The 576,716-nt window shown below is 40.0% G+C and overlaps 16 protein-coding genes and 4 long non-coding RNA genes across 43 annotated transcripts; 12 read left to right on the top strand and 8 right to left on the bottom strand.

Moving 5' to 3' along the window:
- The first annotated feature begins 32,755 nt into the window (after positions 1-32,755).
- On the top strand, positions 32,756-34,770 carry LOC120307735. The gene is made up of 2 exons (XR_005556630.1): positions 32,756-33,481; positions 33,754-34,770. It is a non-coding gene; the product is annotated as an uncharacterized LOC120307735 (long non-coding RNA).
- A 2,596-nt stretch (positions 34,771-37,366) lies between these two features.
- On the top strand, positions 37,367-156,825 carry CASKIN2 (CASK interacting protein 2). Of its 4 annotated transcripts, none has more exons than XM_039342935.1 (21): positions 37,367-38,035; positions 53,841-54,369; positions 114,744-114,795; positions 120,420-120,517; positions 121,346-121,491; positions 122,901-122,996; positions 125,395-125,525; positions 126,721-126,829; positions 127,560-127,668; positions 128,268-128,362; positions 130,032-130,149; positions 132,274-132,471; positions 133,473-133,591; positions 136,780-136,858; positions 138,535-138,617; positions 140,467-140,577; positions 140,798-140,899; positions 141,918-142,056; positions 149,539-151,680; positions 152,142-152,472; positions 154,388-156,825. In XM_039342935.1, the coding sequence occupies exons 2-21, from the start codon at positions 54,276-54,278 to the stop codon at positions 154,482-154,484; spliced, it is 4,449 nt and encodes a 1,482-aa protein (XP_039198869.1). In that variant the 5' UTR covers positions 37,367-38,035; positions 53,841-54,275; the 3' UTR covers positions 154,485-156,825. The 4 variants fall into 4 exon arrangements, with proteins under 4 accessions (XP_039198869.1, XP_039198868.1, XP_039198871.1 ...); XM_039342934.1 differs by having other exon boundaries at positions 133,470-133,591; XM_039342937.1 differs by lacking the exon at positions 132,274-132,471 and having other exon boundaries at positions 37,368-38,035.
- Positions 156,826-158,193: 1,368 nt separating this feature from the next.
- TMEM94 (transmembrane protein 94) lies at positions 158,194-244,853 on the bottom strand. 5 transcript variants are annotated; one of them, XM_039342931.1, is made up of 32 exons: positions 244,637-244,853; positions 230,533-230,663; positions 205,812-205,931; positions 203,712-203,839; positions 202,363-202,499; positions 199,837-200,039; positions 197,186-197,337; positions 196,949-197,051; positions 195,618-195,704; positions 194,278-194,394; positions 192,681-192,737; positions 190,571-190,675; positions 189,411-189,575; positions 187,545-187,757; positions 185,517-185,832; positions 183,200-183,373; positions 181,696-181,798; positions 179,686-179,903; positions 178,188-178,369; positions 176,934-177,072; positions 173,879-173,994; positions 171,955-172,054; positions 170,531-170,639; positions 168,778-168,967; positions 168,024-168,101; positions 166,938-167,023; positions 165,742-165,823; positions 164,786-164,946; positions 164,007-164,101; positions 163,780-163,873; positions 162,488-162,658; positions 158,194-160,684 (listed from the first exon to the last, which is right to left on the bottom strand). In XM_039342931.1, the coding sequence occupies exons 2-32, from the start codon at positions 230,554-230,556 to the stop codon at positions 160,612-160,614; spliced, it is 4,098 nt and encodes a 1,365-aa protein (XP_039198865.1). In that variant the 5' UTR covers positions 230,557-230,663; positions 244,637-244,853; the 3' UTR covers positions 158,194-160,611. The 5 variants fall into 5 exon arrangements, with proteins under 5 accessions (XP_039198865.1, XP_039198867.1, XP_039198863.1 ...); XM_039342933.1 differs by lacking the exon at positions 244,637-244,853 and adding an exon at positions 228,352-228,477 and having other exon boundaries at positions 230,533-230,657; XM_039342929.1 differs by lacking the exons at positions 230,533-230,663; positions 244,637-244,853 and adding an exon at positions 212,537-212,686.
- Positions 244,854-246,419: 1,566 nt separating this feature from the next.
- On the bottom strand, positions 246,420-252,602 carry LOC120307789. Of its 2 annotated transcripts, none has more exons than XR_005556646.1 (2): positions 252,060-252,602; positions 246,420-248,038 (listed from the first exon to the last, which is right to left on the bottom strand). It is a non-coding gene; the product is annotated as an uncharacterized LOC120307789 (long non-coding RNA). The 2 variants fall into 2 exon arrangements; XR_005556645.1 differs by having other exon boundaries at positions 246,420-248,195; positions 252,060-252,174.
- A 355-nt stretch (positions 252,603-252,957) lies between these two features.
- GRB2 (growth factor receptor bound protein 2) lies at positions 252,958-336,461 on the top strand. 4 transcript variants are annotated; one of them, XM_039342924.1, is made up of 7 exons: positions 252,960-253,091; positions 270,047-270,291; positions 316,341-316,438; positions 325,163-325,189; positions 330,063-330,185; positions 331,271-331,439; positions 334,374-336,461. In XM_039342924.1, exons 2-7 carry the CDS (start codon positions 270,214-270,216, stop codon positions 334,557-334,559), a joined length of 681 nt encoding a protein of 226 aa, XP_039198858.1. In that variant the 5' UTR covers positions 252,960-253,091; positions 270,047-270,213; the 3' UTR covers positions 334,560-336,461. The 4 variants fall into 4 exon arrangements, with proteins under 4 accessions (XP_039198861.1, XP_039198858.1, XP_039198860.1 ...); XM_039342926.1 differs by lacking the exon at positions 252,960-253,091 and adding an exon at positions 264,060-264,078; XM_039342925.1 differs by lacking the exon at positions 252,960-253,091 and adding an exon at positions 269,731-269,943.
- Positions 336,462-342,735: 6,274 nt separating this feature from the next.
- On the top strand, positions 342,736-353,305 carry SLC25A19 (solute carrier family 25 member 19). 2 transcript variants are annotated; one of them, XM_039342918.1, is made up of 8 exons: positions 342,736-343,185; positions 343,522-343,710; positions 345,037-345,192; positions 346,146-346,316; positions 348,060-348,243; positions 348,536-348,666; positions 349,746-349,876; positions 351,545-353,305. In XM_039342918.1, coding segments are annotated over exons 2-8 (906 nt in total). In that variant the 5' UTR covers positions 342,736-343,185; positions 343,522-343,578; the 3' UTR covers positions 351,546-353,305. The 2 variants fall into 2 exon arrangements, with proteins under 2 accessions (XP_039198852.1, XP_039198851.1); XM_039342917.1 differs by lacking the exon at positions 351,545-353,305 and having other exon boundaries at positions 342,741-343,185; positions 349,746-351,096.
- Positions 353,306-355,594: 2,289 nt separating this feature from the next.
- Positions 355,595-368,625, top strand: MIF4GD (MIF4G domain containing). Of its 3 annotated transcripts, none has more exons than XM_039342921.1 (6): positions 355,595-355,742; positions 362,341-362,477; positions 362,941-363,050; positions 364,848-365,003; positions 366,299-366,391; positions 367,084-367,311. In XM_039342921.1, exons 2-6 carry the CDS (start codon positions 362,396-362,398, stop codon positions 367,309-367,311), a joined length of 669 nt encoding a protein of 222 aa, XP_039198855.1. In that variant the 5' UTR covers positions 355,595-355,742; positions 362,341-362,395. The 3 variants fall into 3 exon arrangements, with proteins under 3 accessions (XP_039198855.1, XP_039198856.1, XP_039198857.1); XM_039342922.1 differs by having other exon boundaries at positions 355,617-356,076; positions 367,084-368,625; XM_039342923.1 differs by lacking the exon at positions 355,595-355,742 and adding an exon at positions 360,959-361,804.
- Positions 368,626-371,998: 3,373 nt separating this feature from the next.
- MRPS7 (mitochondrial ribosomal protein S7) lies at positions 371,999-378,121 on the bottom strand. The gene is made up of 5 exons (XM_039342919.1): positions 377,965-378,121; positions 377,255-377,446; positions 374,190-374,253; positions 373,061-373,228; positions 371,999-372,492 (listed from the first exon to the last, which is right to left on the bottom strand). The coding sequence occupies exons 1-5, from the start codon at positions 378,039-378,041 to the stop codon at positions 372,271-372,273; spliced, it is 723 nt and encodes a 240-aa protein (XP_039198853.1). The 5' UTR covers positions 378,042-378,121; the 3' UTR covers positions 371,999-372,270.
- A 661-nt stretch (positions 378,122-378,782) lies between these two features.
- On the top strand, positions 378,783-411,964 carry GGA3 (golgi associated, gamma adaptin ear containing, ARF binding protein 3). 2 transcript variants are annotated; one of them, XM_039342914.1, is made up of 18 exons: positions 378,785-379,364; positions 387,511-387,619; positions 388,859-388,943; positions 390,659-390,734; positions 392,049-392,147; positions 392,821-392,944; positions 393,540-393,643; positions 395,085-395,165; positions 396,283-396,420; positions 396,583-396,664; positions 399,139-399,255; positions 400,423-400,722; positions 402,843-402,910; positions 403,540-403,856; positions 405,421-405,647; positions 408,054-408,223; positions 408,797-408,907; positions 409,952-411,964. In XM_039342914.1, exons 5-18 carry the CDS (start codon positions 392,064-392,066, stop codon positions 410,060-410,062), a joined length of 2,034 nt encoding a protein of 677 aa, XP_039198848.1. In that variant the 5' UTR covers positions 378,785-379,364; positions 387,511-387,619; positions 388,859-388,943; positions 390,659-390,734; positions 392,049-392,063; the 3' UTR covers positions 410,063-411,964. The 2 variants fall into 2 exon arrangements, with proteins under 2 accessions (XP_039198847.1, XP_039198848.1); XM_039342913.1 differs by lacking the exon at positions 387,511-387,619 and having other exon boundaries at positions 378,783-379,364.
- Positions 381,652-385,924, top strand: LOC120307787. Its single transcript, XR_005556644.1, has 2 exons — positions 381,652-382,342; positions 385,424-385,924. It is a non-coding gene; the product is annotated as an uncharacterized LOC120307787 (long non-coding RNA).
- Positions 411,965-412,350: 386 nt separating the features above from the next.
- On the bottom strand, positions 412,351-433,403 carry NUP85 (nucleoporin 85). Of its 2 annotated transcripts, none has more exons than XM_039342915.1 (19): positions 433,236-433,403; positions 431,696-431,789; positions 429,647-429,809; positions 427,948-428,018; positions 425,754-425,797; positions 424,018-424,087; positions 422,650-422,771; positions 422,026-422,160; positions 421,297-421,419; positions 420,721-420,852; positions 420,145-420,251; positions 419,618-419,701; positions 419,200-419,265; positions 417,324-417,475; positions 417,121-417,238; positions 416,051-416,151; positions 415,269-415,420; positions 414,419-414,505; positions 412,351-412,558 (listed from the first exon to the last, which is right to left on the bottom strand). In XM_039342915.1, the coding sequence occupies exons 1-19, from the start codon at positions 433,266-433,268 to the stop codon at positions 412,457-412,459; spliced, it is 1,956 nt and encodes a 651-aa protein (XP_039198849.1). In that variant the 5' UTR covers positions 433,269-433,403; the 3' UTR covers positions 412,351-412,456. The 2 variants fall into 2 exon arrangements, with proteins under 2 accessions (XP_039198849.1, XP_039198850.1); XM_039342916.1 differs by lacking the exon at positions 433,236-433,403 and adding an exon at positions 432,800-432,935.
- Positions 433,404-446,706: 13,303 nt separating this feature from the next.
- SUMO2 (small ubiquitin like modifier 2) lies at positions 446,707-454,589 on the top strand. The gene is made up of 4 exons (XM_039342912.1): positions 446,707-446,988; positions 449,189-449,320; positions 451,463-451,534; positions 452,467-454,589. Exons 1-4 carry the CDS (start codon positions 446,968-446,970, stop codon positions 452,527-452,529), a joined length of 288 nt encoding a protein of 95 aa, XP_039198846.1. The 5' UTR covers positions 446,707-446,967; the 3' UTR covers positions 452,530-454,589.
- Positions 454,590-456,429: 1,840 nt separating this feature from the next.
- JPT1 (Jupiter microtubule associated homolog 1) lies at positions 456,430-472,152 on the top strand. The gene is made up of 5 exons (XM_039342909.1): positions 456,430-456,618; positions 459,974-460,119; positions 463,165-463,256; positions 465,508-465,529; positions 471,199-472,152. Exons 1-5 carry the CDS (start codon positions 456,563-456,565, stop codon positions 471,336-471,338), a joined length of 456 nt encoding a protein of 151 aa, XP_039198843.1. The 5' UTR covers positions 456,430-456,562; the 3' UTR covers positions 471,339-472,152.
- NT5C (5', 3'-nucleotidase, cytosolic) lies at positions 471,576-481,138 on the top strand. The gene is made up of 6 exons (XM_039342817.1): positions 471,576-471,588; positions 475,149-475,381; positions 477,519-477,619; positions 477,701-477,761; positions 480,261-480,375; positions 480,814-481,138. Exons 1-6 carry the CDS (start codon positions 471,576-471,578, stop codon positions 480,954-480,956), a joined length of 666 nt encoding a protein of 221 aa, XP_039198751.1. The 3' UTR covers positions 480,957-481,138.
- ARMC7 (armadillo repeat containing 7) lies at positions 478,315-486,444 on the bottom strand. 3 transcript variants are annotated; one of them, XR_005556642.1, is made up of 5 exons: positions 485,662-486,444; positions 484,202-484,297; positions 483,967-484,110; positions 481,528-481,962; positions 478,315-478,374 (listed from the first exon to the last, which is right to left on the bottom strand). XR_005556642.1 is itself a non-coding variant. In XM_039342907.1 (4 exons), exons 2-4 carry the CDS (start codon positions 484,290-484,292, stop codon positions 481,586-481,588), a joined length of 612 nt encoding a protein of 203 aa, XP_039198841.1. In that variant the 5' UTR covers positions 484,293-484,297; positions 485,581-486,440; the 3' UTR covers positions 481,278-481,585. The 3 variants fall into 3 exon arrangements, 1 of the variants encoding a protein (XP_039198841.1); XR_005556641.1 differs by having other exon boundaries at positions 485,581-486,439; XM_039342907.1 differs by lacking the exon at positions 478,315-478,374 and having other exon boundaries at positions 481,278-481,962; positions 485,581-486,440.
- A 2,446-nt stretch (positions 486,445-488,890) lies between these two features.
- On the bottom strand, positions 488,891-512,527 carry SLC16A5 (solute carrier family 16 member 5). 3 transcript variants are annotated; one of them, XM_039342905.1, is made up of 6 exons: positions 512,366-512,527; positions 507,619-507,766; positions 504,385-504,617; positions 495,611-495,754; positions 494,251-495,096; positions 488,891-491,846 (listed from the first exon to the last, which is right to left on the bottom strand). In XM_039342905.1, exons 3-6 carry the CDS (start codon positions 504,602-504,604, stop codon positions 491,605-491,607), a joined length of 1,452 nt encoding a protein of 483 aa, XP_039198839.1. In that variant the 5' UTR covers positions 504,605-504,617; positions 507,619-507,766; positions 512,366-512,527; the 3' UTR covers positions 488,891-491,604. The 3 variants fall into 3 exon arrangements, with proteins under 3 accessions (XP_039198839.1, XP_039198837.1, XP_039198836.1); XM_039342903.1 differs by lacking the exon at positions 507,619-507,766 and having other exon boundaries at positions 512,366-512,523; XM_039342902.1 differs by lacking the exons at positions 507,619-507,766; positions 512,366-512,527 and adding an exon at positions 508,757-509,973.
- A 5,766-nt stretch (positions 512,528-518,293) lies between these two features.
- LOC120307780 lies at positions 518,294-540,727 on the top strand. The gene is made up of 3 exons (XR_005556643.1): positions 518,294-519,752; positions 528,363-528,450; positions 540,592-540,727. It is a non-coding gene; the product is annotated as an uncharacterized LOC120307780 (long non-coding RNA).
- Positions 519,806-542,536, bottom strand: LOC120307774 (E3 ubiquitin/ISG15 ligase TRIM25-like). 4 transcript variants are annotated; one of them, XM_039342898.1, is made up of 7 exons: positions 541,531-542,536; positions 537,141-537,790; positions 535,197-535,292; positions 533,661-533,894; positions 532,340-532,502; positions 526,548-526,610; positions 519,806-521,983 (listed from the first exon to the last, which is right to left on the bottom strand). In XM_039342898.1, exons 2-7 carry the CDS (start codon positions 537,723-537,725, stop codon positions 521,445-521,447), a joined length of 1,680 nt encoding a protein of 559 aa, XP_039198832.1. In that variant the 5' UTR covers positions 537,726-537,790; positions 541,531-542,536; the 3' UTR covers positions 519,806-521,444. The 4 variants fall into 4 exon arrangements, with proteins under 4 accessions (XP_039198832.1, XP_039198835.1, XP_039198834.1 ...); XM_039342901.1 differs by having other exon boundaries at positions 537,141-537,605; XM_039342900.1 differs by lacking the exon at positions 541,531-542,536 and adding an exon at positions 540,556-540,645.
- Positions 542,537-542,677: 141 nt separating this feature from the next.
- Positions 542,678-554,536, bottom strand: KCTD2 (potassium channel tetramerization domain containing 2). The gene is made up of 6 exons (XM_039342906.1): positions 553,970-554,536; positions 551,649-551,757; positions 549,963-550,054; positions 549,502-549,597; positions 547,966-548,091; positions 542,678-545,997 (listed from the first exon to the last, which is right to left on the bottom strand). The coding sequence occupies exons 1-6, from the start codon at positions 554,264-554,266 to the stop codon at positions 545,968-545,970; spliced, it is 750 nt and encodes a 249-aa protein (XP_039198840.1). The 5' UTR covers positions 554,267-554,536; the 3' UTR covers positions 542,678-545,967.
- Positions 554,537-555,456: 920 nt separating this feature from the next.
- Positions 555,457-560,699, top strand: ATP5PD (ATP synthase peripheral stalk subunit d). Its single transcript, XM_039342908.1, has 6 exons — positions 555,457-555,604; positions 556,359-556,489; positions 557,063-557,159; positions 559,396-559,467; positions 560,288-560,350; positions 560,487-560,699. Exons 2-6 carry the CDS (start codon positions 556,368-556,370, stop codon positions 560,616-560,618), a joined length of 486 nt encoding a protein of 161 aa, XP_039198842.1. The 5' UTR covers positions 555,457-555,604; positions 556,359-556,367; the 3' UTR covers positions 560,619-560,699.
- The last annotated feature ends 16,017 nt before the right edge of the window (positions 560,700-576,716 follow it).

Below are 576,716 nucleotides of genomic sequence, written 5' to 3'. Positions count from 1 at the left end.
TTTATATATATTTAATTATAAGAGGTTTTTCTGTTTTCTCTTTTTTTCTGCTTTTTTTTCTGGTCTTTTGGATTATTTTTTCTTGGAGAAAAGTTTTTTCTAAAATGGCTTCAAAGCGTCAAGCAACTTCTACAGTGCCTAAGGTGGCTTCCTCTCTGGCAATACTTACAGTGCAACAACCTAAAGCTAAATCACCACCACCTTCCCCGCCGATACCAACACTTACGGTAAAAGACATGCAAGATGTTATGGGGAATGTTGTTTGTCAAATTAGACAAGAAATGAAGGAACTTTTGGAAGAGAGAAATAGAGTTATGAGGGAGGACATAGTAATGGCTCTGAAAGGACTCACCTCTGTTGTTGAAAAGCTGGACAACCGTATTGATGATGTTGTTGATAAAGTGAATTTATTAGAAGATCGTGTTGAAAATGTTGAAAAAACAGTGGAGATTTCACGATGAAATTCTTATGTCTCAGTACAGAGAGATGGAATTTGCTTTGAGAATCAGGGGCTTGAGGGAGAATATGCAAGAGAACTTGAGGGAGGTGGTGGCAAATGATATTGCTGTGATACTTGAGAGGGAACCAGAGGACATATTGAGGGAAATAGAGAAAATATTTAGAGTCAATTCTTGGATTGCAAAGCAGAGAAACTTACCAAGAGATGTGGTGGTGGTTTATTTTGGAAAAAGATCTCTACGTAATGAAGTGATACAAGCATTTTATAATCAGAGATTTCAGATTGCTGCTCAGGGTGTGATAATTTTAAAGGAGATTCCATCTAAAATTTTAAGAAGAAGGAAAGATTTTGCCTTTTTATCAGAGGAGCTTAAAAAGCGGCAGGTTTCATTCAGATGGGATATTCCAATTGGAATTGTGGTGAGCCAAGCAGGGACACGTTATAGACTTAATACAGTTGCAAAGGCTAAAGAGTTTTATATGTCGGTCCTGGGAGCACGCTCACGTCCATCTTTACGTTTCAAAGTTCATGAAGTCAAAGAGGGAGAACAACTGGTTGAAAATGCTGCCTTAATGAAAGCTGGAAAATCACAGGCTGTCCAGCAGTCTGTTGAGGTGAAAGAACAGAGAATGACCTGAGCAGCTCACAGACGAAGAGAAAAAGAGCAACATGAAATGGATACAAAAGAGTCTACTCAAGAATCGGTTTCTGAGCCTGTGGGAGGAGCAAGACCTAAGAGATCTTCGATTCGATCCTCGATGATAGATCTTCAAGCAGTCTTCTCCAGGCTTGCAGTTGGGGGAAATGGCAAAGCTCCTGACCTGGAATGCTAATGGCCTAAATTCTCCTCAGAAACGGAAGAAAATATTCCACTATTTGAAGCAACATAATAATGACATCGTTTGTTTACAGGAAACTCATATTACTTTGAAGGATCAAAAATATTTGATAAATGCCCGATTGGGTTCTCATTTTGTATCTTCTGCTCCAGAGAAAAAAAAGGGGTGTTGTTATGTATGTTAAGAACAACGTGTCAGCTAAATTAATAGATTCAGATTCTCAAGGAAGATATGTTATGATTGAAGTAATCTTATATGGAAAGAAATTGCTTGTAGTGGGTTTGTATGCCCCTAATCATCAACAAGAACAGTTTTATAAGTTTTTACATCAAAAATTGATTTTATTGGATTATAAATGGGAGATTGGAATGGTGTTTTGGATACATATAAAGATAAGAAAGGATCCTCCATTTTCTTCAAGCAAGCTAAATTACCAAAGGCCTTTTTTGAACTGAAAGAAGATTTGGAACTGATAGATATCTGGCGGGAGCGCAACATAGATGATAGGGACTTTACTTTCTTTTCTGATAGGCATCAATCGTTTTCAAGAATTGACTTTTTCTTGATTACTACGGACTTACATTTGAGTGTTAAAAATGTAAAAAAATTTCCAAGGACACTTACTGACCACAGCCCTGTATGGTTGGAACTAATTCCTGAAAAGGAGGAAAGGAGATCATGGAGATTGAATGAAAATCTATTTAGATATGAAGTGAATGTATTGAAACTTAGAGAATATCTAAAGGAATTTTTTACTTTAAACATGTCTAAGGGAACTTCAATGGCAATGGTTTGGGATGCAAGTAAGGCTTATATGCGGGGGGGGTTTGATTGAAATGAATAATTCTTATAGGCGAAAACAAATGCAAAAACATAAAGAATTGGAGGAGGAGATTAAAATAAAAGAAAAAATATTAATTATGAATCCTTCGGATAAGAATGTTAAGGCTTCTATAAATTTGCTTAAATCACAATTTAACATGTTAATGGCTGACCAGGTTGCAACCAACTTAAGTTTTATGAAACATAATACATTTTGTAATGCAAATAAACCGGGTAGGTGGTTAGCTTATCAGTTAAGGAAAAAACAGAGGTCGAGAATTATAGATAAAATAAATTATAATGGTAAAGTGGTTTTTCAGAAAGAATTGATAAAAAAATCTTTTTTAGATTTTTATACAAAATTATATATGGGTCAGAAGGTTCAGAGTTTGGATATAGATAAATATCTACAAGATGCTCATTTTCCTAGACTAACAAATGATCAAAGAGAAGAGATTAATGGGCTAATCACTTCACAGGAAATTGTTAAGACAATTAAACAATTAAAAGTTGGTAAAGCACCTGGCACGGATGGATTGACATCAATTTATTATAAAATTTTACATGAGGAGATGATTGAGCCTTTAAAGGAACTTTTTAATAGTATCTTATTAGGTTTGGAGGTACCTCCATCTTGGAGAAGGGCTTTTATATCTTTGATTCCAAAAGAGGATCAAGATCTTACTCTACCTAAGAATTATAGACCTATATCTCTTTTGAATACAGATTATAAAATTTTTTCAAAGATTTTGGTGAATAGACTTATGGTTGTATTGAGTCAAATTATACATACAGACCAGACTGGTTTTATAACTGGGAGATATATGAAGAATAATGTTAGACAAATTATCAACTTAATTGAATATTTGGACAAAAACAACCAGATCCCTGTGGGTTTGATCTTTTTAGATGCGGAAAAAGCTTTTGATCAGTTGAATTGGCAATTTATGCTGAGATTGGTTGAAGAAATGAATTTATTATTTTTGTTAGGTATTATTGAAGATTGTGATAGTAAAGAGATTATTTTAATGTTGAATTTTATTACGGCAGCAAGGTTATTGATTGGGCAATATTGGAGAAAAGACTCCTTGCCTACTTTAGAGGAATGGTTTTTTAAAGTTTCTTACTTATCAGAAATGGCAAAAATATTGGCTTATCTGAAAGACCATTCACAAGAGAGATATAACTCTGTATGGAAAAGATGGGTAAATTTTGTTCAGAATAAATATGGGATTAGAAAGTATTATTTAGCTTTTGAATAACTTATTGTATAAAGCTGTTATGGTTAGATTTGTTGATTTTATTGTAATGGAGTTAAAGGGGTTTTAAAATTTTTTAGGATTTATGTATAATTGATTGATCTTTATTTAATTTTTTTATGTTCTTTTTTTGTTGTTTTTAGCTCTGTACTCAGCTCTGGGAAGGGGGGGAGGGTTAATGGGAGGGGGAGGGAGAGAGGTGGGGAGGGATTTTATTGTAAAATGTTTATAAAAATTTTAATAAAAAAAAAATGTAAAAACCACAGAGCATTGCTATTCTCAGAGGTGAGGTCAGGTGACCTCATATGGGTGTGGCTAAATGTATGACTCTCCATTTAGGCCACGGTCAGTCTTCAGGTGCTGCCCATTCTTTTCCAGCAATCTGCTCACTTTCTCAGCTGTGTTTCCTGAAATTTTTTCACACCTGTTACATCCCTTCCCCCACAATTTCATATGGTGCAATTCTCTACTGGTGCAACTTCAAAATAAGTGACACAGCAGTTGCACTTTTTCTCAATGCAGCATCTGAAAATAAGGAGAGATTTTTGTCTGCACTTCAAAGTAGGCCTGATCAAGAAACAGATACTACGTGGATTCCAGAAACGCTTATTTATGTACCATGTACTTTATATATGTTATATTGATAGAATCTTGAAAATCTGCCCAGAATCTTCACTGCCGCCATTTAAGGATAACAAAGTCTTTTCTTTCTCATGCTTTCTACTTTCCTGGGACTAAGTATAGATAGTCATCGAATTATGACCACAATTGAGCCCAAAATTTCTGTTGTTAAGTGAGACATTTGTTAAGTGAGTTTTGCCCCATTTTATGACCTTTCTTGCCACAATTGTTAAGTGAATCACTGCAATTGATAAGTTAGTAACACGGTTGTTAAGTGAATCTGGCTTCCCCATTGATTTTGCTTGTCAAAAGGTAGCAAAAGGTGATCACATGATTCTGGGACACAGTAATGGTCGTAAGTATGAACCAGTTGCCAAGCATCTGAATTTTGATCACATGATCGTGAGGCTGCTACAAAGGTTGTAAGTGTGAAAAACAGTCATAAGTCACTTTTTTCAGTGCCGTTCTAACTTTGAACAGTCACTAAATGAAGTGTTGTAACTTGAGGACTGCCTGTAATAGTTTTTCCTTTCTCACCTCCTTCTCAAGGCCAGAACTAAATTCCCCTACAGATTTTGTGATTATTTGCCATTTTTCCAGTGTAGGTCAATGTCAATCTCTTTTCTCAGACCATGTCATCCAGTGATTGATCAACATTGGTTAATAATCAGGACCAAGTTTGTCTCTTTCCCCCAGGGGCTGTTTCTGCTTTGTGTCTCTTGCTCTCTGTATGTATAATTATATTAGTTTAAGTTGCAATCCTTTGGTGCTGCTCAGTTACCTTAAATGTCCTTTTAGGTACATATTTATGATTGAAAGTCCCTTGCCTATAAGCTTCTTCTTTTCACATTATTCTTGATTTGTGAGATGCCAAAATGGGCTACAGGAGAAAGAGCAGACAAACAAACTTAGAGAAGCTAAGGTAGACCCCCCTCCAATCTTGTAAAATATGGCACTGATCTTAGACTCACACCATATGTGCAGCAGTACCCCAATTTCTGAATGTTTTCCTGCTTATATGCCCAAGAGGGATGTAGCAAAACGAGTGAACAAAGCCAATTAGTACAGTATAACAACTGTCACCCTCACAGATCTAGACAACATGGTTTGGCAGGGACTCGCAACAGAAGCAACGGAATCAATATAGGGATTGGCAGTCCAGACAGCTAATTGTATGAATTTTTTTGTTTTGTGCTGACACCAAGAGGGGTGAACAGCATTTTGAATCAGCAGCAAGGAAAGGAACCCTCAGCTAGACATAAGATATGCAAATTTAATCAGTCTTCAGGTTCAGAACTCAAGAAAAAAACAAAATAGAAAACTCAGCAACAGTAAGCTCTTTCATAGCAAAGGCATTGCTTTAAATAAGGAGACAGAATCCGGGCTATGCCTAATTAGACTTCAAGATTGATCCAATCAGGTTTCCTAACTTGGCCTCTTCCAGATAGGTTGGATCTGGTCCAGCCAGAATACAGGTAATCCTAGACTTGCAACAGTTTGTTTAGTAACTGTTCAAAGTTACAGCGGCACTGAAAAAAAGTGACTTATGTCCAGTTTTCATACCTGCAGCAGCCCCATAGTCACATGATCAAAATTCAGATGCTTGGCAACTGATGGTTGCAGTGTCCCAGCGTCACGTGATCACCTTTTGCAACCTTCCGACAAGCAAAGTCAATGGGGAAGATAGATTCACTTAACAATCGTATTACTAATTTAACAACTGCAGTGTTTCACTTAACCACCATGGCAAGAAAAGTTGTAAAATGGGAAAAAAACTCACTTAACAACTGTCTTGCTTAGCAACGTAATTTTTGGGCTCAATTGTGGTCATAAGTTGAGGACCACCAGTACGCAAGTTTGGAACTAGGGATGTCATATACTTTTGAAGAACATCATCATTTGGAGAAAGTATACTGTAAACATGGGATATCAGGTCTTGTTAAGAGTACCCAACAAATAAAAGATGATGGAGAGAGATGAAAAACCGCAAACCATCATGAAAAGGATATTAGGTGGGGAGAGAAGAATACAAATAACCTGAGCACCACCGTATCCGCTCAAAACAGTAACAAACCAAGAAAGTCATGGGAAGTAATCCAACTGAATACTGGAGCAATTTATGTAACTGTTTGCTATTGCATGGCAAAAGAGGCAATAGGTCACCACACAAAACTAGGTTTTGGCAAAGTTGAGTAAGTTTTAGAAAGCAGAAGGAAAGAAAGACCAACCTAACACTGAAAATTCATGTTTTCTGATAGCTCATGTCCTAGGTAAATAGAGTGAGTTAAGTCAAGAAAAGAAATTCTGCATGCACTCAAAAACTCCTCAACTATGTTAGAGGCCCAGTCCATCCTTCAAACTTTGCATTTATCAGCATGAAGGAATACAAGCCTTTTATGACCCAGCTGAAATGACATTCCCTATTCTTATTAATAAGGGTTACCCATAGCATTGATACTCAGATGTGCTCAGAGTAGTTGTGATGTGACAGTTGTCTTCCTACTATGATGAGAGAGCTAATGTCTTACAGTTTGCCTCTTTGTCAATGAGTTTTGATTTTGCCAGTCTTCTGAAAGCAAAAACTCAGCAATGAAAACACTTCTTGGAATGCGCTTGTAAAAAAATATCTGGAATGTGAGAGGTAACCAGGTTGCCTAATTGCAAAGATGCTCGAGGTATTAAGCACATTGAAAACTTGCATCAAATGAAAATCTGTTTAAATTAACAAGTCCACTAGAGTGGTATTATCTCAACAGTCTAATGAAGTGTGATAAAGATTGCTGAGTTCAAAGGATGCCAGATAAGGAAGGTAAAAAGATTTAGGGAAGGGCAAGACGATGTAAAATCAAAAATTCTACCCTTGTAAAACCAGCTTCTTTGAAGAGGATTAAGTGCAAAGATGCCCAGCCTTTTCTTTGCATTTCAGTAGGATATCACTGGTAGCAGTCCATAGTCTCAGCCAAGAATTCCTGTTTGATAATCCACCAAAATTTTACAACTTCAGTAAAGTTCAGTGTCAGCTGCCAAAGGCAGCCAACTTCAAAGGCAATAAATTAATCAAAACTCTGGGAGTTTATTAGCAAACACCACAAACAATATTATTCTCACACCAGTTAATTACCAGAACTTTGCCCAAAGAATCTTGAGCCTGGTTGTAACATGGTCTGAGAGCCTAGCTTTTTCAATTAATTATCCCAAGTTCCCTCATATAATTATAACTTGCACAATTCTTTGGGGAGAGACTGAGAATGAATGACTCTTAAAACATTCACTCTGCAGAACTATATCCATTTATCCAGGTATAATTCTCACTGAATTCAGTGCTTGGGTCATATATAATGCTAAACACTGATGATAATTCAGGGCAAAGTTTCATTATTAACACCAATTTACTCAAGTTTCTCTACTAAAATAACTTCTGAGAAAGGCATGCTGAATATATTCAAACTCTTGTCTAACATTATTCTAGGTATCTGCTCCAAGAACCAAATTCTTGATTGCAGAGATACAGACTTATCCTTCCTGCAATGCTTTACAACAGGGACCTCCAAACTTGGCAACTTTAAGACTTGTTGACTTCAACTCTCAGAATTCCTCAGGCAGCCATGCTGGCTGGGGAATTCTGGGAGCTGAAGTCCACAAATCATAAAGTTGCCAAGTTTGGAGAACCCTGCTTTAGATCTGTGGGTCCCCAAGCATTAGCTGGTTGGATTATGCAAGGGCCATCTTGTGCTATTTGGACATTTTGTTCCACGTAGCTGGTGAGAGATAAAAATCTGTGCCACCTTATTGTTAGTCCTCCCCAACCTTGTGACCACCAGATGTGTTGAGATTACAGTTGCTAGAATTTCCAAGGAGTCTTAATGTCTGAAAGGCATCAGCTTGGGGGACACTATAAACCTAAACTGCATGTGCTTGCTATTTGCAATTGTATATATGTAAAAAAAAAAATACATTCATAGATTTCTTTTGGATTTAATTGTTGATTTGGTACTCTGTGATAGAGAAAGAATGAAAGGGTTGAAAGTAGACATAGGATTTTTCCACATTTGTATTAACTATAGGATATGCCAGGGTTTCCTTATTAGCTACCAGTGTTTCTCAACTTGACAATTTTAAGGCATGTGGACTTCAACTCCCAGAATTCCACAGCCAGCATGGCTGCCTGAGGAATTCTGAGTTGAGTTGAAGTTGCTGGCTGTGGAATTCTGGGAGTTGAAGTCCACATGCCTTAAAATTGTCAAGGTTGAGAAACAATGAGCTAGACAGTCCCAGGAAGGAATGTCAACCCACAAAGAACATTTACAAGCTACTGTGGGAAATGAAAGACCAACTGACTGTTGTACAGAGGAATTGTGAAGATGCATGTTTTTGAATCCAAGGGAGATATACTTTAGGGAACCAGTGTTTGTAAAGGCTGCTGTTTTTGAGTCACAGTAAAGGTTAGTCCAGGCCACATCAGCTGCAACCTGGTTTGTGTGTATCTTGGAGAAATAAAACAGCTCTTTGTATGCTGCATTCCCATAAGTGAAACAGTTTCTGTATTGCTGTTAAAGTAGTGTTTTCTCCCCATTTCAATACCATCTAAGAATAGCCGGGAGGTATATAATATCTGTCAAACTTTAGGGCCTATTACTTTGAAAGGAGGTTAGATTACTGCTGTCACTCAGAATAGAGAAGAGATATTGGTCATGGAGGAAGCAAATGCCATGTTGTTATAGTTTTCTGCTGACTCAAGGACAGATGGAGAGCACTTCAACAAAACAGTGTACTTAGCTATGCAAATCCATAAAGTCTGAGTACTGTAGTTTTACAAACTCACTTCAACATATCTGTCTGTGTTGAAGTATTGCCTTATGACACACTTGCTTTGGTCTTCACTTGTTGCACTCTTCTTAATGAGCTCCGGAGGATCCATTAGCTTTGCTTTCCTCAACTCCTGAGCAAGATGTAACAGGGTTGATCGTGCAAAGGCATCCCTTTAGTATCTTCTGAAGCAACCTAGGAAATTAATCCCTTCAAACTTCTCATTATCAGAACCAAATGCCTGGTTAATTAACTTTAATGGTCCATTCAAACTGGACCCAGATAATTACCATTTTTTCCCTCTTGACAGCCATCATTGCAGTAGAGTAAACTTAGAAATGAGAAGGATGAAAGCTGACTTCGCACCTCTCTGCTAATTTGTCTCCAGTTGATCATTCAAGACTTTTATTTTCTTACTCTACAATTCATTAGAGCTAAGTCAAGAGAACTGCCTCCTACTTATTTGTATTCTAGTCAAAACAGTGAAGAAGAGAGAAGGTTTCTCTCTTAACTACAAGGACACAAGGAGATTAGTGCTTAAATTCAATTACCTTCATGGTTTCTTTCTCTTATAATTACTTTAAGCCAAATCTCTATAATTTATATATGGTATATATGAAGATTCTATGGATATCAAACCTACCTTTGAAAAGTTGATTGGCATTATAAAGAAGTAACAACAAAAGAAAAGAGTAGTGCTTTTTTTGTCATAGAACGCACCGGGACAGAGTTCCGGCACCTTTTTTTTCAATGGAGTTTCTAAGTTTTAAAAGTAACTTTTGAAAATTTGATGTTTGGTCCACGTGGACTTGAATCGCCCTGTCAAGCATAGCAGGTTGGTGGCAAAATCATTAAAACGGTGCATGCGGGCTGCTTGTGTGTTGAGTCCAATGCATGTGTACTTCGTCCACTGGTTGTGATGGTGCTGCTCGGCTTGTGGCACTGCTTGGCTTGTGATTGGTCATGTGGTTGCGTGCTGAGTGCTTACTGCGGGCGGCAACTGTTATGTTTCATTACACACAACTAATTAACAAGATGTGAGTTCCAGCACCTTTTTTTTTTACAAAAAAAAAAAAACACTGGAAAAGAGTATCAGTTTTAAAATACTAAAAACATGTTATGGATTAAGCTCACATTCTGTTTGAATATACAATTACTTTTACTGGTTTTTAATATCACATCCTTCATTACTTTTCCTGATGAATATGTCAATTTTTCCAGTTCAGTTGCTAATCGAATTTTAAGCAGATTAGATTTTGAGTAAGTAGATTTTTAAATCCTGTATCATCACTTTTCTAGGATCATGTACAGATAATTTTAATTCCTACCAATACAGTTGACAGTTAAGCTAATTTCTCCCAACAGTCCTTTATTTTCTTTCTGATTTTACAGTTTTGCAAATTCCTATTTATAATCAACTAACAATAAATTGTCCTGGGGAGCAATCCTACCCATTCATAATCTGCATTTCTCCTATCAAAATTCAATAGAATGTATAACTGACACTTGTATCAACAAATTATAGTACAGGATCCTACGCATATTAAGGTTAATGTGATTCTTTAAAACAACGGCATATATTTCAGGATTATATGGAAGCTAGAAAAAGTTGTGTGGCTTTAATAAAAACAGAGTAGCAATGGGCCGGTGCAAGATCCAAAATTCTTATTTCACATCAACTTTACAGCATGGACAGCCTATGGGTGTATGTGGAGTGTGAAGCCTTCATTTATGTTTGAACATTAACTATTCCTCCCCCATTTTTCCCTCCCAACACCTAACATATTTGATTTTGTTCTACTTGTTTTTCATCTAAGGCCGGACTCCAGGATCTAAAGCTACTTCCAGACTAGGCTCGGATCTGCTATTACATTGTGTTAAACCCCTTACTGATAACATGATGCTATTATCAGTGATTAACATCCAGAGAAACCCTGGATTAATCCAGTTGAATGTCTTGGTCCACCAAATTCATATTTTCAAGCAGAGAGTGACATCACAAAACCAGCAGCTTCAAAATTCCTTATCTCTCAGTGTGGGACATGACAAGTCAAAAATACATAACCAGATAAGAAGCTAGGCAAGCAAACAAGTGTTCTGGGGGGTGTTGCTGCTGGCTGGCAGATATGCACTGATTCCCTGAATTATCTCCATTTTCATTTATGATTAGTTCTCAATTCTCTGTGACCACTGAAGACATGAAAAGAAATATACATACTATATTCATTCCTATAACATCCTGCAATTATTACAAATCCAGTCCAATCAAACCATACATGGCTCTTATTGTCCAATCAGAAGTCTTGGGTGACAGAAAGGCTGGTTGTCTGGAAGGGCCCAGGACAGGTAAATGCTAGAAAATGTTGTTTCTTTACAACTACAGTGCCACCTGGAGGTAAAACATACAAACGAGACGGAATTAACAAACATGTATTTTTCCCTCATATAGAAATTGAGAAATACATTCACCTCCTGGAACACAAGAGTCCAACAAACTCCTATGGGAAAGATTCACCCAGAAACTATCAGAAGATTCATCTCAAGTCTGTGTTGTTCTGCTAAATATTGATGCCCAGTGTGGAAGTATTCCATTCATATGAGAAAAACTACCTTAGTATTGAAGACCATGGGCTGAATTATCTCAGATTCTTTAAATCCCACTAAAACAAATAAATTCTACTTTCTTCTTAGAATAGTTCCTCCAAACTTACAGAAAATTGAAGCCAAAACAACAATTAGAGAAGAATATTAGGCCCTCTCAATTTAGCAGCATCGCAGAGCAGACCTTCTTGTGATCATGGCAAAGGCTTCTTACAGCAAGGAAAACAAAATGCCAGACCAGGTTTTGCTAGAAAGGAGCAATGGCAGATGCTGCTTGGGAATATGGCAGAAGATGGTGTGGGTATTAAAGCAAATTTGCCAGTGGTTAAGGCTCCAGGCTAGAAACCAGGAGACTGAGAATTCTAGTCCCACCTTAGGCATGAAAGCCGGCTGGGTGACCTTAGGCCAGTCACTCTCTCAGCCCAACTGACCTCACAGGATTGTTGTGGGGTAAATAGGAGGAGGGGGAAGTATTCTGTGTGTTTGCGATCTTGAGTTATTTATAAAAATAATAAGGTGGGATATAAATAAATAAAGTAATAGAATAACGGAGCAACTCCTACTGGAGCAGAGGAAGAGTGGGTCATCTGGGAAACCATACACTATCTTCCAAGTTTGGTTGCTAGGCCAAGAATCAATATGGTAACCTGAAGTAATTCATATGGTAACTATTAGAAGAAGCAGACTACGGATATGCAAAAATATGCTTTCCATGAACCATTCCATAGAAGAAACAGCTCTGGATGTTTGAGATCTATATATTTGCATCAGGCACAAGTTGAGGGGGTGAGTGGGGAAAAAAGTCACGAAGATTGCCTGTGTTGGCTGGGAAGGGAGGTAAGGGAGAGTTGGACGTGGGCTGGCTGATAGGTTATGTCAGTGATGGCGAATCTTTTAGAGACCGAGTGCCCAAACTGCAACCCAAAACCCACTTGTGCATCGTCGGGTGCCGGGTGCGTCTGGCCCATTGGCTGGGTGTGGCCAATTGGGTGTGGCCCATTGGGTGGGCGTGGCTGCAGTGGTAACGGCAGACTGGGTGGGATTAAAAAGTTCAATCAATCAATTCCAATTTTGCAGGATCTTTTTTTTCCCCGCGAGAAGTTGAAATTGACTGATTGATTGAACCTTTTTTTTGTACACGGTGGCAGAGGCCTAAAGCGAAAAGGTTTAATAAAACCCAGTTGAAGGCCTAGGACTGGGCGACAGCACATGTGCCCACAGAGAAGGCTCTGAGTACCGCCTCTGGCACCCGTGCCATAGGTTCGCCACCACTGGTTTATGTCATTCTTTACTGCTGAGGCCCCAGAAGTGACAAACAGTCATATAGGCCAGTAGATCAACAGTGGTGTCTCAAAGGCGCTTCTTCAAAAGGCAACTGGAAGTATGTTTTTTCCTTGAGGAAGAAGACATTTCACTTCTCATCCGAGACGCTCCATCAGAACTGATGAACTGATGAAGCTTCTTGGATGAGAAGTGAAATGTCTTCTTCCTCAAGGAAAAAAAACGAAGTTCAGTTGCCTTCTGAAAAAGCACTTTTGAAAAACTGACTGAGGATCTCCATAGACATTAATAGCGGAAGCAGCTAAGTGGAGGTGGAGAGTGATGGAAGGAAAAGCTCTGGGAAGATGGAGAGTCCAAGGAGCAATCAGATAGGCCACAATGGGACAGCAGTAGCAGCAGTGGCTGAGAGAAACAAGACAAGGCACTAGGAAGATAGAGGGAACGCAAGCTAGTGGCAAATGAACACACGAAAAACCATAAATATGATATGGAAAAGAATCCAAAACAGGTACCGTGTTTTCCCGAAAATAAGACCCACTTAGAAAATAAGCCCTAGCATGATTTTTAGCCTGCACCTAATATAAGCCCTACACCAAAAATAAGCCCTACTTAAGAGCTCACCCACTCCATCCCACTGTCTGGTTGCTCGCTGCCACAATAGGACAGGAGGCTGCACGGTGCGCTGGTGCCACCGCCACGAGTTAAGGTGAGGCAGGTGGGGAGGTGGAGCTGCCCCACGCTCCCTGCACCTGCTTACCTCAGGGGTCCCAGCAGCCAAGTCACTCCCCACTCAGCAAGCTCCCCCTACCCATTCAATGACCCAGCTGCCTGCCTGCCTCTTCCCTTTCACTCCCCTCCGGAGCCAGACTGCTATGCTAGGGACGATGGGTGGGGGAGGCTCAGTCACCTTACCTAGTCCCCCTCCACCATTTCAGAGACGGGGGAAGTGACGGCGAAAGGCCTCTGCTGCTGCGCATCAGCTGCCTCCGCCACTGGAGGGGCTTTCTTCAGTCCCCAGCGGCCCTGCCCCATCCGGGTGTAACTGGTAGTAGTTTGTTTCTTGCACTTGGAGATCATCTCTTCCTGCCCGTGACAAACCTCTATTTTATTCAAAGCAAAGGGGAACCAAAAAAGTAAGTTAACTTTGCTTAATTAGCAGCAATCCATAATTCAGGCTCTATGTGGTCGATAAAGGAAAGTGCTCTATTAATTAAAAGTCCTTGAAAGGGAGCACATATATTATGAAATAATTTGCTTTTCTCTGGGATGATGGATGGATCTTAATTTCAAGACCTAATCAAGTCTGCAAGTATTCCAGCCGGCTACCAGAATCATTAATAAATTCTTCATTAATGAAAGTACAAAGGAGCTTCGTTTGAAATTAAATTACAAGTAAATGTAGCTTAGTGTGATTTATATGGATGAAAAACGGTTCTCCAGAATTTCAGATTGGACCAGAACCTTTCTCAGTTCTACTTTGAGAGGCCAAAATTGAAGTTAAGAGCTTCTGTAGGCACTGAACCATAGCATTTATTATTGATGTTGTTGTTGTTGATGATGATGATGATGTTTTATTGAGAGAGAATGGAAGCATAGTTTCTGAATTGCATAAGCTATCCAGAGTCTAATGGAATGGGTGGCTATAACTTGATGATGGTGATGGTGATGGTGGTGGTGGTAGTGGTGGTGGTGGTGGTGGTGGTGGTGGTGATGATGATGATGATGATAGAGTTGGAAGAGACCTTTGAGGTCTTCTAGTCCACCCCCTGCTCAGGCAGGAAACCCTATACCATTTCAGACAAATGGTTGTCCAGTCTCTTCTTAAAAACTTCCAGTGTTGGAGCATTCACCGCTTCTGGAGGCAGGTTGTTCCACTGATTAATTGTTCTAACTGTCAGGAAGTTTCTCCTTAGTTCTAGGTTGCTTCTCTCTTTGGTTAGTTTCCATCTGTTGCTTCTTGTCCTGCCTTCAGGTGCTTTGGAGAATAGCTTGATTCCCTCTTCTTTGTGGCAGCCCCTGAGATATTGGAACACTGCTATCATGTCCCCCCTCGTCCTTCTCTTCATTAAACAAGACATACCCACTTCCAGAAACCATTCCTTATATGTTTTAGCCTCCGGTCCCTGATCATCTTTGTTGCTCTTCTCTGTACTTTGCTAGAGTCTCAACATCTTTTTTACATCATGCAATTTTGATTCATGGCAAAACCTGCAAAAGGTGTTCCACTAAAGGCATCAAAATATGGCATCCTACAAGAGGAATTAGTCATGCAGTTAATTTGAGCCTCAGCTATGTCAGGCCTTAGACATCAAAGTAAGCAGCTTGAATGGGGTTTGCAAAGCAACTAGCAACTAATGTGGCTCTTTCAACACAGATGTGGTATTTGCCATCTGTGCTGTTGCCTCCTGAGCCAGCTGGAATTTTCAGAGTGCCCCATGAAGTATGTACTATAGTCTACTTGTGAGGTTGCCAATACTTATGCCAGTTTTCTGTTGTTCTGGTAGGAACAAAGCCACTTCATAGGCCAAAGCTGATAAAACTGCCCTGTGAAGTACCTTAGAAGGAAAGGTAGCGGCCTGGTTCCTACTTCTTTGTGAGCCCAATATATGAACCCACCCACTTTATGACAAATTGCCACAACCTCATTGCTTTTCTGGTGTGCATACTTCAGCTTCTAGAATTCTCAACAGAGAACATGCTGGCTGACAGAATTCTGAGAGATGAAGGCCATATTGACATCTGTTCATGCCACTCCATCCTGCCAATAATTCTGAATTATTAACGCTTCTCTGTGCCAGGCAGAGTTTCTCAGAGAGTTGTTGCTGATTCTGAACTTTAGAGTTTGGGTGAGAAACCAATTTCTGGATGGTTGTAATTCCCCTCAACAACAACAACAAAAGAAGTTTGCAGTTGATCCTTTGGGTGGTAGTAGGAAAAAAATGGAAGCATCTTTCATGAAGGTAAAAGTTTTAGGAAATGGTTAAAATTTCAGAAGTTGTGGCATGACTTCCATAAGTAGGTGGTGTACAGTATCTGTATCTAGGGAGGAAGTTATTAGAAAAAGAAAGAAATCAAAACAGTGCCCATGCTTTCTCTGTTTGGTTACATCTGTGTGATGGAATCCAAAATCTCCCAGTCCTTAGGAAAGTGATTGTGGATTGACATACCACAATCCTAACCCTACCCTAACCTTAAGTGGGTTTCTTCCTCTCCCTGATGCCCTGTGCATTCGAAAGGGGGCACTGCCCTGTGCTCTCAGCCTCTGCTTTCCATTGGGATCCTAAAGCACTGCGGTCGGCCTATTGAACTCCAGGCTGAGAGGGTGGCCTTCCCCCCTGTGAGACAGCTCATTTGTTAAATGGTTTAGAAACAGCTGAATGAGACATCTTTCTTTCATGTACTTCCTTCTCCCTTGCCATAACATGATTAATTGCCTGTTTTAGCCTAGCAGGAGGTAACCAGTGGACTTTCAAAGTGTTTGGTGGGAGAGAAAGAGAGGGAGATGACTGGGGACTGCCAGCAGCTGTGCAGAAGAATGGCCATTCTGGAAAGCAAAGTCCATCTTCAGAAGTCAGGATGAGGGTCTTCAGTCTCTGTCTCCCCCTCCCACCCGCCTCCATGTAGTCCAAATTTCAGAAAACAGCCCAAAGTTATGCTCTGGGATTCTGATATTAATGCTGATAAGCACTTTTCCCCCACTTGTTGGCTTCTATTGGTAAATGATGCAGGGTGCCTTCAAGACTTGTTAGAAGAGGCATTTCTCTCTTTTAACCCTCCCCCACCTTCCTTGCCGAGAGTGCAAAATCCAGCAGACATCAAAGCAACGAAAACAATGATCCTGTTTTGAATCCGCCTGACAGCCTGCAGAGAATGTTAAACAGGGAATTTGACACTCCCGCTTAAAAGTGGGGAGGGGGTCTTTTGGACCTTGAAGGAATGTGCAAAAGGGGCAGAGAGGGCAAGAAAGCCTGGGAGGAAAAAAAACAAGGAAAAGAATTTCCTTGACTTGCCTAAGAGTGGCAGCAAATGGGGGGGGGGGCGGGGAGAGAGAAGTGAGCAGGTGGCACTTGGCACCAAGGGGCAGCCTGTGTTGATTCTGAGAGTATCTGCCTGACAGGAACAGAGGAAACTTTTTTGCAATGATCAGCGTGTTTCTTAAAATTTAACCTGCTAGAAAGATAAATAGCATTCATTGTGCCAGATTATTATTTGCTAGATTTGGGTTCAAGTTCTTTAGAGATGGAGTTATACAAACAGGATCTCCATTAACTAACCCCAAATGTAAGAGGCTTCTTTGCTAGGCAAGCTTGAGGAGGGTGTGTAGGTTGGAAGGAAGCAATTCTGCTACTTGGTGGTTTGGGTAAAATAGGAAGGTCTTTAGCCAAAAAAGATTTCTCTGCTTCTCACTCTCCTGACTAGTTTTACCTTATTGGAAGAAACAGAAAGGAAGCAATTTTGTTATTTTCCTCCACAATAATCTTCTCCAGCCTGGGAATCTCTCAAGCGGGTTAATATATAAATTTCAGTACTACAGCCAGTTTATTGGAATCAGAGTTGACAGTGCTATGGTAGTATGGTTTTTATGGCTGCTACTACTGATAAATTGTGCCCAGGGCTGGATAGGTGGGAACTCAGGTGTCATCTTCCTTATTTTAGGAATAATGGGTTGCCTCTGGGGGGGGGGGTTATTTAAACTCTGGGTTTGTGACTTCATGAGAATAGATGGCTGTGTATGGTAGGCTGGCTATTTAAAAACATGATTGAGTCAGCTTCCTTCTGTCTGGCTTACTCCTCTTGACTGTAGTCTCAGACATCATCCCCCAGGTTCTGACTAGATGGCATTGTTCCCTGCAGGATGAGAAGGAAAACCAAGAAGAACTGTGACAATTATCAATTTAGAGCATACCGTGCAAAGTGCTACAGGCTGTTCAGAAATTAACTTTTTGGTGCTTAAAGAAAGAAATCCCACATCATCTTCTGGCATCACAAGCCATTGGCCACTTGGTTCTTTCGGGCGGGGTTCTCAAATCTGTTTTCCCCAAAATAAGACCAGGTCTTATATTTATTTTTGGTCCAAAAGACCCATTACGGCTTATTTTCAGGGGATGTCTTATTTTACCATGTACAGCAGGCAGCGAGCACCCGGGGGGTTGAAGGGGTCTGGCAGCAGCCGCAGCCCCTTGGCTGGCACACTCTGGGGTTGCGAAGGTTGCGCAGCACAGGTGAATGGGAGCATTGCTACTGCCAGCCCAGCCCCCACCAGATGCGCTGCACAGCCACCCACCCACACATGAAGTGAGGCAAGGCAGGTGACAGGGGTGGATCTGCCCCACGCTCCCTGCACCCTCACACCTCAGGGTCCCCACAGCCAGGCCAGCCAGGCCCCGCCACCTGCCTCGTCTCACCTTGTGATAGCGGCACCGACACACCATGCGGCCTCCTGCCCTGTTGCAGCCGCAAGCAACCAGATGGTGGGATGAAGTGGGCGGGCTCTTAACTAGGGCTTATTTTGGGGGTAGGGCTTATATTAGGTGCATACGTAAAAAACATGCTAGGGCTTATTTTCTGGTTAGGTCTTATTTTCAAGGAAAATAAGTGGCCTGCTGTTGTCTGGCTAATAATAGAAATGGTCAGTTGAACTTTTCATTGCTGTAAAGCAGGACCACGACTGATTTGTAGAATTCTGCTCATTAGCAGCCCAACCATTTTGCTGTTTTCTTTTCCTGTGATACTCAAAACATTTTCAGCAAGGGCAAATGCTACCTGTTAGATTTACTAAGTATTTGGGTCTAACGTATAGTAGGTTTGAGTCTGAACTACAGGGTTTGATGCCAAAGTACATTATAGATAGGATGCTAATGAAAAAATAATAATATCTGTTTGTACTACATGTTATTTTTATCGGGTGCCATTTTGATGTGTTGGGCTTCTACTTCCATTAGGGGCCAAAGAAGTGCTGACTGGAGGTTCAAGAGAAAAGAAACCCAATACCTCTAGAACCTGTGGGTCGCGACCCTATTTGGGGTCAAACGACCATTTCACGGGAGTCGCCAAACAACGCAGTCCGCCATTTTTTTCCCCTTTTCCTTAGCTGTGCTACTCCCTTTTATTCTATTGGCTTTTGAAAGCCAATAGAATAGACTCTCTTGAATAGAGTCTAATTCTATTGGCTTTCAAAAGCCAATAGGAATTGTCCAGGCTGTCTCTGCCCTGCTGAGCCCGCCAAAAGTCCCATTCTGCAAACGGTGCTGCAAGTTGTCTGCAGCGAAGGCGAGCTGTCTGGAAGTTTCCACCCCTCCCTGCTGAGCAACTACTAAAAATGTAAGTAAAAGAGGGCCAGAGGTGGGAGATGGGAGGCCAGTGGGCGCAGGGAGGGTTGCTGGCGTGTGTGGGGCCCGGTGTGTGCCTTACCTCCCTTGGGCTGGGCCAGCTGGTGGCCCAGCCGGTAGTCGCCCTGCGCTGTCGCTGCCCCTTGCCAGTACAGGGGGCGGCACCACACATGCGCGGCACTCCCGGGCAGGGAAAGTCCTCAACTTACGACTGGTTGGGGGTCGCGGCAATAAAAAGGTTGAGAACCACTGCTCTAGAAAGTCTCAAAGTTTTCTGAAAAAGCAAGCAAATGTTTAAAAAGTCTCTTGACACCAGCAGGTTTCTGCCAGCACTCATCAATCCCATCATATGATTTAGCATTAGTTGAGTGGAGAAAGTAATCTGTAACTGCTAGAGTCTTGGTGATGACACTCCTAAGATAGCCAAAGCAATTTTTACAAAATGAAGCACTCAGAAAAACACCCTGAAAAGCAGAGCATCTTAATACCGTGTCTCTGAAGTTATCAAAAAAGGGGGGGGGCACTGGAAGCAGCAGTGATCTGAGAGCCATCTCTGAAAATTAGAGACATCTGGCTCACAGCATGTATGCCTTCAGAACCGTCTGGTTCTCACTCATTAAGCAGGATTCCTCCTTACTCTTTGGTAACTTTATCTGTATTGGAAAAACAAGCAGGAAGAAATGGTGTGCAGCAACCTAAATGGATGGGTTTCCTGAAGCTCTATGGGAGCCTGTAATATAAACTAAGAAAGAGACAGGGATGGTAGTGGAAGAACCAAGAGGCAGTGCAGGCACAGATAGATAGAAAAGTATCAATAAAGGAGAATATTTATAGCTCAGGGTTGACATGAGGGGTCCTTGGTGTTCTCTGAGCTCAATTGTTTTCTTGCAGACATTTCATTATCCAAACTAAGGAACATCATCATTGCTGGACTAACACTGATGATGTTAACCTAGTTTGGGTAATGAAATGTCTGCAAGAAAACAACTGAGCTCAGAGAGCACCAAGGACTACTCAGATAAAAATGTTTGAGAGAAATTTCATTCTGGGGCAGCCAAGTCAAGCATCTTTCTTTGGGTTTGGAAGGCCACAGTTTCTGCATTGATCTCCAGCCAGTATCTATTTTAGTGTTACCAGATCTGACCAGTATAAAATCAGGATGACTACTAGATAGCCACTATGTACTGCAGAAGTGGTTATCTAGATTTTTGCAAGCAGATCTTGCAACATTTGATGTATTATAATCAGTGGTGGGATTCAGCCAGTTCGCACCACTTCAGCAGAACCGGCAGCTAATTTTTTGTTGCCCAGGCCCAGATGGACTTCCACACAGAGAACAGGTTGTTCACATATTTGAATCCCACCACTGATTATAATGTACATTTTATCATAATAAACATCAGACAAATGTCAAACAGAAACTGGATGAAAGACATTCTCTTTAGAAACAGTTCTTTGGAACCTGTAAGGGGTTCTTACAAACTTATGAATCTGGTTTATAGCAAATCAGTGGAATGTCTTTGTACAAAACACTAGTTATGGTCATTTTAACAGCTGGTGTGCTAAACCATAGGTTATTCAATAAAGCACATTGACTGGACTTGCACAGTGTAATGCTAAATCATAACTTAAATAAGATACCACAGGGTCCCGCAGGCCGGACGCGTCACGTGGAAGCCATGCCCACCCCACTGCCAGCAATGGTAAAAGTCCCAATACGTTGCATGACGTCACGTGACGTCACGAGTTTGATATGTCTAGCTTAGCATCTTGTATAAACTAGGCAAAAAACTTCATGGAAAATGAATTTCTATGCTGATTTGTGTTCCTCATGATACCCAAATCATAACATTACCTACAAAAGTAGAAATAATACATTTAAAGCTCTACTGTAGAAATAAATCCCCTGACCACAGTGGGACTTTTTTCTCTGTCTCAGTTGCCCAATTGCATCATACGAACAAAGTAATAGTGCTTTCCAGGCTCTTGTAAGGATTATAAGAAGCTAATGAGTTCTGAAGAAGCAAGGGCATCCAAGATTACATTGCTAACATCTGGTCAATAAGGGAAATGGCACTGGAGTTCCAAAAGATGTCTAGTTTTGCTTTAGTGACCATTCAGAGGCTTTTATGTGAAGACCAAAGCGAACTATGGATGTCTTTTAAAGGCTTTAAGCGTGCCAAACCACCACACCTGCATATTAAAGAATTGTAAGGTGACCAGAAAGCAATGATTAGAAGAGAATGTGAAGCAACTAAATGCTTCAAAATTGGGCAAGTAACCCATGTACAGAACATGTATCAAGAGAAAGAGCAAACTGAATTAAAACTGCTGAATAGAAGCAATCTCAGATATGCTGATGATACAGTTTGAAGGCTGGGGATTAGAAAGGTTAAAGGAATGTTTTAATGGAAGAATAACACAGCACAGAAGTTGATTAAAATTAAAAACACAACAATATCCCCACAGGAATTATTAGGCAATGCCAACCCACTGCAGATAGGCAGAGATAAGTTCGAAACAGTGACAGATTTTTATCTTTTAAGGCTCCAGATTGATTAGAGTGAGGATATGGCCATAAAATAAATTGATACCTATTACTTGGGAGGAAAGCTATGATAGATCTAAACAAAATATTAAAGTGCAGAGATAGCATACTGGCAACAAAGCTACATATTGTCAAGTCTTTGGTTTTCCTAGTTGTGACATGTGGCTGTGAAATTTGGATTGACCGGATGTCTGAATAAATAAGAATTGGTGTTTGAGAAGAACAAGTCATTCTATATTGGATGAAGTGAAACCAAACTGATAACTAGAAGCACAACTGAGGAAGTTGAAACTTAAATATTTGGGACATATAATATGAAGGCAATTGATGGCTGGAAAAATTGAAAACAAGGTGACAAAACAAGAGGCTAAATATCACTGATAACACATGTGTGACTCAAAGAAGCAGTTACTAGTGGCAGATAAAGTGTGTCTGTTCATGAAGAGTACAGAGGCTTGAATGACTGAATGGCCAGTAATAAATATATGTAAGGCTTTCAACATTCCACTTTGCTGTACACTCTCATAGTATGTATTTTCCTTCCTCAAATTATTGGAAAGAGCAAAGATATACAGGTGAGATCCTTCTTACTTCTAACATTGCCAAGTAGCTATTTATTTATAGTAGTCCTCAACTTACAACCACAAGTGAGGCCAAAGTTTCTGTTGCTAACTGAGATAGTTGTTAGATAGTTCCTTGTCAGAAGTGTTAAGTGAATCACTGCAATTATTAAGTCAGTAATATGGCTGTTAAGTGAATCTGGCTTCCCCGTGGACTTTGAAGGTTGCAAAAGGTGAATCTTGGCTTCCCCATGGACTTTGAAGGTTGCAAAAGGTGAATCTTGGCTTCCCCGTGGACTTTGAAGGTTGCAAAAGGTGAATCTTGGCTTCCCCGTGGACTTTGAAGGTTGCAAAAGGTGAATCTTGGCTTCCCCATGGACTTTGAAGGCTGCAGAAGGTGACCACATGACCCTGGAACACATCAAACATCATAAATATGAGTCAGTTGCCAAGCATCTGAATTTTGATCAAGTAACCATGGGAATCGGTAATGGTCATGCAGAAAATGGTCATAAGTCACTTTTTTCAATGCCATTGTAACTTCGAACAGTCACTAAATGAACTATTGTAAGTTGAAGACTACCTGTATTAGCTGGTCTGCTCTTTTTCTTTTAACCTATTTGGGTTGATTTACAGTGGATTGGCAATGGGGCTCATTCTGGACTATGTCCACTGCAAGACTTACAGTAGCCATTCCCTTATTTCCTACCTCTCCATCCATGCAGGAAAGTCAAGCTTCACTGGCCATGTGGACCACTCTGCTTTTTTCTTTTAGGGACTGTTCGCTTCTCAATAGTCCCTGTGTCTTTTCTTCAATTTCCCAATGTTCCCAACACATGGCTGTTCTCACACCCTCCCTTTCCCACATCACCTCTTTTGACACATCTGCAAACTCTTTCTTTTTTGTTTTCCCCAGTGTGGTATCATCATTGCTCTGATGCCACAATAATCAAAGCCACAGGGAACAGATTTTCTCCATAGGTCCACAGAAATCTTTTATCCAGGATGAACTGAGAGTTCAGCTTCATAGAAACACAGTAGGAACGTTCCTATATAATAGTTTAAGCTTTTGTTTGAGGAAAAGGAAGAAAAGATTTTGTTAATACTGTGGGCAGAAGGTAAGAAAGCAACCTCTCCCCCCCCTTCACCCAGCCTAGGCAGAAACAAAAAGGAATCAGAAGGTTTGAATGGAGCATGAGTTCCTAGATATGAGGATTATTCATTGACTTAATGGACCATTGTTGGATCACCTGGAAGGCTATGAAAACATATGAAGAACAAAGCTACCTAACAGTCCAGGATTAAATGGATGCCCAGGGCAGCAACTGGCAACTGTGGGAGAGGGGATGTACCAGATACCGCAGCCAGTTGAAACTTCCGACTATTGTTAGAATGGAACAATTCACTGGAAACCATCCATTCTGAAGGGCTTAAGATGGCTGTGGTCAGAAAACAGCCGCTTTGCATCAATCATGGGGTGCATTTGCAATGGGTTGGGAGTCACTGAATTCAGAAAGGAATGGATGGCCCATTCTGATGATGAACCAAGCAGAACATGAGGATCTACTCTGAGTTTCAGGTGACCCTTTACACACCCATCGATCAATCCATCGATCCATCCATTCCACAAAATAAAAGAGGATAAAGGAAAATTCAAATTCATTACAAACTATGCACATATATAAGTAAAATGTACCAATCTTGAGACAACTGCTGCCATTTAAAGTAGAAATCACAGGGTACCTGGATGAACTGCATGCCTATCCAGATGCTTACTGTTGAAGAGTCTGATCTGCAGACTAGACTCTTGAGTTGCATACCTTTTTAGTTGGGTCATGGCCTGGAAAGACATTCAAACAGAAGATGGCTCACAAGTAGAGGGCTGTTTTCTATTACACTTTCAAGCACAAAACCATACTCCACAATATAAGACTCATAGCTTCCTTATTATCTGAGTTTGCTATTTCAGCTGTCTTCTGCACATATTCAAACTCATGTTTATAATCTTAAGGATTAGAAAGTGCAAATTGATTGACCAGGTACTGTCAAGTTGGTGTCAACTCTTATTGACCATGTAGATGTCCTCCCTGATGATCTCTCCCTAATCTGGTCCTCTAGATGTTCCAAGAGAGCACCCATCACCACTGTAATTGAATCCATCCATTTTGTTGCTGGTCATCCTCTTTTTCTTTTTCTTTCTGCCTTTCCCAGGATTAGAATTTTCTGCAGAGTACAAGACCTTCCTATAATGTGATTGAAATACCGTAGTAGGATAACTTGAGCTTGATCATTTCTGCTTCGAGTGACACTTCTCAGTTGATGTTTGACGATCCGTTTGTTTGTTCACCTGGTTGTTCATGGTATTCTCAAGAATCTTCTCCAACATTAAAGCTCAAAAGTGTCAATGCTCTTTCTATCCTGCTTCTTCAAAATTCAGATTTCATTCCCAGAGTATTCCAATCTTCATAGGTACATCACATCTGAATATCTTTCCTAAGGCCTTAATAGCTGCTGTACCAAATGTTTGTCAATGGTATATTTCTTGAGTGCTCTTTCTCTTACTTTTGATAGTTAATGAAAGGCAGAGGTTCTTTAAGTTGTAAAGTTGGTTATTGTTCCCATTGTCATTAGTTTGGTCTTTATATTTAATTTTAGTTTCATTTTTTTCACTGTGCTCAACTTTTATTAGAAGAGCTTGCAAATTCTTTGTATTTTTGCCTACCGCAGTAAAGGAAATACAGAAGCAGAAGTTTTAAAAAGAAGGAAAAAAAAAGAAAAGAATATTCTTCAGAAGTTTTTTCATATTTTCCATGAGTTTGAAAATATTCAGAGGGACTTCAGTGGTACAGGTAGCCCTTAACTTACAGCAGCTCATTTAGTGACCATTTGAAGTTATGACACTGAAAAAGGGAGTTATGACCGTTTTCACACTTATGACTATTGCAGCATCCCCGTAGTCATGTGATCAAAATTCAGACGCTTGAAAACTGACTCATATTTATGACAGTTGCAGTGTTCCAGGATCACGTGATCCCCTTTTGCAACCTTCTGGCAAGCAAAGTCAGTGGGGAAGCCAGATTCATTTAACGACTGTGTCACTAACTTAACAACTATGATTCACTTAACAACTGTGGCAAAAAGGGTCGTAAGATGGGGCAAAACTCACTTAACAAATTTCTCACTTAACAACATACATTTTCGGCTCAATTGTAGTCGTAGGTCGAGGACTACCTGTACTTCTTTGGGAATACACCAGCAACATCACAATCCATCTATTCCTCAGACATAGGTAGAGTGGTAGATTCATGTGTCATCTCTGCATCTTTCCCTCCAAGTGTGGGAGTTTGGCCAAAGGAGCCTTTTGGTTTTCCACGCACTGCATCTGACAGTGGTTTTAATCCTCTGAGATCAAATGAGCAATAACATGATGCCAATTTGTTCCAACTAGCAAAATATTTTCAAGAGAACATTTAGAAGTGATGAGATGGGAACAGAATTCGGGGGAGGAGGTGACCTCCTTGCTTGTTCATTCTCAAGAAGAAAATATTGTCTCTGTGGATATAACAATCTGGTGATAGGTGTGTGTATTTTAAAGATAGTGTTGGCACTATCTTTAAAATACAGGTCAGCGGTTCAAATCTCACCTGCTCAAGGTTGACTCATCAGCCTTCCATCCTTCCAAGGTAGGTAAAATGAGGACCCAGATTGTTGGGGGCAATGTAAATATACATATACATTGCTTACTGGTGTACACCACTTAGAGAGTGCTTGCATTTAAAGCAGTATATAAGTCTCATAAATAAAATAAATAAATAAATAAAAATCTACCCCCTCCCTTTAAAGTTTTGCTTTGTATTGGAAGGCAGTTGCTTTCATTCATTTCCATGACACAAGCAGCCCTCTGGTATTGTGTTATCTTCATCTGCAGTTTTCAGGGAAGGGGAAAGAGCCTGCATTTTTAGCCTGCATCCTTAATCTGTCAAACTGCTGAGTGGTGTTTTTGGTTACCCAAAGAAGCAGATTTTAATGGCAGCGGAAAAATACTTCTTCTTCCTTTGCTAAGAGGCACTCCACGAATTCCTAGATTCTTGCATTCAGAACTACAACTGGAAGAATCAAGTAGGACATGTCGTGTCTGTGCTGGAATAATGATGGAATTCTGAGGTACCATGTCAGAACTTTGGCGTCCTATCACAGGGCAAGATTGTGTCCTCCACCCATACACCCATACACATACACAGACAGACACACACATGCACAACCCACCCACCCACCCACCCACCCACCCACCCACCCCGGCTTTCATTTATTTAGGCATTTGGCAGGCCAAGGCAGATTATAAGAGGAAGACTGAAGATTATTTTCTTAACAGTGATGCGAGGCAGGTGTGACAGGGAATCCAACAAATCACCAACGATAGACCCAATAACATTACTCCTGTTGACAGGGATGCTTCACTGGTAGAGGAGCTGACTCATTTCTTTGCCCGCTTCGAAGTGAAACCATCAGAGGCAGCTGTGCTACAGTCATTAGTCCACCTCAGCCCTCTCCTCATCGTGGAGGAGCATGAGGTAAAGAGTACCTTGAGAGTGGGAATTCATGGAAGGCTGCTGGACCTGACGGCATTTCTGGCCGGGAGCTTAAAGACTATGCAGACCGGTTGGCTGGGGTCTTTACCAAGATTGTTAATCAGTCCTTATCCCAGGCCACTATTTCATCCTGTCTGAAGGCCTCCATCATTGTTCCATTACCAAATGAATCCTTTATTAACAGACTCAGTGTTTATAGACCCGTAGCACTCACCTCTATTATCGTGAAGTTTTGGAAAACTGGTCCGCAGGCACATTGTGTCCTGCCTCCCATACACCCTTGACAGTCATCCGTTTGGATACAGAGCAAAAAGATCCACAGAGGACGCCAGAGCCATCACTCTCCATACTGCTCTGACTCATATGGAGCAGTGGGGGACCTATGCAAGGATGCTCTTTGTGGATTTTAGCTCTGCATTTAACACAATTCTTCCATATATGCTGGTGTCTAAACTTGTCAATCTCAGACTTTCACATTTAAACTGCCTTTGGATTATGAACTTCCTGTCTGGCTGCTCTCAGAGGGTTAGATTAGGCAACTACCAGTATCTCTCTTCATTCTTAATACGGGCTCCACACAGGGCTGTGTGTTGAGCCCCCTACTTTACACCCTCTACACTTATGACTGCACCCCCACTCATCCCAGCAATATTGTTGTTAAATTTGCAGAACATACAACAGTGGTGGGGCTAATCTCCAAGGGGGATGAATCTGCCTACCGGGATGAGGTGGAGCGGTTGCTCTTGTGGTGCAGAGACAATAATTTGGTCCTCAACACAACTAAGACCAAGGAGTTATAGTAAATTACAAGAGGAATAGATCAGACATTCAGCCCCCGATTATCAGCAGAGACTGTGGAGCTGGTGGCAAGCTTTAGGTTTCTGGGTGTTACCATAAAGGAGGACCTGACCTGGAGTGCTCATGTTATAGCATTGGTTAAGAAGGCCCAGCAGAGATTATATTTCTTGAGACTTCTCAGGAAATGACAACTGAATGAAAAACTGCTGATGACCTTCTACCATTGCTCCATAGAGAGCATTCTAACCTATTGCATTTCTGTGTGACTTGCTTGCTGTGCAGTAGCAGATAGGAAATGCTCCAGAAGGTCATTACCATCACCCAGAGGCCTATTGGCTGCCCTCTTCTCCCACCCACCCCAGATGAACTGTACAGTTCCCGCTGTCTTAGGAAAACTCAAAATATTCTTAAAGACTCATCTCATCCCGGACATTCTTTTTTTGAACTATTACCATCTGGCAGATGGTACAGGATAATAAAAACAAAGACAAATAGGCTAAAATAGTTTTTATCCCAGAGCTGTAACCATATTAAATACTACTGTATAGTGCAACATTGAAGTGCAATATTAGGGGCAATGCAATGGTGAATAGAATGTGAGGGATGTATGTATATAATGTATGTTCTTATTTGTGATTTTTACTTGTGTATAGTGTGCACTATGGACAGCACTTAATTTCGTTGTTACACAATGACAATAAAGATATTCTATTCTATTCTATTATTTAGGGATATTCCCGAGAACACTATTGCATCACTTTTAATGCAATCACTTTATTTTGGTGTTCTAATGATCTATGGACTTGTGAATGGCTCACGTTGATAAAGCAGCTAATGTTATTCCTGGAAAAGGCTTACCTGAATTAAGGAGCACTAAATCTGTTATTTCACACATTGTACTGAGGCAGCAGACTAAACCACTGTGGCATCCAAAGAGTTGTAATTCAATCAGTAAACCATAGTTAAATCAACCATGGCTTAACAGTGAGTGAAGTTTTATTGATTTGCTTTAGTTCAATTGTAAGGTTGGCATTCACCACTAGATGGCAACAATGATTCATGAAGATTGTGGAAGGCGTATTTTTTATTTATTTATGCATACATACATACAAAATACATACATACATACGAGAAAAAGAAAACATAAAATGGAGGAAATAGGAAAGTACAAAGAGAAAAAGACAGAGAACAAAACATCCACAACACAATTATATAAGAGGGCTTTTCACCCATGTAGGTACAAATATAGAATTATAAATAACAGCTTCAGTAAAGGATGACCATTACAATATTTCATTGTTACTATCTCATACATAATCAACATTTGTAAACAATATTTCATTTTCCCATCTCATGGGATGCTTCTCTGCACAAGCTACGTCCCCTTTCGGAAAAAGAAAGACGTGTAAATACATTAGCATACATCATAATACACAAAATCTTCTGAGTGCATTCTTTTTCTGACTAAGATCCAAACTATCCCATCCTATTTATACTAACTAGCCTCGCTTTGAAAGGTGATGAACATCCATTGATCCAGCAGTATCCAGAATAGCTGCAGAGCACCATCGGCCAGCAATGGAAGTCTTGAGAAATAGGGTGGACAGCACCTCACAATACATTTTCTTCACAAAGCTTATCTCTCTTTTCCACACCGAGGTCACCTATGCCCCAATTGCAAAGATAAGGAACTGAATGCCTTTTTCATTAGTACCATTTCAAAGGGATTTTCCATCTTATTTCCCACCTCTAGAACACAGTGAAAGCATGAGCCTTAGGAAAAAATTACAAATTACCATAAGAGGAAAGGAAAAACTCAACAACCTAAATGTTACCACCTGGATATGCTGGTTCAGACAATCTCACCTTCCTGAAAGAATACTTTTGGTCTTTCTTTTTAAACCAGAGGTGCCCAATCTTGGCAACTTTAAGACTTGTGGACTTCAGCTCCCAAAATTCTGGGAGCTGAAGTCCACAATTCTGGGAGTTGGAGTTGAAATCCACAAATCTTAAAGTTGCCAAGGTTGGACACCCCTGGTTTAAACAATGGGCTGTCTGATAGGATACCTCCCTTTTGGAGTTGCATAAAGATATGGACTTTGTTTTGCATGATCACTGGAGCTCCATGGAGGAAAAAAAAAATATATATTGAATGTAATGTCATTCACTGCTCTTGATAGCTAGGTGGTTTTGATTTGAACATGTTCGGGCTGTCAAGACTTTACTTGATGTAAATGCCTATTTTCTATCAGGTGCAGGCAATGCTTTGCACTGGGAAGAGGCATCCTTTTGGGAGAGCAGCCAAAAGATCAAATGGGTAGGGTGATGATAGAAAGTATGTACAAGGGTAGGCAACCTTGACTCTTTTATGACTCATGGACTTCAACTCCCAGAATTCCTGAGCTAGCACGGGAGTTGAAGTCCACAAGTCATAAAAGAGCCAAGGTTGCCTACCCCTGGTATAGTAGCTTATTTACCTGATAGGAAGAAGATTGGATCCTCAAAGGATTATACCTGTGAATCGAGGGGGCAAAAAACAGGAAGAACTGGGCTGAGGGCAGATGATTACAGACATCCCTGCTGAAAAGTGTGTGGATGCTTTTCAAGATTAGCAGCCCTCTCACCTCAGCAAGCATTGCCAGGTATGTTTGGCCAGGTCAGCAGCAATGACTCCCAGCAACATTGGCTTCTGAGTTTGGGAATGACCAGCTCAGTATCTTACAGTGCCTCTAAATTAGGATTGCTCCTGAGGAGAGATTGGCAACTTGCTACTTTAAATGTTTGGGACTTCAATTACCACAGTAATAACATTTAGTTCCTGCTTTATTTTTCCAGGGCTCAAGATCCCTGATGTAGAGATTTCTCTTCATTTTATCCCCCCAGCAGGCAATCCTGTGGGACAAGTAGACTGAGAGGAACCCCAAATCATCCAGGGCATTCCTGTTCTGGAGGAAAGGCTGGACTCTTTCAGGCCCTAGTTTAATTACTACACCATACTGCCAGCATGGCCAAAAAGAAGGATCTGAGGGAGTTATGATCCAAAATATCCAGAGGGCACTAGATTACCCACTCCACTCTAGAGCATTATGGGAAATTTAAAAGGCTGGCTTATTTAATCAGATGTCAAAATTGATCTGAGCCCTGAAAAAAAAATGTTATTTTTTTTCCCCAGGAGAAAGTAAGAACAGATAATTCTGAGGTCCTTCCTTACAATACTGCATGATGTTACTGAGCCATCTCATCCTACAAAGCTGTCACTGGGAAAAAGTGAACCATATATTTTTACAAATCAGGCCAGTGATCAAGTTGTCTTCTTTGCGATGTCCTGGTTTTAACACTTGGTTGGCCTTGATTTGGATGTACACTGTTTCTGCACCTCTTGAAAATAGACTTATCTCTTTGGGGAGTTGCTAAGTTTAATTAAGATTTTTTTTTAAGGATAATGAGTGCCACATAAATACAGACTATCATTATAAATGTCAGTGCACTTTACAAGTGCTGGCAAAGTCAGACAATGAATTACAAGACCTTTAACTTGCAATGTTTCCATGCATATCCATTTATAGTCATAAGTTCTTCCAAATAAAAGCTATAAGATGCTGACATTTATATCCAAACACTCATAATTATCTTCTTATTGAGCCTGAGGGAGGTATATTTTAGGGAAAAAAGAGTTCACTCCTTCCCAATCCATGAACTTTTATTTATGTTTGTTCAGTTAAGCCCAACAGCTGCCTACATCCCACTCTCATCTTAGGCATGGTGAGCATTTCTCAAGATAGAACTCCATAGAATCCAATACGATCATGTGATTAACTTGTTAAGAGTAGCTCACAACATAAAACCAAGAATCCAAGGCACTGAAGAATGGGCTGGGGAAGGCTGATTTAGTATTAGAATGCCAGCTGAGGGAGAAGAGCAGGCTGAACTGGAAGGTGGAGTTAAATGTGCCATCAGTTTGGAATCATTGCATTGCCACAAGAGATCCAAGTCAGTCCTTGTGAATTCTATTGACCGTTATCTAGAACCAATTTAGCACTCACCATTAGTTGATTAGATTCTTGTGTATAAATAGCAATAATAGAAAGGCAAAATACATCTGGCAAGTTCTTCCTCCACCCTTAATGTTTTACATATTGTCTGCAAAAATCTTACCCAGTACCCCTGTTATGTGAACAAACAATCATTTGTAGCAAAAACATTTATCTGTAGGTGACAGAAGATACTTGTGTGGGATATGTATTCAACAGCTCCTAATAAATTCCTCATGCATGGGCTTAGGAGCAAGACCAGATGAATTCAATGTGTCTTGGTACAGATGTAAAGCGCAGGAATGTAGTGCAACATAGTGACCTATACATTTATTACATTGTTTATTCGCATCTTTGAAAAATGGATACATTTACAATGCATTGTTATGATACAGCTGCATCCTAAACAATGTATAAAATCCGGTCAAAAGAGGTAAGCCATGGTTAACTATACTATAGTATACTAATTAACTCCACTGACTAAATTAACACAACACAAAGAAGCTAAAAGAAAGGTTACTTCAGATAAACATGGTTATGACTGCTGTCTCCAATTAGACCAGGAATCCCCAACATGAGTCCTGTAAATATCAAGGTGCCTATGGCTATCTCTCAGTATCCTTTGCAGTGTATCATTTAAAAAAAAGGAATCTAATTTAAAATATTGGCAAACTGACATGCTGAAAAACGAACCAGCAACTTCTATCACCATTTTCCCCCGCCCCCAGAAATTCATAGAACAAACATATGGCCATTTGCCCATGCTAATTGCAAGAGTGACCAGGTCATACTTAGTCCCGCTGCCTTAGTCACTGATCCCAACATGATTTAGATCACTGATTTGGCCTATATTGCAAGGATATTGTAAAAAACTATTCATACTTTACATGACACAGGCTCCACCATAAAAATAAATAAATGGTAATTAATCATTACCCGCTACATAGCAGAAGAGACAACAGAGCTATCCAGATGCTGCTGTTTTGCAATTGCAGGCATTCTTGGATGATCTGGCAGCTGTCAAAACATTTCACCCCCACCCATCCCCAACGTAGCTAGTAAATAAAAGCAGGATATAATGTTAACATCTAACACTCTCCATTAACTGGAATGGTGGATTACTCCTATGCATCTTAGTTTCTTAGTTACATTGTGGTTCTATACTTCTATAACACATTCTTTCTTATGGCTAATCCAGTGTTATCTTCCAATTCTTGAGCTAGTAGCAAATGAAGTGACATAAAATTAGCTATTACCATGAGTTATCCCTCCTCTGCCACAGGCACAATGTTGGAAATGGTGCTTATTAATGTTGTATGCAGGTCATCAGATGTCACCAGCCACTTGGAATGCATTTACCAATCACTCTTTTAAATGTGGAATGGGGGCTAGAGAAGAAAGCAAGTTTTGACAGGTGGCTAGATCAACAACAACAGTAACAATAACAAATCCTCACTCTAATTTTGTGCAAGTGTTTTATGTTAAAAAAAAGCAGGGCTACCAGATGTTAACTGGATTCCTTCTGGGTATGAGTTTAATGCTATTCCAGAAGTTCACAGGGACTGGAGACGCTGGGGAACATATTAACACTAGATTAAACTAGGCAGTAGGTATAGGGATGATCCCACCCCCAGGGGCCCTTTGTTGTTGCAACAGTGGAGAACCTATAATGTTATCTAGCCTGGTAACAAAATGTCTGCAGGAAGAGAAGAATCCAATCTGACTTTGCTACCAACCAATTGGTTCCTGAAGTAAAACAGATTGTATCTACAGCAAAGCTGTCTTGGGATAAGAAAAAACACATTACTTCAATAGCAGTACAGTAAGGATGGCTTAAGGTTGCTTCCCACATGGGTTGGAGAGCCAGATAATGCCACATCATGAGGAAACAGCAGGAAAAGTGTGGTTACCAGGATATGTTTGTGCTACAGTGAGAGGTAAGTGAGGAAAACCTCACTGATTGCTACTTTTATTATCATCTATGCTGCAAGCCCTACTTGCAACAGTTATGACTTCTGTTTGCCAAATCTGTATTTTCCTGTGACACAATGTTTTAGTCTGCACAACTTAGATATTCTTGAGAACTATATAAGATTATTTTATAGTTGAATATTATTGCCTGGTTTCCATCTTCCAAATTGGAATATTTTAATTCTTGCATCAATTTTGATATCTGCGTAAACTAAGACCACATCTGACCTCTCTACAGCCTGCAGATCTGGGATGGAGATCATAATCCTAAACTTCCGTGAACAACAACATATCACAAAATTAAGCCAACCCAGCAAGCTCCCTACCAAGTAGAGAACATATACAGTGCCACTGTTGCTGCTTGGGGAAAGAAAAGAATACACTTCAAGGAAATAAACCAATGGGCCACAACTAAGGACCTTCTGTTATCCCAGAACAGCTAATTATTGTTTGGCTGGGGTTGCTAATAGCTGTTGATGTAACTTGCTGATATTGGATCTCTTTGAGAAAACAAGGATACTAATGATGTGGTAATGAGCGGGGAATTTTCAAAACGTCCTAGAAACAGAATATCTAGCCTTATAAATATTTATGAAAAGCCAGTTTCCATCCACATATAAATGAAAACCGATACATGCACATTCTCTGGTTAGACATCTTCTACACAATGGAGAGCTATCACCCTAGAATTCCTACAGCTATTTTATGGGAGCAACTCAGGAGTTCACAGTAGCCATGACAATTGGGAACCTATCCCATTTGATCCCAGATTACAAGCTCAATTTGATATTTTATTCTGTCCAGGAAGATATTCTGTGGGTGGGGCATCTCTGGTTTCCACAGTATAGTAGATGGATCACCATCCAGTTAAAGTTGCATTAATAGCTGTCTCTCATCTTTGAAGAAGAATTAGGACAGCCCAACCTAAAAGCCTTTAAAGGATTCAGTTGGATTACATGACATCTGGGAAGAATTTGGAGCTAATCCCAGTAGTTAGTTTGTTGATGTCCTGTTCATAACTAGAATACGAATTTACTATGATTATTGACCCAATTGCTCCTAAGTATTCTCTCCAATTTGCTTTAAAGTTGGTCCCATGATCCATCGATGAACCATGGGAACTGAAATAGCAAGGTAGATGACTACAGGGCAAATAGAGGAAGACACACATCTGATCCTTATAAAGCCCAATGGAAGGTTTATGCTTTGGCAATTCGTGTAGCAAAGCCTGTGTTTTTTTCTTCACATATTAGATCTGCAAAACTATACATGTTGGGGTTTTCAGGTTGTAAGGAGGCTGCTCCCCCTGACTGGCTTTTATTATAGAACTTTTAAAGGTTTAACACTTTTATTTGGAGAAGGGCAAAATCTTTCATATTTGTGCTAGTCTGATTTATTTAACATTCATTCATTCATTATCTGTAGCCATTCTTTGCAAAACGTGACTTGTAACTTTTATCCAGAAGTTAGAAATGCCTTAGCTAACATCCTAACAGCCTTTCTGAAGGAGAGCATAGATGCCTCCTTATTTAAAGAAGACAATCACTAGATATTTCCTTAATTACCTTACTTTCCTCTCTAAGTTAGTATAACACAAGATCACAGGTCATGATTTTGCTTGGGCCAAGATAAATCCTTAACATGTTCAGCTATAGACAAACTGAGCAATAGTGGTTAAGAGGGTGAACTAGAGCCAGGAAGACCTAGGATGAGTTGGGAGCAGTTGTTCTATCTCAGACCAATCTATTTTACAACATGATTGTTGCCTGTGTAAAATTAAAGAAAATTTCCAGGTATGTTGTCCTGAAGTGCTGGAGAAAATATAGGATATAAAGTTAACACTTAAAGCTGACTCTACAAGCATGTAGGAAAAGATCAGAATTAGGATTTTCCTTTAGATGATAAAAGAGTTTTTCTTCTTTAAAATTACTGATTAGACAACTTCATAGGGTTTTATGTATTTATTTTAGATCATCATGCTCATCTTTTGAAAAGAATTCCAGAATGATAGAAATTCAAATTTTATTTTAAATTAAAATCTAAAAATTTTAATACAATGCAGTAAATTGTAGACTTATACAGTATAAAGAAAAAAAGAGCTGAAAAAGTATAAAATACCTTTCTATATACAGTTAAATCTATCTTTTAATAAAGATGTTTCATATGCTTCATAACCAAAGGAAGTCTGTCTGCATATGGTATGTTGACTAAGACTGTAATAACTACTCTCCCACCTCATCCTGTTGCTTGTATCAGATTTGCCTTGCAGGCACTGAAAAACTATAAATGTAGACCTATAAATTTCTCTGCGAGAACAACTGTTGAAAAAGAGTTGGGAGACAAGATTAGGTGGAAGGATAATGGATTATGGTTATCTTTCATATACTACCTTAACCCAAACTGAAATATATAGACAACAGGATCCAAACCAACCACAAACTAGTTGACTATGTCTGAACCCAGCCTGTATGAACAATTTATGGTGTAGTGTGTTGTATAAATCAAGTGAACGATCTGAGTAAATTATTGTTCAATTAATCATGGGGAAAATGTTTATTTATTTATTTATTTATGAGACTTATATACCGCTTTAAGTGCAAGCACTCTCTAAGCGGTGTACACCAGTAAGCAATGTATATATATTTTACATTGCTCCCAACAATCTGGGTCCTCATTTTACCTACCTCGGAAGGATGGAAGGCTGAGTCAACCTCAGAGATTTGAACCGCTGACCTGCTGAACAGTCAGCTAAAGTGGCCTGCAGTACTGCACTCTAACTGCTGCACCACCTCTGCTACTTGGTGGTTTGGGTAAAATAGGAAGGTTATGTTATGCAAACAAAGCCAGAAGGTACTGGCATAAATCACAATGATGAGGACTTAAGTGTTGTAGTTAGAAATATAGTGGAGATCTCCACCGCCAACAAAGGATGCATGTCTCAAAACATCTGAATATCTGTACGAAGTCCATGATGTTTAAGAACTGGTGATACAGAGGAAAAAGAGAAGGACACCCCCCCCCCCCGCAGATGCTTCATATTTCTAGTGCAGAGTACAGGTAGTCCTCAACTTACAACAGTTCATTTAGTGACAATTCAAAGTTACGTCATTTAAAAAATGACTTATGACTGTTTTTCACAAGACCATTGCAGCAGCCCCATGGTCACATGATCAAAATTCAGACGCCTGGCAACTGACTCATATTGATGACAGTTGCAGTGTCCCGGGGTCACGTGATCATCTTTTGCGACTTTCTAACAAGCAAAGTCAGTGGGGAAGCCAGATTCACACTTAACCACCATGTTATGAATTTACCAACTTGCAGCAATTCCCTTAACAAGTGCGGTCACAAAACTCACTTCACAAACGTTTCACTGAAGCAAGAGAAATTTTGGGCTCAGTTGTGGTTGTAAGCTGAGGGCAACCCGTGCACCTGTAAAAATAAATATGCAGCGCTGCACACACGCCCCACAAGTTAAACCCAACATTAAAATAAAATAGAAAAAAAAAGGGATTTTAAGGACCAAAGAGGACAAACATTTCTAGCGTCCATGAATCCCCCGGAGGCACCTTTTTTTCTTTTTAGACATAGCTTGGCAACAGACCGGCCGCTTCTCTTGCGAAGACTTATCTCATAAAAGAGCCACTTGAGACTTTCCTGAGCCCTGGGGGCCCTCTTAGAAGAGGAGGCACGGCGGCGGCTCGGCTTCCCCGCGCCAGACACACAGCCTCGCTTACCTGTGCGCACACGTTCCGCACCGCGCCAAGGTGCTCTAGTGACACGACACGCCCCCGACCGCCTACCCCGTCCTCCTCCTCCTCCTCCTCCACAGTTAACCCCTGAATCCTTCAGCCCCCGGCGCAAAGAGGCAGCAGGAGATCCGCAAGCCCGGCCCAGCTCGCCCGGCCGGCCGTCCCCGCTTTCGCTTTTCCAATCAGGAGGGGAGAACGGGAGGCTGGGTGGGATTTCCTGCTGAGCGATCCCAGGCGAGGGAGGGAGAGAGTCGGAGGGGGAACGAGGAGAGAAAAAAAAAAAAAAGGCGGCAGAGGCGGAGGCGAACTCTTGGGCAGAGTTCCCAGGCGCCTCGCAAGCTGACCGGCCGAGCCACCTTCCGCGGGGGGCGACGCTGCCCTGAGGAAGCAGGAGAATGAGAGAGCGGACGCGGGGGGCGCGGGAGGCGCTGCGCCGGGCTGTCCTCCGCTTAAGTTCTCGGGTTCCGTAGACTTTGCGCGCGGACTCTTTGCGCCCTCTCGCTTCTCTTCCTTCCTTCCTCCCGGCCGCCCGCCTTCGCTCGCTCCCGGGTATAACTAGCCTTGGGCGCTCGGCAGGTCAGGGAGGCGAGCTAGCAGGAGAAGCCCTTGTTTTGCTCTCGGCGGGTGTCGTGGAAGGGCGAAGGCAGCTTTCCTTTCTCCTTGCCCGGAGGAGAGGCAGCGAAGAGGAGCCAGGGGAAGCCACCAGCCGGTGACGGGAACGCTCGCAACTTTGTGTGTGCTGGGAACGCGTCGAGCCCCCCCGATGCGGTGAGTTGTGGGAAAGGAAAACCCAAGCGCTCGAGCTGGAGGCTGGAGGGGGGGAAAAAGGGGAGAAATCAGCCCCAAGTCTTCAATGTTGTCGGCCAAGATTTGTTTCTCTTCCCATCCCCGCCCTCGGTGCCCCTTTATTCGCCTTATTTGGTCACTTTTGTGCAGCCGACTCTGGATTTAAAAACTCGGATTTTGCTTTTTCCGAAACCAGGCTCCGTCCTTCGGTTCTGGGTGTTCTAGGTGCTTGGTCTGATGGCTGCTTGTTTGGATTTTTTTTTTTTTAAAGACCAAACTTTTCAAAGAATTATATCCGCCAGGCTATATAATATCGCACTCTGATGCGCTATATAATGTGCACTGGTTGATAAATGCTTTTTATTCCGAATAATTCTCGGGTTTGATTTTTTTTCCCTCCTACAGTTCTGCTCCCTCTCCTCCTGCATCTCCTCTTCCCGGATACCTCATCCGCTTTCTTCTTCTTTTTTTTCTTTGCAGCCTCCTTTGACCCATCTAAATGTGCTGAACTACCACTATTATACCCAGCTCATTATCGATCATGTTGGTTGGGATTAGTCAGGTTTGCCCTGCAATATCCCTGGAGGGTTTAGGTTGGTGAAATTGTTTTTAAGGAAAAAAGAATTATAGTCTATTTCCAAAGCTTCACCTCTTTTCCTCTGACGTTGTAGCATGCCTGAAAAATGATACCACTGTTGTGATACAAAAGTTCCCCAAGTCCTACCAGGTAACCTTTGCTCTAGGCTTTGTTTTCCCGTAGAGGGAATGTTTGACTCTTGTCTTCCCCTCTCCAGAGTTGGTATTTTTAATAATTGTTGTTCAGCATCTTTAGCCTATTGCTTACTTAATTTGGCCCCCCATCCCCAACCAACTTTTACACTATGTTTGAGAAAGGAAAATTTCAGATATTTGATTGAGTTCAGCAGGTAGAGTCCTGGAGTGGTATATTACATTTTTTAAGCAAGTTGGGTGTTTATACATTCTGATGGGGTGTAAGTGAACCTGGCTACTGGCTGCAATGCCATGCCTAAGCCTGAAAAAGGTGCAAAAGTGTTCACCAAGTTTATCACTTTATTTCTCCTGGTGAAAACACTGGCTTGTAAATGAGCACCATTCTGCTTCATTTGTTGGTCTTTATGTACAACAGCAAAGTTCCTAAGACTGCTTTAATACAGGGGATCTCAGACTGAGTAATATGTTTTGTACAAAAATTAACAAAATTAACAATTATTTTATTGTGCTTTGATTATAAGAGGCCAGGGATGAGAACCAGAGGTACAAATACTATTTTAAATCTAAAATCTACAGAAAATTCAATAATCAGTTGAGGAGAAAGCGCTCAGCCAAAAAAGAAAAAAGGACTCTGCCAATGAAAAAAAAAATCCCTTTGGGGTCTATTAGTAACTCTTACTTGACTTCTAGAATGAAATGTGCCAGAGCTCATCCTTTGCAGCCTATGGGCCTGGAAATGGGTAGAAGAGGCTGGCCTGAATTGCTTAGCAGAGGAATGTGTTCTATCCATGCATCCTGGAGCTTTTTGCTGTTATGTTACTTATAGGAGGACTGATTACCAAAACCAATTCTGGTTTTTGAGTAGTAACTCATTACTTTATTTTAAGATGCACAACCATCTTTTTGTTATGTTATAATAAATATAACATCAATGCTTTATTTGAAGTGTAATTATGACTTATGGTTGTAGAACTTGAGTAAATATGATCCTGTTCATAGTCTCTGGCAAAAAAAAAGTTATCTCTGGGGATATTTTTTTCAGATCACATCTCGTATTTCTGCTGAAATGGGCTCCATAAGGTTGAATTTGTATCCTAGTGATTGTGTATGCAAATGCTTGCCATCTTGAATTGTCATTAGTTATAAATTGTAGTTTGTCCAAGGACATCCTTGTAATCACATTGTTCCTGTAAATCCACCTTATCCATTATCTTCCTTTTTCTCTACTTCCTTCAACCTTGCCAAGCATGACAATGTTCTCCAATGCCTCTTCCGTTCACAGGACTTCCCAAATTATTTGAGCTTCCTCATAAATCTAATTATGGTAGTTAAAATTGATTGGAGAAGAGAGATAAAGCTCAGTATATGGATTTTTTTTTTAACAAGCAAGGTACCAACTAGAAGTTATTGCTAGAGGTCCAGATTACTAAATTGTAATAATGGGATCTCAATAGTGAAAGAACAAGAGTGATCTATTATGCTCAACAGAGTCATTCTAGACACGTTCTTTGAACAGAGCTTTAATATTTCCTGCATATTATGGTTTTTTACATGTTCTAAGTTGACTTTTTAAAGCAAATGAATAAGATGGTATGTTGCTGTAAAATATTTATCTGTATGGCAACACGGTAACCCCAGTCTGAATCCCATCCAATGTCCTGTCCTGTGTGTGTTGATATTGTATTTTTAAATAAGATTCTGAAAGGCCTAATCCACTTTGTATTAATGGTCTGCAGTCACAGCTGCTGTAGGAGATAAATATAAATATGAGTCTGTTACAGCCAATAGCTATTCCCAAACAACATTTTGTCAAGCCAACCAGTTCCAAGATTCTCCACTAATGATGCTTCAAGCTAGGTCAGCCCAGTTACCTTATTCACAACTTACTTAAAATTTATACTCTATGGAAATTCTCAACTGCTTAAGGTTTTATTGCTTTTATCTTGATCCTGCTTACATTTACATCCAACCCTTAGACCACTTGCTGGTTACTTGTTAATACTGATATGAAGGGTTTATAATTTTTGCAATCATAGGAACTTTCGTTTTACTGAGCCTGCTAAAGGTAATTCTGGGTGGAAACACTGCAGAATTTCTGGCACATGATCTGTTATCCGTTATCCATTATTTTCAGTTGGAGTTAATAGTCAATGAACTTGGCCATTTTTGTCTACAAAGCACTTTGAGTCCATGCAAGGCCATTATAGTCACAGAGAGCTCTGCGAGTTAAAACTCCCAAGCTCCAGTTTCTGAGAATTTCGGTCCCGATCCTGGATCTTTTATAATTTACCCATTTTTAAGCCTCCTCCTTCATTCCTAGAACACTGTACAGGTTTTCCTTGCATAATTACTGTATGCCATTGATAGTTTCTGTCTGAGTATTTGCTTTCTTTTTCCTTCTTACATTTACTATTGTGTTTGTTTGTTTTATTTATTTACTAGATGTATGTTGCTATTGTTATACTAGATTTATAGATCAATAATATTGATCTACAAACCCATTAAATAATATGTTGTATAGTTCTAGTTATGTATCCTGCCTCCCACTTACTTCCCATACCTATAGCATCTATTGCTGTTACTGTGGAGTCAAAATGGTCCTCAATGTCTTGTCCAACCCGCTTACCAAAAATGAAAAGGATCTCTCTAACATTAGAAGCAAAGTTGGACTTATTATGTCATGCCATAGTAGGTGAGGAATCGTCAGGCCCAAGAGGAGCTGTTAACCAGGATGAATCCACTGTGTGCAATAAAATGTAGAATGCTAACAAAATTCATAGTCCTCTGAAGTCCTCTGCTATGATAATCATGTACGTTAGAAATCCAATTCTCCCTGTACATAGAATATGAGACAAGGAAGAAAACATGTTTTGATAATGTAGTAGGCTCTAAAAATGTACGGGCACAAGTCAATGTATTTGGGTTACAAAAATTGACATATCCTGCAAACCCCCCCCCTTTTTTTCCATGTCTCACTTTATGTGAATTTATTTTATGTGAGATTTTCAGGGAACCTGTGCTTGTTTGGAAAGATAGCAATGCAGGTGATAAAGTAGCTACCAATATAGAGCCAGATCTTGTTTCATCTGGATGAGCAATTCATTTGTCATCTTGATCATAGCTGAGTGGTTGCTGTGGAGATGGGCAATACTAACACCAGATAAAGAACCTAGCTCATATAATAAAGCATCAGGTGATTTTGTCTTGAGAGTCAGTAAATGATGCATGAGGTCTTTGGAGTATTTAAGATTTCAAGAAGGAACACTAAAATATCCAAGGTGTAAGCCAGCAACACATTCTTATGAGATATGGTCATATTTTTCTCACACGAAAGGGAGCTTGATCTACCTCTTGAAATCAGTTAAACCCAAGGCTGATTTTTATAAATAGCCTAGTTAATTCCAGACAGAAATTTTCTAATCTGTACATTGTTAGTCTGATTTCCAACAGTAAAGATAATACAAGTTCACCCTACTGTGTGTGGTGTTTTTGTGGCAGGGAAAGTTTGTTGTAGCATCTTTAAAATTAATTTGTAATTTTTGTTTTCTGTTTCTCACATGATTTTTGTAGCTCAGTGCACCTTCTCTCTTAATTAACTGTACACACAGGCAAGTCTCCACATTAATTTGGGAATGTGCCTTATGATGGCAGGGGTGGACTGCTGGGCAATTTCTACATTGCATTAAGACTCAAGATCGTCTCGCTCCTCTGAGTTTAACAAACTCCTCTGTCATCTTAAATATTCTATATTTCGGTTGTGGGACAAGTGAAAGTTTGTTCAAGCAGTAATCCTCAAGCCAATCAACTGGTTCCAAGTTTAAAACCTAGTCTGAATCACATGTTTGTATAAATTGTTCCTCAGTTCTTCAATTCTCTTTTCTGTCCTTTCCTTTCCTGAATCAAGGGTGCTTCAATGCAAAAAATATTGTGCGGGTAACCCATCTAAACTTATTAATGGATGGGTGTGGGTGCAAAAAAAAATATGATGAAGCATTGGTAGGCAAACACAAGGGTGTTACAAAAGGAAGATGATATCTTCCGGATCCCCATACAATTCAATATTTTTGCAATGATGACATTATGGTGTAGGAGAGCCCTGGTCCCAATAGGGAAGAAGAATGATCCCACTGGAACATTCAGATTATTCTGTTGCATCTGAACCAGATCTGAAAGGTCAAATGTCATGTCAATAAACTCTGTTCTTCTTTCCCCAGCTTGCTACTTTTCAAATAGGTTAGATTCCAATGTCCTTGACACTTGTGGATTATGGGAATTCCCCTATGGACACCCTAATGCTGGTCTAAGAGTCTGTGGGGTTGTTGTTGTTTTTTTGTTTCAGATGTGAAGAATCTCTTAGGGCAAATTGTAAAGATGCTGTTTTATCACTTCAGTACTGGCAGATGAGGCAAGATGTTGGTCTTAGATTTATCTAGCTTATAAGGGAGCCAAGTTCAGAGCAAAGATTGTAAAGAACTCATCAGTTCATTTGAACTTTGGAGGAAGTCTGAGGTAATGGAAAGAGGAGCATCTTAATTTTCTAATACTAGAAAAGATGTGTATTGTTGAATTATTGCAGGGCCTTTCCCCACTTCTCATAAAGTCTATGCTTGTCTGTTTGTTTCTCCCAGAGGACAGTCCCAAAGGTGCTTTTTCAAAAGGCAACTGGACTTTGTTTTTCCTTGAAGACACTTCACTCCTCAGCCAAGAAGCTTCTTCAGTTCTGACTTCTGTCTTCAAGGAAAAACAAAATCCAGTTGCCCTTTTGAAAAAGCACCTTTAGGACAACCATGACCTAGAATAGATGACTGAGAATCTCCATAGACACTCCCAGAGAAAGGAGAAATGGTCTTGTAAAGGGGCAAAGGAAGCAGGTTATACAGTAAGTACACAGGAGCCTCAGATAGTGATTTGATGGAAAGTTTCAATCAGAAGTCTGGGTTAAAAACCCTAAGTATATCGTCTTGCTTTTGTTTTTCCCTTTTTCCTTTTCTTGACTTTAAAAAAAATTAAAAGAATATAACAGATACCTAGTATAGATTTAAAATATCAGGTACTGCTAGAGAAATATGAGCAGGTATGCAACAAATTTGAAATACTACAAAACTAATATATTCAGATACATCTTTAAAAGCTAATACTACGAAATGTTTTATATCCGTTTGCTAGTCAAATTCTAAGTGCCCCTGCTAAGTTTTATCCTTAACAAAGTGCTTGTTCAGTTTCTGCTGATGTGATTCCTAGACCCTGGCTATCTGGCTGCCAGCTGCTATCTTCCCATTCAGAAAATTTTCAAAACAGATGCAGACAAAATTTAGCCAATGCATTAATAGTCAGGAATATTGTAGAGCAGTGATGGCGAACCTTTTAGAGACCGAGTGCCCACTGCAAACCAAAACCCACTTATATATCGCCAGGTGCTGGGTAGGTGTGGCCTATTGGGGGTGTGTGGCCGATTGGGTGTCACCCATTGGGTGGGCGTCACCCATTGGGTGGGCATAGCTGCAGTGGTAATGGCAGACTGGATGGGAATTAAAAAGTTCAATCAATCAATTCCAACTTTGCCTAGATCTTTTTTTTCCCGCGCGAAGTTAAAATTGATTGAACTTTTTTTTTTTTTTGCACACGGCGGCAGAGGCCTAAAGCGAAAAGGTTTTATAAAACTCAGCTGAAGGCCTAGGACTGGGGTGACAGCGTGCGTGCCCACAGAGAGGGCTCTGAGTGCCACCTCTGGCACCCGTGCCATAGGTTCACCACCACTGTTGTAGAGGGTCCTGCATTCCTACAATAGCTATTATGTTTTCTGCTAGAAATCCAGCTTCTGTGCTTCCTTATGCTTCAGTATTGCTCTGTTCCCATACTGTTGATGCTTTGGGGTGAGAAAGGGATTTCAAGAGCACTACCATGCCTTGCTTCAAATGTTCGTTCCAAAGAAGCCGAGCGAAAGAGGCTAAACTCTGAAAATGGTGAGAATCTGTCCTTTCTTAAAACATTACCATGTTGCCATGCGGAAAAAGGGCACCCCTCAAAACACAAATGAGTAGAATTCACAGTAAAAGTACGTTTGGACTGAGCATTCTCAGAATATTTTAAAGTCCTTACTGATGCTTTACTATGCAGGAAGCTTTTGAAGCTTATGGGGAATTAAAAGAAAGGGCAAAGGCAGAATAAAGTTTTTGAAGTTCTGAATGTATTGGTGAAAAGGCTCATCTTCTAACTCCAGCCACCCAGTGGTCCCCTCTGATGAAAAGAAGGAGCGGCAAGGCCAGTGGATTGGAGCTCATGAGTGAACAAGCAGAGGCTCATGTTTGTATCCCACCCTGCCAATTATTAGGCAGCAGTGTTTTTTTTTTCTTCACATTTTGGATGTTTTCAATGACCGAATTTGCACAATACACTAGCCAAAGCTGGGGGGCAGGGAGTATGACAGGGTTTTGGGGGCGGGAGATGGTGTGCACACAGGCAGCACACAGGGTTTTTTCTCCTTGCTTTATATTGCAACAGTCACATATACAACAAAACTTTTTTTCTCCTTTAAATACCTAAGGGGTGCCTATTATTCAAGCAAAATTGGCTGCAAAGGATTGTTTTCCTTTCACATTCTAATTTGTCAATTACCTTCAGATTTACCTTTCCTGGGATTATTAGAGTTCTTACCTCTTGTTCAGTTCTCAGACCAACCACTGCTAATCTGCAGCAGGCTGGGTTTGACCTTGGTTGTTTCCAAAACAATTGAGTGTGGGAAAGTAGATTTTCCCACCTCTCTATGTTCCTATGCTTCCTCTTGTAGGTGGCTCACTGAGCAATTGGTGCTGCCACTTTAAACCTATAACAAGGTTGTCTCCCCCACCCTTCTTTGTTGTCCTTAGGCCTTGTTTCCTTCCTTGTAGGTGGTATTTGCCACCACCAGGCTGCAGGGGTGTCAAACTGCCGGCCCATGGGCCGGACGCGCCATCCCAAAACCGGGCCCACCCCATTGCCGGCAATGGAAAAAAAGCTCCGATACGTCGCGTGACATCACATGACGTCGCGAGTTTGACATGCCTGCTCTAGAGGCTGGTGCTGGCTTTGTTTATTGCTAGGGCGACTTCTAGTTTCTGCTCAAACTTTGTGGTCATTGGCAAGGCAGGTAGCTTGGCTCTGCTCTAGATGGACTGCTGGGCATATTTGTACACAACTTGCATTTGAGCTGCCTAGCTTATGGGCCAGATTGGTTTGCCATTGGTGGTGGTATGTGCTATCTTTCTACTGATACTTTTGGCAGGGCTTAAAGTAGCCCCCTGAGTGAGCTTCTCTGTTGTCCCCAACTAGGAATTTCTCTTATTGTCCTGACTAGGTTTAGGCTGGTTGGGATTGATGTTATTTTGGTGGCCCAGATGGTGGTCCCAGTCAGCTTCTTTTTCTCCCTGACTGGGTCTGCAGATAATTGGCTGCCCTAACTGCAGTGAAAGGACCACCCAGTTGCGGTCTTCCTCTCTTTTTGGTGAGGGAAGAAGGAGCCCCATTCACCTGGATCACACTTCAGCTCCCTACTGCCCTGGCAATATCTCTCATTGCTACTAACACATGCTCCAGCTGCTGATCCTGCTGGCCAAACTTTCCAACACTCTTCTAGATGTTTTCCAAGCCTAAAAACCTGAATACCTCCAGTCTGCTAACTGAAGAGAAAATACTCCCAATTAAAAATTCTCATGAACATCCAATCCACATTTTTGCGCTGGCCAATCTGCCAGCCACCAAGCCGCCTAGTTTGTTGCCAACTTCCATTGACTGATCCGCCAGCTGAATTTATCAGATCTGCTGATTTTCCTCCTGAATACTCCAGTGTTGGCCAATCTATCAACCAAATTCTTTTTCCCATTGCAATTTGTCTATGTCACCAGCCTTCTGCCTTCTGGGTCTTTACCATTTTTCCTAGGTCTGGATCTCCCTACACAGTTTTTTCGGTGTCTTTGGAGCACCCACCAGCTCAAGAAGCAGAATTTTGGTAATCTTCCTCTGCCCACCACTGCTATGTCCAGCCAGCCAGCCTATTTGCCTGCCTTGCTTCAAAATGAGCTGATTTCCTCTTGACCCCACAAGCATGAACATAGGCATACAGTATATGCAGTACAAACCACCTCATTTGAGACAAAAGATCTTGGTGTTTGCAATCAGCTAGCCCTCCAGCATAGTGTGGGCATGAAGTTATTAGTCTCTTAAGTGAACCACGCCATACACGTGGCATCTGCTTGAATTATAGCTTACTCAAGAGAAAACAGTAATTATGTTTTATTAAACTGGGTTTAGAGTTAGCATGTTTCCTGAACCAAGCTAATGAATTAGCAAACAGGAGAATAACAACAACAACTTGTATACTGCAAGCTCTCAACAACTCTGGCTGACTCAAATAATAACTACGGGGAAGGAATAAGCTGAGGGAAGTTAGAAAAAGTCTTCTGAAGACCTTGTCCTGTTCAAAGTTGAAACACGTATAGTACAATAAATTATTATGAGGCCCATTTAGTCTATATCAAAGGTGCCTGGCAGGTAATACCTAAGATCTTATCTTGGGACAGGTGAACAAAAAATTATTTATAGAACCTGTTTTCAGTGTGAGTGTTCAACCACAGGAGGTGCATAACAATTGTGTAGTGAGTGTTTTTAAATATGCAGATTGCTTTCTTTTCTCTCCCAGGTACTATAGTAAATTCCTTGAGTTCCTGAAAACAAAAGAGGAAGGTGGAATTTACAAAGGGGTGTCAGTTCTACTTGCTTAATTTTTTTATAGGCAAAGCTATGCTTAATAGTAAGGGATTAATTTGGCAAATCTTTCATTTTCTGAACATCTTGCTGCTAGTAGTCCTATTCTGTGACCACTTTGAAACTCATTTTGCCTGTATCAGGCTTGGAATGATCACATCCTAGTTATATAGATGTAGATATGGGTATGTTGTTACATGTTGTTGCTTTTCTTGTATTTGTCTTGCACGGTCTGCTTGATTTTGCAGTGTGTTTGCTTAGTTTCTTACAGAAAAGCTATAATGCATGAAGCGACAAGAGGTTTTGTTTATCAGCCAGCTTTTTGCAGAGCCTGACACCGATTAGGACTGAGAGGGAATAACTGGCTCAAGGTCACCCAGAAGTTTTTGTGCTTCAGGGAGGACTAGACTCTGGCCTGAGCCTTCCTAGTCTAGCACTTTACCAAAAACTACATCACTCTATGTACATACAGTCCCCGGGTTAAGAATGAGTCTCATTCCTAACTCTCTGTGTAATTCAAATTAATATTTGTGTTGGAACTTGTACTTACAAATGAAGCGCCTAGTATTAAAAATGGCGGACAGCATTCTCCATTCAATGCTTTCAGGAACCACTGAAAACAGGCTGTATATTAACAATGTGTGGCTTCAGCAGTTCCTGAAAGCATTGCACACACTTCAGCGCTTTGTCGGCTCAAGGAAAGAGAACGCTGTCTGCCGTTTTTTAGTAATAGGCAATCCATTCATATCTAGGGATTGTCCTTGTCAGATGTTCTTACCTCGGGGACAACATGCATATATTTGAAATCCCAGGGTAATAGATATAGACGCTTCCCTTCAGAATTAACAAGATAGATTTATTACATTGAGATTCCTGCTGTAGGAATGAGTTCTGAGTCCTATCTATTTCTATCAAGTTTATTAGATGATGGAAAGAAGCTAGAGTACAAAGTGCTCGAGCAATGGCTCTGTGTGATTTACCATTTTATTAATAGCAAGTGTGTTAAAATATTTCATACACAAACATCAGTTCCTGCTTAACATCTGCATTGTATAGATTCTTATCATAAGTTAACTGAGCATCACTTAAGAATATTAAGTTCTGGAACCAAATGCAAGCTCCACTTAGTGCAACATTCTGACATAGCAAAGGGCAGCATTTAGCCAACTTTGTTAAGCTCAGAAAGTTAAGTGTGTGTATGTGGGGGGGGGGGAACCTTGGGTCTCCTGGGTGGGAGACCCAAGACTCTTGACAAAGCTGAGAAGTAGGGGAAAAAAAACTGAGACAGAAGGCAATGGCAAACATTTACATACTGTTGCCATGAAAACCACATGTGTTCACCAGGAATTTAGTTGATTCAAAGAAGTCTATACCTTTACTATTTCTAACAAAAGCTAGTCAGATGCTTCTAGGGATTCAGCATCCCTTCCCCCACCCTGCATAGTTTGCTTTTTGGTGTCTGTTATTTAGAGAGAGATTTCTCTGAACACAGAGGTTCCATTTAGGTTCAAGGCATTTGTTTATAAATTGTTTTTTATTTATTGTATCTTATCATCTGATGACTTAATACTTCCTGAAAGCTAAATAATAGTTTCTGCCAAAGGTTCTTCACTCCAATTGTAGCCTCCTAAAGTTAAATTTCTTTGTAAAGAGGCGGATGGAGGGTAGTGAAAAGCGTGAGCAGACTTTTTATCTGTCCTATATGTTATCCTTTTTGAACATAAGAACATAAGCAGTGTCCTGCCAGAGCAACCCCCTGGCCCAAGTCCAGCAGTCTGTTCGAAATGTTGTTTTTTCACATACTATATTTAGTCCAGACCATTGGTTGATTTTGGAATATTCAGTAGAGGAGGATGCTGGTGTGTTGAATGTTCAACCCCTCTAACTTAACCACTGTTTGCTTCAGAGCCTCCCTAATTATTCCTATTATTATCGCTTTATGTGCCACAAGCCCTTAACCCTCAGCTCCCTTTGAGACAGAAAAAGAAGAAGGTCCATTGTTGGTGACAACTGTGCCAAGCAGTAAACATATTTTCATAGTCATTTTACAGGATCTGAAGAAACCACAGCCACTGGAAATGCTTTGAGTAGAGTCTTTGTGAGAGCTTTCCTGTGGATTAAGGGAGCATCTGTTTTCTTCTGCCTAGAAGAGAAAAACAATGATTTCTCACCTATGTCTTGGTAATTTAAAAAAAAAAATCTTGCCTAGAAAAAGATCCTAGTTGGGATAGTGAAAGGACAGACCAGATTGTCAATCTGTTATGTAATTCCCCATTGCTATGTGTGTTTGGCGTGCCTCAGAAGATAATCCCTGCATTTTATAAATTTATAAACAGAACATTAACATTGTGTCTGGATGCCTTATTTGAAAGTATAAGCTATATATGCACAACAACAAGAATGCTGTTGGGCTACTACTGTTTGAGGAAGAGAGTCCATACCTTACTCTCACTTCTGTTTCAGCTCATGCCCAACAGGCTCCTAATTACTATGACCACTGTCTACTAACAGTGGAAGGGGTAATAAAACTATTGTAGTGCTGCAGCTTTTTTTTTTCAATGTAAACACAATTTTGGTCCTGCAATACTTGCTCCCCACGCTCCTATCTGAATGGATCGAGCTGAGCTAAAATTCTTTTTTATTTATGCAAGATAGGACAAGCCTTTGAGTAACCTTGAAGAAGATGGCATGAGGTCAAGAAATGAGGAATGGTTGCTGGTTGTCCTTCCTAAATCTTCTAATTTGAAAAAAGCCATTGCCATAAACAAGGACAACCTTTCCGAAGTTAAGATCCTCCATCAGTGGTCAACTGGTCTCATCATTGCCAGCCAGCACAGGAGTTGCCTTTGTGGGTAGGATAGTGGGAATTATAGTTCAAAAGTTCAGACAACACCAGATAAATGCAAGATTGGCAAATCTACACATCTGGGTTTTGATTTGTGTTTCAATAACATATGTGCTTCTAATTTTTCCTGTATAGTTACACAATCCTTCTAGGTTATGGTTTAGACAAATTAGATCATTTGATCAATAAACAAATATTAAGAATGGAACGGGAATCTACCCCCACCCTAAACACAAGAGAAGAGGGTCAGAAAAAGAGTAGCTGCTTGTTTATCGTGTCTCAAAGGTATTTTTCCCAAAGGCAACTGGACTGTTTTTCCCTTGAGGAAGAAGAAGAAAACATTTTGCTTCTAATCCAAGAAGCCTCATCAGTTCTGGCAGGATGGTAAACTAATGGAAGGATTAGTTCTGACGAGATTTTTGGGGGGGGGGGCGATTGAAAAGATCATATTTTTTTGCAGTCATCTGGTCTTAGCACTGTCCCTGAGAACTCTTGAGGCCACTTGAGGGTTTATCTGTGCCATCAGGGTCACCTGTATCAGAGGGCAAATGGAGGAGGAATCTTCTTGGAACTGTTGAAAGGACTGCATTGTAGACAGGAGATAGGTGGTGTCCTATCCCTTCCCCTCTGTTGAGAAGGAACTGCTCAGTGTTAACATAACTGACCTCTTTTACCTTCTTTCAAACCAGTGGTCCTTTCTATCTTGCTGTCTTTGAAAGAGTGACCTCTGTCTTTCAAATGCAGATGGACTGCTGAATCTTGTCATGATGGGTTTGCGCTCCTATGTTGTGTCATGCGTTTGTGAAGTGGTTGTTTTATTTTACCAATGTACAGATCTGCCCATGTCTCATTGCATTGTATTGTTAGGCAGTAGATTCAAACAAATGCACACTGGAGGGTTAAAGGCAGATTAATTCAGTACTGTTTGTTTAATATTTCAGAGATCAAATCCATAATCTTTATAGAGGACAGGGTAGAAAAAGAATTAAGACAACTCTAATGGTAATTCTCTAAGTACCTGAATAAATACAGTTAGCTGCTTTCTATTTTATTTGTATGATGACATCTACATTGCTTTTATCTTTATATGAATAACTCCAAGCAAAGTTCAATACTCAGTTGAAGCCTTTCCTTATTTTAAGGAATAAAGTGTTTGTAGGTAAGGAGGAAGGAATAATCCATCAGCTGTAAGAGAACTCACTCAAATCCAAAGGTACCTTTTAGGTATATTTTAGGCCTAAAAATATATATATGTAAAACTTCCCTGGTACCCCTTTATTTTTGTTGCAATAACTATTGGCTAAATATCATTTGTGGTGTCTTACGTTTCACATTTTCTAGGGTAGCTTTCTCAAAGTTAGGATCTTTCTTATGTTTTAAATCGGGGGTATTCAACCCCCAGATCATGGGCCACTACCGGCCTTGAACTATTTGGAAATGGGCCACGGAAGTGGCAGGCACACCCACATCCCTACTTGCACAAGCAGTGGGAAAACACATGCACACACGTTCCATTTGCATGAGCGGTGGGCGCATATGCCCATGACTTGTGCGAATGGAGCTGGGTGCTTGTGTCTGTCACTCCCATGGACTCTCTCCCTCCCCACCCCTTGCCCGTCTGCAAAGGCAGAAAAGTTGGGGAACTCTATTTTAAACAACAATTCTAAACATCACTTACTATTGGCTGTATATGGGGGGTGGGGGGGTCATACTTTATAGAATTATTAGTTTAAACTGGTAAGATCCATATTGAGAAAGGCTGTTCTAGCCTTTAATGTTTAATTCATAGCTTTTAATGTCAGGCCCAAAGGGACTTCCTTTTTTTCCAGATTTCGTATATCTCAGAGTTTGTGAGATAATAAGATATTGGGCAGGAGTGAGAAATAGCACTGTATATTCAATAAACAGGCATTAGAACAACATGCTAAGGCCATTTCTATTCTCTTGTTCATAAATTATAGATGTTACTCGCAATCTCTTTACAACATCCTTTAGTAAAGCCTGGCTTTGTTCATAAGCAAGTTTAAACCCAACAGAATGTTGTGCTTGTTTTTTTTATTAAAAGGTGCACTTTGTAAGAGGCAAATACAATAATATATTGTTCAGTACTGTCTCCAGTTACTGATGCTGTAAAGCAGCAATAGGAATGACATTTTGTCTTCCATTGCAAATAAATTGAAATGTAATTATTCTGATTGTTTGGCTTTCTGTCTTCTACCATTCCTCTCATCTTAACAATGGGGACAACTTCATTTGTCTCTTTGTTTTAAATTTGGAAGGAGAAAAAAGATCACAATTGGATTTTTGTGTGAAAAACCTGAAACAACAAATTGTGCCATCTGGGTGTGTATTCAAAGACAGAACTTAACTTTTCTTTAATTCTGAGCATACCTCTCACTATTGAACCGATGTACGAGTACATAAGTCCAATTGATGGATATTTGCTCTGTTTTGTTTTAAAAGGTCTTGTAGGCCATGAAATCTGTTTACCTATGACCTAACAATGCATATGGTTGCAATTATATCATTGATGAGATACTTAATAATATTACAGATAATTTCTGCAGAAATTTGAGACCCCTGATTTTAGCTTAGGTTAACAGAGAAAGCCCCTAGATCTCAAATCTTTGAGAGAAAATACCCATGAAATAGTTCTGGTAAACATTTTGAAAAGCACATGAAGATTAAGGGAAGGTTATAGTAATTGGGAAATCAGATTTCTCAGCCCAGCTGCTACTTCTTTCTTGCATCCTCTCCCCTTCATCTGTTGTGTACCTAGTGAAACATTCATTTCACGGAGAATATATTCTATCTCAGGGGTGTCAAACTTGCAATGTCATGTGATGTGTCGCGACATATCACGACTTTTTTCCCATTGCTGGCAATGGGGTGGGTGCGGTTTCACTATGATGCATCTGGCCTGCGGGCCGGCAGTTTGACACCCCAGTTCTATCTAGTATTGAATTGTACTTGAACTGAAAAAGCAAATTGCTTGTAATCCAGGATTTATATTAGCACAATACAGGTAGTCCTTGACTTGCAATCATTTCTTTAGCAACTGTTCAAAGTTACAACAGCACTGAAAAAAGTGACATATGATCAGTCCTCACACATATGACCGTCACAGCAGCCCCATGGTCACATGATCAAAATTCAGGTGCTTGGCATGTATTTAGGACAGTTGCAGCTTTCTGGAGTCATGTGTCCACCATTTGGCGCTCTTCCTAGCCAACCTCCGATAAGCAAAATCAATGAGGAAGCTGGATTCTCTTAATGACTTCATGACTTAACAGGATTAACTCTCTTAACAACCATAGCAAAAAAGATCATAAAATTGATGCAACTCACTTAACCAACTTGCTTAGCAATGGAAATGTTGGTCCTAATTGTGGTTATAAGTCGAGGACTACCTTTATTCCAGTGGTTCAGAAGTCTTTAAAAAAAAACTCATTCTGACTTTTATTTTCATAGGTATCTGAGGAACAACTCAGGCATTGACTGCAGAAGCTCTACATCTACAGACGTGGAGAAACAGAGGATTCCTACCACTTGAGACAAACCTCTACCTGCCTAGGAAGAACTGGAGATTTGGAGAGAATGCTCTTATTTAGCAAGAACAGCTAAATATAATACTCTTTCTGTTGCTACAACCTATTCGTTTTTCCTTTTTCCTTCCCAATTTCTTCCCACAACTGGGATCCAGTCATTAAGCACCAAATTATTTAATGCCCAGTGGTATTTATCATTACTACACTTTTTTTTTAATGTACTGTGAGAGTTCTAAAAATATTTTTGTTTCTTGGCCTTTTTACTCCTACCATTTTTGGGGACTTTCTCTTGAGTCGTTATCTCTCACACGGAGCATCTGGATGGCTTCATAAATTGGGAGCAGTGCCCTTGTTCATCATGGGGCGAGAACAGGAATTGATCCAGGCTGTGAAAAATGAGGATGTACCTGGTGTACAGAAATTGGTAGCAAAAATCAAAGTGTCCAAAAATAGTGAGTATCTCCTTACACCCTAACGTAATATTTTTCTTTCACTTGTAAAAGTAATTTTTTTTTTCATAAAGTAAATTAGCTGCAGTTCTGTGGCTTTTGGCAAACTGGCTATGGTTATACAGTATATAGAGACCAATAGTAAGAGATGACTCTGTTGTGATTCATAATGTATAAAATACTTCTTTTTATCAATCCAGAACTGTTAACAGTGTTGGAAATAGCAGCAAGATATAAGTTCTACCTAAGAAAACAATCTTCTCTTTGAGGACTATCTTATCTGGAATCTTTCTGATTGGAAAGATTGTCCAGTCCATGCCTGATTTAAAAGTAAAGAACCATAAGAAACGTTCTTAAGCTGCCCATCGTCACATAATAGCTGAAGAGAAGGGTTAGCAGGCACTGAAGTGATGTGAACATATTCTTCCTCACTGTTGTAAAATATATTAAGTTTGTATTTGAATTATGCTCTTATGCATAATTGAATTATGCAACATGTATTTTTTTTCTTCCTCTTGAATAGGCGTGTATCATTTACTTTTACCTTTATTGGAGACTTCCAGTTTTTCTTTCATGAATAGTAGCAAAGAGCTCATGGTGTTATTGTTAACTGTCTTCCTATTATGGATTTGATAGGGAAGGTGTGGATGCTGGGATTTAGGGTTCTTTTTGAATAATAACTGCATCATTTTATTTGGGAAACATATGTGAAATGTGAAATATGCAATATGTTAAAAGAAAACTAATTTTAACTTTTGCTTTTAATCAAAATAAATTACTTGGGAGTGTATGTTTTGGCCATCTGTTCAATATTGCGAAAATTCAGATGGCAAGAAGATTAAGTAGAAATAAAGCTTTTGTGTTAAAACATACTTAAAATATTGGGAAAAGGATATCAGCAGGTGACCAAGCTCTAGTCTTTATAAATAGATGGTTTTCTGCCTCAGATATAAGGGATTTGCATAAGATTTTAAAATGATCTGCCAAGAAAGGCAAACTTCAGGAAGCATCTCTGACACCTGCTTGGCTGAAGATGGAAGCAAATAAAGTATGAGTGATGGATTTATTCCAGTACAGGTAGTCCTTGGCATATAACCATAAGGGAACCTGCCCATTACAAGTTGCAAGTAGAGAACCATAAGAAAGGCTCTTAAGCTGCCCATGTTGTAAGTCATGATGGTCGTTAAGCAAGGCATTCATATGATCTTGCTGTTTAACAATCTCAATCCGTCTCTCCCCATTAAGATAATTAAGCAGAGCATGGTATGCCTCAGGCATGGGGGGGGAGGCCCTGGGAGGCCTAGCGCAGGTCCACACTGTAGCACCTTCCCAACTAACACATGACCTGACTTAGGCCTCTCCCATCCCCTAGGGCATCCTGTGCTCCACTTTCCACCCCATTGGATCCCCGCAGATCTTAAGCTTGCTTTCCTATCCTGTGGGGTTCCCGCAGGATAGGAAGCCTTAAGCCTGCTTTCCACTTCACCAGATCCCACCACCATCATGGCTCGGTCCACTGACCTTTTTCTTGGGAAGCAGCTGCATTGCCACACAGCCTTCCTACACAGAAGCTGTCGGGCACCATCCTGGAATTAGATGCCATTTGTGGTCACTCTGAAACAGCACCCACTTCCAGGATGGTGCTACGCAGCCTCCGTACTCTATAGGCAGGCCGAGGGGCAGATTAGCTGGCTTTCCTTCCCAAAGATGATTCTGTATAGCATGGAGGCTGCATGGTGCCATCTCGGAAGTGGGCCCCATTTTGGTGGGGCCACCTTCCAAAATAGTCCCTGCTTCCAGGACAGCACCATGTGACCTGTGTACTGTATAGGGAGTTCAAGGGCTGCATCAACTTGAAGGAGACATACAGAAAAGATAAGTGACTAAACCATGACAGGATGGAGAGGAGGGTTTTGGACTCAGCAGGGTAGGGAAGCATGCCCAAGGCTGTCAGGATCCAGCGGGCCAGGAGACAGAGGAAGATAGACAGTGGTTGTTTCAGTTTCTTTGTGGTTAGTTGTAAGGATGATCGGATTGCCCAGCACCCAAATTTTGTTCACGTGACCCTGGGGGGTGCCATAGTGGATGGAATTTCAGATAGGGGTTGTAAGTCCTTTTGTTCAGCGCTGTCATAATTTCGAACAGTCACTAAATGATCAATCCTAAATCAAGGACTCTATATATTTGTTTTGCAGTTCCACAAATGCCATTCTTACCAGGAACTACAACTCCTAGGATTCTCAACCAGCAAAATTGTTAGTGTTTACTGTGTGGATACCAACCATTTAATGAATTGCTGGGTGGAAGTGGATCCTGGGAGCTATAGCAGTTCTTCTGGAGAAAAAGAATAATGAGTATAGAGAAAAAATATTAGTTCTACATAGAAAGAATTAAAGCAGAAAAAGCAGTAGCTTCAAAGAAAAAGCTTGCTGACGCATGTCCTACATATTGGGACACTTCATCTCTCCTGGGATGGACACAAATAAATTTGGATTATACCTTCAATCCCCCATATCTAATTGCTGATAGCTAGGTTAGGCAGTCTTTTTTTCTGCTAAGGACCGCATTCCCACAAGATTAATATGGTGGGAGCTGCAATACTTGCTAGTGGTGAAAAGGATCACAATCAAATTTGAATGTGACCTGCATTTTTTTTCTCTGAGGCATTTTTTTTTTACTCTTTGGGTATTGAGAAAGAGCAATACCTGTTTTGAGAGATCAATTGTTTGTTTGCAAAGGACTCTTCAAATTAGGCTGAGGGTATATGAAACTAGGCCAAGACCCCTTTGAGTTGCAAGTGGCTGGTTCCTGATATATACAATGAAATCTCATTTTTAAAGAAATAATTTGGTAGGGAGGTTGGTTATTCCCAATTGATGCCATCAGTACAAATTTCACAAATTTACAGCAAGGTTTTGGAGGTGGGAGGATTGTAATGGCCACCCAAGCACTTCAGGAAAGTGCCCTGTGGAAGGAAAGGTGTTCATTGGTAGTCTACTTAGTTGGCAGGCCAAACTCTTGACTTTGGAAAGAAGAGGAAAAAGAAAGGCAGGAGGAAAAGATGTTTTCCCCTTGATTTACTTCCAATAGCTACTCACCTCCCATCTTTCTCTGCTCTCCTTAGGATCAGCTCCTACCCAGCCCAAATGAGGCTACCCTTCTCATCTCAATTCTAAGGGAAATTCCTGCACCCACCTTTCTAGTTGATGCGGTCTGCCACTCCCTTTGCGTTTACTTTGAGCATCACCTTTTCAAGCTACCTGGCTGAGCAGTTGCTGGGTGGCTCTCTAATGATGAAGGGCCTTTCTCACCCATAAGTATATCCAGATGAGCTGTATGGCTTGTAAATGTAGTTGGCCATGGAGGCAGCCAACAGCAGCCTCTTTCTCTAAGACAGGATGAGATGACCTTTTTTAAAAAACAAAATCCTTGCCAGAACCCTTCCCCTGTCTCAGTGGATTCAGAATTGTGTCTTTCTGCTCAGCCCTCGGGGATCTCATGTATCTAAAAAAAGTCACTGCACATAATCAAGAATCAAGTGCCAATCCCAGCGACAGGAATTTGAGAACATGTAGTTTAATATTCAGCAGGCATATTCTTAAGCAATGCATGCCTTGAAAGATATAGGTCTACAAATGGGTCTCTTTGCCTATTACTGTATAAATTTACGGGGCTTGTAGGCAATGTTTTATTGAAGAGGGACAAAAATGATATCTAGCTGTGCATGGAGTAGAAGAGCAATGTGCTACCACAACTCTTGATAATTCAACCAGAAAGGGAAAACAGTCATCTCTGGACAAGATGGACAGCACATACATTTAATAAATAAATAAGTAATACGTTTTGCAAACCTTGTACCTTTTGTAAGGAAGGCCTTTTTGACCCTGCTAAGTTGCCATAGGAGCTTTGCCCACAATAGCTCTGGAAAAGTGTACTTTTTTTTTTCAAAACATTTTTTTCTTTTGTGTTTGAATGCTGAGCAGTTTAATTGAAATTGTTAAACGACCCGTCAAAGCATTGGCCTTTCTCCCTGATGATCAATCACTTTCCCGGCTGGACGCGCTTGTTAACAAAGGGCCAGTTGGCTGGGTTGGGGCGGGGACACCATAGCCCCAAAGGAGAAAGTGGAAAATCCAAGCTCAGGCTGTCATTCCTCGGGGCAGGAGGGTGTGTGTGGGTATTATTCCTTAAAAAGGACAATGTCTAGGAGTCTTTCTGCAAGGAAAAGGAGAACCTAGTTCAGCTGCCTCATAAGAACTGGTCTTTCTAAAACACATTACAGTTTTCATTTCTTCTCTGAGAATGTTACCACACTTGACATGTTTTTCTCACCTTCCCATCACCAGTCCTAGCAAAACCCATCATTCTATAACTCTTAAAGAAGACACGGCCAAATGTTTGCTCAGACATTTGTGGAAAGACTGGGAATTTCTCCTCATTTTGACAGTGATTCTGTCTGGGAATTGTGTTAATTTTACAACTTCATTGTTGAGATAATTCACCTCTGAAAATGCTGGTGGAAGTTGAGATGTTTGCTTAGCCAACAGTTTGATAGTCACTGGTACCTAATCTTGTGTATCTGAAAAGATTCACGCTTAGTACTTTTAGTTCTTCTACTGGCAAGAGAGAAGTAGCTAGATTATATTTAAAAAGCCTGGGCAAGCAAATCTTCTGTAACAGAGTATGTTCAATTTCTTGATCTCTGCAAGTGCTTAGTTGAAATTGTTAATGAAGTCAATATATCATTTGTTCTTATTATTTCTATTCTATTTTTATACTATGACTGATGATGGAATTTTGAACTTCAAAGATGAAAGTGACATCTGAACATTCTGCCAGAATGCTGAATCAAACACATAGTAGGCTGCACTATTTTTTAAAAGGTTGTATGGTGGAAGCTGACTATATTTCCAAACTAGAAACAGTAATATAATTAAAAGTGAGCCTTATGCTAACTCATGGTTCAGACTATACACACATTCATTATTCTGTCCTTCTTTTGAACAAGTGGTGCTACCTTCACATTTGTTTAAGGTTGACTAGTTTAAGCAGACCAGATTCATAAGCCACTTTAAATCTGTTTCATACATTCCCAAAGGCAAAGTTGAACTTGTCACACACTGTATACTGAGTAGAGAGCTACAGTTGAACTGTGATCACTGGAATATTTTTCATAAGAATCAATGCTTGCCAGTATGGATTGGCATACCAATACTTTATGTAGTTAGATATACATTTAAAATATCTTGGGCATATTTTTATTAGCTTGCAGAGAACTAAAACAGAAAGTACAAAACAGGAGATAATTTTCAAAGAAATTAGACTGATATTTTTGCTGGTTTGGGGCTGCAGTTGCTATATTGTTTCCTGATATATTCAATTAGTTGTGAAGTAATAGTGTGTTGCATTCATATATTATATTTTCTGATGGACGTTTGAACCATCTTAACTATTTATATACTGAACAGAATATAGTATTTCTTTGAACTACCAGTGACGTTCTACTGAATTGATTGATTATATGCCATTAACTCAATGTCAATTCTCAAACAATCTTGACAGATTTTCTCCATAAAGATTTATCCCCAGTCTGATCCTTCAGATGGTACATTCACCATTGCTATAGTTAAGTCTACTCATCTTGTGGCCGATCATCCTTTTCTTCTGTTTCCTTCCATTTTTCCCAAAGTTATAGACTTCTCAAGAGACTTAGGTCTTCACTTGTGTCCAAAAGGCATTTTCAATAGGGGCACATAACTAAGGCAGGATATCAGCAAAAAGCCCGAGCCTGCAAAGATGAAGTGAGGAAAGCTAAGGTTCAAAATGAACTTAAGGCTTGTGGCAAAAGTTAAAAATAACAAAAAAAGCTTATTTCAACATGTAAAAAACAAGAAAAAGTTAAGGAAATGATTGGTCCATTAGTGGGAGAAAGTGGCAAGAAGGTGACAAGCAACAGGGAGAAAGCAGAACTGCTTAACTCGTTTTTTGCATCCGTCTTTACACAAAGGGAAAAAAACAGTCCAACCTATCAAAATTGGATTCTGGTAACAGTTGCTAGTCTCTGAAGTCTGCTGGAGGTATTGGATAGTCTCTTGTTATAGATTTTCTTATTTCAATACTTACACAAATCCTTCTGTATTCATTGGCAAGCAGAATATGAATCCAGAAAGATCAAAGCAGTTCTCAAATATCTCATTAAATATGTGGTAAGAAGTAAGACTCCTGGGTGAATCCTTTTGTTTATTACAACTCCTACTCCACTTCTTTTGGTAATATAGAAGGGATTTATATGTATTGTAGTTTATTCCAATGCAAAGAAGCAACTGAAATTAAATTCTACCTGATGTTTTCAGCAGCCTATTGTTCAATATACATTGTTTCAAGATTCATGTCCTGTATTGTGCAATAGAATTGAATAACTAGAAAAAAAGGTGGATCTTCTCAGTCATTAATCATATAAACAACCAACACTGATATATGAAGATCATTAGGGAAGCTTAATTCATGTGCTTTGATTCTTCTGAGGTCATTTTTTATTCTTCCGAAGAACTTTTCACTTATCTCTATGAGGATATATTTTGGGGGGAATCTGGATTTTTGATTTAATTTGGAAGGTCTTTATTTTGATGGGATGATTTTCAGTTGTTTTCTATAAATATAAGGCATAAAAAGACAAAATGATTTGGGAGTTAGGCACGAGGAAGGGGCTAAAGAGAGTGGCAAGGAACAATCTTATCACATTTTGGTAAATGAGAGTTTGGAGCTAATCACACCATGTTTGCCAATAACAAAATTATCTTGACCAATGGTACACCATGTAGACAACCATATAAGTCTCAGTTCAGCTATTTTATCTTTCTGTTGACAACATATCCTCAGATCAGTAAATTGCCCACTGTTCTTAAAAGGTTGGGATCCCTTGTTTTAGAGAGATAGGTTTGGCCTTTTAACTGCAACCTGCTACTCTAGTATATTTTTATGTATTTTATAATGTAAACCACCACATGTAAACCACCAGAAATTATCTTCTGAGTAAAATACTGGAGCAACACAATAATAAATGAAAAATAAATAAATTCAAGACCGGTGGCAAATTGTCCTGCTGAAATTGTGTAATAGTATAACAGTAATATCAACTTTGACATGCACCATTGGATGCTACCTCGTTCTGTCTTTTCACTGATCTCATGGTATTTAGTTTGAGGTGTTCTTCCTTTGTGAATTACAGTATGTCTAGACTTAATCCTAAGCGCCACTTATGTAAGATAGGAACTTTACTGTGCATGTTTTTTATACTTGGTTGGACATATGAGCAAAATGGACTTAACAAACACCCTTTTGGAATGTAACCTGTTTGTAAGTAAGGAATTGTCTGTATTCTAATCACATTTCCAAGAAAGAAAAGAGATAAAGCGATAATCAGGACTGCAACATCACTATAGAGTGTCTATGGCAGTGGTGGCGAACCTATGGCACAGGTGCCAGAGGCGGCACTCAGAGCCCTCTGTGTGGGCACGCGCGCCGTCGCCCCAGTCCTAGGCCTTCAGCTGGATTTTATAAAACCTTTTCACTTTAGGCCTCCGCTGCAGTGTGCAAAAAAAAAAAAAAGGGGGTTCAATCAATCTGTCAATTTCAACTTCTCGTGGGAAAAAAAAATCTTGCAAAGTTAGAATTGATTGATTGAACTTTTTAGTCTCATCCAATTGCCGTTACCACCGCAGCCACGCCCACCCAATGGGCCACACCCACCCGGCACCTGACGATGCATAAGTGGTTTTGGGTTGCAGTTTGGTCATTCGGTCTCTAAAAGGTTTGCCATCACTGGGCTATGGCTTGCCTGTCTCCATTCTGAAATGACCACAGGTGCCCGCCACTATATGAGGCCAATAATAGGACCTTGTTCTCTTTCGGGTGTTGTTAAGTGGGGGAACACTCTCCATTGAGATATGTTGCAAGGGGCTTTGGTTGGCAGTCTTGAAGTCAGAGTTGGAAGGAGAGAGTACATGAAGAAAGTTCATTTCTGTAGATCAGTGTTTCCCAAACTTGACAATTTTAAGGCATGTGGACTTCAACTCCCAGAATTCCACAGCCAGCATTGCTGGCTGTGGAATTCTGGGAGTTGAAGTCCTCATGCCTTAAAATTGTCAAGTTTGGGAAACACTGATCTAGATTTAAGAATCCCGTAAACAATAGAAAAGAGCCAAGAACATACTAAGTTAACTTGTACTTGAAAGCAGTTAAAAGATGGACCATGTACATAGGGAGTATTTGACTTTGTTGAGACCTACTTTTATGACAATAGTCTGCAGAACTTGAGTTGTATATAAAGTCACAGGGTAGCTATGAGCCTCTCTATTTACACTTGGGATATAAATCTCCATCCCACGACCAAGTTAAAAGTTTATCAGATCAAATCTGGATAACATGGAAGGAAAAGTATTTCAGAGAAAAATTTTATCAGTATTTGAAACCGGGGGTCACCGAGTTGTGACTTACCAGCTTCCCACCTCTCTCTGGTCTGCTTGTCCCCTTGGAGGGGTTCTTGTCCAGCAGCAGCTTAGATGTATGCCAGTAAAAGCATTCCTTCCCTCATTGGGATCTCTGGAATTCAGATTGCTTCTGGTGGGATGTGAGGCTTTCAACTCTCTCTCTCTCTCTCTCTCTCTCTCTCTCTCTCTCTCTCTCTTCAACATGTATATGTTGAAAAATTGTAATAAAAAGTGGAAGAGGGAATACAATTTAATTAGAATATTTTTTTAAATTTCCTCCTGGACCATTTTTTTTCTTAGATGTGGATAAAAATCATATATTTCTGTCCTGCCACCCCTTTTCCTTTTTTCTGCTAATTCATATCACCAGCTAAACTTCCTTTGTTGAGCCTCAAATCAGAAACATGGAGTCCTCAGCAAACTAAGATAAGCACCGATAAGCACTTGCACTAACATTGTGTCTGGGAGAGCCACCTTGAAGGAATCTGAATCCGACGATAGGGCTAATCTAAAGAGAGAAAGGTACTGTTTCTTTGCCCTTTTTCTCATACTTATCAAGCCCCATCTTCCCCTAACCCAAGGGATAGCCAGGATATGTAGTTGGGGTACAAGGGCTACTTTGCCATGCAGTTAGGGAGTGAGGAATGGAATATTTGAAGGCAAGAAATGTTTGAACAGTACAGAATACTGTACTAAAGTGAGAAAAGAAGCAGAATGTCTAGAAAAGTCCCATCATTGTCAGAATCTCTAGGATTTGATCTTAGATTCAAATGGTTCTCCTGTATTCCATTTGAATAATATGGCTGCCCAGGATTTGGTAGGAGAGTTGTTTTACTCCTAAATAGCTTGAGTTTATTATAGCCTAAAAGTAACTCTATCTTTGTAGTAAATTTTTAATCCAGGTGGCGCAGCAGTTAGAGTGCAGTACTGCAGGCCACTTTAGCTGACTGTGTTCAGCAGGTCAGCGGTTCAAATCTCACCGGCTCAAGGTTGACTCAGCCTTCCATCCTTCCGAGGTAGGTAAAATGAGGACCCAGATTGTTGGGGGCAATGTAAATATATATATACTTTGCTTACTGGTGTACACCGCTTAGAGAGTGCTTGCACTTAAAGCGGTATATAAGTCTCATAAATAAATAAATAAATAAATAAGGGACCAGAACATTGGGTCAATTAAATGAGCTACAGTTAAATAAGCCATTGAGTAGGCTGTCATACAAAAAATAACTATATGCAGTAGGTTTCTATGCACTCTTGAGAAGAGAGAATTTGGGGCTGTGGCTCCTGCGAGAGCCCCTCTCATTGGGAACTAATGGAGCTGGGTTTGCAGAGCAAAGCGATGATTTTAGGCACAGCTGGAACCAGAATTATCCAAAGGTCCGATTGAAGCCATATGGCTCAGAATCTTCACTTCCCCTGTTATCTTCTGCTTAGAAGCAGCTTTCAAACGGCCTTCCCTCTATATCCTGAAATAATAATGTCATTACTGTACAGTAATTCTTGTTGGCTTGGATTGGATACTGCCTAGAGCCGAACAAACCTGCAGTGCGTTGATGAGCATAATAGGTGTCCCCGGGATCTACCACTCGCTTCAAAATGTTGAAAGCAGTGTTTTCTGACATGACACGAGCTCTTTCTCTTTCAACGTTAAACAGGATGGAGTTTGTGTTGTGCAGAGCTGAAGGACCACATCCTCCAAGATTGTCCAGGTTACCAAATGTTGATCTATAACAGAATAAATCCCTCTGACCTGGATTTGTGAAAGTGCTTAAATCTACACCAGCTCTTGAGAATGTTCACAGTGTCAGGGCATCCCATAGAATCAGAACACTGATTAATATCCCTTCCTGGAGGCTCCCCAGCTTTAGCTAGACCAGCGGTTCTCAACCTGTGGGTCGGGACCCCATTTGGGGTCGAACGGCCATTTCACGGGGGTCGCCAAACAACGCAGTCGGCCATTTTTCCCCCTTTTCCTTAGCTGTGCTACTCTCTTTTATTCTATTGACTTTTGAAAGCCAATAGAATAGACTCTCTTGAATAGAGTCTAATTCTATTGGCTTTCAAAAGCCAATAGGAATTGTCCAGGCTGTCTCTGCCCTGCTGAGCCCGCCAAAAGTCCCATTCTGCAAACGGTGCTGCACCAGTTAAGTAGTCCTCGACTTACGACCAGTTGAGTAGTCCTCGACTTACGACCGGTTGGGGGTCGCGGCATTAAAAAGGTTGAGAACCACTGAGCTAGAGATACCAGGGACTGAGCATGAATGAGACTGTCAGCATGCAAGGCAAGGAGTCTAGCAGAGCTGCAGCCTCTTCATGACAAGGAAGAGTTTCATAAGGCTGGGAAGAGGGAAACTAGCAATGTTTTCTGATTCAAGGATTTCTTGTAAAGAGAAGGAAGGTAAGGATATCTCTTTTCATATATTGGGCTCTTGCTGTTTTGTGGAATTGCATTTCCCATTGACCTAGCGCTTCCCGCAGAAGAGTAGTTTCATCTGGAAAGGATTCTCTGGAATGTTTGCTGCACTGCAGATGAATTTCCAATCAGACTTTGAAAAGAGCTGAATCTGCCAAGTTGCTTTATATGTTCATATTCTTGCAGTGCTTGTGTTTTGAAAGACGCACAGCATGGCTTGGCAGAGGGCCAGGTCCAGACTGTGCTGGTAGTAGTAGATGGTGCTTCAGAAGTATGAAAGTGCAACAATTTCCCTACTCCCTACTTTTGCTTCCAAACCTGAAAAAGGAGGCAGGAAGAGAGAAATATTCCTCTCCCTCCCCCAATAACAGAGGTGCATGTGGACTCACCCTATCCCCAAAGTTGAATTCAGATTTCAGCTTGGAGGCAGAGTCTGAGGCTGGGGTGGTGCTTCAGCAGTGTACACTCCACCTGCATTAGTAAGCTTTCCAGTGGTTTATAAGCCTGTCTGGAAAGGCCTCCTAGCCACCGCTCTAGTTTAGCAATTTGATCTTCTGGCAATAGCGCAGATGATATCATCCCAATCAAGAGCTTAAAAGGCAGGCAAGGCTCTGTGCCACTTAATGGTTGAGCCAAGGGTGTTACATGCGCGTGCACAGGAAGCCACCAGCAACCACAGATAAGGAAAGAACTGCATACTGGGATCATTTGTCATGAGATAAAGGGACATACACATACTTTTTCTCCCCTTTCGTAGGCCACCATGAATGGCAGCAGAATATGTTAAAAGAAACTGAGGTGTATGAACCCGCTATACATGTCTTTCTCTTCCTAAAATTCTGTCTTTGCATTACAAAATTATCATGTATTTCTCAGAGAAGAAGGATCAGGCTTGTACTTCTACTACTACAATAAGATAAATAAAAGTCATAGTTAAGATGCTCTGTTGATTCTAAGTTAGCAGCCATTGTTGAATGAGGGCTAAAGCTTATGTTGACTGATGGCTCCAACTCCACTGGTCCTGTCAGTGGGCTTCTTTGGGGATTTTGCATAGCTACCTTTTGGTTTATTCCTTTACAGAAGTAAATTGTCTGGTTCTGAGCTTGGTGTTTGCTAGAAAAAATACACTACAAAACTCAGAAGGAGCTGTCTTTGTTATGATGTACACAAAGCCATGGCAAAGTGAGATTGGCCTCAAATTGCATTGGGCTCCCGTGCTGCAGAACTTGCCACCTGGAATATGACTGAGATATGAATGGCCAGAACATTAAGGCAAAAGCTAGAGTAGAATTGGACAAGGTGGACATTCTGCATTTTTTCTGCTAATTGACTGAATAGCCCATTTGTTTTCTTGTGGAAAGGGCTAGAGGAGACATCAGTCAGGCCCTGATATTGATGATGCTGCACAAGGCAAACTCATCTGAGAAAGCCCATCCATTCCCATTTCAGAATTGCCATTCTGATGGACCCTTGGTCTTCATTCCAACTCTTGGTCTTCCTTCTGCATGTGCACAGAACCTTGCTCTGGCGTTATAACAGAGACCATACAGAAAAGCAGCAGAGCAGGTCGTAGACTGGCTTTTGAAGAAACCAGTTCAGAGGTTGTGGAATTCTGGAAGTTGAAGTCCACATGCCTTAAAATTGTCAAGGTTGAGAAACACTGAACTAGAAGAAATATTTTTACCAGAAGGAGCCTGTATGAGTTGTTGGGGCTACGTTTTCTTCTGTAAGGCCAAGATTACCCTGTACCTAGGTGAATCACTAGCCAGAGATAATGCCTCTTCATTGACTCCTCCTCCCCCGCCCCCGCCGCCAATCTTACCAACAGATTGTTTTGGTAGGTTGTAATAACAAAATCACTGAGATTTTGGACAGATTTTCTAGTGTGCTCTATTCTTTCATATACAGTGGGAAAAAGTACATGCATAAACAAACTGGTTTGGTATACATCAGATTAATTAGTTTAACATTCATTCCATCTGAAGGTGAAGTGCCCTTTAAGCTGAATACTTACATAAGTTTTCATGAGGCTTGTGAAAAGAATTATCCTGCTTTTGATGCATCTTACTCCTTGGAACCAAATATGCTGTGGGTGAATGTTTCAGAAAGAGCAGTGAATTATAATTCTGAAAAGCCCATTTTGCAAATAGCTGAAAGAAGGCATTAGTCAACAGAATGGATGACAGCAAATCCCTTTAAGGCAACGACAAAAACAGTTTAGTTCATGAAATTTGAACTGGGAATGAGAGAAGAAAATTCCATATTTGTGCAAGAAAAGGGAACATTTAAATATGCATAAGTCAAAAATCTAATTATTATTAGATTAGTCACCTTTCTCCCCCTCCCCCTCCCCCAGAATCAAATGTATAACTTTAGCCAATGTCTGTAAAATCAAACTAACCCAATCTGGCACCTTCAGCTATGCAGGTTGCAATTCCCATCAGTGCCAGGATACACCAGTTGCCCATCACATCTGGAGAGCTCCACGCTAGATTGGTGTAAACTGAATGCAGAAGCTCTGTACTTGCAGAAATAGAGGAGGCAGGTTAGTAGATAGACTGGACAGATGGCCTGTTGCAAGGAGAATGGAAGGATAAGCACTGTTCTACAAGTACTCTGTCCAGACGTCATGCTAAAAGAGAGCGAGGCAGCCCATCAATTTATGCCTTCTTCCATTTAAAAAAAGAAGGGTGGGGTGAAATTGATCTGTTCCTGCGAATGGCCAGGGAAATTATTGGTTGAACAAGAAGTCCAGAAACAGGACTGGAGCCACTTGCAAATTAACATTTTTACATTTCATTCTTCCATGTTGATTTTCTGGATGAATAGTTGCGAATATGTTATTTTATTTATTTCTTCACTGTTGTAGATACTAGACATTTATTGCTTTTGAAGTATATTCAGTTAATTCTTAATCTCCCTCTTCTCCTTTAAGCTTTGAAGTAAGAAGAAACATAGGGCAGCTTCACTACTCTGGGCTCCTATGGGAGGGGAATAAGTACATAAATAAAGCAATAAGTAATGCAACAAAAATAATAAATCTGCATTCATGTTGGAAATGGTATGTATCTTGTGTGCATGTCTCGTACAATACAGGAGCATATAGGAAGCAAAAAATCTTTGGTAATGGGTTCTATAGAAGAGACACTTCTGTCATCCTTAGACAATAATTATATTTATGGAGCAGATGCCATTTCTGTTTAAATATAATGTGTGTGTGTTACCATGAGTGAAGCTAATTCTGCAAGCAGTAGAAGACATAGATGCTCAAACTGATTCACTCTTTGAAGTGCACAAACACACTATGGCCAGATTTACTGTCATTGATCTTATCAATCTAAATATCTATGTTATCTTCATTTATATCATATATTTACAAAACTTTAAAAAAAACTCAGAAAGAACCATATCCTGTACTATATCAGCTGTCAAATACATTATGGGATGTACAGTTCTACTTTGTAAACATTAAAATATATATACGGGCCTTTCTAGATATGTAAGTGATGAGGGCTATAACAGAAAAGGCTTCATTGTTTTTACATAGCGATCAGGCTTCCATAAAAGGTGCAGAGCTGTATTAAATAATATTAATATAGAATGGAGCCCAAAATCAAACTATGGACTAGGGCAGGGGTAGGCAACCTTGGCTCTTTTATGACTTGTGGACTTCAACTCCCAGAATTCCTGAGCCTGCCAAGCTGCTCTAGAATTCTGCGAGTTGAAGTCCATGAGTCATAAAAGAGCCAAGGTTGCCTACCCCTGGACTAGGGCATCTTTAAATAATTAACCATTTAACTGATCTAGCTGGAGGAATGTAAGATAAAACTGATTTGAAATTCACAGTATGTATCCTGGTTCATGCAACTCTAATATAGAGATAATTTAGGAAATTAAAATTATACAGACATTCTGAAGACATTCAGAAATGAAAGAATGGTAAAGCTCGGAAGCATGCCATTACAAGGCTAAATAACTGAAACATCACAAAGTAAATGATAAGTAGAATGTAATCTGTGGGGGGAAATGCAATTATTTATTGGCATATGAATTATGCCAATTTCATCTAGCACTTAAAGTACACATTTTATCCAAAATCTGAGATCTCAGAACTATCACTATTATTTACAGAAAAATGTTCGTACAATTGTTAGCCAGTCTGAACTTCCCATCAGCCTAGATCATACTTACATTCTTATGTGCTGGTTGGGAATTTTAGGAGCTGCAATCCTAACTGCAATGTGCTAGAAAAGAAAATGTAAAAATAAGGAATGGAATGCAGGGTGCTGGAAGACTGGTCTCCATTGTCAGGTAAAGGGAAGAGGTGGATGGGATAAAGAAAAAAACTTCCTTGTTGTTGAAGTCATAACATCCGCAGGTACTCAAGAGTCTTGGGAATGTAGGAGGGGAAAAGTATTGTTGGAACTAGCTCACAGAGAAAAGAATTTTAATGGTACTTAATAAGGATGTTGGCTCACACCTTCTTAAAGTTTTTTAAACAGTAGAAAAACAAAGGTGATGGTGCATCACTTTGATTCCTTTCTTATACCACATTGGTGAGATCGTGTTCTGCTTCATCAAGTGTTTGATTTCATTTGAACCTCTGCCACTACCACAGTTTAACTATTACACTTCTACACCTATGTAGCGTGTACCCATTTAGCATGCCTCTTGACTCATCCAGTTCACAATAACACACTGTATAAAATGCAACCAACAAATTATTGTGTGGTTGGAAAAACCATGCACACAAGTTCAAATAATATAACAAAAATCTGATCAAGAATAGTTTAGGGACATAATTTAATGTGCCGATTGCCAAACTATATTAGATACCATCAGCTAAACTCTTACTGCTTACGAAAGATAGATCAGTAACATCATCAGTCTAGACAGAGGTTAGAGTTCCAGAACACTTTGGCTAATTATTACCACCATAGGATTTGCATAAACTCAGTGTCTGTTTTGTTGTTGGCTATTTAAATGAAACAATACTTACTGGCCAATTAACTAGTTCTGCTTTCTTCTTAGACAAAGTGCAGCAAACTGGATGCTTTTTTAATGTAGTAAAATCTGTAGAATGCTTTTACTCATTTGTGGATTTTTATAAATCATCCAGAGGATATTGTTCCAACCATTTGTTCATCCTTTTTGTACTATAGAAAATCCATTGAGTGGGAAAAGATGGGAAAGCTGTGAAATATTTTGGCACAATTGTCCTAGCATCATAGCATAACATCATGGAAATACATATTTCCATTCCTGATTTTTACATTTTCTTTTCCTTAGCCAAAAAATATAAGATTATATTGAAGATGTCATGGTATCCTCTGATTTCTGTGACTGAACTTACCTTCCATCAATTTTAGCCTCTAATTTAGTTGAAGAATTACAATTTAGAACAACACAAATTAGTGTAATCTATATATTATACATAAATCCATATACATGACTTGTGCAGAAATAACTATTTTTGAAAAATCTACTGTTTGATAGTTTAATCTTTTACACTAGCATTTTCTTACTATGAAAATAAAGAAAGAAATGGGTACATATTCCACTTGCAGTCTCATATTCCCATAAATTGGTACCACATTTAGAAAAATATGATAATATGAGCAGCAGATAACATGCAGTTGAAGTCAACAAGTGTGTCATATTTGTCTAAAATTGCCTGTCCTATGAAAATGATTGTTTTACCTGGGATTGTTTTCTTAACATAATTTGTTTTCTATTCATTGTAAAGGCTAAAGCTGGTGAGGAGTTCTCAGGCTAGACAGCACCGTTACATAAACATTGAGCAGATATCTCTCAGTCTCAAGGGTAGGAAGAGAACAGCCACATTTTCACTGACTTCAAAAGGCAGGAAGAAACAGTCTATAATTTAAACCCTAGGGCAGACAAAGAGAAACTGTATGCCTTGATTTTGCTGTTCTACAATAGGTAGCTGTTTGGGGCATATATCTGTCATAGCTGTAATAAAGCTGCTTATGTAATTGTCTCATGTCTATAAGCTTATGTTGTAAGCAAGTTCCAGAATATGGGGCAAAATCTTGAAGAGCCCAGATTTATCACCATGCCTGATGTGAAGGTCAATACATTAAGGGTGCTTGTAGTTTTTAATCTGATCCTTACAAACATGGAGCTCATCCATTTTACAGAGCCCTGTAATATCATCCTATCTTTTATCCCACATAGATGTTAATGTATGGGATGTCTATAAAAGAATGAATCTATGAATACTGAAAGGAAATGCTAACCCCCCTTGTGATTACTTTCAGTATTATTTACAATGCTTGTTGACCATTCCAATCATACTGTATTATTGAGGGTGATGCTCAACAGGTGAAAAAAAAAAAACCAAATGCATTATAATTATTTTTTTTTAATTACAAATCAGCAAATGCACAGCAGGGAGGGGTATCTCAGATTTGGATAAAGAAATCTAGACAGATGTTTTTCTTTTTCTTGCTGGTCATCTTGCATGAGGCCCCAGATTGTTGGGGGCCATATGCTGACTCTATAAACTGCTTAGAGAGGGCTGTAAAGCACTGTGAAGCGGTATATAAGTCTAAGTGCTAAATGTGATTGCTAAGTGCTATGGGAGAATGTCTTCAAGTCAGAATTGTCTTTTTTTCAAATGTATATGGAAAAGATCTTCCACCATAGAGTCCCTGCAGATTTCGAACTATCTTCTTAAAGAGGCCATCATGCAATGTACCAGATGACATAGACCCATTTACTTTGAGACTGTGAGAAAGTTAAATATACTTTTTTTCATCATATGCCATCGTTTTAAGCTTACATATAATTTTAAAAGAAACAAGATTATTATTGTTAGTTCTAGTAATACTTAGCAATAACCAGAGTAGTGTACTTTTTGGAAACAACTGTAAGCTTTTCCTAAGCAAGATTAAGTGGTTTTGAGTTTTATAGGCAATTGGGGATTGGTAGTCAGTTATAAAACCAGCCTAAGACAGTGATAGCTGGAAAAAATGTTAAGAAACTGACAGAACAATCTTATCCAAATAAGACAGGATTTACTTGGACCCATTGAATATTATAGATCAGCTTATTTATCCCATTACAGCATTTATAGGCTGCTGAGAAATATATTTCTTTCAAACTGTGAATTAGCATCCATCTTCAAAATACTTCTTGCTTACAAATATGTACAGAATGTTCTTGGAAGACTTAAGCCATCCTGAATGCCTTTCAGATGTGCTAGACTACAGTTCCCATCATTTTCAGCTAGCACGGAGTTAGTTCATCTGAAGAACTCCTGATTGTAATGCTGTGGGATGTTCTACGGTGATAGATACACACATATGTGCTCATGTTACTCTGAGTTCTTGTTCAGCCCTAGAAAAGGTGTGTACTGTTTCCTTACTGCCAGTTCTCTAATCTAATGTTCCGTTGCTTTTTTTTTTTTTTTTTTGTTATAACCTCAGAGTTTTGTGTCTTGGAGCATCTGTTTCCTGGACTATATTTAACAATACTTCCTGGCTCCTTGTTGTGTTCTTAAGGAGACCTGAGCCTAAGGAAGAATGACTTTATCCACTTGGAAGGATTTTTTTTTTTTTGTATCCTGTCAGTGTCTTCTTAACTCAAATACAAGATTTTCAGGGATTGCACGGCTTCGATGTGAGGCTGGGAAATGGCTCCACTTCTTTAAGGAGGAAGTAGTAGGTTTCATGTCTGCATCCATGCCTGCTCTAAAGCACCTTTTCAGTTCAATGTGAAATGCACTACATTCCTATCTGCAAGCCCTATGCAGAATGCTGTAAATCTCCTGGTTCAGGTATTAGAGCGTGAGCCATACAATCTTGTATCAATAAAGAGGAAGCCAGTAAAAGAAGGAGCAGAGAGAAAGGCACAGACTAAAGAAAGCTGGTTTAAAAATATAAACTAACACACCAAGGAGACTAAACCTCTCTTTGGTATCTGTATCTCAGACATGTCAAACATAAGGCCCAGGGGCCAGATGCGGCCCATGAAGTGGTTTCATGTGGCCCACGAAGCCATCCTGGAAGCAGTGAGGGAATGGCCCCCACTGCCTTGGCCCAGGCCGGCTGGGAAGGAGCCAATACAATTTTGTGGTGGGCATCTGTGCTGAAATACATTCAGTTTTAGCTCCACAAGGCCATTTGGAAACAGTGAGGAACCAGCCCCTGCCGTTTCGCCCCCGTCCCCTGGGTGCATGCTGGGGAAGTGTCACCCTTTGTGAGGAATGAAGAAATGCACCATCGCCTGGAAGTGGTCAGCAAATGGCCCTCGTCTACTTCACCTATCCGTCTTGATGGGCTCCAGGGGAGGGTTTCAGCTTGTAGTGAGGCTCCTACAGTGGACCATGCCTTGGCATTTGCCCCGGTCCCACCCCTTTCTGCCAGAGACCCTCAGATCTGTCCCACTCCTGCCCAGGCCCCCACAGGCACCCTTGAATCAAACGATGTAGAGCTGGCCATGCCCACCCAGTAGGCCACACCCACCCAGTAGGCCACACCCACCCTGCCCACACACACACACCCCGAGGGCAACCGCAATGCTGATGCGGCCCTCAGTGAAATTGAATTTGACACCCCTGCTGTATCTGATGTGCAAATCTACATTCAGGAATGATGTATTTGTTTGTTTGTTTTAGGAGGCAAGAGCATCCAGATATATACAGCATGAAGTAGTACAGGCCAGGAAGGAATTCTGCTATATGATTTTGCTAAAAATGAACCTTGACTGTGTTGAGTTTATTTAAACCAACCTTTGGTCCCCCATTAGCCATTTCTTTTCTTTTCCCAAGTATAAGCTGTGCAATTATTAGAATGTAAGCAGAAACAGCTGTGCTGCTCCTGTTCCTCATCCCATTTAGTTATGTCAGCCTTGGCAAAATCCATTGGGTGTATCTCATTCAGAATGTCCCATTGATGAACTTCTTCTACACCAGGTATGTAGTGACCCTTTTCCTAGCACACCACTGGCTTTTCAATGAACTGCAAACAGATCAGTTTCCCTTGGCAAAGTATCCCTTTGGTTAGTGAGCTCAACAAGCCCTCCAGAAAAACAAACAGTAAAGCAGAGAAGATGGCAAAGGTGTGGGAAGGCCAAAACTGTTCTTATTGTCGTTATTACTGTTGTACTACCCATTTTCCACCTGAGCTGACTGTAGATGTGGAAATTTGAGATGATTCTGCCAAATGGCCACTTTTAGATTGGGTTGTTGCTGTGTTTAAAATCTGTCTGCCCAGCAGACCAACTCCATTTGTAAGGTCAGTGAAGAGCCCCTTAGTCGACTCATTGCTGTCAAGAAATCAAGGGATTCCAGCTACCTAGAGGGTATTCATGGCAGCTATGGTGCTGACAGAGGGCCTCTTTTGAAGAGATTTATGAGGACCAAACATAATAGCCACACAAAAGGAACAAAGGAAAGGAATTTCAGCCTAAATCCATATTGTACAATGTAAGATGAGTTCCCTTCAGACACATACGCCTGAGTTGCACATTGGAAAGAGATGGGGTGAGGTGAAAATGGATCAGGTGAATCCTGTCTCTACAAGCTAGCCCTTCTCCAAGTATAAGAAAAGAATCTGAGCAGAAGGAAAAGAAATGGAAGAACAAAACAGAAAAGACTGATACTTATTATCGTTGCTGTTGTTTAAAAATTCAGTTGGTATCCACCTTTCTGCCTGGAAAGTATTCCAGGTAATCAACAATAACTAAATTAAGAGGGTAAATATCTCTCTAAGTCATTCTAGTAATTTTAGCACAATACTGTTTATCAACTACAAGTTTTAGAATGGAGAAGGTTTAACAAGAATTATGGGGAGGGGGTAGGGATCATGGTCTTTTCACTTTTCCCACCAAAGCTTACCCATAAATGCTCTATTTAACCACATGTAAATCTGTTATTTTGTCACCATCTCTTTAGCCTATTGTTCCCCTTTGCATCTGACAGCATCTGTCAGGGGTCTATCGCGCTTTGCACAAACAGATGAGGCAGACAACAGCATATGGAGCAGTGATTCTGAACCAAGAGCGAAACTCATAAATCCTACTTCCAGAAGAGCAGGTGTTGTAGGAGGAATAAGGAAAGAGCCATCCCACATTATGGCAGTTATAGGTGTGGCAGGAGAACAAATGCAGCTGAGAATAACAGGGAGTCCCAGGTCCATTGCAAAAGAACAGAGAGATAGAAGCAGAAAGGCTCAGATTCCTGTTGAAGGATGTGATTTAAAGAGAACAAGGTAGCAATATAGTACAGTACAGGGTGTCTGATTACCAGTGGAGGGTAGTGGTGGGATTCAAATATTTGAACAACCAGTTCTCTGTGTGGATGCCGCTTCCAGAAGTCCGTTCTGGGCCTGGGCAACAAAAAATTAGCTACCAGTTCTGCCGAAGTGGTGCAAACCAGCTGAATTTCACCACTGGAGGATGGGGAATATAAACACCTTGTGCTCTTGTATAAAATCCCGGCAACAGCAGCAGCAACAACAACAAAAAACAAAATAATGAAAGAAAGGGCAGGAAACTCTGGGGGAAGATACAAGGAAATTTGCCTATGGTTATATGCTTCCCTTTTGATGTATCCTGGAAGGATGATCAAGTAGAGAAGGCCTGAGACTGTTTCATCTGTTTGGATGAAAAAAGATGGAAAAAGTTTCTTACTTGCCCATTCTTGTTTTTCCTCCCCCGCATACTAACAGTGCATTAGGAGGATTTTTAAAAAAAATACGCGACTTTTAATCCTATTGTTACTTGTTCCTAAATGGGGACCTCAACTGTTTGACATTAAATCTTCCTGTTATTCTTCAAAACATAAGATCTGGCTCCCAAAGAGTTTAGAATTTTCTAGCCAGGAAAGTAATTCTAATTCAGTCCTCATAAATAGCTAGACACATATTTTAAAGCTATAATGGAAATAATCAGCAGATAAAAATAAATCATCATTAAAATAGTTAAAATATTAAAAAGCTGGCCAATAGGTAACAGCTATAGACAAAACTTTATATATAATAATATATTAACATTAAGGTGACCAACTTTTTTACAAAAAGGAGGACACGAATAAATTGAAGAAAAAAATATCGTAAATAAAAGAAACATTGTATTTATTGCAGCAATAATATAGAATACACTATAATATGATAAATGCATAATAAAAACATTTGTAAAAATAACATTTTAAATTGTAATTATGCTTACATGCCTATTAATTATTTAAATGAGTACTTTTCCATTGAATGAATATTTTTTGTCAATGTATCATCTTCTAACAATATATTGGAAATATCTGAACAAGAAATCTCCTTCATATTGAATGTTACGGCAAGTGCTGCAGCTAGAGTATCAACATTCAATCTTGATTTCTCACTTGTCCAAAAATCTACATGGCTGGACTGCGCGGGGGTGGATGGCGGAGGCAGGTGTTGTGAGCCAGGTGCTCCAGGACAGCCACGTAGGTGCGCAGGGTGAGGTGGTGGCAGCGCAGGTCAGCACTGTGTAGACCACCAGCTGGCGTGGCCCATGGAAGGTCAACTGCCCGCCGCGCCCCCGCCCACAGCCGCCCCAGCAGCACCGCTGCCCTGCCGTGGAGAGCTGGCCCCGCAGCTTGCAAAGCACCAGCTGAGCCAGCTCTGGCCCTGCAGCAGCCCCCCCAGCACCACCGCCCATCCTGCGCATCCCTGTAGAGCCAGCCCCATGGCTCGCAAAGGCAAAGCACCAGCCGCTCCGGTTCCAGCCCTGCAGCCCCCCCAGCTGCCCCCCAGCACCACCGCCCACCCTCGCATCCCCGTAGAGCCAGCCCCGCAGCTCGCAAAGGCAAAGCACCAGCTGCCCCAGCTCCGGCCCTGCAGCTGCACCCCCAGCCTCCCCCCAGCACCACTGCCCACCTTGTGCATCCCCGTAGAGCCAGCCCCGTGGTTCGCAAAGCACCAGCCATGCCAGCTCCGGCCCTGCAGCCACCCCCCCCAGCCGGCCCCCAGCACCACCGCCTACCCTGTGCATCCCTGTGTAGAATTGAACAGGGAAGATCAAGAGAAACTTACCGCTCCAGTCTCCTCCAGCTATCTGCAGAACTAAGTAGGAGATAGTGTAGTTGGGTAGCAGTGAGGGGTGCAAAGTTCCTGCAACTTGCACGTGCAAAGTTTGCCGCCTGGGTGTTTTGGCACGCTCAGCAGCAATTCCTATTGGCTTTCGAAAGCTAATAAGGGGAACAGCTCAGGCAAAAGTTGAAAAAAAAACCATCAAAAAAAGGTCCCGGAACGCCTTCTGAGTGTTCTATGAGGAAAAAAAAAGCCCTGCAGATAAGTCTTCAAATATAGAAAAAGAGGACATTTAGGAGGACATTTTCGAGGGAGGACAGAACTCACAAAAGGAGGACTGTCCTCCCAAAAGGAGGATGGTATATGGAAAAGGAAGACATTTAGGAGGACACTTTTCAAGGGAGGACAGAACTCAAAAAAGGAGGACTGTCCTCCCAAAAGGAGGACGGTTGGTCACCTTATTAACATTAGTAAAATGTAGATAAGAATGTTTCCTTAAAGTTCTCTTAGAACTAAGTCAAGAGGAAAATATATAGTTTTCCGTAGGAGGATATTTCAGAGATGTGGGGCTACCACAGAAGACATTCTGTCCCTATAATTTACTGGAGCTTCTGGACCATCTTCAAGGGCATCTCCAAGTAACAGTAATTAAACCTAGATGCACCTTGTAGGGATGTTAAACACTTCAATTTTTATTCTAATAAGGTGTTTCAGAATAAATGGAGATATGAATGTAATATGCATCTGCAACTCTTTAAAGTAGGTGTGTCTTTTTCTGGGATCACACTGGATAAGAGTTCAGGAGGCAAAACTGTTAAAAAATATTCCCATATATTGATTCTACCTATGTCTCCCTAGTAAGCACTGAAAATATCCAAATTATTTAAAAGTATCTTGCACAGTTTTAATCACATTAAGTAGTCCTTACCTTCAGTATCTTGATTTCTAACAACAACAACAATAATAATAATAATAATAGACTTGGAAGGGATCTTGGAGATCTTCTAGTCCAACCCCCTGCTCAGACAGGAAACCCTATACCATTTCAGACAAATGGCTGTCCAGTCTCTTCTTAAAAACTTCCAGTATTGAAGCATTCACAACTTCTGGAGGCAGGTTGTCCCACTGATTAATTGTTCTAACTGTCAGGAAATTTCTCCATAGTTCTGTTTATCCTCATGGACATCTGTTTCAAGTTTCTTCTACCTTCTTGAGATTAAAAATCTATCTGAAATGCAATTCTATGTATATAAATGATTGAACTTTAAATTACCTCTATCCAGTAGTTTCATGAAAATAGATTTTTAAGTATGTACTTTCTACCTCTGATGAAAAAGCCTCGTTCTTTGAATCCTTTCCTCCAGGTAGGACCTGAAGCATACCCCTTTCTTATGGTCTACTCTTGAGACATGGTCCAGGGACGTTGTACTTCCTGGACCCATTATTTCATTTTCTCTTTTATTCTATCATTCATTAAGATAATATCTGTCCCAGATGAATACTGGAAGCCCAATTAGAATAGATCTAAATAATGTTCCACAAAACAAAGCACTCCCTAGTCAATTAGAGACATTCACATCTGGCTTTGTGCCATATATCTGTCATTGGTTTCATCAGAAGTGTTTGAATGCATTGAGATAATCATGCCTTATGGCTCTTAGGAATACGATTAATGATCCCTGTTTGATTAAGATGATGTCCATTATAGCTGTTCAGCCTTTCAGTCAGAAGGCTTGGTTTGCAACTAAAGAAGTATTGACTATTTAAAAAATCTATTCAGCAGCAGGATCTCAACTTCTAATTTGTCCAAAATCAGAGAAGTGAGGCCAGAAATATCCAAGTATTTAAGAAATCTCTCTGCTGCTCATAGATCACATGGGAGAATTTCCAGATCAGTATCCTCCAAAACATTTCTAGAGGAAAGGGGGAGGCAAAGAGATATAATATTACTGATACTGAAGTATAGTCATAGATCACTGCAAAAACTATTGTTTCAGCTATACTGTATCAAAGATCTTTAATGAAATTTCTATAAACAGACCTTGTTTTGCATAGCACTCTGATAGAAACAACTCTTTCTTGGAGAAATCTCTTAACCAGTTATAATGAGTGTCGGGAAATATTATCTAAGCTTTTCTGCTATTTCTGATGAATAGTCCCTTAGCTACACATTTCCTAGCTATAGCAGTTTGTTTGGAGAATAAACCTTGTTCAGGTCAAAGTTCAGGACAGGCATCTGGGTCACATTTTAAAACATTTAACCATTTGACAATTCCAGCCATAAGTAAAAGTGCTGGAAAGGGTCGGTGAGTCTGAAGTTTCCTTCACAATCCCAAACAATACCTTTATTCCCAACTATGGACAGGGAGAGATTTTGCTCCTGATTTTCAGACATTCCCAGCATGAGAAAAGGAAAGGAGAATAGTTAAGAATACAAATTCTGACCCAGAGTGACCTTCTGGACAATCCTGGATAAGCTGTTTCATCTCCCCTCCCACTTCTTTTTTCTCTTTCAACGGATGTAAAATAAACGGTAGAATCTTCAGCTCACACATAGGTCTAAGGACTGGACTCTTCATGCACCATAGTTGTTTTTTTTTTGTTCCTGAAGTAATGAATTGAAACAGTCTCACCTCTTTTTTCTCATAATCCAGGCACTCCATGCATCGTAGATTATACAGTTTGTGTTTTCTAAAAGCAAACAAAAAGAAGTGGGATGTGAAATTGCTGTGGGGCCTGTAGTGAATTCAAAGAGCACATGGCTGATTACTCTATTGTAGGAGTAAGCTAATTTTTTGTCCCGTGAATGAATATACTGCAACTTTCCCCTCCCTTTATTAGGCTGATATCAAATTAAGCAGGAAGGTAACATATAAAGAGAATTGTTTGACCAGTCCTAACATGTTTTTTAATTAGCCTGATTGATTTAGAGCTGTGTACATTATGAATTATGCAGTGAAATGATAGGAGATTGATACAGATCTAAAGTCAACAGCATTTAAAAGCAACAAACATTTTTTTTACATGAAGGACTATTTGAGGTACTTGAACTGCACCAACCTGAACAACATCTTTACAGGGTAAAGTGCATTGTTTAATGTGTCATAATTCTTTGAGAAAAATGAGCTTCCCGTTTTGCAATATCTCCAGGCAGAGTCCTTCCTAGAATGTACCATTACGTTTATTTAATTAAACTTCAGAAACATTACAATTAACATTTCTTTTTTAAAAAAATGTGAAATTATACAATAAACCAAATAGCAATATACTAATGTAACTTTGTATGCGTATGCTTTTGAGTTAGTGTTGACTCCTGGCAGCAGGCTGAACTAGTCCCACCAGTTTTCCTGGCAAGATTTCAGAAGAGGTTTGCTCTGGCCTGCTTCATAGAGTCAAGAATTAGTGGCTGACCCAAAGTCACCCAGCTGACTTTGTGCCTAAAGCAGGACTAGAACTCATGGTTTCCTGATTTTTAGCCTGCCGCTTTAACCACTGCACTAAACTTGTTCTCAATAATAAAACTATATTAGTGTTGTTGTTACTATTATTATTATATAAAACCTGTATTATTAAAAAAGAAACCTAAAAATAACTTTAAAATATTTTTAACAAAGGAACTTAACCCAAAACTAGTTAAAAACAACAAAAGCAAAGAAAAAAAATGTAATGTATCATGTCAAATTAGGTTAGAAGAGTTACTTTGGTATAGTATATAAAAATGTAAATCAGTAGAACCACTGCTTTCTCTGTCAAGTGCTACAGAGAAAGAAAGTTAGCTGTAATAACCAAAACTATTGAAAAACCATTAAATGATTGGGGTCACACATTGCATTAACCCATAATGTAATTTTGACTGAGCCTGTCTTGTGAATCCAACTATTATGACTTGTAAATCAAGGTTAATGATATTACTGTATCATCAAACATTGATTAATACAATTAATCATGTTAATGTTATTAATCATAAGCAACTAATCAACATTTAACATGATGTGTAAACCCAATCCAAATTATACTTTGTGTATAAATTCTTGAATGTATTTATATGACACATCACACACAATATACTTCACAAATTAATTTCTTATTTTCTGTATAAATTCTACAAAAACATTTTGTGGAATTGGAATTATGAGCAAATGGAAATTAGTAAATTGAATTATTTAGAATATCCCATAGCATGCATATGTATAATTCACTACTTTGTTCTCATTTGCCTAGCTTCATATAAAATTTAACTTATGCTCCATTAAAAGTAAACCTAAACAATGATTGACTTAAACAGATTACAAAACTGCATCAGGAGTTTCAAAATAAGTACACATGCAACTGTCTTAAGTGCTTTTTTGATGCCAACTGGGAAGACTTTCATCTTTTGCCCCACCCCTAGTTCATGTTTATAAGATACATGTCTTTACAAACATCACATGTCTGTTCACTGGCAGATATATTTGCCATATAAGCGTGGCTTAAATTACTTTTACTATAATACTGTGCTGGATTTAATGCTTCCATCGTATTCACTATTTGTACTATTTGTAATGCACTTTTGTAGCTTTAATAAACTTGGTAAAAAAATTTCCCCTCTTTACTAAGCAGTTCCTTTAACACTTTAATGTTAAATTAATTAAATTAATTCCTGAAAGTCCTCTTGTCTGACAATGACATCTCGGTGTCATTGAGCATTGAGGAATGAGTATACAGATGCCAAATTCATCAAACTTTGCTAACATTTGCATGTCAGATAAAAATGCTTGCAGAAAGACAGGTTAATTTAAAGAATTTAGGTAGCATCCAACTGCAAGGTTGCCAATATGAGTCTGCTGCACTGCAACGTTTACATTGCATTACATTTAGCACAGAAACATTTACATTGGAAAGCTGCTTTGAGACACGTACACACACACAAACACATTTTTATTGAAAATTTGTAGAAAAAGAAAAGGAAGAAAACTCGGGTGTAAGACAAAAAATGTTAAATTTCACATTTTTTTATTTTATTCAAAAAATTAAAATACAAAAAAAATAGACAAAACAAAATTAGAGAAAAACATTAAAAATATGAATTAAAAAACAAAAACATATTATCGCCCCTAACTGAACATTGACAAAGCTATTGCTACAGTGATGGCTTTCCCCCTTGCAAAATTAGATAGATTAGAGCAGAGGTCCTCAACCTTTTGGGCACCAGGGACCGCTTCCAGTGAGAGAGGTTTTTCCACGGACCGGAGGGTGCGTGGTTTTGTGTGCTGCCTGCATCCAATGGATGGGGGTTTGCTTGTTTGTGAGGACCAGTTGCTGGCATGCCACAGCCCGGTACCGGTCCACGGACCAGCAGTTGTGGACCCCTGGATTAGAGGATGTAAGAAATCTGTTCATCTGCAGAGTTGCATCTAATTTTCAAGGATTTTATAGATTGGTTCTTTTCATTCTGATATGTGCAGATAGATAGCTTGCCCAAAGCTGCTCTAAATTGCACAAGAAGGCTCTTCTACAGCCTCTAAAAACCACGCAAAAGCACGTCCTCTTCTTGCATGATTTTCAGAGGCCATGCAAGAGCACAGCTCTCATGCACGACTTCCAGAGTCTTTGGAGGCTGCATAAGTGCACACCCCATTCTTGCACAAGCCTCTTAAGCCTCTGAAAATAATGCAAGAACAGGCCATCCTTTCAAGAATAGTTGTTGGGTTTGAGTGAATATTAGTGTATCACCCAAAATGTTGTGGCATGTCACCTTTGACACACCTGCCAGGTTTGCCTTAACTGTCCTATAGAAACTGGAAGAGATTCAGCTTGACAAATCTCTCAGGGATTTAGTTCTCAAAATCTCTTGAGCTCTCAAACTCAGGGGAAAAGAAGAGAAACATAAGCTGGCTCCCCCTTAACTTTCTTTAGTGTAATAGGCATGAATGGTCAGGCTTTCAAGATTCTGTTACTTTCTCAATAAAAAAGAGTTCCAGTTTTTCTTGTGGAGCCTGTTTCTGGACTTAGCCTACCTCAATGTTGACACACTTACAGCAGTTACATGGGCCATTCCCGTTGTAACCACTGAGAGCCTTATTCCTTTCAGGAATCATGGAAATGGGTGGGAGGGACCATCACCACCTTCTACATCAGGCATGTCAAACTCATGACGTCACGTGATGTCATGCAACGTATCGGGCCAGTTTTGCCATTGCCAGCAATGGAGTGGGCTCAGCTTCCACGTGACGTGTCCGGCCCATGGGCCGGCAGTTTGACACCCCTGTTCTACATCTATTCAAGCAGCTACAGCAATTCCTCCATGTTGCTATCTCAAGGCAGTTCCAGCAGGTGTTGATGTAACTCCTGAAGCATCAGATACTTACTCCCCTCCAGTGCTTGGGATTAAATATTAGTTTCTGTTCAATTAAGCAATTTGACTAAACAGCATTTGGAAGCCACTCTGAGTGATTAGGAAAACATGTGGCTGCAATTGCAAATTCATCTGCAGGCTATATCTACATAGATATCTGGCAATCATAAAAATGTCCTGGATTGTTTTGGATTCTTCTCTTTTAATCGAAGGTAAAACTGTATATGATTGTCTGAAGTCATCTTTTAGTTGTATATGGCCATGTGCATCAGACACACTTTTAATACCTGGCTACAGTGATTTCCTTCCAACATATATATCTCTTTCCTGTGCAGTCAACAGCAACGGTTAACTGCATTCAGAAAAACGGGCTCGTGACAAGAACAGGAACTTATGATGGAAACAGATCCTGAAACCCAATAGCATTTAGGGATTTCATCTTCACAATTTTGCTAAATTTTACTTAGAATAGCCATGTTAGGGCAATTTTTGTCAGAACAGAGGTCCCGTGAAATTTTTACACTGAGAAAAGGAGCCACCCTTGCCGGCACTGGGAGAAAGCTTGTCAACTGAACCAGATCCTCTCATATCACATGCGTTTCAGTTCCTCTTGGAATTGTTCTGTCCTTTCGGAAGGATGAAGGAAATGGACAAGGCTCCACCTTTTCCTTGCATAAATGAAAGGCTGCTAAGCTATCGCATCCTGAAAAGAGGAGTAGCTGGATCCCAAAAGAAAGGGTGACTTCATAGGCTATAACAGGTTTCCTTGCCAGCTGGAAAAAAAAGACCATTCCATATTTCGGAAGGAATGGCTTGATTCCCCTCCTCATCCAATGATTTCCCCAGCTGTTTCCGTAGTGGAGTGAGAAACGGGTAAATTTTAGATTCCAAGAGAAAAACAGACTTCCTTCCTGCTTATGAGAAGAACTACCTAAAGGCCCAGGAATCTTTCCTTAGGCATGGGAGATTACTTACAAGTTTATAATATCTGTTGAAATATAAAAGTCAGGAAAGATTGAATCAACCCTTGTTTTCAGCTGCATCCTGCTAGCAATAAATGGATTGGAATGGTTAACTTTGGACTTTGCAAAACCACCTTTTTCCACCAAACACTATTTATTCAGTGATGATAAGCAGCTATTCATTTTCATACGTCTACAGCAGGGGTGTCAAACTGGCAGCTTACAGGCCAGGTGCGTCATGCGTAGGCCACGCCCATCCCAGCTCTGCAAAGGCAAAAAAATATCACGATACGTCATGATATGACACATGATGCATGTTGAGTTTGACACCTGTGATCTAGAGAGAGAGATCAGGTGTTTTTTTTAAAAAAAAAAAAAGAAAAGAAAAAACTAACTCTCCTTTGAGGCAAGTTTGATTCTTGGGAAATTCAGAGTATAAGTGTGCCATGGACTTCTTTGGGGATTATTTTCTCCATGTACCATTCTAATGAAGGGCCCTCATATTTCTCCATGGCTCTTATCCAAGTAGTAACAAAGTCCAACCCTACTTAGATTTCCAAGATTAATCAAGATCAAGTGGGTGTTGTACTTATACTATAATAGTAAGATTCCCCTCTAATTCTTTACTAGTCATAACTGCACTAAACATCATGAGCAATGTTTTTGGTACCTATTAGGGCAGGGGTGTCAAACTTGCCATGTCACATGACATGATGCAACGTATCACGACTTTTTTCCCCTTGCCGGAGCTGGGGTGGGCGCGGCTTCTGCATGATGCATCCGGTCCGGAGGTTTGACACCCCTGTATTAGGGCCATTCAAAGAGACCCAGAATAGCAAAGACATGAGCCAGAATAGCAAAGACAATACTCCTCCCCCCATCCCTGAAAGCAAGGAGTTTAGGAGTTATGATCTTTTGGCTTGAACTCTCTAAATCCACCTCTCTAGAAATAAGAGTACAATAAAAGTAAATTACAAGTTAAGCATTTTCTTGCTTATTTATGTTACTCCCTAACATAAAAGTTGTTGTCAGCTGTCTTATTCTAGTAAAAATACTGCTCTTGATACTTATAACATCATAGCTCTAAAGCAACTAAATAAGAAATAGATATCATTCACACATAGGAGTGTTATTTTGGGATTTTAAAAAGAATCGTTCTTTGACTATTTTACACCCAACTTTCCTTTTAGTTTTTAATTATTTCCCCTTTGCAGCAGTGAAAAATGAACAAGCTAGCCTACATTTCCAGCTTATTCTGTTGGGGGATGTAGAATGGCCAAATCTGCAGTTGTATGAATTGAACGCAGTACTAGTTATGGGTGAGCAAATGAGTGGAGAGATTGAACTATACTAATAGCAAACTTAATGAAATCAGTGAGGCTTAAATTGATCTTACCTTGGTCTCATTGATGTCTCGGTATCTTTTTTAAATAAAATTAAACCTGAAATTAAATCATTTTCTGAAATCTCAGCAAAGTTTTTAAAAACAAGTGTTTTACATTTTGAATCCACAATTCTCTTCCAATATCCTCATGGATCTGAAAACTATTCCTTCATCTTTTTGTATTGGTGATTGGTATATTATATCCAAAAATGAAGGCCTAGACCAGTGGTGGCAAACCTATGGCACCCGTGCCAGAGGTGGCACTCGGAGCCCTCTCTGTGGGCATGCGCGCCATGCCCCGGAGATGGCAACCATCCTCTTCAACTAGCCATCCACTAACTTGCCGAGGTCCCACGTGGCCGGATGCATCCCAGCACCCATGCACTTGCTGGCCTTTGTGTGCGGGGCCAATGGTGTCAGGCAGCAGCCGCCCCAGCCCCTGCCTTGCCTTGCCCTGCGACAATGGCACCCCTGCCCTGCCTCGCCTCACCCTGCAGAACCAGCCTTCCGCCCACCGCCCCACCTGCCAGAGACCCCTGGATCTCCCCCAATCCTGCCTGGCCCCCATAGGCGTCCTCTCCCCAGGAGCAACATCGAGCTGGCAATGCCCATCCATCTGCCATGACCACTGTAGCCATGCCCACCCAGTGGGCCACACCCACCCAGGAGCCATGCCTACCCAGCAATACATAAGTGGGTTTGGGTTGAAGTTTGGGCACTCGGTCTCTAAAAGGTTCGCCATCACTGGCCTAGACAATCCTCTCTCAAACAGATATTCCTGAACTACATTGGAAGTACAATCTCCATCATACCCAGCCAGATTTTTCTAAGATCTATCATCAATCTGGAAAAAAACTCACTAGAGAAGTCTCTCCTTGCCCTAAACCTAATTTACATAGTTCTTTTCTGTTTCTTAGCCGGATTTGTTTTATTATCTTCCTCACACATGGCTAAATCTGAGGTTATCTGAATAAGATAATAGGTTATCTTCTTTGAACTGCAGCATTAGAAGAATATTTTCAAGATTTATTAGATATAATTGATAACCGATGTAGTTAGACTTGGTTTATACTCTCTGTTCATTCTGAATAATAGCCTAATGTTTTAAGGGTGGTCTCAATATTACTTGACACAAATTAGTTACCCCCTCAGCCTATTTAAGGTGTTTTTTTTTGTTCGTAGCATGACTAAAATGTTTTTAAAAGGAGCGTTTTTCTCTTCTTTCACTGACTGCTCCTGGGAACCTTTCCACAACCCAATATTAAGCTCCCTTTAGATTTATTAATTCAGCATGTTCTCACAGCCATGGATTAGAATCATCTCTTACCCCCTCTGAAAGACTCTTGGGAGCAGTCAGACGGGCCTATTTTTCATCCTTTGTGATAGTACCAACAAAAGAGTGATGAAAAAAGTATTGAGTTGTAAATAGTCAGTGTCTGCAATCATTTGAATGCTTTCCTGAACTGCTCTACTTCTTCGATCAGTCATTTAATCTTCTCAAAAATCAGATATCCAGTATTTTGATCAGAATCATAAAGTTAAACTTACCTAAGTGCTAGTTTTAACTACTCTTGTCAGATTCATGATTTGTTAACAAAAAAAAAACTTCACTTGCAATTTAGTCTTTTGAAATTCTTTTGGCTTTAATTGTTTAGAGAAATGCACCGAGAAGGTTGAAATGATCTTCATGGCAGTATATGTGTTATTGCCTTCTTTTCAAAAAAATGCAGTTACAACCCCAGACATCTACAGCCAAAAAAAAAAAAAAAAATAGTTGAACAAAATTCTAGCACCATTCTCAGTCTAATAGACTAAGTAATGGCATAACTGCCTCCACATAGTAATGCTCTTTGTAGCCATTTTTCTCAACACTGTTTCTCCCAATGGCTTCCTGTCTGCCAATTACAAATTCTGACCTCTTTGTCCCCTTCCTACTATGGAGCTAAGACCTCATAATAGATCACACACTTTGGAGGAGGGAGGAGGGAGTGTCCTTCCCTGTTCCTGGCAGAGTGGACTTTCCAGTGCTTGTTTCCTTCCATTGTTCTCCTCAGCATTGACACTCTTTGAAATTACCTGGATGTTCCTTCCTGTTCTGCTTTGGGCTTGATGGTGCTTTTTGAGGAGGGAACTGTTATATGGGAAGCCAAGAGGCTGGACTACCTACAAACCAACAGTAATTTTGGTTTAAGCTATTTCTACAAAATTCTGGTTCTCATTCTTTGTTCTGCTCCTCATATCTTTCATATTTATATTTTGCAGAAGAGGCTGATGGAAGGTGAACAGCATGGAATAGCCTGCCCATTTCTGCCTCCTTTTCTTTCCCTAATTTTTTTTTAGAAATGTGATTTGGATTGACAGGCCTCAAACCCTATGAACACTAACACTGAAACAAAACCACCTAATAGTGTGACCCTCCCTCTGTAGCTTTCCCTCCTGATCTATAAAGAATTTTTTGCATTGATTTTGATCACCACCTGCCTATTCCACAGCCTCCATCCCTTTCTAAAGGAAAACAATCCACCCACAATCCCAAATCTCTTAGAGACACAATTTATAGACATATACTTTGGACCCAGGAAAGAGGTGATATTGTAATCAAGGGACCCAAACTGTAATTCAGGGGTCTTCAAACTTGGCCCTTTTATGACTTGTGGACTTCAACTCCCAGAATTCCTCAGCCAGCATGCCTGACTAAGGAATTCTGGGAGTTGAAGTCCACAAGTCATAAAAGGGCCAAGTTTGAAGACACCTGCACTAATTCTATATGAATTAGTATATAAACAGTGAATCTTTATTGGCTGTGATTGGTGTTGTCACTGTTTGCTATGGATATATACAAAAGCTTGCTTACAAGGATAAAAATTAATATATTGTATATTGTTTATATATAAATTATATAAAGTGCCAGTATATATGTATCACATACACACACTACACACACACACACACACAGAGGTAGTCCTCAACTTATGACCACCATTAAGCCCAAAATTCATGTTGCTAAGTGACAAATTTGTTAAGTGAATTTTGCCCCATTTTACAACTTTTCTTGCTACATTTGTTAAGTGAATCGCTCCAGTTGTTAAACTAGTAATATGGTTATTAAGTGAATCTGGTTTCGCATTGACTTTGCTTGTCAGAAGGTTTCAAAAGATGATCACATGACCCCAGGGATACTGCAACAGTCATAAATGTGAGTTAGTTATCAAGCATCCAAACGTAAATCATGTGATCATGGAGATGCTACAACAGTCATAAGTGTGAAAAATGATCATAAGTCATTTTTTTCAGTGCCATTGTAACTTTGAACAGTCACTAAGTGAACTGTTGTAAGTCAAGGACTACTTGTACATAGTATGTGTGTGTGTGTATGTGTGTATCCCAATTTTTCATCATCGAAAACAATTGTAAGTTTGTCGGTCTCTGTTTCCTCCATTGGGTGGCTTCCTGATGTGAGGAGGACTTAAAGTCCCCCAAATTCTCAGTTTGCAAAACTGGGACTTCTGAGAACTGGAACCCCCAAAAGTCTGGAGAATATTTGATAGAAATGCAGAGCATATATCTGTTATTAAATCAGTGTTAATTACTAATCCAATGAGTTTGAGAGTCACAATATAGCTGCATAATTTATAGGACTGCTAAGGATGCTGCAACATTGCCAAGGATCTAGGCCACACCTCTCTGACTGCATGGTGCTTCATTTGCTCATCTAAATATGGAAGAAAATAACTTGGATATTTGTGCAGGGATCAGATTTCATTCTTAAATAGCCAGTGCTCTTGAATAATGTAAAGCAGGTTAATTGCTTGACCCAGTAAATGCATCATATTTTTCATGGCAAATATCTGAGGTTGTGCTGCCATCATATTTAATTTTCCAGCTCTGCTTTATATTCTCTATAACCAGGTCTTTATTAACAGCTTTGGTCTCTTATTTCTTATTCCCCTTCCCATCATATTATTCTGTAGCATTCTTTTTCCACACCTGCAGCAACTTTTAGTGCAGTGCAGTAATAAAATTTTCTACAATGCTTCTTTGCCTTAAAGCAACTAATTATGTAATTAAAATTAATATTACATTCTCTCATCACAAGTGATGTTTTAGCCAGTTTAATTAATGGCTGCTTTTGGGTAAATAGGAGCAGGTATCTTACTTGTGGGTGTATGCATGTGGAGACGAAATAGCATAAAACCACTTTAATGCACACATAACTTTATAACTCCTCCCTCAACAGTGAGCAATCCAATCAAAACTTCCATTAAAATGTGGTTTCCATCTATGTTTATTGAATTGAGTAAGGCATACTGATTAATAGGTGCATTAATTTGCAACCCTACAGTGACTAAAGTTCAACTCCTCCTGGAATAAGTTAGGGAGTAGTAAGACTATATTACTATCATTTTCCTCTGAAATTTTTCCTCTTTCCTTTTGGTCTCTCGCTGTGAATGAGTGGCACGTAGCTGCAGGTGTGTGCCAGACTGAAATGAACAATTTCAACTGCCTGTTTTGTTGGCTTCTTAGATCCTCCCTACCCCATCTGTTTGTCCAGATCCTATGTACACTCCAAGTGCTTTTTACTCATAAAGGTCATCAGTAAGGCACGTGTGCTTTCTCATGCTACCTTCTGAGTTAACTATTTCCTGACAACCTGTTCTACAGAATTCAAGCTAGCACTAACAACAACCAATGAACTACAACAACCAATGCTGATCAGGGTTATTGGAAATTGTACTTCAACAACAAGTAGAAGGCACAAAGTCAATAGAGGATGATTCTTTGTAGATCTTTCTTTTTTTTCTTGCTATAAATGTGGTCATGGTAAAAAAAAAACACCAGAGTTTCTGTACATCTTATAAGAAGGGGAATTTTAGTGGATGGAATTTCCCCATTCCTGTGCAATATCTGAATTATTCTCTATCTGAATTATTCTCAAATTCGGAGATTAACAGAAAACCCAATCAAAATCCCTGAGAGCAGAGAGACCCATTCAGCACTCTAAAATCTCCCCGAGCAATAATCATTCCAAAAAATTTCAAATCTAGTCCCTTATCCAGCAAAAGTCTGGAGGTTAAGATGAAGTTCCCAGCTTTTACTAGGTTGGGCTACCAAATTCTGATGTAGAGAGAGTCAGTTCAGAATGCGTTATAAATCCTCTACATGTGTTTTATGGGGCAGTGTGAATATCTTTAGATAAAGTTGTTGGAATAAAACTGGGTGAACCAACCCTGAATTTGGAGAGTATCATACTGGCCCAGTTCTTGCTTTGCAGTAAGTGACCTCATATATCATTCTTCCCCGTTTAGTGTCTCTAAATATATTGGGGATACAGCTTCTATTATACCAAGCTACCATAATGGAAATCACAGTTTGCTATATGTCAAAGACTCAGCTGGGGAATGTTAACATTACTCATCTTCAGCACGATGCTTAGGGACCAAGTAGTTTAATATCAACATAGAACATTAACAATGTGACTCTACTACCAGATTGCTCATACCCCATGCTATTATTCAGTGGTGATTCATTTACTGCCAGTGATAGTGGTGTAAATACTGTGTGGGCTCAAAGTCAGAAATGTCTTAAAATCAGTAGTAGTAATCACATGGCCTGCTTGTGCCTTCCATTATAAAAATAAATGTTTTAGTTTGCGGTGTTTTAGTCCTAAACTAGGACTTTAAAAAAGATGATAGGAGAAATGGTATTCGCATCGCTACTCTGGCCAAGAGTTACAATCCCACCAGAGCTTAATGGCTCCAAGGGCTAGGAAAAATTCAAGAGCCTCTCCTTTCAGTTTGATGTGCTACATTTTCATGAGTTATATATATCATCCACAGTGGATTTTGTAAATATTCCTGGGAGTAGGTGTAGGTCAAGTATAGGCAAACATTGAGGACTGGAGACATGTTAAGAATTTGGTGTGCATGTGAAGGGTTTTTATCAGAAGGTAAATTAATTCTCCAGATTCTTTAACTATTGTGGCCCAAAAGTATTGCAGAAAATATCTAATATGCTAGAGGCCAATGCTGTATTTTGCAGCATGCCAGCTTCTTATTTAATTGCTTTATTTAAAAAAAACATTAAAATAAGTCAGGTTGGTAGGGAGCCTACTGGGCACTCTGGAATATACCTTGGGGATGCAATGATGCCTTGGATTTAATTGAAATATACACAGGTGCATGCATCGGTACCGACTTACACCTAAGTGTAAGTTAAGGGGGGTGAACACACCTGCAACTCACTTAATCCCACAGTAATGAGGTTTCCCCAGTACGATTGTTAGCACCGTGGATATGTTGTGACAGTGGACTCTGACATTCCTTTATCAGATCATCTCAGCTTTATTAGGAGTCAAGTGTGGGCAGATTCAACTCACCCAGATAAATTTGTCTTCAAGAAAGACAGGGGCTTTTAACACCTGTGGGGCAACATCTGGCCTTTGAAACTGGAATGTAGCTGCTCCTTTCCTAATCCTACAAGCCTCACGCACCAGCCATGGGCAGGAATTTTCCCTAAGAGAGCCTTTTGCCCAAATGGAGGTTGTGTCTGTTGTTTTTTTTCCTGAAGCCTCTGAACCTAGTGTTTGTAAGTGGGGGGGGAGAAGGAAGAGGGCAAGACCAGGCGTACCTCAGCAAAGAAAGATAAATTTGTTTGGTGCCTGCAACAGGCTAAGGAGGGGTGTGGCAAGCAAGATGGGAATGTGAAGAGTTTTTTGTAAATATGTCTGAGGAGAAATATATTCCCCTTGCTTCTTTCTGCTCTGGGTGCAGGTTTGTAACATTTTAGCTTCCAAGTTTTAGCCACCACCATTGGCTTAAGTTTGCCCCCTGCTGGACTCGTATTTGTTTCTCCAAGCCACAGAAGGACCCTCTCCACTCCAGTCTGTGCCCAGCTTCCCAAATGCAGCAGTGTATGGACCCTGCCAGTTTAGGCTCTGGGGTGCTTGGCAAGAGTGGAGTGTGACTCACTGAGCCAGGCATGCCCACACAGCCCCAACTGCCACCCATTTTGCCCTGCCTGTGCCATAGGTGTGGAGTAAAAACATTTCAACCCTTGGCAACAGTGCAATAATGGGAGGGAGAGAGGTAAGTAAGAGTTCATTTAGGAACCTGATAGAGGCTTTAAATATCCCTCAGAAAGTGAGGGGCAGAACAACAGATATCCTGCAGCCCTTCACACTTTTTTTTTGGGGGGGGGATAATATATTAATTAAACAGAATAGAAAAAAAATAAGGGAAAAGAAAGCAAAAGAATGACAACAATACACACAAGAGCTTTTCTTACTTGTATATTTGTATCTATAGTATTATCGTTGGTCATCTTGTTCGATGATGTTAAAGGTATCATTGCAGGATGTAAGCCATTCCAAGTAAAGCTGCCTTTTGCAATTGACAGTGATTTTGTCAATACCAGTGGTGTTCAAGTGGTGCTCCACAAGTTTTTGGGATTATACTCAAGGCACTTATTACTATTGATACTATTTTTGCTTTCTTTTGCAACTGTCATCACACTTCTGTTGGCAGGTTTTTGTATTTTGTTATTTTCTCCACTTCTTTTTCTTCTAATCTGCTATCTCCAGGTACTTGAGCATCTACTATCCAGATTTTTTTGTCTTTCTTATTGACAATTGCTAAGTGTGGGGTGTTATGTGCGTTTGAGTTGTAAAATCCGAGACTACTTTAGTGTCTTTATTTTCTGTTTCTTTGTGATCCCGCCAGTTCTTGCTTGCAAACAAATGGCATCTTTTTGCAGATATTCCAATGCACCGTTGTTGCTACTTTATCATGCTGTTATTTCTAGTCATTCTATGCAATCTTATTGTAGCAACTAGTGTAATGATCCACTGTTTCTTCAGCTTCTTTGAAGAGATACTATTTGCTGTCTCTTGCCGTCTTCTCAGTTCTGGCTTTATATGCGTTGGTTCTTAAAGCTTAGTCTTATGCATCCAGAATTACCCCCTCTGTTTCTATCTTCAGTTTTTCTGCTCTAAGCCATTGTCAGATCTCGTTATCTACTTTGCTTGCCAGTTATTTTTTTTTTATGCACTGGTCATGTAATATTTTGTCTTCCATGTCTCTTTTCAATTCTTGATTTCTCTTTCTTGTGATCCAGTTTGGTCTGTCCAGTATTCAATAAGACTTCATGGTGTACTAATTCCAATGCATCTTTCTCGTTGTTCTTCAGATATTTTTCCAATGCCCTTTTTTCTTCCTGAACTATCTGATATAGTTGCAACATTTCATACCAACCTAAAATTTGATATAGGAAAATTATCCTCTTGATTTGTTATTTGCATACCCCTTTTAATTATTAATTATTTGGACATCAGCTGGTATATTTTGTATATCCAGTGTAGCATCTTATTCATGTCATTCTTTTACCCTGTCATTTTAAAATCTACTTTCAAATAGGTCTCAATCATGTCAGGTAATACTTGTTCCTCTTCTGAATCATATTTTAAACACAGTTTATCTGTACTCTTTAAATTAACTTCTGGGTCCATTGTTCAAAAATATCCTTCATATCTCCAATGTTAAAATTCTATATTAGTCTATATTAGTAAGTTTAAGTGTTCTTCTCCTTCAATTATTAACTTTATTCCACTGAGCGGCCAATTTATAAATATTTATTTTTAAAACAAGAATTCAAAACAGAAGTATTTTCCCATGAAATAGATTCTTTATAATTAATTCCAAAATCTTATTTTGAATTTATCTAGAGCCTTTGTCCATTTGTAACTGTCTAAAATCAATCTTTTAATTACGCTTTTACTGTTTATTCCAGGAAAAAAATTAAGTCCTTAAACTTTAAAATTATTTTAACTAAGGATTGAAGGAAACCCACTCAGTACTGTAAAACATGTTGATCCAAAGTTTCCTAATAACTGAAAAGCACTTAACAATTTCCAAAAGTGATTAGAAAAGGAAATAAGTGAAAGCAATGTCCATTGACTACTATGGTTTGAGCAAGATGGCTGTTCCCTCATTTCCCAGAGTTCTAAACATGCTGGAGACCACTGTTTTGTGGTTTCCTTACAAGAAGCTTCTGTATGGAGCATTTATGGGGGATCTCAAGGTCTCTCCTTGTCTGGAGAGGAATTATGAAGAGCCAGTCTATGCATTAGTGAGATCCACTTTTTGTAGAGCCGTTCCTCAGTTTATCTTTTCTTCTCTGGAAGCTCCCAGAACAGTCAGTTCTTAAACATTTAACAGTACAATACTGTCTGTGGGGGGGTGATTATAATGAAATACAGTCAACCTCAACTGCCAGTATGATAATTCCTGGATACTTTGAGAACCAATAGGACCTATCCTTGGCTGTGCTTTGGAAATGGATAGACTCCCAACTACCTAGCCCACAGCAGCCCAGGGGTCAGATATAGTTACCTAGAAATACTGAGAAGGGACATTGCCCCCAAATCAAATGTTAACATCAGAAAGTCTGGTTCTGATTTTTATTAAAAAGTGTAAATTTGGTGAGCTGTGAGTCACTTCATGAGATACTCAGAATGGTTAAACTTTGGCTACCACGGGTTACCATGGTTCTTCTTCTAGACTAGGGTGTTATTCATAATACTTGCAGAAAGGCAATATTTGTTAACCATGTTTTCTGTATAACTTTAAGTGGGCTGAATTTGCACAAACCATTGTTAGCAAATCATAATGGCTAGGGTCGTATAAAATTGTAATCCAGAATCCCAGCACTGTGGCTTAGCATATTGTCTGAACCAGGTCTATAACTTGTTCAACAGTCCAGGGCATAACTGGATAATGAATAGTTTAAAGCAGTGATGGTGAACCTTTTAGAGACTGAGTGCCCAAACTGCAACCCAAAACCCACTTATGCATTGTCGAGTGCCGGGTAGGTGTGGCCCATTGGGTGGGCATGACTGCGGTGGTAACGGCAGAGTGGGTGGGACTAAAAAGTTCAATCAATTAATTCCAACTTTGCAAGATCTTTTTTTTCCCTATGAAAAGTTGAAATTGATTGATCGAACCTTTTTTTTTTTTTTTTGCACCCGGAGGTGGAGGCCTAAAGCGAAAAGGTTTTATAAAACCCAGCTGAAGGCCTAGGACTGGGGTGAAGGCGTATGTGCCCACAGAGAGAGCTCTGAGTGCTGCCTCTGGCACCTGTGCCATAGGTTCGCCACCACTGGTTTAAAGCATGATTTAAACACTCACTTTTTTTGCAGGGTTCTTATGTATAGTAAGAAATAGTTCTGTGAGCTAGGTTTCTGGTTACTTTCATCAACTTGGTTGTATAAGACCAATATTGTGTAGACTTACTTTGTAAAATCAAATCATAGGGCCTTAGAAGATGGCTACTTCATTTCAATTTTTCAGTAATGATTATTAATTATTAGAAAAAAAGAACCAATTATATATACTTATCATGTCCTACGACATATTAATTCTACTCCATCTTTCACCTTCGGAACTTGAAGTGATGGAGTGATTTACGTAGAGTACAGAGAGAGGCTCATCCAGACTGGTTCTGAGCAAACCTTAAGTGGCTTAACCTATTGGGAGATGGTTTCTTTTCTCAAGTGAGAAATCAGAAAATTTAAAATTTTCAACTGAGAACGAGGATTTTGAGATAAGAAGCATTTCTATTAAGAAGTCTAGAAGAAATTATTTAGATGGGGAATATTATTTGGAGGACAATAAAAAGCAGTGCTGTGCAGAGCAGGTAAGATGTTCAGCAGTAAAACAAAGGAACTAGATTTCCACCTCCTTTTTTTTGCAAAGAGTGATTTACCAACAGCAACATTTCTGTGGTGATAACCACATGAAGAATGACAGATTTTAGCTATGAATTTCAAAATCTAATGGCTTTAAGCTAACTCCAAGAATTTTAGCTTCCACCTTTTAAGAAAAAAAATCAAATTTAGGGTCACAGTTGCTAAAATATAATTTTAAAAGACTGTATGCAGATGAACATATGCATGTTTGAGCTTATGTTTGTATAAATATAACAGAAACCAGTATAGAACTAGTTAATATTTGGAGGCACAGGACTTCTGGATTTTTGTGTAATTCTCTAAATTGCATACAATTCATTGCCTAGAAAGGAAATTGCAGTGGAGAAAGAGCCAATGGCCCTTCCTCAGACTGTTTTAAGATCTGTTTCTTTAAGTTTGCCTGTGCAATCTGCTTTCCATAATTCTAGGCCAGTTGTCATGTTAGGATTATGGACATTGTGGTCCAACAGATTTGGAAGACACAAGTCAAAGGAGACTGCTTTAACAGCCATTGCTTCCATGTCTTGTTTTATGGTGGATTGCTAAGAAGAAATGTCAGGCTGCTCCTGGGAAGAAAGGCTCAGAAGCCAAGGAATTGCAGTTGTGGTTTCCTAGCCTGTCCCCAAATGCAATCACTGTCACACCAGAAAAATAACACTAAAAGGTGATAGCTCTACATCTGGGCCTGACAAAATTCTATCAAAAACGGGTGTTACCAAATGCAATGAAATAAATTAACCATAGATTCTTATAAATGAATGTTTGTATTTTTAAGACAAATTATTGCAAATCCTGGTTTTCTGATATTTGATATTTGTTTGTTGGGTGGTTTACAACCTCACAATGTTTCCAAATACTTTTAGATATGTCCATGAAATCCTGATTGAGATCCTGCTCCTAATGTCTATGGAAATTCTCAGCCATCCAGGTCATGGTTGTCCCAAAGGCAAGTGGACTTAGCTTTTCCTTGAAGACTGAAGAAGCTTCTTGGATGAAAAGCTTCTTCGGTCTTTAAGGAAAAACTAAGTCCAGTTGCCTTTTGAAAAAGCACCTTTGGGATTTCCTGCCTCTAGCTGTTCTTTACCTTGTCCAGTGCATGATGTTGTGTGTCATTAATTGATAATTAGTGTGAGAAACCTGTTTATTGTTTTATTAATCTGGCCAGTGCAACAAACAAGAGACATCCTCCGTTTACAAATATCCCAAATACTGTGTGATTCCTATTATTCTTCTGGGGTTGGATGCTGTTCACTCCTTACTTACAACACACACACTTCTTTTTTTCTTGGCACAGAGTTGGATATTTTCTGATCAAGACGGAATGTGGCAAGGAAAGAATTCAGATTGAGCTGGATAACTAGCTTTGGGAAGCTGGAGATAACCAGCTGAAGCCCATAACATCCCTCTGAAAGGTCAGGCAACCACATCAGAGAAGATTGTGGGTCGGTCACCAGAACCCAAGCAACTTCAAGGCTGGAGATTAGCTTCTCAGAGAGAGGCCTGCTTAGCCTTGTGGTCTTAGAGGACAGTGCCACACCTCTTAAATAGCAGAGTCAGAGGAAACTGCGTGATCAGTGAAAGGCCCGTGTTCTAGCTATTTAGCCCACACTCCAAAATATATCCGTGGGAACCTGCTTAACACAGCAGGGTTTAGGACAAAGTAAACCACCGGGAGGGAGTAAGATAGTATCTCCTTCTGGCATGTAAATAAAGAAAAACTGAAGAAGTGGGAAAGAAAGTTTTCAGGGGAAAGAATTTAAAGAGCTCCAAAAAAATAGTTCCCCTTCTTTCATTGAGTAGGAAGTGAAAATACTCCCAATTATTGACCTGTTTGTGGAGGGCTCCATTGTACTCCACAAATTGTATTAGTTAAGACCTATTAGCAATCTTCAGTGCTGCGCTCTTGAATATATGAGGAGGCTTTACATTCTTGTTCCTTCTTATTTTAAGTTGGGAAAGATTTATTTTGGTTTGTTACTGTGCTACAAAATTTCCGTTTCACCAAATGGATACTTGGGTCTTATAAGCCACTACCCAGCGAGGCTTTGATTCCTACTTTGCAAAAGTAGTCTCAACACCCTTATCTGCCAAAATTGCAGATAAGGAATCCATTAATGAGACCTATAACCCAGTGCCGGGATTAAATTGTGGAGTTCTGAAGGCTGGAAACAGACCTCCCTTCATCTTCTCTTGCAAAACTGCCAATCCCAGTCAAATCCTTTGACAGAAAGAATGTGAGAACAAAGCTTGCTTGCCTAGAACTTTTGAAAGGAAGAAGCCCTTTTTCTCTCTGCCCTCCCTGCCTCCCCTGTGTATAGCTGGAGCAGGGTGGGATGGGGGGTGGTAAGAGCTTGTATTCTTTGCCATGGGCTGCCGCTCCACGGCTTTGCTATTGTTGCAGTTCATGACATCAACATCCTTGGAGTTGATTGAGTTCCTCATCTGTTGTGAATCAATAAAAGACAGATGGGGGTGGGGAAGAAGCAACCCAAAGAAGCTTTCATATCATTCATGAGTCTGCCCCTTATATCTGAGAAAGGACGAAGCAGGGGTTCTGCCAAAGGGAAACCAGTTTTTGCATTCTCTGTTCCAAGGGGGAGATTTCATAGACAATGAGGCCCTCCCCAGTTAAAAGGAATCTCCATTTTTGGAGGCATTGCTCCTCTGAAGAACTTGCAGCAATTGGAGATTCTGTATGGTGTGGAATCAAATAAAGAACGCGAAGCTGCATGGAGAATTTTTCCCCCTGTCAAGTTAGATTGATAGTTTTTGTTAAGGCTTGGGGCTCTTTGCCAGAATTTTGTGACTGAGATCTTTCTGTGTACTAAATGCCCACTGCTTCAAAAGTCTTGAAAAGATATTTAGAAACCTTCCATCTCCATATTGTGCTGCTAAGCAGTGACCTTGTTTAACAGTCTCCTGGAAAAGGAGCAGCAGAGAGTGGTGCCAGCTTGTATGAAGTACAGAGCAGTGGGTCTTCAATAGTCATTGAGAAATAATTTATAGCAGACATAGCCTCTCCCCCACTGCCAAAGAGAAACAAAGCCTACCAATTTTGGGGGGTATTCTCAATGTACAAAAAAACATGGGATATTATTATATCACGTCCCTTCATCATTGTAAATTACAGCTAGGCTAAAATTTGATGGCACTGAAATCAAAACTATTAACTAATTATATATATATATTCTGTTGTGAAAGAAATTGATTGACCAGCTTGTCACCAAAGTCTGACATCATGGGCTGAGAAAGAGTGACTGATCCAAAGTCATCTAGCCAGCTTTCATGGCTAAGGCAGGACTAGAACTCACAGCCTACTGGTGCTGTTTAAGGCCAGCACCTTAACCATTAGACCAGGGGTTCCCAACCAGGGGTGCTTGCACCCCCTGGGAGTGCAAGACGATATTCCAGGGAGTGCGAAAACTTAGGTTTAGAAGTTTCAAAATTATAGTGTATATGCATAATTTGTTGCCATTATTTTGAACTTTTGTAAGGGGTGCGAGAATATACCAGAAGCGTTCTAGGAGTGCAGGGTATAGAAACCAGCTCTCAGATAATTATAATACTAGGGTAAAAATAAAACTATACAGGAATAAATAACATTTCTGCCATTAGATGGAGCTCTTGCAATTAGCTGTGAGAGCAATGCCTTACAAAATCCTCAAAGAAAATCTGTCTTCCAATTTGCCAAATGTTTTCTTTGTGAAAGAGAGTTCTGTTTTTTTACTTCATTTTATGGTGTTCAGCTTGATACCCTAAATCACAAGCTAGCAAGCCGTATTTTAGCATAGTATGACATGTAAACCCTACCAATGTGTGACTTCATGGTTCAGTGCAGTGGTGGGATTCAAATAGGTGAACAACCAGTTCTCTGTGTGGATGCCGCTTCTGGAAGTCCATTCTGGGCCTGGACAACAAAAAATTAGCTACCAGTTCTGCCGAAGTGGTGCGAACTGGCTGAATCCCACCACTAGTTCAGTGTACTGTGAAATTGGGTTACTTTAGCCAAATAACCATAACTTAGTTAACTACAGGTAAGTGTGTTAAGGGAACAGTCAGCAGCCCTCTTAATTTCTTCCCATGCTTTAAACCCTAATTTTTTTGTAACCATAAAACAGAAAAAAAATATCTGTGGTTGTTTCCAGTCACATGTCTTTTCACCCCTATGTGGCTAGCATGGTTGCCCACATTTACTGATGCGTGTGACTTTCAAGAGAAGAGACTTCCCTTAGGACTTAACTGTTTGGGAAGCCATAATTCTTCCCCACCTTATAATTAAGATAAGGATTAAGAACTCCAAATCTTTCCTACAAGGGCTTGTGTGTGTGAGAGAGAGGGGGGGGGGGGAGAAGCCTTTGAGTCAGTATTGAGACTGCCTGGACAAGTCCCTGCTGTTTTTTTGGCAAGGCTTTTTGGAAGTGGCTTGCCATTGCCTGTTTCCTAGGATTGAGAGTGACTTGCCTGAGGTTATCCAGCTGGTTTGGCATCTCAGTCAGGATTAGAATTCACAGTCCCCTGTTCCTATACTGGTGCCTTAAGCTATACATCAAACTGACTCTCTAAACAGGGTTTTGATCAATATATTTTTCTTCTTTGGGGGGAAAAAACGAAAAGAAAACCATTTATTCTCCAGTGCCGGAGATGGATAATCCATGGATGGGTTTTCTCTGTCTGCCTGCTCTTGAGACCAAGTAGCCAAAGCTTGACACGCCCCCACTTCCTGTGGAGTCCATTCTTAACTTGGTCTCTGCTCGGAGAAGACTCGTTTTGGCGTGGCTCTCAGCTTATCAGGTTAGACAAGAAATCCATTGATTGATTATCCCTTGATAATTGGCTTCCCCTTCCCAAAAAAAAAAAAATATTTTCCACCTATAGGAATTTAACCACAAAATTTTCTGGGGATCAGTCCTGATCTCAAACCTAAAATTAAAAAGGGGATTGGTGGGGAGGGAAATTTCCCCACAGATATCAGCCAGCCCCAGGGCTCTGGGGGGTGAAAAGGGGGGGAAGAAGGCATCAGCAGAGACTACTTGCTGAACCTTTTCCCCAACCACTAAGTTTTCCTTGGGATCATCCCTGATCCTATATTAAAATTGAAAAAGGGGGTGTGGGGGGGGGGAAAACTCCCCACGGATCCCAGTCAGCCCCAGGGCTCTGGAGGTGGAAAAGGGGGGGAAAAAAGGCATCAGCAGAGACCACTTGCTGAGCTTTTCTCCCCAACCTTCCAAGGGATTTTTTCCTCAAATTGGGGGAAAAAATAACAATCTCCAGGTCCGGATTCAAACTTGAATTCGGATCATCGGAGATTCCCTAGCAGCCCAGGGCAACCGCGGGCGCCATTTTAGTTGCCGTTTTCAGACAACAAAGGCAATCCCTGGCTGGGATTACCTTAAAACGTCACAGCGCGCCAAATTTAAATCCCCGGGCACAAGCAGCTTCTGGGAGGCTGCGGAGCTTATCTTCAGAGGGAAACGAAGCACAGGAAGGGAGTAAGCCAACCAAGAAACGGAGGCTAGAGAACCCTCCTGGGATCTGCAAAGCCCTTTTTCAGGGAGAAACGAGCTGTGGCTGCCATCTCTTGCCAGAGAAAGGCAAACCAAGCTTAAGGAAGCTCTACATCATATCTGGAATCACTGATAGAGGCGGAATAGGAGCACACAACCAGCGCTCCACCCCCGATACACACATATAATAATAGGACAAAATATAATAATAATAAAAATAGATACATAAATTTTAAAAATAATAATAATAATAATTAAAAAAAAAATTTTTTTTTAAAGCTAAAAATTAAGCGACTGCAGGGCCAACAGGCCTAAAGACAGAACACACAATATTATCATCATCACCATTATTGTTGTTGTTGTTATTATTATTATTATTTTACTATTATTGTTGTTCCTATTATTAGTATAATAGTAATAGTATTAATAAGAATAAATTCCGCTCTAGGTGACCGCCATTTGATACCTGCTGTGTATTAAGTCAGGCCTACAGACCCTTTTGAGGTCGCCACTGATATTTTTTGCCTCCCTTTTCCTTTTTCTACTGGTGCACGTTGCCTGGTCACCTAAGGCCTCCGGGCGGAACCCAAAGAGTGGTTCCAAACGTGCCTTCAGTACCTCCCTCAGCTACCGTGACCTTAGCCCAGAGAGAATATTTTTGTTGTGGTCGGGTGATCAGGGGAACAGTCCTGGTACTTGTTCCAATTTCGCTCCCGCCAATACTTGCCTGCCTGAGCGTCTTCTCAGTTTTTCTGGGACTGCTCAAGCGGAATGGAGGGACCCTCGTTGCCTCAATCCATGAGCACGACCCCTCCACCTCCCAATTACGGCTGCAACACACCTTCTGACCAGAAGGCGGCAGGCAAGTGCAAAGCGAAGACAAAACACTCGCTCAAGAGGCCCTCCAAGTTGGCGGAAAAGCAAGCCAGCCGTAGGCACCAGGCCCTGGAGAAGGAGTTCTCCAGAGCGCAGAGGCAGGCCCAATTGGAATTGGTTCAAATAGCGGCCACCGAGATGGAATTACCATTGGGTCCATCCACATCAACCCAGAGCGCGTGGTCCATTCCAGGAACACCGCAACCACTGGATCCGCCATCTACATCAGCCCAACAAACAACCACGGCGGCAGGCACAACCACTGAGTCCAACTCTCCACCTGCGGTCACCACACCCAAAGGTAATGACATAGGGGACATCTGGGCAGATGGACGGCTAGAGGCCCTATTAACCAAAATGGTGGACCGAGCCCTAGCACAGCGCTCCGCCCACCACGACCAGGGGCCCTCCATCTCAGCCATGCCACACTCGGAACTCCCCTCAGAGTCCTCAGGCATTCAGGAACCCGTCTCCCCGGCCCAGTCCTCCATGAGTGGTTATTCTTCACCACAAGAGGAGGATCAACCTGGGATCTCTATGTCAGAGGATGAGGAACTTCCCCCTGAGCCCCCCTCAGGGGGATTATTTAATCCCAACCGCTTCCTCACGATACTACGCAAGGCCACAGCCATTGCGGACATGGGGACGGATCAGTTTTCTCAGCCGCAAGCGACACCGGCCACCACATCCAGACCCGTATTCGTAGAAAAGGTGACAACGCAACACCATATACCTTGCCCCGCCATTTTCCTGAAAGGGATCAAGAAGCCATGGGACTCTCCCGCTTCCTTCCCATCAGTGAGTGGTACGGACAAAAAATTATACAGCACTGCCACAGACCTCAATGAGGCCTTAGAAATTCCTAAAGTAGATGAAGCCTGGACCCCCTTGGTCTCCCAGACAGCCATGGCTGGGGACCTAGTGGAGGCCCTTAAGGCAGATGACAAAAAGTGGGAACAAGCCTTTCGCAAAACCCACCAGACAGCGGCATGGGCCATCAAAGCAGCCACCTCGGCCTCCTTTTTTGTCCGGGCCACCCTCATCTGGTTGCAACAACTACAAACCATAGTTCCTATGGAGGACATACGAACACACCAGGACCTGGCTAAGATGGTAGCAGCCACGGAATACGCTGCAGACGCAACGTTCCAATCGGCCATTTTTTCATCCAGATCCATAGCATCCAACATAATTGCCAGGAGAATGCTATGGCTAAAACACTGGCAAGCTGACACCAAGGCTAAGTGGCGGCTAGCGACCGCCCCTTACTCAAGCAACGGTCTGTTTGGGGAGGCCTTGGACCCCTATCTTGTAGAGAACAAAGACAAGCGGAAGGTCATGGCACACTTGAACAAAAGGTCAGACAAACGTACCACACCTTACTTTCGTAGGCAGTCCTTTCGTCAACCGACAACCACGCCTATCAGTCAGGCACCCAAGCCATTCACTCCCAGACAGAACAAACCGTACGGCCGCCCCTACGACAGACCGGGGTTCCAGCCCAGACAACAAAACCAGTCGAGACGACCCTTTCGTGGAACGGGTCGTCCGTACCGGAAGACAAAATGACTCCTACATAGACCTACCCATTGGAGGAAGACTAGCTCACTTCTTCCACCAGTGGGAGCAGACCTCCATGGACAACTGGGTACTACAAACCATCCAGTCCGGGCTGTCCCTGGAGTTCCTGGTCACACCCCCAGACCGACTCATCAACTGCTCGGTCTCCAGGAACCCCACCAAACGCAAACTCATGCAGGAGGCCATCCAACACCTGTTGGACATTCAAGCAATAGAACCGGTCCCAGCGGAATACAGAGGCAGAGGATTTTACTCCATCCTCTTTGTGGTTCCAAAGACTTCAGGAGGATGGAGGGCAATCCTGGACCTAAAAAACCTCAACCGCTACATCACATACAAAAAATTCAAGATGCAATCCCTTCAGTCCATCCTGGGAAGCATCAGAGAAGGAGACTTCCTGGCATCGATAGACCTCACGGAAGCCTACCTTCACATCCCCATCCACCCAAACCACCGCCGGTTCCTACGTTTCTGTTACGGGGGAAAACACTTCCAATACAGAGCTCTCCCCTTCGGTCTATCTTCGGCACCCAGGGTATTTACCAAGATACTAGCAGCGGTAGCCGCCAAACTGAGAAAAATCCCAATACGCGTCCAATGTTACCTAGACGACATACTAATCCAAGCAACATCCCTACAGACAGCTCAGGCGGACGTAAGGACCGTCATTCGCGTCCTCCAATTACACGGATTCTCAGTAAACTTTCAGAAGAGCCAGACAGTTCCCTCGTCCAGGCTGCTGCATCTGGGGGCCATGATAGACACAACCAACTGTATGGTCTATCTCTCCCAAGACCGGGTGGCCGGCATCAGGGAACTGGCTCGCTGGGTTCACAGGCAACGTTCAGTTCCGATACTAACACTTTCCCAATTATTGGGCAAGATGGTATCGGCCATAGCCATTGTACCCTGGGCCAGGCTCCACCTACGGGAACTACAGTGGTTTCTGCTCCCGTACCAACGGCAGAACACCAGCGCATCCAACCACCTAGTCAGGGTCACGGCACAAATCCGCAGGGCGCTACGCTGGTGGTGCTCTCGGGCCGTGACCAAGGGGTCACCCTTCAAGGAACCAGTCAGAGTTACCATCACTACAGACGCCAGTCTGTATGGTTGGGGAGCCCATCTGGACTCCCGGTTTGTACAGGGACGTTGGTCCGCCACGGATCTGAGAAACAACATCAACTGGCTAGAACTCAGGGCTATCCACCTAGCCTTGCAACAATTCAAAGACAGAATCAGAGGCCACCACGTTCTAGTCCTAACAGACAACGTAGCAGCCAAGGCGCACATCAATCGGCAGGGGGGGACCAGATCAAAAACCCTCATGACAGAGTCACGACTCCTATTCAGCTGGGTAGAGCCCAATCTGAAGTCACTAAAAGCGGAACACATATCGGGGGTCAACAACCAGCAAGCGGACTTCCTAAGCCGCACCACAGTGGACCCTTCGGAGTGGGGGCTACACCCGAACTTGTTCCTAGACATCTCCCGCAAGTTCGGGTACCCGATCCTCGATCTGTTCGCATCATCAGACAATGCCCAGCTCCCCAGATTTTACTCTCGTTACTTCAACCCGCGAGCAGAGGGGACGGACGCTCTGAGAACTCAGTGGCCTCAGGGTCTGCTTTATGCCTTTCCCCCACTACCACTCATACCGGCGGTCATCCGAAAGCTGATTCAGGAGCGGGCAGAAGTGATCCTAGTAGCACCATATTGGCCACAGAGACCGTGGTTCGCCGACCTGATGAACCTGTCTCAGTCGCCCCCATGGAACATTCCCCCTCATCAAGTGTCCCTACACCAGGGAACCATCAGTCACCCGGAACCCCAATGGTTACAACTGACCGCCTGGCACTTGAGCGCCAGATAATGGCACAGGAACTATTCTCTCCCGGGGCCATTACCATAATTCAAGCTTCACGCCGTCCGGCAACAAACCGCATTTATGACTCCACTTGGAAAAATTTTTGCCTTTGGTGCAGGGAACGGCAGTTTGACTTACACAAACTCTACATCCCTCAGATAGTAGATTACCTCTTGGAGGGACTAGACAGAGGCCTCGCCCCCGCGACCATCCGCAGGCAAGTGGCGGCCTTGTCCACCCTCCTCACCTGCACGGATTCGGTTCCCTTAGCTCACCACCCCAGGATCCGCGCCTTTATCAAGGGCGCCTATAACACCAGACCTCCAGTAATTCACAGGTACCCGTCCTGGGAACTACCGCGAGTCCTTCACGCACTCACTCGGTCACCATTTGAACCATTGGCGACCGTTTCCTTGCGACACCTGTCGCTAAAGGTGGCGTTCCTGATTGCCATCACATCGGCCAGACGAATTTCGGAACTGGCCGCACTGTCAGTCAGAAACGACCTATGCATTTTCCACAAGGACAGGGTGGTCCTTAGGTTAGATCCTGCCTTCATACCGAAGGTGAATTCACTCTTTCACAGGACACAGGAAGTAATTCTCCCAAACTTCTGTCCAAACCCAACACATGACCGGGAGCGGCAGTGGCATACATTGGACGTCCGCAGAGCCTTGCGGCGTTATATAAAGTGTACAGAACCCTTCCGCAAATCGGAGGCCCTATTTGTGTCCTTCCAAGCGGGCACCTTGGGGCGGAAAGTTTCCGCGGGCACCATTGGAAGGTGGATCCGAAGCTGTATCGCAGAAGCTTACAATGTATCATCCCTGCCGCCCCCAAGTCATCTCACAGCCCATTCCACCCGAAGCGCTGCAACTTCGGCGGCATGGGCTACCCAGGCGTCAATCGAGGAAGTTTGCAGGGCCGCGACATGGTCCTCGCCTTCCCCGTTTATACGACACTACAAGATAGACCGCTTTGCATCGGCGGACGCCTCCTTTGGTAGGAGGGTCCTCCAGCAAGTTGTCTCAGAGATCAATCTACCGGCCTTATCTGTTTCCCACCCCTTGGGACAGTGAGGCTTTGGTACGTCCCATCCATGGATTATCCATCTCCGGTACTGGAGAAGGGGCGTTGGTCTTACCTGAACGCCTTTTCTCAGTACGGAGATGGATAATCCACACCCACCCCAAGGCCAGCAGGCCGCTAGTAGGGAGCTGAGAGCCAATACCTCGTCAATCATCAGCCAATTCGCCCTCGTTAAGAATGGACTCCACAGGAAGTGGGGGCGTGTCAAGCTTTGGCTACTTGGTCTCAAGAGCAGGCAGACAGAGAAAACCCATCCATGGATTATCCATCTCCGTACTGAGAAAAGGCGTTCAGGTAAGACCAACGCCCCTTTTCCAGGAAAATGAATGAGAACAAGTTTTTCTAAGTCTAGAATAAAATTTTGGTAGAGCATTAAGTGATATTTTCTAGAACTGGATATATTGTCTCTAAATATGGTAGTGTTATCTACCTAAAAAGTAGATTCATGGGAGAGATAATTACTCAGACAGAAGTTCCTTGAATTCAGCTAGGTTTTCTTCTATGCATGCGGTTATAGCAGGCTTTTGACGGCCACAGTGGATAGAAATTTTGAACACTCCAGCCCCAACACATCTGGAAAGCTTCCAGTTGGGAATCTGTCTCTGTATATATTGCAAGCTTTAGCCTTATCTTCAGCTGGGCTAACAAAAGAGTATGAGAGGTAGTGGCAGTTGGCAAGGTTATTTTAAACCACTGTTGTATTTGTCTACCACTTCTGGATCTATTGTGTGAAATTCATTTTTTGGTTTGTGAGTTTCTTTGATTACTTCTTTAAGTTTTCAAAGTTTCCAAGCTCATAAGGGGATGGGAGTTTGATAAACAGCCGAGCATTCCACTTCCAGACCCTGTGAAATTTGTTGGGCTAACAGCCATGCTTTTCATGCTTTTCATGCCTAAAAGAGGACTAGAACTTACAGTCTCCTGGTTTCTAGTCACTACATCTAGTCATGTCTTGTATCTCAGAGGTCCCCAACCTTTTGGGCACCACGGATTGGTTCCGTGGAGAGACGTTTTTCCATGGATCGTAGAGTGTGTGGTTTTGTGTGCTGCCTACATCTCGCGGGTGGGGCTTTGCTTTTTTGTGTGGACGGTTGCTGGCATGCTGCGGCCCAGTACCGGTCCACGGACTGGGGATTGTGGGCCCCTATTGTATATGACAGAGGTTGGGGATTTGTAGTGCTCCAGATGTTGCCTAATTATACAATCCAGCATCCTTTGTTCTTTTCCATATTGTCTGGAGTTTCTGGAATCTGTTATTAGCGATGTTAAGAGAACCATAACTTCCTCGCTCTTATATCGTGTGAAAGGAGATCATACAAACCAAACATTTTTGCATACTTCTTTACATGTGACTTATAGAAAGAGTGGAAAATCTTTGGCCCATTAACTCCATGCAACCCAATCCATTTCTTCATAGTGTCTGAAGTCCCTTCAAGTGAATGTCTGAATATCTGCATTTTTGTGTCATATTTAGAAAAAAGTAAGTATATATAAAAAGAAGAGGAAAGGTCTGACTATATTATCTTGCCACACCTGTCTGGATACAGATGGGACTCAAGTAACTCAAATAACCCTTCTAGCAGTTCCACTGCTTTCTTCCCCAAAAATGTCACTGGGATTTTGGCATATGAAGAATAGCTCTTTATCCACTGAAGCTTTCCTCTTCTGTTCAGATTCTTTTTATGAGATAGTCCTGTATAGGTTTACGTGCTGGCTGCCTCATTCGTTAGACTTTGGGCTACTTATGTGAAAGGGGGAAAAAAAAAACCCAGTCTTTTCCAAATAAAAACTTGTTTAGGTTTTACCACCTGGTCCCTTTGCTCTCAGGTCAATAAAAGAGGAAAGGCAGATCACTTTTACCCCGTTCCTTCTTTAGTACAAAATGACTGTAGAACATTTTTTGAAGATGAAAAAGCCTTTAAAAAAAAAAAACTAAGTTATTCTAATTTTCTTTAGATTTCCTCCTTTCTGCGCTGCTTGGCTGACCCTATTGGTTGAGTTTGTCGTGCATGTTGTATAATCAGCTCCTTGGAAATGGTTTTGCATTAATACGCCTATTTGCAAAATATTTTAATTAGCCCAAGGAAAACCACAATTACCAGAGTTTCCTTTTCAGCCCGTATTTCCATATGTCAGTGAGCCCACCACACTTAGAAGGGTAGGAGGAGTTTCAACGCTTTTCCTCTATGTAACACAATCTTTTTATTCCAGCCCCCATCCTCAAGGTAATTGAAGCAAAGGAGAACAGAAAACTATAGTCCAAAGAATAGAAGTACATTTGAATGCAGGTCACGCAAATATTTACAGCAATGAGCTTGGGAAATTTCTAGAGGAAACCTTATCAGTGACATTGAGGAGGAGGAGGAGGAGGGATGCAAAGCATTTTCTGTGGCCAGTGCACTTGTTTTACCCTGATCTTTATCACCCGTCCTGATCTACTCCACTTCTGTATTGTCTGATTTAATTCAGTTGCTAGGATCAGGATTATCCTGCCTGCCTGCTTTGGTGGTCCATACAAACCAAATTTTAAAGCTACATTCCTGAAAAAAAATATATGCCTATCCTCCCCAGTCCCTTTTGGCATTCTTATTCTTTTAGCCAGTTCTACAGAGACGTGAGCTACAGGAGCCTCAGAGACCTCTCTGTTCATTATGGAGAAGTATTCCGTAGCCCACGTCATTCCAGACATTGCCTGTCTCCAAAATAAAAACTGTTCAGATATGCTCTTATCCGTTCACCTTATTCTGGTGATTATAAATGTAAGAATTGCTTTTGTGGTTGAATGGGGCCAAGAGACAGAGTGTGTGGAAAACCTGATATCAGTAAGTATCTTGCTGCCTGAGACTGCACTTATGACCTTGTTCATCCTCAATATTTAGCAGTAGGATATACAAAGGCAGAATATGATATTCATGATTTTCCTTTTTTTTTTTTATAGCAAGCAACAACAGGTAGTGCTGCCCCTTTCATTATCCCCTGTCATTGAAACATAGTTCTATCATTCTCTTGTTTGCTCTGGCTGGACCCTCGTGTAGGTCTATGTGTTGCCAACCCTCTCTGCCTGGAATGTTTTCCTTGAAATACCAAAGAAAATACTGCAGAGAGTTTGAGATAATAACTATGGGCATAAGTGGCTTTGGAAAACTTGGACAGCTTGGTGAAGCTAAAGCGTCTTTGGGATAGCTGTTAGTCATAATTACCAAAAATAAGATTCTTGAGGCAGAAATAAAGAAGCAGCTCCCCCCTCCCCAGTCCCTTGCAAGCAGATATGCTCCTTGCAAAGGATGGGACTGGAAATAGAAAGAGCTGGAAGGCTCTCCTAGAGCACAGCCTCCCCCTGGCCATCTGTTATTTTATTTTTGTAATTTTCTCTTTTGCATTTTACCAATAAAAGGTGTTTTTTTTTTTTCTGTGCATGTTGATAATGTTGGTGGCACTGGAGGAGTCTTTAAGATCACTGTAGTGTCAGAAGAACCCAACTGCTCAAGTTGCCTGTTTATTTTTACTTACATGCCATTGCCATTTCAATCCCCATTTGCCCAAAGGGCTTGCAGGAATTAGGGTTGTCAAATGATTATAAAGCTGCAGCAACTCAAAAGGAAAAAAAAAAAACTGTTCAAGCAGCCATCCTGAACAGACTTGCCAAGAAGATACCATCATTAAATAGACCCCATCAACTGGATTCTACTCTAATGCTTTTGCTTTGCTAATTAGTTTAATTATTCTGAAATTCTAGGAGCTATAGTATTTATGTTTTCTTTTAGGTCTGGAAAAAAAAATAGAGAAACCTGCTCAGTTAGGTGACGACTTTTACACTTTAAAACATGATATTTTCAACAGTGAAATAACAAACTGCCTATGTAGGATTGGGGCCGTTAATGTTTTTTTGTTTTCTCTTCCATTCAGTTGTGTCTAATTCTAGGAGACTGCCTGGACAGGTCCCTGCAGTTTTCTTGGCAAGCTTTTTCAGAATTGGTTTGCCCTTGCCTCCATCTTAGAGCTGAGATAAAGTGAATGGCTCAAGGTCACTCAGCTCCAGCTTTATGCCCAAAGTAGGACCAGAACTCACTATCTTCCTGATGTTTTAATCACAACACCAAACTGGCTCTCCGTGTTAATGTCTGTATGCATATCTAAATTCTAAAGATATTTTCTGTTTCAAAATGAGTGGCATGGTGGCCTAGTGGTAAAGACTCTCGCCTCCCACTTGGAAGGTTGAGAGTTGAATCCTAGTTGTGTCCTCTCCTAGGGTACAAAGAAAAAATATCTGCTGCAAACACTGCATGAATGTCAGGAAGGGCATCCGGCCAGTAAATGCTCAGTACTCTCCTGTCACCCTGATTCTACCCCAAATTAAGGAATTACAGGTTCATAAAAAGGGAGTATTTTCTTTCTTTTTTTAAATGTTAGCAGCCAGGAAAATTCTCTTGGTTAAAGCACCAAGCTAGAAACTGGGAGACTGTGAGTTCAAGTCCCACCTTAGCCATGAAAGCCATCTGGGTGACTTTGGGCCAGTCACTTTCTCGCCTCACAGGGTTGTTGTGGTGGGGAAAATAGAAGAAGGAAGGTGTGTTGGATATGTTCTCTGCCTTGAGTTATTTATAAAACTAATAGAGATGGAATACAAATAAATAAATAAATATAAAATACAAACATTGGGTATGAAGAATAGCAGGTAAAATATAGTGCAATAATTATATACAAGGAAATTCAGAGGATTTTTACAAAACCTGCCAGTATAAATAATTTATGATTGATATCTCTGGGCCAGCTTCACCCAATCTATGTGCTCCAGATATATAGTGATTGTATTACCAGTTGATCTGGAGGGAGTTGTGTTGAGACAATGAAGAAGATCCTAAGATATTACAAAACTGTATGTGCAATCATTACAATTCTGTATTATGAAGGAAACTGGCTGAAAAATAACCGGTTAATTTTTATGCATTACAAAATCTGCATTCAGAAAGGTTTTTTTCCCCCAGTAAAGACTGTATGATTGTCCTTTTTAATCAAGAAGGCATTAATCACCTTTCACTTTTTAATCAAGAAGGCATTAATCACCATGGGACCAGTTGCAATTTGGCTGATTTAATCAGCCAAAAGGGGAGAAGTGGTCCTCACATCTCCACAAATCCTATCCGGATCTTGAACTAAAGTATCTGAAAAGATGCCACATTAATAGGATGTGTGGTTACTTTCTTGTGATCTTCCCTCATATTGATATCCAAATTGGGCCAAATCCAATCAATCCTTCCTGCAAGGAATGCTGAAAATTGCTCACAGCAAGTTCATTGTATTCTTTGTAAGATTTCTTCAGGCATGCTAAATAGCTGACCAATTTACATTTTTCAAAAGCTGTTCACAAAAATCCAACATATTGGTAAAACATGCTAAATCTTTGAATTAGTTTTCAGAGAGTATTTAAAATGATGTAGTGCAGTGGTTCTCAACCTGTGGGTCGGGACCCCATTTGGGGTCGAATGACCATTTCACAGGGGTCTCCAAACCACGCTGTCCGCCATTTTTTTCCCTTTTCCCTAGCTGTCCTACTCCCTCTTATTGGTGGCCACACCCACTTGGGGGTCACCACAACATGGGGAACTGTATTATGGGGTCACGGCATTAGAAAGGTTGAGAACCACTGGTGTAGTGGATAGGACTGAATTAGTTTTAGAGAGTCAAGTTCAAGTCCATCAGATATAGAAACGCAATGGATTACTTTAGATAGGTCACTTTCCCTCAAACCAATCCATCTTGTAGAGTTGGTGCTATAGAAAAATTGCAGGTTGAAGTATTTGCAAACCAGTAGGAGAATAAATTATATATAGCGATCTAACAGATAAAAATGATCCTTGCTTATATTTCCTACCCATAAATGTCAGTTCCTTTTGTTGATGCCCAGTTGTTTTACATTCAGATTCCTGAATGGCTCCATTATCATGTGAAAGAAAAGAAATGCATTGGCTGCTGTGTATGGGAGAGAGGGCATCATAATTGGTTCAGTTGCATACTTCATTTAGAAACTGGAAGGGCCCTCTCCATTGTGGAGTTTTCCACAAAGTAGGCCATGAAAAAGTGGGGTACTTGGAGAATAAGCAAGGTGAATAGAATGTCAGGCAAACACAATGCCTTTATTTAAAAACTCTGGATCTACCACCTCTGCCTCTGGAGGAAAAATGCCAGCCATCTGATGTGTGGGGGCTTTTCGCTGGCAGCAGGAAAGCGAAGGGAGGTGGGAACAAAATAAATGTCAGTTTTTTTCATTTTTCTGGCCATGCCACTTTATAAATGGAGGCATCTCTGGTGGAAGGAAAGCAAGGATACTGAACCAGTGCCCAACGCTGATGGGAAAGGGGGATTTTGTCTGCTGGTTTTGTGGAAGTGATCAGTTGGAGAGGGGAATATTTGCAGCCACTGTTTTGAGGAAAACTGAAGTGAAGAATGGGGCTAGTCCCAAGCTGGTACTCACAAAGAACAGAGTATAGGAGGCAAAGCAAAAGAAACTGGAAAGAACAAAGAGACTGAAGGGATGGGTCAGGTGCTGTTCTGTGCACAGCAAGGTGAGTCTGGCAGGCTTGGGAGAAGGGCCAATTACAGATAAAAGACAGAAAGCCATGCCCTTATCCATTGGAGCACCAGGTTTGCTGTTGTCATTACCATCAGTTCTTCTAACTATTGGGATGGCCACTTTAATTTCAGAATGACCACAGAACTATTTCTGAGAAAGCAAGGAAATATCTAAATATATGCCACCAGAGAAGCAGAACGGAAAGTGTGCATTGAGTATACTTCTTTATCTAGTAACAGATTATTTAATCATCTGTCTGTTCCTTTCAAAGAAATATTAATGCATTCATTCTAAACTATGGTTATAGACAACATAAAGGAGTTTGCCACTAAATTACTTTTCTGATAATATTCTGACTTGGAGCTGAGCACAATATCTATGACCAAGATGCTTCCTTATAAAATCTTCATGGAGTTGCAGATTCCCGTGAAAAACATTGTTAAATGTTTCTCTAAATTTGCATTCAAACATACAGATCCCACAATTTCTCAATATACTAAATTGACACATTTTTTTCCCCTTCTCTTTTTCCAGAACTCTTGGGATCAACTAAACGGCTGAATGTGAACTACCAGGATGTGGATGGGTATGTAATTAAATAAAGACAAAAGTGTTCATGATTTAAATGGAATTTTATTATTTGATGTTTTTTTAAAAAAAAAATTATATGGTTGCCTAATTTGAAGATTAGACCATAAATTAAAAATGAGGCAAAATGAGCTACTTCAATTAAAATATAAAAACTTGATTATAATAGGCACCCAAGAAATCCCATTCATGTACCTCTCAACCTGGGAAATTCCCATCATCCCATCCCCAAAGTTTGAGAATAACCCAGGTTTTTAATGCCTTTCTAAAGACAACAAAATAAGGTCCAAAGGTACGTTGGGGGGATTACTCCAGAGTGCAGTTGCCACAATGGAAAAACCATGCTTCCTGGGTCCCACCAAATGGCATTGATTCAGGGAGGGGACACAAAATGTGCCCACCAATTGGAGTGTGTGGGATGAGCAAATATTATAGGGAAGAGTCAGTCCTGCAAATAACTCAGTTCTTCATTATGAACATATGAAGAATTTGTAGTTATTTCTTTCTTCATGAGTTCTACTCTGATTACAAGCTGAAGGATGCTACTATACATGTTTTGTCTTGGGCCTTGCCGTTGACTCCCTGTATGACCTTGTGTCCATCACTTCACATTATGAATGCAAAACACAAATCTAAAATAGAAATCTGTTCTTAAAATACGGCAGGCAGATACTTCATTCAAATTATTAGTAGCAAAACATCCTTGTGCCCTACAAATGGGTATAGTTTGTAACTCCCAAATGGCTGGAAATTCATGGAGAGCAAATGAGAGAAAACCAAATCTGAGTTTGCATTAAGAGAGATTTGGGATCTGCAGCCATAGACCCTTTGAAGAAATTTCACTGTGTTTCCAGGAAAAAAAAATCCAAATCAAATCCCAGAGAAGCTACAGTACAATGGGATTAAAGGCTGAGATCATATCATACATACATAATTCAATGGGTCAACACCATAGCTGTTTAAATGCATGAACATGTAGCTAATGATCCTCAATCATTATCTATTTATATAGCACCAAAATAATATTATTTCTCAGTCCTGATTTTAAGTGGAGCAGAATGCTTTTCTAGTTGTCTTACCACCTCCTTTTATTTTTGCAGACCAATTGTTCTAACAGGAAGATTGCATCTAACTCCCACAAATTTTCAAATGAATGAGGCAAATATGGCTTTGTGACAGTCTTTTGACATTCTAGTTAGAAGGAATACCTCAGATTCTGAGCTAGATGCAGTCTAAGATAAATGTCTGTATGAAGAAATGTGATGGAAATTTTTCAGATATTCCCTTCCTCAATGAATTGTGGGGACTTGGGACAAATAAAATACAGATCAAATAAACTAGATAGATGATCAACCTAGTAATCAGGTCCAGGAGGAAGCTATGTGAGGCAGCAAGCAAGGGCAAAAAAACGTAGACTTCTGTTTTATTGTTGGGTATGTTGCCAGGAATAGAGCGATGTGCTTGAGCTATTTCTGCCTCATTTGCCAAAATAACTTGACTTTGTTTACTCTACATGTTGATTGGAAGAGTTTGCTGCTTCCTCTTAGGCAGAAAAATGTCTTGAGATGGGCTTGCTAGAGATCGAATGCTGACAAAGAGACGAGGCAAAAAATTCTGAGGAACAGTCATAAAATGTCCCAGATGAGTCTTGACTGGACTGTAGGAGATATTTAAATCAGAATGTAGTAGTGTTGCAATCTTATCCACTAAAGATTAATAGTAGTAGTGATAGCGGTCTTTTTCATAAGCATCTTGCCTTACAAAGTAATAAAATATGGCATCAAGCAATCAACATATCTCAACAATCCAATGAAAGGTTACCCCCGAAAGCTTGAATTCACTAAAGCTGACTTAAATTTTAAGTTTAAATAAAGGATCCTAGAACTATGGGGCAAAGCAAGAGATCTTATAGAGCCTAGGAGCAATTCAGAATAATTTCTTTTGACATGCTTTTCGGTCAGTTGTTCACAAACACGATGAGTTGAAAGTCGGTTCATGGGTGCATCTCTTCCAACATTTTTTGCAGAAAAAAGGGATCTGTAGATACCCCTGGGAAGGGGGAGAAATTTTAGTTCTGGGCAAAGAACTTAAACTATCAACAAGGGTATTATTACTTCTTGATACTTTTATTCTTTGTATGCCAAATACAAACGTACAGAGTGATGGAAATGGTAATGTTGCAGTTCACATGGGAAGAATCATACATACATATCCATATCAAATATACATAAATACATAATCAATTTATGTTTGGAATGCAGGAAATAAAATTTTTATGTAACTTTTATAAATTACTTTACCACTAAGGAATTTGCCAGGACTTCACTTTTATAAGATGAAAGAAACCTAGAAACTCACACATTTTGAAACTTATAAATTTTAAAACTCATAATGCTTCTGTGTTTGGTAAAGTTTACATTTGTATCAATTTATAATGTATTTATTGATGCAGAGTTTAATCTAACTATTTAACAAATCTTAATAGCTAGTATTTTTTTAATCATTCTAAAAATGAATTCCTTGTCGAGCTGTTGTATCTTAAACCATTGATTACACCCATTCCATTATCAACAGCAGCTGTTCTCTAGTGTTTCCTTGCTTTCTGTAGACTGAATGTTGTATTATATTGCATTCCAAGAATTGAAAACAAATAAATTAAATGCTGTGAGAGTTAGAGCCATGTGTTCCAGCTATTACCATGGTGTATGGTTTTCGTGGATAAGAGATATAGATAGCTACGTGTCAAGAGGTCGTTGATTATATCTCACTTTGTCAGTTTCTCATTAGGTGGACTTAGCCAAACCACTTGCTTCAGGTTCATTGATGCCAATTCTAATATGAGGAAAGATCTGGACACGAGCAAGCCTGGATAACGTTAAAGATTCTAGCGGGTCATTGTTCATGGTTCAGGCAATTTTCTCAACAGTGTCCCACAGCTCTTCTCCAAGATACATCATGGGATCTAGCAGTGATGAGATAGGCATCTCTGCATTCATGCTATCACTGCTCCGTTTGTCAAATAACATCAGTGTTGTGAGGTGAATCTCCAGTCTCAGTTGTGTCTCGATTTAGGGCTGAATGAATATTTCAGAGTTGCTTGATGGGCTGTAGGAAAGCTTAGTTGTAGACTGAGGGGCCAAAAAGTGAAACCTTTTATTGGTTGTTTCAGTAACATTGAGAATTTCAGCAGGAGTGGCAGGCTGCCAGTAACCTCCCTGGGACTCTCACAGGTTACCAACTCCTGCTAGGCAATGCCAATATAGCTCTAGGTGGTTATTCTTCCTAGCTCCTTGGGCCTGCCCCTTGGAATGGGCAAAGGGCTCTTTCAGATGCTCTGGCCACTCTTCCTGGCTGTGAGAGCTCTCCTTCCCATTGAAAGGTTACCGTGGGGATAATTGGAGCCTCCAGGCCTGCAGCAGAAGCCCAGCAGGAGCTGACTGCTTGCTGGCTGCCTCTAGCTAAGAAAAGACCTCCCTGATGGAGAGTATCATTGTGCACAGGGGGACTGGAGGTGTTGGTATTCCTTGTGTTAATGGCTGCTATTAAATTCTCTCAGACAGGCTCCTACAGGAAGCCGAAAGACACAACTGCTTCCAATCTGCGAAGGATGCCCATCAGTATTGAACAGTGTCAGAGGGCTGAGCCAGGCTGCCACTGAAGTTGCCCTCCACACTTTTCACTCCTGCTGGGGATAACAGTGCTGCGATCCGGGGCCTCATTGCTGCAGAGGTTGGGTTCCCGTGGGTCCCGAGCAACCCTCCGTCCTTTCCAATGAATGAAATCGGCATTAAGCAATGGGAAGGCGGGAGCCAGCGGGGGAGGAGGGGTCTGGATAAACAAGCCTCTTTCACAAACCCCAAACACAAGAACTATTCATCCTCAGTGGCCTCACACACTCTGGCAATAGGAAAATGGTGCTGGGAAAGAGACGGCCATAAGCAGGACAAGTCCAGGGAGGTAAGGGGCGGGAGGGGTGATGCTCCCCCTACTGAGACACAGCTGGTCATTTGTCCCAAGGCCAGCATTAGCTTTTTCTGTCTGACCTTTTAGGTGCTACTCTGAACACACACACACGCACACACACACCCCAGTATAAGAAGTAACTCATTAGACGGCTTAATCTTCCTACAAGTCTGCTTGTACACTTTTTTTTAATTAGAGAAATGAAAAAGAAAATCCACTCCCACCTCCCACCCCATATTTTGATGAGCAAAAGATCCCTTGTGGTCTTTATGAGCTGCAAGGCTCACTTGAGGCAGGCATCTTAGTCCTTTTCAGATGGGACAATGATTAAAAATATAACATTTGCTGAACATCCTCTTGCATGCTAGTTACTGAATCTTAAAAGCATCCTAAATCAGAATATACAACTTGGAGAAAGGGGGTTATAAGCATGCTGGGTACCACAGTTTAAAACTAGTTGGGGCCAGGGCAAACAGGTGGATGGCATCAATATAACTGGATTCAGAATGAATGAAAATTACACAGAAGGAATTAGATCCGATGAAATGGTTACTCCCCATTTATTTAACATTTCTCCTCCTCTTCCACTTAAACCTTTTGAAGAGTCCACTTCTAAGACTATATATGGCTCAGATTATAGCTTTTTATTTTAGCCAGTTGGTGCTATGTTATGTCCTTCCATCTCTTCCTAAGGCAAGCAGTGTACCAACATGCAGACACCAAGTCACAACATAGCAGCTTGCTCAAAGTCCTCTATTTATTAGAGCCAAGAGGGGATTGTTTGTATCCTGCAGAACCATGGCAGCAGACTTTCCCATGTGCAAGAGTGTATATATAACAAGGTCTTCAAAGGAAAATGAAAAAGTGTGTGGAACATTAACAGGACAATGCCAGAAAAAGAAATGTGTCATTAAGCATTCTGGGCTTGTTTGGTCAATGCTGAAAAGGCGTAAATGGCAACACCTCCACAAAGAAAGGAGCTTACCAGAGTCTCTTACTGTCTGTGATTTTAGAATCTATTTGCCAGGACACTGTAATGCCAATATTTCAACCTTTCCCAAATTAATACGTTCCAGAAATACTGAAGTATACTATGAAGTACCATTTTCCAGCCATCATAGCAACTAAATTTGTTGAAAGTTATGGTCAACAACATCTGGAATACATCATATTGGGAAAATGCTTCCTTTTCTCCTCAAAAATTAATAGTGGTCCCATAAAGCCTCCTGTTTCTCATAACAATTCTGTAAAATAGATTAATCTAAAAAAATAGTGGCCAGCCTAAGAAGGGTAGCTAGATAGCTTCAAAGCTGAATAAGAGTTTGAACTTGGTTCTTGTTCAGTTTTTATACTGTACTGTCCAGTGCTGACTTTCAAACCTTCTATATTGCTTCCTTATCTATATGGATGACTAGAGTCACCATTAAAGCACAGTATCACCACTAAGAGGATGTACAGAGATGAATCATGCCAGGGTGGATCGTGTGCCTAAAGGGAATTAAATTTTTGTGGTATCAGTCTTAGTAGTCTTAAGTTCTCAACATATCTCCTAACAGGGAGCATGCCTGAGCCAGGCCAGGTCACGTTATATGTTCAGGAACCACCGAGGCTTGCCCCATCAAGGGATCCTATTCTTTTTTTTTCTTTTCTTGGTTTCAGGTTTTCAGCTTTGCATCATGCAGCCTTGGTTGGAAGCCTGGAACTTATCTCCCTGTTGCTGGAGGCCCAGGCCATTGTGGATATTAAGGACACAAACGGTAAGAGCATTTGCCTACTCTGGCTTCTCCCCGTGTGTGATCAAGAAGGAGAAAGATCTTCTCAGATGTTCTCTGTAGCAACCGCCGCTGATGTGGGGAATTACACTTGTCTCACTAATGAAAATTGTCGTTTGCGAAGAATGTGATAGACAACATTGCTTCCAGGGATGTAATATTTTGAGTAATATTTTGGAACGAGAACAGAGGGCTGCCATACTCCCATCTTTTGCCCCAGTACAGATTGTCTTGCTTGCTGAACCAGCCCTAATCCATGGTTCAGATCCAAAAATTTAGTACAAGCAGTCAACGACTTAACAACCATTCATTTATCAACCGTTCAAAGGTATAACGGTGTTAAAAAAAAGGGACCCGTTCTCACACTTATGACTGTTGCAGCATCCCACAGTCACGTGGTCAAAAGTTGCATGCTTGGCAACTGTATTTACAATAGTGGTGGTGTCCCAGGGTCACATGATCACCATTTGCGACCTTCCCAGCTGGTTTCCAACAAGCAAGTCAATGGGGAGAGTTGGATTCAATTAACAACTGTGTGATTCACTTAACAACTACAGTGATTTGGCTTAACATCTGTGGCAAAAACGGTCATAAAATTGGGCACAACTTAACTGCCTTGCTTAGCAACAGAAATTCTCATTCCAATTATGCTTGTAAGTCAAAGATTACCTGTATGGCTTTTCTTTTCTTTCTTTCTTTTTTAAGAAAACTGTTTAATTTCTTTATATCTACATTCCCCAGATGGGCCTCTATAATCTCCACATTGGGTGGCTTATCTCTGTCTTTTCCTTTCTGATATTTGTCTTCGTACAGGAATGCGCCCTTTACACTATGCTGCCTGGCAAGGGAAGGTGGAGCCCGTGCGCCTCCTGCTACGCGCATCCGCCTCAGTCAATATGGCATCATTGGATGGGCAGGTCCCACTGCACCTGTCTGCCCAGTATGGCCACTATGAAGTGGTAAGTGGGGAGTTATGATGGAAGATACAAGAGATAAAAAAAAGAGGTTCTCGTAACTCTGTGTGATAAGTCAAGCCTTCATTCGAAAGTTATGTATGGAGAAGCAAATTTGCTAATGTACTTCTGTAAAGACAAACAACACATCATTTCTTAGGCATCTTGTACAATAGTATACTGAAATAAAATGATAATTGTGTATAATCAACTGGTTCCCTGTGTAAATGAAAACTAGAATACAATTCAATCCAATCACTCTATTTTCCCTAAAACATATACCACAGATGAAGAATATATTTGTGTGTGTGTGTTTGTGTGTGTGTGTGTGTGTGTGTACATATACATATATCTATACACACACACGTACATACACACTTCATCTGGTAGTACTGTATATGTTCAAACCTCACTGATGAAGAAATTCTAAGTTTGTCTTTTCAAAAAAATCCCTAAGGTCCTGTCCTCTTAACCTCATATTTCTTATATGTTCATATGAACCCCACCCCCTCAAGTGAAAATTGCACAGCAAAACTATTATAGTGCTTTGCTATAAGCACGAGTGGCGTGCCTAGTAGAATTAAAGTAAGCTGTAATCAGTGCCAAGATAGCATTTATACAGATCTTGTCAGGAAACAAAAAGGAAGAAAGATGACAAAAATATTTGGTCTCATAGGCAGCATAGTTTGCAGGGCAATGCATTCTAGAAATAAACTCAGCGGAGTTGTATATATTTTGCTCTGGTGAAAAAATGTTATACATGCCATCACTATCATCCCCAAAAAACCCCCCATGTTGGTTATTTATAACATGAAAGCTTTTCTAGGAATAGCTCCAAAGTTCTGTCATATTTTTCTTGGTTTTCAAGCTCTCATCAGGTCTTGCATTGCACACAAATGAAGACAAGCATTTTATTTACAATTTTTAAAAGATAGAATCTGAGAGTATTTGCATACCAAGCATTAGTTAGAACTCTAATGAGCTGATGGATTTAGAAAACCCATCGTTTCTCCCGATCCAGTGGGAAAACTTTCCAGTGATTTTCACCGTCTGAATCAAACTCAGCTTCAAATGTGTCGAGAGGGTAAGAATGCAAATAAAAGCCCCCCCCCCGAGGATGTTTACTTTCCATCAGATTGATTTAGAGAAGAACTTTAAAGTGGCTAGAAAAGACTGGAGAACTTTCTGAGTTTCTTGGTCTGAGATTTAACTAGGAGCAGAAGGAGAAGTAAATTACAGGCCCATTATGATGCATATATAGCTGTGTTTTATTGTCAGTTCCAAATAAGGCTTTTCCTGTATAAAGGCTTTGAGTATGCGTCACAGAGAAATGAATTTTGTATCACCGGGAAACGTGTTGCCACTTTCTCCAGATTCACTGACTTCTTTTCATGTTCTTACATGTTTGCCTGCAGTCAGAGATGTTGCTTCAGCACCAATCCAACCCGTGTCTTATAAATAAGGCTAAGAAAACCCCCTTGGACTTGGCTTGTGAGTTTGGGAGGCTGAAGGTAAGCAGAATCACCCATAGCACCTTGTATTATAAAACAAACAAGTCAGAGAAAAGATAACCCCGTCTGTCTAGTTCATATCCACTGTCTTTTGAAAAGCATTCTGGTGCACGAAAAGCAGTCAAGCGTGCCATATAATTCCATCCTGCTCTGTCTTGTCCTGTCCCATGAAGCTTCTTAAGCTAGCCTTAAATCAACTATCATACATTCTGTTTTCCTCATCACATTGAGTTTCAACCCTTGCCCTATAGTTTTCTATGGTAACCAAGTGTATGTCAACAGACTAAAGCAGAGTTTCTCAACTTTGGCAACTGTAAGATATATGGACTTCCCAGAATTCTGCTGGCTGTGTCAATGTATCTTAAAAGTTGCTGAGGTTGAAAAACTCTGGGCAGGCAGCAGTTTGGGTCAGGCCTTGCTATAACTCTGGGACATAATACAGCATCCTTCCCCTGGATATCTTTTTCCATTACAGTTCCAAAGCAATCAGAGTTTTCTCTTTACAGTTCCCACACGAAACAATGCCTGGAGCCTAATAATCCTTTCAGGCTATGAAGTCAGAAGCAAGGCCAGCTGGAATAGAAGGCCAAGCATTCCATCCTGACCCAAATGGGAGCTGGCTGTAGATTCCTGGCTCTGATATTTAGGACAGGTGCAGAAGCCTTTTGGAATTCCTGGGGATGGGAAGCTTCCTCCAAGCTAAAGAAAAGAACAGGAAATATAAATAAACCCTAAGTTGGGGTGGGAACATTAATCTAAGGGATTGCACCAAAGAAACTGAGGGAGTGGCACATTATTTGCATGATTAATCAGGAAGTGTTTTGAACATCAGTTTTAGTAGCATAAATACACCATAAATAGCATGATGAATATGACATAAAATAACATGCTCAAGATGTCTGCACATGAACTACAATTTGTGATGGTGTAGGGCAGGGGTAGGCAACCTTGGCTCTTTTATGACTCGTGGACTTCAATTCCCAGAATTCCTGAACCAGCCATGCTGAGGGGAAAGGGAAAGGTTTCCAAGCTGAGCCATGCTGGCTCAGGAATTCTGGGAGTTGTAGTCCACGAGTCATAAAAGAGCCAAGGTTACCTACCCCTGGTGTAGGGATTACTTATAGCCAAAGACAGGTCAAAACCAAACTTGAAGTTGAAATTATTTATCATTTAGTAAACTGCTCTAAGCATAACCTTTAGCCTGGCTGTGTTTTCATGATACACTGCCCATGGGTAGCCCAGATTTGCTAATTAACCCAGTTTTCTGGATTTGTAGAACACATTGAACTATAAATACACTGGGTTCCTCAACATACTGAGACATAAATCAAACTCTAACCAGTGTTAAAACTAATACACCTTACATGAAAACTGCATCCTTGGAGAAGCAATTTTTGGGTAGGAGCATCTTCTATAAGGATTACAGGACCTGTGGTTGAAGGGCTGAAGATGGAGAGGCTGAAGGAAATTGACAGGTGGAGTCTAGAAAAAGAGAACTGAGTGGCTGATAATAACAGAGTTGGATGACCCAGTTCCTAAAAGGCTGAAGAATTTGGCCTCTTTAAGGGCTTGGAAGCAAAGCAGATGTACAACTCTTTCTTTCTCAGGGCTCTAGGAATGGGAGGAATGGCTGCTCCTAAGCATTTGCCTTCCTTGGAGGTCAGAAGGACAGTAGCTATCTCTTTTTTTGAATTATGGTCACATTAAAAATAGCCATTAGAAAGGACTAGAGACAACTCATGCTGTGTTGGGTCATCATTTCAGAAGTATTTCCTTATCTAAATAGAAAAAGAGAATGATCAGGAGTGGGGCAAAACAGTGGGAGCAAGAGTAATCTTGGAAAGAAAGGATACAATATAAACACATTTGTAATTGTTGTAAAGACGATGGGGAAACCACATTGTTATATCTTATTTTCTTTTTCTTTATTGCCTTTTTTCTTCCATTTCTTTTTTAATTTATAATTTTTCCTTTTTTTTCTTTACGTCATTTTTTTAAAAAAAATATTGGTTTTACTTGATAAAAAATTGTTTAATAAAAATCAATTGGAAAAAAGAATGAAAACCAATATAATAAAAACAAAATTATACAAATGGTGTCATAAGAATTATATAATATGGAAACAATACAAGAAGAACAAAAGAGGGAAAACTGGCAGATCCCCAGAAAGGATCCTCCCGTCCAATATTCAGCAAGAGACTCTGGAAAGCCATCAGAGTGGAGAGCCAACCAGACCTCAAAATTGGGAAGGAACTATATTTCAGGGAGATACGAGACTCTGAATGTTCTAGATTAGATGTTCTACATTGCTGAATAGATGGCCTGTCAATGAATGATCATTGGTCAGATAGGCTGCCTATTGTATTTTATCCATTGTATCATTCCCTGTTCATTTTAGGTAGCCCAGTTGCTTCTAAACAGCCATATGTGTGTGGCTCTTCTTGAGGGACAATTCAAAGACACAAGTGACCCCAACTACACTACACCTCTACACCTGGCAGCCAAGAATGGGCACAAGGAGATTATCAGGTAATTTTTTAAGCACTTCCAAGATGGGTTTAGGCCAGTGTTTCTCAACCTTGACAATTTTAAGGCATGTGGACTTGCTGGCTGTGGAATTATGGGAGTTGAAGTCCACATGCCTTAAAATTGTCAAGGTTGAGAAACACTGGTATAGGCAATTGTCTTAATAGATCAGTCTACTGCTGGCCATAATTTAGGGAAGGGAGGTGGTAGCAAAATATATCTGCCAATAGAGGGCAGCATTCTCTTCTCCAGTATCCTTATAAGAACGATGTATTATGATGTTGCATTATTCCAAAGGGCTAATAAAATACTGTAGAGCAGTGGTTCTCAACCTGTGGGTTGGGACCCCATTTGGGGTCGAACGACCATTTCACGGGGGTCGCCAAACAACGAAGTCCGCCATTTTTTCCCCCTTTTCCTTAGCTGTGCTACTCCCTTTTATTCTGTTGGCTTTTGAAAGCCAATAGAATAGACTCGCTTGAATAGAGTCTAATTCTATTGGCTTTCAAAAGCCAATAGGAATTGTCCAGGCTGTCTCTGCCCTGCTGAGCCCATCAAAAATCCCATTCTGCAAACGGTGCTGCACCGGTTGAGTAGTTCTCGACTTACAACCGGTTGGGGGTCGTGGTATTAAAAAGGTTGAGAACCACTGCTGTAGAGGCTAAAGAGCTGGGAGGACTATCGATGAGTTTCCAATTCCTAAAAACTTATCCTAACGCTTCTCTTTTTGCAGCTCTGCATTCTGGCCAATAAAAGTTATAAGTAATTTTGTACTTACAATTTACACTTACCTTTTCAAATTGTAATTTATTCCTAGTAACCTCAATCTGTGCTGGTTTTGAAGTGTGCCAGTTCTCTCTGTCATGTATTTTAGAGGGAACAGCAATTAAGTGCATTTTGGATTTTTCAGTTGTAGCAACCGTTGGGTTACCATCTTTCAAGTCTGAGCCTAATTATGTCCTAAATTAAAACATATTACTATATAGGGCATACACATCCATTGTACGTTCTTCTTGTAGTACAAAAAATTCCTCCAAATTTATTTCTTGAATTTATCTGTGATTCCCTATTTTCATCCAGGTCCCCAGCTGGTTTAGAGTAAACAGCAAGGTTTTGTTACACTTCCTAGATTAACCTAAAATCAGGCTGACTATTTTTGGTCTGCTGGTGCTCATTGTTTATTTTGCTGTCCACACAGACAACTTCTGAAAGCTGGAATTGAGATCAACAGGCAGACAAAAACAGGCACTGCCTTGCATGAAGCTGCCCTGTATGGCAAGACAGAAGTGGTGCGCCTCCTGCTGCAGGTGAGATCAGGAAGCAGTTTGCACACAACAGTACACCATAAAGCTGGATTAGTGATCTTCATGACCGTGAGCAGATAGGCATAACAAGCTCTCCTGAGTAAACCAACACGACATTTGGCAATCGTATGCAGAGCCCCAAAATGATTCTTCCTCATGCAGATAAATCCTTTGTGCATATGCCAGCTTACATATATAACTCCCTTTCATACCGCTGCTGTATGAATGTACTTATTCTGGGATTTGGGGCCATTGAGAGAAAAAAATAATTGCCAATAATAGGAGAACTTTTTAAAAAGTCCTGAAGTGTCAGAATCAATGTCTAATCAATGTCATCTAAGCAACACTGGACATTGTCTAATACAGGTTATCTAACAACCAATACTTACTTTTGGCTTTAATTAAGCCAGTGATGAAACTGTGAGGCTCAGATCAGAATACAGTTCCTTACCAGTAGAAGAGAATATCTGTGGCTCAGGGTTGAACTGTGAAATCCTTAGTGTACTATGAGCTTGGTTTACTTGCCGGCATCTTATTACCTGGCTAAGTAACATCAACCATGCACTGATGATGTTAGCTACTTGGGTAATGAAATGTCTGCAAGCAAACAAGCTCACAGAGCACAAAGGACTCCACAATTCTCTACCTCAAGAAAATTTTTTTCCCTGTCTTGCATACCCTCTTTTCATAGTTTTTTTTTCAATCTCATTCCATTCCATCTTTTCTCTGCTAGGGGGGCATTGATGTCAACATTCGCAACACCTACAACCAGACAGCCTTGGATATTGTGAACCAGTTCACCACTTCACATGCCAGCAAGGACATCAAGCAGCTCTTACGAGGTGAGCAAGCTGAAAAACTAATCTCCATAGATCCTGAAGCTAGAAGATCATCTCTACAATCTGAACATGAGAGGACTTTGGGTGGAAGTCTCTTGATGAGAGTGGGAGTAATGAGCAATATGTAGGCTGACTCTGAATCTTATAAGAAAGTTGAGGGTGGAAATAATATATCGGTTATCTTAATATATTAAGAGCCGAGGTGGCGCAGCAGTTAGAGTGCAGTACTGCAGGCCACTTTAGCTGACTGTGTTCAGCAGGTCAGCGGTTCAAATCTCACCGGCTCAAGGTTGACTCAGCCTTCCATCCTTCCGGGGTAGGTAAAATGAGGACCCAGATTGTTGGGGGCAATGTATATATATATATATACATTGCTTACTGGTGTACACCGCTTAGAGAGTGCTTGCACTTAAAGCGGTATATAAGTCTCATAAATAAATAAATAAATCGGTTGCTTGAAGAGTTTGCAAGATGTGGGAAACGGAAAAAAATGATTTATTCTGTAAGTAACAGTATCATCTTCTGGTTCCTTGATATTTTTTGCCCATTTCTGACTGCTCCGTTTCCTCCTTTCTCTTTCCCTATTTATCACTTGTCATCAGAGGCATCAGGAATTCTGAAGGTCCGTGCTTTAAAGGATTTCTGGAATCTGCACGATCCAACAGCTCTTAACATCCGTGCTGGAGATGTCATCACGGTGAGAAATTGATGGAAATCATGCAAGATCTTACATGGCTATCCCTCTCCTCTAAAGTGTTCCCTCATGGCTCTCACTTTGTTATGCGTCTTCTTTTGTCATGGAAGGGCTTCATTATTATGCTGAGAAAAAGAACAAATACAACTTTGACTTGTCTTAAAAGAAGCAGCAAATCCTTACTATAGGAGATGGGGAAAAGTATTATTATAATCGGATGTCAGTTGGCAATATATTCTGGATGCCAACAAGGGCTTTTAAGAAGAATGTACAAAAAGAAAGATTCATTAAATAATACACTTTATAGTATAGCATTTTGTGTGTGGCACAACTTTTTCAGAGGTACCGAGTGACGAATCTCAGTTTTAGGTGCAGGTATAAAATTCAGGTAACAAGCTTAGCATCAGTTTTTTAAAGGAAATGTTTAGCCTTTTAGACCAGACATGTCAAACACAAGGCACGGGGGTCGGATGCGGCCCGCGAAATGGTTTCATGTGGCCCGCAAAGCCATCCTGGAAACAGAGAGGGAACGGCCCCCACTGCCTTGGCCCTGGCCCAGGCCAGCCGGGAGCCAATGTGCAATTTTGTGGTGGCCATCTTGGCACTTGCCCTGGTGGACCATGCCTTGGCACTTGCCCCGGTCCCACCCCCTTCTGCCAGAGACCCTCAGATCTGTCCCACTCCTGCCCAGGCACCCTTGACGCAAACGATGTAGAGCTGACCACGCCCACCCAGTAGACCACACCCACCCCATCCACACCCACCCAGTAGGCTGCACCCACTCTGGCCACACACCCCCCCCCCCCGGGGCAACCGCAATGCTGATGCGGCCCTCAGTGAAATTGAGTTTGACACCTCTGCTTTAGAACAAAACAAGTTTGGTCTAATCCTAATGAAGCATTTCTTTAGTTTTCAGTTCTATTGTATTCTATTTTTATTTACTACTTCTTTCAAGTGTTAAGAGTGCATAAACGATGTAAAACTAAAATAAAAGAATCTCACACACACAGAGACATTACTTCCTTTTAATCCTTACAACAGTTCTATAGTTCTAGACCACTGTACAGATAGTCCTCGACTTACGACCACAATTGAGCCCAAAATTTCTGTTGTTAAACAAGACAGCTGTTAAGTGAGTTTGGCCCCATTTTACGACCTTTCTTAACCTTTCTTGTTAAGTGAATCACTGCAGTGTTAAGTTAGCAACATGGTTATTAAGTGAATCTGGCTTCCCCTTTGACTTTGCTTGTCAGAATGGGATCACGTAACCCCGGGACATTGCAACCATCATAAAAATGAGTCAGTTGCCAAGCGTCTGAATTTTGATCATGTAACCATGGGAATGCTGTAATGGTCGTAAGTTTGAAACATGGTCATAAGTCACTTTTTTGGTGCCGTTGTAACTTCGAATGGTCACTAAATGAAATGTTGTAAGTAGAGGACTACCTGCACCTACTCCCATTTTGTAAGTGGAGACAAATAGGGAAATGGCTAGCAAGTTCACAGCAAAAGTTAGTTTTGAACAACAGAGCTTTCCCCGTGCTTATATCCATTACTATGCAACATGCCAGGTCTTAGAAAATCTTGCTTACCGCAGCAGGAAATTAGACTTAATGACTCTTCTTGCCTTTTTCAACCTGCTAATGGGAATTCTTTTCTTTTCTTTGGCCAGGTCCTGGAGCAGCATGCAGACGGACGGTGGAAGGGCCATATCCACGATGCTCAGAAAGGCACTGACCGAGTTGGCTATTTTCCTCCATCCATTGTAGAAGTAATCAGCAAGCGGACAGGTTGGCCCAGGGTTATAAAGGGAAAGTTTCACGAGAGTCCAATGATGTGATTGGTGGGTGGAGGAAAAAGCTGGAGACATTTGTGATTCCGCGTTCCAGGATATCCCTTTTACTCTGTTTTTCGTGGCTTCGTCAACTCCTTTGTTTAAAAATAAATAAATAAATCTCGTAGCCTCTTATTCCGACCATAGTTACTCCTGGCAATACCTGCTCTGTCTTTAGTTGCCAATTTGAAGCCATGGTTATTGAGGGCAAGTTCAGCATATGCTTTATATGAGACTCACCTTCCCTCCCTCCCTTCCTTCCTGCCCCCGTCTCTGTACCACCTTTTCAATATGAAAAGGCTCATGCGCATTTATCTGCTGCCCAGAGTCACTTCATGCATACTAAATAAGAGGATAGAAAACTTGATGTCTTCCAGATATTTCAGACTTCGGTTTACTGTATTTCCATGGGACCTTACAGATAAAGCTTACATTGTTAGTCATTCCCCTTCATCAACATCTCCCCCAAAAATAGAATATGGCATTATCCAGAGATACATGCAAACTATCATTTATCAAAGGGAAACTTTGCAGAGAGGCAAATACAGCCTTATAGGTAATTTAGCTATTCGCCTCATCCACTCATGTTGTTTTAGGGTGGTTGCAAATATCTAATTATCTTCAGTCTATAGATGGATGTTATCGATGTCAGTTTTAATGTATTTGAATGCCTAGCAAAGTAAAATACTCATATTTAAAACTTGTTCATGTTCTTAAGCAATTAAAGTCTGGAGACATTTATTTAAAAAAAATGGTATAAATTCTATTATTGTATTATTGCTTCTAGTAGAAAAAAAAGGTTGGAGTTTTTAAATGCAACACCCTGCAAAATCTCTTATTTTTGTGAGGGGGGCACAAAAATAAATGGTATAAATTCTATTATTGTATTATTGCTTCTAGTAGAAAAAAAGGTTGGGGGTTTTAAATGCAACACCCTGTAAAATCTCTTATTTTTGTGAGGGGTGCACAGTTTGTAGGAGAGGTACAGCAAGTGTCGGAGTGGGTGTGAGACAGTGTGCGAGAGGTGGGGAGGATTGGGGAGGATGCACAAAAGTGCAGCATGGGTAAGGGAGAGTACAAAAAGGGTGTGCAAGAGACACAGCACAGATCAGGAAGGGTGTGATTACAGGCTGCTAAGGATGGGTAGGGGGGCAGCGTGCATCAGAAAGGGTGCATGGGGGTGTAGGTCAGAGACTGTATTAGGGGTGAAACACAGATCAAGAAGGATGCCCACGAACTGTACAAGATGGGGAGGTTATGCAGGGGTGTGGGGACGGGGTATCTGGGAGGATGCAGTCAGGGTCAGGGAGGGTATGTGAACCTATGGGTCAGGAAGTGTGTACAAGAGGCCTGGTGCAGGTCAAGGAGGGTGCACAGGGGTGTGGCTGGGTGAGGAAAGTTATGTGGGGTGCAACTTGGGTTGTGGAGGGTGCGCGAGGGCATGGCACAGGTCAGGGCCGGTGCACAGAATGTATGAGTGGCTAGCACAAAGGGCAGGAACTGAGGAGGATGCTCAAGTGGGGGAGACTTACCTCAACAACTTGCAATCTTTCCCGCTGGCTTCCCCATTGATTGCAAGGGAAGATTGCAAATGGCAACCATGTGATCGCAGGGCAGTGCAATCAATCATAAGTGCAAACCACTTGCCCAGTGCCCAGATCACAATCACATGACCACAGGAGTGCTGAGATAGCCGGAATTCCGAGGGCCTGTCATAACCACCATTCATTCAGCACCATTGTAATTTTGCAGTCGCTGAACAAAGGGCCATAGGTCAAGGATTACCTGTACAGGGATTCTGATTGTGTTGTTAATATCCATTATATGCTGCTGAAACTCTTTCTTAAAGAAGCATTCTGGAAGCATCTAGGTAATGGATAAATAATCCACTTTAAACCTTTAGATGAACATACATATACCATGAATACCAAAGTTGTCCTCTAAAACAGCCTCTTTGTCCATGCAGTGTAGTCCTGCATAGCGTGTCCCACCTGGAAAGATCGGCCATGCAGAAGCCAATCCACTGCCTTACCTTTACATGCGCTCTGTTCTGACATGCATGTTTTGTCTCTACATGCAGGCCTGACTCTTTCCCGCACGGTGTCCACACATCAGTGCCAGAGCCATGCAAAGGGACTGCAGGTTACCACCACAGCCACCCCTCCTGGTGGGCTACAACTACATACCGACGCCTCTCCGCCACAGACACCTCTCAGCCTCCCTGCAGGTTGGGGCCACCTCACTCTGACTAGGACAGCTCCAGAACCTGAGAGCCCAGGTCAGGGGTACAGCTGGGCTGGGCTGGGCTGGGCAAGCCTTCCTATCAGTCAGGCTGCCTGACTGCAGCCTAGGAGAGCACAGGCTAGGGAGAAAAGCAGCAAGGAGAAGGGAGATGTCTGGTTCATCATATTTATCACTGGAGTATTTAGTTTTGGAGACATGTCCTCACTCACGCAAACCCCACTTGTTCTTGATTGATTTATGTGCAGGTGTATGTGTGCATGCATTACACTGTTGGGGCCTCATTCTTGCCTCTGTCTTTGTTCAAAAGATGGATAATGTGTGCCTCTGTGCTCCAAATATTGCTAAATGCTTCCTTAGCCAATGGCAAGGGTTGCTGAGAATTGCAGTTCATCAACAGTTGCCCATTCTTGCACTACTACACTACTACACTGTGCTGCTACATTTGTAGTAGACATCTGTGGACACTTCCAACCCTACCTGGTAACCCCACTAAAGGTACATTTATTTGCTTCTTCTTCCTTTTATTTTAAGAGCAGTTTTACCTATCAGGGCAGACTTCCGATGGCTATGCCATCTACCACACACATCTAATGGAGTGACACACTTTTTCTCTCTTTCCATTTGCACGTGCAAGTTTGTCATTCCTAGGCGTTCCTGCAAAATCAGCAGACCCGAGCATGTTTGCTCTGCTTGCCTGCTTGTTAGTTATTGCATCTTCCCTCAAATAACCTGGTATGGTGGATTTAGAGTCAGAATCAGAAGAAGTGGAGGCTGATGTAAGGAAAGGGTCACATAGCTAAATTCCTTCATTGCTTGCCAACTAATCTCTTTCTGAAAACTGGGGTTTCTGATTCTAATTGGAAACCAGGGCTTTAATGTTGTGCTCCGTGACAAAGCCTGCAGGGCTGTGAAACTTGTTGCTACCAACTGCTTTCTTTCACCTAACATTTTCTTTCTTGTAGAAGAAAAGCTTTATCTCTCCCCTCTTCCTCTCCACAAAATGCCATTTGAAATTTCCCCCTTCCTGTCCAGCAGGTGATAGAAACAGTGTGGGCAGCGAAGGCAGCATTGGCAGTATCCGAAGCGCTGGTAGTGGTCAAAGTACTGAGGGTACCAATGGACAATTCATGGGACTCCTCATTGAGAATGTAAAGGTAAGGAAATAGTATTTTTTTTTTCGTGCAAAAGAGTGAGAATCTTTTATTCTGTGATCTTCACCTCCTATTCGCCCAATACCAGTGCTTTTCTGGCTGAAGTTGATTTCAAGGTGATAAATTCGTCAGAAGAGCAGAAAACATCCAGTACGGCAGCAGTATAATAGAATTCAAAGACACGTAAAGCCAAATCCCAAGGAAAGGCCTTGACAATTTTTTTTTATTGAAAATGTTTATAAACTTTTTATAATAAAATACCCCCCTCCCACCCCATGACCCTCCCCCCTCCTTCCCAGAGCTGAATACAGGGTTAAAGAAACAAAAAAAACATACAAATTAAATGAACATCAATCCACTATACATACATCCAAAAAAAAATTTAAAATACTTTAACTCCAATACATAGAAACTACAAATCCAACCATACCCAATTTAAACTATAAATTATTCAAAAGCTAAATAATACTTCCTAACCCCATATTTATTCTGTACAAAATTTACCCATCTTTTCCACACCAAAATATATCTCTCTTGTGAATGGTCTTTCAGATAAGCCAAAATTTTTGCCATTTCTGATAAATGAGAAACTTTGAGAAACCATTCTTCTATAGTAGGCAAGGAATCCTTCTTCCAATATTGCCCAATCAGCAACCTTATCGCCGTAATAAAATTTAACATTAAGGTAATCTCTTTACCATCACAGTCTACAAGCCTTGACAATTTTAAGAAGGGAATTCATGGTGATCTTCACTGATTGCCATCGTTCCAGCAGCCTTTTATGGAAGGATTATATGCCGTCAGGAGAGCCAGTATGGGGTAATGATTAAAGTGCCATGCTAAAAAAAGCAGGAGGCCGTGAATTCTAATCCTTAGGCAGAAAGCCAGCTGAGGTACCTTGGTCCAGTGACTCTCTCTGCCTTAGGAAGTTGGAAAGGGCAATCACATCTGAAAAATCTTGCCAAGAACACTGCTAGAGATTAGAACAGGGAATGTGGGTTGGGTTGAGAGAGAGTGATTGATCCAAAGTCACTCAGTTAGCTTTCACACTTATGGCAGAATTAAAACTGGTGCTTTAGCCACTAGACCAAATTGTTTCTAATTGTGAGGAATCAACGTTGATTTGAAAGCGAACACACACATGTATGCCTTCAAGTTGGTCTTAATTATTAATCACCATGCATAAGCCTTCTCCAAGATGATGTGTCCCCAACCTGGCCTTTCAGAACTTCCCATGATGCACCCAGTGTTGTTGTAATTGAATCCATCCACTTTGCTGTTCAACACCTTTTATTTTCTCTTTCTATGAGACTTCTTAAGAAGAGAAAATCTTTGCATAATGCAGTGATGGCGAACCTTTTAGAGACCGAGTGCCCAAACTGTAACCCAAAACCCACTTACACATCGTCAGGTGCCGGGTGGGTGTGGCCCATTGGGTGGGCGTGACTCCGGTGATAACAGTAGACTGTGTGGGACTAAAAAGTTTAATCAATCCAACTTTGCAAGATCTTTTTTTTTCCCCGCAAGAAGTTAAAATTGACTGATTGAACCTTTTTTTTTTTTTTTTTTTGTACAAAGGCTTAGGACTGGGGCGATGGCATGCGTGCCCACAGAGAGGGCTCTGAGTGCCGCCTCTGACACCTGTGCCATAGGTTCTCCACCACTGACATGATGTATCCAAATGATCATTTTGAGTTTGATCAGCAACCTGTCATAATTGCCCTCCAAATATCAGCAGTCTTATAATTTACTTGGGCACCCTGGCTCTGACAAGACCATTCAGCCCATTACTCCTGACATGCTTTGCCTGGTTTGCCTGTCTCTTAACAAAGCCCAGCACCCTTGTGTTTTCAGACACTAGCTGTATTCCTAAGGGCTGTGTGGAGGAGTTCCTGGGTCTAGGACAGAAATGTCTGGGCTGGTTGCTGGCTTGGTTTCATTGATGGGGACCAGCAGCACAGGATCCATTTCTTGAATGCCTCCTTCTGGTCTTGGTCCTGATATTAGCAGGGCTCTGGAGACCAGTCCCATGATATTGTGATATATTTCCACTCAGGTGACACTGCCTTTAAGCCATGCTCATTTTAAAGAGCTTATATCTTACTTGGGGCTTATGCTCAAGTTCATTATTTGCTAATGGGTAAATTAGCAAGATGGTTATGACAAAAAACTAAAAAGAAAATCAGCCGTGAGAGATAATCTGCTTGTTATGGCCAAGCTAGATGAGATGTGGGAATATTTTCTCATTTAACAAAAAATTGAGCTGCAGTTTTCTTTAAGACCTTTGTCAGACATAAGAGCTCTGAATTTGATTTAAGCACTGTTTTGAGTGACAGAGCTGATTGTAACTCTTTCCCTAGAGGCTATATTTCTGTTCAGGTTCCAGCTTCCCCCCAACTAGATTTCTCCCCACTATGGAAAATATAATAATACTTAGTATTATGTTTGTTCTCGTCTTCAGATAGCAATTGCCTGGGAAGTGTGAGAGTTATAATCTGAATAAACCAGAGGGCAGCTGGTTGGGGAAGGATGTTCTTTATTAATTAGAGCAGTGTTTCTCAATCTTGACAATTTTAAGGCATATGGACTTCAACTCCCAGAATTCCACAGCCAGCAATGCTGGCTGTGGAATTCTGGGAGTTGAAGTCCACATGCCTTAAAATTGTCAAGGTTGAGAAACACTGAATTAGAGCCATAATTGTATGTTCTGTGGCAGTCGTTTGAAAAGACAGGGGTACTGTATCCGACAAAATTCCCAAGGAATAATCCTATGATCCTTTTACATAAAGCAGTGCTGTGTTTTGTTCTGATGTAATAAACTGGGTATGAGGAGACAGTAGTCTTCCACTTTGAGGATGAACTGGGGATGGTTTGCATTCCCATTCCCTTTCTTTTCCCACCTGGGTTTTGAAAATGATACAGAGCTTCCATAGATCAGTGTTGCTTATCTGCAGGGGAGAAATGAAAAGAACGGTCAGTTGGATAACTCTAAAATCCCAAAGGGCTAGAAATTACCTTCTGATCTTAAATATTTTTAACCAACGGGCAATTGTGTGGCATTTGGGTTGATCGGTATTAATTGCCCAGTTGCTTTTGCTGATGCTGTATGCAAAATCTTTGAGTATGAGAAAAAAAAATCCTATATCTGGCAAACTGATGACTGTGAGCTCTCTTCACTCTCGTATTTGCAGCCTCTTTTGCCTGGTGGGGAGGATCTGCAGCAACATGTCCTGAGTTCAAATTCTCACAATGGCCAAACCAGCTCCTTGGGTAAGTGGAGATGTTGTCATCTTGAGATACGAGGAGTAGATGTCACAGAAGTGGAAAGGGGAAACAGAGTATCTTTCCTAATGGCAACAAATACAAGCTTTGCACGAGGTGAACATTCAGCTGGGTTGGCATGTTTTCATGGCAGGGAGACTATGCTGTTAATTTGTAACCAGAATAACAGTTATTGGAGGTCTTTTAGTCCACCCCCTGCTCAGGCAGGAAACCCTATATCAGGGGTGTCAAACTGCCGGCCCGCAGGCTGGATGCGTCATGTGAAAGCCGCGCCCACCCCATTGCCAGCAATGGCAAAACTGGCCCAATACGTTGTGCAACGTCACATGACGTCGCAAGTTTGACATGCCTGCCCTATATCATCTCAGACAAGTGGTTGTCCAATCTCTTCTTAAAACCTCCAGTGTTGGAGCCCCCACAACTTCAGGAGGCAAGTTGTTCCACTGATTAATTATTCTAACAGTCAGGAAATTTCTCCTTAGTTCTAGGTTGCTTCTCTCCTTGACTGGTTTCCAGCCATTGCTTCTTGTCCTGCCTACAGGTGCTTTGGAGAATATGTCTAAGACTTAGAGCAAGGCTCTTGCTATCTGCCCTGCAGTGTCAAATGCTGCTTTTATACAACAGCTTTTCCCAGCCTGATAGCGATATAGCACTTTGACTTATATACCGCTTCACAGTGCTTAACAGCCCTCTATGAGCAGTTTACAGAGTCACCATGTTGCTCCCAACAATTTGGGTCCTCATTTTACCGACCTCGGAAGGATGGAAGGCTGAGTCAACCTTGAGCCGGTCAGAATTGAACTCCTGAAGTGAGCAGTGAGTTAGCGTGCAGTACTGCATTCTAACCACTGCACCATCACAGCTCTTGATAACCTCTAAATGAGTTGGATTACATGAGCCGAGGTGGCGCAGCAGTTAGAGTGCAGTACTGCAGGCCACTTTAGCTGACTATGTTCAGCAGGTCAGCGGTTCAAATCTCACCGGCTCAAGGTTAACTCAGCCTTCCATCCTTCCGAGGTAGGTAAAATGAGGACCCAGATTGTTGGGGGCAATGTAAATATATATATACATTGCTTACTGGTGTACACCGCTTAGAGAGTGCTTGCACTTAAAGCGGTATATAAGTCTAATAAATAAATAAATAAACTCCCAGATTTCCGAGTGGCCATATTGGCTGGAAACTATGACAGGAGAAGCTCAACACCTCTGAAAGGCATGGTGCAAAAGGCTGCCCAAATGTCCATGAAAATTTATGCCTGAATGTCTTTGGTTTGAGCAATGAAAAATTGAAATTCAAGAGCACGTGAGAATTGACTTTAAAACAATACATTGTTTAAAATGAAATTGAATATACTGTTTGATTGTACTCCCCCCTCCCTCCCAGAAGCTGCAGATAGCTTTTGAGAAAAGATGGATTTTTTTTTTTAATTAAAAAATGTACAGGACAGAAATGTAAATAAAGTGTACATTCCCTGTGGGTGAATTCCATGGGTTTAAATGCAGAAAGTGCCACCATGACCGTGTAAGGATTTCTAATTCTCTTCCATGCCCTGTTCAAACGGAGAAATGTTATGTAGCAACGGGCCTTTTTGCATGACTGTGTCCTGCACTGATTCTTCCAAGGCTCTGTTGTCTGCTCTGATTTTTGCTTTGATTCTTTGCAGGGACACAAGTGCATCAGAATTTCTCCAATGACAGGATCTTCTCCCACCAATATTTACGCCCAGAGCAGCTCCTGGAAGGGAAGGTATTGTAATTCCTTGGTTCAAAGAACAGACAACCCTTAGAAATATTGATATCGGGTGTTCCTCGAGATTCCTTAAAAATCACCTGGTGCCCCTCTTACCTGGAATTAGAAAATGGACGGAAGAATTGAAAGGATGCAGGGGAGTAATAGTGCAAAGTAGAGGAATAACAAATGCAACACTGGGGCTGTAAGTATGTTAAGACTACTGTGAGTTTCCTCTTTTCTGGAGTTGTATTGTCAAAGAGGCATACTGTATTAGTGAGTCTAGTTCAGGGGTAGGCAACCTTGGCTCTTTTATGACTCGTGGGCTTCAACTCCCAGAATTCCCAGCATAGCTGGCTCAGGAATTCTGGGAATTGAAGTCCACGAGTCATAAAAGAGCCAAGGTTGCCTACCCCTGGTCTAGCTGATTGAGAAACCTTTCCTGGCAAGGTCTCTTTTTGTGATATTGCTATCAGAATAGAGAGAGTAGAATGCTAAAGACAGCAGATGTTTCTACAGCTACCATAAAGAGTTGAGCAAGGGCAGAGATCGCTCTTCCCAGGAAAATGTTGCTAATAATAATTATTTTGAGTGCAGCGGCAAACAAAAGAATTATATAATAAAATTACTCCTTAGATTTCCTGAGATCTTTCCAAGGAACCATATTATTAAAAGCTGGAAATAAATCAGTAAATTTGAAAATATTAAATTGCACTTTCTGTACTCCGGTCTTGATTTGGAAAGTGCACATGAAGTCCATTTATGAGGACTTTTCAAAGAATAACAATGAGTTCATATCTTTTCACTTTATCAAGAGAAATTTTATTACATCCATTAAATGAGTGCATGCCAAGCATGCCAATGAATGGCAAAGCTTCATATTAAGTCCAATCTGGCAAAAGTGCTGACAATCTACTACAATGATGGCGAACCTTTTAGAGACCGAGTGCCCAAAAACCGGCCTGCCTCACTCCACCCGCCCGCTCCCACCCTGCTCCGCCCTCACCCCGTCCATCCACAGCACGCCGCAGATCACCCAGGCGGCCCTGCAGCGCCATGGTGGGCATGTCCTCCACCCGCACCCCGCAGCATCATATGCTGCCCAGCTGCCATGTGCTTGGCTGTGTAGCTCCGCATGGGCCACACCCAGGGGGTTACTCTTTGGGGGGGCTTCTGGTGAGGCAGGGCTGGGGTGACAGCGTGCGTGCCCATAGAGAGGGCTCTGAGTGCCGCCTCTGGCAATAGTGCCATAGGTTCGCCACCACTGATCTACTATTTTCAAATAAACACCCCTACCCGGGGCTTAATGAGTGGCCCAACACTCAGAAAAAGTGGGGCTTAAATAGGTAACCTAATGTCCTCTTGTGTTTTCAACTAAAACTCCTATGATCCTGTTGGAATATTCATGAACAGGAAGAGTCATGTGGTAACTCAGTCAGCCAATGGGAAGAAAGTGCTACTGAGTCTGTGCAAAAAGAGTATTGAGTTAGGAGCTGGATTTCCAGTCTCAAAGTTTTGTCTCTGGTCTGTCTCTGTAAGAAGTCTTCATTAAGCTATGTTGCTGTAAAGAAGAATGGTATTGTAAATATTTTAATATAAATATAAAGTTATTTGAATCAGCTAAATGCAGTCAACTGTGAGAGCTTCTGATTTATTTTTCACCAATAAGAAATTAAAAATTCTCTAACAGATCCTTACCCATTTGGTAAATTAGAGATAGGTGACCTGATGCCCTGCTGCTTGGTTGTTCTTGTTTGTTTTAATACATATACTCAAGCACACTATTAATATTTGGGTAAAGTAACCAAAGGACAATAGGAATGTAGTGGTCTTTCCCAAAGGGGACTTTTCTTTCTTTTCTTTGCAGGATGCTGCAGCCATTTACAATTGGCTATGCGAATTCCAGCTGGAGTGTTATACGGCCAACTTTCTGAATGCAGGTTATGACGTGCCAACGATCAGCCGCATGACTCCAGAGGTAAACAAAATAATAAAAATAATTAGAGGACCAGGCAAAGGTGGGAAAGTATCTTAGAGTTTCTCCACAAAATTATCACTTGGGGTGTATAAGAACTTGTCCATTTTCCCTGAAGAGACATTGCAGGACAGACATTGCACAGATGTTTTGCCCCCCACTGTAGACTATATTAAATGCATTTTGTTGGTAGTAGATAATGTATCTGTATTCTTTGTTCTAGGATCTCACGGCAATTGGGGTAACCAAACCAGGCCACAGGAAGAAAATTTCGACAGAGATTGGACAGCTCAGCATTTCTGAATGGCTCCCAAATTATATTCCTGTGAGTAGGGCAACTACCGAGATCTACAAGAAGCCTTTGATCAGCTATATCCTACCTGAAAGCATACACTCCCAGACCCCCCAAAAATGCTACAGAGCAGTGATGGCGAACCTTTTAGAGACCGAATGCCCAAACTGCAACTCAAAACCCACTTATGTATCGTTGGGTGCTGGGTGGGTGTGGCCCATTGGGTGAGTGTGGCCCATTGGGTGGGCGTGGCTGCAGTGGTAACAGCAGACTGGGTGGGACTAAAAAGTTCAATCAATCAATCAGTTCCATCTTTGCAAGATCTTTTTTTTTTCCCGCGAGAAGTTGAAATTGACTGATTGATTGAACCTTCTTTTGGGGGTACACAGCGGTGGAGGCCTAAAGCGAAAAGGTTTTATAAAACCCAGCTGAAGGCCTAGGACTGGGGCGACGGCACACGTGCCCACAGAGAGGGCTCTGAGTGCCACCTCTGGCACCCATGCCATAGGTTCGCCACCACTGCTATAGAATATCTGTGAGGCATATTTTAATCTAATAATTATTTAATGCCACCATATGTTTGACCATTTTCTCCATAAAATGAGGTTGCATCTATTTCTATTCCCACTCCTTTCCCCAAAGTGCTGCATCCTTTTTGTGGAGATATCATAGAGTATTTGCAAATGTAAACCCAATAAGCTGCTCTCTACTTTACCAGGGCTATCATTTGCTCACTCCGATAAATTGATGATTGACTGAATGTTTTGATCTATATATATATATAAAGTTGGTGGCATTTTGAAGACTGCTTTTTTTTTTTTTTTTTTTTGGCTTGTCCTACTTAGTTCTTAGCCATGGAAGATACTCTTCATGGTGCCTTCCAGTGAACATGAAAAATAGCAAGGGAATGCAAGCACTATAACCCAAAACCTGATCTGACATGTGTATCTTCTAGGATCCATTCAGTTTCCTAACCCTCCCAAGCTGCATAGACTTGGAGAGAAACCAAGATATTGCTAATGAAACTCAGGGCTATTGCACTATTTTCTAGGATGACTTGATGGAATGGTTGAGTGCTATTGGTCTACCACAGTACCACAAAAAGTTGGTGAGCAACGGTTATGACTCCATCAACATCGTGACCGATCTGACTTGGGAGGATTTGCAAGAGATTGGCATCAACAAACTTGGTGAGAAGAAATCATAAGCCAGAGGCAAAACCACCGGGGCTTTTGGAACTTCTGGTTGTATGTACTAACAAGACTGTTCCTGTCAGGATGGGGAAATTGGATCCGTAACATAATATTCACTGCACCTCAGCTTGATTGTAGTTCAGTGATTCAACTCTCAGAACTTTTTAATTGACTTGGAATGGAAAATCTAGCTTGTCTGTATCGTTGGTTATCCGTTAGAAGAATATTATGGTGACTGTGGTATTTACGGGCAAGAATAAGTACATTAGAAAATGTATTAGCAATTAGCAGTAGCACTAAACTTATATAACACTCCATAGTGCTTTACAGCACTCTCTGAGCAGTTTACAAATGTCAGCATATTGCCCCCAACAAGCTGGGTTCTCATTTTACCGACTTCGGAAGGATGGAAGGCTGAGTCAACCTTGAGCCAATCAGGATCAAACTCCAGGCTGTGGGCAAAGCATTCTAACGACTGCACCACCAGGACTCCTAGCCTTTTGCCACTAACCTGGCATGATGGGAGTTGAAATCTAAAGTATCTTGATGGTGTTAATTTACCTGTTTTTGGCCTAAGGCAGTGTTTCTCAACCTTGACAATTTTAAGGCATGTGGACTTCAACTCCCAGAATTCCACAGCCAGCATTGCTGGCTGTGGAATTCTGGGAGTTGAAGTCCACATGCCTTAAAATTGTCAAGGTTGAGAAACACTAGCCTAAGGTGAATCCAAGAAGGATAGCCATAACTAGCTAATAACCAACTAAATATAATGCAGCACCTCACAAAAGCTTTTACACTCCAAAGCCTATTTGATTTAAATTTACTCTTGAGATTCCATGGAATCCTAAGAAAAGTATTTCCTTATTCAAATAGATTGACAGTTTGCCCAAATTTTGTTGGCTGACTCCAGTTCACTCTGTGATATGTAGCTGTGAGAGAACATTGGACCTAGCCCAGGATGCAGTCTTCATTTTTGCACAGTGACAGACTCAGCAAAGCTTGCCAAGGATAGTCCCAAAAAGGAGACGGCCTCCTAGACTGTATCCACAGAGTTCTCTTCTGTGCACTGTGACTTGATAGCTGAGAGATGGATGCAGCAAGAGCAGGAAACATTGCAAAAACTTTGTCATGCACAATGGTATCCTAACTTCTCTTGGACAGTCTCTCTTTTTTTTTTTAACAGAGCAGAATCTTGTGGTACCTTAAGGAAAATATTTGGAGTAATAGGTTACATTGTTGGTTGTGGAACATTTTGCACCTACATATACAGTACATCCTTCTTTTTGCCTGCAGTTATTACTAGAGAGAGAAGCTTTAATCTGCCCCCTTCTAGTAAGGAAGGATTGTGGTTCACTGCCATTATCCCAGCAACTCCGATTAAGAATCAGGAATCTTTCATTCCTATCACTGGGCCACATGGAGCAACTCATGGATAGCTGTGACAGCTCTAAGGGATGGGATGGTGTAATTGAACACCAACAATTGGAAGCATCGAAGCAAATTCCGCATCTTGATCGGCACCTCAGGCAGCAATTATTTTGTTAGTTAACTAATTTCTTTAGCATTCTTCCTCCTGGGGGAGCTGAAGTAATTTGCAACAAAATAAACGTAGATATCATAACATCCTAATCCTTAAAATCGATCAGTAAAAAAAATTAAAATTTCACCTGATCAGTACAGAGCATCAATTGTGAAAGACATGGACATGGACCAGCACAAAAATGCTTAGATGTTTATTCCCTCAGGAACTGATTATTATGCATATACGAAAGCTTCATGCCCATTCTTCCTTCTCACAGAACAGCCATGTTTCATTTTTTCTGCCTTGGTCTAGGAAATTCCCTTCTCCCATGTCATAGAAAGCCCCATTTGAGGCAGCGCTCAGAACTATTGCATCTAGATCAGTGTTTCTTAAACTTCCTTCTCTCAGAATCCCTTCCCACTTTTAAAAATGACGGAGGACATTGTTTGTACGGTTATATTCATTGATATTTCCCACATTAAAAATTAAAATGGATGCATTCACTATCACTAATGATTGCTTGATGGGATTTTAATGCTAAATTAATTTTCAACATAAGCTGGCAAATATTTTTGATTTCATGAACCTTTGAGAGGGGTCTGGATAGCTCCAAAGGTCTTAGGACTACACTTGACACTGATCTAAGCATCCTTTTAACAAGAACAGGATGGAGTGCCTCCATGGAGCACGATACCAGAGCATTTAACCATTCCTGCAAATATTTCTTCCCCGCCTTCTGTCATGGCCTGATTTGATGAGTTAGGCAGCTCAGCCACCCCATCAAACTTTGACTGGCTCCTTACCAAAACCATGTTTTGCAATGAGGAAGAAAAAGAATAGGGTAGAAAGCTTGCCCCTTTCTTTGGAGGCAGGAATTAGTGTAATTTTTGGCACTGCACCAAATTCCCAGAGTAATTGAATCCTGTTTTCAATGAAGGCAGCCTTGCTTGTCTGTGAGTATAAGCATAACCTAAATATGCCAACTGGCTTCATCCCCAAACAGCCAAATGTACACGTAATTGGGTGTACATGACAAACAGCTATTGATGAGACCCCCTTTAAAAATGAATGACCCACCTCTGACCCACCTAAAACAGTTGCTCCAGTTTCCCCCTTCTCACTGCTTCACTCAGCTTCCTCCACTGGCATATACAGAATGTCAAGAACTGTAGCCCCATTCTCTAGTCATGAATTAAAAAAAAGAAAAAAAAGAACGCCATAGCTCTCCTCACATAACATGCTTAACCAGGTTATAGGAGTAGGAAAAATGGCTTAGTTTACTCTGCCAATTAATCGTAGATATTTAATGCCATTAAAGTAACTCTTTCTAGTCGGAGGTACTGTATTGCCTGAATAATTGTTGAAATCCCTATAAAATGGGGCCTCTCTAGACATTCTGTTTCTATGGTTGTTCTGGTTCTCACACGCCCATCGTTGCACTGAGGCAAAGAACAAAATGAAATAGATAGCCACACACATTATTTTTCCCACTCTGGCAAAAGAATATTATTACTGTTTTTAATTGTTATTAAAAAAGAGGGGAAGGGAGACAAATGCAGGAGGACCGAAGAGATGAAAGGTAATGTAGAGTTATTGTAGTGACTGAGGCGGCATATAAATTGATAAATAAATGCTAACCCATTCATTCCAAGTTGTATACTCCTGGTATTCAGCAGTGAATGAATGAGCAGTGGAGGTGATTGCTGGATCATTTGTGTTGTGTGAATGCGCTTAATATCCTTGAGGCACTATAGAAAAGACCCTTTAAATAAATGATGCAGAAAAAGGAGTCTTATTTTACTGGCTGCTCAGCTGAAATGGCTTCTTCCAGGCTGCTCTGCTTTACAGAGGTCCTTTTGGACTCCAGAAAGGAAGAGCCTGGAGCCTAATGAATGCTGCAGAGAGCTCACTAAGCTTTCAGGCAACGAGAGGGAGTTATATGTTAAACAGTAAAGTCTCTTAGGGTTCAATGCATTAACTGCACAGCCAGTTATTAATTTTGGTTGCTCATTAAAAAAACCTAAACTGCGCTGAATCAGGAAATCCCAAGGTTGTAGGCTACAAGAAACTGAACATTGCAGAAAAAAGCAGTAGGAAACAAATTCCACATTGCCGGAAAGTTACATTGACTTATTAATTATATCACCAGGAGTTGAGCTCAGCTTGAAGGAGATTTTACCTTTATTTCAATATTGATTGATTCTGTGCCATGAAGTTAGTGTCACCTCTTAGCAGCCAGATAGATTTTCTCCAGGATTAATTCAATAACCAGAAGCATAAAAGATCCTGAACTCATTATAAGTTTATTATGTTCATATGATCATTAGTAACAGACACATAACAATATATGTATTGACAAACATGCAGCTAATAGTTATACTTGCAAGAAAAAAACAAAGAAGTTTAAAATTAAACTCTAATAGCAGATGGCATAATGTAGAAACAAAGACTTTGGCTTTACTTGGTAGATTTGTTCTTACAGCTGCTAAAGGATAATTTATTTAAAATGCAATCTCTGTGCTTGAAAGATCCTTTAAAATAAATCTTAGTCAAGTATAAGAATCTGTATGAAAAAGGTAGTGCAGAAGGAGGTGGCATATAAATTCAACTTCATTTTGAACTATAGGCAAAATGGTATAGAAAGTAGAGGATTTGATATGAACATTAAAAGCAGCATATTGAACTGCCAATTGGGAAAGCCTGTTCGTTAGGTTTAAATTTGCAATGATAATAAAATGTTGATATAATATTTATCATGGTCCCTGCACAGGGCGATCTAGAAACCTATATCTTGTTGAAGCTCCATGTCCCAAATTTACTGTTTATTTATTTTCATCCTTATAATCCAACAAATCTGTGAATACAGGGGTAAATCTTAATATTTAAGCCTTTATTTAGAATTCTTTTGAAGCCAATTTTCTACCAGACTTAAAACGCTAAAATTTGTTGGAATGGACCTGGGCATTGCAATAACAAGCATAAACATTCAGACTGAAATACTTTCAGAGCTTCTGCTTCTTTAGAGATGTATATTTATGCCCTGATGAAAGACAAAGCCTAATTCATGTTTCATATATCTGTAAAGCTGCTGGAGCACAAAAGCTATCTTTAAGGACTACTGTTGACTTTCTTCGGGGCTACTTCTTCAGATACTTTACATGGCAACAGAACAATGGAAGACTCAGAACTTACATCATTTTCCAAGTTCTAGCTAGCACAGCAACCTTGGCTCTTTTATGACTCGTGGACTTCAACTCCCAAAATTCCTGAGCCAGCTATGCTGGGAATTCTGGGAGTTGAAGTCCACAAGTCATAAAAGAGCCAAAGCTGCCTACCCCTGTTCTAGCACATTCCCATCAAATGACCATCAATGTTTTTGTTCCCAATTTTTCCTTGACTTTTTAAAAATGTTACGATCAGCTGTTCTCATACACAACGGGCCAATTGCCCTTTGTGTTCCCAAATTCAGTAATGATTTAATTTAATGATGATCATTGTCAGTATACATTTTAGTAGACAGATCCACAGCCAACTTAGGGAGATGTTCTGGGTTAGAGAAATCTGTACAGCCAACAGATTTATATAAAAATTAAATAGGAACAAGGAGACAATATCCCCAGAGGTTGAACTACATGAGTACAAATAGCTGCAGGTACAGGCGTCAACTATTCTTGATTGATTACCTGCCATCAAGTTGTTTTATACTTCTAGTGACTACTTAGATAGATTGCAACAGTTCCAGGCAAATTAAGTCTTTTTCTGATTGCAACTGTGAAATAAGCTTAGATATTTTTGAGGATAGAATTGGGCAATTCTGATAAGAGGCTTACCTGGGTTCAGTTAGGGCAGGGGTAGGCAACCCAAAACACTTAAAGAGCCACTTGGACCCGTTTCCCACCAAAAACAAAACACTGGGAGCCACAAAACCATTTTGATATCTAAAATGAAGATAACACTGCATATATCCTTTTTTACCTTTATTATCAGTGTGTGTGTTTGTGTATGTGCGTGTGTTTGTGTGTGTATATGTATGTGTGTGTGTATATATGTATACACAAACACACACAAACACACACACACCCATAATAAAGGTAAAAAAGATATATGCAGTGTTATCTTCATTTTAGATGTCAAAAGGGTCTCTCTCTGTCTCTCTCTCTCCCTCCCTCTCTATCTGCCCTTGGTCTGCCACTCCTCTTCCCCCACTCTCTTTCTCTCTCTCTTTCCTCTCTCTCTCTCTCTCTCCCTCCCTCTCTCTCTTTCTCTCTTTCTCCCCCCTCTCCTATCTGCTGCTCACCTGGCAAGCTTCAAGCTGTTGTCCAACAAGCAACCTCGTCTCTTTTATGACTCATGGACTTCAACTCCCAGAATTCCTGAGTCAGCCTAGCTAGGCTAGCTAGCTCTCTCCTGCCCTTCCTGCTTCCTGCTTCCTGCTTCCTGCAGAGACGCAGCAAAGGGAGGAGCTCCACCCAGTAAGCTTTTCAGCTCCTCGGATAACACTGTGAGTGCACTCTCTTTTTTTTACACACACACACACACACACACAGAGAGAGAGAGAGAGAGAGAAGCGAAGCGAAATTGCCTCTCTCTGTCTCTCTCTGCAAAGGCAGAGGAGGCTGGGAGCCACAGGGAAAGGCTCAAAGAGCCGCATGCGGCTCCGGAGCCGCAGGTTGCCGACCTGTGAGTTAGGGCCTTACTTTCACAAACTTCATTAAAGATGGAACCATAATATTTCTCTGAAACATTTGCTAAAATCCCTATCGATTCTGGGTCCTTTGAACTCCTTGTTTCAGCTCTAACAAACCTCTTCCAATCAAATGCTAAAAAACTGCAATTTCTCAACTTAAAAGTTATAGTTGTGGGCTAGGAATTCTTTCTCAGAATTAAAACTTTGGATACTTACTAATTAAAAGTTTGGATAGTATTTCCAATTCAAGAAGCAGAATTTGGAACTGCTTTCAATATTATCTTGACAACAGAGCAAGCAGGACTTACATCAGAATCTGGAATTGCTCAAAACCATTTTCAATTAATCTGCTTGATATTATTGTTAACTGAAGATGGAGCCACTGCTCTGAGCTGAGCAGTTTTAAAGTTGCTTTCCACATTATCAAAAACCACCTTTCCTTTACAAAATCTACCTGTGCTACTGTTAACTTTAAATTACGTGCATTGTAATTGACAGGTTGAAAGTCCAAGATTAGAAGCTGATCATCATTCCTTATTGAGTTAAACAAGGAGCATGAGGCTATCCTATAATCAGTGACATTGGTTTCTTGCCTAGGATAGGAAGTGTCTTCCCCAATGTCCGCCCTATGAGGTAGACCAGACTAAGACCCTCTCCCATTTAGATTTAAAGTTTTTATTAGAACAGCACAGTCGCAGAATCTTGAAATCTGATTGTGCTTCCCTTCTTCCTCATTTTATCTTAAAATGAATTGGGGAGGAGGGACACCTGAGGTGTTTTTGTAAACCACTTGCTTGGTATGGGCTCAAGTCTTGTTTATTTGAACATTTCCTTGGTAATGGACCTTCCTTCTGTCCTTTCAAAGCCATCCTCTATTCTTACTACATCCAACTACATCACCCTCTGCTAGTCCCTTCATCAGCCTCAGGTCTAATGTATTTGCGGTTTGGGAATGAGTTGTGTGACTTCCATTTCTTCCTCTTCCTTAGTCTGGGATGATGGGATAGATTGAGCCATAGTGACTGGTTGAAAGCTACCAAACAATCATGTCTGAGTGACAGTGCTCTAATCATTATACACATTGGTCTTAACGAAGGTGATACTGTACCTAATATTCACCTGTTCATCTGCTCTTTGTGATAAGGTTTGTTTATGTACAAAATTACGTAAGACCTAAATTAATATACGCCCCACAAGTCTGGCCTCTGGGAAATTGAAAGAAAAGGCTCCCATACAATTGCTGAGTTTGTTTTTCTTGTGTGACATGCAGGCCACCAAAAGAAGATCATGCTGGCTGTCAAGAGATTGACTGATCTTTGTAAAAGTCAGAGCCAGGCTGAAGTCAACACTCTTAGGCGCAAGATCCCTGGTACCTTGGAAATAGTCACCATTGAGACCGTGGAGAATGGGGAGTGCCATTCTCCTCTCACCCCCAAAATGACCACTTTTCAGGACAGTGAGCTGAGCCATGAGCTCCAGACAGCCATGTCCAACAGCTGCCAAGAGACATTGACCATCAAGAGTACCCAAGGCATGTCACGGAGCCAAGAGAGCATTGGTGCACGTTCTAGAGGATCAGGACATTCCCAGGAGAACATGCTGTCCCAAAGCACGTCCTCTAGCCATTCTCAGGAGAGTTTGGGTAGTGGCGAAGGGAGCAGCGGTAGCAGTGGAGGGCATTCTTACACCCAGCCCCATCCTGCGGAGAACTCTGCCAGTACCCAGGGTCGACCCAGCCCAGACCACTATGGGAAATTCATTCCATTGCTCAATGGACCAGATGGAACCAATGGCTATTCTAGCAGTTGTGTGGGAAGTCCCCTAAAGGAGAGAAATCTGCCTGAGGGGATGGATCACTACCAGAGACCAAGTGCTTCACCAGAGCCATCAAGCCCCCTACCAGTCCCCTCCCCCTGCACATTGCCCCATGCTGCCAGCAAGGGAACAGCCCCGTATGTCTTCATGTATCCCCACATATCACTGAAGGCCCAGTCAGCTCCTCCACCTTCCATGCCTGAACAGGCCAAGGTATCTACCCATTTGTCCGTTCAGAGGACCACCCTCCAGTCAACTGCCCAGAAAGCTTTCTCCTACCTTCATTCCCACTGCGGCCCTACAGAGCCACCTCAGGTGCCCCCAAAGCCTAGGCCTGAACAGCAAAACGGTGAGGGTTTTAAGCACAAGAAACGCTCGCAAAGCTTGAACCGCTATGCATTGTCTGATGGGGAACCTGATGAAGAAGAGCCAGCCAGTAGCTCAGTGGGCTCTTATGCTACCCTAACCAGGCGACCTGGGCGCAGTCAGGTGTCACGGACACAACCACCTTCAGAAGCTAAAGTCTTGCGCAGTCAGTCGTTTGCTATCCGTGCCCGGAAAAAAGGCCCTCCACCTCCACCTCCTAAACGCCTCAGTTCAGTCTCCAGCCCTTTAGCAGTTGATGCAGAGTTTGAACAAGGCCAACAGATACAGAACGGGTTCTTGGTCTCCAAGGACGAAGGGGATAATACTAAAGATAGAGCTTGCCTGGGGAAAAACACAGCTGTTAAGCTTGATAGGCCAATCTATGATGCGAGCCTAGCCCAGCCTCTTCAGTCTTCCCAGATCCCCAGTTGTGGTCAGGAAGGTGCCAAGAAAGGTGGCCTACACAATTCAGTTCAGGGAGGCCTTAGTAACACCAATACCCTAAATGGTGGAAGTCAAGTCTTGGAAGGCAAAGCTCCCAGGAGACGAACATTCAGTGAATCAGCAGTTACCATGACAGAGGCTTTGCAGCATAACCATGAAGATATCCGATCAGACACTGAGGAAGATGGTCCAGCTGAGAAGGATGACTGTGCCAAATCCCCTTGTTCTTCCCAAAACAGCTCCAGTGAGTGCATCCCCTTTGCAGAAGAAGGCAACCTAACCATCAAACAGCGACCAAAGCCTTTGGGGCAGCTCAAAACAGAGGCCCTGGCTCCAGACTCAGACTCCGCTCCTGCTCAGTCCAATGGGAAAGAGTCTCCAGGGGCTTCAGCAAAAGAAGCCCCCGTGTTGGAATTCAATCTCACAGAATCCGACACGGTCAAGAGGCGGCCCCGGTGCAAAGAGAGGGAACCTCTCCAAAATGTCCTGAAGGCCTTTAGCATGGCCACTCCAAGCCCTGGCATGACCATCGCCCCGCAGTACGCCCAGGCCCAGACAGTCAGCATCAGTGGGCCTTCGCTACACATGATGGAACCGCTCCCTACCACAGGCCTGTTGGAGGATGACAACATGGCGTTTCAAATAGTTGAGATAGAGAAAAGCATCCTGTCCCTAGAGAAGGGGATTAGCAAGCTTCCTGTCTCTTTGAAACCAGCCAATCCAGGGCCACCGCACAGTGAGAGGCCTGGAGGGTCAGGCCAGCTCAGAATACCGGCCACGGCAACAGGTAGGTTGTAGGTTTTGCTGCTGGGTTGGGAAAGTTGGCAATAACTTCCAGAGCTACTGCCAAGATTACTACTAAGATTTTTAATATGACAGATGGGGAAATTATTGTTGTATTATTACTGTACTGGTATTCTTAATAGTAAACACTATTAACTTTACTTATTATACTTGATAAATTTAAATGTATATAAAATTAATCTAAATCAGATAGTTTTTTTGTCTTGATCTGGCCTACTTCTTTATAGAAGCTACACCTGATCTAGAGAGGGTGACCCTTCAATTTGAAAAAGGGATTTGGCTTAGTGAGATATGGGAACCTAATTCCTCTTTGCTCTTTCTGTGAAAATATGGTCACCTGTCATTCCTGCACCTTATTGCCTGAACTCTCTGGGACACTCTGAAGACTCTTCGGCATCAGACAGGACACTAAGTACTAGCTTCTTTTTTTTCTTTCTATTTCAGACATGACGGCCATGCCGACGTCCATCGCTTCTACCAAGCTGGTATTTTCAGGACCCAAAACCATCTATCAGCAAGTCTTGCCAAACTCTCACCGCACAAGTCCCTCCAGAGCAACCCCTGAGACAGTGTCGGAGGTATCTGGTCCCTATCCCATGAAACTGGGCCTCAGCAATAAGCCTTCTTTAAATTTTGGGGTGCCCCTTCCACCAAGACCTTCAAGCATGTGCCCAGATATACCACAGAGCCAGCAACGTCTGGAACAAACCAGTTCATCTTTGGCATCCACACTTGAGGCTGCCGAAAAGGAGATCCTTGCAGAGGAAGCAGACAGGTGAGTAGAAGGCATTAAAGGAGGCATGTTCAAATTGCATTGGGTTAGATATCCAAATGCAGGATACAGCTGCTCCATTTGCTAAAAAGAGCACTTAATGCGCAGACATCATGCTCTGATTCATTAGGACCAAACATGTTCAGATTTTTTTTCAAGTTCAGCTGTAGGTTTGTGTGAAATTACACACACAACGTTTTGTCTGTAATGGCTCTCCCACTTCTCCCAAGCTATGGTACTTCCACCCAATTTCTCTTCCACCACTGCTACCATGTAGCATTAGCAACGTAAAAGGGCCACAGAGCCTTCTCAATAGGAACAAGCTGTGTGGACCACTTCTTGAAAGCCACACATTTTTGCACTGTGTTGTAATTGTGATACCCCCTTGCCTATTCTTGTTCAGACTTCAAAGCAAGAAAAACCTATACAGTAGCTAGGCATATATACGGTAGGTGCAAGAGAGACAAAGCCTGGAAGTACCGTATTTTCCGGTGTATAAGGCGACCTGGAGTATAAGATGACCCCTGACTTCGGCGCCAAGTCGCATGCCTAGAAAGTCGTCTTATACGCTGGAAACTACCATTATTTCCAGCGTATAAGACAACTCAGCGTATAAGACGACCCCCGACTTCGGCGCCGATTTCAACGCTTTCAAAAGTCGTCTTACACGCCGGAAAGTACGGTAGTTGCCAAAAAGTCAGCTGGTTACGTTCCTCTTTGCCAGCCTCTGTTATGGATGGGTAGCACTGATCTGTATTGACAAAATTAGGGCAGTCTGATTGCCATTATCATCTTCAGAGTTTAAATACATAGATCAGAATGACAGCCCTAGAAAAAGGGTGTAGTCCCGCTTATGTAAAGATGCAGCTAATAAAATATTAGTAACGATAAATCTTCATTATCTATTTCCAGAGAAAGCAGAGTTTTGGAAGCAATTCCTGTATCTCTTTTAAAAAGGGAAATATAGCTTCTATTACAGGAAAAACCACCAGCATTTTCTTTGCTTTGTCAGGATTTAGTTTTTTAGCCATATTTAACCACCAAGACTACCTACCCATCATTTGAAAAGATAAAAGAAAAGTGTGTGTTTGTGTGTGTGTGTGTGAGAGAGAGAGACAGACAGACAGACAGACAGACAGACAGACAGACGCCTTACCTTACCTGTATGTACCTAAGGAGTTATTGTGTTGGAGCCAAACCTGTTAGCTGCTTAAAAGTACTCATTACTTTTACTGCTTCTTGTGGTTTAATTGTTTTTATAATTTTTCAATTTTTTCCCATAAACTGTCTTGTGAGCTATCAGGGGAAAAGGGTAAGCTGCAAATATAAATTATTCAAGTGCACGAGCTTTGTACTTCAAAATAAAAGTTGCCCTTTTTTGACACATTTAAAAAAATCTTTCCATATGTAGACATATTTTATAATATATTTGAAGATGTGATTTAAGGTAAACAGCCAACATATTCAGCTCTGCATCTTTTTCCTATTTTCTTCTTTCAGACAAACACACATTGCTCCTCTGTGTTGAGTACACATTATCCAAAACCTGTCCACGATAGCTGGACAAGATAGAAAATCCTAGGAATAAAAACTCCCAACATCACTAAATTAAATAATAATTGGCAGCGTCTTTCTAAGGTCAGATACATCTCTATTCTCTCTCTCTGTGTCTGATGGAAGAATTGGTCTAGGTGTTGTTAATCTGAAAAATGTACAGAAATTTAACAGCACCTTAAAGACTGAAACAGCTATAAAATAGAGTCTGTTGTATGAAAGCAGTCTGTTTTGGGAAAGACATTTCCATGACAAGGATAAGCAATTGTATCCAAAGTGTGTGAGTGAAATGGTCTTAAGTTGCACAAAAGGGGTAGATCCACCCAATCTGCATTCATTTGCTATTTCTCTTCTTTTTCTGCAGTTGCTATGGGACAACGCACTCAGCCAAGAACATTCTTGAAGACATCAGCAACATGTTCAACGACCTAGCTGAACAGCTGGATGCCATGTTGGACTGAGCGCCAGTTTCTCTGCATGCATTTACAGGTTCACGCTTCTAACATATATAACAGGTGGACAACCTCTGAGATGAGTCTCACAAGTACTTCTAGTTTTTCCTTCCTGCACTTTAGCATTTTGCTTACTCAACGTGTTTTGCTGGATAGAGGCTCCCAGATTTTCACTTCCAGCTGGAAACCACCCTAGATAGCCACTTATGCTCTGATGCTTCCTACAGCTTTGACACAAGATGAAGCAAGCACTCCAATGCAGATTGACTTGGTTTCTACTTATACACCAGAGCAACTGTACTGCCTTATGAACTGATGGTGGTGCACACCATACTGCAGTTGCAAAGGGGCAGAAGTATCTCTACTCAGGCTAACTGTGGAATAAGATGATCAGGGTCACTGTGAGCTTCTCCTCAAAAGGTCTCCTCCCACCACAGAGAGCTACATTTCTTCTCAAGACTAACTCGTTCATTGTTCCTGGATTTTGTCATTTCAGTAGTAGCAGCATTGTGTCAATTTCTTCAGATACAGTGATCCATCGCACTGGTTAGTTGTTGGCAGCTTGCAGAACAAGGCAAATCCTTGAGGCCTTTTTAGCATATCAATACAGAAAACCCTATATAACCAGTGGGCTTAAATTTCCATCCCTTCCTGTTCGAAAAGTACATGCCGCAGCCTGTAGTTCACAAAAAAAAAATTGCACACAACATTTCAAAGTAAGGCTTTGGGAGGAACTGAAAGCTACTTGACCTCTCCCAAATTCTTTGGACTTATGCAATGCACGGGACCGAAAAACCAGAGAGCAGAGAAGAGATTTGTCTTCCATTTCCCCTCCCCCCCCCCGCTTCAGTAGACTCTGTGAGAGAAATGCCAACTAGTTTAGCAAACTCCCTAGGGCAAGGGTCCCCAGCCCCCGGTCCATGGACAGGCACCAGTCCGTGGCATGCCAGCAAATAAGCGAAGCCCCATCAGTAGTATGCAGGCATATCCTCCACGGAACCGGTCCCTGGTGCCCAAAAGGTTGGGCCTGCTGCCTAGTGATAATGATTATAAAAATATGCTAACATGGCAACTGAGTTTCTGTTGTAGCCATATTAAGTGACTTTTTTCACTTAAGTGCTCTTTGCAGGGAACAAAACACTTTTGACAGCTAATTAGAACCGTTCCTTTTTAGGAAATGAAAAATGGCAGAATTCGGGTTCCAAATGTTTGCAAAACTGCCCCTCTTAGTCCTTCCCCCAGCTCAAAGAGTGCCTACAAGGTTATTATTAAACCCACAGACAAGAATCTAGAAGACAAGAGCCAAGCTATGGCTTGTGGCCCTATTTCACTTCAGAGAAGATGATCTTTGAAGGGAGAGAAGGGAGAAGTTGCACACAAATTCTGTTTATAAGCTACAAAGAGGCTATAGCCGAGATTTTATTTTAATTATGCCTGAAACTATGATAGCGCCCGTCTCCTTTTGAAGGTTTCTGCTGTTTGAAGGGTTTTTAGCAGGAGGGTAATGGCTCCCTTCATTGCTAGGAAGCCCTCTGCTGATGGAACCCAGAAAGCACAATTCTTTCTTTTTTTCAGCGATGAATCGTGAAACACAAGTGCTGATTTCTTAGAAAGAAGAAGGGGGAGGGTAAATAGTAACTGGGACTGACCAGATAAAGGAGCCTTTTAGCAGGTTTTTTTTTTTTTTGCCCTAGATCTAGTTTCTCTTCATGTTTGACTCTTTTTATCCAGTGTCAAGTAGATTAGTTACCCTTCAGTCAATGACTAGGGCTATAAGAATAATAGCTGCAACCAGTGGCACTTTTCAAAAGGGGTTCCTATACAACTTTTTTCTAAATAGATTATACATTTCACACTTTACTGACAGGCAGAGCTCATTTTCCCCACTGTTGATAAAACTGTAAAAAAAAATTAAAGATATGTATATATTTTTAAAATGTGGGTTTGTTATATATTTACTAATCAAAGGTCTGTTGTATTTTATGATCCGGGTGGAACCACATTACTGTCTGAGCCACTAGGAGGCAGTAAACTGCTATGCTTTCTCCTTATCCCTGAGAGAATCCAGTCTGTTTGGTTTTTATTTGCTCTTTCAAAGAATGCTTATTTTTAAAGAACTAGTAGTTTATTTTAAATATATTGTATGCTGTGTAAATTATGTATGGATGTAGCTGAGTCTAACCAGCCCTGGGGTAGGAAATGATGGGGAAATTACTTTGTGAGAACATCCGACCGTTTTTTTAAGTTTAAATCTTGTTTAATGTTAATCATGGCTTATTGTTTTCCACTAACACACCTTACAATTTAATGGTATTAAATAGTGGAAATAATTTTCCTTTTAATGACCTTGCCTGGCTAGTTGAGTCTCCTTTTTGCTTTCAGATGAATTGGCTGTGTGAATATATTATTAGATTTAGCAGATAGAGCTTAAGAAACTCTTAAGTTTTCTTTGGAGACCATGAGTGCTAACTATACAGTGCAGGTACATACAGTGTGAATATACAAATTCTCAGGTCTCAATGTGTAAAACATTTCAAAAGGAGCTGCCACAAGAGAAGAAATGGGCCTTCCTAACAGACTTGAAGGGACCTTGGAGGTCTTCTAGCCCACTCCCCTGCTCAAGCAGGAGACCCTATATCATTTCAGACAAAGGTCATCCAATCTCTTCTTAAAAACTTCCAGTGATGGAGTACCCACGATTTCTGAAGGAAAGGTGTTCCACTGGTTTATTGTTCTGTCAGGAAAGTTTTCCTTACGGTAGTTCTAAGTTGCTTCTCTCCATTAGTTTCCATCCATTGCTGCTGCTTGTCTTGCTTTCCGGTGGTTTGGAGAACCCCCTCTTCTTTGTGGCAGCCCTTCGGGTATTAAAACACTGCTTTCATGTCCCCCCTCATCCTTCTCTTCACTAGCCTAGACAAACCCAATCCCTGCAACCGTTCTTCATATGTTTTAGCCTTCAGCCCCCTAATCACCTTTGTCACTCTTTTTCTGTATTCTTTTCAGAGTCTCTGTATCTTTTTTATAATATGGCAACCAAAACTGGATGCAGTATTCTAAGTGTGGTATTACTAAGGCTTAATAATTTTAAAGAAAATCATGCGAATTCATGTAAGTGGTAAAAGGCTGGAACACCACATTAGACCTCACAGTCCACAGCTAATAAAGGCAATTGTTTTATTCGCCACTTCGTGAGGTCTTTTCACTCCAAATCTCATTAACAATGTTATTTTGATTTGAAAGGCTGTTGGTGGGAGGAGGAGAAGAACACAAAACAGTTGTCATAGCCACTTAATCACAAGTAAGTCAATCCTTCCAAAGAACTAACTTTACAAATATATAGGTCTCTGAAAGTAAGTTCCCTGAATCCAATGGGACTTCTTAGGTTAGTGTGTATTCAGTTGCAATCACTAAGTCTCTGGTTCATGTTTTACTTTATCTGCGAACTAATTAAGAGGCACTTGTTTCTTTCAATCTTCTCATCTGCAACATACTTTGCAGGGCTATGTTATATTAAGGAGAGATTATTAAGGCAAATACCAAGCCTTATAAAGCTGCTTTCTCCACAACATAAAATCTTAGTATTTTCCCACTCCTGAGAGCAAGAGCTGTTCAGCCATATATGTTGTCAATCTCCAAAACTGCTCAGATAAGCAAGTGATGTGACCTACAATGAAGTCTATCCAGTTTGTTCTCCAAAGAAGACAATTTGCTGAAAACATTACTGTATCAAAGACAATCATTTATTGCCATTCACATTAGGTGCTCTTGGTTTTTTTATACAATTTACAAGTTTTAATACAAATCTATTTTACATCCATCCCAAAAATCTTAAATATAAAATGTACACCATTTAAAAACAGACTGTTAAGTGAAATTCATTCCTAAGGCGATGCCCCACGCTTTTCTGAAGCCCTGTCTGACTAAAGGCAGCAAGTTCTTCAGGAGACCGCCATGAAAAGGGCTTTTCAGTCATGGTTTAACTCTAATTGAATACCACTAAGGAGAGACAAGAATAGGAACGTAGGAGGAGAAAAGTCATTTTCAGGTTTCCGAGAGAGAGAAAAAAAATAATTATAGGAAGCACCTTCTCTATAGGAGACATGGTTTTCAACCACTGTTATATATTAAAATGGCCTAAGAGGAGTTTTTTTTAACCTGTTGGGGAATCCTTTTTCCTACAGCAAAGGAACCCCTCCCTTTCTCCACATCCTGACTTTGTAATCTGGGATTGAGCAGGTTTTTCAACCCCAATAAGAATTCAAATCCTGGACAACATTGTAGCTTGTTAATAAAACAGTTGTGTAAACCATAATACATATTCCAAACCTCATTATTCTTAGAAAACCAGATAATATAATAATAAATTGAGAAAACAACAAGCTTTAACTATATGTGGAGAGCAACAAAGTTGAACAAAAGGAAATGTCTAGGCAGTAAACTATTTAGAAGTGTAATAATAAGTTACTGATCATTTTCCCAGGCCAAATCAATCAGAGGTCACAAATCATCAAACTCTGCTTGCTGTAGTTAGAGGATTATTGATCAAGTTTTTAAAAATCTTCCAGCTAGAAAATCTCCTTTTTCAGAAACGTGTCCCAATATTGTCAGGCATCAATCTGTGATTATTACCTGGCAAAGATGAATACCATTTTGCCAAGTATGGAAAGATAATTTCCCCTCAGAGCATAGTGGGATTAGTCATAATCAATCAGTAATTTTAAATAGAGCAATAGGAAGTGAATTGGGATTGTCTCATCCATATCTATGGTAACAGGGTGTGTTACACTGCAGCTCAAAAATCTGACCAAAACAGTTTTTATCTAAGCATCTACCACCATTTCGCTGCATGTTATGTCTGGGGCAGTCTTGATACGTATCATATAATAAGGAGAGTAATCTGAAGAAGTGAAAAAAAAAAGTGATAGCAGAACATAGTTGCAATAGCCTTCTGCTTAGAGAAAATTACTCATCATAGCTAAACTGGCCTTTAAGACAAGAGATAGGTGTAGGGGTATGTAGGTTCCCACCAGAAAATCTCTTTTCTGGGGGACAGACTTCGGAATGAGGTATTTTGTGTTCTTAAGTTCACTAACTCGAGCTTCTCCTCAAATATGCTTCGAAGTATAGGCAAGGACAACATTCAGCTAAAGGCGGCTCTCAGCTGGGCCTGACAAGTAACCATCCAGCCCATGGACTTGAGGCAGGAAGAGATATGGCCGGCGTCACCTGCCTTCACTCATTCAAAGCAGCTGGAGGCAGTTGACTGCAAATGTGCTCTCACAGAAGGAAATACAAATTCCTTCCCTGGCTGTGGTTCAGGCAATTTTGTGGGACACTTTGACTTCCCTGTTTACAGGATCGCATGGATTCTTGTGGCTTCCCAGGCCTTGGGGGGGGGGGGGAAGAGACATTACCACACATATCCAAATCTAGCCAAGTAGTATGGAGCATTAAGAAAATATGGCACCTGGCCAAGCTGAGAAACCCACAAACTAACTTTCCCCATAAATGCTCTCACCATATGGATGAAAGGCCTGGCTTCGTAGTTAGGGATAACAGACGTCATATCCCAGGGAGTTTCATTTGAGAACCTGTCTGCAAGTCACTTGCATCCAATTCTCTCCAATACTTTACTTCAGCCATGGTTTGTTCCCCTCTCTCTCTTACAAAGGGCAGTCTCCCCACTATATTAGGAGAGGCAAACATTGCCACAGCAGCTGCAGTTGGGAGCCTCTTCGGCCCTTCTCTGCAGGGCCTAGCGGGACAGGAAAGCCAGACATACTATCGCACTTGAACAGAAGCAACCAACAGGAGGGAGGTCAACAAGTGACAAATTAAAGAATCAAATCGTAAAGCCTGAAAAAATATCAAGGACAATTTCCTGCTCTTAGATCCATGCCACCCTGAGGGCTTCCAAGAAGCATCACTGGAGGAGGTCCTAAGATAAATAATGGCAAGGACAGCTGTCTGTGTGTCATTGTCCCAATGTCAACCCTTTGCCTGGACCCCTGCTGACCTTTCAATCAGACCACAGAGGGATTCCTGTGTGAGGCTGTTGCTCTCCCTTTCTGCTAAGTGACAAGGCCGGACACAAAAGGGGCATGCAACCCTCTAGGGCACATCCAACCTTAGGGGATTAAAAAGGAGAATTCATGCCCAGCTTAGTTTCAAACTGCAGCTTCTGTCTCTTCTGGTAGCGCACGCGAACCCTACAAAGAGGGGGGAAAAAAATAAACAAATGAAGAAAAGACAACAGGAAGTGGTCCTGTTCCTACAATCTAAGCTACCCCAAACATTGCTCAAAGATTTTTTTATAAATACACTCATGTGATTTAATGCAGCTGTTTTTAAGCTCTTTGGAAATTTATCAGAAATTTCTCAAGTTAACATAGGCTTTTCTGCAAGAGCAGCCGCCCCTTGGTACATCTCCTGTGATGCAAGGATGCATTTACAACAGGGGTTCTCAACCTTGGCAACTTTAAGACTTGTGGACTTCAACTCCCAGAATTCCTCAGCCAGCAAAGCTAGCTGAGGAATTCTGGGAGTTGAAGTCCACAAGTCTTAAAGTTGCCAAGGTTGAGAACCCCTGATTTACAAGGACTGATCTAGGAAAAAGCTACATTAGCTTGTTTGGAAAGTTCAGTAAAGGAAATCAGCACTGAAGAACAGCAACTTAGCCCACTGGTTTAAAAAAAAAAAAAAATAGGTGCACTAACAGTTCTGTCTGATCACACACTGCAGACACAGCAGAATTTGCAGGCTCTCTGACTTGAATATCTCTTTTTAATAAGCCTTCTTTGATAACTGGAAAGAAAATGATTTCCAATTATATCATGGTGACCTGCAGAAGATTTCCACACTGCATATTTGCCAAAGGGCGCCTTGAATTCTTGACCTCCTCTGTGGGCCTCCCTCCACAGCTGTTTTGCCCCTAATCCTTGCCAATGTATTTCTGACCTTCCAAAGGCTTCAGTTTGACAATGAGACAAGATTGCTGTTGTACACTAAATAACTCTGCACCTGGTGGCACAGTGGTTAGAATGCAGCATTGCAGGCAAACTCTGCCCACAGCCTGGAGTTCCATCCTGGCAAGGCTCAATGTTGACTCAGCCCTCCATCCTTCTGAGGTCAGTAAAATGAGGACCCAAATTGCTGGGGGCAATGTGTTGACTCTATAATCCGCTGAGAGAGGGCTGTAAAGCACTAAAAAGCGGTATATAAGTCTAAGTGCTATTGCGCTGGCTATAGGGTATAATATATTTCCTTTAGCTGTAAAACACTGGGAAGCAGTATATAAGTCTGTGGTTCTCAACCTTTCTAATGCCGTGACCCCATAATACAGTTCCCCATGTTGTGGTGACCTCCAACCACTTATACATCACCGGGTGCCAGGGGCGTGGCCAAAGAAAAGGGGGAAAAATGGTGGACAGCCTTGTTTGGCGACCCCCGTGAAATGGTCGTTCGACCCCAAATGGGATCCCGACCCACAGGTTGAGAACCACTGGTCTAAGTACCATTGCTATTGCTGTTTGAATCTATAGTGCATTTTGCTTGGTATTATTTTCATTATTGTCCTCCTCTTCCTCATCCCTCTTCAAAGGGAGAATAATTTTGTGCTATTTAGCCAGCGCAATAGCACTGCAGAATGGGACTTTTGGTGGGCTCCGCAGGGCAGAGACAGCCTGGACAATTCCTATTGGCTTTTGAAAGCCAATAGAATTAGACTCTATTCAAGAGAGTCTATTCTATTGGCTTTCAAAAGCCAATAGAATAAAAGGGAGTAGCACAGCTAAGGAAAAGGGGAGGAAAAATGGCGGACTGCGACTCCCGTGAAATGGTCGTTCGACCCCAAATGGGGTCCCGACCCACAGGTTGAGAACCACTGCTCTAATGTGAGGAGGAGGGAGGTACCACCCTACCTCCTTTAACAAATTCCAAGACTTATTATATACAAAATACCTCGAGTACTAGAAATGTTAGTAAGACTGGGTTCCTTAGTGAGTTACTCTTACCTGATTTCATGGAGTTTGACGGTTTCGTTGATTATCACCACAAGCACAAGAGAGAGCAAACCCAGCAGCCAGGAGGCCATGGGAATGTCATCCATTTGGTAAGTCACAGGAGACTCAAGATTCACCCACAGTTTTAAGTCCAGGAAGGTCTGAACAATCTGTCCCAGCAACCTGTCATATAAGGAAACAATCCTTGAGCAACATCATTCGTGGAAGGGAGATGCTGTCTTCTCCCAAATGTGGCTACTGGCAGAAGAGAATGCATAGAATATACAGAAGGAGGGAGGAAACCTTGGTGGTGGATTTAATAAGAGCCATTGGGCTCCACCTCATATGGGGGCAATCTGTGAACCTCAACCTGTGCTGCTGATGTACAGATCCCAGTGTTCCTCACCACTGGATTTGATGACTGGAGTTGTTGGGAATTGTATGTTACAGTATTTGGAGACCCACAGGTTGCCCATTCCTGACACATCCACAAAGAATCTACAAGAGGATGGTGTATGCCAGGAGTTCTTAATCTAGGGACTAGAGAGCCCTAAAATGTCCCTGGATAGATTCAGGAAGATCTGTGAATCTAGATGGGAAAACATCATATTCCCTTGACCACTAATTAAACTTTGCCTTTTCATTTAATAAAGAATGTAGACAACAAAGTAATCTGTGGCCTCTAGACTGCAAAAGTATGAATGAATTTCAATAAATCTCACTATCTAAAATTATTTAAATTATTTTTGATGAATATATTGAGCATACACTGACAGTTTTTGTTATAGAATCTAAGACTTTTATGTTATGCGCTTAAATATTTTCTGGGAATACATCTGCAGGTTTCAACAGATGTTCAAAGTGGTCCATAATACAAGAAGATTAAGAATTCCTGGTCTAGACCATGAAATACAATAGAAGTTCCAAAACTAAGGAAATGATTATGAATCTGAAAAAAGAGACACAGAAAAATATTCCAGAAACACATATCCATAAAATGACTCAAATGTGATGCTGTTTCCCAGACAAAAAACAAAAACAAAAAATAGAATAGAATATATTAAAGGAAGTGCTTAGGTCAGGGGTAGGCAACCTTGGCTCTTTTATGACTCGTGGACTTCAACTCCCAGAATTCCTGAGCTGGGAGTTGAAATCCTGAAGTCCACAAGTCATAAAAGAGCCAAGGTTGCCTACCCCCCAGCTTAGGTGATAAAAGGATACTGGTTAAAAACAAAAGCAACTTGATAAAAAAAAGGCTGACTAGATTCAGCTGCAGTTTCTAAGAATTAGGAAAAGAGACTCACACAACCACTACCGTCAGAGTCCACCAGAAGTTAGTGAAGGGGCTTTTCTTCCACAGTGGTTTGGTACGATGGACATGGGTAACTGATATAAACACTGCAAAGAAAAACCAACTTGTTTTTTATTTGCAGCTTTGCAGCCGGTAGGTCAAAATCTACCCAACCACCTATTTTGTGCAGGCAAGAACATTCCTTAACAGAATATGAAGTAAGGACTAAAAACTGCTTACCAATGTGTAAGACAATCATTCCAGCTGTAAATTTCTGGGCTAGGAGAAGAACACTGGAGAAAGTTCCAAACCAATCAGGGTGCTGTTCTGCTCCACTAGAAAAAAAAAAACCATTAAGGATGGATTAGTGTTGAAAGCATAAACATGCTTCCTGTCAAGGAATGGATCAGGAAGGGGTCTTAGGGGTGATCTGTAGGTAAGATGGCTTTCTGCAGTTCAGATTAGACACCTTTTTTCATTGGATTAACTGGTCAACCACAGATGGTCATGGACATAGCATTACAATAAGGCAGCCGGTGACCAAGGACTGCTTGAAATGATAATGTCTCCATGTGTGTATGTGTGTATGAATAAAAGTGAGAGAGTGAAAGAGAAGGCATTGGCTAAATTACAACACCTACATATACTTTATCAACCATGAAAGCTATTGCAATGTGAAGAAGCTACCTTATAGTGTAAATTATGGCACCAACAACCTCTTGGACATGACAGATTTAAATCTGAGATGATCTCAGAAATCCAGAGAGAGCAGAGGTGAATTAACGTAACCAGTATCTAGAAGTTAGGAATTTAATTTTTTGCCCATATGCTCAGCCACACAGCCTGGAACAAGCGCTTATTCTATAATTCTTCATACTTCTATTTTCTTGTAATCTCTGAGAAAAAATATTGTAGACTGTGCCAGCTTGGAATAAAATATTAAAAGACATTGCATATACCTACAGCCCAATTCTTCCAGCTGCTACATTTGGGAACTTCAAGAGATCCCTGAAGCCTACCTTTGCAGCACGAGGGAGAAGCAGCCTGTGACATTCACGCTGAAGGCAGATGAGTTGAAGTTTGCACAGTAATCTTGCAGAAAGTAGCCAAAACAAGCCAAGCAGGAACAGATGGTGATGCTGAACTTCAACAGGAAGCAGAAGAGGAAGTAATGCTGAGTCTACAAATTTTGCCAAGAAGACCAGTGTTATGTGTGGAAGACGACTCAAACACTCTCCCTGCACTAGCTGAGTTGCAAATGCAAAAGAGCCAAATTATCAGTTGCACCACTATGTAATTGGGCTGCTACTTAAAATAAACTGGATAGGCCTAGGGGGGGTCACATGGCTGCTGTTGCTACTGATGATTTGCGGTCTGGGAAGGATGAAATTAGCCATTTCCTAGTGACTTGGAGAAATGCGTTGCTGACTTTTTGGATGGCTTTCTCAATGGTCTAGAGCAGGGGTCTTCAAACTTGGCCTTTTTATGACTTGTGGACTTCAACTCCCAGAATTCCTCCACCAGGCACACTGGCTGAGGAATTCTGGGAGTTGAAGTCCACAAGTCATAAAAGGACTGAGTTTGAAGATCCCTGTTATAGAGTCCAGAAGATTCAGTTACTTCTCAGTCACTGAGAAGAGCCCTTGAAAATCAACCACAGAGATTAGATGTGAACTTCTAGCAAACATTACCATTACAATATATTACAAGTATTGTATTGTTTGTGAGTCAGCAGCAAAGAAATTTAATAAATAATTGGATTTAGATCTATCTGATGCAAAAGAGGAAAGACAATTTGTTTGGTCCCACCAAGAAGTCTAAGAGAATTCTCTTGGAAAAGTTAGAGCTTGGTCAGTAAGGCATCTATTGGAAAGAGGCTGGGATCATTTATAAGGAACTGGCTAGAAAATTAATCCTATGTAAAGTTTCCTTGTACTCCAAGCAAATAAGACATCCAATTGAAACATTTGCTTACTTTTTTAGGAATGAAGATCAGGTTTTTCCCAGTAGCCATTGACATAATGGAACTATGAGGGGGCTTTCCCAGAAGGGACACGCTTGAAAAAATAATGAGGTAATTAATGTGAAAGATAGTCTAGATTAGAACATTAGAATGCAACAAGCATATGAAACTGTTTGGACATCTCGTCAGGCTCGCCCCCAATAACAGAGATGCCAGCCAAAGTTCAGTTCTTAATTCGCTCACACCAATAATCAGACTCTTGCCAAGCTAAACCTTTGCTATTCTCACCACAGCAGATATTCTCTGGGAGATTCCAGGGAGTGGCAATCTTAATCTGTCTTTGACCCAGTGTGAGACTGTGTTGCTGCTTGTTTTGCCCCCTGAGAATGTGTTCCTTCCTTCCTGGGAAACTGCCATTTCACAGTAATCCATCATACCACCTCCTCCTTTGTAGGCACCCTCCATCTACTTCTATACTGGAAGGGAATAAACTTTTTGTGATCAGGAGCCACAATTTTTTTTTAAATACTACTGGTGGTACCAGTAGGTACCAGGGACCACCAGAATCAGATCAGTAACACAGTGACATTACGAACATAGTGTAACTAACTTCTGCGGAGGATAGTAGCTTTTCAAGAGATTTGTGGTTTACAATATTGTAACTTTCACTGAAGAGTTGCCAAAACAGCTTTTTTTCCCCCCATCCCTAATCAGCAAGAAATTATTCAACCAATGTTGATCACTTTTCCTTTGCCTTTCACTGGTGCTCTCCAGAGGGTCACCAAACTGGGGCTTAGGTAGTTTTAGGTTGCCCATCCCTGCTCTACAATGAGAGTCAATCAACAAAATCAGTTCAAGTGTGTCAACTTATGTTCAGCAAATATGTGCACTGGGTTATCCACTGAGAACTCCCACATATTATAGACCTCTAGCACTGATGATGCTATCTAGTATGGGTAATGAAACGTCTTCAAGAAAACAACCAAGCTCATACAGGACCAAGGACCCTTCATTTCAACCCCGAGCTACACATTTTCTCCTTTATTGTAGAATAGCTGCTGTATGGAAATTGTTCTAGTAGCCTCAGTATAGTGGCTAAAACATGAAAATCAAATCCAGCATTCCTTATCTTAATTTTGCCCTTAACTTAGGAAACCACTCCCTAAAAATATCACAAAATGGTATGTGTGGGTGTACAGGTAGCTTACCTTAGCAATGGGTAGCAGAAGCACGAAAGCCACAATATGTCAGTGGTACTGAGAATGGGAGGCAGTTGTGCCAGGCAAGACAAGAACTACATACAACAAAGCGAAAGGCATCATCAGAAGAAAAGCTGGAAATCGAGGAATCAACAAAACATCAAGGACATCTAGAAGAAATGTACAATCTGACTATCTCTGAGGCTTTCAAAATCAATATTTATTTATTTATTTTTAAGAGAAAAATAACTTAACTTATTTTTAGAGAAATATTAGTGGCATACTGTATACCCCATAGTGACATTCTGCAGCTCTGCTTGAAAAATTCAGAATTATGCCTATGTAAAACACTTACAGGAAAACTCACAAAGAAACCACCAGGAATTCAGATAGGGTATCTGCTTAACTGGACACACACACACACATACACACACCTTTGTTGCAGTGCTTCTTTCCCTCTAAAAAGTAATTGTTAAAGTACCCTCCACATTTCTTTCATTTCCCTACCATTTATTTTGAAAAAAAAATAATCAGGAAATAACAAATTAGATTGGATTAGATCAGTGGTGGGGAACCTATGGCACGGGTGCCAGAGGCAGCACGCGAAGCCCTCTCTATGGGCATGCTCCATCGCCCCAGCACACATGGTCTCTAAAAGTTCGCCATCACTGGCCTAAGGCCAGCCATTGGGGAGCCCACCATCCCACCCACCAGTGACCGCCTGGATCTCCCCCAACCCTGCCCGGCTCCCACAGGTGTCCCTGCCCATAAGCAACATCAAGGTGGCCACGCCCACCCAATCTGCCATGACTACTGCAGACACACCCATCCAGTGGCCACACCCACCCAGTCTGCCAAGCCTACTGTAACTGAACTCGTTGAGTGGGCCACACCCACCCGGCACCCGGCAATACATAAGTGGGTTTTGGGTTGCAGTTTGGGCACTCGGTCTCTAAAAGGTTTGCCATCACTGGATTAGATCAATCTAATACTGAATTTTACAGATAAATAATTTCTGTGATTGGGTCTCGGAGAGGCTACATTCTTTTTCCAACATGCCTTTTCTGCTTTGTGAAATTGTTTAGGATAACTCACCTGAATAATGACCAAAGTCAGCTGACACTGCAGGAGAAAAAGGAAGCACTTCCGTATGCCATAAGTTGCATGGCGGGCCTAAAAGTGAACACATTTTTAGGATATTATTAATGTCTGAGCAAAGCAGCAAATATATTACCTACACCAGAGCCTATTGTTACAATAACAGATAACAATGCTTTGATGAGTAAGCAATTTTTCAGAGCAAATCCTTTCCAAAGAGGTATGGAGGAAGGCAATTAATACAGCAAATTAATCTACTTTTAATTAATCAAAATTAATCAAATACGTTTTCAAAAAAATGCAAAGAGCCCATTTTGCTTTTCAAATGCTTTCTCGGAATTCAAAATAATTTTAAGAAATGAACCCTTAAATTTCTTAACCTACTGAATTATATTCAGACACCATTATATATTAGTAGTAAAAGGAAGCATTTTACCTAGTTTTTTACCTAGAAATTTACCTAGATCGATTTGAAGTAGGATACCTTTGTCTAATTTAATCTTCTAGAACAGTGTTTCTCAACTTTGACAATTTTAAGGCATGTGGACTTCAACTCCCAGAATTCCACAGCCAGCAATGCTGGCTGTGGAATTCTGGGAGTTGAAGTCCACATGCCTTAAAATTGTCAAGGTTGAGAAACACTGTTCTAGAAGCTAGCAGAGATATTAATAAAATACTATCACAATTAAGATGAGAGTTTGATGGATATCACAACTGTTCCTCCTACCTCTGGAAAGAAAAGTGGGCTTACTTGCTCTATAAGTCTGATGATTCCAATTGTTTCTTCAGGACAAATAGACAAGGAGCAGGATAAGCTATTCAGCTGGCCAGAGAGCTGAAGAGGCGTAAGCTCATCAGAAATATGGGTCAGGTTTGTGCTGGTAGCATAACCAAAGGTCTCCCAGGAGCATCGAGAGGGATAGAGAGGATCCAGTGCAATGCTATATAGGTAAAATGGCATAAGGAAGATTAATGCAACAGGGAAAAAGCCAGAAATAATGAAATAAAAAGTGATCTAAAATAATACGGTGCTGATTGTAAATTAACAATGAAAATTGTGGATTACATGTTCGTGTCTGACTGAGATCATCATTATCATTGGCAATTAATCAGGACGTCTACATACTTCCAGAATCTGAGGCTACAATTCCCAGTGGAAAGGACTCTCCTTGATCCAAGAGTTGCAATTTCATTGAAAAATTGTGTCCCAGCTGCTACTGCCTTACACCTCAACTCTCCTCTATATATTTATTTATTCAGCTTATGGCATCTGCAGAGGTCATGCAGTCACTGACAATATAGGAGATAATATATCAAATTAAATAATAAAATCACCATCATATAGAGCCATAGAATTGCAATGGAACAGATCTTATAAATCGATATCTAAGGAAACTAAGGGGTATGAACTGTAGACTACCTCCACGATGGTATACCCCGGGCAATATTCTGTTTGAACAGAGTGGCTGAAAGTCTATACCAGCGGTTCTCAACCTATGGGTCGCGACCTCTTTTGTGGGGTCGCCAAACGCGGCGATCCGCCATTTTGTCCCCTCCGGGGGGCGCCACCGCGCATGCGTGCCGCGCGTGTGGGCCCCGCCCCCATGCGCGGCCGCGCCGCGCATGCACATAACGTTTGTGTGACGGGGTCGCCGTCACACAAACGTTGAGAACCGCTGGTCTATACACACGGCAACCAAACTGAATACTGCATCCCTCACAGCTAAAAACTACAGAGGCAGCAATTTGACTAGAACAGTTCCTTTAAGAACTCATGATGAAAGATATTGGACCCCAGATCCATATTTTGCAATTCAACATATAAGAAATAAATTTGAGTACCTAAACACATTAGCCATAGATAATAGATGTTAGAACAGTACAAGAGACTAATTTGGCCAATGAGGAACAGATTAAAACTCGACGGAAGATCCGGGAATGCAAAATTGTAGCTGACTTAATGTCTAATGTCCATGGCTGCTTAATGTATCCTCTATACATCAGTATAAACAATGATTTGGATTTTCAGTTCAGAATCTTTTTACCTGACAACTGAATGGAAGTACATTTGTTGTTACCTTAAGAGAAATGTAATGCCCAGCCTACAAGACAACAAAAAGGGGATGAAGTGGCTAGGAAGGAAAAAAAATCAATTTAGTGCTAAACTTCACCTTCGTGACCTTATGGTGCTCTGAGGAAAGTTAAGACTTTTGGGGGGGGACGGGGTTGCCCACTCCTGACTCAGACCACCCACAATTGTCTTCCATTCTTGGTTGCAAGGAAGAACATGTAACTGTACTTTCAGAGGCATGAAATGCACTCTGAGACGAAGCAAAAAAATAACAGTGATTTTTTAAGACTCATGAAAGTTTTGCACAGCCTGAGCAATGAAAATCAGCAGAGAAACAAAAACAAAAAAAAACCAGGAATGAGGTCATAGATTTCTCAAAGTCAGAAGATTAAATCCTGAAAAGCTGCTGCTTTCTTCTTCTTCTTCTTCTTACCTGATATCACTCTGAAGGAAAAGGCAATTGTTGCGCAAGTTGGCAGAGCTGCCCAAACAGCAAGTGACTTCCCCATACTCCTGCATGATCTTGATCATCTCACACATGGCTGACAAGAGAAAAGGAACAAGAATTTACCCCATGGACACCCTCTAGCTTTGTCTGTTTTGACTGATTTTTATTTTTACATAGGCAAAAGACAAATACTGAAATATTATAAAACAAAGAAAAAACAGAAAAGAAAAAGTGCAGAAAAGAAGAGGGTTAAGGAAAAAAAAAATAGTTACAGACAGTGCTTTTTTTGTCATAGAATGCACTGGAACAAAGTTCCGGCACCTTTTTTGCAAGGGATTTTCCAAGTTTTAAAAGTAAGTTTTGAAAATTTGATGTTTGGTCCACATGGACTTGAATCGCCCTGTCGAGCGTAGCAAGTCGGCGGAAAAATCATTAAAATGGTGTATTCAGGCTGCTTGTGTATCGAGTCCAATGAATGCGTACTTCATCTGCACTAGTTTTGATGGCGCTGCTCAGCTTGTGGCACTACTCAGCTTGTGATTGGTCATGTGGTCGCACATTGAGTGCTTACTGCAGGTGGTGGCCATTATGTTTTGTTACACAACTGACCTGTGTGGGTGTGTGTACAGTTACTGACTACGTGTGAAAGGTAAATGATTTCTTTATTTTAAAAAATCATTGGTGAATTGAAAATCTTTTTTAATTTGTAGTGCAAAAGTGTGACCTCAAATTTTAAAATGAAAAAAATTACTAATTACTTCTCAACCACTGGTCCTGCTAAGAACTGAATATATAATTTTTTAAATAACAGATTAACGAGATGTGAGTTCCGGCACCTTTTTTCTTACAAAAAAAGCATTCATTATAGAAGTGACTCCCACCCTTCTTTACAGCAGTTACAAACAAACTCATTATCCCTCCTCCCTCATCTTACAATAATCCCTTCCGCCACTTAATCTTTTTTCAACTGTCAAATCCAAAAATCGCCACTTCACTTTTTAAAATTTTCCGCAAAGAGTCTATAAAAGGGTTTCCCATCTTTTAAAGAAGTACTTCTTGTCCTGTCCCTGACAGAGAGTTCAGTTTTGATAACAATGCCAGCTTTACCATCTTCACCATCCATTCCTTCACTGTGGGTATTTCTCTTTCTGGATATAATAATCTTCCTAGAGTTAACCATATATAAAATCAGTCTTCCATAAGTCTTTCCTCATTGACTATCCAGAAGCCCCAATAAAGAGAGTTCTTTTTTCATTGGCACCCTCTAGCCAGGGCTGGCTGAGGAATTCTGGGAGTTGAAGTTCGCAAGTCTTAAAGTTGCCAAGTTTGAAGACCCCTGCTCTAGCTTTTTACAATAGGGCCTTTCAGTCTGAGCAACAAAGAATCCAGCCAACCTGACCCTCACTTACTTTCTGGGCTGGAATCTGTAAACAGAGGAACGAGCAAAGGCACGTTGTCAATGTTCTGCAGGTGGGGTCTCACCTGGTGGATTCCCCGTGGAAGTTTGGCCTAAAATAAACAAAGCAAACAAGCAAAAGAAAGACAACTTATTAGGACCCATAGTTCTACAGTCAGATGCTCTGTGGATGGGTTGGCAAGGCAGAGGAGCACAATAACTCTAACCCTTGGCAAGGCAGAGGAGCACGATAACTCTAACCCTTGTCTGCTGCTGAATCCAATCTGAAGTGAATCTTACCCAGAAGTATTTTTATTGCAACTGATCTGTTGCTTGTTCTCAGTCATGTAAGCATGCCACTGTCTGCCCTTATCAATCAACATGTCCCGAATTCAGTGCAATATAACCCAGTTCTAACATCCAGTAATCTAATATCCAATAATCTAGGAATTACAAACCAGATCAAGTTGGACTCTCTTGCAAAAAGACTCCAGTGATGCAACCTGCAGCAATTAATTAATTAATTAATTCACATCCCGCTTTTATTATTTTTAATAAATAACTCAAGGTGGAGAACACACCTAATATTCCTTCCTCTTCCTATTTTCCCCACAACAATAATCCTGTGAGGTGACCAGCCCAAGATCACCCACCTGGCTTTCATGGCTAAAGTGAGACTAGAACTCACAGTTTCCCAGTTTCTAGCCTAGTTCCAAACTGGGTCTTAATATTCGTTAAGAGGTTCTTTGCTAATAAAATATTTTCCTTACATAAATTACGAAGATCGAGATCCCTTTTTATCTAGATTCTGGCCCTGTCAAGCTTTTGAGGTAATCCAGATAGGAAACCAAATACTAATACTACCTAACACTTACTATAACCGTAAGATTATAGTAAAAGAATCTTGAAAGTCTGAAAGGATTTACCCCCTCCCCCGCCTTTACTTTTCCTAGAGCAGGGGTCCTCAACCTTGGCAACTTTAAGACTTGTGGACTTCAACTCCCAGAATTCCTCAGCCAGCAAGCTGGCTGAGGAATTCTGGGAGTTGAAGTCCACAAGTCTTAAAGTTGCCAAGGTTGAGGACCACTGCCCTAGAGCTAGGTAGGGCCTCTTCTGAGATGCTTACTCTACCCCCATTCATGAGGACTTCACAGAAAATAACTGCTGGAAATAATGAGAAATTACCGTAGATATATTCATGTGAATATGTGACTAATTAAAGTTTTCTTTCCAAGCCTCAGACAGCTAATTATTTTTTCTCTAAGCCGGTGAAATAACTTTTACTCTCCTTTTTCAAGACCTAATTTTCAAAGGGGGCAAAAACATCCCTCCTTCACTGCAGTGTCTGGAAATCCTCCAAAAGTTGATGTACAGTGATGCTGCACTGTAATTTCTAATATGACAAAAAGGAATATGAGATATCATTAACTATACGGTTAAACACAGAAAGAGCCGCTGTATTAATTGCACTGAATTAAATTTAATTAAGTCAATCAAATCTAGCTTTTTGCCTTTGCCCTGCCTGCTTTGTCTTGACTCTACATTCAGAGGCAAAGTAGAGTTCTTAGTGCCAAAAAAGTTGCACAGCTACATTCTGCAGCTGGTAGAATGCATCAGATGATTATATCCTTTGAACTTCACTGGTACACCTGGGCTTCTGCTGCTGAGATATTTTACAAAAGGTGCCATAATGTACTCTAATCTCCCATTACATATGCTAATACATCCATGGGAATTTGAGGAAGCAAAGTGTTATAGTAAGTAACGTACACTATATGTACATATTGCTTTTAAGTCACACTAAATTAAGCCGAGCTTCTTTCTCGACACCTTCCCACTTCCTCCCTATACTTATTAAGCATAAGAATATGCAAGCACCCAAAACTGCAACAATTGCTGATAATCTGTTCTGGCCAGGAAGGAAACGTCAATCGTACCCTGTTGCAATCCTCCAGGAAACTGGGGATGTCGCTGTCTGTTGGCTGGAAGCTAATGAGATCTGAGTGGCCTTCCTCCTCCATCAACAGAATCCCCTCTGCATCTTCTCGGGAGGCTGAGGACAGAGAGGACAAGAACATGAAAACAGAAGACTTCTATAACAGCTCTTCGTGAATCTCTAATGTAGGACACCCCTCCCAACATTTCCCCCACAAGGTACTGTTGACAGCCCAGAAGTGCAAATTCTGATTTTCTGTGATACATCAGCTGACAAATCCCACTCAACGTTCCTAAAATAAAAGATGTCTTAAATAACTCCTCTTAGTCAGCGTCAAAAGCATTATCTCATATTCAGCCAAGTTTTAGCTACATCTAATTGCCACTAAGGAAGTGTATCAATTAGAAAAGTTTAAAAGCACAGATGCTTCCCGATGGATTGTTGGTAGTGCTCCATGGTGAAAAGATAGGTAGCTGGATAGGGAAGGTTTGCTTTATATCTGAGTTTTGAATGGGATCCATGGACTTGGGCGAGAGATGGCAAGTTTGGGAGGAGTGCTGGTTCAACAAGGGGGGAAGCAGGCAGTAATATCTCAGTGGTGACGGGCAAAGAAAGATGTAGTAGAAGACAGGCGGCAATTACTCTTGGGAAGGTGAGAGTCTGGATGGGGGACAACAGATTTCAACGGAACTCTAGCGGGAGTGGCCTTGGGATTTGGGGCCCTCTGGTTCTCGGATTGCATCATCTTTGGTACTGAGTGATGTTGCACTGCCCAAAACAGACACTACGCAGGATCTGGGTGTCCTCTAAATGTGGCTAGGAAGACCTTTGCACAACTTTGTATTGAGCTCCAATTGCACCTGTTGCTGGATCAAGAGGCCTATTCGTGGTCATTCATGCCCTGATCACTTCCCAATTGGACTATTGCAATATGCTCTACATAGGATTGCTTTTGAAAATTATCCAGACACTTCAGCTAGTGTAAAAAAGTGCAAACAGTTATGTGTGTTTCTGGTGCAGCACACATTACATCTCTGCTGTGTGAGCTGCATTGTTACCAGTTTGTTTCTGGATCCAATTCAAGCTGCTGATTTTGACTTTTAAAACCCTACACTGCCTAGGACAGGGGTAGGCAACCTTGGCTTTTTTATGACTCGTGGACTTCAACTCCCAGAATTCCTGAGCCAGCATGGCTCAGCTTGGAAACTCTCCCTTTCCCCTCAGCATGGCTGGCTCAGGAATTCTGAGAGTTGAAGTCCACGAGTCATAAAAGAGCCAAGGTTGCCTACTCTGGCCTAGGACCAGGTTATCTGAGGGACTGTCTTTTCCCGATTTCATAGACTTGTCCCACTGGATCCAACAGAATGGGCATGTTATATAGGTACCATCATCTAGGGAGTTACATTTGGCTACTCTAGGCAGCGAATTTTTTCTGCTGTGGTGCCCATATAGTGGAATATTAACCCAGATAACTGAGGTCCACCATACAATGAAGAGAGAATCTGACAAAATGTTGGCAACAGTCTTTAATAAAGTTTATACTGTGGCAATAAAAGCAGAAAGACATAACTGTATTTTTGCACTTATTGCATCCATGGATTGCCATCTAGTGGCCCTGTTTAAGATGACTTGGTCCCTTCTAGGGATGAATGGGTCGAAAGAAGGACCACTGTGAGAACTGTTGAGGAATTTGTCAGATAAAAGTGCCATATTCACTCTGAGCTGAATTCCAGCTACACAGTTGATGCTAAGCTACCGGAAGCATGGTCTGGTGTGGTTATCTGGGAACAGTTTGAGCCTTTTGGTCCCAAGGAAGGGAACTGGATTCTGAAAGCTGAGAATGTGGTGACTTACTCATAGATTCATGTCCCTCCCTGTTAGTCAAGGCCTCCCTAGAGATGACTATGGCTAGGTCCAAGTGGAGATGGCCCACTGACTCCTCAAGAAGTCTTCATTTGATCCAACGTTTCTGCTCAATTTCTGATCTGTCTCTAATTTTCCTTCTTGGGAAAGGTTGTTGAGAAAGTGCTTGAGCAGCCGTGACTCAAATCTATTTTGTGTACCATTCCAGGATCTAGAAGCCCTATCCATAGTTACTCATGCCTGTTAATTTTTTTGCCCTGATTACTGCAACATGCTCTACACAGAGCTGTCATTGGATCTTCTAAACAGGGGTGTCATACTGCTGGCCCACGGGCTGGATGCGTCATGGCAAAACCGCGCCCATCCCATTGCCGGCAATGGATATGTCGCGACACATCACGTGACATTGCGAGTTTGACACTCCTATTCTAGAAGCTACAGCTAATTCAGAATGCAGCAGGGGAGGTTAATTGTGAATATATCTTTGGGAACCACTGTAAAACACCTGGGAAATTCCCATTCCCAATGATATTAAAGCTAGGGTTTTAGGGTTAGGGATAGGTCTCATTGGAATCTAGGAATAGTTTCTTAGAGGTTCTCTAAGGAAAGGGGCAGTTATAGTTTTTTGTTCAGACTTCTTGGACCACATAAAATACATGTGAAACTCCCATTGCCAATTAAAAGAAACTAGAGTTAGTTTTAATCTTAGTCTTAGGGTTAGGTCTCCTTGTTGTTGTACTTTATGAGCTGCACTAGTTACCAGCAGGCTTCTAGGTAGAATTCAAAGTTATTGCCCCAAAGGTGCTTTTCCAAAAGACAACTGTTATTTTCGTGGTTTTTTTTTTCCTTGAAAACATTTCAATTCTTCTTGCCTTTTGGAAAAGCACCTTTGGGACAATGATGATCTGGATGATTAAGAATCTCAGACAATTGAAGGTTATTGCTTTTAAAGTTCTTCAAGGCATGAGCCCACATAGATGGTACTTGTGATTAAACAGTGGAGCCTCCTAATCCATTTGACTTGACTTTTCAATTCTTAGGTATTTGTACAGTATTGAGGAATTAAAAAAGGTGAAGTGGGGCTGCTGCACTTTTATCACATGTTAGAATTTGTTTCAACACATCAGACACCTTTGTTGTAGCCAAAGTTCTACCCACCCTCTACAAATCCTGCCAAGCTATTTTCCACTCACCTTGAGGAAGGTCCTCATGCAAGGAGCCTGCATGACTGGGACTGGAGTGAGGGATTTCAGAACCAGGCACATCTCCATTGGAAGTTAGAGATATATGGCAATTCCAACCAGTCTCAAGGCCCATCTTCTCAGCAAAAACCTGCAAAAAAATTATTTATTTATTTATTTGTTTGTTTGCTTATTTATTTATTTATTTACTATATGCTGTCAAAAAATGGAAGGCAAGAGGTTAGACAGAAAATGAAATCATAGGAGTGATTTGGGCCTACAATCCATATTCAATTTCAAGATCACATATTACAAGGTATTCAGAATTTATTTTGATCAAAGCCTTTCTGGTTATTTTGATAAAAAGTCATCAATGGCACATTAAAAACTATGTATATTCTAAAAATGTATAGATGTTTCCAAGTACTTTGGCTCTACTAGCAGGAGAACTTCTATTTTGGGGACAAAATGAGTATATTCCCATTTTGGACGCACAAGCCTATCTAGATTTACTATGTCAAATTTGCTATTACAGTAATATATATTAAAATAAGTCCAATGAGCATTTAGTGGGATTTTTTTTTAAGATACATCTTTCCGATAACAACAACATACTTTGGTAAAATTTACCACGATCACAAACTGAACCACATTCCATTACTAAATTATCAATTGTGGTGTTTATAGGAAAAAGAAGTGGGAGGAGAAAGTATTGCAAATTTAAAGGGATTAGGTATCACAAAGACTATAAATCAGTGGTTCTCAACCTTTTTAATGCCGCAACCCCCAACCGGTCGTAAGTCGAGGACTACTCAACCAATCGTAAGTCGAGGACTACTCAACTGGTACAGCACCGTTTGCAGAATGGGACTTTTGGTGGGCTCCGCAGGGCAGAGACAGCCTGGACAATTCCTATTGGCTTTTGAAAGCCAATAGAATTAGACTCTATTCAAGAGAGTCTATTCTATTGGCTTTCAAAAGCCAATAGAATAAAAGGGAGTAGCACAGCTAAGGAAAAGGGGGAAAAATGGCGGACTGCGTTGTTTGGTGACTCCCGTGAAATGGTCGTTCGACCCAAATGGGGTCCCGACCCACAGGTTGAGAACCACTGCTATAAATGCTAAGATACAATAAACATATCAAAGGAAGGAAAAAAGTTAACATTTGTTCAGAATCAGTCCCAGGATGTACAGGACCACCTTGACACGGCTGCCACAGGAAGAACGCATATTAAAAAGTGATGTAAAAAGCAAAGGAAGAGCTTACCTTACTCTTCAGCTCATCTTCCAGGGAGAAATAGACAAAACGAATGCAAGCATTGACTAGTCCCTCAATGAGGCGGACGACATCGGATCGGGCCTGATACTGGGAGGAGACCATGCCCATGAAGATCTGGCCACTCAAAGCCTGGATACAGTCCTCCTTCTCCATCACTTCCCCGATCCCTTCTTTGGGCATGCGAACAAAAGCAAATGCACAGCGACAGATACACCATGTAAAGATAGGCAGCCGAGAAGGAATGCAGAGAGAGAGACAGACAGTCACCGGAGAACATCCAGGACACCCATTCAACGGATCAAGAAGGAAGTATGATCAGCCACGACCAAAAGATCCCAGTGCAACACATACATATGTGCAGTGAAAGAGGGAAAGAAAAAGGAAGGAAAAAAAAAATAGGCTAATCAGTTATAAAAAAAATCAGTGACCGAAAAGGTATGTGCAAAGCTATCAACAGAACACCCAAATCCCAGAACATTTTTAAAAGCTAGGGGGAAGGTTTGGATGATCAATAGCTTTTTAGTGAATAGCCACATCAGCAGAAAGTAAGGAAACTGGATTTGGAAGAGATCACTGTTATTCCATTTTTCTTGTCTTGTGCTAACTGGGATGTCTAAATTAGTTCTTTACAATCAGCTAAAAAAAGATCCTTGAGGAACTTGCCAAGCTAGAGCAGCAAGACTGAGGCTGGATCAAATTAATCCTTTTTCTGATGACAGGGCAGCTTGTCCAAACATCAATTTTTCTCCCCTCCTAGCACTTTTCTTTTTTTTTTTAGTTTCCTTAGTCTATATTAGCTTTTATCTTTATATATTTAAATTTCAATAAAAGTATTATTTAAAAAGCACACATGAAGAGTTTAGGTAAGGAGAATTCTTTCACAACTGCCAGAGCAGAGGGTGACCATGAAAGGTCCTTGATCCAGGAAGAAAAAATGAATCCAAGAGTAATGAGATCTTTGTGCAATTACAGTGCCTTCTTATAAGAAATAAACTTTATTTAAACAGAGAATTCTCAATGAGACAATATCTTTTGCAGCACAAGTAATTTTGCATTCACCATTAAGAGCACTTTGACTGGTATTTTGTAAAATAACATTGTAATTGAAGGTGACAATCATCTGACCCTGTCTGTATTTTTAAATTGCACTGTTTCCCTCAAATCAGTGGAACAAACTGCCTCCAGAGGTTGTGAATGCTCCCACTCTGGAAGTTTCAAAGAAGAGATTGGACAGCCATTTGTCTGAGATGGTATACGGTTTCCTGCTTGAGCAGGGGGCTGGACTAGAAGACTTCCAAGGTCCCTTCCAGCTCTATTCTATTCTATTCTGTTCTGTTCTGTTCTGTTCCGTTCTGTTCCGTTCTATTCTATTCCATTCCATTCCATTCACTATTTTCCTCCCTGCGACATCTTTCAAAAGCTATGGTGAATGTAGATCAGCTGCTCTTTCTGCATCAAATCCCAACTACGGTGGTGAAGCACGTACCATCTGAGCTCCAGCTATTTCTGCGACTGCTCTGCTTGATAGGTATGGTCCCTGGAAGATCACAAGAGGTGAAGATGGCATTTTGCCCAGGGACCTGCACCAGTTCTATGCATTTGCCATTCAGGAGGGAAGACAAGGCACAGTGCATGGGCTTGTAGGAGAAGGCAGAACAATAACCCGAAAGGCAGGCACGCTGGTAGAAATCCAGCACTTTCTTCCTGAGAAAACAGAAGACAAAAGCCCTTAGAAAAAATTTCACCCTAAATCACTGTGGTTGTTGTTGTTAGTTGTTGCATAAGAAACCCTTGTGTTTACATAAGCAATGGATGAAATACTGAATTTCCTTGAAAAATATTACTTCAGTCCCACCCTTTTAATAGTTTTGGGGTCAAGGAAATTAAAATAGCCTAGTGAGGAATGAAAATGCTGTCAGGCTGCTGGAAGGGAGAATAAAAAATTGTGTGTGTGTGTGTGTGTGTGTGTGTGTAAAGGAATTGGTGTCAGGTCCCCAAATCCTTATTGTTTTCCCTGCATATGTGCTCTTGTCTGGGGCCTGTCATTCTGCTGGGGGGGGGGGGGTGTTGACTTCCCTACTGTCACTAACCCCTAATAAAAGTTCCTTTTCAGACAATGCCTGTTTCAAGAGTTCTGCTTTCTTAGGTGGTTAGCTGAGGTGGGTCCTTACAATTAGAATGGAACATCCTGGGAGGAGCTACAGTTAATTAATGAGGTTTGGTCTAGTGATCAAGGTGCTGGCCTAGAAACCAGGAGATGGTGAGTTCTAATCCCACTTTAGGCATGAAAGCCAGGTAGGTGACTTTGGACCGGTCTCTCTCAGCCATCTCACAGGGCCATTGTTCCTCTCCTGCAGAGAGGAAGAATGTGAGAGAGAAAGAGAGGGGGGGCTGGAATAAAAGTATAATAATGATGATAATGATGATGACCACCATTATCATCATCATGCACGTTTTTTTTTGTTGCTGGCCTTTTATAAATGGGCATTTGGGCTTTTAAGGTTGTAGCCTGAAATACTAGAAAAGACTCTAAAAATCAGCTTAGCTCCAGACAGGTCACCATAAGGGTGCTTGACAAGACAATTTAACCTCCACTGATGAGTGTGGACTGACAAGCTGCAAAAAATGCAGATCCAGGCAGCATATAAAATTCAGAGGTGTTCAGAGGCAGCCCTCTCCCCCCCCCTAACATTAGAGGTACTCTTTACATGCACACTCAGTCATAGTTCTACAATATTGCTGACAGGTTTTTGATAAAACATAGGTATACATTTTTGTTCCACCTTTGGAACATTCTTCTCTCCCTCCCCCCCCCCACAGAGATGAGATGGACCCACCACTCTTCTCACTTTTCAAAAATGTCTAAAGACCAGGCTCTGCCATCTTGCTTGGGGCTCACAGAGGAGATGCAGCTGTGGGGCCAGTTAGCACCCCGAAGGCCCTCCCCCTACCTTTTAATGAACGTTTTAATATAACAATAGCATTTAGTCTTATATACTGCCCCATAGCCCTCTCTGGGCAGTTTACAATGTTGAAACATTATTTGCATATTGCCTCCAATAATCTGGGTTCTCAATTTACTGACCTCAGAAGGATGGAAATCTGAGTCAACCTTGATTCCTGGATCGAACTCCAGGCTGTGGGCAGAGTTTGCCTGCAATACTGCACTTTAACCACTGCGTCGCCAGGACACTAATGTTGAGTTTTAAGTATCCTTGCCTCTATTTTATTTTTTTATATTACATTTTATTTTTGAACATTTTATTTGTACACCACCCAGAGTTCCTCTGTGAGGGAGATGGTTTCTAAATAAATATATTTTCCTCAGTAGGGAAATTGAGCTCTGGAAACAGGACCTGTTTGACAACACCATGAGCACTCTTCAGAGTGAAGGAAAAATTCCTGGCGCCAAACATTCAACCCAAGAAGCCATTGCTCCAGCAACCTGTATTACAAAGCCAGTGTCTCTGATAGGCCTAAAGAGCAATCTGTCTACCTGTCAGAACCAGAAAGCGGGTAGATATCCGAGCCATCCCAGAAATCTGTGCAAGCCTCCAGGATGATGTCAGCAGTCCCATGGGAAAGCATCTGCTCTGTGCCTAGGAGAGAAAATTGGACCTACATCGCAAGCCTGATGGTGGCTTGCTGACAGGCTCATTTATTTTACAGCTTTCACATCACCCACAAGCATCTTCTTGCACTGAACAAAAGGACAAAATGGTGGTGAATGAACAGAGCAGGCCCTAATTATCACAGGAGATCCCCGCCTGTCAGGAGCCACAGCAGGGCAACCCCAGCTTTCCTGGACAATTATGTTTTGTTTCCTTATGCTGATTGGCGTTATATTAGTGCAACTGACAAAGTGCCCATCATTTTTTCCACACTCAGGGACTTATGCAAGGTCTACAATAAAATGTGTATCTCATCTATAGGCAACATTCCTTTGAGGCAAAACCTCTTAACCTGTTCAGTGCCAGATATAGAATACCTATATGACAAATAATGGCTGCTCCCTGGGACCGATAGTCATCCCTCATCTGTCCTATCTCTTCCCAATATTGGGTCTCAAAGCAGGGCAAAGCTTTGTATTAGAAATTGATACATATACTTGAATAACATTTGCATTAGATAAGTATATAGAACTGTCACAGTTTACTATTAAAAGGCTTTGTCACACTATGCTTTTTGTTTTGTTATATTTTACTTTTTTGTTAAAGCGCTTTTTATTAATCAAAAAGCAATAAAGAAATAATTAAGAAAAACAGGGCAAAGATGTCCTCATTTCTTAACACACTGGTGTATTGAAAAAGAATTTCTTCTGCTTCTGTATAAAGGAGATTCATTTTAATTGGAAATCCTGTTGTTCCCTGCCTTCCTCCAGAAACCAGCCATTCCCAGCATGGGGTCTTTAGATGCAACCAGACTACGGTTCTTAGCCAGCACAGCCCTGCTGGCAGGACATTCTGGATTTGCTATTCCAATACAGCTGCACTGTGCCAAGAAGTTAGAGAACTGTCCAGTGGTAATGCTGGAAGGTAATCAAAATGCACTGTTTTTAATATAGTTGTTAAGTTCAACTAGCTTTTAAGCATTAACATAATTGTAATAAAAATCAATTCTGCTTTCCAAACCTATTTAGCTTGTTACAGAGCCTACATACCTTCAGGGCAAGTATGGAATGTATATTCAATTCTTTAAAATAAAAGGCAAACGGAACTAACAGAGAATAAACTGAAGTGGGATATTTGGAAAAATCCTAATATTCTAGTTTTCGGCTGGAATTACGCCCAGGACCCAAACTTGCATCTTAAAGCATCAGTCAAGAAGTGTTAGTTAATCTTCATTTTGTGATGTCACTGGAATAGCAATGTTTCTTCCTCCTGGCATTTTACTATAGATTCAAGTGCACACAATTAAACCTTTGAATTAACTACAGAGGCTGCCTGCCACATTGAAATCCCAGAGGCCGGACACAGCAGTTATCAGTCTCACAATCTTACTGGTTGTGGTGTCTTTCACAAAAAGGCTGATCATGTGACTCAAAGGCGGCCTCCTCTTGGTGATGAAGGAGAGCTTCCCAAGCACCACTTCTTTCACCATCTCATCGGAAGGCAGACGGTAAAGGGCCATGTAGTTCTCCTGCTTGAAAAGCTCTTTGGCACCAGGTGTAAACCCTAGGAATGAAAACCGTCAGTAGAAAAGGAGAAGACCCACAGGAAAAATTACCCAGATCACAGAAAATAGGCAGCAGCTCTTCTCACTCGCACGCCATTCCCTTCTGGCCAGCACCATCATCCAGATAGCACCTCCTGCTGAATAAATACCTTCACCATCTTCTTTCCTGCCTATTTTGAAGTCCAAAATGAAACACTGGGTGTCAAAACAGACACACCACCATGTGCAATTGAGATGGCGGTCAAGCATTCCATCACAACAGGATTCTGTGGGTGACCGATCTTACCCTGCAGACCTGCAATTGACTAAATTTGCAGCATTATAAAAGGCTTTCTTAAAATGTGATAACTATACAAAAGAGAGTACCTTATGAATTGTCAGAGGTGGGACAAGGTGTATTATTACACAGTTCTGGTATGGGTGGATGTTGAAGGCTTAAACCAATTAGGGGAAACGGAAAAGTTTATAGGAGAACCTAATCCTCTTTTGTCCAGCCATTTCAGCTATCTCTTGATTAAAGCAACAAAGAATTAGAAATCAGACAGTTTACCTCTGAATCTCAGTAATATTCTTTGGAGGCTAAAATATGAGTTGCCCATCTTTGATATAGTCAATACCTAAATCAGTATTAGCCACTATTCGCCACTGGCTCTGTAAACTACATGTTAAACTTTATAACTGTAGATATAATACTTGTGCAGTCAAAAGTCTACTAATTGTTTGTGCAGACTTAGTTCACATGTACAGGTAGTCCTTGACTTATAACCATTGAGTGACCATTCAAAGTAACAAAGGCACTGAAAAAAGTGACTTATGACTGTTTTTCACACTTACGACCATTGTAGCATCCCCATGGTCACGTGATCAAAATTCGGATGCTTGGCAACTGGTTCATATTTATGACGGTTGCCATGTCCTGGGGTCACGTGATCAGCTTTTGCGACCTTCTGACAAGCAAAGTCAATGGGGAAGCCAGATTCACTTAACAACCATGTTACTAATTTAACAAATGCAATGATTCACTTAACCACTCTGGCAAGGAAAATTGTAAAATGGGGCAAACACACTTAACAAATATTTCATTTAGCAACATAAATTTTGGGCTCTGTTGTGGTCGTAACTCAAGGACTACCTGTACTTTAAATAAAAACTGGCTGGGGTTGTACATCATGCTAAACTCATAAAACAGTGGAAGAATTTATGAAACCAAATTACACTATGGCTTAGGATAATGTGTGCACCCAGTCACAGTTGCTCTATTTTCTTCTCTAACACAGGTAGTCCAACTATTTGTTTAGTGACTGTTCGAAGTTACAATGGCATTGAAAAAAGTGACCTATGACTGGTTTTCATACCTATGACTGTTGAAACATCCCCATGACCATGTGAACAAAATTTGGACACTGGGCAACTGGCAACTGGGTCACATGATCACCATTTGTAGCCTTTCCAGCTGGCTTCCAACAAGCAAAGTCAATGGGGGGGGGGAATCATATTTGCTTAAGGAAAGCATGTTTCATTTAATAACTGCAGTGATTTGCTTAACAACTGTGGCAAAAAGGTAGCAAAATGGGGCAAAACTCACTTAATAACTGCCTAATTTAGCAATAGAAACTTTGTGTTCAATTGTGGTTATAAGTCGAGGACTGACTGTAAACACTATTTTCTTTTGGCGTTTAACAAGCCAAACCAAATGGAACTTTCTCCCTATACATGTTGCCAGAATAGTTAAACATGTTAAAAAAAAATCAAAGGGAAATGTGTCCCTTAGGCTAGAGATTTTGTTTTTCGGGCCACAAAGCCTGGTATAGTTTTTTAAAAAATCCCAGAAATGCTGTTCAAGAAGCAAAGTTCTATTGATAGAAATAAATATGTTTGTTTAAGTGGACTTTTTAAATCCGCCTTTAGTCTCTCAAGGAACCCCATCAAGTTTTGATGGAATCCATTTTGATGAAATTGAACCCGTCTAAGGTTCAGTTTCAAAATCCCTACTTTAAGAGCACTAAGAAAGAGATGTTATGCCTCAGGTGTCCCGCATCTTCTGCACTAATGTCCATGGACGTTTCTGCTAACAAGAAAGCTATGAAAACTTTGTGACTTCTTCTTTAAAACAAGGGAGATATTTTATCACCTGCTCCATACCTATTAGTCTGGCAAGTTCACAAAGCCCCCACGGAATGTGAACAGGCAAGACAGCATGATGTGTCTCTTGCAAGGCGAGGTTACACAAGTGGTCAGAGAAGCGGCAGAGGGGTTCTGTCACACTTGCGTTGCACAGATTGAGCAGCACGTTCAGACCCAGGGGCTTCAGAGAGGTTAAGTGCATTTGCCAGTTGGAATCATCAAACTGGATGCAGGAAGGGTTCTGCTGATCTTGAGACAGGCTAAGCATTTCCAAATGGTAATCGCAGACAAAGTCTTCAGCCTCACAGGCCAGTCCCTCAAGGTCACCTTCCACCTAGGCCAGTAATAAAGACAGGCTTGATCAATTCTAACAGGATTTTTAAAAACGGGTATCTCATCCCAAATCAACATTAGAGCCAAATGGCTACAGTGACAGAGAAGACGCCAGCCACTCCTTCCCTTATATCAGACGTGGGCAAGCATGGCAATTTTATGATTTGTGGACTTCAACTCCCAGATTTCCTGAACTAACAATGCTGGCTCAGGAATTCTGGGAACCGAAGTCCCCAGGTCGTGAAGCAACCATAGGTTGCCCTTCCCCTGCCTTATAAATATGCATCCGTTAGTCTAAGGTTTCTAATAGTAGGTTACACAGACATACCCATTAAGGCTCTTCCATTTCATTATTGAGGTCCCAGAATAATATTACTTTTTCATATTAGAAAGCAAGACTCAGATTTAGAGTAAACAGTCAGAGGATTGGATGATAGTGAAAATTACAGGCCAAAAAAAATTGAAACTAAAATTTGAGGGGTCAGTTTGACTCTCTTTTCAGTTTGCATGGTTTTTAGATGTGGTCATTCTTTCATTCTCCAGAGTTCTGCTGGTGTTATAAATCTCTAGAGAATAAAGGCAGGACATAAAGTCAAAAGACACATGAGAAATGGCCTCAAGAATCTGAAGAAAGCTCTTTCTAACTGGATTTTAAAGACAACAAATGGCAGATAGTGTTGTTTAACAAACTGAATAAACCAGTTCTTATTTGATTTTTCAGCTGTTTTCTGGTCATGGCTGAGTAGCAACTGTGAAAATAATAGGACGTGTAAGAGTAGCTGTGCTCTCCTCCTCTAGTCTGTGAAGCTGAACATGAAAATATTGCTTCCATGCGTTAAGCTTTTATATTTATGTTTTTCTATGTGAAAGTTAGAGAATCCAGGAACTGCAGTCTATATATTACTTAAGAAACCTTAACTGAGAGTCACATGGTTGAAGTTAACTAAAATGACCACCAATCACAAATGAAAAGGTTATGCAAACGCGATTCAGAAGTGCTTCAGATTCCATGTAAGCGAAGCATTTTTCTGTGCCTTCAGGCTTTTAAACGAACAGGAAAAAAATCCAGTTCCTTTAATGCAGGGGTCTTCAAACTTGGCCCTTTTATAATTTGTGGACTTCAACTCCCAGAATTTCTCAGCCAGCATGTCATAAAAAGGCCAAGTTTGAAGACCCCTGCTTTAATGGGACATCTTATTAGAGATGCTGAAAAAAAACGGTGGTTGCTGACTGCAGAGGAATGGTATACTCACACCTGCTGAAACATTTCCGAATAATTTTTGAAGTATGCACAACCCAAGTAAACAGTTCCCTGAAACCTTTTTAAGGATGCTCACCATGTTCTTTCTGATTTTTAAAACCTCTTCTAAGACTGGAGTTCCCAAATATTTCCCAGGTCTTTTCTTTGTCTTCTATTACAAACCTCAGTCTCAGATCCCAGAGCCCTCATAATCTATTGTCTTGTATTTTATGATGGAAATCTCCTCTCATGCAAGTAATTTTTACGTGGAGTAAGGAGGGCAGTACTCAGATTGGTAACCCCGCTTCCTTTAGATCGATGTTTTTCAAAGTTGGCAGCTTTAAGATGTGTGAATTTCAACTCCCAGAATTCTTCAGCCAGGTATGAAAATCACTGCTTTGCAGATACCCCTATTGGCATTGTCTCCTGCATGAAATGAAGACCACGGGCCAGAATGGCCCATCCTTCATTACCTGAGTGGGCTCCTCCTCTCCTCCTTCAATGTCTTTGCTGAAGCTAACATTAGATCCCGAAGGGTGCTTGCTGCGGCCTGCTGGTTTCTTGTGAATCTGAGTATCAGAAGACTTGGGAGTATTGCTGGCGGACCATTCAGCCTTGTCTTGCTCGTTGCTGATGCGAACCACATCCGACAAGGGCCCTGAGAGCAAAGCATCCCTTTCATGGGGCTGTAACACAGCATAAATAAAAGAGGTAAGCAGAAAAACCCTGCAAGAGGAAACAAGGACTATCCGTAGGTATAGGTAGTCCTTGACATAAAATTGAGCCCCCCAAATTTATGTCACTAAGCGAGACATTTGTTAAGTGGTTTTTGCCCCATTTTATCACCTTTCTTGCCACAGTTGTTAAGTGAAACCCTACACTTGTTAAGTTAGTAACACGGTTGTGAAGTGAATTTGGCTTCCCCATTGACTTGGCTTGTCAGGTTTCAAGAGGGGATCACACGACTCTGGGACGCTGCAACTGTCATAAATATGAATCCGTTACCAAGCGTCCGAAGTTTTATCACGTGATCGTGAGGATGCTGCAATGGTTGTAAGTGTGAACAATGGACATAAGTCAGTTTTTTCACTGCCGTTGTAACTTTGAACCATCACTAAATGAACTGTTGTAAGTCAAGGACTACCTGTATTTTAGATGCCAAAATAGATTCAAAAATTATGTTTGGCTTATCTGATCAGGACCAAATAAAGAACTTAGTTATATCTGGTTGTTCTTATTTGACTTTTGTTAACAAAGAACGATCAATGAAGCGTTTGGATTTTTGTTTTGTTAAGAGAGGAGCTATGTGGAGAAGAGAGTTTATGTTGCATTTAGAGATGGCAATAAGCTGTTAAAATTGTTTTCACTTGTTTGGATGAAGGGGAAAGTTATCTTTTGTTCTTGTTCTTTTCTCTTTTTCACACTTTTTTCTTTTGTATTTTGCTGTTTGGGTTTATTTTGTAGTTGGTATTCACTTCTATTCTTTTTATGATCCTTAATAATTTAAGGATTAGGGATGGAAGAAAATCAGGTTCCACTTATCTGAGGATGGGCTAACCTGCAAGTACATATGGTAATAGTTTTTAAACATACCTCTATTTCCCATATGTATGCATATATAAGACCACCCACAGATAAGCAGACCCTCACATTTTTAACCAAAATACCATGAAAAATGCAGGGTTGACTTATCCACAGCTTATCTTTTCATGGTATCTTGACTAAATGTTCAAAAGTTGAATTGTCCGCAGGAGGGGTTATACACGAGTATACATGGTATATTACTTAATAATCTCATGTCAAAGGAAGGCTCATTTCATAATCCTTCCAAATGAAATTCCTGTTCAAGTTCATGATCAATGTGTTCAGGAAAAATAAGTGTTATTAAGAGAGGAATTTTTAATTCTTATTCCCTCAACAACCACCTGCAAATTATATGCTTTTGCGTTCTTGTGGACTATAATCATACTCAAAAAAACAAAATAAATGTCTGATAAGTTTAATTAATCTTTAAATCTCAAATTCTCTCCTGCTTCCTATATGTATTGTGCATCATTCCATAAAATAGGTTCTACCTCTCAGCAGCTCATGCTGTGTTTATTCTATTAATCCTCAAATATATTATAATAATATTTGTTCCAGATTTCTTTAAATAATCTAGATTACTTATGTAGACTAGCTGGAAGAGAGAATAAGTTTCCTAAGGTATTTGATTGCTATAATTTAGCTGCAGAATTTGAACATGCATCTGCAGTGTTTAATTGGCTTTACCTTGCAAATGAAATAAAAGTAAGGAGACCAAGACCTGACAAAGTATCCTTTATGAACCCATTCCTCACCTCTTCATCCATCTCTGGGTGGCAGAAGGAGCGTGTGGAGAGTTCGTCTGTCAGATCTTCATGGCTGCTGTGAGGAGGTTCCATCTTGCCACTAAAGAACAAAACCGTCTCTGGACTGGGGTTAGGCCAGGACAGAATTCCTTGCTTATCCACACAGCAGAGCACCTAAAAACAAGCCCAAGACACCTGACAAAACCCCAGAGATATACAATAAACTATTGGGCAAGGCTAAGTCTGTATCAGTGAGCCAGACACAATGTTCCATCTTTTAAACATAATGCAAGACAAAAGGCCATTTCCAAACAACCTTCAATCTCTCAAGCCTTTTTTATATTTCCTGAATGCAGAAATACTTTCCCCAGTATGTACCGATGCCATAAAATACTGTAAAGCTAAGTAAGGAGATGACAAAGTACAGTCCTAGCTCAGTGAGAGATCAGCTAAGGCCAAAACGAATGACAATTGGCAGTGTGTGGTATCCTTTATAGATCCTTTAGCCATCTTCTATTACATTTCATGTTTTGGATAGGAGTGAAGACTCCTGTGAAAAATAGGTAGAAAGTAAGGCCCAAGAATAGATTTTTAGTAAAATAAAACGTTAATGTTCTAAAAGCTGAAAAGGACAAGTGCACGCCTACTGCTCATTCGTAGTTTATTGATTTAAAACTAGAAACCTCAGCTTTATTAATTTTTTCTATGTAGAAGAGACTACCGTCAGTCCAGCCAAGATAAAAGAGCTTGCCAATCAGTAGCAACTTGATATCTTGTGGGTCCTCAATCTAAAATCAATCTGACCACATTTCTGAACCATTATCTCATCAATATCTAGCTAACACTTTCAGATAGATTTTAGAACAGTGGTTCTCAACCTGTGGGTCGGGACCCCATTTGGGGTCGAACGACCATTTCACGGGGGTCACCAAACAAGGCTGTCCGCCATTTTTTTCCCCCTTTTCTTTGGCCACGCCCCTGGCACCCGGTGATGTATAAGTGGTTGGGGGTCACCACAACATGGGGAACTGTATTATGGGGTCGCGGCATTAGAAAGGTTGAGAACCACTGTTTTAGAAGAACAGTTGGAACCATAAAGGAAACTAACCAATGAACCACATGGCAGGGAACTCTATGCTGATTTTTGCAACTCTTGCAATCAGACTTACTGTGACAGATCCCAAACTGTGAAGCAGACTAGAGGTGAAGCTGAGTGTTGGTGATTTGCCCTTCAGAACTTGCAGGAAGTGGCTCCAGATACACCGTAACATTTCCTACCAAAAAAGCCACAACTGGAGTCAACTAAATGAGGAAGAATGACAAGTTCAAATAGATTTCATATAGGAACATGGTTATTTCCAGAAAGACAGGATTGGTAGCAAGTGACAGTTTAACATTTCCACAGGAACTAAGTATAGCAACCTATGTATAAATGAGATCTCTAGTGCATGACAAAGCTTGTAGGGAATGTCAGATTTGAAATATGTACAGGAAGTAGGATGATTCAGAGGGGGTTTTTTTTGTTCTTTTTTTCCTTCTGTTCTTTTTGTCTTTCTTTTCTTTCTGTTATTTTAATTTCTTGTTTAAGAATATAGATCTAAAAATTTGAATTTTGACAAATACATATCTAAAAAAAATAAGCGCTAGCAGAATTCTGAATTTCACTTTAGATTCAGCTTTGTGGAGCAATTCTGAGAGAATTGTTCAATCTGAGATATTTAAAAAAACCATAGATACATCATCCTCTATTATGTAAATTTTGTTAAAAATATGTGGGAAATAGATGCTGAACAAACAGGTCTTTGGTCTATTGCAGTGGGATTCATATGGCTACAATTATGGCTAGGATTCCATTATCCACCTATACATGGCTAGAATTCCATTTAGAATTATAGAATTGGAAGAGATTATTTAGCCCATTAAATTTCAACCTATGCTGCATGCTAGAATCCAAACTTGAGCATCCACAAGAGAAGAATATCCAGCCTCCACATGAAGACACCAAGCAAACAGGAGCCCATTACCTCCCTTGCTTCCACTGTCAAACTGTTCTTACTATTAAATAGGGGTTCTTTTGCTAAAATTCAGTTTGAATCCATCTTCCTTGCCCTCAACTTTGGAACAATAAGGAACAGGTTTTGACCTTCTTTTCTGAGACATCGCTTCAGATATTTGAAAGTGCTGTCATATGTCTTCCTCAGTCATTTTTTCTCAAAGCTAAATATGCAAAGTTTTTTTAGTCTATCTTCATGTGACACAGAAAAATGGAAGAAACATTTAGTTAAGTTAGCTACATTTCTTTAAAAAAAAACTGAACATGGGAAAAGAAATGCTACACTGAATAGGGGCCCATCAGTGCTGACAGATTACTCAAATTTCTCTGTCTCTCTCTCTTTCTCTCCCCCTCCCTCTCCCTCTCTCTCTCTGCAGTATTGTTTCAGAATGCAAGGGATTGCTTCAAAGCAGTAAAAAAATTAGACACCAGTTCATCATCACCCACCTGAATTGATACCACAGAAAATTTGCCCACTAATACTACCATTTCTTATGCAATCATTACTGAATTCAATCGGCAATCCACACTACTTCTTAATTTAGATAGAAGAAAGCAACAAGTTCCACCAATGAAATGTTTCTTGATTTTGCAGATAATGGTAAAGCATATTCTGTTTTCTCAGTTTAGATGGTCTTATGATACAACCCAAACATCTAAGAAAGAACGATTAAAGAGGTTGATGTAATAAATGATAGGGTCAGTTCCCATTAATCAGATTGTAATATACAGAGTACCTGGATAAATTTTGAAATTCTACCACCCATTTGTTCCATTTAATCTCTTAAAAATACACAATTTCTCATACTTAACTTTCCTAAATCTGATTCTGACACACAGATATAGAGTATGAAGCCTGAATTCTTAGGATGCTTTTTCCAATCCCTTGGACCATCTGTCAGTTATTTTCACTCAGCAAGACAAGCAATGTGAATTATGTGCTTCCTTAAAATAAACTTTTGAAAAATTCCACAGCCTTAATTCAGATGCCCTTTCATTTTCAAAAATCAGATAAAACTGGTATACTGTAGATATCCACTAAAGGGAACGAGCATATAGAAAAGATGTGCAGTAAGCGTGCCGACCATCACCAGTTTAGCGAAATGAAAGTGCCAACAAGCCAAAGATACAGAAAATAAGAAGAGGCCAAGCATTTTGCAACAAGAAAGGATGGACCGCACAGAAGAACACAGAACAGGACGCAAGACTGGTCAATAAAATAGTACCTGGGAAGATACCACCTCTGTGTAGCTACTGAGTGTGTCTTCTGAGAACTTAGCCAGCTGCAGCAAAAAATAAAATAAAACAGGTTACTATCAAGATATTTGGAAGGGATACATGAAGAAAATCCTTCTGAAAATACTTGTCACCACTAGGACACATGAATGAAAAAGGGATCTCTGTAGGCTAAGCTCTACATGAAAAGTATGCTGCCTCAGATATTCCTTTACAAACTGAGGGAAAAAGCCCCCCCACCCACAAAAAAATCAGTCTTCTTTTTGACCATGAAAAGATCCTGAGTGTCACAGGAACTCGGACTAATATTTAAAATTCAAAATAGCTTTTGGTTAAAAGGAAACAAATTACTAAATTAAAAATGAGCAAAGGTAATCCAGATAAGTGCAAGGTGGAACGGAAGGAGCAGCATCAAGTAGAAAGTGATTCAGAAGAAGATTTGCAAGAGGAAACCAGTGAGGAAAGTTGAAGGCAAAATTAAAGAGACGGGGAGAAGAAGCAGAAACATGCAGGCTGGGAGAAAAAAAAGAGTCTAATTCCAACCCCCCCCCCCCCACACACACACAAAGGGAAAGCAAGGGAAGGAAAAGAGCTATATAAACCAAGAGGACAGAAGCATGTAATTGTGCTAGATGATTTGGGTGGTAAAGTGCTAAAAGAGACAGTGCTACTCTAAGTCAAAGCAGAAGTGGCAAAGATCCAATTACAGTAAGCTGGCAAAAAGCAATGATACAAGTCCACATTTGGGAAGTAAGCATATTGCCCAGAATGTCTGGACTCTGGAATGGAGAAAGGAAACATTGAGAATACAAGCACTGGAGCAATCATGGAGAGACTGGAGAAAGAGGAAAATAAGGAGATCAAGCTTCACATGCCTACAGCAAGCAAACAGAGATGGAAGCAGAAGGAATGGAAGAAGCTGAACAAGACTGAATAGGAGAAGCAGAAGTAAGCAGGAATGATATAAATCAGTTGACAGTAGAATTTACACAATCAAGAAAAAAAAACATTATTCCTGTTATTGATAAACCCCCATAGGTTCTGCAACTCTAAAAACCCTATTCATTCATTAGAGAGGTTAAATAATTAAGAATCAAAAGACCAGTGCAAGCTAAAATGGAAACTTACCAACTACCTTCTACAGAAGTCTGGAAACCCCGGTCACAAAAGAGTTGAGAATTGCAACCAACAGACAGTCTATCAGAACTCTGAACAATTCCCATTTTATTCATGCTCAAAACTCAAACCATTCACTTTTGTCCCTTTATCCCTTCAACTGCTCCCTCAGGAATACCTTTAATTCCAAAGACTGATTAAAAAAAAAAGCAGGGAAAGAGAAAGAAAGAGCATAGGATCTCCCTCTCTCAATAAAAGAGGTCTTTGACTTCCCATTCCAAGATTATTATTATTATTTTTATTTTGCCCAGTCTGATGACCAGGAATTAGGGGACAGTATTATATTCAGCTGAATAAACACGTAAAACTTAAAAGGCACTTTCTGGTTTCCTGTATTTCTTTAACCAGCAAAACCTCAGAACCTGCATATCAAGTCCATTCTCCCACCTGTCTTTGTTGCTAAATACCTACCAAAGATGTAGGGGAAGCTTTGCTCATCTGGGCTAGAACCCTGGCTTCACCGAAGGCCGTGGCAAGAACCCATAGGATTGGAAACAGGAGTGGGAGGATAGGCAAGACACCATTAACCTGTAACGCCATTCCAAGTCACAATGAGTATAACCACTTTCCACAGCTAAAGATATTCAGTGTTGATCAAAGCCATAAAGACATTATACAGATGTCCAAGGAGCATCTTATTTTCAAGATCACTGGAATTACATATACAAGGATATAAACATGAATAAATGAAAAACACAAGAAAAGGTAAATTACAGACAGAATCTCAAGAATCTTACACCCCACCATATATCTCCATGAAAGATTTATTCTTGCCATGTTTACTTGTACATCAGCAGAACTGGAATAACAAACTGGGGCTGCTAATAGGCCCAAGTGCCATTGTTCCCTAAAACTGGAATCTCAGGACATCATACAAAGGTATTGAGCTTGCTTCCCAGGAAGGTCTGAACACAAATAGCAACAAATTAATACTGACTTCCCTTGAATGGCCCCTTTCTACTGTCAAAAACAAAACAGGAGCCAAAAAATCAGAATGCAAAATAGAAGCAAAATGGGTCCCGCTTCCTCCAAAGTTCTTCAACAAATCAAATAACTGTATTCTGCAGCAATCACAACTAATGCTACGATTGGCCGACCTGGGCCCATTGCGTGGTCCAGAAGCTGAGCACAGGCGTTAACTTACATATAAATGATTACTGCCATTGATTTATGTACGTCCTGATGAAGTTGGCAGGAGCCAACGAAAGCTAGGTTGCTAATTTTTTAAAACTTGTTTTATATTAAACAAAACTTGTTTTATATTAAAAGTTTTATATTTATATTAAAACTTTTAACGTTTTAACTTTTCCTGGTGATCAAATTTTATTCATAATATGCACACACCCAGGAATCATGCTTCTATTTTTAGTATTCTTATATATATATATATATATATTTGTTTTCTGAGGTTTTCGCGGGTGTTTGTATGTAGGTCTTTGGTTGTTCGGGTTTTCTCCCGCGTAAAATTGGAAGTGTCTTGGCGACGTTTCAACGAAGTCCCATTCGTCATCTTCAGGCTGGTGTTTTCAGCTTCGTGCTTCGAAGCACCAAGCTGAAAACACCAGCCTGAAGATGACGAATGGGACTTCGTCGAAACGTCACCAAGACACTTCCAATTTTACGTGGGAGAAAACCCGAACAACCAAAGACCTACACACACACATACACACACACACACACACACACACACATATATATATATATATGAACCAGAACCAGTTTGGGGATAATACGAGCATACTTTTCTTTACCTGAAGCTGAAGAAACATGTACTGCCAAGGGATTATTTCACCAGCCATGAAAAAAAAACGCATGGCATTGGTGATCAGGAAGCCAAGCTGCCATTTAAAGAAAAGAAACAACATTAAAAACTCAACTTTCAGACTCCCACCCTTCTATAGGAAATATAATTATTCTTTGAAAGATTATATAGTGCCCAAATCTGAGGTAAATCAAAGAAACTAGAATACCCATTTCTAGTTGAACTAATCAACTAGAAATGGGTGTTCTAGTGATCTAAATATAGTAAACCAATCAGCTGGTTCACATTATTTGCCACTGCTGTAGTTTAAACAGAGAGAAGACGCTGAGCCTGAGAATATAGGCTTTGCCATTTTTATTATATGTATGAAAAGCAAGATGTTTTCTGAAAAACAGTTCTCACAGCAGGTAGCACTTAGAAAATTCCAAATATTAAAACAATGTAATTAAAATGTGTCAATAACAAGCTAAGGAAACAGCATTTGCTAGCTAAAAACTGCTTCAGGTATGGATAAATACTGCTATGGATAAAAGTCAGTTTGTCCTCCAGCACAAATAAGATCTAGTCTGGTTTTCTTGGGAGTAGCTGCTTAAAAGACCTTGTCTTGGAATGATTCCCAAACAGTCTCCTATGACAGCATGGCAGACAGAAGGATCTCTCATCTAGATCTTAAATTCCAAGCAGAGTTATATGTCATTCCAAATAAAGAGTTTTAAATTGGGCTTGGAAAGGACCAGTAGCCATTAAACTTGTTTTCTCTGGAACAGATCTCCATCAATATTTTGAAAGGTTTGAAAATATTTTTTTTTAAAGCAGGCTTGCTTAGTCCATGTTACCAAAGTCAAAACAAGAGGTCCCTATGCCATGCACTGCTGTATCCAGATCAGACATCATAAAGAATGGACACTGCAGATGTATCAACGTTAGCTGTGCACATATATTCCCATCATCCTTTAAAATCTGGATACCCAGTATACCCATCTTGCTAACGAGATTGAGAGAGAAAGAAAGGGATCACCTTGGGTTTAGTTAAGCTATCTTCTCTTCTTCTGTGTTAGTCTATGACTGCAACAATTAATTCTCTCCTCTCTCTCTCTTTCTCCCCTCAAAACTGCTCCATTAGCTTTGTCTAGTTCTCTTCTGTACATAAAACAGTTCCTCCTATTTCTACAAATGAACGCTCAAGACTTGCAAAAAAAAATATGAAGGACTATTTCTGCAAAGGAACAGAAAACCGTCACTCATCAGGATAGTCCTAATCACCTAGAACTTGACTGGACCAAAACCGAAGAGCTGCTACTTACAACAAATTACACATACCAGCACAACAGGAACAGCAAACTTCAGCATCACCGACTGTACTGTGAATCTCTCATTATCTAGAGCAGTCACAGACCGTGATAAGCCCATGTCTAAACATAATCTGAAACAAACAAATGAAAAGTCACTGAGGATCTTAAAAACACGTCAATAACGTATTACCTTTTGCCGGCTTTGTACCCAGCAAACCTCCGTTACACTTTTGAGAAGAACTCTATCCAAGAATTAAGAACGTACCGAACATTGTCGATCACTGGTGTTTTTGTGACCCGAAAGAGTCGAAACATCTGAGGATTCTGGGGTCCTTTCTTCATCTCCCCACTGGGGGAGGGTGGGGGAGAAAAAGGAGGAAACCGATCCCCTGGCTCTAAGACAATGTGTTCATCATCCTGTCAGAAAAAGATCAGACAGTGACAGAAGCTATCTAACAAACAGGCAACTCAAATATCTTACAGAAAGTTCAGGCTTCTTTAAGCAACTAACAGCAATTGATCTTATTTTACTAATACGTATAATTTACTGTTGCTCGGCTGACACAATCATCTTTGTTATAGCATCATTATCTGAACCCTGGTTTTCTGCTCAAAGAACCTTCAAGGCATATAACAATAACAAATGAAGCATACTTCTTACAAAATGAAAAGAAAGAAATGCATATTATTATTTTAAATCTATTCTTCCCATTACTGAAAGAAGTCATTTCATCACAAGCTGTATATTGTACGCTGACGTTTTCTGAAGTATTTGGTTTCCACTTTTAAAAGAAATGTTTAATTGTGGCCCTGTTAGGAAGAAATTTATGGGTGTTTTTTTTTTATTGAAAATTTTTGAAAGTTTTACAAATATACAACCAAAAAAATAATCAACCCTCACCCCATTCCTCCCAAGCCCAAGCCCACCCCTCCCTCCCCCCTCCCCGAACTTCCCAGAACTGAATATAGGCTTATCTAAAATTTTAAAATATCTAAACAAATTTTACATCTTATAATAATAAAATATATGTAAGCATTAATAAAAAAATACTTAAAAAAGAAAAAAGAAAAAAAGGAAAGAGAGAGAAAAAGAGAAAAAAAAAGATAAAAAAGAAAAAACAAAAGACGGAAAAAGAAAAGAAAAAACAATATATACAAGTTATAAGAAAGCTAAATGATATTTTTCCATATCCAAATTATATTGTATAAAGTTTATCCATTTTTCCCATACAACAAAAAATTTCTCTTGAGATTGCTCCTTTAAGAAAGCTGAAATCTTTGCCATTTCCGCCAAATAAGAAACTTTATAAAACCACTCTTGCAAAGTAGGCAAAGAATCCTTCTTCCAATATTGTCCAACTAACAGCCTAGCGGCTGTGATCAAATTTAGCATCAATATAACTTCCTTAGCATCACAGTCAGTAATAATACCTAATAAAAATAATTGCGGGGTAAATTTTACCCTCCTTCTAAAAATTCTTTGAATATTCCACCATATCTTAATCCAAAAGGCTTTTATATTTTTACACGACCACCAAATATGAAAATAAGTAGCATCCAAACAACCACATCTCCAACATTTAGGCTGTAGATCAGGGTACATAATGGACATTTTCTTTGGATCAAGGTGCCATCTATAAAACATTTTATAAAAATTCTCTCTTAAGTTCTGTGCTTGTGTGAATTTAACATTCCTCACCCAAATAAGTTCCCAAGTATCCAGTGAAATTGATTCACCGATATTTTGTGCCCATTTAATCATACAATCTTTAATTAATTCAGATTCTGAATCCATTTCCACTAAAACCCCATAAACCCTCTTAATATGGGTTGGTCTTTGATCCCTTACTTGTTTGATGAGATTTTCATCTTCTCTAAGCCATCCCATATTACTATCCATCTTCCATCTATCCACTATTTGTCTATATTGAAACCATGAATAAGTTAAATTTTCATGTGTTAAATCTTCCAAAGATTTTAACTGCCAATTTTGACCATCCCATCTAAGTAATTGTATATAAGAAACCGTATCCATCTTAACTCCTTTCTTTATTCCCTCTATCGCATGCCAAGGTATGGCCCATAATGGTATTTTAAAATCACTTCTATAATATTTCCTCCACACCCTAAGCAAAGAAATTCTTATAATATGAGATTTAAAGACCCGGTCCATTTTTTTATTAAAAATTAAATAGGCATGCCATCCAAAAAGTAAATCCCAGCCTTCCAAATGGAGTATTTCTACATTTGTTAAGTTCACCCAATCACTAATCAATGTTAGTACCACCGCATCATAATACAATTTCAAATTTGGTACCTTGAGTCCACCTCTCTCACGGAAATCTTGCATAATTTTAAGTTTGACCCTTGGTTTTTTCCCTGCCCAAATAAATTTGTTAATACCTTTCTGCCATTCATTTAAGTTAAGTTCATTCTTTAAAATAGGTAACATTTGAAACAAAAAAAGAAACTTTGGCAGAACATTCATTTTAATAACTGCAATTCTACCCATAAGAGATAACTGTAAATTATTCCAATTCATTAAATCCTTCTGTACCCCAATCCACAACTTTTCATAATTATTTTTATATAGTTTTGCATTAGAAGCAGATAGTGTAACCCCCAAATATTTTACCTTGTCAACAACTTCAAAATCTGTTAAATTGACCAAAGTCTGTTTATCACAATTAGTCATATTTTTGGTAATATTTTGGTCTTATTATTATTAATTTTAAAACCCGAAACATTTATGGGTGTTTTTAATACTCATGTTTATGTAGAAAAATATTAAATACTTTGAATCCAAAGAAACCCAGAATCAGACTTTGGACATGCCAGGTCTGAATTTCAGCACAAATTCTTGTTTTTTACTAGTACATCAGCATCACCATTACCATCAAGAAGAATGGGAATTACCTTAATCCCTCTAAGAGAGGTGAAGGATTCCTGGCCTGGCCTCAGAGCAACAATATCACCTTCTACCAACAGGCTTACTGGGAGGTTGACAAGATGACCATCCCTATAGACCCAGTGGAGCGACCAGGATGGGGCAAAGGGCATGTGAAGGTCAGGGTACATGGTTTTTGTCCAGATTAGTTCTTTACTATCTTTCAAAGTATCTGAAATATCAGATTAACAGAAAATGGTTATTAAACAAGCAACACAGTAGAAAAATAAAGATATCAAACAGATATATCATTGTTATATAGATACTGACTAAAATACTATTAGGAAAAGTATTCCATGAGGGAGGGAGGAAATAGATAGGCAACCAGAACATTACCAGAAAATTAGAATTTGTTAGCTTCCTTCCTTCTTCTCTCTTGATAAAAAAAGTCATTCAAGGTTAACCTATTGGCAATCCACCACTGCAAATCATGTGCAGACTTCTCTTTCCAATGTTGCATAAATAATTCCTTTTGGCCATCCTCCATGCATGAAGGGATTATTTTATGAGGTCCCATACACTAAAGTCATACTGCTAAACATTGATCCAGATTTCAGCTGCAGCAGGAATTTATTCTGAGTTTATTTTAAGGTCAAATTAACCATGACATATGTCCAATTAAAAGCCTAACCTTATCCTTCCAGCCCCAGTATTAATTAATACAATTCTCCTGGATCTGTTGGCATCCATGCCATTTTAGAGAAATTATATTCATTTCAACCACGGCAGGAGGGACTTATATTCTCTCCGTTTTCTTTTTCCAATCACTCGTTCTTCAACAACTCCTACACACACTTCCTAAAACATGCATTTTAATGGCAATTCATTACTTTAGTTCATGCTACAAACAATCTGCTCGGTTTTCCTATAGAGATTGTAAACTGCAACAGTGGTTCTTGCAGCTTTCCCTGCAGCGAATCAAAAACCTCCACATCTGGATAGCTTTGGCAAGTACTATGTTTGTTCACAGAAGACAGAACAGGATGGAGATCCAGATGGAGGGAAATAAGGAAACAAAGACAGCATCAGTGATTTGGCCAAGGGTCCTTATCAAGCTTCAAATGCTTTAATCTGTCCATTAATATGAGACATTCTTCTCCATGGTGGCAGCCTGGTTTCAGAATCTCCAGTGACAGGAAGAATGCTTGCTGCATTATTTCTGGTGCTAGGTTAAAATTATTTACTTATCGAAGCATTTTTAAATTTCAAGCTTATATTTTATTTAGTTTAAATACTTTTTAAGTTTCTCGCTGTTACTGTCACAGATGGCTACCGGTGCTTCACTTTTATTTCCTTTTGTGTAGCACTTAATACAGCTAGTCCTCAATTTACAACTTCAATTGAGCCCAACATTTCTGATGCTAAGCGAGTTTTGCCCCATTTTATGACCTTGCTTGCCGCAATTGTTAAGTTAGTGACACGGTTGTTAAGTGAATCTGGCTTCCCCATTGACTTTTGCTTGTCAGAAAGTCACAAAAGGTGATTACATGACGCCGGGATGCTGCAACCATCATAAATATGAGTCAGTTGCCAAGTGTCTGAATTTTGATCACGTGACCATGGGGATGCTGTTAACAGTCGTTAAGTGTGAAAAACTGTCATAAGTCACTCTTTTCAGTGGCGTTGTAACTTCGAATGGTCACTAAACAAACTGTTGTAAGTCAAGGACTACCTGTATCTGATATTGGGGCATATGACTCCAAATTCCTTTTTTGAATGAAGAGATGGTTTACAAGTATAGAAAATTTAAAAAAAGCAAAAAGTATTTCTATTATTTTCCTAACATATAAGTTATAGTGGTAACATTGCAGTAACTGGAATAAGGACAAATTGAGGATACTTCTCACTATATATTTGTATATGTATAGTTTATATGGCCATCCATTTTACAACAGTCTCTAATGAGACCCATCAGATGAGGGAAAACAAAGACTAACCAAATGCCTGGTTCACATCTGTCATGAAAACCTCAGATAAATGGAAGGGGGGGGGGGTAGGGAGAAGGACTGTAGCAATGGTGGAATATAAAGACAAAGGAAGAACATAGAGGAATATCACTGTTGGGCACAGTTACTATATGAACCTTCTGGAGAATTATCTGCTGTTAATTAAGAAAGATTATTTCTTCAGACAAAAAAAGTAGAGAGCCTTCATGGTGTAGTGATTAAGGTGTTGGATTATGAGTAAAGAGTTCCAAGTACTAATTCTTGTTCACAACATCTCTCTAGGGATCAGTGGGCCAGTCACTCTCTCTCAGCCTAAACAATCTAACTCATAGGTTGTTCTTGTGGAGAAAAAATGGGAGGGAGGAACATTTATGTACTGTCTTGAGCTCCTGAATGAAAAGTGGGATATAAATCTATGAAATAAATAATAAAACCAATGGCAAAGGTTCTAAGATCTGCTTTTGGATGGATGCGGCCCCATCTACACAGGGTAACAAAAGCAATAAAGGAGGAAAGAGAGGAAGGTGTGTGTGTGGGGGGGGGTCTTACCATTTATTCTGCTGATGATTTTCCGAAGTCTCCTCTCAATTTCCCGGCGTTTCATCCTCTCTTGCCGTCCAATCACAAAGAGGTCAAGTAGCACCAGGAAGAACAGTGCCAAGGCATTTACGATTTCTGAACCTTCACTGTTTAAAGCAAAATATGAGACTTTTTAAGCAGCTGAAAGAATTATGTGCATCCCATTGCTAACAGCAATAGAATAAAATTAAGCTACCAGTCTGACCAATTTCTGAATACTTTACTTGTTTGTTCATTTATTTGTTTATTTGCTTATTTATTTATTTCCCATAAATAGCTCAAGGAAGTGAAATACCGTAACATTTTATTCATTTAACATTTTTAAACATAAAATTTTATCCTTCACTTCAAGCTACAAGGCATCTTGGGCCGGCATTGTGAATCAGCTTCAATCATCTGACTCATAATCTAACTTTACAGCAGAGCTGCCAAAGCCAATGCAGCCTCCTTATTATAGCTCTGGATCTGATGAAATTCATCAACTAAAATAGGTTGAGTCCTTTGGTTAGAACAGGGGTGTCAAACTGCCGGCCCATGGGCCGGACGCGTCACGTGGAAGCCGCGCCCACCCCATTGCCGGCAATGGCAAAACCGGCCCGTTACATTGCGCGACATCACGTGACATCGCGAGTTTGGCCTGCCTGGGTTAGAAGGACTGACTAGGAAGTCACACGTGTCAATATTTCTTCGAATAAACTTCATTTTTAAAGAGACATAAGGCCAGGCATTGGTAGCCGCAGGACTCTCTATCAAACTGAATGCCCAGTTTTGAAGCAAGCTGAAAAAAATCTTCATAACAGTCTTTCAAAATATTTGGAACAGTTTCATAAGCATGAAGGCAACCAACAAAGGGGATTAAAGTGTGAAGTCTTAAGAACAATTAGGCAGTTGCATAGCCCTATCGCCAATCCTACCAGCTTTCAGTCACTAATCACATGATCTCTTATGAGCCTATCCACATACTTAAATCTTAACACAGTTTTTATTCCATATCCATATTGGTCAAGGCAAAAGCAGGAGGTTTTGGGTGGATCTTGGACTCATAATAATATCAATTATTTTTTTTGAAGAATCCTTTATAACCTTCACATACACACACACTTCCTATTGTCACCAGATCAAGATACTATTATTATAATATGCTTTCAACCTGCCTGGAAACGGTTCATGCATTTGATAAATCCTACATAATCCAGGTTGAATTTGTGTCAACTTTAAAATATGATTATGCAAAAAAACAAACATGCTTATGGTTTTCCATAGACTATCAACAGTTTTCTATATGAATTGAAGGGTAAGAAAATGTATAGATAACTTACCTTCCTTTGGGTTGGCTCCCATAGCAGCAGAATAGTAGCAGCATGGATAGAAGCATCAGAGATGCCCCTGGCCAGTGAAAACAGGAACACCGGTTGCCATGATACAGAAAACTGGCTTTCCATACTTCCTACAATAGGACAAGTATAAAGAATGGGGCTACATTCACAATGGAAACTAGACTTTATTATCCAACTGCAAAGCTCAAGAGAAACAACAGTGGAACTAAGTTGCATTGGAGCGCAAGGACTGTAGATACAAGATTCTTGTTATCCATATTCCAAGCTTAATAGATGGATAGACTGACAGATATAGACACATAGAAAGCCAAAGAAACAGATAGACAGCCTAAGAAACAGACAGACAGATGTTCATGAGCCCTGTCTACAAAGAATGCTAGTTCTTTATTCTGGCCTCTCAACAGCAGGAAATATCATAGAAATCTGTCACCCTGGAATTATCATTTCCTTCCCTGAATGGCAAAGGTTACTAGCAATCTTTACAACAATAAATCCAGCAAAACCTCTAACTATAAAAAAACATTACCCCAAATTAAAGCTTAGCATTCAATTTTTCCCCTGGACCTCATAGTGGCCTAACTTTCATCTCAGCTGCCCCCTACTGCTGAACGTTTTTCATTTCCCTGAACACCAAAAATCGCTTGCAATCAAAAAATAAAGGGAGAATTGCCTTTAAACACATAAAATTACCTTCAAATCCACATTTAACTTACAGATAGATAACCTCTATACAACAAAAAGTACTGACAGAGAAGAAAAGTGTCTTTTGTGCCATATGTGTTCCCCAATTACTACAAGTTTCCTCCAACTTCAGAGGAATGAAGTCAGTGTTACCGTGTTTCCCTTAAAATAAGACCCACCACCAAAATAAGCCCGGGGGTGGGTGGGCATAGCCAGCACAGGATGCACTGAGCATGCGGGGGTGACAATGTCCAGTAGTAGCCACAGCCCACCAGCACAGTGCCAAAGGTAAATCTAAGCACAGAGGCAGAGACACAAGGGGGCAGGCAAGCAATCCGGACCTGCTGCGCGGCCGCCTGGCTTGTGGGAGACTTGCGCGAGCTAGGCAACCACACAGCACATCCGGATCACCTGCTTGCCCCCCGCCTCTGCCTTTGTCTCCTGCCAGTGCTGCCGCGCAAGCCTCCTCCAGGCAAGGCAGCCACGCAGCACATCCGGATCACCTGCCTCCCCCCCCGCCTCTGCACTCGGACTTACCTGCACTGCACCAAGGGGCCAGGGGGCTGCAGCTGCTGCCAGACACCATCGGCCCCTGTGCACTCGCCGCCTCTTGTACATGAACCGAGGGATGGGGCGCTCAGCCGGGCTGATCACCCTGATACCGTGTTTCCCCAAAAATAAGCCCTAATGCATCTTTTGGTGCCCCAAAAAAATATAAGACCAGGTCTTATTTTTGGGAAAACACGGTATCTTAATGCTGATTGCTCACATGTAAACTGGAAATTAAATGCCATATTCCATGTTTAGTAATGCTTTGTGTTTTTACCATGAGCAGACTGAATTGATTTCTTATGTGACATCTTTTATTATTTTTCCCAATCCTTGTACAGTGGTATCTCGGTACTCATTAATTGGTTCCAGGAGGTGCGATAAGTACTAAAAACAATGAGTACCAAATAAATCATGTGACTTACCACGTGACCCTTTGTTTCAGCTGGAAAGAACTTCCTGTCTGTCCCTTTTCCTATGTCAGTGACCTTCCCAGCATGGCTAACTTCCTGTCTGTTCTCTGCGGCCATCTCCCTCTTCCTATCGCAGTGGATCAAATACCAAATTCGATGAGTTTTGAAGCAGTTGAGTACCGAGGTACCACTGTATAGCTATGTTTCTGTTTTATGCTTGCCAGCTGTCCAGTTATCTGAATAAGATGGCTGGCCATATACATTTCTATGATAAATAAATAAATAAATAAATAACAACCTTGCTTTCTTATGTGGTTTATAATAAGTACCCTTGTTCAGTGTTTAAGCTTTTACGTAAAATGCACAGGATTCTCCTAAAAGAAACATAAAAACACATAAAACTAAGAGGGGTACCTACTTCACAAATTGCAATGCTTACCTTCCATGAAATCACCTTCTTCCTTTCTTTCTGATGTCCTTCCAGCAGTGTTGATAGCTGGTCTCTCAGAATAGTTAGGGCTTTTGTTGTCGTCAGACCCAAATTTGCAGTCATTTCATCCTGAAAGAGCAAAAGGCAAATCTAGTATTTCTTCACAATTTTTCCTACCAAGTTCTGTGTCATCTTCTTAAACAAGTTATACTTAGCAGTGACCTATCTACTGAAAGAACAGGCATATCCTTGTCTATAATAATACTTTAAAACACAGAAGTACTTCAGGTTAAACTCTCTTTTCTTTTTTTCTTACAGGATGACATTATTCACTTTTCAAAGTATTGAGAAAGGGAAAAAATTCCTAGTTTTCTTCCTTTTTCTTTCTATGCTATGGTTTCAAGCTTTCGTTCTTGATCTCTGATTATGATACCTGATTGGAGATCCCTGATCTTGATCCTTTATCAGAGATCCCTTAATCCCTGATCATATCTAAATAGAAATGCCACCCTATCCATATTAATCTCCAAAGATATATGAGATTACATCTTTCAGAGTCTTATGGTGCTTTCACTTGATTCGTGTTAACCCCATTATTTATATAAATCAAACACTGTGCCAATTTTTAAAGCAGGCCAACAGATTCCTGCTTTAATATTCCTTAAAATTCTAAGGAGATACTCTAGTAGTAGAAAAAAAGAATAAAGTCTAACAAATCCAATTTACTATCAGTCTACTTTTGTCCCATGTGAAAAAAATGTTCCATGTATCTCGAAGACACAAAGTTGGTGAAAGTCACATTTGAAAATTCTCTATAAACTCAGTTGGAATAGGAGATGACAAGAAGCATTTCATTACAGGCTGAATACTTAACCTTCCCAGCAGATTATGCCCATTTTCAAGAACTGGAGAGTTGACTGCATTTTGAATAGTCTACTTCTGAAACTAAAGTATCTTGAATGTGTCTAATTTGTAAAGAGTAGGTAAATCCTGCCTGATTCACACATCATACCAGTTTAAAGCAATAATACCAGTTTAAAGCAATTCTGAGATTGAGATAGAAACCCCCCCCCCCCCGTTCAAGGGGTAAAATATAATTTGCAAATGGTAGCCTGTGAGGATAAAAATAAACAAGCACTGTAAGATCATGATTTAATATTAAATGCATGGCAGTGAAGAGTTCCACTAAAATAAAAGTAAACACTGGAGTTTTGACAATTATGAAGGTGTTCATCATGCGTCTCCTGCCCAAAAGACCGATGTTTGAGCTGATCAAGAGAAGCCCAAGTTGCCAAGGACAGACCCAGGACAACTGCCAAAGAATGAGAGTCTCAGACAATCAACCTTCTTGTAGAATCTCTTTATTTGAAGCTGCTGCTCTCTCACCTGGCCCTGCCTTGTTCTTCTTTAGGAATATGAAAATGCAAATCCCTCAGCAATAAACATGAACATGTAAAGCAAGAAATTCTCAATGCATGCAAGCAGATGATGCTATTTCATATTTGGAACAACTAAGAATAAAGCCTGGTGCAATGTCCCTATTTGGCTAGCTCTAGGACTTAAATAACGGATCCCTTTTTTTTTTTTAGAAGACAAACCAGACTGCAAACAAACATCATTCCCCTATATTAACAATAAAGCCAAAAAGAAAATGCAGGTATTGTAGCTAGCAGTCCCAATTCGGGTCCATTCCTTGGGTCCACTCAAAGTTATATTCAGACTTTAACAATGATTGAGGGGTCCTTGGTGCTGTCTGAGCTGGCTTGTTTTCTTGCAGACGTTTCATTACCCTAACTAGGTAACACCATCAGTGCTAGTTTGCTGTCTGCTTATATTCTGGTGTCTGGCCTGTCTGGGTGGGTAGGGGCGGTTTTAGGAATTCTTTGGTTGGGCTGTTTACTAATGGCTCTCTGTGGCAGTTTCTTGATTGGGGAATTGCTTTTAGCTCCAAGGTCACCTTCAGACCAACAATCAGTAAACAATATCCCAATCAATACCCAAATCCACAAGTCTTAAAGTTGTCAAGGTTGTAGACCCCTGAGGTATAACACGGAACATAGTTAATGCCAGAATACCGATACAGTCCAACTATCCCAAACATGGGATTTTATGACAAATGGATATGAGAAACTAGAACTGCCACAAAACTCTCAGATTTTCAATCTGGAAAGTTCAGAAGTGACAGACGTTTGATTATAATCATCAGTAAAGGCAGATGACCTATTTGCACTCCCATCTGACAGTAAAAAGGCAACATTAGGATACTTCAATAGTTATTTTTCTATTATTAGGATCAAACACTGTAGACATTAGCAAAACTCAGCTTCTATTAACCTGGTTAACATATATGGTTTGTTAACTAGAAAAAGTCACAATTGGCTGGGTTAAATTTTAATTTATCATGACACTACTGCCATTGTTTACAAACCCCAGTGTCTGAGTTCATGTAAGGCATTATCAGTTATGGAGCCATAGTGCTTGTGATCTTCTACCTGAAAGATCACAATCACCTAAAGGGCCATCGGTTCCACATCTCCAGAGAATTCCCTACCTCTATACAGTGCTGTAAACTATTTGAACAAGAAACTAAGGAAGCCCAAAGTGCAGACATGAACAAAGATGTTGAAGTTGTTTCAGATGTTTCCTCTTTTCACCACATTTCTGCCTCAATATGAGTTCCCTCTTCAGGCCTTGAAATCATGTTCTCTGACCCCTCCCACCCCATGCTAACTTTCACTTTCTCACATGATGCAGGCATAGCAAATTAATTATGTCAGCAGACCTAACTCCTACAGACCACACACAGTTTGTGTCTCCACTGGCTAATTTCATACTATACAATTATACAATTAACCCATTTTTCTGGGTTCACATAAGACACCAAATTGTAAACTATCCAACAAACTATCCACCCATTAAGCACAAAAAACTAACCTAGTAAAAGCTAACTTACGTTAGGCTGTGCACCTACATTTACTAGGTCTTTCACTGACCTAATTTAGTGTTTGTTTGTTTGTTCAACTCTAGTGATAGAATACCTGCTGAAATTAGTCCATAATTTGTCACAGCAGTCTATGAAAAAAGAGTATTGTAGCCTTAATTTATTACTCTTTAGTGCTTTGGTTTAGAAATAATTCCCCGGTGTCTGGCTAAAGCAGCAACCCTCTGTTGAAGAAAAATAGAAAACAGCGGGAATTATAATAGAAAAGCAAAGTGGCAAACCGTTCAAGATTGGTTCCAATATAAATGCAGCAAGTTAGAAAGAGAATGCTGAGTACGACAATGTGATTGTGTTCCCAGTACTGGTGCCTACTGTCTAGTCTGTGTTTGTTTTCTAACATGGGAAGTTCAGCATTTGCATTTGCCTCCTTCGCTCAGTTGATGGGTTGAGATTAAATTATTAGATTTTGATTACAATCCTGCCCACAACTGTAAAGGAATATGTGGATGATGAAAGCATACATCTGGCACTTACAAACTACACCCCAAAATGAAGCAATTACATTAGCCCACAATACTGCATGTGAAAAATGTCACCTTGTTTTATTCAAAGTACTACTGAAGAAAACTCATCCATACAATGACAGTGATACAGCTAATCGAGGAACTAGCAGGATGGTGCAAAGAAAACTCACCCTCATCCTGTTCTCTGACTTTCTATCCCACATAGCAGCTCTGAAAACTTTCACTGCCCTAAAACAGGGAATGGTGGCAGCAGCTACCCAAGCAGTCTTTCAGGATAGCTCACAACTTCAGCACAACATGATGAAGTAAAGTTTTACTGGCTAAATAAAGTTAAGAAAGGAAATAGGAGAAAATGATAAACAGGCAGTGCAAGGACAACTAAAAGAAAGAACACAGTAGAGCCAGCCTTCCTTCCTTCCTTCCTTCCTTCCTTCCTTCCTTCCTTCCTTCCTTCCTTCCTTCCTTCCTTCCTTCCTTCCTTCCTTCCTTCCTTCCTTCCTTTTTTGATTCCTGGCAACTGCCTGGTCTACTCTCTGCAGCTTTCACAGCAACATTTTCCAGAAGTGGATTAACACTGCCTTTTTTCCTATGGCTCAGAGACAGCAACTGGCCCAAGTCCACTCAGATGGTTTTGTGCCTAAGGTGGGACTAGACTAGAGCTCAATATCTCCCATTTTCTAGCCTGATGCCTTAACCATTACACAAACTGGCTCTGGTGCAGATATTTTACATTATAAAGGTGGAGAAAATAAAAAAATAGTAATGAAAGGAAATTTTTAAGAAAGGGTAACAAGCAAACCTAGATGGCATTAACCACTTTTTTTAAAAAAATGGCAATCCTGAACTTAACTATTGTTAATATCAGCATGCAGTCCTATGGCCAATTGTGCTTATTAATGAAAGTCAGGATATGAGAATTATATAATAATTAAAATTACTATTTGCTTTCACCTTTGAAAATCTCAAGGAAGCCATCACCCCATAGCTATCAGGGCATGATCCAAACACAATCTGTGATTGTACTGTTTGTCTCAAGTTTATAATTTTTTAAGAAGTTGATATTCCTCCATATTTGCCCAATCAAATTGGCAAAATAAAGAATGCCTTATTTGGCTATTTCTGATTATTTGCATCCCTCCAACAAAGAATAATATTTAACCCTGCTTTATGGTCTGTAAATCCAAGACATAGCTTTAGACCCCTCTGAGGCAAGAGGCAATTATTTCAACAAAAATCACACATGCATATACACACAAACATACTGACAAACATAGTTATATAACTATTGTGAGACACACAAACTAGTCAGATTTCTCTTCACTAAAGAAGCAAATATGTGTCATATTCCCCCTCAACTTGAGGTATTCAGGAAAAATCTTTTGATAATTAATTAAGTCTGAAGACAATGTATAATTAGTTAGATGAGCACTGGGAAAAGTATTATTTTGTTTAAAACCACTGGTATTAATGTTTTAGATTAATGGTTCTCAATGTAGGCCATTTGGCCATGCCATATATCTAAGAGGTATAATAAGTTTTCAAGCCACCTAAACTTAACTATCAGGTATATAGTCAATTTGTTGTAAACCTCACATTGTGTGTGCTCATTTTGGGAGCGTAAATACTGAAAATTACTATACTTTACAATAAATATTTATCAGCTATCAGTCAGCATGTTGGGGATCACCAGAGGTAAATGAAGCTCAGAAGGGAACCTTGAGTAAAATAGTCAAGAACTCATTGTTTAGACAATAACTCTATATTGTGTAACACAGAGATTAAAATGTTGATCTGGATCTTCCCAAGTCAAGTCAGATGATATGGAGGTCAAGGGGTGAGTCTGGCTGGTTATTCTCTCTCTCTCTCTCTCTCTCTCTCTCTCTCAATCAAATCAAACTCATAGCTCAGGGAAATCCATAGCAGTACATAATTTAATTCTGTCCTTAAGAGAGTGTACTATACGGTTTAGAGAGGAGCCCTGCTCAAGCAACCAAGTTTCAAGAACAAGCTACCAAGGCAAAACGAAATGACATGCTTGTTTCTGGTTAAGGAGGGTCTTCTGGCTTCAGGGTCACTGCATACATTCTCTTTTATATTAAGAGCCATGTCACTGGAATGACAGTTCCTTTAATACTGGGTCATTCTAACTTAGCAATGGAATACAAAGCAGACCTACAAATCCTGCAGAGGTCTGATTTAAATTGTCTCCATCGGTCGTGTCTCCTGCTACAGATAAATCGCTTTTTTGCTGGATAACCACATTTTTGAGAGTGTACAAAAACTAAAAGCTGGATGCCACTAGCCAGAATAGGCTCACCTAAGCCTTTTTCTGCTTGGCAATTTCCCTTTCTTCTAAAACTACGGAGAGAAGAAACCTTCCTTTGGGCAACCATGTGCCTTGCAGGCTCTCTGCTCCATCCCTCTGGTCCTCTTTCCCCTAACATATCACCCTAGGGCCAGATCACAATAGAGCTAACACATGCCATGGGGATAGATGTTTATGCTTTGTTTTTAAGACATATTACATAATCTGACATTAAAGCAAATATTCTTCTCTGCAGCTCCCTAACTCTGAAGGATGACAAGGGTACTATTGAGAATTACATACACTTCTACCACTGCTGAATGTAATCCTAGATTTATTAATCTGCAAGATGGATCATTGCCATATTTGCTTCCCCTGAATAGAGCTGGCAAACCTCCCAATTCAAGAAATTTAGTATAAGCCATGCTTGCTATTTTAAAATACAGCCTTAACCCAAATCCATGCATGCCAGTGCAAAATAATATTCAGCTGCAGTGCACGACCATCAGAAGAAACAGGCAAGTCTTAATCACTGAATAGGAAGAGGGTTTCCTTTTAACACAAAACATGACAGATCTATCTCCTATATTTAATGAGGATATATTCCACATAACAGAATGCCACCCACAAGAAAGCAATCCTATCCCTTATCAGATGTCAGTTAGTTCACCAGGGCTAAGTACTTTCTCACGTTCTCTCCCCTTCCCTCTCTCCCTCACACAGACACAGACACACACACACACAGAGAGAGAGAGAGAGAGAGAGAGAGAGAGAGAGAGAGAGAGAGACAGAGAGACAGAGAGACAGAGAGAGACAGACAGACAGATAGACAGACAGACAATCGCTGGAAACATATTAGTAACTCAGGAAGCGACCCAGGAATTTTTGGGGTGGGGGAGGGAGCCATCTTGAATGAAAATGTTAGATGGGGGGGGGGAAGAAGACAAAAAAAAGGTAAACTTACTTTGCCACTTTTGGCTTGCTGAGACATCCACAGATTTGGCTGTTTGAAAAGCATCTGGGCTAAGTCTGTTGCACACCACTCGAAACCTTGAAAGAGCAACTTCCACTGCTGCTACCCACAGAGAAGCAGAGAGCAAAGGGGGGGGGGGGACGAGAGAGAGAGTGCGCAGAGCACAGCGCTGCAGAGAAAGAGAGAGAGGAACAGCAGAGTGAAGCACCAAGCCACTGATTAATTCAGCCTGTTGCCAGTCACGCTGCTGTATGCTGGAGACAGAAGAAGAAGGGGAGGAATGAGAAGAGAAAGATGGAGAAGTTCTTTTCCCGGGGGGGGGGCACAGAAAGATGCATATCAAACCAAATAATCCTCATGAACCATCTATGTAGAGATGTGATCAGGCTTGAGAACCAGGTCCTATACATGTAGAGATGATGAAGGCTCAGTTCTGATCACAGCAGCAGAGAGAGGGGAGAGCTCATCTTAAAAGGGAGAAATCAACCTTGGGAGCTGAGAAGGATTGGGAAGGTTCAAAACATACACTTATAAAGAGGGGGAAATTAAATGACAGGTTCTGTATTTCTCAAGCCAATTATTTCAATACCATTGGAAAAGTCTAGAGGAGCTTTAATTTGCTGAGCCCTGTGGGTATTTAGTCCTGCCTACTGAGCATCCTCTTGCTCTCAGCAGGACTTCCCAGCAGTAATCCGGATGGGGAACAGCTCTTCTCCACCACCAAGCATCAAATATTCATAATATCTCAAGACGAGACACCAGAAGGAAATGCAGTATAGGTTATTAATAACAGCCTGGTAGTTCTGTGGCTTGCCACTCACCAAGACAACAATACAGGGGACAAGAGAAGGACACAGAGTTAACAAATATAACTGTCATAATACTATACTCAAGTAGGAAAAAAGAAGAGAAAAAGAATTATACAACTGACAAGAGTCAGGCCAACTCTAGCTACAACCTATTCAAGGGACTGTGCCGCACAATGTTAAAAGTTAACATGTTAGCCCTACTCAAAAATTTTGTGAATGACCAATCCGCTTCAGTGATTGGAGTATAGAGTTGGTTATGCTGAATGAAGATCAACTGCTTTGGCGGCAATCTCTGGATGACTTCCTTATCCAGCTATAAGGATCTCTCTAGCGTGCATAATTTAGCATCCTAACAGTCTCCAACTTCCTTGCCCAGTTGAAAAAAGCAGCAGGTGATCTTTGCAGTGGATTTGGATATAAAGTTCTTGCTGGGCGAAATTAACAATGCTTTTGAATGCTGAGCGCCAAGGAGGTTTCCTATCCCCAGGGTCTTTCTGTTAGCCTTTCTATCTCTTCCACCAGTCTGATGAGTTCGGTCCAGAAAGATCTTTCAATCAGCTCCTCTTCCTTCTTCTGCCAATCCTTCTCTTCTAGTGCTGGATAGATCAAGGCTTTTCAACCAGTGGTACGGGTACCACCTGTGGTACATTGGCACCTGGCAGGTGGTACACGACCATCCTAGAAAAGTGGTAGCGGGGGAGGAGAATGAGCTGAACCCGTGGCAGCACCGCACAAGCCTGAGTGAGAGATGGCTGGAGCTGTAGGGCTGTCAGGGCTCTGTGGAAGTGCCAGGATCAGCACCAAGCTCCAGCTGGAGCTCGGGACTGATCCTGGCACTTCTGCTGAGCCCAGAAGAAGCACCAATCAACTGGAATGTTGCAGCATCTCCAGGCTCTTGCGATTTACATTCAGATGCTTGGCAACTGATTCATATTTATGACGGTCACAGTGTCCCAGGGTCATGTGACGTGACCAAAACCTGCTGCAACCACCCAGCAGATGGGGGGAATAAAAACCAAACACCCCACCACCACACCCCTGCTGCCAATCCTCAACAGAAATGCTCACAACAATGAAAACCTCGGACAGGAGGAAGATCGCGGCCAGGTGGGCAGGCAGATGTCTTGCTCGGCTGTGGCTTGGGGGGCACTTTTTCAGCCATTGTAACTTCGAACAGTCACTAAGCGAACTGTTGTAAGTTGAGGATTACCTATATTTCATTACTTTTTTCCTTTCCTTTTTTTTTTTGATCATCAAGTTTTTGACACCTTGCTAGACGACTGGTGGTACTCAGATATTGCCATAGCCTAAAAGTGGTACAATGGATGAAAAGGCTGAAAAGCCCTGGGATAGATAACTGTCTTGCCCCAAAGTTTTACACAAAATGATGCACCATGTGCTGCTGAGAATTACAGTAATCAAAGTTGGTTCAATACTGGGGGGGGGGAATCATGTCTGTGGGGTCCTTGATGCTCTCTGAGCTTGGAGGTTTTCTTGCAGCATTTCATTGCCAAACTAGATAACATCATCAATGCTATAAGGGAGTGGGGTTTGCTCAAATGTTACCTTGTTTGGTAATGAAAGATCAGCAAGAAAACCACCAAGCTCGGACCCCACAGTTTAATCTACAAATAATCTCTTCTATTGGAATCATGGCTGTTACAAATTGATGCTAGGCTGACATTCCTGAGGACTTTGGGAAAGGGAATACTGTAAGCTAAATGTCTTTCCATTAATGAATCAAAGCACTATGTGTATTGCACAAAGGAAAATGATATGGAAGAAGCAATGCAAATTGCATGAGAGTGTAGCACCCCTCTACTAAAACATGCACATCTTTTCATAAGGCTTTGCATACGTCTTTAACATGATTCCTAAAGCAGTCATGTCTTTTTTTGAGGCTGTAAAGCAGTGCTTCTCAACGTTTGTGTAACGGCGACCCCCGTCACACAAACGTGCCGCGCATGTGCGGTGCCACCCCCATGCGCAGCACCGCCCCATGCGCAGCACGCATGCGCGGCGGCGCCCCCATGCGCCGCCCATGTGCGCCGCCCCATGCGCGGTGCCGCCCCCATGCGCGGTGCGCATGCGCGGTGCCGCCCCCATGCGCGGCACGCATGCGCGGTGCCGCCCCCCCGAGGGGGAAAAATGGCAGATCGCCTTGTTTGGCGACCCCCGAGAAATGGTCGATCGACCCCAAATGGGGTCGCGACCCATAGGTTGAGAACCGCTGCTGTAAAGTATCATAGTGGTTATGCAGAAGAGAAGACCAAAAAAAATCTAACCTTCTGATAACATAGAGTGGTTCTTGTAAAGTAGGGAAGAGCCAGTGTGGCATAATAAAGTGGGAAATGTGAAACAAATTCAGCCATGAGGCTAATGGGAAGATTGCAGACAGTCCCTATCTCTAGCTTATTTACACTGCAAGTCTGTCGGATAAATATAATAGGAGGAGCAGAAAATAACATGAACTTTCCTGACCAGGTAGCCTCTAGAATCAGTGAACTGAAACTTCCAGAATCATCCTACTGTGGTCTTGCTGAGGCTGAAAGGTAGCGACAAAGGGATCGAAGTTTTCAATTCAACATGTCAATGCACATAATTAACTCGACATGGCAGAAAGGCAAGCACACATAAAAAATAAGTTCTCCCAAAATGATAATAAAGATGTAGGTGCCATAACATGTCAGATGAATCCTGCACGAGCTCATTCTCTCAGCACTACAGTCAATCTGCTCCAGGTCAGGCCCAGCTAGAGATACAAGGGGCAAGAGCCCAGAATCTCTTGTACATGAAAGAGTCATGCCCTGGACCTGCCCTGTACTAAGAAGTGGCTTCTGACGATTCCCTTTTCCTACTTCCTTTCTCCTGAAAAAACGATTTAATTAATACAGGTAGTCCTCGACTTACAACAGTTCATTTAGTGACCATTCAAAGTTACAATGGCACTAGCAAAAGTGACTTATGATCGTTTTTCACACTTATAACCATCGCAGTATCCCCATGGTCACATGGTCAAAATTCAGATGCTTGGGAATTGACTCATATTTATGACAGTTGCAGTGTTTCTGGGGTCATGTGATCCTCTTTTGCGATTTTGTGACAAGCAAAGCCCGTGGGGAAGCCAGATTCACTTAACAACCGTGTTACTAACTTAACTGCAATGATTCACTTAACAACAGTGGCAAGAAAGGTCGTAAAGTTGGCAAAACTCACTTAGCATATGTCTCACTTAACAACATAAATGTTTGGCTCAATTGTGGTCGTTAAGTCAAGAATTACCTGTATTTGTGAGCTTTGAGCTGCACAAGCTTCATAATCATTGTTAACTTTATTACATTTACAGTATATCATAAATTACAGGTAACACTGGCCATGAGTAAGAATGAGAAGGAAGAATATGGTGAGCACAATATAAATATTTATCTCCAAAAAAGTATTAAAAATCATTTTAATATTTTATGAATAATTCGGTAAGGTGAACTTTTTTGTTTGTGTTTGTTTTTGTTTATTGATATCCCTTTATTACTTTTACAAATAACTCAAAGTAGTGAACATGCCCAACACACCTTTCTCCTCCTATTTTCCATACAACAATAACCTCTGAAGTGAATAAGGCTGAGAGACAGTGACTGGCCCAAAGTCACCCAGCTGGCTTTAGTGCCTAAAGCAGATTATTCTCCTTGATTCTAGGCCAGTACCTTAACCATTAGACCGAACTGGCTATTATTGAGATTGGGTGTTTTTTTCCCCTATTAATGAGAAGGAGAAGCAACATGAACTTCACCACTAGGAAACCATAGGACTTTCCAGAATCTTCCAACCATCCCTGTGCTAAAACAACAGCAAGGGCAGGCTTTTAGTCACTGTGATGGCTGGGCAATGCTGCAAAGATCTGTAAATCACTAAGGTGGAAATGGCCTATAGCTGAGGAACAAGACATACATCTCAAATCCAGGGGACTGCTAATTAAAGCATGTTTTTTTTTTAAACTTTGGGCCCTTAGGTGCTACTGGCTGTTGCACCTTAAGTAGCCCCAAACCATAGGAGTATAAGAATAAGAGCCGAGGTGGCGCAGCAGTTAGAGTGCAGTACTGCAGGCCACTTTAGCTGACTGTGTTCAGCAGGTCAGTGGTTCAAATCTCACCGGCTCAAGGTTGACTCAGCCTTCCATCCTTCCGGGGTAGGTAAAATGAGGACCCAGATTGTTGGGGGCAATGTAAATATATATATATATATTGCTTACTGGTGTACACCGCTTAGAGAGTGCTTGCACTTAAAGCGGTATATAAGTCTGATTCATAATTCATAAACAGGAGCACTAAGGTTGGAGGAAAACCTCCCAAGACTTAAAAAAAAATATGCTTTGCTTGAGATGCTGAAGATGTTGCTGGTCAAAGATAGCAACTGAGAGACTTGACTCCGCATCTAGCCATTCTTTGGATAAGGCAAATTGTGGATGGCAAAGAACCTATAACCAGAAAGTACAGAACTGTATAACATCTAGAAGTTGTACTCAACTCAGAGATTTTATTTATCATTATTTCAGGAATCAAAATGCCAACACGTATAACTATAGAAGCAAAGCTCAAGAAAAGCAAAGCATTTAAAGGAGCCCAGTGGGGAAGGAAGGGGAGGGGAAGGAAAGAAAGGCAGCATCTTTCTCCAGGGCATTGTGTTTCCTAGACGACACACACTCTGGAGCTGCACAAAGGAACACAATGTTTTGCACAGCACAGCTCTCCCTCCACAACCGCCGTCCCCCTTTTCCTTAACACCATTCCTAGGAAGTTCCTGGGCTGCTGAAGCACAAAAAGAAAAAAAAAAATGGGGGGGGGAAGAGTCTTGAAGCCATCTGGTCTGGGAAACTTTCAGTCCCAAACACAGCAGTTAAATGAGCTCTGATCTCTCCAGAGAAACACTCCCTGGCAAATGGTCCTGCAACTGCTCCCTCCTCACAATTTTGACTGACTGCATGGCAGGACCCTGGAGGACAGAATTAAGGGATGCTTAAGGTGCTCTGTTCTGCTAAACAAAACAGAGCACCTTAAGCTTGATGGGCAGCCAAGGGCTTCTTCCCATGCTTTGGCAAATTGCCTTAACAGACCTGCTGTCTACATTGGCTGAACTTTTTCCCTTAATAAATGAGAATATGTACTCTCTTTCGTTTAGGATCATTTTCCAAAGCACCTGAAGGCAGGACAAGAAGCAATGGGTGGAAACTAATCAAGGAGAGAAGCAACCTAGAACTAAGGAGAAACTTCCTGACAGTTAGAACAATCAACCAGTGGAACTCCAGAAGAGGTGAAATGCTCCAACACTGGAGGTTTTTAAGAAGAGACTGAACAGCCATTTGTCCAAAATGGTAGAGGGCAACGGTTCTCAACCTATGGGTCGCGACCCCATTTGGGGTCGATCGACCATTTCACGGGGGTCGCCAAGCAAGACTGTCCGCCATTTTTTTCCTCTTTTCCGGCGGGTGCCTTACCTCCCTTGGGCTGGGTCAGCTGGTGGCCCAGCCGGTGGTCGGCCTGCTCCATCTCTGCCATTTGCCAGCTACGCCTCGGCCGGCGCAGGAGCGGCACCACGCATGTGCGGCGCTCCCGGGCAGGGAAAGTCCTCGACTTACAACCGGTTGGGTAGTCCTTGACTTACGACCGGTTTAGTCCTCAACTTACAACCGGTTTAGTCCTCGACTTACGACCGGTTGGGGGTCGCGGCATTAAAAAGGTTGAGAACCACTGGTATAGGGTTTCCTGCCTGAGCAGGCGGTTGGACTAGATGACCTCCAAAGTCCCTTCCAACTTTATTATTATTATTATTATGGATCATCGCACAGTCATCCAGATGTTCAGACTGGATTTGGCATTTTGTCTACCTATTGAGTCCTTACCCAGGACCTGGGATAGGCAGATGTGGATGTTTGATGGTATTACAGATATCGTCGCAGGATGGAAGCAGTTCCTAGTAAGGCCGCCTTTTGCAATTGATTAATAGTGAATTTGTCAATGCGGACCCGTTTAGTCCTCGACTTACGACCGGTTGGGGGGTCGCGGCATTAAAAAGGTTGAGAACCACTGGTATAGGGTTTCCTGCCTGAGTAGGGGGTTGGACTAGATGACCTCCAAGGTCCCTTCCAACTTTATTATTATTATTATTATTATTATTACTATTACTATTATGGATCATTGCACAGTCAGCCAGATGTTCAGACTGGATTTAGCATTTTGTCTATCTATCGAGTCCTTACCCAGGACCTGGGATAGGCAGATGTGGATATTTGATGGTATTACAGGTATCATCGCAGGATGGAAGCAGTTCCTATTATTATTATCATTATTATTATTATTACTATTATTATTATGGATCATCGCACAGTCAGCCAGATATTCAGACTGGATTTGGCATTTTGTCTACCTATTGAGTCCTAACCCAGGACCTGGGATAGGCAGATGTGGATGTTTGATGGTTTTACAGATATCGTCGCAGGATGGAAGCAGTTCCTAGTAAGGCCGCCTTTTGCAATTAACTAATAGCGAATTTGTCAATGCCAATGGTGTTCAAGTGGTGCTCCAGTTGTTTTGGGATTGCACCTAAGGAGCCTATTACTATTGGTACTACCCTTGCTTGCTTTTGCCACAGTCTTTCTATTTCTATTTGTAGGTCTTTGTATTTTGTTATCTTCTCCAATTCTTTCTCTTCTATTCTGCTGTCTCCAGGCACTGCCACGTCCACTATCCAGACTTTTTTGTCTTTCTTATCGACAATTGTTAAGTCTGGGGGTTATGTTGCAGGTGCTTGTCTGTTTGAATTCTGAAGTCCCAGAGCAGTTTAATTTTATCATTTTCTATGACTTTCTCTATTTTATGATCCCACCAGTTTTTGCTTACAGGCAAATGATATTTTTTGCAGGTCTTCCAATGCACCATTGTTGCTACTTTGTCATGCCGCTGCTTGTAGTCAGTCTGTGCAATCTTCTTGCAACAGCGTACCAGGTGGTCCACTGTTTCTTCAGCTTCTTTGCATAGGCGGCACTTACTGTCTGTTGCTGTCTTCTCAATTTTGACTTTATATGCATTTGTCCTTAAGGCTTGGTCTTGTGCAGCCAGAATTAGTCCCTCAGTCTCTTTCTTCAATTTTCCTGCTCTTAGCCATTGCCAGGTCTTGTTATTATCTGCTTTCCCAGCTATTTTTTTAATGTATTATTATTATTATTTAAATTGTTTACTGTTTGACATCTGTGAAATATATGGACAGTTTATAATCTCTTTTTATTTTTATGTGTGTGGGGGGGAGGTTTCTTTTGTTTTTTTTCCATGTGTATGTAGGTGTATGTGCATTTTTTTAATAAAACTTGTTAAATGATAATATAAAAAGAACTTTTCCCCTGATAAAAAGCCCATATCTCTCTAACTGAAGACAACATAAAAGCATTTGAGGTGCGAATAGGAGGATCTTTAAAAAGCACAATGTGTACAGCACTTTTTCTGATAAAGGATCAAACCAGATGGGAAAAAAAACCCCTGGTATTTGTCAAACAGGAAGTATCCTAAAGGAGCAGAGGGAAAGGGCTGGGGGGGAAGGTTGGGGTGGCCTATGGTTCGCTGATTAAAATAAGAAATGAAAGGAAGAGATACCTGAAGCTCTGAAGCTTTCTTGTGTGCACCAGCCTTATTGAGAGCAATCCCGCTGCTGCGCCTCTGCTTTCCTTCACTCAGATGGAGTCGCCGCTGCTGCTAATAAACTTCTTATCCGAAGGGAGACCTTGGGGAAACTGGATTCTCCTCTTTGTCTGAGTGAAAAGAAACAGAGCACACAGCAGGACTGCTCTCAATGAGGCCGGCGCATGCAAGCAAGCAGCGCACCTGCGTCTTCTTGAGAGCAATCCTACTCTGTGCCTCCATTTTCTTCTTTTGGGACAGAGTGGAGAAACTCAAGCTGCTGCCACTCAAACACTTTTTATCCCAATGGAGACCTTGGGGAGATGGGGAGCTCCATCTGTGTGCGAATGCAACGCTTGAAAACGCAGCGAATTTGCTTTGTTCTGAACCGCCCGATTTGCTCAGAGGGAGAATCCAGTTTCCCCAAGGTCTCCGCCATTTGAGTGAGGAGGACGAGGAGAAGAAGAGCAGTGAGGATCTGTGCCTGCCTGGCCCCGCAATGCCTCTCCACTCATTTGAAGGCTTTGTTCCTGCCCTCAAACTAAGTCTGTCCAACGCAAGCGAGCTGCTCAGCTGGGTCACAGATGGTATTGGTTCCTGTGCCTGGCCAACTCCGATTCCACGCTTTGCCCCATAGGCGGGCAAATGAAGCAAACACTTCTCGGGCCCCCCCCCCCAGAGAATGGAAGCTTCCGGGGGCCATGATCTCTTTTGCAAAGAATGGGTTTTGAACTTGCGCGATATTACGGCACCCAGGAACTTCCATTGTCAGCACAAAAAGCATTTGCAAGCTTTTCTCCTCTCCCTCAAAGGAAAGAAACTGTGGCAGAGAGGAGACAGATTTTGCAAAGTAAGTGACTCTGGCACGGAAGGAAGGGAAGGTGAAGTATGAGGTTTCTTAGTGGGTCAGGTAGGCCTTGAGGGCCTGTTCCATCACTAGGCCCCCCATGGCCTTCCCCACCGAGATACCTCATGTGCACTGAACAAGCCGTCTTAAAGAGCAAAGGAGTGATCTCATTCGATTTACAAGATTCACTCTACGAGTTTTCGATTTACGAGTGGAATGGGCAGGCTCCATCACACTCGTAACTCGAGGACTACCTGTACTTAAACCAAGTTACATCATGATAAATATAACTATTTTGCACAGTTTCTTATTACTTTTATAAATCACAGCTTCTTCCTCCTAAACTAGAGCACTAGGCTGATGCACAGCAATTCAGAAAACATAAAACCAATGATAAGAATAGCAAACCTTTCACATCTTTTGTCCACGTAAAGGAAATATATTCACAGGGCTTAATTCAGACAGACAATAGTTAAATTAAACCACAGGAAAAAATGTCCCATTTGGTCAGGCAGGGAACAGTAGGAGATGCAGAAATTAATACTGTAAGAGAGAAGTAAGGGGTTGTGGAAAGAGACCTCACAGCAACATTATGTATGTATAAATGGGCATTACTTTCAGTCCAAGGGTTATAAAATATTGTATACGGCCCTGCAATATATAATTTATTAAGCCTGAACAAGGAGAATTACAATGAATCATGGAATATAATTTAAATTGAAAATTGAAAACACACAGATGGTGCAATAATTTAAATTAATCCATCCCTAAGCAAAAACAAATATTTACTCTGCTGATTTTACCAGCCTCTGGAGAGTTTAACAAAAGTTCCTTCTGTATACAATATTTAGGCTGAGTTTAAATATCATGCTATATAAAGCTACAGTTGTTTATTAATGTTTTAGCCCCTTGCATGAATAGAGTGCAGCTTATCAGCTATAGTTAATAGCTTGTGTGTACCCAATTAATTATGGTTTCTTCAACAAAACATTACTAAGGAAACAAACACAATCTATGAATCCAGTCAGTGTACTACTATCTTGGCAGCTGCCATAATGACATTTGTATTTCCTGTTGATAGGGTTATTTGATCTCTGGGAAAATGTCATTATCCAATACCACAGTGGGAACAGGGTGAACTAACAAAACCTCTGCAATACCAGAATTGAAATAGTCAAACAGAATTTGCTAAATTGCTTTGCATGTGCATATCCCAGGAAGATATTCATTTTGCCAATATTAAATTATTTCAACATATTCCAGAGACAATGGCTAGAAAATGAATCTCTTAAACTTGATTTCAGAGATATCTGGACAATCATTTAGGGCAGTGGTGGCAAACCTATGGCACGCGTGCCAGAGGCGGCACTCAGAGCCCTCTCTGTGGGCACGCATGCCGTGCCCCGGAGATGGCAAGGGACTGGCCCCTGCTGCCCTGGCTCCGCCCATCGTCTGCTGTGACCACCATGCCCACGCCCACCTGGTGATAAATAAGTGGGTTTTGGATTGCAGTTTGGGCACTGGGTCTCTAAAAGGTTTGCCATCACTGACTTAGGGTATTTGCTCTCTTGTTCAGAGATGCTCAAACCGGATGCCAGGCAATTTAGCATGTAATAAATGTTGGATCTAATCCTTCATTTGCAATGGAAACCTATGAACGACAGGAACTAGAAATCAAATCTCCTAAGTTTCAGACTCTTGGACTTTATACAAAGCAGTTACCCAGAGCAGAATTCATGAACTTCAGCAATATTGCTTCTACATTTTGTTTTACACAATCAACCCATCAATACCTCTAAAAAAGTAATTTTCAAATACACTTAAAATACATATTGCATGCCATCTTCAGAGGTCATCCTACATTTGGAATTAAAAGTCAACTGCTAGAAATAAACTGCGTCTCCTCAAACTTTTGGACGTTTGAGGACAAAATTGTTTGCACAAAATTTACTTGTGCTGTTTTATAATTGAAGGTTTGAATATTGAATATTCTCTCTAAAGATAAAAATAGCACTCAGATTGAAAACTATAGTGTCAAGAAGGATTGTTAAGAGCCCTTTGCCCACGTGTGAGAGAAAAAAAATAGCCTCCATATAAAAAGCTGTTTTGATAAAGAACATTCAATCCAACGTTTTCCATTTGTAATCTGAAGTAGTACAACCTAGATACATCTGAAGCAAAGCTTTTTTTACCTAATGTAAATTTTAGTAAAAACTGAATCTTTATCAAGGGTTAATTTTTTAGTTCCAACTACTCCAATAATTTCCACGTTAAATGAGGTGCGAAGAAAAATCGTTAAGTGTATATGATCAAATAAAAAAAAGGATTAAGACTAATATTTTACAAAGAATGAGTTGGATTGCAGTACCAAATTTTAAGCTGCAGATACCACCTTATGGCTGTTTTACTAAGGTCTACTGAATCCCAGATGGTTTGCATAAATATTTTTGGCTGAATACCAACAAAAATGTATAATTTGGAAGAGATTATACAATAAAGTATTAAAAGTATGGGATCACTTCAATATTAAACATTTGTCATGAAAAAAAATGAATCAAGGAGATAATAACTCATAAGCAAAACTTAATCCTTAATAAAACAAAATGAAACTTTTTTTTAAGATTCTTTCTTTAAAATGGTCACCTTACTAGTTTCAGTATCTTCAAATGAGAAGCATAATCTAAACAAGGATTTAGAGCAGGGGTGTCAAACTGCTGGCCCACGGGCCAGATGCATCATAGCGAAACCGTGCCCACCCCATTGCTGGCAATGGCAAAAAAGTCGCGACACGTCACGTGATGTTGCGAGTTTGACACCCGATTTAGAGGCTTAATTGAATTAGAAAAATTCAATCCTATTTTCAAGTTAAAATATGTCTCAGAAACTGAACTAGTTAGACTGATTAAATATTTGTAGAATCTAAATAGGACAATCAATATGCAACAATGGGACTATCAAAGGACGATAATTATACTGTGGGAAGTCAACTCCCCCAGAGAAAGAGATATTAAAAGGGCAGAATATTATATTTCCTCAAAGGATCTTTAAAAGGCAGGAAAGCATGCCCAGTTTTTCTTAATAGCCCCAAGTCTCCCCCAAGCAGAACCAACTCTGTAGAAATGCAGATATAATAATCCATTCAGGAAGGTTGGAGCCCTCCAGCTAGAGGCTTAGGAAGACAAAGACACCTAAAATCTACAAACCCCACCCAAACTCTAAGACAGGACATAATAGGATTAACCCACAGATATCAAAGGGGCACACTCAGATTCAGGTCAAAGTACATGACACAGGAAATACAAAGGCTCAAACAGGAACAGGAAACAACCTCAAGAGCCCCAGAGGATATAAAAACCCACTCCCTACATGTGCTTTCACTCTTTTCTTCCAGAGCCATCTTTCTGTCTGGCTCTCCTCTTCAATAAACTGCAACCTTCTTTCTAAAGCAGTCGCCATGTTGTTTATCCCCGCTTGGATTGGACCCCGATGAAGACTTTTCCTTCAACAATACATTTATCTTGATTCATCACAAAGGAAACTGAATGAAGATGTTTTATCACTGCTATGTTACTCCTATGCTGATTGCCAAAACAGATAAAGGTTGACTTTATTTAGCAAGCATAACTGGGACCAGCAACTTGGTCACTAAAGAGGAGTGCTAAGTGAAACCACAACTGTGCTGATAATCTTACTTCAGATTTCCTTTGCTTTACAGAACTGCAAAAGTCATAAATGTGAGGATTGGTTGCAAAGTTAGTTTTTCATCACCGTCATAACTGTGAATGGTCACTGTATAAAGCAGTTGCTAAACATATAATTTATTTTTTGAAAATATTTGGAAATACAGTAATCTTGTTAGATCACTCTTTGATATTCCAATAAACGATAATTTGGTGGCAATGTCTGAAAAATGATTAATTATAGAACAAAACAAAACTTAATTTTTTATACATTTGGTTTATCTTTCATCAATTCATCTTTCATACTTGGTGGCAATATCTGAAATATTATTACAGAATGAAATAAATCTTAAAGATTCTCTTTACTGTCAGTTATTTTTCTATTAATCAGCAAACTTAACATTTCTACAAAATCTATGGAAATCTGTAAACCGTATATAAACCATATTGATGTGTTTTACCAGCATTCACATAGAATTTCCTCTTAAGGCAAATGAGAATATGCATTAATATCAATAATAATTTCATATTTAAAAACATCTGATTTAAAATTTAATTCACCTTTGAAATCATTCATAGACTAATTTCAGATATAGATTTTTATAGCATTGAAAATGTGGGTTTCTTTTAATATAAGTCCTGCATGACTTGATGGAAGGACAGAATGCTTTTTTCCCTTTTAGATTTAATTGATAAACAGACAGAAAGAAAATATGGGACTTTGTTTCTCTATAAGATAATAGTAGCAAGACTTTTGTATGCAGAGATGGAAAGATTTACAAATTCCTACAATGGAAGAATGAATGCTGAAGCTAATGGAATTGACTGAGATAGTGAAACTGACTATGTTGATTAAAGGAAAGACTTTGTCTCTAACATTGTGTTTGCTTGAAAACCAACTTGGACTTCTTGCTAGAAACTAAAAGAACTAAAAAACATTCAGTTTTGGGATTTGATCATAGAACTGTTTATAAATACAAAAATACTATGTATTGTTGATTTTTGAATAAGGGATTCATGTACTTTATATCTGTATCTGTACCAAATAAAGTTGGAATTTCTTCTCTTTTTCTTCCTTTTCTTTCTTTTTGTACTCCTGATTTTTTCTTTAACCTCTTTTCCTTAACACCTCTTTTTTTGCTTTTTATATTTTACCCTTTGCTGAAACTTAATAAAAACATTGCTCAAAAAAAAAAGATAGAAATGTAGAACATTTTACCTCAAGTGGTAATTCAATTATTTATTTTACTTATGAGTCTCATTATACTGGCTACCTTTGTTAAATACTGTTTAATAAATATTTTAATAATGGTCTTGATCACTTTTACAGTAGCTCTGATCTAATACTTTACTTCAACATTTTTATTCAGTTTTATACTGTAAATTTATTTTCTACCTTCTTTCTCTTTGCTTATTTCTTTTCCTCTGATTCCCCCAGATTGTAATTTTAAATTTGTAATTTTTAAAAAAAAGAAAAAGAAAGGGAAAATGATATTTTCAGTTTGAAGAAAAAGAAAGAGAGATGAGGAAGATCAGATGGCATTATTACCACCATAAGAGCAGAAAAAGCAACAAGCAGCTTGCCTTGTTTAAGGCAGCAGAAGTATGACAGCAAAGACGAAATAGGAAGACGGCATTCTCCTAACTGGTTCACAAGTCAGTGATATACACAGTCATACAGTGTTCATTAGCCAGAATTTTAAAATAATTGAGTGAATGAAGAACCATGATTGATACCTATGCAGATGTATAGCTATTAATTACATTAAGTAAGGTTAAACAGTGAGTTTAAAATCCAAATTGAGACACACTAAAAGCAATTATACAAAATACTTTCATAATTTATGCAGCGAAGAAACTCCTCTAATGCCCAGGGGGAATCTTATTCCTAGCAGAATCTGAAAGCGTCTGCACTCAGAATGCTTATTAAGAGATACTTGTCATTCAGAAATGCCATTTATGTTGGGAAAGTATAATTACTAATGGAAATTGCCATCAATAACTTGAGTGAGTACATGTGTGGTTGGTCCCTGAACAAATTTGCCTCGTATTATGCCCCCCCCAAAAAATGCTTCCATTTCAGTCAAACACAAACTAGCACCACAAGACTGAACTAATAAAAACATTTCTTCAAGGAACAGAAATTAAGAATCCTACTGATCAGTATTAAAGTTGGTTACTGAACCATTTTTTGGTTAGCTTTGTTAGCTTCATTGGAATGTTGCTCCCAGGGCTGCTCAGTTAGAACAAAAGAATTGCATAATTCAATAGCATATACATCTATGACTCAGGAAGAAAGCATACATTCCTGGAATTCCCCTAATCTTCATGGCCTCAAATTAGAAATCATGCAACTATGATTTATGCATATATCTATTAATATAATGGAGAGCTACATCAGGTATAGGTTCTGATGTTCATACGAAGTGCAAAACATCTCAGGGAGAGATGTATGGATGGCCTTGTGATAACCAAATCAATTTGTTACTAGAATAAAGGCTATTGCCTTCTTTTATATACAACCAGATCAAAAATGTATGGTCAAATAATAATTTGTATCAGCCTCCCTCAACATTATATCCATCAGACTGATTCAATACCTGAAACCCAAGTGAGCATATATCTTAGACAGGAGAATTCCCCTATCCTCACTCACTCAAGTCTGGTAATGCATGCGAGGTGTAGCCTCTCATTTATGATCAAATCAAGGCTGATCGTGTCATGGATGAGGATGCATTTATTACAAACAGAATTGGCACATATAATCACGTCACCTTGAACTCAGATTCTCAACAATCCATCTACCTGCCTCTTGAATTGAGATTTGGAGCCTGGAAGTAGAAAATGGCTGCAAGTTTCCAACCTCTTTTCCCCAGCAGTCCTTAATTTACAACAATAATAGAGTCTGTCCATTATTGTCCACGGAGTGTTTTTGCTGAAAATCAGAAGTAAATGCCAGTTATGGTTAAAACGTTGTAAATCATGTAACCATGGGATGCTGCAAATTGCCATAAATGCAGGTCAGTTGCCAAGCAACCAAAATATGCTCACTTGACTGTGGGGGGCATGGTTGTTACTTTAAGACTGTGGTGGGCATGGCTGTTAGGACTTAAGTACCTCTTGCTGTCATAACTTCAAATGATTCCTAAGCAACTAGTCATAAGTTGCTGGTTACCTGTAAAGATCCACTTGTCTTCTATCACACTTCCCTAATTTCATAATTTCTTCTCTCCTCCTTCCTATGCCCCTCCTCAACCTATCTAGCCTTCTCACCTCTTTGAAGAAAGGAGACAGGGATATGCTAATGTTGGAACTACATCCTCTTTTGATCCAACAAAGATCTCTCAACATTGCTTGTGACTCAAGATGAGGGAAGTGACAAAATTGTGATTTCTATTCTTGTCTCTCTTTCCCCAATTGTCCTGAGGCAATATCCCATATTGCCAGAGAGCAACTGCAGACAAACTTCTCATTAAATAAAGAAACAGACAATAAAACAGCAGGATGCTAAAACATCTTAGCAGTTCTATTGCCACTTTAACTGAGAATTAAAGTGGCCTGCATGGGGACAAGTGAAGACTTTCCTGATCGGTCCAATGGAAACTTAGATCCAATTTATTCTGTTAATAACAGGTTGCTGTATCTTTATGCTATTGTTCACAAGAGGTGCCTTTAGCCTGACTCTTGCAACAGCAAGGCTCGAAGTGGAAGTCCAAAACAAAAATCATACAGTCGGTTTTATAAGCTGCCAGTCTGGAATTGGTTTAATACAGGGAATGTAGGAATGTCAATTTCAAGTAGGAACAGCTTCATAGCTCTTCCTTCCTATCAGCATTCTGAGCAAATTAATTTGTAGAATGATGCAGATTAAAAGCCATGGAAACTATACTTACAACTAAGCTTAATTCTGATATATACTTCTCCAGCATCCCTTTGCCTGACCTTAAAAGCTTATTTCTGGTTAGGGCTACCAGTTCCAGGAAGCAAAAATATAGATTAAAAGAGTTTTCCATATCTCTTTGCAGCCATTTTATGGTCATCCAGATTACTTAGTCACTAAATGACTCAGTCACTAAATGAGGACTATCTGTATAGAAATCACTGTTTTAAGTTATACTTGATTCTGCCTGACAAACACATTAGTGACCTTTATTCATTTTCCACATTGTTATCAACAGAAACTAAAATGAAAAATACTTAATTACTCAAATTGTTTTTCCACTGAAATCTACTTAAAATACATCCAATTAAGCACAAGTAAACAGATACAGATCAAAAATAAGGGTAGATCTGTGGAAAAATGCTCAAGACTGGCCAAGAGATTTCTATTCCATATATTTTAAGAGTAGTAGCAACTAAAAGATGGTTTTTTTCACATTAAATTAGAAATTAAAAATGCAGAAATTAAAAAGAGGAAATGGAAGCGGACTTTGGGGTTGCACAACAAAATAAATTATGGTAGAGCATGACTCAGAAGCATTTTATTACTTAACTAGACAAACCATAAGGTATTGGGTCATCGGTTCAGAAATATTTCCTTAAAGCAATGGTAGTGGGAGCAATTTCCAACTTCCTGCTGACTTCTCCACTGACTTTCCTTGTAGGAAGCTGGTAGAAAGCACTGGAAATGATGATTAAATGTCCATGGCTGGCCATAGCAATGCAGTGGTATGGCAGCACTGAAAGAGCCCCAACTTGCCAAATTTCAATCCAATGGGAACTGTTTTTCTGGATCTGGGGCACATTTCTCAGCCCATTTGAGGTACATTGATTCAAAAAATTGTTGCCCTCTATGATGTACTATTTTGCTCAATTAAACATTACAATAAAACAAGCAGAAGAGTTTTAGCAGTGTGTAAATGCTAATTATATGCCTTTATTCTATCCTCCAGAGTTGCTACCTCACACTTGATGGGCCTAAATTCTAATGAAATAAGTAATAAGCATTAAATGTCATCCTACAGTAGATAAGCGTGATCAGAATACCTACCTGGTGTCTCTCCTTGGAGTCCATGGTTACTTGGGGCACTGCACATACCCCGAAAACCACAAGAACAACTCTATGCCAGGTCCTCTTCCAAATAAGGTATGAGGTCAGTTAATGGATGTTTGTGACACCCTCTGAGGAAATAAATAGGATAAGAATCATTTTTCTCTTTTGCATCTTTAAGGAAAATACTTTACACAATTTAAGATCAAATCGATATTCCGAAAAAAGAATATCACTCTTAATTGTATTTGTTTCCACTCTTGACTGCATTTTCGAAAGTAACCAGTTAAACAGTTAAAAAAACAGAATAATGACTACCTGTAGAATAAAGTCTCTTGTAAAACATAAAGTGATGAACACCTTGGCATTTGACAGATTTTCTTGATATATCTAGGAAAACTGCCAAATTCTGCCTCAGAACAAGAAGCCAGATTTCATCAGGTGCAGCAAGAATGGCAGGCTTTAAATGCCAGCTGGGATAGAGCTGGCTATCATTAATGGCCATTTGTTTTGTCTTTTATTTTTATCTCTAGCCCAAATCTTTGCACAAATAATCTCTGCAGGAACTAATCATTCTTTTTTCTGAAAACAGATTCAAACCATGTTTGTTAAATCTGCGGTATCATTAGCCAGGCCTGAGGTTTTTTTTAAAAAAGGGGCCAGAAGATCATCAACATGTGATATTTTAAGCACATTTGGGCTATCAGAGTCTAGCTGGAAAGTTCCTCTCCCAATTTGCATTTTTTTACCTGTGGATCAAGATCTAATCATAATCTGCACTTTAGTTATACATTAGGCGCTAAACCATGATAGAACTCTTTTGTCTTGGTACTGTATATAAAATCAACCATAAGCTTTTCTAAAAAAAATGATAGATAGATAGATAAGATAGATAGATAGATAGATAGATAGATAGATAGATAGATAGATAGATAGATAGATAGATACCCCAGTATAGTTACAGATGCTATGTCCTACAAATAGCTACAATTCAAATAATAACAATAGCAATAGAACTTAGACTTTTATACTGCTTCATAGTGCTTTACACTTTACAGAACTCTACATGGTTAGGTGAGATAATGAATTTAAGTTCTTTCTACTTTGCTATCTACCAAAGTATTTAGGAAAATATTTTAATATCATCAATAACAAATGAGTTACAATGGAGATACATAGAACATCTTTCGCTGGAAACTCTTTCAATGTCAATATTATTATCACTGCTGAAAAATAGCATTATCTAGACAGCTAAAAGACAAGTTAATATGCAAATCTAAACAGCACACTAAAAAGCAGAGACATCACCCTGCCAACAAAAGTACGTATAGTCAAGGCCATGGTTTTCCCAGTTGCAATGTATGGTTGTGAAAGTTGGACAATAAGAAAGGTTGAGCGCAAAAGAATTGAGGCCTTTGAACTATGGTGCTGGAGAAGACTCCTGCGAGTCCCCTGGACTGCAAGGCAATCAAACCAGTCAGTCCTAGAGGAGATCAACCCTGACTGCTCTTTAGAAGGCCAGATCCTGAAGTTGAAACTCAAGTACTTTGGCCACCTAATGAGAAAGAAGGACTCACTGGAGAAGAGCCTAATGCTGGGAAAGATTGAGGGCAATAGAAGAATGGGACGACAGAGAATGAGGTGGCTGGATGGAGTCACTGAAGCAGTAGGCGTGAGCTTAAATGGACTCCAGAAGATGGTAGAGGACAGGAAGGCCTGAAGGAACGTTGTCCATGGGGTCGCGATGGGTTGGACACGATTTCGCAACAACAAATAATATGCATTATTCAAGAATCTCCACACATGATCTCAAAAACATGAGATGGAATGCTGCTAATCAGGATCCATTGTGATCAAACCCTTTACCAAATAAATTACATAAAAGCAGAATAAATTAATAAATACTGCAGTGTCTTAAACGTTGCAGAATTTATAATGTCACTGTGCATTTTTTCTTTGTTCTTAACAAAGAAAAATCTTGCCCCATCCCCTAGTAATGCTTTTTATGTTATATTTAAATGCCTTCACACTGTCATCATGCCTTCAAAATGGCCTTCCATGTGAAATGCACCTCATATTTTCATGATGATTCTTGCAGCATAGCATCAATCAAGGTATCTTTGGCTTAGCTTGCTCCATCAGTCTAGTTAGGGAATAAAAAGCGGGAAGAGGACCCAAAGAAAGAGAATCAAACCAAACCAAACCAAACCAAAATTCCTTTTGGAAAAAGTTGACTGTGAGGAGAATCTCTAAGTTGCACATTAGAAAAGGGCAAGAGCTTTTCCTGCTCACCATCTCCGTCATGGCCCATACATTAAAGAGCAGTCTTTCTCTGGAAATTAATCTTGCTCTGAAATTCACACATTTATCTACTGTATACAGGTATGGTAATATGTAAATATTACTATTGGTAATCATCATCAACCATCATCCTAGCATTTTTCCCCACAGGTGCAGGGTCCACTTTTCAGGTCAATATTATCAATATTACTACTCGTAATACATTTATTTATTAGATTGCTATACTGCTAGAATCTTAAGATTAGAGGCACACAATACAGCATAAAGCTTTCATATTAAAATAATTGATGATATAGTAAGTTAAATTTTAAAAAATCAACTTTATCTAAATTTATCTAAAAAAATCTTCTGGAACAATCCTCTCTCATAACCACTGACTGGAACCATCCACTCTTAGTGTAGGTAGGCTAGGTCTATCTACTAGATCCCTATCTCACATCCAGATAAACCTCTAAGCTCAAACAGTGGCAGTTCCTCCTCAAAAAAAAAAAAAAAAACAGGCCTTCCCCATCTGCACTATGTGTATCTAAAAAATATACATGTTAATATGACTGTAAGAACCAGGGCAAACTTTAAATAACTGGGCAGCCAGATCTTTTAACACTGGGCATCTTGTTCTCTCTACTACAACCAATATATTATGCTTTTCTGAGTCCCGGGTGATCTTTTTTATTAAGCCCCACTGAACTGACCCAGGAGAGGAAAATGCCAGTGGCTTATGGCTTCCTGTCCACCTCTTCATCACCTAACCACAGATGGTATCACTCAATGTTGCCACTTTTCTGGGCTGCTGTTTTTCTTACTGCCACTTCCACTGCCATTGTAACTTCATAAGAGAAGTTCTTCCCTGTCACACTTGCATCCCAATTTTGCACACAAGTAATAATAATAATCTTTATTGATTAGCCCTTGGGTCATATCAAGGTGCAAAGTTCCAGCAACAAATTATTACTAAAGTTTGATCAAAGCAATTTAAAATGAAATTTGATAAAATACAGTTTAAAATGGAATTAGAGTAAAATACGACTTAAAATGAAATTGGAATAAAATACAGTCTAACATGAAATTAAAATAGAGTACATTAATTTAAAATATAGATAAAATATAATAAAAATATATCTTGGAGTCACCCTTGCAATCTATCCCAATCAGTCCCACATTGCACACAAGTACATAAAGGGCGGAACCTGCATCATTTTGCTACTTTCTCCCCTTGTCTCTCATGGATGCTCGTAAGCAAACCCTCTGCTGCTCTGTAGCTTATTTATACAGTATAACTTTCTGGTAATGAGACAAAACAAAAAGGAATTAGGGCCACATTGGAATAATCAATGTGATAAGAAGTTGCACATGGACATTCCATGGAGATCTGAAAATCCTGATCAGACAAAAGCCTATTGCAAAGAAGCTGCCCATTGCTCAACAATTATGCAACAAGAGCTAAAATTTGAGCAAAGTCAGCAGCTCCTGAGGAATAAACTATTACATATTTGCTACTACAGTCCATGTTAGGATGCATTTATGTTTCTTTTTTAGAATGGGGTCAATACCTCTGTTGAAAAAAAGAGTTGCCTTGAGAATGCAAACTATTAGCAAGTGCACATTGTTTGGTGTGGCTTCAAGCAACACTGTAACTTACAGAAGTCAGAATTTTGCTAAAAACTACAAGGGGAACCAGTCTACTGATCTGATACCCTAGGTTTGAATACAAGAATCAAGAAAAAATATTTTGGGGAGAATCCAACTTACATCAATACTTCTGTGGGAAATCACTAGGCAAACAAATTTATTTAACTTTTTTAAATAAAAAAAAAATAAAACCTAGATGTTTTAAATACACTCAGGTCTATCATTTCTGCGATCTCTGAGAAGAATGCAGGTGAAAACCACAAAACACAAAGCAGTTATTTATTGGGGAATAAATCTACCAGTTGCCTTTGCAATTGTTACATGGAAGGGATAAAATCTGCCACTGGATAGCCATTGTCCTGGATGTTCTTCTGCTTTCTTTAATGAAGAATTGCTCTTCTACTGGAGAATTGCCTGCACTTTCAAACCACCCTTATAGTTGGGAATTTTTTTTCTAACTTTCTATTGGAGTCTGTACTCCTATAATTTAAATCCATTATTCTGTGCTCAGCATCATGGAATTATAGGGATTAGGCCTCCTTCTTTGTTAGCACTCATATAGATGTTTGAAGAATGCTATTAGATCCCCACTCAATCACTTTCTTCAAAGAAAAAAAAAATACCCAGATGTCTCAATCTCGTAACATCCCCTAATCACCTTGGGTTTTTTTTTCTGCATCTGTTCATGCTTGTCTGAATCCTGCTTAAACTGTGATTCCAAAATTGGACACTAATTGACGTGGAGTATGACCAATGGCAATTATAATGTAATTACAATTCCCTGTAATTTGGAAACAGTACTTCTGTTGATTCAACCTAATGATACTTCCATGCTACGCAGCTTTCTCTCCATTTCCAAACCCCCAATTTCTTAAAAATAACTTTGAACCTAAATTTCAAGGACCTTCGCTTTCATTGACCTGTATCCAGAACTTGGTATGATGAAGGTATGATTAAGTCACAAAAAAGTCAACAGAAATAAGAACTGCTACAAGCCTCAGCTTTTCCAAAAGTAGAGTTCAGCTGTTCAATTTCTAGCTAAAGTTGCATATTAGAAAAAATGCTGACTAAGCTCTTGAAATAAACCAGTTTTGAAGAAGACTGTCTGCCAGAACTGATCCAGAAGTAGCACAAAGAGTGTAAAATTTGCATTCCTCTTTTCAGCAATCACATATTAATGAGACATATTTAGCTTCAACTACTATGCCAGGTGTAGTATTACTATGTCAGATGTCTCCTGTTCTGTATAAGATTATATGATTTTTTTTCTTCAACAAAGAGACCTCTTTTCAATATAAATTTCTTAATTACAATCCAGTTCTAGAAAATTAATTCTGAAGCTTTTTTCTGCATTCTAAGGCAGAGATTCTCAGACGATGAACTGGGGAGAGGCTGCAACCCACTCCCATTCTGGTCATAGACAAGCAGCTGGCATCAGACAAGATTATATGGGAGGCTTTCTGAATGCTACCCAAAGCAACCCAGCCAGGATCAAAGTGCTTTTTGCTGACTTATCTCTCCCCTCTTTCAAAAGTAGTTCTTCCATATGGCACGTGTGCCGGATGCAACACTCAGAGTCCTCTCTGTGGGCATGTGCACTGTCGCTCCAGCCCCGCCTCCCCCCATGGCCCCCTTCTCACCAGCAGCCCCCCTGGAGGAGAGTCGACCCTGAACACGGTCCATGCAGAGCAGCGCAGCCAAGGACGTAGCAGCTGGCAGCGGGAACAAGACTCCGCCCTCGCACCCTGTCACGTGCAGATAATGCTGCGGGGCATGGGCGGAGGGCGTGGTTGCCACGACACTGCTAGGCTGCCTGCGCGTCTACTGCGGTGGGCCATGGAAGCAGTGGGTGGCCTTGTGGGGGAGTGGGGGCGGGTGGGGAGGCAGGGGCGGGTTTTGGGCATTCAATCTCTAAAAAAATTGCCATCACTGTCCTAGAGGGTGTCACCCTGGATCCTGATGCTGAGCTTCTGCATTCATTCCAGGAGGACCAAGTGCTACATCCCTCCTATTTCTTGTAGGAGGGGATTATACTGTAGGAAGTCAGTTGTGCACTAAAAAAAGGGAAGCCAAGACAAGCAAACAGGGTTACTTGCTGGCCCTTTGGGGTGAGTTGGGCCTCCTGCTGAGGCTGTTGCTACAAATGCAAAGGTTCCCTTCAGCAGGACTTGGTTCTGGGGGCAAGTTCTAATAGTGATCCAGTTCTGGGTGCAAACTCCTAGTTCCTGCTCTGCCTGACATGGGGCAGGGGTTCACACATCAATCTATTAATGTGAGGAGTTATGGCCTCACAGAATTTGATACTCCATTTTAAAATATTCATTATCCAATCATCTGTTTGGCCTTGGGCAGAGCGTTGGACCACTAGATAGAAGACATCCAAGGTCTCTTCCAACCTTATGACTTATATAGGGTTGTTATATAGGTAATAGTTTCAAATGCATTCTCTCTGTTTCATTGCCATGTCCTTAATAGCAATATTAGAGTTTCCAGCACGGAATCTCTAGCACCACTCCAGATTGTAGGAATAATATTGTGGGATCCTCGATACTCTCTGAGTTTGTTTTTTTCTTGCATACCTTTCATTACCAAATGAAGTCAGTGATGAATAATAACTGATAAGCATTCTTTTGGTACTATTTTTGAATTAGGGATAGACTAGTAAATTACTAAACTAGTGAAGTGTGGTCTAGAGCAGGAGTCCCCAACCCCCGGTCCGTGGACCAGTACGGGCTGCGGCATGCCAGCAACTAGTCCACACAAGCAACCAAAGCCCCATCCGTGGGATGCAGGCAGCACACAAAACCATGCACTCTCTGGTCCACAGAAAAACCTTTCTCCACAGAACTGGTCCCTGGTGCCCCAAAGGCTGGGGACCTATGGTCTAGAGGCATTTCTATTATTTGAATTGCCATTATATTGTACTTGTGATAGTATTTGGGAATTATGTTGGGCGACACTAGGAATACCCTCAGTCTAGGCAACAGATCTTCCTTCTGTCTTCCAAGGTCATTCTCAAATACCATCACAATACTTCAATAATTTATTCATCAGAATATCTGAAGTACTTTGTCAAATGTCTGTTGAAATCAAGATGTATTACATTTTTAGCATTCCCAAAATCTATTAAGCTAATAGAGTAAAAAAATGAAATTATTAATCTGATAAGGCTTCAAAGAAGAACAGATTTGGAAGGGACCTTGGAGATCTCCAACCCGCTGCTCAGACAGGAAACACTATACCATTTCAGACAAATGGTTGTCCAATCTCTTCTTAAAAACTTCTAGTGTTGGAGCACCCACAACCTCTGGAGGCAAGCTGTTCCACTGATTAATTATTCTAAGAGTCAGGAAATTTCTTCTTAGTTCTAGCTTGGTTCTCTCCTTGATTAGTTTCCATCCTGCCTTCAGGTGCTTTAGAGAATAGGTTGATCGCCTCTTCTTTGTTGCAGCCCCTCAAATATTGAGACCATGCTATCATGTCACCTCTAGTCTTTCTTTTCAACATCTTTTTTCATATTGTGGTGACCAAAACTGAATTCAATATTTGTTTTTTACAAACCCATGTTGACAAAGAATAGAATAGAATAGAATAGAATAGAATAGAATAGAATAGAATAGAATAGAATAGAATGAGATCTTGGAGGTCTTCTAGTCCAGCCCCCTGCTCAAGCAGGAGAACCTATACTAGAATCTATACTACACAGGTGAATGTCTAGTCTCTTCTTAAAAATCTCTAGTGCTGGAGCGTCCACAATTTCTGGGGATAAGCTGTTCCACTGGTTGATTGTAAAACTGTCAGGAAATTTCTTCTTAATTCCAGGTTGCTTCTCTCTTTGATCAGTTTCCAACCATTGTTTCTCATCCTTCCCTCTGATGCTTTGGTGAACAACCTGGCCCCCTCTTCTTTGTGGCAGCCCCTCAAATACTGGAACACTGCTATCATGTCTCCCCTATTTTTTTTCTTTAGACTAATCAAACTCAACCCCATAGCCGTTCTTCAAATGTTTTAGTCTCCAGGTCTTTGATCATCTTAGTTGCTCTTCTCTGAATTTTTTCCAAACTCTCAACAACTTTTTTGTGATATGGTGACCAAACTTGGCTGCAGTATTCCAGGTGTGGTCTTACTAGGGTTTTATAAAGTGGTACTAATACTTTGCATGATCTTGATTCTATGCCTCTGTTTATACAACCCAGGATTGTATTAGCTTTTTGGTTGCTGCTGCACACTGCTGGCTCATAGTCAAGTGATCATCCATTAGGACTCCAAGGTCCTCCTCACAGTTACTGTTTTTTAGGCTAGGTCTTGCCCAATCTGTATTTGTACCTTTGGTTTTTCCTGCCTAAATGTAAGCCTTTGCTTTTTTCCACATTGAAACTCATTTTATTGGATAGAGCCCATTGTTCAAGTTTGTCAAGATCTTTTTGGATTCTGAGTTTCTCTTCTGTGATGTTGGCTACTCCTGTCAGTTTGGTGTCATCTGCAAATTTGATCTGCAATTCCTTCATCTAAGTCATTTATGAAGATATTGACAAGAACTGGGCCTAAGATGGAACCTTGTGGTACCCCACTGCTTACTTCTCTCCATGTGGAGGTAGTGCCATTGAGGACTACTCATTTAGTAGGGTTTGTCAGCTAGCCACAGATCCATCTGGTGATGATGTTGTCTATATTCCACCTTTTCCTAGCTTACCAAGGAGTAGGGTGTGGTCTACTTTATCAAATGCCTTACTGAAATCTAAGTATACTATGTCCACTGCATTTTGCTAGTCTACTAGTTTACTCACTTTATCGAAGAATGAGATAAGATTGGTTTGGCATTATCTGTTTTTAACAAATCCGTGCTGACTACTAACTATGACTTTGTTTGCTTCTAGTAGTTTGCAGATCTGTTTTTTGATTATCTTTTCTAGGATCTTCCCAGGTATTGATGTTAAACTGATTGGTCTGTAGTTTCCTGGGTCCATTTTTTTTCTTTCTTGAAGATGGGGACCACATCAGCCCTTTCCCAATCCTCAGGTACTTCCCCGGTGCTCCAGGATTTATGAAACATGTGGTGCAATGGTTCTGAGATAACATCTGCCAGCTCTTTCAGAACTCTGGGATATAATCTGTTGGGCCCCAGTGATTTATATTTGTCAAGGTTGGATAGGTGTTCTCTTACCATTTTCTTGCTTATTTTAATTTTTGTTTCTATTATGTCTTTTGCAGTGGGTTTTTTTGGTATGTTGGACTATAGTTTCTCTTTGTATGAAGACTGACACAAAGTATGAGATAAGCAACTCTGCTTTCTCCCTGTTGCCTGTAATTTCTTTGCCATCTTCTCTCTTTAGTGGGTCTACAGCAGTGGTTCTCAACCTTTCTAATGTCGCGACTTCATAATACAGTTCCCCATGTTGTGGTGACCCCCAACCACTTATACATCACCAGGTGCCAGGGGTGTGGCCAAAGAAAAGGGGGAAAAAATGGCGGACAGCCTTGTTTGGCGACCCCTGTGAAATGGTCGTTTGACCCCAAATGGGGTCCCGACCCACAGGTTGAGAACCACTGGTCTACAGTTTCCTTGACTTTTTTCTTGTTGTTAATATGTTGGAAGAAACTTTTTTTATTGTCCTTGATTTTTGTTGCAGGTCTTTGTTCGTTCTGAGCCTTTGTTTTCCTAACTTCATCTTTGCATGTTCTGGCTGTCTGCTGATAATCAGCCTTAGTTATGTGCCCCTCTTTCCATTTTTTATATTTGTCCTTTTGTCTTTCAGTTTCTGCAGCCATGCTGGTTTCTTCTTGGATTTCTTGTTTTTCTTTCTCAATGGTATTGTGCTGGTCTGGGCTTTTGTGATTGCATTTTTCAGGGTTTGCCATGCTTCTTGGGTTGTTTTTCCCTTTAGGATTTTTATCCCTGGTATCTTTCCTAGGTTCTCTCTGAGTTTGTTAAATCAGCTCTTTTGAAGTTTAGGATATTGGTTGGATTGTTTTCTATTGCTAGTGTTTGCATTATATTAAATTCCAGTATGACGTGGTCACTTTCAACCAAGGTTCTGACAATTTCAATTCTTTCTATCACTTCTCCTCTATTTGTAAGGATTAAGTCCAGTATAGCTTTATGTCTAGTTCCCTCCTCCACCTTTTGGGTGACAAAGTTGTTGGCTAGATTGGTTAGGAATCTGTTAGGTCAGTGGTTCTTAACCTGGGTGATATTGCCCCCCAGGGGGCGATTTCATTTTTCAGGGGGGCGATGGAACAAAAAGGGGCGACGTGGGGGCAAAGGAACAAAAAGGGGGTGATATGGGGGCGATGGAGTGAGAAGTTTTGGGGACACTTTTGAGACTTTTTCGTACAGTGAATCGCTGTATATCTGTCGTACAAAAACATCAGATCGCTCGCTATTAGTGGATTGAATTGTTTTTTCAAATGTTCCTCCAGCTAGCTTCAGTACAGAACGCCATACATATTTGAATACGCATCACTTATCTTCATGCGCGTTGCGCAGCAGCCTCTACCCTTTTTATATTTCTTTTTGCGTCTTAGATTTCATTTGTAATTCAATCATTAAATATTACTGTTTTTCTTTTCAGGCATTTCACTTTCTTGCAATTGAATTTTGTTTTCAGTGGTCATTACATTTAAGTGTCTTGAATAACTAAGATAATAATGAAATACATGTATCACGAAGTTTGGGAACAAAGTGACGGGTGGCACCAAAATTTTTCACACAGTTGAGATATGGGAAAAAGACTGGAAATAAATTATTTGCGTCGATATGTCCTGATGACAATTTTAAAGAAAACAAAACAAGTGTTTGCATAAATTGAAGAATTATTTCCTATGTTGTGATTGAGAGGTTATGTTGGGGGAGGGGGGCGATGACAACTTCCTCATTAGCTCAAGGCGGCGATTCGTTCAAAAAGGTTAAGAACCACTGTGTTAGATCACCCGCTTACTGCAGAGTTTGTCTCCCAGTTTATATCTGGATAGTTGAAGTCTCGCATTACTACTGTGGTATGCTTCCTACGAGCATTTGTTAACTGGTTGGCAAAGAGTTCATCTATTTCTTCTGATTGGTTGGGTGGCCTATAATATACACCTATGGTAATGTCACTTTCTTTCTCTTTTATATTGACCCATATACATTCTGGAGAGATTTTATCTTTGATCATGTGCATTTCTGCAGATATGTAGTGTTCTCTTTCATATAGTGCAACTCCCCCTCCTCTTTTTATAGACCTGTTTCTTTTGAACAATTTGTATCCATCCATCAGTCCATTCCATTCATGGGTTTCATCCCACCAGGTTTCTGTTATGCCAACTATGTCATACCCTCCCTCATGTACTATTGCTTCTAGTTCACCCTGTTTGTTCCCTAAGCTTTGAGCGTTTGTATACAAGCATTTAAGACTTTTATGGGTGTGTTTCATGTATCTTCTAATTGTTGTTTGAGTTTTTCTTCTTTTTTTCATCACTGTTGTTTGATTTGTTTTCTTGGGATTTGTGATTGGTTTTGGGTTCTAGAGATTCTAGAGATTGGTCACCCCCCCCCCTCAGTTTTAGTTTAAAGCCCTCCTGATAAGTTGGGCCAGTCTTTTTCCAAGTACATTTTTGCTTGTTTTCGTGAGGTGTACCCCATTCCTTGCCAAGACTCCTTCGTGTAGGAAATGCAGTCCATGATCCAGGAAACCAAAGTTTTCTTGGCGATACCAACCCTTTGGCCAATGGTTTATTTCTAAAATTCTTTTTTCCCTCAATGGATGTTGGCCTTTCGTTGGGAATACTGATAAGAACACTACTTGCGCTCCTAACTCAGTGGTGGCAAACCTATGGCACGGGTGCCAGAGGCAGCACTCAGAGCCCTCTCTGTGGGCACACGTGCTATTGCCCCAGCCTTGCCTCCCCCTGCGACCCCCTCCTCTCCAGTAGCCCCCCTGAAGGACAGTCACCCTGGAGTATGGCCCACATGGAGCAGCGCAGCCATGGACATGACAGCCAGGTAGCGTAGACAAGACTCTGCCCTTACACCCCATCATGTAGTTGATGCTGCAGGACACGGGCAGAGGGTGTGGCACCATAGCGCTGCTGGGCTGCCTGGACGATCTGCAGCTGACTCTGGAGGTGGGGAGTGGTCCTGTGGGCAGGCGGGGTGGGAGATGGGGGGGCAGAGCAGGGGCGGAGCAGGGAGGTGGAGCAGGGGCAGGGCCAGTTTTTGGGCACTCAGTCTCTAAAAGGTTCGCCATCACTGTCCTAGCTTCTTAACTTTATTGCCTAGTTGTTTGTAATCCCTCACTATTGTACTCAGGTTGTTTGTTGTGTCATTCCTCCCAATGTAAAGGAGGAGGAGGGGGTAGTAATCTGTAGGCCTAATTATTTTGGTTAGGTTCTCAGCCACATCTTTGATTTTTGCTTCAGAGAGACAGCATACCTCCCTGGATTATTACGTCTCGTCTGCAGATGGATGATTCTGTTTCTTTGAGGATAGTCTCCTATTACCAACACTCTCCTTTCTTTTTTTTGGGGGGGGGGGCTGCAGTCTGAGGTGTTTTTCTGTTTATCTCAGGTGTATTTGTTGATGTGGCTTTTTTAGGGAAAAGTAACCAATGCATTGTTTTCAGGGTGTTTATAAACTGATCACTTTATTATCTACTCTAGAATTTTGCCAGAAACTAACTACTGTAGTCCCAGAAAACTATCAATTGATTTGCCATGAGGGGGTGGGAGGGGAAAAGCATCCCCTGGAAAAATGGAATATTGTTTAAATTATTTCACTTCAAATAGGATCAAATATAATCATTTTGCCAAAATAAAGTAAGGTAAGAAGAAACCTATAATTAACATACCATTTCCACCACTGATTCTCAAAATACCTTACACATAGCATTCAGTGTCTACCCCAGGCAACACAGACTTGAAAAACTAAAGTAAACCACATAGAGTTAGCATAGTGTTTAACAGTAATTTTGCTTACTACTCTGGTTATAGCCAGCAATTACATCCAGAAACACTAAACAATCCACTTAAAACAATTTACTAACTACACATTTAAAAATGCAAGTGCTAAACTGACCCTAAACTAAACTTGGAGAGGAAAGAAGTATATGATTGACTGCACTGTTGAGAATTGATTCTCATCATAAAAGGCACATTTTAGGAATCAAACGTCTGCATTATTTAGTTTAAGAAGCCTTGTCTGAACGTGTTCAGCTACTATTTTCACTTTATACGAAAGGACAGATTAAAGCAGATCTTCAATTTCGAAAAAAAATGTTTTAAAAATCAGCCGGAAATCAAAATAGATTTGTTTATAAAATACTAAACCATAGTTTACTGAAGTAATCCAGATACCGAGTTTACACTAAGCCAGGGTGACATTTCAGTATGTTTCTATATGTAAGAAGCTGTAATCTCTCAGCAAATACTTTGCGAGAACGGAGACACGAATTAGCCAACGAAGGAAGCCCATGGCTGAAACGCACGGCAATCGGTTCAGAACTTCCCGTAACAATCCCCACGCGCACTGTAATGCGGCAATACGGGTTGCTCATTTTATCCTAAAGTCTTCGCTTGCGTTCAGTAATTGGGGGATGTAAAACTGGAATAACCCTAAGGCAGCCAGGCCTTTTTTCCAAGGGAAAACAGTGGCCGGCGATAGATAGCAAACTCTGGAAACGCCATCAATTTTAGCTGCTGCATTGCCGGCGGCGGGATGCAGCTGCGCCAGAGTCAAAGAACAACTCGGCTCCGACTCTTCTGTAAGGGCACGTCTCAGACGTGCATACACGGCGAAGATCTGCAGCTGCAAGAGACTGCGTAGCGCTGAAACTTCCTATCGCTCCTGCAGTGACTTTCCGTCTCCGTTAGGCACGGCTTAAGCGGAGAATAATTTAGAGCCGGATCCATCCGGCCTACCGTATTTCACCCATATTTTGGGAGGTAGAAACACTGTCCGTATAAGCAGCAAGGCGGATAACTTGGCTCTTGTTTCTCCGGATCGCTTCCTCAGCTTTGCGACGCCGTCTTACCCTAGCGTCTGGCGAAACCCCGTTCAACAAGAGAGGGGCGTGGGAATGTTTCTTGGTGGGGTTATTGTAATCTGAACCTACTGCAAAGATCAGGGCTAAAATCAAGGCGGTAGGTAACGCTATCTTCCCCCTCGATCTTTTTTGTGAAGGCTACTACACCTACTCACCAGCTTAATCTGCAGACATTTTTCGTCCGTAGAGAGGCAGGCATATCCTGGGGAACCTTTCCACTAACTCTTAAGACGCCCCGAAGCAACCCTTTGCTCCACCTAGTCCAACATCGCTAGCTCCGCCATTCTTACTACTGGCAAATAGCCCGCTTTCCCTCTGGGGATTATGTGTATGATTTCAAGTACAGTGAAGCAAACCTCGTCTGGATTGGCTGTGTTTCACTAATATTTTAAGAGCTTTAGCTGTGGTAGGTTAAACAAGGGAAAGGATTGACGCTATTCTTCCGCCCTTTTTATCATTGCATTTGCGAATGGTGCATGCTCTAAATTTAAGCTCTAGTGGCTGATATAGGAATTGAAACAGGAGCTGGTGTTGGTGATCGTAGACAGCAAGAGTTTCTCTTAAGCAACAGATCTTTACATGATTTCTTACAAGCTTGGCGCACAGGCTGTTTCATATTAAAGGATTTTGCTTATGAGACACTACCAGCCCTCCGGAAAGATATTATTTGCACTCAGTTTTAGCATCTATATCTTTATGTCACTAAAATCCTATATTCGCCCAGGAACTTCTATCACAACTGGAATACTGCGTTACTAGCTCTTCATTGTTCATATTGGGAAAGCACAATTCGCTATTTTGAGGACAGACAAAAGTCTAGAATCAAAGCACAATATTTTTCAATACTGCTTGTAATATTGTGAATTTTCCTTTTCACAAAGTCTGGCAATTTATTTCCTCTTCATGTTTTTGTTAAGTGCATATACTGTACATTTTTTGAAAACAAATATTAAAGTACAGTAATAAATAATAAAATAATAATAAAAATAACAGGATTCCTGTTACCCTGTTGCCTTCTGAAACCATAATATGAATATTTGATACACCTTGGAAAAACCATGGTTTAGTGTGATCTGTGAATCTTACCTATAAATAGGAGTTAATGTCCACATCACATTAAGGTGTAATGAGATTACTTTGCGTTTAGTAGCCATTATTAATAAACCTGAGTTTATTAATATATATGAACCAAGCCACAATAGATTATGCAACAAACCATGATATAAAAAACCCATGGCTTAGTGTGATACGAAGCCAGCCATTCTTTATTACATTGGTATTGAAGAGTGTTGAAAGAAAACTCTTCATCAGGGCCCAGTCCAAGCTGGGAATAAGCAAAATGGAGACTGCTTTAGAAAGAAGGTTGTAGTTTATTGAAGAGGAGAGCCAGACAGAAAGATGGCTCTGGGAAAGCTAATCACATATAGTATGGAGTGGTGTGTTTTTATACCTTCTTGCGCTTTTGTTTGGAATTGTTCCTGTGGCATGAACTTTGACCTGAGCCTGAGTGTGCCTTTCTGGTATTCTGATGGTGATGGTTAATCCTATTATGTCCCAAAGGTCACACCTTGCTTCCCTGGGGTTGTGGCTGATGACTATGTCCTGTGGTTGAATTTTTTTTTGGTGTGAGGGATTGTTGATTCTAGGGATCTTTGTCTTTCTTATCCCATCAGCTCTAAGCTTCCAGGTGCCAGTCTTTCTGAAAAGATTATGAAATCTGCATTTTTACAGAGCTGGTTTCTGCCTGGGGGAAGGAGACTTGAGGCTATTAAGAAAAACTGAGCATACTTTTCTGGCTTTTTAAGATCCTTTGAGGAAATATAATATTCTGCCCTTTTAATATTTCCTTCTCAGGGGGAGGGGATTGACTTCCCACAAGAGGAAAAAGGTATTTTGGTAACTTGTAGGTGCAATCATAAAAGACAAACTATACAAATATACAAAATATATTTTCTCTCGTTTATTTTTTTTAGAACAAGGACAGTTCTAATAAAGACCAATATAGTTCTCACTTACTATAGCACTTTGATAAACATATAAATAGCTATCCAACAGCTGCTGAAATTCCAAGCCTGTTTATCCACTTTCCTATTGTTGCCAAGAGGACTACATGGATATGTGTTCATGGATGTGTATTCTTCAAGAATCCACCTTGTCTCTCGGGAGAAGGCTTTACTTCTTTTATAATCTATGATGCTACAATTTCTTTCTGCTGGTAAATGTGGCCTGTTCATCTGAGAGGATGGGTCTACTGTTGAAGGGGAAAAGTGATCATCAACAGATATAAGATTTTAGTGCCCTGTCACCTCATTTACATCATACTTAATTCCGCTGAAATTAGTATAATTTTGTTTTGTTTAAATAAACACAAATGGGACACAGCATGCATACTCAGAAATCAACTAAATAAGCACTAAATAAGCACTAAAAACAAGCTGCATTGTCACTTCTTCTGTAATATTAGGATTACATCCCAGAGAATATTCTGTCTACCATATTGTAGTCTACATGAATAAGCAGCATCTTCCATTCCCATTATACATACTTATATATAAAAATACATATATATTGATACATATAAATTAAGATGGACAGATAAATAAATGAATCTTTTTATCAATATAGCATGCAAACAGCAGATTCATATTTTGCACTTTAAAAAAACAGGAAGAAGGGGACATTAACAAGTCGTCATTTCCTTGTACACTATCTCTTGTTTTTTTATTATTTACATAACCTGGAAAATACATATTAAAAACCATTTCAACAATGCACAATAATTAAAATAAATTTACAGAAAGGCAATGTAATTACGTAACATTAAAATCACACATATTTAATATACAACAGCAAAACCATAATAGTTTGGAACATTTATATTAAAATAGAGCTTTCTCTTGAATCACAGCTTGGCTTATCACAAGGACATACAACAACCTCGAGGGGTAATTTTGTATATCATTATAAGTACACTGAATTTAAATCTCTGGAGAGCTTTAAATCTCCGTTTAATTCCCATTGACACATCCCTATTTTTATCATAAAGCTTAGCTAACTAATGTTAGAAAATAATCAACATCTGTAATCTCTTTTCGAAAAACATCATTATTCTTGAACTTCATTTAAGCATACTTACTTGAATTCCTAGAATGTTAGCTATTCTAGCCTCTCAGAGCAAACCTGAGGATATTTTATGTGATAACAAATTCATTGTAGTAAAAAAAAATCATAAACTGAAGTAAATTTCATCAGGCACATGGAAGTAAATTCATATGAATTAATGAGGCTTACCTCTAAGTTATACCTACTTCCTACTGAGCTTCCAGAGTTAATACAGTAGTTCATCTTACTTGTAAATATATCTTAGCTTTCTATATTTGCTATGCCTTTTCCTTCTTTTATTTGTCCATTATTATCTTCAAATCCTGGTGTTAAAGCAAAAGGAACAATACTTGGAGTCTTCTTGTATCATGCTCCTTTGTTTTTTCATTATATTTTGAGCATTTCTGTAGTCTCACAATTCCATCCTCCAGTCCTTCAAATTCAGAATGGTGGTGCTATGGTTAAAGCATCAGACTAGAAACAGGGAGATTGTGGGTTCTAGTCTCTGCACGTGCGCGTGCACACACACACACACTCCTTCAAAAGTACTTTGAAGCAACCCCCCAAATGTTTAGAGCCAGGCTGACTCCTTCTGAGTAATTGTCATTATTGCTGTTTTTGCAGATACGGGAAGCACAAAAGAGAAAATAACCAGTGATTATTTTTAGTTGATGTTTCTATGCATCTATATGGTCAAGTGTTAAAAGTCTGAGTAGTTGCTAAGATGAAATGCTGCTAAGTCATATTTCCTCTTAAAAGTTCTGTGAGAAAATAACAAGTCTAAAACCAGAGAGAGGGGTGAGGGGAGACTGTACAAGTATGGAAAAATTAATGACCCAGAAGATCTGCAGAGTTTCAATATTTCAAAAGAAAAAATATTGGAACTTTGTTTTGATTTCAAATAAATCATATTGGAAACCAACTCAAGTGTGTGTGGGTGAAGACAACTGCATAGGTCTAAAACTTTTCTAACTCCTGCAAACTGTCTGTATGAAAATGGATTACAAAAGAATGTTTTGTTTAAATATTTTATTTTCAAAAACAAAAACAAAAATGACCAAACTGCTGTTTGTTATACCTGACAAAAGTAACTTCGTTTTGGCTATTGATCCTTGATCTGTTTCGGATTGGACTGAATGATTTTTTTAAAGCTAAGAATTGTGGTACTTATGAGGTAAACAGTGAGAACTGGGAACATAGGAATTAAACCTTACATTAGTAAAGCGTGGAAAATATATAATATAAAATAATCCTTCCCTTAAAAGCCCAGTCCACATGATTTCTCAAAATGAGATGTGAGAAGGGATTTCAGGTCAGGATTCATGGCAAACTAGATGTCTCCAAAGGAGTGGAGAGGTGCTGCAGTGAGATCAGTAACCAGATGGTGGTTTTCTGGAGAAGATCCAGAGAAAGAGAGACTGTGAGATCACCCATCCAGACAATTGTTCCTCATGAGCAAACAGCAGAAACTAAGATTTTTGCAACCAGCTCCTGAGTGGGGTGTCTAGGACAATGATGGTGAACCTTTTAGAGACCGAGTGCCCCAAAACTGGCCCCGCCCACCCCCTGCCCCACCCCCATCCCCTGCGCCACCTGCCTGCAAGGCCACTCACCACCTCCAGGGCCCGCCACAGATCGCCCAGGCAGCCCAGCAGCGCTATGGCAGTCACGCCCTCTGCCCGTGCCCTGCAGCATCAACTGTGCACAATGGGGTGTGAGGGCAGAGTCTTGTCTATACTGCCTGGCAGCCATATCCTTGGCTGTGCTGCTCTGCATGGGCCACGCTCAGGGGCGACTCTCCTTCAGGGGGGCTGCTGGAGAGGAGGCGAGGCTGGGGCAACAGCACGTGTACCCACAGAGAGGGCTCTGAGTGCCATAGGTTCGCCACCACTGGTCTAGGAGTTAAGGGATTCCCATCAAGCTCATTGCCACAATACCATGTTATGGACACAAAATTCTACCAAGCCTAATTTCTTAATCACTTTTGGAAATTGCTTAACTGCTTTTTACTATTACGAACCTTCTGATCTTCAAGTCTGATAGTAGACTTTGGGTGAATTGAGTTTAATCCTTTGTGAAACATATATTAGAAGAGTTAGAAATTTAAAGACATTTTTTTTAAAAAAAACTCTTTTGGAATAAAGAGCAAAAGTGTGATTAGAACATTAATTCTAGAAAGTTATAAACAGAGCAAGGATGGATGGACGGATTTAAATAAGATTTTAACATTAACTATAAGAATCTTTCCCATGGGAAAATGCTGTTGTTTTCAATTCCTAAAATAACTCATAATAGGATAGGATTTTAAATGTTTGGCAGCAGAGGGAATCTGAGGAACTAAAGATTATAACTAAAGTGGAAGAACATTTAAATTTGACTCACACAGAATAGAGTAAAATACTTTAATATTGGATATATTGGAGAATATTTTTGAATCATGCACTCAGAAGCTAAGTTTAAGAGTGACTGCTTCTACAGATAGGTTATGTTTTAAAAGGTGTCATGGAACACATTTTACCAGACAAGACTGAGATTGATCTGAAAGGGGATTTAAAAATGACAAGCTATGAGAATGATATTAGCAAAAGATGCTACACTGGATTTACAAATAAAATAGCTGTTGTCTTAATAACAAGAGGGATGTCTATAGACAAATAGTGGAGAGGTGGAAGATAGATCATAACGTGGGTTTGCTTAGAGAAGATGAGAATTTGTTAAAACAAATAAAAGATCAAAGACGAACTCATATTAAGAGAATCTATGGAGTGTTAGTAGAATTGGATTCAGAGGCAGAATTAGTTAAAGAATGTATGGTTAAATGGGCACAAAATTTTGATGAACCGGTTCCATTAGATACCTGGGAGATTATTTGGGTGAGGAATGTTAAATTTACACAAGCCCAAAATTTAAGGGAAAATTTTTATAAAATGTTTTATAGATGGCACCTTGATCCACAAAAAATGTCTCGTATGTATCCTGACTTGCAGCCTAAATGTTGGAGATGTGGATGTTTGGATGCTACTTATTATCATATCTGGTGGTCATGTAAAAATATAAAAGCTTTTTGGATTAAGATATGGTGGAATATTCAAAGAATTTTTAGAAGAAGGATAAAATTTACCCCACAATTGTTTTTGTTAGGTATTGTTTCTGATTGTGATAGTAAAGAGACTATATTGATGTTAAATTTAATTACAGCGGCCAGGTTGTTAGTAAGGCAATGTTGGAAGAAGGAATCTTTGCCTACTTTGCAAGATTGGTTTCTTAAAGTTTCTTATTTGGCGGAAATGGCAAAGATTTCGGCTTTCTTGAAAGATCAACCGCAAGAGAAGTACCTCCTGGTATGGAAAAAATGGATAGATTTCATACAATATAAGATGGATATAAAAAAATATTTAGTTTTTGAATAACTTATATTTAAAATTTAAGATATTTCATAGACATTTTTTTTAATTTTTTAATTTTTCTTTTTTTATTTGATTTTTTCTTTTTCTGTTTCTTTTTTCTTTCTTCTTGTTTTTTTTATATATTGTTGTTAACTATTTTATAATTTGTTTAATTAATGTATTTAGATTTGCTTATGGTTTATATGTGTTTTAAGGTTTTTTTAAAAAAATTTTAATTAAGCCTGTATTCAGCTCTGGGAAGGTCGGGGGAGGGTAGGGGAGGGTTGGGAGGGTTTGGGGAAGGGAATTTTTTCTTTCTAAAACTTAAAAATTTTCAATAAAAAAAAATAACAAAAGGGATGTACAAATAGCAGACGAAAAGAATGACTTAGATAACTTTCTTATATTAGATCTACAAAAGAGACTTATTAAACTTCAGAAGGATTTTGTGAGAAGGGGCAAATAAAATAGAAATGAAAATATTTGAAGAGAATATTTTTGAAAGTTTCTGTTTTGCAGCTACCTTTCTTCTAGGGGAGTACACTTTGTAGGGAAGCAAGCAATTTTATTGGAGGAAATTGTTATGGGATTTTCTTATAGTACTCTTCAAGGACATTCCTCCCAGGGAGAAAAATGACATTTAGGTGAGTGTGCATGAAAACAAAATAAAAAGTATCACAAAATAATACAAAGAGCAAATTAGGACTTTGTAAACCAGCAGAACGTTGTAGTAGTACCTGCAGATCCTACAACCAGGATCAGTATTGCTGATCATATGTGCAATGCCACAATACACATGCAAAAATGGGTGTAGCTTTTCATAATAGCATACACAAGTAGAAGTGGAGATAAAGGAAATTGTTCTTTTTTAAGGCAGAAGTTCTAAATGCAAACTTTTGTGATGACTTCTATTATAATGGAATATATTATAATGGAATGAAATTGATTTGTAATGCTGCAGTCCTAAGCATGTTTATTTAACAAATTCCATCATAAGAAAAAAACTGAATTGCTTTGAAATAAAGGTAAGATACTTAGATGATATTATAAGGCTGTAATTATAAACACATTTAACTGGATTGAAACTTACCAACAGTTCTTTTTCTCAAGGGGCTCATGTGATGTGAACAGTTTCGTAATAAGTAGTAATCAGCAAATAAAAGATTTCCCGTCAGTGAAGATCCATTTTAGAAGTTTCACTTCCCAATTTCAAATTTTTATATGTAAAACTGGTGAGGACATGGGAGGGAAAAAAAATACCACCAACCTATTCTCAGAATAAACATTTTATCTGATATTTATTTTAATTTTATCTGACAAAATACAGCTCTCTTCAACATAACCACCAGATCTGCCCTACTTAACAATACTGTAACGATCATCTTCAAGCTATTGTAAGAGGCTAAGCAACTGCCCCTTACTTTCACACTCTATCGGCATCAGCACCAGGCAATGTAAGCAGCAGCAGAATCTACTGGAACTGAGTGCTAATACATTGAAATAAATAAATAATAACTCATGTCCCATGGCATCCTTAAATTTTATATTCTCTCCTTGGCTCCTTTTGCAAGGAGAGAAGGGGCAATAGAAGCAACCAAGCCAGTCTCGGGATTTATGGCAAAGCTGCTGCTCGGTTTGGTAGAAAAGGATTAGGGGAGGGAAGATCTATGCTCTTGGCTTCTAAAGTCTGGAAGTATCATGGAAGAGACTGCTCTCCCCAATAAAAAGTCACCGCATCTCGTATCTCTAAGGAAACAGCAGGAAATACGATGCAGCATTTCCTCTCGCATAGGACCCAAGTCTGTTAAGTTGTGGAATTACTTGACTCAGTTTTCCCCAAGACAGCTGAAAACCCACAATGCAGGGAAGTGCAAGACTAACTCTAATCCCAGGGCGCTACGAGGCACACACGCGCGACCATCTCCGGGGGTGGGGACCGAGCGTCCGGTCTCGGGGACTCTGACAACGCGTGCCACAGGTCCCTCCCTCGCCCAGCTCATCGTTCAGGACAGCGCGTGCGCTCTGTCAGGACGGAACGCTTCGTTCCCGCTGAGCGGAGGCCTCGCGAGATCGTTTGATGAGGGGCGTAGCGGAAGCTGTTCTGCGGCTCTCCTGCTGAGGGGTAAGAAGCGCCCGAGGGGGAGAGGGAAGCGGGGGGGAGGGGGGACACTCGGAGCGCAGTCCCGGTTTACGGTGAATTGACGGGGGCGGCGCGTCTGGTGCAATCGAGCGGATGTCTCTCGGGAGCCCTAGTTGTCGTGGGTCGCCAAAGCGAGCGGGTGGCCTCAGGCTGTCAAGGGGCTCGGGCGTTGATTTCCGACAGCATTATGCCAGTTTGCGCGCGCCGGAACTTTCCCTTTCGCAGTTTCGATCTTGCTTGCAGAGAACTGCAAGTTTTGAAGCGGGAAGGGGCTCCTTCTCGGCTCCGCCCTAGTATTGCCAACTTTCGAAACCTTCCTCTCTTGTTTGCTGGCTTTGGGGAGTTTTTTGTGTTGCTTTTCTCGGGATTATACTGTTTGGCCTCGATACAAGGCAGCTTTTATATTCATGCGAAGTTGGGCCGGTAGGAAAACTGCTTTCTTGAACATATTAGTTTGCATGCTAGTTCGTGCCGATTGTACGATATAGTGAGTTAATACATAAAAGCGGATGTTACAGGAACAAGTTTATTTCCGTCGTTGATCAGCCCAAGGTAGAATTTGAAAATATGGAGTTTATCATCTGATTCTGATTATAATCAGACGGTCAACTGCATAATTTTCCAATTTTATCTTCCAATTTTAACCTGAAAACCTAAAAGGGAAAAATGAATGCTACACTGAGTCTTCAGTAAAAATGGTTTGTGGGTAAGAGGAATATAAGTAAATTTTGAATTTTACATTAAGAGTCAGCTGAATTTGGGAGTTTCTCATATATGTATATATAGTTTTGCTGTTTTAATAAATTCTAGGCATGTGACTAGAGATACATACCACACTGCCTTGGCCCTGGCCCAGGCCGGCTGGGAGTCAATGTACAATTTTGTGGTGGCCATCTATGCTGAAACGCATTCAGTCTTAGCTCCACAAGGCCGTCTAGAAAAGCAAGGAACCAGCCCCTGCTGTGTTGGCCCTGCCCCCTGGGTATATGCTGGGGAGGTGTCACCCTTTGTGAGGAATGAAGAAATTGACCATGCCTTGGTGCTTGCCCTGGTCCCACCCCCTTCTACCAGAGACCCTCAGATCTGTCCCACTCCTGCTCAGGTCCCCACAGGCACCCTTGACACAAACGATATAGAGCTGGCCATGCCCACCCAGTAGGCCAGGCACACTCCATCCACACCTATTAGTAGGCCACACCCACCCGGCCCTTCTGAGGGCAACCATAGGAAATTGAGTTTGACACCCCTGGTTTATTGGAATAAAAGTTGTACTGTATTGATAGCTGTTTAGGCAGCTGAACTATTCTAAATACTGTTCTGGATTTCAAATTGATTTCCATCTAATATTGTAATTATCATTTTTGTCTGCTCTGGAAGTAATTGATTATTTCTGTGAACAGAAATACAGCTGATACCACTTCACAATGGCAGTAGTCTTTGTCTATACAATATTTAAGTTTATGTGCCAGTATGAGAATGCATATTTGCATATGCAATAGATTAAGTAAGGCTTGAAATTACATCTGTCATTTATGTTTGCATTGTGTCTTTGGTGTGAAGTGATTATCACCAAACTCTGTGCCAAAAGAGCATTCAGTTCAGAAACATAGTCCCTCTCAAGTGTTTTTTCTCATCAGTTCTAATTAAAAGGAGGAAGTGGCTAACCTCCCCTTCCAGTGTCACCATTAAATATTTCTGAATACTTTCTGCAAGTGTTACAGAAGTGTGCTCTGAGGTTCTCACATCAAGTTAAATAGGAGATGCCACAAAATGGAGCTCACTCATCACCCACTCAGAGCATTACAGGTTTTTGTATGTGTTCTTACCAATATGTTTGCTGTCCAGTTGGTATGGAGGTACAATACTTCAAGACAAATTTAACATATAGAAATATTTTAGGAACAGATTTAACACGCGTAGCTACAGTGGTCATGGCAGACTGGGTGGGTGTGGCTACCTCGATGTTGCTGCTGGGGAGGGATTCCTGTGGGAGCCTGGCAGGGATGGGGGAGATTCAGGGGGTCTCTGGCAGGTGGGACAGTGGGCAGGAGCCTCGTCCTGCAGGGTGAAGCAAGATGAGGGGGCAGGGCGGAGGTAAGGCGGACTGGTTGCAGACAAAGGGGGACTCTGTGCTTCATGGGTAACCTCAAAGCATGACAGAAGAGACCAAAACCTGTTGCAACCACCCAGCAGATGGGAGGGGAATAAAAACCAAACAGCCCTCTTGCGCGCTCAGGACATCTCAGGACAGGGGGAAGAGTGCGGGCAGGCAGGCATCTTGCTCAGCTGATGGCTTGGGGTGGAAGCTACACCCCCTCCCAAACGCTGGAAACTCCAAAAAGGAGTACTTCCTTCTAGCTGCAGCTTAAGTATGTAAAGACCACAAAAGAAAAAACTTGACTTTCTCTAAAGAGGGGCTGGGGGAGCACTGCAGGTGGAACGGCGATGTCGCAAGGCTTCTGGCTATGTAGGAGGGCATTGGGGGCATGTTCTCTTTAAAAGAGCAAAATGAGGCAAAAAGTAAAAATCTCCCACTCATTCCACCTCCCAAAAACACAATAACAGAGCTTTCAATGATAAACTTTATTGAAAGGTAAAAGTTTGCATTTGGCATGCTTTTCAAGAATTAATGTGATTTTTGCTGTTGTATGCTTGCTAATAATTTATCTAACCTTGGCTCATATTTTGTAAGTTTGAGAGCAACACATGCAGCATTCAGGTCATCTGTTAGTCTGTTTCTGGTGTCAGATTTGATATAATTCAAAGCTGAAAACAGCTGCTCACAAGTATAAGATGATCCAAACAAAGTAAGGAAAGCAATCCCAAGTGCTTTCATTGACTTAAAATTATTTGGCAGAGAATTCCACACTTTAAGAATTTCATTTTCAGAACTAATTGTGCTGTCCTTTGTCATCCCTTCTATCTTCTCAAGTGTTTCACGCAGGTCATAGAATTTATTTTTCCAGATAGAGTTTTCTTGAAATTCCAATAGCTCCATTTCCAGATTTCCTAAATCTAACCAGTGTAAGCAGGAAAGATCAAGTTCTTCAAATTTGGCTTTATCTGGAGAAGTAAGAAAACACAGGGTTGTCTCCATTTTACGGAACTGTAAAAATCTGTTAGTAAAATTCATCTTTGCAGCTGCTACAATGCTAGAAAATTCCTTGTAGATTCCCTGATGGTTAGTAGGATTGTCTGCAAATGTAGAATTTTCTAAATGCATTTTTAGATTTAGAAAATATTTCAGCTGCTCACTTTCAAGGTCTCTTTCAAAAACCTGCAGTTTTCTCTCAAATGTTTTGATATCACAAAACATCCTTTCTGCTGTTTTCCCTACACCTTGTAATTGTTTGTTCAGTACATTGAAGTGTAGTGTAAAATCTGTAAAAAACATGAGGTTGGTAAGCCAGGCCATATCAGTGAGCTGTGGATATTCTTCCCCCTTTTTGTTCATAAACAGCCTAATTTCATCCAAGCAGGCTACAAATCTCTCCAGGACTCGTCCTCTGCTCAGCCACCGAACATTGTTATACATAAATAAACAATTAGACTGTGCCTGGACCTCCTCAAGAAGTGGTTGAAATTGTCGACAATTCAGAGCACGAGCCATGATGTAATTCACTATTTTTGTGACATCTTTGAGGATATTTTTGCTTTCCCTGGCACAAAGAGCTTCTTGATGTATAATACAATGGAACTGAATGATTTGATGTTTTGTTTCTTTAACAAACAACTGTATGAAACCAGATGTTGCCCCCACAATAGAAGGTGCTCCATCACTAGTAATTGAAACCACCTTTTCTGGTCTTATGTCTTGTGACAAAAAGGCCTCCTTCACAGCATTGTAGATATCTACTATTGTGTTCTTTCAGGCAAAGACACCAGTTTCACCAGCTCTTCTCTCATGATGTCACCAACAGCATAATGCAAAATTACTGCTAGCCTTGCATGATTATTTATATCTGTGCTTTCGTCCAAGCACATGGAGTAACAGGCTGCCTTTTGTAAGTCAGTGGTGAGCTGCTGACTAACATCACTTGCCATGCGCTGGACTCGATCTTTGACAGTATTTCTGCTAAGCGGCATCTCAGAGATGCGTTGAATAATTTTATCCTTGTTTGGGAAATCATGAAAAAGAGAATCACCCTCAGACAACATGGCCGTTTTGATAATATCGCCATCAGAGAGGTGCTTACCGTGTTTTGCTATACACAGTGAAATTTTAAAACTGGCAGCTGTCAGATGATTTATTCTGGAAAGATAGTTGGAAAAACTAAGATGCGGGGAATGATAGTGCCTCAATTTCCCTTCAAGAAACTCTTTTCTTTCAGTATTATCAAGTTGGGCAACGCTTTTGTGGTTGGTGTCAAAGTGCTGTCTGACACCTGATGTGCAACACACAACATTTTCATTGCATAGAACACATGCTTTCCCATTGCATTCAGTCACTCCAAATGACTCTGTCCAGGCTTCTTGAAATGATCTTCCACTATCTGTTTTTGCTTTCTTTGCTGTACTCATTTTTGGTGCACAAGACTTGGAGTCTACAAAAAAACAAAATTTAAAAAAAATGAAGCAACCAATACAAATCTATCCCTAAATAACTAACACTATTAGTTAACACTAAAGTGGATATTCCCTGAATCAACAATCTAGGAGGGGGGAATTAAACAAAGCAGTGTCTTGGATTTTACAGATTGTTGGAAAAGTAGTCATTTTACCAGATACTGAAAATAACAGAGAAATCTGAAGCAGAACGCCTCTATTAGCAGATGCAACTGATATAAAATCCGGATGAAGAATGGTCAGTAAAGCATTCTTGGTCCTCTATTTTATCTTTCCTAATAAGCTGTAACCAACTTCCTCTCTTCACTTTGCAAAACCTGTGGGTCCCACGCCATTCCACATATCTGCAAGAAAGCAGCTGCAATCCGAGTACTCTAATTCAGGGCTTTTCCAGTCGCCTAGCAAGGTGTCAAAAACCTGATGAACCCCCCCCCAAAAGGAAAAAAGTGATAAAGTACAGTAGTCCTCGCCTTACAACAGTTCACTTAGTGACTGAAGTGACAACGGCATTTAAAAAGTGGCTTAAGACCATTTTTCACACTATGGTGCACACCCACCCCTCGCTGCTGCCACACCGCTGGGCAGCTGGTGTGCGAACTCCGTTGGCTCGTTGGGGCCTGTTGAGGCCAGCAAGCCACTGAGGCAGCTCCAGGCACCCAGCCGCCCCCTCCGCTGCATGGCTGGCTGGCCTGACAATGGAGGGATCATTGCTGCCACAGCCATTGCCACCCCACGAGGCTGGGCAGCCAACCTCTCCCTGGCCAATGGACAATTTTGCAAGGAAGGTAGAAGGGGCCAGAACCCGATCCCCCCTCCCAACCCTGCTCAGGCGCTGCCCTCTCCGGCTGTCTGTCGGCCTCACCTGGCTTAACCAGAGCCTGCCCGGGCTGCAGCTGCCACCATTGTCGCCACTGCCATTGCTGCTCCACAAAGCTGGGCGAACTCTGCTGCCTTTTTGGGACCTGGCCCAAATACCTGGTGGCCCCTCACCCCCCTCCTCCCCTGCGTGGCCAGCTGGTTGAGGGGCTCAAAGCAGCAGCCACTGAAACTCACCACTGGTCCCTCGTGCTCCCTCACTGTCTGCACCAAATGCTGCTCCCATCAAAACTTGCTTCTTTTGTAGCCTCTCCCTGCCCAGCTCTCGCAGCTTTCCCAGGCCAAAAAAAAAAAAAAGACAATAATCTGGGCTGTAGACAAAAAGAGAATTATAAATTTCAGGAAAAAAAACTTTTTTGAACTATTTGGATTACAAATATCTATTTAATTGGGACTCTAAAGTTATTTACAGAGAAAAGAATGGAAGAGAAAAACTCAAATAACTTTGAAAATATAAATCAATCTATTTCCAAGTTAACTCTACAACAAAAAAATTCCCAGAAAACAACAAAAGAGAAAGAGCAGATAAAACAGATAAATGGATATAGAATTGAGAATAAAGATTTAAAGATGGAACTTAACATAACAAAGAAACATGATTTAATCCTAGTGGAAAAAAGTTTACAAGAATTGGAAAAAACAACTTATCTCGTAAGACTACAAAATAAATCTGAGGACAAGAAAACAGATTGGATAAAATGAACTGTAGAGATGTCAAGAACACTGGAGAGAAAGGAAATGATAAGAGAAGTGGAGAGAAAGAAAAAGATCTTTAACAACCATGGAAAGGCAGAAGCCCTGTACAAAGTCACTTCACCTGATTTACTTTTTATATCTACAGTAACATTTACAAATATGCGGAAAAACCCTTTGACTCAGCAAAATACATTGATTATGAAAGATATTGGGCAAAGGAAAAAGACTAGTGGAAACCAAGAAAATAGATGATGGGACTTACCAGAGAGAATATTTAAAAAAGAAACATTTGTTTGAATATGGTTAAAGAAATAGAAAAGATTTGGAATATATATGTCATTCTAAGAAGGATGAATTCCCTAAATAATATAATATGCTTTTTCCCCTTTTTTATTCTCTTTCTTGATATGAGTAATATAAAAAAGTTGAAATGACTTAGATAAAGGAAATGTGTTAGATATTTAAATGTGATTGAATTTAAGAAAATTATAATGGATTAAAAGTGTTTTGAATAAGAGTTAAAGGATTAGATGATTACATGTATTAATTGGAATATTTAAAAATTAAACATATTTTTAATTATGGTTAAAAAGAATAAGAAATCTTGGAAACAAATATATATTAGCTCAGGAGGGTTATATATTTTAAGTATGTTATTTTTTATGTTTCTTTACTCTTGCTCTCCTCTTTTTTTTCCAGTGTTTTATCTATTCCTTAGGAAATGTAAAAGTGTGAGATGGTTCACATGGAAAAAATAAAGTTAATTTTTTTAATGTAATTAATTTTTGAGAAAATCTTAACCAGTAAGAAGAATACCTAGAATTTGGTGGGAGAAACAAATTAAAATAAGGACTGTAACAGTCCTATGATAAGGCAACCAGAATGATTGGATAGAAAAGAAATATTATATTGATGTGATTATTATTTTTAGGAATATTGGGAAAAATTATATATTTAAATGTCATCGATCAAAACAATAAAAATTGTATTAACTCAATGTTTGCAAAAGAGGATATTTTGGGAAAAGAGAAAATCAACTAAAACCATTATGTGGATTGGATTATAGAAATCAATTGTTAGTGATTGTAAACCCAGACAACACACTCTTCACCAATTATTAAGTGATTTGTTTTTTAAAAAAATCAATAAAATATATTGCAGAAGAAAAACTTGCTCCTTTTGTAGCCTCTCCACACCCAGCTCTCGCAGCCTTCCCAGACTCTGTTTGTGTTAATTGTTTCAGTCCCTGCAGGGAGTAGCAAAAAAGTCAGTTCTTTCTCCCATCTTCTCTCCATTTTCTTCCTCTGATCCATGCCTTCCTTGCTAATTTCTTTCTAACTGCTCCACCCACCCCTTCAAGCTTCTAGTAGAAGCCCCATCCCATCTCTCCATGTTTTCCCCCAAATCTCTCAGCTTTCATCTCCATTCACCACTCTCTGCCTTGGTTACTCCACAAATTCCTATTCCCATTACCTTCCTGCCTTCTTTCCTATCTTTCTTTTATCACTTGCATCTCCCCCACGTTCTTTACTTTACTTTCCTCCCCAACATTTCCAATAGCTTTTCTTGCTTCTTGCAAATCTGTTTCCAATGTGGCTAAGTCTAATGAGTAAGCTGCATCTACTGGCCCAATTCAGGATCGCTCAGGATGCTGCAGTCCACCCAGCACTCCATGGGCGCTGCATAATGTTCACAGTTTGCCCCTCATCCCTATTATTAGGGGGCTCTATTCCAGCTATGAACTGGTACCATAAGTAGCAATGGCAGAATTCTAAAGGGTCCTCTTTCCCCTGCCGATTCCCAATGGCTTTAACTCATAATTGGGTGCCAGACATTAAGTCCTGCACCATGTTTTGGAACCCTTGTGAGACACTGAAGTGGTCAGCAGGATTGGGGGAATTAGGATTTCTCCGATAGGTGTACCATTTGGTGCAGTCTTCAGGTTAGGTTAATATGACCTGCTCAATTTCTTGGTCTGATAAATGGTACTGGAAGCTCAGTGAATGTAGCCTCCAGGCCCACTTGATGGGATCAGGGCTTAAGGCCTCCAGATCTGTAACAATCTGTTTCAATCTGATAAAGGAGTATGAGTAACTATTTCTTCCCACTCTTCCCATTGCTGCTTTGGGGCATTGCTGCTCCTTGTTTGTGCTCTGGTTTCCACTACTGCTATTGAAGCCTGAGGAATTTTATTGCTTAATTCCTCAAAGGGCTCCTTCCCATCAGAGAAAGAGTCTGGGATTTCATTGGGACGTTAGCCTGTTAAGCAGGCAATTTGGTAAGATTGCTGCCTTATTTGTCTGTGCAGCTCCCCAACCTTACTACATTCTCCACAAGCTGGAGTCTGCACAAGGTCCTTTAAAGCTTCAATTTTTAATACTTGCACAGCATGCTTTTGTTGCCATTCTTCTTCCCTTCCTAAACCACCCTTCAACTGAGCTAAGGTTTCTCTTAGTTCCACCATTTAGCTCTTCTGCAGCTTACAAAACACGGTTATTTTTGAGTTGCACACAAAAGTGTGCTCTCAGGTTCAATTTATGGTCACTCACCCACAGATTCACAGGCCTGGAAAATTGCCACACTCAATCCCAAATCAACCGAAATACAGAGACCCAGTGAATTTAAAATAGCAAACTTTTACTGATAAATTTTTGGTCTTACACACACACGCACACACACACACACACACACACACACACTTAGCCAGTGTCCACAGTAGGCTGCCAGGCAATAGCCAGAGGGACAGAAGCCACCAAGTTTGGCATCCCAAAAGACTGGGCAGGCTTCAGGACCTCTTTTTATCCCCCAGAGGAGGGGCTTCCCGTGCAGGCCCAACTCCTTTGTTGGTGAGACTTGAGGAGGGGCTAACCATGTGCTCAGACCCAACTTTTGTCCTTTTGTTCCCTTAATGACTTGGTTCCTTTCCCTGAGGGAGGTTTTCCTGGCTTTTGTCCACTCTGCTTACGTGCCTGTGCCATTTTTAGGTATGGTGGTTTTGGCCTAGTCTCACATAAGTACCTTAAAACCTAGTTCTTAAAGTTCTTGTTATGTATTGTACAAAACCATCATGACTATTTCTACAGGGTAAGGGTACCTTAAGGTGTGTATATGTGTCAAAGGTATACCAACGCCAACCTCTTTGCATATTTTGACAATTGTTAGCAAAGTATAGGATAATAATATCTTAGTTCTTTCCACATTTTAGGTAAAGGAGGTTACAAGTTTCTAAGGAAGGGAAAAATTGTCATAAAGCTCTCCTCTCTAATAATAATGCTTTTTACTTTATTCAGAACTTTTTCTGTGCTAGGATTATTTGGATTTTTTAATTGATTATTTTTTAAAAACCTACCCATATTATAAAAAAACTAGTCTCTATAGCACTCTGCTTAACATAACCATCCACGTTACATGTAAATGTAGAATATTCATGTCCTGAAAGAGAGGAAGGGAAAAAAATGGCTATTTATAAGCCTTGACTAGTGGAACAAGGAGGAAGTGAACTATTGTTTCTACTTCTAAAGATTTTGTATACTGAGATTAATCTGGTTCCATGGAAAAAGATGATTAACTTTACTGTCTTCTTCCTAAGCTAAGGCCTGTTCTCCCTGCAGTATTTTGTAAAATATGGTGGATGGTACAGGAAGTTTAAGAATGCAAAGTATTTGCTTAATCCAGGTCTGTCTTTTTCAGTTGAATAAGAGGGTGATAATATTTTGCTACATAAGGTAGTTTCTTATTTTGGTCATCAGTTAAAATTAGTTAAAATATGAGCCTCTTGAGTGTAAAGTGAGTGTATTTCAATAGCCTTCAACCAGTTTGCTGGTTAACCAGCTTTCAATAGGTAAGAACGGTATCTGCCAAAAGTGGAATAGATCTTCTGACACTCCCCTAGTTTGTGAGAGACATAAAGAGAAGGCTGTTCACCCACCTTCTCATCACTTAGGTCTTGTACACACATTAGTACAAAAATTAAGTAGATTGCCAGTAAGGAAACAAATTGTCCTCTCTTGCTGTAGCCCATTGTAATGCTCTTCTAAGCATGCAAAAAGAAAAGCCCAATTTATTTGGCCAGCATAGAAACTACTAGAATAGCAGCAAAAAACATAGAGCTTCATTCTCCAATAGTACATAGTGTTTTTATACTAGGTAATTCTTTTAGCCAGTGTTTCAGTGTTTCTAGAAACATTTACTGTTTATTTGTTTGTTTGATCTATATAGTACTGTTTATTCAGGAGCTATATATTGTATAGCTCTCTTTTCTCCCACGGTATCAACCCTGTGAGGTAGATTGGGCTAAGAGAAACACTGCCCAAAGTTATCCAGTGAACTTCTATGGTTAAGGGAAGATTTTAAGATGTGATGAAAAATCTCTTTGAGTGAAGAAGGGTAATCTGTGAAGATTGTCAAAGCTTGAAACGGTGATATATTTAGAAGATATATTTTTAGGTTTACTGTGTATGAATCAACTCATAATCCTCTAATGCTCAGTGCTAAATAATAAATGCACTGAAAATTACATCATCAAAGGAAAGCATTATGGTTAAATGACTGTTGTTTAATCATGATATACACATATATACAAGAGAAAATGGTTTAATTGAAAGAAAATAGTTGGGGATGAAGAAATAATCTCCTATACGATATTTATAAATAATGTATAAATATTTATAACTCCCTTCCAATTTGTAGCCATGAGCATCATTTTGTAGATAAATGTATTTCTATTTATTTATATCACACCTTTATTTTTATTTTTTTTACAAATAATTCTAGGCAGCGAACATATCCAACACATCTTCCTCCTATTTTCCCCACAACAACCACTTGTGAGGTGAGTTGGGCTGAAAGAGAATGACTGGCCCAAAGTCACCCAGCTGGCTTTCATGGCTAAGGTGGGACTTGAACACACAGTCTCTTGCTTTCTAGCCGGGTCCTTAACCACTAACTAAACTGGCTCCCATAGTATGCATGTAGTCTATAGTGCATAAACTACCAAACTGGTATCTAAACCTTGCTGACAAAGTGCTCCTACATCATTCGTCATAGTCCAGGTCATCTGGATGACTGAGAATTTCCGCAGACGTTACCAAACTGATAATTTACTAGTCTTATGCATGATTAAAGAAGCTTCAGTTAGCAATATCTAAAGCCTTTCTAGATCAGACAGGAGAAAGAGAGCTTTCTACTCCTATAATCGCCAGTCAGAATCCCACAGTAACTAACTAGCTAGTCATGCTAGTAACTTCTAATTTGTGAATAAAATTTATATTTCTAGGAATTTTAAGCTTGTCAGTGGAAATTATAGTCAGAACTAATAGATTTTATAGCAATTTCCTGAATAAATTTGTCAACTTTTTTAAAACAAAGTCTTCTGAGCTGTTATCATTACATGCTGTGATATGAGACTATTTAAACCAGGGGTGTCAAATTCGCAACATCACGTGGCATGACGTAACGTATCTCGACTTTTTTGCCATTGCTGGCAATGAGGTAGGCGTGATTTTGCTATGATGGATCCGGCCCACAGGCCAGCAGTTTGACACCCCTGCTTTAAACTGTTAAAAAATACTTGGTTTTGTCTGCCCTTAATTTCCCATCATTGGATAAGTCTGAATTCTGATATTATGAAATAGGAAGAAAAAATTATTTCTGTTTTCTCCATCTTTGTTGTCCTGTATTTTTTTTCTCTTTTTCCCAAACTTTTTAAATCCATTCTTAATTATGTACCATGGGATGTATCCTTTTTATGCTTGTACATGCACATCTGGCTACTTTCCATATATATCACTAATAACTGAGATAATAAGTTCAAAATCACTTCCTTCTGCATTATTTATTTCATCTGTTAACTCACACTGGATTTACCAAATTGCAGTTTGGAAGCTGAGTAATATGCAAGCAGAGGAAATTGTACGCATTTCCTTTACAGATCATTTTGTAATATGCATTGCTGCAATGACTTAGGCAAAAGATTTGCTCTTCAGAATTTCATATTCACTGTCTATACTCTATATCCAAACAAATTCAGCGACAGGGTGAAAAGTGTCACCCTAAATCATGTCAGCAATTTCCTGATAAATCTAGCTTCCCTTACTATTGTTTTGTGTTTAATATGTTATGCCTCATTTATGCTTGTAAAGTGAAGCGATATTTTGTAAAATATCTGCCCAAATTAAGACTAGAAGTTTTGTAAATTGTTTTGTTCAATAAACATTCTTGCTTTCATTCTTATCCCATTGTTCTCTCAAGCTTGTTGTTATATGTCTGCTTGCTGTTGTTTTTAGTGTAATGCTAAAATCTCTCAACAGTTTGATTCTTGCAGACCCATTCAAGACAAAATAGTCAAGCTGTTCTTTAATGAAAGCATTTTGGCTCAGGTAGACAATGAACTGTCTTGGTATTGGATTACTATTTGCAGAACAATAATCAAGTTTAGATTTGTAGACCTGGTTTTCAAGCATTATACTATTGTAATTAATGTATTAATGCCAGCAGGCACCAGCCACAAATCCATCAAGCAACTACTAATGCATTTCGTCTAGTAGAAAGCAAGAAAAAGAATTCTCACCAGAGTTTTCTCAAAGTTTTTAGAATATCAGAAAAAGAGGAGGGTTCTGCCTTGCTAGAGAGGAAAAAACCATAACTGTCTCCCAAGTTGTCTGTTATACAAGTTGGAAGAAAGAAAAAGATCTGTATCTAAGTTGACAAAAGAATTTTGATTGGATTCTCACATTGCATTAAACCATAACATATTTTGGCTTAACCTGATGAGTGAATCCATTCACTAGAAGCAGGATGATAGAATGGATATTTTTTAAAACACAATAAAGTATATTGGGGGTGGACCTAAGAATGATGTCTGTGACTTGAGTTTCTTTCCACCTTTATTTACAACTTGAGCTGTGACTTGTTCTAAGTTAGTTTCTCAGACTCCACTCTACTCTGCTGTTTTTAATCAGGTAAGAAATAGCAGGAAAGTAGCAGGAAAACTCTTAGGAGCTTTACACATTGCATGAAACTATAATGGTTTATTGAAACTGGAATTTCAGCTACTGTGATATAATAATAATAATAGTAACAACAACAATAATAATAATAAGTTGGAAGGGACCTTGGAGGTCATCAAGTCCAACCCCCTGCTCAGGCAGGTAACCCTGTTTATGAACTATAGCTTGTATTTTACTATTTGTGATTGACTAATGGAGTTTGTTCAACAAATTATAGATAAAATCATGGCTTTTCATTTTAGAAGAATGATTTCCAGTTAAAATGTGTGTTTACATGAGTTGTAGTGGTAAAGAATAGTGTTGGAATTGTACAGTTTTTTCCCCCAGTTCTGGTTTGGAAAAATACTGTATAGCTGTCCACAATTTATATCCAATTTGTATATATCTATAACAGTGGTTCTCAACCTTTTTAATGCTGCGACCCCCAACCGGTTGTAAGTCGAGGACTACTCAACCGGTCGTAAGTCGAGGACTACTCAACTGGTGCAGCACCATTTGCAGAATGGGACTTTTGGCGGACTCAGCAGGGCAGAGACAGCCTGGACAATTCCTATTGGCTTTTGAAAGCCAATAGAATTAGACTCTATTCAAGAGAGTCTATTCTATTAGCTTTCAAAAGCCAATAGAATAAAAGGGAGTAGCACAGCTAAGGAAAAGGGGAAAAAAATGGTGGACTGCGTTGTTTGGCGACCCCCGTGAAATGGTCGTTCGACCCCAAATGGGGTCCCGACCCACAAGTTGAGAACCACTGATCTATAATCACAAACACATTTTTATTATAGGCTTGTATTCCAGATTATGTGTGTTTTTATATAGAATGACTGTTTACTAATTCTACCAACCTATGGAACTTGCTGATAAATATGACTAAGACCATAATTTTATCATATTTATGTGTGTGCCAGATTTTACTTAATGTATTTTAAAATATATGCAATTTGGCACAGGAATGAAAATCCTCTTTTAGATATATATTTGAATGTTATGATTCCATGTCTAGATTATAGACAGATTGCGGTTTCCTTTGATGACTTTGCTCGTAATTAACACTAAAATGTTTAATGAATTCATTACTATAGTATATGTAAATATGTAAGCTAAATTTGTCTTATTTGAATCAAAAAATGAGGACCCCCAGATACTAGTTATTCCGTCAGCCCTCAGTAATTTTATTCAAACTTGGCCTTTTTATGTCTTGTGGACTTCAACTCCCAGAATTCCTCAGCCAGGCACACTGGCTGAGGAACTCTGGGAGTTGAAGTCCACAAGTCATAAAAGGGCCAAGTTTGAAGACCTCTGTTTTAGACCAATCATTCTTTTTCAGCCTTGCCTACTTCACAGAGTGGTCATTGTGGGAAAAATAAGCAAGAACACTAGGTATGTTGGCTTAAGTTTCTGAATAAAAGGCAAGTTATAAATAAAAGCTATAAAATAAATATTGAAGGGAAAATGGGAGTTATGTTGAGTAGATCAGTCGTGAGACAGAGTTGGGATGAACTTATGCTACCTCATGAAAAACATTTAAATATGAAATAATTTCCAAAGTTGGACAGTAGAACAAACATTCAGATGTATGTTTTACATATAAATAAAACAGCAGAGGCATGGATGAGAGTCTCTAGCAAGACACTGATCTGTGGCTTTACCTTTAGGTATGTTTATGAAGGGTATTGCTATTAATGTAAAAAAATAAAGCTTTTCCTGAAATACTGTGGAGTCAATTATGCATCCTTTAAAATATACCGTTTGTTTGAGGGGGGTGTAAAGGGGGTGTAAAACTTTATACAGTAATGAATGGGTTAGTTTGTAAGCTGCCACAATATAGTTATGGCTCATGTTCATCATATTTGAATATTCTGTTTTTCATTCTATGCAATAAATTCATGTTTTTTTTTTGTTTGAACATTAGATTTCAAACAGAATTAAAGGCTGTCTGGTAAATTGTTAAAGTAGCTGGGCAATTCAACCCATACTTCTATTTTCAAAATATTCTCTTTTATATAGTATGGACCTTTGTAAAGTTCTGACACAACTCATTTTTTCCTCAAAGGACACTATATGCAGGATCAGTTGCAACTCTGGGAGGTTGGAAACAATATTTTCTCTGACCAGTGGAGAAATGGTATAGAGGCTGATAGCATAGGGGAAACTTTTATTTCATCTCATTTGGAAGAAAGCTTTTTTTTCCTGAAAACTTGTCAAGATATGTTTACTATGTGAAAACTGACTATCATCCTGTATTTCACTTGAAAATAAATGGATTCAACTACCCCCCCATCCCCCAACCCTGAATTTAGACCTTCCATTCAGGACCGTACCCTTGGCCTTTAACTAGAGAAGGGAACACATATTTTATTACAGCGGGGTGGGGGCAGGAGTAAGACCATTGGAGGTATTTTATATTTAATTAATTCTGTACAGCTAGACCAGTGGTTCTCAACCTTTTTAATGCCGCGACCTCCAACCGGTCGTAAGTCGAGGACTACTCAACCGGTCGTAAGTCGAGGACTACTCAACTGGTGCAGCACCGTTTGCAGAATGGGACTTTTGGCGGGCTCAGCAGGGCAGAGACAGCCTGGACAATTCCTATTGGCTTTTGAAAGCCAATAGAATTAGACTCTATTCAAGAGAGTCTATTCTATTGGCTTTCAAAAGCCAATAGAATAAAAGGGAGTAGCACAGCTAAGGAAAAGGGGGAAAAAATGGCAGACTGCGTTGTTTGGCGACCTCCGAAATGGCCGTGAAATGGGGTCCTGACCCACAGGTTGAGAACCACTGAGCTAGACGATTTTGGTGGTGACTTGGAATCTCTTCAGAACAGGAGAATACGTACGTTTTGCTTTTGGGTCGGATGACTTTCAGCATTTCCCCTTAGAAACCTCTGTGTGTGTGTGTGTGTATGTATGTGTGTATATATATATATATATATATGTATGTATTTGTTTTCTGAGGTTTTCGCGGGTATTTGTATGTAGGTCTTTGGTTGTTCAGGTTTTCTCCCGCGTAAAATTGGAAGTGTCTTGGCGACGTTTCGATGAAGTCCCATTCGTCATCTTCAGGCTGGTGTTTTCAGCTTCGTGCTTTGAGCAGCAACATTGCTGCTCAAAGCACGAAGCTGAAAACACCAGCCTGAAGATGACGAATGGGACTTCGTCAAAACGTCGCCAAGACACTTCCAATTTTACGCGGGAGAAAACCCGAACAACCAAAGACCTACATATGTGTGTATGTATGTGTGTGTGTGTGTGTGTGTGTGTGTGTGTATATGCGTGTGTGTATACATATATACATACACACACACACACACACACACACACACACACACACACACACATATACATATATATAAAAAAGCTTAACGTTTATCTCTTCAAGAGAACTCCCGGTTTCTGCCTTCAAGGGAGGGAGTCGATTTTGCTGCCCGCTCCCTGCTCTAAGAAGCGCCCCTTCAGCAGAGAAGCCCGGCTTTATGTGTCGGCTTCGCTTTGGAGGGCGGGCAGCACCAGCTGCTCTAGAGCGAGGAGGAGGGGCGTGAGCAGGCCGATTTCTTTCCCTATCCTGTTCGGTGGCTGGAGTGGGGGAGTCTGCGTCCGTCCTCTTGGACTAGTTGCTATTGGCCGTAGTAAATGCCACTCGACGCTTCCTGCCTGCGCCGGGAGCTGAAAGAGAGGTTGCAGAAAGAGGAAGCGGTAAAGCTGAGCTGAGTCGAGAAGAGGGAGAGGTGCAGGGCGCGGTCCCTGTCATTGATCCGGGCTACTTCCCTCAATGTTCCCTCTCTTCCTTCCCTCTTAGGGCGGATTGGCCCTCGCTGTTTCCCTTGTCTATGCGAAAGACCGAGCCGGAGGTCGGGCAGAAAGGGCGGCGCGGACGAGAGGCAAAGCTAAACCGGGCGTTCCCGGAGAAGGCTTCAGGGAGAGAGCGCCTTTTCCTCTTCGTTGCCGTCCAAGAGCGACCCCAGCATGGAAGCTGTCGCCAAATACGATTTCAAAGCCACCGCAGACGATGAGCTCAGTTTCAAACGGGGAGATATTCTTAAGGTAAGTGGTGCACAAAGAGGCCAAGATTGCCCTCTTCAGGCTTTCTCCGAAATGATTGTCTTTAGAATCTCCGTCATATCATTCCTACAGACCTTGTATCCCTCCCGCCTCCCACACGTTGAATTTGTCTTTGTTCATTTGGTGTACAAATTGCCTTTTGGTACTTTTACTATTCATGTAAAAAGGTTGAGTGGTAGAGCTGCACTAATGTTTTATTGCAACTTGCTGTATGATACTGCAGGTTTGGGTAGTTGTCAGTTATTTCCTTCCCATTTTAAATGTCTGTTTCCTTCTCGCTTTGGTATTGTCAAAGCTGCTACTAAGCAAGAAAGAATTCTTGCCAGTGAGTGCTAAAAACGGCAATTTTACTTTGTATGTATCAGTTCTGCTTAGGAATATTCTTCCGCTACCCTATGTTATATTCTTCTGACAACATACTTTTTAAACTGTGGTTTCTTATTTGTATGTACATCTATCAACCGAAGATAGTAACATTAATGCATCTTGAAAAGGAAGCTTTGTGTGTGGACTTCAACTCCCAGAATTCCTCAGCAAAGATTGTTATAGTTAAGGATTCTGAGAATTGAAGGCCACATACTTGAAGTTGCCAAAGCTGGGAAACACTGCCACAGTTCATGAAAAGTAATAGTGTAATATACTACTGCTCGTTTTGCTTTCCTTATATTTTCCTTATATATTTCCTTAGAATTACTGAGGAAAGAAGGGATCTTGGAGGTCTTTATAAAAAAATGCTACTTTTTTTCTTTTGTTTCCTCTCAGAGAAAATCAAATTAGCTTATAAGTTCAGTTAATATAGAAGTAAAGGAATACATTATTTGATGTATAAATTTCATGTTCAATTTGAAATCTCTATTTTGTTAAGCTAATAAAACAAAGTGATAGTAGTTGAGCATCAAGGTAAATATAGAATATAGTATGGTTAACCTCTTCTGGAATATAGTTCATAGTTTTTATAAGTATATAGAGTCTGGGAACAGTTTGTAAACAAAATACAACTATATAATGCAGCAGGACAATAAAGTGTTTTAATTTTAAAATATATCTCACAATTCTGGCTAAAGGCTACAAGGTAATAAAAATAAATGGATATAAAAAGTTAAATCAGGCCTGCTTAAGCTTTAGGGTGGGATATTTATAATGTCAAACTGTAAATGTGTTTGGTCCTCCTTCTTTGTACTAAGAAAAGATAAAACTCAGATGCTATATTTGGGGAGCAAAAGAAAAGGCTGGAGGACTTAAATCAGATTAGCCTTATTTTTCCTGGGTTCATGTTAGATTGAATTGTATATATTAATGTTAATAGTTTAGTCACTAATATTTGGAACTTTGTTATTTTTTCTTCACCAATGACATATTTATTAATATCTGATCCTGACATTAATAATGTGGTACATCTAATTCAGTGAAGTGGGGAAGGGAAACTAATATTCATAGATTCCTTCCAATATAGTTAACATTTAGTAAGGGGATCAAGTCACAGGGAAAAACCCTCCATTGTGCCTGAAAGAATGGTATTCCTTTCAAGTTCCTATTTAAAATTATCCTTGCCTGCAATGTTGGATATAGCAGCACAGTTGTTGAATCATTTTTAAAGAACATGCATTGAAGCCTTACTTCATCTCATATTGCATTGCTTCCTTGGTTTCATCCAACATTCAAAACCAAAAATAGGTGTCATATGATTTATAAAACTGGTATTGAAAATAATTAATTCTACTGAATTAATTCAATTTCAGATTCTAGTTTAGCCCGGATCAAATCTCACAATGTATCTTGAGGATGGATTCAATTTAAAACAACTTGGTTCAAATTATCCAATTTATAGTCAGATAACTGAATTAGCAAAGTTCTATATTCATTAGTACTTTAAAAGAGAAATATGTATTAGGTTTTGATGTGTTTCTATATCACAATTGGAAAATATAACATTTGTTCATCAATACTAAGTGGAAGCACAATTGAAACCTAGATATTTTTATCTGACATACAATCAACTTTTTTCTTCTTTCATCAATTCTTGAGAAAGAAAAGGTTCTGAAATAAATATGGATGAATGGATTGAGGTGAAAATCAGTGAAATAGTGAAATCTTTTCTGAATTGGTTCCAAAGTTACTTGTACTTCTATTGGAATTAATATCTGAGAATTTAATAACGTTGGCTGGGTCCAACACATTTATCATTATACTTCACAGTCCTTATTAGGTAATTAATTATAAATTAATGAAGCTTTTTGTTTCAGCTTCAGGTCAGGATTTAGTTGTACTTTTTTCCCAACTGATTGTGTTTTTGCTTTTTTCTATTAACTAATGAAATATATCTATAAAGTATAGGAATTATGAAGGGAAGGCCATAGAAGTTAACAATTTGTTTGGATTTACAATCTTGCTAAATTATCCTTTCACTTCTTATATGGCCACACTGAAGAATATTGATGAATATATGCAGGTAATCCTCGTCTTACAACAGTTCATTTAGTGACCGACATTACAACAGCACTGAAAAAAATGACTTAAGACCATTTCTCACACTTATGACAGTTGCAGCATCCCTATAGTCACTTGGTTTACATTTGGATGCTTGACTACTGGTTCATATTTATGATGGTCACATTGTCCCAGAGTTGTGATCAGCTTTTGCAAACTTCTGGCAAGCAAAGTCAATGGGGAAGCCAGATTCACTTAACAACCGGGTTACTAATATAACAACTGCAGTGTTTCACTTAACAAATGTAGCAAGAAAAGTCGTAAAATGGGGCAAAACTCACTAACAAATTTCTCAGTTAACAACATAAATTCTGGGCTCAATTGTGGTTATAAGTCAAGGACTACCTTTATTAACTATATTCACATTATTTTAATTATAACGTGCCATTCTCAGTATGTCTTAAAAATGGTACTTTCAAAAGGAATAGGTTTGTATTGCTCTTCAACACTTGAATGATTAGAAATGTCCTTCTATAGTGTTGGGGAAGAAAACAAAATGCATGTTCTTGGACAAATTTTCACTAAATCGTCTTTAAAAATGTTATTTATAAGTATTGACACTGGAGGAAATGCATATATTCAGTTCTTGGCTATCACTTGAACTGCAACTGTTACCTACTTGTTCAGTAGTAACCTATGTTCCAAAAGCAAATAAACCTTTGATTCAAAATTGTGTAAATTTGTTCAGCTCTGTGTTTGTATATGTGAGACTATAGTATGATAAGTTTTGCTTCTCACTTTGAAAATAGGGAAATTTGCCTATTCTCAATCAACTATCACAATATACTGCTACCTGGCAAGGAAAACAGATTTTTTTTCATTTGCCTTACAAAACGTTAGAGATTATTTTTGTACTGTTTAGATGATATGTTTTATACTTCTCCCAAACAACATTAAACTAGGCATGTTGTTTTACATCATTTGTATTTATAAACGACGTCTGCCAACTAGGCAAAATAGGTCAATACATAATAAAATCAAGAAAATAATTATACAGTATAATTTGAGAACAGCCTTAAAATGAGAGAGTAACAAAAGTCATATATTAAAGCCAGAGAGTAGGAGCTCGGAACAAAACATCCTGTGTTTGTCTTATGTGGGAATTCGAAACTAGTAATTGTTCCTGTTTTTGTCCTAAGGCTACAAAATATATAACCAGCATGTTAAACTGAACAAAGGAACCGATGATCAATATTGTAAGAATAATGAAATGTACTTTTGATTTAAAAGGAGGTGGGCTGCAGCATTTTGTCTCATCTTAAAGGCTCAATTATGTTCTGGATCATTTTCAAGGCCCTAAAATGTACGGAATGTGGGTTGTGGATCACAACCTCTGTAGGATTTCATTTAATCCCCAACCTGTCTGCCTTTAGAAGAGAAGGCAAGATACATATCAGATGGACATACTCCTAGTTCCTTCCCTTAAATATTGCCACCTTATGGGAGCTAGAAAGCATGTGTTTTCCATGGTAGCCCCTGCCCTATGGAACACCATTGCTTTTGAAGTTGGGCTGCCTTCTAGCCTTCAAAAAAGCAGTGAAGGCTTGGCTTTTCCCCTAATCTCTGAGATAGGAGGAGGTGACTCTGTGTTGGAAACATAACTTGGTGCTAGGTTTTTTGTTTTTAATGTTTGTGGTTTTAGTAGTTTTAATATGGTTTTTATGTTTTCGTTAGTGATATTTTAATTCTTTTTTTTTAAGACAAATTTTATTGTTTTTTTCATTTTACAGACAAGTGCTTACGAAACAGCGTGGTGGCAGGGCAATCAATTATCCACACAACAAAATCATACTCATAAAGTTCAGATTAAATCATTAAAAAAAACCCTCTCTTTCCCCTCTAATAACATATTATATTCAAATTGATATATTTCAATACAGCTAGATCAATCCTCAATAACCTTTCATCTAAATAGATCCACAAATCCAGATCCTGTATGAAGTTTACTTATTTCAATTACTATATTCCATATTTCTAATCTGAGTACATAGTTAACACTTTGGGAGTCTCCCCATTACCTTTTTCCTTAACATATTCAATAAACATTTATTAATATCATTTCTTACATTTCCCTATTCTTCTTCTATTACAAAGTAACTATCAGTTCTAATGTGTATATAAAAAAGTACCGTATATTAGTTCATATCAGAAAAGAAAAAGAGCAAAGAAAAAAAACAAAGAACAAAACAGAAAAAAGTGGAAAAAAATACCTTTCTATTTCTATTATACTTTATAATCTAACAATCAATCCCTCAATATCAATACTTGATATTTTAATTCTTGATTGATAGCTGCCCAGAGTTTGATATAAAATGGGCAACTATATAAATGTTTCAAATAATAAATATATTTTTGCAAGATTCTTAATGTTAGCATTTTAACTTTGTAATGTTTCATTCTGTGATCTGTAGATGTTAACCTCTCTTCAGTATTCTTTTGAGTAGAAAGCAGGATGTCAACTGAATTAAAAATAATTTAAAAACTTTGATACGTTCATATTATGCATAAAGAGTTCTGAGTTCCTAAGAAATGGTGAAACCTCCAAATTAGATATAAAACATGTTCATGACGATTGTTAGCACTTGTATCTGCAGATATAACGTTCAGTGCAGGAATTGAAAATTAGAAATATACTGCTTTAGTACTTGCAGATGACTACAGTACATCCATTCTAAAATGTGAAGTTCATTTCCTGTGCATCTTGGATATTGTTGTATTTTAGAAATGAAAATAGTAGAATGCATATTCAGGTGTTCATTGGGTTAATTTTTAACCATGTTGTCTGATTATTTTGTAACTTGAATTATTTAGTATCTTTCATGATGCATTTAGGCTTCTTTGGTAATACTTTAGCTTCTATAGGCTGCCAACTGAGAAGGCCAATAGGCTACCCAGTATTATTGCTTAAAATCTAATGTGCTTCTGGCAAATAAATTCTTAACTCTGTTGGGATCTCTGCCAGCTGGCAACTGTTCAGATATAAAGTGCATCAATGCTGCTTATGATTTGGCACATGATGGAGAAAGGATAGATGTCCACATTTACCCTGGTTGATAATGAAATGAAGTCCATCCTTTATCTTGATTTAATATACTGTAGCACATCATAAGAATAGGCAACAGCTTATTTTCTAGTGATAAATGCACTATGTTTTCACTACTTAGACAATATCAGTAGAGATGGAAAACATTGTGTAAAGTGATTAGTAGACTGCTAATATTGGAGGTGTTGAAAATCCATGAATGCTATGTTGACAAACCAGAGCAAGATGTATTGTCATCTAACTGGAAATATATTGCTTTTAAACAAAAAATTCAACAAACATCAGCTAGGGTGGGGGTTTTTTGCATTATTTTAGAAGGGGCATGTGTGAATGTTCACATTTTTAAATGGCATTCACATTATTTTTCAGTATGCTTTTTATGTTTCTTTTGAATCAGAAGTCAAGTAGAATTGTTCCAAAGAGTTGTTGCTGATCTTGCATTTTCAGTTCTTGCATAAAAAACAAATTTGAAGTTCACTGCATAAGGAACATATTTGTGAACGAGGTCAGCAAGTAATAATAGGGTTTCTTACCTAGGTTTCCTTTTCCATTTCACAGTGTAATTGTTGTTATTTGCTGCAGAGTCATGTTGAGGTTGGCAGTCTGATAAAAGCTCACTTCTAAAAACAGCAAATTAAATACGTCTCTTGTGTTTGCTAGATGGAAACACTACACAGTAACCTGATTGTGGTGGATGACTTGGTCATATTTCCTAATGCCAAACATTCCCTGTACCTGGGAAACTAACATCCTGGAGGTTAATCCAGCTTTTTCTCTGACATGTTTTTGACCCAAAAGTTGCACTATAATGATCCATCTTATCATTTAAAATGTGAGAAAGAATATCTTAAAACCTTTTTTGAAAGTGCATTCCTAACATAGCAATGACATTTTTATTAATATTTAAGACTAATGAGCTGTGTTACCCTAAACCAGCGGTAGGCAACCTTGGCTCTTTTATGACTCGTGGACTTCAACTCCCAGAATTGGGAGTTGGCTCAGGAATTCTGGGAGTTGAAGTCCACGAGTCATAAAAGAGCCAAGGTTGCCTACCTCTGCCCTAAACCATGATTTATTTAACCACAGATCATATTGGTTAAGCCAGAAACATGATTTACCAACCAGTGAATTGGTTCATGCAACATTCTAAAATTAAAACAATGTTTCAAAGAATGTTGCATGAATATCTGTAATTTTTGATTATATGATGAAGCATTGAGTTAAATGTATGGCTTGTTACAAATTTCATGTCTCCACATTCCATGGTTTGACATGAATTCATGTTTATATACTGTATATTAATTTCTGAATCACAAAGTAATAAAAACTGAATTATTAAAAGTTTCTGTAATGCAGTATTGTTGAATTAGAAATGAATAATAGAGTTAATAATTAGGGTTCTGCAGAGGTCTGGATTCAAAGAGCAAAACGTGATTTGGAATGTTTATGCATGTTGCACTTCTCAGGAACACCTGAAAGCAGTTGTGTCTTTTCCTGGGATTGAGCAACTGCCTTGCATTTTGAGGGCAGGAGAATTTTATATAGTTAAAGACCATTCTGGCTGGTGCTACATAAATTCTGAATGACATTTCACCATTATTTCCACCCTAGGAAATAACGAAAACGGTTTTAATTGGGGGCATAAGAGAGCCACCACTGGAATTATAAGGTAGCGTAAAATTAGTGAAAAATCTACACCTATTTTTCAAAAAAAAATTAACAAAATTAATGTATTTATAATTCTAATTTAATGTTTCCAATACTGGCGAATATCTGTAGCTTGGGTGTAAGATAAGGTGAAGGTTCATTCTCTGAGCTTGTGGGTTGGTTTCCAAACGTTTCATTACCAGGCTAGGTAACATCTTCAGCAGAGTATTCAGCACTCAGCTGAATATATTACCTAGCCTGGTAACAAAACACTCAGAAACAACCCACAAGCTCAGAGAATGAACCTTCACCCTCACAGTTTAATGTATTTATAATATAATTATTGGGAAAAAGAGATAATGTGTTTATATTATAGGACAGTATTTCTCAACTCTTGGTATCCATACCCCGTAGTATGCAAACATAATTTAGGACAGTGGTTCTCAACCTTTCTAATGCCGTGACCCCATAATACAGTTCCCCATGTTGTGGTGACCCCCAAGTGGGTGTGGCCACCAATAAGAGGGAGTAGGAAAGCTAGGGAAAAGGGAAAAAAATGGCGGACAGCATGGTTTGGCGACCCCCGTGAAATGGTTGTTCGACCCCAAATGGGGTCCCGACCCACAGGTTGAGAACCACTGATTTAGGATATACTATCTCCCCAGGTAAGAGATGAAGATAGCCAGATTAAAACAAACAGATTACAATCTGACTGTTTCTGGGCGTCCAGAATCTGACCCCCAGGGAGAGGGAGGATATTGCCAAGAGGAGCAGATTGGCTTGTTGGTCTAGGAATGACAATGCAGAGAACAAAGGTGATGCCTTCCTGCTATAGTCACAATTAAAGCTGCCTTATGGGATCCTGCGTCTCCTAGACTGGTGAAGGGAGAAAGACCAGAAGATGCAGTCATGAGGTTGGGTGCTTGTGAGCTAAGGGCCACTATGCTGGGTAGCTATTTTATTTTGGTTAAAACAATCCAATGCAGAAAAATTACTTGATTTTGAATGAAAGTGCGCTTTATTGTATCATTATCCCAAGTGCGGTGTAATATCTCTTAAAGAAAAATTTGAAATATTACATCAGATTCAGTTGGCTTTTCATTATTTTAGAAGCACAATGGCTCTAGCAGTTAAAGATGACTGTTGACAGCCCTGGGTTGAGATCCTGTTACTCGCCCCGGCTCCTGCCCACCTAGCAGTTTGAAAGCATGCAAATGCGAGTAGATAAATAGGTAACACTTCGGTGGGAAGGTAACAGTGTTCTACCCGCCTCAGTGTAAAGTCATGTTGGCCGTATGACCACAAAAACGTCTGGAAAATCCTGGCTCCCTCAGCTAAGAAACGATGAGCCTCACCCCTTAGAATCGGACATGACTGGACAAGGGAAACTTTTCATTGTTTGGATTAAATTTGGGGAGCATTTTTTTTTATTTTGCATTGTTAGCAAGCTGCCATTATTTAAGTACAGTTTTTGAGTTAGGGGAGTAGAACCTATATCTATTAACATAATGTCTGTGAATATAATCCCTGTTCTCTAGTGGGCTCCTATCCACATACAACTCAGCCCATTTCTGCCTTGCTTTTGAAATCAGCCATAATTGACTAGGCCTGTCCCCTAGTCAATTGTGGCTGATTGAGCAGCATAGTTTATTGTAGTTTTTTTCCCCCCTCACATGATGCAGATGAAGTGGATGGATGTTGTAAACGTTCCTGCATGTTAGAATTCTTAATCTCTTTTTAACATGCTCCTCCTGGAGCTGATCAGTGACTGATCAGAGAGACAAAATACCGTTTTTGACAACAAGTGCGTATCCTTTCAATAATGTTGTAAGGCTGGTAACAGCTCCCACCCCAATCTTGTAAGCCTAATAATTATACAATCTCGCTAGGTTTTTTTTTTTAATCTTCTTTTCCATCCCTTTTACAGAGTGGGAATTCTAAAAAGGAAATGCTTTACCATGCTTACTGTGTCGTTCCAGGAATCAAAATCAACAGTGGTCGATGCTTTTTATGACATCTCTGTTTGTAGTGGTCTTTATTCTTGGGGGGGGGGGCTGTTCTGTAGCCACGCTCACAATGCCTCCTTGACCTGCCAAGAACATACCCCACCCACTGGCCCCACTGCGTGTGACCTTTTACTTCCACCTTTATTTCAAATCACCCTTCTGCCAAAGCAGCTCAAAGACGGTTTCTCATGCTCCCCCATTGTAGCAGTGATCTCCATATGATCTTATCTCAAGAATCTGCACGTAAGTGATACAGGGCTCATTAATGCACGTGGAGGAGGCCTGAGATGATAGCTTCTTTGTGAATATTGTGGTCCAGTTGGCTGGTTTCCTGTGGGACCACCTCCTCTGCCTGCCTCTCCCACTCCTCAATCCTCTATAAGGAAGATTAGATTTTCAGATTTCAGATTTACTTTTCTTTTTCTGTTGATTAACAACAGGGTGGCTATCCAGGCAGCTGGTATACTTAAAGATTGGCTTGACAAATATTGTATATTGGAAATTGTAAATGAACTGTAGTGTAAGAACTCTGCTCTTGTGCTTCCTCTGTGGCTGCCATCTTTTAGTCCTTTTATGATGGAATTATGCTTTATAAAATGGTCAGTTGAAAGCAATAACATGCTGAATGTTTTGCAATTATTTTGTGTTCAATGCTTTAGGGATTGCTTGCTTGTTCATTTACAGAGGTTGTATGATTGACAGCCCTATGGAGCAAGAAAAAAAAATGGCAGAGTTGCAGGGTGGCACTTGGTGGTGGCTTTGCAAACCGTCGCTTATGTGAGCTGGAATTGGGCATCCAATTGCTAAGTACAGACCTTGGATTTTGGGACAATAAAGCAGAGTAGGCAGTAATGCACAGTAGATCCCTCCTGGCTATATAACAAGAGCATACTTTGAGTGCAGTCTGATTTAAGACATCATCACAGGATGAAATAAAGGGTTTGTGGCTTGTGTGGATTTGGTTTGTAGCCAGCAAGATGAACAGAGTCAGATACAAACATAAAAGAAGGACCTGGCACTGCCAGTTGGTTTGGGGCACCAAAGGAGGAGCTTCATGTTGGAGGTGGCTTATAGATCAATATCAGATCTCACCTCTCCCCATCTTGCTGCCCATCCTCCCCATCTTTTAGTTACCGTAGTTTGTATTTTATATTTTGTATTTTTATAGTTTTGTAGCATTCTATTTACATAGTTTTATTTTTTAGTATTGTAAGCCTCCCAGAGCTACCAGGTGGTAAGATCGGCGACCAATGAATTTGATAGAATTGGATAGACAGACAGACATAGAATAAGTCAGATTCATTTGCAGTTTCTTTTTAACGGCAACATGAAGAATTTCACTCAAAAACCATATTAATGATGAAGGTAATTATTTAGCTAGTAAGAACCTGCTGTATTATAATACACAAATGTGAGTTTCTATATTTGGAAACACTATTTCTTAAATTTTCAAATAACATCTCTGTTACCATAGCCCTTGTTTAATTTGCATGTATATTTAAAGTAGACTAAAATGACTCACAAAGTGCATGTAGAACATTAGAACCATTACATAAAATCAAGCATCTGACTTCTTAAAATAATTGTAATTGCATTTCTTTTAGTATAGTGGTTCTCAGCCTTTCATATTTTATATTCCCATAATCATTTCAACATAGAACCTGGGTTTTACAGGATAAAAATAAACAAGACACACAAAAAGACCAAAGTCCGGTGTTTACAGGCATCCTGTTACCATATTTTACCATTCAGTAATTTATTTATCATATTTGTATAGCTGCCCAAATCACATATGACTCTGGACAGTATACAGCACTCAAATAAAATAAATCAATAAATACACAAAAAGTCACAATTTTAAAAATAACTATCACAAGCACACAAAACAGAGGAGAGGATGATATTAACCACAGTAAGGGAGCCATCACAAAATCTCCCTGGTCCCCTAGACCTCCAAGCTTGATAATATAGCCAGGTCTTGAGGGACTTGCACAATGTTGGGAGGGATAGAGCTAATCTCACTTCTGGGGGAGAAGAATCCACAAGATGGACGCCATGGCAAAGAAGGCCCACCTCCAGTGGTGCCAGATACAATTCCCTGGCAGACGGGACCTGTAGTATGCGTCCTCTGCCAGACAGATGGGTTGGGCAGATATAATCAGGGAGAGGCAGAAAACTGCCTTATGCCATGAAAGGCTTTAAAGATCAAAAGCAGCACCTTGAATTGGACCTGGAAGCAAACCAGCAACAAAGCAGAGGTGTACCACTTTAGGGGCACACGTAACTTTACTTTTGCATTTTGCGGCATCTGAAGCTTCTGGATACTCTTCAAAGGCAGCCCCATGTAGAGTGCCTTATTCTGTCTATAGCAGCAAAGTAAGACTCAGCTGTGTATGCACTTGCAAGCCTGGGTTTATTTCTTAGCTGGTTTCCAAGGGGCACTCCCCACCCCCACCTGTCTGTGGAGAAATGATTGGATGTCTTGTTGCTTGAATAGGCCAAAAGTAGTGCAAGAGGAAGGCTCTAAGCAGGTAGAGGGGAAATCATATTGCTATCACACTTGTGGGTTTAGAAAGGGAGCTAACCTTAGCAAACTTCAAGGATATTATTTCGTTTATTTATCTTCCAAGCAGATGATGCCCTGAGGTTTGCTGATCTGATGTGGACAAGGACTGCTTCAGGAAAATGGGGGAAAGCAGGCACAAAAGCCCAGGAAGGAGGCAGCTGACAGACCAACAACACTACCTGCCTTATGTTGTGGATTGCTAGGGAGTTGTAGTATTCTACCTGAATTGCCATGCTTGTGGGTGTTGATGAAAATAAACTGTTTCAGCAGGTTTCCAGCAGTGCTCCTGGTCCTTAAAACCAACAGTGTCTTTATAGAGAAAAATCAAAGTATGCTGGAGTTATTGCAACAACTAATTGTGAAGAAAAGCTTTCAGTTGACTTGCGTTACAATTGTATCATTATACTCCCAGACATTTAATTAAATGTCTGTAGATTCAGTTTTGTGTGGGCCTGCATGATACTTTTCTTATATTTGTACCATAATGTTTCTGGATTGCTTATAGGAGAGCTTGCCCACTCATGCAATTCACTTTGGGGAGTGGAAGATTACTCTTGAGTTATTGCTGAGTTAGCAGTTGTAACAGACGACCTAGTATATTTGACTAAATCAGCTTTAATTTTTCATGATAGCAGTTTAATATTTAACGGTGTTAGTTTGAGAACTAAGTTCTTACATTGTTCTCGGAAGCAATGGGTTCCGAGTGTTCTTGGGTAAGAGAACACTGATGTGTTTCAAAATTTAGAATTCTAAAGCATCTTGCCATGTGGGGAATAGCCCATCATAGGGATCAACTCTGTGTGCTTCAAACTGATAACTGTTTCTAAATTACTTGATTAGGATTTTAGACTTTTTCAGGATGGTGAGTATACCATAAATTAATAAAGTAGTACACCTGTTTTTTTCTTTTTATATAGAGCAGTGTTTCTCAACCTTGACAATTTTAAGGCATGTGGACTTCAACTCCCAGAATTCCACAGCCAGCACTGCTGGCTGTGGAATTCTGGGAGTTGAAGTCCACATGCCTTAAAATTGTCAAGGTTGAGAAACACTGATATAGAGGGAGTTGATAAGGTAGGAGTTAGATACGGCACATAAGCAGTCAGTACAAATTAGGCTTCTTCAGCAATTCATATTTGAATGCAAAAAAGTGTTTCAGAGCATGCAGGTGATGCCTGCCAACACACGTTTAAAGTGACTCTATGGGGTTTTTTGGGATCACATTGCAGGTGCAAAGGGCAGCCACAAAATCAAAGAGGGAAAAAAAGACTTCCTTAAAGAGTTGCAGACAGGTTTTACATAAGTAGTTCCATGAATTCTGAAACACCTTCATGCATTTGAGTCCAAAGTGCTGCCCAAGCCCTAATACAAATAATATCTGGTAGTTTGCCAGTACTCCAGTAGCATAAACAAAATGGAAAGTATGAGGTAAGGTAGGATGAGTACATAAACCTGGAACAGACGGTTAAGCAATTACAGCTACATTTTGAAAGACTGCAATTATTTTCAAGTTATTTTGTTTGTACTAAATACATCTGAGAGACAATTATTTTGCCCAGATTCTTACATCTAAATGAAGACTAGTATTTACTTAATTCTGTTGCATTATTAATTAATTGCATTTGTAATTTTCTGTGCAATATAAAAGGAGTACAGACATGTTGATCCAAAAATAGAATCGTAACATCAAAAGCAACACAAAGTAATTTTTTATAATTTGATTTATATCCCGCCTTTCTTCCAGAATGTTATGTACTCAAGACAGCATATATTGCATCCCCTACTCCATTTTTTTCTCCCACAACAACAAACTGTTAGGTGGTTAGGCTGGGAAAGAGTGATTAAGTCCAGAGTTAACCCAATATGCTTTTGTGATATTGATGGACTTTTCCAATCTTAATCACACACCATATCTCGGCTTTTTAATCTTTTTACTCTTGAAAAATCCTTGAAATAATTTTCGGGTATTAGGGAAAACCTGCATAAAAATAGCAGAATATACAAAAACTACACTATGTGTAACTGTACAATGCAACCCACACGTTACAATGTTTATACCAATAGCAAAGCAATAGGCTTGATGCATAAAAATGTCCATTGTGATATTAGTGGTGTGCAAAGTTAAAAATTTCATGGAACTCCGGTTGAGAAAGGTTGCCTTATCTATTACAGGTAGTCCTCAACGTACAATCACAATTGAGCCCAAAATTTCTATTTTTAAGTGAGACATTTGTTAAGAGAGTTTTGCCCCATTTTATGACATTTCTTATCACAGTAGTTAAGTGAATCGTTGAAGTTGTTAAGTTAGTAACGTGGTTGTTAAGTGAATCTGGCATCCCTATTGACTTTGCTGGTAGAAGGTTGCAAAAGGGGATCACATGACTCCAGGATGCTGCAACTGTCATAAATATGAGCCAGTTGCCAAGCATCTGAATTTTGATCATGTGACCATGGGGATGCTGCAACAGTCATAAGTGACAACTGCTGTTGTAACTTGGAATGGTCACTAAATGAACTGTTGTAAGTCGAGGACTATCTGTATTTCAGTTTGGATCTACCACAACTAGATTAAAAATAACCATCGATTTTAACCCTTTGAGGCCTAATTAAACACCTTCAACAAAGAGAAGAGTTTTCATCGAGCGCTGTAAGAACCACATGACACCCAACACATAAAATGGCTTCCAGTGCAGTCTCCTAGATCCTGTGGGTAATCTTTGCCCTATCTTAAAATCATGAGTCATTTTCAGAAATACATATAAACTTTCAATCACAAGTTTAATATTAAAATACTAAGATAGTAAAATGAATGTACTATATTTTTCAGTGCTAAGATTGTCTATCACATTAGAGAGTTATGTGCAACAATCTTAATGAAATTTAATTTTACACTTAAGCCTATGAGAAAAGAAATTGTATTCCCTCCTTAAGTCCCCTTAAAACTTTTGAAGTTGGCTTCTATTTGAAAATCACTTTTCCTTCTAGCCTGCCACTGAATTTTGAAATCAGTGTGGTGTATTACAAAACAGTTTTAAAAATGTATTTCCACCATCAGCTACTTGTACACATTAGGGCCTGCATAGAAAATTCAAGAACTGCCCCTTCTAAAATAATTATTTATGGAGATGGAACATTATATTAGATACAACTATGGATGGATATTACTAATATGTTTTTAAAATGATATATTCAAGCATGTTAGTGATGTCACTTCACTACCACATCTAACTCTATGTTCTGTCTGAAAGCTTATTTTTCACAAAATATAGTTATGAAAAAGAAAAGGATGGTCTTATGAGAGTGATCAGTTTCCAAATATTTTTCTGCATTTGGTTTAATTAACTTTATGGTTAGCAATGTTGCAGCTGCTTTGTTAAAGAGTCAGCTGCTATCTTGTCGTGTATTAAATTGAGTATCAACATTTTAGTTAGACTAAAAATTATGGAGACATAATTTTTGCTTTCAAAAGATAAAGTTCTTATATTCACTTCTGACTGTCAAGTATTAAAATATTTCTAATAACATAGCAAATACAAATTTAAGTGGAATATATTTCATTTATGTTGATTTTGAGATTTATAGTAGCTTGTTGGCCATCCAACTATCATTTTAGAGAATTAAGTTTAAGCAATAAAATGTTTGTTCCTTGCTTTTGTATTATTCATTTGTGCGTTAAGATTTGTAGGTGTTCAAGAATCATAAGATTTCTAAGAAGCATCTGTGACTATTTATTTGAACTACAATCTGCAGACCTTTTTGTTCTGTTTTATACCTTGGAGAAAATAGGAATGAGATGGTGCTCTCCACTGGACTCTTCTATTACAACAATAAAGATGCTATTGGCCATAGATGTTTGGCATAGCTAGTTATCAAAACTTGCTTAATTATCTGTAGGATTAGGTAGGCTTTTATTGATCTTGTGGGTTTAATGTTTATAATTACTATATTCCACAAGGTTAGGGTGCTACATTGCTGGCCCATGAAAGTGCAACAAACAAGTAGAAATCAGACCAGGTTCTAGAAAGGTGAGAAAATCTGTATACTTACAGGTAGACTTTTAATATCATTTTTCTTCATATATTTCTCTAACACTTTTACAATATATTTTTTTCGCTTTCTAAATTCTTTGTTTTAGTGGCTCTTAAAAATTGTATGGCATAGATATGTTTTTTATTTGCTTCTTAAAGCCAAAGATATAATGTGTATTGATTTATGTCATTGCTGTCTGTAGTCATTGTTTTATGAAGATGAAATTCCTATTACATGGGTTGTTTATCCTTTCTCCAGTGTCTGCTGTAACAAAAAAAGGACCTCTTCAGAACATTTTTTTTCTTTAATATGAGATGTGGCCACTTCATAATCAAGTAGTTTTCATAAAGGAATTTTATATTACACACTCATGTTTTGGAGAACGTTATCTCTAATCATAACTGTTAAAACAACTGAGCAACCATATTATAGGAAGAACTTTTAAATTATTTTAGCATTAAGTCTGCAGTAATTTTCTAAGCGATGGGCAGTCATTATCCCTTTGTCTGAATTATTCTTTGAAAATGAGTAAGAGCTTCACGAGTCTGATTGCCCAAACTCATTAGAAAAGGGAGTGCACAACTTTTTTTGCTCAAGGGCTGTACAGGGCTTTCCATGACATGCTGAAGCTACACTTCAAATGGGAATTAAGCCACTTTTTATTTATACATTTTTTTTTTGTAGGCATTATAGCAAAGCATCCCTCCTAATATACTTTTTTTCTTTCTTTACTGGTGGGAATTTTGAGAATCCTTCTTTCAGCTTATGGAACTGAAGATTTAACAATCTCCCCCAGATTCCTCAAAATCTTTGCAAGGATGACCTACAAAATTTAGTGATGTAAATTCAGAAAGGTGATATGTGAAGAAATGCTAGGTGCAAAAGCAACTTCTCAAGAATTAGTCTCATTTACAGAAAAAGTGTTTCTGATGAGTAATTTTTACAGATACTGACATGCCAAGAATTAACTGACATGCCAAGAATTAACAGTTGAGCCTTTGTGAGAGTCTAGATTATAAAAGCATTTAAATGTTATGAAAACCAAGAGCGGAACAATATCTACGATCTGGCATTTGTTTCTGATAGAATCTTTGTTTGCTGTAATTTTGCATCTTCCAGCCATTTAAACTGCCTTTATAACTTGCCTATTTTATCTAGACATGGTTTCCTTTAGATCAGATTGTTTTGTTTAGTTTGCATTGCTTTTTTCTTGTTCCTTTCATCTTTCCTCAGCCATTTTGCAAACCTGAATCAGAATTAAAGCTACAATATAGAATATTTTTACACACATATTCAGATTGCTTTCATCAGTAAGCAATCTATTCCATGAAACCTAGTAGTTGTAAGGATGCGGTGTATACTTTTAGCAGCACAACCTTTTTCTTAACGTTGACATTTTCCTATGAATTTCGAGAAAAGAGTTGAAGGATCATTATTATCATTTTTTAAAATTCTGTAAAAAAGCAACAAAACATTTGTGAAAATTTAAATGTGTTGCATAAATATTCGTGTATCATAAACGTTTTTGCAGCAGGCATGGCGAGGTGAGCTGCTATGCTTGAGAATTGGAAGCTTCTCCAGCACTGGAGATGGATAATCCACGCAGTGGGTTGAGACTGTATTCCTGGCCAATCAGATCAGTCAGCCAAAGTTGCCACGCCCCGTCTTGGACCATGATCCTCCAGTCTTGACTGATCTCGCCATGAAGACACATCTAGAACTTTTGGCTCCTGGGCAGGTATAGTTCCTTTCCATTAGGGGGGGATTTTTTTCTAGTAGCTGAAATTGCTTAGTTTAAAAGTTAATTAGAGATAATTTAATTCAATTTAATTGACCACTCAAAAATTTCCTTGCTAAATTGTAAAACTCAGGAAGTCAGATTCCTACAGGGGAAACCTCCCCCACTTAAAAGGGGGAAATCCCTAACTCCCCTCCCTAACCAACCCCAGCCACCTTCCAACAGCCGGCAGCTGCCTTAAACAAACGGGGGGGAGGCTCGGGCAACCCCTCGCGTTTAAAACAAACAAAAAAAAAAAAAAAAAGACAGAAAGGCAAGCAGTTAGCGAGGGAAGCGGAGGACAAAGGGGACGCATGCTGGGAGGGAGATTGAGTAAGGGAAACAGCTGGCGTGCGAAGGAGCAGTCTTTTCACTCCAGGCTGCTCAGGATTTTTTAAACGAGGCGCCATTGTCTGCACAGCTGGAAGCACGCGCAGCTCTTTGTTACAACCGCACGTGGCATAGGCAGCCTTGTTAACACATGCGCAGTAGTTTCCTGGCAGCGGCGGCCATATTTTTTGTCCAAACAGGGGAGTTAAAGTTCCTTAAGAAAGCTAGGTTCAGCCGCTGGAGTGAATTAATAGGCAAGCAGTACTGGGGTACTAAAGCATCTATTATTCATTCAGAGACATTCAAATCAGACACATAGCTACTGGTTCCAGGACTTGGTGTCTTCTACCTAAAGTAAATAAGAACCTTTCATAACTAACTGTGTTTAGTTGCCTTTGGCTCCTTCCAGACTTCGGGTCCCCCATTAGTGGCCCGTACGCCTCTGGATTTAGTGGTGGGTTCCAGGCATCCCCAGTCGCGTGCCTGTCCTTACCCACCATAGTCAAGCCGGGTTCCAGGCATTCCCATTAGCGTGCCTGTTCTTATCCGTGCACAGTGACTAACTCTGACAATTTGGCAGAGTCTGCTCCTGAGTTCCAGACGCCCCCAGTAGTGCGCCTGTCCTTACTCAAAGTTGGAGCTCTCCTACTACCTGGGTCCCCCCTATCGCGGCCCAGCGTTAGTGGAGAATGGAGGAAGCAATCATTCCCTCCACTGGAGCCCTGCCTTCATCCTCTGGAGCACCTGCTTCAGAGGATTCGGAATCCTCTGCAGCCCCTAGAAAGGCTGCAAGGAAGTCATCAAAGAAGGCTGACAAACAGGCAATCAGAAGACACCAAGCCCTAGAAAAAGAGTTCGACAGAGCCCAGAAAAGGGCCAGAATTGAAAATAGGCAGAATGGGGGAATAGGTTCTGATCTACCGCTGGGTCTCCCTTCATCCCCACGGGCCATTTGGTCATTAGGGAGCTCATCACAGTCCCAAACAGAGGGTGGGATAGGCGAATTCTCATCGCTCTCCCGATCCCCCTCCCCACGGAGGTTGCAGGAAACCCCGAGGACCATGCTAACCACAGCACCTGCAGGGTCCCAGGCAATGGTCACTCCTCCTGCATTGACGGGGGATCTGCTAGCTACCCTAATAGCACAGGCAGTGGACCGTGCATTTGAGGCCAGGGCTCAAACTTCAAAAGCCAAGTCTCTAGGACTTAGAACGAGGCATCGGGAGGAAACGGAGGACCATCAGGACCTCTCCTCCGTCTCAGACTCGTCGGTCTCTGAGGAAGCTTACCTGGACCAGCCAGGTACGTCACAAGGGATTCAAATGTCTGAGGAGGAGGAGGACACCTCACCTCAAGGGCCGTCCTTCAGCGGCCTGTTTAACCCTTCTCTTTTTGTTACTATTCTGCGCAAGGCTGAGGCCACAGCCCATCTGGGGCATGGGACACCAGCGGAGCCTGTCACAGTTGACACGGAGGCTGAGCCGACGTTCGCCGAAAAGGTAACCACTCAACACCGCATACCATGCCCGACCATGTTCCTAAACACAATAAGGAAACAGTGGGCAGCGCCAACCTCCCTACCGCTTCCTAGCAATGCGGAGAGGAAGCTATTTAACGTAGCAAGGGAGCTAGAGGGAACATTGGAGGTGCCGGTGGTGGACGAACCCATAGGTCCCCTGATATCGGACACGGCCATATCAGGAGATTTTGCTGAGGCTCTTAAAGCCGAGGACCGAAAGAGTGAGTCCAACTACAGGAGAACGCACCAGGCAATAGCTTGGGCTACCAGGGCGTCTACCTCCGCGTCCTTTTTCACCAGAGCCACACTTTGTTGGCTCCGTGAGCTACAGGGCCGGGTTCCCATGGAAGATATACGCACTCATCAGGAACTCAGCAAAATGGTAGCGGCCACGGAATATGCGTCGGACGCAACACTGTTAGCGACCAAGTTTTCAGCCAAGGCAATGGCGGCAAACAACACGAGCAGGCGCATCCTCTGGCTAAAGAACTGGCAGGCGGATACCAAATCCAAGTGGAAATTGGCTTCGGCTCCGTACCAAGGGGCAAAGCTGTTTGGTGAGGCACTAACGCCATACCTGACAGAGAACAAGGACAAGCGCAAGGTCCTTAAACACATGCTTAAAAGGCAGGACAAGAGACCCGGCTCCTGGGGAAGGAAACAATCCTTTCGTACGGAAGCCAGGGTCAACTACTTTCAAAATTCCCAACCCTTCCAAGCTAGACAGGATAGGGAAAGACAGGGGGACAGACAGAACACAAGACATAGGCAAACACAGGGAAGACGGCCCTTTCGGGGGAACAACCGCCCCTTCCGCCGTACCAGATGACTCCCGCCCAGACCTTCCCATAGGGGGCAGACTAGCAGGGTTTGCTCCCCAGTGGGAAGAGACCACCACGGACGTATGGGTCAGGAACACCATACGTCATGGTCTATCTCTAGAATTTCTCTCAAAGCCCCCGAACCGCTTCCGCCCGTGCCCCTGTCCCACAAACCCAACAAAGAGAAGGCTCATGAACGAGGCCGTTCAGCACCTTCTAAACATACGGGCCGTAGAGCCGGTGCCTATGAACCAGAGAGACCAGGGGTTTTATTCTATCCTCTTCGTGGTCCCAAAACCCTCGGGGGGTTGGAGAGCCGTTTTGGATTTGAAAAGGCTAAATTTCTACATAAAATACCGCAAATTCAAAATGCAGACACTACGCTCCATCCTTGGAAGCGTAAGGAAAGGGGATTTTCTTGCATCGATCGACCTCACGGAGGCATACTTGCACATCCCTATCTCTCTGGCTCACCGCCGCTTTCTACGGTTTGCCTACAGGGGGCACCATTTTCAATACAGGGCACTTCCATTCGGCCTGTCATCAGCGCCCAGGGTGTTCACCAAGATTCTGGCGGTTCTGGCAGCACAACTAAGAAACGTACCAGTCAGAGTCCAGTGCTACCTGGACGATATTCTAATCCAGTCATCGTCCGCCCAGCAGTCTCGGGCGGACCTAAAGTTAGTGATAAAAATGCTGCAGGACCACGGCTTCTCGGTGAACTTTCCAAAGAGCCATCTAACCCCAACTACGAGAATACTCCACCTGGGAGCGGTCATAGACACAAAGGAATGCAAGGTGTACCTATCACAGGAACGCCTCAGCAGCATAAAGAAAGCCGTAAAACAGGTAAGCCGCGGTCAGTCAGTGACGCTGGTCTGCCTCTCCCAGCTGCTAGGGAAGATGATATCGACCATAGCAATAGTTCCTTGGGCACGGCTGCACTCAAGAGAACTGCAATGGTTCATGCTCCCGTTTCAGAGACAACAAATCAGTGCATCCCGGAAGAGGGTAGGCATACCTCTGAGAGTACGACACTCCCTCAGGTGGTGGCTATCTCCAGCTCTCCTCAGGGGGTCCCCCTTCAGGGAACCAGACAGAGTAGTAGTCACAACAGATGCGAGCTTATTCGGCTGGGGAGGCCACTTGGGGACCAAGTGGACACAGGGCCGCTGGTCAGCGGTGGATCTCCGACACAACATAAACTGGCTCGAGCTGCGGGCTATTCACCTAGCGTTAAGGCATTTTCACAGCAGCATAAAAGGCAGGCACGTACTGGTCCTGACGGACAACGTGACAGCCAAGGCCCACATAAACCGTCAGGGGGGCACACACTCTCGCTCGCTCTCGGCCGAGGCCCTCCTACTGGGGGCCTGGGCGGAACAAAATCTGGCCTCCATAAAGGCCGACCACATATCGGGGGAGGCAAACATCCAAGCAGATCTGTTGAGCAGATCAACAATAGATCACTCGGAGTGGCAACTACACCCGAGGATCTTCAGGGAGGTCTGTCACCGCTTCGGGCTTCCCCAGGTGGACCTTTTTGCCTCTCCTTCCAATGCCCACCTAACTCGCTTCTTCTCCCGATTCCCATCCAAGGGAGCAGAGCAGACGGACGCGTTACGGAGCCCATGGCCAAGGGGGCTCCTGTACGCGTTTCCACCCTTACCTCTCCTTCCGGCGGTAGTACGCAAGATTCTGCGGGAAAGGGCCGAGGTAATCCTTGTGGCCCCTTATTGGCCAAGGAGACCTTGGTTCGCAGACTTGAGGAGTCTCTCCCGCACGAATCCATGGCGGATTCCTCCGGAGAGGATCTCCCTCAAGCAGGGGGAGATCTCCCACCCAGAGCCACAATGGCTACAACTAGCCGTCTGGCTCTTGAACGGTCAATTTTAGCCAAGGGGGCTTGCTCACAGGGTGTAATTAGGGTCATACAGGCATCAAGGCGCCCCTCCACGAACCGTATCTACGAGGCCACGTGGAGAAGCTTCCAATCATGGTGCTCTAAACAGGAATTGTTACTCGAAGGGATCACAATTCCCAAGATCCTAGAATTTTTACTAGATGGCCTAGAGAGGGACCTCTCGCCAAACACACTGCGCAGGCAAATCGCCGCCCTCTCAACTATACTTTCTGCCAGCCCCGGTGAATCCTTGGGCAAGCATCCCTTAATACGATCCTTCCTCAAGGGGGCTGCAAACATCAGACCGCCAACCGTGCACAGGTATCCATCGTGGGAACTACCACGAGTACTACAAGCTCTTACCAGAGCGCCCTTCGAACCACTCAAAACATGTGACATTCGCTATCTGACCCATAAGGTAGCATTCTTGGTAGCCATCACGTCAGCTCGGCGGATATCCGAGTTAGCTTCTCTCTCAATGAGGAAGGACCTGTGCCATTTTCACAGGGACAAGGTAGTCCTAAGAATAGACCCTTCATTCATTCCAAAGGTCAACTCCCTTTTTCACAGATCACAGGAAATAGTCCTACCAGACTTCTGTCCAAACCCAGCTCATCCCCTGGAGCAACAATGGCACACCTTGGACGTACGCAGGGCACTAAGACATTACATTTCACGCACAGCGGAATTCCGACGCTCGGAAGCGCTTTTCATATCCTTCCACCCTGCTACTAGGGGCCGGAAGGTCTCGTCCTCTACCATCGGTAGGTGGATTAGGGCATGCATCACGGGGGCATACCAGGCGGAGTCCTTGCAAGTCCCCAAGCATATCACGGCCCATTCCACAAGGAGTGCTGCCACCTCAGCAGCATGGGCCATGCAGGCTTCTATTGAAGAGGTATGCAGGGCAGCCACTTGGGCCTCGCCCTCTCCATTCATTCGTCATTACAAAATCGACAGGTACTCCTCTGCAGAGGCCTCCTTCGGTAGGAGGGTTCTCCAGCAGGTGCTAGACCAAAGTTGCACACGGGACCAGTCTATTCCCCAACCCAAGGGACAATAGGCTTTGGTATGTCCCACTGCGTGGATTATCCATCTCCAGTGCTGGAGAAGGGGCGTTGACTTACCTGAACGCCTTTTCTCAGCACGGAGATGGATAATCCACACCCACCCTTATAGACTAGAATAATAGGGTATATTTAGTGGAGCCAAAACGTCTTACTGTCAGTCAATGGCTGCGCTCGAGTCAAGACTGGAGGATCATGGTCCAAGACGGGGCGTGGCAACTTTGGCTGACTGATCTGATTGGCCAGGAATACAGTCTCAACCCACTGCGTGGATTATCCATCTCCGTGCTGAGAAAAGGCGTTCAGGTAAGTCAACGCCCCTTATATAGATGTGTGTGTGTGTGTGCAGGACCTGTGATATTTACTTTTGTGCGTGAAAGAGCTCATGGCTATGAGAGATGCGTGTAGGCAGAGTGGAAAAAAATGAACAAACTCTTTAGAAGCACCTCATGTTCTGCACATAAATAGACCAGGGATGATATATGTGGGCAGAATAGAATGAATCCCTTAAAGGAGGAGTGTCTTTCAGATTCTGCAGAAGATGTAGGAAAGTTGTGTTAAATATGATCACAGAAATTGGGGATGAGTCTGGTAGCACTTTTCTTAATAATAAACTATACTAAAAAGTATATCTTTCATTAGCTGCAGCTCATTTCATTATAAAAGTATGGCTTTATAAAAGAATGGTCACTTAGTGACCATTCAAAATTACAACGGAACCTGAAAATGGGACCTGTGACCCTATTTAGACATTCTGCCCTCTGCCCCACCCCCCTAAAATCATGTGACCACAATTTAGGCACTCGGCTACTGGCCTGCATTTAAGGCTGGTTGACACATCTCACAGTCATGTGACTAGGATATACAACTCCCCACCCCCGAAACTGGCATTTACTTCTGGCTTCCTGCAAAAACCACCACATAGCAAACAATAGGTTTCCTTAATGACCATCTCAGAAAAGATCATAACATCAGGTCCAGTCATGCGGTGACCCTCTTTACAACCATCACAACTTATGATTGAAATTGTGGGCTCAATTACGGTCATAACCTAAGGACTACCTGTATGCACGGAGTGTGAGAAACAACCAGATGCAGCCCGTGAAGAAGAGAGGAGAACAGAAGAATAGGAAACGTGGATGAGCCATGGCTTAAAGCAGTGGTTCTCAACCTTTTTAATGCCGCGACCCCCAACCGGTCGTAAGTCGAGGACTACTCAACTGGTGCAGCACCATTTGCAGAATGGGACTTTTGGCGGGCTCAGCAGGGCAGAGACAGCCTGGACAATTCCTATTGGCTTTTGAAAACCAATAGAATTAGACTCTATTCAAGAGAGTCTATTCTATTCGCTTTCAAAAGCCAATAGAATAAAAGGGAGTAGCACAGCTAAGGAAAAGGGGGAAAAAATGGCAGATTGCGTTGTTTGGGGACCCCCGTGAAATGGTTGTTCGACCCCAAATGGGGTCCCAACCCACAGGTTGAGAACCACTGGCTTAAAGAGTATGAAGTGGCTAAAGGGACCTTGCACCAAATGGAGGAGAAAAGGGATGAAATCAGGACTAGAAAAAGTAGCCTTGAACTGAGTATCCTTGCAGTGCGAAATCCAGATAGTTCAGTTAACTTGGGTGAAGTGGAAATAGTTTCTTTTTTCTCTTTTGCTAGAGCAGAAACCGACAAGGCAGCAAAGGAACACAATTCGCTTTCCAAAAGTTATAGATAGGTGGTTGGAGGTGGTGGAATGGGGGAAAAAAGTTAGCTGGCAAAGAACTGTAAGGTATTTCTCGAAAATGTCATTTTAGCATGTTGTATATAAATTATAACTGGATTATTGTAATCAGCTATATATAAGAATAAATATAAGTGATATTGATCTGCTGGCTCTATATGTGTCTGAATCGGTCTCTGTCCTCACTTTTCCCCAACAGAAGATGAATGGAATAGAATATGAAAAGATTGTTGGGTGTAGTGTATGTGAAAAGAGAGAATTATAGGTAATGAAAATGATCTAAAGATAATGATTTCTAAGTATACAATAATAATTGTGTGGTTGTGTAAAAAGTACTCCCTCATAAGCATCTGATAAAGTTATAGTGAGCAGTGTTGCTTAGGTCATAATGAGTTGGTTAGCATATTGGTCGGGATTTGAAATTCATTGTACTTGGACTATATAGATCAGCTACTTTGTCTTATTTAAATTTTGAATTTCATAAATGCCCTTTTAGAAATGCATAATTGGACGTGAAGCTTCAGATTTTGTGTTGGGTTGCGTGTTCAGTAATAAAAACAATCAGTAACCATAACAAAGTAGAGCAAGCATGCAGAGCATGGCTTCTGAAATTCTTCCCAATCCTTAGAAAATGGCACTGCTCTACATCATGACTGAGAATGATGAAGAAAGGCGGCCTTTAATGGAGAGCTCCAGAACTTCCAAACTTATAACATGCAGTAGCTTTGTTATATAAAGTTTATTAAGATTGGCATGTAGTTGTGGTCACTCTGATCCATGCTTAATTGAACCCCTTTTTGACTTATGCATTCTGTCTGGTTTTGCTATAGCTGGCTGCACCCAGACCATTGAACAAAGCTATATTAATGGTGTAAGGTAGGGCTTTCCAACCCCCAGTCTGCAGTTGGGAACCAGGCCACGCAAGCCATGGGCAAGCACGCAAGCCTGGGAAGCTCCATTTGTGCAAACAGCAGAAGTGCACACAAAACCATGCCCTCTTTCCCCCCCCCCCGCCACCACCACTATCGGACTATAGAGCTGGAAAGTGACCACTGATATAGGGGACTTATAAAATACAACTCCACTGGATTTGTGGAAAACAAACTAATAGTGATAAGTACCGTATTTTCTGGCGTATAAGACGACTCGGCATATAAGACGACCCCTGACTTCGGAGAAGATTTGCATGGTTAGAAAGTCGTCTTATACGCCAGAAAATACGGTATTTTCCAAGAAAAATAAAACGGGATTTACTGACTTGTTTTTCCCAACAAAGATATTATTTCCTTGTTCAATCTGCATGTCAATCATTTGCTCTAATTTCATCCATAGGATACAGAGAATGATGATACAAAGTTATTGCGAAACAGATGAGAAGATGGTGATTGCACAACCGACCTCATAACTCAGCTTTTAGAAGGACTAGAAATTTCTTAAAGGCAAATTTGAAAGCTGCAGCTTATTGTGATACAATTTTAAAACTAGTTTTAGCAATCATTGCATACAGGAACATGGTTTTGTTTTGTTTTTTCGTATCGCTGGTTAAATGTGAGCTTAGGTAATATGGTAGGAAAAGTATTGTTCCTGGACAAAAGGTACTTCGATTCAGATTTCCACTTAAACAGGCAAAGTTATCTTAAGACAGTGTTTCTCAACCTTGACAATTTTAAGGCATGTGGACTTCAACTCCCAGAATTCCACAGCCAGCACTGCTGGCTGTGGAATTCTGGGAGTTGAAGTCCACATGCCTTAAAATTGTCAAGGTTGAGAAACACTGTCTTAAGAGAACAACTGTCTTTTACTGTATCTCACAAGGGGACTCTGGGTTAAAAAAAATCCTATAAAATGAGACAAATCACATTCATAAGCTGTGGAGGTAGGTATACAAATCTGAACAAAATAATTGCTATACTAAGCAGTTATTTACAAATGTATTTGCATTCTATTTCTGTAACTTCCTCATGTTTGAAAGACATTACCTTAAAAAAGTGCCTAAATATAATTGTGGAATACATTTCTCCCTCATCTTCCTGCCTATGTATGAGAATACAGTAATGGAAGACATATGACCTTGATTGTTGACTACATGTTTAACTTCTATCGGGAAGTTCAAAAATGATTGCATCAATCCATACTACAGCAAATAGATCACCAAACTTCCAAGTTAATGAAACTCAGGAATAGAAAGAAGCTGTTTACATGGCAAAGAGGTTCCAACCCTTGTTGTTGATAATAATTGCTTTGTCTCTTAATTAAAATTAAAATAATTTTAATATGCCACCCTTTAGTGTAAGAACTCTCAGAGCCTCAGTCAGTGCTATTAAAAAAACAGTAAAGTCAAATCTTTTTAAAGCTGAACTCAAATTCTAATGGTTTCCTAGAAACATCCATATAGCTTTCTTGGCAGTATTACAGAAGTAGTTTGCCATTTCCATTTTCCAGCCTACAGCACTAAATTTTTTTAAAAAAGAAAGAACACTGCAGAAGGAAAACATAATGGCAAAAGCCACTGAATGGAATTTGGATTGGTGACAAACTTGGATTGGATGGATAAAAAGAAATTGTGTGTGCAGAGATTATTACAAGGTTGATAATATGCATATACATAATAAAATATATTTTAACTATTACATTATATAGGAAAAGAGTCAGGGTATTGGCGAAAAGAGAGATGCTCTATTTAAATGTCCAGGTATAAAGGTCAATTTTATGTCAATGTTTGGATTGCGTCTTGAATTTTTAGATCAGGGGTGTCAAACTCAATTTCATTGAGGGCCACATCAGCATTGCGGTTGTCCGTGGGGTGGGTGTGGCCTACTGGGTGGGCATGGCCAGCTCTACATCATTTGCGTCAAGGGTGCTGTGGGGGCCTGGGCAGGAGTGGGACAGATCTGAGGGTCTCTGGCAAAAGGAGGTGGGACCAGGGCAGAGCCCATGAAGCCGGATATGTGAAGTAGGCGAGGGCCATTTGCTGGCCACTTCCAGGTGATGGTGCATTTCTTCATTCCTCACAAAAGGTAACACTTCCCCAGCATGCACCCAGGGGGTGGGGCCGACGCAGCAGGGGCTGGTTCCTCACTGTTTCCAGACGGCCTTGTGGAGCTAAGACTGAATGCGTTTCAGCATAGATGGCCACCACAAAATTGTACATTGGCTCCCGGCCGGCCTGGGCCAGGGCCAAGGCAGCGGGGGCCGTTCCCTCATTGTTTCTAGGATGGCTTCGTGGGCCACATGAAACCACTTTGCAGGCTGCATCCGGCCACCGGGCCTTGTGTTTGACATGTCTGTTCTAGATCCTACCTTTTACAGAGGTACAATATGTTTTTCACCTCAGCAGAAGACATTTGTAATTTGTGGTTTACTTGTTTTCTGTCTTCGTACATATTGAAGCCATGATAGTATGTACTTCAAATTCTAAACAGGTGGAGACAAGTTGAAGCTTCTAAATATTTTTAGCTATCACAGCCACAGTCCTTTACTACTTCTGGTCATGCTGCTTGTGGATTAGGTGTGTCATAATTCCAAGCATCTGGAAGGCTCTAGGTTGCCAACTTCTACTACAGAAGAAGAATTATGAACTTATTTAGGGGATTGGCTTCGAATATCACTCGGCTACAGTGCTAAAAATGACTACAGAATTTTTCTCTAGACTGTGGTTAATGGTAGAGCCATTAAAACCCTTTATCAGGGTTCATTTAGTTTGTTGTTACATTTTAATTATTGCTTCTCTTTCATTTTGAAGGCTATTCTTGATATGCAGCTTCAGATTTAAATCTAGTTATTAATGAATCAAGATACAGATTGATAACAGATTGCTAAGAAAAAGGGTAGGACAAAAATATTGCCACAGATTATGCCAAAATATTAATCTCTGTTTTAATTTTTCCTGGTGACTGCTTTATGCTGTTTATTGATAAATTTTTTACTTTATGCTTAGCTTAGAGTCCCAGCTTTGGAGATAACTCTTTAGAGCTATATATAGAAACTTAAGTTAAGCTAATAGTAGTCCTACTCTGTGAATTAAGCAGTCAGTTCATTGCTTTTTAAGTTCAGAAACATACTTGGCATAGCAATAGTGCTTAAACTTCTATAATGCTCCATAGTGCTTTTCAGCACTTTCTGAGCAGTTTACAATATCAGTATATTGTCCCCAATAATCTGGTTCCTCATTTTACTGACCTTGGAAGGATGAAAGGCTGAATCAATCTTGAGCCCTGGGCAGAGTTAGCCTACAATAGTACATTCTAACCACTGTGCCACCACAGCTCCTGCTCACGGCATGTTCAAAAAACTTTCAATTTTTATATTCTGCATTTAACAATGAATCTGGGTGGAAGTGAAATTATGAACTTGAGAAAGAGCTGGAAAATGGACTTTTGGCAAGCTTTTGGTATACCTTTGTTACCTTCTTTGAACATTTGTAGTGGAATATGTAATTAATAGACATGCGCGTAATTTCACAGCCTGTTAAACACCTTGTCTACATCAGGCTTAAGACAGAGGGATATAAATGCACATGTGCATGCACACACATACACATAGTTATATTTTACAGAGTGGAGCTGTTATTACTTATATTAGTAGTTAGGGAAAGCTTTTCTTTATAAGCAGTCTAAAGCTTTCTTGAAGTTGTCTATGGATGTCCTTGTTGACAATACTGTGGTGTGTTGCTTATAAACAGTATTTTATTTCTCTTTCTGTACCAGTAGCTAAAAGAAGAAAGCAGCAAGCTCATTTTTCTGCAATCTGCTTTGACACATATCATCATCTTTATCCTTGCCTCCCATCTGAATTTTTATTATAGGCATCTTAGGACAGAAGCCAGTTGTTTAATGATAATAATAATAATAACAACAACAACTTTATTGTCACTTTGAAAGTACACCAATCGGCATACATCAAAATGAAATTTCATTGCATGTAGCTCTCAAAAGGTCACCACCTCCCATATACACTCCTTGTTCGTGGCCAGCTCAAGTTACAGATCTTCCATTTTAGTCTCTAGGGAGCGAACCATGGCAAACAGGACAGAAGGAAATGGAGCTCCATGTGGATTAGCCCTCAAATTAGCTTGTATTCCTGCACGACAACCACCTCGCCTCCTTTCCTTTTTCTGATCTTGTCTCTTCCACCTTTTCCTTAAAGAGGCCTCTCTCCTTTTTGCCCCTGGAGAAGCCTGCCGCTGCCACCAACTCCTCCAAAAGCCTTTCTCCCATCCTCTGGGCCTGCCGACAGCCTCATCCAGTTCCTTCACTTCATAAGCCCCGGGACCTCTCCTCCTCTGCCTCCTTTGGAAACAGCCCTGATTTGCAATAGAATCCATCGCTGGGCCAGCAGTCAGATCTTGCTGCCGGCAGAACAATTTCAAACAGCATCAACAACTTTTAACAGTCTCACCAACAGTTCCGAAACAACTAGAAACTCGCCGTGCCAGCAAAGATTGTCAGTTGTACGTTGTATGTTACCTCAGTTCTACCGCATTGCTCAAACACATTAAAACCTTCCTGATCATGTGGCCTATATCCCTAATATCCTCCTATAACTTTTCACCTTCGAGAGCCAGTGCAGCCGCAACCAATCCAGGCACCGCCATCTTATACTAACTTTACTGTGCTGTCTACACTGAAGACATTGTATAAAAATAATATTGCTCTGCAATGCAGACTTTGCTTGATAAAACTACCTGCTTCCTGTATTGCTTCCTTTCAACAAGTTTTGTTGCATCATTGCCAATCAATTTCATAGGTGACGCTCTCAGTTGACTAGGAGCAACCTGTGTTGGAGCTGTAAACCTGGAATCCAGTGTGGCCCTCAACCTAACAGTACGAGTCTATTGCAAATAATAACTGTAGATCAGTGATTTTCAAACTTGACAACTACAAGATGTGTGGAGTTCCACTCCTGAATTCTGGAAGTTGAAGTGCGCACCTCTTAAAGTTGCTGGGTTTGGAAAAAAAACCTGCTATGGATTCTGGGAAAGTTGAGTTTTTCTTCCCTTAGAATTCCCTTGCCCTGCCGTGTGACATGTAGGAGTGGGGGAAGAAATTTGAGGAAATGACAAAAAAGTTACATCAAGATTGAAGATTGAAAACGAGTGGCTGGCCTCATCCAGGAATGTGTGATTATGACCATTGCTTTCCTTGGCTTCAATCTTAAGCCACTTTTGTCATGCAATAAGGCTGCCAATAAAATGCTCTTTCAGGAATGTGGTTCTTGACAAAAGATTGCCCACATGTTATACCCAGGGCGTTTTCAGTGGTTTGTCCAAAATACTCAACAGGCAACATGGAATGTTGTTGGAAATCACTGAGTACACCAGAAATAAGCAGCCTTGTATCTTTCATATATTTTAGATGAATTTCCCTAAATCATGCTACAGGTAGTCCTCATTCAGCAACCATAATTGGGACCCAGCAATTTGGTCAGTAAACAAAGCAGTCACCAAGTGAAATCATGATTGGGCTTATGATCTGACTTCAGTTTATCTTTGCTTTACAGACTTGCAAAAGTCATAAATATGAGGACTGGTCGCAAAGTTAGTTTTTATCTCCATTGTAAGTGAATGGTTGCAAAACAAGGCAATGATTAAATGAAGACTACCTGCATTAAGTTTTGTGGCTAGAGCAGTGGGGGTGGTGATCTTCCTTACATTGATGATGATGATTGCATTAACTAGCCTAGTAATAAAATGTCTGCTAGAAGCAACAAAGTTCAAAAAACACAAAGAACCTAACAGAATAGGCGATGTAATTGTTCTTCTGCAGTGTCAATATTCCATTTGTAACCCATGTTATTTCAGCCGGGAAAGACATTTTCCAGAAAGCTTTTAGTCTCTAGCAATTTCCATCAGCTGTCAAAAGTACATCAAATTTTGCAAATAAATAAATAAATAAAAATCTGGGCTTCTCTTGGCATCAGCACATGGACTACAAGATTGTTGGCTTCTATCATTTATAACCAATAATAAATTATTCATTTGAAGAATAATACATTATTCATTAGGACTACTGATAGGGAAAGTCTAGAGAAAGTTGAAACATCAGTAATAGCAATGGGGAAAAACCCTGTCTGCTAATTATGACGGTATTATTTTATTTTATTGTTTTATGATTGTTTTAACTCTGTACGCCGCCCTGAGTCCTTTGGGATTGGGCGGCATATAAATATTTGAAAATAAATAAATAAAATAAATAAATTGTCTCCCATTTCTGCTTGCAATTTGCATTTGAAAAAAATACACCTTAGATGCAAATATCCCTTTAATGTAAACCATACTGGCTTGTTACATTGTTTGGATGGAGGACCACTTTGAAGCCATAACCTGAAATACAGAGGGGGGAATTTCAAGCCATCTCCCTGCTTCCTCCCTGGCAGTGCAAGCCGTAAGGATAGTCACAGCCAGAAGAGCTGCGTAGTTTTCCACACAGTGGTGGCTGGAGAACATCCCATCTGCTGCTGGAAGTGTTGATAGAAGAGGAGCAATCACACCTGCAATTTTTCACTTCGGGATGCCTTAGGGCCCAACATTCTCACCGCTCCTGTTTAACTTCCACATAAATAAAACTGGCAGATGAAATACTCTTATCAGTTGAAGTCTGATATTATCGACGTGCAGATGATCACCAATTTTACATCTCAACCCTAGCCTGTGAAAGTAGAGTACCTAGCAGGGATTGGATGGGGAGGAAAAGACTTTGGTTCAGTCCTGGTAAGACTGAGTAGCTATGGTCATTTGGGCATCTCGGTCACTTCCACCTTTGGTCTTGGATGGGATTATACTTTCCCTTTTGAGACTAGGAACCAACTTCGAGAGTCTCCCTGCCCCCCCCACCACTCTCAGCTACTGCTCAGAGAGCACGTAGCAGCTTTGGCTGGGAGGACTTTTACACATGTTCACCTTGTGTACCAATTCTGTCCTTTCCTCAGCTTGGAGGTTCTTTTGATGGTCATTCATGCCCCTGTACTGCATGATTAGACCACTGCAATGCACTCTACATGGGGTGCCCTTGAAGACTATATGGAAGCTACACCTGGTCCAAAATGCAGTGGCAGGGACAGCCATAGGCATTTCTTGCTAGGCCTATGTTTTATCTTATTGATTGTTATAGTTTTCCAGATGCAATTCAAGATGTTGGTTGTCACCTATAAAAACCCTTCACGATATATGGAGCCTGGTTATTTGAGGAACTGCCTGTCTCCAACTGTTTCTGCCTATCTGGTATGCTCAGGCACTGTGGGTGTGCTTCAGGTCCCCTCGTTTGCTATCTAGCAGGAGCAGAAGTTAAGATTTTTATGGAGACCCTCTTTTTTACTTCATGTGTGTATGAGGGGGGGGAGGGAGGGAGTGGTCATATTTCTTTAACTTGTATGTTTCTAATTATTGTAAACTTCAGCCCTTTTGACATTGGGCAGCCCCAAAAATCCAAATAACTAAATACATACATGCACACAGAAAACGGCTCTGAAAAGTTAGGATCAACATATTCTAGGAATAAATGTGTTTATAGGAATAAAATTGTAGCAAAGAAGCTTCTGTGTCGATCCTAAATCTTATTACTAACAAAAACAGAGCTGTGTTGTTTCAGCCATACACCAAGCACACAGATGTTCCAAGCTGAAGTGCTTTTGAGCACTCTGTTTTGTTTTAGTTGTCTTATTGCCTGAAATTGGGGTACTATCTTTGCATTCTCCTGTTTGGGCCAGTACAGTAGGAGAGGTCTTCACTGCTCTTGGCTTTGACTGGTGTTTGTGTGATTTGAATGGCATTTTGGAGTAAAGCACCAAGCTTATAGGAATACGTGGCACCAAAGGACTCATTCGGGTCTAATTGCCTTAGAGCAGAGGTCCCCAACCTTTTGGGCACCAGGGGCCGGTTCCATGGAGAGAGGTTTTTCCGCGGGCCGGAAAGTGCGTGGTTTTGTGTGCTGCCTGCATCCCGCGGATGGGGCTTTGCTTGTTTGTGTGGCCCAGTTACTGGCATGCCGCGGCCCGGTACTGGTCCACAGACCGGGGGTTGGGGACCCCTGTCTTAAAGAAATAATATGTGGAGAGAGAGAGCTTTGGGGGAAGAAATTGCTGTGTGGGTCCATTGGACACAATCCTAAACTGTTACTGCTACTGGAGACAGTGGTAAAATAGTGATAAGTAGTGTTGTTTCAGTTTGTGGCAACATTCATATAGCCTTTTATTTTACTTTATAATTTGTTTCTATTAGGTGTATTGGAGGGGGTGGAGGTTGAAAAGGTGAGAGAGAAAGAAATAAAGATTCCCTTACCCTTCCACGTACCTTTACTTTCCATGTTGAAAAGAACATTTCCCCCCAACCAAAAATGTCCTCCCCGTTGCCATTGGGGGGGGGGAGTTAATTCTTCTGATTAATTTTACCTGTGGAAACTGGCACTGATAGCATTGCTGCTTCCTAGATATATATGCACAGAAATTAAATAATACTGTAAATGCCGGCGTATAAGACGACTTCCGCGAGCGCTGAAATCGGCCCCAAAGACGGGGGTCGTCTTATACGCCGAGTCGTCTTATACGCCAGAAATACTGGTAGTTTCCAGCGTATAAGACGACGTTCTAGGAATGCGGCCCGGCTATAAAGACAGGGGTCGTCTTATACGCCGGGTCGCCTAATACGCCGGCATATACGGTATCTTTTTTATTCTTTTTAAAAAGAGGCTTGCCTTTTTAAGGCTTCTTGTCCATCCCTCCCATTCTACAATGTAGGGTTAGCTAGGCACATTAGCTAAGCTCTATCCCCCTTGTCAAGTTCCTACAATATAAACCATGGATGGTCACATTAGAGGGCCAGCCAGAGAGAAAATAGTCCTAGGGCTTGCTAGTCTAGAAGGTAGAGAGCTGATGTAAAGAAGCTTGATTTGGGACCATGCCCATTCCTCTTGAAGGCAACAGTATTGTCATCAGCTAGTATCATGATGGGTTCAGATAAGAGTGGAGTGCTGGAAGAGAAGCTTTCTTCTCCAATCCCATGTAAATGGTGGTGGTGGTGGTGGTGATGATGCATGCCCCTCCATTAGCACTATCTGGATAAACCATTTGATGGCAGTGAAGAATGATGTTTGCCGAGTCCGTGCCTGCTATCAGGTGGTTCAGATTTTAGCAGCCCATGAAGCTTGCTTGCTATAAATTGTAGAGTTCCTATGACAAAACTAAATGAAAGTCTCTTTCTTTTTGTTCCTATTGAAGCAGAACAGGCAAATTGTTTGGGATTTTGTTCCTGCCAGCCCATGATCAACTTAGAAGAGATTGGCAGAATTTCTGAAACACAGCTGTTTCAAATTCAGAACTAAACAACTTTCCTTGTCATGCACATCCCTACTATTTATATACTGTACAGAGGATAAAAAGAGATGGAATTTTGTTTTAGAAATCGCTAGTACGAAAGCATCGTTAACTATAAATCTGTAGCATGTATGCTTATTTTTAGGATAATGTAGACTGAATTACTCAACTACCCACTGAATTAGTCATCGTTATTTCTATTTGGGGGATTAAAAAAACTACATATACATTTCATTGTATCTATGGCAGTTTTGTACTTTGTGAGTCATGGACTTCAGCATTCTGGGCAAAAAATAGTCACCTATAATCTTCATATGTTTTTTAATGATGAATCTGTCATTGGTATAATATTTTGAGTAAAAATTGGCCCCATTTGTTTTAAAGCTTCAAGCAAAGAGTGAAGTGTTTTCTCTACTTATATTCTCAGTTAATGTTGTCATGGTATTTGTTTGGTGTAGAGCAGTGGTTCTCAACCTTTTTAATGCCGCGACCCCCAACCGGTCGTAAGTCGAGGACTACTCAACTGGTGCAGCACCGTTTGCAGAATGGGACTTTTGGTGGGCTCAGCAGGGCAGAGACAGCCTGGACAATTCCTATTGGCTTTTGAAAGCCAATAGAATTAGACTCTATTCAAGAGAGTCTATTCTATTGGCTTTCAAAAGCCAATAGAATACAAGGGAGTAGCACAGCTAAGGAAAAGGGGGAAAAAATGGCGGACTGCGTTGTTTGGCGACCCCCGTGAAATGGTCGTTCGACACCAAATGGGGTCCCGACCCACAGGTTGAGAACCACTGGTGTAGAGAAAGAAAAAGGAACTCACTGGGAAAAATCATTGGAAAATACAAGACGGAGCCACAAGATCAGTTAATATGATGAAGAATTCGTAAGCTTTGGCATCCTTGCTTTAAAAAATGAAATTAAATTACTTTTTCATATATTTGACAGGATCAGAGCTTTTTAGGGATAAATGTAAAGAAAGTAGAAGAAAATAGAAACAAAAGTATATGTTATAAACAGTGGTGACGAACCTATGGCACGCGTGTCAGAGGCAGCACTCAGAACCCTCTCTGTGGGTTCCATGGCCCCCTCTTCCCCAACAGGCCCCCCGGAGGAGAGTTGCGCCCGGGCACAGCCCACGCGGATCAGCTTAGCCAAGGACATGGCAGCCGGACAAGACTCCGCCCTCATGCCCCATCGTGTGCAATTGATACTGCAGGGCGTGGGCAGAGGGCGTGGCCGCCATGGCACTGCTGCGTCGCCTGGGCGATCTGCAGCTGGCTGTGGAGGCAGTGAGTGGCCCTGTGCGTGGGCAGGGGCAGGGCAGGCAGGGCAGAGTGGGCGGAGCAGGGGTGGGGGTGGGGCCATTTTTGGGGGGCTATCACTGTTATATAATATTAAAAACATGAGAGCAATAAAAACTAGTAAAAATGCTTTGGAGCAATTTTTATTATAAATCTTTTTTATTACATACAGTACATAATAAGTACATTCAAAGAAAAGGATAAAGTAAGACAAGCATTATAGAATATCTCTTCATGTTGTCCATACTTTTTTAAATCTGTATCCTTAAAAGTTGCAATTTACTCTATTCGGTGTCCCCGGTGTCCCTTGGTATGATTTCTAGGGCAATGTGTACATAGATAAATAAGCATCATAGTTGAATTACGAAAGACAAGTCATAGATTACGCTAATAAATTTCTTCATTTACTTTTTAAATTGATTTAATTTGTAAGTCATTTAATTGACTCTGGCAGCTCACAATAATTAAAGTGCAACAACCAAATAGAAACAGTTTAAAAACAAATATACAAACATAAAAATATCACTAAAACATTACAAAAAAAATAACCGTAATTAGCAACCTTTGTAGAATCTCTCCATCGCTACCAGACATCCCACACACACAAACACACACACAACAGCAAAGCCATGTCGTCATGGTCTTCCTAAAGCCAAGAGGGTCCAGAGCAGTCTAAGGCAGTGATGGCGAACCTTTTAGAGACCGAGTACCCAAACTGCAACCCAAAACCCACTTATTTATCGCCAGGTGCCAGGTGGTTGTGGCCCACTGGGTGGGCGTGGCTGTGGTGGTCATGGCAGACTGGATGGGTGTGGCCAAGGTGGGCGTGGTCACCTCAATGTTGTTTGTGGGGAGGGACGTCTGTGGGGGCCTGTCAGGGTTGGGGAAAATCCAGGGGGTCTCTGGCAGGTGGGACAGTGGGCAGGAGGCTCGTCTTGTGGGGTGAGGCAAGGCAGGGCGGGCGTGCCATTGTCACAGGGCAAGGCAAAGCAGGAGCCGGAGCGGCTGCTGCCCGATACCATCAGACCCCGCACAGAGAGGCCAGCGAGTGCATAGGGGCCGACAGTGTCCATTAGCAGCCACAGCCTGCCGGCCCCTCGACTAGTGTACTCTGGGGCTCTGCAGCCCACCGCCAGCAATTCAGAGAAGCTGCCTCTGAGCTGGACGGATAGCCAACAGCTGAGGAGGCGATGCAGTGGGTCGTGCCCTGGAAAAGTAGAGCATGCGAGGCCAGGAGGGATGTGATGGAGGGGAGGGAAACCACCCGTGCTGGAATGTATCCGGCCATGTGGGACCTCGGCAAGTTAGTGGGTGGCTGGTTGAAGAGGGATGGTTGCTATCTCCTGGGCATGGCGCATGTGCCCACAGAGAGGGCTCTGAGTGCCGCCTCTGGCACGCGTGCCATAGGTTCGCCACCACTGGTCTAAGGTTCTGGGGAATCAGGTTTCAAAGGGTGGGTATGATGGCATAAACATTCTTCTCCTGGGTCTTCCCAGATAACACTCTTTGTGGATGCAACCCATAATAGGCCCCTCCTGCCTGACCTAATGGGACAGGTAGATGTCACCAGGAGAGGCAATCCCTCAGGTGAACTTTCTATTTTATTTAGATAAAGTCATCATGAATAAAAAAAATCTGACTCCGAGAGAAGGTCAGTAATAACACAAAAAAATACACAAATCTTTATTGCAGAGATAATTGTTCTGAAAGCACACTTTAAGATCTTTGATGCCATTTGGATTAAAGATGTTAATTGGTACTACATCATATAATTAAGAACTTTTGTTTTACAGGCTGTGATCTGTTCTTCCATAGTGTTAACCACATGAAATCATACTCTGGCAGCTTGCAAAGTTAACCATTTAATTAATTTAGTTCAGGTGATTGGAATTCGCTTAAAATGCCTTTTCTTATGATTATTTGATACATTTGTTTTTTTTACATTATGAAGAGATGGAATTCTCCCAATTATTTTTTAGTAGTCTATATTTTCCAATAGTTAGTACTGAATTGTATCTTTAGTTGTATTACATGTTTTAGATTTTGGTGAGGAGTTAAAGTCTAAGACCATGGAGGAAATGTTCAAAACACATCTGGCTGCCTCAATGTCAAGGTTTCCTTGGAATATTTTGAAACAGTTCGTCATGTCCTTCACGCTATGTTCTAGCACTGCACTATACAATTCTCAGAAAACATGTCAAATCTTTTACCAAAAGGGGTATCTTATTGATAGTACGTGAAAGGCATTTGACTTTCAGATTTGGGGGACAATACATAATTTGGATATTTATTTTTGTAATCATATTTAGATTAGATTAGATAACCTTTATTGTCATTTTTTTCCTGTGGGCACAAGAGCACACATTAAAAATAAAATTTAGTTGCTTGCTCTCTAAGTGTACATATACATAACACACATTTAAAACATAGTATATACAACATATGTATAGACCTACTGATCCGATGTTAGCATCGGATGTTTTCCATTGACACCTACACCCTTACTTATAAGTAACATATAAATATTAATCATTATCCATCTTGAATATATTACAGAAGGAGCAAGCTTTTATTTATTCTTACTTAATTACCTTTCTACAATATTTGAATTGTTTTATGTTTATCAGTGTTTAGATTCCTCTTAGCAATAATTTCATAGTTGAACTTTAATTATCATAATAACAACAACATATTATTTCATACTTGAGTGCAAACCAGTGGTTTATTGCCAGTTGCTTAGAACTAACTTTTCTCTTGCTTGATTTCAAAACAAAATATGTACACTGAAATATATTATGTGGTGTATTTTTAGTGACCGAGAAGAGACCAGTCTATTAAAAAAGGGGGGAGGCTATGCTAATCTATAGGGGGGGACATCAAAAGGAGTCTAATAGGTGCATATTTCTGATTAAAATGTTTTATATAAAAAGGCGTAAGCATTTGTGAGCTGCTGCTCACCATCAGATGCAAATTCTATTTCTCAATAGCGTTTCTGAGAAATAGTAATATGAGATCATCCATTTACATCTAATGACGAGAGCTGCAGCTCACAAAAGCTTATGCCTTGTAATAACATCTGTTAACCAGAAAAGATGCTGCCAGGCTCTTTTTGACTTACTACCATAACTAGTGAAAGATTTCCCATTGGGGTGCAATTGAAAACTTCATAATTTTGGACAGATCAGAATTAAAGGAGCTGGCAAAACAGGCTGACTGACTTTACTAATTGTGGTGGGAGTAAACATGCAATGCTGTTTTTTCTCAGAAATGGGCCCATTATCTGTGTTGTGCTTCTTTTGTTGGGAATGGAATGATTAGATAGAACTTCTGGCTGTATATGTATGAGGCAGATTGCAGTTATCTCATTATTCTGATCTCATTACGTTAAGGGCTGTTGGTTGGGAGAGAACTTCTTACAAAATCCTTTATTCAATGGGTCACAAAACCTGTTGCAGTGTAGAACATTCTTAGATTATTTTTTTTCTAAATGTTATGTTTCAGCAAAGGATAAAATATAAAAAGAAAAAAGGAGATAAAGAAAAAGAAAGGTTAAAGAAAAAGCAAAATCGGGTGCAGAGAAAAAGAGGGGAAAGGGAAAAGAGTAATTTCCAACATTATTTTGTAAAATACAGATATACATTAATCTCTTACTCTTAAAATCAACAATAATACATGTTATTTCTATAACCATAAACAATTCTAATTGACAGATTCCAAAATTAAATGTTCATTTCTTTCCATTTCTAGCAAGAAGTCCAAGTTGATTTCCAAATAGAAACAAAGTTAGGCAAAAAAATTTATTTAACCATAATACAACTTTCTTAGACTTTAAATACATATGGTAAATTTTGGTAAATTTCTTTTTGGATTTTGCAATTCATTTTTTGTTGTATACTGTATAGATTATTTGTGTTAATCATAAAACAGTTCATAGATAACTTAAACATATATTTTCTACCTAGTCTTTGAATCTTTAATGCCCTTTGGAGCATTTTTAGACAAACACATCTGTTTAAACTTTGTAAGTTTGTTATTTAGAATCAGATTTAAAGTTAACTTATTTGCCTCCTTTCTGAGCTACAAGTTTCGTATCCTTGTAAAGAAAGATTACAAAAATATTACAAACATTGAATTTAATTGCAACAAGTAGCAAATAATGGAGGATTTCACAAAAGACCTAAATTAGTAGATCATTGATTTTCCCTCTGGTGACAATTGGTGGAAAGTACTGTTATGCAAAAGGCACTGAAGAGAGACAGAAGATAATGAATGTTTGTTACAATTGTGTCACAAAGATCATCACTGGTTTATCATAACATTCTGGGAATTGTACAAGGCTGATTGGTCTAAAACTATGCACAGTGCAGTTAAACTAAGAAAGAATAACATTAAAATTATTAGTTGCTAAACATTAAACATTAATTTGCCAAAAGTATTTCAACATTTGTACTTAAGATTTTGCCTGATTTGGAGATTCAGTTTGAAAAAAATGGGAGTTTGAAGAATGTATAAGATTTGGAGAGATTTTTGTGGAGAATGCCTGGAACAAAAAAAACCCCATTGCTGACTATTCAGTTCCAAGTCACTTTTATTGATGTGGCAAAATATCATAATCCCTTAAGAATGCAGTTGTTTGGATAAATGCTGTGTCACCCAGGGAAATGTCTTCGTTACTTGGTTTTCTATACTCAAGTGTAGTGTTGTAAGTCTAAGAGTATCAGTGTTGTAGTTAGTTACCATAAGTACAGGTGGTGTACATATACTCCTAACTTTAAAAAAAAAAATCATTATTACTAGGAGAAAGAGAAGGGGAGAGAAGTATTCTGGCTTGCAGATTGTGACATAATATAAAATTAAAGAAATCAGTGCATTAGAAATTCAAAGAGAAATTAAGAAGCCCTACAGTAGTGGTGGCGAGCCTATGGCACATATAGGCGGCACTCAGAGCCCTGTCTGTGAGCACGCGTGCCATACCCCGGAGATGGCGAGGGACGCCCCCGCTGCCCTGGCCCCGCCCACCCAATCTGCCATGACCACCGCTGCCACGCCCACCCGGCACCTGATAAATAAGTGGGTTTTGGGTTGCAGTTTGGGCACTGGGTCTCTAAAAGGTTCGCCATCACTGCCCTATAGCAAGAGAAAAAATAAGGAAAAAAACAACTTGTTTCAACGCGTGAAAAAAGAAATAGATTTTTTGTCCACTTTCATCTATTTGCTTCAAGGATTAACTAATTTGCACTTAGTACTGTAGCAGATGTAGTAGTGTAGTAGATAAACCAGGTATTCCTGAGATACTATTTTTAATCTCTTTTATATTAATTATGACTTCTTCCACGAAGGACTAACTGGCCAAAACAACTGGCGTGAATGGGACACAACTAATCAGATGTTTCTCTGCACTGTTCCCTATATAAACACAGTATTCCTTGTTGCCGCTATTAAATGAAGATTGATTTTGAAATAAGGAAGGATGTACTGTCTTCTGTTTCCGAGATAAAATCCCAAATGCTAGAGTTAGTTATAAACTGCTATGCCTTAGGCTTTACACAGAAAACCCACTTCTCTGTCTGTTAGAGAGATCTGCTTCCTCTTTTTAAGAAGCTGTTTATGGGGAAGTTCTTGGAATTTAACTTGCAGCTATGGGGAGGACTGAACTTTTCAAGTAAGTTTGCAGAAAAAAAACATAAAATAAACTTTCAACTATGTATGAAAAGAGGGGAAAATGGATATTCAATAAATGGCTTATTGGCTTTATTTGTAATACCCAGGACAATTCAGGACTCTAGCAAAATAATTTAAAATAAACTAGTCTTCTCATTTTCCTTTAATAACAACTTCCAGTGCATAATATGCTACTTGTTTGCTACAAACTACCCTTCATCTTGTTTTAAAGATCCGTATATGAATAAGAGAAGGTATAAGGATGCTAAATGATTTTATCTCTAGAGTTGCCTCTTACTTTTTGAATAATTGTGAAATAGTGAAACTACTGATATAAATACAACTCAAACTTTAACGGTCATGTTCATTCCCACTACTGTAAAAAAGGAATTGCTTCCTGGCAGCTTTTAAGCTGTCTTATTATCAGCACTGGTGATATTTCCACTTAGGCTGCTAATGAGGAGTGAGAGGGTCTCTTAACCCTCTAGAGCTGAAAGATTCCCTCATAGTTAGTCATGCCTCATACAGAAAGTCAGGTATCAGTTTAGTGTGTGTGCGCGCGTGCGTGCATACACATACATGTGCATGCATGTGGCAACGCGAGACAAGATGAGCCAGGATCAGGGCCTCATTCAATCAGGAAATGTCTTGATGACTTAGGGTTGGTTGCAACAAATGGTTACAAGGATAAAATTGGAGGATATGTTGCCCAGCTAGGTGGAACTCCTAGCCAATCTTGGCTGATATTGAAAAGCTAAGCAGGATCAGGCCTGGTTATACCCAAAGGGATGACCAACAAAGAACATAAAGGACATACTATAGAAATTGAAAAAAAAAAAAAACATACAGAAGACAGCAGTGATGAAGTACTTGCATCTTGGTTCCTCCCTCCCAAAAATTATATAATCACGAGGTCTGCAGATATTCCTTCCCTGCCTCTCCATGTATTCTACCCTGAGTTGGCATATAAAAGCGGCAGATAAAATAATGTTCCCTTGAACACTGAAACTCTCAGATTTACAGCTGGTCTGTGTGTTTTGGTCAGCAAGCTGAATTTCAATAGAGATGGACCTCAGCTACCCTCGAGAGTCAGGAAACGTGATTCCAAAAATCTATAATGAATAAAATGTAGAAATAGAAGTGTCCTGCACATGAAAGGCAGAAAGCTGTATTTGAAGTCATTCCAAAGCTCAACTCTGCATTCATTTTTCATAGGATAATATTTAGTTCAAAACATGTCGCAATATGACATAGGAAATGTATCAACTTTCTTTTATTGTCTAAATCTGATATATTTTTATTGTGGCTGAATCTCTAACAGCATTGCTTGTATTAAACTTTTGGTATGGTGTATAGGAGGCTTAGGTTTTCCTCAGGAAAGCGTGTGTACCATTTCCAGCTTCAAGAAAGCATGGTCTCCTGGCATCGTGGTTTCACCAGATAAGGAGCTCTGTGACCTTTCTCGGCTGACCCTATCTTGCACAGATCATGAAGCTTTTGGGGGGGGGGTGGAGATCCTAATCTAAGCATGTGATGATTCCTTTTTATTTTAGCTTTTTCCTCCATTCTTAGCTAGAAGAACTTGGAAGAATAATGCAGAGAAGCAAATATGTTATAGTACAGAACCTGTTGTGTTCAGAAAAGGAATATTAATCCAATTAGTCCTTGTCTCCCCCTAGTCACACTGATCTGACTATTTTGAGGATGGCCCTCAATTATCTGAAAATTAATCTTCTGAACGTGGTGCTCTCTGAGCTTGGTAGTTTTCTTGCAAACGTTTCATTACCCAGATAGGTGACATCATCATACTTTCTCCATGCTTTCTCCATGAAATAAAAAGTTTAAGAGAAGGATTTCTACCAGGATTCTTGCTCAGTGATAAAGAACTGATCCAAAAGCTGTTGCTTTTAAAAGTAAAAACAAGACTCGTTGATAGCACAACATATGTAGCTTACTTATCAGAACATCCAAATTTCTTAGGATATTAATTTTAAAAGTTGGCCTTTTCTTATTACCATGAGAAGAGGTAGGCTTGTCTTGATGAGAAATTTCTTGCCCAACTCAGAACCTGATGACTAGAGTCTTAAGCAGTTTCAGCATTGCTGTATCCATGACTCAAATGTAACTGCTAAAACTAGTCTAATTGGAGATCTTCCAGCATGAAAGAAATTGCTTCACTTCCCAATAATTTGGTTAGATTTAATTAGTGAGATTTGCTCCACTAGAAGACAGGTTGCTGACTTTCAATGACAGCCACACACCATGTTGCAAATGTGGCGCACAAAGCATTCTTGAAATCCCGCAGCTGTGCACTTTTTAAAAAGGGCAGGTTTACTTTCTAGTATTGTAGTTCAGGACGATTGTTGTGTAGGGCATGGCTACATTGTGTGGAAATTAATAGTAAATGGAAAGCATTAATAAGCAACTATAGGCACCTATTTTTGGCCCATTTTTAAGTGTCCTAAGTGGACTAGAGATAGAGTTCTGACCTATGACATGTTTAGAGCTGTTATCCTCATTGTTTATAATCTCTCATTTTCCCTCAAATAATACATTATAGAACTCTCTTCTAGAAAGTACAGTACTCATGTTAAATTTTCAATCAAATAACAACTCCATAAAGTTATATTCTGTAGTTAATAAGCAACAGATTTTAACAAAAATAAAGAAATGCTCAGTATCTTTGGGACTGAGTGCACATAAGCATTAGTGTACCACTGCACAATATTACAAACATTACTGCAGAAGAGCAGGCAGAGCTGGGGGGCAGAGTTAAACACGTCAGCAGGTTAGAATTATTGCATTTGCACAAGTGCTCCAAGTCAAACCCCTCTTGCGTTCTGTTGACCCTTATTTAGCACTAATTTAGTGTTGAACTTTAGTTGAACAAATTCTTGTGTATAGACTTGAATAAATGTTCTGTGCTACATTAGCCTGATTGTTTATCCCTGATATTAGCCTGATTATTCAGAGCTACACTTGACAGTATTTTTGAACTATTGTATATGCTCGAATAAAATTAAAGCACAAGACACATTCTCTAATTTCCTTATATAATGATTTTATATGGAGTATTATATTTACATAATTTTGACTTCTGAATAAATATTGTTTTTTTCTCTTCTCAACGTTTAAAAGAAACTCTTAAAAGGTGTAATGGTTTGATGTAGACTTTTTATTGACTGGTTAAAAGAAATCCCATGGTGGGGGGATAAGGATAATATTTGTGGGTAGAATTCTTACTCTTTTCAATTAGCAATACATGCATATAAAATATACCTTTGGGGCATGTAGTAAAAAAAATAATTGCTTTGTCATTTGAAAGTACTCTGTGGATGTTTCAGGCAGGGGGAGAGGGAAACACTAGGCTTGAAAGAATCATGTGTTTAAGACTGGAGCTGTACAGCTTGATTGAGGGGTGACTATAATACAAATTTGTTCTACATCATAGATTCTTGTTATTAAAAACCTGGTGGGTATGATGCACTCATTCCCTTATCCTCCTGGAGTAATGAAGCGGTATTCTTATTAACTTGCTAATTCAGTGTTTCATGGTGAGTTCCAGACTAAAGTTTGACATTTAAACATCTGATTTACTTTAACCAACTTTTAATTGGTGAAACTGAAAGACTAAATATGGAACTGGCAAATTGGGTATGTACTTAATTATCCCATAAATACAATCTTTAAAAGCTAAGTTATTTTTCCCCCTTACTTCTGCCCATTTCAACAATTAGATTTTCTTTAACACTAGCTGAGCGTTAGCAAAATAAACCTGAAATGATGTGCATTGTTAGCATGTTATCCAGAAATAAAGCCTGTCTTCCTTTCCCCTTTCTCCAGGTTTTGAATGAAGAATGCGATCAAAATTGGTACAAGGCAGAACTCAACGGCAAAGATGGCTTCATTCCCAAAAATTATATTGAAATGAAACCACATCCGTAAGTGAAGTATTACTGTTTCCTCAATTATTTGGCACTCTTACTGACCAAGTTGTGGGGAGAAGAATCAGATTCTTTATTAAAATACAATGCAGAGAGCAATTACAAGAGCAACTTTGTGAATAAATAAATGCATATTTGCTTATAAGTCTGAGACAAGACTTATGTACAGGTAGTCCTCAACTTACAACCACAACTGATTCCAAAATTTCTGTTGCTAAATGAGGCATTTGTTATGTGAGTTTTGCCCCATTTTACGTGCTTTCTTGCCACATTCGTTAAGTAAATTCACGGCAGTTTTTAAGCTAATAACATGGCTGTTAGTGAATCTGGCTTCCTTATTGACTTTGCTTGTCAGAAGGTTATAAAGAGGATCACATAAACCCAGGACACTGCATAAATATGAGTCAGTTGCCAAGCATCTGAATTTTGATCACGTGACCGTGGGGCTGCTGCAGTGGTCGGAAGTGTGAAAAACGGTCATTAAGTCACTTTTTTCTCCAGCAGGATGACTGTAGAGTCCAAATGGATGGGTTCTATGACGGCCTTCCTGCCTGGCAGACTGGGTAAAAACTTCGGCCACACCCCTTCCTTTGGGCGTGACCCCAGTTTTGACTCAGTCTCGAAGCCTGGTACAAGTGCGAGAGGCAGCTCTCAGAACCAAACGAATTTAAACTCAAAGAAAACAAAAAAAAGGAATCCCCTCTTCTTCCCTTTGCAAGAGAAACTTCCTGGCAACGATTAGAACTGAGAGAGGCAGCCAGGATCGGCGGACTCGTGAGTGGGGCTAGCTGGGGAGGCTCGGAACGGGCCGGATCGCTCGCCCTTTCTTCCGGCCCGCCGAGCAGCTGCTTGGCGCGGGGGATCTCACCGGGTTGCGCGTAGCCCCCCGGGCCCTCCCAACAGCTGAGCAGCCTGGCCGAGGGAGCTGAGCGCCGCTCGGCGCGAAACAGCTGAGCCGCGCGGGAAGCGGCAAACCAGGTCGCCGCTCGGCTGCGATCAGCTGAGCGGCGCGATAGACAACGCGGCAAGAGCAAAGCCGGCGCTGAATTTCCTTCTATCCAGAGGAAAGGCGCAGCCCCCTCATGACTAGAGGAGTCTTCCTGATTGCAAAAATCAGGATCCGCCATTGTTTTTGAACCTCGTGGATTCCCGGGCTTCCATTGGGAGGCGTGGCTTCTTCCCCATTCGCCATTTTGGAAATTGATCTTCCCGCCGTTTCCCCTTGGGGGCGGGGCCATCACCCGGACTCCATTTTCCGGCAAACAAAGGGTTTTTTCCCTTGCAAGGATCTGAGGTTACCCAAGGAAATTGAGACAGAGGAAGGAAGAGGGAAAGCAAAAAGAACCGTTTCCTATCGTGGTCTGTTGCCACAGCCACAGACTGGGGGAGAGAGAGAGAGATATAAACTGCACCTTGTCTGGACTAGGTGAGGAGGTGAGGAGGAATATTCTTCCCTAACTGTTCCTATAGTGGCCTTTAGTCACTGCCTGGCAGGATCTTCTGTCCAAAGAATCCTGTCTGTCCGGCCATTGTTTGTATAGGCAGAGGAGGGCACAGTCCCAAGCATCTGCCTCTGATCTGCGTACCTCATTCCCCCATCCCAGGCATTTCCTACTTGGGGTGTCTGGCACAATGGCAGACAATGTCTCGTATTCAGTCACACAGGTCCCTCAATTGTCCCCCCCACAGCAGCAGCGAAAACGCAGATCCTCTGAATCAGAGGTGGGGGGGAAGAAGAAAGCTAAAACAAAGCACCTTACTCAGAAGGGACAGTCTAAAACGGCTGAGCGAGAGGCTTTGAGGAGACATTTGGCTTTAGAAAGACAAATTAGCAGGGCACAGAGAACCAATGCCAATGGGACAAATTTGGTTTCCCCTGTCCCAGTGGCGCACCCAGCACAGAACCTACTGCCGAGGAAGTGCTCAAGACTTGGTCTCCTCCTGGGGAAACTGAACAGTTAGATTCCTCCAATCCCTCCTCACCAGCTTCTTCTCCCTCACCCGACCACACTCCAGCGCCTCACCCCAGCGACAAAGCGCAGGAGAACATATGGTCGGCACAATTTCAGGCATTCATGCAGGATGCATTCTCCCAATTCATGGCTTCCAAAGGGCAAGTGGCCTTTCACACACCCCGTAAGGGACGAGCTAGGCCACCCCCTACCAACATCTCTGAATCTTCCTCTCAACTAGGAGAGGGTGACTCAGTAGATCTTGACATGTCAGACATGCCCCTATCGGAGGACGAGGAAACCGCACCTGAGCAGGAGACGAGCTCTGGCCTCTTTAACCCAGCGCTCCTAAAATCACTCCTGATAAAGGCAGTTTCCACAGTCAGCCTAACATCAGTACAGGATGAGAGGCCATCGACAAGCAAGGAGGCCAACCCTCTATTTGCCAAAAAGGTCCCACAGGACAAGTACATTCCATGTGCGGAGGTCTTCATGACCACGCTGGAGGAACAATGGTCCTCACTTGCAAGCCCGCCGGCACCTAACAGCGCGGAGAGGAAGCTTTTCAACCTATCTCCCTCCTTCTCTAACATGTTAGAGGTTCCCACTGTAGATAACCCCTTGATCTCATTATTCTCTACCTCCGCGATTCCAGGAGACATGGCGGAGGTCTTGAAACCTGAGGAGAAGAAATTTGAACACTCCTTCCGGCGTTCCCACATGGCTGCAGCCTGGGCGGCCAGAGCAGCCACCTCATCATCATTCTTCGCGAGGGCCTGCATCATGTGGCTGAGGGAACTGCAGGGCACGGTGCCTCCAGACCAGGTCAGAGTACACCAGACATTGGCCAAACTCCTCGCGGCCTCTCAGTTCATGTCTGACGCTTCACTGTACGCAACAAAGTATGCGGCAAGATCCATTGCGGCCACAGTGGCCTCGCGTAGGCTACTGTGGCTCAAAAACTGGAAGACAGACCTGAGGTCCAAATGGCGTCTCTCGACGTCCAAATACAGTGGAGAGGCCCTATTTGGTTCCATTCTGGATCCACATGTCAGCGAAGGCAGAGACAAGAAAAAAATCCTAGTACATCCATCAAAGAAGTTAGACAGGAGAGGCAGTCAGGACTTCCGGAGGCAGGGCTCCCGCCCAGGAAGCCCCTGGGAATGGAGGCAGCCCTTTCGATCAGGGCAATCCTGGGACTGGCCCAGAGGCTCACGATCCTTCTACCCGAGACAGGATCGAACCCAGGATCGCCAAAGCCCGGGAGCCAGGGGCCAGTTCCAGTCCAGACGCCCATATAGAGGAGCGGGAGGCAGATCCCTTAAGCGTACCAAGTGACGCCAAACAGGATACACCCATCGGGGGTCGGTTAGGAAATTTCACCGAGGTCTGGGAACAGACCACCACCGACGCCTGGGTCCTGGAAACGATCAGGCATGGCCTGACCTTAGACTTCTGTTCTCCCCCTCCAAACCGGTTCATCAGATGTCCCATCTCCAGAAGAGTACACAAGACAAGGCTGATAACTTCGGCCATAGCTCACCTCCTGTCAATTCAAGCCATAGAGAAGGTACCAAAGGAAGAGGAAGGAAGAGGATTTTATTCTATCCTCTTCGTTATCCCAAAGACATCAGGAGGGTGGAGAGCAATCTTGGACCTGAAGGGCCTGAACTATTTCATAAAGTACAGGAGGTTCAAGATGCACTCCCTAAAGTCCATACTAGCCAGCGTCAGGGAAGACGATCTACTATCCTCAATAGATCTCACAGAGGCGTACCTACACATCCCCATCCACCCCAGCTACCGGAAATTCCTCAGATTTACCTACGCGGGGCGACATTACCAATACAGGGCATTACCCTTCGGACTGTCGTCAGCACCAAGGGTATTCACAAAGATCTTAGCTGTACTAGCGGCCCATCTCAGGTTGATCCCGGTTCGCGTCCAGTTTTATCTGGACGACATCTTGATCCAGTCCAGATCTCGGGAACAAGCAAGGGCAGATCTCAAGACCACAATCCGAACCCTACAGGGGCACGGATTCTCGGTCAATCTAAACAAGAGCCACCTCATTCCCTCAAGGAGACTGCAACACCTGGGCGCGGTGATAGACACGTCACAGTGCAGGGTATTCCTTTCCCAGGAGCGACTGATCAGCATATCCAAGCTAATCCACCAAATTCAAAAGATCAGGAGAGTGCCCTTGCTACAACTCTCGAAGCTCCTGGGAAGATGATATCTTGCATGGGCATCATCCCATGGGCAAGGCTCCACTCGAGGGAGTTGCAGTGGTTCCTCCTACCCTACCAGAGGAGGAACCTCAGCACCTCCAACAGGAGTGTGCTGGTACCAGCACAGGTGATGAAATCACTAAAATGGTGGCTATCCCCCACGACACTCAAGGGGAGCATATTCAGGGAACCGAACAGGGTCACACTCACGACAGACGTGAGCCTGTTCGGATGGGGAGCCCACCTGGGAACACAGATAGCACAGGGCCAGTGGGGACAGAAGGACCTGTCACACAGCATCAACTGGCTAGAGCTCCGGGCCATACACCTGGCCCTCCGCCATTTCTCACACCTAGTAACGAGGAGGCACGTCCTCGTACTAACAGACAACGTAGCAGCCAAGGCACATGTAAACAAGGAGGGAGGAACGAGATCAGTGGAACTAATGAAGGAAGCATTGGCTCTGGCTCGTTGGGCAGAAACCAATGTGAGTTCCATCAGAGCGGAACACATCTCAGGGGAGACAAACACCCAGGCAGACTCCCTGAGCAGAGCCAAGGTGGACCAGTCGGAATGGCGTCTGGACCCGGCTCTCTTCGAGGAGATCTCCCGGAGGTTCGGACAACCGCACCTAGATCTATTTGCCAACCACAAGAACACACAACTCCCCAGGTTCTTCTCCAGATTCCCGTCCCCGGGATCGGAGGGAACGGATGCTCTCAGGTGCCGGTGGCCGGCGCAACTCCTGTACGCCTTCCCACCGCTGCCACTAATACCGGCAACCATACGCAAGATGATCGTGGAGGGCGCAGAAATGGTCTGCATTGCCCCTCACTGGCCACGGCGCCCGTGGTTTGCCGACCTCGTGGACCTTTCGATATCACCTCCGTGGAGGATTCCCCCGGACAGGGTAAAACTCAGTCAGGGCAAGCTCGTACACCCAGACCCCCAGTGGCTACATCTAGCCGCTTGGCATTTGAGCGGCAAAGCTTAACTAAACAATCTTATTCTGCAGGGGTGATATCGATCATACAGGCATCACGAAGAGCGTCCACTAATAGGATTTACGACGCTACATGGAAGGGATTTTGTAGGTGGTGCGCTTCGCTTCACCTAGACCCGACCGCAGTATCTATACCCAATATCCTAGATTACCTATTGGAGGGTCTTAATAAGGGCCTGTCAGTCAATACTATCCGCAGACAGATATCGGCCCTCTCAACTGTACTCTCCTGCGACAACTTGACTTCCCTAGCACAACATCCAGCGATTAATGCCTTTTTAAAAGGGGCATCTAACACAAAGCCCCCAGTCATACACAGGTACCCGTCCTGGAACCTGCCTAAGGTCCTTCTAGCCTTGACATCAGCACCCTTCGAACCTCTTGAAACATGCTCACTCCATCACCTATCACTGAAGGTAGCTTTCCTTGTGGCAATTACTTCAGCAAGGAGAATCTCAGAACTAGCAGCACTGTCAGTAAGGAAGGATCTGTGTACCTTTTTCAAAGACAGGGTCGTTCTTAGACCAGACCCGACCTTCATCCCGAAGGTAAATAGCATCTTTCACAGATCTCAGGAACTTACGCTTCCTGATTTCTGTCCAAGACCCAAACATAGGCTAGAACACAGATGGCACAAGCTAGACGTACGGAGAGCACTGTGTTTCTACGTGAAACGCACCTCGGCTTTCCGAAAGACTGAAGCATTATTTGTGTCCTTTCAACCATCAACTATGGGAAAGAAGGTATCTTCTTCCACCATAGGCAGGTGGATCAGAGCCTGCATAGCGCAGACCTACGTCTCACAGGATTTGCCAGCACCCACTCAGGTGACTGCCCACTCAACTCGGAGCGCAGCCACATCTGCGGCGTGGCTAACGCAAGCTCCGGTGGAAGAGATTTGCAGGGCCGCAACCTGGTCCTCACCTTCGGTTTTCATTCGACATTACCGTTTAGACTCCCTAGCAGCAGCAGACGCGGCTTTTGGCAGAAGAGTTCTTCAACAGGTCGTATCTGCTCAGAGTTCGGTAGCCTAGACATTCCCTCCCAGGGGGACATGAGGGCTTTGGTATGTCCCATCCATTTGGACTCTACAGTCATCCTGCTGGAGAAGGGGCGTTGTCTTACCTGAACGCCTTTTCTCAGCAGGATGATGTAGAGTCCAAGCCCACCCAGAGGATAGGTCTAGGCAGGGATATAATAAAGATATAATAAAGAGCTGCAAGGTTAATTCCAACAAAGTTTCTCGCCTAAGTCAAAACTGGGGTCACGCCCAAAGGAAGGGGTGTGGCCGAAGTTTTTACCCAGTCTGCCAGGCAGGAAGGCCGTCATAGAACCCATCCATTTGGACTCTACATCATCCTGCTGAGAAAAGGCGTTCAGGTAAGACAACGCCCCTTCCCAGTTCAGTAACTTGGAACGGTCACTAAATGAACTGTTGTAAGTCAAGGACTACCTGTAGTAGACTAATTATTGTTTTATAAAAAATATAATTGAGTTATTTTGTCACAATTTTTGGATCTATGTTTAACACAGATAAGCCACAGTGCCCTCAAGATATTTTGAACAGCAACTCTGGCAATAACTGGTCACTTGCTATGCTTGCTATGACTCATGGAAATTTTAATCTAGGAGGGATTCAGGTTTCCTACCATTAAAGTAGAAGCTTTAGGTGATAACTCCAGCCAAAAATTCATTTGAAAACATACTAAGTTAAAAAGGTGAAGATTACGTCTTCTGACTTGTATCTCCAAAAAAAAATATCTTCGGTCTCATGAGAAAAATCATGACCTAATATATTACACAAGTTTGAATAGAAGGTGCCATCAAGCTGAAGAGTGAAGCTAGGAGCAGAAAGTTGGTTGTTTACATTGGCAGCAGAGAAGTAGATCATGTGGAGCTGAGTTCCTTGTTAGTGCATTCATAGCTAGTATTGCAGAATCAGCAGTTAAGCCCAGGTTGTTGCTTTTGCTGCAGTTATGGCTATTCATCCAGTACAATATTTGATTCTGGTCTAGTAACGGTGGTGGTGTGACTATTCAAAAGAAAGCCGGGGGAACAAATTTTTGGACTAAAATTCTTTCCTGTACTTACTTCTTTCCTTCATCAGTGACAACATTACTCTTGATACACCTACACAAAGTCTACAGAAAACCTTAGTTCCTCAGAAAGTTTGTGTGACATGTCAGCAATAGGGAAAGTGTTCTTTTGATGTGTAGTGCAATGTAAGCATTGCCATGGTCTCTGTACTGAAAAATGTTAATAGCAGCTTCACACTCATTAAGCTGTTAATACAGCGGTTCTCAACCTGTGGGTCGGGACCCCATTTGGGGTCGAACGACCATTTCACGGGGGTCACCAAACAACACAGTCCACCATTTTTTCCCCATTTTCCTTGGCTGTGCTACTCCCTTTTATTCTATTGGCTTTGGAAAGCCAATAGAATAGACTCTCTTGAATAGAGTCTAATTCTATTGGCTTTCAAAAGCCAATAGGAATTGTCCAGGCTGTCTCTGCCCTGCTGAGCCCGCCAAAAGCCCCATTCTGCAAACCGTGCTGCACCAGTTGAGTAGTCCTCGACTTACGACCGGTGGAGTAGTCTTCGACTTACGACCGGTTGGGGGGTCGCGGCATTAAAAAGGTTGAGAACCACTGTGTTAATAGAAATAACATCATTACAGGGAAAAAAATTAAGCGTACGTCCTGCCTAACAAACTATGCAGTATCATCCCAAAGCTATTCCAGTGGAGCGTTAATGTTGAACTTTCTCTACTTTTCATTTTTGTTCTTAACTACTTATATTTTGCCTCTTTTGTTCCTTCTCATCTCCAATTCTCTTAGGTTTTAGGGTGCCCATTGTCCTGCTTTCCCTGCTATCATTTTTCCACTCATTTCTGGCTTCCACAAGTGTTGATTGCTCTAAGAAATACCCTACTACAATAACACCCAGAAATTATCAACTATCAGATTGAGTCCTACAGGAGAATAAGTCCAGACTGATATTCCCCTTCCTCAAAATATCGTTCAGTGTAATTCCAGAGCCTGAAAATCAAGAAAGACAAAAAAATAATATTGTCTTCCGAGCGTTTGAAAGGAATAAATTAGTTGCACAGAAACATGAACCAAATATTCCCTGGTCAACTGTGGACTTTACGACCCCAATTGAGCTGAAAAATTCTGTCGTTAAGTGAAAAGTTGTTAAGTGAATTTTACGACTTTTCACGCCACAGTTGCTAAGTGAATCACTGCAGTTGTTAAGTTACTGTAATAGCATTATTAAGTGAATGTGGCTTCTCCACTGACTTTGTTTGTCAGAAGGTTGCGAAAGGGCATCATATAACCTTTAATAAATGGGTCAGTTGCCAAGCAACTGAATTTTAATCAGGTGACCGTGGGCATGCTGCAATGACTGTAAGTGTGAAAAGTGGTCATAAGTCAGTTTGTTGGGTGCCATTGTAACTTCAAACGGTTACAATTAAATGAAACTATTGTAAGTCGAGGACTACCTGTATTTTTCTTTTTATCTTTTCCCTTTCAGATTAGTCAAACAAGAGAAGACGCTTTTGTAAGTATATAAGAATAGAGCAAGGGTAGGCAACCTTGTCTCTTTTATGACTCGTGGACTTCAACTCCCAGAATTCCTGAGCCAGGAATCATAAAAGAGCCAACGTTGCCTACCCTTGGAATAGAGGTAGGGGTAGGGTCCTCCGTTCATTTCTGAAATTGGAACATGCTGACTGGGGCCTGATGGGAATGGGAGTTCAGGAACGTTCGAATGGCTACAAATTCTCTATCTAGGGGTTGGAATTTTGCTTTCCTTGTCAAGGAGAACAAGCAGAAAAGGAAGGGGAATATTTGCCAATCCTGTAGGCAAAAGAGAGACTGGATTGTCTGCATCCCATATTCAGTAAACAATTGGAATGGCAGGGAATAGCAAAAGCGAACTGTAGCCACTTCTGCTTCTAAACATCTTGTCCTGGACAACCTCTCAGGATCGTACACAAGCAGTGTGTACATGCATGCATGCACATGAACACACATTCTTCTATTAAGAAACATTTTTTTTAGAAGCAACAGGCAGTTCTTGCAAAGCAGAGTTTGCTCAGCTTTGCTCCAGGGCAGGGGTCTTCAGATTTGTCCCTTTTATGACTTGTGGACTTCAACTCCCAGAATTCCTCAGCCAGCGTGCCTGGCTGAGAAATTCTGGGAGTTGAAGTCCACAAGTCATAAAAGGGCCAAGTTTGAAGACCCCTGCTCCAGGGCCATGGATTAGGCTTGAAAGGAGATACTGGGCTGAATGAGAACTATTGCTGGTCAAATGTGGCCAGTAGGCCAACATTTCTAATGATCTGTTTTAGCACTTTCTCTCAGATGATTCAGAAGGTAATTTCAAAGCACAAGAAACAGTGAGGTTAACAGAGGCAAACTACATTGAAATTCGGTTACAAAGGGCTAATATCTGTAGGTGGCCATACTATCATTGTTAGCTAATTCAGCACTTGTTTTATTAGTCAATGGATTTAACAGCCATTACTTTGTTAAACAGTTCATGCCACCCAAAACTTAAATGTAGGAGATTACTTAAGACATTAAAGTTCAATAAATTTAAAAAGTATAAGCTTTATAATACTATATATTTAAATAAATGTTAACCCCATTTAAATAAGTGATCCTTTATTTTTATCCTTTCCCAATAATGCACTAGAATAAAATAGAGAGGTGATCCTCATTTAGCAGCCACAGTTGGGACTGACAACTCAATCTTTTAACAAAGCGGTTGCTAAGTGAAACAGTGACTGTGCTTTTGATCTTACTTCAGCTTTCCTTTGCTTTTACAAACTTGTGAAGGTCATAAATGCAAGAATTGATTGCAAAGTTATTTTTTCATCACTGTCATGACTGCAAGCAGTCACTGTCCAAGGCTGTTAATAAATGAGGAATACCTGTACTCTTTTTTTAAAAAAATAACATTGTTTCCTCATTTCTATTGTGACTTCTAAAATATATATTCAAAACTGCTCTCAACTCACTGATTTTGTTCTGCCAACCATTCTGGAGTATAGTTCTAAAGTACAGTTGGATAGGTCTTGTTTTACCTAGGATAATAATAAAGCAAAGTGCTGTTTCAGCCAGGGTTGAAAATAACTGTATGTACATTAAACCCCCAAAATTATAAATATGTTATTTGCTTAATTCCAAAGTTCCACCGAAAAAAGAAGAACTCCTGAGAGGTGGAGACATTTCCTTCTTAATCAGCTTAGAGCAACTACAGTACAGTTCTCCTACATTTTATACTAGGTTAAAATTTGATAATGAGGAAAAATAGATTTTAGGCACGACTTTGAAAATGCTGAATGGATCATAAACTCAGCATCTTTTTATTTAATGGAGTTAAACTGCAATGAGTAATTCTTGGCTTTCAGTTAGTTTGCTTTGCTCATTGGTAAACTAGTGTGGTGTGGTTTTGAATTGGCTGACTCCAGTAATAAATAGCATGCCTAAAATTACATTCTATTGACATGCTCCACATGCTGAATGTGAAACAAATTGAGCCCTGCATAATGTGGCACCATAGTGACTGACCACAAACAGATTCAGAGGTTCTTTGTTGGTGATTGGAATAAATAATAATTGCTACCTTTTGGAGCCAAAAACTTAGGTCAGTGTGCATACCGAAACATTTTTTTTACTAGAGCTGTAAACAACCAATCTATATATGCCCTTAGATTTGCTTAGACAACAGATCACACAATTAAGTTTATATATTTGCCAAATTATTTGATGGTTATTCTCCTGGTCACATCTGCCAGACTGGGGAGGCAAGGAAAGCTGTGGTTTCCCTCTCCTAAGGAGGTACTTCTAGTCAGTGGCAAGAAGAGCCTTCTCCGAGGTAGCTTTCTCCCTGTGATCCAAGAATCATTCCTAGGGAGATAAGATTGGGCCCCACTTTGACATTCTTTCAAAAGGCCCTCAAGACCTGGTTTTGCCAGCGGGCCAAGGAACACAGAATGGGATAGAGCCCATCAAGTGGCTTATTTGATTGACTGATTGTTGTTGCGGGGGGTGGGAGGTTATCGCTATTTTTTTTAATGAAATTTTTATCTTTGTAAGCCACCTGGGGTCACCGAGAATGAGTCATACAATTTTTAAAAAAATAAAGTAAAATAAAATAAATGATACAGTACTAAATTTTAGGGTATCTGTAGATCACAGTTCTATTTTGTTTGAATCACTATATATTTGCAAGAGATGAACTTTTTTGCAAGAAAATTTGTAAGAAAATTCAGTTTACTTCTGAAAAAAGCAAACTATTGCATGGAGCAGATACAAAAATAAACACAGCTTTTTGGCAATTCCTACAATTTCTAATTGTAAACAAAGAATGGACAAATGCAATTCTCTCGATGACATAATGTTGGGAAGTAATCCATCAAACTTGTATTTTTTATTATGTCCGGTAAGATCCAGGTTTTTCTAATTCTTAAATCTCTTCTAACGGAAGGCAACAACATGATAACTTTTCAGCTGTTAGGGCGCATTACAGTATTTAAATCTGCACATTAGTCTTAATATCACCCTGTTGGAGATAAGAGAGGGACAGAAGCTTCAGGCTGCAAAGAGTTATAGTATGATTCATATGGGAGACTTTCTGATTTGTAGCTCAAACATTTTAATCACGATGCCATCCCAAATTAGATTAACAATTTATAGTTCAATACAGCAAGTGATGATTAGAGTCATTGAGGCACAGAGTTGGAAGGGACTGTTAGACCATCAAGTCCAAACTTCTCAGTTTGAGAATTCAAGTGAAAGCATCGCAGGCAGATGGATATCTAATCTCTGCTTGTACACATTGAGTGAAACAAACCACAGTCTCTCTGGACTGTTAGGGATTTTCCCCTAATAATCAGGATCCACCTTCCTGTATTTTTAATTCCATGTCTTGTACTCTGGAACAAGAGAAAGCAAGTCTTGATCTTTTTCTGTGGGACATCCCGAGTATTGGGAAAGTGCTATTTATCAGACTGCCTTGTAGTTTGGACTGAAAACAGTTAATCTCTAAACTTGCCTGTCAGAGCTCTGATTATTAAAAAGAAGGTTATGTTGCAGTACAACCATTTCAGTGAAACTGTTTACTGTTAATTGTTGATCCTAAAAGGCAGAAGTTATCTACCACTTCAATATCTTCAGTGTCCATCCTAACGCTGTTTGTTGTATTTGTTGTCATTAGTTTGGTTGTCTTTATACTTAATTTTAGTCCAGTTTTGTTCACTGTGCTTCTTGAGTTGTTTTACTAGAGTTTGTAGATCTTTTGCATTTTCAGCAATCAGGCTACTGTTATCAGCATAATGCAGATTATTGAAGTTTTTTTCTCCAGTTTTAGACCCTGACTCATCCTTTTCCAATCTACCATACCCCAGTGTAGTATGTATTGAGCATATAGATTGAATAAATAGGGGGAGAGTATATCACTTGTCTCACTTTGCCAACCTGGAGCCAACCTGTTTTGCCATATTGGCCTATGACATCTTGATCCATATATAGGTTTTACATTAAAACAATGAAATGTTCTGAGATTTTCCTAAGTACGCTCAACATCTTGACATAATCAACACAACTGGAGGCCTTTCAGCTCAATATGAAATGTATTCTGACTTCTTTTTGGTATTCTTTGCTTTCTCAATTATCCAAAGTACCTCAATAGCAATGTTAGTCTTCCTTCACTTTTTCTAAAGCCAGGTTGAACATCTGTCATCTCCGTTTCCATGTAAAGTCTAAGCTGCTTTGGATGAATCTAAGAATTATTTTTCTTAGTGTTTAAATTAATACAGTGTACAATAGTTTGCACAATCTGTTTAGTCTCCTTTTTTTGTTACTGATATATAGATTGACCTCTTCCCAATCTATTGTCAACTGCGTCACTCTCCAGATTTGCTGTCATTGCTTGGTTAGAACCTTTACTGATTCTTCTCCTTTTGCTTGTCATATTTTTGTAGATATTCCACCATTCCATACAATGCTGATTTGGTAATGACGGGAAACTTGATATAACCTCATCAGCAAAACTGATAGATATAGTTTGTTGGAGAATTGAGAACATTTATTAACGCCAAGTATTACATAGTAACTAGGCAAGAATCTTTTGTATTCGTATAATTCCATCTTTCTCAGCTTTTAAAACATAGCTAAGGATTTTCTTTTAACATTTTAAGATTCCATGCTGCCTCAGAATGTATAAGGATACTAGATTATGAATTCTGAAAATGGCACCATGCCAACATTTCTCAACTTAAAACAGTTATGGCCTGTGTTCCCGTTCCAAAAACAGTTTAGCTGATATTGTTTGTCAGGTTGCTGCTCGGGAACAAGCCTGTCCAAACTTGTTCTTTCCGTGTAATTTAAATTGGGTTTAATTTTCAGTTCTCTGTTGTGCGCAGGTGGTTTTTTGGGAAGATTCCTCGAGCAAGGGCTGAGGAGATGTTGGGTAAACAAAGACATGATGGTGCCTTCCTCATCAGAGAGAGTGAAAGTGCTCCTGGTGATTTTTCCCTCTCAGTCAAGTGAGTATTACTTTTGGATTGACTTAATGTGATTTGGCTGGCTGCAATCTTTGAAACTCCTGTTATTGAAATAGCTATTGACTAGAACAAAAAAGAAAGGCAGTTTTAAAAAATTTCCTCCAGTGCAAGGATGGCTGTATTAGGGTTTCATAGTCAAAAACTTGCTAACTTTCTGCAATTCTGAACGTTTTTTGGTTCATGGTCCTCTTTGAATACTGACATACTAGTAGAGATTATGAAGGGAAAAAAAACATGTCTCAGCCCACTGGGGATGAATTTAGCACACTCAGCAACTTCCTAAAACTCAAGTGCTTTATGTAAAGCAACCCTAAGATCCAGAGTTAAAAAGTTGCAGATAAGGGCTATGTTTGTGCCAGAGGATTCAGATCATCTTTTTGTCTTCCAGTCCAAAGTGATACATGATCCGATCCACAGGAAAATTGTAAACAGTTATCCATAGCTATATACCTATTTCTAATTCAAGTACATTCACTACCAAAAGAGGCATTCAGAAAATATTTTTTTGCTTGTGGCCTTACAGAAAAATAAAGTACTTTGCTGAATCAATTTTGTGTCGTGCAATCTTTTAAAATTTAAAAAGAAGGCATGGGGTGGGCTTCTTTTAATATCCAGGCTTAATAGCCGATCCTGCTTTTGTTTATCCACATTTAGAGGTTGCCTGACTCCTTAGCAACTGTGGATGGCTTAGAACAACACAGATAAAAAAAGGGGGGGAGGACCTTGGCCAACCAGACTGGACTAATTCTTGGATTTAACTATTAAGTACTGGTATTCAGCTTTTGCTAATACAGGGTAATAAATGAGAATTTCTAGACTTGCAAAAATTAATAGAGTTTCCATTTCTCATAAGTTATATGCACTTATTTTCTTGACTTGTAATGTTGACTGCTGGCTTGTACTGCCACCTCATGTCTAGAAATCCTCAAAACCCCAATGTGCATATCCCTTGGCTGAAGATTAACCTTGTAGATGTGCAAGAAGATATAGAATACAAGAATACTCCTTGCCTGGGAGAAATATTAAAGCAGTGAGTACATCTGGAATGTTCTTTCCCTTCTTTTTAGATTTGGAAATGATGTGCAGCACTTCAAGGTGCTCCGAGACGGTGCCGGCAAGTATTTCCTCTGGGTGGTAAAGTTCAATTCTCTGAATGAGCTGGTAGACTATCACAGATCAACCTCTGTCTCCAGGAATCAACAGATATTCCTCCGAGACATTGAGCAAGTGCCTCAGGTAAGAAAATGTTCGGAGTTTTTCTAATCATAATACTACTTTTATTTTTTATGAATACCTGTATGAATGTCTTTTTTAGCCTGTGTGTGGGGGGGAGTGTTCCATGAATGATAGATAAAAACCCTGGTAACTTAGGAGGATAAATTGTGTTAGGAGCTATTCTGTTTTCAATAATGACACTATTTTTTAAAAAATACATAACTCATTCTTTAAGCCAGGCCCTCAAGGATTTCTAAAAAATTATATAATAAAAAAGTACAACAGCACACTCTCTTTCTGAAATAGCTGGTAACCTTTTGAGACATGCATGGCTGCAGGCTCCGTCCACGTGGATTTCCTAGAGCGCCATGGTTTATCAAAACAGCTCTGAGACAGGAAGTAACCAAAGAGACGGGGTCAGGCTTGGACCGGGGTACAGCACTGAGATAGCCTTGGTTGTACTTGCTGATGACCTTTGGAGGACTTGAGAGGAGGGTGGACCATTCATCCCAGATGAGTCTGGCCTTCCCTGCATCTCTTAGTGGCTTTCAGTACCAAGGACCATGACAACTTTCTGAGCCAGCTTTAGGGATTGAGACTTATGTACTATGTTTTATCTTACTCCAGTCTCAAGGTTGCTAGTATATGGATATTTGTTGTCTGACTGCCTTTGTCCAAGAGATCCATAGTTGTGTACAACCAGGGTGGAAAGGCAGAAGGCATTGGGCCTCAAATGATAACAATGCTCTGTCAGCCACCACTTAACCTTGAGTTGGATTGTTTAGATGAAATGCAAGAACAGTTGGAATACCAGCTTCTGCTTAGATGAATCACTTGCTAAAAGAAGGATTTGTTACTGTCATAGCTAGACTGAATCTCTACAGTCCGTTACTGATTGCAGACATTAGTTGAGCATCCCTGCTGGTTCATCTGAATCTGATCAAAGGTGTGGAGTGAAGTTATTTGTGACTTGTGCGTAGTTAACCCTTCAGGTTCTAGAGTTTATTAGATGAGCCACTTGTATAAAAAGACCTAACCTCTCATAGTCTTGTCTGCTAGAGTAAAACCGCAAATAACCTTTCGTTCATTTTGTGTCATGAACTCACGTACAAAGTTCCTCATCAAGCTATATATAAAAGAAAGAGGGAAAGAGAGGAAGAGGTAGTAGACACATGAAGATGCATAAGGACGAAATTTCATTTTGACAGCTCAAATTTACATTAGGGTAGCATACCCGGGAACCTCCAGTTGTTTCTGAATTATATTATCTCATTGCTACAGGTATCATAGCCAATGGTAATGGATGCAGGGAGTTGCCATTTGGCAACACCTGGAAAGTCACAGTTTTCTCATCTCTGGATTACATGAATCCTCCTGTTGCCATTAAAATTTTACTTGGACAGGTAGTCGTTGATGTATGGCCACAATTGGGACCAGAATTTAGATTGCTAAGAAGGCGGTTGTTAAGTGAATAACACTGATTTTATGACCTTTTTTGCCACTGTTAATTGAGTCACTGCAACTGTTAAGCGAATCATGCTGTGGTTACGCAAATCCAATTTCCTCCATTGATTTTGCTTGTCAGAAGCAAACTGGGGTTGCAAATGGTGATCACATGTAAAAACATGCCAGCTGCCAAGCACCCGAGTTTTGATCACGTGACTGTAAGGACATTGCAACTGCCATAATTGCGAGGACCGGTTATGAGTCACTTTTTACAGTGCCATTGTAACTTTGAACTATCACTAAACAAATGGTTGTAAGTTGAGGACTACCTGCATAGATTAAAAAAAAAGAAGAAAAGAAACAGGTTCATATGAATAGCCTTTGTTGTTAAAGCAGCCCTCACGTGTATCAAAATCACATCTGTGTAGTAAAATGATACAGAATTAATACGTCATTGCCCAATTTATTTATTTATTTATTTATGAGACTTATATACCGCTTTAAGTGCAAGCACTCTCTAAGCGGTGTACACCAGTAAGCAATGTATATATATATTTACATTGCCCCCAACAATCTGGGTCCTCATTTTACCTACCTCGGAAGGATGGAAGGCTGAGTCATCCTTGAGCCGGTGAGATTTGAACCGCTGACCTGCTGAACACAGTCAGCTAAAGTGGCCTGCAGTACTGCACTCTAATTGCTGCGCCACCTCGTAGATCTATTTCATATTTTAGACACAACCTCGAAAACTCAAAAATGCCGCTCTCTTTTTATCATAAGACCTTTTAAAGCCGTAGTTGGTTATAAGATTGTATAAAATGATTATATAAAATGATATACATTTTATGAATATCAGAATAAGCATTCTATAGAACAGTGATGGCGAACCTTTTAGAGACCGAGTGCCCAAAAACTGGCCCTGCCCCCACTCCACCCTCCTGGTCTGCCCCCCTATCCCCTGCCTCACCTGCCCACAGGACCACTCACTGCCTCCAGGGCCTGCCGCAGATCGCCCAGGCAGCCCAGCAGTACTATGGCGGCCACACCCTCTGCCCGCATTCTGTAGCATCAACTGCATGATGGGCTGTGAGGGCAGAGTCTTGTCTACGCTGCCTGGCTGCCATGTCCTTGGCTGCGCTGCTCCATGTGGGCCACGCTCTGGGGCGAGTCTCCTTCAGCAGGGCTGCTGGAGATGAGCAGGTCACGGGGGGAGGCAAGGCTGGGGCAACGGCACGTGTGCCCACAGAGAGGCCTCTGAGTGCCACCTCTGGCACCGGTGCCATAGGTTCGCCACCACTGCTATAGAAGTAAGATTTGCTGCAGTTTCTATGACTGAGTGAATTAACTCAAAAAACAAGACGCTGTTTGTAGTCATCTCTCGGTATCAACAGCTTCAGATGTACGGACTGTAGGCTAGAGACTGCATAGTTTATGCCACACACACACACACAAAAAAAAAACACGAGCAATTTGGAGGCCTCGATTAATTCCCTGTTCTCTTCTTTGCAGCAACCCTCATACGTACAGGCTCTTTTTGATTTCGACCCTCAGGAAGAGGGAGAGCTGGGCTTTCGCCGGGGAGACTTTATCCAGGTCCTTGACAATTCTGACCCCAACTGGTGGAAAGGAGCCTGCCACGGACAAACAGGCATGTTTCCACGCAACTACGTTACTCCCGTGAACCGGAGCATCTAGAGCAGATGGCTAAAGATTATTTAAGGAAAGAGGAAAAACAGTACAGTCCGCATTCAGAATCTAACAACAGCCAGAGATCTCCAGTCATCAGGCCATAAAACCGAGTCCCCTCAGGTTTGCATGAGGGGGAACACTTTTTTCACTCAGAATGGAACTTTGTGGGGAGGGGACAGGAGAAGGGTCCAATTTATGCACCAAAACTTTTCTTTAAATTAAAATGGATTTCTTTGGTTCTTTCTGGGGTGGCCCTTTTTGTTCATTGGTCCCTTTTCTCCTCAACACCAGTGCATCAATGTATGAAGTGTTATTGCTAAATGAAGTCCATGCTATGCCATGAAAGGAAGAGAGGAAGCTCTGCTGGTATCTGCTGTTCATGCAAACAGTCTTCGGGAAGAGACTGAGAGAAGAATGCCAAATACATTAGCCAGTTTAAACACACACACACACACACACACACACACACACGCCAGTTATCCTTCTACCTTCAGTGTTTTGCCTAAGATAAGGTCTTAATTTTTTTCCTCACTGCTTTTCAGTCTGAAAGTTGTACGGCTGTGGAGCAGAGGGGAAGATGGTAAATAGGTTGTAGGATTTTTCTGAGAAAACCTGCATTACAACCAGATCGTGTTTTCATTAACCACGACGGCTTTTAATTTTCTTTTTAATCATGTGACTGAGTATGGTCTTCTGTTTTTTTAATTAGTGCCTTTCCCTCGTTACCTATTTTTTTAAAAAAAAAATAGCTCACAATTTTCAGTTTGTTCCTGTTTTTTATGTAAATATTTAAGGAATTGAATGAGAGGAATGTAACTTTATTACTTAAAAAAGATCTCCATTTACCAGATGAAGTTTTAAGATACGTATAAGCATTTGATATTTTTCATACTAGTTGGGAAAAAGGCATAAAATGTTCCAAAATTCACAGCCTAGGGTTCTTGAATAAGAGAGGGAAAATTGCCCCAGTTTGGGGGAGAAAAATGGCATATTTTACAAAGCCTAGGGTGAAATTCCAAATTATTTTCCCTAAAGACTGTCAGGCCTCAAGAAATTGGCCTTAATTCTAGCGAATGGTTGACCCCAATGCTTGAGGAGGAGCAGTCCAGTCTTCTCCCGAGTTGGCTTGACCCCCAGTTGCAATCAGTGACTACCTTCCAGCAGTACCCCATTTTTCTACACCAGTATTACTGTAGCTGGAAGAATCATCTTTCTTACTCTCAAATCCCAGAAGAGAGATTGTATTCAACTTTTTATCCTGATAAAACTCATAGGTGCCATGCATAATATTATGAATGACTTAGACTTTAAGACCAGGGAGAGCCACCTGCAGAGCTCCTGTGCCAACCGGTTACCTTATTTCCTTCTGTTGAGCCGCATACCTGGAACTTCTCTACCTTAGTAACAGACCCCCAAAACTACCACAGAGACCTTCCCTTACAGAAAAGCGCTGTTCTGCCCAGATCGGGGTGGGGGGAACCCTGTGTTGGTGGGTGCCTTTTTATACTAAGTGTTACAGGTGTTTTTCCTGAGATGGACTCTGCCTTATATTTCCATTTCTCTCAGCAGGTGAAAAAAAAAGAAAGTGAGCTACTCTGTAGCCTATTAATTTCTCATGTTTTTCTTGCTACCTGTCTTTCTCTCCATCCCCCCGTCCCCACTTTCTTTTTTAAAATTATTGGAAAAGGAATTATGGTATTCTACATTTGGACCATTTGATTGTTTTTCTTATTTTGGAATTGGTGTATATCATGCAGCCTTGCAGACATAATGTCTTGTGTGTATATATATATATTAAATCAGTGTTTAAATAAAACAGGCCTATGTACGTAATCCGTTAACGCAGCAGCATTTGGTAGATAGTAATTAACTGTGAATAATAAATATACAACAAATTCTTCACTTGAATATCAGTGTCTTCTTTATTAACACAAATAACGCATTTTAAAGAATCAGTGGGGGTTTGATATTATAGTAACATGCTGAGATTATATCTCAGAAGTGGGAAGGATCAGATCAAAACTTAACATTGATTTAAATTAAAATTATTACTCTAGCTTCCCTTTGGAGCACATAAAGTAGGAAAAGCATGCTGAGCTTATCTCCTTGATAAGCAAGAGTTATTAAGTGAGTTTTACTCCATTTTACCATCTTTCTTGCCACAAGTAAATCACTGTTAAGTTAGTAACACAGTTAAGTGAATTTGGCTTCCTCATTGACTTTGTCAGAAGGTCGCAAAAGGCGATGATACGACTCTACGACCAACATAAATACAAGTCAGTTGCCAAGTGTCTGGATTTTGATCATGTGACCATGGGGATACTACAACAGTCGTAAGTGTGAAAAACTGATGAAAATGTCTTTTTTTATAGTGCCTTTGTAACTTGAAGCGGTCACTAAAAGAACAGTTGTAAGTCAAGGACTACTATGTTTCTGGTACCTCTGCGCTTTGTCACCAGGGATAATTGGGGCCTGAGTGTATATGTGTGTTTGTTTATCTGATCAGGGTACAAAATTAGCCTCACTATGTGCTAGTTCCACAGCTTTGTAGTTTTTTCATGCTTTCATCCAGAATGATTCCTTGCTGCACACAGCTATCTATCCCTTGGTTTCTCATAGGTTTTGAAAATGGCTTTGCTAGAAAGAAGAAGAGGCACTTTAGCAGTTTTACTTGAATGCAGAGAACTTACTATTCTGAGAGAAATTTATTATATCTAAGGACCAGTTTTGGAGGACAGGCATCATCTATTATGGGTTTTTATGAAAATACATACTGTGTCATTCAATTTGGAGAATGCTTTTTCTCAGTTAATCTTGTATTGAAGGCTTTAACCTCACTGCTACAATTTTAACAGAATGGCTTAGAAATTAAAGGCATACCTTTCTGAAGAATTTCTCTACTTTTATCCAATTAAGATTATTTATTCCTTAAATAACCAAGTATTACGCAGCATGTGGTATGTTCTTACACTATGTTTAATTCAACCAGTTTCCTGAATTTGCATAATACACCTAATCATACAATAGGTGTATTTGTATGATTGGTCTGTGGGTTGGCCTATTTGTGATTTTACCAGCTTTTTAATTAAACTTTTCCCAGATTCAAAACAGAGACAATTTTGAATTCAAGAAATCAGATTATAACCTTGGGTACGCGTTTCTGTAATTCTGAGGTAAAGGCTACAATATTTTAGTTTGGATGACCAAATGGCTACGTTCACAGGACATGCTGAATTGTAAATTAGCCAATCACATTTTATCTAGTGTGTTTTGCACACTCAGCCCGTGTACTTTGTGGATCGGTCACAATGATGTTAATTGAGCAAATCACACTCTGAAATTCAGATGGGCCCATCAGACAAACAAGTTAGAGAGGCTTGTTGTCTGCTTGATTTCGAATTAAAAAAAGAAACTCTTGATTGGGCATTGTTGCAGAATGGAATTGATACTTTTTTATACTTTACCACCACCACCCCCAGTTCTAGAAATGTTGCAGGAAAATTAAAAGACAAAAATAAAACTTGTTTTGAAACGGTATTTCCAGTGCACTTGATAAGCTTGCTACCAATGTGATCTTTGCTGAGTTCTGCTTGCAAATTATGTTCCATTCAGCATGCAAAATGTATTTTAGGCAAATATCACTGTCTAGATGACATATCCATCCAAGCTTATATTTAAAAAGGAAAAACATGCACTTACCTGTTCCTTAAATTGTTAGCTGTGCAGTAGAAGGCATATGGCTGACATTTAAATCTTGGCTACCAGTGAGCCTGTACTTCCAATACTCTAAATAGACTTTAAGTAACCACAGCAACAACAAACTTGCAATATAGGCATTCAGGCAAAGTCAGCCTTCTCCAAATCCCATCACTTAAATTTGTCATCCTATGGGACTATGGAAGCATGCCTTCTCTGTTGCAGTCTCAGCCCTCTGGAGTGGTATTCCCAGAGATACTAGGGGTCCCTTTCTCTTTGCTTTCCAGAAGTCTGTTAGACTGGCTGTGGAGCAGGGTTAAGGGAATGTCATTTTGGTCCAGCAGTCCTGAGGTTTTTAGTTATGTTTTGAATATATGTATTGGACTGGTTGTATACTCCCAGAATTGGATGGCCTTACCAAATCCAATTTTTTAAAAAATAATCCTCATTCAACATTTAAAAAAAATGTGAAGCACTTTGATTAGATACGTGTATGGGGACAATGACTGCAAGGCCCCAATCCTTGGGGATTCGGCCATGGGTGTCTACGCAGGTAAAGAGCAAGAGACCAGAGTGGGAGTCCAGAAGTTCAAGTTATTTTTTAATGGCCCCTGGATTAGGATTGGGTCTTCTCCTGTGGCCTTTCCTGGTCTTAGTTGAGCAAATTTCTTAATCTCTCTCATTGTCACATTGTCAGATTTTCTATAGTTTGGCTAGGTCCTAGGACTTTCATTTTTTGCAGAGTGACCATGTATGGTTCCTGAAAATGTGCCTCCCAAGTCTCTGTGGGGATATGGCAATCGACCATGGATGGACCATTGCTTTGGGAGTTTGATGTCATGTGCTGGAATTGAGTCTTTGGGTTTGACTGCCTGAATGAGATGTTCCCAGTTGTTTCTCATGGCTTTCTTTTTCTTGCATGCCAGTTGTTGTTGATAGAGTCTCTTCTGTTGCAGGAGATCCTGTGCAGCTGATGCTGCGTTGGATATACAAGCCTGGTAAGTGGTAGTTGGGGAGAGGGAGATTTGCCACTAACACAGTCCTGGTCAAATCATGATTTGGAGTGGCATTATCGTTGCCTTGAGGATGCATCATTACCATAGGTTGGATGTTGGTGGAGCTCTTAGCTATGGGTGTTATAGTTTTCCAAAAGTGTCCGTGATCTGAGGCCAATAGCTTGGTTATCATTTGGTTTAAATATGGGGTCCACTTAGCTCAATGGTAAATTCTTCCTGCTGGCATTCATAAGGATTGGTAGCAGTATGTGTTCCCTGAGTGAAAACGTTTAAATAAAGCACAGTTGAGAGATGATCACTATCAATCTTGGGAATAACTTCTAGGGCCTTGACATAAGGGAGAAGGTCCCTAGAAACAATTATGTAACAAATTGCACTAATTCTGGAGCCAGATAGATAGGTCAGTTTCACTGGAGGGGTCAAAGGCCCCATTTAGAATGTGGTGGTTAACCTAAAGCAGCGGTTCTCAACCTATGGGTCGCGACCCCATTTGGGGTCGATCGACCATTTCTTGGGGGTCGCCAAACAAGACGATCCGCCATTTTTCCCCCTCAGGGGGCACCGCCGCGCATGCGCGGCACGTTTGTGTGACGGGGGTCGCCTTCACACAAACGTTGAGAACCACTGACCTAAAGGCTGTTTAAGCCAGTCAGAGATCTGCAATGTTTGATTTTTTTATTGCTTGACCTATGTGTGAGAAGAAACCTATTATCTTCAGGATTGGAAGAGTGTCATGTGCTTTGTGTAGCAGGTGTGATCATTAGAGCCCAATCATTGAAATTTTGTCCTAGGACAGACATGTCAAACTTGTGATGTCACATGACGTCGCACAACGTATCAGGACGGTTTTGCCATTGCCGGCAATGGGGTGGGCGCAGCTTCCTGATGATGTGTCCGGCCTGTAGGCCGGCAGTTTGACACCCCTGTCCTAGGACTACAAATGCATTTGGATTCATTATTAGATTACTAGCATATATTTTCAGTTCAGTCCACAAGGTTTTGATCTGGGGTGTCTGTCTCATGGGAAGCATATAAGCATTTATCATCGACAGGGCATTAATACTGCCAAGACATACATTGAATGGAAGGAAGGGCCTTGATATGGCATGTAGTGTAGTAGACACTAGGATCCCCAGGCCTCAGAGTCTGCTGGAAGTCTGAAGGGGAGGTTTAACAGAAGTAATCTACCATGAGTGCCCTTCTCCTCTGATGCAACATCCAGGAGGTCTCCAATCACAGAGATGCCAATGCAGGTAGTCCTCAACTTATGACTTCACTTAGTGACCATTTGAAGTTACAATAGCACTGAAAAAATGACTTATGACTGTTTTCCACACTTATGACTATTGCAGCATCCTCATGGTCACATGATCAACATTCAGATGCTTGGCAACTGACTCATATTTATGGCACTTGCGCTGTTTTGGGGGTCATGTGATTCCCTTTTGCGACTTTCTGACAAAGTCAATGGGGAAGCCAGATTCACCTAAGTACTGTGTTGCTAGCTTGACTACTGAAGTGATTCACTTAACAACTGTGGCAAGAAAGGTCATAAAACGAGGCAAAATTCACTTAACCACCATCTTGCCTAGCGACAGAAATTTTGAGTTCAGTTGTGGTCATACGTTGAGGACTATCTGTACTTTAATTCAAGCAATGCGCGCGTCTTGCCTTCAGGCCTTAAGCTGAGGTCACGGAGATCCCCGGAATTGTACTTACATTATTCTCTACCCTGGTTGGCTCATCATGTATTCAGCTGAACTCTTGGACTGAACTGGTACTATTGAGAAGGGATTTCTCAATCCAGTCTGGAAAGATGAAGTCTTCTTTCATAAACAAATTCAAGGTTTGTGAATGACATTAAATCTAGGCTTGTGGTTCAATGTTCAAGTTCAGTGTGGTAAGCCATAAGGTGGTTTTTGTTTTTTTGCCTTAGCGTAGGCTATTATATAAAGCTAGCCACATTGTTCTGTATCTCATGGTTTATGAAGGCTTCAGGGATTTATGGGTAGCGAGATGACTGTAGTGAACAGGACAGATTTTTTGTTGGCCTCTCTATATACGAGGACAGTGGACAGATTTCTTCTTACAATGCCCAGGGTCATTGGGGTCAGCAGCGTACAACTACTACACACACACATAAACATACACCTCAGACTCTCTTTCCATCTCAGGGATTGTCTAGCCATACATGATTCTGCCCATCCAGTCTGAATTCCAAGGAAAGAGCTACTAAGAATCTTGCTGGAAAAACGTTGTCAGCTAGATTTTTTCCAGGGGAAGCTCTAACATTATGGAACTTGCTCCCCCAGGTGAGATGCCAGGCTCCAGCTCTCCTTGCAACCAGGAAGGCTCTTAAAAACATTTTGTTAAAGTGAGCCTTTGGTTTATGATGTCATTAAGGACAAGCATCTGAGCACGCTATGGTTTCTTTTTTAAAGTGATGGTTTATTATTAATATTTTCAGATTGTGTTGTTTTTTACTCTGTTGTGCATTGTCCACAGTCTTTTCTGATTGATATGGTTTACTTTTGAAAAGAAATTTTACCTCTTCTCACAAATCTGTTTGCTATTTTATTTAAATGGCATGATGTAATGATACTTTGGGACTGCCCCCTCTCCTCAATATGGCAGAGGTTTTTAGGCAAGTCACAGCTTCCCCCTTCTTCAAAGCAATGAATCCTACTTTACAATTGTGCAATATCTTCAAAGCAATACAATTTCTATACTATGTTCAAAGATGCCAAGATAGTTCACTGATTCCAGATCATCTATGAAGCGTGAAGCTGTCACACCAGCATTACCGTGATTTATTTAATAATGGTTTGATGAGTGAGACACAAAAATCTGGATTTCTAATTATGCTAGTTTGTTTAACCATACCTTATTGAATAATGTATTAATATAACACATTACTCCGCAAACTGATAATTTTGTACTAGCTTAGTTTGATATATGAATTTAGCCATGTGGCAATTTTGATTTGCACTAGTTTTCCCCAAACTTGGCATCTTCAGATGCTTTGGATTTCAACTCTTTCTTATAAAATCAGATCTTATTAAAATCAAACACAGTTGAAGAGTACCAAGTTCAATAACACAAATTACGCACAGCTAAATACTTTTTTTGGGGGGGGGGTACCCAGCCTGGAGTTAGGAATAAAAACTCAAACTCTGATAGGGCTGCTTGTTGAGGTAGCTTCACCAGGTAATACATACGGTGGAAATGACAGGGATACTCGTTTCGTTCGTTCTCTGAACAGATGTATCCTTTGATAGATATGGAACTTAAACTGTATGTCCAAATTACATATACACGGCAATGTGGAACGGGAGCAGGGAAAAAGCTTCTTCAAAAGTTGTGCATGGCTGTCACGCCTTAATAAAAAGCGCACAAGAAACAGGGAATTTAACATCTTTACATCTTCTTTCCCATCCCTGCAACTAGAAAATCAGAAAGGCTTGTTGTGCCGTCCCATGTACAGATATTTCCAGAGAAATACCAGACTTCTTTATTGAAGATCGACGAGAATAAATTACCGGGGAGTGGCGTCCAGCAGTCCGGAAGGATCTATATTTTATTTTTTTCCCGGGTTGTGCGGTTTCTTTGGCTATTTCTTAAGAAATAAATTCCGAACCACTTAAAATTCATCCGCATACACACATTCATCGGAGCCCTTTTTTAAAAAAAGAAAACCTTTGCTCCCCCGTTTTCTCCCGCCTCGATCCTGAGGCATAAGCACGCATCACGGCATTGCAGACTACATTTCCCAGAGAGCCCGGCGGCTGTCATCTCAAGCGAGAGCGGCGTGAGGTCGTCCTTCAGACCTGCCGCCGGGTCCCCGGGTGGAGCGAGGTTGAATCTTTGCCAGCGCCCCGATTGGTCGCCGCATTTCGTTGCCGTGGGCAGCCGCGGTCTGGGTGAGCCTCGCTGGAGCCGAAAGAGGGCCCCGGGGGAGGGTCGCGATTCCCGGGCGGGGGCGGGGGAAACAAGGCGGAAACCTGGGCTGGGTGCTGCAGCGTCTGCTTGAAGGCAGCCACAAATTAGCCGCTGGGCAGGTTAATTGAGGACACGTGTTCGGTCACGGTCACGACCACGCGAAGTCGGCGCGCTGCTCTTCGGGGGGAATGCAACTTTAAACATGCTCAGATGCTCTGTTTTCTCTTTGTAAAGACCCCCGAGTTGTTTGACACCCCACCCCAAAGCTCTTCGGCGTCCGCTCTCAGTCCGACCCCTCCTTTTTTCTTTGCCTTCAGTATTGGTGCCCCGAGGGCGTGGATGGAGAGCAAGGTCCGTAGGCCTTGTAGGGAGGGATGGTTGGCTATGATCCGAATTCCGAGTGTAGCTCCCTTTCGACTGTGAAAGTAGCAGCGGCGGGATCCGCTTCCGGATTGGTCACTCGGGCAATGATCGGCCCTTTTGATGTGCTCAAGATTCGCTTTCAGGTATTATCTTTATGACATTGGACATCCCCCCTCCCGTTCTTCCACTACTAGGAAGGAGCTGGTTTGGTCATTAGCTTTGCCTTTCCAGAGGTTATTTAATTGGGGTCCAATTACAGAGCCCGCTATTTTTTCCTCTGCTGTCTGCATAAGGTTTGGCATCCAGGCAGAAACACAGCTGTATGTTCCTTCCTTCATTGGCCCTCGTTTAAAGGAACAGAAGCTGGTTCTTGAAGGCACTGATACAGCTATCCAAGAGCTACTAGTTACGATAGTTATATGGAATCGGAGGCAGGTGGCTTGTAGGAGAAAGTTAGTGGAAGGCAATCTTCCCGACATATCTGGCTTGTGAGACTGGACTTCCACAAGCATCTGAGGAGCCCTGTGGGAAGAGTGTACTAGACTAGAAAGCCTTTCTGCCTGATCTATGGTAGCATAGTTGCTCCTGTGCTTGTATTGTGCAATTCAGTGTAGCGGCTTTTCTTTGGGTGTTGCACTGTCAGTTTTGGCAAGGAAGCCCAATGATGATTACTTAGGGCTGTTGAAGGTTTGTTTTTACTCCAGGGTTTTTAAAATTATGTAAAAGATGATTCTTTTCCTTCTGCATATTCTAAGTTTTGGGGAATGTGTTGTAGTCTAATATTTTCCCTTTCTAACTGGCACACCTTTGGGGTGAGCCTTCTGAAATTAGAGGCCAGTGTTGTGTGTGCGACCTTCCAGGTGATAGAAGTTGCTGGAAGGCTATGTGGGGCCTATGTCTGTTCTAAAGTAGCACAGTAATAACAGGTAGTCTTCGACTTACGACCACAATTGAGCCCAGAATTTATGTTGCTGACTAGAAATTTGTTAAGTGAGCTTTGCCCCATTTTATGAATTTTCTTGCCATGCTTGTTAAGTGAATCACTGCAGTTGTTAAATTAGTAAGACGGTTGTGAAGTGAATATGGCTTCTCCATAGACTTTGCTTGTCAAAAAGTCACAAAAAATGGTCACCGTCATCAATACGAACCAGTTGTCAGGCATCCAAATGCAAATCACGTGACCATGGGGATGTTGCAGCAGTTATAAGTGTGAACAATGAACATAAGTCACTTTTTTCAGTGCCGTTGTAATTTTAAACAGTCACTAAATGAACCGTAAGTCAAGGACTACCTGTATTTATATATTTCCTGCCAGGGCAAATAGTGATTATTCCCAGGTAAGCAAGTATATATCAGGCAGTAGCCTAAGACACTCTTTCTGATGATAAATATCATGGCCCTAAGACATTTTGGAGTCTTAAATTTTCCACATAAGTATTATATAGTATACTCATGCTATCATTTTTCAGCTTCAGATAGAGCAGCTTTCCTCCAAAAATCCACATGCGAAGTATCACAGTATCTGGCAGGCCACTGGTAAGATTTTTCAGGAGGAAGGGGTCACTGCATTTTGGAAAGGTCACGTCCCTGCTCAACTTCTTTCCATTAATTATGGGGCTGTCCAGGTGAGAACCAAACAATATTTTATCTATTCAGCCTGAAAATTGCTACTTTTCTTAACTTCCAGAGTAATCTGTTTAGCTGTCCTCTATGTTCCTTTTCAAAAACTGATTTAATTTTTTTTAGAATTAATATGACACAATTGAGTTGTTATCATGGAATATTATGATTCTGGGACTAAAGATTCATTCTTAGCAATACTTGGGATTTCGTATTAACTTTTCTTCATGTACTTTCTGTTCAGGTAATGAGTTAATTTAAGTAATTTTAAATATGAATTCAGAATCCCCATGCTTGCACAAGACTAATTACCCTATTTTGTTTTGTCCAGTTTTTATATTCTATCAATCCTTCTCTTAGAGTCCAAAAACTCTTTGCTCTATTTTCTCTGATTTCACTTACCTACTACAACTTTTCATCTCAGATCCTGAAATTCAAAATCACTCTTCTGATGATTTTTGCAAAATGATGAGAAGCACATCAGCTGCCTCTTCTTGTTTTGAATATTTAATCTATCTTGAATACTAGTTTGTAAATTGATATAACTCTGAGTGGTCTAAAAATTATGCTTTCTCAGATGTTGGGTATATTCATGTAGAATGTTAACTCAGTACTAATTGAGGCAGGGTTTACCCAGTTATTAGGGTTCAGCTATTGTAACATATTAAACCATTAAGTATATTAACTGGATCCATGCCCACTGAGCCATAAATTAGCCAATTGTTCAGCTCTACTGATACTTACAGACTTCCAGAGACATCCACCTCCTAAATACTGTAAATGAAATAAGTGAAAAGATAAATCAGTGTCCTAACTAATTACTTCAGGGATGCAAAACCTGAATTTCTGGACCACATGTATTAACAGAAATTGTTTTTTAAAAAATATCCTTGTGTGATCGGTGGTTCTCCTAAATCAAATGTGTAAATCTCTGATTGTTTTGGTTTTCTTTTACAAGTTTGTCAGCTTCGAATTTCTGACGAAGCTGGTGCACCATGGCACATCTTATGATGCTCGTGGCTTCACTGTGCACTTTATCTGTGGCGGTCTGTCTGCTTGTGCTGCTACTGTGACTGTTCAGCCTCTTGACACGCTGCGGACTCGCTTGGCTGCCCAAGGAGAGCCGAAGGTAAAAGATGAATGAAAGTAGCCCCAGTGCTTCCATATTAATTCTGCTCTTGCCAGCTGGATAATATTTTGGTTCCTTACTCTACCCCCACAGTATTTATTTAATGAAATGACACCATTCTGATTGGTTTCCAGCTTACTTAGAGTCTTAGGGGATCTTAGAGATCAATGCACTTAGAGATCAGTGCATTTTTTATCGCATAAGCTTTCATAGAAGGGGTTGTCCTCTGTATGTGTCACAAGATTCTTGGTTGATCTGTCAGGGAACTGACAGGCAAGGTTAGGAGGAATGCTTGGAGTTGCCGAGATAGTCCCAAAGGGACGTGATAGGTACAGTCAGGAAAATACTTTGATAAACAGCTGCATTTTGAGAAAAGCTATAAACCTGATAGAGAAGCAGCCTGACAAATAGGCAACCAATATATATCATGGTTTACAGAATGTGAAATCAATATCACTTGTTTACCAAAGCAGAGTTATTTTCATTTAATACGTTTGAATCCAACCATTTTAGTTTGCAGAATTTGGGGGCAAAGTGACAGAAGAGCTTGAGATCCCAGGTGGTCACTTTGTCTTTATCTGTCAGCAGCTCTGTAAAGAAGCTGCTCCTTTTCCTAGTCTGTCACTGTGCACCCAGGAAAATCCCGTATTTTAACTTAAGAAGTTAAGAAGTTAAATACATGTTAACATTTCCCCTATAGGAATAATCTTTGCTTCTCTTATGCAAATTTGAAATTCCATGCTCAGAAATCCTTTCTTTTGCGCAGAAAGATTATTATGCATTCAGAATAAGCTGTGTAAATCTAGATGTTACTATGCAGATAGGAATCACGGATACGTGTACTTTGCATAATAGATCGTTTTGCTTTTCATTACTCTGTAGAGAAGGCAACTATGTGGGAGGAGCAAAGGGTAGCATGGGGATTGTCAGGTCGTGACAAAAAGGCACAGGGCCTCTACTGCCAAAGATTTATGCCTGGCACATGGCAGAGGGGCTTCTCTTTAGGAAATCTGTAGAGATGCTTCCCTCTCTCTCTCTCTCCCTCCCTCCCTCCCTCCCTCCCTCCCTCCCTCCCTCTCTCTCTCTCTCTCTCTCTCTCTCACTCTCTCACACACACACACATCAAGCTTTTAACTGGTTAATTGTTCTAAATAATGATTTTATTGTGATGTGTTTTTAAAGTTTTACATTCTTTTTAAAAAATTCTTAGCCATCTTGAGTGCTCATTAGAGTAGAAAAGTGAATAATAATATCCAGACTGCTGGCATCTGCTAATACATTAAGATATCCTTTGTTCTTGGGAAGAACTGGATGGGTATGAAGGCCAATACCATCTAATAAACTGGTAGCTGTGATTTCACATGTGTATATACTACTACTACTACTACTACTATTACTACTACTACACTACTACCACTACTACTAATAATAATAATAATAACAACAACAACAACAACAATACTTCTAAGACTATCAAAGAACAACACCTGCCTATCCCAGGTCCTTGGGAAGGATTCAATAGGTGGAGAAATCTAAACATCTGATTGGCTATACAACTATCTATAATACAGTGATGACCAAAAGTATTAAGAGAGAGAGAGATAGCCAGTTCGGATAACTAGCAGGAGCCACACCTCTTAACAGTTGAAGCTTTTTGACAGCATAGCTGAAATCTAACTTCCATATTGAGAGAAAAATTTGGATCATGGTCAAGGAAAGATGCTCCTTCTTAAATTGTTTTAGATTTACAGGAACCTCCGCCACGCTGTGGTCAGCATGTACCAGAAGGAAGGGCTGCTGACTTTCTATAGGGGGCTGAGCCCAACCATCATTGCCATTGTTCCTTATGCCGGCTTCCAGTTTTCCTTCTACAGTCTCCTGAAGAGGTTGTACAACTGGATTGTTCCAAGCGAAGAGATGAAGAAAGGTTGGTGCCAACGGTGGGGCTGGGCAGGGCAAAGGGGGCAGGTGAGCTCCCGGTATACCACGAGGGCTGTCTGTCCCTAAGCTGGGCTTAGAGAGGTCTGCTGCCTCAAGGTTGGAAATCAATTGTCAGCAAAATTGTAAGAGTAAAATCGGTAAGTTAGAGGAACCCATTGAGAGCCTTTCATAAAGGTAATCCTGGCCTCTCTTAGGTTGACCAGTCCAGAGCTTTGAAGGGCGGGATCAGAGTTAGCTATGGAGTGCTTCCCTTCCCTTCTAACCTCTTGGTTTTTCAGGTAATATTAGAAACTTAGTGTGTGGAAGCTGTGCTGGTGTCCTCAGCAAAACCCTGACATATCCCTTTGACCTATTCAAGAAGCGACTGCAAGTGGGTGGCTTTGAGCAAGCCCGGGCGGCTTTTGGGCAGGTGAGAGGGGATTTGGCTTGTGGAAATCTTTCTTGTTCCCCTTCCTCTCTTTCTCTTTTTCTGTGGCAAATATATCAGGCAGTATGAAGGCGGTGGAATGTATCAGCTGAAACGACCAGACTTTCTCCCTTTTTATGCAATATCTAAATGAGGGGTTCTACCTCACCTGCTCTCCCCCCCCTTATTTTAGTGTTTTTTCAACCATGCCAATTCCCAGGTGTGTGGACTTCAACTCACAGAATTCTCCTCAATGGCCATGTATGGCTGTGGGATTCTGGGAGTTGAAGTCCACACACCTGGAAATTGCCATGGCTGTGAAACACTGCCTTTGATGAAGATATTACTAGAAGTATGTTCTGGCCACCACTGAGAACTGTAGCTTTGATGCTTGTAGCCTCCAAATATATGCTGGATGTATTGCTTGTAATGGAGCCATTGCTTCTCCCCTCCCAGCTATTTCTAAACAGGAATCTGGAGCTGATGCTTTCTCTCCTCCCCTTTTTTCCTGTTTCATGCAGAAGGATGACAATGAATCACATTGTGTTTTTGCTCAGCTCCCATGTTTTGACAGATTGCTTTGTTATACACAGTGCCTAGTAGCTTTAAAATGTGCAAAATCGAAAGAGGAAGTAGGAGCGCCTGAACTCAAGGCTTCCCACATCTTGTTCATGTAATAAGGCACAACTTAGATTTACTTCTAATTAGTGACCCGTTATTCACCCTTCTTCTTTCAAGATATTGAGCATATACCCTTTCACAATAAAAAATGTTTGTCCTGAGTTTCTTTTTTGTTCAACTAGCCCGTTTGTGGTGGCTGTTTTCTAAATCTCAGTCCATAGCTCTTAAGCATATTATTCCTGATTTATTTTTTCTCATTTTCTGTCTGGAGACCAATATGCATAATCTGACTGCACAGTGCTTCAGATTAGGTTTCCATGAGAGAGCACTAACATAGCACTTCTTGCCATGACTTTTCCCCCACGGTTACTGAGACTGAATCCAACGCCCTGTTATATCGAGAAGACTTGGTACCCAGCCTGAATCTTTGCTCTTGTTCACTCACTTCTTGTGCCTGACAGGTTCGAACATACACTAGCATCATGGACTGTACCCGACAGATAATCTTGGATGAGGGACCCAGAGGATTCTTCAAGGGCCTTTCCCCAAGCTTATTGAAGGCTGCTTTCTCCACCGGCTTCACCTTTTTCTGGTATGAGCTCTTTTGCGGTCTGCTAACAATGCAAGACTCCAATGGTTCCAAGAAGCAAGAAGGTTAATGTAAGCAAGAGCTGCTGTCTGACTCCAGTGGATGTTCTTGGAATATAATTCTGGCAGCTGACGTCATCATCGTTGGGGATTGAGGGGTGAGGCAGGGCATATGGGATTGGAGAGTTGAGATAAGTGACTTTTTGCCCAAGCCCAGGATGCACATCGCTCATTGCTTGGGTTCAAAACAGGAGCAGTGGCTCACCTCAACACCTGCTCCAGTTGCCTCTTTAGTCTGCAGCTGCAGCATTTGGGAGTCTTGATGAAGTTCATCATCAAGGCTTCTGAAGATCTTTGTTGCAAAGGTGTGTCTACTTTTCCTATTGTTTCATAACAGAGGATTTGAATCAGACCCCAGTTCACACACCAAAATCCCCTTTTGTGACCCTGGAAACTAGGTACTCTGAAACTGAACCATATGTTGACCGGTGGATGGCCAGACTCCTGCAGTATGGCCATTTTGAAGTGCCTGTGATAAGCTGGAGGTCCTGGCATTCAGTAGTGCTGATGAGACATTCACTTAATAGACAATTATCTGCCTTGACCATTCAGCCCAGGCAGTAAAAATGCTACCGCTGGGATTTTACTGGTGCCAAGTCATCCCACATTTCGGTTCGTGCCTCTTGGCTGAGGTTCTTGCAGGCTTTGTGACTTTTGCAGTGTTTCATTAGTGAGTCTGTGAAAATTGTCTGTTGCCCTAAAATCCTAAACAAAGCAGAGGAAGCTTTTCATAGCTTTCCATTCTGTGTTAGCAGGGCCATTAGTGTTCATGTGCCTCTTGCCCTACCTATACATAAATATATTTTTGCCCCTTCTCCAAATTATAAAATAGTCAAGCCTTTAAATTTTGTTTTGCACTATCAACTTCTCCCTTCTTACTAAAACACATGCTAAACACACATGCTCTATCTAAATTCTTAAAGAAGTTTTTCATTTTAAATGTTTCCATTTTCCAACTTTTCCATTTTGAATCAAAGTGAAAAAATAGCGTTGACCATGCAATTATTCAAGTTTCATTTTGTGAGAAGATACATCTTTTAAATTATTTTAAATGATTTTTCTTAAATAATGTTATCCTCTAATAGCTTTTTTTTCCCAAGAAAAAGCTCTGGAATAACAATGGATACTTTTTTACAGCAAACTCTTTAACGTAGTATAGTGGGGGGGAAATAGTTGAAGAGGACCATTTGCCTGGCTGAATTTGGCCCATTTTATATATGACGAAAGCTATAAAGAAAATTAAATGATTGGTGCAAACTTGTCGATTTTTACTCAGAAATAAATCCCACTATGTACATTTAGAATTGCAGCCTTAAAATAGTCTTACTTTTCAAGCCATTTATAGATTTCTCAAATTCCTGGTACCTGCTCTGTATTTACATTAAAAAGTTCACAGAAGTTGGCTGATAAGTTTGCTTTAAGGGCTTTGTCCTCACAAGCTGAATATTCTTGTACTATTTCATTTTTGCCTGAGGTAAAATATATGAGTTGTCATAGTTCCAGTTTCAAACACAGAGGAGAAGTTGGTTCTCTGTTCTCTGCCCATTTTCTATGCACTTCTCTGTAAAATGTAATGTAAAAACATACAAATAATATATATTTATTTCTTTAGATATTTTTGTACTCTATAATCTTTGCATAGTATCTGGGAAAAGCAGTGACTGGAACCTGACAGGATAAAGAAGAACTGGGAAATCGCCAAACTGACTTACAACAATCCAGTGACTTCCTTTCAGCATAGGGCAAATCCACATTCAGATACACTGCTGAGTTAAAGGTACTGTGGTAATACACAAGTACACTCCAGTTTGCTATATACCTGATAGACATAAGCAAAGCTTCTGAAAAAGGAAAGGTTTTAAAAAAATAAAGAGATTTGTTTCCAGCAGTATCTGCAAATTCTTTTTATAGCACTTCCAGTACTGGCAGGATGGAATTTTAATTCTTTTGGTATCAACTCACGCTGGATCGGTAGAATTGGAGCCGTGGTGTTTGGAAATACAGAGACCGCAAATTGGAAAGTTTTGAGTTACTTTCTTTTGCTTACCTACTGGGTCAGGTTGTTCGTTGTACACTTATCTGTATTTATTTTCGTAGGAGCTGTGAAAGTCACATTCCAGCTACACTACATACCATTGGAAGAGCCCTGGTTTGTGTAATCTTTGCCTTATGTACCTTAAGAACAAAGGTTGCTTGTGTTTCTCTGAAATATTTGTTCTGGACAGGTGGGTTCTTTTCCCAAAGTGTTCATAGGCCTGCCTTTCTTTTGTTGTCTAAGATGGGAATTGCTGATTCAGAGTCTTTCTGAAATGCACTGAGGGTAGGCTCCTTTGTCAAAAGGCAAACAGCAGGTTCATCAGAAATGCAGCGACAACTGTTCTTGACTCACAATGTTTTTTATTATTTTATTTATCAAATTTTGAGGCTATTGACTCCTTAATGACTCTGGATAGATTACAGACAAAAAAAACAATAAATATGAATAAGACCATTGTTTCTCAACCTTGACAACTTTAAAATGGGTAGACTTCAACTCCCATAATCCCCCAGCCAGCATATTGCCAGAATTGCACCCCTCTCCCAGCATGCTGGCTGAGGAATTATGGGAGTTGAAGTCCGCCCATCTTAAATTTGTCAAGGTTGAGAACTGGACTAGAAGAACAGAACACCAATTAAGAACCAACCATAACTAAAGGGGGTTCCATAATCACCCTGCCCTCGAGGGCTCTTGTGTCTTTTCCCACCTATACAAAAGAGGCATCAGCTCATGAAACTTGCTTTTCTATTCAAATTACACTCTTTTTAAGCATACAAACTAGCAAGCTTAAAATGCAAGCATGAAGTCACATCAGAGAAGGAACACTTGACATTTGTAGTCTCCAAATATAAGCTAGGTCACTTATCTTTCAGTTTTCTTCTAGCCTTTAGCACCTCCTCTGTTTCCTCAAATATGTTAATTTTAAGATATTGTGCCTTATGACAGTGCCAAAATCAGTGTATACTTTAATATTTCAGTGTTTACAAGATGGCATAACACCAGGTCAGCAATCTCTCCCCACACCTCCAAAATCGTTGATGGTTATTAGCTGGGCATCTATGCCAATGAGAACTCCGATACATTTGTACTCCTAGTACTGTAATCTAAATGATCTTTGTTGACATCTAGGTTGTGCAAGGTTTCAGATTCCATTACTGAGATTTTTGTTCACTCCCTGTGTTTAACATGAATGCTTAATCTATAACACTGTATCTGTATTTTTCATATAAAGATTTATTTTTTGTAGTTGAGACAGTTTGGACCACCGTTTTCTAGTCCATAGAACATGTGTCTATCGTGAAAGAAAAATAAATATATAAATATATTTATCATAAATTTGTGGATTATTTTTTTCTTTTTGCAATCGCCAGTCTTTTCTTCTGAGAATCCAATGGAGGAACAGCATGTAAACATCCCTTTTCATTTCACTGCACCCATGCAGTACCTAGGAAGGACTTGGGGAAGGCAGTTGGAAGGCTTTGTTAGTGCTTTTTATAAACAGTACCCTCAATGTCTGGTTATTGTATTTGGGAGTCTGTCACAAATAAAAAGGTCTGTAGGTGGTGTAAACCTGGAGGGAGGAGAAGCCAAGTTCAAGGTTCATAAGACTGTGTGGCTATGTGTTATTGTGTCTCTTCTCCAGAGACAGGGATATCTTTAGTCCTGAACTGGGTTGCACTTGCTTGTTCAGGACTTGTGCACAGCTGGGGGGGGGGGTTTCTTCGTGAATGCACAGCTTCTGCTCAAGAAACAGGTCCCGCTGAAAAATCTTCACACAAATCCAATCTATGTTCCAATAGTACCGCTCTTTTTTAGACTCCACTCATGCTTTAGTCACCTTATGCCTGGGCTACTGCAATGTGATATACATGGAGCTGCCATTCAACTGTAATGGAAAAACCACGATACTTACATCAGAAGACAAGACCACGAAGGGTTGGAGAAAACAGGTTTTATTTGCGCAAAGGTGCAAAGAATATTCATATGACAAATTCTGAACCCTGGGTTATTTCCAGGGTATCATTTTTATACAGCTTGCCGCCCACGCTTAACCTAATGGATGACTTCTTATCTACCTTTAACACACTAAAAGAGAGAAGTTCATGTCCTGAGACCACACACATAGGAAAAAGGGAAGTTTATACAATGTGCAGAAAACCACATTCCCCTACACGCGTAATATCTTACACCATTTGTGACTTTTGGTTGGCACCTCTTGTAAAAATGTTTCTTCATAGAATTGCACACAGGTTATCACATTCAGCCAGTTTATAATATTAGTTAATGCTTGCTAAACATCACTCTTGTTAATTAAAATATAATTCAAAAGTATTTTATCATTTCTCTTAATGGCAATTTTTCATCTACCTCACAACTACAGCTGGATATGGATGCAGTGACACAGGCAATTAGGGGCATGCCACATGTTGCTCATGTAGTACCTTTGCCCTATGAGCTGCACTGATTATTGGCAGGTTTTCAGAGGCAATTCAAGGTGTTGGTTATTACTTATAAAGCCTTCGTGACCTGGTTATCTAAAAGACTTTCTCTCTTCCATAGTTTCAGCTCAACCAGTACAATTGCGCAGAGCAGGCATATTCCACCTGCTTGTGGAAACCCTGTCTGTCCCATTTCTGATTTCCCCTTTTGCAGAACATTCCTTAAATGGGACATCATCTCCATAGAAAAGGAATTCTGATGTCCAATGACAGGTATAATGTAGCGTTACTTCTAAATTCAGTAATGTAATGTAGTCCCTGACCTCTGCGTATGCAGCAGTAGCATTAGTGGAGATGTGGTGACACATGAGATTTTAAAAAAGACTTTGAAAGTATGGTGTATATAATGAATATGCCCAGGATAATATTTCTGTCTCTCTCTGTGTGTGTGTGTGTGTGTGTGTGTGTGTGTGTGTGTAGAGAGAGAGAGAGAGAGAGAGAGAGAGAGAGAGAGAGAAAGAGATACAAACCATAAAGGAATTTGATGGATGCAATATTTATGTCATATTAAGCATATGGTTTTATATATTATGAGAGATTAGTAATCAACCCACTTATACTTAATTTTAATTATGGTGATCTCTGATTCCTGGATTTTGTCAGAATTTCTCCATGTTTTACAACTCTCATTAATTCTCAGAACTATCTATGTTCGTTTGAATTTATGGGAGTTGAATAAAGTCTACATATTGTTAATCTGTGCCAGTAATTATTTCAGTTAATGTATATCATTCATGAGACATTAGTAATTGGCTGCTGGACCAATTACTTATTTTGTCTCTGACTGTGTGTTTAACTGGTGTTTCTTATTTCCGATTCAGGCTTTAGCTGTTGGATCTCAGATTCTAGTATGGAAAGGCAACCAAACAGGTTAATTCTTGCAGGATGAAATCTGGATCGGTCACCGGGACCAGATAGTTAGGCTTCCGAGCCTTCGGACTCATGCTGGAGCTCATCCTGGAGCCCTCTGGTCCCAGTGACCGACCCAGATTGGATCCTGCAACATTATCCTCCTGGGACTTATTTTGCCTTCATTCGAGAAGTTAACTCTTGCAAGCCTCTTCAGAATCTTGGTTTAAAGGAGGGTACCTTCATTTGCCAGCAGGAGGCGCTGTTGCAGGTACACTGTCACTCTCACTCTCTCTCCCTCCTTCCACGCACCTTGGCAAGGAAATGACCTAGGAGGAAACCTCTGGCTGTGTAAACAAAGGGGGGAGGAAAGTGCACCCCCCCCCTCAGCAACTGAGTTTCAGGAGTTGCCGTCGGAGCCCAAAGTGAGTGAAGGGCGAGAGCGGCCTCTGCCTTGCCGGAGGGGCGCGCGCGTGCGCGAGACGGCTGCTCGAGGCCAGCTGGGCGCTTCTGCCGGTGGCGGGGCCGCCGGGGCCAATAGCCAAAGGATGCCCATCCTGCACTTGCACTCCATGCTTGAGCTGCTGCCTTTCTTGCTGCTGATGCTGCTCTTTTTGGTGGTGGGCTTTTTTCTGATATATCTCCAGCGACCCGAGCCAGACCCCAAAAAGTATTAGGGGCCCCGGGGGCGCGTTTTCCCAGCGTCAAGATGCCAGCGCGGCCCTGCTGACCCCGGAGGTGTAGAAGGCGAGAGAGCAGGTGGGTGTCCGTCCAACTTCTCCTTCTCGCTTTCTCGGGCCTGCCTAAGAAACTCGGGGTGCGGGTCTTTTTGAGGTGATGGGTCTTTCCTCCCCCTTGATAAGTTGGCTTCCCTGTTGAAAAGCTGATTTTTAAAGTACAGGTAGTCCTTGACTTACGACCACAATTGAGCCCAACATTTATGTTGCTAAGTGACATTTGTGGTGAGTTTAGCCCCATTTTACCACCTTTCTTGCCCCACTTATTAAACGAATCACTGCAGTTAAGTTAGTAACACGGTTGTTAAGTGAATCTGGCTTCCCCATTGACTTTGCTTGTCAGAAGAACTCAAAAGCGGATCATGTGACCCTGGGCTACTGCAACAATCATAAATATGAATCAGTGGCCAAGCAATTTAATTTTTGATCATGTGACCATGGAGATGCTGCAAAGAAATGGTCATAAGTCTTTTTTTCAGTGCTGTTGTAACTTTGAATAGGTCACTAAATGAACTGTTATAAGTTAGGAGTAGCTGTAGAGCCATCCGCCCACACTCAAAAGTCTTTGTGGTTAATTTGTTGGATTGTATCAGTCAGTGTTTTTATAGGTAGGTTTAAAAGAGGAATGAAGAGTCTCTCTGGTTTTGCTCCACTCCCAGGGACTTGTTGAACACATCAGCATCACATCGTAGGCAACAGTATTGAAGTGGTTGCCTTTTGGTGTCTTTCCCCCCAAAAAAAGTTGTTTTCAGGAGTTGGAATAGAACCAACATTGTTGTGTATTTAATCTGTGTAGACACTTATTTCAAATACATGATGCTAGGTGACTTACAATATTAAATGAGTAAAAATATATACATAAAACACACAGTGGGAAAAATCCTGAAAAGATATCTATTAACACATCTAGGACGCAGGCACAAAATAAGACAACAACAACAACAGTAATAATAATAATAATAATAATAATAAAGTTGGAAGGGACCTTGGAGGTCATCAAGTCCAACCCCTGCTCAGGCAGGTAACCCTATACCATTTTGGACAAATGGCTGTCCAGTCTCTTCTTAAAAACTTCCAGTGTTGGAGCATTCATCTTCAAGCCTTTAGGAAAGGCCAGCGGGGTTGGGGCTAGTCTGATCTTTGGAGGGTTGGTGTTCCAGAAGTTGGGCATCAAGCAACTGTAGTTCTGTGTGGCATTGCGTTCCCCCCAAAAGAGCTCATTCATAATATGAGAGCCCCGAATTCATAGCTGCTGTGGAACAGCTAGTGAGAACTGTGGCCCTGAGAGCTTTTGGCCATTCCTGAAATAGGTTACAGCCTCTAGATCAGCAGCCCCCAATCTTTTGGGCACCTGGGACCGATTCTCTAAAGAGAGGTTTTTCTGGGGACTGGAGGGGGTATGGTTTTGTGTGCTGCCTGCATCCCGTGGATGGGGCTTCGCTTGTTTGCATGGTCCGGTTTCTGGCATGCCACGGACTGGTGCTGATCCACGGACTGGGGGTTGGGGACCCCTACTTTAGACTGCTTATCCCAGAAAGAATCTGCTGGCCTATGGCATGTTGGCAGGGTGTGCTGGTTGAGAACTTCTTTACTCATGAGGTACAACTAGAGAAGATTTGGTGGAAAACTTTCTCCATCCCTGTGGTACAACTTACCTTCAGAACTATGATCTATGTCCTGATGTATGATGTTTGGAAAGTTAGTCAAGACCTGTCTTTTTCAAAGAGTAATTTGGGACCCAACCATTGTACCTGGGATGAGTGATGAGTATTGGTTTTGGATGACTGTCTCTCTTTCTTTTAAACAGGTTATCTTTTGTGGATGATGCGCTTATATGTGTTTGCTTTTGTAAGACACTTGGGATCAGCCAGATGAAGTAATTGTAGTTATAAACAAGGTCAGATAACCATTTTAGGCAGCTATAAATTGTGGGAACACATATTTGGGCGGTGATCCAGCTCATTTGTTTATGCATTTGGTCACTTGAAAAGAATGAAGAACTTGTAGGAATTGGGTACACACACACACAAGTATGTCCAGCTTAGGAATTTGGCTAAGTATATTCTAAGTGATTGGCTGCTTGTCAGTGGAATCTCCTGCAGAAATTCTGAAAAAGTTCTTAAGTATTCTTCTATGGTCTCATGTTATCTCAGGGCCACAATCATAAGCCCAGAAAGCAACTTTCTGGTTAGCTGTCATCTTGACCTAGGCTAGCTGTCATTAGGACCTTTGCTGAAATTCTGTATAACCACATTAAAGTGCCTTATACTAAGATTAGTCAGGATCCCATCTAACCCAGTGTAGTTTCTGCTGGCAATGCCTCTCTAACATGAGAACCACTTTTGCTCATTGTAGGTCAAAATCCTTTTAAGCTATAGATGCTAGGGGCTGTTCTTGCATGTGAAATCAATGCTGTGCCCCTAGCATGACCAGATCAGCCCCCTATACAATTTGGATTGAAGTTAGCAGGCTTCCAGATTCTAACCAGAAGGCGGGGAAAACAGTTTCTATACATGTCAGAGTAATCACAGGGTGACCTTTGACCATAGTGACTGCTGACTATGCAGAAAAGTAATTGATCTTAAAACCTAGCTAGAGATCACATGCCCTGCACAGGAGAAAGATTGCTATGACTGCTCTGGTATGTGTTGAAACTGACTTATCAGTTGGGAATTCTCCATGCAATAACAATGCTGGCTGTGCTCTCCCATTAATAACATTGCTGTTTAATGACAGCAGTTGTCGTAAAAAGGGAGTTGTCATACCTTTAGTAAGTTCATGGCAATGCATGTTGTGTGACTATACATGAAGGCTGTTCTACCTCTGGCTAGTTTCCTCATTTTGCATGGGTAAGCTTTTTATTTTATCTTTTATTTGATTGATAGCCTGACTTTTTAGTCAAGCAAAACTCCCAACAGCTAGATGTCATACTAGATTCTACACATCTAAACTCTGTTTTTCAATAAAGAGACCACAGTAGAGCAGCAGACTCTTGTGAAAGACTGATTGCCTTCCACAAAGTAAAAAAAAAAGTGGCATTATTTCTATAGTTCATGACACCAAAAATCAGCTGCATGATTTACTCACTGTAAATTTACAATCTTTATTACATTGTGAAGCTTACTGTGTGACAGTATGCACGCCAACCCTCCAGATCTTTCTGCTCTAAAAGCAAAAAATAGATCCCTCTGTCACGTAGCCAACATTACAATGCATGTTTCATTTGGTGCTGCAATGATGTCCGTTGAAGCAGAGTGAACATCTTTCAACATTGTTCACGTGCACCAGCTGCCGTGTCACTTCAACAAGAGAGTCTTGATTCAGGGATTGTTTTATACTCTGGGTTAAATTTATAATGTATTCAAGTCACCTTTGAATATAGGTTAGAACACTAGAACCTCTAGTGCCTTCACAATACAATGGCTAAGTTGCTAATTCAGACCATTTTGAAGATGCATTAAGACTATGGCAGTGTATGGTATCTTGAAGATATTTTTATGACGGCATATTTTGGTGCTTTACAGTCCAATGCATGTTGGTGTTTCATTAAAATTCCATGGTCTGAAGGTCTGCCAGTCTCCACATGTTTATATATTGACAAGTGGCCTTTCTTGGACTCTCAAAAATAGAGATCTCCATAAGAATGCCTCAGTTACAGAAAGTTTTCTGAGGCAGAAAGGCTTGGTGTCTCTTTTATTATATCTTGTTGCTTAAAGAAGATTTTATTTTCTCAAGGATTTTTGGATTTTTTTTAACTCTTATCTGTTTTATCTTTGCTAAGGAATTCTTACTCTGCTTTTCATCTCCTGTTTCAAATGATGATTTTTAAAATTGTGGACTTTTTATTTTCTTTTGGAAGCCATTTGGAAAATGGTTTATTTATCAGTAATTCAGTATCATTTATGATTGATAAGAGCTGCTATGAAGTATAAAAACTAGAGAATATTAACAACGGTGATTTTTAAAATAATTGTTGTGCTATATCCAAAAGCAGGCCTTTGAATGCTGCCTCCAACTGTTCCTTTTTGGAATTGAGTTCACACAACATGCTATTAGATTATCATTTATTTAATTCATACTTTGATGAATAAGTTCCATTCACCTAAGTTCATGCAACATACTAAGCCAGAACTCAACCACACACATTATGACTTAGTGTGGTGTGTGTCCTCCTGTGCTAAAGCATCTCCTTATTTTTGTGAGCAAACCTCTTGCAAGATTTTCTTAGTGCATTACTGCAAATCAAGAATGATCAAGCAAAGCATCTCAGACTATGAGCTGTGAACCTCTGGGAGAATCTGTGGGAGATTGCCTTGTCTTTTTTACACTTTCACAAGAAAATGCTTCTCCAGACAGAACAGAGGTGTGATCTGAAAGGCTTCCAGCTTTGCACATATCACCCTACCTCCAGCAGATGGCCTGGGTTAACTTTCTCCCAGTGCTTTGTTCCCTTGAAGAATACTTGGGGGGTTGGTGGGCAAAGGGTGATCAGAGTTATAAGTATGAAGAGGAGGAAATACAGTACTGGGGCTCATCTTTCTTCTCTCATTTTCCTCTCTTCCCTTAGGCCAATTGGAAAAAGTCATGAGGCAGGGCAGGGCAAGGCAGGGCATCCTCCAGTTCCACTTTTGCCTTTAGTAGAAAGAGAGGTAGATATTCAATTAATGCGATAATGGTGGAAATAAGTATATTTTTGGAAATGGAAATTTCCCTTTGAAATATGGTCTAGTTCAGGGGTAGGTAACCTTGGCTCTTTTATGACTCGTGGACTTCAACTCCCAGAATTCCTGAGCCAGCCATGCTGAGGGGAAAGGGAGAGGTTTCCAAGCTGAGCCATGCTGGCTCAAGAATTCTGGGAGTTGAAGTCCACGAGTCATAAAAGAGCCAAGGTTGCCTACCCCTGGTCTAGCTGTAGTAGATTCCCTGTCAGCTTTTTGAGGGTGCTGAGCCCAGCGTTCCTCCCTCTTAGTCAGACAGGCTGGAACTGCTGATAATTGCAATTTTGCAACTTCTGAAGGATTACACAGATTCATTTATTGTTTTAGGGAATCATGATCCCAGAATGATCGGGAAATCGTGATGTCATAGCCTAACTCGAAAAAGGTTAAATGGGAAAGGCAGCGGTTAGGTAGCAGAAGAGATACAAGCAAGGGTTTCATTAAGTTAAGGGAGAAGAATTCAAGACAAGGGAACGTACTGATGGATGGGAAAAAAGGGAACCATTTCAGGAAATGGTACTTTACAAAGAATGGTTAACATTTGGGGAGGAAATGTGAGCGAATGAACAGATGAAATTGAACAAAGAATGTGAAACAGAGATACTATAATCGGGCTTAGAGGTGTAGGGACCAGGAAGAACACTCAAGATGCCCCAACGCCAGATGTTAATTGGGAAGTTAATAGAATATTAACACAGCTGCTCTTCTTTGAACATACCTTCCAACCTCTACTCTTTGAGTAGATTCCAGATCTTCAAAATGTTTTCCGTGGATTCCTGTCTTGCCTTGTCAACTCACATTTGCCTGACTGACTGAAAACTGAGGAATTTTGATGAGTGAGCAGTGTGCTCGGCCCTGGATTCAGAAATTCTGCGTTTGGCTTACTGGAGTAGGGGAGCCAATGTTGTTCGATTGTTTTGCACGGTAAAGCACCTTACTTTCAAATAGCAGAAAAAGGAGAGATAGCTTTGCAGGAACAGCAGCCATTCAATTGGGATACTATCTGCCGGTGTTGGAAGAGAATCTCCCCAGGTTTGTTTTATTTTCATTTGTTATCCAAGGGTTTTATTGCCTTTTATCAACTTCAGTAGTATTGTTTTTCTCTTTGCACGGGCCCTAGAGCAGTGGTTCTCAACCTTTTTAATGCCGCAACCCCCAACTGGTCGTAAGTCGAGGACTACTCAACCGGTCATAAGCCGAGGACTACTCAACTGGTGCAGCACCATTTGCAGAATGGGATTTTTGGCGGGCTCAGCAGGGCAGAGACAGCCTGGACAATTCCTATTGGCTTTTGAAAGCCAATAGAATTAGACTCTATTCAAGAGAATCTATTCTATTGGCTTTCAAAAGCCAATAGAAATAAAAGGGAGTAGCACAGCTAAGGAAAAGGGGGGAAAAATGGCGGGCTGCGTTGTTTGGCGACCCCCGTGAAATGGTCGTTCGACCCCAAATGGGGTCCCGACCCACAGGTTGAGAACCACTGCCCTAGAGCCTCACCTAGGCAACAACCAATGCACCATCTATCCCTGGTTCAAAGGAGCTGTTTGTGATCTCTCCTCTCACCACAGGTCCTGTGAATTCAGCAGCTTCCCTGACCTAATAGCACTTGAAAGAGGGAAAGGAATGGAGGAGACCAGCAAGGAGGACTATAAAATATATTCATTTGATTCAGAGGTTCAGCAGCTACTGAAAACAGCACTCAAAGGTTAGAAGCTCTTTCTTCCCCCCGCCCCCTTTGCCTTTCCATTTCTTCCTTGGCCCTCAAACACACAATCTTTAAAATTTATAGACAAATGAAGAAATTGCCTGCTGCCATGGAAACCTTCTGATTCCTTAAACTCTGCTCTAGAGGCTCTTTCTTCAGGAGCACATGCATACATAAGACTTTTTCTGCAGTTGCATCCCAGTTGTTGAATAATCTAATCCAAAATACACTTGGTATTTATTTTATTGAGCCATTGGCCACTGTGTGGTTCAGCACACTTGTAGGGCATGCAAGTAAGAAAAACTGGTGTATCCCAGTTGCTACTTTTGCCGGCAAAATTTTTTGGTACATGTCCCCAAGTTTGCTTGGAATGGGGCTTGATGTGGAACCACCTATGTGATGTCTGTCAAATGGATTTACATTTCTTTCAGTCTAGAATTGAATGTTGCCTCTTGTTCTATAGATCCCAGCAGCGTTCATCTGGAGAAAGTGGCCAATATAATTGTGGACCAGTCCTTAAAAGATTGTGTGTTCAGTAAAGAGGCCGGGCGCATCTGTTATGCCATCACTCAGGTGAGGACGACTGAATAGCCCTTCTTCTGAGAATTAGTAAAAAGTTGAACACCATTTCAACTACGGTATACCTTGGATTCTCTTTGTTGATACTCAGCATTGTTTCATGCCTGTGAATGGTGTGGGATGATGTCCCCATTTCTAATTTGAGGTAGACTTGTATAATGTAACATAAGATAGTAATAACAAGACAATAAAGCTATACTCCCCTCATACTGCATATAATATGCTGTATGCATAATATACTATAATAATATAACACCACATAGTGTAATTAGTTGATTACATATAAAGGAGCCTGTAGGTTGCATTAAAGCAGGGTTCTGGGCATGCCTATCTTTCAGCAGCCACGCTTCCTTTCCACAGATGGAGCTTGGCTTGGCCTGAGCTGCAGAACATGTTTGGCATCCAGCCCAGAGGAGAGGATAGAAGCTGAATCTATCCCTTCAACTACAGCCCCTGACTTGGTGAGCAAAACTCACTAAATAACCCATTTAAGTTTTGCCTCCCTCTACATTTTGTGCCCCTAGAGGCTCCTGCTTCTTTATGTATGTTTTGTCTTCCTATGGGTGGGGTTTGAACAATGTGGGCATGAGAGAGAAATGGATATAGAGCACAGATCTCCTTTCCAAGCCTAGTTGCACCAAAATAGCAAATGTTGGACAGATTTCTAGTGTATTCAAGTATATGGGACAGGGTTGTATTACAATACCACAACATGTGTTTTGTCACTTGCTTCTCTTCACTACTGTGCAGATGCCTCTGAGGTAAAATCCTGTGAGGGGGAAGGTTCGTTCTCCAAGCTTGTGGGTTGGTTTCTGAATGTTTCGTTACCAGGCTAGGTAAACCTGTGCTACCACCAAGACAGGAAGCAGATGTGCAAGACATGGTATCTATTGGCTGGAAGGCAGTTTATGGGAAATTTTGCTGGAGTAACTTTAATCCAGTTCTTCCTTTCCGGTCTTCTAATTTCATGAGTGACAGGCAAAGGAAAAATACTGGATTCTTCCTATAGGCCTGGGCCTGCTGAGCTGGAAGATTGTCTGTGCAAATCAAAGAGAAAAACTTCAGAAGCCCCAATTGTACACATCGGGTGTTTTCAAATGTATAATAATAATAATAAAGTTGGAAGGGAACTTGGAGGTCATCTAGTCCAACCCCCTGCTTAGGCAGGAAACCCTATACCATTTCAGACAAATGGCTGTCTAGTCTCTTCTTAAAAACTTCCAGGATTGGAGCATTCACCACTTCTGGAGGTAGGTTGTTCCACTGGTTAATTTTCTAACTGTCAGGAAGTTTCTCCTTAGTTCTAGGTTGCTTCTCTCCTTGATTAGTTTCCATCTGTTGCTTCTTGTCCTGCCTTCAGGCGCCTTGGAGAATAGCTTGACTCCATCTTCTTTGTGGCAACCCCTGAGATATTGGAACATTGCTATCATGTCCCCCCTCGTCCTTCTCTTCATTAAACTAAACATACCCAATTGAGCTGCCTTTCCTTATATGCTTTAGCCTCCAATCCCCTAATCATCTTTGTTGCTCTTCTCTGTAGCTCCAACAGGAATGGATATATGTCTGATGCATGTCATTCTCTTTTGACAGCTGGGAATCACTAGTTCCCTTCAGCATCCCTTTCCTGACTTACCCTTTCCCTGGTCTCTGCTTGTGTTCACTTACTGTCTGGGTCAGAGTGCTGTGCAACAGCTGCTGCGAAACTGTACACGTGAGCAATATAAGGGGAACATGGACTGCAATATATTTTGATTGCATACAGCTTATATAGGCACTTGATGTTTATCACAGGTGGAAAGCAAACAAACAGGCCAAAGTATCTTCCGGCGGTGCCTTCTCAACCGACTGCAGCAAGAATATAAGGACCGTGATGAATTGCGAGCCCATTCCCTCCAAGCCTGGATCTGCTATGTCACTTTTATCTGTAACATCTTTGACTACCTGAGGGTAAGGGGACCCTATTGAGAACATCCAAATGCCTCAGATCAACCTTCAGAGTTGGCCTGGTCTTGGCTCATGTTTCTCTTTTTCCCAAAACATATTTTAAGTAACTTCAGTTTACAGTAGTACACAACTTATGACCATAGCTGAGCTCAGAATTTTAGTCATAAGTCATTGCAATCAGAGGTCAAGGCATCCTGTGACCAGACCATATATATATATTTTTTACACTGTTTGTTCTGGTCATTAAACAAACACCACAGTTGTTAAGCAAATCCATTTTCCCCAATGGGTGATTTTTTTTTTCCTGGAAATTGGAAATGAACACTGGAAACTGGCAAAAAAAAAATAAATCACAAATTGTGGTCACATGACTGCAGGACACTGCAGTCATAAAGATAAGCTGGTTGCCAAGCCCCCAAAAGGTGATCATATAACTGGGTGTGCGGTCATCGTAACTTCAAAAATGGGTTGTAAGTAGCTCTGGGAGGTCTATTGTAACTTTGAATGGTTGTTGAATAACCAGTCATAAATCAAAGACTATCTGTATTCCCAGGTGGTTTAACAGAAAGAGTAATCCTATGTAAGATACGTAGCAATCCTGATCTTATTTCCAAAAAATTATTGTCTAACAAGAATTCCCAACCCATTGTGCTTTTGACATTGGTAGTTTGTCTCTGATGCTTTTGCAGAATGGCTGCATTTTGACTAATGGACCTTGAGGTATTCAAGGGATACAGCTTGGAATAAAAATACAAGCAATAAGGAAAAAAGAAGTGATAAATTAGACTAGTCATGAAGACTAAAATTGCATCCATAAACCTTGAAAAATTCAACAAGCAATCTTTGCATTGCATTGTTAATATGGTAGATGAGAGGCACAAAATGAATCTCTGAATGGCAAGCATTCTTCAAATGGACTGCTGTGCTTAAGAAGCCCACTCACCCCACTTGAGACAGCCAGGAGATCACAGGACTCCACTAAAAATTTGAGTGCAATGTTCCTCAACCTGATCCCACATATGTGTTGACTACAAAGCACATAAACCAAGCAGTTGTACTTGCTCGAATGTAAGTGTGAAGTGTAACTTCACACATTGGAAGGCAATAAATTCTGGAGGTCACTCTGAGGTGTAACATCTAAATAAGTGAAAAATACCATGAGCTTTTAGTTACTTAACTTAATACAGTGGCTTAATTTTTTAAACTCTCCCAGTGCTGATAAGAAGTTGAAAGTTGGAGATGGGGATTAAACATTCCAAAATGCTTATGAATATGACAAGTCCACAATCTCTTAACAGGTCAACAATATGCCCATGATGGCATTGGTGAATCCTGTTTATGACTGCCTCTTCCGATTGGCACAGCCTGATAGTCTGCAGAAAGAGGAAGAAGTGAGTTCTCTTGGAACAAAGTGTGGATAACATGGATTTGGTTAAATCACAGTTCTGGTGAATAATTAAAAGAATGGGGAAAGGTGGAATAGATTTGAATGAAGACAGTCTTGTCTTATGGAGTGGCGTTGGGGAATACATGCAAGGAAGTGAAGGGGTAAAGTTACAGTGTATGTTAGAAAGTATGAATTGGTATCATCTACATTGTTGTGGGCACCTATGAAAGTAGAGATCAATTGGTTAGTGTAAGATGCATGTTACATTCCAATGAATTGTACTAATGAAAGAACCAGACAAAATTGTAAAGTATGTTGAATATATATGCAACACGGTGGAAGGGATAAATGAATGAATGGGTGGGAACAAACAAGAGAGTACTGAAAAAGTTATTGAACCATTCAGAATCCCAAGAAGGAATGAGAATGGGTATTGTTTAATGAGAATATGACTAGAAGTGCAGACTTTTAAGTATAAAGCTATTGCTGTGTGCACCTGGAAAAGGAACAGTTGCCATAATCCCTGGCCAGAATGGCCATATCTGGATGGCCTTATAGCTTGAGGACAGCTGATATAGGCCTTGAATTGTGGGTTGTTGTTGTTTTGGTGGGTGGTAACATTGGAAGAGAATCCTCAGGGACATGTGTGGTAATGCTCTCAATTCGTCAAGATATTTGTTGCTTTCTTGCCTTAAGGTGGACTGCCTGGTCCTGCAGCTGCACCGCATTGGTGAACAGCTTGAAAAGATGAACAGTCAGAAGATGGATGAGCTCTTTTCTCTTCTGCGTGATGGATTCCTTCTGCAGGAGGGTCTCAGCTCCCTGTCCCAATTGCTACTCCTGGAGATCATTGAGTTCCGGGCCACTGATTGGAAAATGACAGAAGCAGCCCAGAAGTATTATTACAGTGAGGTCACTGACTGAATACTCGAACCACCAGCAAAGCCTGCATTTGCACCAGCAAACTTTACACCAAAGCTGCAACTTGTTGAACATTTTTTTGTTCCTAACCCTTTTGTTATAGAACATATCCCCTGCTCCTTTGTGCCAGGGAACTGCTGCCTAAAACCGAGGAGCTGAGAGATACATGGCCACTGCTGCTCCTGTTGTATTGCACTAAATACTGACTTGTGTTATGTCCTTTTTGCAGGCTAGACTGGCATTTTACACGGGGAGGTTTTCTCTCCCTTACATTCAATTTAGCAACATCAATGGCAGGTTTCAAAAAACTAGCATAGGAATGATTTTACATACACTGCAAAGAAATATCAACTCTTTCTGGCCTGTACTGGTAAGGTTTTGTTTCGCTTAATATTTGATAACTGGCCTCAGTTTACCCTTTTTTGAAAAAGGAAAATAATTTTGTGATCAAAGCTCAAGCGTCATTTGCTTCTTTGTAGCCAAGCTTTCTCCAATAAAACTATTAATCATTCTGGAATCCAAGTGGTGCCTAGAATAGACTAGTCTGAAATTACAATGTTTCTTTTCTCCTTAACTATAGGAAACTAGCCTGACAGGGAGATTTTGCATAATAAGGGAGATTTTGGTGGACAATCTTATCACTGCCAAGCAGCATATAAAATGGCGTAATCCAAGAAGGGCTACATTGATAGTTAATTCTTACCTACCTAGATGCTAAATCCATCACAATAAAAACGATTATCTTATATTAAAAAAAGGATAAGAAAGGAGACAGTTTTTCTCTCCCTTTTCTACCTCTCCCTTAAGCAAAACAGCCCTGGTAATTAAACATGTAATTTAGATTCCTTACAGGCTACAGAGTTCTTTCCTTGAATAAAGGGTCAAATTTTTTTATTAATGTGGTGGTTTTCTTCAACACAATGCCTTCCAGATGTGGACTTTAGCCTTATGGAAGTTCAAATCCAAAGTATATGGTGGGCACCAACAGCACTTTTTTTTTTTTTTAAAGGAGGCTATTATTGAGTACTTTGATCTTTCAAGTATAGGAAAATGCTATGCAAATATTTTCCACTTGCAGCTTTCAGTTTTCTTCCAAGCTAGATTAGTTTTTAGCTAAAGGTAGCATCTTCTGCTTCCAGAACATGCAAAGAGACAGACTTTTCCAAAGCCACAGTAGAATTAGCCTTTTGGGGGAGTAGGTAACAATTCATTTTACAACATTTCTCTCCAACAATACTTTAAACCAATGTACTGTAAATTTTTCCTAAGAGACTTGGTTCTGTTTGGAACTTTTATAAACTATTTTACACTTCTGGCTCCATTGTTTTTTTTTCTCTTCATTCTAGATCAAATTAAATCAGGGAATAATCATTCAACCAGATGCATGACGTGACCTTTCATCAGAGAGAATGGTACCCTATATGGAATCAACAAAAAATGTTGCCACCGGAAATGCTTATTATTTAAGATTCTAGCCTCTCCATTTATTCATTTTGTCTTTCTACATCATCCTGAAGGTTTCTCCAAGAATATTAGTTAAAAACAATTGAATTGACTACTCATATATAGTGGTACGTCAACCTTATGTACTACTCTTTGGAAAGTAATCAATAGTTTTGCCATAGAAACACTTGATATAAGAGTATCAGTATGTAGAACAGAACATTTATCAATTCACTAGTTTTATAATCATCATTCTTAAAACATCATACAGCAACTTATCCTCATCCCGTTCTGTATATGGAAAAATTAAGGGATCAGCAAGTATCCAATTAACATATGATGTGTTGCAGTATAGGTGCAATTGCATCATGTTAATATGTTAATCATGTCAGAGGACAATCAAACTATATTCCAAAGATAAATGGGTATCTTCCATCCCTAAATGAAAGACATCTGCATTTTTGCACATCACATTAATAGGACTTTAGCATAGTCACTTCACAAATTTATCTACCTCTTTACCACTATTAAGAACAAAGGCTGACTGTAAAATTGTGAAGGTATTTATTCTTTGAAGAGAGTATAGGGTTGTGTTTACATGAAATTGTGACAGAAGTATAGGAAGAAAGTAACCAGAAAAGAATAAAAGTTCTGAAGTTATGCCAGCATATCTGAATACCAACATAATGTCCAGGAGATTGAAAGTGGTCAATTTACATTCCAATAGCAAATAAAAGGCATTTAACAGTGTGCAATTGTTATACAATGTCCTTTAATTTCATATACTAGAGAAATACCACTTAGGAACATCCAAAATAGATTAGAGCTCTGCATAGAAAAATAGATGCCAGATGTTCAAGCTAGCTTTAGAAAAGGCCAAGGAACACAGGACATTATTCTTCATGCACTCTGCATAATTGAGAAAGGAAAGCATACTGAAAAGTAATTGGTATGTATTTCCACTGATTAAAGAAAGGCCATTGATTCTGTTGATATTGCCAAGCTATGGAATGTGGTTAGAAAAATAGGAAACCCAGAACATTTCATTGTCCTGAGAAACCTGTACACAGATCAATAAGCCATAAAACGGTCAAAACATGGTGAAACAGGTTGGCTCTAAGTTGGCAAAAGAATGAGGTAAGTCTGTACATTATCCCCTTATTTATTCCACCTACATGCTGAATATTTATTCAGGGAAGCCGGATTGGAAAACATGTTTTTAACACTGGAGGGAGAGACAAATAACCACCATTATGCTAATAACACTACTCTGATTATCAAACATGCAAAAGATCTACAAGTTCAAAGAACACAGTAAGAATCTGGAACTAAAATACAAAGAATACCAAGCTAATGACAACAGATAGAGCAATCAACCAGAGAATTGACTGAGTTAATGAAGATATTATTTGCTTTTTAGGATCAGCCATCAAAAATAAAAAAAAGCAGTAAAGAAATGAAAACGATGAAAAAGATATTCAGATGCTGGGATGTATCAATACCTACAGAATAGTGCAGCAATGCTATTCCCTGTGACTCTAGGGAAGATAAAGCGGATCCTTGAAGGATAGAAAAAACATTGCCACTTTCAAAGTTTGATATTGGAGATGTCTGAGAATGCCATAGATAGCCTAAAAACCAATGGATCACTGAATAAATCAACCCAGTGTTCTCATTTGAATCACAATCAAATAATTCTAGTTTGGACAAATTATGCAAAAACCTAGCCCTGGATAAGGTTCCGATGCTCAGAAATATAGGACAGAGAAAAAGACAACCAGCAGTAAGGTCCACTTAGTTACAGTGACAGTGAATGCACTGCTGGAAAACCTGAAGAACTAGGTTAGGAACAAAGCAATATGGGAAAAATTTATGTGGTCACCAAGAATTGAAACTAACTGAATGGCGCATATTTAATCAGTCACACATAAAATGTTAGCCTGCAGGAAAAGATTAAGGAGGGCAGCCTATTTACATGCTAGTTGTTTTGTAAGAACCCGCTATGACAGTGCTAGAAGGGACTCTGAAGTACATAAGATATCAGCACATATTTGGAGATCAGAAGGTATTTTAACAAAAGTTGTCATCATACTTTTTCCACAATGAATACTTACAGTGTAACTCCTCAGATGAGTTCTAGTAGTTCTAGTAGCTACCGTAGTAGAGATGGGAAGATTCTATACTTAAAAAAAACAAAAAACAAACAAACAAACTTAACATCCTCCAATTTCTGAGGACTAAATATGACAATTGCAAAATAACCCATGATGGAACATTTCTGTTTGCCATTTTTTGTTCAAGGAAAACAATATGCTTTATGGTAAAAGCTAAATTCTTTTCTTTTACGGGAATGAGAATATACCACTTCAGAAGGCAGGTTGACTGTGGAATACAGTTATGTCCAACCCTGAGAGAGATTTCTGGGGTTTTGAATGTATAAGAAACTTATTTCTGGGACCCGGTGACTGACAATTTTTACCAGAGGTAAATTATTTTTCCCCAAATACTACTTTTAGTTCCATCTTTCCAATTCTATTGCTAATATCAATACTTTAAATTCAATTTAATAATTTATCTCTAGGTATCGCTAATGCTACTAAAATCATTCAGATGCAACTGAAACAATGCAATCACTCCTAAATGTAGCCAAGTAGATTAATATTACCTAAAAAGAGTTATAATCTAATATTTTACTTTCTTCTTTTAAAGAAATTCATTATTGCTGTAATTCCTAAACCAGGTTCAAGTCTTATGCATTGCACATATTTCATTAATAAATGGAAATATTAAAATGTTTGGCATTCTTGCTTGCTACTTCCAGAATATACCAGCAAGCTTGAAACATCACAATCAAATAGAATTCACATGTTGTAGATAGAGCTTATAATTTAAAATGAGTACTTTATTTAAATAGCAGTGAGGTAGAATTAGCTGTAGTAATCATTTCATTGGATGCTTACAGGGAAGACTTTTGGCAAAAAGCCCACCCCTGCTCACTGGTATTTTAAGGATAAAAATTATGTGTCATTAATTTTTGCCCATGAGATGGCATATATGTAAATAGAGACAAATATTCATTCTGCTGATCTCTCATTCATATTATTTTCAGCAAAGAACCTATAACACTGAAGTTTTTCTTCGCCAGATATACAAGGAACAAATCAGAAGGTAGTTCCCATTTTTACTATTTTTTAGCTCTGATTACCTTCAATCACCTTCTCAATGAATGGAAATGAATGAACACAAGTTGGAAATAAACAATGCTTTTTATTGATAATATCATTTGGGATGTGGCATGCTCAAAACCACTCATGTGAGCTTGAAAAGGAGGATCTTGTATTTTAGCTGCAATTTTCTTCAGTTCATATTCTTTGATGAGTTGGATGAGAAGCATGGAATTTCCTGCTCAGATTAGTGATATGCAAAGAAAAGCACATGGAATTAAAACAACAAAAAGTCTTTTCTGGCAGCAAAAGTCTTAAGTAGTCATACACTGGATCCAATAGCACACAGCATTCTTTACGCCCATCGATAATGAGCAAAGGCCCGGTTAGCTTCTGCCATTTTGTGCAACTCATGCTTTTTTTTAATAACATTGCCACTATTGTTGAAGGCTTCCAGCAGCTCATTTGAGAGCTTTTCAGGCATAAATGTTCGTCTGTGCTTGTTCTCTCTGCATTCTGTGATCATCCAATCCATGGCTAAGAATCTCCGCCGACTGATCTTTAAAGGAGTCGGTACCTGCAAAAAGCAACAGGCCGGGCTCAATATACTTTAATATCATAGTCTGCTAATTAAATTTACGACAAAGTTAAATATATGTCTTCAAAAAATGTTGAAAGCAAGTTTTCTGTTACAAAAACTATTTAATGTGTGTGGATATTTTGCATGTGCTATTGTTTGCTTTTGGTGTGTTACCCAGCGTCATATTGCTTTTGAAGTATGCCACCCAGATAATTTCATGTTTAAGTTACAAAAAATGCAAATCAACATCAGAGTGCCCCTATAAATCAGTGAAACAATTCTGGGATCTCAACTTAGAACTAAAGTGGATGAAGGCTGTTTTCCGCAATGTAATGAAGTTTTCAAAATGCAAGAGGAAATTCTCAGAAATGTTTTTGCCTTATATATAAATATGCAAAAATGTATACAAGAATCCAGTTCCGCTGAAGATGATACCATGCAATTTTAAAGCAATTCAAAAGAAAAAAAAAATGCAAGCAAATTTTTGTCTCAATAAAATGTATGTAGCACAAGTTTAAAAACTCAGTGTGTTGTGTTAACTCGGCATTCTCTATTTATCTCTTACCTGATACCTTTTACCTCCTCTAATGATACCCGCAAGCCCAATTACAGGTTGACAGTTTTCAATTGCTTGATGGAAGATTTTGTAAGGGTTGCACTCAATTTTTTCTTTCATTTCCTCATCTGCTTCATGATATTTCGCAAGTTGCTTCCTTTTAATGGCCTCTAAAGTCTTAATTCCAAACAAAAGTAAAGGAAGGATGGTGAAGGGCTCACTCAGCAATATGATTTACTCAACATAGAACTAATTTCCATATGCAGATGGACACTAATCAGTGTTACAATGCTACATCTAATTTACATAGGATATGTAATTTACAAATCCATGACATTTGAGAAAGATTCAGAGATCAGACCCCCCCTAAACCAGGGGTGTCAATCTTGCTGCATCACATGACATGTCGCAATGTATCGCAACTTTTTTCCCCTTGCCGGAGCTGAGGTGGGTGCAGATTTCGTGTGACACATCCGGCTCATGGGCTGGCAGTTTGACACCCCTGTCCTAATCTCTCCTTGGCTACTAGATGTAACAAAGATTTTCTCAGTTCTCAAAGCTATGGTTGACTTTTTGAAATTATACTATCAGCAGAGCCTTAAAAAGCATGATAGTAATAAATTAGAATGAATATACAGTGACACGAACACACACTTGTATGTTTGGTTTAAATAATTATATATACTGCACAATTGCAATTGTTATAAAGATACATTACATTCTATTTTTTCTGTTGTATTTTTTCACTTACTTTTTAAGTACTTGTTATGGCTTTTTTTTGATAATGTAGTGTATCTTTGTATGTTACTTTACGTTACTTTTGTCTTTTTCTTTTCCAGTTATTTTAAAAGCAATATAAAAATATAAAAAGAAAATTTAAAAGGTCTTAGAAAAATTCTGACCTTTCTTCCAATATAATTCTGAAAGACAGGTTTAAAAATATGGTCCATAAACACAGATTTACATAAAATTTATTATTCTTTTGGCATTTGGTAAGAAGCAAACCAAAGAAATAACTGAATATGCAATAGATTGTTAATAGAAGGTAAGCACTTTTTGTATAACCATAATATAAGGATATTATTTCCTTCCCATATGGGCAATAATCAAGCAAAAGCGTGTGAAACATTAATTGTACCTGATTCATGATGGAGCGTGCCAAGATTTTATTACCCCCTTTCATCATCATGTTAATGAATCTGCTGTAATGACAAAATACAAATGTGATGGTCTTACAGGTGGTCTTCAACTGAAACCATCCATTTAATGATGTTTAAAGTTACAATGACCCTGAAAAAAGTGTTTTATGACCAGATCTCAGACTGATGACTGTTGCACCATCCCCACAGTCACATAATCAAAATTCGGGTACTTAGAAACACTATGTATTTATGACAGTTAGTGTTCCGTAGTCACCATTTGCAATGTTGCCATCTGGCTTCCAACAATCAAAGTGGGAATCTGGATTCACTTAATGACAATGTGATGCACTTAAGAGCTGCAATGGTTTGCTTAATCACCATGGCAAAAAGGTCATAAATCAGGTACGACTCACTGAACAACTTTCTTCCTTTGCAAAGGAAATTCTGGTCCCAATTTTGTTCATAAGGACTACCTGTGGCACTTAGTAGTCTAATATCATTCCACAATATTAAATTCTTATCATTATGTAACTAACACTCTCCAACTTATATTATTTGAAACCATAAATAAAAAGCTTGATGGATCAACAGAGGCTGTACAACCTCAAGATAATATCCAAAAGTAGGAAATAACAGTTGGATTGATTTGCAACTTGATGAACTGGAATATGATTTGGAACCTGATCTGCTGCCATCAGATGTGAAGAAGAAAGCATGTGGTTTGAAAAATATATACATCTGCTAGAAAATATTAAAGGGAATGTGAATACTAGAAATTCTGAAACAATGGAATTGACGAAGGATGGACTGGACTTTCTTGGCAAGAGGAAGGCTGTTTTAATGGAGAATTTTTCAACAATGGATGCTGCGGAGACATTTACAACAGAGACTAATGAACTTTAGAAATGCAATTGCTGGGAAAGTTCCCAATTAAAAACCTAAGGAAAGCTTTCATTATTAAGAACCAAATGAGGGTATTTGATTCTGGACAGAGATAATGACTGGAGTAATTTGTGGTAAACAAAACACTTGTAGACTTTCTATAAGTAATTTATAATAATAGACTATTAACAGGCCTTGGATCATCTTAGTTCAGTGGTTCTCAACCTGTGGGTCGGGACCCCATTTGGGGTCGAATGACCATTTCACGGGGGTCGCCAAACAACGCAGTCTGCCATTTTTTTTCTCCTTTTCCTTAGCTGTGCTACTCCCTTTTATTCTATTGGCTTTTGAAAGCCAATAGAATAGACTCTCTTGAATAGAGTCTAATTCTATTGGCTTTCAAAAGCCAATAATAAATGGGATGGACAAAACTGGCAATTAAAATCACGGGAAGAATTAGCACAAGAAAATTTTACTTATTCTTGGTTCCAATATAGGCAACTACTAGATAGATGGAAGATGGATTGTAAGGTGGGTTTTCTTAGAGAAGATGAAAATCTTATTAAGCAACTGAAGGATCAAAGACAAACCCACATTAAGAGAATTTATGGGGTTTTAGTTGAATTGGACTCAGAAACGGAACTAATTAAAGATTGTATGATTAGATGGGCGCAGAACTTTGGTGAGCCAGTTTCATTGGACACCTGGGAAACTATTTGGGTGAGAAATGTCAAATTTACTCAAGCACAGAATCTAAGGGAGAATTTTTATAAAATGTTTTATAGATGGCACCTTGATCCACAAAAAATGTCTTACATGTACCCTGACGTGCAACCTAAATGTTGGAGATGTGGTTATAAGGAGGCTTCCTATTATCATATTTGGTGGTCATGTAGAGAGATAAAAGCATTTTGGATCAAAATATGGTGGAATATCCAGAGAATTTTTAGAAGGAGGGTAAAATTTACTCCGCAATTATTTTTGTTAGGTATTGTTACAGATTGTGATACAAAGGAGGTTGTATTGATGTTAAACTTGATCACAGCCGCGAGGCTGTTATTGGACAATATTGGAAGAAGGAATCTTTGCCTACATTGCAGGAATGGTTTTTTAAAGTAGCTTATCTGGCGGAAATGGCAAAGATTTCGGCTTTCTTAAAGAAACAAACGCAAGAGAAGTTTTTTGCTATCTGGGACAAATGGATAAAATTTATACAATTTAGATTGGGTATACAAAAATATCATATAGCTTTTTCATAAGTTTTATTTTTATATATATTATAGATATCTTTTTTATATATATAAATATAAAGTTTTTAATTTAATTTTTATTTTTTTTTTATTTTATTATTTCTTAAGCCTATATTCTGCTCTGGGAAGCTCAGGGGGGGGGAAGGGAGGGTTTTTGGGAGGGGTGTGGGGTGGGGGGTTTTTTTTATATGTATTGTTTAATTTTTTTTTTCTTTTGTATATGTTGTTTTTTGTTCTGTATTGTTCTTGGTTTTTTTTGTAAAATTTATAAAACTTTTAATAAAAAAAAAAAAAAAAAAAAAAAAAAAAAAAAAAGCCAATAGGAATTGTCCAGACTGTCTCTGCCCTGCTGAGCCCTCCAAAAGTCCCAGTCTGCAAACGGTGCTGCACCAGTTGAGTAGTCCTCGACTTACGACCAGTTGGGGGTCACGGCATTTAAAAGGTTGAGAACCATTGTCTTAGTTGCTCTTCTCTGAACTTTTCCCCAAGGCCTCAACATCTTTTTTGTAGTATGGTGACCAAAATTAGTTGCAGTACCACAGGTGTGGTCTCACTAGGGTTTTATAAAGCAGTACTAATATTTTGTGTGATCTTGATCTCTTCTTGTATGTTTGATTTGTCCTGCCTAAATGTAACTTTGCTTTTCTCCACATTAAAACTCATTTTGTTGGATAGTGCCCATTGTTTCAGTTTGTCAAGATCTTTTTGAATCCTGAGCTTGTCTTCTGGGGCGTTGGCTATTTCTGCCAGTTTATTTATTAAACTGTCAGTTTAATTATTAAACTATAAATTATTTGTAATTCCTTTTCTATTTTTTAATATTTTTTCCTGCACCATCTATTTTTTGTTAGTTTGTACTAGTTCTTTATCATTTTAAACGTAAATTTTAATAAAATTAATATTAAATTAAATAATAAAAACAAACAAACCTGATCGTGGGATCATAAAACACAGAACTGGTGATGTTGGATTTGGTGGCTTTTACTGGCTGGGTTTTTTTCAATTGCTGTTTAATTTTTTCTTCCTCTGGCATTTCCTCTAGAGATTTACGATAAGTTTCCTTATTCACTTCTGGTTCAATAAATGCAGGACTGTATCGGCTCCACCTGACTTGAGTCAGCCTACAAAAGGTTTGATGAGCAGAAAACCGTGGTCACACTAATATTTTCAACCTTCAGAACACAAAACTTTAGAATGCTGCCATTCTTCACATGCAATCTCAGTGGTCCAGTCTCTCGGATGCAACGCAATCACTTCGTTCAGCCCCAGAATAAAGCGAGCAGAAATAAACCCAGTTGGTCCCAATAACTTTAGACCTTGCATGCAACTTGGCTGACCTTGAAAGGCTTAAAAAGGAAAGAAGCAATGCAAACCGCTTGCAGAACATCGCATGACTGCGGCCATGCAATCCTCAGGGGAACGAGCGTTAGGACCGGGATGTTTAATTTCACAGAAGGCATTGGAGGATTTCCTCACACAGTCTCCACACTCGCTCCCGCCTGGCATGCATGTTGCCTCGAGGAACCATAATGCCAAGTGCCATTCTAGTTAGGGAACCAAATAAATCCAATCCTCCCTCTCTCCATTACATGGCCTCGCCTCGAGCCTTTTCAACTTTCTTTGCTCCTCCCTGCCTTACCCGGGTAGCCAGAGCTTCCGAGAGCCACAGAGCTGCTGGACAAGGCGCCCGACTTTCTCCACCACGGGGGACGCCATCTTGCCTTTCAGGGCCTGGTCGAGGGCTTCCCAAAGGACCGCCTGGGAGGGCGAGGGCGGGAGGAGCGCTGTTGCTCTGGAAACGGCCTTCCGCGGGGAGGGGCTTTTTCCATTCCACGCGCCTTTGTGACGTAGCCATCAGCTGGGAAGTTCTGCAAAAAATCGGAGGAGGAGATTCCTTCTTCGCTTTCTAACGTGCTTTAAGCGAGATGGTCATCTCTGCAGAGAAAGCTTGGATATGCTAACCTTCTCTTCTTGGTGTATCTGTAGAAAGTGCAAAAACAAGTTTTTACTCGCTGAGTAATCATCTCGAAGTCTTGCTGAGTTAGTGAATGACATAAGGGGGGGGGGTTACTTCCTCCTTCCAATCCTGGGCAAGTATTCCTCGGTTTTTCAAGCGGGTAGAAACAATGCGCTAGTTTGGCCCAGGGAGCCAAGCTTGAGACATAAAAAATTGGGGCTAATAGAGGCTGCGTCCAAAAATGCTCATCGCGTAAAAAAGCGGTTCTAGGGAAAATGCAACTGAACCGGTCGGCCGTGTTGGAACTTGGAACTACAGCTCCCAAAATCCCAAGCGGCGGGAGTTGTAATCCCTCATCTATTTAGATTAGATACCGTACTGTGGGAGGCTGGGCCACGCTAGGAATAAAGACTCGTCGTTGCTAGTTTGCCATAGTTTGTCACATGGTTACGGGAGATCATAAAGCATCTGTATATGAGCAAAGAAACCTCTGGGTTACAGCTTATTCTATTTTATTTTCCTAGTAATCTCTCTATATAGGGGGACAGAGTTCTGTAAACTGTGTTGCGATCTTGAAGGAAAAGCGTAGCCTTTTAGGATCATTACATTGTATAGATGGAGAAAATTGTGCTTTAAGATAATCTGCTGAATTGGTCCTACAGTAAATGGGACATATAATCTTGATTTTTATTGTCAGCTTTGGGGTCTACTTTGCCAAGGATGGAAGCAGGGATTTAGGGGAAAGCTTTCTGCTTTTTCTTAAGTAGAATCATTTTTTTTCAACCACACCCGACGTATTTGAAAAGGCCACCGCACAAGCGAACTGGAGAGGCGGGAATGACAATCCTCGCAAGAATAAGGACCACCTGATCACAGAAAAAGCGATAGTGAATGACGCCCGCCGCCAGAGGGCGCTGCGAGAGGAGGAGACGCGGATCTTCTCCCACCCCATCCCTCCCCAGGGTTAGGCGGCGCCTGGTCGGCTCGGCGCAGCCGTGGCGTAACCTGATCGGGGGGCGGAGTCTCCGAGCCAGCCGGCAACATGGCGGAGGCGGAAGGGGAAAGCTTGGAGTCCTGGCTGAGTGAGTAACCCTTGCCCTCTTTCCTGCCGCCGGGCAAGGAGGCGGCGGCCGATGCGGCAGCAGTCTCGCCTGGCCTTGGAAGGAAGGCGCGTTAGGAACGGGCGGGTGGGCGATAGAAGCAGAGGGGAAGTGTTTGCACCGCTGGAGAGGAAGGCGAATGGGATCGTGACAGCCTTGGGGGGGGAAGTCCGAGGGGGTGGTTGTGGTGGTGGAGGAGGAGGAGGGCGACAGAGCGGGGTGGCTTTGACCCTGATCGGCTGAACTTCGGGGATTGGAGCTGGAAACGGCAGCGGGACCGGGTTGAAAAGCCGTGGCGGGGCTGCTCTGTGCCTTCAGGGGTTCATCAGGTGGACAAGCCAGTTCTTGGGACTAAACTAAAGGAAGCCCACGGAGAGCTTCGGGGTCGCTGCTTGTTGTCGTTTACCTCCGCCCACCCTTGCTTTTCAAGCTTTGGACCAGTCGCCTCTTGCAATCCGGCCTTTTGGTTCCTTCTGATCCAGAGCTCGTGTGTCCTCCCTTCTAGCTTATAGGAGTGCACTTACTAAATGGAACACTTCCTCTTCTCTGGGACAAGGTGTTATTTACTTCTCTGGCAGCATGCAAGTTATTATAATGTTCTGTGGCTACAAATTAGGTCAACTGTGTAAATTTGGGGCAGTGGAGCTTATGCTTTAGGAAACGTGCAGTCCTCAAATTAGGACCGCAATTGGGACCAAAATCGCTGTTACTAGGTGATGTGGTCATAAAGCAATGTGGTCATCATGTGACTGCATCACTTAGAGACACAATCCAGGCAGTCCTGGTTGTTGCTATAACTCCAGTAATATAGGTCATTAAGTGGGAAGTGGAGGGAGTCTGCCTGTGCAGAAGTGCGGCAGGAGGGTGGGAGAGGCCTGAGTGATTTTGATCTTTCCTGCCAGTTTCCCCATTGACTTTGCTTCTAGATTAGAAAATGCAGCAGGAAAGGTCGCAAACGGCAATCATGACCACAGGACACTACAACCAGTCATAAGTGCAAGCTGGTTGCCAAGCCCTTCAATTTTGTTCATGTGACTGTGGGGTGCTGCAAAGTTTGGAACTTGAGAACCAGTCATAACTTTGAACAGTCCCTGAATGAATGGTTGTAACTCAAGAACTACCTGTATTTTTACAGTACTGTTTTTACTTTGTTTGCTTCAGAATATTCCCAAATTACTTTTTCCCCCTTCACTTTTATTTGTTAGAAAAAGATTCCATTTCCTGAAATATACACTTTATTTCTACTATCCTCTTCCTCTTTCCATTCACTTATTTGTAAGTTATTCATTAATACTGATTTCGGCCTTTTCACAATTTTCCAGTGTTGTAACTTCCTACCTAGCTCTGTCGTACAGTTTTTAAATGCTACAGAAAAAAAATCCTTTTTCCCCCTTTCTGCACTGAACTGCCAGTGAGATGTTTTGCCTGTTGCAATAAAGTAAGGACGACTGTGCACTTCAATACACAATATACACACTCAGTTAAACAGAAAACCTGAGTTGCATTGGCAGTACTTGAAGATTCCGGTGGATTGGCTCCATTAAACAGTGATTAATTTCTAACAGGAGGAAAGAAGATTATTCTTTGTGCATTTCCTTCTGTTAAATAATTATAATATTTCAGACGCTATGGGTTTGCATTTTTTAGTTCTGTTTTATTGTTCAGCATAGAAGGGGGCATGATGGTTCAGCGATTAAAGACGCTGAGCTTATCAGCTGCAAAGCTGACAGCCTGGGTTCAAAACCTAAGTGCCTCATAACAGGGTAAGCTCCTGTTCCTGCCTGAGCTCCTGCCCATCTAGCAGTTCAAAAGCATGCAGATGCAAGTAGATTAATAAGTACCACCTCGGTGGGAAGGTAACGGCGTTCTGTGAGCCTTTAGTGCAGTGGTTCTCAACTTTTTTAATGCCGCGACCCCCAACCGGTCGTAAGTCGAGGACTACTCAACCGGTTGTAAGTCGAGGACTACTCAACCGGTCGTAAGTCGAGGACTAATCAACTAGTGCAGCACCGTTTGCAGAATGGGACTTTTGGTGGGCTCAGCAGGGCAGAGACAGCCTGGACAATTCCTATTGGCTTTTGAAAGCCAATAGAATTAGACTTTATTCAAGAGAGTCTATTCTGTTGGCTTTCAAAAGCCAATAGAATAAAAGGGAGTAGCACAGCTAAGGAAAAGGGGGAAAAAATGGTGGACTGCGTTGTTTGGCGACCCCCGTGAAATGGTCATTTGACCCCAAATGAGGTCCCGACCCATAGGTTGAGAACCACTGCTTTAGTGTATAGCCATGCTGGCCAGATGAGCACGGATAATGTCTTCAGACAATGCTGGCTCCCTCAGCCAAGAAACAGATGAGCACCGCACTGTAGGGTCAGCTATGACTAGACAGGAAAACCTTTACATGTTCAACATATATTCAAATTACATCATTTTTCCAGACATATTTTAAATTGCAGAAATGGCATAAGGATGGGGAACAAATGGATGAAAGTTTTAAGAATCCAAGAAGAGCTTTAGGTAGTCTGATCAAAAGTCTGTCTGGTTCAGCATCCTATTTGTCAACAGTGGCGATGGATACTTCTGCAAAGCCAACAAGTAATACCACACAACAGTGGCCTTTTCAATTGTTACTCCCAACGACTGATAGCCTTGCTGTTATTAATCTTGGAGATAGTGCCCCTTGGTAGACTTTGAAGAACATACCTGCATGTGGTATGTTCTTAGTTTGCTCCAAATGCTTCACGTACATTATGTCAAAGTGAAAAAAAGATTAATGTTGTTATTCTCATATTGCAGACAGAAGTCTGATGCTGAGAGATAATTGTTTGCTGGTTAGTACGTGAATGGGAGATCAGATCACCAGAGAATTATAAAGCTGTACGTTAGACAATTCTGGGAAAAAAGCAATTGCAAACCAATTTTGTACTGTTGCCAAGAAGAAAACCCTGCATAGTTTTGTCTAGGTATTCACCAACTTGGCATTCTTAACTTAAAAATTGCTTTTTCATTTTTAAGGCTGCATAGCAAATGTACTGTAAAAATGTGATTGGAAGGCATGAATTTTACAGTACATTGTTCAGCCTTAGCCAATAATCTTTATCACTCCTTTTATGCATTGTGTCATGGATAATCAGTAGAGTGAATAAAATGAAGTTCCTTTATTGAGTAGGTCTCAGGAGGCAGATACTAGAAAACCAGTATCATTTATTCGACCAGCTCTGACTTGCTTTTGAGTTGGCATAGAAAATTTGCTTCCATTAATTTTGATAGGAAGAAAGAATAAATTTGTGAAAACGCCACTTGATTTTTTTAAAAAAGCTTTCTAGCTCCCACAAAATTCCTCTCTTTTCTCTTATAATTCTTTTTTTAATCCCACTTTTATCCTCGACTTACTATCACAATTGAGCCCAAACTTTTTGTTGCTAAGTGAGACATTTGTTAAGTGCATTTTGCCCCATTTTATGACCTTTCATGCCACAGTTGTTAAGTGAATCACTGCAGTTGCTATCACGGTTGTTAAGTGAATCTGGCTTCCCTGTTGACTTAACTTCTCAGAAGGTCACAAAAGCTGTTCACATGATCCCGGGACACTGCAACCCTCATGAAGCAGTTGCTGAGCATCTGAATTTTGATCACGTGATCAGGATGCTACTGCAATGAAAATGGTCATAAGTCACTTTTTTCAGTGACATTGTAACTCTGTAAGTTGAGGACTACCTGTGTTTTTATAAATAACTCAAGGCAGCAAACATGCCTAATACTTCTTCCTATTTATCCCACAACAACAATGCTGTCAGGTGAGTTGGGTTGAGAGAATGTAACTGGTCCAGTTACCCAGCTGGCTTCCATGCCTAAGGTGGGACTTAAAATAGCAGGTTACAAGTCTTTGTTAGTTCAGGTTAAGCATGGAAATAGGCGTTAATGCCTACTTTGCATATTCTAGATCAGGGCTTTTCAACGTTTTCACCCATTGTACCACTTTTAGGATATGGCAACATCCGAGTACCACCAGTCGCCTAGCAAGGTGTCAAAAACTTGATGACCCCCCCCCAAAAAAGGAAAAAGTGATAAAGTACAGGTAGTCCTCGACTTACAACAGTTCGCTTAGTCACTGTTCGAAGTTACAACAGCACTGAAAAAAGTGCTCCCCAAGCCACAGCCGAGCAAGACACCTGCCTGCCCGCCCAACGGCGCTCTTCCTCCTGTCTGAGGTTTTCATTGTTGTGAGCATTTCTGTTGAGGATTGGCAGCGAGGGTGGGGTGGGGGGTGTTTGGTTTTTATTCCCCCATCTGCTGGGTGGTTGTAGCAGGTTTTGGTGACTTCACATGACCCTGGGACACTGACCGTCATAAATATGAATCAGTTGCCAAGCATCTGAATATAAATCACAAGACCCTGGAGATGCTGCAACATTCCAGCTGATCGGCGCTTCTTCTGGGCTCAGCAGGATCAGTGCTGCTTTCCAGCTGATTGGTGTTTCTTCAGGGCTCAGCAGAAGCACCAGGATCAGCGCCGAGCTCCAGCTGGAGCCTGGCGCTGATCCTGGCACTTCCGCTGAGCCCTTACAGCCCCGAAAAAGCACCAATCAGCTGAACAGCGGCACTGATCCTGGCGCTTCTGCTGAGCCCTGACAGCCCTGCAGCTCCAGTCATCTCTCGCTCAGGCTTGTGCGGTGCTGCCACCGGTTCAGCCCATTCCCCTCCCCCCTACCACTTTTCTAAGATGGTCGCGTACCACCTGCTAGGTGCCAATGTACCACAGGTGGTACCTGTACCAGTGGTTGAAAAGCCCTGTCCTCAACAGAAATGCTCACAACAATGAAAACCTTGGACAGGAGGAAGAGCGCCGCTGGGCGGGCAAGCAGGTGTCTTGCTCGGCTGTGGCTTGGAGGGCACGTTTTTCAGTGCCATTGTAACTTCGAACAGTCACTAAGCGAACTGTTGCAAGTCGGGGACTACCTGTACTTTATCATTTTTTCCTTTTTTTTTTTTTGGTCAAGTTTTTGACACCTTGCTAGGTGAGTGGTAGTACTCGGATGTTGCCATATCCTAAAAGTGGTACAATGGGTGAAAAGGTTGAAAAGCCCTGTTACAATGTATATGTGTAGATCAGTTATCACAAATCAAAGATCACAAGTAGATTGTTCATATTTTCTTAAGAAAATGCGAGTCTGTTCATCTGTATTGGGCTCTGACATCAAATATTAATTGTTCTTTTACTGCAGCTGTTCTGTGTTGCTTACCTTAAATATTTCATTTTTTAAAAAAAATGTTCTTTATTTGGATTTCTAATTACTGGCAAATAATTTTGGATGGTAATTGGAATAGGAATTACCTAAATTAAAAAGCGAGTGTGTGTTTTTCACATACTCATAAATTCATTTTTAATAACTAAATTATATTAACTAAAAACTATTACATAATTTGCTTTGACCTTTCAATTTATTCCTAGCATCTATGTTTTAAACTATTAACTAGAAAATAATTACCGACTTCAAAGTACTGCAGGCCACTTTAGCTGACTGTGTTCAGCAGGTCAGCGGTTCAAATCTCACCGGCTCAAGGTTGACTCAGCCTTCCATCCTTCCGGGGTAGGTAAAATGAGGACCCAGATTGTTTGGGGCAATGTAAATATATATATACATTGCTTACTGGTGTACACCGCTTAGAGAGTGCTTGCACTTAAAGCGGTATATAAGTCTCATAAATAAATAAATAAATAAATAAATAAATTAAAGAGAAAGGGGGAAAAAAGATGTATAAAGATGCCCAGTTTCTTTGCCTTATTAAATCAGAGTTGCCAATTCCTTTTAAACCAGTCTGGAGTTCTGGTTCACATTTTTTCTGTGTCAGAAGCTACACTCAAAAAAAAGCTATGGCTGTGATAAAAACAGAATATCTGATTAAAATTAATTGCTTATAAAATAATTTACCTCTGTTACAAAATTAATAAAATCTTCTAACATCAAATATTCTGCCTCTTACCCACAAGCCGCTTTGACCTATAAAACACATGCCCACATTTTCCTCCCCTCTTCCTGCAGAAGCAGCCAAGAAGAAGAAGAAATCAGAATGGAAATGGGGTGAACAGTTGCTGCGCTGGAAGGCAAGAGAAAGACAGGAGGAAGGGAAACTAAACTGGACAGAGATGGGGAAGGAGAAAGATGTAACCAGATAGGGAAGGAAATACGAAGAGAGAAGCCATGCTTTAGTGTTATGAAAGAGTTATATTCACCAAACACAGTCTTTCTCAAGTCACTTTCAAAGTTGGCCAGAGTTTTCAGCGGAACTGTTTCCTGTGTACGGGAGCTTCTCTTGATATAACTGAACATAGTTATTTTGTCCTGACTTCCAGTTCAGAAAACATGGTAGATGTTATTGTTACACATTCAAAAAAAACTGTTGCTGTAACCACTAAAGCTGTGTGGAGGTACTGTGCAGAAACACTATGGTATTTTTAAAACAAAAATGCTTTTGGATTCATTGCATCCATGTTCTGATATTGAAATATTAAAATAAATAAGCAAATGAAGACATAAAAAAAATTGTGATCCTTTAAATTATTTTTCTTGCATAGACATGATAACTGCTTGTTTTTTTTGTGCATCCAGTTAATACTAATTTCATTCACAATTGTTCTCTTAAAGCATTATATATCCTTGTGGCTGTATTTTTCTTATTATCATTTTAGTCTTCATGCTTGAAATTTAATCCCATTAATCTCCAAAGGACATTTGCTGCCATCACCAAATTGTTTCATGGTGTTTAAATTATTTTGTTTTTCTCCTGTATTTCATTATATATATATGAGGGAATATAAATAGGTGGATGGGGGAGGGGAGATATAGAACAACATAATAACTTTGTTAACATTTAAACAAAGACTTGAACTAAATGTAACTATTTAAATCACTTAAAATGATTTATAATGAGATTCTTTTAATATCACTAAACTGTGGGCTATGAAATCCTTGCTTTACCTGCATTAAATATATACTTATAAATCTGTCACTTTGACAGATGGAGGTTTTCTAGGAGTAGGATTTCAAATTTTCCTCAGAAACTGTCCTTCTGTCCACACTTCCCAAAATCCTCTCCTCTGTTTTCACCTCCCTCTGGAATAAAATCCTGGATAAAAGCCCTGCCTTTTCATGAATTGACTGAATTTCTCCTACCCAATGATCACATCCTGCAGACTTGATACAGTACGTCTCTGTTCTGCACTCATGGTTTTATTTTCAGTACCAGTTCTCTTTCAAAACCAGTTATTTAGAATTGGTTTCTTTTTTGTTGGGGGTTTTCTGCATTTGAACATGAAATGACAATTATATTTTGAGTTTAGGACTGACTACTGCTCAGTCATCTTTTTGTAATTTAGGAGGGCATTTAATCACAAATATCTGCATTATCATTTGCTTGCTCATAATATTAAATATTTCTTGTTTAGATTCTTAGTTACCCACAGTAGCATAGGGTTTGTGATGATAACATTATGGCTTTTCCTTTTTTTTGGTATATAATGGACTTTTATGTCCTATGAGTACTCAAGGTTTATAGGGCAAGTTGATATTGTCTGGTGGATAGCATTCAGGATAGAAAAAAAGGCAAATACTAGTAGTAGATAAGGTTTCTACAGGCCAAGGCTACACTCTTATGATACAAGGACCAAGACATCCCTCCTGACTGGAATCTGTTTAAAGACAACATGGAGATTTTCTGGATTTTAGCAAATCTCACCAGAGATTGATTACACTTGCTGCCAAAATCATTGGATATGTTTTGTCCCCGATGGGCCCTGAAGCTACATAGCTTCAGATGTTTTCCAAGCCTCTTTTTAAATCCACATGTCACAGAGATTTCTTGAGCATGTGTCCCGGATTGGATGATGATAAAAAAGATGTTAAGCAATAAGCATATGATTCTGCAGTGACATGTCTAACTTGTGCCTGTTCAGTCAGCCCGGCTTCCATTTAAGCAGACAGCTGATTACCTTAATCCAGGACTTTTTCATTTGTATATTTTTTACAAAATGCCCCAATTGATTGACTCAATGCCAGTATGATATTAGCATAACATGACTTAAAAAATGGTCATCCAGTCACCATTAACTTTGTTTGTTTATTATTTTCAGGTAGAATATCCTGTCTGTATTGGTGTTGTCCCTCATCCCACTTTTTATTATGCTACACACTAGGAGCCCCTAATTTTTGAGGTCAATGGTCACTTATACAAGTCTGAAGGTGTGTTGTATGCGTTCTCTCAAAATTGATCCTACCGTGGCAGTTCCATCAAAATCCTGGGCTATAGACACCCACACTTTATTTGGTAAAAGTGCTTCTGGAGGTTTGATTGGAGTCATTGAAAATTAAGGATATGCTTAAGGCTAGTGCTTTGCTTTACAACAGATTGTCATTCATTTTTTAAAAATTAAAATTACTGAGGGAAAAAAATGAGGTGGGGCAGAGAGGCTGGTTGTCTCCAGAAAACATTTTAATAGGCATATTGGTACACCTCCAAATGCCAGCCATGACAATAAAAATCCTCCTGGAAGCACCTGGTGTTATTTTTTTTTTCTTCCTGTATACGGATATAGCTCTCCTTTTAAAAAAAATATCTCAGACATCTTCTAGCTAGCTTTCTGTATCTCAGAGAAAGATGTTTTTGAAAAATGATTTCTTGCTAATATTTTTTGTAGGGGTGTGTGTGTGTTGTGGCAAATACTGTTGAATATTGGCGTGTAAAGCATTGAAAGAAAAGCACTTCAAAATACATGGAAGTAAATGTGAAGCACTTCATTTTCAAATGTTTGAAGCAGTGGTATCGTCTGGAGGCCTTGCATCACTGCTTTGGATGCTGCTCTGGCAGCCTCCTCGTGCATGTTGACGCCCAACCGGTTTGCTTTGGTGGGAAGAAAATGAAGCAATCAGTTGCACATTCACAGGTGTTTGGAAAATGGGGAACAGCTTCTAAATCAGCCACGTGAGCTGATTCAGGCAGCTGATTCACTATTTCCCTTTATTTGTTATATTTATATCCTGCCTTTCCTCTAGAACACGCTGCGTCATGTGTCGTGACGTGACGTATCACAACTTTTTTTGTGTTGCCGGAGCTGGGGTGGTATGACCTCCGTATGATGCAACTGGCCCATGGGCCGGCAGTTTGACACCCCTGCTCTAGAATCTGAAGTGGCCGTGCATAGCATCTTTTTCTAGTTTTTCTCTGTAACAGCCTTCTGTGATTGATAGTTTGGACTAAAAGACACCCGTAAGTTTCAGGGTCACCCATAAGTTTTCATGAGCTAATATCCCTGGCTCTTAATCATGACTACACTATATGAAGTGTTTTTGTTTTTCCCAAGGCCTTTCTGAAAGAGAGATAAGTATACTAGCATATTACTCACCAACTGTTTCACATCAGAAGGAAGTTTGAGATTATTTTTTTAAAAAAACATTAACACCTTTGCTTTTCCTTTTTACCAGACAAAGCCACCAACCCCTTGAATAGACAGGAAGACTGGGAGTATATTATTGGCTTCTGTGATCAGATCAACAAAGAACTTGAAGGGTTTGTATCCAAAACTATCCACATTGCATCATGAGGTTTTATTGAAGAAGGGATTTTTTTTTTTTTAGAAAGCTTCAGGAGTTGATCCTTAGTTTAATACAGTTCATGTGATGGATCAAGCCCCATCACATAAACTGTATTCAGTTAATGTTACATGTAATATTTGATTTTGATGAGATACTAGTACAGGTAGTCAGTGACTTACAACCATTAGTTTAGCAACCATTCAAAGTTCCAACGGTACTGAAAAAAGTGACGTATGACCAGTCCTTGTACTTAAAACTGTCGCAGCACCCCATGGTGACGTGATCAGAATTTGGACACTTGGCAACTGGCATGCATTTATGATGGTTGCAGCGTCCTGTGATGATCATTTGTGACTTTCCCACTGGGCTTCTGACAAGCAAAGTCAGTAGGGTAAGCTGGATTCGCTTAACGATACTTGATTAAAAAAAAAAACTGCAGTGATTTGCTTAACAACCGTGGCAAAAGACGTGAAATCGGGCATGACTCCTTTAACAACCACTTTGCCTAGCAATGGAAATCCCAGTCCCAAGTGTGGTTGTAAGTTGAGGACCCACCTGTACTCTCAAACATGAAAACTGTGCAGGAAGTATGTCAAAGCACTCCATGTATCCATATGGCTAGGGGTTGGTTTAGAATCCAGGGATAACATTTTATTTCATTTCATTTCTGATACTGATACCTTTTGCAATATGAGGGATGTTAGTTGCTCTTTTTGAGTGTTTCATCCTCAAAATACTGCAGTGATTCTAAATGTTAGTAGGCATGTGGGATTTTAAATGTTTCTTCTTCTTGTGCCATATCCGTTATCGGACGTTGGCGATCCTCTTTTTATCAGCAGCCGCACGAAAAAGTCCCTTAGATTTTGAAGCCACGATGTTCTTCTTCTGCCTGGACCTCGTTTGCCTTCGATCTTTCCCTGGAGGATTAAATGGAATATGCCGTATTTTTCTGGGTGTCGCATCACATGTCCGAAATATTCTAATTTTCATTTTTTAATTGTTTTGATGATTTCCCTTGGCTTTCCCAGGTGGCTTATCACCTCCTCATTTCTGATCTTGTCAACCCAGCTTATACTTAACAGCCGCCTGTAGATATTTTTCTAGGGGAAAAATATCTCAAAGATGCTTTTTCACGAGGCTGAAGGAGATTCTTGGATGAGAAGGGAAACGTCTTCAGAGAAAAACAAGAAAGTCCAGTTGCCTCACGAAAAAGCACCTTTGGGATAACCATGACCTGGATGACTGACAATCTCCATAGACATTTAGGGGAAACGAGGATAATGAATTGTAGCATTTGGAGTTATTGAAAAATGGTATCCTTCCGTTATGAGAAAATGAAGGGCATTAAAACTGCTTTCTCCAATCCTTAATAGTATAGCAAAATTGATAAAAGTGAAGGGGGTTTGAATACTTCCTGAATGCACTTTATAACAATTGTATTTGAAAACGAGATTGCTGCATATTGCAGGGGCAGCTATGAAAATGAAATATTTTTTATTGTTCGTATTTCCCAAACCTTAGTGTGAATAATCACAGATTGTTTCTCCTGTTTAGTCTTAGCACTCTCTCTCTCTCCTGTCTTAATTTTTTTTTTTTTAGGGACAAAGAACAATGATCTCCTATCTTTTTGTGTAGGTGGTCAGGTATGTTTGGGGAATGCTATTTAAATAAGTAACCTATTTATTTTAGTCCACAGATTGCTGTCAGATTGCTGGCTCATAAAATCCAGTCACCACAGGAATGGGAGGCAGTCCAGGCCTTGACAGTAGGTCTTCTTTACCTCTCTTGTGAAATTCTGGATTTGCACACAGATTAATATCTTTATAAAGTAGAATTATCAATGGTGCTACAAAGAGTTATTTAGATTAAGGAACAATGTCTCGTGTGATCATTAGCCTCTTCTGTGGCAAACTGTGGATTATTTTTCTTATTTTATTTCCCCCTAGCTCTTTAACTATGGAACAGAGACCTGAATACTGGCTTCACATATGGGAAAATGTATAGACTATGTTTGCCTTAACATCTGGCTTACAAAATTTTTTGTACTCTTTATGATTTTGAAGCAAAATATAAGAATATAACAATTGTGATTATGTCTAAAGTAACTGGCGTAGTTGGCATTAGCTAGGAAAGGACATTAATGCCTCAACAAATTTCTGTTAGGTCTTGGGGCTGATACAAATGCAGTACTCTTTCTTAAATGCATAACTTGGAAGGTCAGAAGTCAGTTCTTTCAGATATAAAATGCATGTTTTCCTGAGGTATAATGCACTAAAACGGTTTAATAATGTCTAACTGGTATCTTCATTTCATTTTGCTGAATTATGTGACTTATGGGCTTAACATAATGTTAACATAATGTTAAGGCCAGTGAAGATATATCATTGTGCCATAGTAATATCAAAAAGTCGTCTTCTGATCCAGTAAATTAACTCTGAACAGGTTAATTTATCTCCAATGAAAGGATACTTTGTATTCTTTAGAATTAGATTATCCATCTAGATTTTTTTTATATTACTCGATCCATGTTGTTATTAACTCTTTTAGTGTCCACAATGAAGACAAAATCATAGAGGATTCCCTGTAAAAAGGGGGTTTCTCTGGGAACTTTCATCTTTGATTCTTGTAGATCCATACACAGTTCTTATGACCGTACTGAGTCAGAGGGAAATGGAAAAGGAAAAGAGAAAGGTGGGCATGAATATGGTCTAATTTCAAAATGTCCGTTCACACAGCCTTCCCTGCAAGCTGCTGCTTGAAGGAAAGAAGTCAGTGTGAGACAGTGGTGGGAAAAGCTATTGATTTATTTAAAGCTATTAGCAAGGGGAATATATTTCCATGCACACTGTCTTTGGTCCTCTCCACAAAGAAATCCCCAACAGATTATTTCTGAAGGAATGGGGCTCTCAAAATAAAACATTATCCATTTTTGTCTTACATGAAATTCTGGTGGTATAAATACCATTTGGTGATTTCACAGGCAATCTTTGACTTATTTGAGACAAGTTGGAGGACTTCTTTCAGATAGACCCATCCTAATTTTTGATACTTATCTCAAGTTTGTTTGCTTAACTTGTAGGTGCTGGAAGCTTGTATGAAGAATTGTGGGCACAGATTTCATAATGAAGTAGGGAAGTTTCGTTTTTTAAATGAGCTAATAAAAGTTGTATCTCCCAAGGTTAGTATTAGTTCTATTTTCTTTGTTTGTATCTGTATGTGGATTGTTCATACCCCCAAACGTCGTTTTTTCAGGCACATCCTTCAAAGATAAATCAGGCTGTGAATATTTGAATTGCAGCTACACTTAAAAAGTGCTTCACCCTATTTGCACAGTTTTTAGTATATAGTGCACAACTTGCTAGGCCGAGGAATAATGCAGAGACAGGAGTAATTCAAGGAGGATATATGCAATTCATATAATTAAAGAATTTTACATTGCAGTTCTATGTGTTTTAACCTGGGATTGAGTTCCATTTAATTTAGTGATGCTTATTTCTGAATGGACATGCCCAGGATTGCCTTGATGAGGTTCAGATACTGATGACACGTTGAATCTTTTGATGGTGCATTAAAATGTGTGCACGGGGACGGACACACACACACACACACACACACACACACTGTTCTCACGTCATAGAAGAAATTTGGAAATTTGTTTTGGCCAAATAGTTGTCAAAGCAAATATATGGTTTCTTGATGTACAAGTCAGTTTCTTAATCTACTGCATCTGAAATCATCAAAAAATCATTTGTAATATAGTTGACCTTAGAAATATCTTATGGTTCAAAAATTATTATTTTATTTGAGGGCAGAAAAACTGAAACATTTTACCTTCTTGGGCATTCTTACAGTACCTGGGAGACAGAGTGTCAGAAAAGGTCAAAACCAAAATAATTGAGCTGCTGTACAGCTGGACAGTTGCTTTGCCAGATGAGTCCAAAATCAAAGATGCCTACCACATGTTGAAAAGACAAGGTAGAGAATTGTTTCCTGTACTGCCTTTTTTTTCTCCTTTGTAGCTTGATAGAATTTTGTAATAATGCAATAATGGGATTATACAATTATACGTTATATAGTTTAGGGATTTTATTCATAAAATCTTCCCTCCACAAAATGCTATGGAGTTCTCAATGCTGTCATGATGGAGTTCTGGATACTGTTCACAGCCAATCCACACACTGAATACTAATTACATATTTGCCATTTAGATGTAAAGCTTCTTTGGAGTTTTAAATCAGATGATATATAAAATGACCAGGTTAGATGAAGCGTGCTTAATCTAATTCAGCCTTCTCCAGATTACTACTCTTCAGATATGTAGATTTACAGCTCTTATGATCCTCTAATAACATTACCTTGAGCATTATGGACAAAAGTTCTAGTCGTATTAATCAGAGGCCATGAGGTTAAAGAAGGTTGGCCTGTATCAAATTCAAATGCAGTAGTCCCCCTGAAAGTGATCTGGCAACTGTTATTCAAAAGCAGGAGGTTAGCAGAAGGTGGAAAGAGAGAAGCAGACTCAAGCCTTTCAGATATTTGGGTATGACATTCGTTTTCTGTTTGCTTTCAGGCATTGTCTTGTCTGATCCTGTTATTCCTGTGGAGAAAACCCTTATTCCCTCTCCACCACCTCGTCCCAAGAACCCTGTGTTTGATGATGAAGAGAAATCCAAGGTAAAGTTGAAGCCTCAGCTATAATAATGTGCAACAGGCAAGTTCCATTGAGCTGATTTTCATAGGATGGAACAGTGTTTCTCAACCTTGGCCATTTGATGGCTGGCTGGGGAAGCCCACACATCTTCAAGCAGCCACGGGTGAGAAACACTGGGATAGAGAATGCAAAACTGGGATTTAGTAACTTTCCTGCTCCCTCTCCATCTGCAGTTTTAGAAATGTTCAAGAGTGGATGTTTCTTATTTCCCATGAATGTTGTAGCACAACAACTCTGATTTTTGGAAGCAGTTGCAGATACTTTTGGGTGCACTACAAAATGTCATGCTTCTTGATCTTACTTGTTCTGAGCATAGGAACATTAAGGATTGCATTTTTAAGTGCAAAGAAAACCTACTCAGGTAAAGTGTTCACAAATTCTGACCTGTAATGTGATAATGAATCTTACGTTTGTTCTGAACAAGGTAGTACTGTTTTCCCTATTTGTGGATAATTTCCCTATTTCTTTGTGGGTGAAGAAAATGTTTCACTTTGGTCATCCTATGAATTTAGGGCTGAATTGAATGGCTTAGGTTGTTTGGCATTATAGTAATGCACATCTTACAGTTAATGTATTATGAATATGATTTGTTTTTCTTCTGAGGAAGGAAAATGTGGAAGTGGCTAAGACGAGTCATTAAAAGATCACCCACTCATCTTACTCTAGTCTATTTAATACATTAGCAATAGCACTTAGACTCATATACCGCTTCACAGTGCTTTACAACCCCCTCTAAGCGGTTTACAGAGTCAGCATATTGCCCCCAACAAACTGGATCCTCATTTTACTGATCTCATTTTACCGAAGGATGGAAGGCTAAGTCAACTTTGAGCCAGTCAGAATAGAACTCCTGGAGTGACTACTGAGTTAGCCTGCAGTTCTGGATTCTAACCACTGCACCACCACAACTCTTGTTTTTTGATTGTTTTTTATTAATGATACTTTCAAAGTTGACTACAACCAGGCAGCCCAATAAAATATGTGGAATTCAAAACTTAGAATCATTGAAAGCTACAAGCATCTTCCTCCTGTTAGCAAAATCTTGCCTTCATTTACTTGTTATAGTTTCAGGCCTCTAGACCTAACATCCTCTGGAAATTACAGCAACCCAGAAGAGACTTTGCCAGCTGCAGGGCTGACTCTGAAGATTTGGTTGTTCTTTTTGTAAATGAGGCTTAGATACATTCCAACAAGATCAATGGGTTTTGCGGTTGTGTTTATAAGCTGCATCTCACCCCAAACGGCATTCCAGAGGGTTGAGATCAGAATGCCAAAAGTTAGAATTTGATGCTTCAAATATGCATCAGGAATAAGATTTTTAGGATTCCTTCAATGAATTTTTGAAAGAGCAGGAAAAAAAAAATGAGTCCGTGATTTTATTTATTTATTTTTTCCTTTTTGCAGCTTTTAGCTAAACTGTTGAAAAGCAAAAACCCAGATGATTTACAAGAAGCAAACAAGCTTATTAAATCTATGGTGAAAGAGGTGAGACTGAGCATTTAATAATACTATAGAGGTGATGATTGCTTGGAATTTGTTTTATAAATTCAAATATTTTAGAATCTTTTTAACCTAGGCCATTAGTTATCAGAAAATTAAATGTGCTGACCCTCTAGTAATAAGATTTTAGTTTTACTTGTGACCAAATTCTTATCTCTGAATGAAATTATATCAGGAGGTTGTGTAACAAATCAGACAAGATAGTCAAGAATTTGTAGCGCCACTCAGCCTCCCAACTCTTAAATTAGAGAGTTAATAAATTCCATTATCTTCAGTTCACTGGCTCATTTGTTTACTAATGTCTGCATCATATGACAGAGAGCCAGTTTGACGTAGTGATTAAGGTGTAGGCTAGGAGATGCGAGTTCTTGTTCTGCACAAACCAGCTGGCTGGCCACAAGCCAGTCACTCTCAGCTCCAGGAAGGAATCAAACTACTTCTGAAAATCTTGCTAAAGAAACTGATATTTAATCTAGGCAATCACCAGGAGTTATCAGTGGCAACCCCTCCCTCACCACCATGTGATAGGATAGCTGTGCTTCCATCGGTTGAATCAGTGATTTATGCCATTATTCCATAACTTGATACCCTGCAGATATGTTGGACTACAACACTCATTCCCAGTTAGCATGGAATTTTCCTTGCCAAAATATCCCCCCCCTTCCTTTTTGCTATGACACACTCTCTTTATTAATTCCATGTAATTTCTTGCTTTTATCCTTAATTTTTCTTCCCCTGCATATTGTGTAGTATAGTATTTATCCTTTCCTTCTCAAATTCCTTAGCTCTATGACAAAATTCTTACCTTAAATAACTAAAAATGATCTAGACAGATCAGTCAAAACTAAAATTTTCTGCCATTTTATATACTGGTATGAACAGAGTGATTCTTATTTTTGTGTTAAGCTTTGTTTGTCTACATAAAATATTGCTAAAAGCTTTTTTTTAGAACCATGTCAGATAGCGGGACTTTGTAGCTAGAATTCTAAAAACAATCATGGGAATATGTGGTTTCTTGAGCTCTTCAATCAGCCTGCCCAGAATTATAAGGTGAAATGAAAAGAATAGACTTAATTTTAGCTCTTTTGTTTCAAAACTGAAGGATGAGGCACGGATACAGAAAGTAACAAAGCGCGTGCATACTTTGGAGGAGGTGAACAACAATGTGAAATTGTTGAATGAGATGTTGGTCCACTACAGCAAAGAAGATTCTTCCGAGGCGGATAAAGAGCTCATGAAGGTTGGTGTGAATCTTTTCCTTACACAATAGTTAGTTCCTGTCATGTAAGAGAGCTGCCAGTGTCACTCAGATGACCACGCTTTAATCACTCCATGGGTAGATGTGAATATATTTTTTTTTTTTGCTTAATTACCTCTTTTCTCTTGTCTTTTCTGCACACAGGAGCTCTATGACAGATGTGAAACCAAGAGGCGGACATTATTCAAGCTTGCCAGTGAAACAGAAGATAATGACAGCAGTTTGGGTAACTAGGACTGTTTCTTTGCAGGGAAAGACTGTGTTTTCCCCCATTACTTTTTCACATTTTTTTTGGTTTTTTTATCTTTTTTTTAATTAAAAGTTTTAAAAATTTATTACAATATAAACCCCCCCACCCTTCTCCCCTTTCCCCCCTCCCCCACTTCCTAGAGCTGATTACAGGGTAACAAATAAACAAACATAATCTAACTAACATAAACCAACTATACTATCAATCAAAACCATAACACACTTTAACTCCTCAAAACAAATATTAACAAATTAAAACAAAAATAATAATATAATTAAAACTATTAATAATTATATAAAATCTACTCAAAAGCAAGGTAATACTTTTCAGTTTCATATTTCTTTTGAATATAATCAATCCATCTTCTCCAAACCATAATGTATCTTTCTTGTGAATGGTCCTTCAAGTAGGCGGAGATTTTTGCCATTTCTGCTAAATTAGGCACCTTAAGTATCCATTCTTCCAAAGTAGGCAGTGAGTTTTTCTTCCAATATTGCCCCACCAATAATCTTGCAGCTGTTATAAGATTCAACATCAAATTGATTTCTTTAACATCAAAATCTACAATAATACCCAACAAAAATAATTGCAGAGTAAACTTTATCTTTCTCTTAAAAATCTTTTGAATATTCCACCAAATCTTAATCCAAAAAGCTTTAATATCTCTACAGGTCCACCAGATATGAAAATAAGTTGCATCTAAATTTCTACATCTCCAACATTTGGGCTGTAAATTCGGATACATGCGAGACAACTTTTGGGGATCCCCCATTACTGACCAGAGCAGCTCCATGGTCATTGGAAAACTCCTCCTTCATTTTAAACATCTCTGGAACTTTACAAGAGATTAACATTTTGGAAGGGTCCTTACATTAAAAAACAGGAAACTTGCAACTGCGCTGTCTTTGCACTTTCACACTTCCTTTAATGTAGTGAAATTGCAATGGGTAGAAGGAATGATCTTAATAATTTTAAGGAAGAGCCACAACTGAAACAGTGGTTAAAAAAAATCTGAGTTGGGTCAAAGATGTAATTTAAGGAAGCATCTCAGAAGGACCCTCCCTAGTTCTCAATAAGGACCAAGTGGGGAGGAGCATTCAGACTTGCAAGATCTGTTATTATAAGTTTATAAAAACCAAAAGTTAACCTTCATAACTTTGGTTTCCTCATCTGGTCAATATTGAAGGGATGACAGAATTATAGAATGAAAAGCTGTAAAATGATGGATACTCTTCTGTTACTAAGTTATGCAGGTTCTTTTACGAAAACGTTAGCCAGGACTACGAATTGAGTGAACAAAGCTTACAATTGATAAGGAAAAATGCCTTCACTTGTTATTCACTGGTCACTGGACTCATGCATTTTATAGTCCATTTTAACCAATTTAGATTGCCTTCTATCAACCTCATTTTCCACTTGGTGAGGTGGAAACGAAAAGAGGGAGCAATATATGTTGGAAGCATTGAACAAAATGATAGTATGCCAGATGATTAGGACAAAAAAAATTATTGATATAAATTTCATTTTGTGGATAGAAAATTTATTTCAGCATCCACTAACTATATGAAATGTACACATATATAAAAAAGCAAATGGTAGGTGCATATGTGTATATATGACTTCCCCATTTTTTTAAAAAATGAAGTTTATTCTAAAATAGTTTAAATGTCATGCTTAAATTATGAGTTTGCATATTGCTTGATTAAAATGGTATTTTTTTTATACACCATAGATGAATATTAGAAGATGGAACTAATGCTATAGGCACTAGTTATATTCAATCATACTTAGTTTCAGAAAGCTGCTGCCTTAAGTGCCTAAACCACAAGAATTAAAAAGAAAAATAATATTTAAATGAAACTCAGTTGGCAGTGTTGTTTTTAATACACTGGTTCTTCATAACACATTTCTGAATATTCAAAGCCTAAATTATGAAGCTAGGCAGCAGGGCATACTGTTAGAATGGCATGAATCAGATGAGCTGATTATTTATTTGTTTATGGATACATAAACCACTTCAGGCAAGTAAAGAAACAACAGTCATAGCAGTAATGTAATATAATAATATACATACATGCAGTATTAAATTATGGGAAGAATTATGACACCAGGCACTCTATGAGCGGTGATGGCGCAGTGGTTAGAATGCAGTACTGCAGGCTACTTCTGCTGACTGCCTGCAGTTTGGCAGTTCGATTCTCACCAGCTCAAGGTTGACTCAGCCTTCCATCTTTCCAAGGTTGGTAAAATGAGGACCCAGATAGTTGGGGTCAGTATGCTGACTCTGTGAATCTCTTAGGGCTGTAGAGCACTGTGAAGCGGTATATAAGTCTAAATGCTATTGCTGTTGCTCTGACACTTATCCCAAAGATAGGTTGATAAATGTTTCTAGACAGAGGAAGCATTCTTGAAAACTCAGTAGGCTATATCTACGCTTTTTCTCTTAACAGGAGATATTCTTCAGGCTAGTGACAACTTATCGCGAGTAATAAATTCCTACAAAAAAATTATTGAAGGTCAAGTCATCAATGGTGAAGTAGATCTTTCAGCACTGCCTACAACAGAAGGTGAGTTGTATTTCTCAGAAGATACTTAACTTTGTTTCTTTAATGATTCTGCTTCTTTCATGTAATTTTAAAATAGTATGGCATTTGGAAGGAGATTCTCTTTTAATATCCTTAGTATAAATACACATCAGAATCAGTAATACTGAAATACTGGCAAGAGAATATTTCAGGCTCCTAAAACATTATTACTTCCCATGTAATGGCTGGTCTTAAACATGAGAACTTCAAAGGGACATTCCAGCCTAAACACCCTGAACTACAAGCTTAGGAAGTAAAGTACTTCTATCGGTAATGACCTCAATTACAGTAATAGATTATTCCCATAATAGGTTACTATTAAGGCCAATTGATGAATAATCATTATAATTATTTTAGATAATTTAACCTTCAGGGTTGTCAGCTTGTGGTTCCCTGTTTTTTTTTTCTCTGCTAAGCTTATTGCTTACTGACAGTCTCTCTACAACTTCCTGCAGATTTAGAATAAACTGTTGTATTGATAAAGTTGTGAGATAAGCAGATTGCAAGCTTTGGAATTTCTTTTGTGTTTTTTTTTTTGGAACCCAAAGGTCCCTGCAAAGTAGTAATGGGTAAGGGGAACCAGATACAAAACTGTGTAATTTCTGAGCTATGACTATGCCGTTGTACATAAAAATGTAGTGAAAATTATTACCATTGGATTTTGATCTGTTTTCCTCGTGCCATTATTTTGACCTATGGAAGCTTCAACCATAATAATCCATTAACCTTCAAGGTGCCCTAAGATGTTTTGTTATATTTGTCATATTTTGCTGGCTGTTCCGAACTTGAATATCCCTAGCCATATTGATAATCATAGGGCACATTTCTCAGTAATGCTGAACGACAAAGAATAGATGGGAGGTAGCAGAGAAAGAGCTCATTCCCAGATCAGTCCAAAACATGGCAGAAGATAATGCAACCTACTGTACTCTTGGCAAGGAAGTTTGAGTTTCTTTTTGGAATTAGGGAACAAGGAAGCTCTTGTCTGTTGAAGAAATGGACACGGCTGGAAATCTGCCTTGCGAGTTGACTCTTGATTTCTTTGACCACATCCACATATTAAAGCAATACCCTTGTTGCTTAAAAATAATTATCCAGTGTTGCGTTGCTTCCTTTGGCATCTTTTTCAATTCTCTCCTTTCCCTGTAGGAAGCAATTCTGCCAATAACGTTAATACCCTCATTGACTTGGAGGGATTGGAGGTTTCGAATGTGCCGTCACAAGCACCACCACCGCCACCACCACCACAACTCCTTCCTTCAGCCTTGAACACAACACCAACCCTAACTCCAGCTCCGGCCTTATCAGAAATCCCCATCCTCCCGCCCCCGCCTCAGGCGATTGGTCACTCCCGGACTCATTCCATTGGCCATGCTGAATCCACCCCTATTCAGTCAAGTGGTACAGCCAATTCCCTCTCTTTGCTTGATGAGGAGCTCCTGTGTCTAGGTAAGTTGGATGTGGTTTAATGGTGTTTAATGTGGAAGAGAGTGCTGGGGAGCCGCTGCTATGGATGCTTTTTCTACAATCTAGAAAATGGAAGGACTTCATTATAATCCCTTACCTATTTTCTGGAGTACATTATCTCTGAAGGCTAAGGAAGACAGCACAAGCAACATAGTAATCTGTTTTGAATACTGTCTCCCTGCTGAGATAAGAAAGACTGAGAGAGATGGACTGTCATAAGCTAAATGCAAATATTACGATTCCTCTTTTCCCCTCTGCTCTATCTAATTGTGTAGCGTCCATGGATAGTGTTATGTATGTGTGTATTTATTTAATGCATAGGGTACCCATCTCATATACACCACTCTGTGCAGCTCCTAATTAAAACAATAGAAAACAATTAAAACAGCCAGAATGAAAAACAACAAAGATATCATAAAAATAGCAGCCAAGAACACTTAGAGACACTCAGACTAGCCATGAAACAAAGCTCATTTTATCCAAGCCCTGGGCTTGAAAGCAAAGCTGGGTTAAGTTAGGATTGAGGGAGGTCTAATATCTGGGGGGTGGGATGATGTTCCTGAGGACAGGCACAAGGCAGAAAAGGCTTTCCTGTTGGGTCCAGATCAGTGGTTCTCAACCTGTTGGTCGGGATCCCATTTGGGGTCGAACGACCATTTCACGGGGGTCGCCAAACAACACAGTCTGCCATTTTTTCCCCCTTTTCCTTAGCTGTGCTACTCCCTTTTATTCTATTGGCTTTTGAAAGCCAATAGAATAGACTCTCTTGAATAGAGTCTAATTCTATTGGCTTTCAAAAGCCAATATGAATTGTTCAGGCTGTCTCTGCCCTGCTGAGCCGCCAAAAGTCCCATTCTGCAAACGGTGCTGCACCAGTTGAGTAGTCCTCGACTTACGACCGGTTGGGGTCGCGGCATTAAAAAGGTTGAGAACCACTGGTCCAGATGATGCTCTCTCACAGACAGGATCTGGAATATACTTCCCCTGCCAGATCTATCAGCATGAGTAGATTCCACTGGGATGTCTATGGAGATTCTCAGTCATCCAGGTCATAGTTGTCCCAAAGGTGCTGTTTTAAGAGGCAACTTGAGTTTCTTTTTTTTGAAGATGTTTCGCTTCTCATCTGAGAAGCTTCTTCAGTTCTGAGACTAGATAGTGGGGAATGGAAGGATTTATATTCCTTATGGTTAGCTGGTCATTTGCATTCTTTTAGAGAGTTGTTGAAGCCATTTGGAGGTTTACTTGTGTCCTCAGGGTCACTTGGGTAGTGCACAGGACTTCTTGGCTGCAGGATGTTTTCTGTTCTGTGTCCCTTCACTGTTGAAGACAGGCACAGGCTATTGGGGATGAGTCTGTGTTGTCTGCTTCAACGACTACTCTAAAAGAATGCAAATGACCAGCTGTCTGCAAGGAATATATATCCTGCCATTCCCCACCATCTAGTCAGAACTAAAGAAGCTTCTTGGATGAGAAGCGAAACGTCTTCAAAGAAAAACAAGAAAGTCCAGTTGCCTCTTGAAAAAGCAGCTTTGGGATTCCACTGGGATCTTTTGAGAAAGCATGTGATAATATTTATTTGTTTAAATGAGCTGGGAACAATAAAGTTACTGTTACTCTCCCAATTTACTCTGTAAATTGCCCTGCTTGCTTCTGCTCCTGGTTGTTGAGTAACAAATGCAGTGTAAACAGTAATAGTTGTGCAGTTAAAGAGCAGTAAAAAAAAATATTAAGAAATGGCTGTATGAATTGGCCCAATGTCTATTTTTTAACAGGTTTCCAAAGAGTTGCTGAGCCAAATGTAAGAATGACATCTGTCAGGGAGAGGGTGATAATGCAATTAACCCCCTACCCCATCCCCACCTCTGTCTCACAACACAGTACTCTTGGATACAGCCTTAGAGAGTGGGGGCTTGTTCAAGATACCCCACAGGATAAACTGTAGCTAAACTTGTATTTATAGTTGGGTTTCCATAACCTTAATGCAAATTATTGCATGCTGCTTCTCACGCAAACCTCATCAGCTTACTTAGGAGTTTTTCCCTACTAAAATGCGATTTGCATTTATTGCTTTCAATTCCTAATGCTGTTTTTCCCCCACTCAGGACTCAATGACCCTGCTCCAAGTGTAGTAAAAGAATCAAATGAAAGCAATCAATGGAACCTGCTCCAGGTATTTTGTTTTCTGTACTGTAGTAGATTTTAGGGCTGTGCAGCCGTTTAGATTTGGTTCTGAAGTGGGCAGGCAGGTAAATATAGAGCTGTTGGATACGGGATGGGCGGCAAATAAATTTCATAATAAATAAATAAAATATAACACCTATCTGCAGTTCTTTAAAGCAACCACACCTTTTCCTGAGGTTGTGTGACTATAAAGAGTTACAGATGGATGGCATCTTTGTTTCTTCTGGTGCCCAGAGGTACATTTTGGAATTAAATCCGAAATGGTGCATAATTTTCTCTGTTTATACTTATACTTTTAGGAAAGTATGAAGAATAAATCTGTCCTGAATTGAATTGCTCTTTATTTGTCTGGCTTATTCCATTGTTAGGGATGCAGTAGTAAAGAGCATCCTATTTTCTGTAGGATACACAGACCAGATCTGTTTTCCATACTGATTTCCATAATGAGCCAAGCCATTTGAAATGAAGAAGTGCCTTTTTAAAACCTGTTAGTGCCCTTGACCCCTTCATCTCATCCTTTATAGAGGAATATGCCCTGCCTGACGAAGGCCATTCTAGAGTGTGATAACAGAAGAGAGGTAAAACATTGCAGTGGTACATCTCTTTCCTGTGTTGCAGAATGAGCCAGTAGATCTGGACTTCTTGAATCCAAAGCCAGTTTCTGTTCCTTACAACTCACCAGTGAACCCGCTTCTTTCATCTGTGTCACAGCCAGGATGTGGAGCATCAGTACCTCTTCCTTCTACCTTCACAGCCCCTCAGCCTGTTTCCAGTGTTTCTGCTCCTACCTCAACCTCTTTCATCTTCTCTACTGGACCACCACTTGGCCCTTTAAGTACAATGCCTGTAGCTTCAGGCTACTTTGGCTCAGCCGTGGGAACAAGTGGATTGCACAAGATAGATCCATTAAATCATCTTCTAGAGGAAAGCAAAGGGTAAGGGATATTTTGGTCTGTTCTCTCTGCTCGATAATGGCTCTTCCTCTCTTTTAAATTAAAAATGGGGGAATGAAGGCATTTCCTTTAAATAATGTCATTTTCAGCATTTGGGACTAAGTGGGTCCTCAAAATAAGCCTCGGGGCTTGTCCCATAATTACAGGTGCGGATAGTCCTTACAACCACGGTTGGAACCAGAATTTTCATTGTTGAGTTGGTGCAGTCAAAAGTGAGTTATCACATGCCTGGATTCAATTTTGCAACCATTTTTACCATGGTTATTAAGCAGATCACATAATGGTTAAGTGATTTTTTTTTTGTTGTTGGAAGCCAGCTGGGAAGGTTGCAAATTGTGAACATGTGACCACAGCAGGTTTGACCGGTTATAAATGTGAGCTGATTGCCAAGCTCCCAAACTGCAGAAGTTGAGGTCTGCCTGTGTTACTTGCTTAACATCCACTCAAATCAGTGATTGTTTGAAGTTACAAGGGTGCTGAATGAGAGGGACTCATAATATGTCTTCATAGTTGCAGCTGATCATGCAAGTGTGGTTGAAGCGCTTAGAAACTGGCTTCTAGTTACAACATTATAATGGTCATGTGATCACTATCTGCGACCTTTACTGCCAACTTCTGACAAAGAAAGTCATTGGGGAAGCCAGCAGGAAGTTGCAAATGGTGACTGCAGCTGCAGGGTGCTGAGATCATGCAGCAACTGGGATTATCAGAACTGCTGTTGTATGTCAGTGCGGTCCCATGACATTGTACCTTATGACCGTTTCGTTTAGCACTGGAGTTCCTGGTCCCAAATACCATCGGTAAGCAAGCATTATTTGTAATTATGAAACCTACAGATGTTTATCTACAATGGATCTCTGGGTGACTTATATGCAAACTCAAAAAAACATAACTATGTTTTTACTGCAAAAATAGAGGCATAGAACCTGGCAAACAAATCATATAATGAGCACACAACATGTCTAGACAAAATCAACCCTTTTGCTATTTCACAGCACGTACTTGGGTAAAATGATAATTATTTAACAATATATCAAACCAGCCCAGGTAAATTAATATTGAAACCAAATTTCAGAATAAGACAAAATCTTGATTCTGTAAGTGGGATCCAACATACAATATAGTTGTCTGCCTTTATTCTAGTGGTGTGATTTTCTTTTTTTTACTCTTCCTGTTGCTGTGGTTCACCACCTGTACTATTGGAAAGATTGTGGGTGTCAATTGTCCATCCATCTTCTCCACCAACTTAGAATATATTTCACTGAGCACCACTGATTGACATATATTACAGCAGTTATGAGCACCATTTTATCTTCAAAGGGCCATTTTCTGTTACAGGAATTGGTAGTAACCATAGGCATTTCCAATGATTTGTCCCCCATTAAACAATATATGGACCCAGGGTGACAATAGATGTTTTGTTTTAAATTTAAACTCAAGCTGCCTTGAGTCCAGTTTGGTGGCCTTATACTTGAAATAAATCAGTGTTAACTGTTAGCCTGTGGGTTAATTTGGTTATCTGGAATCCTTCTGTACTCTCTTTCAGGTCTTCAGCTCCAGCAGCCGTAATGGCCTCTACAATCCCTGCTGCTACTTCTGCACCTCTGACATCTGCTACAGGATTGTCGCTTGCTGGTCCAGGAGGCCCTCCGGTTCCATATCCAGGAAGTCCCATCTTCCACTCAGCCCTGTTCCAGCAACAAGGAAGTCCCTTGAAAGGACCTGAGATCTCCTTGGCCAATGTCCATGTTCCATTGGAATCAATTAAGCCTAGTATGGGTCATTGCTGGCCAGTATCTGTTTAATGGTGAAGTAAAGGATGCATATTTTTATTCTCAGAAAAAATAACATAGTTGTTCCCACACACCCTTTCTGTCTGGGTAAATGTATCTTTCATTCCATGTAGGGAATGCTTGGATTTTTTTTTTAACCTGAATTATCTTTTAGTTTCCAAAAACATAAGCCTCTTATCATGGGAGCAAATGCTGTAAATAATCCTGTACTTACTCTCATGCCTCTTTATTGCAGTTTGATACTAAATGTCCATTTTACAGGGTTTTTAAAAAACATTTTGTTGGAATAAATGGAAGCAAAAGAAATGTATAATGAAGTGATGCTATTTTTGAGGTAGTTCTATCTGTTTAGAGAAATATTTAGGGAAATTTAGAAAAAGAAATGTTGTCCAGCTAACGTTTTTGCAACTGTTATCCTTAAACTTGTAATCAGTGACAGCTATTGTTTATTGAGGATGGGGTGGAGACATGGGAAAAGTGACTGGCCAGTGACAAATTAGTTGCTGAATTTGGTTTTGTGGCAGCCTCTTTTCTCCTGTAGTGACACTAAGGACTCTTTAGCACAGAGGTTCTCAACCTTTTTAATGCTGCGACCCCCAACTGGTCGTAAGTCGAGGACTACTCAACCGGTTGTAAGTCAAGGACTACTCAACTGGTGCAGCACCATTTGCAGAATGGGACTTTTGGCAGGCTCAGCAGGGCAGAAACAGCCTGGACAATTCCTATTGGCTTTTGAAAGCCAATAGAATTAGACTCTATTCAAGAGAGTCTATTCTATTGGCTTTCAAAAGCCAGTAGAATAAAAGGGAGTAGCACAGCCAAGGAAAAGAGGAAAAAAAATGGCGGACTGCGTTGTTTGGCGACCCCTGTGAAATGGTTGTTCGACCCCAAATGGGGTCCCGACCCACAGGTTGAGAACCACTGCTTTAGCATGACATTCTGAGTCCTTGAATCTTAACACTCAACTGAAGAATTATCACTTGCCTTTATACAAAAGGCTTAATGCTTTCTCTGTTAGGCAGACTATGCTACCTTTCCATCACTTGTGTCATCCTATAAGTAGACCTTATTTTCAGGGTTTAAAGATAGTGGCACTAGGGACACAGGTTCAAATCATGTGCCGCTACATGACATGTCCCACCCCACCCACAACACTGAACTGCATGCCTCTAGAGTCATATTTTGAGCTGTTGATGCCTATTCTTGGTTTAGGCCCCTAGCATTCAGCTGATGGCTGCTGCTGTGTTGGACTCTCGGATAAAATAGGAATAGCACTTAGACTTATATACTGCTTCATAGTGCTTTAAAGCACTCTCTAAGTGGTTTACAGAGTCAGCATATTGCCCCCAACAATCTGAGTTACCAATCTGGGAAGGATGGAAGGGTGAGTCAACCTTGAACCAGTGAGGATTGAACTGCTGGCAGTTGGCAGAATTAGCCAGCAGAATTAGCCTGCAATACTGCATTCTAACCATTGTGCCGCCACAGCTCAAGGCTATGTGAGATTCATATACTGCTGGACTGATTTCACGCCATTTCTGTTTACTTAGGAATGGAGAATGACCCCCAAGCCTTAACAGTAGTGGGAGGTTGTCTGGCCAAGGAGGGAGGATGGTATTGCATATAGTCCTCATCTTACAACCACAATTGAGCCCAAAATTTCTGTTGCTAAGCAACACAGTTGTTAAGTGAGTTTTGCTCCATTTTACGATCTTTCTTACCCCTGTTGTTAAGTTAGTTAAGTCAGCCAGGCATCCCCATTGACTTTGCTTGTCAGTCGCAAAAGGGATCCCATGACCCTGGGACACTGTAACTGTCATAGATACATACTAGTTACCAAACGTCTGAATTGTGCCATGGGGATGCTGCAACAGCTGTAAGTGTTTTTAAAAAAAAGGTCATAAGTCACTTTTTTCAGTGCTATTGTAACTTCGAACCATCACTAAAATGGTTAGAAATGGTGAATTACCTGTATAGACTTTGTGGAACGATATGGTGACTAGCATGGCTCTTCTTCAGGAATGGTATGCAACCGTATGGGCCAGGGGTAGGCAACCTTGGCTCTTTTATGACTTGTGGACTTCAATTCCCAGAATTCCTGAGCCAGCAATGCCTACCCCTGGTATGGGTGTTCCTCAAGGATGAGCGATAGCGTTGACATCTAGTGGGCGGAGAGGGGAATCAGATCCCCCATGGAGGTGCCATCTTTTTTTTGTGTGTGTGTGTGTGTGCCCAACTCATTAGAACGGGCTACGGGCTGCGAGTTTGAAAGCTAGATTGCAATTTCCATTATGACACCGTCGCCATGTCAAAGCCCATACTGCTTATTCTATTGACGGCATGTTGCTCTTCTATCCTGAAAATAAATACTTCCTTCGCCTTGCAGGCAGCGTTCTTCCCGTGACTGCTTACGACAAGAATGGTCTGCGTATTCTGCTGCACTTTGCAAAGGAGTGCCCTCCTGGGCGGCCTGACGTGTTGGTGGTGGTGGTATCGATGTTGAACACAGCACCTCTTCCCATCAAGAATATTGTGCTACAAGCTGCAGTGCCAAAGGTAAGGGATAGAGAGGATAACAATGGCCAAGAACCAACCAGAGAAGAATGTAGAATTCTTTTATTGGTGTAGGCAACCTTGGCTCTTTTATGACTCGTGGACTTCGACTCCCAGAATTCCTGAGCCAGCCATGCTGGCTCAGGAATTCTGGGAGTTGAAGTCCACGAGTCATAAAAGAGCCAAGGTTGCCTACCCCTGGTGTAGGCAGAAGCTTCAGACTTTTCCTCAAGGAATGCCTATGGGGCACAGGGCTAAATCGAAGATGGCTACTCTCAAGGAGAAGCAGGAGTCTTTGTGTTACTGTTTTGCAGGATTCTTGTTCCCGGTTACTGCCTTGGACCGTCTTTGGATAATGTTGAATGCCACTGAATCTCTGGGGATTTCCTCAGCCGATTCTAAATTAATTTTACGAAGGCAGTTACAACTAGACAGCTATGTGAGCGCTTTGACCTTCTCTTGGAAAATATTCCCATTTTTCTATATATGCTTATAATCAAATGTGCGATCTAGCACCATTTCTACAGAAGCAGGCATTGCCTTAACTTTTGTTTTTGGGTTTTTTTTTCCTTACAGTCCATGAAGGTAAAACTGCAGCCACCTTCAGGGACAGAGTTAGTTCCGTTCAGTCCCATCAAGCCACCCGCTGCTATTACCCAGGTTATGCTGCTTGCAAATCCTAGAAAGGTGGGAAGTCTTGTGTTCTAGACCCTCCTCCTCCTCTTCTTAAAGATATAGTCATTTTCCTTATACTGGGTCATTTTTTTTTTTTTTGTATGTCTCATCACTGCTTTCTTGGACTGATGTTATGTGTAGCAAAAAGACTTCGATACTTTTCAAGGTTGGGATAAAAATAAAAAATAGAGCATGTAGTATTATTAAATTCTGCTAGGGCTTTTTTCTTTCCCCTATGCTTCACTAAGACAACTTTGAGTAAATCTGAAATTAGGGGGGTCTTAACTCAACCTCTCCATTTTCTGTAGCATCACTGGAACTGGTAATGTCACAGTAACTATGTTAGGCTGAAAGAGGGGGATTGGCTTTTTCATTTCTTTAGGGGTGGGACTATAAACAGAAGGCCCCTAGAAAGTAATAGTCCTTTACATTTCCTCCAGAGAAGAGGTCAAAATTATTCTACCTGTTTTTGCTGCCCAAATATAGAATTTTCATCAGCACAACTATGGACTTTTGTGTGTGGGGGGGGAGAGATTTAAAAGGAAATTATCCCACCAAAAATCAGTCCTTTTGTCTGAGAATCAAACACAATTGAGTGGAAGAAAAAAAAAATCCCAGGGTATTAGGGCAGGGGTCGCCAACCTTTCTGGGTTGGCGGCTCGGGGGTGTGTGGAGGTGCCTTTACGCATGCAAGCACACATGAACGGGGCCATGCATGCATGAACACGACCGTGATTGCACATGTGATGCAAACGGTGATGCTAGTGCCCACGCAATGTCGCGATGCTAGTGCAGTGGGGATGTTGCACTTGCAGCAACGATAGTGCCTGTGTGACACCGTGACGCTAGCGCGAGTGGGGGGGGTGCGAGTGCACACATGCTTGTGCACTGGCCAGCCACTCACACGGCCCAGTGGCAAACAGCCTATGGCCTGGTAGTGGGCTGCAGACCATAGGTTGGTGACCCCTGTTCTAGGGTACTCTCATTTAAGTGCATCTGCTCTTTTACTCTGTATTGTGACTGGCTACTACATTTGGTTTTCCTTTTTCGTTGCAGGAGAAAGTGAGGCTGAGGTATCGACTGACTTTCACATTGGGAGACACGCCCAGCACTGAAGTGGGGGAAGTAGATCAGTTTCCTCCAGTTGATAATTGGGGAAAGCTATGACCCAGAGCTATTTCACGGAGACTGGAATGAATGCAATATGACAAAGGCAGCGGTGGTATCAGTTAGTGATATTTAGCTTTGTTTACATGTCCCGTCCACTCCACTTGTAGCCATAGTCCAGAATATTTTCTGCACTCTGGGACAATAGTCTGACGCGTTAAATGCCAAGTGTAAACTTACGTGAACAGTCAGGAACAGAGACTGGCTGGTTTCTTTACCTTGGCCAATCCAATTCTATCTTCCACTTCATTAAAACTTGAAATATAAATGTTCTGGAGAGTTTGATGAGCAAAAATTGAATATACCGGAACACTCTTTCAGTTAGGCTAGAGATCTACCAAGGGCTATGATGCCTTTGTAAGTTCTTTTGGGGTAGAGTCCTAATGACCTTCCTGCACCTGATTCTTTTTACCTCTTTGAGATCAGAATTAGGATAACCCATAGGCTTGCTGAGCAATAAGATACACTTCAAGAAATGGAGGTTTTTTGCCATGATCAAGCACTCCATTTACAGAATATCTGTTCCAAGAGCCAGCAGAGCCCATACAGATATTTTACACTTGCCACTTGAGAACATCAACAGCTCTCAAGTTGCTGCCTTCTAATTTTATACTTGCAGCTGACTTGCTTGTATGCTTTCCCAGTAGCTGCTGAGTTTTGTATACACAGCTCTATGTCCTCTGCGTACATAGTTGTCTCAATACAAGATCCACATACATGACTCAAGTGGGAAGCATGGAGCGAGGGAAATACAAATAATATTGAGAAGGAGCGTCCATTCAGGTGCAGTTGTTCATTGGGCTCAAAGGAGGAAGTGATGCAGCGAAGGATCTGAGGCTTCTTCTGAAGGCATTATCATTAATTAAAAGTATGCTATGTATATTAAGCTATAGGAATGTACCAGATCTGCAGACCAGGGAAAAGAAGAGCCATGGCTATGCATGTGCAGGGATGATACACTCCAGTTTTATTCTTTTTAGATAATAGGTGGGTAAGTGCAATTGTCCATAGGAAGAGAGATCTTTTTATGTTGAGACAGGCAGGCTTTTCTAAACAGTGACAGACACGTTACGGTTCAAAAGCCATAGAGAGAGGATCACTGCTTTTGAGTAATTACTTTCCCATGTGTTAACACAGTTTTGGTTTAACTGTATGCTCATCTGGAACAAATCATTTTGTTCCTTAGTGAACAGAAGGCCTTGAAAATCTACTCCATGCTACACTGTATAACTGAGGACTGTTTTGCGTGGGAGTTTAAAATTTTGCAACTTTTTGGTATTAAAGAGACTGTGGGACGATCAGACCTCCGTTACAGTGGCTGTGATTTCTTTGCATTTGTATCTTCTGTGGACAAGGTACAGTCAACAGTCACAACAGAAAGAACCTCATTGGCTTTTGAAGGGATCCAATTTCAACTTTGATTAGCCAAACTAGTGGTATCAGGGCTGCATTAATTATGTAAAGCTGATGGGAACCCAGCAGTATTTTTTTGATCTCTTGATCTCGTCCTCTCTAATATTATAGTCTCCCTCTTATCAGCATTTTACTTAAGCTTCTAAGTCTGCCCCAGTGCCATACTTATTTGTACAGAGCAGATTTCACTGTTAAGAGATGATCTGCAAATCACTCCGATTGAGGAAACCACACAAAAAAAGCACAAGGGCTTTCTGCCAAATTGCTTTCACGCTATCAGCAGTGCCACTCTGTCCATGCTGTATAATCCAACAGAAAGATCTCATAGTCTCACTGTGTGGAAATGTGCTACTACAAGCTTTAGAAATTATTTATGAATGTTATCTGTTCACAGGCTGAAGTTGCAGCTTTCTATCAAACACTCAAGACTGTAAATATATCTCAGAAGCATTTGTTAGTCTGCACGCTCAATAAAAATACTTTCTCTACTCTGCTTTAGCTACCTTGCAGCTATTTCATACTAAAATGTATTTTTGTCTGAAAATTATTCGAACTAACAATCTGTCCTACATGTTTCTTTGCAGTAGCTGTGATGTAAACAGAAAGCTCTGTGGCTAAATGTCAATTAGTCAACAAGTATCTTTTGATTTCTTTTTAAACTCTAAGTAAGGAGAATTGAAGATTTATTGCAAGGAGATCAGATTGCCCCCGGGTTTAAAACAAGCAAATGAAATGTTTTCTTTCAACTTGCACGAATAAAACAATTTGGGGTTATTTTAATGACAAGATGGATTTTCTATCTTATAAAATTGTAAAAATCTCAAGTTTGCAAAAACTGAGTTTCTTTCTTGAAATTTACTAGAAAAAGAATTATAAAAGAAATGCAAAATATGAAATTTATTTTTATCAAAATAATAACAAACCTGGTATGTACACTAAGTTAACAAAGTAAAGTTTAAGAACTGTTTTAATTTGCTGCTCTCATGATTCTTCCAGTGTGCCCTCTTTAATGATAGCTCTTGCTAAGTTTCGTGCCAGAGCAAGTCTTAGCATTTCCACCTTCATTATCTCTGCATCATCATCCTAGAAACAAGCAAAAAAAAAAAAAAAAGGGCAGGAATTGAATAACATAACCTGAAATCACTTTTAGAAATATAAGAATATTCTATAAATCAGAGCATACCTACACAGTAACCGTCACATTACTTCTCATATTTAGTATGTAAACCAGTGGATGGCCCAAAGACTGAATTTTTCAGAGTTCTTCCTCCAGAACTGAGCAAACAGTTCCCTCTTAAGTATTAATTTACGATAATATAATACATATCCAGGATGGAATTAAAAAGTATTAATTTAGAATGAAGCTGCTTGCTCAGTTTCGGAGGAAGAACCCAAAAGTTATTCATTCAGAACATATCCAAAATATCGCAAGCCACTTTCAGAAATGCATTAACCTTATCTAAATGGTCCTTGTCAGTCCACTCAACCGTGGAATATTCTACACATCTAGTAGACATCAGAAAATTTTCTGCCATTCTCAGAGAGCATTTGCAGCTATTTTTATTCCTTGGTCAGAACAATGAAAAGCACACACTCCTTCCCACTAGCATCCTGAGATGTAGACAAGCAGTGCTGGGAGGGGCTGTTGGTAACACTTTCATACCATTAGAAACAATATTTTATCCTAAGCTCCTTTCCACAGGTTTCAGAGCCAGTGGATGAAAAACAACCACAGAGGGAAGGAAAAGCGGGCATTAGAAGCAATACAACTCTGAAATGCATAGGATTGTCCCCTTGATTCAAAGGACAAATTTTCTGACCGACACACCACTAATTCTTGTGGGTAATCTGTTCTTTAAACACAGAACATAACACCTTTTCCAGTTTCAGCTTTCACTAAAAAGCACATTTGTAACAAAGCAATTTAGTCAATTTGACAAGATCAAAGAAGTTTCAATTAAGTGTGTCCTTACCGAGTATACACAAACCTATATAAGGAAAATATTACAAAGAGAATATAACATATAATTGAGTTAATGTTGCAGGATCCAATCCGGGTCAGCCACCAGGGACCAGGGCTTTTGTCTTCCAAGCTTCCGGATTCCTGACGGAGCCCCCATCCTCAGGGAACCTCTCTGTGTGCTCTGGGCTGTTCTGTGTGGTATTTGTTGTTTAAAAATATACATTATCGCAGCCTTTTACTTGTTTTCTTCTTGTGACAACACAGGACCACAAACATCTGACAGTGGTTTATCAAAGGAACTCTGGTTTAATGTACAACATGAAACAACATTCAGGGAGCACACAGAATACAAGGCAGTCAGTTATATACAAATGGTTCAAGTGAGTTAAAGATTCCAACTGCCATTCCCCTCAGACAGTCTCTTAAAGGGATACTAACCCCAAAATACTTGGCTGACTTATTCTCTGTATATCATCTCTGCCAGTCAACTGCTAAATTATAATTACCTTGACAGTATTTATGTGCTGGCTGTTGTGTGTAGCTTTTTAGATATAGATTGGGGTTTTTATGGCTGGCTATTAAGTCATTGGCTGTAGTTTCCTTGTGCTGTCAAGCTGCCCCCCCCCCCCTAAGTACTTGATAAACTGGGGGTAAATCAGCATTCCTGTTGATGGATGTGTACCACATAGACACCACACAAAGAACAGCCCAGAGCACACAGAGAGCTTCCCTGAGAGGATGGAGGTTCCAGCATGAGTCCAAAAGCTCGGAAGAGAAAACCTCATGGTCCCCGTGACCGACCCAGATTGGATCCTGCAACATCATCCTGAGACACATGGGTTAATGTTCTCCCCAGGGCACTGATCACAACAAAAACAATAACCTTTCCAAAACACAGTAGGGCTAGATCATCCTCAATCCTCACATCCTGAAATTATAATATGCCAGGCCCTTAAATTGGCGTCCTTGGACAAGATTACCTGGAGCTTCTCTTTTTTTGGCTCTGTTGCCATCACATCTTCTAAGCATTTCATCAATTCATATGTCTGATCAGCAGAAAATATGACCTGCAGAAAATTGATTGTAAACTTCATTTAATGGCAATTTCTCTCCCCATCCCATTTATTATTGGAAGTGGGATTTTAAATTTTGATGCTCTGGCAGGTTTGAACCCTAAGCATGAATGGTTATCCCATTAATAGCTAGAGAATCCTCAAACTGAGCAATCTTTTTATCTTTTTTGGTCTAGGTTTAGTTTTAATAAAAATTCAATGTATGTATGAACTCAAGGATTGTTTACTTCTGTGGCAATTGTATATATTACAAGACAGGACCAGATGGTCACTACTTACCTTATTCATCTACTTTGAAAAAGATTCTATTAACCAATGTTGCTGGAAAACACTTAACCGAGAAACTGGCACATACAAATTAAACTTGAATGAAATCATGAACTTCATTTTAGAGCAGGCATCAAACTTAGCGGAGCCTATCTGCAGCAAGGCTAAATAAACTCTTCTACTTACAAGCCCTTCCTCCCTCCCTCCCTCCCTCCCTCCCTCCCTCTCTCTCTCTCTCTCTCTCTCTCTCTCTCTCTCTCTCTCTCTCTCTCTCGATTACTAAGACTTGCAATCATCACTTCAATTCTGGTAACAATATATAGCACTGAAGCTCTTAGGATCACACAATTTCTGGCTCAATATTGTCTTTCTTAGCTTGGATTAATACCACTGCCTGGCTGGTATCAATCAATCCATGTTGTATATTGTATTTCAACACCAACTCCCACAAAAATAAACATAACATAATCTACAGAAATACTACACTTGCCTCTTTATGTTCTAGGAGAGGAAGTGCATCGGTCAACAAAGTCATCCAGAAGGAGCAAGGAGCAATACGAGCTGTCATCAACATTAATAGCAGTTTGGCTGCTGCAAAAAACTTCTTCTCCCCATACATGCGATGAAATTCCCGGTACTTTCCTGTAAAGATGTCATATTCAGAACACCCATCAATTCTCAATCTTTTATCCTACACAACTGCAATAAAACTGTCCTGTATTATTTATTTATTTATTTGTGTAGCAATTTTATGCTACAAAATTGTTCTGGGTGGCAGCAAAAGGCAGAAAAGGCATTTGTAATTAAGGTCCCTTTAAATCAATAGCTCAAATCCCATTCACATTGAAGAAACAAATATAAATCATTACTGGACTGTTTCTAAAAGTATCTGCAATGATGTGTGCAACCTAGGACAGCTTTGAAATAAAAATCTAGTTTTTATTTAGAAAATAAAATATATCGTATTAACACAATAGCCTTTGAAAAGGCAAGAAAAAGACATGTATGTAAGCAAAAGTAAGATTTTTAGATCAAAGACTGTTTCTCAATCATGTGGGCAATGTCCTGTCCTCACCCAGCATAATATCTGTGGCTTCCAAATCTTCCCTTTCAGTTCAGGAGAACGGGAGGGTTCCGTTTTGGAAGTTTTAAGTGGGAAATGGGAACCTTCCATCCAAAGTTTGAGCAAATGCTTCAAAAATAAAGGATTTAAAAAATTCTACCCAAGTCAAACAAAATGGGACCCTACTGTCCAGAGATAGAATCACTCACCAAGAAATGTCAGTCGATCGCTAAGCAGCATGGAGGGACCCAAGTTGTCGATGAGATCCAAGTCTGAGAAAGTACCTCTTTCACAATATTCTCTCAAAAATCTAGATAACAGTAAAGGTAAAAGGACAGATTAGCACATATAGCCATCAGTATGTATATATTATTAATTCTTTATAAAAGCTACTTACTTATAAGCAAGGATTATAAGCAAGATGTAAAGCATTTCCCAACTTCTAATCAAGTAGTATGCTTTTATCTGCATGAAATTACAAAGCCTTTCTCCCAAATTTTATATAATTATAATCAATGAGTAGCAACACATTTGAAAAAACAAAACAAAGTACACTCAAGTTTCTAATCATATTTTAGGAGAGGAGAAAAATACAAAGGATTTCTGTAGGCAATCTCTCCTGTGCCTGACCTATTTTTTCACAGAACAGAGAGAAAGGGATTACACAAGAATAAGCAGGCAAACAATAGTAACTATACCAGACTGTTTGCATAGCCAAAATGCTTTCCATGTGTTGTTCCCCAGTGGACACCTCTTTACCCTCTTGTAATATTTTCCTCTCTAATATATGTAAATACAAACATTAATTCCCTTCTTGTTCCTGGGCCAGAGTAGGAGTATTCCTAAAGACAGGAATGTGGAAAAGCCAGGACAGTCATGGTAATGTTATTTCTCCCTTAATGTCTGCTTCACTTAGCAATGTGTTTGCCAGTTTCAACTGTGGTAACTAAATGAGGATTATCTGCAATACGTTTTAATAAGAACAGCAGTAATAATTTCCTGAAATGTAAAATGACCTCTTATATATTACATACTACAGATAACTGATGGAAATTGACATATTAACTTGGTATCAATTTTTTATGTATTGATTCATCGTTCTGTTTAGAGTGTACTTATGAGCACAAATAATCCAACACTAACAATGTCATCATTTACTAGGATTGTCAAATTCAAAGGAAGCATTGTCTCTAGCAATTATATCATCTTAAACCTTTAGATATCTCTAGTAACTGCTGTTTCTGCAACTTCATAAGAATTCTGCTTCCCCAAAGCCTACCTGTCTGATATGAGGGTAGCAAAAGCAGCATCTTTGGCTCGGATGCTCCAGGATAGTGCTGAGCCAAGGCGATTGTTCCGGACAGCCTTCATGGACATGATTTTACAGATGCTACGAACTGGGATGGGAAATGATGGAAGCATACTTGGTAACTAATTCTTTAGCAATGACTACATGTAAAAAAAAGTTTTAGGGAGAATCACCTTGTTCAGTCATCATTCTCTGTTCACAAATCCTCAGTACTTTTAGGGCTTTATGCTCTGTATCCAAGGAAATCCGTTCAATATGATGCTCCAAGTATGCTTTACCATATTCTGGACAATAGTCAAAATATTCAACTGCAAGTTGCCATAAGCTGCAAAGGTGGAACCATAAATATTGAATTGCCTCTTCTGCATAGAGTAACTGCTTCAACCGCTAGCCTATACAACAAACACTAAAATGGTAAATCTCCTACTAGTTTTGTACATTCACTTTAGAGCTCCCTTTACCTAACTGCTTTTAGGGAAGCCTAAGAGCAGTAAGAAGTTTGTTGGAAAAGCTTTTTAAAATTGAGAAATTAAGTCACTACAAGTAGTCCTCGACTTACAACAGTTCATTTAGTGAGTGAAGTTACAACGGCCCTGAAAAAAGTGACTAATGACCATTTTTCATACTTATGACTGTTGCAGTATCCTCATGGTCACGTGATCAAAATTCAGACGCTTAGCAACTGACTCATATTCATGACAGTTGCAGTGTCCCAGAGTCATGCCATCACCTTTTGTGACCTTCTAACAACAACTGAATGGGAAAACCAGATTCACTTAGCAACTGTATTACTAACTGAACAACTATAGTTATTCACTTAACAACTAGGGCAAGAAAGGTTGTAAAATAGAGCAAAACGTATTAACAAATGTTTCGCTTAACAACAAAAGGTTTGGGCTCAGTTGAGGTCATAAGTCGAGGACTACCTGTATAATGCTTGAACATTTTGTCTAAAGGATATTTTTTCACATTTTAGCTCAACAGATTAAATAAAAAGTGAGTGTTCCAAGATTTCAAATATATCCTATGTTGCTGCAGGATATTTTCCTGGGGACCACAGATCTCAATGCCTTGGCTAAATAAAATTATGTCCCATTGAACAAACAAGATTAGACTTAACTTACTGAATTAGACCCATTACGTTTACTTACGCCAGATACTTAATGAGATTGTTTTATCATTCTAGCTAATAGAGAGTTAGAATTAGATATGTTTCTCTATTCTTTAATATCAGGAGATTCTAGTTACCACTCAAGGTAATGATCTGTTTTGTTCTTTTGGATGATTATGAGGATGATATCAACCAGCCCTTAAAGCTTGAAACATCACGAATTCAAATAAAGCTGAAAACCTTCAATCCAGAGAAACAACTAGTAAATAAAAAGCATTTGCACTTAAAACACTTTGATGTTTAAGCAATATGAAATATTATTATTTCAATTTTACTCAGCAGGGAATCCTTGGTAAATTAAAATATAGATTAAAATGTCCTTTATTCTTATCTTGAAGCCATTTGGGAAAACTATCCAAGTAGTGCCTAGTCTTCATTACAGATTTATCATATGCATCATTTAAACAAGCAGATTCTGTTCTGATAGATTAGATGGTTCTTCATTGTCCTCTTCCATTCCATTTCCAAAGAGGTTTCCATCCCTTTTAAATCAATGGGAGGGGATGTATCACTGTCTGCTCTAAGGCTTACAAGGTTCTATGCCAGTTTGGAAGTGCAGTGGAGCCAGTAGACCTAGGATATCCATGGCCCCGCTTTATGGCAATTTTCAGGGGAGAGAGGTACATTATGCATTATGAAGTTTACGTATCAGTTTTCTTTATTTGAAGTCAGAGCTCATATCAAACTTCAGAGGAGGGAATATGACACAACAAAAGATGTGATACTTTCCCAAAGACTAGAATTGTGAATCTCCTATTCTTATCAGGACCAATGACTCTTTGTGAATCATATGGTTTTCCCCCTGCCTTTTCATTACTGACTACACAGTACTGTCTGTAGATGTGTGAGTGTGTATAAATGTAAATGAAAACTCTTACCTGTGATGGGCAAAGAGCCCAGAAGCATATTCCAGCAGGAGGTATTCACGCATGTTGGAACCAAAGCTAAGGAATAACACAATGGATTCAATTTCTAACTAATATAATATCTCTTCCAGAATTTCTCTCAATATCAAATACTTTAAGCCCAAATAAGAACAGAAACTAGTAGAATAATATCATCAGAAATAGAATTATTTTCAGTTTAGTCACAAAGGCATTAAACGAGATTCACTCAACCTCAGCCTTGCTTCTGTAAAATGGCAATAATAATGTCATTTATCTTTCAGGAATTACCACAACAATGTATATGGAACCCTATGGACAGTTTGAAGGATTATATAAATTATTCTAAAAAAGGAATTTTAAAACTAAGGCAGTTTTAAAACTGAGCCCGACAATGAGAAGGGAAACTTACTAAAGATTGTGGGACTGGAGTAGATTGCAATGGTCCAAGAGATCTGTCAGATGAGCTACAAACCACCAGTTGCTCAAGGCAATGCTGCAAGTACAAAATCAGAAGGAATCTAGGATTACAGTATAACGTATGAGATAAAATATATTTACATTCTCAGGAAAAAACGACAATCCATACTTTATTACAACTGCAGAATCCTACCGTATTTTCCGGTGTATAAGACAACTTTCTAAAGCATGCAAATAGTCTCCGAAGTCAGGGATCGTCTTATACGCCGGAAAATACGGTAGTTTCCGGCGTATAAGATGATTTTCTAAGCATGCAAATCGTCTCCGAAGTCGGGGGTCGTCTTATACGCCGAGTCGTCTTATACGCTGGAAAATACGGTATTTGTTCACTACATACTTTTGCCACTTTTTATTTTAAAAAAGTTTTCCTGCTTTTTGGCTTGTATATTGCTCTGTTTCAAATCATGAAGTCAATTATGTATAAATCAAGAATTCAAAAAACAAAGACGACAAAATCACCTGCATTCTTTAATCACTTGGTGGATATCAAATTCAAAAGCTGCCAATAAGATGCTGTCTAATGGTTCCGGGCTGCTTTCTCCTCCCAGAAACATGTCCAGGCTGGACTGTGGAATACATAAAGATGTAAAACACTTGAGTTTGTGTCTAGCTATACCAGATATGTTCTCGCTCAGTAAAGGACCACCAAGATTTCTCAAAAATATGAAAGAGATTACTTAAAATGCATATTCAACTGCTTTTTTAAATTGGAATTGGCTAATTTCAATCACCGGAAAAGTCAGAGCAGTATTTGCATTTTCCAAATCAAAACTAGTGCATTGATACAACATTCTGATAGTCCATTTCAAGAAGACTGTGAACTTAGTCCAATGCAATGGGTGTCCCATTCTGGAGGTTTTCCAGGATTTGCTACTTTGTAAATGTCACGCAAAACTATCAACCTTCTGTTTGCTACATAAAAAGGCACTACTTAGATAGGCCCTGAAAGTGGCATCATCTTTTTCCTGTAGACCTACAATCTCTTGCCTTCCTATTGGACAGAGGCAACCCTGCTCTAATGGTGGAATATGTTACCTGTGCATAAAGATGGAGTTCCACGTGTTTTACGGTAGGATGACAATATAATAGCCGGGTCACAAGAAAATGGTACCAGGTTGTCAACAGCTCTTTCTTTTCCAGAATAGCATTCTCATCTCCAAGTAGGATCTAAAACAAATGAACAAGAGTCCTTAAGGATTCAGTTTTGACAAAAAAAAAAAAAAAAAAAAAAACCTCCATCAGCTCAGGGTTTTAATATATAGAATGCCAATTGTGGCCTTATCTGGCTGAAAATGATCATCCATGCCTCTCTTACCCAACAGCTGAATAAAGGTAATTCATGTGCTTACCGGGTGTTTGTAGCACAAGTACTCATTTAACAAGCATTCAAGCATTTAATGACCATTCAAGGTTATTGCAGTGAACAAATGATAGCTACAACTGGTCCTTGAAGTTCCAGTCTGTAGCTTCCCACAGAATAATAGGATCAAAATTTGGGTGCCTGGTAACCGCTTGGCTCACAGCTAAACTGCACACATAGAGATATTATATTCCAAATCCTATCACTGGCTGACCAGATAGCCTTAAACACACACACACACACACACACACCTTACAGAGGACTTCCATGTGAGAATTGGAAGCAAACGTTCCATCTTTCAGAAACCTCTCACATTCCTCATGCCAGTGCTGCCATTTCAACTCCATCTCTGTCAAAGTCTGGTTACTGCTAGGCTGCAAAGGGATACATAATGAAAAGGTTTTTGAAATTCTTATTGCAGTGTTTCTTTTACTAATTTTCCGTAAAAACAGAACAGCTTTGGTGTTTGTTTTATTCAATGAAAGGCAGAATATCAATAGTTTCAAGAGTTTTGAGCAGAATAAAAGATAAAGTTTATCCAAGGAATGGGATATTTAAACTGGAATTTAAAAGAATACATGGTGTGATAGATATTTCTACAGTATAGCAGGATAACCTGCTATCTTTAACTTATAGGAAATTAATTTCCACTACTTAAAAGGAAATTCTTTCCAAATATGTTGGTTCAGGAGTACAGCCAATCTATAGAAAAAGCATTCTTCTTAGTGTATTATCAATGATTTTATAACATTATTTGGCTGACACAACGTCATAGTAGTGTGAAAATAATGAACTAATTCATATGGGAAGATCTCTCCTGGAGCTCTTCAACCACTCAAAGCCGCATACTGAAAATGGAGTAATACAAACCAATGATCAGACTCAGAATTAAGCAAACTTTATATGTTTTTCAAAATATAGTTTTTACTACATCATTATAGATCATCCAGGTAATATTACAGAGAAAACTGCAGACATACACTGAGAACAGGCATCTTCTTCATCAGCTCATCTAAAACTTTGCACATGTGCACTGAAGTGGGATTGGTACTAGCTTCTTTAGAAAGTAATTGCCGAGCCTCATCCATTCTACCCTGGAGCACATAACCGGTTATCTGAAAAATATAAAAATGATTTTACATATTAATACTAACATCCAAACCACGCATGCATGGTTACAGTGATACATACCACCTCATAAAAGAGATATAAAACTGCAACTTAAGTAAAACAGGTTTAGTGTTCTGATAGAAATAAATATGATGGTTGAAAGGCCATTTTTCCTATTTGCCACAAATCTACACTAAGCACTAATACATTAAGCTTCATTCTAGGTCTGCATAAACTATAAATACAAAGTTACATGAGGCAGCCTTACAGTCAGACTTTTAAGCTGATTTTGATGGCAGAGTTTCTTGCAAACCACAGCTACTTCATATTTATAGGTGGTTCAAATATTATAAGCTTTCTGTCATCGTTGATTCAGTGAAATAAGTTGAAAAAAAATCTTACACTTTACACTTGATTCAATAAAACAGTTTTCTGAGCAAAAATGAAGCCCAGCAACCCGACACTAATGCTTCCTGGATAAAAACGTTCCTTACCACGTTCCAGAAATATTCATGTTTTGCTGGATTCTCACTTCTCAGAACTTCACAAACCATGTTGTCTATTTCACATACATGAAGACGGACCCAATCAAGCAGGTGACATAACACCAAACCCGCTGGGGAAAACAAAAGATACAATGCTATTTTTCGAAATTATAATCCCATTTTTATATGCTTTGCACTGGTCCACTGCAGGCAACATCAAAAATGTTATTTCCAATACTGAGGGTATCATATCATAGAGAAGATGTAGTTATGATTATACAGTGGGACAATATTGTACTAATTTATCCGACAATTACAATCTAGGCACCTAGGAACTACTGTGTTTCCCAAAAATAAGACCGGGTCTTATTATTTTTGTCTCCAAAAGAGGCACCAGGGGATATCTTTTATACTCACCTCTGGCATCAACAGCCCTACCCAGTCGGTACACTTCTTCTGGCTGAAGGAGCAGCTTCATTCTGGCCTGCATTTTGCAGTCAGGCCTTTCCGGAAGGCCTCTGCAGCTGAGTAGCAAGCTATGGATTCAATCCATAGTTTGGTTCTCAGCTGCAGAGGCCTTCTGGAAAGGCCTGTGACTGAGAAATGCAGGCCTGGCTGCAGAAGATGCTGCGGAAGAAGTGGGCCAGTGAGGAGAGGCCTGGCTGCAAGGTGAGTGGATACAGGATGAGTAGGGCGGGTCTAGCTTGATTTTTAGGTGTATGCCTCTCCCCAAAACTAGGGCTTATTTTTGGAGTAGGGCTTATATTAGGCCCACTCCCAAAATCAAGCTTGGGCTTATTTTCAGGGTAGGCCTTACTTTGGGGGAAACACAGTAGCAGCTAAATCAGAGCATGACAAGAAGTAGTTCAAGACAAAAGTCCCCTGGGACGACGCAATGCTGCTCCCGCTTCCTTGCTCTCTTCCATGCTCATGGGGGAGGGCTCCTCAGTTTGTACTGGAAAGGACCAGACCAAAGAAACCAGGCCTGTGAGCAGCAGCAACCTGGGCTCAGCCAAATAACAGCTCGATGCCTCACGCATCCTTTTTGTGATACACTTCCAGTTCTCACAATACAAATCAAATTATTTTTTTTACATTATGTCAGCAGCCAAAATGAAAAGCAGGCATCAGAAATTAATCATGCCTCCACCCCAGTAACAGTATGGTGTATCAGCAGCAACAGTCTTTTCCTCACAACTGTTGCCCGCAGTTTTGTCCATTGTATTCAATATGAGAAATGTGAAGGCAGGGAGGTATTTCTTCCTCAGCTCAGAAAGATATTATGGAAGTACCTAATTAGAAAAGCAGCACATGAATTCTAAGACAAAGTGTGAAAAACATAAAAGTAATCTTGATTTCATTATCATTCAACATTACCTGGAGCAGCTTCAATAAACATGATTTCACACAGATTCCAGATCAACTCCATTGCAGACAAAACCGAGACCTAAGAAAGATAAACATCAGTTTATTAGAAATTTCCATTATAAAGCTTTAATTTTGAACTCTTCCTAACATGAATAACAGTCAATAAAGTGAGCACTGCTTAAATTGAATTTGCTGCAAATAGACAGGATATTATTAAAATAAGTCTTTTAGATTCTATTATTTATTAGCTGAAGAGACATTTTGCTATAATGGTTAAGTCATTGGGCTAGAAACCAGAAGACTGTACATTCTAGTCCACCTTAGGCACAAAACCTCAGGTGATTCACTCTCAGCCCTAGAAAAGAGGCAATGGCAAACCACTTCTATAATATCGCCCAAAAAACTGCAGTGAGTAGTCAACAATGATTCAAAGGCACACCCCTCCAAAAACAGTAAATAGGACTCAGAATGTTCAAGCTCAGTGTTCAAATTCTTCATTCTGATGAGTATGAACTTCCATGTGAGGGCGAAGGTTGATTATCTGAGCTTGTGGGTTGGTTTCCCCAACTTCTATGTATTTATATTTTTCCACAACCTGGAGCAGAAAAGAGGGGTTATCTTCTTTGGAAGTGGTTCAGAAATTCAGCATTAAGCAAAAATTCTCACCTCTCTCAAGTGAGAAATGTAATCAACTGGGAACATACAAATCTATGCATTTTTTGAAAATGGTACCTATCATGCCGTAATAGTAATACCAAAATAATAGAATGTGACATCAATTTTTCCTGTAGTATATTCTCCAAAACTTTTAACGAAGCTTTTAAGACCACAAAAATGTTTTAAATAAAACAGAAATAGAATTGAGATAGCATTCTAGACAAAATGTGCTTCAATCTGCCCCATGGAACACAACTCACAATTTAGAATCATATTTATGACTAGCTGAAAGCAACTGGTTTTTTTGTTAGTTGTAAGAACAATAATACCAGTCCTTCTGACAAAACGTTTTTAGGGTGCAGTTAGCTTAGAGTTAAAAATCAATGGAGAAAATGTGTCCATAAGAAAAATAGCTGCTTTTCCAAATGAAAGTCACTTTGAGGAATAAGAATTGGAGCAGTAATGAAAGGATTGCGTAGCCTTTTACTTCACTCCCCTCACTCTAATAATCACCTGCAAGAAGCATATTCATTCCCACAGGACAGTAGAAACATTTTGAAAAGGGTAAACACAGACTGGCAAATGCATGCATATACAAACCCACAAGTGGGCAAATAACCTCGAGACAGAATTCAGAAAAATAATAAATAAGCCTTTACCATGTTTTACTACTTCTCCATTACCTTTGGAATTGTAACACAATTGACTAGCTATCCAAAGTTACATTAGCATTTATAGTTAGACCCTGGACATTCCATTTTCAGAATTGCTTGATGATATTATAAAAGACACATCAGTGGAATCAATAAATATGCAGAACTATTATTGGAATTTTACAAAAATCAAGGACTAAATATTGTTGGAGAAAAGAACTCCAATAAATTTAGAACTACAATTAAGAAATAAAGAAGACACATTCTTGAACAAGCACAATTTAATTCTAAGTTGACTGTGGCATTGTACCTGCTATGTAGATAGCAAATATTCTATGAACTTCAAAATAAATTCAGTGGGCTGCCTCAAAACTAAAATAATGGAAAATACTAGTAGTAATTTATTTTCCAATAGTGTATCAAAATATACGTTACCTGAGTACTGTAGTGCATGTGCATTGCAGGATCCCGTGCAGATACTAAATGAAAGAAAAATACAGAAATCAATATTTATACATTGTTATTATTCAGCTTCACCAAACCAAAACTATTGTTTATTCCAGATCTACTATACATTGGAGAAATATTTGTATATTGCTCATTTAGCATTTTTACTAGTTATATTCAAAACACTATAATTTTTCATCAGATTAAGCAATTATCATAGCAAATACATAAGTCTTGGTGAGTTGGTTGACTGTTCATTTTTGAACCAAACCTACAGCTAAATTTCACAAGCAGTTTTGCAAGTACCAGTTCAGACTATGAATCATTCCAATTTGTTTTAAGACACTCAGTTCCAGAAGCTCCCATTTAATAAAAAGTAGAAAAACTTAAGAATGCCTTCTTAAATGAACAGTGCAAAGAAATAGAAGAAAACAACAGAATAGGGAGGACCAGAGATCTCTTCAAGAAAATTGGAGATATGAAGGGAACGTTTCATGCAAAGATGGGCATGATAAAGGACCAAAATGGCAGGGACCTAACAGAGGCAGAAGAGATTAAGAAGAGATGGCAAAACTACACAGAAGAAATATACAAGAATGAGCTTAACATCCCAGATAACCACAATGAGATGGTCACTGACCTCGAACCAGACATCCTAGAATGTGAAGTGAAATGGGCCTTAGAAAATCTGAGCAACAACAAAGCTAGTGGAGGTGACAGTATTCCAGCTGAGCTATTCAAAATCTTAAAAGACGATGCAGTAAAAGTGCTACACTCAATTTGCCAGCAAATTTGGAAAACTCAACAGTGGCCACAGGATTGGAAAAGGTCAGTTTACATTCCAATTCCAAAGAAAGGCAATGCCAAAGAATGTTCAAACTATCGCACCATTGCACTCATTTCACATGCTAGTAAAGTTATGCTTAAAATCCTACAAGCTAGACTCCAGCAGTATGTGGATCGAGAACTACCAGAAGTACAGGCAGGATTTCGAAGAGGCAGAGGAACTAGAGATCAAATTGCCAACATACGCTGGATCATGGAGAAAGCTAGGGAGTTCCAGAAAAACATCTACTTCTGCTTCATTAACTATGCAAAAGCCTTTGATTGTGTGGATCACAACAAATTGTGGCATGTTCTTAAAGAGATGGGAATACCAGACCATCTTATTTGTCTCTTGAGAAACCTATATGCGGGTCAAGAAGCAACAGTGAGAACTGGACACGGAACCACTGATTGGTTCAAAATTGGAAAAGGAGTCCGGCAAGGCTGTATACTGTCGCCCTGCCTATTTAACTTATATGCAGAGCACATCATGAGAAAGGCAGGGCTAGATGAAACAAAAGTTGGAATTAAGATTGCCGGGAGAAATATCAACAACCTAAGATATGCAGATGATACCACTCTAATGGCAGAAAGTGAAGAGGAACTAAAGAGCCTCTTGATGCGGGTGAAGAAGGAGAGTGCAAAAGTTGGCTTGAAACTCAACATTAAGAAAACCAAAATCATGGCATCAGGCCCTCTCAATTCCTGGCAAATAGATGGGGAAGAAATGGAGGTAGTGACAGATTTTATTTTTCTGGGCTCCAAGATCACCTCAGATGGGGACTGCAGCCAAGAAATTAAAAGACGCTTGCTCCTGGGGAGGAAAGCTATGGCAAATCTAGACAGCATACTAAAAAGCAGAGACATCACCCTGCCAACAAAAGTGCGTATAGTCCAGGCCATGGTTTTCCCAGTTGCAATGTATGGCTGTGAAAGTTGGACCATAAGAAAGGCTGAGCGCAAAAGAATTGAGGCCTTTGAACTATGGTGCTGGAGAAGACTCCTGCGAGTCCCTTGGACTGCAAGGCGTTCAAACCGGTCAGTCCTAGAAGAGATCAACCCCGACTGCTCTTTAGAAGGCCAGATCCTGAAGTTGAAACTCAAATACTTTGGCCACCTAATGAGAAGGAAGGACTCACTGGAGAAGGGCCTAATGCTGGGAAAGATTGAGGGCAATAGAAGAAGGGGACGACAGAGAATGAGATGGCTAGATGGAGTCACTGAAGCAGTAGGTGTGAACTTAAATGGACTCCAGAAGATGGTAGAGGACAGGAAGACCTGGAGGAACGTTGTTCATGGGGTCGCGATGGGTCGGACACGACTTAGCAATTAACAACAACAACAAAGAAAAACTTACAAGCCATCTGATGTGAATCTTCCATGCAGGCTCTTATAACAGATCGATAGCTTTTGCTTACTCCAACCAATCTATCCAAAAAAGAATAGTTTGATTTTGTTTTAAGCATCATCTCAATTCCTTGACAAATGCCAGGTTCTTTAGTACAAATAAGCGATAATATAAGATCCCAACAGCCTCTAGAGTAGACATTGGGACAGGACACCTCTGGCATCTCTCAAATGGTTTGGCTGGGTGTCAGTTGCTACAACTGTACGGGTGGTCCTCAATATATGGCCATTCTATTGCAATGATGCTGAACAAATGGTGGTTGCAAACTGTCCTCAGAGTTCCAGCCACTCCAGCATCAACATAGTCACATGATAGCAATCTGAATGCTTTGCAATCTGATTGTGCTTAGGACTGGTTGTAGTACTCCACAATTATGTGATCACCATTTACAAACTTCTCTGCCAGCTTCCCAGAAGCTCAACGGGGAAAGGATGCAAGTTGCTGGAGTAAATCTCCCTCACTCACACATCCTCTTCAGACCCTTAGAACTCACGCTGCACCAGCCATACTCACACCCTCTCCAATGCTTACTCTGCCTTCCTTGCACATTCCTGTGGACCCTCCCTATCCTTCCTTGCAGTCTTGAGCACTCTTGCTGAATTTTGCTTCTCGCATTCCTTTTGCACCCTCACTGACCCATGCCACGCCTCCCTTATACACTCATGCACCATTCCCAACTATTGCTGTACCTCTTGCACACCCTTCCCAGGCCTTGCCTCCTCCTTCATACTCTGGTGTCCCCTTTTGCATGTTCACATCCTCTCCAACCCTCACCATGCCTCCCTCGTGTCCCAGCCTTTGCTTTACCTCCCTCAGAGTCCTACTCATCCTTCCCAAGCCTCACCTTCCTCATACACCCTCCCTAATTGGTGCTGCACCTGCCTTACACCTTCACGCACACCTTGCACCCTCATATACCTGGCAATGGCTGCCGGCCTCTTGCAAACTACCTGGACCTGCAACTTTCTGCTGACTTCCTCAGTGATTTGGTTGTGGAAAGTTGGCTTACCTAATGACAGTAGGATTCAGTTAGTGACAGTAACTGGGATTGCAGGGATTGCTGTCACTAAGTGATACAATTACACTTTATCACATTGCTTAGCGGTGTAAACTCCAGTCCTAATTGCCAGCATAAGTCAAAGGCTACCTATATTCTGAAACATTGTATGAACGTTTCTCTTTTATGCTAGTAAATAATTACATACAGTAGGGCTTAAAAGTTTTGTGAACTCTTTTGAATTTTCAATATTTCTGCAAAAATGTGACCTAAAATGTGATCTGAGTTAAATTTCTCCAAGTCAATATGCAGGAATGAGGTACACTTATTGGAAACATATTGCTGCCTAAGAGGGGCATACCAATTCCTGGAAGCAAAGCTTCACATATTTTTGCTGCACAAAAATATGTAGCTTTGGATCATTTTCCTCAATAAATCGAACGTATAATGTTTTTGACTCATTTGTTTAATTGGGTTCTCTTTATCTACTTTTAGGATTTGTGTGGAGAACAGATCTAGTTTTAGGTCATACTGATACAGAAATATTGAAAATTCAGAAGTATTCCAAAACTTTTGAGCGCCTCTGTGCACCAAAATACAGAAAGCACTGCAGAAGACTTTTTAAAACTCAATAATACTTTAGATAATTACTGTGCAGTTCTTGACTTTCCAGCCTTTTCCTTCTCATTCTTCTGGAGTCCAACAAAGATCCCATGTGATTCATTGAAAAGCTTCCGCAAAGTCTGAGAATAGACATCTTGATCTTTGCGTACCACATAGACAAAAGGACAACCTGGAGTTTTCTCTGTAGCCTCTGAAACAAACGATGTAGAAGTTTCTATTTTAATTGTGCAGTAAATACTATTGTTTAAAATTGGGATTCTAAATGTGTCGCAAATCGATTTTATATGTCAAAGCAAAATTTGAGTAAAATAATATAGAGAGATTAGGTTGGTATCCTCATTGTTGGCCATTAAAGAGACAGTAGTTCTATATGGCTTTTAGGATAGAAATAGTCATAGTTACATTCACAGTTTCATATCTATGTTGATATTTATATTTTAGTGTTTTATACTGTACTGTAAATCACCAAAATCATTTTTGTTAAATGTGGTAGCATATATTCAAAATATTTATATATCCAAACAGAATAAACATGTAGCTTTAGTTATTAAAAATATTCTAAACCCATATTACAACAAGTCTACAATATATTCCATAGGTAAATAAAACAGAAACAAATAATCAAAGGTTTTAAAGCCCTACTACTAAACCATGCAGGCCTTTATAATAAAATCTGAGCATTGCATAAAGAGACATAAGTATTGAGGCAAAACTTAACTAATACATCCTGCATTTTAGTACTGAATCTAAAATGAATATACATTAATGTGTCACTTATCAAGACCTCAAGAAGCTAGTTGGCAACTTCTTCTGAGGCAACATGAATGCAAAGTATTTACATAACTAGAGAAAAATGAGTAAGATCTAACATAAACAATGATCTTTACAATCAGTTAATAACATAATAGTAAATCTGGAGATTACTGATAATGGAAGACCATCTATTTCTATGTCTTTCTTTTCTAATTTTACTTTAAAAAACCTCTCTTCCATGCCTCTGAATGCTTCTATATCTTCCAATCAGAAATAGTAAAAAATTAGAGAGAGCACTACTGGCAGCAAAGTCTATGGATCAGAATAGTCCAACACTGACCCTTTAACTGTCTATGGTAATATGGAGGCATGCTTGATGAGGAAGCAGCCCTGCACTTCCATCAGGAACTGCTTTGGCTTTTTGTGTCTTTTCAACTGTGGGAGTAATAGAGGGATTTCCTGGAGAAGAGAGAGAGAACTCTTGCTTGTGCATGCAACCATGGATAGCTTTTGAAGCAGTCAAATGAATCTTGCAAAGGATATCATTGTTTTAGCATATCGAAGAGAGGTATTAAAGTGCCTTGCAAAGCACTACGTTCAAAAATTTTATACAGTTCTAGAAATGTGGTTAAGAAAGAACTGCGAAATTGTTATAAATTGCATCTCTAGTAATCAAACTTAAGTAGATAATTTCATTACTTCGTACAACCCTACACACGATTAACCAAAAGTCAAGCTCCCATAGTCTCAGGAAGTTTAATATCTAAATAATAGCTTTAAAATGCGACCTTCATTATTACATCCTCCAGGATACACCAGACCACACTATTATTGATTAATATTATTATTACTAATTTATATGCAATCCAACTCCCAGAGACTGTTTGGTTTACAAATTGTTAAAGACATTTAAAATTAAGTAGTGATACAAGAAACATAAAAAAAGAACAAAGACACCAGAAACAATAAATCTGGATTGAAAAAAGAAAAGGTGCATCATTAAGATCATATAAGCACTAAAATAATTTAAATGTATTTTTTTGTAAACTTTTTGCTTCATATGTTTTAACAATCACTTGATAAGGTGCTCATTTTATTTTCTAATATTTATTTCCTTTTAAAGACAGGAGGACAAGGGTTAGAGAAAATGTTAAAAAAAAGGAATGTAGTTAAGAGGTTACCATTTGCTCAAAGCGGAGAAAACTGGAGCTTCAGTTCAAATTAGTTCTAACAGCTCATCTATCCAATATTTTCCTTTAGTTTATTCATATCATGAGCATATTAAAAAGCAAAACAACTACATTTAATAAAAAAATTGCCAACCTGTCGGTCTAAATAAGGTTTCACACACCAACATCTCTGTGGGTCCCCATGTAAAACATAACTGTTTCTGGTCAGAGTTCACTCCTGGAATAAGCTGTTTAGTTAAAAAAGAGAGAGAAAGAATTGGACAATCATGTTGATATTGATGCAATCAAAAGCTATTTAAGTCATCAATAATAAACATTATACAAACAGTAACTACAGCTGAAATTATATACATTGCTATTACCAAAAGGAACAGGTACCTATGGTTTGTCATCCACGTGATTTCCAAGAAAGACAAGCTACACCTATACATCAGGGGTGTCAAACTGCTGGCCCGCGGGCCGGATGCATTATAGCAAAACCATGCCCACCCCATTGCCGGCAATGGCAAAAAAGTCATGAGATGTCGTGACACATCACGTGACATTGCGAGTTTGACACCCCTACTATACATGGTAAGCATACAGGATTCTGTTAGGATATGATCCATGAGATTGCTCAGCAATTGCAATGTGGAGCCCTCAGATCAGAGTCACTGAGCAAAGTGATCACATGGCATCTCATTTATCAACCATTTCACTCAGGGATGGAGACATTGGTCCCACTAAGTGAGCAGTACCTGTAACCCATTTCAGCAGAACATTCCATAACTTGAGAAAAGCTGTGTCAAGCATTTTCATCCAGCTAAATTATCTTGACATGCACAAACTGCAAACTATACCACAAATATTTCCTGTCTGTACCTATACCTAAGAAATCTGATGATGATGCAAAACATATAAACAGTACATTTAAAGTTTTTATTATCAATTCCACACAGCACGAGCCACCTTTACATTTATCCACAGTTGCTACTTAGGTATTAGTGAGCTTTCTGTGTAAAATTAAAACCTTGGTTAGGCACAGCCTGTCACTCAAAAGTTAAGGCCACTTCATTTTTATTCCACCCCTCCTCTTTTATTCTCTTGAAGTTTAACAGTGATGCCATGACATACACGTTGCAACAGAACAAGCATATATCAGCATCCATACAGCATACCACTGAAATAATTCACATAATTAAAAACTGCTTACACCTAATATCCCATAGGTGAAATGCCGAATAATCTTTATACATGCCTGCACAGCTTACAATGCAGACAATCGCAACTCTCTAAAAAGAAGAAGAAGATAGAAGAACAACAGTTACAGACGTCCTCCTCCAGATTCTCTATGCTCATCAGCTTTGCTTTTCCAAAAAGTTTTCTTTAACACGCGCGGTCCTGCCTGGCATCAACCTGGCATCTCCTAGGACTGTCCAGCCAGGACTGCGTCAAAGGCAGCCATACCAATAACAAGGCCTTCGATTCCTTCAGCCAGGGCTGGCAGAGGCCAGGTAGTGGCTTTCAGTCCCTAACGGGGACTGAAGGGCCTCCAAGCGCAGCCTTTTCCCTTCCGACGGTGGAGGGCGCCTTCCTATCGCCTATAATTCTCCCCTAGTGCTTCTCCCTTAAGCGATTCCCTCAGCGCCACGTGGCAGCCCCCCCCCGGCACGGAAGGGGCCCCTGAAACTCACCGTGACCGACGGCTCGACATCCAACTCCTCCATGTCGTCCAGCGAGAAGAGTCCGCGCTCCGCTCGGCCCGCCCGCCCGCCGGCGACTCCTTCTCGTCCTCAGCGCCTCGGCGGCGGCGGCGGCCTCTCAGCCAATCGCCAGGCAATGCAAGTCCCGCGCGCGCCCGAGCCGAAGGATCCCATTCCCCCCCCCCTTCTCCGACGCTAGAGATAGGAAAAGTAGAAGTGTCCGCCCGCCTCATTTAAAAAACTCCAGTTGCCGATCGCTCGTGTTCTTCCCCGCATACCGATTTTGCGGGCAAGTGGAGATATTTCTAACAGATGGGTCAAGGTTTCTTGCTGCCCAATTCTTTTACAATAGTCCCAGCAAGAAAATGAAGCTGCCGAATGGAGAAAAAAGAAAACAATCGGCTTCATGAGAAAAATGATGGATTTAGTATAGAAGCAACGTTCCCAATGATCTCTTCAGATGCATTCTGCTGTCTTTAATTTTAATGAATATCCTTTTTTCAAAATGTTCATGGCTTGGATAGAACTTACAAAATCAGGGAATAAATGATATATGAAGCCTTAAGTTAGCCATATCTACTATACATCTTTTGCACTCGTCTCTCTGCTCCACAAGACAAGTCGAACATATTTTGCAAAACAATGAAGTGAGAGTAGCACAGTTCAATTGTGTTGCGTCATTCCCGAGAAACAGAAACTATAGCTTCTCCCATCTTTCTCACTCAGATGCATGTATGCTTGTGAAAATTGAAGCTGAGAGCCAAAGGACACTATTAACACGAACCACATTTCTAACGCAGAGGATTCGTTTTCCATTCTATGCCCTTTAACAAAATCTCCTTCTTCTACCTGCAGCGAATAATAGTTCATCTAAAATTGTCTTCTCACAACCCAAAACTAGTACTTGTTTGCAAGAAGATATTTGAGATTTCTCTTTCTCTTTTTTTCATACTGTGGAAGTATACCGCAAGAGTTTCTTTGCTTTCAAGTCAAGTAGTTGAACACTCTGCCACATCCCAGCAATGGCTGGATTTCTGGGATCGTTTTCTGTAAGACTAACACTTTCATCTGCGGTCATAGAAGGACCCAAACTTCAATTGAAACACATTATTATGTATACATGACTCCATCATTCACGTTTTTTTCTCCGCCTTTGTGGCTCTCTAACAGAGTGCCTGGCAGGTTATGAAGTAGTAGTAATAATAACAACAACAACAACAACAATAATAATAATAATAATAAAGACAGCAACAGACAGTAAGTACCACCTATGCAAAGAAGCTGAAGAAACAGTGGACCACCTGGTAAGCTGTTGCAAGAAGATTGCACAGACTGAGTACAATGACAAAGTAGCAACAATGGTGCATTGGAAGATCTGCAAAAAATATCATTTGCCTGTAAGCAAAAACTGGTGGGATCATAAAATAGAGAAAGTCATAGAAAATGATAAAATTGAACTGCTCTGGGACTTCAGAATTCAAACAGACAAGCACCTGCAACATAACACCCCAGACTTAACAATTGTCGATAAGAAAGACAAAAAAGTCTGGATAGTGGACGTGGCAGTGCCTGGAGACAGCAGAATAGACGAGAAAGAACTGGAGAAGATAATAAAATACAAAGACCTACAAATAGAAATAGAAAGACTGTGGCAAAAGCAAGCAAGGGTAGTACCAATAGTAATAGGCTCCTTGGGTGCAATCCCAAAACAACTGGAGCACCACTTGAACACCATTGGCATTGACAAATTCGCTATTAGTCAATTGCAAAAGGCGGCCTTACTAGGAACTGCTTCCATCCTGCGACGATATCTGTAATGCCATCAAACATCCACATCTGCCTATCCCAGGTCCTGGGTAAGGACTTGATAGGTAGACAAAATGCCAAATCCAGTCTGAACATCTGGCTGACTGTGCGATGATCAATAATAATAATAATAATAATAATAATAATAATAATAATAATATAAAGTTGGAAGGGACCTTGGAGGTTATCTAGTCCAACCCCCTGCTCAGGCAGGAAACCCTATACCATTTCAGACAAATGGTTGTCCAGTCTCTTCAGTGTTGGAGCATTCACCGTTCCACTGATTAATTGTTCTAACTGTCAGGAAGTTTCTCCTTAGTTCTAGGTTGCTTCTCTCTTTGGTTAGTTTCCATCCATTGCTTCTTGTCCTGCCTTCGGGCGCTTTGGAGAATAGCTTGACTCCCTCTTCTTTGTGGCAGCCCCTGAGATGTTGGAAGACTGCTATCGTGTCCCCCTTGTCCTTCTCTTCATTAAACTAGACATACCCAATTTCAGCAACCGTTTCTTATATGCTTTAGCCTCCAGACCTCTAATCATCTTTGTGCTCTTATCTGTACTCTTTCTAGAGCAGTGGTTCTCAACCTTTTTAATGCCGCGACCCCAACCGGTCGTAAGTCGAGGACTACTCAACCGGTTGTAAGTCGAGGACTACTCAACTGGTGCAGCACCGTTTGCAGAATGGGACTTTTGGCGGGCTCAGCAGGGCAGAGACAGCCTGGACAATTCCTATTGGCTTTTGAAAGCCAATAGAATTAGACTGTATTCAAGAGAGTCTAATTTCAAAAGCCAATAGAATAAAAGGGAGTAGCACAGCTAAGGAAAAGGGGGAAAAAATGGCGGACTGGGTTGTTTGGCGACTCCCGTGAAATGGTCATTCGACCCCAAATGGGGTCCCGACCCACAGGTTGAGAACCACTGTTCTAGAGTCTCAACATCTTTTTTACATCGTGGTGACCAAAACTGGATGCAGTATTCCAAGTGTGGCTTTACCAAGTTGCTAGGACACTCAATGTCAAACTTCTTGCGGTGATCCTCGGTGTCTCTTTCATAAAAATTTGTGCTTAATAGGATGCAGAATTGAATCAAGGCGCAGAACCGCACATGGGAAACTGGCACTCCATTGCACATTGAGGGCAAAGACTTTTATTCCCAAAGCTGAACTGACTGAGTGGCAAACTATGGGGGGGTTGATGCTGCACCATTGCAAGTGGGTTTTCTCAAGTACTTTGCCTATGAATTGAAAAGAGACCTTTTTCATCACGATGGCTGATAATTTTCCTGTAAGCAAGAACAGGAGCCTCGCTACCCAGGGGGGGGGGGGGAAAGCAAATTGAAAGAATTCCTGACCGCAAAACCTTCCTGATTGGTTTTGACTTTAGACAGCCTTTAAAGCTTATTAGGAATTAATTGTTAATTAATTTATTCTTGCCATTTTTCCAATTTTTTGAGTGACAATTTTCTGAATTTCAATTGCATGCAGAGTTTTTGCGTTGCGCTGGTTCCGTTTACAGGAGAAATGAATGTGCTTTTTAATAATATAACGTATGATAAAAATTGGCAAGATTTCCTGGTAGGTTTCCTGGAGAACATCTTTGAATTGTGTTTCCTTCTGGTATTTGAATGAAGAGTAGGGAATAGTCTCAGCTGGCTCAGGAACGAAGATATCAAATTGCAAAATTATGTTAATAGAGTTTATTTGATAGACCTGTAAGTGCCCTGTGCTAAGCTGTTTTGAGAACCTGGTGATTTAGCCCCCATCTCAAGGTGGCTTATTGTTGGAATGTTTGTACTTTAATCACTTTAATCACTTAATCACTTTTAATCACAGCTTTTGTTCAAATAGTGATTCTCTGTGAAAGTACATGATTGGGAAAGCTCAGGCAAATTGAAAGAGAAATCAGAAAAATGAGTGGATATAAATCTAATTTTTGTTAAAGATTTCACGGCATATCCTGGTTCATTATGAGCAACTTGGTTCATAATATTGTAATATTCATTTCTGACCAAACCTGAAATTGTACTTAAGTGTCATTTTCTTCAAAAATTTAAGATACGGTTTACTACAGACTTAATTAGGAGCAAACTTCATTATATTATCTAACACCTCTGACTAGACATGCACAGGTTCATTTTGGATAGGCAGCATTTTGCTCATTTTTGTCATTTTGTGAATCATTTTATTTCAGAGAGAAATGTTCCTACACACATGATGGGATTCAGCTGGTTTGCACTGGTTCAGTAGAACTGGTAGCTAATTTTTTTGTTGACTTGGGTGAATCAGCTGATGCCCTAGCTCTTTTTCGCAAGGCCCAGAACGGACTGCCGGAAGTGCATGGACGCCACTTCCAGAAGTCCGTTCTGAGCCAGGGAGGCCTCCCAGGCCCAGAACGGCCCACTGGAAGTGGCATCCACACAGAGAACTAGTTGTTCAGGTATTTGTATCCCACCACTGCCTACACAGTATCAATAATTCATGTCTAAAAATTAGCTCTGTTGAATGCAGTGAGACTCAGGTATACAGTAATAGAGGTTGAGCTGTAGCAATTAACTTTAGTTTGCTGTAACTTTAACTTGTAACAGTTATAAATTTCACATTCTAGATCAGGCATGTCAAACTGCCGGCCTGCAGACCGGATGCATCATGCCGAAACCGCACCTACCCCATTGCTGGCAATGGGGAAAAAGTCCCGATACATCGCTCAATGTCACGTGACGTCGCAACTTTGATATGCTTGTTCTAGACACAATATTTTTCAAATAGTGACATTTAGTCGAAATATATGTCTGACAATGGGAAAATTATGATACATGTCTTTACCTTATGTGCATCTAGGGGTGAAAAGTAGTAAATATGTATACCACAATTGTAAATATGTATACCACAATCAATATGTGAAAATTGGGGGGTAATCCTTTGTTCAACATCATTGCTTCATGAAGATAACAGTGTCCAGGTATTGTAAGGATCTGGCTCAACTAGGTTTCCCAACAAAACAGAATTCTTGAAACGCATTGTTTCAAAAGGAACTTTTATTGAGTTAGTGATAGCAATAGGGTCTGAATAATTTGCACACGAAAAGTTACATCATAATGCCCATTCAGGACTCCTCCCCCCAGTGTCCAACTGTCCAGCCAATCCATAGATGCTAGGCAAGGGGTAGACAACCTTGTCTCTTTTATGACTCATGGACTTCAACTCCCAGAATTCCTGAGCCAGCCATGCTGGCTCAGGAATTCTGGGAGTTGAAGTCCACGAGTCAAAAGAGCCAAGGTTGCCTACCCCTGTGCTAAGCTGTTTTGAGAATCTGGTGATTTAGCCGCCATCTCAAGGTCTCTCACTTTCGTTTCCCAGGCTCCCAGGCTCTGTTGTCTAGAGATAAGGCAGATGTTTTCAGGCCACATTCCTTTCTCATGAAGGGAGGATGTTTCAAATACATTCCCCAGTCAAGCAGCCCCAGAAAGGTAGACCCCGAAACAAACTACACAGGCAAAGAAATAATATGCAGGCAAATACATTAGAAGGGTCTGATAGGCATCTAGGAAGTCCAGATAAGTTTGGGGAGAAACATGAAATATTATATCAGCCAAGTGAATGGGTTGCCATTTCCTCTGAGGAGGAATTAAGAGTTGTGGAAACATTTTAGGGGCTCTATAATAATCCTGCAGATGAGCCTTAGCATGTCTTATTTCTTCTGAAAAGAGGTTATGTGATCACAAAACATTGTGGGAAGGGATACACACGTTCAGTGGATGGATCAGTGCACAATAGTTATGCAAAGGCCAGATATGGGATAAACCAGAAGTGTGCATTATGATTTAAATAAATTTAAAAGTGTTCTAGTTTGAATCTTTATTTTATAGAAGAGTGAAAAAATAGCAGTAGAACTCTTATAAGCCTTCTGAGTAGATTTATCCAGCTACTTCTTAAAAAGTTTTTGTTTTTATGTCTAAAGACTTGAGTAGGTTTATGGAAGGAAAGGATCAAAGTGCTTTGAAGATGTCTCCAGTTTGCTATTGGAAAAATCCTTAGAATCTTGTCTGTGGCTCCAAAGTTTATGCAAATTTAGAAGTTTCAAATAATAAGTATGAGAAAATAAGAGCCAGTATAGTGTACTAGTGGTATTTCATTTCCTTAAAAAGAATTCTTATTACAAACTGGGACATAGACTAGATAAGCTTTAAGGTCTCCTCCAAGAAAAGGGTCTGTTAAGTGGTCAAACCAGTTGGGCAACTCTATCCTCTACATTTATTTGTTAGGCAAATTGATGGTTAGAAAGTTGCTATGGGAACTAATGTTGCTGATTGAATTCAATTGACTTCCCAATGGGTCCCAAACATCTGAAGGGGGAGGTGCCTCCCTTATTTCCCAGCTGGGGATAATGTAATTAAGCTGTTGACCTTTGGAAAAAAATATATTTGGAATCAGAGATCATTCAAAGTCATGCTATGACATGGTTTGCTGAATTTGGTTGGCTAGGTTCATACATTATGTTAATTCAAAGAAAACCACATCATACTGTTTAAAGTACAAATTAGACCTACCCCTTGAGACAGAGCTCCTTTATGGTCAGCAGCAGGGAAGGCCTTCTTAGCACTTGTAAGGGAAACCACTAATTTCCAAGGAAGTAGATTAAATTGCAAAGAGTTTTTTAAAAAAATCAGAGAAGACCACCTCTGTTTTGGCAAGAAAACTGCATAAAAGCATCCATATAGTCACCATGAATTGGACTCCATTAAAAAAGAGAAATACTTGAATCTGTACTGGAATGTTTTAAGCTGTGCATTTATTTATATACAGCCTATGTATATGAATTAAATATTATAACATTCCTGGTAACTTCAAAAGTGGTTGATTACATCCACTTGATGAAAATGGAATGTGCACATAAAATACCTGTACATACAAATAAAATAATATCTGTATATCACAAAATAAAATACCTGTACAGGTAGTCCTTGACTTACAGCCACAACTGAGCCCAACATTTCTGTTGATAAGCAAGACATTTGTTAAATGAATTATTGCATTTTACAACCTTCCTAGCCAGAGTTAAGTGAATTACTGCAGTTGTTAAGATAGTAACATGGTCGTTAAGTGAATTTGGCTTCCCCATTGACTTTGCTTGTCAGAAGATTGCAAAAAGTGATCACGTGACCTTGGCACACGGCAACCATCACAGATATGAACCAGTTGCCAAGTGTCCAAATTTTCATCATGTGACCATGGGGATGCTTCAACAGTCGTAAGTGTGAAAAACAATCAGAAGTCACTTTTTTCAGTGTGTTGTAGCCTCGAATTGTCACTAAATGAACTGTTGTAAGTCGAGGACTACCTGTATACTACAAAGTTAGTTCATACAACATATAATTCATGGCTTGCTTTTCCACTGTAAGTAAACTTAATTGGTTGGATTCATGTGATGACATACAAAAGTTAAAGCATGTTTTACAATACAGACTAGAACGGCTAGTTTTATATAATACTGCATGTTAAGTCAAAATGAGACTAACAAGTTACTTCAACAGTGTAGCAGCAGGACTGGCTTCTTGATAAACAGATTCAATCTCCAAAACACAAAAGATACCCAGTGGCTTATGTGCTCTTATTTTTCCCTTTTGCCATTTTTATTTTGGCTAACATGTTTCTTATGATCATTCTTTAGAAGTGCAGTGAAAATGGGCATGGAAGATTAAAACAGAAGCTGTTGGATGACAGCACAGTCTGCATTGTTAAGATGGGTGACATTAAAGCACACTGAGTCAAAAAAACATTTCTGGAAGCAGTTGTACATTCAGTACTGTACCATTCAGGATGTTCAAGAGCGTTCAAGTATCAAAACTTAAATTGTTATTTTTTCCTTTATGTATTTTTTTCTACATTTTGTGTTATTCTGCACTGAAATATATAAATGTATATTTATATCTAATGTTTATATATTGTAACCTTCACAATCTTCCCAGTAAAACGTGGCATTCATTTCTAATTCTTATTAATGGAGTTCCAGTAAAATTCCTTACAAAACAATAACAGATTGTTATTGACATCAATAACTGATATCAATACACACTGCACAACTGGGAGATGTAAAGTAACTCATGTTAATTTTTTAGCTTCCGGTGTAGCTTAATTATGTAGGATTCACATAGTGGTTTGATTAGTTCTGCAAACCCAGGAAATGGAGTAAACCACGGTTAAGTTAATTATAGGTAAATGTGCAAAAAAAATCATTATAAGGAAAAATTTTTAAAGGAAATGCTGGATTTCTCCATAATATTATGCTGTACTGTAAAAATTGTAATTACTATACTGTAAAAATATATATAAATTATAATTACGATACTATAAAAATTGGATCACCAGCATCTTTTTCATCACAAAGATAAGGTAAAAAAATCTAGCAGGTGTTTGTTTTTTGCTTTTTGCTTGTTGGGGATTTGATGTGCTACTTTTAAGGGGTCAAAAGTGTAATATAAGACACCTAATTCACTTTTTAAAATTGAAAACAATATATGAAATGGGTTGTTCCTTACTGAGTTTCAGAGAGCAGCACTTAACATACCACATAAAGCCTACGTGGCCTTCTAGCTGACATCATGTGCATATTATAAGCTGCATATACATTGTAAATATTATTTGGAAATGACGTGGTATATTGAAGGAGTTGCAAAGCAACTGAAGATAACTTCATCCTGCACTGTATTGATTTGGGCTGCTGCTGATATATGTAATGTATAACTAAGTCCTTAATATAAAACCGCAAATAGGTGCTTAAATATTTTAATAATTAAATGTCTGATAAATGAGATTACAGTAGCCCTTCTTGATGATTATGAGAATTTGTAGAGTTCTATTAACTAGAAACTAAATCAAATACTGCATTTTTATCTTTATTTGTCCTTATTTTCATTTGCTTGGTTAATTTTTAGCAAGTATAATTGTTACCATATAAAACATCCTTGCTAAACCACACACTAGCAAATCTAAAGTTTGTAAATCAGATGATGCAATTCAAGTTCAGAGTATTGATTTTAGAAAATTGTGCTAAGAGGGTGAAATTAACCATGACTAAACACTGCTCAGGTGCAAGTTGGTTAAAGCCTCCTGAGAGGTGTCATGTGGTTGAGTCCAAGTGGTGGTTAATGCCTTTTTGCTGATTGGGGTAATACCACCTGCTCTGATTGATGTATGTGCTGCTTTTCTGCTTTGAAGAAGAGACAATGGTACACCCCCTTGTCAAGACTCCATCTTTGGACCCAAACACTGTAGATAACTCATCCAGTCTCCAATCTTCCCTTCCGGGGAAAGGTTGTTGAGAGGGTGGTTGGCATGCAGTTTCAGAGGGCCCTGAATAAAGCAGATTGTCAGGACCCTTCTTGGTCAGGGTTCAGGCTGGGTTATAGCACCAAAATGGCATTGGTCATGCTTGCTGACGACCTTTGGAGGATCTGGAATGGGGGTGGTACAACTGTTCTGAATTTTTCAGCAGCTTTTGATACCATCAACCATGGTATTCTAGACTGGACTGCAAGGCAGAGTTTTCTGGTGGTTCTCCTTTCTCCGTGGCTAATTCCAGATGGTGTTGGTGGGTGATCGCATCCTAGGTCCCCACAGCTTGGGATGCTTCAGGATGAGGTCTCTCTCCTCTCCATTGAAACCAATTGGTGGGTCATCCGATTGCACTGGGTACAGAATCATCAGTATGCTGATGATACCCAGTTATACATCTCTACCCTGGGGCAGGCAAATGATGCTGTTGTGGGGCTGACCAGCTGCTTGGAAGCTGTCAGGGTGTGGCTGGGGATGAACTAACTACTCCACTGTGGAAAAATGGAGTAGCTTTGGGTTTTGGAGTCCTCCTGGGTCAAGTGACTTCTCATCTCTGACTCTGAGCAGGGTTGCATTTCCCTTGGCGAAACTGGTATGCAATTTGGAGGTCCTTTTGGACTCATGGCTCAGCTTGATGAGAGGTAGCAGCCAGAGCCAAGGATCCTTTGCCCAGCTTCATCTTGTGAGTCAGTTGTGCCCTTCGCAGTCACTCAGACCTTAGTCACTCCCTGGTTGAATTACTGCAACGTGTTTTATATGAGGCTGCCCTTGAAGACCACTCAAAGTGTACAACTGGTCCAGAAAGCAATAGTGGACACAGTATTGGGTGCCCATGTTACACCTTTGTTGTGCGAGCTGCACTGGCTCCCAGTTTTCTTCTGGGTACAGTTCAAGTTGCTGGTTATTATCTTTAAAGAATACTTAGCATGGAACCTGATAATTACGGGATTGTATTTCCCTAGAATATCCGCATGTCCTTCTACATCAGATAGGGTGGGCATGCTCCAGGTCCTCTCCCTTGCTGTCTAGTCGTGATACCTGGAAGTGTCTCTTTGCTGTGGCTGTCCCTGCCTTCTATCTTGTGGAAAGATGGAGGCCTGTTCAAGATTCCACAGGCCCCTATCCTTTTAGCCTTTTGGAAGTCTCTGAAGATCTGACTTTTTACTGAGGCTGTGGGAATGTATGAGTAGAAAATATGGAAGGAGGGTAGCTGTGCCTGCTGTGGGGCATTCCAAGGGGCATGATTTTTGTTTTATTGTTTTGATTGTTTTCATGATTGATTGTTTTATTTATTAGTTTTCTGGTTGTTGTGAGCTGCTCAAAGTGGCTTAAGAGAGGTAGCCATATACAATTTTAAATAAATAAATGATCACAAGCAATTAGACTTCAAGAGTTTTGCTAAAGTATACTGTGTAGCTACATTAAGAACTTGATAATCTAACATCCTTATCATGGCCATTAAAACTGAACAAAGTGCAGGTTCTGGTTTATGCTTTACTTGGCTACTATTATTTTTCCACATTTCTCAAGGATTCACTCAAACTCATATTTTTTGCAAACACTCAAAACCTCATTTTTTCTCCAAATTAATACTGCTGTTATTGTCCACTTTGTTGAGCAGTATTAGTGAAAAGTTACAATTACATATAATTAGTGTTAGGTTATGGTTTTAAAATACATTGTTGCTGCTGACAACGATTTTAAATAATTTCCTACTCAGCAAATGTTCCTATTGTTCTACATATAATTTTCTCAGATTACAGGTATTATGTTCTAATTCTAATCTAATTTAACCAAGTGCTATCAACATTTAATTGTTCAGTTTTTACATGTGATTATGAAGCAATGAGATGCTGCCTGTTTGTTCAACGTATGTATACAGGTAGTCCTTTACTACTCTACAATCATTCATTTAGTGACCTTTCAAAGTTATAACAGCACTAAAAAAAAATGACTTAAAACTGGTCCTCACACAACTGATGCAGCATCTCCACAGTCATGTGATCAAAATTTGGGTGCTTGGCAACCAGCATGTATTTACAATGGTTGCAGCTCCTGGGATCATGTGACTGACATTTGCAACCTTCCCAGATGGCTTTTGACAAACAAAGTCAGTGGAGAAAGCAGGTTTACTTAACAACTACATGATTCATTTACCGGTAACTACCATAAAAAAATGTAAACTTGGACCTGACCCACTTAACAACCATTTTGCTTAATAAGAGAAATTCTGGTCTCAGTTGTGGTTCTAAATCAAGAACTACCTTAGTAAGCTTGTGGTTTATACAATTTCCTGAATTTGCATGACATCTGCAAATTTTCCATATATGCTGAGTTTACACAGCAATCCAAGTTTACATATAGATGGCTAATGTGAAGTTTAGCATGTTGGGGGAATATAACCACAACATAAGGTAAGAAGATTAAACAATGGCCTCCCACAAGGCTCTGTTATGGCACCTACACTATTCAACTTATATGTAACAAATAAGCTGGTGACAAGGGGATACAAATTTGGATTCGCTGAAGATTTGGCCATAGCAGTACATGGAGGTGGCTCACAGCCTCCTGTCCAAAGCTCTTAAAATCTGGGAAGATTCTTCACTGGCTGAAAGCTCACTCCTAGCACCAGCAAAATGGTACCTACATGATGCTACCTTAACAACAAACTAGCATATGAAGCCCTGGAGGTCTACTTAAACAACTTACTCCTCTATAACTCCCATCCAAAGTATCTAGAAGTAACATTGGACTGACTCTCTCCTGTAAGATATATCTAGAGCAGTGATTCTCAACCTTTCTAATGCCGCGACCCCATAATACAGTTCCCCATGTTGTGGTGACCCCCAACCACTTATATATCACCGGGTGCCAGGGGCATGGCCAAAGAAAAGGGGGAAAAAATGGCGGACAGCCTTGTTTGGCGACCCCCATGAAATGGTCGTTCGACCCCAAATGGAGTCCCGACCCACAGGTTGAGAACCACTGATCTAGAGAATATGGCGGTAAAAATCAATACTAGGAACAATATACTACAGAAATTATGTGGAACTAAATGGGGAGCTTCAGCTGCCAGCCTCAGATCATCAGCACTAGGGTTGGTCTACTCTGCAGTAGAATACTGTGCTTCTGTATGCAGTGGTGGGATTCAAATATGTGAACAACCCGCTCTCTCTGTGGATGCCGCTTCCGGAAGTCCATTCTGGGCCTGGGCAACCAAAAATTAGCTACCGGTTCTGCCGAACTGGTGTGAACTGGCTGAATCCCACCACTGCCTGTATGGCTTAATGACTGCCACATTAGTAAGTTAGAAGCCAGACTCAACAACACCATGAAGACAAGTGGATATATTAAAGCCACGCTTGACTTGCTGGCTTCCAACCTTCCTCATTTTTCAGCCGGAAGACTCAAATCCAGGAACTTGCACAACATCTGCCAACAACTTTAACATAGATTCCCAATGGAAAGCCAAATGGATTACTAAACACCCAGATACAGGAAGATATATAAGCGATTCTACAAAAAAAGTACCAGGCTTTGAACTACCAAGTCAGCCATGGACAATCCGGAATAAGATTCATACCTCACACAACGTTTGCCAGGACTCACTGTATAAATGGGGCTTAGTATCCTACCTTCAATGTGATTGTAGAATCCCACATCAAACTGTAGATCACATTGTGACTGGTTGTAAACTGAGGACATATACCAGTCCACCATCTTATTTTTTTCAAACAAATGATGTTGCACTTCAATGGTTAGACGGCCTAGTTATTTGAACATAGATCTTTTAAACATATTTTATTGTGTTTCACTAATCTAGATGAAATGTTTATATTGCTAGTCCATGTATGATATGCCATATGGTAAATAATATTATGTATCTTTGTAGCATAAGTTAAATAGTATGACCTGACAAGTTTACCATTCACATAATGCGTTATAATGGCATAAATCAGTGCAACAAAATCACCTAGTCAGAAACCATGCCTTATGTTACTTAATCAGTAGTTAACTTTTGTGATTTCAAATAGGGGACATAAAACGGAGACAGTGAGAATAAGTAAACTTAGTCCATTAGCCGATTAACGCCAATTAAAAGACAAACACATTGTCTGTAATCTGTAATTTACAAGCAACACAAAGTTATTTAGAAGACCATAAAAGGTGACTTCTCCAACCTCACAGGCCCGGCGGCCATTTTGAAAAGACAATGCCCTCTTCGCGAGCAAGAGCAAAGCTCCCTGCGCCCAGCAGGGTGCGCGCACGTTGAACAGGGGCGCGGACGATGCCCCTGGGTGCGCGCACGCACTCATGCTTTATCCTCGTTCCGCCATTCTCTTCTGAGTTATGTAACGGAGCTGCGCGTTCTCGTAAGCCGAAGCCCAATGGGGAAGCGGCTTAAGGGGGAGGGGAAAGCAGAGCGTGCGCGCTCTCGCAAGCCAAGGCGCGGCCCCGCGGTATTGCGTGCGCGTTCATTCGCCCCCTCCCCCAGTCTTTCTGTCTCGGCCGTTGCGGTCGCTTTTTCATCTTTCCGTCTCCCCACTTGCTCTGAGGTGCTTGGAGCGGAGCGGACCCCGCCGACTAGCTATGGCTGACGAGAAGCCCAAGGTGAGCGACCGAGGGAGAGAGAGAAGGGCTGCGGGCCGGCACGGGGGAGGGGGGAGCAGGAGGAAGAGGAGGAGGAGGAGGAGAAGAGCGCAGCGCAGGCTCTGCCGCGCCGGGTCTTGCGCGCCATTTTCCTCCCCTCCCCCCTCTCGGTCTGTGCTCTTTCCGGAGGGCGGGGGAGGAATAAGGGTGCTCTTTCGAGAAAATAAGAGTTCTCCTTCCCCCTTGTGGGAATCGGGAGCGTTCTTGACTTTGCGAAGCAGTGAGGCTGCTTCGACTTTCCTCGGATAAGCTCTCTCCCCTCCCACGCCTTCCTTTAGAAAAAAAAGATAGGCGCTAGTCCCTCTTGTGCCGGCTGCCGTCCAGCAGCTTATTGACTGGGAACGGTAGGCCTCTTTGTGTTGGCTGCTTTCGCAGCCGCTCTACGCGCTTCGTGAGTCGTCCAGTAGCAGGTAATCCCTCCCCCCTCCTTTTATGCCAGCGATAACCGATGATCAGCCTCTCCTCCTCCTCCTCCTCGTTTTAAATACGACTTTGGAGGCGCCAAAATGTTGATGGTTTCAGAGACCTCTCTGGGACTCTCGCGGAAGGTCTCGGAGAAAGCGGCTTTGTCGCCGAAGGAGGTGGACTCGAAAAGTCTTTTCGAAAGGAAACAGGATTTATGAGGTTTGCTTTGTTGCATCGCAGTGTGTGGTGCGTAGGGAGGAGAGCTCGGTGCGGCGGAGTGGTGCGGCGGAGAGCATGTTTTTCTTAGGAGATGGAGAAGTGCACCGCCGTGGGAGCGAGTGTGTTTCTGAAGAGAAGTAGTGGCATGCTTGTCTGGGGGGGAAAATTTAGGTATATTGGAGGAAAGCGATCGGATTTCATGATGTAGCGTTCTGCCTGCTGTGAGTAAGACATAAACAGGGTCACAGCCGTCAATCTACAGAGGCACCGGATGCTTCTTGAAGTTCTCTGCACATTCTTGTCTTAAAGAAGGATTATATTTAACGTTAAACGGTATCTTTTAAACTGAAATGACACTGTATCTTTCCCTTGCGGGGTAGCATTGCAGTTTGCTAGAAAAGTTTTGTTTTTGTTTTTTAGAAAGGAGTGTAAAGGCATCTTTGTTTAAAGATTATTTGCAAATTTCTTTATCCTAGTCCGATTATTTGGTATTGTTTTCTTACTTTTCATGGTGCATTGTCTAGTGAAGCTTCAGCGTTTTAAAAACCATGTAGAAAGGTGTTCATGCCTTATTTGATCTTATTGGAATGTTAACTTATTCTCAGTCTTAAGTCTTACCAGAATAATAAATGAGGCTTATTTTAAGAGGTAGTAATATAAAGCATTTGGTTAAAAACAAAGATTGAGTTAGTTTTATGTGCTTCCCTTGTTAGAGGGCATAAAATTCATGGACTGTGTTTGAGAATTGTGTACATTAAATATATTAGAATAACAATATTTGACTTAATAAAAAAATTGGTATTGACAACCAGTGGGCTAAAGTTAAAATCCAATGAATAGTTATAGCTTTCCAAGAAATACTACATTGATCATTTAATTCTGTAAAGCTCTATGTTGCTATCTTTAAAAATTCCCTTTCAAAACATCCCAAAGGTGTTTTTTCCAATAATCAATTGCACTTTCTTGTTTTTTTCTTTGAAAATGTTTCACTTCTCATCCAAAAAATTTCTTCAGTTCTAACTCAGAAAAAAAAAACAAGAAAGTCCAGTTGCCTTTTGGAAAAAGCACCTTTGGGACAACCATGACCTGGATGATTGAGAATCACCATATAACTCATTGTACTACATTAGCAATGTCACTCTGCTTTCCAAAATAGCCTTATGCATGTCCACCATTATTGATTTGTTTTATGACTTCAGTGGAATTTATTCCCATATAAGTTTGTGTGACTGTAATGAATCTTATTAATTTAGCACTGCTGTGTATCCACAGTAGTATGTTAATTAACTCATATTGTTTAAAACAAAGCATGGGATTTATTGCAATTATCTAACAACATAGGCTTTTGTTGTTCAGGTAATACTTTACTGAATCTTGTTTACAAGTTGATAACTAGCTAATTTTTTTCTGAAGTTGAGATTTATAATGGCTAGTCCTTCAATAATCCTACAACTACAGGATGTAATATGAATATTGATGATATTTACTAGGTGGAGTAAATTTCTTTTAATATTTTGTCTCTTCCCCCCCTTTACAGGAAGGAGTGAAGACTGAAAATAACGATCATATTAATCTGAAGGTTGCAGGGCAAGATGGATCTGTGGTGCAATTTAAGATTAAAAGGCATACACCACTTAGCAAACTAATGAAAGCTTATTGTGAACGACAGGTGAGAAGCCATATGAAACATATTTGAACCATTTTAAAATTTATTTGTAGGATATTAAATCGCTGTAATTACAATGAATATTGAGTTTAGCATTGTATTAAAGCACATCTGATTATCTTGTTATTTAAGATAAAATGGCAAAACAAAATCTTGTTATTTTGGTTCAGTGTAGAGGAATAATTTAATAAAGATACCTTATATGCGTTGACTATCTGGATGACCACTAGATAGTAATAAAATTTCTTCCAAGACTTTTGCTTTCCCATAAACAATAGTATGTAACTAACTAACGGTGGAAAAGAACTTACAGTGCAGATTTTCTCAGTGGTGTGATTCTCTTACATAATTATTGGATAAAAGAAAATATGATTATGGATCCACTGTAATTGGTACCTTAAACATAATCCGGAAAAACATAACGTCTCTTCCATGTTTCCAGGAGTTACCAGGATTTGAGTTTCACTTGAGAAAAACATTACCTTTTTAATCATATTATAAAGAAATGTTATAGAATCATGAGGTATCAAGAAACATGGGACCATTTACTATAACTGTTTTGAAGACTTTCTTTATTTGAGCATTCCTAAACATAATTATATTCAGTGGGGTTCACATATAGCTTTCTGGTAGAACAGTACTTGAGGATCCTTGATGTTGCTAAACTGCAATTCCAACATATTTACCTTGATGAATAGGATTGCTTGTTATTTAATCAGCAGATCCCTGGCTCCTGTGTTAGGGAAAAATATTTATTAGGAATATAGTCTATTGGGACCAAGTACTCGCATAAAGCAGCTTAGTATAAAGAAAGTCTCTACTGAACAATTGGTTTGTTAGCATGGTAAAAGATTCCCCCCTCCCCCAATTCTGAATTTGGGAGGATGACACAAACCTATATTTTGCTAGGCTTTGTGCTGTAAGAATTAATTTCATATCAGGATGGTTCTTGCCTGATAATAAATTTACAACAAAATTAGGTGTGAGGGCAGAAATAGCCAACTTGTATATTGTTGGATCTGGTCCTACCTTGTACAAATTCTGACTATACAGTACAATGGATTCAGGAAGAATTTTTAGCTGACTTTCAGTTCAGATATTTTAAAGTACATTTATTTCAAGTCTCAAGTTGCTTTAACTCAGCATTTGGTAAAACCTTTTCCAATTAAAAGGTTATTAAAAGGTATAATATGTGCTGCAGCTCACTTCATCAGATGCATAGTGTGACTAGACTGATGCAGGATGGAAACTGATGTAACCTAGCCACTCTGTGCAAGAAATGAGCTGCAGTTCAGAAAAGTTTATACCTTTTAGTAACCTTTTTTAGTTGGAAAAGGAGCTGCCACAGAGTTTTTGCCACTGTAGACTAACCTGGTTGTCCTACATGATAGTCACTGAATATAAGTGCACTTTGGCTGAGCTGCTGTGCAATGCTTGCATGAAATTTACCTTTGTATTTTTCAGTTACCAGATATATAAAATCAGATTATCCAAAGATTATGGAATACTAAATAATATTGCAAAAACTAATGGATCTCAATTTAGTAGACATTGTAATTAATGGACAAAATCTACTGGAAGGAATTTATTGTGCTAGGATATTGGTAACAATTCTGGAGGAAGCTGGAAAAATGTGATGAGGGGCAATAGGTTATGCTGCACACACCAGCCTTGCTTACGAGTCTTGCTTTATTCACTGTTAGGGTTAGAACAAGCTCATAATGGGCATACAATTTCATTGGTCTTCCCCCTTCCTAGATTAAATATGAAATTTATTATAATTGGATTTATACATTATACATTCCACTAAGCTTTCATTTCTTTCATTCATGGGTTATTACACCTTATACATACAGTACTATTAAAGTGTAGTGCTGCACCTGTGCAGCAGTTTTCTTAATTTAGGACAGGTTTTTGCTGATTATAAACTCTTAATAACTGGTTGCCATCACTTCTGAAAGTTGATCCTGAACTGCTTTAATCTTGGGTCTCAATTGATTCTAAGGTCAACATTAAACACTAATGCTGAATAAATTGTACATCTAATAATTTTAATAATTTATATAGGAAGCAGTATGCACTTAGAAGAATTCTGGTTGTTTGCTATTTCAACTGCATATTTTTCTTATTTTTGAATTTATGTAGGGTTTGTCAATGAGGCAAATCAGATTCCGGTTTGATGGGCAGCCAATCAATGAAACAGATACACCTGCACAGGTAAAAAGGATCATTAAAATACTTGTTGATATGAAAAAGTAAAATTTGGTTAGAAGTATAAATCCCAAGAAATCTTTTAAAAGTAATCCTTACATATTTCTTTGTACCTAAACATTGCTTATGTCTGAAAGATATTGAAGTACAAATGCATGTAAAATATTTGTACCACTAAAGACTTGCTGCAGCAGTTAAAAAACAGCAATAGTGCAGTGTCTTTAAAAACAGTTTGAATACTCAGGTTTCCTCTTGCAATATGGCTTTCTGGTTGGGAATGGGATATTATTTCTTCCTGTTAATAGCTGAAGATCCCAATTAGTTTAAGCGTAAAAAGTAATATTAATTTTTGTAATATCTACCAAGTGAAGTACTAAAATTGACTCTGAATAATAATAAAAAAATCTATTGATTTGTATCTAAAAACGCTTTTATTTAAAGAAAGAAGCCTGGTTTAAATTCTGTCAGTTCCTCTGCCCTGCTTATAGTAGAGGTATTATTGCTGGCTATTCCAAGGAGGCTTTTAACTGAAAGAAACAGCTTTGGAGGTTTATAAGGGCTTCAGTTAAGAGTAAGATTGAAGAAAGCCCCACTGACTGAATAGAGATTTTACACTTGTGCTTTCTTGAATTCAGGCTACTAAGGGACAAGCTGAACAAAATCTTACTTCATAATAAAATGCCTCTTTCCAAATAGAGTTGAATGGGTGTGTGTGTGAAAATGAGCAGAAGAAAATGGAGTATTAGATTTGCATTACTTAGCAATCCAATAACAAGCTGATCTCTAGTTATCCTTTTTTTTGTTTCTATACTCTTGGGAGTGTATGAAAAACTAAAGAAAACTTGTCACACTTATGTCACTTACTTGACTTGTCATGTGATGACATGATTATATCACTTGTCATACTTTGAACTGACATTTAATTTTTTTCAATACAGTTGGAAATGGAGGATGAAGATACAATTGATGTGTTCCAGCAGCAAACAGGAGGCATGTACTAAAAGAAAGAACCAAACTTCCTTTCCCACAGGCAACATATTCACAGTTAGAAAAAAAGAGATCTGATTCAGCCACATCTTGACTACTGCAGTATAGCTTTCTCTCTTCTTTGATTTCTTTTCTTATTCCTTCTATTGTACATAAAGTAACTGGTGTATGTGCACAGACATGCATATTTTTTTTAACTAAATAGCCAATTGTATGTTTTGATCAACATCATATGGAATGGAGAAAGGGTGATAAAAACAAACTGGTCTGTGAAAACATCCCATTTCTCCACTAGTGGCATGCTCCTCTAACTTTTATCTTTATATTCCAGTAAGTTATTTTTGCTCTCATTGTTGGAAAAAACAAAAATCCTTACATACTTTGTTTGATTGGACAATTTCATTGTTTTTCTTTTATCGTTGTACAACCAAGGACAATTTTATAACTTTTTTGTACGTAGCTGTTACATGTAGAGCAATCTGTCTAAGTAGGGGTAAATTACTCTAAAACAAAGTTTGATCTTGGATAGTTTTCCCTTCCGTCTTGTTGTTTAAATAAACTTCTTGTTTAAAATAAAACAGCTTATTTTTCTGTGATGCAATCATGCTCAGCCTAGAACCAATCACCTAGTAAAAAGAGATAGAAACTTTCTTGCTGTTTCATCAGATTTTAATTTTAGTTTTTATATTTTTGCTGACAGTCCAGACAAGTTTTAAATTGTAGCAGGGAGGCTGATTGGATGTGAAGGGCATAGTAAATATCACTTCTTGCAGTAAAAAATCTTGGCAAGAAATGAGGGTTCTAATGTAAGTTGCTAGATTGAAATGCTATGATTCCTTTTTAGTGGAAATGTTTGGGATTGAAAGCAACATATTCTTCCCTGGTAAATGTAAAATTGGGCAGTTATTTGGGAAGACAAGATGAAACTATGCCCAATGCAGATTCTCCTGCTTATGTATAGATAAGTTATGTGATTAGCTGATACATACGACTTTTAAAGACCGAAGAAGGGGAGTTCAAATGGAAACCCTATTCCTGCTTGTTTTAATATTTGGAGATGAGAGAGGCATAAGGTACTGAGGTTATAGATGGAGCTAATAATCTTAAGGGACTAAAGGGAAAGAGTCTGAGAGAAATATTTGATGTAACTCTTCTAGAGTTTTCAAACTAGCAATGTAGAACTCTAAAATCAATATTTCTATATCTTACCTAGTTTGGCACATCAAATATCTCTTTCAGATATCATAATATAAAGTAATGTGGAAAACAAATACTATTTGTTACAGTAGAGGAACTTGCTTAACTACTGGTGAAGAAAAGTGCTATATTAACAGTAGGATAAAAGGATACATTTGAAAATTCTCAGTTCTTGGCTGTCTTATGTATTATATTTTTAATTAAGTGTATAGCATTACTTCACATCTATTGGGATGTGTCTTTTTAATACCTAATTGGAGTATTGTTTTTGTCAAGCTTAGAATTAGTAATGTAGGTCCAGTACTGGTCTAAAATGCTAGCGGTAATGTGAAAGGCCCATTCATTTTATGTTAATATTTGAGAATTCGATAGTTGCCAGAAGTTCCTTATGGTACAGCTCTGCTGCACTTTATGGTTAAATTGCTTTGTTCCTTTTGGTTTGGAGGTACTTCCATAAATTCATTGCCAGGGTCACTGAGATGAGACATGCCATTTAGCCAGTAGTTTAGAGCAATCTTCTGTCATATGTTGATAGTTAGACATCAGGTGATACGTGTCTTGCTTCTATTATAATTTTAAACAGAAGAATCTGTCTTTTACAACCCTTCCCCATAATGTATGGATTATTAATGCCCTCTAACATACATCAATTGTTAACTTCTGTAACACAATTTCAGAATTTGAGGGGATAGTTTAATCTTACCAATTTTCTAAATTTTCCTGGTGGGACCTAGAAATTCATTCAATATATTTTAAAAATACCTCAGTCTTAAGGAATTTACTGAATTGCTTCAAATAAGAGGCGATGGCTACATTATGAAATTATGTACTTTCCTTGTTGCAATATAATAATAAAATAATATTTTTGTTCCAAAAATGGTGCTGCATATCCTACTCTGCGTGTGTGCAGTCCAGGTTTTCAGAACTTGGAAGCAAATACATACTGCTTAGAATCTTAAGTATCTGTTCTACAAAGTTTCAGAAATATATTAGTTTGTGCAACATAACTTCAAAGTAAAGTACTTGCTGGATAATGGATCAACTGACTTATATTATGTTTATAATTTGCAACCGTGCACCTGCACTGCTGAGTTTTGAGTTCTCTTGAGCACAGAAGGAAAATAATAAATTATAATAAGAGGTTTGTATGTTGCAAAAATAGAAAGCTACAATAAATCATGTTTCAAGGCCAAGAATGCCAAGTATAATGTACTTTAAGATATGGTACTTGAAAAAAAATGAACATTCAAAGAATGTAGAATATAATAAGCAATTTCAGATATTTGTCCTTTATGGAAACAGCCATGATTCAAGATGACTATCACTGAATTCATATTTTGCCATAGTGTGGTTTGATTTCATCTTTCTGTGGATTTGGCTATTATAATTTGTAAAGATTACTGTTTAATATGAAAATCGTGACTTAGCATAATATTCATCTTGCCTTTCTCATCTACCAACGCTTTTTCTCCTTTATCATTCATGTAAATAGAAATGTATCCAAAAGGGCAACACAGAAAATTTGGTAAAGATAGTCCATGAATGTGGAGATTTTTTGTCTTACCTAATTTCTCTGCCTTTTTTTTTGCAATCAATTTCATGGAACATTTTTTATTAGAGATAGTAAGCTTGAGACCATCATGTAACAGCTTACTAATTGTTCAGTTTCACTGAGTGTGGTGGTAGAACATTGAGTAACAGGACTTTGAAGCAGTATAATGCACTTGTTTTCAGTTTTTGCTAATATATTGTTTTATTATACATAGGCACATAAGCATATAGAATAAAATTTATGTGATGATGCTCTTCTGTTTAAACACTCATCAATTCTTGGGTATAGAGCATAACATGTTTGTATATGTAAATTCTCAAGTAAAAGTTGTAGAAAAATTAATCTCTGCTTCTGCAAAGTAGAAATATTTGAATAGCTTTGCTTTAACAGCCTCATATTTTTAAAAAAGGGACTTTTATAAAACAGCTTCATATGTAGAATGAGAATTGTTTTCTCTGGTTGAAAGTGCCATTTCTAATATCTATATGAAAAATTGCTTTTGTTTCATGAGTCTCTTGCCATTTACTTAAGGGTTTTTTCTTCCATAACACATCCAGCTTGATCCACATAGTACAAGATGTGTATTTTCACAAGATGTGTATTTTGTCGTTCATGGTGTACAGTATTAAATACCATAGTTAATGGGCTGAGGGCAACATTCTCTAGGAAATAACGATTTGAGGTGCCCTGCTAAAGCAGCGATTTTTTAGAGATGTTACGTGGTATATTTTTAAATCCATTGCGATACGTTTCGTATTTTATTACACTGGCGTTAATTTTCATTTGATCCCACACGGATCCCATGAAGGATTGGAGATCACTCGCCGGTTAGGCTCAATGAGCTCTGCCACTCCCTTTAACCGGATCTCCTCAAACTGCTACTCCATAAAGAAAGACTGAGGAAGTTGTTGCTGTCTCATGTGCAGTCTAGCCAATGCTAACCTATTTTATTTAAATGACGGCCTCGTTGTTAAATCATATGCCAAGAGGCGGGACAGATAGTATCGACCAATGAACGCGAAGTAACAGTAACTCGACGAATCCATTTTAAACGACTGGCGAGTGAATGTTGCTGGGCTCGGAGGAGGGGCAGTGTCTGGAGTGGCACGAGACTCACTTAATCACGTCAGGACAGGGAGTTTGAACTATCCAATGAGGCGATCGAAAGAACGAACCCTATAAAAGAAGCTGCCAGCGCCGAGTGGCTACTGCAGTTGTAGCAGGCAGGAGCTGAGTGCGGAAATATCACCTTCCGCTGGCTTCGCACCCGGGCGGTTTCCTTCAAGTTCTTCCCCACCATGACCACCACGACAACTTACACGGGGATGGACCCCAGTGGCCGAAGTAGCTCCAGGTTCGTGGGTGGGAAAGTGTCTATCCGCAAGAAGTTGTTGTTCGTTCACTCTCCTGCCTCCCCTAGACTCGGGGCTGTTTTCGCCCAATTCCCTGTTTCCACGGCGCCCTGGATTTCGGGGAGGTGCGGTGTTGGGTTGGCTCAGATTTCCTCCCGGCTTGGCGCTGGGAGAGATGCGAAGAAACCCCTCAACCCCCACCCCGCAAAGCCTGGGAGGGATTTCTTCTGCAGGGAAAGGCTCCCTTTCTTGGGATTGTGGCCGGCGGAAACACTTCTCCCCCCCTCCGCCGGCCCTGCTTCCTCCCCACCGCCGAGGGCTTAAGAGGCGAGGAGGGGAGCGCGAAGGGCTGCTGCCGCGAGACAGACAGAGAGGAAAGGCCGGGGCTATTGTCACACCGGAGCTCCCGCCTGCTGGCACACGCCCGGCGCCTCCATCTGTTGAGTCGGCGAGGCGACAGCAGCCTCCTTCCTGGTATCCGTCGGGAAGCCAGGCAAGCAGGCAGGCAGGCAGGCGAGGCGAAGTGTAGGCTGCACTCGGCTTCCCCCTAAGGCCTTGGGACTCAGCCGAACCTGTGGCTTTCCGCGCGCCTCCCTTTTTCGCCCCTTTGTAGGTTTCGTTAGTTGGGAGCGAGCCGCGGGGCCTGGCGGGGAGAGAGAACCGGTGGCGGACTTGGCCTTTTTGGCCGTCTGCTCTGGGGGCTCGGGAGGGTTGTGCCAGCCGTCGTAGCTTTCCTGGTTTCCTCCTGCTTAGTGACACAGCTGCGGGATGCTGGGGCGTGCTACAAGTCTCGGCGATGTTCCTTAGCACGGAGCGCCTTCGCCTCTCCTTGGAACAAAGGAGGCGCCACTCCTGGTAGTTGAATTAGAGGCTTTCAGCCCTTCTCTCTCAGGCCGGCCCGGTTATCGGCTTATGTTTTTCTCTTGCTGTTAATAATGTCTTAGTCTGGCTAGGATTCCTCTAAGTGGTGTTCTCGCTGGGTGGGGCTAGCCACACTTCTTTTGTCTTGCATCTATCGCTGCCTCTACCTGTTAACTCAAGCCTTTGGGGGCTGGGATTAGGTCAGCAACTTCAAGCATTCTTTGAAAAGCGGCTTCCTCCTTGGGTCCAACTTCTGCCAATCAGTTCAGTGGCACTTCGAACAAGACTTGTTAGAAAGGAGTAAAGGCGTACTAAAGGCTTATAGTGTGTTACTTTAAAGGGATTGACGTCGAAATACAATCTTTTATCTGTAGTCAGTCTCTTATGCAGAATAGACTGCTATAGTGTGGATGTTGCAGTGCTTGTCCTTGGGATTGTGGGAGAGTTGGTGAGTGAATGTTTCAATTTGGGCTTGGTTTTTTTTTTTTTTTTAGTTAGCCAATTAATGACTTGTTCTGGAACAAAGAAAGGTTGAAATATTTTTGAGTTCCTGTGTTACAGTAGTGTGCAACAAATCATGGATGTAATAGTAACCATAATCATACCAAATGGCTTAGTCTGAAGAAAGGTCACATCAGGTTTTCATAAAGAATTGTCTTGAAATTAGCTTCCCCTGTTATTATACTGTCAAGAGGCCATAATATATTGCAAAGGTGAAGAATCTTTGACCAGGTGATGGTGTGCAGCAGTAACAATTATAATTGGCATGGAAGGTAGTCAGGAATGGTGAGAATTGAAGTCTAGAGACAACTGGATACCAGAGATTTCCCTATACTGATTCCTGAGTAGGGAGGAATGTTTGTACAAATTTCCATATGTATTGGTGGGGATGCCCATGTGCAATGGCAAGAACTTTGAACAGACAGAAATCTGAAGCATCTGTTTATAAGTTTTTTGAATAGTGAATCAAACCATTACTTGGTGTCAAGCATACCTCACTATGGTTGGTGTTAAGAAATGAATTGAAATGAATCTAGAAAATTGTAAGAAATGTTCTCATAAATGGGCTCTTGTAAATTGTGAGCAAATGTTCAAATTTTTGTGGTCCAACTTGGTTTTTGAAGAATGCTAGGCTTTATATCTATACTGCTGCTGTCATATTGGAGCTAACTGAAGCAATAATGGGGTGAAAAGCAATTGGGTGATAAGATGAAAACAACTCTAGGCAACAAAGTCCGAAAATATTTTGTTTCTACCATGCATCCTAAATTTTCACCATATGACATGATGTGAGCAAATAGGCACACATATCAATTGTAGACATGATAAAATCCAATTTTACCAACTGGATAGAGTGAGAATTGCCCATCCTTTGCTCTCTGATTAAGATCTCTTTCTGCCGATAGAACCATCATTACATTCCACTCATATAATCAATGCCTGTGGATCCCATGCTATAATCTTAAAGTTAAGTAACAAAACTTTGTAATTATACAAACAGCCTCATCTGCAAGAAGGAAATGGAGATTAATGTCATCTGAATGGCTGGATTTGCTGCTAAAAGTGAATATAAAATTCTGATGCATCCATCTAGAATGTTGAAAGCATGTGGGGGTGAATTCACAAAATGTGAATGTCCACTTACAAATGTCCACATTTCAGAAGTTGCAAGTTCCCTGTCTCCCAAGATGATCTCCATCACCCACTAAGGCCATGGGAGGTGGGGCTAAAGGCACTCCTGGACAAAACTTTGGTACTAGAGGCGAAGCTTTGCTTTACATCATGCCAACTTCATTTAAAGAAAAAATATTAAGATGTCAAGATGAGATTGACAGTCTACTAAACACTAAGGAAATGTCTGGGGTTCATTGTTTATCTTTTGTAAGTTGCCTGTCTAATAGGCTGCACAATAAAAATAATTCTGGAACGTATTTGTTTTTAACCAAGCCTTATTTATGGGATGACTTATCATATAACCTAAAAATAATTATCAGTATGGGCAATGTCTGCTTAGCTCTGCGTTTGCTGGAATTACCCACTATGTGCACATGTAGCTCTGTTTCAGAATGTAGGAAGCGCTACACCTGGTCTATTTGTCCATTTACAGTAGTTCACCCTGCTGAATCTGGGATCTGCAGCAATCTGTGTAAATGTTTCCCCTTTTCATTTGTTCTTTCTCCTTACTCTTCTTAATGATACATTTTTATGTGGGAAAGTCTATTAACTGATTTTTGTTTTTTCAGATTTCTCTGAAAAAAATTAGGGTCATAGGCCCTTATCTCTGTCCTTCACATGTGATTGTACATCAATATTTCAATTATTTGGTTGGAGCAAAATGGAATTTATGGTTCCTGGCCATATCTTTCTAATAAGTTGAGAAGCAATCTGGTTTAAAATGAGTGAGAAATGAATACACCATATTTTGTAACTTATATGTAAGTTCTCCCTGGTACAATTGTCTCTTAATACAACTAAAATGCTTTATTTTTTTTCTAGGGTCCTTCGTCCCCCAGGTGGTGGTTCTAATTTCAATTTAGGATTTGATTTGCCAAAAGACCAGCAAGGAGGAAAAAGGAATAGGATGGCATCTTCCATCTTTGGGACTCCAGAAGAAAATCCACCATCTTGGGCTAAGTCAACAGGTAAAACGTTCCTTTCTTCTTTATAAATAATTTTTATTAGTTTTCCATTTTACACCAACAGAAGCTTAAGAGCCAGTGTGGAGATATGGTGGTCGGTTACAAAAGAAACAATAATATTATAAATATACAATTCACACAATATTTCTTAAAATCTCCCTCTATGTAGAATATCATAATCAAATAGATTCAAATCATTCATTAATATATCGAAATATAAGTTTCCTTGATCAATAAAAGGTTTCAACCACTCAATATCCATATAATAATCAAATTAGTACAATCCTATAACCAATTCATTAATATATCGCTATATATAAATTAAATGCTTAAATCAAAACTAACACTATCTGTTTAAATTATTGTAATCTCATTAATACATTTCTAACATTTTCATTAAATATATCGCTGAATATAAATTTCATTAATCAATAAACATTTGCAAAAGCTCCTTATCTATCCCCAAAATCCTGTTTTAAACTTCATTAATTTTTCAAATATTTGAATTTAAACTAACCTATTTATTTTACTGTTCAGGGCCCCCAAATTCCTCTTATTTAAACACATTAGCTCCAAAGCTAAGTTCTTACATTTCTCAGCTATATTTCTATTCTTTTTCAATAATTCTCCAATTATTAATTCCATCTCATTCCAAAAAGAAAACACAAAAAAGAAGAAACACACACACACAAAAAGGAATACATATTCTTACTATACTTCAATATTAAGTTCTAAATCATTTCATAGTAGCCTCCCATTTACCAAAAACCAAATCCCAAACAGTCCAATTCGCTATAAAACTTTTACCATCCATGATTATCATCTCAAGTTTAATATTTATATCTTATTCTGAGTTTCTTTCTATTCCAAATAGGTTTCCATAGTCGAGCCTCTAGTTCTCCAAATAGCTCTCCCATTGTCTCCTACCCCACTGTACACAGCAACAGAAGGTCTCCCATTATCTATTTTATTGGGGTAATATAAAAGTTATAGTCATTCTGAAAAGCTCATGCCAAAACGTCATTTCCCATCTTTTTTAAGGTTGCATAAACTTTAGTTGAAATCATTTTTTTAGTATAGTCCTCTTTAATCAAATTTTGCTCTTCTTCCAATAGTTTTTCCTCTATCAGAGAGTCAAATGGTATCTGCAAATCAGTTTGTCCTTCTGAAATAAACTCCTCCATTTCCTTATTATAGATCATCTGTCCATTTATATCAAGGCTTTTTCCTAGTATCAATTGATAATCCAACTGTACATTTGCTTCTTCCATCTCAGTGGACTGAGAGCAAGTCTCTTGAATATAAACTACAGTTTCACTTAAAGCTTGTGCTTGACTTTGTCGATGTAAAAAAAAAAATCTCCTTTTTGCAGGCAATTATCATCTCTGTGTTTTCTAAAATTTTATCCAAAATATATTTATAAATCAAATCTGGACGGGTTTCCTCCATTTTTATCATATTTGAAGACATTTACTTTTTTGAGGGAGACTATATTTGAAGGCAATCAATTGATATCCATCTCCTCCCAAATTTCTTAGTCTTTTTCCTTTGTATAAATTCCAAGAGAAAGAAAATAGCAAGAACAATACCTAGTTTCGACAGAAAATGTCTCCCGACGAATAATCAAAGTTAATCCAATAATCAGTCTTTTCAGATGCCATAAAAAATAAAAGAAAACAATACTTTCCAAATACATAGGGTCTTAAATCTCTCTAAAGAATTTTCTTGGGGCTCCCAAGTATCCAAAGACAAAATCAGCCATTAAAACAAAAATGGATTTCATTTTTCTTAAGCTTCTCTTCCCCCATTTAAAACGCCACTTCAACAAAAAGGGAAATAATTCCAAAAAGAAAAAAAAACTTTTCACAGGAAAAAGAAGAAAATAGAGGTAAAAAAAAAAATCTCACCGAATCTTCCACAGTGGGTCTGCTTGCTTAGATGATCTTACGGCTTACGGTTGGCGCAGCTAAATGATCGGCCATTTTACTGGCTGATCTTTACCCTGTCGGCCCAAAGGAGATACTCGGTGTACAGAGGAAGCCGCCGCTCCTCTGCAACTGTCCGAGAAGCCTCCTCAACGGTAGATGATCCTCCAGATCGTCTTTTCAATCCTCTAAGGGGTCTACCAGTAGGGGAAACTGGATCTGCAAAGGGACAACTCCCTTCACTTGACTGCACCGCCACGAACCGGAAGCTCCAAAGGTTCCTTTCTTAAGGCAATTTTGGAGAACTAAATATCTAAATTTGGATTTAGCTCTGTTATTAAAAATAGACATAATAGATGAGATGGGCTTAAACAACTTGAACTGGTTCAGAGGATTTATATTCATTTATTCCTTTTACTCCTTACAACAATTCAATCAATTGTTGTAGAATTTGGTCTCTTTTCAATTTTGCTTTCTCCCATCCCAAAAGCTTCCAATAAAGTCATTAATTGGTTCTTCTCTTGGTTTATGATTTGTGTTTCTACATTAATTTTCAAAACTTTAACCAACTTTTTTTCCTATATTTAGTAGAAAGTCCTTATCTGTGTCATTCTCTTGGCTGTCATTTGTGTTTCCACTTTAGCAGCCTTCTTTGTGCAAAAAAAAAAAAAAAAAACACATTTTGTTTTTATTATTGTGTTTCTGGTCGTAATATTTCTACATCAGACAAAATTTGTTTCACATTTATTACTGCTTTGTTAAATTTTTTGACCATAGTCTGTCCATAGTAGCATCACTATTCCCAATATTGTAGTTGCTTATTTTGTTTTTATTATTGTGTTTCTGGTTGTAATATTCTACATCAGACAAAATTTGTTTCACATTTATTACTGCTTCATTAAATTTTTTGACCATAGTCTGTCCATAGTAGCATCACTATTCCCAATATTGTAGTTGCTTCAATTTCCGGGGGCATTTCAGATGTTATAAGCTAATTTTTCCCTTATTAGAATGCCCTTGTTAAAATGTGTTCACGTACACTATTTTAAGTGATAAATAGCTGAATGCTCTTTATTATGCTTTGCTGTACTTGACGTATCTTATCCAATGATAACTCTTGCAGCCAAGTCCACTGAAGTCGATAATTCTGAAGCAGTTGGCTCTGAAAGGAGAGGTTCTTCTGATGCAACCTCTGGTGACTGTGTAACTCCAAAAGTAAGCATTGCTTTCCTTTCCTTATCATGAATATATTGCAGTGACTAATTACTGTGCCTGGTAGCACATCCCTTGTTCCATCTTGAATTAGTGTACATTTTTTTTACTATGACTGAGTTTTAATACTTTTATCAACAAGATGAGGGATGGAGAATCTTTGGTCAGTAGATGTTGCTGAACTACAACTGTAAGCAAGGCTTTGCTGCTGAGAATTGTAGTTCTGTAAAATCTGGAAACCACAAGTTGGTCCACCCTTTTTTAAATGTCTCTTTAGGTGGGGGAGTAAAACAAGAAATCTGTGTTCTGCATATACTATGCAGCATAACTAAAATGATACACGCTTTTCAATTTGTGAGGAATTGTTTTTATCTAGAATGCGTTGTATTAATAGCGGTGGCCATTTATACAATAATATCCCCATCTATGAAGTCATTTATTACTCCTTGCACTTTTTAATGCTTGCTACGTTTTGCTCTAAAAAAACAGATAGCTCACATTAACATTAGCAAGTGTTTTGGGACTTATTAGGATCTGACTTTGGGGAACAAATAGTAGAAGTAATATATTGGTCAGTTAAACATTACTTTGCATCCTTCTAAAACTATTGTTTGATAATGCCATTGCACAACATGCCTGTTGAGTATACATTTAGCAATCTGAATTGATAGTCATTACAATTAGCAACATGTTTAATGTTCCTCAAATTAGAGCATGTAATTGAGAATTTGAGTTACATTGCTATCTGAACATGGGCCTGTTATCCGATGATACTATAGCTTTTCTGAAATCAGTGTTCCCTTTGGTTATCACAATTTCCAATTGCTATAATTTATACATTTTAGTATTTCTGTGAACTCTTCAATTCTTTAATGAATCATCTAACATAAAAGTAAAAAAAAAATAGCCATCATTCCTTCCACTATTCCTATGCACTCATCCAGAAACTGTGAAGGGTGGTTGCTGGAGAGTATTGAATATTATCTAAACTGAGTCTCTATATAATACATTCTCATTTATACATTTAGACTTTATCTCCTCTCCTGTTCAGTTTTAAAATGTTGATTAAATCAAGTTTGTTTATCTTTTATTTAAAGCTAGATTGCTTTCATTATGTAATTCCTTTTTCTAAATCTTATGAAAATGGTTTTATGTGCTAATTCAAACTGTTTCAGCAACACATTATGAAAATGTAATTTATAGCTTGATTTCTCTCTATTCTTAAGTTATAAATATTAAATTATTGCCATTAAATGAGACATTTGCAATTCCAGCTTCAGGGCAGCACACTAAGATTCCTTGAGTATAGTGACTTAAATGGCCTGGCCTAGAATTTTGCTATTCAGTTGGATCCCATAAGTAGCAAAAGTCTAGTATTTTGTCTCATGTACTTCCCAGACAATACACTTTATTAAATTTATAAGTACAGAGGAATTCCCTTCAGAAAATCCTTTCCGGCTAGTGGTGATGGTGGTTGCATAGCTATGAGGAGCATATCTTTGAATGTAGGACAAGTAGCCCTCATTTAGTGACTGTTTCATTTAGCAACCATTTGCAATTGTGATGATGCAAAAATAACTTTACAAGTAATCCTCTCATTTATGACCTTCACAGATCTGCAAAGCAAAGGAAGACTGAAGTAAGATCATAAGCACAATTGCAGTTTCACTGAGTGAAACAACCAAATTACCAGTCACTAAATAATTGTCATTAAATGAGGAAGACATGTAATGTACTGAGGGAGTGATTGAACGATCCACTGATTCCTAATAGCTTTGGTTGCTCTCAAACAATTGACTGTTAAGAAGATAAGACCAATGCATAAATTATACCGAGGCCCAAAAGTCAACAAATTATCTAAGCGTCAGTATTCAAAAATACTATTTATTCTGTAAATATAAGCAGTTTTCCTGTCTGGCTCAAGTTTTAGAATTAGTAATCTAAAATTGAAAAATATATGTCCATTTTATGTTGTATGTATAGACCAGGGGTAGGCAACCTTGGCTCTTTTATGACTCGTGGACTTCAACTCCCAGAATTCCTGAGCCAGCCATGCTGAGGGGAAAAGGAGAGGTTTCCAAGTTGAGCCATGTTGGCTCAGGAATTCTGGGAGTTGAAGTCCACGAGTCATAAAAGAACCCTCTAACTGCATCTTTGGTGCTGTGTTAAAAGTTAAGACATTCAACTGTAAACAATCTTTGTGACTTATAATTAATGGTTACAAAACTTAAGAAATAATTTGTTTTGTTTGCAGAGTGTGGAAAGTGAGGCTCCTGGTAAGTATCTTTTTTTCCCCTTGCTTTAAGCTTTTTAAAAGTTCTTCCCAGCTTGAAGAAGCATCACTGACTGAATGCAAGAATTGTATGTGATGCTCAAAGAATAACTTATATTAAGACAGTCTGGAAAGAACTCTAAAGATAGGTGCTGCCTGTCAACTCTGTGGCCTCTTGGTCTTTTATTAGGTAGAAATCAAAGGTTTGGAGAAATGCAATAGGTTGTTTGCATATTTTAAAATACAGTCAGTATTGGAATCCTTCTTACAAGAAGGAACCATTAGGGAGTTTAATAAGCGATGTTTAAATTCTGCAATGCTTTCAGCGGTAAAATAGAAGAATATATAGTCTGATCACAGTGGAAAAGGATTGTAGGCTGTACTAAATCCAAATCAGCACAGCCATATTTATGACAAAGTAGAGCGAATTGAATTAGCCCAGTTTTCTATCAAGCAGAACATCTATTTATGAAGTGTAATGACTTAGGCACTTGGGAGCTTCGTGAAATAGTACACCTTTCCTCTGGCAGGCAGTTACCATTACTCACTTAGTCCCCCCTACAGGCCTAATCTTAGTTGGTTTTTGTATGTATGAATGAATTCCTTTCCAAAATGACTGGTTTTCAAAATTCCAGCAGAGAGATTTGGCCAGTTTCACTTGTCTCATTCAAACCGAACACGCTTGACTTTGTTTTGTTTCGAAAGTCAAAATATTTCTTACAGAGCTGTATATAATCTGGCATACCAGCCAGAAATTTACAATTGAATGTAGTTTTTTAAATCAAGGTTAGAAGGGTAACCTCACTTGGTTATAAATTTGTAGGATCAAATTCATCTTAAGTATGAAATACCTCATCTCAGTATTAATTTCATAGACATAGTTGCAATTCAAGAATGTGATTTTAAATGCTATAGGAAGGGCAGGTCTATATCATTTGACCATTAGGTATTACATAAAGGCTGATGACAGAAAGGAGAACATTTGGAGAACATTTATTCAGTCAATATATGGTCAGGGAAGAGCTAGGAAGATGGACTGCCAACCTGAAAGGAGTAGTAATGTATTGTGTTCTAGATTCCAGAAGAGATTACTGCTTGAAAAATCTTCCTTCCTTAAAGATGACATTAGCACTGTCTGATGTGCTGAAGAGTTTTAAATATTTAACATGTTTTGGGAAGATTCCTCCAAATGAAACTTAATAAATATCTTAACTTTTGACAAAATTCTTGGCTATGAAGAATTATACACACTGCTTACCCTATTCCACTGTGAAAAGGTAAAATTGTTTTTAAATTGAAAGGCAAAAGAGGATGATGATGATGATGATGATGCAAACAATTGAATTTGTTTTTATATGAATGTAATGGTAAATGTAGCTTACCATTATTGTAGCTCAAAAATAGTATGTTCTGAGTATCTGGAACTTGCAATTCACACCACCTCCATCCAACGGAAGACTATTTGTTAACGTTCATCCACTTACTATGGTAATTTCTGTTTCACTAAGCTATTAAATATCCATAAATATCAAAGTTTGCTATTCATGTCTTCTAGTCTCTTTGATTTCCTTGAGCCTCCTAGCAAACTCGGGGCTGGAAAAAGGCATAATTTTTCTTCACATGTTCATGAAGCTTCTTTAGACAAGAAAAACTGCTTCTTCAAAGCATAGTATGAGAGAGACTTGATCATAAGTTGGGTCATTGGTGTCTGATTAGGCTGCTTAACAAAAAAGTGGAATTATCATCTTAACTAATTACAGAATTCTTTAATGTGGAATATTAATACTTCATTTTGTAGTTTGCTTAGCAGTCTGTAGTTGTAGCCCTTGAATGGTAGAATTACGTGCCATCAAGTTGATGTCAATTCTTAATGACTACATAGGCAGGTTTTCTCCATGATGATCTGTCCCTAACCTGGTCCTTCAAGTCTTCCAACAGGGAACTTGCCACCATTGTAACTGAGTCCATCCTGTTTGCTGCTGGTTGTCAGCTTCTTTCTTCTCTTTCCCCAGTGTTAAAACCTTTCCCAAGAGCTAGGTTTTCACATGTTGTATCCAAAACAGAACAGTTTATGCCTTGTGTGAGATCTCTAGATTGATATGTTCACCGATCCATTTGTTTGTTTTCTTGGCTATTTCATAGGAGTCTTTTCCAACACCAAAGTTCTTCAGAGTCTAATTTTAGCTTCCATAGAGTGTTGCAGGGAATATTGTTGCTTGGACTATTCTGATCTTTGTAGATATAGACATATCATCGGAATTACTTTTCCACCCATTTTTAAAGAATACTTTTTTATTGAAGAGTTTAACAATGCTAAAAATAATACAACTGAAATCAGAAATAAAATAGAAAAGAAATATAACGTGCAAAAAGGAAAGGAAAGGAAAAAGGAAAAGAAAAATATTTAAGTGACCTTCAATGTTGCTTGCAACAGGTGCAGGCAAATTTATTATTTCACCATCCCTATAAACTTACATACATTTTATTTATTTTTTACTTATATAAATAACTCAAGGAGTTGAACATAGCTAATATACCTTCCTCCTATTTTCCCCACAACAAGAACCCTGTGAGGCAAGTTGGGGTGAGAGAGAGTTACTGTCCCAAAATCATCTAGCCAGCTTTCATGACTAAGGTGGGTCTAGATCTCGTCATCTCCTAGTTTCTAGCCTGATGCCTTGACCACTAGACCGAACTCTATCCAAAAGTGTTTAGAAAGTGAGGTCAGTGTCCATCAATGCTCCACCATAATTGAGAACTTGATGGCTTCTCTCATCTGCAAGTACTCAGACATGCTGCTATCCTGTGGTCTCCTTGCGAGGAACAAGCATCTGGAAAAGTGAAAGAGGTTCCATTGAAACAGAAGATCTATTGGTAGTCTTCTTCCAGAGATGTCTAACTTCACTTGGAAGTCCTGCATCTGAATACCTTTTCCAAGATGTTTATGGCTACTCTACCACGTGATACATATTTCTTCACTGTTTGCCCCTTTACTGTTCTTGGTTGATTCAAAAGGCAGAAGCTATCAACCACCTCAGTGTCTTCATTGTTAACTCTAAAGCTGATAGTGATACCTGTTGTCATTAGCTTGGTATTTATATTTAATTTTAGTCCCATTTTTTTTTTTCATTGTGCTCTTTCACATTTATTTGCAGAACAAAAAAAACCAATTCAACAAGCTAACCACATTGTCCCATTTTAACAGTTGTGGAGCAAAGCAGCATCTATCCATACTCAGTTTATTTGTAGAGAACTAAGACATGATTTAGGCTTTCCCATGACTTAAAATTATTTTAAGAATTGTTAATAATTTGGTCATTATCATCATCATTTTAGCCATTGTCTATCCACTACAGGATGAAGCCTCTTCTGCATGTTTCTAACCAATACGGTCCTGAGCTTTTTTTTTTTTTTTTGCCAGTTGGACCCGCAATACTTGCTGATGTTGTCAATCCATCTTTTTTTAGGTTTCTTTCATAAGCGCTTTTTATCAAGTGGGATCCATTGTATGACTGCCTTTGTCCACCTGCCATCAATTCTTCTTGCTATGTGACCAGCACATTTCCATTTCAATTCTTTTGCTCTCTTGATGATATTGTATACTTTCTTTTTATATCCCCCACACTATTTTGTATGAACAAGCAAAAATGATTTTCTGTAGATCTATCTTCACTTAGAGCAATTGCAACTAGAATTGCATTGGTGCCACAATTTAGTAGAGATTTTTAATATGAAGTGAGCCATTCACCCCACTTTAACAAGTAAAAATCTGTCCAAAATTGCCTGCGGTCAAGTACAGCTTCAAAAGTTTGTTATGATGAAAAACATACAGCTATAATGTGTTTTTTAAGCATCAGCTTGAATGAGTAGATGTTGTCATTTGTTGCCACAATTTTCTTCCTCCTTCATTCCTTAAGCTGTTGCTGTCGATGTTAAACCTGCTGGTTGCATTCAGTTTCATAACACCGTGCTAAGCTCTGCTACATGCTGTTCAATGGTGTATCTTTAACAAAGAGCTCCCTGAATCAAGTAAATGCTAGAAAGAAGGTTTATCGTATTAATACCACACACTCGCATATGCTCGCTTGGTTAATATTAGGTAGCTGCAAAATAAAAATCTGCACTGAAGTGGCTCTTCTACAAAAAGTGCCATGACAAGGTGAATCTATTCACAAATGGAGGATCACAAGAAGCCGAAGTTCAGCATCGCTTTTTTTCAGACAGTGTCTGCACAAATTAATCTCGCAGAAGATAGCAATAGCAGCAAATAATAGCATTTAGACTTATATACAACTTCATAGTGTTTATATAGTAGCAGTCTCTAAGCGGTTTACAGAGTCAGCATATTGCTGCCAACAATCAGGCTTCTCATTTTACCAACCTTGGAGGAATAAAAGGCTGAGTCAATTTCAGCCAGTCAGGATTGAATTCCTGGCAGTGGACGGAGTTAGCTTGCAATGCTGCATTCCAACCACTTTGCCATCACAGCTCCTATTGCAGTTAAGCTAGTGCAGGGGTAGGCAACCCAAAACACTTAAAGAGCCACTTGGACCCGTTTCCCACCAAAAACAAAACACTGGGAGCCGCAAAACCCTTTTGATATCTAAAATTAAGATAACACTGCATATATCCTTTTTTACCTTTATTATAGGTGTGTGTGTGTGTGTGTGTGTGTGTATGTGTATGTGTATATGTGTATATATATACACACACACGCGCACACACAGACACACACACACACACATATACACATTAAAAATAAAAGTAAAAATATGACTCTTGGGAATATCCATACTATTAAAACAATGATCACCAAGAGAATGCTTTAAGAGAATAAATTTACATACACACACAGGTAAAAAAAGGATATATGCAGTGTTATCTTCATTTTAGATGTCAAAAGGGTCTCTCTCTCCCTCCTTCTCTATCTGCCCTTGATCTGCCACTCCTCTTCCCCCACTCTCTCTCTCTCCCTCTCTCTCTCTTTCTCCCCCCCCCTCCTATCTGCTGCTCACCTGGCAAGCTTCAAGCTGTTGTCCAACAACCTCCAGGGTAGGCAACCTGTCTCTTTTATGACTCATGGACTTCAACTCCCAGAATTCCTGAGTCAGCCTAGCTGGGCTAGCTAGCTCTCTCCTGCCCTTCCTGCTTCCTGCAGAGACGCAGCAAAGGGAGGAGCTCCGCCCAGTAAGCTTTTCAGCTCCTCGGAGAACACTGTGAGTGTGCTCTCTTTTACGCACACACACACACAAAACACACACAGAGAGAGAGAGAGAGAGAAGCAGGGAAGTACAATTGCCTCTCTCTGTCTCTGTCTCTCTCTGCAAAGGCAGAGGAGGCTGGGAGCCACAGGGGAAGGCTCAAAGAGCCGCATGCGGCTCCGGAGCCGCAGGTTGCCGACCTGTGAGCTAGTGTATATCTTCAGGATAGAGATTTCGATTAATAATCCTATTCCTGTAAGAATTATTATTTAAGAGAATAATAATTTGAGTTCTGAAAAAGGGAAGAAGCATGCATATAGCATATGTAGGATTCAGTAAACCTGTGATTCCAACTTGCTTTAGGAGTTCTGAGGGCTTCCAGATGTCTTGCCAAAAGTGAAATGTGCTCAGATTAGAGAATGAATGTTTCTATTTCTATACAGCCATTGTCTTGTGTTTTTTTTTTTCTCAGAAAACACAGAAGAAACTGCTTCAGGCTTAAGTGAAGAAAAGCCCCTACCAGCTGCGCCTGTTCCAAGCCCAGTAGCTCCAGCACCTGCACCATCCAGGAGAAATCCACCAGGGGGGAAGTCTAGTCTAGTGCTCGGTTAAGCTCCATTTTTCTTCACTCCTTAACACTTGGAACTCGTATCTGTCATCTGTTTTTCTTCCATGCTTGTGAACTGCACAACTTGAGCTTGACTGTACTTCTAAAACTACCATTAAAGGAGCACTTTATGTACTTCATATTTTTTTGTTTTTTGTTTTTTTCAGCCAATCTTTCCCCAAACTTCTTGTCTTGTCTCTCTTGAGTCTAACGGAAGTGACATGTGTAATTTTTTTTTCGTAATGGTAGACAGTGGTATTTGCTACACAGCCTATGGCTGACAAAAGATTTCTGAGGTGTATAGTAGTGTCTGAAACTAAGCTGGATTAAATTCTGAGTGTGCTAAGTGGCATTTTTGTCCTAAAATGTGTAGAACAGTCTTAATTGACTTAGAAGGGTTGGAAACTGGGATTGTACAGGTAGTGGATGAGTGACAAATGTATTCTCTTTCTGTATACAACTCTGCAACATATTTTTCCAAGGCATCATTCAATAATTGGTAAATGATTGAAGCCCTGTTGTGCATTGAAGAACTATCAAGTTGTGATGCGAGATATTAACCATTCTCCCTTGCATCTTGGTTCAGTCATAACAGGATGAGGCTAAAGATAAACTTAAATGATGAGGGGATACATCTTACAAAAGTAAGTATTGGGTGAATAAAATTTTGGGGACACATTCCCTGTCCAAACAACTCCAATACTATGCATGATCATGCTGATGCTTAAACAGAAGGTGGAAAAACTCAGCCTTCTAAATGTGTATTGTACCTTGAAAGCTGGATTGTTGCTTAAAAATAAAGGATATAGAAATTTTGAATCTCTGTCAGAGCCTTATTTTCAAATTTACTTGGTTTTCTGCTTGAATAATTTCTGAAACAAAAATCCAGAAACACAAAAGAGAAAATGCATGGACATTTTAAACTGTTTTATACTACAAACTGATGGAAGTAACACTAGTGTGCAGCTAGAGCCTTTCTAACTATTGGCATAGTCAAAATAATGTGTCTCTACATTTTGTACTAACAATAGCTCTGCATACAGGGTGGAGGAAACATTTTTCTTGAAAATAGAGGGGTTTTATGGCAATTTTTCTCTTTAATGTTTAAGTTTAAACATTAAATAAACTTAACCCACATGTTGTACTATTACCATATTAAAAATCCAGAGTTTGTAAGGGTATCAAAGAAAAGAAACTAGGAAAAAGGATGAAAGTTCCGCAATTCAGAAAGTTCTTTTCCTATATCCCGGCTACACAGTTCAAGTATTGATGGGATGCAGAAAATTTTGTGGAGTGGTTATATTCTATAGGAGAAAATTATTGTGTAAGTATCCCAATGGCACGGTTTGAAGCAGAAAGATATCACCATTTCTGAATACTTTGTGTTTTGACTGATTTGGTTGGCTTTGGGTCCATCAATTAAGCAATGCCATCTAGAGCAGCGGTTTTCAACCTGTGGGTCGGGACCCCATTTGGGGTCGAACGACCATTTCACGGAGGTCGTCAAACAACGCAGTCCACCATTTTTTTCCCCCTTTTCCTTAGCTGTGTTACTCCCTTTTATTCTATTGGCTTTTGAAAGCCAATAGAATAGACTCTCTTGAATAGAGTCTAATTCTATTGGCTTTCAAAAGCCAATAGGAATTGTCCAGGCTGTCTCTGCCCTGCTGAGCCCGCCAAAAGTCCCATTCTGCAAACTGAGCCCGCCAAAAGTCCCATTCTGCAGACTACCAGTTGAGTAGTCCTCGACTTACGACCGGTTGGGGGGGTCATGACATTAAAAAGGTTGAGAACCACTGATCTAGAGAAAGCAGGGCTTCGCCGTCATAGTATCTGCTGTCTTGCCTCCAGAGATTAGTACAGCCCCATCTTGCCTGCCTTTAAAATCCCTTTTTTTTTTTTCCCATCTCTCAAGCTATGAGATAGGGGTTGATGTGGTTGGGGATTATGTTGTCCCTTGCGCACTGGTGTTTTTTAACAATGTTTCATTTAACTTGTGAAGATGGCCACAGTCTTTAGAGTTCAATAAATTCAATAAACAGTCCACTGTATTCTGGAACTCCAGACTTGAATACGTGTGCTTTTACACTGCAATATCTTTATTTCAATCTTTGATTAGCAATATAAAAAAGAGCTATGAAATTAAGAGTTATAACATTAAAACAATCTTTGTCTAAAATTTGTAAGGAAAGTGACTATAGATTTGCAAGGTTGAGATAATAGAAGTCCATAAAATCAGAATTTCTAAAGTGCTAGGGGTTAACTAAAATGTAATTAAGTTTTAATGTTGAATAAAATATAATCTGTACGATTTAAAAAGGCTAAAAAAATAAGATGTGGCAAGAAAAATATTGTACAACTGAATAACTGGAGGCTAACAACAAGCAATAATAGCTGTTTTGAGATTGACTAGCTGGCAGTCAATAGTTGCCTGCCTCAGTCTTCTCTTTGTTAAATTAAACATGCCTAATTCTTTCAGCTCTTCTCTGCACTCTTTCTAGGGCCTCAGTATCCTTTTTTGTACTGTGATCAGAAATGGATACAGTACTGTACTCCAAATGTGGCTTCACCACTGCAGTATAGAACAGTACTATCACTTCCCTTGATCTTGATACTATTCCTCTGTTAACACAGACAGTGCAAAAATTAGTTCACTGCTACAGCATCCATCATAGAGTGTGCAAACTCCAAATATCTGGATTATGCAGTGGATGTACTTTGGATATGACAAAACTGTATTATATAGACTTTTTTTTTTCAAACTTGGCAACTTTAATTAGTGTGGACTTGACTTCCAGAATTCCTTAGCCAGCAGGACGAATTCTGGGAATTGAAGTCCATATATCTTCAAATTATCAAGTTTGAAAAACAAGTACAGACCAATAATGAAGTTGTACAGTAGAGAGATTACGGTAAAATAATGCACTATTGTGTACCATATAGCAGTGTTCTCAATCCTGACAATTTGAAGTTCCTGGATCACTCCCAGAATTCCCTAGTTAGTTTTGCCGGCTGAGGAATTCTGGGAGTTGAAGTCTGCACAACTTCAAGTTGCCAAGGTTGAGACACTTTGCTGATTCTTACACATGTGATTGATTAGTTTGTGGCTCTGTGAACTTGTGACTTTTGCTTCAAATTTTGTATTAACTCAGGTAACTGGTTTCAGGTGCACCCCATCTAAAAATCATACAAAATCAGGAAAATACATGTTTGATTTTTAAAGATCAAACCCAGACCTTAGCAAAATCAAAACTGCAATATCACAGAATAAATGTTTACCATCTGATTTAAATCTAATTGTTATTTACTGGTTGATACCCGCTGATTTTTTTAGGTAAGAAAAAAATATTAAACAAAATTTTAGGATTAAAACTGGGAAATCTTTACCTTTTGATGCTGCTATTTACACAAAGTATCCTTGCGTTCGCTTGAAACGAATTAAGGTCTTTATATACGATGTATAAAGTCGTCTCGTGGAATAATCCGATCTTAAAAAGGCTCAGTAAATGAATCTCAAACGGGAACTCCTGTCCTGAAGACATGGCAAACGGAGCGAGGCCAATTCTCTTCTGTCATCGATGAAGGGGCTCGGATTTACTCCTTTCCCACGAGGTTCTCGGCCGTTTCCTGCCCGAGCAGGGAGTTGGACTAGAAAACCTCCAAAGTCCCTTCCAACTCTTGTTATTCTGCTTCTTTCAGGTCTCCCCGCCTTCATTTGCGACCCCGCACTTAAAAAGCTCCTTTGCCCTTCCGTACCGCGATTCCATTCCACCGGAAAACCCTCGATTCCTCTTCTATCTTCTTGCTGGCCTGAGTGGAGGACTTGGGGGCGGCGCCGCAGTCTCTTCGCCTCTTGAAAGACATGGCCGGTGGCGGGCGTCCCTCGCTCCGCGTGCTGGTGGACATGGATGGAGTCTTGAGCGACTTCGAGGGCGGGCTGCTCCGCGACTTTGTCGCTTCCTACCCGGAGGAACCTCACGTGGAACTGGCGCAACGAAAGGGCTTTTTAGCGGTGGATCAATACCGGCGCCTGCGGGAAGACCTAGGGGTGAGCTTTTGGTAGCTGGATCCCCGGGTAGGAGGAATTCTGGATCTCCTTCCCTCCGCTTTTGTTATTCCTGAAGCTAAAGGAGAACGGGCAGAAATGCTGCAGAGGGGCAGATCTCAGGTTTTCTCCTTGCCACTTAGTTGGCGCGTCTTGAATTTTTTCAAACCGTAGTTTCTGTTCATGCTGAGATAAACATAGTAATGTTAAAAGGCTTTTTACAAAAATGTATCTCTATCTGCTTTGAAAATGATTTGGAAGAGTTCTCACACAAGCCAAAGGCAGATCTGCTGTTCCTTAAGGTGGAGGGGAGGGGGGAAGCTAACTTTGTCAGGTTCCCACATCTTTTTTTTTTTAAGATACAGTTGTTTTAAGGAACCATTCATCAATCAAACGAGTAGCCTTTTTTTTTGAAGCCAGCAAAAGAATGCAAAAGTTTGAGCTGCTCTGTTGAGCTCCAGGTTACTGCAATATACAAGGCCCAAAGCACTTCTGCCTATAAATGAGTACTGTACAACTATTACAGTAATGTCTGCAAGTTTAAAGTTTTAAAATAAACCTTTAACTGAAGCATTTTGAATCTGCTTCATGTCATGAGTGTTTAATTGGTGGAGTGCTTAAGAGTGCAGCCATGTGTAATTTTTAAAAGCACAGTATTGGATATGTGAACTGATAAAAGCTGCTGCTTCACTGCTGGTGTTAGTCTGCTGTAAACCTTCCCTTCTAACTTCGGCAGGTGGCAGCCTCTGGCTCTCCTCTGGATTTGAAAGCTGAGCAGTGTCATCTGTTTAGGATTTAAATCAGAGGCTCCCAGGGCTGTAACTAAACTGGGAAGTCAAGACGCACCCCAAAAGGTGGAAATGTCAAGCCACTTTTCAAACTTGTCCAGGAGTTGAGGATGTCTTTGCTTTTTATTATCTTTCTTTTATGTCACCAGAGAGACATAACCATGGGTTCTTAGGTGGTCTCCCATATTTTCATTTCTGCCAGGAGCTGCACAGTTTGCCTTTATACTGAAATAGGAAGAGAAACTAGAACAGGCTTGTAGTAAACTTCCTTCCAGAAGCCGCCAACACCACAAAGTAAAGGAGTTTGAAATCATATCCTGAAGAGCAAATGGCAACTTCTCTCAAAGTCAAATGTTTTAACACAAAAACTTTTGAAAGGAGAATATACATGTTGTTTTTTTTCTTAGCTGGGCATCCCTTTGGTACCAAGAACCACAAAAATTGCTGGGAGATACCCTTCCCCTTTATAATATCTGCCCTCTCCCTCCCTTCCAGCAGTCCTGGGCTGTTTTCTTGGAGGAAGGGCAAAAGAAAGAGACAGACTGTTTCCTTTCTCACCTATAACCTTGATGCAGATCACGGATACTCTGCAATCCTGAGAAGTGGCTTAGGCAATTAGTTGAACAATTGGCGGGCAGGAACCAAATCTCTGCATTTTCAGGCATAAGTGACCTTACTTAGACAGCAAGGGAAGTGTGAAGAGTTCCCTTCCCCATCATGGTTTGGTGTGTGAATGAAGCCCATACTTGTGTTACTAAAAAGAAATGATCTCTAGCACAGTGTTTCTCAACCGTGGCGTCTTGAAGACATGTGGACTTCAGCTCCCAGAATTCTCCGGCCAGCTTTAGTTCTGGAAGTTGGTCCACATATCTTCAAGCGACCAAGTTTGAGAAACACTGTTCCGGCAGGTCATCTATGCCTTCCACTACTTATTCAGCCTAATAATTACAAAACAGTTACGGCTATTTACCTAAGCAGTATTTTGCAAGGTTTGAGAATCATTTTAGTGTCACCCCTCAATTACAACAATGTTGCTGACTTTTCTGAGTTTTTGAGTAAGGAGCAGATTCAAGAGTATAAACTTAATGTAAGAGTATAAACAAACGAGATAGAACTATAAGCATGACAGTCACGCTAGCTATTTCAAAAAATGTCTTGCACCAATGACCAATTCTTCTTGCTCTAAAAAGCAGCTTGGCCTTTAGTGCTACTTACCTGACGCCCTGGAATATGGTTTTGAAATTAATTTAAAACATAACATCTGATTTCTTTATATGATCTTTAAAGCTACCTGAATTTTAAACAATTAAATTGTCTTAACCATAATTCTAAATATGTGACTTTTTTTTTAGGAGAAAATAGCCAGTGTCTATGAGTCACCCGGCTTTTTTCTGAGTCTGCAGCCCATCCCAGGAGCTATTGAAGCGATGCACGAGATGAATGAAATGCCCAAGTAAGGACCATTCAACATTAAGAACATTTTGGCTTCAGCATATGTTTTCTTCTTGTAATGAAGTATATCATGTCTTTTCAGCACTGACGTTTTTATTTGCACAAGTCCTATACGGAAATATGAATACTGCATTTCGGAAAAGGTTGGCAAGTGTCACTCTGCCTTCTTTCACTCTTAACATGCAAACCACCTATCAATCGAGATGAGAGATTCTGTATGTTTTAAAACTCTGTTCTTTCTTTGGCTTTCGTTCCTTGCCTCCTCCCTGGTTAGTGACTAATAACAAGACAATGTCATAGCAGGTTTGGGTGGCTTTCATACCGTGCCTTGGCTTTAGTTCTTCTGAGATTACAGAAAAGTTCTGTCTTAGTCCAGGGTACTAAACTCTTAAGAAGATTACTAGCCATTAAAATCCAAATCCTCCATTGCCAGTACAAAGCCACTAAAGAGTCAAAGCTGTTAGAGAATTTTAATTTCTCTATTGGTGAAAAAATAAATCAGAAGCTCTCACAGTTGACTGCATTTAGCTGATTCAAATAACTTTATATAAAAATATTTACAATACCATTCTTCTTTACAGCAACATAGCTTAATGAAGACTTCTTACAGAGACAGACCAGAGACAAAACCTTGAGACTGGAAATCCAGCTCCTAACTCAATACTCCTTTTGCACAGACTCAGTAGCACTTTCTTCACATTGGCTGACTGAGTTACCACATGACTCTTCCTCCTCATGAATATTCCAATAAAAGCGCTTTGAAAGAAAAAAAGATATCAAGTATAATAAACAAAATATGTACTCCACTCATCAAAATATTTAAATGATACATACTAATCAGAAAGGTTGGCTCTTTCAAATCAGCACAGGCCTTGTCATCCCCAAAGGCTATTGCTATCTGATTTTAAAACTTATAAAGTGGCATTTTAGGAAGGAGTACGTTGTCCAATATTTTATACATATGTAATTATACATATGCATCTTACGAGATACGCATAGTTAAGATGCTGAAGCTTAAAAGCATATTTTATGATTTGTGTAGTAGTTCCCTAAGTTTGTTGCTGCCACCTAGATATGAAAGATATGCTTTATTCTTTTCTCTCCACAATATTTATCAATTTATTATGAAGAGTTTTATGCTACCCTCCATCAAAATTATGAGGATAACAGACTACTATTATACACTAGCTATATAGGAATAGTTATTGTCTGGAAATGTGTCTTGAAAGAGCTGTCTTTCAAAGTTTGAAAAATCTGGAAAGTCAAGGAAAGCCAGTTTATGTTGCCCTCCAATTTTCTGCTGTACTGCAGCAAATGTTTTAAGTTGCCCTCCAAGTTTTTTGCTGTACTGCATCACCTCTAGCCAGCCCAGCCCATTATAAGCGACTAGAAGAGTTGCAGGCCAGCCTCTGGAGCAGAAGGAAAATTTGAATTCAAGAATGGGCTGACCTGATTCTTGTCTCCGTAGAAAAATATCCCCCTCCCATACCCCAGAGCATCCCTATGGAAGAGGCAATTGGGTAAGAGCTTTAAAAATGGCTGATTGCTCTGCTCTAAGCCTCATCCCTTCCTAGTCGTGATGTAGAACAGAGATTTTCAGGGTTTGGGGAATCCAGAAGCCACATATTCCCTAACCTTGTTAAGAACATAGTGACATTAAAGGCTAAAACAATGGAAAAGATAATAGAAGGCATGTTGCAATTCTGATAATAAACACATATATATTCCTGAAGGACAGTGCTAGGCAGTTGCAGAGTCACAAAACACCCTCATAACAAATTTGAGAGCAAACCTGCTTCTTAGCAATGCAATTTTCTACTTTTGTGAACCATACAGTGAGAATTTTTATTCTGTAAAAAAAAAAAAAAAAAAAAAAGTAGTGCTAACCTGGTGTACTTTCACCAGTCAGGCCAATTTTTCATTTTTAAAGGAAATTTTAAGGAAAGGAAATTTTAAAGGAAATAGGATGGGCATGCTGCAGATCCCCTCAGCCAAAGAATGTTAGCTCACAGGGACTAGAAGATGAGCTTTTTCAGTCCCTGCTCTGTGGAACATCTTCCCTCTGGAGATTAGAATAGCCCCAACTGTATTAACCTTCCGTAAAACTTTTAAGATCTGGCTATGCTCCCAAGCCTGGGGTGCTACATGCGCCAAGAACCCTGCCTCCTGGCTATATTGTTTACAGGCCAGATTTCTTGCTCTGAATGTACTCAAATTAGATGTTTTAATGATTTTTAGAGTATTAATGGCTTTTACTGTTTTTTTTATTTTAAAATGCTTTACAACTTTAATTGTAATATATGTTTCTGAACTGGGAGCAGTCATTTGCTGAGATGGGTGGCTATAGAAATCAAATAAGTAAGTAAACAAACAAACAAATCACTGAAATTTGTTCTTGGAGCCACATTACCAGCCTATGCACATTTACTCAAAAATAAGATAGACTGTGTTCATGACGGTGTTCATTGAAACTTAGTCTTTGAAAGTTTGGAGAGGATCAGCAGTTTGAGGGTTCAGTCCAAGCATTCTGTCTTAAAGCTACATAGGATAAGTCTACTAATGTTTGATAGTTAAAAAAAAAAAAGCTTTCTTGAAAGCTGTAAATACCTTTCTTCTAATACTGCTTTCTTATCACTTGACAGTACAGATGGGTTGCGCAGCACTTAGGCCCTAACTTTGTGGGGCGACTAATTCTGACTAGAGATAAAACAGTTGTTTCGGCTGATCTGCTCATTGATGACAAGGACACCATTAAAGGTATGAGGAGCTATGCTAATGTGGAATAATGAACAATCACTAGAATAATGATGTGTCTGCATAATTACTGAAATAGTGCTGTGTTAGTAGTATGTGACTAACCTAATGTGCATTATACTGGGATACAATGTATGTAGCAAACTCTCCATTGTATACCCGTGAGAAACGAACCTAATGTATTACAATGTGTATTTCAATGTGTGTTCCTTTGTTCCTGAGAAAAGGGAAAGTATAAAACTGAAGTCTGAACCCGCCCTCAGGGTTCAGAATTGCTTGTTGTTACTGCTTCTGAATCTGCGCAATAAATCTCACTGCTAAAACCCTCTGGAATTCATAAGAGTCCTTTCGTTTTCCACAAGAATGCTACCACATCAACTTTTTATTGAAGTGCTGTATTATATAGTTATATTTTTAATGTCCCTTTCTAATTCTTCTCAGGGGTAGAGCCAAATCCAAGCTGGGAACACATCTTGTTCTCTTGCTGTCACAACAAACATTTAAAGCTACAGCCACCACGGAGGAGACTTGAATCTTGGACTGATGACTGGAAGGGGATACTGGAGAGTAAACGCTCCAAGTGAAGCATAAAGATAAGAACATTTATTTCAGCTCCCATCAAAGGCTTTGGAAAGTATTTGCTGATCATCAATCCCAACTGGAAACAGAAACAGGTTCTTCAAGTCAAATGATCCATATGGGAATAGGATTATATCTAATTCTAAATGTGCTTGAATGATTTGACTTATTAAACATTTTAATGGAATGTTTGTTATGCTTGCCAATTAATTAAATGAACAAAAGAGCTCTGAAAATGTAAGACAGCTCTTTGACTCATTATCTTTTCTCCCCCTGCTACTTATTGAAAAATAAACTTCAGAGGGGGAAAAGATAATGAGTCAAAGAGCTGTCTTACATTTTCAGAGCTCTTTTGTTCATATATATATATTCTCCCAGCTGTCTTTTACAAACAGTCTAGAATAGTTATCAAGGCCCTTTAGCAACTGGTTCATAGCAACTGGTTCGTATTTCTAAATAACCTGAAAATGAATTGAAAAGCACATCAGAACATGAAAGGAACCCATCTGAAAATCCACTGTATGCCTCCCAAGGAAACTCTCAGGACTATTTACAGTCATTTTTAAAGCAGAATACCTGTAGCGAGTTCTTTCTCTTTTCCTCTGGGATGTGTGACAGGAAAGAATTCTGCTCCTCATTCAGGGAGGATCTCGTTGGCTGCCTCCTGGGCTGCCTCCATCTTGGGCAGTGGAATTCCGATGGCTGTGTGCCTGGTGAGGCTCCTGGCCTCCTCCACCTGAAGGGGACTGCAATAGTCCTCAAGGAAAATAGTGGCCAGGTTTTTCAGCCTTCTGTTGGTTGAGAGGGAGAAGCGCAGCATGCACTCAATCACAGGGAGGACGGTGATCTCTTGGCGAGACTGAGGTGTGGACAAGTACATCAGAGTTGTAACTGCAGACAGGACAGTCTCTTCGTTGGCACTGGCCAGACAGTTGACAACAGCTGACACCCCACCCGCCTCTAGTATATAGTCTTTGTTGATTTTGTCCAGGCAGAGATTACACAGTCCTCCTGAAAAATGAGAGAATGAGGTGGTAAAGATAACAACAGGGTTGTTTGGTCCATTTCATTTTAATAATAATGTACATTTCAGTAGCTCTAAGACAACTTAGTCTCTTGTTTCTGTCCATAAATAGTTTGAGGATACGTCTGATATAAGAACTGAACTGCTCATTTGGTGACCATTCAAACTTACAATGACTATGAAAGAGGAGGTTTATGACTGATCCTTGGAAGTTGCAACCATCACAGAATCCTGAAGATGTGCGATCACAATTTGGGTGCTAGACAACCATCACACATTTATAATTTAAAATGTGTGATCACCAGCCAAACAAGCAAAATCAACGGGGAAGCTGGCAGAAAGTCACAAGCCATGGTCACACGATGTTGTATTTAACAACCCTGGGTAATTCACTTAATAGCTGCAGCCAGAACTGATGTTGTAAGTTGGTGTATTCATGTGATGTTTCACTTTAAAACTGTGTCGCAACTGCAGTTGGTACCTGAGGTCTACCGACTGTATATAATATAAGCAAACATGCAAGCTATTTATATAAATGCTGTCCATCAAAAATAGCTTTCAGGAGGTGCAAAACAGATCTCTGCATCTGCAGAATCCTTACACTGGAAAACTTGAGTGAGCATGCTGAGAGCTAAACTGAAACAACCATTATTGTACTCACAGGTCATAGTATGGTCATACCTACAAGTAAAACCCGTTATAAATACTGTCCTTTCAAAGGCACAGCAGAGAAGGACCAAATTTCCTCAGTTCAAATCACCAACTTATAACAAAGATACATTCAGAAACTTAAAAGTCATAAAATACTGCTTGTAGATTTTATATACAGATTATGAATCTGTGCAACTGTTAGGGAGAAAGAATAAAACAGTACACCTAATGAATTAAAACTCTAGAGTACCAGAATTATGATAAAATATTGTACAAATTTGGAAAAACCTTTATTCTATTTGCAAAATAGCCTACACATTTGGATTTTTTGGGCCAAAAAGAGGAAAGACAGGTAAATGATGCAGAGTTGACAAGCACTCTCTAAGTCAGGGGTCCCCAGCCCCCAGTCCATGGACCAGTACCGGGTTGCCGGCATGCCAGCAACTGGGCTGCACAAACAAGCAAAGCCCCATCCATGGAATGCAGGCAGCACAAAACCACACCCCCTCTGGTCGGTGGAAAAACCTCTTGCCATGTAACCAGTCCCTGGTGCCCAAAAGGTTGGAGACCTCTACTCTAAGAGCCAATATACCATAGTTCCTCTGTGCAAAAAATATTGTTGAATACATAGTCACCCCTTATAAAAATCCTACTTATTTTTCTAAAGTTGGAATCTGATAACATATAGTAGTTTTATTAAAAAAATTAATCTACATACTTAGTTTCAATTGCACTTGATTTTGTTATGAAAACCTTTAAAATAAACTAGTCAGGCTAATCTCAACATTAGAAAATCCAGTTTGCAATAGTCATTGCACAAGAGAATGTTACACTTTATATCAGGGGTATCAAACTGCCGGCCCACGGGCCGGTTGCATCATACGGAAGCCACGCCCACCCCAGCTCCGGCAATGCAAAAAAAGTCACGATACGTTGCGACACGTCACGTGACGGGTTTGACACCTGTGCTTTATATTATTGCTCTTAGCTGTACTCTGGCTTATATTTGCTGGTGCATTTTGCTAGTGTCCTCTTCCCATCATTTTCAAAATCTATTCTCTGTAATACCCTACCCAGTTCTTCAGCCTATTTGCATATCTTTGCTAGAGAGTTCTTAAGCCAAGGATGAGAAAACTAGCCCTCCCACTTCTCTGATCATTGCAGGTTAAGGCTTCTGGAAATTTAGCAGCAAATTACTTAATTACAGGTTCTTCACATTTTAAACTGAAGACAGAGTTGAATACTGCAATGGAACATGCTAACATCCTAGTTTCTCCTATGTGCTATAACTGTTGAAAAATGATTCTATTTCATGGAAAATGTTGAAGTCCAGACCTTACCAAGTGCAAATTCCACAAGATTGTCATTGTCCTCAGTCAGCATGTCCAGAAACAGATCCAAGACCCTGAGCTGCCGCAGATATTCATAATTTTGAGGGTCATAAGCAAAATTGGCCAGATTAGCCAACACTTGCTCTTTGGCATCTGCAACATAAATGAAAGAACTCTTAATATTAAAAAAGCACCTGTAAAAGCCAATGTGAAACTTAAGAACTGACCAATAAATTACATTCACCTGAGTTATCTGTCACTTGGAATTCAGTAACTAAGGCTTGCAAGTATTCAAGCCGACCCAGGCCTACCAACTCCTTCTGATTTTGGGACATAGATACTAGATAAATAAAAGACAAAACAGTATTAAGAACATCTGTTGGTGTTATGGCAGGTGTCAATGCTTATTATAAATGTATGCATTTCAATTATCCCAGTGTATGTTATTCAGTTCCATCTCCAAACATACCAGAGTGCTATATAAAAACATTGCTAGGTAACTGTGCACAGTAACACTCAGTAATAATTTTGACATAAAGATTGTAACAGTTCTCTTTTTAGCAAGTTCAATTGACTGATGGCATTTGTTTGATTTCATTTTATTTTTAGAGTAGGGGTTTCTAATTCTAATTCTTTTTGCTTATGTTTAGGATCTAAATTTAATTAATTTATTTAGATTTAGAAGATTTATTTAATAATTAAATCTTCCTTCCTCCTGGATCACAATAAAGTTGAATTTGCCAAATCTTAGCATATAGCACATTTTCCCTAAACTGAATAAGTGTTCTCTTCTGTTAAAAAAAGAAACTCATAAACTTTAAACAAAGCACAATTTATTTAATGGGGTGTTTTTTTTTCAGTATTATTCTGCCAAATGCATAACAAGCTGAGAATGGAAGTGATACCCGTTTACAATATCCATCTTATAAGGATGTGGGGTGACTTCAGGAGGATTAACTTGTTCTGGGAATAGCCACTGATTAATGTTTCCTTTAATAATATCCTATTTAAAATGCAAGCACTGTCACGTATTCTATTTATTTGTATCCTGCCTTTATTATTTTTACTTCGATCCAACATACCTTCCTCCTCCTATTTTCCCCACAACAATATCCCTGTGAAGTGGATTGGGCTGAAGAATGAGTGACCCAAAATCACCCAGCTGGTTTTCATGGCTAAGGCAGGACTTGAACTCAAGGCCTCCTGTTTTCTAGCTTGTTGTCTTAACCACTACTAGACCAAACTAGCTCTCATATTGTTAACATGGTAGGTTCTATAAATTTACTATAACATTGGTATTGGTTTCTAATAGCGTTCCTTTGGTGTCTATGGTAAATGAAATTTCATATTCAGTTCCAAGTTTTAATAACATAGCAATAGCAACAGCACTTAAGACTTATATACCGCTTCAGTGCTTTACAGCCCCCTCTAATCAAGCATTCAAAAAACAAACAAAAAAGGATTCGGTTACAACCTAACTATGTTAAGACTTAAGGATCTTATTTCTTCATACAGACAACTAGCTAATAAAAATATTTACCTTCGCTTGCATATTTTTTTAATATAAAAGGAACCACAGTGATCATCAATATTACATTCGTGAGTGTAATGCTAATACCGTACCAGGGTCTTCCTCCAAATGACGCCCCGAAAAACTCCCTAAAAGGGCGACGGAGTCACCGCTTCCCTCACCCGATGGATTACCTGAATTCTCCAACAAACCCTGGGAAATGGGAGGGGGGGGGAGAAGACAAAATCAAGTCAATAAATCAAATCAAAATCAATAAATCAAGTCAATAAAAGCAAAGACCGGCAGAGTTAAGTTTTGCGGAACAGGAAGCCGGAAGTTACGTATAGGGACAAGGGGAAAGGTCCCCTCTCAACGACATAGAGTAAGTCTCGTTCCCACATGCTGTAGTTCCGTGTTTGGTGCGGGAGCCCTCTGAAAGATTCAGTAGGCGGAGCTTCCCTGAAGTTCCCGCGGCCGCCGCCTCTGCTTTAAGGTGGCCGATCTCTCGATGACGGATACTACGGGAAGCATCGCTGATACTCGGGTAGTCGCTTTGCTGCACGGCTGGCGGGTCTCAAAGGGCCGCCCGATCCGGCGGGAGGAAGTTGGGGACCCGCAATGTTTTGAAATAAGAGTTTCATACGTATTTAGGAGTAAACCTAAATACTCCAGATCGAAGTAAAACTCAACTTTCGTTGGAAAGTTGGCCGGGCCGTATCCCTGGGAGTTTCTCATTCCGAGCACGACTAGGCAAGGGTCCGCATAAAGACGCCCATCCAATGCTGGCGTTTGAGAGCGAACCCCTGGGCGTAGCGGAAAGGGCTGAAGGCATATAGGGTGGCGCTAGGAGGAGGTCGAAAATTAGAGCTTAGCTTCTGGCGACTTCGTATGCCTATCCTTTTCTTGGCAACAGTTTAGCTGACAATGTCCTTGTGGGCTTGTATCACTGTATTAATTACGTCCCCGTCCTGCTTAGGTATTCTTCCCCACCCCCCGCAAGGTCTGCGGTCCTCCTACCCAGCTTAATTGGGGGGGGGGGAGGGAATAGAAACGTTTTCTTGCTTTATTTAAAACTATTCCTGCTCGCCACTACCGCCACTCCTCCCTCACTAGGTATATTTTGCTGCTGAGCCGTAAGGGGATAAATCTGACAGTTTTTAGCCCATGGAGTTTTCTCCTAGATCCAGAGTATCACTATTATGAGAACTACCAGGAGGTACATTGCAGGGCCATCAGTAACTGGTCGAGGAAATAACTAAATATTTGGATTACTGCTAACCTTATAATTTTTCAAAATGGTTTCTTTTTATTTTTTTTTTAGATTTTTTTAGATTTTCACATAATTATAGGAATGCTAGGGATTGCACCATTTAAAAAGTTACTTTAAAATTTTAAGTAACGTTTTATATAGTACAATTCCTAGCGTTACTATAATTATGTGAAAATCATAAAATCTAAAAAAACAAAAAAAACATAGTTGTGGGATGAGAAGTTCTTAACTCTTTATTTTTTCTTTCTCCTTTAAATTTTATTGCGGCAAATGATAGCCTGTTAACTTTTAGGCAAGTCATAAAAGCAAGGAAATGGAATAAAATGGGAATCCACATCCTGTATTGTGTTTATGGTCACTGAGGACCAATAATTTTTATTTGATTTGCTATTATGTTGTTTTATTATTTTAATCTCTTTTCTGAAGGAATGGAATACAGGCCTCTAGCATCCTTTGGTTTTGAACAGCATTTTACCGCTATATGTAAATAAACATCAATGTAAATGAAATAGACTGCTAAGGACTCAATGTATCATGTGTTCCAAATAGCATGCAAGTATATTAATTACAATTATAGGTATTTTCATCTTCCCAATGGTCAAGACTTTAAACCAGGAGTGAGAAAAAATTAAGACTGCAGGAGAAATGTCTTTGAAGATTCTTAATCATCCAGGCCATGGTTGTCCCAAAGATGCTTTTTCCAAAAGGCAACTGGACTTTCTTGGGTTTTTTTCTTTGAAAATTTCAAAGAAATTTCACATCTTTGAAAACATTCTTTTCTTTGAAAATATTTCAATGAGAAGTGAAACATTTTCAAAGAAAAAAACCAAGAAAGTCCAGTTTTCTTTTGAAAAAAAAAAAAAGCATCTTTGGGACTGCAGGAGAAATTACGAGTATAGATTTGACTAGGGAAAACATTGAAATATTCACTGTGACCATGGAAGAAATAGATATATAACTAGGAATTTTCTTCTGAACTTCCTTGTTGAAAATTGAAGCATTATAGGACTGGCTAAAATCATAAAAGTGTTATCTTCTGACGATGTTAAATTGTTGCTATAGCTTGCAAGTTGTTTACAGAATAAAAAGTACTAAATGCCTTAGAAAGGAGCAGGTAAATAATCAGAAGGTTTATTGTGTCATGTTTCTATGGAATAATTATAGGAACTTTAAGAATAACCAGCTTCTGTGCCAAAGGAACAGTCATGAGGACAGGCTTAGCCTGGCAATAGAGAGAAAAGTTGGATATTTATCAATCCTCTTCCTCTGCAGACCAGCAACTTAAGGGATCAGGAGGAGGGTGGGCTTGGCACTCCTCAGCACAGAGTGAGTCACTTATTCTATTTGAAACTAGTTCTGTCATTTAATAAGTATTTTTTCTAAAAGCAATCTAGCTGCTAGCTAGGGTTATGAAATAGCAGATCAAGGTGCACAAAAATAGCGTCTTGGAAGGGTTGTTCCTTCAGTTTTGTCAAGTTCTGTCTTGTATAATAAAACTAGTTGTGTTGTATTCTCTGGCTTCAGAATTGAATTAAAGCAGAGTGCTTCTGCCTTCCAACTTCCAAAGCTAGATGAAACCAGTTCTGCTTTCGGACTGGGTGATCAAGTAGAAAAGAAGACTTCCACAATGAGCTAGAAAGCTAAAAACAACATGGTGCTAAAGGTAGAAGGGAGCCGAGGTATGAACAAAAAAGGCTAATGATGATACTGCAAAATATAACTAGGAAATTGTAAATGAATGCAAAGCGCTGTATAATGTTTCTGGCATAGTATTCCAGCTAGTTACAGGATGGTTGTAAGAGAAAAGAAAGGCATATCTCCGAAGGGCTAAATTTGGCCTTAGGAATCCTCTCCCAACTCTCAATTTTAATTTATTGAATGATTAACCTCATTAAAAAGGCCTTGAGACCATCATCGAGGAAAATAAAGAGCCCATTCTTGACAGGGTAAAAATAGCATATGATTGACAAGTGAGGAAATACTGAAGTCTTACAAGGGTTTGGGTATTGGACCTATTCCAATAAAAACTGTATCTTACTGGCATGTGTTTTCCCAGAGACATAATTATCAACTTTTGTTTGAAATTTCAGTAGAAAATAAACAATAGACAATCACCACAGTATATATGTTATTGATCATATGCAAAACTGAAACAGTATCTTCAAAAATCTTTATGTAGAGAGGCTTTATTCAAAAAGAATAGAAAAAAGCAGACTTGGACCCTTTTCAAATGATGTATTCAGAGAAAAGAAATAACAAGATGTCTTTTAATCCTGAAACAAGCACAATAGCTTTTTGTTGCATTTTAAAAGCTTCTCTACTGATACACTTTAGTGCTCCCAAGTTTGCAATGGTAACTGAGTGCATTTGACTTACATAGATATTTGAAAGGCTTCCCATAAAATTTCCAGTAAATAATTCAGTTATCTAGTAATAAACTGACCACAATCATGAAAATAAGGCATTGCAAATTACTTTAAGACAACCATCTAACCAACCTGCCTATCAAATAGCTTACACTTTTTTAAAGAAAAGATTCCATGCAGTGGATGGGGAGTACTTAATATTGAATAAATTTTATTACATTCTTGCATTAGATCTTCAGGGTATTTAGTTTTGTATAATGTAAGAAACCTAAGAATTTAGACTAAAGTTTTCTGTTTCCACTATATTAGCCAGCTAGATAATCCCTAGACATCTTAAAAAGGGGGGCATAAAGATAGCAGCAACCCTCACTGCTACTGATTTTAAAATTTCCACTTAGTATTATAGACAGTCTACAGATAGGTCAAAGTATCCTTCATGACTTGTCACACTGTAATCTCAGTAGCCTTTTAATAACTGAAGTGTGTTTTAAGATTGAAAATACATTTTGTTTGTCCTATGCAGATAGATTTTCCTCTTTCTGTTCTGTATACACTATGTTCATAGAGATTCACATACGCAAGTTTATTTTCACTGTATCATGCTGGAAAAATAACCCATCCAGACTTTAAAAGTTTGGAGGTCTGACTTTCAGAGTAGGGTTTTTCCAAACCATGTTTGTGGACGTGACATTTGGAAGTTCAGCTTCCATCCAATTCTAGTAAATTCCTTTTCCCCTTCTTCCACCCCCATCCTCTCCCAGTTATTTGAAGCACAAAGTAATCTTGGGCTACTTTTAATCCTTCCGGACACAAATACGCTTTGGGCCAATCCTACATTCCTGTCATTTCAATTCACATAAAGTCAACTTTTAGGTTGATCAATAGGGCTGTGACTGCCTTCTTATTTCATTTCAACATCTGTTCTTTTGAATCTTAAGTGCTTGAGTTCCTAGCCAATATTTTATTTCATTAGAAACCACTATGGACTTCAGAAGACTTAAATAAGCTGAATGTTTACAGAGAGATACAGAGAATTGGAAGAGTAGAATATTAAATGAAAATCTGAACTGTCAAAAGCAAGTAAGCCAGCCTGGATTGAAACATACATGTTCCAATATAAATACTGCTGTTTTAAAAGAAACTAGGAAAAGCAAATCATGTTCAGAGTAAAACAGTTCCTTTAAGAAACAGATTTAAGAGAAATAACATCCTCTTCACTATATAGTTTTGTTGAGAATTCCAGTCCAGAGCAGAAATGGTCTTTATTTCAACCTATTGCCTGAGAGAAGCAGCATTTCTAAGACCTAATTTCCTTTAAACCAATAAGATTACCTTTTTACTCCTATACGTATCTTTATGTATGTAAAGAGTTGGCTCTGCAGAGACTATTTGAAGCCTTTTAAACCCCAGTAAAAACAAGAACAAAAATGACTTCCTGTACCATACTGACATTTTGAAAGTGATAGGATCTACTGGTCCCTCCAAAAATAAGATGACCACTTCACTGTATGGTCATGACTTAGCACTTAAACTTATATACCACTTCACTGTGTTTTACAGCCCTCTTTAAGCAGTTTACAGAGTCAGCCTATTGCCCCTAAAAATGTGGGTCCTCATTTTACTGACCTCGGAAGGATGGATGGCTGAGTCAACCTTGAGCAGGTGAGACTCGAACTGCTGGCAGTCAGCAGAATTAATCTGCAATACTGCATTCTAATCACTGCACCACCACAGCTCTAGAAAGTGTCATGCAGCGACATACATTCAAAGAGGAAGAAAAATTTAAGCCACTATTGGTTAATGCATAGGCACTTTGGAGCTGTCCACTTTTACTTCAAGTTGCAGTTTCGGGATTAAGACTTTATTCTCTCCATAAAAAGGCTTTGAAATGCAGAAAATATTCACTTTGGTTATAGCAGTGCATATAATTCCACTCAGGCTGCTTTATACGTGATACATTCCTCTAGAAAATGCCCTCAAATTATAAAACAGGGATGAACAATTCTGCTTAACATTCAAGAAACTAGCAGTAATGATCAATAAATAAGAATTCTGCACTTACGCTTGGAAAGAAGTCCACCAGTTGACTTCAATACAAGCTTAATTGCAACCAATTGACTTCTCCAAAACCAAATGTCCTGTATAAGTAATAATATGCTGGGCTTGCTTGTTTTAGAGAACGAGATAGTTAACAACCAAAAGGGTAAATGTCCTGTTTTTACTAAGAGTCTGTAAGAAAACCTGATAATTTGCTATACTTCAAGTAATATCAGATGCTGTCATAAGAATTGCATCTTATACATTTTGTTTAAAGTGCTCCTTAGTGCTTGTGTCTCTTCTTATCTGGATAATTTCTCTAGAAATCTGAACCGAACCCAGTTGAGTAGACCATTGTAGCAGGAAGGAGGTGAGCATGAAAAAGAGGCACTTCTCTGCGTGATGTCCCTTCCCCCGGCTTTTGCATTTTTGCATAATACAATATTCCTTCAGCTCCTTTGCCTTCAGATGCTTGTTATATACATTACTTCAGGAGGACTGTTCTTCACAGGCACAAATTCAGTTGGCACCTCTATGTATTTTCCTTTGGAGAGATCTTCAGAGAGTGGCTTATTAACCTCTTTCTGTTTGTTTTTGGCTTCCAACATGCAAAAGCTAAGACCCATGAACAGAGAAGCTGTTACCATGAAGAAGCTGGAAGCATAGAAGACATAACTAAAGTGTCCTGTAACATCCACAAGAAGACCTGAAACAGAAAAGATACATGATTAAGAAAAACATAAGCTATTTGGCGATCAAATGTAGAATTCAGGATATCTGAATACTCAGCCACCAATGGATCAAAAGGTTTGGGAAGTCTGTTCTAGAGCTAGCACAACCCATGAAGTCAGTAGATTTCCTACATTTGGCAGAAGAGCATCAATACAGATAAGAAACTCAATTTAACTGTTGACCCAAAATCACTGTGATTCTAATTACCTTTGCTTTTTTCTACTTTCACATTCTTTTTGCCATTCCTAACCCTTGTACTATCAGTATTAATTGATAGTATATGAAGCTGCAATTGCCACCTAGATTTATTCTGAGCTGTTCAATTATTCTATGTCCCATTTAAAGAAACAGGAAATGTCTATTTAATCAATGTGACTTATTAACTCTCTGTGGTAAATATAATTCTTCAACAACTTTCCATAGCAATCCATCTCTCGCAACCTCTTATAAGATGAAAAACTACAGCTGTTTCTTATCTGAAGCAGTTTCTAGATCCCTTCAGATGTTTATCTATCCCTTGCGGGTAATTTAATACGGTACTTGCTTCCCATCATTTCCAGTATATTTTAATAAAAGCATACAGTATTTGCTAATTATACAGACAACTGTATTTTAAGAATGAAAAATTGGTTTGCAGCATATGGATTTACAATTCTACTTTCAGATTTTCAGATATTGAAATTGCCTGGATATCAAAAAAAGTGTTTCTCAGCGTCCACTAATAGCAGTAGCAATAGCACTTAGACTTATATACTGCTTCACAGTACTTTATAGCCCTCTCTAAGCAGTTTACAGAGTCAGCATATTGCCCCCAACAATCTGGGTCCTCATTTTACCGACCTCAGAAAGATGGAAGGCTGAGTGCACTATAAAGTATCAAAATCTTTTCTAGAGCGTTTGGATAGAGTCCTGATGTGTGTTGGTGATAGTACAGGTAGGAAGAATTGATGAAAAGTGCCTGCCCCTTCTGTTAACAGACTTTCTAAAGAGAATCAAAACCCTTTGGATTCAGCTGATTATAATGGCTCGATTCATCTTTAACCACTTTGTGAAATTTTGTACAAAAGTCCTTAAATTATGTATTTATTCATTTCAGAATTGAATATGTTAGAAGATATTTAAACTAACTTAAGCTACCAAATGTGTTCAAGAGTTAATCTGTACAGGTAGAAAGGAAACTAATGTATTTTATTTGTTCTTTAATTTTTATCTCTTATTTAATTAATAAATATTTTTGTCTAAGCACTGTGATATATTTTGTAAGTATCAGCATGCTCACCAAGGAAAAAAACTCACTGAATTCCTCAGGACTCACTTGTAGGTAAAAATGCTTAAAATTTCACCAGTAGAAATTTTCAAAAACCTTTTTAGAAGATTTTTGGGTGAGCCAAAGAATACAATTGCGAGGGAGGGAGGGAGGGAGGGAGGGAGGGAGGGAGGGAGGGAAGGAAGGAAGGAAGGAAGGAAGGAAGGAAGGAAGGAAGGAAGGAAATCAGTGTTGCAACTGATTCCACAGTAATCAGAATTTTATTTTTACATTCAGAATATGCTATGTTAATTTCAAGAATTAAAGCAATATTTTTTAACTTGTACACATATGATTCCATTGTTTTTGTTGAAACACTTGATATACACCAGGGTGCTATGGCTAACTGAGACTCCCTGGAATATGTAAGGATAAATCATCTTGTTGAAATTCACACGATCCCTATAGCAAATACCCATACAGACATATGTATCAAATTTGACTTAAGATGATATATTAATTACTTATGCCTATATTTTAGCTAAAATATATCCTAATTTTTCAAGAAAGCAAGCAACTGAGACAAGAGAAGCAGCAAGAAGGCAATTTAACTTTTTTTCTATCTGCATATCCATGCTGGTCTGAAACTTGTTTTCCTCAGATCTATGCCCAAACCTGGATCACTGTGAGATTTAGATTATTTAGCAACAATTGAAAGATGAATAAGAAATTTAGCTATGATAAGGACTATGAAAAACAAGAAGATGGATATCAGAGCTAAAAGCAAAAGAAATAAAAACTAGATCTTATATCAAAGAAAGTTGTTAGCTAATTATTGGGCTGCTACTCCTACATAATCCTTTTTTATGCTGACTGCTGTAATCTTAAATCTCTAAAACCTTAATACTTGCTATTTAAAGCTGTAGTAATCATTCTGCAGAGAATTGTAACACCAATGCTAAAGGGAGCATGGAACTAAGCAATACGGTGGCCTTCATTTCACTGGATGTGTTCAAGTGGAGGCTAGATAGCCATCTGATTGATGGCTAAGTGCTACCATACAAGGAATTCTGATTACATGCAATATCTGTGCCAACAGTACCTCCTGGCCCAATTGCTGTATACTTCTTACCTGCAAGAGGAGGTCCGATAAGAATGGTGATACTTTCCAAGATGGTGAAAAGACCCAAGGCACTAGAGAACCTGTCCATTTCCACTACATCCATTAACACTTGGAAGAGAAGTGCACCGATGACACTCATGGAGACGCTATAGACCGAGCAGTAGAGGACAAGAATACTATACTCAGCTGACACAGCACAGATGAGGTTGCTCAGGCCATTGAGCATCACAGCTGAGCTAAACAGGTAGATCCTCCTGCCAGTGAAGACACTAAGACCTGAGAGAAGGCCTGCAATTGGGCGCATAAATATGTTGATGAATCCAATAATGGAAATTAGGAGGGCTGCTTTCTGTTCCTCTACTCCATTCAAGATGGCATAGGGTACCAAATAAACAAGAGGCAGAACAAAACCCATCACCATCCAGGTAACTCCAAGGGTATAGATTTGGTAGCCTTTGTTCTTGCAGAAGACATCAAAAGCTAGATACTTCTTCAGGGTCTGGGAACACACAGTAAATCTTGACTGACATGGTTCTTTATGATGCGAAGTGTTTCCATTGGGCATTCCTCCAGCTGACTGTTCAGAACAAGATTTCAGTGAAAGGGCAGACAGCTTACCTGGGACTGGCCTCATCACAGCCCCACACACGCAGCAGTTCAGCAACACTCCCCCAAAGATTAGAAATGTGTTTCTCCAGCCCATCTCATCAAGCAGGTTTTGGGAAATTAGTGGCCACAGTGTCATGCCAATGGAGATTCCAGTGGAGGCCAAGGCATTGGCTAATGCTCGCCGTTGTATAAAATAATAACCAAGTACGGTGACACCTGCTTGGAAGCTAAAAGATGATCCCAGGCCTTTAAATTAAAAAAGAAAGAAAAATGATAAGAGTCTGCAGTGATAACATTTGTTTTATTCATTTCTCTGTATGTATGTTTATAATATCACAATTCACCTACCACGTTGCTTAAAGTATATTAAATGAATTATTTTGGGGTACCACGTAGAACAAAGGCGGGATATGAACAATATTCTTAATCTACATTACTTAATATTAATTCCAATAAGAATGTATCTGATAGATCTCAGAGGTTTCTGAAAGAATCTTACCCCTCCTCCTATTAAAAGCACTACTCCTTTGAAGACATTTGAAGTAGCAATCATGGATAATGTAATCATCACACTGCAGATAACTGAGATGAGCTTTTTAAATGTTACTCAGCATCTAAATCAGCATCACAATCCACACATACAGTAGAGGATCTATCACCACTTGCAACTTGGATTCATGCTATGTAGTTCTATAAACTCTGAAAAGGAACCAAACAGGAAGTCATACAAACCATCCCATTGTACTTTTACTATACTCACCAGTGATGAATCCAGCTGTTAGGTAAAGCTCACTAAGTGAGTTAGAGAAAGCGCTGGCAACCATGCCCACTCCACTGAGCAGGCCTCCTACCATGACTGTTACCCTGCAGCCAAATCGATCCACCAAAATGCTACAAAGAGGACCTGAGACGGGAACAATAAACATCAATTTCAGATTCAAATTCAAAAGTATAGTGATCAGCAAGGTCAAACAGTTACATTTGTTAGATTTATATCCTATGGGAATCTCATTTCAGTTTATCTCTACAACAGCTACAACCTGGGAGGTGGGTTGGGCTGGGAAAATATGACTAGTCAAGTGAGTTTCCATAATGGACAAGCACAAACCTGGGTCTTCCCTATCCTCGTTCAACGCCTCCACATTATGTTCTGGGCTCCGCCCTGCAGATTTGTTGTTTCTGCTGCTGCTAACATAGTCAAAGCTATGCTACATAAAGATAGGATTTTGAAGAAAGATAAAATAATCTTGTGTTTGAAAAAAAACCCACAAGTGTCCTATATAGAGTATTGGCATGTCTATTCTCAATCCATGTTCACCGTACATGAATGCTAAGAGTATTCTGGAATCTGAACTTGAAAATGTACGGAAAGAAGTATGGTATGGATGCCAATTTCAGATGAAAGTTCAGCAGATGAATTGGATGATCCCCATGTTTTTTTTTAAAAAGCAAGATTTTATCTGAGAGCATGAAAGGGGATCTGAATATAATATCAATTTAATTATCTTGTGCCAAACAAGGAACATGTTCAGTATAACTGACATAAAACACTTGAGATGAAGCAGGAAAGTAATTTGAAGAAAGACATTTTGTTTAACAAGAATGTAAAATTAAGAGGAATGCACCCCTCAGATGGAAGAAAGAAGCTGTGAGCAGTAATTTGTTGTAGAGAAATTTTTCCTATTAATATTTACTACTGGGTTTTTTTTTTCCTTCTGTTTAATTGTGTCCAAATCTTAGAAACTACCTGGTCGAGGCCCTACAATTTTCTTGGCAAGGTTTTTCAACAGTGCTTTGCCATTGGTTCTTTCCTAGGACTGAGAGAGAATGACTAGCCCAGGAATAGGCAACCTTGGCTCTTTTATGACTCGTGGACTTCCACTCCCAGAATTCTTGAGACAGCATGGTGTCTCTCTGAAAAAGAGCTACCATTCCACCTGGAGATCATAAGGGCATGACAGCAAAGGCCACCTGACATTTTAGTAGCTGCTAGTGCGAAAGGGTGTGATAGTAGAGCTTGAGCTGTTTTCCCTAAGCAGCCTTTTTGGATTCTTTTTGTTTCTCTAGACAAGGCTGCACTTGAATTACTAGTTTGTGGAAAGGATAGAATTTTGCGCATCTAAAACTTCAGACTTGCTCTCTGCTATAAATCTGCATTTTCTCAGGCACATTCTCAGGGCAACCAATTTTACTTTAAAAATCATAACTGTGTCGGGTGTGGGGGTCAAGATGGCAGCCATAATCATGAAAGACACTCTGCTCTGCTCTGAGCTTTGAAATTTAGATGAGAGGCCCCAGACCTCAGAAAGTTCAGATCTTTTTGTTTTCCCGTTGGATCAGATTGGAGACAGCAACAAATGCCCTATACCTGGAAAGTTCTTGGAATGGACAAGCATTGTTTCCCTCCACGAATATCTGCTTCTTAAAGACATGTGAGCTCTCTTAAACAAATGTTGGCAACTTTTAATATGAGCAAGTGAAATCTCAGATCTCTTCCTCATTTACAGCATACAGGTAGACTTGCCTTGAAGAAAACTGGGTCAGATTATATTTTTCATGAGGTGGAGCTAGATGTGGTCATACAGTGTAGAGCAGTGGTTCTGAACCTGTGGGTCGGGACCCCATTTGGGGTCGAACGACCATTTCACGGGGGTCGCCAAACAAGGCTGTCCACCATTTTTTCCCCCTTTTCTTTGGCCACGCCCCTGGCACCCGGTGATGTATAAGTGGTTGGGGGTCACCACAACATGGGGAACTGTATTATGGGGTCGCGGCATTAGAAAGGTTGAGAACCACTGGTGTAGAGGTTTCTGTCGTTCCTTGTGTCCTTTCTTTCCTGTCAATCTCATATATTTGTCAACTCAGCTGTTGGCTTGTGTGTCCTTGAGAATAACATGATGGCAAATTTCCTAACTACTCATATTACTTAATCAGTAGTGTGGTTGTTTAATTCAGGCCAAAGGGACACCTTGCGCCTTTCCCCTATTTTCAGGTTGTTTACAGAGTGAACATCAATAAAGCCTAACATCAATACCTGGGAAGATACTGGAAAAAATAATCAAAAACCAGATTTGTGAGCATCTATAAACAATAAAGTTATAACTAGTAGCCAGCACGGGTTTCTTAAAAACACATCATGCCAAACCAATCTTATTTCCTTTTTTGACAAAATGACTAAATTAGTAAACCAGCCAAATGCTGTGGACATAGTATTCTTAGACTTCAGCAAAGCATTTGACAAAGTAGACCACAACCTACTGCTTGGTAAGCTAGAAAATGTGGGATTCACAGCATCACCAACAGAAGGATTTGTAACTGGCTGATAAACCGGACTTCCCGTTTAATGATCCGTTTAGGGTTTTCTATAGCTAAAATCCCACCACCTTTTCCAAAACCTTTCCAGAAAATGAACACTAAAATTTGGATGAAAATTGTGGAAAACTGAGATACTGTCCTTTCAGACGGTTCTTTTGGAAAGAGTCTTTTCTGATTCGTTTGAGACAGGCAGTACTAACCCCACTCTGAAAGAGGCAATGTTCCAAGTTCCCTTTTCATATTTAGAGACATTTAAAATGTAGAAATATTAAATGTTTCTCTAATATGATTATGACATGAGAATAACAAGGAAGTATTCCTATTCTGATGCAGATAATGACAATATTCATGTAAGTTGTTCAGCATTCGCTATGCTTGTTGTTTACCTAATCATGTTATGGTACAAAAGTTAACTAATGCTTTGTTCTGGTTAGGCTGCCAATCCTAGATTAATGTGGTCAATAAGCTTTTTAAAAGCAGTATTACATTTCAGTCAATCTTATAGGTTCATAACTGTGTTGCTGTCTAAATGCCCAGAATATAAGATTTTTTTTTCTGATACACCTTTCTATTTTTACTATTAAATGTTAAAGATCATGAAGCTATTTAGAGAAATCTAAGAATCATGTTTTTGCCTTCACAATTTAGCATTATCCAGTTGCATGATTAATCAGGGTAGAATTTAAATATCTCTTCCTCCTTCTCAATAGTTTACATAATCAAATCATTCATGTGTGCTCTGGAAGCACATGCAGAAGACAAGCTGTACTGATTGTGAGTTAAGGATCAACCAAAGTCAAGGCTGATCTGTGATTCAAACCTAGAAAGACTGGAACTTTAAGGTTGATTATTAATATTCAGATCTTATTCTTCATTATACTGCTGCTGCTTTATATTTTTTCTTCACCGCATAGTCAACCAGATATTCAGACTGTATTTGACATTTTAATCCACCTATCAACTCTTTCCCAAGAACCTGGTATAGGCAGCTGTTGATGTTTTATGGTATTAGAGGTATCGTTGCAAGATGTTCCAATTAAAACTGCCTTTTGCAACTGACTGATGGTGAATTTGTCAATGCTGACAATGTTCAATTGATACTCTAGTTTTGAGATTGCACCCAAGGCACTATTAATATTGGTTCTATCTTTGCTTTCTTCTGTCACAGTTGTTCTATTTCTATTTGTAGGGTCTTTGTATTTTATTAGCTTCTCCAGTTCCTTCTCTTCTGTTCTGTTCTGGGTACTGCCACATCCACTATCCAGACTTTTTTGTTTTTCTTATTGACAGTTGTTAAGTCTGATGTGTTATGTGGCAAGTGCCTGTCTGTTTGAATTCTGAAGTCCCAGAGAACTTTAGGTTCTTCATTTTCTATGATTTTCTCTATTTTATAGTCCCACCAGTTCTTGCTTGCAGGCAAATGGTATTTCTTCCACATCTTCCAATGCACCATTCTTACTACTTTGTCATACCGTTGTTTGTAGTAGTCTGTGTGATCATCTTACAGCAGCTAACCAGGTGGTCCACTGTTTCTTTACCTTCTTTGTAGAGGCGGCACGTGCTATCTGTTGCTGACTTCTCAATTCTGGTTTTGTATGCATTTGTTCTTAAGGCTTAGTCTTATGTAGCCAGAATTAGCTCCTTTATTTCTTTCTTCCATATTCCTGCTCTTAGCCTTTGCTAGGTCTTGTTATTATCTGCTTTACCTGTTTTATTTTACATTTTTAAAATAATATTTATTATGGCTGGCCACGCAGGTAGCCAGATATTAAGACTGGATCTGGTATTTCTGTCCACCTATTGAGTCCCTCCCAAGGACTAGGATAGGGAGATGTTGTTCAATGATGTTTAAAATACCATCACAGGATGTAAGCTGTTCCAAATAAAGCTGCCTTTTCCAATTGACTTGTAGTAGTTTTGTCAATGCTGATGGTATTTGATGGTGTTCCAGATGTTTTAAAATTGCACCCAAGATGTTATTACTATAGATACTATCTTTGCTTTCTTTTGCCAAAGTCATTTTACTTCTACTTTTAGGTCTTTATACTTTGTGATTTTTTAGTTCTTTCTCTTGTATTCTGCTCTCTCCAAGTATTGCAAAGTCCATTATACAGACATTTTTATCTTTCTTATCAACAATTGTTACTATTATTATTTAAATGTATTTGCTGCCAGATTTCCAGCAATTCTGGGTAGTTGCTACTTAGAAAAAGTCTGTCTTCCTTAACTATCTAGTAGTCCATCTTACTAAACTGCAAAAAAGAATCTGGTCAGCTATAAAGCTTCCAGAAATTCATGATAAAAGAAGGGTGAAATTTGGGATATTGGTGGACTTCAAGATAAAGCATCAAATTTTAGTTTTGGGATGACAGGCATAGGCCTACTCCCCAAAACCTTTTAACCTGTCAAAATAAACAGTGGGAACATGAAAGCCAGGAGAGAGAAAGATCTGGAGAAGAAGTCTAAGATGGAAGATCTGGGGACTGCTGCCATACCTGTGCCTATGGATAAGATGGAGTTGGAGGAGGAATCATAGGATTACATTGGCCCAAAAGAAGTTTTGTGTAGTGGAGATTTCATACAGATTTTATCATTTATAGGTAGTCCTTAACTTACGACAACAACTGAGGCCAAAATTTCTGTTGCTCAGTGAGATAGTTGTTAAGTGAGTTTTGCTCAATTTTACAACCTTTCTTGCCACAGTTGTTAAGTGAGTCACTTCAATTGTTAAGTTAGTAATACAGATATTAAGTGAATCTGTCTTCCCCACTGACTTTGCTTGTCAGAGGGTTGCAAAAGGGGATCACATGACCCTGGCACTCTGCAACCGTCATAAATATGAGTCAGTTGCCAAGTGTCTGAATTTCGATCATGTGACCATGAGGATGCTGCAACAGTCATAAGTGTGAAAAATGGTCATAAGTCACTTTTTTTCTGTGAGGTTATAACTTTGAACAATCACTAAATGAACTGTTGCTAAGTCAAGAACTACCTGTACACCCCATTCAATAAATTAAGCAGCCATAAATATTAATGTTTGATATCTGAATATTATTTGTAGATCAAGAGTATATAAGTAAAGGGGCAAATTCATCAAGAACACTGCATGGTGCCTTCTGGTAATGAGCAATGAAATATACCTGCCAATAGAAGCAGCTCATATTATACTATTAGAAGTCCCAGCTATTATTTGATGATTACATAATACATGCATTACATAAGAGCAAGCAAAGCCTATTATGAAATATAGGTTAATTGGCAAAAGAAATCATTACCAAATGAAATATTTCACTAAATTTCCCAACTCAGTAGAGAACATAATCTTTTCCTTGCCAGCACAACAATACCAGAGATTAATGATCTGACGCAATATTATTATCACAGGCCCACTTATAAAAGAGATAATAACCAGGTGTTCCTGGTACCCAAGGGAATAGGAAACTAATGAAATCTTGCAGGTGTGCAAAATACACTGTTAAAACTATTCAGGACCCAACCAGCTTTTAAGACATTTATAAGCCTAGGAATAAAGCCTTATAGGCATAACTCCTAGATAGAATATTCATAAGCACTACAAATTTTATATTTATTTTTAAATGTTTTTTTGATATTATAATAATTTCTTTGATTGCTGTGAGCCACCCACAGTCATTGAGAGTTGGATGGCATACAAGTAATAATCCTGAGATGATACCTTTAACATCATCAGACAAGAACATCTGCCTATCACAGGTCCTTGGGAAGAACTCAATAGGTAGATAAAAATGTCAAATCTAATCTAAATGTTTGGGTGACTGTGCAACCAACCCTAATAATAATTACAATAATAACAAGCTACAAGCAAGAACTACAATTGACCATCTATATTCGAGCAAGTCTACTGCTTTTCTGAGGGGAGCAAATATGCATCTCACTGGGTTCCAACCCACCAGTGGGCAGGGAATCCATTTTGATGCAGTTAAAATTCTGTTCTTGCCTTTCTCTATCCTGTCTTCTCACTAATTTTATAACACTGCTTGCCTGAGACAGTCATTTTTTCTAGTTGTACATTCTCAATGAACATTCAACCCCTCCGTCTTTTAAAAGTTAACTTTTTCTTATCCATTTTTTCTTTTATTTTTAATAATTTTTCAGTGTTGCAATACAAAGCTAGATCTGTAGAACAATGATGTCAACGGACTACTTGTAGTCTGCTCAGTGATCCTGTGGAGAGGGAGATTAATATTTTCCAACCTATGAGTTAAGTTTTACATCAAATCACTTTGAGGTAGTGTAGGGCTTTTCCATCAACTTCTCTTAATGTTTTTTCCTCAGCAATCTTGGAGAATGAATTTCATAATTTAGAAGATGGGATTTGCTTTTGTGTCTCTGGGGATGCTGTATTATCATGTATTGTATTGCTCATTCTGTTAAGGTATTTGTATCACTCATAGAACTCTGTTCTTCACTGACAAACCAGACATATCTTACTGTCAGATAAATATTACTCTTAGGATTCAACCACATGTCCTGCTTGCCACAGCAAAAGGACACCACACTAACTATTCACAGAGGATTTTCCTTGTAACTTTGCCTCCATCTCATTGCTAGCCAACTGCTGAGGGAGTCTGGATTCATTTCAGGTGTTTGGAAATGCAAGAAATGTTTTTCCTCATTATCCTGACACAAAAGCCCCCAAGAGGACAATCTAAGATGCTTAGAAAAGCCCTGGAATAATGTAAATTTGGTTCTATTCAACTGGCCCAATAGAGTACAGCATTGTTTTGAATGTACATTAAAGGCAGGATGTGGGAACCACACAGTCTAAATCAATATGATCTTCTCTCATCTCTAACATGTGAGGAGAATTCAGCAAAATGATTATGTTGATGAGCCCTCAATGTGGCCCAATTTTATGATGCGGCTGGTTGAGTGCACCAACTGATTCTTTAAGAACTGGTTTAGCGATTCGATCTCTTTTATCTGGATCTTGCCAATAGAGTTGTGCCAATGTTTTTTTCTCTTGGTTTGTTTCTTATTTTGAATTGGTCAATGACTCTAACAAAGATTTGTCTGATATAAAAAAAATGTTCAGATGATTTTATTTGGCTTAATACTTTCCCCTTTAACTCAAGGTCATGTGAAGGGTGGTGTCCATTGGCTGAAATTCTAGTACTCCTCTCACAGCGTCAGAGCACAGAGTGGCCTTGAAAAGAAAGCCAATACATATATTTTGTTTGAAACAATTTTAAGTATGTATGTGAGAAAGAAATATGACTAAGAAAAAGTGTATGTGTGTATGTAGCCACTGTTTTCTTTTTAGGGCTGGATCAAGTGAGTGACCCAAAGTCACCTAGCTGGCTTTGCATCTAAGGTGGGAACTAGAGTTCACAGTGTACTTTCTGAGGCCTTCATCTCTACATGAAACTGTTTCTCAATTATATGATAAAATATGCACATATTAACTTAGTATGGATTCTTCATTCACAGTTTTCTCGATTTACCTTACTTGAAAAAGCAGCAATTAAAAAAATAAGCAATTAAAATTAATCAGCTTTCTAGCCTAACATTACTTGAAAAAGCAGCAATTAAAATAGCAATTAAAATTAATTGTAATTAAAATTAAGCAATTAAAAAGAGCCAGTATGGGCTAGTGGTTATGGCACCAGGAATCTGCAAGGTCTAGGCCCATCCTAGACATGAAGGCTGGCTGGATGACTTTGAGCCAGTCACTTTCTCAGTCCAATCCACCTCACAGGGTAGTTGCTGGGAATATAGGAGGAGGAAAGAGCATTAGGTATGTTCACATCTTGAGATTTATAAAAATAATAAAGGCAGGGTAGACATAGATGATAGAGATAGAAACAAAGAGACGGATGGATAGATAGATGATAGACAGACAGACAGACAGATAATTGATAAACAGATAGACAGAACTCAGGAAAAACCCACAATCTATCTAGGAAATCCTTTCCATTGTTAATGCCATTATAGATGTCAGGTAGAAACAAAGTGGTTTTGGAGGAAAAAGGAAGATACTGTTGGAGAATAGGGAGAAAGATTTATTTCTGTGTCTAGAAATAGAACCACATGGCAAAGCTTGAGGAGAAAAACATTCCAATTTTGGTAGCTCTCTTTGGTACATTATTTGCTAGTTAGCAACTGATCTTCTTGTGCTCTTTTCATGAGACCACAATGGCATTTAAGAAGAAAGCTTATGAATAAAAACAAAATACTCACCACCTGCATGGAGGACAGCTGTCATGATGGAGGGAAACCATGATGTCTCACTATTGGTAGCGTGGAAATCATGCTGCAGATCCTTGAAGAAGACTCCAATGCATGAAGGAAAACCCAGTGTTAGACTTTGAACCAGCACTGTGGCAATTAAGACCATCCAAGCCCATCCTCGATCCTGGTCTTTGAAGATTCTAGGGGATGCCTCTCCTTCTTGGAGCATCTTTGTAAAGTGTCTAATTGGAAGATAGCAGACAAATGGGGAAATGAACCATAGCTGGATCAGTGCTAAGGCAACAGCAATGGAGCTACTGCCCTACAATCCATGCAGACAGTAGTTCGTTTCAGTTTTAAGAGAGAGCTTTGCAATCACAATCTCTTGGAATCACACCAACCTATTTGGCAGGCTTTTATTTTGTATGCTTTGCTTTATGTCACAAGATTGTGAATGACTGTAGGTAATGGGTTGGGCACACCTCCAGGGGCAAATGACCACTACTTAGTACTGGGTTCTCACTGCTTTTACCTTTCACCTGTTTTTGGCCTATGGAGTTTCCTCATTGTCTCAACTGAGTACCATGTATGTTTTGTGTCAGGAGAAGGCAAAGTTTGTAAATCTCAATTATTTTATTTATTTATTTATTTTATGAGACTTATTTATTTTATGAGACTTATATACCGCTTTAAGTGCAAGCACTCTCTAAGCAGTGTACACCAGTAAGCAATGTATATATATATTTACATTGCCCCCAACAATCTGGGGGCAATTATTTGTTTTTCACAACCAGACTTGCAACGCATGCTCTTGCACAAGTGCTGCTGCTCCTGGGTGTAATTTTAGATGTTTGAACAGCAGGCTTTAAATTTCACATCCCTTCTACTACGCCATTTCGTTGTCTCGATTGAGAATCATAAATGTTTTGAGTCAGGAAAAGGCAAAGTTTGTAAATCTCAATTATTTGTTTTTTAAACCAGACTTGCATTGAATGCTCTGGCACAAGTTTCTGCTGCTCCTGAGTGTAACTTCAGGTATTTGAATAGCAGGATTTAAATTTCAAATCCCTTCCATTATGCCATTATAGATTTGAAGGATTTAAGGATATATTCACATATGTATGTACCCCCCTCCATAAAAAATCTGTAATGATTGAAAAGTGTTATTGATATCTTCTATTGCCTGTCTATTAAAAAGTATAAGGGTATAATCCCCCTTCCCAATGCTTTTTGGTGTTACTTGTGAAGATATCTAAAGAGAGACTTAAGATTTCATAAAGGGCACATATAATTTGTCAGGCTACAGGAGTTCATAAGACCAAGGCACCATCTGTTTTATTTTATGTGTAATAGAGGCAAAGAAATAATCTGACTGAATAAATAAGATATATTTATTCTGTAGAGAGAAATATGTAGGGCAGTCATTTTAGCCAGCCACCAATAGCCAAGAAAAGCAAATATACATATTGTCAGGAACAGGATTGTACTGCTGCTCTTGAAAAACTCACCAGGAAATAATTCACAGGTTCAAGGACAGTGTCAGTATTCCTTCCTCCTCTTTTCTTTCTCAAGAAAGATAAATTAGCTTCTACAGCTCTTTTATACTTCAGACATGTCTTTATTTTGTTGTTTATTTAATTAAGGTATCATGGTTCCGAAAGAAGAAGCTCTTCAAAGAACCTTGAGGCATTGTTTACCTTAAAGAATCTTTAATTAGCAACATAGCTTTGGCATGTACATAGAGAAGCCAAAATCTGGAATTCTCCTCCCCCAACACACAGTATCTAAGCATAACTCACTCCTTCATTTAACAGTCATTAGTCACATTCTCCAATTAGTTTGAAGTGTGAACTTTCCCTCCCGTTCCATAACCCGCCAGCACTTATCTCCTCTTATTACAACTAGCCTTGAAGAATACTCTGCTGAAATATTGTTGTGGCTAACTAGTCCCCAAGCATATTCTTCCCCCCTCCCTTCCAGCACCATCTAGTTTTTACTCTAAAAGTAATCCACAGGTTAAATAGAAAATGCCTGCATCTTCTTATATTGTCAAGCAAGAACATCCGATGTTAGCAGCATTGACATCAGGGCTTTTTAAAATCCTACTTTTCAGGGTAGGAATCAACAGTTTTTAAAACAGTCCCTGCCCACAAACAAGGGGGGGGGGAAATGGGGAAGGAAGAGGGAGGGAGGGAGGGAGAGAGAGAGAGAGAACTAGTAAACTTGAATATTCTTTCTTAGAATTAAATAACTATTCTTGCATAATTAAGCTGTATACAGAGAATGTAAAGCCAGATGAAGGCTAGCTTGGAATTAAATATGCTCCCATTCGCAAGTCTCTTTGCTTCAAATGCCATTGCCACACCAATTGAGGTGGGAATTTACAATCTTAGCCCAATGCCTCTTCTGTTAGGCAACTAGGGCTAATGGGGGACATGCTGACAGCAGTCGGTTTTCAAACCCATGAATCCTATCAAAAGTAGTAGTAGTACATGTGTCTCTTTTGACTGATCTCCTGGCTCTGGAAGAGAATTCCATTAATTAAGACTGTGCTGATCTTTTTATCTTTCCTTTATACTTTGGTATAAAATCCCATGCCAAATTTGCTATGTTCCTTATTGCTGCATATCTTTGTTCAGATTAATGCTGAACAAAGAATATGTAACTGCAGGATCCAAGTTTCAACATGAAGACCAAAAGCAACTCTTTTGAATCTGTACATGTCCAGCAAACCACTTTCCACTCCAAATTCATTGAATAAACTGATTGGAGAACATGTGTTGTGGGCTCTGCATGAAAGATTAGTGCAACTGGCTTATTAGGTAACCTTTAGAGCCAATCTAGAATTATAGAAAGAATGGAGGAATCATAACAAATACAGGACAATCTCATTATTACAAGAATAAATCATAATGGCAATGGGGCAATCCATTTCAGTAATATAGTCATACTTAATATATTGATCCTAAATCATTATTTTTGAATCATCCTAGATTCATACAAGAATACACATGCATAATTAGTGATCTACAACTTTACAATATATTAGCAGGAAGATTAATATATGATGTTTTTGATTTAGGTAGTTTATTTGGGTTCTATTTAGAAACTGCTTTGTACTTGAGGTGGAAAAAAAATGAAACTTTGATTTTGGGTTTTGCTGATTAGATAGGTTTGTTGTTACAGAAATGGTCAATATATATCACTATGTAAAAGCAAAAAGTTGAAATTGTATATTATTACCTTATTCTACTGTGCAAAAGGAGTTAGAAATCAATTGCTTTTTTTCTTTTCTCCTTTACCCTACATTTTGTCCACTTCCGCTTTGCCTTCCTTATTTTCCAATTATTTTCATTTTTCTTTATATTTCTGTATGTGATATTTCGATAAACTAACAAAAAATATAACAGAAAATACTCTGTTTTATTAATGGGAAATAAAAACTATTCCCTTTCATCAGACTTGGATTATAATCTGGTGCTTGCTCACAGACAACCTTCAATATAAACCACTAGCAAAAGCAGTGACTAACTGGTATAAGGATCCAGACTCTATAACCAAGCAAAAGATACTGCCCTCTACTCTCCCAGTACTACTATGAACTTTACAATGTCATTCACAATCTCAGGTTAGATATCTGGACATCTTCTATATATGACAATAGGATTGTTCAATATTTAACATAAGACAAAGGATACCATCTTTAGACAATGGTTGAAACCCTCCGTCTGTAAATGCACAGTCTCCAAACATCTTTTTTTGTAGGATCCAGAATTCAGATTGGACTGGACCACCTAAAATCCCATAAAGTATTCCAAATCTTTATACAGATTTATTTTAGGAGCCAAGCAGAGGTGGCTTTGATTAGTATTTCTGTTTTCTAGTCTAGGAAGTTAAAAAAAAGGCAGAAAAAAATACAAAAGGCAAACCAATACAGAAAATTGCCTGGATGCTGTCACCAAGAATAGAGTTCATCTCCCTAACCCCTCGCCCCGATCCCAAAATGATTCTTATACACAGATGTGGGATAATTATCACATTGCCTAGCTACCTATGGCTACTCAAAATACATATAATGAAATCAGTGGTGGGATTCAAATATGTGAACAACCAGTTCTCTGTGTGGATGCTGCTTCCGGAAGTCCATTCTGGGCAACAAAAAATTAGCTACCGGTTCTGCCGAACTGGTACGAACTGGCTGAATCCCATCACTGTATGAAGTGCACCCCAGGCCACAAAAAGATTCCTTGTTTTGCTCAGCATTTTTTGGTTAAGCAGAATCAATGACTAAACAGACATTAATCTGACATCAGTAAGGGCATTATTAAGGAATCAGTTGAGGAACACTTCCTTTTCTATGCCAGGACATACTGTGACTGACCTTAAAGAGTCCATTCTTGACCAAATCTCAAAGGGGAGTTGAGCAATAAGCCACCAAATTAACTGGAAAACATTACTTGTTATTCCGGCACCTTGAAAAGGGGATAAAGGTTTCTTACCATCCTTACTTACATACACTCATTAGCTCACTACTGCCAGCAAGTTTTTACTATCAGCTGCAAGCGTTTTTATGAATGGTCCTGTAAATAACACTTCCTGCATTTTTTATCACTTCTTACTCAACCCACCTGCAGCTACACGCCTACATATTTCATGCCCAGGATAATATTTCAGGTCAATAATGTAAGGAATAAAGTAATAAAATATAAAAAAAGGAACTGTGATCATAATTTTAGAGCATCAGAATGCAGTTGTCAAGACTAAAGCAGGGGTGAGTGGCCCTTCAGTTAGGCCCAGCGAAACAGCTGCTCCAACTGTTAATCCAGTACAAATGGAACTGGGGCCCACCTGCAGCCCCCCCCCAATTATTACCTCAGCAACTGATTCATTGGGCCCAGAGGGGCGTGTCATGCTGAAGACACTATATGAAGTGTCTGTGGCATTTGCCTGCACAGACTGCTGCTATGGCCACTGTACCTTAATTAGTGCTCTGAGGACCTCCTTTACATAAGATCTCTTGGGTTATCTCAGGAAGCTGCCTTACTTTCTTCTGCAGCAACTCTTTAAAAAGGCTACTGCCTTCTGCACATTTTTTTTCTTCTTGCTTTACAGTTGGATTTTTCTTACCCTGAGTAATTTTATATAACTCAAGTGAAGTTTTCTAGTATAGTATAGTGAAGGAACCATCAGGGGCTTCTAAAGAGTTCCTGGGTTAATACAAAAAATTGCCCTTAAAGAGCTATGAGTAGAATTGTAACTGACTTTCCCTACTATTTAGAAATAGTATGCATTTTTTGAATATGCATTTCATTATATCCTAGCCATGTCCCAACCCTTATCCAACTATTTAAAGGAATATCCTTTTGATATACTGTAGGCATTAATTTATTTCTAGCCTATCACAGCCTGTGCCCTTTGCCATAGGTGCAACATTTATCACCTTATTTAAACAACAAACACATTTTTTAAAATAGTGTTAACACCCGGTCTGGCTTCTTTTATTATGTTGTCATTAGTATAAAAATCACAACTTAAATGAATTCTTTTTTTACAAGTACTGACCTTTATAATACTGATGTTTAACACTGGGCGCTATCTAACAAAATGAAATTCAATGGTGAAAAAAGTAAGGTTCTACATTTAGGCAAGAAAAACCAAATGTACAAGTATAGTATAGGGGGTACCTTGCTCAATAGTAGTAACTGTGAAAGGGATCTCGGAGTCCTAGTGGACAATCATTTAGATATGAGCCAGCAGTGTGCTGCAGCTGCCAAAAAAGCCAACACAGTCCTATCCCTCTGCATTAACAAGAGGGATAGAATCAAGATCACGTGAAGTATTAATACCACTTTACAATGCCTTGGTAAGGCCACACTTGGAATACTGCATCCAGTTTTGGTCACCACAATGTAAAAAAGATGTTGAGACTCTAGAAAGAGTACAGAGAAGAGCAACAAAGATGATTAGGGGACTGGAGGCTAAAACATATAAGGAACGGTTGCTGGAATTGGGTATGTCTAGTTTAACGAAGAGAAGGACAAGAGAGGACATGATAGCAGTGTTCCAATATCTCAGGGGCTGCCACAAAGAAGATGGAGTCAAGCTATTTTCCAAAGCGCCTGAAGGCAGGACAAGAAGCACGGGTGGAAACTGACCAAAGAGAGAAGCAACCTAGAACTAAGGAGAAACTTCCTGACAGAACAATTAACCAGTGGAACAACCTGCCTCCAGAAGCGGTGAATGCTCCAACACTGGAAGTTTTTAAGAAGAAACTGGACAGCCATTTGTCTGAAATGGTATAGGGTTTCCTGCGTGAGCAGGGGGTTGGACTAGATGACCTCCAAGGTCCCTTCCAACTTTATCATTATTATCATAAAGTATTGGTCATGTTTATTACCTCTCTTACTGTAGTTAAAACAAAATGAGAAAGGGTTTTTTCACTTTAGTAAAGTGTGTTATAGATATATACAAGTATAATTCTATAACACACTCATTCAACTGATGTTTAATTGTTCCTTTAATATTTAAGCAAATGTACTGTTTTAATACCACAAAAATTCCTGACAACCAAGATAAAAAAGTGCTGATACCTACAAAGGGAAATAGGCAGAAAACAATGACAAATTTCTCTGACATTTAAAAAGCTTCTTTTTTGGAGGCTATATTACTCTGTCCTTTAAAAACAAACTCTAGATGTTCCCATAGTAAAAAAACAAAAACAAAAGTGGCAAAAACATGCTGGAAAAACAAATGAGGATTTTCAATGAATTTCTTGATTGCATAAAATTGTGCAATAATTTGTCAATGATTTCACAAGTTTTCATTTGGAAGCACCTAGTGTCTGCGTCATAATCTTATAAGGCTGGGGTGAGGGGTTCAACTTTTTCAGGCTGTAGAATGGTTAAGGAAAAATTTTCTGTAACTAAAAGAATTCCCCTGATCCAGAAGCAAAGTTTTAGCCAAAGAATGCAGACTGCATTCAAATGAATGTTTCTCCCCCTGCTCTTGCAACTTTTCATGGAGCCCTACAACAGTGGTTCTCAACCTGTGGGTCGGGACCCCATTTGGGGTCGAACGACCATTTCACAGGGGTCGCCAAACCATGCTGTCCGCCATTTTTTCCCTTTTCTCTAGCTGTCCTACTCCCTCTTATTGGTGACCACACCCACTTGGGGGTCACCACAACATGGGGAACTGTATTATGGGGTCACGGCATTAGAAAGGTTGAGAACCACTGCCCTACAAAGTTCTCCTGGGGACCGGTACATTTGATGAGTTAATCAGTTCATGGGTGAATGGAGTATCAAGTGCACAAATCTCTCAACCACTCTCCCCATGACAGCATTTCGCAACTCAGCTGCCTCTCCAAAGAGCAGAAACAGCACTAGTTTCCTGTTGTTACAGAGATCTGTGTCGCCTTCGACTTTCCTAGAATAAAATGGCAATCATCATTCCTGTTTAGTCTGGATCTTTGTACATTGGTTTTCAGAGCCCACCACGGGGACATGATGGAAATAGGCCTCTGTTTTAGCGCCAAGGTGGGAGCCCTTCTCTCCGGAAAACACGGTTCGGGGCCTGAGGTTGATTCAGTCACAATCTAACTGTATCTTGGGAATTCCCATCTCCGTCTTAAGCGACGGTCTTGGACAGTCGGCCAACTTGCAGAGACTGATTAGGTTTCAGGCCGGGTTCCAGGAAACATAGCGGGAGAAGCTGTTTTCTCGTGTGAAAACTGAAAGCTCAAGTTCCGCTGCCTGCCCTTTGAGAAGAAAGAAAAGCCTGCTGTCCCAGACACGTGTTGTTGGATTCTCCCCACCCCACCCCTCTCCCGCTGATTACAAGCTGCCGGCTCCACTGCTGGAGAAGCGAAAAAGGAAGGAAAAGACTCGGAGTGGGATGGATCTTAGTTTTAAGATCCCGCCGCCCCCCTCAAAAAAATCTCGCCGAAGTGACTCCGGCTCGGGAACTTCGTCGATCGGCTGCCTCTTACCTGCTCAGCCCGGGCAAGGGGAGAAGCGCGGGACTGACGGCTCCCTCCCTGGCAGGGAGTCCCCGGGGCGCCTTCCTTTCGCTTCTCCAGCTCCTCTTCCCAGCGGGGCCGCCGGGTGAAAAAGCTTTTAACTCCCGCCGTCGCAACTGCCGGCGGCGGAGACAGCAACGGAGGCGGAGGAGAAGGAGGAGACTCGCGCTTGGAAAGCATAGATTATCTCTGATTGCTCGATCAATCCAGGATGACAGAGGTCAATCGAGAAGTCTCTGCGTAGTTCCCAAGGTGCCTTTTTTGTCGAAGGCGAGGGAAGAGTTGGCACTCTTTCCCGGAGACCGCGTGATCGAGGAGCAAAGGTGCTCTTCCACACCTTGATGTGGTTCATTTTGGAACATGATGTATCAGGGATCGGCTTTTTTATTTCCAAGGTCTAGGTTCCTGCTGAGGCGATTAATGTAGTGGTGTTACACGTTATTTTTCAGGCTCCAGGTGGGTCTAAATCAGTGGTTCTCAACCTTTCTAATGCCGTGACCCCATAATACAGTTCCCCATGTTGTGGTGACCCCCAAGTGGGTGTGGCCACCAATAAGAGGGAGTAGGACAGCTAGGGAAAAGGGAAAAAAATGGAGGACAGTGTGGTTTGGAGACCCCCGTGAAATGGTGTTCGACCCCAAATGGGGTCCCGACCCACAGGTTGAGAACCACTGGTCTAAATGGATATATTGGTTGTATTTTTCTTCTGAGCCTTCTGTCACTTTCGTTTAGGATGACGTGATGAACTATTACTCTCTAGTTCAGTGGTTCTCAACCTTTTTAATGCCGTGACCCCAACCGGTCGTAAGTCGAGGACTACCCAACCGGTTGTAAGTCGAGGACTACTCAACTGGCGCAGCACCGTTTGCAGAATGGGACTTTTGGCGGGCTCAGCAGGGCAGAGACAGCCTGGACAATTCCTATTGGCTTTTGAAAGCCAATAGAATTAGACTCTATTCAAGAGAGTCTATTCTATTGACTTTCAAAAGCCAATAGAATAAAAGGGAGTAGCACAGCTAAGGAAAAGAGGGAAAAAATGGCGGACTGCGTTGTTTGGCGACCCCCGTGAAATGGTCGTTTGACCCCAAATGGGGTCCCAACCTACAGGTTGAGAACCACTGCTCTAGTTTCTTCACCAATAAAAGTTAGGTAGCCCGAGAGAGAATGACTGGCTCAAAGTCATTTAGTTGACCAAGTGGCTGATGAGACTTTTAAACCCATGTCTTCCTAGATATAGTTCAGTACTAATCACTGCATTTCCCTGGATTTCCAAATCAGAAAATATAGAAGCTGTGCATATCAGGAATGAATCATCTAGCATCTTTTTAAAAAAAATATGGAAAGACTTAGAACAGGTTGTGTATTCAACATATTCACCTGTGACTGAATTGATGCAGCCCAAATATAGGTCTATTGTTTGTTGTAAAAACTGAAAAAAATCCACGTTTTTGTTTTAATGTTTTTCAGAGTTGGCAACCTGCAGTCACCTGTACTATCATTTTGTGGTAACCATAAACCAGAGATTGATTAATTGGTTGATGTGATTTTGATGCTATCTGACTCCAAGTTGACTCTGGACTTTTAACTTCCCATCTCAAATATTAAATGCAAGAACCAGCCAAAACAAGCCAAAAGCAACCCACTGTAGTTGATACTTTAAGGCCTTCTCATTAAGACACAATTCTTTCAATTATTTGTCTAGTTTTTTTTTTACAGTGTCTTCTAAAGATGGAGAACAGACCCCTGTACCCTAATTGCAAACATATTTTATTGCTACAGCCCTCTTGATGTTGAGTTGATAGCTTGGGGATTAGCTGATGCTTTGTGTGTTGCTCCCAAACTTCCAGCTGTGTATTATATTTCACAATCTGGGTGAAATTTTTCATGTTTTATTATTGTAGCTAAGAATTTGCTTGATGGGGAATGCACGGATTATTCTGCTGTGTGAACTCAAACTGGGAGGCCTGGGCCAGACGTTTGACCAGCTTTCTAGTCATGGTGTGTATGCAGAGGTACATATTGCATGAGGAGTGATCAGAGATGGCATCATAGCTTTCCCACACAATGTACATGCAGATTACACTGCAATCAGAAACAGGTTATTTCCAAATATGAACATCTGAAACATTTTCTAGAAACTGGAAGCAGAATATGCTCTGGAACAAGGGTGTCAAACTGGCGGCCCACAGGATGTGGATGTGTCACACACAGGCCATGCCCTTCCCAACTCCGCAAAGGCAAAAAACATCATAATACGTCATGATACATCACGTGACGCGATCGAGTTTGACATCCGTGTCTAGAAAAACTCCGCTTTAGCCTTAGACTTGTTTATCCTTCAATAAGAAAATGCTTTTGTTGTCAATTTTATCAATCCAGAATAATTACTACCTCCTGTTTTTGACTGACAACATGGCATAATATTCCCCTCTTTAGCAGATCCTGAAAAGATTTTACATTCACTCCTTGTTTAGCATCTTCCTTTGATTAGCAACCATTTGCAAATATGACAGTAATGGTGATTTTTAAAAAATCAACCAATGGACACATTTATGACCAAATTTCATGTGCTTGACAAGGCCCACAGGAGTGAAAGTAATGTTGGCATAGCTACAAGAGAACTTCATCTGAATGAAATGCCAGTACCTGTTGACTTTTGCAATGTCTCTCTCTTTGTCACATGTTCACTTAGCCACCATTTTACCTAACAGTCTGGTTGTTGGAATGGCATGCAGTCATTAAATGAGAAGAAGATGTAAAATGTAATCTTGTTTTAGCCACTGTGACTGTATAACAGTGTGTATGTGCACAATACGGTTAACTAATGTGCACTAAGTATCACTGAATATTTAAAAATTAACAATCATAAAGTAGAGAAAGAAATAACATCAGCAACAAAACAGTTTGGCAAGTAAGTGACAGGCAACACCTGCCACCTAGAACATATCAATTATTTGGCAGAGAAGTTAATCTTCTTTTAAAATTATCAAATATTAAATCTTGCTAAATGCAAAATGAATGTTCCTTGATAAATACTATTCAGTTTTAGAAGAGTAAACGGTATAAGTCCTTCCTTTCTAAATACCTCTACAAGAGAGGGAAATTATACATTTGGCTTCCTTTGCTGCTCAATCATAAGGTTACCTGGCACAGGGTTAAGACTGGAAATTGGATTCTTATGGGTACACTTGGATGTCCTGAAGATTTATATCTTTCTCGAGGTCATATGAGGTAAGAAGCAAGAAATCAGTTGGTCTGATGAGTGAGTTTAATTTCTGCAATGTATACAGATATCTAATATCCCCCAAATCAAATTCTAGAGATAACTGATTGCTATAGTGATCTTTTCAGCCTTGGTTTAATACTCCTTTTATCTCTAGCTAGTTTAAATAATTGTTAATTTGTTCCACTAACTGATCAACCAGTGGATTATCTGGCTGGTGAGAAAAAAAAGATAATATATGGCTCAGTGAGCATCTATATATTGCTAATAAGGTCTACATTATCCATTGAACTGTAAAGGATATTGACTTGTCTATTTCTCCCTAAAAAATCTGTAAAAGTACAGATAGTCCTCGATTTACAACAGGTCATTTAGTGACCATTCAAAATTACAATGGCATTGAAAAAAGTGACTTATGACCATTTTTCACACTTATAACATCCCCATGGTCATGTGATAAAAATTCAGATGCTTGGAAATTTATGACAATTGCAGTGTCCCAGGGTCCTGTGATCACCTTTTGTGACCTTCTGACAAGCAAAGTCAATGGGGAAGTTAGATTCACTTAACAACTGGGTTACTAACTTAATAGCTGTAGTGATTTACCTAACAAATGGGGCAAAACTCACTTAACAAATGTCTCGCTTAGCAATGGAAAGTTTGGGCTCAATTGTGGTCGTAAGTCGAGGACTACCTGTATTCTGTTCCTGAACTAAGGATATAGCCTAACCTTTTATTATTGGTCTTCAAGTACACTGTTTGGGAATTCATTCTTCAGCTAGCAATAATTATCTGAAAGATCATAGGTGGAAAAACCAGGTGTTACCCTTATACATGCATGCACTAACTGCACATATTTGGCAGCTAAGACAGCTCCATGAATAAGGTAAATCTAGATCAGCAAATGCTATTAGGCAATTTAGGGAAAAGGGTAGTGCTGAGCCAAGCAGTAATTTCACAGAATTCAGATTACAGCCATAGGAGATTGAAAACACTCACTCACTCACTCATTCTCCCTCACCCTCTCCCCCTCTCCCTCTCCCTCTCCCTCCTTCCCTCCCTCCCTCCCTCCCTCTCTCTCCATACTTAGTAACTTCATTGATTAGTCTATTAATTCCAAGGATGTTACAGAAGAACAGTTTGATCTATAATCTTATTTATATAAAAGGAAGCATTCTCTTTGCAATCAGTGTTGCAATGCGACAACAGTCCATCGATTCTTCAGTAAGGATCTTTACTGAATTGAATTCACCAAAAGTGATAAGTCATTAGTCATAATTTACACATGATAGCTGGCTTCCCAAACTAAGCCAATATCAAAATAAATCACATTCTGTGATAGAATTATATGTTTACAAAAGGGAAGTATTTGATGTATTTGAGCACACTTCTTTAGATGTGAAATGCTGTGATAGTTAGTTTAGCAGTGCAAAACTTCAGACAAACCTCTACCTTCTGTATTATGTTGTTATGAACAAACACAGCATATGTCTTAATAACAGTGTTCTTGTGCTTTGTGGCAGTGAGCAACCTTACTTGCATAGGTTCTGCCTTTAATCAGATTGGTGTGTGTATATCTCCTTCTAAGTTTGGAAAACACAAACCCTCTGTTACAGCAGGGCCTAATGAAAAAACATCTTTATAATTTTTGTTCTTAAATACCATTTAAGCAGCTTGGAGATCTGACATTTTTCCCTCCTCAGATATGACCAGATGAAAAATCTCTTTGTTTTTCATGTGGACCAAGAGCGCTCTCTAAAGCATCTGGCATATAGATCTCATGAAAAAAAAGTGATGCATTCACCATGATGGAAAGGGTCAGACGCTCAGAGTTAAACAGGGAAGGTTATAACAGGATTAATTTTAGCCAATATCTTTTATAAGGAAACTCTTGGAAGAAGGGGTATATTGGTGGACTTTTAATTTATTTTCACTCCCAGATGATGATGAATGATTTGGATTCCATGTTTGAAAACAACTTCCTTAAGGTTTGTGTTGCTCTGTTTTTAAAAAGTGTGCCATTGTACAGTAGAACTAAGGAATATCACTGCATATAGCAGATCTGTTCTGTTATGGCTAATTTATTTTATTTCTCTCCAACCCCTCAATCAATTTTACTTATTATAAACAATTCCAATTGTTGCATTTCAGAAAACAATTCCAGTGTTCTGATGGCAGATACCAGTACAGTAAACAGATAGGATCAGATTTGGGGTTTGATATTCTTTTTTCTTTTAATAGATTCTGTGCCATCTTAATGACCACTTAGATACCGGTAGATCCACCCGATTCTGTAATAGCTTTGTTCCCTATGCCATCCGTCTGGTAAACACAAGATTCGTTTTTCTCGCCATGCAAATGTATACATAACCTGAACTAGACTGTTGTTTCTCTGTGTCATATAATATATGTGGGTATATACATAATTCTAGTATTTATTTATTTTTGTCATATTTATGTAGTGTATATCAGAGGTGGTGACCCTTTGAGAGCTGTATGCAATGAAATTTCATTTTGATGTATGCCGATTAGTGTACATTCAAAGTGACAATAAAGTTATTATTCTATTCTATTCTATTCTATTCTATTCTATTCTATTCTATTCTATTCTATTCTATTCTATTCTATTCTATTCTTCTACAGGTCCTTTTTCATTCAGGGAACATTTTTAAAAAAGCTGGTTTTACTTTCCCGGACAATGAGTTTTCAGAATGTTTATGATTTTTCCCCTATTTGTAGCCAAGAACAGTAATTGGATATGCAACTGATAATGCCCCTGGGTACATCTGGACTAAATTAACTAAAAACCCTGCCTCTCCGTTGCCTTTTCAGCAGTCAAGAATGTATCCAGCTCTCAGGCCATTTTCTAATTGGCTGCTCCAGCTCTTAATCTCATCTAAGGGAAGTCTCTACAGAGCGATAGGATTCAGAAGTACAGGTAATCCTTGGGTTATGACCATTAATCAACAGCCCTGTTCAAAATTACAACTGCACTGAATGAGGGGGACTTATGATGGACCCTCAGTGTTCCTGCCATTGCAACATCCCCACAGTCATGTGATTGCAATTTCCAACATTCCCCACCAGCTTCCCACAAGCAAAGTCAACAGGGTAGCCGGCAGGAAGTTGGAAGTTGTATTCATGTGAGGTCCTCACTTAATGACCTGCACAGTCCTGGTTTAATGACAACAATAGGGACTGCTGGAATTGCCACTGTGAAGCGATGCATCACATGTCATGGTTTATGACCACATCACTTAGTAACAAAGTTCAAGGTCCCATTTTGTCATATTTGTTGTAACTTGCGGACTACATGTGGTTTGCTAGGGATTAGACATAGCAATATTGTAATGACATCAGTCACACAAAAGAAGTAAGTCTGCACTGATTCATGTGAAATGAAGTAGGATTTTTAACTCATGTAAATGATATATAAGAGAGTCAGTGTGGTGTAGTTGTTATGGTACCAGATAGAAACTGGGAGAGTGTGAGTTTTTGTCCCATTAGGCACAAAGCCAACTTGATGACCTTGAGCCAGTCACTTAGCCCTAGGAAGGAAGAAGCGTCAAACCACTTCTAAAAAATCTTGCAGTTGCCAGGAGTCATCACTGATTCAAAGGGACAAAAGAAAAAAAAAGATATTCAATTACCTATTCCTCCCTGTAATAAAATAATATCTGTGACCAATTCATAATGTTAGCATTTTAATTCATCTAAGTCAGGAAAACTTCTCTGAGAAAAGAATTTGTGATTTGGGCATTCATATCTAAAACAAAGGCTCCTTTTTTATTCAGAACTATGCACTTAATTCACACATGACACGTCACAAGGTGGCTTGTGTTTTTGCCATTGTGCGACCATAGAGACCATAAACATCATAAAGTCTTTAAAAAAATGTTTTGTGTGTCTTAAGATGGGTTTCACCAAATATGCTACAGGATCAAAACCAAGCCATTTGTATCAGTATTACAGGTAGCCCTTGTGTTATGACAGCAGTCAGGATGGGATTGTTGTTGCTAAGTGATACAGTCATATAACGCATGATGTCATCAGTTAGCAATCCCAGGGAATCCGGTAGCCATGGTAATCCCAAGATGGGCAGATCTTTAAGCAGGAAGAGGGCTGGAGTCCCAGGTAAGGCATGTGGGGGTGTTGCGGGGGGGGGGGGGGAAGGAAGCCACAGAAGAGCCAATGCAGACCTCACACAATTTGCAGGAGGCTGGGGGAAGAGTCTGGAAGCACCGGCGCAGGCCACATGCAAGTTAGGGAGTTGGTGCTGCATGAGGGAGTTTCTGTGTAGTTACCAGGGTTGTCAACCAAGACCAATTATGGACAGTCATTGCCAGCAGAGAATCTTTAACAATAACAGAGTCTTAAAATTTAACTTGAAATAGCCCATCAAGAGGTTCTAATGACTGTAAAGTTCATCCAGTTACTCAGGGAAGCGTATTAATTACATAACCAAGGGAAGTTCATTCTGTCTTTACAAAAAATATAAGACTGACTGTTGTTCTGATTTTCAGACTAGCCATTTGCTTTTAGGAGTCTGGTTGCCCACAAGCTTGGGGAAACCTCCAAAATCTAAGACTAGTTGGATTAAGACTAGCTGGACGAAGAATAGGGAAACCTGAATTCTAGTCTTACTTTGGGTACAAAGTTCAGCTGAATGACCTTAGCCACAAGTAGTCCTCAGTTTATGACCATTTAATAATGGTTCAAAGTTATGTCGGCCTCAGAAAAAATGACATATCACTCATCCTTGAAGTTACAACCGTCACACCACCTCTGTGATCACATGATTGCAAGTTAGATGCTTGACAACTGGCTCATATTTACAAAGGTTGCAGGTCTTGTGGGACACGAGATCATGATTTGTGATCTTCTCAGTCGGCTTCCAACAAACAAATCAATTGAGGGAGCTGGATTTGTATAACAACCACATGATTCACTTAATGACCAGGTGATTCACTTAATTACCATGGTGATTTGCTTAACAACTGTGGTAAAAATGATGGCAAAAATCAGGCCCAGCCATGTAATGGCTTGTTTAATGGCTGCTTCTAGTGACTGAAATTCCAATCCCAATTATCATAAATTGAGGCCTACCTACAGTCATTCTCTCCCAACTCTAGGAAAAAAGCAGTGGTAAGCTACTTCCAAAAATGCTACTTAGAAAACTCTCTGGATTTGTCCATATAGTCATCCGGAATCAAGTCTTAACTTGAAGACGAAAAAAAAAGGAAAAGAACTAAGATTTTGCATGTTCTGTGTAGCTAATCCAATGTTCTTCCTGGAAGCCAGCCTGTATAAACTAGTCAGATTAAAGTAATTTAATTTGAACTCCAGAGTTGGAAAAATACACATAGGGCTAATAAATCTGTCCAAAAAAAATGTAGCTGACCCGAAAAGTTTTAGAATCTTCCATCTAATGGTTATCAGTATTTTTGCAACACAGGTATAGCATAATATTTATAAATATTAATACAGGGCCTGAGAAAGGGCATCTGTGTTTGGATCTCCCTATTTGCAATCAAAGGCTCCTCTGCCCTAAGATAAGGAGATCCAATCCATTCTATAGATTTGAGGGATACTTTCCAGGGTTGTAGCTATAACTAGTTTAATTTCTTCATTCTTGAGATGGAACAGAAGAGCATCAGGAAAGAATCCTCAACACCTGCCCAGCCATTCCCAGAATGTTCTAGGGAAGAACACCCAAAAAAGGAATCTTGCTGCAGCACTCGTGAGATAAAAGTTAATTTTATCAGCAACCGTAAAAGCTCTCTTGGCTTTTAAGATGGGATTTCCCCTCCCTCCTCTTTATGGCCTCTATTCAGGGTGTTGTTTCAAAGTAATAGAAGTCCCGCTGCTTACCATGGCAGCTGGATACAGTGGTTCAGTGAATGTGGTTAAGAAACGGTAAATGAGGTTTATAGAACTGGTGATGCCGTAGAAGGTCAGGGAGCCTGCAGCATAGTCCAAAAGAACCCCAATGGTCTTGTAGTAGTCACCACGCAGCACAGTCTGCATATTATTATGCCAGACAGAGAAATTCACTGAGTCCCACTCCAAGCACCACGAATAATTATTCCTGCCAATCAGATACAACATGCACGATTTTTCAGTCCTATGCTGGTAGCTGTAGGCAACGCCTAGGCATAGCCAGCCATTTGAAATCTCAGCCTCCCAATAATGGCAGCCCTCACAGAGGCTACGGGTACCGAGCAGCTGGGGCCAGTGGTTAAATCCAGGGGTGGGTTTTGAATAGGTCTCCAACAAAATCCCCATGTTCAGCACAGAGTGAGTCTCTTTAAATAGGAAGAGCTCTTCGTTGGCAGTGTTGGCATCAAAATTCAGGATACAATAGTCTGTTTCATGGAAAGGAAAAAAGAAAAGATTACATTTTGTCAGTCTAGGTCAATCCACAAGAAGGATGAGAATGCCAGGAAAATTTGAATAGACTAGGAAGTAAGATTAGTTTTATTCTAACACAGAGAACCTCCATTTCTTCTTGAATATTACCCTCAGATATTGATGAATCTGGGAAATAAGACATACTGTCTTCAGTCATAACGTATTCCATATTTTTGCCAGCTGTGAGCAGCCAGTGCAATGTAGCAGCTAGAATACTACACACAGAAAAAATCAAGGATCAAGCCCCTACTTGACCAGGGCCTCACTGAGAAATGAAAACTGGAACTTGTTCTGAGTAGAAAGGCAGGAATAATAATTATGATCAGCCTAAATCAAACCATTGCAGGATGACGGACTCTTCATTGAAAGTCATGGACTGTTATGTAGCATGTTAGTCCAGTGCTGTTTGGTAGAGACATATTTTTTATCTTCCCAGTCTAGGCTGACAGAGTTCCTGGCCAAAGTCACACAGACAGTTTTTGTGCCCAAGCAAGGATTAGAACAAAGATCTCCAAAATGGTCAATATTGACCCCTAAGAGTCAATGGGATTGTGAAAGATTTTTTTTTATTATTTTATTATATTATTTGTATTATTTATAGTACTATTAGTTAATGTAGTATTATTCGCACATATTAAAATATATGGGTTGATGAACAATCCGACATTTCATGAAGGAGTCAATGAGCTGAAAGGTTTGGGAATTCCTGAAGTAGAACCACTTTTCCTATCACAAATCCAGCACCTTAATCCCTACACAATACTGGCTCTTGCATATATAAATGTGTGTATGTGTGGAGGGAAGTAGACAGGGAGTGTTAGAAATAATTAAAAAAAAAATTAGATCCTGGTGGGGTTTATATATCATGCTAAGCGATCATGTGGTCAAATGTAATTTGTGATCCCAGCCATTGTGGCTGTTAAAGGCAAACTATATATTAATGTCTCATTCAGGGGGTCATGGTTAAGAAATTTAGTTTTAATATTAGCCATCATGATTATTTGCAAAGGGCAGTTAGAGATAAATATGCACACACCTTCTAGGGCTCATGAAGGACTGATGTATGTAATGGGATGAGAAAATGCATTCTGACATGCCATTTATGTCCTGCTTCTTTCAATTCCTTGGTTAGCCATTTGTTTAGTTTGCTTGAATGCAGATAAGATGCGTAGAAGTAGAAAGTGCAAACCTATGAAAATAATAGCAGGCTTGCTTTGCCCACAACTATAACCAAACTTTTAAGATCCATAGTATGTAAGCTCATACAAAACAGAATATAAATGGTTAAAAAAACTAAAACAAACAAGCTAAAACTAAGCTCAATATAAACAGAAGCAAAATGTCCAAACTGTTCTACAGTATTGCAGTACAAATACAATTACGTTGACCAAGTCTCAATTTTTAAGCAAGTTAAACCGTAACCATATAGAATTATATTGTCCAGCCTTTCCTGATAAAAGACCAGTTCAGAGGCTCAGAGTTCAGGAAGTGCAAAGGTATTAAATGGGTTTTTATGCCACTTCCTAAGCACAGCAGTCATCTCAAAGCAATTTACAAAAACAAGGTATCATATTAAGGTTCCGTGATACAACATAATAAACCAAATAACCTTTAAAAGTTGGCAGGAGGGAAAGGGAAAACAAAATAAAATTTCAGTGGACAGTGTGGCTCTTGGTGTCCTCATGTGGGTTAGGAAATCTGTGAACTGTGAAACCAGCTGATCCAGAGGGCACCAAGATGAGAAAGGATTTCCTTCACATTTGAAACTCTTACACATTTCAGTAGAGCTTCTGAGAAGACATTGAGTTTTGAGAAATTGTCCTAGCAATTGGAGGAAGGAAAAGGACTCATCTAAAGGGAAAGAGCACCAGATGTCCTACTTAAGGACATAGCTTTTCCTGGAAGTTTATTGTCCAGCACTACAGAAAAACAGCCTCTTTTAATACTCAATAAATCAGAGGTGACTTTCACTCCAAGTAAAGGCAGGCAGCTTAAACCAAGTTTAAGCAAGCTGTCCATAAAAATATTTTGGACTGCAACAGACTTTGTGTGCCATATACAAACAACAAAAAAAAATTGTTGCTGAGAAAAATAGCAAGCACATCAGGTGATTAGGAAGACTACGGTATCAACTTAAGCAGGAGAAGGAAGCCAGAGAACCAAAAACCAATATTATATTTGACTTTGTCTCCTCGCCAGTATTTGAAAATACAGGAGATAGATAGAGAGAGAGAGAGAGAGAGATGGAGGACTTCTGAAAAAAAGTCTTTTCTCTATTCCAGTGTTTCTCAACCTGGACAATTTTAAGGCATGTGGACTTCAACTCCCAGAATTCCACAGCCAGCATTGCTGGCTGTGGAATTCTGGGAGTTGAAGTCCACATGCCTTAAAATTGTCAAGGTTGAGAAACACTGCTCTATTCTGTTTTGTAACCAACATAGTTCTACTCCAAACACAGAAATCTATCTTGTTCTCCTTGAGAACTATTATTGTTATTATACTTTCACCTATCTATCTATCTATCTATCTATCTATCTATCTATCTATCTATCTATCTATCTATCATCTAGCTAGATAGCTAGATAGCAGCTATCTAGCTAGATGATAGATAGAAGGCTCCAGCAGGACTATAGGTTCAGAAGAAGCCTATGTAAATGTACAGTACATGTAGCTGGGCAGATTTTATGTACAGATATCCTCAACATACGACCACAACTGAGCCCAAAATATCTTATTTTATGACTTTTCTTGCCACATTAGTTAAATGAATCACTGCAGTTGCCAGGTTAGTTAACACAGTTGTTAAGTGATTCTGGCTTCTCCATTGACTTTGCTTGTCAGAAGGTCAGAAAAGGTGATCACATGACCCTGGGACATGGCAACTGTCATAAATATGAGTCAATTTCCAAGCGTCTGAACTTTGATCATGTGACCATGGGGATGCTGCAACGGTTGTAAAGTGTGAAAACTGGTCATAAGTCACTTTATTCAGTGCCACTGTAACTTTGAATGGTCACTAAATGAATGGTTGTAAGTCAAGGACTACCTGTAATGTGTGAATTGAAGTCTGGTGACCTTAAGTTACACCTAGATCCAGCTGAAAATCAAGTGCAGTTCAAGATGGAAAAAACAGTGATCAAAGAATCCAACCCTTGTCACTACCCTACCCTATAGTTTATTCTGAACTATCACGTTAGGAGGAACTGCTGTAATACCTAGTTGCACATCACTTGGCAGATAATATATTATTAGATTTTCTTTTGGCCGACATGATATACATAATGTTTCCTATTCTTAATTTCTCCACAACAACTCTGTGGAGAGTTGGGTTGGAGTGAGAGAGAGTAACTGGCTCAAAGTCCCCCAGACAGCTTTCCTGCTGAAGAGAGAACTGGAACTCATATTGTTCTGATCTGTATGCCCAGCCCACCATACCAAATTGGTGATTTGTTGTCTGCATCATGGTCCCTCAAATACTTTACATCCCAAATGCTGATCTTTGAAAAGAGGAACTAAAATGAGAGTAGCTGATTATTGCAATGAAATCCATATACTGTTAAAGGGCTAAAGAACTACCCAAAGTGATAACTCTGTCATCAGAATTACAAGTCTCCATTTACTCATTATAATTTGCCCATTATTGTTTTCCTGTTTCTTCTGATAACGTTTCATACATTTTTTCAGAATTCACAAAGCTGAGTAAATTTTATGGTTCTGTCTCACAAAATTTCTGTCTTGAGAGGATTATTAGAATGTTAATTTAAACTTTGGCATATAATTAGAGTACAAACTTGTCAGAAGTGAAAGATCTTCAAGAAAAATCAAGAAAGTCCAGTTGCCTTTTTTAAAGTACCTTTGGGACCTCAGTCACGCTGATGTTTCCTTCCTTTGCCTTAGAAGCAGTACAAATCAGAACAGGTTTCACTAAGCATGAGCATGTTTCCTAACAATAAACATTACATTTCTGGTAGGATTAAACTAGGGCTGACTGATTTCCCTCACGTTCCATGTTCTTTTATCTTTTGCACCCTGAAATTAGATTCTGTGAAAGAACACATTCGTTACCCTCCCAGAAGATTCCTTCAATCCTAAATTCAGAAGTCTGGTGGCATCTTTTCAGACAAACGAATATTATTAAAAGGCATAAAATAGCTTACAAAAGCTTACATTTTAAAAACAAAATTAGTAAATCTGAATTTTGGTTAACATAGATCAGGGATATGCAACCTTGGCTCTTTTATGACTCGTGGACTTCAACTCCCAGAATTCCTGAGCCAGCATGGCTGGCTCAGGAATTCTGGGAGTTGAAGTCCACAAGTCATAAAAAAGCCAAAGGTTGCCTACTCCTGCCATAGACTAACATGGCTTCCCTTGTACAATGTTCATCTGCCTTAAGCGGTCTGGTCATCTGAAGAGATACTATTGTTAAGAAGGTTACTTGCCAAGATCTGACAGTCAACAGCATTCCAGAGGGCAATATTGGGGAAACAATATTGGGGAAACAACTAAAACACCTACACTTTAGAAGAGTCTTCCGATCTGTGGGTGTGGGTAACAGTTCATATGGCACCATTGTGATTCCTGAAAGAGTAAAGATATTTGAGTTATTTATTTAGTACCTGTTTTTAAAATGTATTCATTTATTTATTCAGTGTATGTATCAGCAATTGATCCATGATTCAGGGTGGTGTGTATGTACATATGTATGTATGTATGTATATGTATGTATGTATGTATGTATGTATGTATATGTGTATGTTTTCTGAGGTTTTCCCGGGCGTTTGTATGTAGGTCTTTGGTTATTTGGGTTTTCTCCCGCGTCAAATTGGAAGTGTCTTGGCGACGTTTCAATGAAGTCTCATTCGTCATCTTCAGGCTGGTGTTTTCGGCTTCGTGCTTCTAGGAGCACGAAGCCGAAAACACCAGCCTGAAGATGACGAATGAGACTTCGTCGAAACGTCACCAAGACACTTCCAATTTGACGCGGGAGAAAACCCGAATAACCAAAGACATAATACATACATACATACATATATATATACAACTAAAAGCAACAAATAACAAACAACAGGGCATAACACAGAATAAAACACAGTGAGCCACAGTCAATTCAGACAACTGAAACCATTGAGAGTGTCTCATAAAGCCAGGTTTTCAGAGCCTTTCAGAAAGAAGATAGGCGTGGGACCATCTGAATTTCAGAAAGAATGCTTTTCTATAGGGCAGCTGTGACATCTGAGAAGTGTGAGAACTGGACATGAAAAAAAGACCTAGCAAACTAGCAGGGAATACCAAGGCTATAAATTAGACTGGGGTGTAAAAAAACAAACCAACAAACCAAAAAGTGACAATGGTTAATCACATATATTGTTGCCACCTTAATTTCTATGTCCATATGGTCATTAGGAGCTAAGCTCAGCTCAAGAGCCATCACTTTTTAAAAAAAGTCTTCCTTCCTGACTTACTTATGACATTTGCAATAGTGACAAATATCTGTAGCTGGGAGGGGGGGTAGGATGAGGGTGAAGGTTTACCCTCATTACTTATAGCATGTCAAGAATGAACTAGCTGCGAGGCAACTTCAGTTTTACACTCCTGTTCTCAGAATACTGGCCATTTTTCATGTCCATTTTTTCAATCATGCAGTCTTACCCTGCTGTTTTCAGTACCAATTACTGAAAGAAGGCAGCAAGACTCAGGAGACCTGACAGAGCAAAAGCTGGGTTCCACCAAGGGTTGCTATGGTGGGTGGAAAGGCTATCTGAACAGATGGTGTTCATTAAAGTGCTAAATTCCCAGGAGTCAGTCCTGAAAAGTAGTCTACTTAGCAAGAGAAACATAATCACGTCTCATTAGTTAGAAATTAAGATAAAGGGCTTTTTCAGCACTGCAGGCTTAAGCTTTGTCTCCCGTGTGTAAACTGGCTGCAAATGAAGCTGGCTTAAGAAATCCCTTCTGTATATCAATCTCATCCTCCATTTTGGGCACGATGATGGCCTGATTAACCATCCCATGGCTCTCAACTAATAGATTCCCGGCATCTTTACTTCTCCTGCTTGGGCCAGGAAAACATGTTCCTGTCTGTGGATGGGTCTCTGAGAACATGTGATTTCTATTAATCTTTTGTACGAGTCTCCCTTCACTGATTTCTCCTTGTTCTTGACTTTTAAAAAACACAAAAGAAAATCCCAGTTTTTCCTATTCTTCCTATTGCTTGGGATAGAAATGTGGCAAAACCTTAGTCAATTTTGCTTGGTTTTGTTTTAAAAAGTCCAATCTTGTAGGATGTTTTTTGTAGTTTCACTAGCAAAATTCTTTGTTTTTCTTTTAAAGGAAAGGCCCACTGATCAGCTTTCCTTCAGGAAGAGGGTACAGTACTTGTTTCTAGTGGATATCTTTTCTCTGAAATCAGTCTTTCTTGGTATGTATTGGAGAGATCACACTCTAGATCCTTGCTCTGTGAAATTCCTTAAAGCTGTCTCCATTCCTATAATATCTACATGAGGCTACTTAGGGAGGCCATCTGATGACATGGAGTCAGGTACCACCAGAAGACCTAATGGCTTATTTTGATCTCTGGCTGTCCTAGTGAAGTCATTGTGCTGCCCTTCTCTCTCTCTCTCTCTCTCTCTCTCTCTCTCACACACACACACACACACACACACACATATACACACACAGTGGTTTAGTTGGTTTATTAGTATTCCCCAGCAATTCCCTTCATCAAAACCCCAAAAACTGTCCCTAATTAAGTCCAGCAAAAAAGCACACCAATGCTAGTCCACAGAACAATGGCCAATGAGTCCGTAATCAAGCTAAACCCACCAGGCAAAATTAAATCCCCAATACAAGCAGGTTCATGAGGCAAGCAAAGTCAGGAATTCACAAGGCACAATCCAAGTCAAGGTGTCAATCCAAAGCAAGGCCGGAATCACACTAATCAGGAAACACACAACTAAGAAATGAACACACTGTTCCCAGCATCATCTTCATCTACGTGCTGTGCTAAATAGCCAGCTTCTGGGGCAGCCCATCAAGAAGGGCGAGGCTGCCTCCTCACAAGTAATCAGGCTGACTTATGCTGCTCTTGCCTTTCCTCTGCCCTGCCTGTTCTCGGAACAGGTGCAGAAGGCTGTTCCTCTTCCTCATCACTGAGTGGTTGCAGCTGTGTGCTTTTCCCACCTGAAGCCTCAAGGCTGTCTTGCTGCAGCTGAGCTTCAGCCAAATCCCTCTTAGATGGCTGCTCAAAGCCATTGACTAACTCCCCTCCAGACCTGCCCGGAACTGGTTCATCCTTTTCCCAGTTGACATCTGGAGAGTTATCTGGGGAAGCATCCGAGAGAGTCATAGATAGATAATGTTTATTGTCATTTTTTTACTGTGGGCACATTGGCACACATTAAAAATGAAATTTAGTTGCTTGCTCTCTAAATATACACATACAAAACACATTTAAACATGCTATATACAACATGTATAAACCTACACCCTTACATATAAACAGTACTTTTTTTCTAAAAAAAAAAAGGTGCAAGAACTCACACACGTCATACAACCTGCCTTGCCTACTCTACAAGGTTCCATCCAAAAAAGGTGCCGGAACTCCGTTCTGGGCTTTCTATGAGAAAAAAAGCCCTGCGTATAAATAACTTATAAATATTAATCACTATCCATCTTGAATACATAAAGGAAAGAAAAAGCTTTAGAGTTCACAAGGTTAATACTGTATGGAATGAAACTATGACTGAATCTGGATGTTCTGCTTAGGATACCACGGAGCCTCCTCCCTCATGGAGGTGTTCTCCCAATATTTGGAAGTTCTTTAGATCTAGATGGGGAGGAATAGGCTCAAGTTCAACCTGAGCAAGACTGGCTTTGGGTACAAGGATTTGCTGTGCTCAGGAATTTTGCATCTTTAATTCTTGATGGTGTTGAATTCTCTAGACCAGTGGTGGCGAACCTATGGCACGGGTGCCAGAGGTGGCACTCACAGCTCTCTCTGTGGGCACGCGTGCCATCGCCCCAGTCTTAGGCCTTCAGCTGGGTTTTATAAAACCTTTTCGCTTTAGCCTCCGCCGCCATGTGCAAAAAAAAAAAAAAGGTTCAATCAGTCAATTTCAACTTCTTGCTGGGAAAAAAAAGATCTTGCAAAGTTGGAATTGATTGATTGAACTTTTTAGTCCCACCCAATCTGCCGTTACCACTGCAGCCATGCCCACCCAATGGGCCACACCCATTCAATTGTTCACACCCACCCGGCACCTGACGATGCGTAAGTGGGTTTTGGGTTGCAGTTTGGGCACTGGGTCTCTAAAAGGTCCGCCATCACTGCTCTAGACAGAACCTCTGTGCAATTTGGGGGTCCTCATAGATTATCAGCTTTGCTGAAGAGCTGTTAGCAATAGGATTCTGGGTGAAAGGTAAGATGGTTGGTGACAATTTTAAAGCCTTATATGGCTCAGGGCCCAGCTATCTTCTATGGCACCTTTCTCCAAATGTTTCTGCCTGTCCCATAAGGGTGGACCTGCTATGGCCCCTTCAAATAAGCAATGCCATCTCCTGCCATTCCAGAGTTATGTCTTCTTTGTTACTGTTCTTGTCCTTCCTGTATACTCTTCTCCAGAGGTCTGTTTGCTCCATTTCTGCTCTGGCTTTTTTAATAGGCCAAAAATAAAAAATATTTGTGAACCCATTGAGAGAGGGCTAAAGTTGTTTTTTAATGTCTCTCCCTCAGAACTCATAACAAAGGCTGCAAAACAGTGTCTAGAAACTAGCAGTCCCACATATACAATCCAAAGTATGGATGTGGTATGTAGACAACATAAATAAAACATCATAATAAAAAAGGAACTAGAAAAGGCACATGAAACAAACAACATCTTCAAAGGGAAAAAAAATCACAAGGGAAGAAGAAAATAACAGCACACTATCCTTCCTGAATATCGTCCCAAAGGTGCTTTTTCAAGAGGCAACTGGTCATTTGCATTAGAATATAAATATTCCCCGCCATCCAGTCAGAGCTGACGAAGCTTCTTGGATGAGAAGCGAAATGTCTTCAAAGAAAAACAAGAAAGGCCAGTTGCCTCTTGAAAAATCACCTTTGGGACAACCATGACCTGGATGACTGAGAATCTCCATTGACACTTCCTGAATATCCTTAGCAGCAGCAGAAATGATAGCAAATTAAAAACGCTAGTCTATTGAAGCACAGCCCATATTAATCAAGTGCTCCATTATCAAAACATCAATCCAACATTCTTTAAGAGGAGCTGTGTAAGAATATTATTTGGATCACAAGAGTCTAAATACACTGCAGCAGTTTTGAAGATCAGAAATGGAAATGGTCCTCCTATACAACATCTTCCAGCAAAATGGATACACATGGAACTTTATCAAAAAATGCCTGACCACTGAACCCACTACAGCACAACCAGCATGAGCTATGAAAAGGTGAACACTACCATACATCAAAAACATCTCAGAAATTACAAGCATACTAATACAGCCACATGGCATATCGAAGCAGACTAACCAACTAAATCCCTCTAGAAGATCTGAAGAAGATTAAAGAGGATTCATCTTCAACATACAGTATAAAGACTGTAACAACTAATAGGTAGGACAGACAGGTTAGCAGAGCACATCCATGAACATCAAATAGCAATCAGAAGACATTTTGAAAACGCCTTAATCTCACAACACATGGACAGATTCAACCATAGTTTCAACTGGGAAACTGAGCATTCTAGGCCAAGATAAATCTAGAAATGCTAGGGAAATCCTGAAAATTTGGCATTCAGATAAATCAGCCATCATTAGATATTTACCGGTAGGGATAAATCACATTTACATACTATTCAAAACAGACAATAAAAAACTTAAGAGGGAAACAAAAAGATCAAGACACACCTTCAGCAGCCTACATCAAAATAAACAGGGATTAATACCAGGAAAAATGAAACAGAAAATAATATCCTAATCAAGGAACCAAGCAAATAACCAAGCTCAAGAGAGCACCAAGGACTCCACACTTCAATCTTGAGCTACATATATTCTCTTCTATTTTTGCCTGTGTTTATTTTTTATTTTTCTCCACATTTTTATTTCTTGTCAGGGTTGTTTTCCTTTTGAGTAAATGCATTATTTTAAGCAAAGTGTTCGAAGTACAATGCCCCTCATGCAAATGTTTTCTTCCCACTAACATCATCTGGAAGGATTTCCTGTTTTTGAGACAGAAGTGTGAGTCATGTGATGAGAAGAAATTCATTTGAATATGCAAGAAGATTACGTTCAAACTTTAGTTTACTTACCCTTTTGAAGGATTTTATTGATGAAACAGAGTCCAATCATTGAGATTTGGGATTTCAAGTCACTCAGTGTCTGTTTAATCCCCGCAAAACTGGTGAGTTCCTCACATTTCAGCCCAATCAAAGCTTCTGAGCAATCAGATATGGCTTTTATTTTTGGGAATTCCTATAGTAACAAACAGTATTGAAGAGAGCTGACAGTTCAGCAAAATCTTTTCATAACAGTCAATTTGGATATTGGAGCATGGGGATTAGCTTTTTTTCCTTTGTGTATGATCCTTCTACTTGACACTGTTTCCACTTTCTAATACCTAGAGTCAGAAATGGGACAACTGTGCTTCCATAGCCTGCCAAACAGAAAAACTGTACTGGGTTACTTGGGAACTTATATCTAACATGATCGAACAAAAAATGAAATGCTAGATCACCGGACTTAACAAGAAATACAGAAAAAGCTGTTAGAAAGAAAAGCAGTAATTAAAAACAGAATGATAAACATTGAGTTGCTTGAATGGAAATTGCTGCCTCTGCAAAATAGCCAATGAGTAACTGGGGTTATCCTGCAATAAACTGAGATGCATTATCTGAAAACAAACTACTATGCAGTAGTATGGGAAGTCTGTATTGAAAGTCTAGACCAGAAAATATGCCCTAAAATTATTTTAAAACTGCATGGGGATTTAAGAGAAGGTAATATAACCTATTTTACCCTCCCATAAATAGATGCCAGTCTATTCTGATGATGGATGAATGAGGCAATGTATATAAGCTTCTTGATGTTGCACAGAAAGTGGTCAAAATGTTTTTTTCAGGAATAACAGTTTTCAGTTACTGAAAGAGTTCAAAAAAACATTAGCAAAAACTTCCTAACAGTATGAGTAGTTGGGGGACCAGTTCCTTAAGGTGCTGGACCTCCCTTCACTGATTAAGTTCCAATTGAGGGTAGTCAGCCATCTGTTGGGGATGCTTTAGTCTGGATTAAATTGACCAGGATGTTGGATTTAGTTACTGTATAGATAATCCTCAACTTGCAACAGCTCATTTAATGACTGTTTGAAGTTAATAGCAGCCCTGAAAAAAATGGCTTATGACCATTTTTCACACTTATGACCATTGCAGCATCCCCATGGCCACGTGAGTTACATTTGGATGCTTGACAACTGGTTCATATTTATGACAGTTGAAGTGTCCCGGGGTCATGTGATCATCTTTTGCAACCTTCTGACAAGCAAAGTCAATGGGGAAGCCAGATTCACTTAACAACTGTGTTACTAATTTAACAGGATATGTGGTCTCAGTTACAATATGAAAAGTGAACTTTTACCTGCAAGAATTGAAAGTCACTTGGATTGTCCATCAGATTTGTCAACCACAGCTTCTGCTTCTTAAGATCTGCAAGTTGCTCATGTCTGCGTTTAATAGAATTCCCCATATCAAGTAAAGCTGACTTTTCCTCTTGATCAATGAAGTCCATCACCTTAGTCTGCAGTCTCTTGAATTCTTTTATTACCTCTGTAAAGGCCCAGCTAACTTCATCTCTGGCATTCTTCACCACTTTCTGTAAAGAATGGAAAAAAACAAAATATAGTATATTTCTATCTATTTCCTATCTTGATTTAGGGCTCTTTCAGAAAAAAAAAACTGTATTTCTTATAAAAGACAGACAAGTGTTAAAATAGGTGCAAGTATATGTTAAAACTCTAATTCTCTGTTTGCTATTAGCCATGTGGGTTGAAGACCAAAATATATAGGCAGTACCAGTTTACCTTTCATAGTGTTACAGATAGAGTAAGGTAGAACATATTCAGGATTGGCTTTTAGCCTTAAGATCATTACTTAAGAGTCTTGTCTACAGGATCCAAAGGTACCTGTGAAGCTAGTGACTTCAGAATCGATAAGGAGATATCACCACAGGAAAAGAGACAATACTGAATGGAAATGAGGATCACAATTATTTGACATTATTTTTTTATTTATGTAGTTAGGTGATTTAGAGCCAGAATGATTAATAAATATCCTTTTTATACAACCATATTCCTGACTTCAGGATGAAAATTCGCTATTCTTTTTTTCCTCTCCCCAATCTTGCCATTACATATTTCTATATTCCCTGATATGGGGGGGAAAACCCTTGTCAAAAGAAAATGTGCCAGTTGAACTGCTAAATGCTTTTGATTGGAAATACCATTGCCTTCTAAAAAAGTTGCCATACTTAAACCATCATCACTGTCATCATATCATACTATAAATACATGTTTTCCAAACTTGGCAACTTGAATATGTTTGGACTTCAACTCCCAGAAAAACCCAGCTAGACATACTGGCTGGGAATTTCTGGGAGTTGAAGTCCACACATCTTCAAGCTGCCAAGGTTGGAAAACACTGCCATACATGGTTGGCCCATCTGCCAATACTAGGCCTGTGAAAATTGTAGCAGGCATCCTAATGAGCCGAGGTGGCGCAGCAGTTAGAGTGCTGTACTGCAGGCCACTTTAGCTGACTGTGTTCAGCAGGTCAGCGGTTCAAATCTTACCGGCTCAAGGTTGACCCATCCTTCCATCCTTCCGAAGTAGGTAAAATGAGGACCCAGATTGTTGGGGGCAATGTAAATATATATATATATACATTGCTTACTGGTGTACACCGCTTAGAGAGTGCTTGCACTTAAAGCGGTATATAAGTCTCATAAATAAATAAATAAATAAATAATGGTTGGACATGCAATTCTGATCTAGATGCTACTTCCAGTCTTGTCTGCTACTATCTCCCGATTTACTGCTGTTGGGGAAGTTGTTTTGCCCCCACACTCAACTAAGAAGCTCCAAACTTCTTCCATCCACTTTTCTCACTTGCAGCTCACCATGAGGTAATTCACTCTTGCTCTGTATTTCTGACGGTCTTCTGCCAACATCAAGACCTGGTTTTCCACACTGGCATGTATTCTTTGGATCTCCACCTGGAAAAGAAATGCCCCCCAGTCAAAATCAATACAGAACACTTTTGTAATCAGACAGCCTCAGAGATATGCAGAATCTGTTTCTTTAAGTGTGTAGGCCTTCTTGCGCAAAGGCCTTCTTTCCTATAAAAATTCCTGCCAAATGCACGGATACCTGTGGAAGTGCCAACATTGGACACAGAATGGGGGGTGCTCATATATTAAAGTATCAGTTGAGTGGCATTCTTTAAAATATTGTTTTTGCCAAACAGCCATAAACCTTTTGTCTCAATTCAAGTTTCTATTGCAAAACAAACAAAGAGCATACAGTATTACCAAGCACACCAACTTGTTATCTGTGAGCTCAGCGTGGTGGCAAAAACTTTCCTTAACACCCACAAACTCTTTTCCATCTTTCTTTCCCTTTTTTTTAATGTTAAACAAAATACATATTTTGACTAGCACCAGTTTTCAGAATACAGTATTATTTATTTCCAAGAATACCCATGGATTCTGCATAGCTCAGTGGTTTTTGTTTTAAATCAATATGCCTATATCCCCACCCGGAAGAGCAAACTAATTGAGGGCTGCTAGTAGTTCCATAGGGGGGAAAGGAGAGAAGGTGGCAATAAACAACCTCATCTGGTAAATGTGAGTCTGGGACCCCTACTTGTTAAGGCAGCTATTTTGACTGAGCAAGAAATTAGTGGCAGCCAATTTCCTTTAGAGTTCATGGCATGTTCTCAGAGTGGGAAATATTTCCCCAAAGTTGCATTTGATCAATTGCACGTGCTGTCAAAGCCCACACTTCCAATCTCATCTGTGCACAGCTTCTGTATAAATTTTTGCCTTTTTTTGTTATAAATCTTTCTCTTGTGAGGGATGTGTACTAACTTTAAAAACTCTTATTTATTGTTAAGGGGCAGGTTGTGTGTGCTTATTTCAAAGTACCATGACATTTTGTTTGTTGTTTTAATTTACCTGGCCTGGGATCCTCCAAATGGGTTTCCAGATCAGGAAGTTGTAATCAGAATCAGCTAGCACCAGGCTAGCAAAGACTGTTTTTCATATATATTAAGGACATCAAGGTTAGGAAAAGAAAAAAAAAATCCACTAGCAACTCTTTGCAGAAGTAGCAACAGAACAAGCTAAAGGAATACTTTTTATCTTGAGGTTTTTTCCCCCCTGTCTACTGTGTTTGGGTACAGAAACAAGATAAGGCTATAGAAATCATGGCCTAAGGATGGAAGAAAATATGGCTGATGCCATAGATCAGAGATGTCAAACTGGTGGCCCACGGGCCGGATACGTCATGTGCAGGCCACGCTCACCCCAGCTCCGTAAAGGCAAAAAACATTGCGATACGTCACGATACATCATGTAATGTGATCGAGATTGAAACCTGTGCCACAGATAGAACACATTTCAGTAATTCTGATACTCCCCAATGTGGCTGAACAACTTATAAGAATGGCTGGTAATGAACATATGGTGGAAACAGAAACACTAATCTATAATCCACAAAGTGTGAGAGGAATCTTGGCATGTGAATGAACCTTACAGAGCAAGGAAATGCTGCAGAAAAGAGCAGAAATAGTAAGCATGAAAGGGAAACAATGAAAGCAGTGTGTAAATTAGAGTTCTGATCCTGGGCATCAAACAGTTGAATGACATCTCTCTTACAACCTCCAGTCCATATCAATTGAGAAGTGTAACGTATGTGAAAAACTTTCTATCTGCGATGGGCTACTTTTATAGGCTAAAATGATGAGATATGAACCTGACTCACTTCTGCTATTCAAAGCTGCCTTCCATAAAAACAGAGAGGGCACACACTGATGCACAAACACATATACAAAAACTGCTTACTTCTTTCTTGCTTCTTTCTTGCTTCAGAGAAATGACTTCATGGTTCTTATGCTCCTCCCGGACACAGATTTGGCAAATAAATTTGCCTTCCTCTTTGCAGAATAGATCTAGCAGCTTACGATGTTTTAAACACATGCTGCCTTTCAAGTCACTGAGAGGTTCCACTAACTGGTGGTTCTTGAAAATCTTGTCTGTGTAGTGAGACTGAATGTGGTTATCACATAGGGAAGCTATACATTGCAAGCAAGACTTGACTGCTTTTAACTTTCGCGTGAAACAAAAATCGCATGGGACATTCTTGAAACTAGCCAGCTTCTGTGGATCTTGAGATTTCTCCTGTGCAAATCTCATTGCAATTTCTCCCAGGGTTATATTTTTGTGGAGCTGAGGTGTTGAACTCAAGGGTTCCTGGCACTGAGGGCAGTAAGGCTGTTCTCCAATAAGTGCTAGGTGTTCCCAATAAACCTGCAAGCAATCCATGCAGAAGTTATGCCCGCAGGCTGTAGTGACTGGGTCTCTGAATATCTCTAGGCATATTGGGCACACTATATTGTCTTCAAGGAAAATAAAGCCAATCTTCTGCATTGAAACAGGAAACTTTGTTCTTGGCTTCCATTCACACAATTTTCAGATATATCCAAGTCAGTCACCTATTAAAATAAAAATCTGTAAAACAGGGACGTTTGACCCTCAAGGGGCACATACTATGATTTTTAAGTCCATGAGACTCAGAAATTTATAATTATGCATTCAGATGCCATTCAAACTTATTCTTACTTTGCATTCTCTCTCACGCTCTCTCTCGTTCTACGTTTGGCAAACTAGTCCCTGCAGTTTTCCTGGAAATATTTTCAGATTTAGGCCCTAGAGGTGAGAGAAAGTGATTGGGCCAAAATCACCAGTTGGCTTCATGCCTAAAGCAGGATTGGAAATGACTATCTCCCGGTTTCTAGCCTGGTGCCTTAACCATTACACCCAAGTGGCTCTCCAATCTTACATCTAATATATATAATCATTACTTCTACTCTTCCAATGGTCATGAGTAGGTATGCTCAGAGTGGAACATATAAATCTTCTAACTGATCCTGCGGTGCTTATTGAGGTAAACCAGTAGCTTTCAATAGGATTGCTAGAAATGCCTAAGCTTCTTTCCTTTGATTCTGGTTACCTCTGTAGACCATATTTTATGGCTAAGAACTTCATGAACTTTTGGGTCCTAGGCAGTCCATCCCTGCTACCGAAAATGGAATCAACACAATCTGAAGAACGTAATTTAAAATCATATAATAAAAATGTATTTTCTAAAACACAGATCTGAATAGGCTTTATTTGCTAATTTAATCACCTATTCATGAACTTTTTTGTGCAACATTAATGGTTCAATCCAAAATCTACTATTTAACATTCACAAGTAAATCTCACTGTACATACAATACATTATAAGAAATTGTATCAGGTTGCACTGTCAATAGCAGGATCCAAACTAGGCCTCTTGACCTGGATCAACTGACTATGAATTTGGTCTGTTGAATCCTTATAACACTTTGAAAAATAACTTATTCTCTCTACCTATTATTTCTGAAACTTGGGTTAAAAATAAAGATTTCTTTTTTTAACCTGTTTTTATTTTATTCAAAACAAAGTTAAAATACAAAATACAGAACTCAAAAAAAACAACAACCCAAAAGGACAAAAGGAACCCCCCACTAAACATAAAACAATAAAAACATTTAAAAAAGTGAATTAAAAAAAGACATTATACATATATTAAAAATAAAGATTTCAAGCCATTTTTAAAGTACACCTGCGAGCTTAGCTACCCATTCCCAGCACTATTAATCACCTTAAATATAATTAATATTTATTTGCCTATAAACATCTTCAGTAGAGGAAATAAAACATCACAGTTTTTTTTCTCTATGTAAATTTGGCTTTGGTCACTCCTATTGCTCAGAACACTTTTGTGCTATTCCTTTCCATAATGGCAATGTTAGCAATAGCACCATAATCTCATTTATGTAGAGGTGAGCTCTTATCTTTCCTGTGCTTTTGTCAGTTTAAAACTAAAAAGTTTTACATTTTAGTAATATGGGAGTGTTCAGCCTTCTAACAATCCATAATCCTTCAGCTGGTGTCTGTACTGCTAATGCAGTATAGTATACGAATCAGTGGAAGATTTCTCCGTAGCTTTTATTTTTCTTTAAATAATGTATATGACTGCCTATTTCACAACAATGACTTCAGGCAGAGTACAAAGATTAAAAACCTATCAATTAAAAACAGTAAGCCATGACATCAAAGGTAAAGGATATCTTCCAATTATAAATTCAAGAACTGTAGTTGCCTAATCTTCTGGCCCTAGGGAAACAGCTAGGTCAGTGATGGCGAACCTTTTAGAGACCGAGTGCCCAAACTGCAACCCAAAGCCCACTTATTTATCGCCGGGGCCAGGTAGGCGTGGCCCACTGGGAGGGCATGGCTGGGGTGGTCATGGCAGATTGGGGTGTGTGGCCAGGGTAGGTGTGGTCACCTAAATGTTGCTCGTGGGGAGGGATGCCTGTGGGGGGTGGGCAGGGTTGGGGGAGATCCAGGGAGTCTCTGGCAGGTGGGGCAATAGGCTCATCCTGCGAGGTGTGGTGAGGCAGGGCAGGGGTGCCATTGCCATGGGGCAAGGCAAGGGCTGGAGCGGCTGCTGCCTGACACCACTGGCCCCTGCATACAGAGGCCAGCGAGCACATGGGGGCTGACGGTGTCCGTCAGCAGCCACAGCCTGCTGGCCTCTCAACTGGTGCACTCTGGGGCTCCGCAGCCCGCCGCCAGCAGTTCAAAGAAGCTGCCTCTGAGCTGGATGGTTGGCTGACAGCTGAGGAGGCGATGCAGTGGGTCGTGCCCGGGAAAAGGAGAGCATGCGAGGCCAGGAGGGATGGGATGGGGTGGGAGGGAAACCAGTCATGCCGGGATGCATCCGGCCACATGGGACCTTGGCGAGTTAGCAGGTGGCTGGTTGAAGAGGGACAGTTGCCATCTCCCGGGCATGGTACACATGCCCACAGAGAGGGCTCTGAGTGCCGCCTCTGGCACCCGTGCCATAGGTTCGCCACCACTGAGCTAGGTCTTCAGGGTCTTACGAAAGGCTAACAGTGTCTAACAGACTAAGACACACAAAACTGCCTGTGCCACTGCATTCTGGGCCAGCTACAACTTCTAAATGCTCTTCAAGGGCAGCCCCATGTAGAACAGTAATCCAAATGGGAGGTGACTAAGAAGGCATGTGTCATTGTGAGCAAAGCCTCCTGGCCCAGGTACTGATGTTATTGAGCTAGAAACTGAACCTCTGAACAGAACCACTAGTTGGCACTCTGTAACAACTGTATTGCTGCCCCGCCACGAGGTGGTACCTCTGACAGGCTCTTACCTATGTTCAATTGATTCTGCTCATCATTTTCTCCAGTGGCATTCTAGGTGACTATTACGCTGCTTTATCACGTGGAACGCCTCTGAAAAACAAGGGGCCCTCTAGGATCCATATGCACAGAGATTACATAGGTGCGATCCAATCCAAGCAAAGGTTACTCTCTCATTTCAAGCAACAATTGAAGCTTCAAACCACGTACCAGAAAGAACCCCAGGCTTCCTTCGAATCCAACAGCGTCTATTAGATGCCTGGGCAGGCCATACACAGAGGACTTGCTTCCTTGCAACATCAGAGACCTCCAAAGCCTACAGGGAGCTTATCTGTCTGTGGCAAGGGATTGATGGTAACATTCCCCAACTTCAGAACATATTGCCACTGCCTCTGTTGTCACTAACTGAATGCAAAACCTTGCTCAAGGATGCAAAGCCAGAATGATTTTATGTATCTGCATGACGTTACAGTTTTTTAATCATGTATGCTACCATGGAGCTATGGCCTTTCCCAGTATGAAAGTATATTTTGTTCTTACAACTGACAAGGCTTCTACTTTAGGCACACCCCCCTTGCGACAAGAAAATAAGCTCAGAGTAGTTACTTAAGCAAACATTTATTTCGGAATTGTTATGAGCAGAGACTAGAACAGTGGTTCTCAACCTGTGGGTCGGGACTCCATTTGGGGTCAAATGACCATTTCACGGGGGTCGCCAAACCATGCTGTCTGCCATTTTTTTCCCTTTTCCCTAGCTGTCCTACTCCCTCTTATTGGTGGCCACACCCACTTGGGGGTCACCACAACATGGGGAACTGTATTATGGGGTCACGGCATTGGAAAGGTTGAGAATCACTGGACTAGAACATTCAAGACAATTAAATTATTTGGAAAAAAAGAGATATTCAATGGGTGTGCCATCTAGATCATTAAGATGTGATACTATAATTCTGCAGATTTCTCTGAGCGCTATTATCTGTACTTACCTGTTAAAAGTCAGTTGCACTTGATAAATTAGCAATAGGTACTCTACTACAGCTCCAGTGATTAAAGGTCTTCAGCTGTGGTCTGGTTGTCCCACTCCTTGACTTGACTTTCCACCTGTTTATAGCCAATCATGGGATCTGAATTTGTCAGGTGACATCATAGTTCAAACTACAAAGGAGGAGGGAGTAAAGTCCTTTGGTTATGATGTCACTGGCAAGCTCATCTAAATAAAAATATTTAGGACCTATCTGCTGTGCCCTTTCAAGATTATAGGCATCCATGATAAAAGGAAACAGTACTACATGATTTTTAATATAGCATGCACAGACCCCAACATCTTGTTGCATTGGTATCAAAAAGACAAGAGATAAATAAGCCATGGTTTCTTTCATTCATTTTTTTTATTGGAAAAGCCCTTTTTGTACGGATTTATCATTCTGCCTTAGAAAGTTATTTATATTGTATCTCTGATAGCTCCCGTTTATCGGCCTGCTTGGCCATATTACATATTTATCTATTGTCTGTAGAATCAGGATTACTGCCACCACAGATGGCTATTCTGAAACAGAATCCCTAATCCCACAATACACCCAACAGTGATTTTATTATGTTACCAAGGAATACACTAAATTCATCATACAAATTTATCTGAAGAATGTTTATAAAAAATATCTTCCCAAAACCACACAAACCCAAGCATGCAGATATATATTTTTTAAGTTTTTGCATTTAAGACCCCACTTACAAACAATGCTATTGGGAAACCTACAAATGATTACTATTAAATAATGGCTTCGTTCTCCTTTTCAGTGAAAAGAAGCTGTAAGTCTTCACGCAAAAGTAAGTCTTCACCCTTACTTTGATAGCAAGAATTTGTAATTAAAAGCAAAAGCAGATCATAGGTGCATCTAGAGCAGTGTTTCCCAAACTTGACAATTTTAAGGCATGTGGACTTCAACTCCCAGAATTCCACAGCCAGCGTTGCTGGCTGTGGAATTCTGAGAGTTGAAGTCCACATGCTTTAAAATTGTCAAGTTTGGGAAACACTGATCTAGAGAACCTCTGTGTACAAGACCCTCAGTCTTTAATATCAGGAAAGCAGCAAGATACAAAATACATTCAGAAAAAAAAAAAACCAAGCACAAATCATGTCAGAATCTTTATTGGAAAAAGAAATCACAGCATCTCCATTATTATTCAAACACATTTAATAAACCAAGAGAAACAGTAGCAAAGGGCACCGACATGTGACAAACTGTACAAAACCTCTAGGCTTGCAAGCAAAACCTGAGGGGGAGGAGCCCACGGCCCAGCTGTGAAGGTCCGAGGAGCCACCCCCACCCCTTCGTGGATAACCCCCTCCCCCTCGGACCATTCAGTCACCCCTGAGAAAAATTGATTAAAAATGTGCAGAAACAAAGACACTTTTAAGAGAAGATTAGCTCCAACCTTGCTGTAACGGAACAATTGGGCCGCTGGGTTTCTGAACCAGGTACTGGTCCCCAGGGGCTAGCTAATGGTTTAAAAAAACCTCAAGAGATGCACATCGCTCAGATGAAAAGCCATCCCACCACTGGCTTCCTTTGCCATTTGTTGCCTTTCATGGGGAAACAGTATCTGTATTCATGTTCCAACTTCAGTCTCAACCACATAAAGGCAAATGCAAGGAAGAGCCCTGTCGCTAAAGAAGGCAAAATTACAACTAGTGGAAAACATGAAAGCCAGTTCTTGAATTTAACAGGGTCCGAAGGTGGCCTCTCATCTTGAGAAAAGAACATCCCAGGTGGGTGAGCTAGAATAGTGTCTTGCTGTAGCTGGAATTCAAGCCCTTATATTAAGAAAGCCGAGAGCTTTCCCAATCCCTAATACTGTTTCTGTCTCCAACTAAACTGCTCAACATTTCAGGGAGGGTTCCCCCAAACCATAACTAGAAATATTTAACAAGGAAAAGAAAAGAGAAGGTATTCATGTTCCAACAAAAAAATTAGATTTGCTGAAAACCTCTCACAACTTGTCAGCAGCAAGGGAACAAGAGGGTGGCCCTATTTATTCAGCAGAAACACAGTTTTTCTCTGCATTTAGCTCAAATCCTGCTGTTAACAGAGCAGCCTCATCTCAAATCTGATTTTATTCCAGATTTAAATGGAGCTGTTTTCAATGGCACTACATGTACAACAAAACGAGATTACTTTTACCAGTTCATTATCTTGACTTCAGGCACTCTTCTAATGTAGCTTCCCGGTGCGTGGTGTTTCTGGTGATCATAACATAAATCAATGAGGTATTTCTTTTAGTTTACTAAAGCTACACAGTAAAGATCTGCTTCCAAGCAAACCTAACACTGCTACGTGCCCAGCAAGGTGGGGAATCAGTTGGGTTAGACCAAGTTGGAAATGGCAGCTATTCTTTGCAGCATCCTCTGATTTTTTTCTTTCAACTAGTTCATGACACCATAATCTCCCTTCCCTGGAAGGAGAGATTATGAGGATACTTCTGTGGTTCTTATACTTCCTCACAATACACACACAAACACATCTGCTTATTTCTCAGCTGTGGACATACACTGACAACGGCTGAAAGAACAAGATACTCATAGATTTATGTACACATCACAGTGTTAGTTAAATCCAGCCATGACATACACTGTCTGACCATGCCAATACCCATGTATTATAGACGGGAAAGTTGAAGGACAAGAAAGTTGATTGAATTCCACAGAGTATGAAGCTGGTTGAGTTTAGCAGCCAGAAGCTGACCTCAAGACCTTTGGTACAGTCTGTTGCTACAGGGACTGAATAATGCATCTAACCCATCAAAATATTATTGGAGGTATGTTGGCAAAATGGTGGGGAAGCTCAGTGATATATGTACACAAATACTGAAGATTAATGGAGAATGTGGAGCAGGATAATTTGGTACCCTGATAAATTTCATTTTAAAACATTTTTGCTTCATCTGCATTATATTTTCCATGCTTTCAGTAACCATTCACTATCCTCTTTGTTCCCACTCCTTTTGTAACTAGGAAGAAATAAAAGGGGAAGCCTCATTACCACACACCATAAAACATGAAAAAGACACTGAGTGCAACTCCTTACTGAGAAATTCCAAGCAAACCAATTGGAATATAAGGGATCCTATTCCGATCACTGACTAATGTGGAAGTTTCAATTATTGCCTAGGGAAAACCAAAGCACTGCAGTTTCTTTTGATACTTTGGTTCATTATGCTCAGAGCTTAATTCAAAGGCCCAGAAGCTAAAGATGACTAACAAGAAACAAAGCCAGAATGTAGAGAAAATACTTCTGGAATTCCATTTACCAACAACTAGAAGGGACATTTCACTGATTAGGGATGGCACAAAATAATTTGACAAAATCAGCAAGTCCCATTTGTCTAAGATTAGAACTCAGAGAGGCACAACATTGTTACTTCCATTCAAGGCATTCCAACAGAAAAAAAAATACAGAAGTTCACAAATCACTTTGGACAAGAAACATCACAATAGTTTGGCAACTGTCATCATTTTACACCTCCCTTCCCCACCCCCACCCCAACCTGTGCAATGCCCTTTAGTCATTTTGGGTGAGAGGACACAAGGAGGGGTGAGAAATTTCAAGCACAGAGTCATAATGTGTAAATAAAAGGCTCTCTATCCCTGGACGTATTGGGTAAGAGTTGATAATGCCTACCAAAGTAATTAGAGTACAAATGAAAACCTGCTTTAATGCAGGACATCAAGAGAACAAGGGAATAGTTTCATGCTATTGAAGACAAGGCAAAGCTGAACTTGGCAGGAACAAATCTTCCATATCGAAGTACTGTTTTGAAATAACCCAAAGGACACATTCTAGATTTGGTGGGAGAAATGGGGCATAAGCTTCCTTCTTTTCCTTTTCTTTTCACAGAGGACAGGAAACAATACAACAGAATCTAAATATCACAGGTAATTGGACACCTTTTAAAAGCATGAAGGGCGCTGACCAAACTGTACTGCAAGAAATGCCTACAGTTAGATTTGTAGTGTTATTGGAAGAAAAACCCGTCAGCTAATACCACATCCCTCACTCAACTTTCTTATTTAACAGTTCTGAATGAGTAACATATTAAAAAAAAAAAAAGCTTGGTGAGTGAAAATGAAGGAAGAATATTTAATTATTCATTTTCAAATCTATTCTCCCTGGACCTGAAGGACTGTAACTAGGTGCTCTCCAGCTGGAAGATTCTCTTCTTTTCTCTTATAGCTTTCTGTGGCGGGGGTGGGATGAGCCTTTGGTTTTTACCAGGATTTAATTCTCCACTGGCAGGACAGGCTCAGCTTTGCTTTGTGTTAGTTTTATTACTGTACAAAAGCAAGGTTGGACTGCAGGAGAAATTCTCTGCCCAGCTAAGTTGCCCTTTTTAACATCTGGGAGTTTTAAAGTTAAATGCTTGGATTACATCCGTGATCCTCGCTCCTGAAGAATCTGAAAAAAAGAGAAGCATTTCATTTTAGAAGCATTTCTTGCAACATTAAAAAAGAAAGCTGGAAAACATGCTACCTCTCTCAAGATCTGACGTACAGGCACATTTCTATAAGAATTTATTGTACTTCCAATACATTGATTCCAAGTCATCAAGAGGGGTTTTTTTATATGTCATATCTAGCATATTGTGAACAGAAATCCCAAAAATTCAACAGAGTATCACAGTATTCCAACCAGGATATAGTTAAATTATATATTATTGCAGCCTGATACTGATATTTTAACCATACAAAATATACTAGCCTACTGTCAAAATTTGGGCATGCAGAAAGATACCTGAGTTTTGAATACAAGCCTTCATAGGCATACCTTGTAAAGCACAAGTTGGTTTGCTTTTCAAATGATCAGGAATACTTTGTATTGTTTGGATTAAACATCATTTTGTTTAACAAAATAGTTTAACAATGACATTTGTCATCAGTTTAGAGTCATGGATTCTACCAGAAAAAAACTCTCAGCACCAGCTTCTAAAACTGCTCCTCCAAAAATAAGCAAAGCCATTATAAAAGTGCCTCCAAATTCCATCCTAATCAAGAACTCAAAAAAAATAAAAATAAAAAATGGCTGGTATTTCAAAATTTGATATTATAGATTAAAATGAGTCATATGCCAAGAGGGGGACTAGAATTCTGACCGGCTTGAGCAAATTTATATACAAATAGTCCTCATTTAGCAAGTTACTCCTTAATAGAAATTTCCTTTTTTGACCAATGTGGGCATTTAGAACAACAAAAGCTTTCAGAGTGAAACTGATTAAGATCTGGTCAGTTTCAAGCAGCAGCTGCCAGCAATGGCAGAGTTCTAATCAACAAATTTAGGGTCACAGAGCTGTTTAAGGACATTAAAAAAATATTTTTTTAAATGAAGCAGCAAAAGAATGATTAGAAGTTGATTTTGGAAAGTTATAAATGGATTAGGAGATTTGAAATAAGATTTCATTGTAGAAATCCTTCCCATAGGAGTCTTGTTTTAAATTCTGAAAGAAAATACAATAGGATGGGAATTTGAATGCTGGACATCGGGGGAACAAGAGGTAATTATAGATTACAATTAAAGGAAAATAACATTTAATGTTGGCTTACTAACATAGGGTGGAACAAATTATTTTTAATACTGGACATATTCAAGGAGTAATGGATCCGCAAGTTAATCTTAAAAGTGTCTGCCATTATAGATAGATGGCTTTTAAGAGACATTGCAGAAGAGGACTGGGACTGATTTGAAAGTTGATTTCAAAATGACAGCCTGCAAGAATAATATGGAAAAAAATGTTACACTGAGTATACAAATAAAATTGGCTGATGTTTTAATAATTGAAAAGGATGTGCAACTGGCAGGCCGAAAAAAATGTCTTCAATAATTTTCTAATATTGGATTTGCAAAAGACATGTTAAAATTCTGAAAGAAATGAAAAGAAAACCAGCTCTAGGAAATTATCAGGGTTAAAAATTATGATTGTTAAGTAAAAGAAAGGAATATAAAGTGGGTTTATTCGATCAAGGTTAAAATACATATGTTGTTACTTTTGGCATTTCTTAATGGACTTTTGCTGACCAGGACTGAATGAAATTGTTGTAAGGATCTGGTTATAGACATAAGATGAGATATGGGATGAAGTGACTTTTTTGGTGGCATTTTAAGAGAAGAGAAGTTAAAATTGTTTATACTTGTTACAACAAAGAAGAAAGTTATTTTGTTATATATTTACCCCTTTGCTATATGTTTATTTTTCTATCTATATTTTTTTCCTGTACTCTCCATTTTTAATTTTTATTCTTTTATCTTTTGTAGTTTTTGTGTTGTTTAAATATGTTTAATAAAATTATTATAAAAATATCCACTTATCTATTTTTATGCCATTCAATAAATAGAGAAATTGAAGGATTCCAATCACAACAGGCTTCTCACCTTTGCTTTCTCACTAGGCTCTATGACAATGCCATTGGTCGAATTATTCAGCTCTCTTGATACAACACAGAGAAATTCTGCCTGATCTTCATTCCCATAGTTGTATGAAGATCCAATACTAATTAACTGTTAAAAAGGAAATGATATGTTAAAAATAGCAACATGAGATGAATATAAGATCAGTCTTATAACTTTATTCTAAAGTATTATTTAAATTTATTCTCATCTCCAACAATTGAGAGTTACAGATTTGGAAGAGAAGTACTTTTTAACTTCCTTTAACATTTAGAAGGTGAAAAAGTATGCTCATGTTATGCCTTTGAACTCTAAAAACAGTATGATGTACCATGTGACTTCCCTGTCAGATCAAAATACGAACAGATTTTCAGTTTTGTTATGCAACTATATACAGGTGTGCCAGATGTCAGGTCTTATACGTAAATCACAATGTTTTATTAATTAATATTTTTTCAGAGAAAGTGTTACTGTATTTAGGAATGTTCAAAGCTCATGCATAAAAAAAGGCATGTTTAGGAGACAATGGTGACCAATTTGATCACTGAATATGATTCATATAATAAACTGTTTATAGGGCTCAAATGGTACACCCTGTATATCTGTTGATTCTATTTGCAGAAACAGCACCAATCACTTCCATATTCATTACTCTCTCCTTCTTTCTACTATTATTTAAGCAATATGGTATCAATATTATGTAAAATAAAGAATTATGTCACTAGGAACTCCAGAGATAGCTGGGTAAAACACCAAATATTAGGACTATTCCATGCTGGGGGGGTGAATAGCTGCTCATGTATTCTAGCGTTCAAAAAATATAGAAACCAGGCTTTGCAGATTTAGCTAAAGCTGCAGCACCAGTCATTCATGCAATACCAGTTAAAAACACCTTCAAATAAATGAATAAATGTATCTTCCTGAGATCATGTGGCAGCTGTGAAGGGCTGCTTTTATGAAGTTCCTGACAGATGCTACATATGTGCTTCTTTATGCTTTTAATCATATTTTGCTCCTTGAAGTCAGATCTTCGTGCAGCTCTAACAACAATCATCAAAACAGAAATCCAGCAGTTATAGCAAATTGAAACAAAATCAGGAGAATGTTTTAAATTGTAGGGAACAGAACTATCAATATCCCAAAGGTGCTTTTTTCAAGAGGCAACTGGACTTTCTTGTTTTTTCTTTGAAGACATTTTGCTTCTCATCCAAGAAGCTTCCTCACCTTTACCTTTTTTTTACACCTAATAATCAGGCTACCATATAGAATTTTCATTAGATGTATACTTATGAGAATTCAAGATTGGCACAAACTGATAGCACTGATCAACTGTTACACTAAAACTAAGTAAAGAATGCAAAGGTGACTAAAAATCAGGCTTCTGCAAACAACAGGCACATTTCCACCCAGCATCATTGGCTAGTGAGATGAACAGCATATAAATATGATAAACAAACAAACAAAATGACATAATATATTCAGTGAGTTGGCCCAACTTCTGAACCTGTTAACATGAAATACCTGTTCAAATTTCCATCCATCAGACATAGTAGACACCATCTGGGTCAGTTCTTCTTCTTGGCACTGCAGAACTCGGTAAACATGCTTGACAGGTCCCTGGGTTAAAAGAGGGGAAACTAACAAGTTAGAAATCAGGATTGTGAGTTTTCTAAATAATAGTATCTCATTGAAATGATGGTAATACTATTATATTAAGATGGAGGAAGCTCATAAAAAAACAAACATGTTTAAAAGTGTTTAAAAGCATGCTTCTAGCCACCATAGTTGTTAAAACCTAGAAAGGGAAAGGGAAAGGGGATGTTTTTGTGAAAGACTTAAGAAACCAATAATATCTTGTGAAGGAGATCCCTATAACACAACTCTTATGCCACAGAGAACACACAAGCCTGTCATATCAAGTGGTAACATATGTTAGGATATGAGGGACCCAATACATTTATTTTCTTTCTAATGTGAATTACTTGAGAAGTTCTGCTTTCATTGTCTCGTATTCGCTCTTTCACCAGCCTCACTAGAGATGCAATGTTGTAAAATTCAGCTTCTTCCAGGACACCTGCAAATAAGGATGCAGAACATGGCTTCAGTATTTGTAACTACAAAATCTCTTGATCAGAAAGCTTTCAGATCTGATCTTGCTGCATGTCTGAAATTGGAGAATATATATAATTTATAATTTAATTCAGGACATTCTTTATTTGAAGTTGTGTGCCACAACTCAGGTTTTTTATTGTCTGAAAAGCCACAGAGGAACAGCCATAGATGTTGGGATGAATTTTTTTCAGCTTGTGTTTTGAAAATCTAAGAATGTGGATGGAAACATAATCTTTAAGCTACCAAAATATTGAAAAAATATGCTTTTTTAAGGAGGAGGCAAAACTGCACTGCTTGTTATTTGATTATCTTAGTGGCAAATTCTCTTTTTTAAATTAGCTTTACTTATCTTAGCAGGTTTTACAGAAAGAAGTAGAAAAAAAGAAAGAGACAATTATATGGGAAAAAAAATCAACAGCCAATATAACAGCAAAATAAAAACAAGTGAAAAACTGTACAGATATATATCACATTTTCATTAAATGTCTAGTCAATTTCTGGTTTGTATTTTAAAATATCATGGTCTCCTAACATTACAAAACATCATAAAATCTATGCCAAAGGATCAATTAATGAGCTATTTTTTTGACTGGGAGATAAAATTGCCTTTTAAAAAAATAGATATTACATACCTCTTGAAACAAAATCTTAATATTAGAAATGTTACCATTTTTCCAATTTCTCAAAATAATTCTTGCTGCCAAATTCTAAAGGCATAGTCTCCACAACACTAAAAGCTACAAATATGCCATTTGACGGCCAAATGACACTCATGAGCTGTGCACTTATTTAACTCAACAAATAATCTGGAAATCAACAAAATGATATAAAAATATTTTGTTAAGCACAATTCCAGCAAAACTGAATAAAAATCAAAAAACACCTCGTGAATAAAACTCCTTATGATGATAACCTGGAGATTCAAGAAACGTTTTCTCTTTTGATTCCCTTTATGAAAAGAAGCTTGTTTTTATGGGCTATGTTCCATTAGAAAGCAAATGCTAATATAATAGTCCCTAAAATAAGGCTCTAATGCAGTGGTTCTCAACCTGTGGGTCGGGACCCCATTTGGGGTCGAACGACCATTTCACGGGGGTCGCCAAACCACGCTGTCCGCCATTTTTTCCCCCTTTTCTTTGGCCACGCCCCTGGCACCCGGTGATGTATAAGTGGTTAGGGGTCACCACAACATGGGGAACTGTATTATGGGGTCGCGGCATTAGAAAGGTTGAGAACCACTGCTCTAATGAAAGCACTATCAAGGATACCTCCCTGCATAGTCATAAATACATGCCTATTTGAACAAGTTGATTTTGTATTGTTTTTCCACAGTACAATCTGAGTAACATAAACTTTCTATTATATTTTAAAGACACATAGATCATGAAATCAATGAGATTAAATACATTTAATTCTGGGCTCAGGCAAGACCAACCTTCATTAATACTACTACTGTAATACTAATTTATTAAATTTATATGCTGTCCGATTCTCAACAACTCTGGCTGGAATTAAACATCCCTAACTTTCAAAAGAGATTTATACATTTTTCTTACCTTCTTCTGCCAATTCCTTGTTTATTATGAGTTTTCCATGCCGGAGGTAGTTCAGGATTGGACCAAAATATGTGGGATCCCTATCAATGAGATATGCCCCTGTTTCATCCTGTTAGGAGATATCATTCTGTTATAGTCTGCTGCTCAAGAAAGATATTCCAATGGCATTCAGACATGGAACCAATTGTCATGAATCTGAGAATATGGTTCTCTGAGAAAGAAGCCAAATTCTTGCATCAGTGGATATCTTATTCTACATTTGTTTGTGTTAGATGATTCTGTGGCATAATTAAAAAAAGATAGACTGTGGCCTATCCATCTTGGCAGTATCTCATTAATTAGAAAATTATGTGTTTATTTATTTGGAATAATCTGCTCTTAATTATGTCACAAGCTTTCCTCCAAATTAAATTAATGCACAAGAAAAAATAAACATAATTGTACTGATTATTATTACTATATCCTATTTTTATCACTTGAAATATAATTCATTCTATGTATCTAACAAATCTGAGTTATAAATTACATCAGCACTTTTGGGTAGCGTAAAAATATTTTTCACAAAGACACATCCAGAATATTTAGTTTTTTTGATCTATTGGCTCAGATTTTACTTGGAAATGTATTCTACTGAACTTAGTGGACCTACTTAGCTAATTATCTTGGAGACTGATCTCAAAACTCCATTAACAAAAATGTGCAATCTGTAAAGATTTGTACAGCTTATTTCTTGTGAAAACAGTTGATCTCAATGGGACTTACTAAGTAAACACACAAGGACTGTATCACTCAGAAGTGTAATAAAGACCACAAATGTGATAACTCTCTATAACTATTATACCTTTTCACTATAATCTAAAGCACTATATTTAAAATTAAATTCTAAGGAATACAATTATGTAAGGTTTTTTTATAGGACATTTAGAATCCTCTGCATTGACATTATAAGTGATTATATGCTAAAGCAACCACTCTAAATATACTTTATCTTGGCACACAGCTTTAAGTACTGGAGAAAGAAGTTGCTTTGTATACAGATATTGATTTTTTTTTAAAAAATCATTACTTATTTTATAGATGTGAAACTGAAAAGCTGTATGAGAGAAAAAGTTAGGTCTCAAGCACAGTGTATAATTTATCTATTGAGTCCCTTTTTTACTGCTTAGGGTTAAAGTACCTTTTTGTTACCCATAACTTTCAATGGGTTTATGCTACGGCTATACTGACAACAAAAAGCACATGTTAAGAAGAGGTAAGATGGGGTAGAAAAAGTAGAATGGGGGGCATTGAATTGGCAATCAGAATCCTTCCTCACTTTAATCCTTCTAGCGGAACAAGCAACAATTAGCAAGTGGAACCATGGGATTTTGAACAGCTATTAATAAATAAAGCTTTCCTCTACAGAAATAGGGCTGAATTCAAATTCAATGCATTTGCAGTACTGAAAGGCTACAAAGGATGAAGATATTAGTCTTGATTCTGAAGGATATAGGATATAATACATTATACAGACATTATAAATACACGTATAACATTAGAAATATGTGTATGCATATTTTAACCATTTCTAATTGCATTATTACCCCAAGGTAAATAGATTATATTTAAGTTATTTACTGACAATGCCTTCATTGTTGAAGTGTTTGATTACAGATTAATATTCCCATTTAATACTGGTTGAGAGAAAAGCTATACAAAGACAGTGCTTTTAATTTGTCTTCTGTGTTCAGGCTAATCCTAAACTTTAAATAGAATGCTAAACATCCTGGTTTACAGCCACAATAATTAAACCAAGTCATTACAAACCACATCATACCTTAAATGCTGTAAGCGCAACCATATTAACATGCTGTGTACTATAAATCAGTATTGCTTATTAACAATGGCTCAACATCTTTTGTAAACACCATCAATACAGAAAAGAACAGCACAGCAAATCAAGGACTATGGTGTGCGTGTGTGTGTGTGTGTGCGCGCGCGCGCGCGCAAATAGCCCATTCCCCATTTTTAGATGTAGTCTAGAAGTGTCACTATGCTGTACATCCCTTGTCCCCTCCCCTACTTTTTCATCAGAGGTAACTTAAGGGCTAAAATCTATAGTTATGGTAAAACTGGAGTTCTGCAAGGAACTTGGCCTCCTTCCAGAAATTACGATTACTCCATTACACCAAAAATACAGGAAGGCGGCTAGGAAAGCGAACAAGAAGGGCGAAAACTAATATCGCCGGAGACGCACACACGCCCTTCAGTCTGGGTGTGCCGGGCTATAGGCATGGGGGGGGGGAAGAGTGATTTAGCGCCCGGCCGCCGCGCCCGCTCACCTTGTCCGAGCCCAGTTCGGGCCCCTCTTGGCAGCAGAGGCGGCAGAGGAACGACTTGGGCTCGCGGCAGAGGGTCTGGCGGGTGCTCACGAAGTAAGTGCCGCCCACGTTGAGCCGGACCCACTTGGAACCGCCGCTGCCGCTCCCCGCCGCGGCTTTTTCGGGCGGCGGAGGCTCCGGGCTGCGCGCGGGGCAGGCGGGAGCCGCAGCTGGGCGAGGGCTCGGCGGCCCCGAGATCGGGAGCGGGCTGGGCGTACGGCCTCGCGGCGGCCCCTCCCCAGCCACCAACTCCGCCATGCTCGGCTGCGGCTTCTCCCCTGGCTGACTCGGTGGGCGGGCGGGCGGTGGTCCCTTTCTTAGTCAGCAGCCCGGGCGGAAAGGCTGGAGCTGCTCCGGTCGAAGCTCGACAGCCATCCCCTCAGTCCCCGCTGACAGGGAACGGCGGACTTCCGGGAGGAAGAGTCTCTTCCGGGTCATCAAGCGCTCACCGAGTCGAATGACCGCGCCTGACCCCGTGCGTGGCCTCGGTTTCGTTCCAAGCGTTCCACCCTTAAAGGGAATCGGAACGAGTAATGGAACATAACATTCGGAAAGGTGATCGAGAGACACCGGCAGGAAATACAATAGGCAGCCGTGCCACAAATCCTAACAGTTTACCTGGGCCAGGGGTAGGCAACCTCGGCTCTTTTATGACTCATGGACTTCAACTCCCAGAATTCCTGAGCCAGCATAGCTTTTATGAAGTCATAAAAGAGCCGAGGTTGCCTACCCCTGACCTAGGCACTTCTTGGTTTGTGCTGGACGTTCCTAATTCATTTCTTAGTGAAACGAACAGCTTTTGACGCCAAAAAGGTGATGTTTAGAAATTGCCCTGCCACTTTGCTTCACGGAGAAGAGCGAAAAATCGTTTTAATATAATCTGGACCGTCCTTTTGAGAGAGAAAAGAGAAGTTTACTATATGCCTGTTTTGCAATCACGGGGGCAGCGGGAGCGGCCGAGGGATGGGAATACAGAGGGCTAAAAAAATGGACTGGTTTTACAAAAGCCTCCACAGAGGTCTGGGCTATTCTCCTCCCCGAATAGTATGTGCAACCTTTTCATATTATGATCTTAATTCTAAATAAAAGCTTCTTAAAAGCAACAGTTTACTAGTTGTCATCGATGAAATGTAACAGGGCGGAGACCCGATTTTGCGGCAGAAATAGAGCAGAAGATGGAGATTCGGTCATGTCTAGAGATGATGGGTTGGGTAATATAAGCACACAGTTCTGCGAAGGACAAAAATGGAAGGTATTTTAAGGGAATTCGTGGGAATGACGAAGTTTACTCTCCGAAGCATCTGGAGATCCCAAAACTTCAATTCGCAGCAAGGTTCAACTGCTTGGCCTCTGCCGCCCCAGAGCCCGCGCGAAGGGAAACCCCCTCCCCTCCTCTGATTACTCCCATCAGTTTGCCTAGCTCTCCTTGCCGTCTGGAGCAGAGCAGGCTGCGCTCTTGCCTTTTGCTTTCTCTATGAGATGGCGAGGGCCGCCCTCTTTCCGGAGAGAGTCGTCCCGATTGGGCCTGTTGGTCCCCTGTCAGGCTTTGGTTCCGGGAGCCTTTTCCGGCGGTGCAATTAGCCGGGGTGGCTGAAGGTGAGAAGCCGATGTCCTTTGGGAGGGTTGCTAGTCTTGCAATAATAACCCCTGCTTGCTAACCGAGTTTCCGCCTCGATCTTTTGCCTGTAATGCTTCTCGTTTCGTTATGGGCGTGAGTTGAAGGGTTCTTGGATGGCGCCTCCGAGGACAGAAATTTGTTCTCCAGCAACGGTTTCCCCTTGGCTGGGAAACTAGATGCTAAAATAGAGAACTATTTCGCTGGCTGTTTTTGTTTAGGATAATTGCGGGGAAAAAAGGATTGCTTGATACCTTGGAGCAAACGAGCTAATACTAATATTAGCTTTTTAAAAAGCTATGTATCTTTTTTAAAAAAATGGAATCGAAACTGCATGATTTTGGAAAAAAAACCAATCAATTTTTTTGTAGGTACGTTTTTGCCTTGCCTCATTGTTGAGTTCTGGCAATTTGGCAAAGATTTCAGGAGTGTTTTGCTATTGCGTCCTTCCTAGGGCAGAGAGAAAGTGACTTGCTCAAAGTCACCCAAGCTGGCTTCCTACCTAAAGTGGGACTAGAACTCACAGTCTCCTGGTTTCTAGCCTGGTGCCTGAACGACTAGACCAAACACCAAGTTTACTTCTGAATAAATCTATGGTGCATTTTAGTTCTTGATTTCATTTGGTTGAAAATTTCTATTAATGTCCATTGTCTGCTTCCTTCATCCCTCACTTGCTATATTATTTTCTTATTTATTTACTTTGTTCCTTACTCTTTATCTCTTCCCATTTTCTAGGTGATAGCAATGGCTGGCCGCAGGTTTGCTGTGAAAGCAATAGATTGGGCAGCATTTGCTGAACGAGTGTCAGTTGATCAGAAACCTATGTTTAATGCTTTCAAATCACGTAGCGATGCTATTGCAGCCAAGTGAGTATATTTCTTAGTTTGTAAAGAACACCATGGAAAGAAAAGGAATGACATTAAACCAAATATATTTGTGATTGGTGAATACATCAATGGATTACATTATTAAATACATGTGTCCAGACTGTATTGCAGAACTGTTCACTTGCCTCTTATATCAGTGCAACAAAAGACATATTTTAAGGTATAGGTGTACAGTTTGTTGAAATGGACATGCTTTGAGATCTAATGAAATCTATAGGCAGAACTGTTCCTATGATCTTACTATTTAATTTAAATAAAGGGTTAAATAGCTAAATAACAGCAAGGCTATATTGATTGTCTCTCAATCATTGTTAGTAAATATGATTACACTAGGTATGAGAAATTTTGGTACAGGCAGTAATCTTGCCCATCCCACAGATCTTTAAACACAACATTCTTTGATATCAAGTTTTTATCTTGATAACAAACAAAATATCCAGACATTTGTTTGACTTTTCTTGTTGTGAAGATCAAAAATAAAAAAATGACTTTAGAAGAACGAACAGTCTGAAACATCCAGTAGTTCTGATGTTCTTTTATGTATCTAAATAGGCTTGCATCTTTGCCAGAGACACCACCAGCCATTGACTGGACTTTCTACAGGACTACAGTTGCAAACTCTACCCTAGTGGATGAATTTGAAAAGAAGGTGAGGCACTTTTAAACTTTTGGTTGTTTGAGGTGTATTCCATTGCATCCAAAGAGACTTGGCAGTTCCATAAACACCCTTAAAAACTTTCAGAGTAAAAAGATGAAAAACTAAAGACTATACCAGTGTTACTCAAGCTGATAGCACCAAAATTCATCCTTCTCAGCTTCTTTGAAATTACCCCTATTTCTTCTTTTAACAATTTACAGAAAGCAAGTAGTGTGGTGGGCAAATCAAATCTCTGAGAGGATGCTATTCTAAAGTACTTCCACAGAGATGTGGCTATAAACCTTCATATTTCTTATCTGGCAAAAGATGGGACTTATAAGCAGGTACTTCTGAGACGTTCAAGTCTGGCAGTTCAAAACTGGATGGAAAAAGTACCGTATATGCCGGCGTATTAGGCGACCCGGCGTATAAGACAACCCCCGTCTTTATATCCGGGCCGCATTCCTAGAACGTCGTCTTATACGCCAGAAACTACCAGTATTTCCGGCATATAAGACGACTCGGCGTATAAGACGACCCCCATCTTTGGCGCCGATTTCAGTGCTCACGGAAGTCGTCTTATACGCCGGCATTTACGGTACTTCTATAAGTATTCTCATCTCAAGTTATGTAGTACTTTGAATTGCACTCAGGAGCTAATTGGAAACTAGTTCAGGGCCTAAAGCACAGTACTGCATTCATGAGAAAGCCTAAAGCAAAGTACTGTATTCATATCAAGCAACTGTCAGCACCAAGCCACTGAAACTTTCAAGGATATTCAGAAGTAAATTTGTGTGCAAAGTGGGGTGCAGCTGTTCAAATAAGAGGATGTGGAAATGAATCCCTATTGCAAGATCTTGTTCTAAGTAGGGATGCAACTGCTATACCAGCTGAAGCTAGGCAAAGGCTCTCCTGATCATGGCTTCTTCCTGCCCATGAAGTAATAGCTGGGAAGACCCTGCTTACCTAGGATTCTGATCGTGTAAGGTTCTCACTTAATGACTGGTTAGTTTCTGGATTATGACGGCAACCGGGACTGCCAAGATTGCCATCACTAAGCAATGTGGTGATGTGATGTCATACTTAAGGACTGAATCACTTAATGACAGAAATTCTGGTCCCAAAAGCTGTTGTAAGCCTAGGACTTACAATGGTAATCCAGAAGAGTGACCTACTGTGTCTTAATATCATGCCTTGATCTAAAACCTCACAGAAAAGGGTACTCAAGTTTGCTCTGTTGGTATATCCTGACTATAGTCTCAATACTGTTCGAAAAAAGTAAGGTTAGATATAGGGCAATAGTTGTCAAATGCAGAAAGAGCTAGTGAGGGCATCTGTAGGAGGGAATGAACGCCAACCTCTTCAAGGGTGCCAGCACCACCTTCTCCCTAAGACACACATTGACCATGGTCCCTTGGATTTCCCAAAGAAACTAGAGAGGCGAGAGTCGGGTGATCATGTGGGGTGTGCCAGATGAGAATTTCAATAGCTTTCAGAAGCCAGGAGTCCGGATAATATGACACAACATTGCTGCAGTCATCTCAGGGAACTTTGCCTATGAAGAGTCACGACTTAGGCAAATCTTAGCAATTTCATTGGCAAAGTGCTGGGCAAATTGGTCACACAATCAGGCAGGAGATCCAGCTGCAGTCCCTTCCCTAGAAGGGAATTGGCTACTCTAGCCTGGGCTCCAGATGACAGGCTGCCCAATATAATAAGGGAGAAGAAACCATCAAAATCACTCTGAACCTGCAAATCTGGTGAAATTTAAGCACAATTTTTGTAAAATAGTGTGTGTGAGATTACCGCATTTGTATAAGACTTACAATATCACAAGATTTTTACTTTTTAAAATTAGCCTTAGTACCTTATTATCTCTTCTTGTAAACTGACTGATCTCCTGGGGCAGTATCAACTAAATTTTAAAACTGGCAACATCTGTCTTGCAACAAAATGGCTACTATTTTGGGGATTTTGCCCATTAGAGAGCTCCTAAACTTTGAAACTGGCTGTGGTTCTAGGATCCTAGGGTTGAAAGGTTTATACAACAGGGCAATAAATGCACAAGAGCCTGTGCTTCTAATTCGGTAGTAAAGTACATACTTTTCAGTGTCTCTGGATTCAGAGACATTGGAAAGTATGTACTTTACTACTGAATTAGAAACATAGAAGGAAGAAGGTACATATGGTATGGGTTTGGAAAACCAGAAGCTACACATTTCAATTACCGTTTCCTCAATTTTCACAGTTTAAGGCCCTGCAGATTCCTCTGCCTGCGGATACTGAAACGGCTAAAATAAACGCCCAAGAAAAGGAATCTGTAAGTATTCTGCTATCCTGTTACTGTTTTTTTTCCATTGCACATAAATGGTGCAGAGGTGTCTGCTTGGCATCTTAGCAGATTGCTCATGGACTAATCTTTACTCATGGTGGCATTCGTTAAATTATACTGAACACTATTCCCTCCTTCCCACATTCCATCTGTTTATGGATTGCTACCTTTAGTAATTTCTCTGCTAGAATTGTGCCATTGACAATGGCCAATTTTAACTACAAGAGTTACAGGCCTTACATTGTCTGGAAGAACAAGTTGAAGACCTTCCATTTCTTCCTCCTTAAGATTAAAAGCTGGAAATAATAGATAATAAATAGCATTTCTGAGGTACAAAGTAGAAAATTAGAACATGAATGCAAAAATGAGGGAGAGGAACAATTTCCTTATTTGGCAAATGCTATAATAAAGTTCACTTGGGCTTCATGTATAGTTATTTTCTATGTAATTATCTGTTCTAAATAGCAGTGACTTAGTTGATTTTTGGAGTAATTATGAGACAATTTCCTGTTCTACTCATGAGATACAGTATATGGGATGGATGGGTGTTTGAGAGATCTGGTAACTTTGATCTGTCAGTCTCAAAAAGGCAGGAAAAGGATTATGAGAACTACCTATATCCAATACGTATTTTATGTACCCATGGATATTTATTTGCAGTGCATGTGTAAATTGGTGCCACTGAAAGCGTGGTATGGTTGACTTTATTATTGGCTATAAAGTTCAGACTGGATAAGCATGGATAGCTTAGCATGGATAGCTTCTCTGGAACCAAGGTTTCTCATAATATTGCTGTCTCTTCTTTCAGGATAAGAATGTTGCTGATTTCATACAGGCTTCTAAAGCCCGCATTGTTGAATACGAGGAGGAAGTAAGCTAGCAATTTTAATTATACAAAAGGACTTTTGCATTGTACTGTATTTTCTCCTAATAATTTCTGTCCTGCTGATTTTCAGCATTTCTCTTCATCATGTGTGGGTAATTGTGATGTTTTTTTTTCTCTTAAGCTTCAGCAATTGAAAAACATGATCCCTTTTGAAAATATGACATATGAAGATCTACCTGAAAAATTTCGGGATCCTACACTGGACCCAGTAAAATACCCTCAATGGCCACACAAGCTTGCTTCTGAAGTTTAAATGCTGGCTGTTCGAAAGCATTGTGCAACATCAATGCTTCTTCATGAATCCTTTAAATAAAGTAATTGCACATGAGCCTTAGAAATCTGCTTCTTCTTTTCTAAGAATTCTGCAATTTAGCTAATTACTACTATGGTAAATTGTATGGGTTTGTTACCTCTAACATTCTTATTTTAGAGCCCTAAAAGTTGGAGTAGTTCAGTGTTTGGTTTGGATATGATTTAATGTTGCATATCCTGGAATTAATAATATTGGATTTGTTCAAATATGAATTATGACGAATTAAAAAACCAAATACGCTTATATAAAACTGTTTTATGGATTGATGCTTTAACCCTTTGAATATTTACCTTGCAATATATTCCTATTAGGTTTTTTAAAGTATGGTACAGATCACAAACACTCCATTTGCTTTACTTTCAAAACTTTACTTAATTATTGTACATAATTAAATTCCTACTCCTTCTGAAGTAAATGCCTTATTCTATGCTTGTCTCTATTTTTCTCCTATCTTATTCTACTATTCTATTTAATCTGTAAATTTTTGTGCCCTTGTTCCTTTGTCTTTGTTTTGTACCACTATTTTCTTAGCTCTTTAAATGTTTCTTCTCTTCCCCCCCCCCCAGATCTTTGGCTCTTATAGATCAATCTCAGTCTGTTCACATGTGACAACCTTTTTTTACTCCTCTATAAAGTTGCAAATGTTTTCCCTTTGAAGTTGGCTATGCTGGCATGCCTATAGGGCAGGAAGAGAGCATCTCGTATTTTCAAAAGAAAGCGAATTATTTAAAGACAGCCGATGCTATTTAAATGGTTTACTTTGTGGAAAGTGAAGACTGGGCAATTTCACATGGAAATTGGATAGCCATATCTGTTTCTGGAGCCTGTACACTTTTTTTCCAGAGGCATGTTGCCTTCGGGACTGGCAGCACATCCAAAGGCTAGAGATAATGGAAGCATGCTCCAGAAATATACGAGCTACTTGCTTCCTCAGCTTTCACAGTTTGTTAATTGCTGTTTAGTCACTGCCAATTTTTGAAGAGTCCACTGGAAAGAAGCTTGTTTTCTTACAGTGAAAATTGATGTTCCTTTAGGACTGATCTCCCAGAACCTCTCTAAATCCCTTATGTAATAAAATGTTATTCTACATCATTTCCTCAGAATTTAACACCTGTGGGCATGTATGCTATTGTTGTTAATTGCGAAGTCGTGTCCGACCCATTGCGACCCCATGGACAATGTTCCTCCAGGTCTTCCTGTCCTCTACTATCTTCTGGAGTCCATTTAAGCTTCAGCTATAGCTGTTATAAATATCATGCTATTAGAAATATCCTGGCACATTGCTAACAAAAAGACCCAAATCAGTATTTGACTAACAATAAAAGTGTCTAGCTTACTAATTACTAAAAATAAGGAAGAAGAATAATTCCAGTGTATTTTCAGAGAGTCGGATTCATAAGGCATCAAGCCCATGTGCAATGAGAGATTATGTACGGTATGTATTTCCTTTTTACTTACTGTGATATCTTTGCTCCTCAATTCTTGAAGAGTCTGAATGGCTGATGTAAACCAGCCCATAGAGTTAAAAACATAGTGAGTATTAAGCATTCATCATAAAAATATTCTACTAGATGTACTTCCAAATGCAGAGGGTCAAATCTCAGCATTCCCCAGCCCTCTCCTGAAGTGCCGGGTCTTCAGAACCTCAAGGTAGAATGGGTTGTCATAAGCACAAAGATTTGTGCAGCTTGAATTGAAAAACTGATGGAAGGAAGAATATGAAAAGAGTATCTCATAGCACTTTGCTCTCTCTCGGGACCAGCTTTCTGAATTACCAGCAACATTATGAGGCTTTTGGTCAGGCCAATTGAATGAGCTAACAAAAAGGACAGGAGTTTCACAGGGGAATTCAACTGAAGAGAGGGAAAAGGCAGATGACTGGAAGAGGACAGACCACATTGATCCTTTGCTTTGATCTTTGAAGGAGGAACTTGGTTTCAAAAGGAATTAAATAACACAGCTGACAAAAGGAAGGAGCTGCAACTCAAGGTAAGTAAAGAAATGGATGAGCAAAATTTGACCAACATAAATTATGACTCCAGGATCAGGCATGGGACAATGGAGAGTCTTGAAGAAACTTGTAAGTCATCTTGGAGCCCTTTTTTGTGGACTCATGATGGACTAGCAGAGAGCCAGAAGATTGGAAATAGGATCTGCTATGTTCAAAAAGGACCACAGGATGAAAAAAAAAACAAAAACCCAAAACCTGACAAACTACAGACTGGTCATCTTAATGTCCATATAAATCTCTGGACAGGTCATTGAGGTGCCAGTTTGTGAGCATTTAGAAAGGGGTGCATTGCTTCTCAGGAGCCAGAATGGGTTTATTCAGAATAGATCATGCCAAATCAACCTGATCATCTCTTTTTGATACAAGCTGGCCACTCTAATGGAATAATGTAGAACAGCCTCCCGTGAGATTGTAACTGGGCAAAATATTTTTGGTATAAAGGCTAGCACCAGAGTATGGCGAATTTTAAATCACGGTGGTTCTGTTTATTCATCACTTGGTTAGATGCATGTGGCAGAGAGCACACATGTGTCTGCCTGGGATGTAGTGGGACTGGCCCTTGCGCCCAACATCAAAAAGTGTCTCTAAGCTTCTCCCCTTCATTATCTTCTGTAACTTCCTGCCACTCTTGCTCAGTGAGAACTATGACCAGGAACTCTTCTCCAAAGAAATCCTCCCGAGTGCTGAATTACATAGGGTTGGTTAAAGTGGAGATTTCTTTCCCTGCTGTCTGTCCGTTCAGTAGTTTATTAAATTGCTTTTAGAATGAAAGGCAATGACTGTAGAGGGGAAAGAAATGATTTTTACACCACTATCAAAGCAAAAAAGGGTGAAGTGTGTCTTAAGTCTATAACACAGAGATAAGATTTGGAAGAGGCTAACACAGACACTTCCTTGATTCATAGGAGTATAAGAAGAGAGAGGAGTCAAGCACAATTAGATTTGGAAGATACTCTTATTATAGCCTATTTCAATAAATCTGATTTTAGCCTTCCTGTGGTGTTGGGTTTTTTTGGGGGGGGTCTGGCCTATCTGGTGGTTTAATACAAATCAAAATCTTTATTATCTATTAAAATGAAAATAAAAATTGCAGTTGACAGAACAAAAACTGAAAACTAAATAAAAGGTTACCCATTGCCTGCTGCTCTGGCCAAAAACATACCTGCACATGCACACAGAGAACAAAGGTGCCATAAATTCAAATAGCATTCTGGCCAGGTTCTATTTTAAGAAAAGTTGCTATAATCATTTATAGAACCCGATTCCTCAACTCATTGTAATACATTAAATCCGTTCCTCACTATCTTATCACTATTCTGTTGGTTAGGCTATAGTCGTACATAGGTCACTGATGGCATTGCTGCATTTCTGTTGAAAGGGACCATGCTGATAACTTATTTCCAAGAGCTTCTAGGCTAGAAAAAGGATTAAAAGGTAGCCATTCTAAAATCTCCTCGCTTTTCTATGACTGGAACCACATCCCTTCTCTTCCAATTACTGAGAAAAGACAACAGGTAAGGGACACACAAACAGTTTCAAACAAACATTAATGGAGAATTGATACAACTGCTGAGAGAACTTGTCTTGATCATTATCCCTACATCCCCAAGGAACTCTGGGGCATGCTTTAAAGATAGCACCTTATGATACAGAAACATTTACACCAATTTTCCCCACTCTATTTTCACAAATTTGTCAGACAAAATGTGGAATACCATATTAAAGAAAATTTTTATTTCATAAAGTTCTGAGGGAAATTATGCACTAGACTTGTTTATCTTTTAAATATATTTTCTTATGTATGTATCAATATTTTACCCCATAATTCATTATTTTTTTTCTTCGATTGTCCCTTGGGAAATTTTAGGATTTAAAAAAATCCTTGTCAGCCCACTACCTTCTTTGACAGCATAGCCAATCTCTTTGACAACACTGCCCTATCTAGCATGAGTTTGGACCACTAACGCCACAGTTTATATAATATTGACCTACTACGGGGCTGTCAAACTCGCAACGTCACATGACGTGTCGCGACATATCGTGACTTTTTTGCCATTGCCGGCAATGGGGTGGGCGCAGTTTTGCTATGATGCATCTATCCCACGGGCCAGCAGTTTGACACCCCTGATCTACTAAAAGGTAGTTCATCCTGAAAGCTTTATGGTTTAGCTGAAACGGTAACGCTCCTGAAGCAACTACAATGATACTGAGATTAGCAAATAGATTTTAAAAAAGATTTCTACATGATATTGACAAGTTCTTTTATATTTGTACTGTCTTGATCATGCATTAGATACCTGCATGCACACATATGCCTCATAATGTGGTTTACATTCAGATGTAGTTAAAGAAATAGGAAAAAAGAAAAAGGAGCAGCACCAAAAATGGTCAGAAGAAGAAGCCATCTTCAGACCCTGCCTGAAGGATAAATGAGTAGTTCAACTCCACTGTCAAAACACATTCCTCAAGGATCAGTTACAGATATCAACACTTACAGCGTTTTGCATTCATAAGATTCAAGTACAATTTATTTCTTTATAATACTTTCCTCCTGTCTTGCCACTGAGATCAAGTAGGAGGCTAAAGTTTTTAAAATAGATCAGGTCAGGGGCATCCACAAGATATGGCTGGGGAAAAAAAGTCAAGATGGTAGACATGATGGTGCAATCAAAGCTCTGCTCATTTTTTATGTGCATTAATTTGCAAGGATGGTTGGTAAGGTTTTCATTTCCATAATAGCTTTTCATGTGATGAACATTTAGGTGGAAGAAATCTTGAAGACGAGCTTATTGGCTGAGGACTACGGAGGAAAGGATGTCTTGGGACCAGAGCCAAACATTCTCCAGAAGAAAAGGAAACAAGATCTAGATCTGAGTGGAGGCTGAAATGCCTCTGGTTTTCCTGAACAGGATCTACAGATTAGGCCCATTTCAATGTTTAAAGCATTGTTGGGCTAGCACTTCCCCTCACCCTGGATTGGGAGCATATACTGAGGCAGGCAGTAAATTGTTGAAAATGCTTAAGTGTCATGTCAGTTATAGGAGAAGTAGAAGCTTGAAAGCTCATTTTTAAAAATACAGTTGCCTACATGTGAGATGAACACAGACTGGAGGCTGCTTGTCATAATGTGATGAAGGGGACATTAGCATAATCGTGCTTCATGTGTACATTCTATGACCTGGCGCCATCAAAATATAGCAAGCTGGTCCCAGACTATACTTCAGCTTCTCCACTGCACCACAATGAAGGCTATAAAACCAAGGGATAAGACCAAGCGGATATAACAAAGGCATTTCCCCAAACGGACATATTTGTCCTGTATGACAGGGCCAGAAACCTCCTTGCTTTCTTCCAGAGCCAGGTGCTTCTTGATCTGTTGCAGCTCCAGGCTCAGCTGTTTCAGAAACACAAGGCTGTCTGTGATGTCATTTTCCACCAAAGAAAACTCCCTTGTTGGTTTGTTCTCCATGGCTATCTCTTCTCCTGTATGGGAAAAAGTGAGAGGCAATAAAGTGTCATTGCCTTAAAAGAAATCAGGAGATTCTTTCTAGGCCAGGAGTGGCATTTTTAAAACAAATTGTATGCCACACAGAATGGCTGACGTGCCAGAGACTTGATCTATTCACAAGGAGCGTGCTGTGGTGAGTGTGCCCATCACAAAAGATACCAAGGTCATGTAATGAGGAAGTTCTCCAGTTACCTCCAAGATGTAGTGTTCACTCCCCGGTTTACATTGGAGGCAGCAAGCAATTGGGTGGAGGCCCTCATGTAGTGGAGGGAGCAGCCTCAGCAATTTGCCATTTGGCAAATGACCAATATGATCTGTTCTGAATATTAGTGAAATAGTGCTTAAGATTGGACCAGGAAGGGGGACATCCAGATTCAAATCCACCCTCAGCCACAAAATTCATGGGGTGATTTTAGACTTCATACACATTCTCTCAGTTCACTCTATCTCACTGAATGGTTGTTGTGAGGAAAAATGGGAGCATAGCTGAGTGTTCCTGAAGGGAAAATGAGAAGTAAATCTAAAAATTAGAAATAATATTAAGGAAATGGGCAACCATTCCTATGGCATCCATTTTGTCAGAACCCCCATTCTCACATGGCCAAATGAGCCCCCTGACCTATAGATCTGTCTGCATCCCTCTGCACTTTCTCCTTCTGCCGCTTGTTTGTGTGTTGGCTAAAGCTCACCTACATCCGTGACAGAGTCCTCTGCTTTTATTTTTTTCTTTCGCAAGAATTTTCTTATAAAGTTCTTGGTCTTGAAGGATGGGAACTTTGAATTCTGCTCCTTGAAATATTCCATGCAGGCATTTTCTAGGATGCCAAGGACCATAAATGCGAAGATTCCAGTAAAAAATATTGCTGTGGAGAAGAAGAAACAGCCCTGATTAGTTGTCCCCACTCTTCTAGCCTTTAAAGAAAACAAGAGACAGGCAGGGAGGCATTATCAGTCTAACAAGCCATTTCTTTTATTTATTTACATATTTACATAGTATAGCAGTTGGGTAGTGTAGTCGTTAGAATGCCACCTTTTTTTAATAAATATTTTTATTGAGTTTTATAAAGGTAATAAGGGGATAGGGTCAAAAAGGGTAAGACAACAGGAAACATACAAAAAGGTTAGACCAGGGAAAAGGGATAACACAAAAGTGGGATTAATCCCACAAAATAACATCGCTTCAGCAAGTCTACCAGTCTGGGTTTACATATTAAATCTTAATAATTACACTATTATTAAATAGAGTTATATTATATTTCCATATAATCGCGTAAATAACAAATTAGTCAAATCTCATTCATTTCACTACTTAATAATGCTTAATATTAATTAATTATAATCACTTTAAAATAATAATATACTACATATTAATTATAGTTTACCATATTATTTAAGATCACAAATATACAAAGAGGAGGAAGAAGAAATAAGAACAAGTTCATACAAATAATCATGGAATATAAATACAAATTATCAATTATCTCTTTAAATTTCATAACCTTTTCTCACTCTAGCATGTTTCTAACCAATAATAAAATTTTAGAATGCCACCTTTGATGTGGGAAACCAGGGTTTCTAATCTCAGCTAGCCCCCACCTTACCGGTAGAGATTCTTGGGCAATCACTTAATGCGTCACCTGCCTGTCTCAAATATGAGAGTGACATGAACTAGGGCAGTCATGCCAGCTTGGATGTCACCTGGATTAACAAAGTCCATGTCAAATGTTGGGGAACCAGGTCAATCTGACGATGAGTAGGCTATGAAATCAAACCATACATGGATGAGACATGAGAACCTGGAACTGATGGAATTTTATTTATTTGTTAAATTTATATGCTGCCCATTTCCCCAATAGAATGACTCCAGACAGCTTATATAATGTAAAAAGATAAAAAAAAAGCAATTTACTATTTTAAAACTATGCACATTAAAAATGTAAAACTATGCTGAAAACCAGAATCAAGAAGATGGACAGGGATGAGGTCTTTTACCCTGTCAACCACCTCCAGGGGTGAGCAACCCCTTGTGGCCCTAAGCCAACTAGCAAAACCAAGTTTAATACCCTTCTGGAAGGCAAAAGGTAGTCTCAACCTTCAAAGCCCTCTGTTAACAATCTATTGTTGCACTGAACTTACAGAAAGTCGATAAGCAGCTTCTATTCCCTCATAAACTCACTACAATCATTGTCTCTGATCCATCCAGGATCAAATACTATTGACTTCCACTTTATCATCTTTGCTTTTCTTTAAAATAGCTTTAAAATTGCTTTCTTTAAAAGGAAGGTGACCATTGAGAATATCTCCATAATACTTGTACAACAAATCTTCCACAAATTGGAACCCAATATATCTTTATAGCCATCCTCTAATTACATATGATGTCTCCATTCTGCAAATTTCATCAGTTTTTCTGAGAAAGTCAAGTTCATCATTGCCCCCTTCAACCTTCTCTAACAATTATATTGTTGTGTCCTGGGCCTGATAAGGAAACTCAGCAGGCCCAGAATTGTTGCAAATGGTTCCAGGCATTCTAAAAGCTGCCCGGGACCAGACAGAGCGGGGCCAGCCTTGTGCGCATGCACAAGGCGCGAAGAAAGAAGAACTCTTATTGGTTCACACTGTCCCGGGTTCAAGCCCTATAAAAGGCCTGCATGCCTTTTGCTTCTTTGCTTGGAGTTGGAGTAGGAGAATAAAGCATTGTTGTTTGTCATCATGAGTCTTCAACATTTGCCCGCGAACAGAGAACATAATACTGGCGATGAGGATGGGATCCTTGCAAGCTGAAGAAAAAGATTTAAGGACTTACCAGGAAGTCCTGAAGATGGGAAGTCTGAATCAGCGTCCCAGCCTGCCAGTATAGCATCACTGGAGGGTGAGCTCGGCTAAAAGACCCTTTCCCCGAACAACAGCTTGTAGAGGAAGCGAGTGGTGAAGATCGTAAACTTTACGATGTCAAAGATTGGCTGCTTGGCTGATTTCGATGTCTCCCACCCAGAGAGATGCAATTCCTATGTAGCACGGGTGGAGAATTACTTCAGAGTAAATCAGATTACAGAAGACGGCCTGAAGGCAGCAGCTCTTCTGTGTGCCTGTGGACAAGAAGTTTTTGACATCGCAGAAAATCTGGTGGGCCCTGCACCTCTGGAGTCAGTAGCCTATGCTGACTTGAAGAAAATGTTGAAGGAACACTTCCAGCCGAAGTTATCTGTCATTGCTTGGAGGCACGTGTTCGAGCAGAGAGACCAGAGGCCAGGTAAATCTGCTGCGGACTTTATTGCGGCCTTAAGGCAAGCAGCCAGGCCTTGTGAGTTCAATGATCTGGAAGAGAGGCTGCGAGATCGCTTTGTTTGCGGCTTATGGAGCAGAGACTTACAACAAAAGATTTTTGCAAAAGAAGATGTCTCCTTCCAAGATGTGTTGCGAGAGGTGGCAGCTGAGGAAGCAGCAGGTGGGGCTGTGAAAACCTTGCGCCTCGCCAGGAATCCTCCAGAAACAGCTACCGTCCATCAAGAGGACGCTTGAGAAGGATCAGAAGTGGATCCTGAAGAGGAGGTCGACAGACTTCACCAGCCAGCTGAGAGGAGGCAGAAGGGACGTCCGGTCAAGGCCCCAGCATCTCTTCAATGCTTTGGATGCGGAGGACGCCACAAGCGAACTGACTGCAGGTTTTGCTCCGCCATCTGCAGGGCGTGTGGCAGGCAGGGCCACATTGCATCCATCTGTTTGGGTCGCCAGAAGGTTCAACCTCAGGAAGAATTGCTTCAGAAAGTACCAGAGTCCCCAGCCAAAACAGGGTGGGTTTCTGCACATCACACAGGAACATTCTAAGAACAGGAACACACAAGCCCCTTAAGAAGAAACTTTCCCTTAACGTAAGGTTGCAAGGGGTTCCCTTAGTAATGGAGTTGGACACAGGGTCCGCTCTTTCCATTATTTCAATTAATACCTTTAAAAGGATTTGCTGCAGTAGAGGTCTTCAAGTTAAACTCAGGCCATCGAATCTAATACTCACTGACTTTCAAAATTCTATGGTGTGTGTTAAGGGGGAGGCCACCCTTAAGGTACAGTATAAGGATTTTGAAGGTTCCCTAGATGCGGTGTTTGTTGGGGTGATCGTACGAGTCTTATTGGACTCGATTGGTTCGAGGCCCTGGGAATCCAGGTAACTGGGCTGCTCAGTTTGCAAATGCTGGGCCTTGCAGAGGTTTGCAAGGAGTTTGCAGATGTATTTAGTTCAGAGCTAGGATCCTACAAGGGGCCTCCCATTTCGTTGTGGTTAGACCCAACCATGACGCCCATCAGGGTTAAGCCTAGGAGGGTACCTTTTGCCCTCAAAGGTAAGATAGATGCTGAACTGGATAAATTGCTCCAGCAGGGCATTTTAGAACCTGTGGATTCTAGTCCATGGGAAACTCCCTTAGTAACGCCTCTAAAGGTTAATGGGGAAATACGTATATATGCAGACTACAAGTGTACACTGAATAAGGCATTGCAACAGCATGCTTATCCAGTCCCTGTTGTAAGCTACATCCTGGCCTCCCTCAAGGGAGGGGGGCGCATTTTTGCGAAGCTTGACCTGGCACAGGCCTATCAACAGCTACCTGTTGATGAGGCATGGTCTAGGATACATATAGATTACGCAGGGCCCTTTCAGGGGTAATTCTTCCTGGTTCTGGTTGATAGCCATTCCAAGTGGCTAGAGGTTGTTCCTGTTTCCTCCACTACTACTGCCAGGACCATCCAGGTGTTGAGAGGAATTTTTGCATCACATGGTCTTCCAGATGTTCTGGTTTCAGACAATGGCCCTCAATTTACCTCTTCTGAGTTCCAGGCTTTTCTTCAGGTCAACCTGATCCAGCATGTACCATTGGCTCCCTTCCATCCATCCTCCAACGGCCTGGCGGAGAGAATGGTGCGCACCACCAAAGATGCCCTCAAGAAACTGACTTACGGTAACTGGCATCACAGGTTAGCTGATTTTCTTCTTGCACACCGCACCACACCTTGCATGACCACAGGGAAGAGCCCAGCTGAACTCCTCTGGGGTCGCAGACTCATTACTAAATTGGACAGGTTGCACCCAGACTGGGTGGCTTCACAGGTGTCACATCCGCGGGCACCAAGGAGACTTCAGTTGGGTGATCCAGTCTGGGCTAGGAACTATGGTCCTGGTCATCTGTGGGTTCCTGCTGTCATCTGTAAGATCTCTGGACCTCTATCATACGAAGTGACCTTGGGGGATGGCCGCGTCCTACGGTGTCACATCAATCAACTGCGTTGGCAGTTGTCCCCTGTGGATTCCACCCCTGCATCCGTTCTCGGGGGGGGAGGGGGCCCAGGAATTAAGTCGCACTTCAGGTCAACCTCCTGAGACACAATCTCACACTTCAGGTCCACCTCCTGAGACACAATCTCACACTTCAGGTCTACCTTATGAGATACAACCTCACTGTTCCTGGGACGTACCACAGGGCGCTAGGGACTTCCCAGGAGAGGTGCAAGGACATTCTCAGAGTTCAGCTATTGCGCCGAACAGGGAGTCATGCGTATCCGCAAGAGCTCCAAACAGGAATTTACCTGAGACGGGGTTTGCTAATGAGGCGACTCCTGACACTGGCACCTCGGCCATTGGAGACTGGGAGCATTGGGGCACACTTGAAACGCAGGTCACATCTGAGACTGGTCGCGGGCTCGAGGGACTAAGTTCCTTGGAGCCATACAGAGTAGTTGGGGAATCCTCAGCCAACTCAGAGGGTTGGGGAATTTCAGCTGCTCTCACGGAGCCTGGGGGGAACTCTGGCAATTCTGCCGGCATGCCTCACCTCTGCCGGCATGCCTCAAGACTTGTGCATAAAAGTCCTGGTCTAGCGAGCCCAACAGATGGGCCGGTAGGCCAGGCGCCCTTAAGAACAAGTCCTGGTCTGCCTAGCCGGGCAGGTGAGCTGACACACCAGGCACCCTCCCTAACCTTGCGTAGGTCACAATGGGCTAAAGCCCCTCCTAAGCATCTAGGCAAATATGTGAGGTTCTTGTCAATACAAGGGGCCTTACATGTCTAGGTTGAGGAGATGGGACCTTTGTGGGGTAAAAGATAGACATGCGAAGTCCACATTAGAGAGTGGTTTGGTTGGCTAACTATGTTAGTAGAAGGGTGTCTGCATGTGAGCAGACTATTATGTTCTTTTGATTTATTTTATTATGATTGTAAAGAAGTGGAATCGTGTGTGTTCTATCCAGGGGGAAGGGGTGTTGTGTCCTGGGCCTGATGAGGAAACTCAGCAGGCCCAGAATTGTTGCAAATGGGCCCGGGCATTCTAAAAGCTGCCCGGGACCAGACAGAGTGGCGCCAGCCTTGTGCGCATGCGCAAGGCATGAAGAAAGAAGAACTCTTATTGGTTCACTCTGTCCAGAGTTCAAGCCCTATAAAAGGTCTGTGTGCCTTTTGCTTCTTTGCTTGGAGTTGGAGTAGGAGAATAAAGCATTATTGTTTGTCATCATGAGTCTTCATCGTTCTCCCGTGAACGGAGAACACAACATATATTACTATATTTTTCCTTTTCCCAACTTAGGTAGCAGCACAGAGTTATGGCTCTTACATCAATGAGTTCTGTCCCATGTCAGGGTGACACTTTGCTGTGTCCTACAGAAATCTTTTAGGTTTTAATTCCATGTGGCCATCCCTCATTATGTTTTCTAGTGAAATATATAGATGTTTTATACAATATCCAAGACCCATGACATATAAATGATTCACACAACATGTTACTTGCTAAAAATGATGAGTAATCAGCCCTAACTGTTCCAAGGAGTCTACTATTTAATATTCCACATGATTAGGTAGTTACCTATTACTGGTGGATAATCTGATGTTGGTGGTAGCTTGTCAATAAGCATTGTAGACAAAAATGAAACCTGCAAGATCATGGTCACTTTGAAGGCAATCTTTTCTGCAGGAGAGCTAAAAGCGCAAGAAATAGCCATATCCAGCAAGAAGAGAACAAAAATAGGCAGAATCACAATTAATTCATGTAGAATGGATCTCCTCTTCATAGCAATCTGTAAAAAGAAAAGGTAGTAAAGTAACACAACATTTCCAGGACGAGCATAAATTTCAGTTGTACAAACTGCTAAATCAACCCAAGGCTAGGCTTAGCTGATTGTCTAAATCATGGTTGTACAACTTTTTGGCTTGTCTGGGCCACACTGAGTGAAGAGGAATTGTCTTGGGCAGCATATAAAATATCTAACACAGTTAATATGTATAAATAACAGATAATAATGTTAAAAGTTTATGATCTTATGGGGCCATATTACTAGCTGTCCAGAGCTACGTGACCTGTGGACCAGGGTTGCACATGCCTGGTCTAAACCTACTCTAGGTCCAAGCAAGGATGTCAAGAGAGAAATTAAAAGGTCAATATGGCAGCTGCAACTGCTCAATAGAAACCTGTTTCTTTTTTATGCACTTCAGAGGGCTTTTGCTTACATGCCAGAGCCACCATCTTGACTATTTCCTGCTGTCTCCTCCTTCCCACAGATGCTCCTGGGTCCATGATTTTGGTTTTGAGAGCTTCAACACTCAACCAGTGAAGTGGTTGTTGTTGTTGTTACTTGCGAAGTCGTATCCGACCCATCACGACCCCATGGACAATGTTCCTCCAGGTCTTCCTGTCATCTACCGTCTTCTGGAGTCCATTTAAGTTCACACCTACTGCTTCAGTGACTCCATCCAGCCATCTCGTTCTCTGTCGTCCCTTTCTTTTATTGCCCTCAATCTTTCCCAGAATTAGGCCCTTCTCCAGTGAGTCTTTCCTTCTCATTAGGTGGCCAAAGTATTTGAGTTTCAACTTCAGGATCTGGCCTTCTAAACAGCAGTTGGGGTTGATCTCTTCTAGGACTGACCAGTTTGATCGCCTTGCAGTCCAGGGGTCTCGCAGGAGTCTTCTCCAGCACCATAATTCAAAGGCCTCAATTCTTTGGCGCTCAGCCTGTCTTATGGTCCAACTTTCACAGCCATACATTGCAACTGAGAAAACCATGGCCTGGACTATACGCACTTTTGTTGGCAGGCTGATGTCTCTGCTTTTTAGTATGCTGTCTAGACTTGCCATAGCTTTCCTCCCCAGGAGCAAGCGTCTTTTAATTTCTTGGCTGCAGTCCCCACCTGCGGTGATCTTGGAGCCCAGAAAAATAAAATCTGTCACTACCTCCATTTCTTCCCCATCTATTTGCCAGGAATTGAGAAGTGAAGTGGTATACCTCAGCAATTATTTCATTGCTGGATGGTGAAGTGGGGTTAAATCATAGCAGCTAACGCTCATGTTCCAGGTGTAAAACAGATCAGCGGGAGTGCCTGCTATCCAGAATCAGTCCTGTCACTGTTCTAAACTCTTATTTTAGAAGAAAAATTGTTGAAGATGAAAATGGCTCAGGGATAGGATGGGAGCAGGAAATCAGCCTTTTTCTCTGATTTGCATAATGATTCCAACATAAACTGTACCCAAACGCAACTTAAACAAAAACAATAGGAGAGGGGTTAATCTCAGGCAAACAGCCATCCAACCTTTATGGTAGGTTTCAACTGGGGATAACAGCAGAAAACCACTTTTTTCAGTTGGCCGTTGGTCTGTCCATGGATAAGTTACATGAGAAAGTCTAACATTAGCTGTTGTGTCCTGAGCCTGCAAAAGCAGGCTCGGGACATTGCATTGATCCTGGGCATTCCAAAAGCTGCCCGGGACCAGACAGAGCAGTGCTGGCCTTATGCACATGCGCAAGGCGCGAAAACGCTCTGTTCCTATTGGTTGACACTGTCCGGGTTTCTGGCCATATAAAAAGGCCTGCGCGCCTTTTGCTTTTGTTTTGTTGTTGTAGGAGAATAAAGTGTTTGTTCAGCATCGCCATGTGTCTTCATCATTCGCACATGAACGAAGTACACAACATTAGTCTTGATTTTAGCAACTTAAAAATGGATGAGACCACAAGCTTTCCTTTTCCAGAAATATTTAATATTCTCATACTCTGGGAAATGATAGAACAGCCAATAGGGACTGAATTAATGCAAACTGATGCTGGAGAGATTCTGAAATTGATCACTAATGCTAGGACCATTTCGTGCTCCAATTTCTAATTGAAAAAATTGTGAGCTATTTCTCTTTGAACAGTTTGTTAGGCAAAGATCCAGCAAGAATTTTATCTTGTTGACAGAAAAAAGGTATCTTTGAAATTTTAGACTAGAAATATCCATTAGAGGAAAAAAAAGGTTTTGGAGACTCAGCCAGATGAAAACAGGACAAAAGAGGAAATTATGGTTTTATTGAAAACAAAATGTTTTCAGAACCTAGGCAGAATCTGATGGTTTGGTTCTGCCTCTCTGATTTGCAGCAAAACATCCGCTATGGTCTGCAGTAAAGCCCTTTTTGTATACCAAGTAACATAGCATCTTTTTCCAAAACACAGTGAAGAAGAATGCAATTTAATACCTGCTGTGAGAATGAAGCAGTAACCCCAAAAATGCAGTTGGAGGAGGACAAGATAGAAAGACAACACTGTATTTATTATCTTTGTTTAATTTTTGGTTTCAGATCCTGTCTTTAAATTACCGGTAAGAACTCGAGGCAGTATAAAAAACACTTCCTCATCCTATTTTTCTGTGCACTATTTATCTATTTCTTTATCTATTTAATATACCGCCTTTACTCTTTTTATAAACAACTAAAGGCAGCGAATAGTATTACTTAAAAAGTAATACTTTCTTTGAAAGTATTCACAGAAAGAGCAAAGGGAAGCTTGGAACGAACCTCCGGTGGAAGCAGGGGTCAGTCAGTCAGGTATCTGAATTTAAACATGTTTGGGATAAGCACATGTCCATCATCTGACAAAAGTTAAAAATAATAATAATAATAATAATAAATAAAATATAAAAATAATAATTAAAATTAATAAATAACTCAATAAATTAAAAAGATAATAAAAAACAAATAAACTCAAAGGGCAGATTTGATGGATCACTAGGTCTTTTTTCTGCTGTTAGTTTTCTATGTTTCTAACATACCTAATGAGTACTCTTGTAACATTGGTTGAGCAGAGAAAGAGAGAATGAACCAAAGTCACCCAGCGACTTGCATGGCTAAGTGGCGGGGGGGGGGGCCTTGAACCCGAGTATTTATTTGAACATCTTTGACAATATAGATGGCATATACATTTATTTTGGCTTGCTACCTAATATTCCTTCTGCCTCCTATTTCCCCCAAACAACAACTCTGTGGGACCTATGAGTTGTAGTCTTACTTTAGGCAAGAAAGCCAGCTGAGTAACTTCAGGCCATGAGCTGGGCCTGAGAGAACTGGCCCAAGCTTATCCAGCTGGCTTTCTTGCTTAAAGTAGGACTAGAACTCACCGTCTCTTGCTTTCTCACCCGGTGCTTTTACCACTAGACCAAACTGGCTGACTGTATATAGTACCTACTTTTCCCACGTTGGAATAACATATTAAATTCTACAATCCATAGCATTGTGGT

This window comes from Crotalus tigris, unplaced genomic scaffold, assembly GCF_016545835.1.
Source record: "Crotalus tigris isolate CLP2741 ecotype Arizona unplaced genomic scaffold, ASM1654583v1 scf7180000017814.3102382, whole genome shotgun sequence".
Lineage (NCBI taxonomy): Eukaryota > Metazoa > Chordata > Lepidosauria > Squamata > Viperidae > Crotalus > Crotalus tigris.
The sequence above is the reverse complement of the archived record's forward strand: the minus strand, read 5'-3'. Positions and strand labels throughout refer to the sequence as shown.

What these genes read in the sequence shown, in the direction of transcription:
- KCTD2 (XM_039342906.1), bottom strand. Translation starts at nt 554,266, where the DNA reads ATGGCGGAGTTGGTGGCTGGGGAGGGGCCGCCGCGAGGCCGTACGCCC. An exon ending in CAAGGAATTGGCAGAAGAAG is followed by an intron (nt 550,055 to 551,648) that starts GTAAGAAAAATG and finishes CCTTATTTGCAG; the next exon opens with GTGTCCTGGAAGAAGCTGAA. An exon ending in AGCCTAGTGAGAAAGCAAAG is followed by an intron (nt 545,998 to 547,965) that starts GTGAGAAGCCTG and finishes TCTTTTTTTCAG; the next exon opens with ATTCTTCAGGAGCGAGGATC.
- GGA3 (XM_039342913.1), top strand. Translation starts at nt 379,325, where the DNA reads ATGGCGGAGGCGGAAGGGGAAAGCTTGGAGTCCTGGCTGA. An exon ending in AAGCTTGGAGTCCTGGCTGA is followed by an intron (nt 379,365 to 388,858) that starts GTGAGTAACCCT and finishes CCTTTTTACCAG; the next exon opens with ACAAAGCCACCAACCCCTTG. An exon ending in TACAAGCTGCAGTGCCAAAG is followed by an intron (nt 408,224 to 408,796) that starts GTAAGGGATAGA and finishes TTTTCCTTACAG; the next exon opens with TCCATGAAGGTAAAACTGCA.
- SLC16A5 (XM_039342902.1), bottom strand. An exon ending in AGCTGTCCTCCATGCAGGTG is followed by an intron (nt 495,755 to 504,384) that starts GTGAGTATTTTG and finishes TTCCCGTCTCAG; the next exon opens with GTCCTCTTTGTAGCATTTTG. An exon ending in AACAGCTGGATTCATCACTG is followed by an intron (nt 495,097 to 495,610) that starts GTGAGTATAGTA and finishes TTTAATTTAAAG; the next exon opens with GCCTGGGATCATCTTTTAGC.
- JPT1 (XM_039342909.1), top strand. Translation starts at nt 456,563, where the DNA reads ATGACCACCACGACAACTTACACGGGGATGGACCCCAGTGGCCGAAGT. An exon ending in AGTGGCCGAAGTAGCTCCAG is followed by an intron (nt 456,619 to 459,973) that starts GTTCGTGGGTGG and finishes TTTTTTTTCTAG; the next exon opens with GGTCCTTCGTCCCCCAGGTG. An exon ending in ATCTTGGGCTAAGTCAACAG is followed by an intron (nt 460,120 to 463,164) that starts GTAAAACGTTCC and finishes TAACTCTTGCAG; the next exon opens with CCAAGTCCACTGAAGTCGAT.
- LOC120307774 (XM_039342898.1), bottom strand. Translation starts at nt 537,725, where the DNA reads ATGCAGAAGATTGGCTTTATTTTCCTTGAAGACAATATAGTGTGCCCA. An exon ending in GTGACTTTCAATTCTTGCAG is followed by an intron (nt 532,503 to 533,660) that starts GTAAAAGTTCAC and finishes TTGTTACTATAG; the next exon opens with GAATTCCCAAAAATAAAAGC. An exon ending in CAATAAAATCCTTCAAAAGG is followed by an intron (nt 526,611 to 532,339) that starts GTAAGTAAACTA and finishes TTACTCTTTCAG; the next exon opens with GAATCACAATGGTGCCATAT.
- NUP85 (XM_039342915.1), bottom strand. Translation starts at nt 433,268, where the DNA reads ATGGAGGAGTTGGATGTCGAGCCGTCGGTCACG. An exon ending in AACCTTATTTAGACCGACAG is followed by an intron (nt 429,810 to 431,695) that starts GTTGGCAATTTT and finishes CGTTTGTTTCAG; the next exon opens with AGGCTACAGAGAAAACTCCA. An exon ending in CAAAAAAAGAGAAGCTCCAG is followed by an intron (nt 412,559 to 414,418) that starts GTAATCTTGTCC and finishes GCTTGTTTCTAG; the next exon opens with GATGATGATGCAGAGATAAT.
- GRB2 (XM_039342924.1), top strand. Translation starts at nt 270,214, where the DNA reads ATGGAAGCTGTCGCCAAATACGATTTCAAAGCCACCGCAGACGATGAG. An exon ending in AACGGGGAGATATTCTTAAG is followed by an intron (nt 270,292 to 316,340) that starts GTAAGTGGTGCA and finishes CCCTTTCTCCAG; the next exon opens with GTTTTGAATGAAGAATGCGA. An exon ending in ATTGAAATGAAACCACATCC is followed by an intron (nt 316,439 to 325,162) that starts GTAAGTGAAGTA and finishes TTTCCCTTTCAG; the next exon opens with ATTAGTCAAACAAGAGAAGA.
- MRPS7 (XM_039342919.1), bottom strand. Translation starts at nt 378,041, where the DNA reads ATGGCGTCCCCCGTGGTGGAGAAAGTCGGGCGCCTTGTCCAGCAGCTC. An exon ending in CGGAAGCTCTGGCTACCCGG is followed by an intron (nt 377,447 to 377,964) that starts GTAAGGCAGGGA and finishes AACCTTTTGTAG; the next exon opens with GCTGACTCAAGTCAGGTGGA. An exon ending in CACGCTCCATCATGAATCAG is followed by an intron (nt 373,229 to 374,189) that starts GTACAATTAATG and finishes TTTGGAATTAAG; the next exon opens with ACTTTAGAGGCCATTAAAAG.
- ARMC7 (XM_039342907.1), bottom strand. Translation starts at nt 484,292, where the DNA reads ATGTCCCAAAATCAGAAGGAGTTGGTAGGCCTGGGTCGGCTTGAATAC. An exon ending in CCAAGTGACAGATAACTCAG is followed by an intron (nt 484,111 to 484,201) that starts GTGAATGTAATT and finishes TTTATGTTGCAG; the next exon opens with ATGCCAAAGAGCAAGTGTTG. An exon ending in TCTTGTGGAATTTGCACTTG is followed by an intron (nt 481,963 to 483,966) that starts GTAAGGTCTGGA and finishes CTCATTTTTCAG; the next exon opens with GAGGACTGTGTAATCTCTGC.
- SUMO2 (XM_039342912.1), top strand. Translation starts at nt 446,968, where the DNA reads ATGGCTGACGAGAAGCCCAAG. An exon ending in TGGCTGACGAGAAGCCCAAG is followed by an intron (nt 446,989 to 449,188) that starts GTGAGCGACCGA and finishes CCCCCTTTACAG; the next exon opens with GAAGGAGTGAAGACTGAAAA. An exon ending in AAACAGATACACCTGCACAG is followed by an intron (nt 451,535 to 452,466) that starts GTAAAAAGGATC and finishes TTTTCAATACAG; the next exon opens with TTGGAAATGGAGGATGAAGA.
- CASKIN2 (XM_039342934.1), top strand. Translation starts at nt 54,276, where the DNA reads ATGGGGCGAGAACAGGAATTGATCCAGGCTGTGAAAAATGAGGATGTA. An exon ending in TCAGCCGCATGACTCCAGAG is followed by an intron (nt 140,578 to 140,797) that starts GTAAACAAAATA and finishes TCTTTGTTCTAG; the next exon opens with GATCTCACGGCAATTGGGGT. An exon ending in CTTGCAGAGGAAGCAGACAG is followed by an intron (nt 152,473 to 154,387) that starts GTGAGTAGAAGG and finishes CTTTTTCTGCAG; the next exon opens with TTGCTATGGGACAACGCACT.
- TMEM94 (XM_039342929.1), bottom strand. Translation starts at nt 212,590, where the DNA reads ATGCTTTTCAAACAGCCAAATCTGTGGATGTCTCAGCAAGCCAAAAGT. An exon ending in AAGCTTCCCCTACATCTTTG is followed by an intron (nt 192,738 to 194,277) that starts GTAGGTATTTAG and finishes TTTTTGCTGCAG; the next exon opens with CTGGCTAAGTTCTCAGAAGA. An exon ending in TGATCTTCATTCCTAAAAAA is followed by an intron (nt 164,947 to 165,741) that starts GTAAGCAAATGT and finishes CAAAATTTGTAG; the next exon opens with ACTCAGCATTACTTCCTCTT.
- NT5C (XM_039342817.1), top strand. An exon ending in GCCTGCGGGAAGACCTAGGG is followed by an intron (nt 475,382 to 477,518) that starts GTGAGCTTTTGG and finishes CTTTTTTTTTAG; the next exon opens with GAGAAAATAGCCAGTGTCTA. An exon ending in TGACAAGGACACCATTAAAG is followed by an intron (nt 480,376 to 480,813) that starts GTATGAGGAGCT and finishes AATTCTTCTCAG; the next exon opens with GGGTAGAGCCAAATCCAAGC.
- MIF4GD (XM_039342922.1), top strand. Translation starts at nt 362,396, where the DNA reads ATGGAGGAGACCAGCAAGGAGGACTATAAAATATATTCATTTGATTCA. An exon ending in ACTGAAAACAGCACTCAAAG is followed by an intron (nt 362,478 to 362,940) that starts GTTAGAAGCTCT and finishes CTTGTTCTATAG; the next exon opens with ATCCCAGCAGCGTTCATCTG. An exon ending in GTCTGCAGAAAGAGGAAGAA is followed by an intron (nt 366,392 to 367,083) that starts GTGAGTTCTCTT and finishes TCTTGCCTTAAG; the next exon opens with GTGGACTGCCTGGTCCTGCA.
- ATP5PD (XM_039342908.1), top strand. Translation starts at nt 556,368, where the DNA reads ATGGCTGGCCGCAGGTTTGCTGTGAAAGCAATAGATTGGGCAGCATTT. An exon ending in AGCGATGCTATTGCAGCCAA is followed by an intron (nt 556,490 to 557,062) that starts GTGAGTATATTT and finishes GTATCTAAATAG; the next exon opens with GCTTGCATCTTTGCCAGAGA. An exon ending in TGGATGAATTTGAAAAGAAG is followed by an intron (nt 557,160 to 559,395) that starts GTGAGGCACTTT and finishes CAATTTTCACAG; the next exon opens with TTTAAGGCCCTGCAGATTCC.
- SLC25A19 (XM_039342917.1), top strand. Translation starts at nt 343,579, where the DNA reads ATGGTTGGCTATGATCCGAATTCCGAGTGTAGCTCCCTTTCGACTGTG. An exon ending in TTAATTATGGGGCTGTCCAG is followed by an intron (nt 345,193 to 346,145) that starts GTGAGAACCAAA and finishes TTCTTTTACAAG; the next exon opens with TTTGTCAGCTTCGAATTTCT. An exon ending in CCCGGGCGGCTTTTGGGCAG is followed by an intron (nt 348,667 to 349,745) that starts GTGAGAGGGGAT and finishes TGTGCCTGACAG; the next exon opens with GTTCGAACATACACTAGCAT.